This window comes from Bombina bombina, chromosome 3, assembly GCF_027579735.1.
Source record: "Bombina bombina isolate aBomBom1 chromosome 3, aBomBom1.pri, whole genome shotgun sequence".
Classification (NCBI taxonomy): Eukaryota; Metazoa; Chordata; class Amphibia; order Anura; family Bombinatoridae; genus Bombina; species Bombina bombina.
In genome coordinates this window covers 698,649,531-699,218,222 of record NC_069501.1, presented here as the reverse complement: position 1 = coordinate 699,218,222, position 568,692 = coordinate 698,649,531, and the positions used below count along the sequence as shown (strand labels likewise).

The following is a 568,692-nucleotide window of genomic DNA, read 5'->3' as shown; positions in this document are numbered from 1 at the left end:
GAAAAAATTATAAAATATGAGGAAAAATGGAAAAAACACACTTTTTCTAACTTTGACCCCCAAAATCTTACACATCTAAAACCACCAAAAAACACCCATGCTAAATAGTTTCTAAATTTTGTCCAGAGTTTAGAAATACCCAATGTTTACATGTTCTTTACTTTTTTTGCAAGTTATAGGGCCATAAATACAAGTAGCACTTTGCTATTTCCAAACCACTTTTTTTTTTTTTTTAATTAGCGCTAGTTACATTGGAACACTGATATCTTTCAGGAATCCCTGAATATCCCTTGGCCAATTTTGGTATATTTCATGCCACCATTTCACCACCAGATGCGATCAAATAAAAAAAATCTGGAGTCCAGCTTTAAAGGGATATTAAACCCAAATTGTTTCTCTCATTATTCAGATAAATTATGCAATTTTTTTTATTATTATTATAATAAAAAATAAATAAAAAAAATATGAAATTTTAAGCAACTTTCTAATTTACTCCTATTATCAATCGAGGCATCCTGCAATAACCGGAAAGCAGCTGGAAGCGACCAGGATCGCTTCCAGCTGCTTTCCAAACCGACGACGTACGCCATACGTCCTCAGGCGTTAACTGATTTTTTCTGAGGACGTATGGTGTACTTCGTCGGTCATTAAGGGGTTAAAAGAAAGAGGAAATAGTGATGAGATTCTCTGTAAAGCTAAAATGGAAGTCGATCAAATTCCTAGAGAACAGCTCCTTAGTTATAAACCGAAGATCAACAGGAGAGGTAATCAAAACCAAAATTTATTACAACTTATAGTACACAATATGGGGATGTACAGTATGTAAGATAGTCAGAGAAAGTATCCCCATTCTCTGTGCAGATCCAATTATGAACAGAATAGCACAGGATGGATGTGAGTTCATTTCAAGAAAAGGTAAAACAATAGGCAATCTGGTCTCCCCATCAGATCTCCCAAGAGAGACCAAGACATGTTGGCTTAAGCAACAAAAGTTTTTTTTCAAATGTAGAAAAAACATTTGCAAAACACGTGACCATGTGACAGAAGGAAAGCGTTTTAGTTCTACAAGCACAAAACGCACACATGAGATAAAAATGTTATATCAATTGCAGTACAACACACGTGATATACCTTTTAACATGTAGGGGATGTTGAAAACAATATGTGGGGAGAACAAAAAGATCCCTAAAAGATTGGGTATTACAGCATCTCAGATCTATTGAAGATAAGTATTCAACCACACCTATAGCTTAACACTTTAGGGAATTATACAACTCTAATCCCAATCTTTTGAGCGTACAGGGGATTGATCACGTCCCTAGTTGGAGAAGGGGTGGTAATAGGGAGAACAAATTAAATCTTACAGAAGTCTTCTGGATATTTACTCTCAATACCTCTATTCCGGATGGTCTCAACTTTAGGAGAAATATAGATCTATATGTATAGGTGACACTATACAAGTGTAGACATCAGACTGGATAGCGTAGAGATATTATATATCCTAAGGAACTACTAATTAGTTAGGTATAAAAGGTAGAATTAATCTTTACATGCATAATCATTTACCTCAAAGTAAGAGGAAATAAATGTTACAGTTTATAAACTTTAAATTGAATTTTATATTATTGTATGTATTTTATCTTAGCATTCAGTTTCAAGTATTGTAGTCTTGACTTTTTTTGGTATAATACATAGAGTGTATATTAACTATTTGTACTGTTTCTTTAAGTCTTGAAGTGAATAAAAGGCCGGGAAGAGCCGTTGCTCCTCTATGCAGTGAACAACTGCATTGTGCACGAAACATGTCTGCTGAGGAGCACGGCTTCACTTTGTATACTTTGCATCTATGCAATGTGTAAGGTTCAACTCACTCTATGCTTTTAATCTTTTTTGGAATAAAAAGTTTTTCTATTTTTTACATCTTTGCTTTGGACATGTTTGTGTGTTTCTATAAATTCATATACATATATATTTAAATCTGCCCATCGCTTCCTAACTTACCCCCTTCTCTGCGCTAGGTTCTCATGCCCTATCGTAAGGGCTAAACTTCCGTGCAATGCGAACGTGAGATTGCGTTTGCATTACACCTAACTTGTAATACCAGTGCACATTTGCGTGCACTGGTATTACAAAGTGGAGTGCAAATATCACTCTCAATATTTTGCGTTCTGCTTGTAATTTGGCCCTATATTTCCTATTTTATTTTATTTGTTTATCATGAGACTCACTCTTTGTTTTTCATCTTAGCTATTCATATTTATAATTTTTCTATCGGTCCATTTTCTTTTATACTTAATTTATATTTGTTTTTTCTTATGATCTTTCCTTTGTTCCTCTAAATAACATGTTTTCAACTTTCTTTTTTTCACCCAGCGCCCCTCACTGTATGACTCCTCCCTCTCCCTCCTTGGTGTGCGCATGCACAACCAGTTTTAACTCATGTCTTTTTCTACCTTCACCTCCTCTTTCCTGCTGCCTACCGCCCTCAGACACAGCCTTCTGACATCTGTTGACTTCTTTTGCTCCGGTACCATTGTTTAGTTATCATTCTCATGTATATATTTTATTGCACACTTATTATTCTTGTTATATATTTAAAACATACTGTGTGTGTATATAATCAGGGATAGGCAGAGACAAAGGCTGTGGCGGACATTTTCCAAAGTACAGACCTTAGTGAAGGACACCAAGGTACATTTGAAATTAAAAACATTATTTTATAGTGCTTGGTGTTATTATACTGATGCAGATACCACTGATCCTATAACCAGCCCTCCTCTGGCTATACCCATGTGACAGAGTCACTACTGTGTCATTATATAGTGCTGGGTGTTATTATACTGATGCAGATACCACTGATCCCATAACCAGCCCTCCTCTGGCTATACCCATGAGCCAGTGACACTACTGTGTCATTATATAGTGCTGGGTGTTATTATACTGATGCAGATACCACTGATCCTATAACCAGCCCTCCTCTGGCTATACCCATGTGACAGTGTCACTACTGTGTCATTATATAGTGCTGGGTGTTATTATACTGATGCAGATACCACTGATCCTATAACCAGCCCTCCTCTGGCTATACCCATGTGACAGTGTCACTACTGTGTCATTATATAGTGCTGGGTGTTATTATACTGATGCAGATATCACTGATCCTATAACCAGCCCTTGTCTGGGTATACCCATGTGACAGAGTCACTACTGTGTCATTATATAGTGCTGGGTGTTATTATACTGATGCAGATATCACTGACCCTATAACCAGTCCTCCTCTGGCTATCCCATGTGCCAGTGTAACTACTGTGTCATTATATAGTGCTGGGTGTTAATATATAGATGCAGATACCACTGATCCTATAACCAGCCCTCCTCTGGCTATACGCATGTGCCAGTGTCACTACTGTGTCATTATATAGTGCTGGGTGTTATTATACTGATGCAGATATCACTGATCCTATAACCAGCCCTCCTCTGGCTATACCCATGAGCCAGTGTCACTACTGTGTCATTATATAGTGCTGGGTGTTATTATACTGATGCAGATATTACTGATCCTATAACCAGCCCTCCTCTAGCTATACCCATGAGTCAGTGTCACTACTGTGTCATTATATAGTGCTGGGTGTTATTATACTGATGCAGATATTACTGATCCTATAACCAGCCCTCCTCTGGCTATCCCATGTGCCAGTGTAACTACTGTGTCATTATATAGTGATAGGTGTTATTATACTGATGCAGATACCACTGACCCTATATCCAGCCCTTGTCTGGCTATACCCATGTGCCAGTGTCACTACTGTGTCGTTATATAGTGCTGAGTGTTATTATACTGATGCAGATACCACTAATCCTATAACCAGCCCTCCTCTGGCTATACCCATGTGCCAGTGTCACTACTGTGTCATTATATAGTGCTGAGTGTTAATATATAGATGCAGATACCACTGATCCTATAACCAGCCCTCCTCTGGCTATACCCATGAGTCAGTGTCACTAATGTGTCATTATATAGTGCTGGTTGGTATTATACTGATGCATATACCACTGATCCTATAACCAGCCCTCCTCTGGCTATACCCATGTGCCAGTGTCACTACTGTGTCATTATATAGTGCTGAGTGTTATTATATTGATGCAGATACCACTGATCCTATAATCAGCCCTCCTCTAGCTATACCCATGTGCCAGTGTCACTACTGTGTCATTATATAGTGCTGGGTGTTATTATACTGATGCAGATACCACTAATCCTATAACTAGCCCTTGTCTTGCTATATGCATGTGCCAGTGTCACTACTGTGTCGTTCGTTATATAGTGCTGAGTGTTATTATACTGATGCAGATACCACTGACTCTATAACCAGCCCTTGTCTGGCTATACACATGTGCCAGTGTCACTACTGTGTCTTTGTATAGAGCTGGGTGTTATTATACAGATGCAGTAACACATCCAGTATTTCACTCAGAGTTTATTCATTCCATAACGTATCACCCAATATCGCTAGCAGTCTCTTGACAAGCCACTAACTTTATTCACAGTACATTTTTTTTATTCCTGTTATTTAATCAGAAAGAAAAGATATACTAAGGTTATGGCGGACACTGCAAGGGCTAGTCACGTACACCTTGCCTAATCCTGTATATAATCTCCATATTTTAATAATATAATTGCATTTTTTTCTATTTACTATCATTTCAGTATGTCTCAAATTACTGAAACGCTAGTCCTTTTAACAGAACAGTCGGTGCAGAACATGATAGCTACATCTCTAGGTAAAACTTATGACTCACATGTTAAATGTAATTGCTTCTAACCAGTCAAGCAGCATTAAAAAAAAAAACAACAATTAAAAGAAAGAGTCTTTCTGTTACAATTAAAACTATCAAGAAGTTAATTTACAGCCTAGGCCTAGTCAATTAATACCTAACTCTAACCAAGGTATTGATCTAGGCCCATTTTGGTATATTTCATGCCACCATTTAGAATGTCAGATGTATGAAAAATGTGATCATATAAAAAAACCATTAACTTTTTCACAAACTTTGTATTTCTCAGTGACAATAATTACACGCAACATGTGCAGTGATAATATCAGACATCCCAACTCTCCCTGAAGTTCAGGGAGTCTCCCTCATTGTAATAGCGGCTCCCTGACGGCTGCAAATGAAATGCAATCTCTCGGAAACTACAAGTATCATGATCCAACGTGGCCCAAATCCGGAAACAGTGTTTCTTTAAGGAATGCCTCTAGTTGCGGTGACATCATTGAGCAGGAAGGCGTCACAGCAAGTCTGTCTTTACTTTCAGCGTATGGTGTGTCTGCCATTCTCCCTTCTGCTGTTTAGAGGCGGCGATTAGGCTCTTATTGGAGGAGCAGAATCAGCAGCAGGCAACATCGGATGCAGCATAGGCTGAGTGAGAACTGAGAAAGAGGGCAAAGAGAGTGCGCCCCTGTGAGGAGATAGATACCCCTGCTGTCAGGTCTTTATCAAACTGCCTCTGCTGTGAGTACAAAACATAATTAAAAATAGCCTCTCAAACTCAAAAGCACACGCCCCCAGACACAAAATCCAAAAGTCGTACAAGGACAACTATACTGAGTACTTCACAAGCTGGGACGCTATGGAACCCTCAAAGCATGCATCAGTAACAAAAAAGACCCCCCTGATTGCAGCACAATAGTGAAGCCACCTCCCTGAAATGAGTTTTTGCAGGTTGGTATGTCTGTAATATAAATTATTTTAATCCCGCTAATTGCAGCTGTGAATCACAGTTCGGAGAGATGAGTTTAAAGGGACATGAAACCCAACATTTTTCTTTCATGATTCATATAGATAATACAATTTTTTTTTTTATATCTTTTATTTATTTCCAACAAATGAACAAAATAAACAAAAAATAGAAATTCTAATATTACACAGTGTTAAATTAAACACAAGGTATGCCATTATTACTTGAAACACATATTCTAAGAGAAATTTCACATTATTGTAATCATGTGATAAGCTAATTTTTAAATGAAATATGTGCATACCTATTCTATTTCAAAATATGCTTCGAACTGCATTTTATGAAAATAATACTTGTCATATACAGTTTAGGTAACCATGTTGTTGGATTTTTATGTTTTTAACAATTAAACCAGAAAAATATATCTGAAGGAAAATGATATAGACCAAAACCAATTTAAATAAAACATGTCAAAAAACCAAAACAGGGAAAAACAAAACAACAAACAAACAGACACACAAAAGAAAAAAAAAAAAATAATAAATAAAACTCATAAGGTAAAAAGGGGAACCTGTCTCTCCCTCTTCTCTCCTCCCTCCCTGTTACCAGGCATTTAGCTGCACCATTTCCGAATTTCTAAATGGAAAGATCAGATGCTCTATTTCATTGTCTGGAAAACTTTTGATAAATGCTGACCACTTCTTGAAAAATAACTTAATATCTTCCTCATTGTTTAGATTTGTGTCTCTCTGTTCTAACATGCATTGTTTTTTGAGATAATTTTTTACTTCTAATATTGTAGGAGCCCTGTGTTTTTTCCAGCATGCAGTTATTAAATTTCTAGCGGCTAATATTGAGAGAGTTACTAATTTATCCTGGGGGGGTTGTTTTTCCTGCTTTTTTATACAGAAGACCACTTGCGTTAATGTGATATCCAGAGGGGAGATTCCCAGTGTGTTATTAAGCCAGTACTCTAGTTTATGCCAAAATTGGGTAACTTTCGGGCAAGTCCAGATCATATGTTTTAAGTCTGCCGCATAGAGGGAACATTTTGGGCATATATTAAAGTTTACATTGTGTAATTTATGGCCCTTCTCTGGCGTAAAATAAGCTCTATGCATGAGTTTGACATGTGTCTCTCTCCAGTTCGCAGAAAGCGTGGCCTGAGATACAATTCTAATAGATCTTTGAATAAATTTTGGTTCGATGTCGTTAGAGATAATTAGACTGTTCCAGCCCGTTGCTATCTGATCTAATACTTGCAAACCCTTGATATTGCGAATAGATCTATAGCAATATGTGATTGATGTATGCCCGCTCTTTGTTAATAAGAGCCAGTTCTCCATTTCTCCCATGTCCCAGCTCCAGCCTGTCTTTTTCACCAATTCTAAGATATAATGTCTTAATTGCAGATAAGCGAAAAATTCGTTATTTGCTAAGTTGAATTGATTTTTCAATTCCTCAAATGTTCTCACACATTTTATATCTGCCCTGACAATTTGATTGACTTTCGTCAAACCCCTAGCATACCATTTATTAAAAGTTGCCGAGTTTAAGCCAGGGCGAAAGTTAGGGTTACCCTGTATAGATAAATACTGTGAGGCTCTACATTCGACTTTTAATAGACTCCCTATCTTCCACCATGCTTTGATGGGATTTGACATAGTTTTAAGTATCTTGATTTCAGGCGGGAGTGCTTTAGGCTCACAGTGGGCCAGTCCCGTGGGGAGAAAAGGATAGCAGATATTTTCATCTAAGTGATTGTTGGTCGCATAGTTTTTAGATAAGAACCAGTCTACCACCGTACGAGCGAGAAAAGTAAGATTGTAGGATCTTATATCTGGTAAAGACAATCCCCCAAATTCTTTCCCTGCTGAAAGTTTAGATATTGAGATTTTAGATCTCCTTCCCTGCCATATAAAATTTCTAATTGCAGAGTTAAGAGACCGAATATCTTTTTCGAGCATCATTATTGGTGTGTTCTGTAAAACATATAATAGTTTAGGGAGGAGGACCATCTTAAATAACGCGATTCTCCCAGAGAGTGAAATTGGTAGATTTAACCAGACTTTCAAATTTTCACGAATCAATAGTAGTATTGGTGTTATATTAAGTTTGTATAGATCTGAGGGATTGACCGGGATAATAATCCCCAGATATTTAAATGAGTCTGTGACCTCTTTAAATGGACATTCGATTAATGATTCCTTTTTTTTTCTGAGCCATAGGATCTCTGATTTGGCTGCATTTATTTTATATCCGGAGAAGGACCCAAACATGGTTATTATGTGCAACAATTTGGGTATATTCCTTTTCGTATCTGAGATATACAAAAGTATATCGTCCGCGTAAAGCGCAATTTTTATTTCATGTTTGGATATTGTGATCCCTTGAAGAGACTGTCTGATCCTTATTGCCAGGGACTCAATAGCTATGTCAAAAATGAGAGGAGATAGGGGGCACCCCTGTCGCGTACCCCGTTGAATTGCTATATCAGATGATAGAAAATTATTAATTATTAATTGGGTGTGGGGATTTTTATATAAGTTTTTTATGAAATTTGAAAATTTGCCTGAGATTCCGAATTTCGCCAGTGATATAAATATATGGCTAAAATATACTGAGTCAAAGGCTTTCTCAGCATCAATTGCAATTATTGCAAGATCTGAGGTGCCCCCCGTCTCCTCCCCCCTAGCTGTCTTCTGTGACAGATATTCTGTTATTGCTAACACTTCTCTAATCTTTGAGGCCGAGTTGCGGTTTTTAAGAAAACCTGCTTGGTCACTATGAATGATATGGGTAAGGCCACTTTGAAGTCTACTTGCAAGTATTGAGGCTAAGATTTTGTATTCAGAATTCAGAAGAGCTATGGGCCTGTAAGACTCTCTTTGAGTTGGGTCTTTCCCCCCTTTGAGCAAAAGAGTTGTGTATGAAGCCGTAAAACTAGATGGTATGTTTTTACCGTCTATGAAAAATTGGTTAAATAGCTTACAGAGATATGGGACCGCTTCAGAGGCTAAAATTTTGTACACTTCGTTAGGGAGCCCATCTGGGCCTGCTGCTTTGTTGGATGATAACTCAGAGATCGTTTTGCTAATTTCTTCTTCTGAAATCGGTTTATTCAGGTAAGAAATTATTTCCTCAGGAACTGTGGGACAAGTTATTTTGCTCCAAAATTCATGAGACTGATCCGGCTCCTGAGTTCTAGCAGAATAGAGGTCTTTGTAATATTTTGTGAAACTCTCTAGTATATCTTCAGATTGTGTGAGGGTACTCCCTTTATGTTGTAATCTATCGATAAAAGAGGGTTTTTTTTCCCGCCTTAACTAACCTGGCCATTAATTTCCCAGATTTATTACCGAAACGGTACATTTTTGCCTGAAATCTAAGCTCTTTTTGAGTTTCAATGAGCAGTGTTAGGGCATCCCTTTCTTTTTTAGCTTTAGTGTATTTGGCCCAATTGAAAGATGATTTATGAAGGAGAAAATGGTTGTACGAGTTTATAACAAAGTTGATAGCTTCCCTTTCTCTCTTTTTCATAATCTTAGATATTTTGGCCGCGTATGCTATTATCTCTCCCCTAATAGTTGCCTTAAAAAAGATTTCCGGCTTATCAATGTAATCTACGTTAAATTGGGTGTATTCTTTAAATTTATCATTTAAATATTTTTTAAATTTTACATCATTGGCCAGATGATAAGGAAACCTGAATCTCAGGGGAGCTGTTTTTGGGTTATTTAAATGAATTTCGAGAAAGATAGGGGCATGGTCTGATATGACTATGGGTGTGATTCCTGTTTTTATAGTCTTAGGACAGAGTCTCTCGTCAGCTAGTAACAGGTCTATTCTGGATAAAGTTTTATGTACCCTAGATAAGCAGGTATAGTCTCGGACATCGGGGTTTTGCATCCGCCAGATGTCTTTGACCAGCAAATTCTGAAAGAGACATTTAAAGATTTTTGTTTCTAGTTTGTCCTTTTTTGCCTTTAGTTGTTTGCTATTGTATCTCAGTCTGTCTAAGGGAGATTGTGGGGCCATATTGAAGTCTCCTCCTGTTAACAAGAACCCTTCTGTAAAGGATAAAATGGTGGATTGCATTATATTCCAAAATTCATAGTCCAGTTTGTTGGGTGCGTATAGATTACACAATGTGTAAACTTGGTTGGCTTTACAGATTTTTATCATTATGAATCTCCCCTCTGGATCGACCTTTGTCTGGAGTATGTGATAATCTAGCCGTTTGCCTAGCAATATTGCCACCCCTCTCTTCCGCTTAACACTAGGTGAGGCGATAACCTCTTTTATCCATGAGCCTTTTAGTTTCATAGCTTCTTCTAAGTTAAGGTGTGTTTCTTGTAAGAAGATAATGTCTGCCTGAAGTTTTCGCATATGTGTAATTATGGCTTTTCTTTTTATGGGAGTTGAAATTCCTCCCACATTCCATGATATTAATCTGAACTTATCAAGTGGTTTCGTCATATGGACTTAGTCACTAAGATTAAGTAGAGCGGGAAGATAGAGAAGCATGGGGGGAGAGAGAGAGAGGAGGGGGAAGAAGGAGAAAAAAAAAAAAAAAAAAAAAAGGGGTGGGGGATTGAAACTCTATTATATGATAAAGGAGGAGGACCAACTCCTCCTTTTTCCCTCTGTCCCAAAAGGGATCCCCTACCGGGAAATGGAATTTTGATATGGTAGACCTACTGTACTTGTTTGATAAATAATGGATGAAAGGAAAGAAAAAGAAAAACCATGTCGCGAAGAGCAACATTGTTGTTGTACTCTTAATTTTAAATTGAAGGCCCTTGCTGTGGCAGAGCTCACCCTGCTGACTCTACTTCAGAGTATAACCTGTCTGCCTCTTTGACATTATCAAAAAAATGTGTGGTATTTCCAATGACTACTTTAAGTTTAGATGGGTATATTATCGTTGCCCTATTACCTTTTTGAATAAATTTTGTGCATACAGGTGCTAGGTCTCTTCTTTTCAAGGAGGTCTCTGCCGAGTAGTCCTGAAACAATAAAATTTTAGCACCGTCTATATTAATAGGTTGTTTTTTCCTAAACTGTTGTAATATAAGAACTTTGTCTAGGTAATTCAAGAACCTGGCAATGACTACCCTTGGCCTTCTGTTTGTTTTGTTGTCATCTAGGGGAGGGCCGATTCTGTGCGCTCTTTCGATTACTATCTGTGTGCTTGGTATTTCCAGTAGTTTACCTAGCGTTTCTGTTATAAATAGCGTTAGGTTTTCATATTTTTTTTCCTCTGGTATACCAATTATCCTTATGTTATTTCTTCGTGATCGATTTTCTAGATCATCTAATCTGAGCTGTAATTTTTGTATTCTGCTTTCTGCGTCCTCCAATTTGGTGCCTTGTACCACTGTGAGATCTTCTAAATCTGAAACCCTCTGCTCTGCCTCTTGCAATCTGCTTGAAAATTGCCTGACTTCCTGGGATAATTGATCTATATCGTGTTTGATTTCCATTCTTAAGGTGTCAAATTTAGGAGTCAAAGCTTCTGATATATTGGTGACTAGGTTTTGTAAATTTAGTACCTCACTTGCTGAGTTAGGATTTGTTGCGCAGTGTACCTCCACTGTGGGCTCAGTGGTTCCCTTTGATTTCTTATCCCTATGTCTGCCTGCCATGCCTGGAGATATTGTCTTAGAGGAGGTGTTAAGAAATTTGTCCATGTGCCAAAAGTGCGAGTGCAAGACACACTTATTGGGGGGGGCACCCCTATTTGGTGAGTGAAAGTACTGAAGTGAGGAAAAGAAGTGGATGGTGTGGGAAAGAGAAAAAAAAAAAAAAAAGAGGGGGAGGTGAGAGTATTAAAGTGACTTGTAGTTATGAGAAGTGAAAGGGAGTGGATTTTTATGTGACTATTTGTGAAGAGCGTGGGAGAAAAAAAAATCTAGAAGAAGACAAGGTGTGGGTGACTTCAGGATTGTGATCTCAAACTTTGGCAGTCAGACAAAGGGTCTCAGACAAATTTAAAACGATACACGAGAGGAGATAATATATGATCTTTATCACTGAAACAGTTCCTTCACTATAATTTAATTTTAAGTTAATTTCCCTATTAGGTCACAATCTCAATAGGGGGGATGATTGAGGTGGTACTAGCCGCGGGCAGATTTGCAGCTCTATTTAAATATACTCTACAATTGGGTGTCTATAATTGAAATTTAACCCCTTAAGGACCAGCGACGTACCCTGTATGTCACTGGCCTTTTTTTGGGACTTGATTGTTTTATAGCGCGGTCTTGCCACCAGCGTTGAGACTGCTCTATTCCACAAAGCCTTCTGGAGGGAGGGCATTAATAGTGTGTTCTTGCTAGACTTGTGCTATTATGTCCTGAAAAAAACCTTAACGACCAGTGACATACAGGGTACATTGTGGTCATTAAGGGGTTAAACCTTGTCCCAAAAAGTTTAGATGGGGGACTTCTTAGAACGATAACCCAGTTTTACCACCTGTGACAGAATGGCTAACCCGCAATATACTTGTGACCGTGGATTAACAGGTTTTTTGCTCTTAGAACAAGTGCTTTGTGAGATTTTTAGTTACTAAAAGGAAGACTGCTACCCTTCTAGGGGCTTGGCTTACAAATACTAAGCAGATACTTTCTAAAGACAAATTTGTAGATCTTGGTCTAAGTTTTTACACAGCATCGTTTGAGACTTCAGAGAGTAGAATAACAGTATTAATGAAATAGCAACTGGTAATAGCTCTACACACAGATATTAAATCAGCAATATCACAGTTCATAGATGGTGCTTATATGTTAATTTATGCAGTGACAAACCTTTAAGTGCAACGAGAAAAAAAGACCTATTATGCTAAGATCAGAGAGAGAGTTTTAGTGATACTTTGTCTCTTTCCTGTCTTATATCTTATAAAGAAGAAAAGAGAGAAAAAAAAAACATATATAACATTATAACGTGATTGTATCTTAATGCAGCGTTGTGCCCTGGTTTTAATTCTCTTTTTCCTTTCCTTTTTTTCCCCTTAGTATAAGTCTTTGGTTTACCCCTGCTTTCGATTCCTTAAGGTTTTTTTTTTTTTTTGAGAGAGTTCTGAGAATATATAAGTTCTCTTCCCTGAGGCCCCACAGGATATACCTGATTGCTCAGAGAAATTTATGTCCCAAAAAAAAAGGTGGTATGAGATCTTTTCCCTGGAAAAAGGGGTATATTGGATAAATAAGTGTGTCAGTCCAGCTAGGATGGTATCAGTGTTTTAATTCCCCTCTCTGACTTGACCCCCCTTACACTTTGATGGGGTTTTTAATCATTGTTATATTCTTTTTCCTTTCTCCTTTTTTCTCTATATCCTTCCCCTTTATTTGAGAAAAGCAAAGCGTTCCAGGGATTCCCCGGGAGAAAAAAAAGAAAAACAGCGTTTGACTTTAGATGTTGCACTCACCCTCCGGTGTCTACAGTCTGTTTGTGCGTCCTCAAGGCTTAATACTGATTCATTGCCCGCTGAGAAATAGGAGGCACTCCTGAAGCCTGCTCCTCATCGTCAGGGTAAGCGGCCCCTCTCTCTGACCCACCTCCTCCCACGCAGCACCGGTGGGGGGGGAGGGAGTCACACGGCAATCTTCGGGTCGGGTCCAGGAGCGACACCACCAGTGCAGGTGCAAACAGATACCAGGCTGGCCGTCCCCACTTGGGAGTTCCGAGTGAGATCTCCACGCTCAGGGTCTCCTCACTTCGCCGTCGCGGCTGACCCCTGCTGGAACCTCCTCCCGCGCAGCACCGGTGGGGGAGGAGGAGCAAACCTCGAGCATTCACCGGACCTCCAAACTCTCCCTGGTATGTCCCCGTACCTCTCAGTGCCAAGACAAAGCAGGCACCCAGCCTCTACGCCAGGAGAAGAGGGAAACAGGCGCAGACGATCCGCAGGAGACCGCCGTGCAGGACAGGCAACCAGACGCCTCGCCAGGTGAGCAGCCTTGCAATTTTTTCCTCCTCAGCAGCCAGGAGCAATAGGTACTCAATTTCTGCACCGGGAGGGAGGCAAGCAATAGGGATTTGACCGCGGACTGTGGTGTCTAGCAAACAGTCAGAAGCCTTTGTCAGGTAAACAGCTTTGCAGTCTCTTCCCTTCCTTTCCCGACAGTTTCACAGAAAGGACCAATTTGTATAGTGAATTGTTGGGGTTGTGCTCCCTTTCAGATCAGGGGGTCTCTCAACAGTGGGCTGATAGTTCCACTGTGCGTTCCGGCAGCGTGTGGTTCTTTGCCGTCCAAATAGCAGCCTCTGGGTTTGGGGCTTGGCGCGTGGTTTACACCGCCAGGTGCTTGGGACTGGGGAGCAAACGCACAGCTACCTGTGCTAAGCTCCTCCTCCGGAAACAGACCCCAGATAATACAATTTTAAACAACTTTCTAATTTACTTCTATTATCTAATCTGTTTTATTCTCTTGGTATCATTTGTTGAAGGAGCAGCAATGCACTACTAGTTTCTAACTGAACACATGGATGAGCCAATCACATTCAATATATATATGCAGCCACCAATCAACAGCTAGAACCTAGTTTCTCTGCTGATCATGAACTTGCCTAGATAAACCTTTCAGCAAATGATAACAAGAGAAGGAAGCAAATTAAATAATAGAAGTCAATTGGAAAGTTGTTTAAAATTGTATTCTCTATCTGAATCATGAAATAAACATTTTTAGTTTCATGTCCCTTTAAGTTATTTTTGGGCAAAGGGTTAATGGCTTCTTTGATATGGTATTCTGCTATTTTATTAAAAAACATTCGGCTAGATTTAGAGTTTGGCGTTAGCCGTCAAAACCAGCGTTAGAGGCTCCTAACGCTGGTTTTGGGCTACCGCTGGTATTTAGAGTCAGTCAGGAAAGGGTCTAACGCTCACTTTGCAGCCGCGACTTTTCCATACCGCAGATCCCCCTACGCCATTTGCGTATCCTATCTTTTTAATGGGATCTTTCTAACGCTGGTATTTAGAGTCTTGGCTGAAATGAGCGTTAGAAATCTAACGACAAAACTCCAGCCGCAGAAAAAAGTCAGGAGTTAAGAGCTTTCTGGGCTAATGCCGGTTCATAAAGCTCTTAACTACTGTGCTCTAAAGTACACTAACACCCATAAACTACCTATGTACCCCTAAACCGAGGTCCCCCCACATCGCCGCCACTCTATTAACATTTTTTAACCCCTAATCTGCCGCTCCGTACACCGTCGCAACCTACGTTATCCCTATGAACCTCTAATCTGCTGCCCCTAACACCGCCAACCCCTATATTATATTTATTAACCCCTAATCTGCCGCCCCCAACGTCGCCTCCACCTACCTACAATTATTAACCCCTAATCTGCCGACCGGACCTCACCGCTACTATAATAATGTATTAACCCCTAAAGCTAAGTCTAACACTAACACCCCCCCCCGTAAGTTAAATATAATTTAAATCTAACTAAATAAATTAACTCTTATTAAATAAATTATTCCTATTTAAAGCTAAATACTTACCTGTAAAATAAACCCTAATATAGCTACAATATAAATTATAATTATATTGTAGCTATTTTAGAATTAATATTTATTTTACAGGCAACTTTGTATTTATTTTAACCAGGTACAATAGCTATAAAATAGTTAATAACTATTTAATAGCTACCTAGTTAAAATAATTACAAAATTACCTGTAAAATAAATCCTAACCTAAGTTACAATTAAACCTAACACTACACTATCAATAATTTAATTAAATAAAATACCTACAATTATCTACAATTAAACCTAACACTACACTATCAATAAATTAATTAAATAGAATACATACAAATAAATACAATTAAATACACTAACTAAAGTACAAAAAATAAAAAAGAACTAAGTTACAAAAAATAAAAAAATATTTACAGACATTAGAAAAATATTATAGCAATTTTAAGCTAATTACACCTACTCTAAGCCCCCTAATAAAATAACAAAGCCCCCCAAAATAAAAAAATGCCCTACCCTATTCTAAAATACAAATAGAAAAGCTCTTTTACCTTACCAGCCCTTAAAAGGGCCTTTTGCGGGGCATGCCCCAAAGAATTCAGCTCTTTTGCCTGTAAAACAAAACATACAATACCCACCCCCCAACATTACAACCCACCACCCACATACCCCTAATCTAACCCAAACCCCCCTTAAATAAACCTAACACTACCCCCCTGAAGATCATCCTACCTTGAGTTGTCTTCAGCCAGCCGACCCACCGATGGAACCGAAGAGGAGATCCGGAGCGGCAGAAGTGATCCTCCAAGGGGCGCTGAAGAAGTCTTCCATCCGATGAAGTGATCCTCCAAGTGGCGCTGAAGAAGTCTTCCATCCGGGTGATGTCATCTTCCAAGCGGGGTCTTCAATCTTCTTCTTCAGGATCCATATTCATTCCGCCGACGCGGAACATCCTTCTTCCCCGACGGACTACCGACGAATGAAGGCTCCTTTAAGGGACGTCATCCAAGATGGTGTCCCTCGAATTCCGATTGGCTGATAGGATTCTATCAGCCAATCGGAATTAAGGTAGGAAAAATCTGATTGGCTGATTGAATCAGCAAATCAGATTCAAGTTCAATCCGATTGGCTGATCCAATCAGCCAATCAGATTGAGCTTGCATTCTATTGGCTGATCGGAACATGACATCGCCCGGATGGAAGACTTCTTCAGCGCCGCCTGGAGGATCACTTCATCGGATGGAAGACTTCTTCAGCGCCCCTTGGAGGATCACTTCTGCCGCTCCGGATCTCCTCTTCGGTTCCATCGGTGGGTCAGCTGGCTGAAGACAACTCAAGGTAGGATGATCTTCAGGGGGGTAGTGTTAGGTTTATTTAAGGGGGATTTGGGTTAGATTAGGGGTATGTGGGTGGTGGGTTTTAATGTTGGGGGGGGTTGTATTTTTCTTTTACAGGCAAAAGAGCAGTTTTCTTTGGGGCATGGCCCGCAAACGGCCCTTTTAAGGGCTGGTAAGGTAAAAGAGCTTTGAACTTTTTTAATTTAGAATAGGGTAGGGGCATTTTTTTATTTTGGGGGGGCTTTGTTATTTTATTAGGGGGCTTAGATTAGGTGTAATTAGCTTAAAATTGTTGTAATATTTTTAAAATGTTTGTAACTTATTTTATTTATTTTTTGTAACTTAGCTTTTTTTATTTTTTGTACTTGAATTAGTTTATGTAATTGTATTTAATTGTAGTTATTTGTATTTAATTTATTTAATTAATGTAATGATGGTGTAGTGTTATGTTTAATTGTAACTTAGGTTAGGATTTATTTTACAGGTAATTTTGTATTTCTTTTAGCTAGGTAGTTATTAAATAGTTAATAACTATTTAATAACTATTCTAACTAGCTAAAATAAATACAAAGTTACCTGTAAAATAAATATAAATCCTAAAATAGCTACAATGTAATTATTAATTATTATAATTTAATAATTAATTTAGTTTTAAATAGGAATAATTTATTTAAGTATAGTGTAGTGTTAGGTGTAATTGTAACTAGTTTTTATGTTACAGGTAAATTTCTCTTTATTTTAGCTAGGTAGCTATTAAATAGTTAATAACTATTTAATAGCTATTGTACCTAGTTAAAATAAATTGTAAAATAAAAATAAATCCTAAGATAGCTACAATATAATTATTATTTATATTGTAGCTATATTAGGGTTTATTTTACAGGTAAGTATTTAGTTTTAAATAGGAATAATTTATTTAATAAGAGTTAATTTATTTCGTTAGATTTAAATTATATTTAACTTAGGGGGGTGTTAGTGTTAAGGTTAGACTTAGCTTTAGGGGTTAATAAATTTATTATAGTAGCGGCGAGGTCCGGTCGGCAGATTAGGGGTTAATACTTGAAGTTAGGTGTGGGTGATGTTAGGGAGGGCAGATTAGGGGTTAATACTATTTATTATAGGGTTATTGAGGCGGGAGTGAGGCGGATTAGGGGTTAATAACTTTATTATAGTAGCGGTGAGGTCCGGTCGGCAGATTAGGGGTTAATAAATATAATATAGGGGTCGGCGGTGTTAGGGGCAGCAGATTAGGGGTTCATAGGGATAACATAGGTTGCGGCGGTGTACGGAGCGGCAGATTAGGGGTTAAAAAAATATGCAGGGGTCAGCGATAGCGTGGGCGGCAGATTAGGGGTTAATAAGTGTAAGGTTAGGGGTGTTTAGACTCGGGGTTCATGTTAGGGTGTTAGGTGCAGACTTAGGAAGTGTTTCCCCATAGGAAACAATGGGGCTGCGTTAGGAGCTGAACGCTGCTTTTTTGCAGGTGTTAGGTTTTTTTTCAGCTCAAAATGCCCCATTGTTTTCTATGGGGGAATCGTGCACGAGCACGTTTTTGAAGCTGGCTGCGTCCGTAAGCACCGCTGGTATTGAGAGTTGCAGTGGCGGTAAATATGCTATACGCTCCCTTTTTGGAGCCTAACGCAGCCCTTCTGTGAACTCTAAATACCAGCGGTATTTAAAAGGTGTGGGGGAAAAAAGCCAGCGTTAGATACGCGGGTCGTTACCGACAAAACTCTAAATCTAGCCGTTAGTCAATAAAATTATTTGCACACAGCATAGAACTCATATATTTTCTTAATGGTATTTCACAAGCATTTAAAAACTGTGGTAAATGTCAAAACAGCATTTGAGGCTCATACCAGATCTTGAAGTGTATAGTGATACAGGGAATATTTTTTCACTTTCCTTTTGTAACAGACACGCTATCTTATTTGCAGAATGGGGAAGAGACCTGGGAAAATGTTTGCAAGAAATTTTGTTTTTCCTTGCGGCAAAGTATGGCTTAATCATTTGGTGTGAAAGGTCTCCTCCACCCATGTACTTATAATCTATAACTGAAACTGTTGTTTGCTGCCTGAACTGTCCACCTCTTGCAGAAACGACCCTGGTACCCCCATTGTGTATTGTTGACAACATATACACATCTTTTTTGTCACTAAACTTTACTGCTAAAAGTTCTTCAAGCCTAAAGCTACTGATTTTTGGAGATAAACTGTTGTGGCAAACCTTTTCATATTTTCTTACTGTTCCACAGACCAGAGTGTCACAGCACTATAATATTTTAAAGAGCGGGATGCTGGTGTAATAGGGGCCTATGTAGCAAAGGTCTTGCGGATCTGATCCTTCAGTGCGGATCAGGTCCGCAAGACCTCGCTGAATGCGGAGAGCAATGCGCTCTCTGTATTCAGCATTGCACCAACAGCTCACAAGATGGCCAATGGTCCGCCAGCAGGGAGGTGTCAATCAACCCGATCGTACTCGATCTGGTTGAATTGTGGTGATTCTTCTGCAGGCGGACAGGTTATGAAGCAGCGGTCTTTAGACCGCTGCTTCATAACTGCTATTTCTGGTGAGTCTGAAGACTCACCAGAAACACGGGCCCTCAAGCTCCATACAGAGCTTGATAAATGGGCCTTGTGTCAAAAGGTGGTACCCATAGCCTAATAGATGATGAACAAAGTCCTAGACAATTTTCTCACTTATGCTTAGATGAGGTGGACAGCAGGTGGATCCTAAATAAATCCATAAATCCTACATTTGTGGATGTATCCTGTGACACTCTTACACAGTTTATATCATTTAATGAAATAACTTGCTCTTTTGGAAGGTATATATTCCTGATCCCTCCCAAACAGTTCTCTTCCCTTCCTCTCCCACTGGTCAACACCATATTAGATACTGGCAGCAGGTCTGCCAGTATATAGTTAGGGCAGTTTATTTTTTATTTGTTTAAAGGGACAGTCAACACCAGAATTTCTGTTCTTTTAAAAGATAGATAATCCCTTAATTACCCATTCCCCAGTTTTGCATAACCAACACAGTTATAATAATACACGTTTTAGCTCTGTAATTACCTTGTATCTAAGCCTCTGTAGACTGCCCCCTTATTTCAGTTCTTTTGACAGACTTACATTTTAGCCAATCAGTGCTCACTCCTTGGAAAATTCACGTGCATGAGCTCAATTATATCTATATGAAACACATGAACTAACGCGCTCTAGTAGTAAAAAATGGTCAACATGTATTTAGATTAAAGGTGGCCTTCAAGGTCTAAGAAATTAGCATATGAACCCCCTAGGTTTAGCCCTTCAACTAAGAATACCAAAAGAACAAAGCAAAATTGGTGCTAAAAGTAAATTGGAAAGTTGTTTAAATTTACATGCCCTTTTTCAATCATGAAAGTGTTTTTTGGACTTGACTGTCTCTTAAATTGTATTTATTTTCTCCTCACACTCCCAAACTGGACTTAGGTACTACATTAACACTGTACACTGGGTAAAGTAGTACTTACGTCAAAAAGGTGCAAGGGTTTAAGCAATCTCTTTCTTGTAAAGAAAAAGAATGGGCAATTCAGGCAAGTCATAAATCTAGAAATCCATAAATGCCTATGTTGTTTATCATCTTCTTAAGATTGAAGGCATTCATCTTCAAGGGGAATTACTTTTAGACAACTATTGGGTAATCCAATGAGATATTTCCGACACCTCCGACAGTTTCAATTGCTCAGGAACAGTGGAAATATGAACATTAGCTCTTCACTTTTCTTCCCTCCAATATGCCCTCAGCTTCCTTGATATTCACAACATTTTTAAAACCAGAGGTGTCCTGGTTAAGACTAAAGGGAATTAGTTTAATTGTTTACTAAGACGTTATCCTATTAAAGGGACAGGAAACCCAAATTGTTTCTTTCATAATTCAGATAGAGCATACAATTTTAAACAACTTTCCAATGTACTTCTATTATCTAATTTGCTTTATTATTTAGTTATCCTTTGTTGAAAAGCATAGCTAGATAGGCCCAGCACCTGGGTCCCTTTAATTATCAGAATTGTCTGTCTCTTACAAAACATTAGCATCAATTTATTAGAGCACCTAGGCTTAGTGTAAATAAAGAATTCAGTTCTAATCCCTGTCAAATCTCTAACTGTTCTACATTTTCAAATAGATACAATAAAATCAATTTTAAAAGTGGTGGTAAACCTTAATTAATCAAATGCCATGTATTTAATCTTTGCCATTAAAAAGTATATGGGTACCTTTTCTGATTTTAATCCATCTGTGAAAGGGTTAAATTAGTGCATATAATAATGCTTCTATTACAATGTTATGCCGGCCCACTTGCCTGAACTCTTTTTTTTTTTTTAATGACAATTCCAAGGAACATCTAATCAACATGTGTGTCATTTGACAATCTTGAAGTCCAGTCCCTTTAAAAACCCTTAGAAAGCCTATGCATAGAGTGGATTGGACTGCTCTATACATCACAGCCCAGCCAAAAGAGGAAATGAAGGGGGACAGAGGAACAGACAATATCAATTAGGATTATAAATCTTTTATTATATAATATTTTAACAGTTTTAAAAAAAATAATTATGTGGTTTTACTTGCAAATATAAAATATGGAAGTTAGCTCATACTATTACTCAGGCTGATAGTAAATATCTAACAATGTGCTGATAGTCACTAATATATATATGTATCTCAAAATGTAAAAAGTAAAGAGCAGTTAACAAAATCCTTAACTGCTAAAGAGTGACCAAGACCGCTCTAGAGTACAAAAAAGTTTTAATTCATGTTCACATGCCCTCTCTTTCAATCCTCTGCCAGTTTTACCGACATAAAACGTCGGACATGAGCATGATAATATATTTTTCATTGCATCATTCTTATAATCTGAAATTTACCATCACTTTTCCCCGGGAATAGATACAAAATATATGTATAAAAAAAGATATCCAAATCTCTTTAAAAACAATCAGTACCTGTCAGAATGATGGAAGTGTTGATTGAAGAATCTTGCGCTAGGAAATAGTTAAACAACTTTAAGCAACACACTATCAAAGGAAAGCCTCACACCCTAGAAAATGAATACAGATCATCAATAAACAGTGTGTGCGCCACTCTATTTGAGTGTCAAACAAGCTTTATATAACTAAACATGTTTTAAAGAATATATATATATATATATATATATATATAAAAAGAATCTTTATATTTAATATATTTTATATTACTACACAAGAATCCTTGTTGAAATGTTAACGCAGATATTTAAAACTAGTCCTAAAGTCCATTTTTTGCAGTACAGCTCTCTCTCCTCCCTCTCTTTTGCTCTCTCTCTCTCCCTTTCTCTTTTTACTCTCTCTCCCCCTCTCTTTTGCGCTTTCTTCCTCTTTCTTTTGCGCTCTCTCGCTCCACTTCTCTTTTGCTCTCCCCCTCTCTTTTGCTCTTTCTCTCTCCCCCCTCTCTTTTGATCTTTCTCTCCCCCTCTCTCTTTTACTCTCTCTCTCCCTATCTCTATTTTACTCTCTCCCCCCTTTCTTTTGCTCTCTCTCCCCCTCTCTTTTGCTCTCTCTCCCCTCTCTCTTTTGCTGTTTCTCTCCCTCTCTTTTGCTCTCTCTCCCCTCTCTATTTTGCTGTATCTCTCCCTCTCTTTTGCTCTCTCTCCCCCCTCTATTTTGTGCTATCTTCCTCTTTCTTTTGTGCTCTCTCGCTCCACCTCTCTTTTGCTCTCTCTCTCCCCTCTCTTTTGCTCTCTCTCTCACCCCTCTCTTTTGCTCTCTCTCTCCCCCCTCTCCCCTTTCTTTTGCTCTCTCTCCCCTCTCTCTTTTGCTGTATCTCTCCCTCTCTTTTGATCTCTCTCCCCTCTCTCTTTTTGCTGTATCTCTCCCTCTCTTTTGCTCTATCTCCCCCCTCTCTTTTGCTCTCTCTCTCTCTCCCCCTCTCGTTTGCTCTCTCTCTCCCCCTCTCTTTTGCTGTCTCTCTTCCTCTCTTTTGCTCTCTCTCTTCCCCCACTCTCTTTTGCTCTCCCCCCCTTTTGCTCTCTCTTTTTCTCTCGCACCTTTTGCTGTCTCTCTCCCTCTTTTGCTGTCTCTCTCACTTTCTTTTGTGCTCTCTCTCTCTCCTCTCTCTCCCCCCTCTCTTTTGCTCTCTCTTTCCCTCTCTCGTTTGATCCCTCTCTCCCTCTCTATTTTGCTCTCTTTCTCTCCATCTCTCTTTTACTCTCCCTCTCTTTTGCTCTCTCTCCCCCTCTCTTTTGCTCTCCCCCCTCTCTTTCGCTCTCTCTCTCCCCCTCTTTTGCTCTCTTTCTCCCCCCTCTCTTTTGCTCTCTCTCTCTCCCCTCTCTCTTTTGCTCTCTCTCTCCACCCTCTTTTGCTCTCTTTCCCCTCTCTTTTGCTCTCTCTCTCACTTCTCTGTTTTGCTCTCACTCTCCCCCCTCTCCTCTTTCTTTTGCTCTCTCTCCCCCTCTACTTTGCTCTCTCTCTCCCTTCTCTCTTTTGCTGTATCTCTCCCTCTCTTTTGCTCTCTCTCCCCCTCTCTTTTGCTCTCTCTCCCCCTCTCTTTTGCTCTCTCTCCCCTCTCTTTTGCTGTCTCTCTTCCTCTCTTTAGCTCTCTCTCTCTTCCCCCGCTCTCTTTTGCTCTCCCCCCTCTTTTGCTCTCTTTTTCTCTCTTGCACCTCTCTTTTGCTCTTTCCCTCTCCCCTCTCTCTCTTGCTGTCTCTCTCCCTTTCTTTTGCGCTCTCTCCCCCTCTCTTTTGCTCTCTCTCTCCTCTCTCTCCCCCTCTCTTTTGCTCTCTCTTTCCCACTCTCTTTTGCTCTCTCTCCCTCTCTTTTTTGCTCTCTCTCCCTCTCTCTTTTGCTCTCCTCTCTTTTGCTTTCTCTTTCCCTCTCTTTTGCTCTCTCTCCCCCTCTCTTTTGTGCTTTCTCCCCCTCTCTTTTGCTCTCTCTCCCATCTCTCTTTTGCTCTCTCTCTCCCCCCTCTTTTGCTCTCTTTCTCTCCTCTCTCTTTTGTTCTCGCTCTCTCCCCCCTTTCTTTTGCTCTCTCCTCCCTCTCTTTTGCTCTCTCTAAAACCCATTTCTAAAACTTTTAGACCCTATAATAATTTTGCACAACCAAAATAACATATAAATAATATCTCAACAGTTCTAACATTTATAATTTTTTTATTTTTTTGTGAAAAATAAATATACGATTGCCATGGAACATTAATAACAAAAATTAAATTGCTCAATAAACACTGGTATATGTAAAAAGATGGATAAGTGATATAAGATGGATTTCTGAAACCTCCATTTTACAATAATATTATCTTACATACAGGACTATTTAGCTGGCCACTTATGGACCACTTGGTTAGGAAAGATGAATGAGACAAGATAGTCACTCCTGCGACCCCTTTGGGGTCCAATTACACTTAATAAGTATAATTAGTAAAATATAGACTTGCAGGTGACAAAACTATTAAAGCATAGAACAAGCATATGATAAAAAGCTAATGTAAAACAATATTCTACCCTTATGTGTATATCAGCCTGTTATATATATGTAGAGAAGGATTAAGTCAGGCGGGCTGAACTAGTAATAGAAGGTTGCTAGAGTTGGAGAGCATGGTATATTCTTACTCGGGGGAAAACAAAATAAAAAAATAAAAGACATATATAGAGTTTATCTCTAATATGAACTCTCTGAACCAGACTAACACGTAGAAACGAAACAGCAACCTTTTGGAGTATTGTAGTGCACGTATAGTCAGGGACTCTGCCAAATCCCCCAGTCACAATGGTACAAAGTAGATGTCCACAGCACATACGATAAAATTCTTCCTTTATTAGTTAACAGACATCAAAAGCAACTTTTCGGGTAAAACAACCCTTATTAATGCTTTATAATCACACAATACATTTCTGACATTTAAAACCATTAAAATTCGCGCCAACTGCAAACATGCGGCTCTGCTGCCATCTAATGGTGAAAAATATTTATTACTACATTGCAATTAAAAACAGATGAATAGTTTACACATATATTTCTCTATTATTTCTTCATTGTCATTGATATTTTAAACCATTCATTTCTTAACCAATAATTATTTTCCCAATACTTTTAAATGACCATAAATTCTGATCTTGTCTTAACTTAATTCTTTTAGACAATTATGCCACTTATAGGAAAAAAAGACCAATCATAGTCTCCATTTAGACCTTTGGGGATCATACATTCAAGTTCTTGGATTCAGAACATTTCCTTTTGTTTAAGGAGTTTTTCCCTATTGGCACCATTTCTCTGGGGGTTTACGCTATCTATAACCTGCCACCTTAATTGGCTGATTCGGTGCCCACACTTCAAGAAATTGTTAGAAACTGGGGCATCTGTATTATTGCACCTTTTATTCGAGCGATGTTGGCCCATCCTGTCCCTAACCATGTGGGTAGGTCTCACCCACATACTGTAGATAAGGGAACAGGAACATTTAATGAGGTAGAATACAAACTGGATTTGCATGTGTAATAATCTTTAATTTGATACTGTTTTCCTTTCCTAGGATGAAAGAATAAATTCACCTTAATTATAGAGCTACAGCTCATACATCCTAGGCAGGGATAGCAGCCTAAATTCTTTTTGTTTAGAAAGGTTTGTTTATCTTTCTTTTTGGAACCTACGTCAGTACTAGTTAGCTGGTCTCCTAGATTTTTTACCCTTCAATAGGCCATTAGTGGGGGTATTTCTTTAATTCCCTTGTTACAGTCTTGCAAAATGTGCCAACGTTTCCTTATGACACGTGCTATTTTCTCACTATGAGGGCTATATTGAGTAACAAGAACAAGTCTATCTTTATTTTTGTTGTTATTTTTTCTTGATGTTTCATTAAGACTAGCTACTTGTTTATTCAGTAGTATCCTCTATCCACAAATTTTTGTTTTTTCCTCCATTCTTTTCTTTTTAGTATTCTCATTGCTCACAATTCTGTCTACCCTTAAAAGCTGGCTTTAGGTAGTGAGTTTACTAATCCCTTGGGGTGAAAGCTATCATAGCTGAGGAGGGTATTCCTGTCTGTTTCTTTCTTATACAGGTCAAAAGTTAATTTATAACTTTCTTCCATTGCAGTCCCTTTTGTTTGGATTTACCAATCATCTTGGAATAGAAAATGATTCCAGTATAATATTAATCTTAAAAGTTCCTCCACGAACTCCACTTGTCTGTCTGTATATTTTTTATTTAATATTAGAACCTTTCTTATCATGCCAATTCCTGTCTCATGTTTGATGACCGTGTAAAGGCTTTTAATATCCATGGTGATAATTAAAAATTTGTCTGTTTTTAAAAACCATTTATTTAGCTTTTTTTCAGGAAATCCCCTGTATCTTTTAGATAGGAAGATATTTGTGTAACCTCTGTTTGCAATATTCTATCTAGAAATATAGAGATGTTAGTAAAATGCAGATTCTATACTAGAGACTATAGGTCTTCCTGGTGGACTAGATGCATCCTTGTGCATCTTAGACACAGTATAGAATATGGGATTTCTGGGATTCTTATTGTACAAATATTCTCTGACCTTTGTATCAATCAGTTTTGTTATTATATGCTTTATTGAGAATTATTTCAATTTCTTTTTGTATGTTGGACTATAGGGTTAAATCTTTACTTCTTATAAGTTTCCTTATTCCCCAATTGATTTTCAATTTCCTTCATATAGTATGTTCTATCAAGGATTACTGTTGCTCCCCCCTTGTCCGCTTTCTTAATAGTGACCTCATTAGATTTATTTTTAAGGGACTTTATTGCTTCAAATTCACCTTTAGACAGGTTTTTGTTTTTATTCTGCACATTTTTAGTTTTTTTCTGTTTTTCCCTTAAAGGGACACTGAACCCAATTTTTTTCTTTTGTGATTCAGATAGAGCTTGACATTTTTAGCAACTTTCTAATTTACTCCTGTTATCAATTTTTCTTTATTCTCTTGGTATCTTCATTTGAAATGCAAGAATGTAAGTTTAGATGCCGGCCCATTTTTGGTGAATAACCTGGGTTGTCCTTGCTGATTGGTGGATAAATTCATCCACCAATAAAAAAGTGCTGTCCAGTGTTCTAAACCAAAAAAAGCTTAGATGCCTTCTTTTTCAAATAAAGATAGCAAGAGAACGAAGAAAAATTGATAATGGGAGTAAATTAAAAAGTTGCTTAAAATTACATGCTCTATTTGAATCACAAAAGAAAAAAATTGGGTTCAGTGTCCCTTTAAGTTTATTAATATCATTCCCTACTAGTTCTATAAAAGCTTATACTATGATTCACTATAGCAGGATTAAACATACTTTTATTTCTCAGCAACAGATTTTTAAGGACCACTCAGTTTCTTCACATTTTGGTACAACTTTAACATTATCAACACAATTACCTTGATTAAACCTCAATTTTAACTTTATATTTCTGTAGAATCTTTGCAAGTCTTTGTTCAGTTCAAATAAATTTGTATTAGAATAGGGGCAAAACTATAGTCCTTTTCCAATAAATCACACTTATCTTTAGTCAGTTTTTTTCCAGATATGTTTAACACTGTGGGTAGTTCTAATCTTACCCTTTCCATGCTGCTACCGTCTGGGATTTTTTCATACTCTCCGGCTGTATCTGTCTCAATTACTGGCGCTGTTTGCCATAGAATTGACGTCCTCTTCCCCTCCGATTCAACCTCCTTATTGCCCCTTTGCAGGGTTTCCTCCCACCTCGGTTCTTGCGTCCTCCGCTGCATGTAGTATAAAGGGGAGGATTATTCTAATCCCGAGCCTGACGTCACTGTACCTCCTGAACCACTGATACTTTTTCCTGTAGCTTATTGTTCTGCCTTACTTTGTTTCTTCTGTTGTATCTGTAACCTTAGTTACTGCTTTGATTACCACATCTCCACTTATATACATTACCCGACTGGTAATCTAATTCATCCCTTATGAATTTTTGTCTTTCCGTTCATTTATTATTTTTTCCAACTCCATTGTTTTGCCTTCTATTTGCTTTATCAAGGCGTCATTTCCTCAGGTGATGTAATTTTCGCTATTTCCTCTTATTCTGCTTTATTTTTTCTTCTTGAGTGACTATTTCTCTAATCAAAGATTCCACTGTTTTGAACTATCAGTCGTACGAGCATTTATTAAGTATCATCTCGAACTTATCACAATAATCCTTGTTGTTTTTAAGAAAATTTCGGGCATGTACTCATCCTGAGTCCCCTGGGAATCCTTTGTCCCGACAGTATTCAGATAAAGTGCTGACATGGAAGGTCCCATTTTAAATTCTTACAGACCAGGATTCTCATATTCTTTACTTAAATTTTCCACAAGGTGCCGTTCTTAGAAATTCTCTTGAGCCTTTAGGGAGGGTGGTTATCCTGGCGACATCAAGATCTGTATAAGCAAACATCTTGGTTCAGCCTGTTGCCTTTATATTATTCATTTTCAGTTGCTCCAGTTGCATGTTTCAGGCAGAAATTCACAGCCATACACATAGAAATGAAACAGCAACCTTTTGGAGAATTGTAGTGCACGTGAGGACAGGGACTCTGCCAAATCCCCAGTCACAAGGGTACAACGTAGATGTCCACAGCACATACTAATGTATGGGACATCCAGACCAAGCTCCATGAGCATGACACAAACCTTTAAGGAGTATGCTCTATGTTGAGTGTAGCATATCATGATGGCTCAATATGGGGTATATAATATCCTGTATGGCACAGAAATTAACTTTTCTCACAAGACTCACGTATGAATATATTTTTACAATAAAAAAAATAGTGTACAACATGAAATGTAATAGCATAAATAGTTAACAGAGCATGCAATCAGAGACCTAGGTTGTCAGACGTTATAGTCCTGATGAAAGGTTAGGTTATGTTGTTAATTACACTTTTTGGGAAAGTCCAGATGTGCAATGGATGAGCAGTCTCTGTGATAATTTTTTTAGGGGTCCCTTATTCCAACCAAACAAATGTCATAAGAATGTATGGCAAAGCATTACAAGGGTTGATAGTTGCCTCACCATCTGCACACTTTTAAGTATTTTAGCCTAATCCGAATCTGGGTGATCTGTGCTGGGGGGACTTCCAGACCTACTTTGTGCTCCTAGTGGTCGAGAGGGCTGTGATGAGACATGGGCAACATCCACTCTGACTCTGCTGGCCTGGACATGTCCTGTGTGAGATGTAGTAATACATGGTTCCAGTCCATCTGGCCACTGCGTGAGCATGTCTGCTTCCTGCAGTATCCCCGTTACTGAGCCTCTGATGTTTCTACATATTGCTAGAGTCTCATTTTTACCCCTGTGTATGTAATCACCTCCTGCTGTTGTAAGCTATCCGCACTGCGCTCTGAAGGATTGGCCGCTTCCCTCTCAGCTGGGGCGGGGAATCAAGGATAGGTGCTTCTCTGCTTCTCAGAGGTCAACTAGTAATCTAGCAGAGGAGACTCTGTGAGATTAGGTTTCGAGACCAGTGGAGGGATAATGCTATGGTCATGGAACCTCCTTTCTTCTGCTGCGGTAGGTTCATAGTATGTGGCATTCTCAGCGCCATTATAAGACTGTCATACCCCATTCTTCCCAAATTCTTCAAGTAAGGCATGTATTTGTAGGCGAGTTTCCTACAGGATTTCTACAAAGCTATATATGTAGTTAGATAAATTGTACAGTATAAATAAAACTGCATTACCCGGCAGACTGGGGGGGGGGGAGTTGAAGGCCTGCAGAGTGGGCCACCGCCTAGAATTCCAACTGTCCAATTGAGAGCTACAGTATGGACCTGTTAGATGGATATTGCCAGGTAGTTGGGTTCGATCTATTTGAGGTTTAACCTCAATTATCAGTTGAAATGGTTAGTTAACATAGCAAGTAATTGGCGGATATATCGATTTTGAGCTAGGAGCTCCTAAGTGTGCGACCCGCCATGATCGCTGCTCGGACACGACCTCCCAAAAATATGTTTTTTTTAAAAAGCATACTTCATCTTGAATTAAAAGTGTAATCATATGACATTGATTACTTAATATTTAGAATAACAGACTAGACAGTTCAAATTCCATATTTAATCCTCTAGGGGTCAGTGCGTGTACTTCAAAAATCTATTTACTTTCTACTTTAGAAGTTCCTTATGTATGTTGCCTCCCCTACACTTATTGTTAAGTTTAGCTATACCTATATAAGAGAAGTATTTTAAATTACAATTATTACACTTTTTTTAAAATGTTTAGCAATAGGTAAATCCTTATTCCTTTCCTCATCTGGATTTTCTATTGAAAGAATATGCTGCCTAATCCTCTCTGACTGGTCTTTCTGAGTCACCTTTATACTGCAAACCACATTTACACTGTATCATGTAAACCACATTTCTATTGGTGCATCTTATCACATATCAAATTTTAAATTCTTTACCATTTACATGTGAATTAAATGCGTTTTTATTGCTAGAGTGTCTGCATGATTTGCACGCAAAACAAAGATAAAAACCTTGTAGTTTCTTTCCAAATAAATCCTGATGAAATTTAGTGTTCTCTTTTAGTTCTGTGGTGCTAACCTATTTTTTAAATTCTTAGCTTTACAGAAATTTATCTTATATTATTCTTAAATTCTATTACACAGTAAGAGATCTGTTTGTAAAATATGCCAGTGTTTTTTGCACAATTGTTTCTATAATTCTATGATTTGTACTATACTGAGTGATAAATGGTATCTGAATACCTTCCTGATCTGTCTATAGATTACTCTCTTTCTTGTTTCCCTATCAATAAGTCTGCCCTTTCCATCTGACCAATGTCATCTCTTATTGTTCCAAATTTTTGGATTGTTCATAATAATATGTCTCTACTGAGTAATTTTTCTTAATTCTAAGCATCAGACCTTTTGGGATATTGCATTTCCATACTTCATGATGACAACTTGATGAATGCATATAGTTGTTTGCATCAATAGGTTTGAAATAAGTTTTGGTCTGTATTTTGTTATCTTTAAAAAAAAAATTTAAATCTAAAAAAAATTATATTTTTGCTAATTTCTTTAGTGAAACTTAGGTTTAAATCATTATCATTCATCCGTTCAAATAATTCCTCTAAGGTTTGTTACGTACATTTCCAAAAAATTAAGATATCGTCAATATTTCTTTTGAATGTGACTAGGTTCACCCTCCTATCTGCGGAATGTTTAATCCCAGTTACCCATAAATAAATTTGCATAGGTGGGGGCGAACCTAGTCCCCATTGCTGTACCACATATTTGGGTGTAGAATTTGTCTTCAAAATAAAAATAATTGAGTCAGGATGAATGAAATTGAATTTAAAAGGAATTATTTTTGGTCTTTACAGATGCACTTCACGTTTCTTCCCTTCGATATGTCCTCAGCTCCTTTGATATTCACAACATTTTTAAAACCAGTGGTGTCCTGGTTAAGACTGAGGCGACTTTGTTTAATTATTTACTTAGACAGTATCCTATTAAAGGGACAGGAAACCTACATTATTTATTTCATGATTCAGATAGAGCATGTAATTTTAATCAATTTCTAACATTTAGCCACCAATCAGCAAGCGCTACCCAGGTGCTGAACCAAAAATAGGCCCTCCTAAGAGTTTATTCCTGCTTTTCATATAAAGATACCAAGAGATCCAAAAAAAAAATGATAATAGGAGTAAATTAGAAAATTGCTTAAATTGCATGCTCTATTCGAATCATGAAAGAAAAAAAATTGGGCTTAGTATCCCTTTAAGTCTTCCCCAGGAAAATATTTAAAAAAAATATCCAAATCTCTTTGAAAAACAATCAGTACCTGTCAGAACGATACCCAGAATATTTTGGTTACTCTCATACTCTATTCAGCTTTCTTCCCAGCCCCCCTCCATTTCCACAAATTACGTCTTCTCGAAAAGGCCTTTCATATTCTCACTATATTTCCCCTTATTCTCAGAAGTAGACATGTGCATCAGATAAAATGTCGATTTTTTAACATAGATATCCAGATCAAGATTCCAATAAAAGTTGTTACTATAAGACATAAACATATAAGTTACAAGTTTTGCGGTGCGGCTATACTGCTGAACAATTGGCCTTTGGTCATGGAATGGAAGCTGCTAGGTTTAGGGGTTAATATTTTAATTTAGTGTGTCGCAATGTGGGGGGCCAGTGGTTTAGGGGTTAATATGTTTATTTTAGTAGTTGCGGTGTGGGGGTCGGAGGTTTACGGGTTAATAGGTTTTTTTATAGTAGTTGCGATGTGTCGGGTTGGCGGTTTAGGGGTTAATAGTTTTATAATAGTATTTGCGATGTGAGGGTGGCGATTTAGGGGTTAATAGGTTTATTATAGTATTTGCGATGCGGGGGGGTTGGCGGTTTAGGGGTTAATAGGTTTATTTAGTGTCAGCTATGTTGGGGGCGGCGGTTTTCGGGGTTTATAACTTTATTTAGTGTCAGCGATGTTGGGGGCGGCGGATTAGGGGTATGTAGACTAGGGGTTTATGTTAGGGTGTTAGTTTTTTACATAACTTTTTGGTCTCCATTGATTGCGTTATAGTGATCCCCATTTCGCAACCACAGGTGTTTGTTTTCTAACACTTTTTCTCCAATGATGTCTTTGGGGGAAAATGTGTACAAGCACGTAAAGTCAGGGACTTGGCTTTTGTGCGGTATGGAGCTTAACGCACCATAACGCACAGCACAAGAAGGTTTTTTCTGTAACTTGTAATGGCAGCGCTATGGAAAGTGCGGTACCGCTACAATTTGTAGCGTTACTTACGCACCGGGTTTAGCGAATAACTTGCAATTTTGGTGAAAGATTGTTACAGCTGCCCATATCAACTATATAACACTATATGTTGAGAACCTCTGAAATTAATACAGGATCTCTCTATTAATATATTTTATATTAACAAGAGTATATAATTTTCCAAAAAAAAATATTATCTATATAACTATCTCTGAGAGATTCATCCTGAATGATGCAACTAGCAGATCCAGGGTTAGAGGGTATTCTAAGTAACAGCTATTGGTGTACTATCACTATTTAAAGTGGTATACACAGTTTATAATACAACGTGTTATATGTCAGATCACTGTATCGCTGAGACTAATAACAGTATAACAGGATATTATTCAATCCTGAGAGATCAGAATCTCAATTTGCAATCCAGTAAAACACCAATTGTACTCTTAGATGAGCAGTTCTAATAACTTCTATGTAATTTTTTAATTGTCCCAGATTCTAATCACCATTAAGTAATTGTATCATATATATATATTGGTGCTATGAACGTTTTTAATTACACACCCATTTTTAACAAAGAAAAATAAGTTTTATGTTTTAATACACTAAACCATGCATTATATTAAGGAATTAATAGAGTGCTTAAGAAGTATCCTTTTCTGGACTTCCGGTTGTAGGAGGTGCCTAGGTGGACGCATGCAACTGGCGTCCTGAGTGCTCCATCGATACACAGGCACCCCCAGGCTTTTCCACGGCCGTTGTGGTGGATCTCGCCCTGGCCTTAGATGGTGCCCGGACTCGAGGGGATCTTTACCTCAAGTTGCGCTGCACTTTCTGGATAGCGGGAAGTCTAAATTGCTGTAAGACTCATTGGCTAGAGTCACAGGTGGTAGAAACAGCCGCACTATCCCACAGCCTGTTCTGAGCCCGCCTCGCTGTACTCCCAGGACCCCGGTGTCTAGAGAGGGTTGGGGTGGTTTTCGCCGCTCCTGACTCTCTCCGGACCTGGGATAGGAGGGAAAGGAAAAAGAAAGAGAGGTCATCGAGAGGCAAGGCAAGTTAAGCTCCGGTATCCCGGTAACCGGAGGGTGAGACGCTGATAAAAGGCGCGATCTACCCGACTGAAAGCACCACTATCCTCCACTGAGTTGCGTGCTTAAGCAAAGACGTCAAGATTGCAGTATCCAATTTCTCCTGTGGAATATAAACCTCCCAGAACCCCGGGTTTCACTGTGGATTGCAAGGTGATACGGTGCACAGGTGCCGTGTACTTCGATCTTTTCATGGCTTGCAATATGATCTATCTACCCCGGGATAGGAGGTGAGAGGAAGGCCACTATATCTGTGGGGTCATCTTTATTACGGAGGCCAGTAGTTGCATTACTGTGACTAAGCAGCTGAAGGAGAAGGACACCGGCAAAGAAAAAGATAAGTCATTGTTTTCTGCCATAGACATATACTCCTATGTACTGTAAATAACTGCATAAGCCTTCTCTGCACCAGGCAGCAAAAAAAAAAAAAAAAAAAAAAATTTTATCGTCTGGTCTGTATTTACAGGCATGAAAATCTGAGATAAATTAGATTGGGGGGAGATCTACGGTGTCGGGGAGCTGAGGTGATTGTTTAACCTTAAAAGCTGTTGAATACGGCGTTCCCCTCCACTGCCTGAAAAGTTTTGACTGTATAAATACACCTATTGGGCTCTCCAAATGGGACTATTCAAAAGCTGACATTACATTTTAAAGGGACGTTTTCTTTTTTTTTTTTTTTGTTATCTCCTGAGCCCTCTGCCTTATTGGGCTTAAAGGAATAGTACGGCTATAGCAATGGCAGAGACTCTAAGGGTTATCTTTTGCAACTTCACTATATAATACTGTAATCTAATGAGATGTTCTCTGCCCTTCTTTTTTTTTTTTGTGGTTCTTTTTTTTTTTTTTTTTTTTTTTCTCTTTATTTATATACATGATATATTGAATTGCTAGGAGCAAAATCTACCTGGCTATCTGATACATTTTACTGATAATGGGGGTAAAACTCTCCTCTGCTAAATATTTTATGATTAGTCAATTGCCATAGGTTGCAATATGCAAGGTTAAGTTTATACTGTCTGTAATTGCATTAGGCTGTGTCTACAAATTATACTATTTACTTAGACAAGACCTTACTTATTAAGACAGCTGCGACATATGTAGTATTAGAGAAGTCAATGCTGGAACTGCTTTACCCCTATAGTTACGATAGGAGTCAACTATCTACTTACTCCTCTGAGTTCATATGCATACAGGTGTTTTTGTCCTCTTCTTTTAGGGATTCTGTTGAGCTGTGTGGCTCTTCTCAGTTAAGCTAAAACGGCTAAGGCCTTAATAGTACTACTAATCCCTCACAGCAGGAATATTTAAGATATAGGAACGGGGGATCCTACACTCACAGGGCACGTATAGTCACATATTATTTTACTGAATCACTTCTGCACATAGCCGTTCTTTTTTTTTTTCTCTCTCCTTCCTTTTTTTTCTTTCTTTTTTTTTTTTTTTTTTTTTTCTCTTCTCTCTTTTTCTCTCCGCTCTTCTCTTTCTCTCTATTCTTTTCGCCCTTGTATTTTCAGGGGGGGGGGGGAAGGGAGAGGGGGAAGGGAAAGGAAGAATATTATTAGGCTCCTCTGTATATCACTTTAATAGATAAACACAGTTTTACACACTTCACTAAAACTTCATCTTAAGGATAAATATAGATATTCACACGTTAATAGAAACACACGCAGGCACACGGATTTTATAACTTTTGTCTTCCCCCTACATATTTCAATTTATGGACAAATTTCTAGGGATCAGTAGACCGGAGATAAGCACAATGCCACCAAAAATAAAAGACAGAAAGCCCAGGTCAAGTATAGGTAGTGCAGAAACAGGGGCAATGGAGTCCATACCAAGCTCTAATACTATGATAGATACTAATAACTTGATAAAACAAATGTCGGATCTATTTCTACCACACTTTGAAGAAGTTAAAACAGACTTAGCAACTCTGACAAACGAACTTAAACAGGTCTCAAGCAGGTTAGGAGAAATGGAGAATAGGATCTCTGACATTGAGGATCTCCAGCACACTCATCAGACATGCTTAAATACACATACTAAGACCATAGATACTCTGCAAGCACGTATTGATGACCTAGAAGATAGGTCGCGGAGAAACAATATGAAAATAGTGGGTCTTCCGGATACTGCAGAATTCTCTGATTTAATAACCTTTATTAACACTACACTACCAAAACTATTAGATATGCCCTTAAATGGTACAGAGATAGCTGAGGAGAGAGCTCATAGATTGGGGCCTAAGAAAGATAATGGCTTAAAATCTAAAAGACCAGTTCTAGTGAAACTTCTGAATTTTCAGGACAAGCAGAGGTTCCTCTCCTATTACAGGAAAAAAGGTGTTATAGAGATAGACAAAGAGCGTATCTTTTTATTTCAAGATTTTTCTGTGGAGACCTTTAACAGGAGGAGATTGATGGCTCCTTGGTGCACAAAATTAATTAATGCAGGCTATAGAGCCACAATGATATACCCAGCAAAAATCAAAATTTTTCTAGATACTGAGACAGTTATACTAAATACAGTAGAGGATGTTAAGCAATTTTTAGAAAAATAAGAATTTCTGAACTAAGCTATATTTTGATTTTGGATCAAGCAAATGGCTATTTGGTGGGCTGTTTTCTACCACCTATTTATTTTGTTTCTTTTTGTCTCTGTTTGTTTTCTGCTATTTTTTTTTTTTTTTTTTTTTCCTCTATCTTCTCTCCCCTCTCCCTCTCCCCTCTCGGTCTCCTCCTGTCGTTACCCCCCACTACTGGGTTCTGTTAGCAGCCCTAAAAAGGTATGGCAATAGAGACGAAAAATACACTTAAGTTAGTGTCATGGAACGTGGGGGGGTTCTCCTCCCCCATTAAAAGAAAAAAATAATTCACCATCTAAAGAGTCATAAACCTGATATTGCTTTCCTACAGGAAACACACCTGAGTCTGAAGGAAATAGAGAAACTAAAAATGGGATGGATTGGGGAAGTGTATGCGGCTCCAGCAGTTAAAAAAAAGAGAGGAGTAGCTTGTATTTTTAAAAAGGAATTAGAATTTGAGCTTATATCACAGTATAGCGATGTAGAGGGCAGGTATATTATCTTAGAAGTAGAAATTAACAAATGCCACTATACACTATGCAACCTCTATGCACCAAATGAGTGTCGTCCAGACTTTTGGGATGAGCTTTACACAAAATTAATCAAATCAGCAGATTCACAATTGATTATCGGCGGTGATTTTAACAGCGTTTGTGTTCCCCAGCTGGATAGATTAAGAGCAAGCGGTTCTTATAGGTCCAGAAAGGAGGCTAAAATTCTGAAATCTTTTATGAAGGGCCTTGGGCTAAGGGATATATGGAGAACACAACACCCGGATGAGAAAATGTTCACGTGTGAGTCAAAGACCTTTCATACATTTTCCAGAATAGACATGTTCCTGGTAACGGAAAGACTTTTACGCTTGGAAATTAAGTCAGATATTGAGAACATAGTTCTATCAGACCATGCTATTATCTCTATATCTGTCCAGCTGGGGAATTACAGAGAGAATCTGTGTGGCAAGTTTTTTTTTCCCTTCCTTTCTTCAGGCCAATATCCACTTTCGGAATTGGCTTACTCAAAAATGGAGAGATTATGCCTCTTTAAATAAGGATTATCTCTACAAGATAGAAATATACTGGGAAGCCGCCAAGGCATTTCTTAGGGGAGAGATCAAGGCCTACATGATCAAAAGGAAAAGAAAGACAAAAGCTAGGGAACTTCAACTAACTAATACATTGAAGAATAAATTCACTAGATACATCGATAATCCGAGTAGAGAGAATTGGGACATCTATCAGAGGGCTAAAAAAGAGAGGGAAATATTTTTGACACAAAACCAGTTACAAGCTGAACTCAAAAATAAAGCACTGTTTGGTACTGCCTCCTCAAGGATGGCAAAAATGTTGGTTAATATTTCAAAAAATAAAAGGAAAAATAATTACATAGGATCAATAGTATCGGAAGGCCAAAAATTTAATACCCCAAAGGATATCAATAGGCAATTTTTTTTATTTTTTCAGAAGTTATATGCGCCTGCTGAAGTCAATCAGGAAACGAAAGACAGGTTTTGGAATAGTATTAAGATCCCAAAAATCTCTGAGGCCCAGTTAAATATAATAAATAAGGAGATCACAGCCGAAGAGATTATAAAAGCTGTTAAAGATTCAACTTTAGGCAAGGCGCCAGGCCCGGACCAATTGCCTACCGAATTTTATAAAATACTTAAGGAAGAGATTGCTCCCACCCTGACCAAGTTATTTAACAACTATTTTTTGTCACACTGCAAACCCTCCCAAAACTTTACGGCCTCCAATATCACATTGATCCTAAAAAAGGATAAGGATCCCAATTCACGAGATGCATATAGACCTATCTCACTCCTTAATAACGATTATAAAATATTAGCAACTATTTTAGCTTCACGCCTTAAAAAAGTAATTGGAGACGTGGTCCACCCGGATCAAACCGGCTTTATACCAGGCAGAACAGCGCAGAAAAATATAAGAAAGGCGATGCTATTGATTGAATATATACAAACATCCCATAGGGCAGGGTCAGACCTGAAGCATGATTTTGCGTTGCTGACAGTCGACGCCGAAAAGGCCTTTGACTCTGTCCTATGGGATCATTTATTAACGACATTAAACAACTTTGGGTTTTCAGGTCATTTCCTTACATATATCTCCCTAATATATCAAAATCCTATCTCATTTCTGAGTATAAATAATATTCTCTCTCCGCCAATAACTCTCTGCAAAGGAACAAGACAGGGGTGTCCCCTCTCACCCCTGCTGTTCGATCTGGCAATAGAACCCTTAGCCATAAAAAGCAGAGAAATACTTGAAGGTATCAAGTTAAAACACCAAAAGGTAACTCTATCTCTCTACGCGGACGATATTTTATTCTATATAAGGAATTCTCCGAAAAACATTCCAATTATAGTAGATATTTTGGCGGAATTTAGCGATTTTACCGGCTATAGAGTAAATCTATCTAAATCGGAAATCCTCTGGATAATTAAAAAAAAAAATAGCCTCTTGGAAAACCCTTTTAAATTAACTGACAACTATATCAAATATCTAGGAATTAATATCTCTAGAAACCCAGAAAAATGGTATGATTTAAATTTTACCCCTATATGGAGGAAATGTCTCTCAGAGATGCAGAAGTGGGAAAGACTACCACTGTCACTCTCGGCAAGGATTGCACTAATTAAAATGCGAACCCTCCCAAGACTTTTATTTTTTATTCAAAACATCCCTGTATTCTTACGAAAGGTCGACATCAAAAAATTTAATGCAGGGTGTTCCCGCTTTCTCTGGGCTTCCAAAAAACCCCGTATCGCATTATCCAGATTAATGCATCCAAAAGAAATGGGCGGTTTTGCCCTACCAAATTTGGTAAACTATAATTTAGCCTGTTTTGCTAGAATTGCTCTCGATTGGCTAACTAATGCCAATTATGTCACCAGTCTTGAGATTGAGGAGCACATTGAAACTCCCTTCGCCCTCAAAGCATTATTACATCTCTCACACCACTCAAAGGCGCGAAAGTGCACTCTAAAATTCACAATACATAATGTGATTATAGCCTGGCATAAAATTTGTAAAAATTTAAAGATTAGGCACACTCTCTCCAAATATCTACCCATTAGAGGAAATCCTGACTTTGAAAGTGGTTGTACCTTCTCTGCCTTTGTGAAGTGGTCAGCAAATAATCTGATATTTCTACGTCAGATGGTAGACCCACTGTCTAACCAGGTAAAAGCCTTTGAATCCCTAATGAAGGAGTTCAGTTTAGATAGAAGATCATTTTTTGCCTATCTCCAAATCAGGCATTTTCTGTATAGTCTAGAGACACTGGAGGGGGAAGGCTGGTCACTGGGCCCATTAGAGCCGGTAATAAATTTATTTTCCATTGGGAAGCACTCTATCTCATATATATATCAACTACTCATCTCTAAGGATGCAGAAGTAAGAATAAATAGTCTTCTTTGTATGTGGCAACAAGATTTTCCTGAAATGGACCGAGGATTCTTTCAAAGGAGTTTTAACATGGTAAAGAAATTTTCCAGTAATATGGCAATAAGAGAATCGCATTTCAAGCTATTAAACAGAGCATATCTCACCCCCAGTAGATTAGCTAAATGGAAGGGAGATACAACTTGTCTCAGATGTAGATTCCCTTATGCTGATCTCTTCCATGTCTTTTATGCCTGTCCTAAGATCATTAAGCTATGGAAACAGGTAGAATTTTGGCTAAACAGATTTCTACCGATCAGAATAACACTTAAGCCGGTACATATCTTTTTTCTGATACACGATCAGATTCAAAATAAACCTTTGATAAACACAACAATATTATTAGTGAGACAGATGATCTTAAGAAGGTGGAAGGATAGAAATGCTCCAAGTATAGCTTCGATTACCCGTAATATCCAATACCAAATGCTATTAGAGCAGCATGACCCACAAATATTCGAAGAAAACAAGATTAAAAAGTATTTAGTAAAATGGGATAAAGTTATCTTAAGTCAACCTAAGGAAGTTCAGCTACAAGTATTAAGATACTTTAGTAAATCAGCAGAATGTTTACAATTAATGTTATCAGATAGTTACCCAGAACTCTGGAGACAATCGATTTTATAGATGAGAAGGGGAGAGGGGGCAGAGGATGGGGAGAAGACCCCCTCTTTTTCTTTTTTTTTTTCTTTTTTTTATTTTATTTTTTTTATTTCCTTTTTATGTGTTCTTGCTTATTTGAGTGTTCAATCGTTTCTTTCTGTGTACTTAAAAGAGAAAAATCCCAGCTTAGTGTACAAATATCTTATATAAGGGGATCACTAATTCGCTAAGAGAAAGTGAATCTGTTGATTTAAACTGTTCCGCTCTGTTTTATACTCTGTTTTACCTAGCCCTGCGTGGCACAAAGAGGTTGATTTCATTTGATTGTACACTTTGTTGGATATAAATAAACATTTAAAAAAAAAAAAAAGAAGTATCCTTTTCTGAGTCCTTTAGACTGAATATGTAAAGATTATTTTTATATAAAATGTGCTAACAATATTTTTATATTAAAACTGAATTTGTTATTACTATTTTAATTAGAAATTTTAAAAAGTTATAGCAGGTTTTAATATCTCAAAATTGAAATTGATTTAAATTAAGGTGCCATTAGATATTAAAAAGATAATATTGTTTTAATGTACTTTTGGTAAATATAATTCATTTTTATACAGATAACTAGATACATGCTATGAATTCTAGATTTTTGCAAGGTTATTGAACTATTTTGATATCATTTGATTTTGAAGTATAAAAAAACTATTGGGAATTAGAAATGAAACATACACGTCTGGATGATCACAAAATCATAGTGTAATTTTTCAGATTCTTAGTATGACCTGGAGAGCAGATATCAGATATTGTGTCATAACTGTGACATAGTATGGATTGTACATTTTTAAGTTCTGTGTTAGATTAAATAGTAAAGATCATCACCACTGATTTTGACTAGATTATTGCAAGCTATTATTTGTTTTGCTTTTGTCTCTATAAATGTTCACTTTCCTTTCAGACTAAACTCTGATCAAATTGCCACCCTAAACCCCTGGGAAATGTGTATTTCCTGTTTTCCCTTCACCCTCCAGGGGCTGCTTTCTCTTGAATAAAATATTAGCTGTTTGGCTCTAGCCAAGGAGGAAAGGAACTATAACCAGCTGGTGAAGTCCAGCTCTTTAATGCTGTGTTTGCCATCTCCACCCTTTTTGTATCTTTGCATCTGTTTAGGCATTAGGAAGACCCAAAAAAAAAACAAAAAAACAATAGATGAAAAAACATGTCCCAGAGCTAAAAGAGAAATTAGCATGTGAAATCAGTCAATTGAATCAAAACATTGAGTCATTTTACATCACATGCATGAAGTAGAGGTTTAAATATACTGCTTTTATTAATCTAAAAACAACAAATAGCAATAATATTTAGTGACTAAAAAACACAGCTTTAGTGTATTGAACAGCTGTTAAAGCATTACAGAAAAGTCAGACTGGGATATACATAAAGGCAGTGGTGGGATTCTAAAATGTTAGGAACAGGTTCTGGGGGGACTTCCTACATTTTAGTAACAGATTCTCTAACTTCTCTATAATACAAAACCTTTACACTTTCCCATGTTTTTGGAACAGCTTCTTAAGAACTGGTGAGAACAGGCTGCATCCCACTACTGTATAAAGGGGCAGATTACAAGTGGCACGCTAATGATAGTCCATGGTAAATTGCATTAAGTAGAGAAGGGTTAGCCTAACTTACGCTGGAATTACGATATGTTTTTTCTTTGAGAGCATTTAGCGTACAAGCGAGAAAATTATTTAACGCAGCCCTTGTAACCTGGCCCAAACATAGCCCAAATATAACAATAACATTGCAATAAATTAGGCATTTATTTTTCTATTTGATGTTCTTTTATTGCTATAACATCCCAAAACTAAGAAAGCAAAGTACAATTGCTAAACGTACAGCTGGAACTTAGGGCTACGGATAGCCACACAATTATAATCACAGGAAGATATTTAAAGCTCTTCACATAAAACATTGGCACCATAATGATGGGTAATTTTGTGTGAAAAACAATGATTCATCCTCATTCTGTATTACAACTGTACAACAATTTTGTAAGGTGTTAAAGGGACATGAAACCCAATTTATTTCCTTCATGATTCAGAAAGAGCATACAATTTTAAACAACCTACCAACTTACTTTTATTATCAAACATGCTTCAGTGTCTGTATCCTTTGTTGAAGTTACAGCAAGGCACTACTGGGAGCTAGCTGACCACATCTGGTAAACCAATTACAAGAGGCATATATGTAGCCACCAATCAGCAGCTAACTCCCAGCAGTGCATTGCTGCTTCTGAGCCTACATAGGTATGCTTTTTAAAAAAAAAAAGAGAATACAAAGAGAACAAAGCACATCCTATATAATAAAAGGCCAAGTGTGTTTGTCCGAAGCTGTCATGCGCAGTAGAGACACAGCACAAGGACAAACACACTTGGCCTTTGAGCCCCTAGCTGATCTGCGGCAGACGTGGGCGTGACCGGATGTGAGCGGGGGCGTGTCCGACGTGAAGGGGGCGTGGTCGGACGTGAATGGCCATGAAGGGGGCGTGGCCGGCGCGGGCGCGCGATAGAGGGGAGAGAGATAGAGACTGAGAGGGGAGAGAGATAGAGAGATAGAGAGGGGGGAGAGAGAGGGGGGAGAGAGAGGGGGGAGAGTGAGGGGGGGAGTGAGAGAGCGAGGGGGGAGAGAGGGGGGGGGGGAGAGAGAGGGGGGAGAGAGAGATTGGAGAGAGAGAGGGGGGAGAGAGAGAGAGGGGGGGAGAGAGAGGGGGGAGAGAGAGCGCAAAAGAGAGGGGGGAGAGAGAGCGCAAAAGAGAGGGGGAAGAGCACAAAAGAGAGGGGGGAAGAGCGAGCGCAAAAGAGAGAGGTGGAGAGAGAGCGCAAAAGAGAGGGGTGGAGAGAGAGCGCAAAAGAGAGGGGGGAGAGAGAGTGCAAAAGAGAGGGAGGAGAGAGAGCGCAAAAGAGAGGGAGGAGAGAGAGCGCAAAAGAGAGGGGGGAGAGAGAGCGCAAAAGAGAGGGGAGAGAGAGAGAGCGCAAAAGAGAGGGGAGAGAGAGAGCACAAAAGAGAGGGGGAGAGAGAGCAAAAGAGAGGGGGGAGAGAGAGAGCACAAAAGAGAGGGGGGAGAAAGAGAGCGCAAAAGAGAGGGGAGAGAGAGAGAGAGCGCAAAAGAGAGGGGGGAGAGAGCTCAAAAGAGAGGGGGAGAGAGAGAGCTCAAAAGAGAGGGGTAGAGAGAGAGCAAAAGAGAGGGGGGAGAGAGAGAGCGCAAAAGAGAGGGGGGAGAGAGAGCGCAAAAGAGAGGGGGAGAGAGAGAGCGCAAAAGAGAAGGGGGAGAGAGCTCAAAAGAGAGGGGGAGAGAGAGCAAAAGAGAGGGGGGAGAGAGAGAGCACAAAAGAGAGGGGGGAGAAAGAGAGCGCAAAAGAGAGGGGAGAGAGAGAGAGAGCGCAAAAGAGAGGGGGGAGAGAGAGAGCTCAAAAGAGAGGGAGAAAGAGAGAGAGCTCAAAAGAGAGGGGTAGAGAGAGAGCAAAAGAGAGGGGGGAGAGAGAGAGCGCAAAAGAGAGGGGGGAGAGAGAGCGCAAAAGAGAGGGGGAGAGAGAGAGCGCAAAAGAGAGGGGGGAGAGAGAGAGCTCAAAAGAGAGGGGGAGAGAGAGAGGGGAGAGAGAGAGAGAGGGGGGGAGAGAGAGGGGGGAGAGAGAGCGCAAAAGAGAGGGGAGGAGAGAGAGCGCAAAAGAGAGGGGGGAGAGAGCGCAAAAGAGATGGGGGAGAGAGAGAGCGCAAAAGAGAGGGGGGAGAGAGAGCACAAAAGAGAGGGGGAGAGAGAGCAAAAGAGAGGGGGGAGAGAGAGAGCACAAAAGAGAGGGGGAGAGAGCGCAAAAGAGAGGGGAGAGAGAGAGCGCAAAAGAGAGGGGGGAGAGAGAGAGCTCAAAAGAGAGGGGGAGAGAGAGAGCTCAAAAGAGAGGGGTAGAGAGAGAGCAAAAGAGAGGGGGAGAGAGAGAGCGCAAAAGAGAGGGGGGAGAGAGAGCGCAAAAGAGAGGGGGAGAGAGAGAGCGCAAAAGAGAGGGGGGAGAGAGAGAGCTCAAAAGAGAGGGGGAGAGAGAGAGCAAAAGAGAGGGGGAGGGAGAGAGCGCAAAGGGTGGGACCACTGTACTGCAAAAAATGGCCCGTCTGAACGGGCTTTAGGACTAGTTAGTTAATATAAATAAATTAAAAAGCTGCTTAAAACTTTTGACTTTACTGTCCTTTTAAGTGTCAACTTTCCTGATTTTGTTTTAACACCCAGCAAGTTGCTAAGTTTTAGATAAAAATGAGTCTAAGTACTTGCAACGGCAGCACTCAGTTGTGTATATACATACTAAACTAATGAATTGACATCTATGTCAGAGTCCTATGTTTATGCTTATGACAGTGTAATGTAGTTGTTTAACCCCTTAGTGACCAGAGCACTTTTCCATTTTCTGTCCGTTTGGGACCAAGGCTATTTTTACATTTCTGCTGTGTTTGTGTTTAGCTGAAATTTTCCTCTTACTCATTTACTGTACCCACACATATTATATACCGTTTTTCTCGCCATTAAATGGACTTTCTAAAAATACCATTATTTTCATCATATCTTATCATTTACTATAAAAAAAATTATAAAATATGAGGAAAAATGGAAAAAAAACACACTTTTTCTAACTTTGAACCCCAAAATCTGTTACATATCTACAACCACCAAAAAACACCCATGCTAAATTGTTTCTAAATTTTGTCCTGAGTTTAGAAATACCCAATGTTTACATCTTCTTTGCTTTTTTTGTAACTTATAGGGCCATAAATACAAGTAGCACTTTGCTATTTTCAAACCATTTTTTTTCAAAATTAACGCTAGTTACATTAGAACACTAATATCTTTCAGGAATCCCTGAATATCCATTGACATGTATATATTTTTTTTTAGAAGACATCCCAAATTATTGATCTAGGCCCATTTTGGTATATTTCATGCCACCATTTCACCGCCAAATGCGATCAAATACAAAAAATTGTTCACTTTTTCACAAATTTTTTCACAAACTTTCAGTTTCTCACTGAAATTATTTACATACTGCTTGTGCAATTATGGCATAAATGGTTGTAAATTCTTCTCTGGGATCCCCTTTGTTCAGAAATAGCAGACATATATGGCTTTGGCATTGCTTTTTGGTAATTAGAAGGCCGCTAAATGCCACTGCGCACCACACGTGTATTATGCCCAGCAGTGAAGGGGTTAATTAGGGAGCATGTAAGGAGCTTTTTGGGGTAATTTTAGCTTTAGTGTAGTGTAGTAGACAACCCCAAGTATTGATCTAGGCCCATTTTGGTATATTTCATGCCACCATTTCACCGCCAAATGCGATCAAATTAAAAAAAACGTAAAATTTTTCACAATTTTAGGTTTCTCACTGAAATAATTTACAAACAGCTTGTGCAATTATGGCACAGATGGTTGTAAATGCTTCTCTGGGATCCCCTTTGTTCAGAAATAGCAGACATATATGACTTTGGAGTTGCTTTTTGGTAATTAGAATGCTGCTAAATGGCGCTGCGCATCACACGTGTATTATGGCTAGCAGTGAAGGGGTTAATTAGGTAGCTTGTAGGGAGCTTGCAGGGTTAATTTTAGCTTTAGTGTAAAGATCAGCCTCCCACCTGAAACATCAGACCCCCTGATCCCTCCCAAACATCTCTCTTCCCTCCCCTACCCCACAAATGTCCCCGCCATCTTAAGTACTGGCAGAAACTCTGCCAGTACTAAAATAAAAGGTATATTTGGGCTTTTTTGTGAATTTTTTGTTAGCATATTTACATATGCTTCTGTGTAGGGATCCCCCTTAGCCCCCAACCTCACTGATCCCCCACTAAACAGCTCTCTAACCCTCCCCCTCTGACTTAATGTGCGCCATCTTGGGTACTGGCAGCTGTCTGCCAGTACCCAGTTTAGAGAAAAAAAATGCTTTTTTTAAAATAAAATATGTCCCTTTTCTGTAGTGTAGCTTTCCCCCCCCCCCCCAAGACCAACCCCCCACCCCTTCCAGATCCCTTAGATGGTAAAAGTAAAAGTTTATTTCATTTTTTTTTTACTTTTACTTTTTTACTTTTCTGTAGTGTAGCGGTTCCCACCCGCTCCCGCCCCGTGCACGCGCCCGCCCGCCACCCCCCGTGCACGCGCGCGCGCCCGTGCGCGCCCCCGACGGTCCCGATCCCGATCCCGCCCCCCGTGACGTCACGCGCAACACCGATGGCCGCCCACCCGCCTCCCAATTCGGCTCCCACCCACCAACGATACCGGCCATCGATGTCCGGTGCAGAGAGGGCCACAGAGTGGCTCTCTCTGCATCGGATGGCCATGTATGGTTATTGCAGGATGCCTCCATATCGAGGCATCACTGCAATAACCGGAAAGCAGCTGGAAGCGAGCAGGATCGCTTCCAGCTGCTTTCCACACCGAGGACGTGCAGGGTACGTCCTCAGGCGTTAACTGCCTTTTTTTTGAGGACGTACCCTGCACGTCCTCGGTCATTAAGGGGTTAATAGCCAGGGAATCTCATTCTATTATAAAGAGAGAAGCAGAAATTATTCAGCCCATAAATGTAAAGTATTGTAGCTTTGGGGCCAGTGATTTCTGCAGGCAGTATTTTTTTTTTAATTTGCAAGTGGATGTGCGCCAATACCCCGTTTTGTGTAACTATTTGGCCTCATTGGCAGTACTCCCGAAAGTGTTTTTTATTTTAATTCTATTTTTAAATTTAAATCCACTTGCAAATAAACAAAACATTTTTAAATGCTGCAAACATTGAAATTGGGATCTTAGTCACATACACACACAAAAAAACATCACTGTTCTGTGTTACTGGTATTCAAAGGAGTTTAAAAAAAAATCACTGCACTAAGGGGTTTATTACTAGTAATCTGGCTTCACAGAATCTTATAAATCACTTCTTTAGATATTACTAACATATATTGATTTTAAATAATCAGTGCTGTGTGTTTGTCAGTGGTATCAAAATGTGTAAAATACACTGCTCTTTGTGTGAAGCTGGTTAGAAAGACAACTCTACACTGTGTGTTAAGGGTTAAGGGTTAAATTGGGAAATAAAACAAGGTTATAGAAAGAAAGACACAAAGGGGCCAATTTATTAAGGGCCGAATGGCCCCTAATGCTGCTGTTTCCATGCGAGCCTTAAGACCGCTGCTCCTTAACTCGTCCGTCAGCTCTGAAGCGGCGGACAGCAATCCGCCTGATCGTATACGATCGGGTTGATTGACAGCCCCTGCTAGTGGTCGATTGGCCGCGAATCTGCAGGGGGCGGCATTGCACAAGCAGTTCACCAGAACTGTCGGCATTTAGCGATGCAGGGCGGACATGATAAATCTACCCTAAAGACTGGGAATGGGTTTCGATCAAGTTTTCATATTTATTAACAATAAATTAAACAAATAAATAAATAACATACAGCTAGATTACAAGTTTTGCGTTGTGGCTTGTAATGCTGAAAATATGGTATTTTCAGCGTTAAAACAGCACCACAGCTATTACAAATCTTGTTGGTATAGGTGTACCGCACCTTTTAGCCTGTACCGCAATGTCAGTCCCGCGCACGTAAAAATGATGTATTTTCATGGGATTCCCATAGCGCTGCTATTACGAGTTTTGCGGTGAGGCTAAAAAGTGAGCGTTACAGCCTAAAACCACAAGATCCGTACTGCCATCTAAAGTCAGTAGTTATGAGTTTTACGTTACAAAGCTGTAACATAAAACTCATAACTAAACTGCTACAAAGTACACTAACACCCATAAACTACCTATTAACCCCTAAACCGAGGCCCTCCCGCATTTGCAAATACTATAATAAATTTATTAACCCCTAATCTGCCGCTCCCAATATCGCCGCCACTTAAAAAATTTATTAACCCCTATTCCACCGCTCCCCAGCATTGTCACCACTATACTAAAGTTATTAACCCCTAAACTGCCACCCTCCCGCATTAAAAACAGTATTTAAATATTATTAACCCCTAATCTGCCGCCCGCCAACACCGCCGCTATAATAAACCTATTAACCCCTAAACCTCAGGCCCCCACAACAAAATATACTAAAATAAACTATTAACCCCTAAACTAAAAGCCCCCCACAACAAAATTACCTAATTTAAACTAATAACCCCTAAACCTAACGGCCCCCTAACCTTATATTAAAATTACAATTTCCCTAGTTTAAATTAAATTAAAACTTACCTGTCAAATTATTAAACTAAAAATAAACTAACTACCAATTAAAAGGGCCTTTTGTAGGGCATTGCCCTGAGATAACCAGCTCTTTTATTTTAAAAAGAATACAAACACCCCCTAACACTATACAAACCCCCACCCCCCAAACTACCAAGGGCCCTTAAAAGGGCCTTTTGTAGGGCACTGCCCTGAGATAACCAGCTCTTTTACTTTTAAAAAGAATTCAAACACCACCTAACACTATACAAACCCCCACCTGCCAAACTACCAAGGGCCCTTAAAAGGGCTTTTTGGGGGGCCCTTAAAAGGACCTTTTTTAGGGCATTGCCCTGAGATAAACAGCTCTTTTACTTTAACCCCCCTAAAAATATACATTACACCAAATAACAAACAAATTATCAAAAATAAAAAAGAATAACACCTAATCTAATAGCCCTATCAAAATAAAAAGCCCACCCAAAATAAAAAAAAACTCTAGCCTACAATAAACTACCAATGGCCCTTAAAAGGGCCTTTTGTGGGGCATTGCCCCAAAGATATCAGCTCTTTTACCTGGAAAAAAATACAAACACCCCCCAACAGTAAAACCCACCACCCCCACAACCAACCCCCCCCCCCAAATAAAAACCCTAACTCTAAAATAACCTAAGAGGCATTTAGCTCTTTTACTGCCCAGACCCTAAACTAAAAAAAAACACACCCTAAAAACCCTTAAAAAAACCTAACACTAACCCCAAGACGATCCACTTACAGTTGTTGAAGTCCCGCTTGAAGGAAGTCCTCATCCATGTGGCAAGAAGTCTTCATCCAGGCAGCCTTTTCGATCTTCATCCAGCCGGCGCAGAGTGGGTCCATCCTGTAGACATCCGGCGCAGAACATCCTCTTCATACGGTCTCCGCCGTAAACTGGAACTTCAATGCAAGTGACGTCATCCAAGATGGCATCCCTTGCATTCCTATTGGCTGAAAGATTTGAATCATCCAATAGGAATTAGGGCTGCTAAAATCCTTTTGGCTATTCAAATCAGCCAATAGGATTTAAGCAGCTCTCATTCTATTGGCTAATTCGAAATAGCCAATAGGAATGCAAGAGAGGCCATCTTGGATGATGTCACTTTCATTGAAGTTTTAGTTTATGGCGGTGACCGTAAGAAGAGGAGCTCCACATCGGATGTCTTCAGGATGGACCCTTTCCGCGCCGGCTGGATGAAGATCGAAGAGGCTGCCTGTCAAGGTTTTCTCCCTGTTTTGTTTGCCATGTGCTGCTGGCAGCCATTTTACTCACCTCTCTTGCTGACTATGGTGCATTGTGGGGGATGCTGCTCATTTCCTGCACTTCCTTTTATGGCCAGACTGGTGTGCATCATCTGTGTGAGACAGGATGCAGTCTCAGAATTGTGATGTCATCACTTATTATTTAAAGTGCCTCTATTCAGTATGCTTTTCCTTTGTGTTGTCTCAGACCTGTTTGTGAGAGTTCCTGTGTATTACCTGGCTGTCTGACGTCCTTCCTGGTTCCTGATCCCTGGCTTGTTCCTGACTCTGCTGTTTTCCTTGTTCCTGATTCCGGCTAATCTGACTATTCGCTTTGGCTCCTGACTCGGCTCTTCTGACTACCAGCTCTGGTTTTGACTCCTGGCTTGTTATTTGACTTGTGGACTTTTTATTATTTTTTTGTTATTAATAAAGGTGTGATTATTTTTGCACTTCTCGTCTCAGTCTGATTCCTGGCACCCTGACACTGCCTGAATGAAGACTTCCGCATGGATGAGGACTTCGCCGGCTGGATGAAGATATAAGAGGCCACCTGGATGAATGAAGACTAATTGCCGCATGGATGAGGACTTCGCCGGATGGATCCTTCAAGCGGGACTTCAACAACTGTAAGTGAATCGTTTTGGGGTTAGTGTTAGGTTTTTTTAAATTTTTTTGGGATGTTTTTTTATTTTTAGTTTAGGGTCTGGGCAGTAAAAAAGCTAAATGCCCTTTTAAGGGCAATGCTCAAACAAATTCCCTTTTCAGGGCAATGGTTAGCTTAGGTTTTTTTAGAGTTAGGGTTTTTATTTGGGGGGGTTGGTTGTGGGGGTGGTGGGTTTTACTGTTGGGGGGATTCCAGGTAAAAGAGCTGATATCTTTGGGGCAATGCCCCACAAAAGGCCCTTTTAAGGGCCATTGGTAGTTTATTGTAGGCTAGATTTTTTTTTATTTTAGGTGGGCTTTTTTATTTTGTTAGGGGTATTAGATTAGGTGTAATTCTTTTTTATTTTTGATAATTTGTTTGTTATTTGGTGTAATGTATATTTTTAGGGGGGTTAAAGTAAAAGAGCTGTTTATCTCAGGGCAATGCCCTACAAAAGGCCCTTTTAAGGGCCCTTGGTAGTTTGGGGGGTGGGGGTTTGTATAGTGTTAGGTGGTGTTTGAATTCTTTTTAAAGTAAAAGAGCTGGTTATCTCAGGACAGTGCCCTACAAAAGGCCCTTTTAAGGGCCCTTGGTAGTTTGGGGGGTGGGGGTTTGTATAGTGTTAGGGGGTGTTTGTATTCTTTTTAAAATAAAAGAGCTGGTTATCTCAGGGCAATGCCCTACAAAAGGCCATTTTAAGGGCCCTTGGTAGTTTATTCTAGAGTAGTTTTTTTTTTTATTTTGGGGTGTTTTTTTTAAGGGTATTAGAATAGGATTAATCTTTTTTTTGTTGATAATTTCATTTTTTTGCAATGATAGTTTTTTTTTTTTTTTGTAATGGTAGATTTTTTTATTTTTGGTAATATTAGGTTTTAGTGTAAGGCAGGTTAGGTTTTATTTCACAGGTAAGTTTGTATTTATTTTAACTAGGTAGTTAGTAAATAGTTAATAACTATTTACTAACTAGTCTACCTAATTAAAATAAATACAAACTTACCTGTGAAATAAAAATAAAACCTAAGATAGCTAGCTACAATATAACTATTAGTTATATTGTAGCTAGCTTAAGTTTTATTTTACAGGTAAGTATGTATTTAGTTTTAAATAGGAATTATTTAGGTAATAATTGTAAATTTAATATAGATCTAATTTAATTATGGTAAAGTTAGGGGGGGTTAGGTTTAAGGTTAGGTTTAGGGGTTAATATAGTTTAATTTAGCTTCTTGTGATGTGGGGGGCTGGCGGTTTAGGGGTTAATAGTTTTATTTAGTTAATAAGTGTAAATTTAATTTAGCTATATTGGTATTATGTTAAAGTTAGGGGGGTTAGGGTTAGGTTTAGGGGTTAATATAGTTTAATTTAGCTTGTTGCGATGTGGGGGGCTGGAGGTTTAGGGGTTCATAGTTTTATTTAGTTAATAAGTGTAAATTTAATTGAGCTATATTTGTATTATGTTAAAGTTAGGGGGGTTAGGGTTACATTAGGGTTAGGGGTTAATATAGTTTAATTTAGCTTGTTGCGATGTGGGGGGCTGGTGGTTTAGGGGTTAATAAATGTAGTATAGTGGTAGCGATATCGGGAGCGGCAGATTAGGGGTTAATAATTTTATTTATGTAGCAGCGATATCGGGAGTGGCAGATTAGGGGTTAATAACTGTAGGTAGGCGTTGACAATGTTGGGGGCAGCAGATTATGGGTGTTTAGACGTAGGGTTTATGTTAGGGTGTTAGGTTTAAACAGTATTTTAATTTCCCCATAGACATCAATGGGGCTGCGTTACGGAACGTTTGTTTCTGCGATCACAGGTGTTATTTTTTTTTTGCTGGCTCTCCACATTGATGTCTATGAGGAAATCGTGCACAAGCACATCTCAGCAGCGCTCTGATTGTGTGCAGTATGGAGCTCAACGCAACCATATCGCAAGCAAAAAGGCGTATGTTTGAGAACTTGTAATAGCAGCGCTATAGAAAATTAATTAACGTAACTTTTGTTGCGTTCGTTAATTTCTCTATAGCGCTCAAAACTCGTAATCTAGCTGATTGGGGGTGTAGGGTTAGGGTTACATTAGGGTTATTATCAAAAATTGACATATTTATTTATTTATTTATAAAATATTTTACCAGGAAGGATACATTGAGATTTCTCTCGTTTTCAAGTATGTCCTGGGATCACAAAACATTGCATTGATACAATAGGGTACAATAAAATACAAAAACAATAATAATACACAATATATGCAAACATTTAACATAGAGCAGGTATGAAATATTTAATCAACCATGACAGGAGCATTCTGTTTTGAGATATGTATAGAGGGATCTCTTAAAGGATTTTAGGCTTGGGGAAGTTTTTAAAGTGTGAGGGAGGTCATTCCATAATTGTGGCGCTCTGTAGGAAAAGGAGGATCGAGCTGCTTTTTTTTTGTATTGAGTCAAGCTAAATAATGTGCTGTTATTGGATCGGAGGTTATAGGAGGTGGGAATAGCAGGGGAGAGCATTCTGCTCAGGTAGGGTGGGAGCTTCCCAGAAAGGCTCTTAAAGACAAGGCAGGAAAGATGGAGGGTGCGTCTGGATTCCAGCGACAGCCAGTTTAGTTCTTTTAGCATGTCACAATGGTGGGTCCTGTAGTTACATTGTAGCACAAAGTGGCAGAGCGAGTTATATAACGTATTTAGTTTATTAAGGTGAGTTTGCGGAGCAGGTGCATATACTATGTCCCCATAATCCAAGATAGGCATCAGCATTTGCTGTACAATCTTTTCCTTTACTGTAGGGCTGAGGCAAGATTTGTTTCTGTACAGGGCACCTAGTTTTGGATAAAAATTAGAGGCAATTTTTTCTATGTGGAGTCCAAAAGATAGATTGGGGTCTAACAACATACCTAAGTATTTAAAAGAGTGGACTGCGGTCAGCGTGCAATTGGATTTTGTTTTGATGCGAAGATGGGAATTTTGTAATTTATGTATTTTAGGTCCTGTTCCAAAGATCATTGTGACCGTTTTGTCAGTGTTTAGGAAGAGTTTGTTTTTTGAGATCCACTTTTCTACCTCTGTGAACTGGTCTTGGAGCACTGTTTCAAGCTGCAGCAGATCAGATTTGTTTGCATAGATTACCGTGTCGTCTGCGTACATGTGTACAGTTGAGGATTTGCAGACATTAGGCAAATCATTTATAAATAATGTGAATAGTAGGGGGCCGAGAATGGAACCTTGGGGAACACCACACGTGACTGGGAGAGGGAGGGAGTCACTGTTAGAGACAGAGACATATTGTGATCGATCCGATACATATGATTTAAACCAGGTTAACGGGTGATCAGCAATACCAGAGTTTTTTAGTTTGAGAAGTAGTAGGTCATGGTCCACTGTGTCAAAAGCCTTTGCAAAATCAAGGAAAATAGCTCCAGTTAGGTCTCCTTGTTCCATGGCAGTTTGGATGTCGTTGCAAACTTTTAGGAGGGCAGTTGTAGTGGAGTGATTCGGTCTGAAACCTGATTGATCAGGGGTCAGATAGTTAGAAAGTTGATAATACTCGCATAATTGCGTATGGACGCATTTTTCTAGGATTTTTGACAATACAGGGAGCAGTGATATAGGACGATAGTTAGAAACCAAGGTTAACTCCCCACTTTTATGAATAGGCACTACTCTTGCAGTTTTCCAGAGTTTGGGTATGTATCCAGACACCAAGGATTCGTTAATTAGGGTTGCAACAGGCTTAGCAATTGCCGGCGCACTGAGCTTCAACAGCATTGCTGGGATTTGATCAGGCCCTGACTGGTTTTTCATTTTTAGATTATCGAGGTGTTTCTTAATGACATTGAAGGGTACAGGTCTAAAATTGAACTTTTCTATATTGGGTCTTTGCTGTTTTAGTGGGCCTGATCCACATTTGTAGCTTCAGGATGCGTGCCATTTATTAGTTTGTCAATCAGGGTGGTGGAGCATCCTACAAAATAATTGTTAAAGGCATTTGCTACTTCTAAGGGGAGTTGCAGGTTTTGGTTATCCACATTGACAGTGGAGGGTTGGGAGTGGATTGGTGGATTTTGTAAGTTATTTATGAGTTTCCAAAACTTTCTAGGGTTACATATATTATTGTTCAGATTTTCACAGAAATATTGCGCCTTAGCCAATTTTGTTTGTTTATATATAATATAATAAAGAGGGGTGTGAAAAAAAGAAAGGAGGCACCTTTTGCATCACAGACACATACAAGTTACAATTAAAGTATATAAAAAATAAATAAAGTGAAGGAGACATTGCTGTTTTGTTAATTCTTTTATTCAATTCATCATTATTAAATAAATATAAACCCCCAAAGCTTGCAGGTATCCCATAATGTTTCAGATACACTAGGGGGGGCCACAGAGTCTTCCTGTGGAGATGGAAGTTAATCCGAGCTCTCATCAGATGTGAGGTCACCTTCTGGTTCATTTTCACTCAATGACCCTTCTTCCATTCTTACAATACTGTCTTTTTCTGACAGCAATTTATAATATTGGCCACTGCAGAGAAAATACAAATTACACAATTACTTATATGTAATTTACATGAAACATTCTTCAGTTGCTTTTACTTCTATTCAGTATCATTGATATATAAATGTGACAATCTTATTTAAACCATCTTGTAAAAGAAGAACATTTTTATTTCAGTATCAGTAGGACAACTTTCATGCATGAGCCATGTGCAGATTTAAACACAAGACTGTCAAGAAACCAGCAGTTGACAGTCTAACAAATGAGGTCCTGAGTTTTGTGGTACATTCATTTTGAAAATACTTCTCAGTTACATTTGTGGCCAATATTTCATACTGGTTGTCTATCAATTGTTTCAAAACTCTAGTTTTTACTAGTTTAAACTACTTACAGTGCAGTCAGAAAGTTAGCAAACATCTGTTTTTGCTTTGTCATTATGGGGTAGAGTGTAAATTGATGTAGGAAAAAGTAATTTAAATCATTTTAGCATAAGGCGGCAACATAACAAAATGTGGAAGAATGAAGAGGTCTGATCACTTTCTGATACACAGTATTACACATTTCTGATTTGCACTATAACTTAGTAATTTTAGGGTAATAAAATAATTTACTGCTGGATGATAACAATATTATGAGACAACCTATACAGTATACATATTTAAATCCTACGTGTCTATTAACATCAGATTTAAAATAATCTTGTTTATTAGTTTTCAGTTAGATTGTTAAATTATGTATAAAAAAACAACTTACCGAAAGTGTAATCCGGCCAAACATCCGCCTAACAGCAAGAGGAGAACCACTCCCACTGCTATTAGTATGATGTATAAGAGTCCGCTGTCTTTTAACTGCAAGTACTTCTGGTACAGTCTTATGACATCAAGATCTGAAAAAATCACATACAAGACAATGATAAATGTTATTAATGGTTTTGTTATTATTTTTATTGCTAAAACACAAGTACATTTTGTTAAAGTGAACAGTTTTAACAGGACCTACCAAAAGAACAATCTAAGTAAAGGTGGGAACAATGCTGTATACCCCTTATATCTGCTAGAGATCCATCCACCTAATATTTTATTGGCATAACTAGTCATTTTAAGTTAAATGTCAGTAAAAATAAAGCACTTTGATCTTAAGGAGTGTGATGCAGCTCTCAGACAATAAGTAACACTTACAAATGGGCCACTACAGTGTGCAAGTTGTTATTGTATATAAAAGATATTTTTACTATGGTTCTACCAAAGTCAAATTTTTCCTGTTATTTTAACTTTTAAATAATGAAAACATTTTAGAGATAGTTGCAGATTATATGTTGCTTAATACTAAGGATGCTTAGAGAGAAATCTCTTGCCTTGCTTTATAGATTTGTTTTACAAATATTCATGTTAAACATAAACAAAAATATAGCTCATATTGATTTTCTCATTATTTTAAGATACATTTTCCGTCAGAAACTAAAAACAATATTACCATCCCCCTTTTCATATCAGACAAATATTGACTACTAGTAAGTCCCATACATAATTAGCTCTACTAGAACTCACCTTCTTTATAAACTTTGAGAGTGATTTTTTGGGACTGATTATAAGGCTCCCCATCAACAGTGAGATGGACCACATAGATGCCTGCGTCTCTGAGTTCTGTGCGGTTTATGGCCAGTGAACAATTCCCACTGGGAAGCAGAGACTTGAAAATACCAGCCCTTTTATTCATAGTATTCATTTCCTCCAGTTTGTTACCATTTAGTCTCAGAATAGGAACGTAGACGTTACTGTATTCTGGGACAAGCCCCCATTCCAGAATCAGATGTTGTGGCTTCTGGTCAGGGTTGTCTGTGGTGAAACTGCAGGGAATAACTATCCGTGTAGTAGCATAGGATTTCATATCAGCCATTGGCAATCGGATATCTACGATCTTCAATGCTATGAAAACAAGAAGAAAAAATCTGTAATCAGTAATGAGTCAAATAAAAGTGTAAATGTTTCAAACTTCCCCTTGAATGACATATTGCTTAATAATAAGATACAGAAATGTCTACAAATGAGCAGCAGCTCTTTCTGTTTGCACGTATGTCAAGACTTGACAAATTTGATCAAAATGTGGGGGTCAGGCCAAAAATGTAGGAGCCAGAAATATATGCACACAATATATATATTTGAAAGTGATTTCAATATAACCCGACTGGTTAATTATAAATATATACTCAAATTGCTACAGATATCTACATATATAGTAGGCATAAATTGTATAAAGTCTTTCATCATATATTTAGGAAGAAGCCTGTGTAGAAACATTTAACTATCTTTCTATCAATTGTCTATCAATTATATTATAATATACTCCCATTCAGTCCACCATTTTGATATAGGGGGTATGTTTGTATTAGAGATGGAGCTTGATGTAAATAAAGCTCTCACTTATATATCCTATAGATTTGAAAAAACAGGTATTACCTGACGTGAAGTGAATCCAAAGCAGAGAGAATCCAATTAGGATAATGGGCTTCATTGCAAATCAGATGACAATGTTACCCAGGTGATCAACAGATAAATCTTTTTGTATATGGTTTGCTTCACAAAGCACACTACTTCCTTCCTTCCAAAAGGTTGAGAGTAAAATGAATGTTTATGTGAAGTGTTGCTGATTTAGTATAATGTATTCACAATGGGATGACATCATAAAATGGCAATGTAACTGAAAAGTTCTTTTGATGATGTCATAATAATGTTGATCAGCTTATTATAATCTCCTGTGACTAAAAATACATATAGAAATAGATAATGCATCCTCTACAATCTAATTTCTAACTTTCTCCAACATTGGTGTGTCCGGTCCACGGCGTCATCCATAACTTGTTGGAATATTCTCTTCCCCAACAGGAAATGGCAAAGAGCACAGCAAAAGCTGTCCATATAGTCCCTCCTAGGCTCCGCCCACCCCAGTCATTCTCTTTGCCGCTGAACAAGCAGCATCTCCACGGAGATGGTGAAGAGTATGTGGTGTTTAGTTGTAGTTTTTTATTCTACTATCAAGAGTTTGTTATTTTAAAAATAGTGCTGGTATGTACTATTTACTCTGAAACAGAAAAGGATGAAGAGTTCTGTTTGTGAGAGGAGTATGATTTTAGCATCAGTAACTAAAATCGTTTTCTGTTCCCACAGAGGACTGTTGAGATGAGATAACTTCAGTTGGGGGGAACAGTTGGCAGACTTTTCTGCTTAAGGTATGACTAGCCATATTTCTAACAAGACTGTGTAATGCTGGAAGGCTGTCATTTTCCCCTCATGGGGACTGGTAAGCCATTTTCTTAGTCTCAAACAGAATAAAGGGCTTAATATGGGCTATAAAACTGGTAGACACTTTTATGGGCTAGTTCAATTGCTTTATTTGGGCATTTTATACAGTTTAATGTTGAAATTCACACTTTATATCTTTGGGGAACGTTTTTTTACGTCAGGCACTGGTTTAGACACCTTCCCAGTCAGGAAGGGCCTTCTCTGTAGTAGGCAGAGCCTCATTTTCACGCCATTACTGCGCAGTTACTTTTGAGAGCAGTACATGCAGCTGCATGTGTGTGCGTCTGGAAGTAGTTGGAAAAGTTCCTAGAAGGCTTCATTTGGTATCGTATACCCCCCTGGGTTTGGTAAAGTCGCAGCAAAGGCTGGAGCTGGGACTGTAGAGGGTTTAAAACTGTAAACGGCTCCGGTTTCCTCATTTTAAGGGTTAAAGGTCTGAAATTTGGGGTGCAATGCTTTGAATGCTTTAAGACACTGTGGTGAAAATTTGGTTAAAATTGAACAATTCCTTCATAGTTTTTCACATATTCAGTAAAAAAGTGTGCCCTGTTTAAAATTTAAAGAGACAGTAACGGTTTTGTTTTAAAACGGTTTTTGTACTTTATTGACAAGTTTAAGCCTGTTTAACATGTCTGTGCCTTCAGATAGACTATGTTCTGTATGTATGGAAACCAATGTGTCTCCCCCTTCAAATATGTGTGATAATTGTGCCATAGCGTCCAAACAAAGTAATGACAGTACTGCCACAGATAGTAAAGTTGCCCAAGATGATTCATCAGATGAAGGGAGTAGACATAGTTCTACATCATCTCCTTCTGTGTCTACACCAGTTTTGCCCACGCAGGAGACCCCTAGTACTTCTAGCGCACCAATGCTTGTTACTATGCAACAATTGACGGCAGTAATGGATAACTCCATAGCAAATATTTTATCCAAGATGCCTGCATTTCAGAGAAAGCGCGATTGCTCTGTTTTAAACACTGTAGAGCAGGAGGGCGCTGATGATAATTGCTCTGTCATACCCTCACACCAATCTGAAGTGGCCATGAGGGAGGTTTTGTCAGATGGGGAAATTTCTGATTCAGGTAGAATTTCTCAACAGGCAGAACCTGATGTTGTGACATTTAAATTTAAATTAGAGCATCTCCGCGCACTGCTTAAGGAGGTGCTATCTACTCTGGATGATTGTGACAACCTGGTCATTCCAGAAAAATTATGCAAGATGGACAAGTTCCTAGAGGTTCCGGTGCACCCAACGCTTTTCCTATACCCAAGCGGGTGGCGGACATAGTAACTAAGGAGTGGGAGAAGCCCGGCATACCTTTTGTCCTATATTTAAGAAATTATTTCCTATGGTCGACCCCAGAAAGGACTTATGGCAGACAGTCCCTAAGGTCGAGGGGGCAGTTTCTACACTAGCCAAGCGCACTACTATTCCTATCGAGGATAATTGTGCTTTCAAAGATCCTATGGATAAAAAATTGGAGGGTTTGCTTAAAAAGATTTTTGTACAGCAAGGTTACCTCCTGCAACCTATTTCGTGCATTATTCCTGTCACTACAGCAGCGTGGTTCTGGTTCGAGGAACTAGAAAAGTCGCTCAGTAGAGAGACTCCGTATGAGGAGGTTATGGACAGAATTCACGCATTTAAGTTAGCTAATTCCTTTATTTTAGATGCCGCTTTGCAGTTAGCTAGATTAGCGGCGAAAAATTCAGGGTTTGCAATTGTGGCGCGCAGAGCGCTCTGGCTAAAGTCTTGGTCAGCGGATGTATCTTCCAAGACAAAATTGCTTAATATCCCTTTCAAGGGTAAAACCCTTTTTGGGCCAGAATTGAAAGAGATTATCTCAGACATCACTGGGGGTAAGGGCCGTGCCCTCCCACAAGATAGGCCTTTCAAGGCCAAGAATAAGTCTAATTTTCGTTCCTTTCGCAATTTCAGGAACGGACCGGCCTCCAACTCTGCAGCCTCTAGACAGGAGGGTAATGCTTCGCAAACCAAACCAGCTTGGAAACCGATGCAAGGCTGGAACAAGGGTAAGCATTCCAAGAAGCCTGCTGCTGCTACCAAAACAGCATGAAGGAGTAGCCCCCGATCCAGGACCGGATCTAGTAGGGGGCAGACTCTCTCTCTTCGCTCAGGCTTGGGCAAGAGATGTTCAGGATCCCTGGGCACTAGAAATAGTTTCTCAGGGTTATCTTCTGGAATTCAAGGAACTACCCCCAAGGGGAAGGTTCCACATGTCTCACTTATCTTCAAACCAAATAAAGAGACAGGCATTCTTACATTGTGTAGAAGACCTGTTAAAAATGGGAGTGATACACCCAGTTCCAACTGTGGAACAAGGACTGGGGTTTTACTCAAATCTGTTTGTAGTTCCCAAAAAAGAGGGAACCTTCAGACCAATTCTGGATTTAAAGATTCTAAACAAATTTCTCAGAGTGCCATCGTTCAAAATGGAAACTATTCAAACAATTTTACCTACAATCCAGGAGGGTCAATTTATGACTACCGTGGATCTAAAGGATGCGTATCTACATATTCCTATCCACAAAGTTCATCATCAGTTCCTAAGGTTCGCCTTTCTGGACAAACATTACCAGTTTGTGGCTCTCCCATTCAGGCTAGCCACTGCTCCAAGGATTTTCACAAAGGTGCTCGGGTCCCTTCTAGCGGTTCTAAGACCAAGGGGCATTGCAGTGGCACCTTACTTGGACGACATTCTGATACAAGCGTCGTCTCTTTCAAAGGCAAAGGCTCACACAGACATCGTTCTGGCCTTTCTCAGATCTCACGGGTGGAAGGTGAACATAGAAAAAAGTTCCCTGTCTCCGTCGACAAGAGTTCCTTTCTTGGGGACAATAATAGATTCTTTAGAAATGAAGATTTTCCTGACAGATGTCAGAAAGTCAAAACTTCTAAACGCTTGTCAAGTTCTTCACTCTGTTCCACGACCTTCCATAGCTCAGTGCATGGAAGTAGTAGGGTTGATGGTTGCAGCAATGGACATAGTTCCTTTTGCGTGAATTCATCTAAGACCATTACAACTGTGCATGCTGAAACAGTGGAATGGGGACTATACAGACTTGTCTCCAGTGATTCAAGTAGATCAGAAGACCAGAGACTCACTCCGTTGGTGGCTAACCCAGGATCACCTGTCCCAGGGAATGAGCTTCCGCAGACCAGAGTGGGTCATCGTCACGACCGACGCCAGTCTAGTGGGCTGGGGCGCGGTCTGGGACTCCCTGAAAGCTCAGGGTCTATGGTCTCGGGAAGAGTCTCTTCTCCCGATAAACATTCTGGAACTAGCAAAGGCCAGATTCATAAGATTCCAATCAAACAACATGACGACTGTTGCTTACATCAACCATCAGGGGGGAACAAGGAGTTCCCTGGCGATGAGAGAAGTGACCAAAATCATAAAATGGGCGGAGGATCACTCCTGCCACCTATCTGCGATCCACATCCCAGGAGTGGAAAACTGGGAGGTGGATTACCTGAGTCGTCAGACATTCCATCCGGGGGAGTGGGAACTCCACCTGGAGATTTTTGCCCAGTTGACCCAATTATGGGGCATTCCAGACATGGATCTGATGGCGTCTCGTCAGAACTTCAAGTTTCCTTGCTACGGGTCCAGATCCAGGGATCCCAAGGCGACTCTAGTGGATGCATTAGTAGCGCCTTGGACCTTCAACCTAGCTTATGTGTTTCCACCGTTTCCTCTCATTCCCAGGCTGGTAGCCAGGATCAAACAGGAGAGGGCCTCAGTGATTTTGATAGCTCCTGCGTGGCCACGCAGGACTTGGTATGCAGACCTGGTGAATATGTCATCGGCTCCACCATGGAAGCTACCTTTGAGACAGGATCTTCTAGTACAGGGTCCATTCGAACATCCAAATCTAGTTTCTCTCCAGCTGACGGCTTGGAAATTGAACACTTGATTTTATCTAAGCGTGGGTTTTCGGATTCTGTGATAGATACTCTGGTACAAGCTAGAAAACCAGTAACTAGAAAAATTTACCATAAAATATGGAAAAGATATATCTGTTGGTGTGAATCCAAGGGATTCTCATGGAGTAAGATTAAAATTCCCAGGTTCCTTTCCTTTCTCCAAGAAGGTTTGGATAAGGGATTATCAGCGAGTTCTCTAAAAGGACAGATTTCTGCTTTATCTGTCTTGTTACACAAACGACTGGCAGCTGTGCCAGATGTTCAAGCTTTTGTTCAGGCTTTGGTCAGGATCAAGCCTGTTCACAGACCTTTGACTCCTCCCTGGAGTCTGAATTTAGTTCTTTCAGTTCTTCAAGGGGTTCCGTTTGAACCTCTACATTCCATAGATATCAAGATGTTATCTTGGAAAGTTCTGTTTTTGGTTGCTATTTCTTCTGCTAGAAGAGTTTCTGAGTTATCTGCTCTGCAGTGTAATCCGCCCTATCTGGTGTTCCATTCAGATAAGGTTGTTTTGCGTACCAAACCTGGTTTCCTTCCAAAGGTTGTTTCCAACAAGAATATTAACCAGGAAATAGTTGTGCCTGTGTTTCCGAATCCAGTTTCAAAGAAGGAACGTTTGTTACATAATTTAGATGTAGTACGTGCTTTAAAGTTCTATTTAGAAGCAACAAAGGATTTCAGACAAACGTCTTCTCTGTTTGTTGTTTATTCTGGCAAGAGGAGAGGTCAAAAAGCTACTGCTACCTCTCTTTCCTTTTGGCTGAAAAGCATCATCCGATTGGCTTACGAGACTGCCGGACGGCAGCCTCCCGAACGAATCACAGCTCACTCTACTAGGGCTGTGGCTTCCACATGGGCCTTCAAGAACGAGGCTTCTGTTGATCAGATATGTAAGGCAGCGACTTGGTCTTCTCTGCACACTTTTGCCAAATTCTACAAATTTGATACTTTTGCTTCTTCGGAGGCTATTTTTGGGAGAAAGGTTTTGCAAGCCGTGGTGCCTTCTGTTTAGGTAACCTGATTGGCTCCCTCCCTTCATCCGTGTCCTAAAGCTTTGGTATTGGTTCTCACAAGTTATGGATGACGCCGTGGACTGGACACACCAATGTTGGAGAAAACAGAATTTATGCTTACCTGATAAATTACTTTCTCCAACGGTGTGTCCGGTCCACGGCCCGCTCTGGTTTTTTAATCAGGTTTGATAAATTTCTTTCTTTAACTACAGTCACCACGGCACCCTATGGTTTCTCCTTTTTTTCTCCTGTCCGTCGGTCGAATGACTGGGGTGGGCGGAGCCTAGGAGGGACTATATGGACAGCTTTTGCTGTGCTCTTTGCCATTTCCTGTTGGGAAAGAGAATATTCCCACAAGTTATGGATGACGCCGTGGACCGGACACACCGTTGGAGAAAGTAATTTATCAGGTAAGCATAAATTCTGTTTTTATTACATTTAAAGTTAATGAATTATAAAACCTATAAAGTAGTATGCATGTGCATCATATGCATCTCTTGGAACCATTTATAGAGGGTACACAGGGTTACACAGTCAAAATAATAGAGAACACTAATTATTGCCAGTTAAATACTGAAAAATGATCACATTTATATGTTTACTATACTCTCAATCAAAAGCACATGTAACACATGTAAATAAATTGTGAACTGTTGTTTTATTTAAAAAATCAAACAAAAAGAAAACACAAAAACACCTTATAGACACCTAAACATTTACTGGGCAGCCACATTGCCAATAAAACCCCAGTCCCATTCTTGAGGACCATATAAGTATAATCTAAAAAAATGTCAATACATTTGAATGTAATTTAAATGAATTTCATATATCAGTACAATTTCAATTACAACAAATTATTATTATATAAAATACTGTGCTTAAATAACATGTTATCCCTTCATGTACAGATGAGCTGTTCCATCCATTTCAAATGACTTAAATTTATTTACCTTTTTTTTTTAAATAAAGCTTTATTGATGTGAATCAGAAATACAAATACCCGATGATAGGGTGAACGGTGCAAACACAAACAAAAAATAAATTTCTTATCAACAGCAATGAGTTACATGACATTTCACATCTATATATTATTTTCCCACTCAACGTTACGATCGACGTGAGTGAGATTAAACGAGTAGAACATTTTTAAAATTTTAGCTTATGATACATAACTAAAAATACAGAGAGCTATGTTACTATGTTCATCTTCTTCATTAAAGCAATAGGAGGGGACAAGAAAGGGACCTGAGAGAGGGAAGAGGGGGAGGGAGAGGGAGGGGAAAAAAAAGGGAAGCCAGTAAGTTTATTTGTACTTAATGTATGGGAAATGGAAGCTATATGTTGTTAACGCCATAACGCAAGTATCATTTCATACATAACCAATTTGTGGGTTTTTAGATAGTGGTATCTTTTCATAAGGAGGACATCATCAACTTGAGAATGCCACTCCTCAAGGGTAGGGAGATTTTGTGTCTTCCATGTTTTAGGAATCAACGTCTTTGCACTAGTGATCATTATCAGTAATAGAGCCAGGTGTGCTTCACTTTGAGTTTTTGGTAGGGAAGTAAAGAGTAGAATTTCGGGTGAATTAGGGATGTTAAGGTTTAGAGTGTCAGAGATTTTCTCTATAACACCCGCCCAGAACATTGACAATTTCGGACAGTGCCACCAAATGTGTAGAAGGGAGCCCATTTCCCCGCAGCCCCTCCAGCAAGTGGGGCTAAGGGTAGGGAATATCCTATGCAGTCTTGCTGGAGTAAGATACCATCTACTCATAAATTTGATATGAGTCTCTTGAATAGTCGAAGATACAGAGGATCTCTTGACTAGTCTAAAGGCTTTCAACCAGGACTCAAACTCTATCTCCGAGCCCAAGTCTTTTTGCCACCGGATTGTGTAAGCCGGGAGAGAATCGACTCCTTGAATGGTTATCAATTTGTATACTAAGGAGATCAGATGCCTCGAAGCTCTCCCCACCACACACAAGTTCTCAAATGGGGTAAGTGTCCTTCCCAGGTCTGGTTTATGTTTGTGTCTGGATATGTAATTTATCAGTTGGTTATAATGCATCCATGAAGTAAATATTGTGGGAAAGCATTCCCTCAAGCTGTCTTGTGTAATGACCTTCCCGTTCTCTATCACTCCATGGATGGAAACTTCTTTTAGCTTATATGGTTTGATTTTACGGGAGCCTAGTTGATGAAAGGGTAGTTCGGGATTCTCTAGTATTGGTGTTAGTGGAGAGTGTCTTGTGGATATGTGTGTAGAAGTAGCTAGAGTCATATCCCAAATACAAAATGTTTCTTCTGGTAAATGGTAGTCAGTGATAATTTTAGGGCGATACGAGGGAGGTAACCAGGCTAGAGAGCCCATGTTATTTACTTTGAGAATTTGTCTGTCTAGCTGGATCCAAGCTTTGTGTTCTTTGTTTTGTGACCATTCTACGATCCTTTGTAGGCCAATTGCTTTCCTATATGAGGAGAGATCAGGTAAACCCAATCCACCTCTATCTCTCAGAAGGTACATAGTACGCCTTGGTAACCTAGGTTTAACGCCTGACCAAATGAATTGTTCAATTAGATTTTGTAGTTGGGCTATGTATCCCTTGGGAAGTGCAATAGGTAAGGTTTGGAAAAGGTATAATATTCGAGGCAGAATATTCATCTTAATTACACCTACTCTCCCTAGCCATGATATATGTTTATTTTTCCAAGAAGAGAGGTCTGCGATAATATCTTTTTTAAGGGGGGCGTAGTTATATTTAAAAAGGTCTGAGGGGTCAGATGTTAGCTGAATGCCAAGGTATTTTAATTTATTCTTTGCAAGTGTGATATTAAGAAGAATTAGAACAGTAGACCAGAAGCATTGCCCACAACCTCTGCCATTGCAAAACTCCTATGCTGCTCTTGCCGAATATACTTGTGATGAGGAGATTGCTGTTTCTGAGCCCTCTGAAGCTGTAACAGGTAATTTAAATCTATTGGCACCTGATTCTCCAGGTAACATAACACAGGAAAGAACTGCAGATGTGTTTTTGAGAAAAAGACTGTTAGTGGGTGACTCTATTTTGAGGAATGTGTATTTAGGTGAAAGTAAAGGAGAAACAAGGGAGGTTAGATGTCTTCCAGGAGCTACTGCTCACAGGGATAAGAATCGTATTTTGAGAATTGTTAAGGCAGCAGAAAAGGGAAGTGAGTTAGATGTGATTGTACATTTAGGAACAAATGATCTGGCTAGTAATCATGTTGCTGCTGTTCAGAAAGAGTTTTGTGACCTAGGTAATCATTTAGAGACTGTGGCATCAACTCTATCATTTTCTGCTATTTTACCTGTGTATGGCCAGGAAGCAGGAAAGATGGAGCGGATAACAACATTTAATTCTTGGTTAGATAAGTGGTGCAGGGAACGAGGATTTGGTTTTATTGGCCATTATAGCTCTGTTTGGAAAGATACTAGGTTATTTAGGAGAGATGGCTTGCATTTGGATGCTAAAGGAACAGAGTATCTGGGAGAGGAGTTTAAATACTTTATTAGAAATCATTTAAACTAATAAAGGGGGGTAGCATTAATATATCCACCTGCCCCCCACAGCATGCCGAAACTGTTAGTCCAAGTAACAATTCTATAAATTCTAGTAGAAAAATTCTTCGTGCCATGAGCACAAATGCTCGCAGCTTAGGAAATAAATTACCTGAACTCATTTCAATAATGACTAGGGACAACTTGGATTTAGTAGCTATAACAGAAACATGGTACAATGATTTGCATGACTGGGACATAGTCATACCTGGATACAGGTTATTTAAAAAGAACAGAGTAGGAAAGAAAGGTGGAGGAGTTGCTTTGTATGTAAATGAAAATATAAAGGTTACTGAAATTGTAGGAACAAATGATGAGGTGGAAAGTATTTGGGTGACTTTGGAAATTGGAGATAAAAATGTTTTTAGAATAGGGGTTGTATATAGGCCTCCATTGCAGGATGAAAAACTGGACAATCTGTTATTAGATGAAATAACCAAAATGACCATGAAGGGTAAGGTTATAGTACTGGGGGACTTTAATTTGCCAGATATAGACTGGAAGATTCCTTCTGCCAGATCGGCTAGAAGCAGGTATATTCTTGAATCTCTGCTAGGGGAATCACTTGAACAATTAGTCAAGGAACCAACTCGTAAGGAAGCTATATTAGATCTAATACTTACAAACAGTGATACAGTTTCAGATGTGTCTGTAGGTGAGAACTTAGGATCCAGTGATCATCAATCTGTTTGGTTTAGTATTCATGTTCAGGAACTGTCCACCCAGACTAAAACAAAAGTTTTAGACTTTAGGACGGCAGATTTTTCATTAATGGGAGAATACCTAAAGAACTATTTAAAGGGGAAAACTCTTATTACAGGGGTTCAAGAACAGTGGGAATTTGTGAAAGGTGCCATTTTAGATGCAACCGCACACTGTATTAGACATGTCTGTAAAAGTAAAAGAAAGCGGAAACCAATTTGGTTTTCCAAAGAAGTAGCACATGCTGTAAAGACAAAAAAGATAGCTTATAAAAATTACAGACACACACAAGCAGATGATGATATGAAAATATGGAGACTCCAACAAAAAAAGACTAAGCAGTTAATTAGGAATGTTAAAGCTCATGCAGAAGAGAAGATAGCACAGTCAGTAAAACATGGGGACAAAACATTCTTTAGATATATCAGTGAAAGAAGAAAAAATAAGGTAGGAATAGTAAAATTGAAATCAGTTGATGGTAGAATAATAGAAGGAGATAAGCAGATTGCAGACTGTCTCAATGATTACTTCTGTTCTGTTTTCACTAAAGATTGTGAAGATACAATGTCTACATTAAGGGATGCAACGCAAAATAGAAACAAGCTTAACAGTAATCTTTTTACAGAGGATGAGGTTTTGTTAGCATTATCAAAAATAAATGTTACAAAGGCAGTGGGTCCTGATAATATTCATCCAAGGGTTTTAAAAGAACTTCGATCAGTGCTAACTGTCCCATTAACTGATCTGTTTAATCAGTCACTATTAACAGGAGCTGTCCCAGATGATTGGAGAATAGCAAATGTAATACCCCTTCATAAAAAGGGCAGTAGAGAAGAATCTGGCAACTACAGGCCAGTTAGTTTAACTTCAGTAGTAGGGAAATTAATGGAAAGCCTCTTAAAAGAAAGAATTATGACTTACATAAAGACAAACAATTTAGAGGACCAAAATCAGCATGGTTTTACTTCAGGGAGATCATGTCAGACTAATCTAATTGACTTCTTTGATTATGTAACAAAAGTATTAGACAAGGGAGGAGCAGTTGATGTAGCATATCTAGATTTCAGCAAAGCATTTGACACCGTCCCACACAATAAACTTATTCACAAACTATATCTCCTTGGTCTAGATTCAAAAATTGTGAACTGGGTGGAATGCTGGCTTAAGGACAGAAAACAAAGTGTCTTAGTAAATGGAGTTCATTCAGCAGAGGGGGCTGTTACTAGTGGTGTTCCTCAGGGGTCAGTTCTGGGGCCTGTTTTGTTTAACATATTTATCTGCGATATCAGCAAAGGGCTACAGGGGAAAGTATGTCTCTTTGCAGATGATACAAAAATTTGCAACAGAGTGGATGTTCCAGGGGGGGTAGACAAAATGAGAAGTGATATACAACAATTGGAGGATTGGACAAATGACTGGGGTCTAAAGTTTAACACAGCAAAGTGTAAAATAATGCATTTAGGGAAGAAAAATCCAAATGTTAATTACAGACTCAATGACACTTTACTGACTGTTACAGACGAGGAACAGGACTTGGGAATTATTATTTCAGATGATTTAAAACTTAGTAAACAATGTAGTAATGCAGCGAGTAAGGCTAGCAGAATGCTTGGATGTATTGGTAGAGGTATTTGCAGCAGAAATAGTAAGGTTCTTATGCCACTTTATAGATCATTAGTTAGGCCTCATCTTGAGTATTGTGTGCAGTTCTGGAGACCATATCTTCAGAAGGATATTAACAAACTTGAATCTGTGCAAAGGAGGGCTACCAAAATGGTACATGGTCTAAAAAATAAAACTTACCAGGATAGGCTCAATGACCTAAATATGTATAGCTTAGAGGAGAGAAGGGAAAGAGGTGATATGATAGCAACTTTCAAGTACATTAAAGGGTTTAGTAAAACTGAGGCTGTGGGTATTTTACATAAAATGGAAAATTCAAGAACAAGGGGTCATGAGCTCAAGCTAAAGGGTAGTAGATTCAGAAGTAATTTGAGGAAGCACTTCTTTACAGAAAGAGTGATTGATTTATGGAATAAACTTCCTCAAGAGGTAGTAGCAACAAACACTGTGGGGGACTTTAAAAATGCATGGGACAAGCATAGGGCTATCCTACGAACTAGATAAGTTTATACTGTTAGGTAAGGTCGGGCAGACTTGCTGGGCCTATGGCTCTTATCTGCCGTCAATATCTATGTTTCTATGTTTCTATTAAAATCTTGTTGGCCAAGACCTCAATAGACAGGGCAAAAAGCAATGGGGACAGGGGAAATCCCTGCCTAGTACCATTACTAATATAGAATGACTCCAATAATGTGCCGTTGATTCTAATTTTGGCATTAGGGTTCGAATATAGCGCGAAAACCGAGTTTACAAAAGCCTTCCCGAAGCCCATTGTATCCATAACCCGACGCAGGAAAATCCAATCCAATCCTGTCAAAGGCCTTCTCCGTGTTGGTGGAGAAGAGCACCATTGGGGTCTTCGAGACCCTGGCGTGGTTAATCAATTGGATTCACGTCCAGGAACAAACCCAACTTGGTCATTGTTAATTAAATCTGGTAGGTACTTATGAAGTCTAATAGCTAACATTTTTGCTATTAATTTCATATCTGCATTAATTAAGGAGATGGGTCTATAATTACCCGGGGAGTCCGTAGCTTTACCAGGTTTGGGGATAACAGTGATATGAGCCTCTAAGAGAATAAGTCGGGGTTGTCCCTGAGATCATTAAACAGGGCCAGTAAAGGGCTTGATATGACTTCTTTAAATATTTTATAGTAGGCCAAGGAGAGTCCATCTGGGCCTGGGCTTTTGCCAGATGGGCAACTTTTAATGGCATTATGTAGTTTTTCAATCGTTATTGGGGAATCTAAAAAGTCAGAGGCCTCTTGTGGCAGTGAGGGAAGCTCTATGTTTTGTAAGTAAGAGTTGACTATATTTTCTTGTTGAGACAATGTGTCTCCCTGGGGGGTCCCCGTAACTCGGTCGTGAATATTATATAAAGAGTGATAGTATTTATGGAACGCTGAGGCTATTTGAGCGCTGCTACGCAGCATACTCCTGTCGTTAGATTTAATGGCGTGTATATGGGAACGGAGTTGTCGTCTTTTAAGCGATCTAGCTAAAATTCTGCCTGGTTTATTACCTCCCTCATAATAATATTATTTCATATACAGAGCCTTTTTTTGGTGTATTTCTGTCAAGTGTTTTTGTAGTTCTAGTTTTACCTCAGTTAGTCGGGTCTTTGTGTGTGTACATGAGGGATCAGATTTGTGTTTGGTTTCCAAAGAGCTTATCTTGGATAGAAGCTCACTATATTTTATTCTATTTTGCTTATTGAGTAATGCCTTATGTTTAATTAATGCACCGCATATCACACTTTTATGTGCTTCCCATATAATCGTCTTAGACGATGAGGGAAATGTATTTATCTCAAAGTACTCTTTTAAGGTCTTTTGTAGGTCTTCAACTATTAAAGGGTTATCCAACAATGTTTCATCTAGTCTCCAAATTTGATTTGTAAACGGTATGTCTGGCCATAGGACTGAGCAAGAGACCGGTGCGTGGTCAGACCAAGTAATGTGCCCTATGGTACTGTGATGTGTGATAGTGAGACCGCAGGAGTCGGTGTAAATATAGTCAATGTGAGAGTAACTGTTGTAAAAAGAGTAATCTCTTGAGGTAGGGTGGAGCGAACGCCAAACGTCATGTAAAGCCAATTCTTTAAGGGTGGAATTGACCTGTTTAATCGTGGAGGTAGGTGTGCAAGTAACTTCTCGTGAGGAGTCCAATAAAGGGTCTGCTACTATGTTGAAGTCACCAGCTAAGTATGTAATTCCCCTAGAGTGTTCTAGCAGAAGGTCAGATATCTTCTTCATAAAGGTCTCTTGTCCCTGACTGGGTGAGTATACTGAGGCCAAAGTAATAAAATGACTGAAAAGAGTACCTACAAGTATTAAGTAACGTCCGTCAGGGTCTCTCTCGACGTGTGTCAGTTGGAATGGGATTGTTTTATGAAATACTATACCAACCCCTCCCTTCTTGCTCTGTCCTGAGGCAAAGTATGCAGTGGGGAACAGGGAGTTATTCCACTTTGGTTCCTTACCTCTCTTGTAATGTGTTTCCTGCATTAAAATGATGTGGCTATGCAGATTGTTAAGTTCTTTAAAAGCTATAGAGCGTTTGCCCGGGTCATTCAGACCTTTGGCATTAATGGTGGTGAGGTTAATAGAGTGTTCCATAAATTTGCTGGTTTTAGAGTAGGTAGACATTTTTCTCTCTTTCCCCCACCCCTCCCCTTGAGGAGAGAAGAAAAAAAAAATGGGTAAAGATAAGGAAAGAATACAGAGGGATAAAGGAAGGAGTAGGGTAGAGTAGAGGATCTCTGTAGAGCTCTTTATATGGAGTATGTATCTAGAATCAACAAGAGCAGTAGTAATATCTTAGTAACAATTTCTAAGAATAATTTCAAACAAACAAATTATAGAATAAATATTTAGGGGAAAAGCCCCTTAACCAACGTAAGTTATTAAAAACATATATATATATATTTATAGCATATTAAAAATTAGTAAAGCTAGCAGGGAAAAAACAAGTGCAGACCAGCTAGGTCATCATACAGGGAGTGCAGAATTATTAGGCAAATGAGTATTTGGACCACATCATCCTCTTTATGCATGTTGTCTTACTCCAAGCTGTATAGGCTCGAAAGCCTACTACCAATTAAGCATATTAGGTGATGTGCATCTCTGTAATGATAAGGGGTGTGGTCTAATGACATCAACATACTATATCAGGTGTGCATAATTATTAGGCAACTTCCTTTCCTTTGGCAAAATGGGTCAAAAGAAGGACTTGACAGGCTCAGAAAAGTCAAAAATAGTGAGATATCTTGCAGAGGGATGCAGCACTCTTAAAATTGCAAAGCTTCTGAAGTGTGATCATCGAACAATCAAGCGTTTCATTCAAAATAGTCAACAGGGTTGCAAGAAGCATGTGGAAAAACCAAGGCGCAAAATAACTGCCCATGAACAGAAAAGTCAAGCGTGCAGCTGCCAAGATGCCACTTGCCACCAGTTTGGCCATATTTCAGAGCTGCAACATCACTGGAGTGCCCAAAAGCACAAGGTGTGCAATACTCAGAGACATGGCCAAGGTAAGAAAGGCTGAAAGACGACCACCACTGAACAAGACACACAAGCTGAAACGTCAAGACTGGGCCAAGAAATATCTCAAGACTGATTTTTCTAAGGTTTTATGGACTGATGAAATGAGAGTGAGTCTTGATGGGCCAGATGGATGGGCCCGTGGCTGTATTGGTAAAGGGCAGAGAGCTCCAGTCCGACTCAGACGCTAGCAAGGTGGAGGTGGAGTACTGGTTTGGGCTGGTATCATCAAAGATGAGCTTGTGGGGCCTTTTCGGGTTGAGGATGGAGTCAAGCTCAACTCCCAGTCCTACTGTCAGTTTCTGGAAGACACCTTCTTCAAGCAGTGGTACAGGAAGAAGTCTGCATCCTTCAAGAAAAACATGATTTTCATGCAGGACAATGCTCCATCACACGCGTCCAAGTACTCCACAGCGTGGCTGGCAAGAAAGGGTATAAAAAAAGAAAATCTAATGACATGGCCTCCTTGTTCACCTGATCTGAACCCCATTGAGAACCTGTGGTCCATCATCAAATGTGAGATTTACAAGGAGGGAAAACAGTACACCTCTCTGAACAGTGTCTGGGAGGCTGTGGTTGCTGCTGCACGCAATGTTGATGGTGAACAGATCAAAACACTGACAGAATCCATGGATGGCAGGCTTTTGAGTGTCCTTGCAAAGAAAGGTGGCTATATTGGTCACTGATTTGTTTTTGTTTTGTTTTTGAATGTCAGAAATGTATATTTGTGAATGTTGAGATGTTATATTGGTTTCACTGGTAAAAAATAAATAATTGAAATGGGTATATATTTGTTTTTTGTTAAGTTGCCTAATAATTATGCACCGTAATAGTCACCTGCACACACAGATATCCCCCTAAAATAGCTATAACTAAAAACAAACTAAAAACTACTTCGAAAACTATTCAGCTTTGATATTAATGAGTTTTTTGGGTTCATTGAGAACATGGTTGTTGTTCAATAATAAAATTAATCCTCAAAAATACAACTTGCCTAATAATTCTGCACTCCCTGTATATAAGAGAAAAGATGTTTTGGATGTAATCTTTGTACTATGCTATGGTAAAAGCATGCAATTCAGTTGCCTCCTCTTAGATATAAATATTTAGAGTATTTTACCTATATTAGAGTGATCTGTTTTACATGGGACACTCAAACAACGTAAGCAATGTAGATATACATCTACTGGTAAAATCATATTAGCTAGGTAAACAAAGTAACAAAAGAAATTAAAAATAAAAATAAAAAAAAACCTGTGACATATACACTAGTTAACACTGTAGGTGGGAAAGATCAATTCAAGTAGACTCTAAACTAGTTCTAGTGTAAGGGCGGCAAAAATCAACAGCATTTTTATAACATACATGAATAGTTTCTTAAGACATGTTTCTTATATCAAATTAACCTATAACAACTGTAAGACTCCTTCTCTCCATATCCAGACATTCCAAGGATTTGGCGGTGTTAACAGTCAGGAGAAAGACAAAAAAAGAAAACCGTTAATATATTTTTGCCACAATGGTTCAGAGCATCAGCCTGATAGTATGTACTGAGCGTAATAACTCTTTCCTTTTTAGCAGGTAACATAGAGAAGTCTAAGGTGGGCAACCTAGTGCATATTGTGACCTAGAGAAAATCAAAGAGTGCAGTACATTACCCAGTGTCCTCTTCAGAAGAGTGGTTTCTTGGAGATTGTAGAGGGGGTGTTCCAGATCCAGCTCCTGACCCAAGAGAAGCGGGGGCCTGGATAGATAAATTTTCAAAAAATACTTTTTTATCCATTCCCGGACTGTAGATGGCTGTTTTATTATTATTGTTAGCAATGATGGAGACCGGGAACCCCCACCTGTATTGAATCTTACAGTTCCTCAAAATAGCAGTGATATGGCCTAGTGCTCTTTGCTTTTGGAGAGTTATTGATGAAAGATCCATGAATACCTGTATATCCTCCCCCGCATGGGTAATGGGATGTTTTCTACGGGCACCTTGAAGAATTTCATCTTTATCCATGTAACGGAGGAATTTGACAATGATGTCCCTTGGTGGGGCTTTATTGGGTGGTTTGGGCCTGAGGGCCCTGTGAGCCCTTTCAATTGGTACCTCAGGCGCAGATGGAGATTCTTTTATTATCCTAAACAGTGATTGAAGATAGCCTTCGATGTTCTGCGGGGCAATGTGGTTATCTATTAACTTAAAATATCTTTACTTTCTACTAAATATAATATACTAAATCTCTATGGTGAAACCACTAAACCCAAGGGTTTCCATTATTTGCCAAACAGTTTATTTAGGAATCAATATATGTTAATAATAAGATAAATATTTACAGGTATATATATATAAATCTATTTTACAGATACAGTCCACATTTTAAGATACAGGGCAATTTTACTATACTAACCCCAATTTGTCCAACACTGCTAAAATAATCATAGGAATATACTTAGCCATATTTCTTCAGAGTGTCAGCCATCTTTACAGCATGCCCAAAATAAGAAGAGAGAGAGAGGTTCTGGTGTTACAGTATTTTATACCCCAATTCAAAAGGGAGTGGCCTTTCAAATGCCACTCAAAAGGCCATTGGGAGTGTCTTTAGTTCAGAGAGAAAGGTGTACCTGGGGGAAGGGATTTTAATAACAGCTAGGTGAATATTCCAGTGATAAAATGTCATCACATTCCCTCACTTTTTCTTCTCCTATGTTGCCCTGTTTTCTAGTTATACCCACTAGTACAGAAGAACACAGTGGGAGCAAAAACCTTACAGGGAAAATTCTCCCACCATCCCTTCGGAATCATTCCCTCGGCAATATGAGCTCTTCTGTACTTTCCTAGGACTGTCAGTTCCTATTCTAACTTTATACAATTCATTAGAAAAATTAATTTAAAATTATACATAGAAACACAAAATTCTATGCTAAACCCCATTAGCAACATTTATACAATGGTCTTTAAAATTGGGAAAAGTTCATGCATGAGTGTGTGAGTGTGGGTACACTAGATGGGTATGCGTGTAGTAAAATCTTTATTAATAAAGTGTGAATTGTGCCTGTAAAACAAAAGTTATAATGGTTCACTGAAGTTCTTTGTTGTCAACTTTTGGCATCTGGTCCTTGCTTTTGGCATCTGGACCTTGCTTTTGCTTTACCAAATCTCTCTCTTTGAACCACTTTGTTTTTTCCAAGACCCTCAAAGGAATGAAAAAAGATTAAAACCAGGCATATATTTACTTCACACTACAACACTCCATATGCAGTAGAAACCACATTCACAGTTATTAACTTCAAGTTGGAAAGTGCCTCTGTTATTGCATCATCCCACTCGCACCCTTACTTAAACTTATGTTGCTTGATTTATATGATTATTTACCCCTTCAATATATATATATATATATATATATATATATATATATATATATATATATATATATATATATATTTATATATATTATTTTGGCCTAATGCCCCATTTTACATCTCCATTGTGGATACATTATACTTATTTAATTTGTCCAATGCCACCATCATAGCTTCATGGTAAGATCAGTCCTGAAGACACCTGAAAAACAACAATCTATAATATGTGTTATTGGGGAAAAACTGGAAGGAAAGGTGAGAAGCCTTCTATCTTCATTGGTTTTCTTCCTGCAAGATAAGACTTCAGACAGTTTACATAGAAATGGTATTGCATGTGGCCTCCCAAAACTAATCACAATGGAGGTATCTGTTATTGTTTTTTTAGAAAGAGAATGCATCAATTAACTATACATTCTAAATATTGGCATTTAAAACTTAATAATGAAAAACACTTAAAATTATTAATTGAACTTAAAACTAAAGTACACCTTACACGATACAAATGTACTGCAAACAAAAAATGCTTATAAACAAAAATGAATGATTTAATTTGAGCCCTCCAGCTCTGTCAGTTGCTTCTTTAGAAACCCAATTTGATCACTCATTCTCCTGTTTTTTTGTTTGAGTTCCCAATAACTTAAGTTGGCCTTATTGTTTATCTCATTTGACCTCAGCCTCCAATTTTCTCCTCTCTTAATATCGCCATTTAAATTCCTGTCTCTCCAGTTTCCTGTATTTGATGCTCTACTATTCTGATATCCACAAACATTCCTTCTATTACCCCTCTCTGATTCCTGCCTGTGAATAGTCAGATTATTCTCCATTGACTGCTTCACTGCAGAATTTGCCTAAATGGTGTATGGGTGATAATTCCACCACTTCTCAGCTCTAGTGAGCACCATATGTAGGTTTGTGGAGTTTGGATCATACAGCTTTACAAACTCCTGACATTTTCTAGGGAGAGCTTCAAGTACCCTCTGTATGTGAGCTGGTGACCCCCAGACCATTTGGGTCTGTGGCTGGCGCAGCACACACCAGAATAAAACTCATTTTGCTACTTCAAATGGCCCATCTAGTGGTCTCATGGTAATTTCACTAATCTCTTTTTCTAGACTAGTAAAATTGAAAAAGGTTTTAGCTATCCTGCCAGCCTGATCACATATGCTTGAATTGAATCCTAATAACCTGTTGGCATAGGGGCCCATGGCATCTTGAAGCAATTCTGTCCATTCCGGCATGCTCATACCTAATTTTATGGCTTTTTCAGTTCCCTTGTGAAACCAATGTGAAAAGTTATTAAAGCTGTTTGTGGGGATTGTGCCCCACCATTTCTTAAAAATGTCTTTATCTGCTACAGTCATTGGCCTTGTCTGATTTGAAAAACCTGTAGGAACTTTCAGGTTGTTAAAATTCTCAGAAATTATGACAGGGGCAATTGGAACAGAACTTGGGTTTTTAGTGGGGCCCATTTGCATTTTATCTTGTTTTACTACTTGTTTTGGCTCTTTCCTTTGTGGCAGTAATTTATCACTATCTGCATTGTTCCCAGAAATATCACTAATTATTTTTTCTTTTTGTTCAATTTTCATCTGTAACTCAGTAATTTTGTTTGAGTATTCGTTACTGCTGTGTTCTGTTAATTTTAATTGACATTGTAATTTACCGATCTGCATGGATTTAGTTAAAGCAGAAAGTTTAATACAATCTCTATCAGACTGTGTTTTTTCTAACTTTAATTTAAGATCTTTATTTTGCTCTGTCAGGTCTCCAATAATGTTCGTTAATCCCCTTATTGCTGAAATCACTGCCTGCGCTATCATACATTTTCTTTTATTATTATTAATCTTTTTAAGAGTTAATACCTGTGTTAGTATATCTAAAACACTTTCACACTTGTTGTTTTTAGCTTCTGGGATGAGGAATGGACCATTATATTTATGAATGTAATTGTTAAAGTAATCACAGATTTCCTGTGAAATATAGTTAGAACTAAAATAAAATATATATATATATATATATATATATATATATATATATTTACTAGAACAGACTCTGAATAGTGTGTCTCTCACAGCATTTTTTAAATGTTAACACAGGATGTACAAGATACCATTGATATGTTAATTTTACACAACAAAGGACATAGCAGTTAAGCCATCTAGAAGGGCTAGTAATTAGATCATAAGCAGGTCAGCATTACAGCAGAGGTGGTAATATAGTTAAATTTAGTTTTCCTAACCACTGCTCAATATTCTTTATTTTAAATCTGGGGAACAGACTTAGAATAGTGTGTCTCTCACAGCATAGTTTGCCAGACTATTTTACCTGCCCCAAATGCAAGGAATTATATCTATAGGGCAATGAAACACCAGACTAAACAGAAATTAAGCAGAACAAAATTAAAAAATTAAATATTGTTCTCTTTTAAAAGGTGTAAACCATCAATAATACTAACCTAAATAAAATAAATGAACAAAGCAAAGCAAGGAATCCATTTTACTGATATTTTCCCAAATTGAGGAAAAATTATAAAAATATTTTAATTACAGGAAGTTTCTATAGAACTTCTGAAATGCTAATTTCAACTGTAATTTTGGTTCCAGGATCTGCTCCAAACACAGGAAATGCAAATTTTTAACTTTGTTACCCAAACAAAGGTTACACCTTTTTGTATTCCATACAAACTTAATTAAAAATCTGAACAAAGAAATGGAAGAATAAGGAGGGAAAAACAAAATATATTTTAAACTGCTTATGGCTTAGCATATTCCCAAAATTAAACTGTAATTTCTTAACTTTAAATTCTACACAATTTCCCATACAATTCAGAATGAAATTTATGTATAGGGCACGCTACAGCTCTGGGTGTAACACATTCACAGAAATGAATCCTTTGAAAAAAAAAAAAAATGTGCAAGAAAATTACAATCTTTATAAAATGGACATTATATTCGATTTATAAAGGAGCAGAAGTCAATCACTTTAACCTTACTATGGCAGCTATTAAATAGTACTGTAAAGCTTTTGTTTGTAAAAACATTTAGATGGGACCAACACAACATATCTCTCTAAAATTCATTAGATTTTTACAGAAAACAAAAATTCTAACTATTTTACTTTCAAATTAATTGTTTAAAATCCATGCGGTGACCAATAAAAAAAAAAAAACACACACATGTCTAGCAGGGACAACTGATAGAAAACTGGCTCAACAATAAAAAGTATCCAGTTTCCAAAAACAAAAATACAAGAAAAAAAAATACAAGCGTTAAAGGACAGTCTAGTATAAATTTTTATTATTCAGACAGGACTTTTAATTTTAATCAACTTCCCAATTTACTTCCATCATCAAACTTGCTTTTTTTCTCTTGGTATTCTAAGTTTAAGCCAAACATAGGTAGGCTCATATAATAATTTCTAAGCCTTTGAGGGCTGCCTCTTATCACATGCTTTTTAAATCTCTTTTCAACACAAAGAGACAGAAAGTACTCATGGGCCATATAGATAACAATGTGTTCAGGCACAGGGGTTATTTAAGATTTAGCAAGCTACACACAATCTATAAACAACAGGCCTGCTGAAACCAACCATTATGTGCTTCCCCCATGTAACTATACAAATGCAAATTTATACAGACCAGAAATACAGGTTTTTAAAACCATGCTTTTCTTGAGAAACATTTAAAAGATATATATATCCTGCAATAATATTATTAACTTTGCTATAAAATACCAAAAATTTAAATTTAAAATAAATAAACATTAATTTGATTCCTGCAAAACTAAAATGGCATATAAATTTGTCTACAACTTCGTGGCCACCAAAATTTGGTTCTACTAAATATAATATACTAAATCTCTATGGTAAAACCACTAAACCCAACGCAAATAAATTGTGAAATAAACTTTATGAGAGGGTCTCCATTATTTGCCAAACAGTTTATTTAGGAATCAATATATGTAATAATAAGATAAATATTTACAGGTATATATATATAAATCTATTTTACAGATACAGTCCAGATTTTAAGATACAGGGCAACTTTACTACACTAACCCCAATTTGTCCAACACTGCTAAAATAATCATAGGAATATACTTAGCTATATTTCTTCAGAGTGTCAGCCATCTTTACAGCATGCCCAAGATAAGAAGAGAGAGAGGTTCTGGTGTTACAGTATTTTATACCCCAATTCAAAAGGGAGTGGCCTTTCAAATGCCACTCAAAAGGCCATTGGCAGTGTCTTTAGTTCAGAGAGAAAGGTGTACCTGGGGGAAGGGATTTTAATAACAGCTAGGTGAATATTCCAGTGATAAAATGTCACCACAGGCAACTGCCTCTGACACCCCACGGATACGGAGGTTGTTTCTGCGGCCTCTATTATCGAGGTCTTCTAGCTTGTCATTAAGATATTGAAGGTTGTCTGAATGGTTTTGCAGGTCTGAGGTGTGTTGTTGTACAGAAGTTGAAGTAGCGTTGGTTGCCTTTTCTACTGTTGAAAGTCTCGTTTCAAGGACCATCATATCTTTTCTGAGGTCCCCAAACAGGTTCCTCATCTCATTTAAGACCCCTTTAATGTCATCCTTGGAGGAGAGGTGTAGAATATCCTCTTTTGTTATATATTGAGGCTGCATGACTTCATCATTAAGTGTGGGAGGGCTGTGAGTGCTATGTAAGCCTGCCATGTCCCCTCCACTAGGTTCTTTAGCAGTGTCAAGTGGTTTTAAGTATTGGTTCATGGGCTTGGAGGCACTAGACTTTTCTGCCTTGTTCAGTCTTTTATTAGGCATGCCCTTATGTTTTATCTCTATGTCTGAGGCTAGGGCAAAAGAGCTTGTGTGCTCAGCAATTTTATTCCAGATTGGATTTGTATGGGTTTAAGAGGAGTGGATTCAGCATATGGTATATTGTACAAATCAAGAAGGTGCTTTATGGTATTAATGAAGCTTGGAGATAATTTCTATTGCGACCGTAACCTCCTATGCAATACCTTTCTGAGTGACTTCCCGGTCAAAATGAGCCTCAGCTCAGCTGTGAGATATTTTACCTTTCTAATACTGCGCAGATCAAAGCGACTCCTCTATTATTTGTTTTATTTTTTCCCCCTCTTCTATTTTTTATTTTTCCCTTTTCTTTCCCCCTGCAACGTAAGGAGGTTTGATTTGACACACCTTATAAAGTGTTCTATTGAGGCAGTTAATGCAAAGTATTAGATTCAAGTGTGTTCTTTATTGACCCCTGCTATCAGTTTGCGCCTAATGTCCGCCTCCAACCTTCTGCCAAGTCTTTAGTTTGCTTAGCACACCTTACCGTGCTTCTACTCACTTGCACTAAATTGCTCCGGTAATGTTCCAAGCCGTGTAACCGCTGATGTAATTGAGCTGAGTCCCCCTCTTTACAGCCTGTCTCCCCTGTAAGATTCCGAGACGAGCAGCCCACATGGATTAACAGCCCCACGGCCCGCACCTCTCCAGCTGTAGATAAGGGCAAGTTCACCTCTCCTATATTGCAATCCCCAAGTAGATGCAGTCTGTAATTTAGGTGTATAAGCTTCCCAGCCATCTGCTCAAGTCCCCGCTACTTATAGAGAATATTTACTGCTATGTTGGAGCAATTTTGTCGGTTTTGGTTGCTTGAGCCCTGCTAGTGTGCGACCATCTTCCAGCGTGGTCAGGTTTTGCCAAATTTATTTAACATTTTAACCATTTGGCTATAAAAGGTGTGGTGGTTAAGCTTTCTTCTGATTATCCTGTCAAGACGCGTGTAAGCTAATGCTACGTGTTTAGTCCTATATAAAGTATGTTTTTATACAGTTAGGGTGATAGAAATGGCGGTTACTCTTGCTGGTATAAAACTTTGTAATGGACCTTCTATAAATTCAGAAAATCAAAATCAAATCTGCAACACTTTATCATCATCATCAAATTTCCATCGTTATCATTTATTTCCAGCTACCAAATTTCTCCCTTATGCTCTATCAGATTGTGCAATAATTACACAATTATGTAACAATTATAAAAACACAAATACACGGGAAGTAAAAAGGCAGAAGGCCCTGTTCTTGAGTTAAAGTGATGGTAAATTCAAGCGTTTAAAAAACACGACACATCGCTCTTTTCCCAATAGCCGTGCTTGTCATCTGACAGTGTTCTGTATGCTAGCACGGCTATTGGTTTAGAGGTAGAAGCTTTATGCCCTGTGTTCTACAGGAATCATGACCTTGTGCTCTGAATTGTCTGCTGAGATATTAAACTTACTCAAACAAGAGTAAGATACTTATCCAACCCAGAGTCAGGCTTTTAAAAAATAACCTGCATTTTTATCATTTTAAAGTGATCAGCTCATCTTAAAAGCCGTCATAGTTTAAGGCCTTAATACATTTACTTCTATTCAGTATCATTGATAAATAAATTACACATTTCTGATTTGCACTATAACTTTGCAATTTTAGGGTAATAAAATAATTTACTGCTGGATGATAACAATATTAAGAGACAACCTATACAGTATACATATTAAAATCCTACGTGTCTATTAATATCAGATTTAAAATAATCTTGTTTATTGGTTTTCAGTTAGATTGTTAAATTATATATAAAAAAAACATCTTACCGAAAGTGTAATCCAGCCAAACATCCGCCTAACAGCAAGAGGAGAACCACTCCTACTGCTATTAGTATGATGTATAAGAGTCCGCTGTCTTTTAACTGCAAGTACTTCTGGTACAGTCTTATGACATCAAGATCTGAAAAATCACATACAAGACAATGATAAATGTTATTAATGGTTTTGTTATTATTATTTTATTGCTAATACACAAGTACATTTTGTTAAAGTGAACAGTTTTAACAGGACCTACCAAAAGAACAATCTAAGTAAAGGTGGGAACAATGCTGTATACCCCTTATATCCACCTAATATTTTATTGGCATAACTAGTCATTTGAAGTTAAATGTCAGTAAAAATAAAGCACTTTGATCTCAAGGAGTGTGATGCAGCTCTCAGACAATAAGTAACACTTAAAATGGGCCACTACAGTGTGTAAGTTGTTATTGTATATAATAGATATTTTTACTAAGGTTCTACCAACGTCAAATCTTTCCTGTTATTTTAACTTTTAAATAATGAAAACATTTTAGAGATAGTTGCAGATTATATGTTGCTTAATACTAAGGATGCTTAGAGAGAAATCTCTTGCCTTGCTTTATAGATTTGTTTTATAAATATTCATGTTAAACATAAACAAAAATATAGCTCATATTGATTTTCTCATTATTTTAAGATACATTTTCCGTCAGAAAATGGATCTAGTGACATAGGGTAAAACTGAAAAACAATATTAACATCCCCCTTTTCATATCAGACAAATATTGACTACTAGTAAGTCCCATACATAATTAACTCTACTAGTTATTAACACCTTCTTTATAAACGTTGAGAGTGATTTTTTGGGACTGATTATAAGGCTCCCCATCAACAGTGAGATGGACCACATAGATGCCTGCGTCTCTGGGTTCGGTGCGGTTTATGGCCAGTGAACAATTCCCACTGGGAAGCAGAGACTTGAAAATACCATCCCTTTTATTCATTGTATTCATTTCCTCCAGTTTGTTACCATTTAGTCTCAGAATAGGAACGTAGACGTTACTGTATTCTGGGACAAGCCCCCATTCCAGAATCAGATGTTGTGGCTTCTGGTCAGGGTTATCTGTGGTGAAACTGCAGGGAATAACTGTCCGTGTAGTAGCATAGGATTTCATATCAGCCATTGGCAATCGGATATCTACGATCTTCAATGCTATGAAAACAAGAAGAAAAAATCTGTAATCACTGAGTCAAAGAGAAGTGTAAATGTTTCAAACTTCCCCTTGAATGACATATTGCTTAATAATAAGATATAGAAATGTATACAAATGAGCAGCAGCTCTTTCTGTTTGCACGTATGTCAAGACTTGACAAATTTGATCAAAATGTGGGGGTCGGCCCAAAAATGTAGGAGCCAGAAATATATGCTCACGATATATATATTTGAAAGTGATTTCAATATAACCCAACCGTTTAATGATAAAGATATACTCAAATTGTTACAGATATCTACATATATAGTATGCATAAATTGTATAAAGTCTTTCAAACATATATATTCACTCAGAAATGTTGGTGGCATCATATATTTAGGAAGAAGCCTGTGTAGAAACATTTAACTATCTTTCTATCCATTGTCTATCAATTAGATTATAATATACTCCCATTCAGCCCACCATTTTGATATGGGGGTATGTTTGTATTAGAGATGGAGCTTGATGTAAATAAAGCTCTCACTTATATATCCTATAGATTTGAAAAAACAGGTATTACCTGACGTGAAGTGAATCCAAAGCAGAGAGAATCCAATTAGGATAATGGGCTTCATTGCAAATCAGATGACAATGTTACCCAGGTGATCAACAGATAAATCTTTTTGTAAATGGTTTGCTTGACAAAGCACACTACTTCCTTCCTTCATAAAGGTTGAGAGTAAAATGAATGATTATGTGAAGTGTTGCTGATTTAGTATAATGTATTCACAATGCGGTGACATCATAAAAAGGCAATGTAACTGAAAAGTTCTTTTGATGATGTCATAATAATGTTGATCAGTTTCTTATAATCTCCTGTGACTAAAAATAGATATAGAAATAGATAATGCATCTTCTACAATCTAATTTCTAACTTTTATTACATTTAAAGTTAATGAATTAAAAAAAACATAAAGTAGTATGCATGTGCATCATAGGCATCTCTTGGAACCATTTATAGAGGGTACACAGGGTTGCACAGTCAAAATAATAGAGAACACTAATTATTGCCAGTTAAATACTGAAAAATGATCACATTTATATGTGTACTATACTCTCAATCAAAAGTACATTATAAATAAATTGTGAAGTGTTATTTTATTTAAAAAATCAAACAAAAAGAAAACACAAAAACACCTTATAGACACCTAAACATTTACTCGGCATCCACATTGCCAATAAAACCCCAGTCCCATTCTTGAGGACCATATAAGTATAATCTAAAAAAATGTCAATACATTTTAATGTAATTTAAATGAATTTCATATATCAGTACAATTTCAATGACAACAAATTATTCTTGTATAAAATACTGTGCTTAAATAACATGTTATCCCTTCATGTACAGATGAGCTGTTCCATCCATTTCAAATTACTTAAATTAATTTACCATTTTTTTTAATTTTTATTTTAATAAAGCTTTATTGATGTGATTCAGAAATACAAATACCCGATGATAGGGTGAACGGTGCAAACACAAACAAAAAATACATTTCTTATCAACAGCAATGAGTTACATGACATTCACATCTATATATTATATTCCCACTCAACGTTACGATCGACGTGAGATTAAACGAGTAGAACATTTTTCAAATTTTAGCTTATGATACATAACTAAAAATACAGAGAGCTATGTTACTATGTTCATCTTCTTCATTAAAGCAATAGGAGGGGACAAGAAAGGGACCTCAGAGAGGGAAGAGGGAGAGGGAGGGGAAAAAAAAGGGGAGCCACTAAGTTTATATGTACTTAATGTATGGGAAACGGAAGCTATATGTTGTTATGCCATAACGCAAGTATCATTTCATACATAACCAATTTGTGGGTTTTTAGATAGTGGTATATTTCCATAAGGAGGACATCATCAACTTGAGAATGCCACTCCTCAAGGGTAGGGAGATTTTGTGTCTTCCATTTTTTAGGAATCAACTTCTTTGCACTAGTGATCATTATCAGTAATAGAGCCAGGTGTGCTTCACTTTGAGTTTTTCGTAGGGAAGTAAAGAGTAGAATTTCGGGTGAATTAGGGATGTTAAGGTTTAGAGTGTCAGAAATTTTCTCTATAACACCCGCCCAGAACATTGACAATTTCGGACAGTGCCACCAAATGTGTAGAAGGGAGCCCATTTCCCCGCAGCCCCTCCAGCAAGTGGGGCTAAGGGTAGGGAATATCCTATGCAGTCTTGCTGGAGTAAGATACCATCTACTCATAAGTTTGATATGAGTCTCTTGAATAGTCGAAGATACCGAGGATCTCTTGACTAGTCTAAAGGCTTTCAACCAGGACTCAAACTCTATCTCTGAGCCCAAGTCTTCTTGCCACCGGATTGTGTAAGCCGGGAGAGAATCAACTCCTTGAATGGTTATCAATTTTGTATACTAAGGAGATCAGATGCCTCAAAGCTCTCCCCACCACACACAAGTTCTCAAATGGGGTAAGTGTCCTTCCCAGGTCTGGTTTATGTTTGTGTCTGGATATGTAATTTATCAGTTGGTTATAATGCATCCATGAAGTAAATATCGTGGGATAGCGTTCCCTCAAGCTGTCTTGTGTAATGACCTTCCCGTTCTCTATCACTCCATGGATGGAGGCTTCTTTTAGCTTATATGGTTTGATTTTACGGGAGCCTAGTTGATGAAAGGGTAGTTCGGGATTCTCTAGTATTGGTGTTAGAGGAGAGTGTCTTGTGGATATGTGTGTAGAAGTAGCTAGAGTCATATCCCAAATACAAAATGTTTCTTCTAGTAAATAGTAGTCAGTGATTGCTTTAGGGCGATATGAGGGAGGTAACCAGGCTAGAGAGCCCATGTTATTTACTTTGAGAATTTGTCTGTCTAGCTGGATCCAAGCTTTGTGTTCTATGTTTTGTGTCCATTCTATGATCCTTTGTATGCCAATTGCTTTCCTATATGAGGAGAGATCAGGTAAACCCAATCCACCTCTATCTCTCGGAAGGTACATAGTACACCTTGGTAACCTAGGTTTAACGTCTGACCAAATGAATTGTTCAATTAGATTTTGTTGTTGGGCTATGTATCCCTTGGGAAGTGCAATAGGTAAGGTTTGGAAGAGGTATAATATTCGAGGCAGAATATTCATCTTATTTACACCTACTCTCCCTAGCCATGATATATGTTTATTTTTCCAAGAAGAGAGGTCTGCGATAATATCTTTTTTAAGGGGGGCATAGTTATATTTAAAAAGGTCTTAGCTGAATGAAAAGGTATTTTAATTTATTCTTTGCATGTGTGATATTAAAATCTTGTTGCAAATATTGTACTATTTTAGGGCAGGTATTTATGTTTAATATTTCGGATTTAGATAAATTAAGGAGGAAATTAGAGGCCTTACAGTAAGCTTGGATTTCCTGGAGTAATTCAGGGATAGACTTATTCGCGTTGGTTATAGTTTATAGGACATCGTCGGCATATAAAGCCTGTTTGTATTCAGTGTTATCTATACTTATACCCGTGATGTTGCGGTTTATTTTAACTTTATGGGCCAAGACCTCAATAGACAGGGCAAAAAGCAATGGGGACAGGGGACATCCCTGCCTAGTACCATTAGTAATATAGAATGACTCTGATAATGTGTCGTTGATTCTAATTTTGGCATTAGGGTTCGAATATAGCGCGAAAACCGAGTTTACAAAAGCCTTCCCGAAGCCTATTGTCTCCATAACCCGACGCAGGAAAAGCCAATCCACCCTGTCAAAGGACTTCTCCGCGTCAGTGGAGAAGAGCACCATTGGGGTCTTCGAGACCCTGGCGTGGTTAATCAATTGGATCACTTTGACAGTATTATCCTTGGCTTCACGTCCAGGAACAAACCCAACTTGGTCATTGTTAATTAAATCTGGTAGGTACTTATTAAGTCTAATAGCTAAAATTTTTGCTATTAATTTCATATCTGCATTAATTAAGGAGATGGGTCTATAATTACCGGGGGAGTCCGTAGCTTTACCAGGTTTGGGGATAATAGTGATATGAGCCTTTAAGAGAATAAGTTGGGGTTGTCCCTGAGATCATTAAACAGGGCCAGTAAAGGGCTTGATATGACTTCTTTAAATTTTTTATAGTAGGCTGAGGAGAGTCCATCTGGGCCTGGGCTTTTGCCAGATGGGCAACTTTTAATGGCATTATGTAGTTCTTCAATCGTTATTGGGGAATCTAAAAAGTCAGAGGCCTCTTGTGGCAGTGAATGAAGCTCTATGTTCTGTAAGTAAGAGTTGACTATATTTTCTTGTTGAGACAATGTGTCTCCCTGGGGGGTCCCCTTAACTCGGTCGTGAATATTATATAAAGAGTGATAGTATTTATGGAACGCTGAAGCTATTTGAGCGCTGCTACGCAGCATACTCCCGTCGTTAGATTTAATGGAGTGTATATGGGAACGGAGTTGTCATCTTTTAAGGGATCTAGCTAAAATTCTGCCTGGTTTATTACCTTCCTCATAATAATATTGTTTCATATACAGAGCCTTTTTTTGGTGTATTTCTGTCAAGTGTTTTTGTAGTTCTAGTTTTACCTCAGTTAGTCGGGTCTTTGTGTGAGTACATGAGGGATCAGATTTGTGTTATGTTTCCAAAGAGCTTATCTTGGATAGAAGCTCACTATATTTTATTCTATTTTGCTTATTGAGTAACGCCTTATGTTTAAATAATGCACCGCGTATCACGCTTTTATGTGCTTCCCATATAATCGTCTTAGACGATGAGGGAAATGTATTTATCTCAAAGTACTCTTTTAAGGTCTTTTGTAGGTCTTCAACTATTAAAGGGTTATCCAACAATGTTTCATCTACTCTCCAAATTTGATTTGTAAACGGTATGTCTGGCCATAGGACCGAGCAAGAGACCGGTGTGTGGTCAGACCAAGTAATGTGCCCTATGGTACTGTGATGTGTAATACTGAGACCGCAGGAGTCAGTGTAAATATAGTCAATGCAAGAGTAACTGTTGTGTGGGATAGAGTAAAAAGAGTAATCTCTTGAGGTAGGGTGGAGCGAACGCCAAACGTCATGTAAAGCCAATTCTTTAAGGATGGAATTGACCTGTTTAATCGTGGAGGTAGGTGTGCAAGTAACTCCTTGTGAGGAGTCCAATAAAGGGTCTGCTACTATGTTGAAGTCACCAGCTAAGTATGTAATTCCCCTAGAGTGTTCTAGAAGAAGGTCAGATATCTTCTTCATAAAGGTCTCTTGTCCCTGACTGGATCAGTATACTCAGGCCAAAGTAATGAAATGACCGAAAAGAGTACCTACAAGTATTAAGTAACGTCCGTCAGGGTCTCTCTCAACGTGTGTCAGTTGGAATGGGATTGTTTTATGAAATACTATACCAACCCCTCCCTTCTTGCTCTGTCCTGAGGCAAAGTATGCAGTGGGGAACAGGGAGTTATTCCACTTTGGTTCCTTCCCTCTCTTGTAATGTGTTTCCTGCATTAAAATGATGTGGCTATGCAGATTGTTAAATTCTTTAAAAGCTATAGAGCGTTTGCCCGGGTCATTCAGACCTTTGGCATTAATGGTGGTGAGGTTAATAGAGTGTTCCCTAAATTTGCTGGTTTTAGAGTGGGTAGACATTTTTCTCTCTTTCCCCCCCTCCCCTTGAGGAGAGAAAAAATAAAAAAGGGGTGAAGAAAAGGAAAGAATACAGAGGGATAAAGGAAGGAGTAGGGTAGAGTAGAGGATCTCTGTAGAGCTCTTGATATGGAGTAGGTATCTAGAATCAACAAGAGCAGTAGTAATATCTTAGTAACAATTTCTAAGAATAATTTCAAACAAACAAATTATAGAAAAAATATTTAGGGGAAAAGCCCCTTAACCAACGTAAGTTATGAAAAACATATATATATTTATAGCATATTTAAAATTAGTAAAGTTAGCAGTGAAAAAGCAAGTGCAGACCAGCTAGGTCACCATATATAAGATAAAAGATGTTTTGGATGTAATCTTTGTACTATGCTATGGTAAAACCATGCAATTCAGTTACCTTCTCTTAGCAACTAGATATAAATATTTAGAGTATTTTACCTATATTAGAGTGATCTGTTTTACCTGGGACACTCAAACAACGTAAGCAATGTAGATATACATCTACTGGTAAAATTATCATATTAGCTAGGTAAACAAAGAAACAAAATAAATAAATAAATAAAACTAGTTCTAGTGTTAGGGCGGCAAAAATCAACAGCATTTTTATAACATACATGAATAGTTTCTTAAGACATGTTTCTTATATCAAATTAACCTATAACAACTGTAAGACTCCTTCTATCCATATCCAGACATTCCAAGGATTTGGCGGTGTTAACAGTCAAGAGAAAGACAAAAAAGAAAACTGGTTATATTGGTTCAGAGCATCAGCCTGATAGTATGTACTGAGCGTAATAACTCTTCCCTTTTTAGCAGGTAACATAGAGAAGTCTAAGGTGGGCAACTTAGTGCATATTGTGACCTAGAGAAAATCAAAGTGCAGTACATTACCCAGTGTCCTCTTCAGAAGGGTGGTTTCTTGGAGATTGTAGAGGGGGTGTTCCAGATCCAGCTCCAGCTCCTGACCCAAGAGAAGTGGGGGCCTGGATAGATACATTTTCAAAAAAGACTTTTTCATCCATTCCTGTCCTGTAGATGGCTGTTTTATTATTATTGTTAGCAATGATGGAGACCGGGAACCCCCACCTGTATTGAATCTTACAGTTCCTCAAAATAGCAGTGATATGGCCTAGTTCTCTTCGCTTTTGGAGAGTTATTGGTGAAAGATGCGTGAATACCTGTATATCCTCCCCCGCATGGGTAATGGGGTGTTTTCTACGGGCACCTTGAAGAATTTCATCTTTATCCTTGTAACTGAGGAATTTGACAATGATATCCCTTGGTGGGGCTTTATTGGGTGGTTTGGGCCTGAGGGCCCTGTGAGCCCTTTCAATTGGTACCTCAGGCGCAGATGGAGATTCTTTTATTATCCTAAACAGTGCTTGAAGATAGCCTTCAATGTTCTGCGGGGCAACTGCCTCCGACACCCCACGGATGCGGAGGTTGTTTCTGCGGCCTCTATTATCGAGGTCTTCTAGCTTGTCATTAAGATATTGAAGGTTGTCTGAATGGTTTTGCAGGTCTGATGTGTGTTGTTGTACAGAAGTTGAAGTAGCGTTGGTTGCCTTTTCTACTGTTGAAAGTCTCGTTTAAATGACCATCATATCTTTTCTGAGGTCCCCAAACAGGTTCATCATCTCATTTAAGACATGTTTAATGTCATCCTTGGAGGAGAGGTGTAGTATATCCTCTTTTGTTATATATTGAGGCTGCATGACGTCATCATTAAATGTGGGAGGGCTGTGAGTGCTATGTAAGCCTGCCATGTCCCCTCCACTAGGTTCTTTAGCAGTGTCAAGTGGTTTTAAGTATTGGTTCATGGGCTTGGAGGCAGTAGACTTTTCTGTCTTGTTCAGTCTTTTATTAGGCATGCCCTTATGTTTTATGTCTATGTCTGAGGCTAGGGCAAAAGAGCTTGTGTGCTCAGCAATTTTATTCCAGATTGGATTTGTATGGGCTTAAGAGGAGTGAATTCAGCATATGGTATATTGTACAAATTAAGAAGGTGCTTTATGGTATTAATGAAGCTTGGAGATAATTTCTATTGTGACTGTAACCTCCTATGCAATACCTTTCTGAGTGACTTCCCAGTCAAAATGAGCCTCAGCTCAGCTGTGAGATATTTTACCTTTCTAATACTGCGCAGATCAAAGCGACTCCTCTATTATTTGTTTTATTTTTTCCCCCTCTTCTATTTTTTATTTTTCCCTTTTCTTTCCCCCTGCAACGTAAGGAGGTTTGATTTGACACACCTTATAAAGTGTTCTATTGATCCAGTTAATGCAAAGTATTAGATTCAAGTGTGTTCTTTATTGACCCCTGCTATCAGTTTTATGCCTAATGTCCGCCTCCAACCTTCTGCCAAGTCTTTAGTTTGCTTAACACAGCTTACCGTGCTTCTACTCACTTGCACTAAATTGCTCCGGTAATGTTCCAAGCCGTGTAACCGCTGATGTAACCCTCTTTACAGCCTGTCTCCCCTGTATGATTCCGAGACGAGCAGCCCACGTGGATTAATGGCCTGACGGCCCGCACCTCTCCAGCTGTAGATAAGGGCAAGTTCACCTCTCCTATATTGTGATCCCCAAGTAGATGCAGTCTGTGATTTAGGTGTATAAGCTTCCCAGCCGCCTGCTCAAGTCCCCGCTACTTATAGAGAATCTTTACTGCCATGTAGGAGCAATTTTGTCGGTCTTGGTTGCTGGAGCCCTGCTAGTGTGCGACCATCTTCCAGCATGGTCAGGCTCCACCAAATTTATTTACCATTTTAATCATTTGGCTATAAAGGGTGTGGTGGCTAAGCTTTCTTCTGATTATCCTGTCAAGACACGTGTAAGCTAATGCTACGTGTTTAGTCCTATATAAAGTATATTTTTATACAGTTAGGGTGATAGAAATGGCAATTACTCCTGCCGGTATAAAACTTTGTAATGGACCTTCTATAAATTCAGAAAATCAAAATCAAATCTGCAACATTTTATCATCATCATCAAATTTCCATCGTTATCATTTATTTCCAGCTACCAAATTTCTCCCTTATGCTCTATCAGATTGTGCAATAATTACACAATTATGTAACAATTATAAAAACACAAATACACAGGAAGTAAAAAGGCAGAAGGCCCTGTTCTTGAGTTAAAGTGATGGTAAATTCAAGCTTTTAAAAAACACGACACATTGCTCTTCTCCCAATAGCCGTGCTTGTCATCTGACAGTGTTCTGTATGCTAGCACAGCTATTGGTTTAGAGGTAGAAACATCACTTAATTGGTAAAGAGCGCTGTGCAGTGGGTGGCCGGAGGCTCTGACTTTAGCGAGGTGCCGTGGCACAGACAGGGCAAGTTTAGCACTCTTTTTTTTAATAAGTGATCAATAAAAGTCCAGTTTATTTTTAGGGAAGGTAAATCCTAGCGTTTTTTAGACACTCAGATTTACCATTTGTTTAACATCTGTGAGGTAGAGAAACTTTATGCCCTGTGTTCTACAGGAATCATGCCCTTGTGCTCTGAATTGTGTGCTGAGATTCTAAACTTACTCAAACAAGCGTAAGATACTTATCCAACCCAGAGTCAGGCTATTAAAAAATAACCTGCATTTTTGTCATTTTAAAGTGGTCAGCTCATCTTAAAAGCAGTCATATTTTAAGGCCTTAATACATTTAAATATAGGAAAGAAGAAGATTGAAAATTGTATTATATGATATATATTATATATGATCAAAAATTGACATATATAAAGATAGGAGGGTGTGAAAAAATAAAGGAGGCACCTTTTGCATCGCAGACACATACAAGTTACCATTAAAGTAAATGAAAAATAAATTAAGTGAAGGAGACATTGCTGTTTTTTAAATTCTTTTATTCAATTAATTATTATTAAATAAATATAAACCCCCAAAGCTTGCAGGTATCCCATGATGTTTCAGATACACTAGGGGGGCCACAGAGTCTTCCTGTGGAGATGGAAGTTAATCCGAGCTCTCATCAGATGTGAGGTCACCTTCTGGTTCATTTTCACTTAATGACCCTTCTTCCATTCTTACAATACTGTCTTTTTCTGACAGCAATTTATAATATTGGCCACTGCAGAGAAAATACAAATCACACAATTACTTATATGTAATTTACATGAAACATTCTTCACTTGCTTTTACTTCTATTCAGTATCATTGATATATAAATGTGATAATCTTATTTAAACCATCTTGTAAAAGAAGAACATTTTTATTTCAGTATCAGTATTAACCTATTTTATACCAAGAAACAGAGAATATAAATTAATACTAATAATTATATACTCTACTTTACGTCCTATTTTTTTTATATATTGGAACATAACCTTTATCATAGAGCTGTTATTATCCACACATTTGCAAAGTAAGTTATATGCAGCACATATTACCCTGTCTGCTCTTAAATTATCTATTCCAGACGTCTGCTGGACCCCCTATTTTATCATGTCAACCACCTAACAACTAGCGTAATTACTGTTATAGACACAGATATAAACGTGTTGCTTGAATTAATGATAAATTTGAAAAATAGGTTGTGAGTGATCTAATGTGAATAATGAGCATTCACATAGTCAATATCCTATCATTTTTAATTTGGATGACAACTTTCATGCATGATCCATGTGCAGATTTAAACATAAGACTGTCAAGAAACCAGCAGGACTCTAGTTTTTACTATTTTAAACTACTTACAGTGCAGTCAGAAAGTTAGCAAACATCTGTTTTTGCTTTGTCATTATGGGGTATAGAGTGTAAATTGATGCGGGTAAAAATAATTTAAACCATTTTAGCATAAGGCGGCAACATAACAAAATGTGGAAGAATGAAGGGGTCTGATCACTTTCTGATACACAGTATTACACATTTCTGATTTGCACTATAACGTAGCAATTTTAGGGTAATAAAATAATTTACTGCTGGATGATAACAATATTATGAGACAACCTATACAGTATACATATTTAAATCATACGTGTCTATTAATATCAGATTTAAAATAATCTTGTTTATTGGTTTTCAGTTAGATTGTTAAATTATATATAAAAAAACAACTTACCGAAAGTGTAATCCGGCCAAACATCCGCCTAACAGCAAGAGGAGAACCACTCCCACTGCTATTAGTATGATGTATAAGAGTCCGCTGTCTTTTAACTGCAAGTACTTCTGGTACAGTCTTATGACATCAAGATCTGAAAAATCACATACAAGACAATGATAAATGTTATTAATGGTTTTGTTATTATTATTTTATTGCTAATACACAAGTACATTTTGTTAAAGTGAACAGTTTTAACAGGACCTACCAAAAGAACAATCTAAGTAAAGGTGGGAACAATGCTGTATACCCCTTATATCTGCTAGAGATCCATCCACCTAATATTTTATTGGCATAACTAGTCATTTTAAGTTAAATGTCAGTAAAAATAAAGCACTTTGATCTCAAGGAGTGTGATGCAGCTCTCAGACAATAAGTAACACTTACAAATGGGCCACTATAGTGTGCAAGTTGTTATTGTTTATAATAGATATTTTTACTAAGGTTCTACCAAAGTCAAATGTTTCCTGTTATTTTAACTTTTAAATAATGAAAACATTTTAGAGATAGTTGCAGATTATATGTTGCTTAATACTAAGGATGCTTAGAGAGAAATCTCTTGCCTTGCTTTATAGATTTGTTTTACAAATATTCATGTTAAACATAAACAAAAATATAGCTCATATTGATTTTCTCATTATTTTAAGATACATTTTCCGTCAGAAAATGGATCTAGTGACATAGGGTAAAACTGAAAAACCATATTAACATCCCCCTTTTCATATCAGACAAATATTGACTACCAGTAAGTCCCATACATAATTAGCTCTACTAGAACTCACCTTCTTTATAAACTTTGAGAGTGATTTTTTGGGACTGATTATAAGGCTCCCCATCAACAGTCAGATGGACCACATAGATGCCTGCGTCTCTGAGTTCGGTGCGGTTTATGGCCAGTGAACAATTCCCACTGGGAAGCAGAGACTTGAAAATACCAGCCCTTTTATTCATAGTATTCATTTCCTCCAGTTTGTTACCATTTAGTCTCAGAATAGGAACGTAGACGTTACTGTATTCTGGGACAAGCCCCCATTCCAGATTCAGATGTTGTGGCTTCTGGTCAGGGTTATCTGTGGTGAAACTGCAGGGAATAACTGTCCGTGTAGTAGCATAGGATTTCATATCAGCCATTGGCAATCGGATATCTACGATCTTCAATGCTATGAAAACAAGAAGAAAAAATCTGTAATCACTAATGAGTCAAAGAAAAGTGTAAATGTTTCAAACTTCCCCTTGAATGACATATTGCTTAATAATAAGATATAGAAATTTATACAAATGAGCAGCAGCTCTTTCTGTTTGTACGTACGTCAAGACTTGACAAATTTGATCAAAATGTGGGGGTCGGCCCAAAAATGTAGGAGCCAGAAATATATGCGCACAATATATATATTTGAAAGTGATTTCAATATAACCCAACTGGTTAATGATAAAGATATACTCAAATTGCTACAGATATCTACATATATAGTATGCATAAAGTGTATATAAAGTCTTTTAAAACATATATATTCACTCAGAAATGTTGGTGGCATCATATATTTAGGAAGAAGCCTGTGTAGAAACATTTAACTATCTTTCTATCAATTAGATTATAATATACTCCCATTCAGCCCACCATCTTGATATAGGGGGTATGTTTGTATTAGAGATGGAGCTTGATGTAAATAAAGCTCGCACTTATATATCCCATAGATTTGAAAAAACAGATATTACCTGACGTGAAGTGAATCCAAAGCAGAGAGAATCCAATTAGGATAATGGGTTTCATTGTAAATCAGATGACAATGTTACCCAGGTGATCAACAGATAAATCTTTTTGTATATGGTTTGCTTGACAAAGCACACTACTTCCTTCCTTCAAAAAGGTTGAGAGTAAAATGAATGATTATGTGAAGTGTTGCTGATTTAGTATAATGTATTCACAATGGGGTGACATCATAAAAATCTTTTGATGATGTCATAATAATGTTGATCAGTTTCTTATAATCTCCTGTGACTAAAAATAGATATAGAAATAGATAATGCATCTTCTACAATCTAATTTCTAACTGTTATTACATTTAAAGTTAATGAATTAAAAAAAACATAAAGTAGTATGCATGTGCATCATAGGCATCTCTTGGAACCATTTATAGAGGGTACACAGGGTTACACAGTCAAAATAATAGAGAACACTAATTATTGCCAGTTAAATACTGAAACATAATCACACTTATATGTGTACTATACTCTCAATCAAAAGCACATGATAAATACATTGTGAACTGTTGTTTTATTTAAAAAATCAAACAAAATAAAACACAAAAACACCTTATAGACACCTAAACATTTACTGGGCATCCACATTGCCAATAAAACCCCAGTCCCATTCTTGAGGACCATATAAGTATAATCTAAAAAAATGTCAATACATTTTAATGTAATTTAAATTAATTTCATATATCAGTACAATTTCAATGACAACAAATTATTCTTATATAAAATACTGTGCTTAAATAACATGTTATCCCTTCATGTACAGATGAGCTGTTCCATCCATTTCAAATTACTTATTTTTTTTTTTACCATTTTAACCATTTGGCTATAAAAGGTGTGGTGGTTAAGCTTTCTTCTGATTATCCTGTCAAGACACGTGTAAGCTAATGCTACCTGTTTAGTCCTATATAAATATGTTTCTTCTACTAGATACGACGAGTCCACAGATTCATCCTTTACTTGTGAGATATTATCCTCCTGCTAACAGGAAGTGGCAAAGAGCAAAAGTGGCAAAGACACGTGTAAGCTAATGCTACCTGTTTAGTCCTATATAAATATGTTTCTTCTACTAGATACGACGAGTCCACAGATTCATCCTTTACTTGTGAGATATTATCCTCCTGCTAACAGGAAGTGGCAAAGAGCACCACAGCAGAGCTGTCTATATAGCTCCTCCCTTGACTCCACCCCCAGTCATTCTCTTAGCCTATGCTAGTAATAGGAAGGGTAAAGTTAAGTGGTGATAAAATGATAGTTTTTAGTTTCTCCAATCAAGAATTTTTTATTTTAAATGGTACCGGAGAGTACTATTTTTTCCTCAGGCAGGACATAGAAGAAGAATTCTGCCTTGAGTTTGATGATCTTAGCAGTTGTAACTGAGATCCATATTGGTTCCCACAAAATTTGCTGAGGAGTACAAGAGAAATCTTCAGTGTGGGGAACGTTTCTTACTGCAAGCAGCATTAAGGTAGGTGCAGTCATTTATATTCTGAGGAGACTGTTGTAGATCAGAATGGGCTGACATATTTCCCAGGTTGGGAAGGGGTAAGCAGTAGTCCTGGTTAGGATGGTACTGTAAACCTGTGTATAATTATCCTTGTAAGAGATTTCAACAGGGGACACTTATGGGCTATATGGTTGAAGACACTGGGGCAGCCTAGAAACGCTTACTTTATTAAATATGAGACTTATCAGGGCTGACATTTTGTGATACTGAGGGGTCCACATGGCATATATGTTTATTAGATAACATTTATTCATGGCCATTTTTCTTAAAACCGCTTCCCATGCGGTTGCTTAAGTTATTTGCACATCGAGGATGATGGGCGGGGCCTAATTTCGCGCCTCAGTGCGCAGTTAGAGCTTGGAGAGAACAGCAGCCATTAGCGCCGGTTGGGACCAGACTGTGAGGCTGTTTTTCGGAGTGAGACCGGATCATTTTCCCAGTCCTTTAGGGCAGGTAGGCGCCACAGCAGAGCTGTGGCGAGGTGCAGGGGCAATTTAACAATTTTTCTCTACATAACGCTTTTTGTGGGCTAAACACTCAAATTAAAGAGTTAACTCTCCTGTTTACTGATTGTGCAATATATCCGATTGCACATTAGGTTCACACATAATCAAAATTAATCATTTTGCATAACGTTTTAGCAATTTTGAAAAAACAGTGTACTCTTTTTATTCTTAAAGGCGCAGTACTCGTTTTTTTTGCTGATTGTTTTTCCTATGTAATCAAGGTTGTTAACGACTTGTGCTGTTATTACTTGTCTGTTCAACATGTCTGACATTGAAGAAAGTCAGTGTTCTATGTGTTTAGAAGCCATTGTGGAACCCCCACTTCAAATGTGTCCCTCATGTACTGAAAGGACCTTGCACTGCAAAGAACATATTTTAGCAGATAAATGTATGTCTCAGGATGATTCTCAGTCAGAAGAGAATCAGGTTATGCCATCTACTTCTCCCCAAGTGTCACAACCTTTAACGCCCGCCCAAGCGCGTCTAATTCTAGCACGTATAATTCTTTCACCCTGCAAGATATGGCTGCAGTTATGTCTACTTCCCTTACAGAGGTATTATCTAAACTGCCAGGGTTACAGGGTAAGCGCAGCAGGTCCGGTATTAGAGTAAATGCTGAGCCCTCTGATGCTTTATTGGCCATCTCCGATGTACCCTCACAGTGTTCTGATTTGGGGGTGGGGGACTTGCTGTCTGAGGGAGAGCTTTCAGATTCAGGAAAGATGTTCCCTCAAACAGACTCAGATGTGATGGCCTTTAGGTTTAAGTTTGAACACCTCCGCTTGTTACTCAGGGAGGTTTTAGCGACTCTGGATGATTGTGACCCTATTGTCATCCCACCAGAGAAATTGTGTAAAATGGATAAATATCTAGAGGTCCCTATTTACACTAATGTTTTTTCAGTCCCTAGAAGAATTTCGGACATTGTTACTAAGGAATGGGATAGACCAGGCATTCCGTTCTCTCCCCCTCCTACTTTTAATAAAATGTTTCCCATATCTGACACTATTCAGGATTCGTGTCAGGCGGTCCCTAAGGTGGAGGGAGCTATTTCTACCCTGGCTAAGCGTACAACTATATCTATTGAGGACAGTTGTGCTTTCAAAGATCCTATGGATAAAAAAATTAGAGGGTCTTCTAAAGAAATTGTTTATTCATCAGGGTTTTCTTCTACAACCTATAGCGTGCATTGTTCCAGTAACTACTGCAGCAGCTTTTTGGTTTGAGGCTCTAGAGGAGTCTCTAAAGGTTGAGACCCCATTAGATGATATTTTGGATAGAATTAAGGCTCTCAAGCTAGCTAATTCTTTTATTACAGATGCCGCTTTCCAAATGGCTAAATTAGCGGCTAAGAATGCAGGCTTTGCCATTTTTGCGCGTAGAGCGTTATGGCTTAAGTCTTGGTCTGCTGATGTGTCATCTAAATCGAAGCTTTTAGCTATTCCTTTTAAGGGTAAGACGCTATTCGGGCCTGAACTAAAGGAGATCATTTCCGACATTACTGGAGGTAAAGGTCATGCCCTTCCTCAGGACAAGACGCTTAAAATGAGGACCAAACAGAATAATTTTCGTTCCTTTCGAAACTTTAAGGGTGGTCCCTTTACTTCTTCCTCAGCCACTAGGCAGGAGGGAAACTTTGCACAATCCAAGTCAGTCTGGAGATCTAACCAGACCTGGAATATAGGTAATCAGGCCAAGAAGCCCGCTGCTGCTACCAAGACAGCATGAAGGGGCAGCCCCCCATCTGGGACCGGATCTAGTAGGGGGCAGACTTTCTCTCTTCGCTCAGGCTTTCGGCAAGAGACATTCTGGATTCCTGGGCATTAGAAATTGTGACCCGGGTATCGTCTAGAATTCAAGGATTCTCTCCCAAGGGGGAGATTTCATCTTTCACGTTTGTCTGTAAACCAGACAAAAAGAGAGGCATTCTTACGCTGTGTAGAAGACCTATATACCATGGGTGTAATCTGTCCAGTTCCAAAATTAGAACAGGGGCAGGGGTTTTACTTAAATCTGTTTGTGGTTCCCAAAAAAGAGGGAACCTTCAGACCGATTTTAGACATCAAAAGTCTAAACAAATTTCTCAGAGTCCCATCGTTCAAGATGGAGACCATACGAACAATTTTACCAATGATCCAGGAGGGTCAATATATGACCACCGTGGATTTGAAGGATGCGTATCTTCACATATGATCCACAAAGATCATCACCAGTTCCTCAGGTTCGCCTTTCTGGACAAACATTACCAGTTTGTGGCCCTTCCTTTCAGGTTGGCCACAGCTCCCAGAATCTTCACAAAGGTGCTAGGGTCCCTTCTGGCGGTTCTAAGGCCGCGGGGCATAGCAGTGGTGCCCTATCTGGAGGATATCTTGATTCAGGCATCAACTTACCATCTAGCCAAATCTCACACGGACATCGTGTTGGCTTTTCTAAGAACTCACGGGTGGAAGGTGAACAACAAAAAGAGCTCACTAGTTCCTCTGACATTCCTAGGAACTCTGATAGACTCGGTAGACATGAAAAATTTTCTGACGGAGGTCAGAAAATCAAAGATCTTAACTACTTGCCGAGCACTTCATTCCATTCCTCGGCCATCAGTGGTGCAGTGTATGGAGGTCATTGGGTTAATGGTAGCAGCAATGGACATAGTTCCGTTTGCTCGCTTGCATCTCAGACCACTGCAGCTGTGCATGCTCAGACAGTGGAATGGGGATTATGCAGATTTATCTCCTCGGATAAATCTGGATCTAGAGACCAGAGACTCTCTTCATTGGTGGTTGTCACAGGATCATCTGTCCCAGGGAATGTGCTTCCGCAGGCCAGAATTGGTCATAGTGATGACGGACGCCAGCCTCTTGGGCTGGGGTGCAGTCTGGAATTCCCTGAAGGCTCAGGGTGTTTGGACTCAGGAGCAGTCCCTACTACAAATAAATATTCTGGAACTGAGAGCCATATTCAACTCGCTTCAAGCGTGGCCTCAGCTGGCTTCGGCCAAATTAATAAGATTCCAGTCGGGCAATATTACGACTGTAGCATATATCAATCATCAAGGGGGAACAAAGAGTTCTCTAGCGATGATAGAGGTTTCCAAGATAATTTGATGGGCAGAGACTCACTCTTGCCATCTTTCAGCAATATATATCCCAGGAGTGGAGAACTGGGAAGCGGAATTTCTAAGTCGGTAAACCTTTCCACCAGGGGGAGTGGGAGCTCCATCCGGAGTTGCTTGCTGCATTGATCCATCAATGGGGCACACCGGAATTGGATCTGATGGCATCTCGTCAGAATGCCAAACTTCCTTGTTACAGGTCCAGATCAAGGGATCCTCAAGCAGTACTGATAGATGCTCTAGCAGTAACTTGGTCGTTCAACCTGGCTTATGTGTTTCCTCCTTTTCCTCTCCTACCTCGTCTGATTGCAAGAATCAAACAGGAGAGGGCTTCGGTAATCTTGATAGCGCCTGCGTGGCCACGCAGGACTTGGTATGCAGATCTGATGGAAATGTCATCTTTGCCACCATGGAAACTGCCACTGAGACAGGACCTTCTCATTAAAGGTCCGTTCCAACATCCAAATCTAATTTCTCTGCAACTGACTGCATGGAGATTGAACGCTTGATTTTATCTAAGTGGGGATTCTCTGAGTCGGTCATTGATACCTTGATTCAGGCTCGAAAGCCTGTCACTATGAAAATTTTACCATAAGATATGGCGTAAATATCTTTATTGATGCGAATACAAGGGCTACTCATGGAGTAGGATCAGGATTCCTAGGATTTTGTCCTTTCTCCAAGAAGGATTGGAGAAGGGATTATCAACTAGTTCCTTAAAGGGACAGATTTCTGCTTTGTCAATTTCACTACACAAGCGTCTGGCAGATGTCCCAGATGTTCAGTCGTTTTGTCAGGCTTTACTTAGAATCAAGCCTGTGTTTAAACCTGTTGTTCCGCCATGGAGTTTGAATTTAGTTCTAAATGTTCTTCAAGGGGTTCCGTTTGAACCCATGCATTCCATAGATATTGAACTTCTATCTTGGAAAGTTCTGTTTTTAGTTGCTATCTCTTCTGCTCGAAGAGTTTCTGAGCTTTCTGCGTTACAATGCGACTCGCCTTATCTTATATTCCATTCTGATAAGGTAGTTTTGCGTACTAAACCTGGATTCTTTCCTAAGGTTGTTTCAAATAAGAATATTAATCAGGAAATTGTTGTTCCTTCTCTATGTCCTAGTCCTTCTTCTAAGAAGGAGCGTCTGAACTTGGACGTGGTTCGTGCCTTGAAGTTTTACTTACAAGCGACCAAGGATTTCTGTCAAACATCTTCTCTATTTGTTGCCTATTCTGGAAAAGATTTGTAAGGCTGCGACTTGGTCCTCCCTTCATACCTTTTCCAAATTTTATACTTTTGCTTCTTCTGAGGCTATTTTTGGGAGAAAAGTTCTTCAAGCAGTGGTGCCTTCTGTTTAGGTATCTGTCTTGTCCCTCTCGTTCATCCTGTAACTTTGGTATTGTATCCCACAAGTAAAGGATGAATCCGTGGACTCGTCATATCTAGTAGAAGAAAAGGAAATTTATGCTAACCTGATAAATTGATTTCTTCTACAATACGACTATTCCACGGCCCTCCCTGTCAATTTAAGACAGATTTATTTTTGTGTTTAAAACTTCAGTCGCCTCTGCACCTTTTAGTTTCTCCTTTTTCTTCCTATACCTTCGGTCGAATGACTGGGGGGTGGAGTCAAGGGAGGAGCTATATAGACAGCTCTGCTGTGGTGCTCTTTGCCACTTCATGTTAGCAGGAGGATAATATCCCACAAGTAAAGGATGAATCCGTGCACTCGTCGTATCCTAGAAGAAATCAATTTATCAGGTAAGCATAGATTTGCTTTTTTATACAGTTAGGGTGATAGAAATGGCAATTACTCCTGCCGGTATAAAACTTTGTAATGGACCTTCTATAAATTCAGAAAATCAAAATCAAATCTACAACACTTTATCATCATCATCAAATTTCAATCGTTATCATTTATTTCCAGCTACCAAATTTCTCCCTTATGCTCTATCAGATTGTGCAATAATTACATAATTATGTAACAATTATAAAAACACAAATACACAGGAAGTAAAAAGGCAGAAGGCCCTGTTCTTGAGTTAAAGTGATGGTAAATTCAAGCGTTTAAAAAACATGACACATTGCTCTTCTCCCAATAGCCGTGCTTGTCATCTGACAGTGTTCTGTATGCTAGCACGGCTATTGGTTTAGAGGTAGAAACATCACCTCATTGGTAAAGAGCGCTGTGCAGTGGATGGCCGGAGGATCTGACTTTAGCGAGGTGCCGTGGCACAGACAGGGCAAGTTTAGCACTCTTTTTTTTAATAAGTGATCAATTAAAGTCCAGTTTATTTTTAGGGAAGGTAAATCCTAGCGTTTTTTAGACACTCAGATTTACCATTACTTTAACATCTGTGAGGTAGAGAAACTTTATGCCCTGTGTTCTACAGGAATCATGCCCTTGTGCTCTGAATTGTGTGCTGAGATTCTAAACTTACTCAAACAAGCGTAAGATACTTATCCAACCCAGAGTCAGGCTATTAAAAAATAACCTGCATTTTTGTCATTTTAAAGTGGTCAGCTCATCTTAAAAGCAGTCATAGTTTAAGGCCTTAACACATTTAAATATAGGAAAGAAGAAGATTGAAAATTGTATTATATGATATATATTATATATGATCAAAAATTGACATATATAAAGATAGGAGGGTGTGAAAAAATAAAGGAGGCACCTTTTGCATCACAGACACACACAAGCTACCATTAAAGTATATGAAAAATAAATTAAGTGGAGACATTGCTGTTTTTTTAATTCTTTTATTCAAATCATCATTATTAAATAAATATAAACCCCCAAAGCTTGCAGGTATCCCATGATGTTTCAGATACACTATTGGGGGCCACAGAGTCTTCCTGTGGAGATGGAAGTTAATCCGAGCTCTCATCAGATATGAGGTCACCTTCTGGTTCATTTTCACTCAATGACCCTTCTTCCATTCTTACAATACTGTCTTTTTCTGACAGCAATTTATAATATTGGCCACTGCAGAGAAAATACAAATCACACAATTACTTATATGTAATTCACATGAAACATTCTTCACTTGCTTTTACTTCTATTCAGTATCATTGATATATAAATGTGATAATCTTATTTAAACCATCTTGTAAAAGAAGAACATTTTTATTTCAGTATCAGTAGGACAACTTTCATGCATGATCCATGTGCAGATTTAAACACGACTGTCAAGAAACCAGCAGTTGACAGTCTAACAAATGAGGCCCTGAGTTTTGTGGTACATTCATTTTGAAAACACTTCTCAGTTATATTTGTGGCCATTATTTGATACTGGTTGTCTATCAATTGTTTCAAGACTCTAGTTTTTACTAAACTACTTACAGTGCAGTCAGAAAGTTAGCAAAAATGTGTTTTTGCTTTGTCATTATGGGGTATAGAGTGTAAATTGATGTGGGAAAAAATAAGTTAACCATTTTAGCATAAGGCGGCAACATAACAAAATGTGGAAGAATGAAGGGGTCTGATCACTTTCTGATACACAGTATTACACATTTCTGATTTGCGCTATAACTTAGCAATTTTAGGGTAATAAAATAATTTACTGCTGGATGATAACAATATTAAGAGACAACCTATACAGTATACATATTTAAATCCTACGTGTCTATTAATATCAGATTTAAAATAATCTTGTTTATTGGTTTTCAGTTAGATTGTTAAATTATATATAAAAAAACAACTTACCGAAAGTGTAATCCGGCCAAACATCCGCCTAACAGCAAGAGGAGAACCACTCCCACTGCTATTACTATGATGTATAAGAGTCCGCTGTCTTTTAACTGCAAGTACTTCTGGTACAGTCTTATGACATCAAGATCTAAAAAATCACATACAAGACAATGATAAATGTTATTAATGGTTTTGTTATTATTTTTTATTGCTAATAGACAAGTACATTTTGTTAAAGTAAACAGTTTTAACAGGACCTACCAAAAGAACAATCTAAGTAAAGGTGGGAACAATGCTGTATACCCCTTATATCTGCTAGAGATCCATCCACCTAATATTTTATTGGCATAACTAGTCATTTTAAGTTAAATGTCAGTAAAAATAAAGCACTTTGATCTCAAAGAGTGTGATGCAGCTCTCAGACAATAAGTAACACTTAAAAATGGGCCACTACAGTGTGCAAGTTGTTATTGTATATAAAAGATATTTTTACTAAGGTTCTACCAAAGTCAAATTTTTCCTGTTATTTTAACTTTTAAATAATGAAAACATTTTAGAGATAGTTGCAGATTATATGTTGCTTAATACTAAGGATGCTTAAAGAGAAATCTCTTGCCTTGCTTTATAGATTTGTTTTACAAATATTCATGTTAAACATAAACAAAAATATAGCTCATATTGATTTTCTCATTATTTTAAGATACATTTTCCGTCAGAAAATGGATCTAGTGACATAGGGTAAAACTGAAAAACAATATTAACATCCCCCTTTTCATAACAGACAAATATTGACTACTAGTAAGTCACAAACATAATTAGCTCTACTAGAACTCACCTTCTTTATACACTTTGAGAGTGATTTTTTGGGACTGATTATAAGGCTCCCCATCAACAGTCAGATGGACCACATAGATGCCTGCGTCTCTGAGTTCGGTGCGGTTTATGGCCAGTGAACAATTCCCACTGGGAAGCAGAGACTTGAAAATACCAGCCCTTTTATTCATAGTATTCATTTCCTCCAGTTTGTTACCATTTAGTCTCAGAATAGGAACGTAGACGTTACTGTATTCTGGGACAAGCCCCCATTCCAGATTCAGATGTTGTGGCTTCTGGTCAGGGTTATCTGTGGTGAAACTGCAGGGAATAACTGTCCGTGTAGTAGCATAGGATTTCATATCAGCCATTGGCAATCGGATATCTACGATCTTCAATGCTATGAAAACAAGAAGAAAAAATCTGTAATCACTGAGTCAAAGAAAAGTGTAAATGTTTCAAACTTCCCCTTGAATGACATATTGCTTAATAATAAGATATAGAAATTTATACAAATGAGCAGCAGCTCTTTCTGTTTGTACGTATGTCAAGACTTGACAAATTTGATCAAAATGTGGGGGTCGGCCCAAAAATGTAGGAGCCAGAAATATATGCACACAATATATATATTTGAAAGTGATTTCAATATAACCCAACCGGTTAATGATAAAGATATACTCAAATTGCTACAGATATCTACATATATAGTATGCATAAATTGTATAAAGTCTTTCAAACATATATTTTCACTCAGAAATGTTGGTGGCATCATATATTTAGGAAGAAGCCTGTGTAGAAACATTTAACTATCTTTCTATCAATTGTCTATCAATTAGATTATAATATACTCCCATTCAGTCCACCATCTTGATATAGGGGGTATGTTTCTATTAGAGATGGAGCTTGATGTAAATAAAGCTCTCACTTATATATCCCATAGATTTAAAAAAACAGATATTACCTGACATGAAGTGAATCCAAAGCAGAGAGAATCCAATTAGGATAATGGGCTTCATTGCAAATCAGATGACAATGTTACCCAGGTGATCAGAAGATAAATCTTTTTGTATATGGTTTGCTTGACAAAGCACACTACTTCCTTCCTTCAAAAAGGTTGAGAGTAAAATGAATGTTTATGTGAAGTGTTGCTGATTTAGTATAATGTATTCACAATGGGATGACATCATAAAAAGGCAATGTAACTGAAAAGTTCTTTTGATGATGTCATAATTATGTTGATCAGCTTATTATAATCTCCTATGACTAAAAATAGATATAGAAATAGATAATGCATCTTCTACAATCTAATTTCTAACTGTTATTACATTTAAAGTTAATGAATTAAAAAAAACCATAAAGTAGTATGCATGTGCATCATAGGCATCTCTTGGAACCATTTATAGAGGGTACACAGGGTTACACAGTCAAAATAATAGAGAACACTAATTATTGCCAGTTAAATACTGAAAAATTATCACACTTATATGTGTACTATACTCTCAATCAAAAGCACATGATAAATAAATTGTGAACTGTTGTTTTATTTAAAAAATCAAACAAAAAGAAAACACAAAAACACCTTATAGACACCTAAACATTTGCTGGGCATCCATATTGCCAATAAAACCCCAGTCCCATTTTTGAGGTCCAGATAAGTATAATCTAAAATAATGTCAATACATTTTAATGTACTGTAATTTAAATGAATTTCATATATCAGTACAATTTCAATGACAACTAATTATTCTTATATAAAACACTGTGCTTAAATAACATGTTATCCATTCATGTACAGATGAGCTGTTCCATCCATTTCAAATGACTTAATTTTTTTTTACCATTTTAACCATTTGGCTATAAAAGGTGTGGTGGTTAAAGGGACACTGAACCCAATTTTTTTCTTTCGTGATTCAGATAGAACATGCAATTTTAAGCAACTTTCTAATTTACTCCTATAATCAAATTTTCTTTGTTCTCCTGCTTTCTATATTTGAAAAATAAGGCATCTAAAGCTATTTTTTTGGTTCAGGACCATGGAAAGCACTTTTTTATTGGTGCATGCATTTATCCACCAATCAGTAAGAACAACCCAGGTTGTTCACCAAAAATGGGCCGGCATCTAAACTTACATTCTTGCATTTCAAATAAAGATACCAAGAAAATGAAGACAATTTGATAATAGGAGAAAATTAGAAAGTTGTTTAAAATTGCATGCTCTATCTGAATCCCAAAAGAAAAAAAATTATGTTCAGTGTCCCTTTAAACTTTCTTCTGATTATACTGTCAAGACACGAGTAAGCTAATGCTACGTGTTTAGTCCTATATAAAGTATGTTTTTATACAGTTAGGGTGATAGAAATGGCAATTACTCCTGCCGGTATAAAACTTTGTAACGGACCTTCTATAAATTCAGAAAATCAAAATCAAATCTGCAACACTTTATCATCATCATCATCATCAAATTTCCATCGTTATCATTTATTTCCAGCTACCAAATTTCTCCCTTATGCTCTATCAGATTGTGCAATAATTACACAATTATGTAACAATTATAAAAACACAAATACACAGGAAGTAAAAAGGCAGAAAGCCCTGTTCTTGAGTTAAAGTGATGGTAAATTCAAGCGTTTAAAAAACACGACACATCTTCTCCCAATTGCTGTGCTTGTCATCTGACAGTGTTCTGTATGCTAGCACGGCTATTGGTTTAGAGGTAGAAACATCACCTCATTGGTAAAGAGCGCTGTGCAGTGGGCGGCCGGAGGCTCTGACTTTAGCGAGGTGCCGTGGCACAGACAGGGCAAGTTTAGCACTCTTTTTTTTAATAAGTGATCAATAAAAGTCCAGTTTATTTTTAGTGAAGGTAAATCCTAGCGTTTTTTAGACACTCAGATTTACCATTACTTTAACATCTGTGAGGTAGAGAAACTTTATGCCCTGTGTTCTACAGGAATCATGCCCTTGTGCTCTGAATTGTGTGCTGAGATTCTAAACTTACTCAAACAAGCGTAAGATACTTATCCAACCCAGAGTCAGGCTTTTAAAAAATAACCTGCATTTTTGTCATTTTAAAGTGGTCAGCTCATCTTAAAAGCAGTCATATTTTAAGGCCTTAATACATTTAAATATAGGAAAGAAGAAGATTGAAAATTGTATTATATGATATATATTATATATGATCAAAAATTGACATATATAAAGATAGGAGGGTGGGAAAAAATAAAGGAGGCATCTTTTGCATCACAGACACACACAAGCTACCATTAAAGTATATGAAAAATAAATTAAGTGAAGGATACATTGCTGTTTTTTAATTATTTTATTCAAATAATTATTATTAAATAAATATAAACCCCCAAAGCTTGCAGGTATCCCATAATGTTTCAGATACACTAGGGGGGCCACAGAGTCTTCCTGTGGAGATGGAAGTTAATCCGAGCTCTCATCAGATGTGAGGTCACCTTCTGGTTCATTTTCACTTAATGACCCTTCTTCCATTCTTACAATACTGTCTTTTTCTGACAGCAATTTATAATATTGGCCACTGCAGAGAAAATACAAATCACACAATTACTTATATGTAATTTACATGAAACATTCTTCACTTGCTTTTACTTCTATTCAGTATCATTGATATATAAATGTGACAATCTTATTTAACCCCTTAACGACACGCGTCGTACAGGGTACGTCGCACACAACCTGGTCTTTAAAGACCAGCGACGTACCCTGTACGACGTTGGGGTTGAAAGCGGCTGGAAGCGATCCTGATCGCTTCCAGCCGCTTTCCGGTTATTGCAGTGATGCCTCGATATCGAGGCATCACTGCAATAACATTTTACCCCATCCGATGCAGAGAGAGCCACTCTGTGGCCCTCTCTGCACCGGACATCGATGGCCCGCAATCGTTGGTGGGTGGGAGCCGACGTGGGAGGCGGGTGGGCGGCCATCGGTGCATGTCGTAATGCAGCGGTGGGCGGGATCGTGGGCGGGCTCGCTGGGGGCGCGCACACGCAGGGAGGGGGGGGGGCGCGTGCACGGGGAGGGAGCGGGTGGGAACCATTACACTATGGAACAGTTTGTTAAAATATAGAGGCAGAGAGGGGGAATAAAAATTTATTTTAAACAATCGAAGTGATCTGGGAGGGGGTGGGGGTTTTATTCTTTGGAGGGGGGAAGCTACACTACAGAAAAGTGGGGAAAAAAATAAAAAAATATTTTTTTTTTTGTAAACTGGGTACTGGCAGACAGCTGCCAGTACCCAAGATGGCTCCCAATAATGTAGAAGGGGAGGGTTAGAGAGCTGTTTGGGGGGATCAGGGAGGTTTGGGGCTAAGGGGTATTCTACACAGCAGCATATGTAAATATGCTATAAAAAAAAATTTAAAAAAAAAAAGATACCTTTTATTTTAGTACTGGCAGACTTTCTGCCAGTACTTAAGATGGCGGGGACAATTGTGGGGTGGGGGAGGGAAGAGAGCTGTTTGGGAGGGATCAGGGGGTCTGCTGTGTTAGGTGGGAGGCTGATCTCTACACTAAAGCTAACATTAACCCTGCAAGTTCCCTACAAGATCCCTAATTAACCCCTTCACTGCTAGACATAATACACGTGTGATGTGCAGCGGCATTTAGCAGCCTTCTAATTACCAAAAAGCATCGCCAAAACCATATATGTCTGCTATTTCTGAACAAAGGGGATCCCAGAGAAGCATTAACAACCATTTGTGCCATAATTGCACAAGCTGTTTGTAAATAATTTCAGTGAGAAACCTAAAATTGCGAAAAAATTTACGTTTTTTAAAATTTGATCGCATTTGGCGGTGAAATGGTGGCATTAAATATACCAAAATGGGTCTAGATCAATACTTTGGGTTGTCTACTACACTACACTAAAGCTAAAATTAACTCTACAAGCTCCCTACATGCTCCCTAATTAACCCCTTCACTGCTGGGCATAAAACACGTGTGGTGCGCAGTGGCATTTAGCAGCCTTCTAATTACCAAAAAGCAACACCAAAGCCATATAAGTCTGCTATTTCTGAACAAAGGGGATCCCAGAGAAGCATTTACAACCATTTATGCCATAATTGCACAAGTTGTTTGTAAATAATTTCTGTGAGAAACCTAAAGTTTGTGAAAAAATTTGTGAAAAATTGAACAATTTTTTTTATTTGATCGCATTGGCGGTGAAATGGTGGCATGAAATATACCAAAATGGGCCTAGATCAATACTTTGGAATGTCTTCTAAAAAAAAATATATACATGTTAAGGGATATTCAGGTATTCCTGACAGATATCAGGGTTCCAGTGTAACTAGCGCTCATTTTGAAAAAAAGTGGCTTTGAAATAGCAAAGTGCTACTTGTATTTATTGCCCTATAACTTGCAAAAAAAGCAAAGAACGTGTTAACATTGGGTATTTCTAAACTCAGGACAAAATTTAGAAACTATTTAGCATGGTTGTTTTTTGGTGGTTGTAGATGTGTAACAGATTTTGGGGGTCAAAGTTAGAAAAAGTGTGTTTTTTTCCATTTTTTCCTCATATTTTATAATTTTTTTAATAATAAATTATAAGATATGATGAAAATAATGGTATCTTTAGAAAGTCCATTTAGTGGCGAGAAAAACGGTATATAATATGTGTGGGTACAGTAAATGAGTAAGAGGAAAATTACAGCTAAACACAAACACCGCAGAAATGTAAAAATAGCCCTGGTCTTTAAGGGAAAGAAATTGAAAATGGCCTTGGTCCTTAAGGGGTTAAACCATCTTGTAAAAGAAGAACATTTTTATTTCAGTATCAGTAGGACAACTTTCATGCATGAGCCATGTGCAGATTTAAACACAAGTCTGTCAAGAAACCAGCAGTTGACAGTCTAACAAAGGAGGCCCTGAGTTTTGTGGTACATTCATTTTGAAAACCCTTCTCAGTCATATTTGTGGTTATTGTTTGATACTGGTTGTCTATCAATAGTTTCAAGACTCTAGTTTTTACTAAACTACTTACAGTGCAGTCAGAAAGTTAGCAAACATCTGTTTTTGCTTTGTCATTATGGGGTAGAGTGTAAATTGATGTGGGAAAAAAATAATTTAAACCATTTTAGCATAAGGTGGCAACATAACAAAATGTGGAAGAATGAAGGGGTCTGAACACTTTCTGATACACAGTATTACACATTTTTGATTTGCACTATAACTTAGCAATTTTAGGGTAATAAAATAATTTACTGCTGGATGATGATAATATTAAGAGACAACCTATACAGTATACATATTTAAATCCTACGTGTCTATTAATATCAGATTTAAAATAATCTTGTTTATTGGTGTTCAGTTAGATTGTTAAATTATATATAAAAAAACAAGTTACCGAAAGTGTAATCCGGCCAAACATCCGCCTAACAGCAAGAGGAGAACCACTCCCACTGCTATTAGTATGATGTATAAGAGTCCGCTGTCTTTTAACTGCAAGTACTTCTGGTACAGTCTTATGACATCAAGATCTGAAAAAATCACATACAAGACAATGATAAATGTTATTAATGGTTTTGTTATTATTATTTTATTGCTAATACACAAGTACATTTTGTTAAAGTGAACAGTTTTAACAGGACCTACCAAAAGAACAATCTAAGTAAAGGTGGGAACAATGCTGTATACCCCTTATATCTGCTAGAGATCCATCCACCTAATATTTTATTGGCATAACTAGTAATTTGAAGTTAAATGTCAGTAAAAATAAAGCACTTTATTCTCAAGGAGTGTGATGCAGCTCTCAGACAATAAGTAACACTTAAAAATGGGCCACTATAGTGTGCAAGTTGTTATTGTATATAATAGATATTTTTACTATGGTTAAACCAACGTCAAATTTTCTTGTTATTTTAACTTTTAAATAATGAAAACGTTTTAGAGATAGTTGCAGATTATATGTTGCTTAATACTAAGGATGCTTAGAGAGAAATCTCTTGCATTGCTTTATAGATTTGTTTTACAAATATTAATGTTAAACATAAACACAAATATAGCTCATATTGATTTTCTCATTATTTTAAGATACATTTTCCGTCAGAAAATGGATCTAGTGACATAGGGTAAAACTGAAAAACAATATTAACATCCCCCTTTTCATATCAGACAAATATTGACTACTAGTAAGTCACAAACATAATTAGTTCTACTACCTTACCTTTTTTATAAACTTTGAGAGTGATTTTTTGGGACTGATTATAAGGCACCCCATCAACAGTCAGATGGACCACATAGATGCCTGCGTCTCTGAGTTCGGTGCGGTTTATGGCCAGTGAACAATTCCCACTGGGAAGCAGAGACTTGAAAATACCAGCCCTTTTATTCATAGTATTCATTTCCTCCAGTTTGTTACCATTTAGTCTCAGAATAGGAACGTAGACGTTAATGTATTCTGGGACAAGCCCCCATTCCAGAATCAGATGTTGTGGCTTCTGGTCAGGGTTGTCTGTGATGAAACTGCAGGGAATAACTGTCCGTGTAGTAGCATAGGATTTCATATCAGCCATTGGCAATCGGATATCTACGATCTTCAATGCTATGAAAACAAGAAGAAAAAATCTGTAATCACTAATGAGTCAAAGAAAAGTGTAAATGTTTCAAACTTCCCCTTGAATGACATATTGCTTAATAATAAGATATAGAAATGTCTACAAATGGGCAGCAGCTCTTTCTGTTTGCACGTATGTCAAGACTTGACAAATTTGATCAAAATGTGGGGGTCGGCCCAAAAATGTAGGAGCCAGAAATAAATGCACACAATATATATATTTGAAAGTGATTTCAATATAACCCAACTGGTTAATGATAAAGATATACTCAAATTGCTACAGATATCTACATATATAGTATGCATAAATTGTATAAAGTCTTTCAAACATATATATTCACTCAGAAATGTTAGGTGGCATCATATATTTAGGAAAAAGTCTGTGTAGAAACATTTAACTATCTTTCTATCACTTGTCTATCAATTAGATTATAATATACTCCCATTCAGCCCACCATCTTGATATAGGGGGTATGTTTGTCTTAGAGATGGAGCTTGATGTAAATAAAGCTCTCAATTATATATCCCATAGATTTAAAAAAACAGATATTACCTGACGTGAAGTGAATCCAAAGCAGAGAGAATCCAATTAGGATAATGGGCTTCATTGCAAATCAGATGACAATGTTACCCAGGTGATCAACAGATAAATCTTTTTGTAAATGGTTTGCTTGACAAAGCACACTACTTCCTTCCTTCAAAAAGGTTTAGAATAAAATGAATGTTTATGTGAAGTGTTGCTGATTTAGTATAATGTATTCACAATGGGATGACATCATAAAAAGGCAATGTAACTGAAAAGTTCTTTTGATGATGTCATAATAATGTTGATCGGCTTCTTATAATCTCCTGTGATTAAAAATAGATATAGAAATAGGTAATGCATCTTCTACAATCTAATTTCTAACTTTTATTACATTTAAAGTTAATGAATTAAAAAAAAACATAAAGTAGTATGCATGTGCATCATAGGCATCTCTTGGAACCATTTATAGAGGGTACACAGGGTTACACAGTCAAAGTAATAGAGAACACTAATTATTGCCAGTTAAATACTGAAAAATTATCACATTTATATGTGTACTATACTCTCAATCAAAAGCACATGATAAATAAATTGTGAACTGTTGTTTTATTTAAAAAATCAAACAAAAAGAAAACACAAAAACACCTTATAGACACCTAAACATTTACTGGGCATCCACATTGCCAATAAAACCCCAGTCCCATTCTTGAGGACCATATAAGTATAATCTAAAAAAATGTCAATACATTTTAATGTAATTTAAATTAATTTCATATATCAGTACACTTTCAATGACAACAAATTATTATTATATAAAATACTGTGCTTAAATAACATGTTATCCCTTCATGTACAGATAAGCTGTTCCATCCATTTCAAATTACTCAAATTTATTTACCATTTTTTTTTTTAATAAAGCTTTATTGATGTGATTCAGAAATACAAATACCCGATGATAGGGTGAACGGTGCAAACACAAACAAAAAATACATTTCTTATCAACAGCAATGAGTTACATGACATTCACATCTATATATTATATTCCCACTCAATGTTATGATCGACGTGAGTGAGATTAAACAAGTAGAAAATTTTTCAAATTTTAGCTTATGATACATAACTAAAAATACAGAGAGCTATGTTACTATGTTCATCTTCTTCATTAAAGCAATAGGAGGGGACAAGAAAGGGACCTGAGAGAGGGAAGAGGGGGAGGGAGGAAAAAATAAATAAAAAATGGGGAAACGGAAGCTTTATGTTGTTATGCCATAACGCAAGTATCATTTCATCCATAACCAATTTGTGGGTTTTTAGATAGTGGTATATTTCAATAAGGAGGACATCATCAACTTGAGAATGCCACTCCTAAAGGGTAGGGAGATTTTGTGTCTTCCATTTTTTAGGAATCAACTTCTTTGCACTAGTGATCATTATCAGTAATAGAGCCAGGTGTGCTTCACTTTGAGTTTTTGGTAGGGAAGTAAAGAGTAGAATTTCGGGTGAATTAGGGATGTTAAGGTTTAGAGTGTCAGAAATTTTCTCTATAACACCCGCCCAGAACATTGACAATTTCGGACAGTGCCACCAAATGTGTAGAAGGGAGCCCATTTCCCCGCAGCCCCTCCAGCAAGTGGGGCTAAGGGTAGGGAATATCCTATGCAGTCTTGCTGGAGTAAGATACCATCTACTCAGCTTCCGTTTGTGGGAGGTGCCTGGTAAGACGCGTGCAACTGGCGTCCTTGAGAGCAACATCCTCACACAGGCACCCTCGAGCGTTTCCACGGCCGCTGTGGTGCTAGACACTCTGGCCAAAGAGTGAGACCGGATCGGAGGGACTGCTTCCCCCCCACGCTGGGGCCTCATTCTGGATTGCGGGAAGTTCGAATAGCCATTAAAGACTCGCTAGCTAGAGTCACAGACGATACCAACAGCTGTCTCAAGGTGCAAGGTCTCCTCTGCAGCACTCCCAGGACCCTGGTTTCAGGAGAAAGTCAAGGCAGCTGAGCAGCTGAGGCTGCTCGGGACGGCCTCCAGACCCGGGGTAGGAGGAAAAGAAGGCTCCAATGAAGCTGCGATAACCCAGCAATAGGAGCAATATGCCAAGCTGAAGCCTACCGCTCCCCAAGTGAACTTGCCGGTACGCCTCCCAGAACCCCAGCGCTAAAGGAGGCGTGCGAAGTACAAATTTGGAAGCTACCCTATACTCCCGGTATTCTCCGCATATTTAACTCCCATATCTGCACGGCAGGCAGGAGCAGAACTGCTACATGATATGCTAAAAGGAGAACAGTGCAGGGGAAAAAAAAAACTAAGATAAGTGCTGCTATTTGGTCTCCTATTCTTCAGTCTCCCCCTATAAATTTTGTCTTTTGATGGTGACTCTAAAGTAAATATATCATACGGAGGGCTGATGTGTATGAATGGCTTGTCTTGATTTAAGCTGAAGCAGCAGCAAAAAGGACAACAGGAATATAAATGACTCCTGAGGGGGGCTGCTATGCCTGAAGAGATAAGGCTTGTTGAAATAGTAAAGGCTGGAGACTGTTATATATAAGCAATTGTTATTTCCTCCGTTTCTAGGATCCCTTCAGCTAAAGGACTTTTGCGGATACATACAGCTAATTGGGACAGTATGAAAGGTCTATGGTTACTATAAGCTGATTAATGTATCAAGGTAACACATTTTTTCTGGTTGGACCGTAGCCAAACCAAGAATACTGACCTTGGCCTGGACGAGGATCTGCAGCATATGAGAAACATTGTGAATTGTGCCTTTCTTGTGCTGATATTTATGATTAGATATGATCAGATAATTGTTATTGGGCATGATTAACTGATTCCGAAAACAGGATAGGATTTGTTAAAATATAAATCCTTCTCTTAAGAAGATACTGAGACATATATAGATAATTAGAGTGGTCAGATGCATTTATTTGAATGAAAACAGAGTTTGCTGTCTGAAAGTATGGTATATGAAATTGTCAGAATGAAGTCAAGCTATTTATTCTGTCTATAATATTAGAACAACTTGTACAAATGATCCTTGCAGAGTAGAGAACCTAGGTTTTGAGTTTGGTTAGTAGGGTTAATATGGTGTAAAGTTCTATATAATTATAAGGCATATAAATATTGTGTAGAAGACTGTGTAGAATTTAAAGATCTAGGTCTAGAGCTATGTATTAAAGTATACGGCTACTAAGTTTATTAAGCTATAACATTTTCCACAGCCATAAGCTATATGAGAGCTAAGAGGCTAATCTTTCATTTGTGGAGTAGATTCTCTCTATGGTGAAGTAGAGAGATGAAAAGTACTACTTATATTGAATGATCCAATCAGATATATTTTTACTAAGATCTGCTGGTATAAAACATACTCTTTCCTGAATTGCCATTTCCCCAATATAGATATCTTAAATAAAAACCCCAGAAAGTAACTGGGGCACCAATCTATTATAAAGGGGGAAGTTAAAACTTACGTTATAACTCAAAGGTATTGGAGGCAATAACAACATTAAAAGAAATACATTGTAACCGATCTTTAGCAAGACCTAACTAATCCCGTTTGTACTGGGTAAGAATATAGGAGTGGCCGATCTTACACGTTCACCTTTACATATAGGTTTATATCACCTATTCTCTTCACTTAATATAACACTGCACATATATTAGAATTCTTAATTTGTCTCTCTTTTCTTATTCATCTGCTCTGGCAGAATTATACACTACATGTAGCCACTACACACTTGTACACTTTTTCACATTTTTTAAGTGCACCCCGTTTATACGGCTCTTTGTTTTTTTTTCCTCTCCCCCACTTCCCTTTTATGGATAAATTTTTAGGGATTAGTAGATTGGAAACAGGCACAATGCCACCAAAAATCAAGGACAGGAAGCCCAGGTCAAGTATAGGCAGCTCAGAGACAGGGGCAGTGGACTCTCCACCTGGCCCCAATACTGTCATAGATACCAACAATTTAATAAGACAGATATCTGATTTATTTCTACCAAAATTTGAGGAAGTTAAAACAGAATTAAGCACTCTAACAAGTGAACTCAAACAGATCTCTAGCAGGTTAGGGGAAATTGAGAGCAGAATATCTGACCTGGACGATCTACAAAATACACAACAGACACTCTTAAATATACAGACTAAGACTATTGAAACCCTGCAAGCACGACTTGAGGACTTAGAAGACAGGTCACGGAGAAACAATTTAAAAATAGTAGGTCTCCCAGAGACCACAGAATTTACTGACCTTATGACATTTATCAAAGTCACACTACCAGAAATGTTAGACATGCCCCCTAATACCACAGAGATTGTTGTGGAGAGAGCCCATAGATTGGGCACATATAAAAAAAAAGATAACTCTGTAAAGTTTAAAAGACCGGTACTAGTAAAACTGTTAAATTTCCAAGATAAACAGAGAATTCTTTCAAACTATAGGAAAAAATGGCACCGTAGAGATTAATAAAGAACGTATATACCTATTCCAAGATTTCTCTGCTGAAACTCACAATAAGAGAAGGCAGATGGCTCCCTGGTGTACACAATTGATTGATGCGGGGCATAAAGCCACAATGACATATCCTGCAAAAATTAAAAAATTTTCAGATAATACTACACTTATGCTAAACACAGCAGAGGAGGTCAGACAATTTCTTGAAAATAGGAATTAAGAATAGAAATGTATATCCTTAATTCTTACAGTTTAACCAGATGGCTATTTGTTCGGCTGTTTTTTGTTTTATTTTTTTGTGGGTTTTTTTTTTTTCTTCTCTCTCCCCCTCCCCTACCCATCTTCAGGGCGATACCTTTTGTTTAAAAGACAATAATAGGAGAAAGACTGTATTATATTAGAAATGAGAAATATACTTAATATACTGTCCTGGAACGTGGGGGGCTTCTCCTCCCTATTAAAAGAAAAAAAATACTTCATCATTTGAAAAGGTATAAACCAGATATTGTTTTTCTGCAAGAAACTCAGTTGACCCTGCAGGAAGCAGAAATATTAAGAATGGGATGGGTTGGGGAGGTATTTGCAACCCCAGCAGTAAGTAGAAAGAGAGGAGTGGCATGTATTTTTAATAAGGAACTAGATTTTCAGTTAATTTCACAATATAGAGATGTGGACGGAAGATATTTGATCTTAGAAATAGAGATTAACGAATGTCGGTATACGTTATGTAATCTGTATGCACCAAATGAATGTCGCCCAATTTTCTGGGACGAGTTATATTCGAAATTAATTAATTCAGTTGACTCTCAATTAATTATAGGTGGAGATTTTAACAGTGTGTGTGTTCCCCAGCTGGATAGATTAAGGACTAGCGGTTCATACAGATCCAGGAAGGAGGCTAAGATTTTGTTCTCTTTTATGAAAGGTCTTAAACTTAGGGACATATGGATAATTCAACACACTGATGAGAGAATGTTTACATGCGAATCCAAGACATTCCATACACTCTCAAGAATAGACATGTTTTTGGTGACAGAAAAGCTTTTACAGTTAGAAATTAAGACAGATATTAATAATATAATTCTATCGGATCATGCCATTATTTCTCTGTCTATCCAGCTGGGAAACAAAAGAGAGAGTGCATGTGGCAAAAAAAATTTCCCCACCTTCCTATATTCAAATATCCAGTTTAGAAATTGGTTGGTGCAAAGATGGAGGGAATATGCAACCTTAAATAGGGAATATTTTAACAGAACAGAAATATTCTGGGAGGCCGCAAAGGCCTTCATTAGAGGCGAAATTAAAGCATATATGGTGAAAAGGAAGAGGAAGATAAGAGCGAGGGAAGTACAACTAACAAACTACCTTAAAAATAAATTTACAAGATATATTGACAACCCAGATAGGGATAACTGGGCTGTGTATCAGAAGGCAAAAAAAGAGAGAGAGACATTCCTAATCCAAAATCAGTTACAAGAAGACCTTAAAAATAAAGCCATATATGGTAACTTTTCCCCAAAAACAGCAAAAATGCTTGCAAACATCTCCAAAAGTAAGAGGAAAAACAATTATATTGGGTCAATCTCTGTTGAGGGACACAAGTATAATACTCCAAATGATATTAATAGGCAATTTTTTCTCTTCTTCCAAAAATTATATGCATTGGCAGAAGTAAATCAGGATGCGAAAAGTTGTTTCTGGGAAGATGTTAAGACACCCAAAATATCTGCAGATCAGTTGAATATAATGAATAAAGAGATTACAGCAGAGGAGATATTACAGGCTATTAAAGAATCGATGCAGGGAAAGGCTCCAGGCCCTGATCAACTACCGATCGAATTCTATAAAATGCTCTCAGAGGAGATTACCCCTACTCTGATAAAGCTATTTAATAACTATTTTCTACTCCATCTTAAACCATCCCAAACTTTTTCTGCATCTAATATTACACTTATATTAAAAAAAGATAAGGATCCTGTAACGGTACCAACAGGATACCAAGGGTTAACACCAGGGAACAATGTCCTGCATAGGGAATCAGCAATTCACAACCCAGCCAGTTTTCAGGTTTAAAACAGAATGTCATTTATTAAAAGGCTATGCCTAGTATTTATGCAGGTCTGACCCCCCCCAGATGGGGGGGTTGAAAGAATATTGTACATTAGATAAAAGGGGAAGACGCCCTTTTATGAAACAATAGAATTACATTACTTAAATACTTTAAACACAAGACACTCTTGGCTCTTCTTATCACTTAGGAGTTTTCTCTCTGAAGGTGATCAAACAATGGAATTCTCATCACTAACTAAATTATGGCTGGAGCCAGCAACTTGTATTTAGAAAATTAGCTTCTTAAAGCTAAACACAGTTAACTCCTTCAGTCCTGACAGAAGGGTCTGTCACATCTACATAGCACACAATACAGCATATAGACAACCTTTCTTACATTATAGTCCAGAAGTGGCTAGGTTTGCCACAATGCTCCCCCAGAACCAAGCCGGCATACACAGTCTGATCCCAACGGATCGGCTTGGGGATGTCCGGGGAAGCACTCACAGATCACTTTTCAAGTTCAGTTTGTCTGGACAACCCGTCGGCGTCACCGTTTTGTTTCCCTGGGCGGTAATAGATGGTAAAGTCGAAGGGCTGCAGCGCCAAACTCCAGCGCAGCAGCCTGGCATTGTCCCCGGCCACACGGTTCAGCAACACCAACGGGTTGTGATCTGTGAGTAAGGAAAAAGGTTGTCCATACAGGTACGGCTGCAACTTTTTGAGGGCCCTGATTAAAATATAAAAGGTAACAGCAACTTGTAAGTAAACCAAACTAGGTTGTAGCTCCTCAAATAGGGCTTCAGCTACCGTCTCTGCAGGGATGTTGGAAAGAGCAGTGGCCTCGGGGTACCTAGTGGCGTAGTCCACCACAGTTAAAATGTACCTCTTCCCGAAGGGACTGGGCTTGGGTAGTCACAGGGTTAACATCAGCGGGACCCATGGGAGCATAGGCAGAAACAAGGGGGGCCAAGTCATTTCCAAGGAGAACATCAGCAGGTAAGTCCTTCTTGACCCCTACATTCACAGGTCTAGCGCCAACTCCCCAATCCAAATGTACCCTGGCAACAGGTAGGCGGAACACAGTGCCCCCTGCTATCCTCACAGCCACAGTGTCTCCAGTGTGCTGTTTCTCAGACACCAAGTTCTCTTGAAGCAAGGTCATAGTAGCACCAGTATCCCGTAGACCACTGACCTCCTTCCCATTCACTTTAACCCGTTGCCAGTTATTCCGGTGGGCAGCTTGCACGGGGTCTGCTTCATGTAGGCTGCCCCAGCATTCTGGCGCCTCTACGTAGCGGGCCGCAGGCTGAGGATTATGTAGGATTCCGCCGGCGGGTCTTCTCCAGGACTGTGCTTGATTCGCTGCGTTTAGGGGACACTCTGGTCTTTTGTGCCCTAGTTGCTTACATCCAAAGCACCGAATAGGTTGTGAGTAGCCCCGCGAATTGAACCGGGCTCTCTGAGGGTAGTTCGTGGCCGGAGTCCGTGTGGTATAGCGGTGCGCCGGGGGCTGGTAACTGGCAGCTGCTGGGGTGACTGGGGGTCTGTACTCCACTCTAGCAGTGGGCAATCGGTATACCGCTCCCCCTGCCCCTCGTACTGCCACGGATCCGCCAGTGTGTGCTGTATCCGGCACCAAATGGGGAGCTATCAGGGTTAAAGTAGCTCCCGAATCCCGAAGTCCCTGGACCTCCTTCCCCTCTACGGTCACCAGCTGGCGGTGATGTTGCCGGTTATCGGTGGCCCGGACCGACATCACCTCATGCAGAATTCCCAGGGGTTCCTCGGCTTGGGTGCTCAACACCTCATGAGCGGCTGGCTCCGTTTGGTAATGGTGAGCAGCCGCCCTTGGGGCCAGGTTCTCTCTGACCTGGTTCCAAGCTTGTCTGCTCCGATTTTGGGTGCACTCACGTGCCATATGTCCCCACTGCTTGAAGGTGTGGCATTGTATATTCGCCAGTCCGTTGTATCGTGAGGGGGGTGGTGGATTCCCTGGCGCTGGGCGAAAAGGTGCCGCTGTGGGGTTGTTAGGCTGTAGTCCATGGTGCCTCCTGGCATTAAAATGCTGGTCTGCTAATCTGGCTGCTTCGGTTAAGGTGAGGGGTTTTCAATCTCTCACCCATTCTTGGGCTTCTGGGGACAAGCCGATAAAGAATTGCTCCAACAGCATCAGTTGTCGCAATTCTTCCATGGTGGTAGCTTGGCTGGCCTGTATCCACCCTTGAGATGCTTGATCCAGCTTGTGGGCCCACTCTGCATGTGAATCTCTTTCTGGCTTGCGCAGGCCTCTAAACTTGCGCCGGTATGCCTCTGGGGTAATGGCATATCTTTCCAAGATCGCTCTCTTCACTTTAGCGTAATCCTTGCTGTCCTCCCTGGGTACAGCGCGATATGCTTCCGCTGCCCTACCGGCTAGCTTGCCTGCTAGCACCGGCACCCATACGGACTGCTCCAAATCATGTAACTCGCACAGTCTCTCAAAATCCTGTAAATACCCATCGATCTCATCCTTCTCCTCACAAAACATTTTAAATGTATGGTATGGGATTTTGGGTCTTACTGGGTTGCTGAGTGCGTCCAAAATGGATTCTGCTCGGGAGGATGCATTCCGCGGACTGTGTGCCATCACGTACTCCTGCACATCTGCCATTACCACGGATAGCATATCCCGTGGTACAGGTTGGGGTAAAAATTCCAGCCTGGTCCTCATTTCCCTCTGGTATAGGGTCTCCTCCATGGCTGCTGGAGGCGTAGCGCTGCGAGCTCTGTCTCCCTCCATCAGCTCGGCAATTAATATAGCCTTGGGTTTGCTGCTGCCTATCTTTCCCCTGGCTTCTAGCAGTTCCTTTAACGTTTGTCTCTTTAGCTTAGAATAATCCATCTCCATTCACTTCGGTCCCTGGTACTCCTTCCATCTTAGTCAGTATTGTAGTAATCCCCCTCTTCCTGAGGTTACTGGCTTGTGTAGTTGCTCTTCTGGGCGATAAGGTTCATTCCGTCGCTTGCCACCAATTGTAACGGTACCAACAGGATACCAAGGGTTAACACCAGGGAACAATGTCCTGCATAGGGAATCAGCAATTCACAACCCAGCCAGTTTTCAGGTTTAAAACAGAATGTCATTTATTAAAAGGCTATGCCTAGTATTTATGCAGGTCTGACCCCCCCCCAGATGGGGGGGTTGAAAGAATATTGTACATTAGATAAAAGGGGAAGATGCCCTTTTATGAAACAATAGAATTACATTACTTAAATACTTTAAACACAAGACACTCTTGGCTCTTCTTATCACTTAGGTGTTTTCTCTCTGAAGGTGATCAAACAATGGAATTCTCATCACTAACTAAATTATGGCTGGAGCCAGCAACTTGTATTTAGAAAATTAGCTTCTTAAAGCTAAACACAGTTAACTCCTTCAGTCCTGACAGAAGGGTCTGTCACATCTACATAGCACACAATACAGCATATAGACAACCTTTCTTACATTATAGTCCAGAAGTGGCTAGGTTTGCCACAGATCCAAATTCAATAGATTCATATAGACCAATTTCGCTTCTCAATAGCGACTATAAAATACTAGCGAAAATATTAGCTTCACGTCTCAAAGAGATTATAGGAGAGATTATTCATCCAGATCAAACCGGATTTGTACCAGGTAGAACAGCACAGAAAAATATAACAGACAAAGTTCGTGAGAACTGCACGTTGTAATTAAGCCGCTGGCTTTCTGAATGTACAAACCAGTTTTGCATATACAGTGATAAACTGGCGTATTGCTTTGTCTTATTAGTAAGTAAAGTAAAAGTTAAAGCTTTTAGTCAGTGGAAAGTAACAGACCTCTGTGTTTAGGCTGAGAGGATAATGTGAATGTGATCAGTGATAAAAACAAAAAAGTGAATGTGTGAAATTGGGGGAAAACTCAATGTGTGACCTTGTGAAATAATTTTTTCCCCCAATTTCACACATTCACTTTTTTGTTTTTATCACTGATCACATTCACACACATCACTCCAATATAATTTATTTATTTTATTATTTCACATTGAGTAAGCTAGCTCACACATACACTGTAACTAACAATGCAAGTCAAACAAAAGATCTAATTGTTTCATAAGTCCTTAAATTCTCCCCTGAACGTGGAATACGTAAACATTCTTACAAAGACAATTCAAAGATGAAAAATTTCTAAAAAATTTCTTTAACATCTTAAACCTATATATGAGACCTGTAGAAATGTCTCAGTTAGAATCCTCTGTGAGTTCGCAGTACATTGTTTTAATAACATTGTTATTCTTTTAGAATTTGCAGCTTGAAAATAATTTTATGTCCTTTTAGCACCTGCTCACACGAATCGGTTGCAGAACAATTCTTGTTCTATTTTGCTGCCGCCTTTGGAAAAGGTTATTTCAATATGTTCCCAGTTTGCGGCGTTTCCATTGTGTCTTCTGTGTTATTTACTAATATTGATACAAGATATATATACATGTTTCACTGTGGACACAATGTTAATCTCGCTGTTTGCTTGGAAGGGGTTCTTATGGACCCAGCAGTGGCAAGTTTCCACAGACGGCAGCAGTTGTGTCTCTAACCATAATGAACAGGTGCTAATTTTGTTACGTAAGCAAGTAAACATTTTTAAGCTGTTTGTACTTTGATTTTGTAAGTCCCTGACGAAGTGCCTCCGGGCAGGAAACGCGTTGGACGTTTGTGCTCAATGTACCCCTGAGTCTGTTTTACCCTGTGAATGTTGAATCTACCTAAATAAAGAAGTTTTTTTACCTGCACCAAGGCCTGCGGCTGTGATCAGTTTCAATACAGGTAACCCTATTTGTACAGAAAAATATAAGAAAGGCTATGCTGTTGATTGAATATATACTGGCATCCCATAGGACAGGGTCAGATACAAAGCAAGATTTTGCTATATTAACGATTGATGCAGAAAAGGCTTTTGACTCTGTCCTATGGGATCATCTATTAACAACTCTAAATAAATTTGGGTTTTCAGGACATTTTTATACATATATTTCACTGTTATATCAGAACCCTATTTCATATCTTAGTATAAATAATACTCTTTCGCCCCCTATAACTCTATCTAAAGGTACCAGACAGGGGTGTCCCCTTTCACCACTGTTATTTAACTTGGCTATTGAGCCCTTAGCTATAAAGTGCAGAGAAATATTGGAGGGTCTTAAGATAAGACAACAGAAGGTGGTATTATCACTATATGCTGATGATATCTTATTTTATATAAGGAACTCAGCCAAAAATATTCCAGTCTTAGTAGATGTCTTAGCGGAGTTTAGCAAATTTACCGGGTATAGAATTAATCTCTCCAAGTCGGAGATTCTATGGATAATTAAAAATAAGAATAGCCTTCTAGACAATCCCTTCAAATGTGCAGACAAACATATCAAATACTTAGGAATAAATCTTTCTAAGAATCCTGAAGATTGGTATGATATAAATTTTTCTTATATTTGGAGGAAATGTTTAACCGAAATGCAAAATTGGAGTAGATTGCCCCTCTCACTTTCGGCAAGGATATCATTAATTAAAATGCGAATATTTCCAAAAATGTTGTTTGTTATACAGAGTGTTCCTACCTTTCTACGCAAGGTGGATACTCACAAATTTTATGCAGGTTGTTCTCGTTTTCTCTGGGCATCTAAAAAACCGCGTATCGCATTATCCAGATTAATGCATCCAAAAGAAATGGGTGGATTTGCCTTTCCGAATTTGGTGAACTACAACCTAGCATGTTTTGCTAGAATAGCCCTAGATTGGCTAACCTCAGTCAACTATGTTACCAGTTTAGAGTTAGAAGAAAATACAATGTCCCCCTATTCTCTTAAAGCATTATTACAGGTCCTTCAACATTCAAAGATACGAAATATAACACTAAAATATACCATTCATAATGTAATCATAGCGTGGCATAAAATTTGTAAGCTGTTAGAGATTAAACATACTTTATCTAAACGTTTACCTATCAGCGGAAATCCAGATTTTGAAAGTGGCTGTACATCTTCTGCTTTCAAAAAATGGTGAGCGAATAATTTGAATTTTCTGATCCAGATGGTGGATCTGTCCTCCAAGCACATGAAAACTTTTGAATCCTTAACTAGTGAATTTAAATTAGATAGGAAATCTTTTTTTTGCATATTTACAAACCAGACACTTTTATGATAACTTGAAAGTCACAGAGGGAGATATCTGGTCGCTGGGTCCATTAGATACTATTATCGGCAGATTTTCTAGGGGTGACTATTCTATTTCACATATATATAGATTACTCTCATTTAATGAGGCAGAGGGAAGGGTAAAGAGTCTTTTAAGCTCTTGGAAATTAGTTTTTCCGGAGATCGATTTAGATTATTTGCAGGAAAGCTTTGGTAGGGTAAGAAAGTATACAGGTAATGTGGCAATGAGAGAATCTCATTTGAAGCTCTTGAATAGAGCTTATTTGATGCCTAGTAGAATGGGTAAATGGAAAGGTGACACGGCCTGCTACAGATGTAAGTTTCCTTTTGCTGATCTATTCCATGTTTTTTATGCCTGTCCAAAGGCTATTAAATTATGGAAACAAGTGGAATATTGGCTTAACAGATTTTTGCCTGATAGAATAACACTTAATCCATTATATATCTTCTTTTTGGTGCACGATCAGATTAAGAATAAAGCTTTGATTAATACAGTAATCTTACTGGTCAGACAAATGATTTTAAGAAAGTGGAAGGATAAAGACGTCCCTAGTATAGCTTTGGTTATACGTAATATTCTGTATCAAATATTGGTGGAGCAATTTGATCCAGCAATAGTTGAAGAAAAGAAATTAAAATTTTTCTTAGAAAAATGGGACAAAGTAATTCTAGCTTACCCTAGAGAGGTTCAGCTGCAGATATTAAGCCATTTCCGTAAGTCAACAGATTTTCTACAGTTAATATTGTCAGATAGATATCCCGAATTTTGGAGACAAAACTTTTCTAGGTTAGGGAATGGGGGGGGGGGGGTGAGGAGAGAAAGGAGAGAGGTTTTTCTTTTTTGTTTTTTGTTTGTTTGTTTGTCTGTTTGTTATATTTATGCTTATGTCTAGTTTCTTATTTTGTAATGTTTGAGCAATATGAAAAAACCCCAGCAGTGTGCATACTTATGAAGCTAAGTCAAATTGTTAGTGAACAGGTACACAGGATGACTGTTCGATTGTTTTCTCAGATGAGGTTTGGCCCTGCGTGGCGCAATTCCGAAAAGATTCTGTTTTGTTCTACTTGTTTTTGCATTTCTGTAAACTGCTGGATATATAAATAAATACATAAAAAAAAAAAAAAAAAAAAAAGATACCATCTACTCATAAATCTGATATGAGTCTCTTGAATAGTTGAAGATACCGAGGATCTCTTGACTAGTCTAAAGGCTTTCAACCAGGACTCAAACTCTATCTCCGAGCCCAAGTCTTCTTGCCACTGGATTGTGTAAGCCGGGAGAGAATCGACTCCTTGAATGGTTATCAATTTGTATACTAAGGAGATCAGATGCCTCGAAGCTCTCCCCACCACACACAAGTTCTCAAATGGGGTCAGTGTCCTTCCCAGGTCTGGTTTATGTTTGTGTCTGGATATGCAATTTATCAGTTGGTTATAATGCATCCATGAAGTAAATATCATGGGATAGCGTTCCCTCAAGCTGTCTTGTGTAATGACCTTCCCGTTCTCTATCACTCCATGGATGGAGCCTTCTTTTAGCTTATATGGTTTGATTTTACGGGAGCCTAGTTTATTCGGGATTCTCTAGTATTGGTGTTAGTGGAGAGTGTCTTGTGGATATGTGTGTAGAAGAGGCTAGAGTCATATCCCAAATACGAAATGTTTCTTCTAGTAAATAGTAGTCAATGATAGCTTTAGGGCGATACGAGGGAGGTAACCAGGCTAGAGAGCCCATGTTATTTACTTTGAGAATTTGTCTGTCTAGCTGGATCCAAGCTTTGTGTTCTATGTTTTGTGACCATTCTACGATCCTTTGTAGGCCAATTGCTTTCCTATATGAGGAGAGATCAGGTAAACCCAATCCACCTCTATCTCTCGGAAGGTACATAGTACGCCTTAGTAACCTAGGTTTAACGTCTGACCAAATGAATTGTTCAATTAGATTTTGTAGTTGGGCTATGTATCCCTTGGGAAGTGCAATAGGTAAGGTTTGGAAGAGGCATAATATTCAAGGCAGAATATTCATCTTAATTACACCTAGTCTCCCTAGCCATGATATATGTTTATTTTTCCAAGAAGAGAGGTCTGCGATAATATCTTTTTTAAGGGGGGCGTAGTTATATTTAAAAAGGTCTGAGGGGTCAGATGTTAGCTGAATGCCAAGGTATTTTAATTTATTCTTTGCAAGTGTGATATTAAAATCTTGTTGCAAAGATTGTACTATTTTAGGGCAGGTATTTATGTTTAATATTTCGGATTTAGATAAATTAAGGAGGAAATTAGAGGCCTTACCGTAAGCTTGGATTTCCTGGAGTAATTCAGGGATAGACTTATTCGCGTTGGTTATAGTTAGTGATGTCGCGAACCTAAAAATTTCGGTTCGCGAATGGCGGACTCGAACTTCCGCAACTGTTCGCGAACCGGCGAACCGCCATAGACTTCAATAGGCAGGCGAACTTTAAAACCAACAGGGACTCTTTCTGGCCACAATAGTGATGGAAAAGTTGGAAAAGGGACTAACACCTGGACTGTGGCATGCCGGAGGGGGATCCATGGCAAAACTCCCACGGAAAATTATATAGTTGATGCAGAGTCTGCTTTTAATCCATAAAGGGCATAAATCACCTAACATTCCTAAATTGTTTGGAATAACGTGTATGGTATGGTATGATGTTGTATCGATCAGGTAGTGTAAGGGTTACGCCCGCTTCACAGTGACAGACCAAACTCCCCATGTAACGCACCGCAAACAACCGCAAACAGTCCATTTGCACAACCACCAGATAGATAGATTTGATAGATAGATACATAGATCAATAGATGCAATATACATATGATAGATACAAACTACATAGATCAATCGATGCAATATACATTTGATAGATACGAATTACATAGATCAATAGATGCAATATACATTTGATAGATATGAATTACATAGATCAATAGATGAAATATACATTTGATAGATACGAATTACATAGATCAATAGATGCAATATACATTTGATAGATACGAATGATAGTTAGATAGATTTGATAGATAAATAGATAGATTTGATAAATATATAATTTCACCAGACAGAGAATTAGAAGACGTGCGGTCTGGGACCCATGGTAAGGTTCCCAGAGGCAGTTGCGGCGCCAGGGGACGTGCATATGGCATGGATTTTCGGAACCGGGAGATGGAAAAAGATGCTCGGTTGGTCCTCCTGCTTCAAATTTGGGGCACTGCCCGTGCAATCTATTGTGCCACCAGATATGAGTGGTGTGTTAAGTAGTACTATTCTTAGCAGTTTAATACCTGTTACTCCCCCTATCTGGGGAGGTGTATATGGCATGGATTTTAGGAAGCGGGAGATGGAAAAAGATGCTTGGTCGGTCCTCCTACTTCAAATTTGGCCGAAACACAAGTGGCTGTCACAAAACAGTCCGGCCACGAGATAGATAGATTTGATAGATAGATACATAGATTCCATAGATCAATAGATGCAATATACATTTGATAGATACGAATTACATCAATCAATAGATGCAATATACATTTGATAGATACGAATTACATAGATCAATAGATGCAATATACATTTGATAGATACGAATTACATAGATCAATAGATGCAATATACATTTGATAGATATGATTGATAGTTAGATAGATTTGATAGATATATAATTTCACAGACAGAGAATTACAAGATGTGCGGTCTGTGACCCATGGTAAGGTTCCCAGAGGCAGTTGAGGCGCCAGGGGAGGTGTATATGGCATGGATTTTAGGAAGCGGGAAATGGAAAAAGATGCTTAGTCGTTCCTCCTACTTCAAATTTGGCCAAAACACAAGTGGCTGTCAGTGTCACAAAACAGTCCGGCCACGAGATAGATAGATTTGATAGATAGATACATAGATTACATAGACCAATAGATGCAATATACATTGGATAGATACAAATTACATAGATCAATAGATGCAATATACATTTGATAGATACGATTGATAGTTAGATAGATTTGATAGATAAATAGATTGATTTGATAGATATATAATTTCACAGACAGAGAATTACAAAGACGTGCAGTCTGGTCTGGGACCCATGGTAAGGTTACTTCCTTTTGCACAATCGAGTACAGGTTGGGGTCGGGGATTGTCTTTTGTGCAAAGAAATTGTGGCCGTGTACCTTCCACTGCGGTGTCCCCTATCAGGGGACGTGTATATGGCATGGATTTTCTGAACCGGGAGATGGAAAAAGATGCTTGGACACCCAGTACAGGTCGTTCTCCTTCAGCCTTTTTAGACGAGGGTCCCCGACCCTCAACAGGCACGACAGCATGAAAGACCACATATGCCATGAGTCATGACTTCCTTTTGCACAATCGAGTAAAGGTATGGCATCGATTTTAGGAACCCGGAAATAATTTTTAGGAACCGGGAGATGGAAAAAGATGCTTGGATACCCAGTACAGGTCGTCCTCCTTCAGCCTTTTTATACGAGGGTCCCCGACCCTCAACAGGCACAACAGCATGAAACACCACATATGCCATCCTTTTGCACAATTGAGTACAGGTATGGCATCGATTTTAGGAACCCGGAGATAATTTTAAGGAACCGGGAGATGGAAAAAGATGCTTGGACACCCAGTACAGGTCGTTCTCCTTCAGCCTTTTTATACGAGTGTCCCCGAATCTCAACAGGCACAACAGCATGAAAGACCACATATGCCATCCTTTTGCACAATCGAGTACAGGTATGGCATCGATTTTAGGAGCCCGGAGATAATTTTTAGGAACCGGGAGATGGCAAAAGATGCTTGGACACCCAGTACAGGTCGTTCTCCTTCAGCCTTTTTATACGAGGGTCCCCGACCCTCAACAGAAACAACAGCATGAAACACCACATATGCCATCCTTTTGCACAATCGAGTACAGGTATGGCATCGATTTTAGGAACCCGGAGATAATTTTTAGGAACCGGGAGATGGAAAAAGATGCTTGGACACCCAGTACAGGTCGTTCTCCTTCAGCCTTTTTATACGAGGGTCTCCGACCCTCAACAGGCACAACAGCATGAAATACCACATATGCCATCCTTTTGCACAATAGAGTACAGGTATGGCATCGATTTTAGGAACCCGGAGATAATTTTTAGGAACCGGGAGATGGAAAAAGATGCTTGGACACCCAGTACAGGTCGTTCTCCTTCAGCCTTTTTATACGAGGGTCCCCGACCCTCAACAGGCACAACAGCATGAAACACCACATATGCCATCCTTTTGCACAATCGAGTACAGGTATGGCATCGATTTTAGGAACCCGGAGATAATTTTTAGGAACTGGGAGATGGAAAAAAATGCTTGGACACCCAGTACAGGTCGTTCTCCTTCAGCCTTTTTATACGAGGGTCCCCGACCCTCAACAGGCACAACAGCATGAAATACCACATATGCCATCCTTTTGCACAATCGAGTACAGGTATGGCATCGATTTTAGGAACCCAGAGATAATTTTTAGGAACCGGGAGATGGAAAAACATGCTTGGACACCCAGTACAGGTCGTTCTCCTTCAGCCTTTTTATACGAGGGTCCCCGACCCTCAACAGGCACAACAGCATGAAACACCACATATGCCATCCTTTTGCACAATCGAGTACAGGTATGGCATCGATTTTAGGAACCCGGAGATAATTTTTAGGAACTGGGAGATGGAAAAAAATGCTTGGACACCCAGTACAGGTCGTTCTCCTTCAGCCTTTTTATACGAGGGTCCCCGACCCTCAACGGGCACAACAGCATGAAATACCACATATGCCATCCTTTTGCACAATAGAGTACAGGTATGGCATCGATTTTAGGAACCCGGAGATAATTTTTAGGAACCGGGAGATGGAAAAAGATGCTTGGACACCCAGTACAGGTCATTCTCCTTCAGCCTTTTTATACGAGGGTCCCTGACCCTCAACAGTCACAACAGCATGAAACACCACATATGCCATCCTTTTGCACAATAGAGTACAGGTATGGCATCGATTTTAGGAACCCGGAGATAATTTTTAGGAACCGGGAGATGGAAAAAGATGCTTGGACACCCAGTACAGGTCGTTCTCCTTCAGCCTTTTTATACGAGCGTCCCCGACCCTCAACAGTCACCACAGCATGAAACACCACATATGCCATCTTTTTGCACAATAGAGTACAGGTATGGCATCGATTTTAGGAACCAAAAGATAATTTTTAGGAACCGGGAGATGGAAAAAGATGCTTGGACACCCAGTACAGGTCGTTCTCCTTCAGCCTTTTTATACGAGGGTCCCCGACCCTCAACAGGCACAACAGCATGAAACACCACATATGCCATCCTTTTGCACAATAGAGTACAGGTATGGCATCGCTTTTAGGAACCCAGAGATAATTTTTAGGAGCCGGGAAATTGAAAGAAAAAACTTGGACACCCAGTACAGGTCGTTCTCCTTCAGCCTTCTTATACGAGGGTCCCCGACCCTCAACAGGCACAACAGCATGAAACACCACATATGCCATCCTTTTGCACAATCGAGTACAGGTATGGCATCGATTTTAGGAACCCGGAGATAATTTTTAGGAACCGGGAGATGGAAAAAGATGTTTGGACACCCAGTACAGGTCGTTCTCCTTCAGCCTTTTTATAATAGTGTCCCCGACCCTCAACAGGCACAACAGCATGAAATACCATATATGCCATCCTTTTGCACAATAGAGTACAGGTATGGCATCGCTTTTAGGAACCCGGAGATAATTTTTAGGAGCCGGGAAATTGAAAGAAAAAACTTGGACACCCAGTACAGGTCGTTCTCCTTCAGCCTTCTTATACGAGGGTCCCCGACCCTCAACAGGCACAACAGCATGAAACACCACATATGCCATCCTTTTGCACAATCGAGTACAGGTATGGCATCGATTTTAGGAACCCGGAGATAATTTTTAGGAACCGGGAGATGGAAAAAGATGCTTGGACACCCAGTACAGGTCGTTCTCCTTCAGCCTTTTTATAATAGTGTCCCCGACCCTCAACAGGCACAACAGCATGAAATACCATATATGCCATCCTTTTGCACAATAGAGTACAGGTATGGCATCGTTTTTAGGAACCCGGAGATAATTTTTAGGAGCCGGGAAATTGAAAGAAAAAACTTGGACACCCAGTACAGGTCGTTCTCCTTCAGCCTTCTTATACGAGGGTCCCCGACCCTCAACAGGCACAACAGCATGAAACACCACATATGCCATCCTTTTGCACAATCGAGTACAGGTATGGCATCGATTTTAGGAACCCGGAGATAATTTTTAGGAACCGGGAGATGGAAAAAGATGTTTGGACACCCAGTACAGGTCGTTCTCCTCAGCCTTTTTATACGAGGGTCCCCGACCCTCAACAGTTACAACAGCATGAAACACCACATATGCCATCCTTTTGCACAATAGACTACAGGTATGGCATCGATTTTAGGAACAAGGAGATAATTTTTAGGAACCGGGAAATTGAAAAAAAAAAACTTGGACACCCAGTACAGGTCGTTCTCCTTCAGCCTTTTTATACGAGGGTCCCCGACCCTCAACAGGCACAACAGCATGAAACACCACATATGCCATCCTTTTGCACAATAGAGTACAGGTATGGCATCGCTTTTAGGAACCCGGAGATAATTTTTAGGAACCGGGAAATTGAAAAAAAAAACTTGGACACCCAGTACAGGTCGTTCTCCTTCAGCCTTTTTATACGAGGGTCCCCGACCCTCAACAGGCACAACAGCATGAAACACCACATATGCCATCCTTTTGCACAATAGAGTACAGGTATGGCATCGCTTTTAGGAACCCGGAGATAATTTTTAGGAACCGGGAAATTGAAGAAAAAAACTTGGACACCCAATACAGGTCGTTCTCCTTCAGTCTTTTTATACGAGGGTCCCCGACCCTCAACAAGCACAACAGCATGAAACACCACATATGCCATCCTTTTGCACAATAGAGTACCGGTATGGCATCGATTTTAGGAACCCGGAGATAATTTTTAGGAACCGGGATATGGAAAAAGATGCTTTGACACCCAGTGCAGGTCGTTCTCCTTAAGCCTTTTTATACGAGGGTCCCCGACCCTCAACAGGCACAACAGCATGAAACACCACATATGCCATCCTTTTGCACAATAGAGTACCGGTATGGCATCGATTTAAGTAACCCGGAGATAATTTTTAGGAACCGGGAGATGGAAAAAGATGCTTTGACACCCAGTGCAGGTCATTCTCCTTCAGGCTTTTTATACGAGGGTCCCCGATCCTCAACAGGCACAACAGCATGAAACACCACATATGCCATCCTTTTGCACAATAGAATACAGGTATGGCATCGATTTTAAGAACCCAGAGATAATTTTTAGGAACCGGGAAATTGAAAAAAGATTCTTGGACACCCAGTACCGCTCGTTCGCCTTTATCCTTTTTATACTAGTGTCCCCGACCCTCAACAGCCACAACAGCATGAAAGACCCCATATGCCATGACTTCCTTTTGCACAATCGAGTACAGGTATGGCATCGTTTTTAGGAACCCGGAGATAATTTTTAGGAACCGGGAGATGGAAAAAGATGCTTGGTCGGTCCTCCTACTTCAAATTTGGGGCACTGCGAGTGCAATCTACTGTGCCACCAGATATATGAGTGGTGTGTTAAGTAGTACTATTCTTAACAGTTTAATCACTGTTATTTTCTTTTTTTTTTGTTTGGGTTTTGTAGCCACAGTGCAGCACCAGAGGCCAGAAAAATTAGGCATGTACAAATGCCTGAAAAGTTAGGTATTGTTGCAGCCACAGCTGTAGCAGCGGCCAGAAAAATTGATGTTTGTTTGACAGTTAGAAAGTGCCCTAAAACATTGCGGCTTGAACCCTAGTTGTTGGCGGAAAAGTCACGCAAGTCATCCGGCATTCGAAGATAAAATACAGCAGCGTGTGTACCATTTGTAGCCCAAGGCAGCTCATCTCATCCGGCCTTTTTTACTCTAATGTATTGCACAATGTCAATCCCTTCGGGATCCATCCCTCATTCATTTTAATAAAGGTGAGGTAATCAAGACTTTTTTGACCTAGGCGACTTCTCTTCTCAGTGACAATACCTCCTGCTGCACTGAAGGTCCTTTCTGACAGGACACTTGAAGCGGGGCAGGCCAGAAGTTCGATTGCAAATTGGGATAGCTCAGGCCACAGGTCAAGCCTGCACACCCAGTAGTCAAGGGGTCCATCGCTCCTCAGAGTGTCGAGATCCGCAGTTAATGCGAGGTAGTCTGCAACCTGTCGGTTGAGTCTTTCTCTGAGGCTGGATCCCGAAGGCCAGTGGCTTTGCATAGGAGTTAAAAAGGTCCGCATGTCCTCCATCAACAACACGTCTGGAAAGCGTCCTTTCCTTGCCAGCGTGGTCGTGGGAGGAGGAGTATTACTTTCACCTCTTCCCCTGTTAGATTCCCGTTGTTCTGTGACACACAACGCTGTGTAAAGCATACTTTTTAATTTATTTTTGAACTGCTCCATCCTTTCCGACTTGCAGGAATTCGGTAACATTTCAGTCACTTTATGCTTATACCGGTGGTCTAGTAGCGTGGACACCCAGTACAGGTCGTTCTCCTTCAGCTTTTTTATACGAGGGTCCCTCAACAGGCACGTCAGCATGAAAGACCCCATTTGCACAAGGTTGGATGCCGAGCTAATCATGTCCCGTTCCTCGTCCTCACTGATCTCACTGAAGGTATCTTCTTCCCACCAGCCACGTACAACACCACGGGTACCAGATAGGTGACAACAACGAGCACCCTGGGATGCCTGTTGTGCTTGGTCTTCCTCCTCCTCCTCAAAGCCACATTCCTCCTCTGACTCCTCTTCCTCACAATCCTCTTCCTGCCGCTGGTCCAGCAAGCGATGCTGATAAGGCTGATTCTGGTGGTGATGGAGACCACAACTCTTCCTCTTCCTCTTCACGCTCATCTACGGCCTGATCCAGCACTCTTCGCAGGGCACGCTCCAGGAAGAAAACAAATGGTATGATGTCGCTGATGGTGCCTTCAGTGCGACTGACTAGGTTTGTCACCTCCTCGAAAGGACGCATAAGCCTACAGGCATTGCGCATGAGCGTCCAGTAACTTGGCAAAAAAATCCCCAGCTCCCCAGAGGCTGTCCTAGCACCCCGGTCATACAAATACTCGTTAACAGCTTTTTCTTGTTGTAGCAGGCGGTCGAACATTAGGAGTGTTGAATTCTAACGTGTCGGGCTGTCGCAAATCAAGCGCCTCACTGGCAGGTTGTTTCGCCGCTGTATATCGGACAAGTGCGCCATGGCCGTGTAGGAACGCCTGAAATGGCCACACACCTACCTGGCCTGCTTCAGGACGTACTGTAAGCCTGGGTACTTATGCACAAAGCGTTGTACAATCAAATTACACACATGTGCCATGCACGGCACATGTGTCAACTTGCCCAATTTCAATGCCGCCACCAAATTACTTCCATTGTCAGAAACAACTTTGCCAATCTCCAGTTGGTGCGTAGTCAGCCACTGATCCACCTGTGCGTTCAGGGCGGACAGGAGTGCTGGTGCGGTGTGACTCTCGGCTTTCAGGCAAGTCAACCCCAAGACGGCGTGACACTGCCGTATCCGGGATGTTGAATAGTACCTGGGGAGCTGGGGGGGTGCCGTTGATGTGGAGCAAGACGCAGCAGCAGAAGAGGACTCAGCCGAGGAAGAGGTTATGGAAGAGGATGGAGTAGGAGGAGTAGAGGAGGTAGCAGTAGGCCTGCCTGCAAGTCGTGGCGGTGTCACCAACTCCTCTGCAGAGACACGCATTCCATGCTTGTCAGCCGTCAGCAGGTTTACCCAATGCGCAGTGTAGGTGATATACCTGCCTTGACCATGCTTTGCAGACCAGCTATCAGTGGTAAGATGGACCCTTGCCTCAACGCTGTGTGCCAGACATGCCATTACTTCCTTTCGCACAATCGAGTACAGGTTGGGGATTGCCTTTTGTGAAAAGAAATTTCGGCCGGGCACCTTCCACTGCAGTGTCCCAATAGATACAAATTGTTTGAACGCCTCAGACTCCACCAGCTTGTATGGTAAAAGCTGGCGGGCTAAGAGTTCAGACAAGCCAGCTGTCAGACGCCGGGCAAGGGGGTGACTTTGGGAAATTGGCTTCTTACGCTCAAACATGTCCTTGACAGACACCTGACAGTGGGCAGATGAGCAGGAACTGCTACGTAAGAGAGACTGAGTGGCGGATGGTTGAGAGGGGGCAAGGAGGACAGCAGTGGTTGACGTGGCTGAAGATGCTGGACCAGGAGGAGGATGGCGGCTTTGAGTTTGTGTGCTGCTTCTACTCATGTGTTCATCCCATCGGCATTTGTGATGTGAAACCATGTGCCTTCGCAAAGCAGTTGTACCTAGATGGGTGTTGGACTTCCCACGACTCAGTTTCTTTTGGCACAGGTTGCAAATGGCATCGCTGTTGTCAGAGGCAGACACACAAAAAAAAGCCACAGTGCTGAGCTCTGCGATGACGGCATTCTGGTGATGGCAACAGCATGCGTTGATTGGCTTGCTGTCTGGCTGACCCCGGGTGCCGATGCATGCTGTCTGACTGTGCCACTAGCTCCTTGTGACGACCTCCCCCTGCTTCCAACTCGTCTCCTCCTCCTCCTCTCTGTCTCCCCATCTGAACTTTCCCCCTCTTCTTCTTCTCTTCTAGCGGGCACCCACGTGACATCCACGGACGCATCATCATCAACCGCTTCACTTGTATCTGACAAATCAACAAAGGAAGCAGCAGCGGGTACACCATCATCAACATCATCACAACGTACGTCCATGTCTGTAATGCTGCCTGACTGAGACATATCACTGTTATCTACATCCTCTGTCAATGATGGTTGCGCATCACTCATTTCTTCCAACTGATGTATCAATAACTCCTCTGACAGATCAAGTGAAGCGGCTGTGGTGCTAGTGTTGGTGGTGGCGGCAGGCGGGCGAGTGGCACTGGTCACTTGAGAGGTGCCCGAAGCTAAGCTGGAGGTAGATGGTGCGTCAAGGTTAGGAGCGGAAGCTGTAGAAGATTGGGTGTCCTGTGTTAGCCATTCAACTAGGTCCTCCTCAGAACTTTTCGCGTTCATGGCACGTGGCCTCTGAACACTGTGCATAGTTGTAGGGTCAAAGGGAATCACAGCAGCACGACCACGACGGCACCTGCGGGGTGGCCTGCCTCTGCCTGTCATTTTTTTTTAAATGTACACTTTTACTACTATTAAACAAAATATGAGTGGTGCCACTGGGCAAGTGGGCACAGTATACACTGTGAGCCTGACACAAAAAAGCAGACTGATGTTTCACAATCCACAAAAAAATTTTTTTTTAAATTTACACTTACACTAATATTAAACAAGATAAAAGTGGTGGCATTGGGCAAGTGGGCACAGTATACGCTGTGAGCCTGACATAAAAAAACAGACTGATGTTTCACAATCCAAAAAGTTTATTTTTTTTAAATGTACACTTACACTACTATTAAACAAGATATGAGTGGTGGCACTGGGCAAGTGGGCACAGTATACGCTGTGAGCCTGACACAAAAAAGCAGACTGATCTTTCACAGTCAAAAATGTTTATTTTTTAAATATTTAAACTACTGTTACAACAAATATGAGTGGTGCCACTAACTTGGCAAGTGGGCCTGGCACACACGCTGGCAGGTAGGCAAATGCAATAAGATTCCACTAGCAGACTGATGTTTCACAGTCAAATGTTTTTTTTTTTAAATATTTACACTACTGTTATAACAAATATGAGTGGTGGCACTAGTTGGCAAGTGGGCCTGGCACACACGCTGGCAGGCAACTACAATTAGATTACACTAGCTGAATGATGTTTCACATTAAAAAAAATTTTTTTTAATATTTACAATACAGTTATAACAAATATGATTGGTGGCACTAGTTGGCAAGTGGGCCTGGCACACACGCTGGCAGGCAGGCAACTGCAATTCAATTGCACTAGCAGACTGATGTTTCACAGTCCAAAATTTTTTATTTTGAAATATTTACACTACTGTTACAACAAATATGAGTGGTGCCACTAACTTGGCAAGTGGGCCTGGCACAAACACTGGCAGGCAGACAACTTCAATTAGATTACAATAGCAGACTGATGTTTCACAGTCAAAAAAGTTTTTTTGAAATTTTTACACTACTGTTACAACAAATATGAGTGGTGCAACTAACTTGGCAAGTGGGCCTGGCACACACACTGGCAGGAAGACAACTTCAATTAGATTACAATAGCAGACTGATGTTTCTTGTTTCACAGTAACAAAAAGTTTTTTTTAAAAAATATTTACAATACTGTTATAACAAATATGAGTGGTGGCACTAGTTGGCAAGTGGGCCTGGCAAACACGCTGGCAGGTAGGCAACTGCAATTAGATTGCACTAGCTGACTGATGTTTCACAGTCCAAAAAGTTTTTTTTTTAAATATTTACACTACTGTTACAACAAATATGAGTGGTGCCACTAACTTGGCAAGTGGGCCTGGCACACATGCTGGCAGGCAGGCAACTTCAATTAGATTACAATAGCAGACTGATGTTTCACAGTCAAAAAATTTTTTTTTATTAAATATTTACACTACTGTTATCACAAATATGAGTGGTGGTACTAGTTGGCAAGTGGGCCTGGCAAACACGCTGGCAGGCAGGCAACTGCAATTAGATTGCACTAGCTGACTGATGTTTCACAGTCCAAAAAGTTTTTTTTATAAATATTTACACTACTGTTACAACAAATATGAGTGGTGCCACTAACTTGGCAAGTGGGCCTGGCACACACGCTGGCAGGCAGGCAATTTCAATTAGATTACAATAGCAGACTGATGTTTCACAGTCAAAAAATTTTTTTTATTAAATATTTACACTACTGTTATAACAAATATGAGTGGTGGCACTAGTTGGCAAGTGGGCCTGGCAAACACGCTGGCAGGCAGGCAACTGCAATTAGATTGCCCTAGCTGACTGATGTTTCACAATCCAAAAAATGTCTTTAAAACATTTTTACACTACTGTTACAACAAATATGAGTGGTGCCACTAACTTGGCAAGTGGGCCTGGCACACACGCTGGCAGGCAGGCAACTGCAATTAGATTACACTAGCAGACTGATGTTTCACAGTCACAAAAGTTTTTATTTTCAATATTTACACTACTGTTATAACAAATATGTTTGGTGGCACTAGTTGGCAAGTGGGTCTGGCACACACGCTGGCAGGCAGGCAACTGCAATTAGATTACACTAGCAGACTGATGTTTCACAGTCAAATTTTTTTTTAAAAATATTTACACTACTGTTATAACAAATATGAGTGGTGGCACTAGTTGGCAAGTGGGCCTGGCAAACACACTGGCAGGCAGGCAACTGCAATTAGATTGCACTAGCTGACTGATGTTTCACAGTCAAAAAAGTTTTTTTTAAAATTTTTACACTACTGTTACAACAAATATGAGTGGTGCAACTAACTTGGCAAGTGGGCCTGGCACACACACTGGCAGGAAGACAACTTCAATTAGATTACAATAGCAGACTGATGTTTCACAGTCAAAAAAGTTTTTTTAATAAATATTTACACTACTGTTATAACAAATATGAGTGGTGCCACTAACTTGGCAAGTGGGCCTGGCACACACGCTGGCAGGCAGGCAACTGCAATTAGATTACACTAGCAGACTGATGTTTCACAGTCACAAAAGTTTTTATTTTCAATATTTACACTACTGTTATAACAAATATGTTTGGTGGCACTAGTTGGCAAGTGGGCCTGGCACACACGCTGGCAGGCAGGCAACTGCAATTAGATTACACTAGCAGACTGATGTTTCACAGTCAAATTTTTTTTTAAAAATATTTACACTACTGTTATAACAAATATGAGTGGTGGCACTAGTTGGCAAGTGGGCCTGGCAAACACACTGGCAGGCAGGCAACTGCAATTAGATTGCACTAGCTGACTGATGTTTCACAGTCAAAAAAGTTTTTTTTTAAATTTTTACACTACTGTTACAACAAATATGAGTGGTGCAACTAACTTGGCAAGTGGGCCTGGCACACACACTGGCAGGAAGACAACTTCAATTAGATTACAATAGCAGACTGATGTTTCACAGTCAAAAAAGTTTTTTTAATAAATATTTACACTACTGTTATAACAAATATGAGTGGTGGCACTAGTTGGCAAGTGGGCCTGGCAAACACGCTGGCAGGCAGGCAACTGCAATTAGATTGCACTAGGTGACTGATGTTTCACAGTCAAAAATGTTTTTTTTTTAAATATTTACACTACTGTTACAACAAATATGAGTGGTGCCACTAACTTGGCAAGTGGGCCTGGCACACACGCTGGCAGGCAGGCAACTGCTATTCAATTGCACTAGCAGACTGATGTTTCACAGTCAAAAAAGTTTTTATTTTAAATATTTAAGCTACTGTTACAACAAATATGAGTGGTGGCACTTGTTGGCAAGTGAGCCTGGCACACACACTGGCAGGCAGGCAGGCAACTTCAATTAGATTACACTAACAGACTGATGTTTCACAGTCAAAAAAGTTTTTATTTAAAATATTTACACTACTGTTATAACAAATATGATTGGTGGCACTAGTTGGAAAGTGGGCCTGGCACACACGCTGGCAGGCAGGCAACTGCAATTAAATAACACTAGCAGACTGATGTAAACGTTTTTTTTTTTTTAAATGTTACACTAATGTTACACCAGATATGAGTGATGGCACTGAGGATGGAAGTAGGCACAGTATATGCTGGGAGCCTGACACACAGGCTGGCACTAGTGGCAGGCTGGCCTGGAAACTAAAATTAAATAACACTAGAAGACTGATGTAAAAGTTTTTTTAAAAAAAAAGATACACTAATGTTACACCAGATAGGAGTGGTGGCACTGAGGATGGAAGTAGGCACAGTATATGCTGGGAGCCTGACACACAGGCTGGCACTAGTGGCAGGCTGGCCTGGCAACTAAAATTAAATAACACTAGCAGACTGATGTAAAAGTTTTTGTTTACAAAATGTACACTAATGTTACACCAGATAGGAGTGATGGCACTGAGGATGGAAGTAGGCACAGTATATTCTGGGAGCCTGACACACAGGCTGGCACTAGTGGCAGGCTGGCCTGGCAACTAAAATTAAATAACACTAGAAGACTGATGTAAAAGTTTTTTTTTTTAAAAAAGATACACTAATGTTACACCAGATAGGAGTGGTGGCACTGAGGATGGAAGTAGGCACAGTATATGCTGGGAGCCTGACACACAGGCTGGCACTCGTGGCAGGCTGGCCTGGCAACTAAAATTAAATAACACTAGAAGACTGATGTAAAAGTTTTTGTTTACAAAATGTACACTAATGTTACACCAGGCAGGAGTGGTGGCACTGAGGATGGAAGTAGGCACAGTATATGCTGGGAGCCTGACACACAGGCTGGCACTAGTGGCAGGCTGGCCTGGCAACTAAAATTAAATAACACTAGCAGACTGATGTAAAAGTTTTTGTTTACAAAATGTACACTAATGTTACACCAGATAGGAGTGGTGGCACTGAGGATGGAAGTAGGCACAGTATATGCTGGGAGCCTGACACACAGGCTGGCACTTGTGGCAGGCTGGCCTGGCAACTAAAATTAAATAACACTAGAAGACTGATGTAAAAGTTTTTTTTTAAAAAAAAGATACACTAATGTTACACCAGATAGGAGTGGTGGCACTGAGGATGGAAGTAGGCACAGTATATGCTGGGAGCCTGACACACAGGCTGGCACTAGTGGCAGGCTGGCCTGGCAACTAAAATTAAATAACACTAGAAGACTGATGTAAAAGTTTTTTTTTAAAAAAAAAGATACACTAATGTTACACCAGATAGGAGTGGTGGCACTGAGGATGGAAGTAGGCACAGTATATGCTGGGAGCCTGACACACAGGCTGGCACTAGTGGCAGGCTGGCCTGGCAACTAAAATTAAATAACACTAGCAGACTGATGTAAAAGTTTTTGTTTACAAAATGTACGCTAATGTTACACCAGATAGGAGTGGTGGCACTGAGGATGGAAGTAGGCACAGTATATGCTGGGAGCCTGACACACAGGCTGGCACTAGTGGCAGGCTGGCCTGGCAACTAAAATTAAATAACACTAGCAGACTGATGTAAAAGTTTTTGTTTACAAAATGTACACTAATGTTACACCAGATAGGAGTGGTGGCACTGAGGATGGAAGTAGGCACAGTATATGCTGGGAGCCTGACACACAGGCTGGCACTAGTGGCAGGCTGGCCTGGCAACTAAAATTAAATAACACTAGCAGACTGATGTAAAAGTTTTTGTTTACAAAATGTACACTAATGTTACACCAGATAGGAGTGATGGCACTGAGGATGGAAGTAGGCACAGTATATGCTGGGAGCCTGACACACAGGCTGGCACTAGTGGCAGGCTGGCCTGGCAACTAAAATTAAATAACACTAGAAGACTGATGTAAAAGTTTTTTTTTTTTAAAAAGATACACTAATGTTACACCAGATAGGAGTGGTGGCACTGAGGATGGAAGTAGGCACAGTATATGCTGGGAGCCTGACACACAGGCTGGCACTAGTGGCAGGCTGGCCTGGCAACTAAAATTAAATAACACTAGTAGACTGATGTAAAAGTTTTTGTTTACAAAATGTACACTAATGTTACACCAGACAGGAGTGGTGGCACTGAGGATGGAAGTAGGCACAGTATATGCTGGGAGCCTGACACACAGGCTGGCACTAGTGGCAGGCTGGCCTGGCAACTAAAATTAAATAACACTAGAAGACTGATGTAAAAGTTTTTTTTTAAAAAAAAGATACACTAATGTTACACCAGATAGGAGTGGTGGCACTGTGGATGGAAGTAGGCACAGTATATGCTGGGAGCCTGACACACAGGCTGGCACTAGTGGCAGGCTGGCCTGGCAACTAAAATTAAATAACACTAGCAGACTGATGTAAAAGTTTTTGTTTACAAAATGTAAACTAATGTTACACCAGATAGGAGTGGTGGCACTGAGGATGGAAGTAGGCACAGTATATGCTGGGAGCCTGACACACAGGCTGGCACTAGTGGCAGGCTGGCCTGGCAACTAAAATTAAATAACACTAGAAGACTGATGTAAAAGTTTTTTTAAAAAAAAAGATACACTAATGTTACACCAGATAGGAGTGATGGCACTGAGGATGGAAGTAGGCACAGTATATGCTGGGAGCCTGACACACAGGCTGGCACTAGTGGCAGGCTGGCCTGGCAACTAAAATTAAATAACACTAGAAGACTAATGTAAAAGTTTTTTTTAAAAAAAAGATACACTAATGTTACACCAGATAGGAGTGGTGGCACTGAGGATGGAAGTAGGCACAGTATATGCTGGGAGCCTGACACACAGGCTGGCACTAGTGGCAGGCTGGCCTGGCAACTAAAATTAAATAACACTAGCAGACTGATGTAAAAGTTTTTGTTTACAAAATGTACACTAATGTTACACCAGATAGGAGTGGTGGCACTGAGGATGGAAGTAGGCACAGTATATGCTGGGAGCCTGACACACAGGCTGGCACTAGTGGCAGGCTGGCCTGGCAACTAAAATTAAATAACACTAGAAGACTGATGTAAAAGTTATTTTTTTAAAAAAAGATACACTAATGTTACACCAGATAGGAGTGGTGGCACTGAGGATGGAAGTAGGCACAGTATATGCTGGGAGCCTGACACACAGGCTGGCACTAGTGGCAGGCTGGCCTGGCAACTAAAATTAAATAACACTAGCAGACTGATGTAAAAGTTTTTGTTTACAAAATGTACACTAATGTTACACCAGATAGGAGTGGTGGCACTGAGGATGGAAGTAGGCACAGTATATGCTGGGAGCCTGACACACAGGCTGGCACTAGTGGCAGGCTGGCCTGGCAACTAAAATTAAATAACACTAGCAGACTGATGTAAAAGTTTTTGTTTACAAAATGTACACTAATGTTACACCAGATAGGAGTGGTGGCACTGAGGATGGAAGTAGGCACAGTATATGCTGGGAGCCTGACACACAGGCTGGCACTAGTGGCAGGCTGGCCTGGCAACTAAAATTAAATAACACTAGAAGACTGATGTAAAAGTTTTTTTTAAAAAAAAGATACACTAATGTTACACCAGATAGGAGTGGTGGCACTGAGGATGGAAGTAGGCACAGTATATGCTGGGAGCCTGACACACAGGCTGGCACTAGTGGCAGGCTGGCCTGGCAACTAAAATTAAATAACACTAGCAGACTGATGTAAAAGTTTTTGTTTACAAAATGTACACTAATGTTACACCAGATAGGAGTGGTGGCACTGAGGATGGAAGTAGGCACAGTATATGCTGGGAGCCTGACACACAGGCTGGCACTAGTGGCACGCTGGCCTGGCAACTAAAATTAAATAACAATAGCAGACTGATGTAAAAGTTTTTTTTTTTTTAAATTACACTAATGTTACACCAGATATAAGTGGTGGAAAACAGAATAATTAGGCACAGTATATGCTGTGGGCCTGACACACAGGACTGATGGAAAATGAAATTAGATTACACTAGCAAACTGATGTAAAAACTTTTTTTTTTAAATTGACACTAATTTTACACCTGATATCAGTGGTGGGACAGAGCAATTAATCACAGTATATGCTGTGGGCCTGACACACTGGCCTGATGGAAAATGAAATAAGATTACACTAGCAAACTGATGTAAAAGTTTTTTTTATTTTTTTATTTACACTAATGTTATTGTTAACCAGATATATGTGGTGGCACAGAGCAATTAATCACAGTATATGATGTGAGCCTGACACACAGACCTGATGGAAAATGAAATTAGATTACACTAGCAAAATGATGTAAAAGTTTTTTTTTTTTTAATTTACACTAACCAGATATAAGTGGTGGCACAGAGCAATTAATCACAGTATATGCTGTGGGCCTGACACACAGGCCTGATGGAAAATGAAATTAGATTACACTAGCAAAATGATGTAAAAGTTTTTTTGTTTTTTTTTAAATTTACACTAACCAGATATAAGTGGTGGCACAGAGCAATTAATCACAGTATATGCTGTGGGCCTGACACACAGGCCTGATGGAAAATGAAATTAGATTACACTAGCAAAATGATGTAAAAGTTTTTTGTTTTTTTAATTTACACTAACCAGATATAAGTGGTGGCACAGAGCAATTAATCACAGTATATGCTGTGGGCCTGACACACAGGCCTGATGGAAAATGAAATTAGATTACACAAGCAAAATGATGTAAAAGTTTTTTTTTTATTTTTTTATTAACACTAACCAGATATAAGTGGTGGCACAGAGCAATTAATCAAAGTATATGGTGTGGGCCTGATACACAGGCCTAATGGAAAATTAAATTAGATTACACTAGCAAAATTATGTAATTTTTTTTTTTTTTAAATTTACACTAATGAACCAGATATAAGTGGTGGCACAGAATAATTAATCACAGTATATGCTGTGAGCCTCACACACAGGCTGACAGGCAGGCAAATGCAAATAAAATTACCAAAAAAAAAAAAAAAAAAAAACGACAAGTTCTAGCCCTAAAAAGGGCTCTTTGGACTGAAGTTCTAGCCCTAAAAAGGGCTTTTTGGGGTGCTGTCCTTACAGCAGAGATCAGATAAGTCCTTCAGGACTGTAGTGGACACTGAATACACTAGCCTAGGTATCTATTTCCCTATAAATTCACCAGCAGCAGCACTAAACCTCCTCTCACTAAGAATGCAGGATCGTAATGAATCTAAAATGGCTGCTGCCCAGGAGCTGGGAGGGTCTGAGAGGGAGTGTCTGCTGCTGATTGGCTTAAATGTGTCTGCAGACTGTGAGATACAGGGTCAAAGTTTCCTCAATGATGACGAATAGGGGGCGGATCGAACATCGCATATGTTTGCCCGCCGCGGCGAACGCGAACAAGCTAAGATCGCCGGGAACTGTTCTCCGGCGAACTGTTCGCGACATCACTACTAGCCGATATTTTGAAGTGTTAGTTAAGTGTGAAGCTCTGAAAAAAGAGTTTGGAAAACTGATGTGTTTATAAGTGACTTTGATAAGCTTATATTTCAATCACACCCTATTTGTAAGTATTTAAAATATGTCTTTAGTGACTGTCAGCGGCAGCGCCTTAAACCTTTCTAGCCTTTCTAGTTCTTGCTCCAACCTTTCAATATTGCATGGTAGAAAAACTGATGGGGGTTGTTTGTATAATACATACATGTTTTACAGGGGATGTGGATAAGCAAAGTTTCTCAAACTTAGTTAGAGTTCTTAATAAATTCCATTTAGAGGTGTGGGTTAAAATGTAATGTTTTAATAATGCATAAATTAACCAGTTATTAAATCACTCAATACCCTTATTTTGTAGTTCTTCCCAAGGTAACACTGCTTTTCTGAGCAGACCTGAGCTTTAAAAATGATAATAGTTTCTATCTTTTTTAATTGTTTTTCTTGCAAATAAAGTATAAATGGGAACAAAGAAATAACATATTACATAAGACAACTCATATTTTTCAATGAAGAATGACATAAAAAAGTTAATCTTAGTAGAACCAAATTACAAAAGAAATAAATGAACTATCTAATATTCGCTATTTCTGAATAATCTTTCCGCTAATTTACTTACACCTAGATTAAAAGTTTTGCTCTATAGAGGGTTCAAAACTAACGCAACAAAAGTTGTGTTATTTCACCCTCCAGAGCGCTGCCATTACAAGTTTTAAAAAAGCCGCCTTGTGCGTGCGATATGGTTGCGATGAGCTCCATACCGCACAAAATCCAAGGGCTGCTTTGACGTACTTGTGCACGCTTTCCCCATAGACATCAATGGGGAGAGCGTGTTAGAAAAAAAACCTGAAGCGTGGAATGAAAAGCTTCGTAATGCAACCCCATTAATGTCTATGGGGAAAAAAAGTTACGTTTAAACCTGATAAACCCCACATCTAAACACCCCTAATCTGCTGCCCCCGACATTGCCAACACCTAAATAAAGTTATTAACCCCTATTCCCCCGCACCCCAAAATTGCCCACACTATAATAAAGTTATTAACCCCTATTCTGCCGCTCCCAGACATCGCCGCCACTATATAAAGTTATTAACCCCTAAATGTCTGGCCTCCCACATCACCGCCACTAAATAAACCTATTAATCCCTAAACCGACAGCCCCCCACATCGCAAAAAAACTAAATTAAACTTTTAACCCCTAAACCTAACAACCCCCTAACTTTATATAAAAATTACATTATCCCTATCTTAAAATAAATTAAAACTTACCTGTGAAATTAAAAAAACCTAAATTTAAGCTATATATTAAACTAACATTACTATTATACTAAAATTAAAATAACTACAAATTAAACAAATTACACATTAAAAAAAACACTACTAAAAAAAATTAAATCTACAATTACAAAAAATAAAAAATACTAAATTACAAAAAATAGAAAATGCTAAATTACAAAAAATAAAAAACACTAAATTACGAAAAATAACAAACAAAATTATCCAAAATAAAAACAATTACACCTAATCTAATAGCCCATTAAAAATAAAAAAGCCCCCTCAAAATAAAAAAAAACTAGCCTACAATAAACTACCAATAGCCCTTAAAAGGGCCCTTTGTATGGCATTGCCCTAAAGAAATCAGCTCTTTTCCCTGAAAAAATTACAAAGACCCCCCCAACAGTAAAACCCACCACACAACCAACCCCCCAAAATAAAAGAAACTAACTCTAACAAAAACCTAAGCTACCCATTACCCTGAAAAGGGCATTTGTATGGGCATTGCCATTAAAAGGGCATTCAGCTCTTTTCCATTGCCATGAAAAGGGCATTTAGCTCTTTTAAGATAGCCCAAACCCTATTCTAAAAAAAAAAAACCCACCCACAAAAAGTTTAAAAAAACCTAACACTAACCCCCGACAATCCAATTACAGTTTCTGAAGTCCGGACATCCAGGAGGCGAGGTCTTCATCCATTCAGGCAGCATCTTCTATCTTCATCCCGGAGGCGCCTTCTATCTTCATCCCGGTGGCGCGGTGTGGGTCCATCCTTGAAGACATCTGTTGCCGAGCGTCCTCTTCATATGGTCACCACCGTACACAGAATCTTCAATGCAAGGAAGGCGTCCCTTGTATTCCTATTGGCTGATTTGATTTTTGAAATTCAAATCAGACAATAGGATGAGAGATACTGAAATCCTATTGGCTATTCAAATCAGCCAATAGAATTTCAGTAGCTCTCATCCTATTGGCTGTTTGAATTGAAAAAATCAAATCAGCCAATAGGAATCCAAGGGACGCCATTTTTAAATGACTCCCTTGCATTGAAGATTCAGTGTATGGCGGCGACCGTATGAAGAGGACACTCCGTGCCAGATAACTTGAAGGATGAACCCGCACCAAGATGAAGATAGAAGATGCCGCCTGGATGAAGATAGAAGACGCCGCCTGGATGGATGAAGACCTCGCCGCCTGGATGAAGACCTCATCGCCTGGATGAAGTCTTCTCGCCGCCTGGATTTCCGGACTTCAAAAACTGCAAGTGGATCTTCGGGGGTTGGTGTTTTTTAATTTTTGTAATTATAGATTTAAATTATTTTAGTAGTGTTAGTTTTTTTTAATGTGTAATTTAGTTTATTTAATTTGTAGTTATAATTTTAATTTAAAGTTATGGGGTTGTTAGGTTTAGGGGTTAATAGTTTAATTTAGTTTTTTGCGATGTGGGGGGCTGTCGGTTTAGGGTTAATAGGTTTATTTAGTGGCGGTGATGTGGGAGGCCAGAGGTTTAGGGGTTAATAACATTATTTAGTGGCGGTGATGTCGGGGGGCGGCGGAATAGGGGTTAATATCTTTATTGTAGTGTGGGCGATGTTGAGGTGCGGGAGTATAGGGGTAAATAACTTTATTATAGTGGTGGCGATGTCGGGGAGCGGAGGAAAAGGGGTTAACAAATTTTATTAGTGGCGGCAATATCGGAAGTGGCAGATTAGGGGTTAATAACTTTAATTTAGTGTTTGCGATGGGGGAGGGCCTCGGTTTAGTGGTTAATAGGTAGTTTATGGGTGTTAGTGTACTTTTTAACAGTTTAGTTATAAGTTTTGTGTAACAGTTGCAGAACGAATCGTGGCGGTATAGGCTGCAACGCAAGCATTCTAGCCTCACCGCACAACTTGTAATGGCAGCGCTTTCGTTGCGTTATAGGCTAAAATGCTTGAGGTACAGCTATACCGACAAGACTCGTAATGGCTGCGATACGGTTTTTACACTGAAATGGCCAATTTTTTAGCGTTAAAACCGGAACGCAAAACTTGTAATCTAGGTGTTAGGGTGCTCTTGGACCACATTTATGGAGATATAAAGGAAGGATATCAATCCTCTGAAGAGAGTGGGAGAGGGTTATTATTTTACAAGCTTTCCAAGCTCTAAATTATATTTTTAAAAAAACAAAAAACAAACAAACTGAGATATACTTAAAGGGACACTAAAGTCAAAATTAAACTTTTATGATTCAGATAGAGCATGCAAATTTAAACAACTTTACAATTTACTTAAAATGTGCACAGTCTTTTTATATGTACACTTTTTGAGCCCCAGCTCCTACTGAGGGATATACATATATTCATTTGTCATTGGTTGATGGTGGTCACATGGTACAGGTGGAGTGGAAATCTACTACTTATTTGAAGGTGAGACTAAGCGGCCGATTTAAGAAGCAGCGTATGCGTCTATTTCTGTGCGAGCCTTTAGGCTCGCCAAAAAAATTAAGTTTAGAAGCAGCGGTCTTAAGATTACTGCTCCTTTACTCGTCCGCCACCTCTGAGGTGATGATTGAATCCCCCTGCTAGCAGGCGGTTGGCTGTGAATGTGCAGGAGGCGGCATTACACAAGCATTTCACACAAAATGCTTGTGCAATGATAAATGCAGACAGCGTATGCTATCTGCATTTATCGGTGTGGGGCGGATCTGCCCGCACATTAATAAATCAGCCCATGTGTTATTGCATTGCCTTTTTATCATGCATTTGTTAATAATACAAACCTACTGCATTTACTGTTTTTGTTAAGTATGTTAAGCTACAATCTTTATACCAAAATACTTTAGTGAATATGACATAAAAAAATATGAGGAAAAAATACTAATTGTATAACTGTACCCTCCCCAAAAGAAACTGAACAGGCTGGATTATAGAGCAGAAAACTCATCAGTAATTAAATCAATCCAATAGAAGTCATCAAGAAACTACACTAGAAAACTATATATTTAAAGTTCTAAGACAGAGCTAGAGCTACACTTAAATATAAAAATAATATTTTCTCTAATGTATGTTATAACGAAATGATCATGTTCACTGAAATGCATACAAACTACATGATTGGATAAACAATACACAAAATATCATGTCAGACTTTAATCCACTATTATCAAAATCTTTTTGCAAAAAAATCTAGATTAAAGGGACATGAAACTCAAATTTGTTTCTTTCATGAATCAGAGTTACATTATTGAATCAGAGCACACAATTTTTATTTTTTTTAAAAAAGGTTCCAATTTACTTCTATGATCAAATTTACTTTGCAAAAATGCTTTTGAGCACTAGATGGCAGCAGTGTTTGCCCAATGTATAACATTTTTAAAAGCATTCTTGCAAAACTGCTTTTATATAGTGCTCCAGACGTGCATGCTCCTGAGCCTACCAACCTGCTTTTCAGGAAAAGATACCAAGGGAATAAAGTAAAATTGTTAACAGAATTGAGTTGTAAAGTTGTTGGGGGTTTTTGCGCACTCTATCTGAATCATGAAAGAAAATACCTGGCTTTCATGTCCCTTTAAAGAATCATGTCAGTATAGTTTCTCAATTATGTCGATTAAGAAGGATAGCTATAAAATGTGTAGTAGATATTCCTTACACCTAGATTTAGAGTTTTGCGGCCAAAGGGGTGCGTCAGCTACGCGTCTTTTTTTTCTAGCGCTGCTTCTAAACAACGCTGGTATTTAGAGTTCTCTGAAGGGCTGCGTTAGGCTCCAAAAAGGGAGCGTAAAGGCATATTTACCGCAACTTCAACCCTCAATACCAGCGTTGCTTACGGTAGCGGCTAGCTGGAAAAACGTGCTCGTGCACGATTCCCCCATAGGAAACAATGGGGCAGTTTGGGCTGAAAAAATACCTAACACCTGCAAAAAAGCAGTGTTCAGCTCCTAACGCAGCCCCATTGTTTCCCATGGGGAAACAGTTTCTAAGTCTGCACCTAACACCCTAACATGTACCCCGAGTCTAAACACCCCTAGCCTTACACTTATTAACCCCTAATCTGCCGTCCCCGCTATCGCTGACACCTGCATATTATTATTAACCCCTAATCTGCCGCTCCGAACACCGCCGCAACCTACATTATCCCTATGAACCCCTAATCTGCTGCCCCTAACACCGCCGACCCCTATATTATATTTATTAACACCTAATATGCCCCCCCACGTCGCCGCTACCTTACCTACACTTATTAACCCCTAATCTGCTGACCGGACCTCGCCGCTACTCTAATAAATGTATTAACCCCTAAAGCTAAGTCTAACCCTAACACCCCTCTAAATTAAATATAATTTTAATCTAACAAAATAAATTAACTCTTATTAACTAAAGTATTCCTATTTAAAACTAAATACTTACCTGTAAAATAAACCCTAATATAGCTACAATATAATGAATAATTATATTGCAGCTATTTTAGGATTTATATTTATTTTACAGGCAACTTTGTATTTCGTTTAACTAGGTACAATAGCTATTAAATAGTTATTTACTATTTAATAGCTACCTATTTAAAATAATTACAAAATTACCTGTAAAATAAATCCTAATCTAAGTTACAATTAAACCTAACACTACACTATAATTAAATTAATTAAATAAATGACCTACAATTACCTACAATTAAATAAACTAAACTAAATTACAAAAAAAACCCCCACTAAATTACAAAAAATAAAAAAAGATTACAAGAATGTTAAGCTAATTACACCTACTCTAAGCCCCCTAATAAAATAACAAAGCCCCCCAAAATAAATAAATTTCCCTACCCTAATCTAAATTACAAAAGTTAACAGCTCTATTACCAGCCCTTAAAAGGGCTTTTTGCGGGGCATGCCTCAAAGTACAGTAATCATCTCTTTTGCCTGTAAAAAAAAACCACAATACCACCCCCCAACATTACAACCCACCACCCACATACCCCTAATCTAACCCAAACCCCCCTTAAATAAACCTAACACTACCCCCCCTGAAGATCTCCCTACCTTGAGCCGTGTTCACCCAGCCGGGCACCAATGGACCAAAAGAGGACATCTGGAGCGGCAGAAGTCTTCATCCTATCCGGGCAGAAGAGGACATCCGGACCGGCAGACATCTTCATCCAAACGGCGTCTTCTATCTTCATCCATCCGACGAGTAGCGGCTCCATCTTCAAGACCTCCGGCGTGGAACATCCTCCTTCCCTGACGACTACCCGACGAATGAAGGTTCCTTTAAGTGATGTCATCCAAGATGGCGTCCCTCGAATTCCGATTGGCTGATAGGATTCTATCAGCCAATCGGAATTAAGGTAGGAAAAATCTGATTGGCTGATTGAATCAGCCAATCAGATTCAAGTTCAATCCGATTGGCTGATCCAATCAGCCAATCAGATTGAGCTTGCATTCTATTGGCTGATCGGAACAGCCAATAGAATGCAAGCTCAATCTGATTGGCTGATTATATCAGCCAATCGGATTGAACTTGAATCTGATTGGCTGATTCAATCAGCCAATCAGATTTTTCCTACCTTAGGTTTGGGTTAGAGTAGGGGTATGTGGGGGGTGGGTTGTAATGTTGGGGGGTGGTATTGTGTTTTTTTTTACAGGCAAAAGAGCTGATTACTTTGGGGCATGCCCCGCAAAAAGCCCTTTTAAGGGCTGGTAATAGAGCTGTTAACTTTTGTAATTTAGATTAGGGTAGGGAATTTTTTTATTTTGGGGGGCTTTGTTATTTTATTAGGGGGCTTAGAGTAGGTGTAATTAGCTTAAAATTCTTGTAATCTTTTTTTATTTTTTGTAATTTAGTGGGGGGGGGGTTTGTAATTTAGTTTAGTTTATTTAATTGTAGGTAATTGTAGGTAATTTATTTAATAATTTAATTATAGTGTAGTGTTAGGTTTAATTGTAACTTAGGTTAGGATTTATATTACAGGTAATTTTGTAATTATTTTAACTAAGTAGCTATTAAATAGTAAATAACTATTTAATAGCTATTGTACCTAGTTAAAATAAATACAAAGTTGCCTGTAAAATAAATATAAATCCTAAAATAGCTACAATATAATTATTCGTTATATTGTAGCTATATTAGGGTTTATTTTACAGGTAAGTATTTAGTTTTAAATAGGAATACTTTAGTTAATAAGAGTTAATTTATTTAGTTAGATTAAAATTATATTTAATTTAGGGGGTGTTAGGGTTAGGGTTAGACTTAGCTTTAGGGGTTAATACATTTATTAGAGTAGCGGCGAGGTCCGGTCGGCAGATTAGGGGTTAATGCTTGAAGTTAGGTGGCGGCGAAGTTTGGGGGGGTAGATTAGGGGTTAATACTATTTATTATAGGGTTTGCGAGGCGGGAGTGCAGCGGTTTAGGGGTTAATAACTTTATTAGAGTAGCAGCGAGGTCCGGTCGGCAGATTAGGGGTTAATAAGTGTAGGTAGGCGATGTTTGGGGGGCAGATTAGGGGTTAATAAATATTATGTAGGTGTCGGCGATGTTAGGGGCAGCAGATTAGGGGTTCATAGGGATAATGTAGGTGGCGGCGGTGTGCGGTCGGCAGATTAGGGGTTAAAAAAATGTATTATAGTGGCGGCGATGTGGGGGGACCTCGGTTTAGGGGTACATAGGTAGTTTATGGGTGTTAGTGTACTTTAGAGCACAGTAGTTAAGAGCTTTATAAACCGGCGTTAGCCCAGAAAGCTCTTAACTACTGACTTTTTTCTGCGGCTGGAGTTTTGTCGGTAGAGGCTCTACTGCTCACTTCAGCCAAGACTCTAAATACTGGCGTTAGGAAGATCCCATTGAAAAGATAGGATACGCAATTAGCGTAAAGGAATCTGCAGTATGGAAAAGTCGCGGCTTGAAAGTGAGCGTTAGACCCTTTCCTGGCTGACTCTAAATACCAGCGGGCGGCCAAAAGCAGCGTTAGGACCCATTAACGCTGCTTTTGACGGCTAACGCAGAACTCTAAATCTAGGCGTTAGTTTTTAAACAAGTTGTTAAGACACTATGGGCTTGGTTACAAATGGTGCGCTAACTGCAATATCGCCACTGTGCTAACTTACGTGCGTCTTACAAGTAATATATGTTTAAAAATAAAAAACATTTTCTTCTATGTGAAAACATTTAGTGCAGTTGGTCTAATGCATGTCAGTTTAGTGCGTAAGTGAAAAAAATGTTTTGTTTTTTTTAAAGCGCACTCCATTGAAGTATATGGGGAGAAGAAGTTAAAGCAGTTGCGATATCTGAAGTCCTGAAGTTAGCTCGCATCAGGGTTTGGTTGCGCACTAATTATTTACTTTCAACTTATAAGATGGGTAATAACTCGCCTATGTTAAAAGTTTATTTTGAGTGCAGTTAGCATGCAAGCGAAAAAAAAACACGGTAGCGTACCACTTGTAATTTGGCCCTATGTTCTTTAGAATGTGATTTTACCTGTTTTATTTTGTTCTTATACAAAACGTATATAAAGAAACATTAACCTATACCTGCAGCTCTCTTCAAAGCTATTCTCTTAGTTGGTTAGTGGTTAATAAAGCTTTGCATCTTCAGACTGGACGCTGCCTTCTTAAAATCAATGTATTCTTGTACCCTGTATCAGAAGTAGTGTACATTCACAGATCAGTGATATTGTTGTCTTCTTGACAAGCCGTATCATGCACTTCAGTGTAGCATGCACCATAGGGAGCTGTACATTTTTGCAGTAGCTGCATTTCTTTATATTATCCCTGAGGGTTTTATGTACTCTTTAAATTGTGTAAAAAGAACCTTAAAAAATGTAACTCGTCTGCTTTCTATTGTGAGAGTTCATTCAAAGTGCAAGGTACAGCTGTCAAAAAGCCGGCAACATCACTGATCTGTGAAAGCTCACTGCTTATGTCACACAATACATTGTACCAAGATGGTGGCGCTCAGCATAATGGTACAGAGCTTTACCTTCTGGCTTCTGTATTGGGTTAAAAAAAAGAGAACGGCTTTAAAGAGAGCTACATTATGAGTAGTAGCCTTGCTACTGAATTTGTACTCAGCTGCAGTTTAATGTCCCTTTAATAAGTATTACATATTTATAAATGTTTCTTTTATTATCATTTAATATGGCGACACATAGTTATTATTGTGTGTTGTATAAATGAAGAGCAAGGAAATAATATCTACCACATTGTAGCAGGATTTATTTGTATTGTATTTACTCACTGTTCCCTTGTATTAAATGATCTGCTTACTTTGGTTGATAAATATAGTTCTGCATGAAGTATATTTATAGTGTGATGCTATATTTGCTACTGTTTTTATTTATGGATCAGTTAGCATGCTGGTTAAAATGTCATTGCTCAGTTATATGAAAATTGTATTTAGACCTGGGGCTCTATTTAACAAGCTCCGTATGGAGCTTGATGGCCCCTGTTTCTGGCGAGTCTTCAGACTCGCCAGAAACAGCAGTTATGAAGCAGCGGTCACAAAGACCGCTGCTCCATAACCTGTCCGCCTGCTCTGAGCAGGCGGACACACATCGCCACAATACAACCCGATCGAGTACGATCGGGTTAATTGACACCCCCTGCTGGCGGCCGCGAGTCTTCAGGGGGCGGCGTTACACCAGCAGCTCTTGTGAGCTGCTGGTGCAATGCTGAATACGGCAAGCATATTGCTCGCCGTATTCAGCGAGGTCTGGCGGACCTGATCCGCAGTGTCGGATCAGGTCTGCCAGACCTTGATAAATATGCCCCCTTAGCTCTTCAATCCTGTTTTATTTACAAATATTGCCAATTCAACTTAGTTTGAATTCACCTGTCCTACATATGCTTGTTAATATTACCTCTCACTAAATATATTGAAATGTTCAAAACCTTAAGATCAAAATTTATGACATTTAAAACTACTATCAATCTGACTAAAGAATAGGTGAAATGTGAACTTTTGGTGAAGCAGGTTTCACATCAATCTTGGAGTTTGTCTTCAATCTACAAATCTTTAGTTCCATAGACTCAATGCTTCATTAACTGTGTACTTATTGTACTATTTATAGAGTACTTTGTTCCTCAGTGACTTCACACCTAACCAATTAATGGCAATGACTCAACTGATAAATAATAGTTGTTAGAATTGGACGTTAATCGTACTTATTAGATGTGTCTTTGTTTCCTTACAAATGCATATTCGTAACAAAAATAGAGATATACGGTTCATTTTCATGGAACGAATACCCAAACGAGTGCACAGAGTAATTTAAAGAAAACAAATATATACTAATGAAATTTGTTAGTATATATTAGTTTCCTTTAAATTAGCTTTAAAAGGGAAAATACCTATCTATAGCGCAATTGGAAGCTGCAGAAATCTCGACCCTTCTTTACAGAGCCCTGGGCTGCGCTAATAGGAGGCGTGGCAGATCCCAGAGCCTTTACTAAAGGAGAATGTACTTTAGTGTAATCTTAAGGATAAGCTTTAGGATCCGCTGCTCTAAGCCTCCTATTATAACGACCCTGGGCTATGTGAAAATACTTACCTATAGCGCACTTGGAAGCTGCAGAAATCTTGACCCTTCTTTACAGAGCCCAGGGTCATTATAATAGGAGGCTTAGCGCAGTGGATCCTAAAGCTTATCCTAAAGCTTACACTTTACACATATGTAAATAAGCATATACATATATATTTAATATTTGCTGCCCATCGCTGCTCTACTCGCCCCCTTCGATGCACTAGATTCTCAGCTGTGTCTCATGGCATGAGAACGAGGCTACTATTGGAGCCCATGGAAGTGCGCACTCGTGAACGCAAAGCTTCCCTGCAGAGATTTTCCATTGCAGATTTATTATATTTTTTTATAATGATATTCAGATAGAATAGTTATAAACTACCCAGCTTGTCATAACTTCACATTTAGATTTAAAAAATGGCTATCATAAACTAGATGTACCTTCTCAGTAAATTTGAAGTTTAGATTGATTGTGTTTTTATTTTCACTATATCTTCTTTAGTTCAATTATTTAACAGTTTTCTTTTGTTTAGTTACCTAATATATAGTTTTTAAATCTGACCAAGGAACAAAGCAAACTTGGCCAGCTAATCAGACACATGGGAGTAATGTTAAGGCTGCTTGGTTTATATGGCCCCGTAGATTTATTTACATATGAAATATTATGGCCAAGATTAAAAATGGAGTGCAAAAATATAAGTACTATTGTGCAGGACCGCAACTAAAAAATGTTGGTTACTAAACCATTGATCACCCCCCACTAACACATACACACACACACAGACTTACACTAACACACAGATCTAACACAGATACACACTAACACATAACACACAGACACACACAGACCCACACTAACACACACAGAGATTAACAGAGACACACACTAACACACACAGAGACACTAACATAGAGATTAACACAGACACACACTAACACATAGACACAGAGATACTAACACAAACACACAGAGACACACACACAGACTGGACCAACACAGAGAGACATTAACAGACACTCTATCACATACACAAGTACACACTAACACAGACACAGTGTCACGCCACGCCGCTCTAGCTGTTGCTAGGGACGCGGCGCCTGCTGTTCTGCTCGTTGCCTAGGGTAGAGTCGGCTCCTGTGTGCGTGCGGCGGTGACGTCATCGCTGCACGCTCCTTTCATTCTGAAGCCGGTAAGGATCTCCTGTGGCGCGAATCCTGTGCCTATGTAAGTTGCTCACTTTCTACCTATCACTGCCCAAGTATAGGTGTTACTTAGTGTGCTCCTGGGTGTGATTGTTACTGTATTCTGGATTGCCATTACGTTATTGAACTCTGCCTGTATGACTACTCTGCTTGCTTAACCCCTAAAGTACTGGATTGCCATAACGTTATTGAACTCTGCCTGTCTGACTACTCTGCTTGCTTAACCCCTAAAGTACTGGATTGCCGTTGTCATGTTCTGTCTCAGGATATCATGTGAGAGCCTCATTGTCTGGAACAGTTGCTTTAAAGGAAGATTAGTAGAAGCCATATTGATTGAAAATGATAACAAATTTATTTAAACAACAAAATACTTTGATTAAGCAAATACTGGCAGAATCTTTAAATATGCTACTCAGGTATGTTAAGACCACATACGGCAGGAGTGAAAATAAACAAACAAAGTAAGCAGAGATGCAGATTCAAAAAGGAAAGTCTTTCTCCTGGTAATAACTGAAATGTAAGATTTGCACAAGGCAGAAAACAACTTGTAAACTGGTAACAGGTTTAAAGGTAAAGTCTTTCTCCTGGTAATTGCTGAGTGCAGGAATTGCACAAGGCAGGAAACAGACTTGTGAACTGTTAACAGGTGTAAAGGTAAAGTCTTTCTCCTGGTTATAGCAGAGTGCAGGAATTGTACAAGGCAGGAAACAAACTTGTGAACTGGTAACAGGTTTAAAGGTAAAGTCTTTCTCCTGGTTATAGCTGAGTGCAGGAATTGCACAAGGCAGGAAACAGACTTGTGAACTGGTAACAGGTTTAAAGGTAAAGGTTTTCTCCTGGTAATACCTTGTAAACAGGTGCAAAGGTGAAGTCTTTCTCCAAAGAAGTACAGGAAACAGGTTCTGACTTGACAAAACAGATCCAATGTGAAGACACTAATGCATACTAAAAGCCATCCTTAAATAGGGGGGTTTTGTACAGGGTTGGTTCTGATTAATTCCAGAATTGAGAACACCTGTGTGTTGCACAGGTGTAATAACAAGTAAGGCAAATAGTTATTTATCAGATCTTTTAAGTTCCTTGCTATTACTAGAACTGGCAGTGGCTCAACACACAAGCAAACCGACTTGCAAGCAAACAGGAATAGTAACCACAGAGCCACAGGTTCAAATCCCCACAAAGCCCTTCTTAGCAGAATGCCTCCCAAACCTCTTCTTTTTCTTTTTAATCTGGAGGCTTGGTTCATGACAGATGCCCCCTCCAAAGAGTGCACTCCGGGCGCTCAAAGCCTGTTCAAACATCTGAAGGTGGGATTTACGAACAAGTGTTCCATTTGAAGCCCTAATACAATCAGATGGAATTGATTCTTCGCTTGGAAAAGCTGCCTGAGATTGGGGACCCTTAGAAGATACCCCTGTAGGCATAACAAGAGCTGAAAAACCAAGACAGTTTTGATTTAGAGGTTCCTGATTATACCCAGCAGCTTGCAATGGACTGGCTGATGGGCAGATTACCTCCGGGTAGGAAAAGACCTCTCCTTCAGAGTCAAGGAATTCGTTATCTGGGTCATATCTGCCTGATGGGTAGAGTACCTCCGGGTAAGGTATGACCTCTCCTTCAGAGTCCAGGAATTCATTTTCTGTGTCATTTATATCCAATTCAACCATCTCATCCAATTCTTTCTCAGTCAATGAGTAGCTGGGTGAAGGTGGTGCAAGGAGGTGTGGATCTTTAGAATTGGCAGAGTCTGATTCAGCTGGAAGGTTTGTCAATTTATGTCTGATGAGTGACTTTTGTTAGCTGGATCTCCAGCCAGGGCAGAGACAAGGTAATGTGCAGGATTTCCAGGAAGTATTTTTGCAGAGCTCCCCAATGTGGTAGATGCAGAAACAGAGGCAGTGGCATGGGTAGTGGATGTAGTTGAAGTTGTACTGCCAACGACCATCTGTTTCATATCAGGTACCATTTCTTGAAGTGTGTTAGAAATGGTTGTTTGGAGACTAGATGTATTCTCAGTAGCTGGATCCTCTCCAGGGGTATCTTTAAGTTTGCTAGTGGAAGAATAATTTGTTCCCTTAACATCAGAGTCCATTTTAAACTTGGCTGTATCTCGACTTGATCCTCTAGGGGGTCTTACTGTACACCCTGTGATGCGGTGACCAGTTTCCCCACAATAGAAACAGAGGTTAAGTTGTCTTCGCCGAGTCTTTTCCTCTTCTGTTAAGGGTGCTTTACAACCTTTTCTTGATCGGGAGGTAACTTCAGACAAGTTTTCAGTTGGGAGAGATAACATTTCCACCAGCTCCATGAAGTTAATCCATGAAGTTAATCAGTATGTCCTTAATAAACTTTAACATTGAATCGAATACAGCAATAATCCCAGAGGGCTCTCTTTTAGGGTCTTCACATTCTGTCATGTTCTGTCTCAGGATATCATGTGAGAGCCTCATTGTCTGGAACAGTTGCTTTAAAGGAAGATTAGTAGAAGCCATATTGATTGCAAATGATAACAAATTTATTTAAACAACAAAATACTTTGATTAAACAAATACTGGCAGAATCTTTAAATATGCTACTCAGGTATGTTAAGACCACATACGGCAGGAGTGAAAATAAACAAACAAAGTAAGCAGAGATGCAGATTCAAAAAGGAAAGTCTTTCTCCTGGTAATAACTGAAATGTAAGATTTGCACAAGGCAGAAAACAACTTGTAAACTGGTAACAGGTTTAAAGGTAAAGTCTTTCTCCTGGTAATTGCTGAGTGCAGGAATTGCACAAGGCAGGAAACAGACTTGTGAACTGTTAACAGGTGTAAAGGTAAAGTCTTTCTCCTGGTTATAGCTGAGTGCAGGAATTGCACAAGGCAGGAAACAAACTTGTGAACTGGTAACAGGTTTAAAGGTAAAGTCTTTCTCCTGGTAATTGTTGAGTGCAGGAATTGCACAAGGCAGGAAACAGACTTGTGAACTGGTAACAGGTGTAAAGGTAAAGTCTTTCTCCTGGTAATTGCTGAGTGCAGGAATTGTACAAGGCAGGAAACAGACTTGTGAACTGGTAACAGGTGTAAAGGTAAAGTCTTTCTCCTGGTTATAGCTGAGTGCAGGAATTGCACAAGGCAGGAAACAAACTTGTGAACTGGTAACAGGTTTAAAGGTAAAGTCTTTCTCCTGGTTATAGCTGAGTGCAGGAATTGCACAAGGCAGGATACAAACTTGTGAACTGGTAACAGGTTTAAAGGTAAAGGCTTTCTCCTGGTAATACCTTGTAAACAGGTGCAAAGGTGAAGTCTTTCTCCAAAGAAGTATAGGAAACAGGTTCTGACTTGACAAAACAGATCCAATGTGAAGACACTAATGCAGACTAAAAGCCATCCTTAAATAGGGAGGTTTTGCACAGGGTTGGTTCTGATTAAATCCAGAATTGAGAACACCTGTGTGTTGCACAGGTGTAATAACAAGTAAGGCAAATAGTTATTTATCAGATCTTTTAAGTTCTTTTTCTTTTTAATCTGGAGGCTTGGTTCATGACAGCCGTACTGTTATTAAACTCTGCCTGTCTGACTACTCTGCCTGTTTAACCCTAAAATACTGTTTTGCCATACAGTTGCTGAACTCTGCCTGTCTGACCGCTCTGCCTGTTTAACCCTTAAACCATTGGATTGCTATACTGTTACCAAACTCTGCCTGTCTGACCATTCTATTGGTTTATTCCTGAACTGTAATTATTGGATTCCCTTTGTTGCCGATTCCTGCCTGTTTCTGGTCCTTCTATTGGTTTACCCTTGAACTGCCATACCGCTGAATTTCCTACCTGTTGCCGCCAAAGACTACCCTGCATATTGTGAGTACCGCTTACCTCTTTTTGCAAACTTTCTCTGCTCTGGGATATTCCCTATCATTCCAGCTTGGTGCCGGGATAAGAAGACTACTGGCAAAGTTTGGTCTGATAGTGGAATCTTCCATGAGCATTACATTATACTTCGGCCATGGACCCAAATGAGGTAGCAAGAGCAGTTTATCTTCAAGGACAGATGTTGGGAACCCATACCGTACAGTTGCAGAGTGTGGATTCCAAACTAGAGGCTATAGCCACTCAACTCTCCTCATTAGTTGCAGCGAAGGATAGTACTCCTGTTGTTGTACCGCCAGTCTCTGCTCCTAGTACTGCAACTTTTTCCCCTGCTTCTGGAAGTATACCCTGGATACCATTTCCTGACAAATATGAAGGTACTACTGATTGTAGGGGTTTTCTTAACCAGTGCAGGCTGCATTTTCGCAATGATTTTCACACCTTCCAGTCTCATCAGTCAAGGGTCACCTTTATCTTTTTAGTTACTGAAAGACAAAGCCTTAGCCTGGGTCTCCCCCCTTTTGGAACAGAACACTCCACTCCTGAATGATGCTGATGCTTTCATTTCTGCATTATCTTCTGTATTTGGGACTTCTGGCTGTACTTCTGCTGCAGAGTACTCTCTCCTGGATCTCCGCCAGAGCAACAGAACTGTGGCACAATATGCCAACTGGCACTTGAGACCAGTTGGAATAGCAGTGCTCTCAAGGCAGCCTTTAGGAGAGGTCTGCATGAACGCATCAAAGATGAACTTACTTATTGCGATGTTCCTTCTTCCTTGGATGATTTTATAACACTTTGTATCAGTCTAGACTCTTGCTTCCAGGAGAGACAAGCTGAGAGAGACAGAACTCAGAGAATCCTTCCCTCCCGTCCTTCTATTCGTACGGTCTCTGCACTATCCTCTACCCCTTCAACACCTCCAGTTACCCCAGTAAAGGAACCCATGGATCTCTCCTCCTTTAAACCTACACATAACACACAGACAAGAAGAAGAAAGACAGAGAAGAAGGAGATTGAGACTATGCTTTTTTGTAGTTCTAACTCCCACCAACTAAAGAATTGTGACATTCGGCTGGGAAAAGCCAATGCTTAGAGAATAACACTGGGGTACATCTAAGCATGATCACTACTAAATCCCCTCACTCCTCTCGGATCCTGGTACCAGTTACCCTTACCTTCCTTCAGAATTCTGTCCACACTCAAGCCTTCATTAATTCAGGGGCAGCTGGAAACTTACTGGATCACTGTTTTATGATTCAGGCTGTGTTGCCTCTTCTGCAGAAAAGACATTGTCTCAAAATAACTACCCTGGTTGGCACTCCCCTTGGTTCAGGGTTAATCCATTTCAAGCCCCTGACTCTGACTGTGGGAGTCCTTCATACCGAACAGATGCAGTTTGAGGTCATTCATTCTCCAGCACAGCTTGTCATCCTTGGTCTTCCTTGGCTTCGTATAAATAATCCACAGTACAACTGGGCTGAGGGACAATTGACCTCCTGGGGTACCTCCTGCTTCCACTCCTGCCTTGCTAAGGTTATTCCTCTGCTCCACATCCCCATAGCCAGTCTACGGACCCCTTCAAACCTTTCCTCAATATATGCAGACTTCACAGATGTGTTTAAAAAGAAAGCAGCTGATGTGCTGCCACCCCACCGTCCTTACGATTGCAAAATCGACCTCTTTCCCGGAGCCCCACTTCCTAAAGGGAGGACTTAGCCACTCTCCAAAGCTGAAACCAAGAAGAGTATATTCAAGGAAGAGTATATTCAAGAGAACCTAGCTAAAGTTTTAATTCGCCCTTCCTCCTCTCCAGCCGGGGCTGGCTTTTTTTTCATCAGTAAGGATAGTGGGCTCAGACCCTGTATCGACTACAGGGCCTTAAACAGCATCACTATCAAGAATCACTTTCCCAATCCTTTGGTCACTGAACTGTATGATTCACTTCAGAACGCTCGCTACTTCACCAAGCTGGACCTATGTGGGGCATACAATCTGATTCGCATCTTCCCAGGGCAAGAATGGAAGACCGCCTTCAACACAAAATTACGGCATTACGAATACCTCCTAATGCCCTTTGGGCTGTGTGATGCCCCTGAAGTCTTCCAGGCATTTGTCAACAATGTCTTCCATGACCTCCTCAATCGCACTGTCATCATCTACCTGGATGATATCCTTATTTTCTCCAACACCCTGGGGGAGCATCATAAACATGTGAGACAAGTTCTTCTACATCTTACAGACAATTCTCTGGTAGCCAAACTATAAAAATGTGAGTTTGATCAAGTTCAGATCCAGTTCCTTGGCTATGTCATCTTGAAGGAGGGGTTTGCCATGGATCCTTCTAAGCTCACCGCAGTTCTGGAATGGCCTCAACCCACTTCATTAAAGGAACTACAGAGATTCTTGGGGTTCTCCAATTATTACCGCACGTTAATAAAGAACTTTTTCCAAATAGTCGCTCCACTCACTGAGTTGACAAAACGGAACAAAGACTGTAAACATTGGCCTCCTGAAGCCATAGATGCCTTCTCTCATCTGAAAAAAAGCCTTTTGTTCTGCTCCTGTGCTCCGCCATCCTGATCCTGACCCGCAGTTCACTTTAGAGGTTGATGCCCCCAAGATAGGGGCTGGAGCAGATCTAACCCAAAGGGATCCTTCTACCTCCAAGTTGCACCCTATAGCCTTTTTCTCTAAACGCTTTACTCCTGCAAAGAGGAATTACGACGTGGGTAATCGTGAACTCTTAGCCCTCAAAATGGCCCTGACTGAATGGCGTCATTGGCTAGAGGGTACTGCAAATCCCATTCAGATTTTCACTGACCACAAGAATCTGACTTACCTAGAGACTGCTGATCGACTCAATCCTCAATGTTCTTCTCTCGTTTTAACTTTGTGGTCTCTTATCTTCCTGGGACCAAAAACAAGAAGGCTGATGCCCTTTCCCATCAGTTTCCTCACTCTAGTGATTCCTCTGAAGCTCCTAATGAACTCATCATAATCCCCCCTGTGTGGTTGCTCAACTGAACACCACCCTTCTTCAAAGACTGCAACGTGCTCAGTCTAGAAAGCCTCCTGAAGCCCGTGTGGCTCCCGATATTTTTTTGTACCTCTGAACCTACACACTCTGGTGCTATCCTGGGCTCATGATAGTAAACTTTCAGGACATCCAGGTTTGACAAGGACTTTTAAGCTTCTTTCCCGACATGTATGGTGGCCTACTCAGGATTATATGAAAGCATGCACGACTTGTGCTGCCAACAAAACTCCCTGATCCTTGCCTCATGGCTTGCTCCAACCATTGTCCATTCCCAAACAACCTTGGACATACATAACAATGGACTTCATTGTGGACCTCCCTCCTTCTGACCATCATATGGTTATCTGGGTTGCGGTGGATCGATTTTCCAGACTGGCTCATTTTGTACCCCTAAAGAAACTGCCTTCTGCCCAAGAATTATTGTCTCTTCTTCTCTTGCATGTGGTACGACTTCATGCCATTCCCGTGAATATTGTTTCCGACAGAAGTCCACAAGTTGATTGGAACCACTGTTTCCTTGTCTTCTGGCTACCATCCTCAGACTAATGGGCTAACTGAGAGAGTAAATCAGGATCTCAAGGCTTATCTTAGAACCTTTGTTAATTCTCTCCATACCAACTGGTCTGAGTTGTTACCCTTAGCTGAGCTGGCAAGGAACACTTCTTGGCACTCTTCTCTACAATGTTCTGCATTTCAAGCCGCAGCAGGTTATCAACCTTGTGTCTTCCCTCTTTCTGCTCAGTCCACAGGGGTTTCTGCTGCAGACCGATACGTTACTAATCTCACCACTCATTGACAATGTATTCGCTCTCAGTTACATTTAGCTGTCTCTAGATACAAGAGGTTTGCTGATCATCATAGAGCTTCTGTACGTGCCATCTCTCAGTACATGAACGTGTTTGGGTCTCTACTCGACATATTCGTCTACGTCAACCCAGTCACAAATTAGGGCCTAGGATTATCGGTCCTTACAAAGTCCTAAAAAGACTGTCTCCTGTTGCCTACAAATTGGCCTTGCCCAAAACCCTGCGCATACAACCAATCTTCCACATCTCACTACTTAAGCCTTACATAAGAATAGATATACCTGGCTCCTCCTCCACTCCAGGTCCGTGGTGACCCTGAATATGAGGTTGCTAAGATCCTGGACTCCAGATACAGACAATTGCAGTATTTGGTACATTGGAAGGGTTACTCTGTGGCGGATCATTCCTGGGTTCCTGCCCATGATGTGTATGCTCCATCTTTGGTCTCCAGATTCCATGCTGCTCATCCTTTGAGGCCGACTCTGGTTCCCAGAGGGAACCCTTGAGATGGGGGCTATGTCGCGCTGCTCTACCTGTTGCTAGGGACACGGCGCCTGATGTTTTGCTCGTTACCTAGGGTAGAGTTAGCTCCTGTGTGCGTGCGGTGGTGACGTCATCACTGCACGCTCCTTTCATTCTGAAGCCTGTCAGGATCTCATGTGGTGCGAATCCTTTGCCTATGTAAGTTGCTCACTTTCTACCTATCACTGCCCAAGTATAGGTGTTACTTAGTGTGCTCCTGGGTGTGATTGTTACTGTATTCTGGATTGCCATAACGTTATTGAACTCTGCCTGTATGACTACTCTGCTAAAAAGACTGTCTCCTGTTGCCTACAAATTGGCCTTGCCCAAAACCCTGCGCATACAACCAATCTTCCACATCTCACTACTTAAGCCTTACATAAGAATAGATATACCTGGCTCCTCCTCCACTCCTGGTCCGTGGTGACCCTGAATATGAGGTTGCTAAGATCCTGGACTCCAGATACAGACGCAGACAATTGCAGTATTTGGTACATTGGAAGGGTTACTCTGTGGCGGATCATTCCTGGGTTCCTGCCCATGATGTGCATGCTCCATCTTTGGTCTCCAGATTCCATGCTGCTCATCCTTTGAGGCCGACTCTGGTTCCCAGAGGGAACCCTTGAGATGGGGGCTATGTCGCGCTGCTCTACCTGTTGCTAGGGACACGGCGCCTGCTGTTTTGCTCGTTACCTAGGGTAGAGTTAGCTCCTGTGTGCGTGCGGTGGTGACGTCATCACTGCACGCTCCTTTCATTCTGAAGCCTGTCAGGATCTCATGTGGTGCGAATCCTTTGCCTATGTAAGTTGCTCACTTTCTACCTATCACTGCCCAAGTATAGGTGTTACTTAGCGTGCTCCTGGGTGTGATTGTTACTGTATTCCCATAACGTTATTGAACTCTGCCTGTATGACTACTCTGCTTGCTTAACCCCTAAACTACTGGATTGCCATAACGTTATTGAACTCTGCCGGTCTGACTATTCTACTTGCTTAAACCCCAAAGTACTGGATTGGCATACTGTTATTGAACTCTGCCTGTCTGACTACTCTGCTTGCTTAACCCCTAAAGTAGTGGATTGCCATAACATTATTGAACTCTGCCTGCCTGACTACTCTGCTTGCTTAAACCCTAAAGTACTGGATTGCCATACTGTTATTGAACTCTGCCTGTCTGACTACGCTGCTTGCTTAACCCTAAAATACTGGATTGCCATACCGTTGCTGAACTCTGCCTGTCTGACCACTCTGCCTGTTTAACCCTTGAACCATTGGATTGCTATACTGTTACTAAACTCTGCCTGCCTGACCATTCTATTGGTTTATTTCTGTAAATTACTATAATTATTGGATTCCCTTTGTTGCCGATTCCTGCCTGTTTCCGGTCCCTCTATTGGTTTACCCTTGAACTGCCATACCGCTGGATTCCTGTTGCTGCCAAAGACTACCCTGCCTATTGTGAGTACTGCTTACCTCATTTTGCAAACTTTCTCTGCTCTGGGATATTCCCTATCATTCCAGCTTGATGCTGGGATAAGAAGTTTGGTCTGATAGCGGAATATCCCATGAGCATTACACACAGAGACAATAACACAGACTCACACAAACCCATGCACAGACACCAACACAGACACAGAGAGACACTAACAGACATAGACACACACACTTAAAATATACACACAGACACGCACACTAACACAGACAGATACACAAAAACACTTACACACACACTAACACAAACACACTAACACATACACACGCCAAAACAGACACACATACACTTACACATACACACAGACAGACATACAAAAACACGATCACACACACACTAACACATTAACACAAACACACTAACACATACATACACACACACTAACACAGACACACATACACCTACAACATACAGACAGAAACACTAACACACAATAACACATACACACAGACAGACACAGTAACACAGGCGCTAACAAAGAGACGCACAGACACTAATACTGAGACACATACAAACAATACTGAAACACAACACAAGTTAGCCAATAGACCCAACATTATTATTATTATACTTTATTTATTAAGCGCCAACATATTTCGCAGCGCTGTCCATGGATACAAATTATTTAAATAAAACAATACAAGACTTGTAAGATACAGGACAAAATTTACAAACACATACAGTAGGGACTGAGGACCCTATTCCCGTGGGAACTTACAATCTAGAAGGGTAGGAGGTTGAGAAACAGGAGGTGAAGACTGCAAGATTGAGAAGGATGTTAATACAGAGTTAGATGAGGGAAATGTTAGGTAGGTGAAATTAATTTATTATTGAGTTGGGTTGTAGGCTTCCCTGAACAGAAAAGTCTTCAGGGAGCATTTAAAGGAAGAAAGATTAGGGCAAAACCTAACAGCACGAGGGAGAGTGTTCCAGAGGGTAGGTGCTGTACGACAGAAGTCCTGCAGTCTAGCATGAGAGAAGGTGATAGTTGCGGATGCAAGGAGCAGGTCATTGTTGGATCTTAGTGGACAGGCTGGAGTATACTTGTGTATTAGAGAGGATAGGTAGAGGGGAGCAGCGTTGGTGAGAGTTTTGTATGTAAGGGTGAGAATTTTTAATTTAATTCTGCTGTGAATGGGGAGCCAATGAAGGGACTCACAGAGAGGTGCAGCAGATACAGATCGACGGGAAAGGTGGATCAGCCTGGCAGAGGCATTTAGGATGGATTGAAGGGGGGAGAGGCAGGAAAGAGGAAGGCCAGCGAGTAGATTATTGCAGTAGTGAAGTCGGGAGATAATAAGGGAGTGCATTATTTGCTTTGTGGTGTCAGCGCTCAGAAAAGGGCGAATTTTGGAAATATTGCGTAGATGATTGCGGCAGGATGTAGAAAGCGATTGGATATGGGGGATAAAGGATAGGTTTGAGTCAAGTGTGACTCTGAGGCAGCAGACTTGGGGCGATGGGGAAATGGTGATGCCGTCAACAGGGATAGAGAAGTCAGAAGTCGGCGTAGAGCTTGAGGGGGGGATAAGAAGGAGCTCAGTCTTGGACATGTTAATCTTTAGGTGGTGAGAGGCCATCCAGGAAGAAATACCAGATAAGCAGTTGCTGATATGAGAGAGGACAGAGGAAAAGAGAGCAGGGGTGGAGAGGTAGATCTGGGTGTCGTCAGCATAGAGGTGATATTTGAAGCCATAACTGTTGATAAGTTTACCCAGTGAAGAAGTATAGATGGAGAAGAGTAGAGGACCCAGAACAGATCCTTGAGGTACTCCAACAGACAGAGGCATAGGAGAGGAGGAGTTGCAGGCAAATGACACAGAAAAAGACCTGTGAGAAAGATAGGAGTGAATCCAGGAAAGAGCAGTGTCACAGAGGCCAAAAGAGCTAAGGGTCTGTAGGAGGAGGGGGTGGTCAACTGTGTCGAAGGCAGCTGAGAGGTCAAGTAAGATGAGTATAGAGTAGTGGCCAATATTTTTAGCAGAGAGAAGATCGTTTGTGACCTTGGTAAGGGCAGTCTCAGTTGAGTGTTTTGGGCGGAATCCGGATTGCAGTGGGTCAAGCAAGGAGTTGGCGGACAGGAAGTGGGCTAGGCGATTATAAACTAGTTTTTCAAGGAGTTTTGATGTTAGTGGAAGCAGTGATATGGGGCGGTAGCTTTCAGGAGAATTAGGGTCGAGGGAGGGTTTTTTGAGTATGGGAATGACTTTTGCGTGTTTGAAAGAAGATGGGAATGAGCCGGTAGAGAGAGATAGGTTGAAGATGTGGGTAAGAGCAGGAGTGAGGGTGGAAGATAGGGAGGGTATTAGATGGGAAGGGATTGGGTTGAGTGGGCAGGTAGTGAGGCGTGAGGAAGATAGTAAGGAAGAAACTTCATTCTCAGTGGTTGGATGGAAGTTACAGAGGGTGGCAGAGGGAGTAATTGGGCCTGTTGTTGGAGTATTGCAGGTTGGTGTTGGGATGTTGCTTTGGATAGTATGTGTTTTGTTTAAAAAGTAGTCTGCCAGGTCTTGAGCACTAAAGACAGGCGGGGGTGGTGGAGCAGGTGGGTAGAGGAGAGAGTTAAAGGTGGAGAAGAGTCGTTTAGGGTTTGAGGAAAGAGTAGATATGAGAGAAGAGAAGTAATTTTGCTTGGCTAAGTGAAGGGCGGAAGTGTATGAATGAAGAATAAACTTATAGTGTATGAAATCGGGTTCAGAGTGAGTTTTCCTCCAGACACGCTCAGCAGTACGGAAGCATTTTTGCAAATAGCGTGTTTGCTGAGCATGCCAGGGCTGTAACTGACGGCGTGGTGTTTTGCGCAGCTGGGGAGGGGCAAGTGTGTCTAATGCAGAGGAGAGAGTTTTGTTATAGTGGGCTATAGCGAGATCAGGGCAGGTTATAGTGGAGGTGTGAGGGAGGAGATTTTGAATGATTTTTGAAAATTGGAGCGGATCCACAGCATGTGTATTTCTACAGGTGCGGGGGCGGGATGGAGAAGTGGGTTTAGCTGTTGCATTAATATTATAGGTGACCAGGTGATGGTCTGAGATGGGAAAAGGGCGACAGGTGGTGTCAGATATGTTAAGTGCAAAAGATTTTTGAATTAAAATATTTTGCTTGCCTCAAATCTTCTTCAAATCTTGTTCAATTCTTGTCTTATTCTCAGCGCTGTCACTTAAAGATGGATTAATTAATGAATTAATTAAGCAAAGTTTGATAAGGATATGCACATGCTGGGGACAGGAAAGAGCAGATAAATGGAGTAGACAGTTGGTTTTATAGATTTAAGAAACAGTGTTTAAATCCAGCAAAGACACAGGGTTTTAAAGGGACATACTAGGAGTTAAGAAACAGTGTTTAAATCCAGCAAAGACACAGGGTTTTAAAGGGACATACCAGGAGTTAAGAAACGAAACAGTGTTTAAAGGGACAGTCAAGTATAAATTAAACTTTCATTATTCAGATAGGACTTTTAATTTTAATTGACTTTCCAATTTACTTTTATCGTCAAATTTGCTTTTTTCTCTTGGTATTCTTAGTTTAAACTAAACATAGGTAGGCTCATATGCTAATTTCTAAGCCTTTGAGGGCTGCCTCTTATCACAGGCTTTTTAAATCTCTTTTCAACACAAAGAGACAGAAAGTACACGTGGGCTATATAGATAACACTGTGTTCAGGCACAGAAAGTTATTTAAGATCTAGCACAATGCAATGTTAAATTTAAGACAATAGATAATAAACAGTCACAGTCATGTGATCAGGGGGCTGGAAGAAGGTTCCTAGATACAAGGTAATCACAAAGGTAAAAAGTAAAAGTACATTAATATAACTGTGTTGGTTATGCAAAACTGGGGAATGAGTAATAAAGGGATTATCTATCTTTTAAAACAATAACAATTCTATGGTTGACTGTCCCTTTAAATCCAGCAAAGACACAGGGTTTTAAAGGGACATACCAGGAGTTAAGAAACAGTGTTTAAATCCAGCAAAGACACAGGGTTTTAAAGGGACATGCCAGGAGTTAAGAAACAGTGTTTAAATCCAGCAAAGACACAGGGTTTTAAAGGGACATACCAGGAGTTAAGAAACAGTGTTTAAATCCAGCAAAGACACAGGGTTTTAAAGGGACATACCAGGAGTTAAGAAACAATCGGCTAGATTTAGAGTTTTGTCGGTAAAGACCCGCGTAGCTAAAGCTGCTTTTTTTTCCAGCGCACCCTTAAGACAACGCTGGTATTTAGAGTTCTCTGAAGGGCTGCGTTAGGCTCCAAAAAGGGAGCGTAAAGGAATATTTAACGCCACTTCAACTCTCAATACCAGCATTGCTTACGGTAGCGGCTAGCTGGAAAAACGTGCTCGTGCACGATTCCCCCATAGGAAACAATGGGGAAGTTTGGCCTGAAAAAAAGCAGCGTTAAGCTCCTAACGCAGCCCCATTGTTTCCTATGGGGAAACATTTTCTAAGTCTGCACCTAACACCCTAACATGAACCCCGAGTCTAAAAACCCCTAACTTTACACTTATTAACCCCTAATCTTCCACCCCCGCTATCGCTGACCCCTGCATTACACTATTGACCCCTAATCTGCCGCTCCGGATACCGCCGCAACCTACATTATAGCTATGTACCCCTAATCTGCTGCCCCTAACATCGCCGACACCTACATAATATTTATTAACCCCTAATCTGCCCCCCCCAACCTCGCTGCTACCTTACCTACACTTATTAACCCCTAATCTGCCGACCGGACCTCGCCGCTACTCTAATAAATGTATTAACCCCTAAAGCTAAGTCTAACCCTAACCCTAACACCCCCCTAAGTTAAATATAATTTTATTCTAACAAAATAAATAAAGTATTCCTATTTAAAGCTAAATACTTACCTGTAAAATAAACCCTAATATAGCTACAATATATTATATTGTAGCTATTTTAGGATTTATATTTATTTTACAGGGAACTTTGTATTTATTTTAACTAGGTACAATAGCTATTAAATAGTTATTTACTATTTAATAGCTACCCAGTTAAAATAATTACAAAATTACCTGTAAAATAAATCCAAACCTAAGTTACAATTAAACCTAACACTACACTATCAATAAATTAATTAAATAAATTAACTACAATTACCTACAATTAAATAAACTAAACTAAATTACCAAAACAAACAAACACTAAATTACAAAAAATAAAAAAATTAAGCATATGAGAAGAAGTGTGCGCAGGAGAAACACCAAACTCCCCCAACCCTTTAGTCCCTTGCGTTAGGGGAAGAGCAAGATAGCAGAAAAGAGTGTATATGGAGGAGCGCTTAAGGTGTATAAATGTAACTCAATAATATTATAGAGTAAAAAACATGGCTATGCCAAATTTATTAAAACAAGTTAAAACAATATAAAATAATTACCATATATCTATGTAGAAATCGGACGTCTCCGATGTTTAGAGGGCTAAGACAGTAAACAAATGGGTGATTACCACCATAAGGAGAAAAAGTCTCTGATATAGGTTATAACCGGATTCAGATAAATTATAGGGGCCCCCAGTAGTGAGTCACTAGAAACTTGATCCTAATTGCTGGTAATAGCTGGATATGTATTACCTTTCCTTCTGAATGCAGTCTCTGATTATAACGGCTTCCAAACTTTCACCTCTGTAAAGGCGCGTGTGTGACCGATGACATCACAGAACGTGGGCGCTGTCTCCAAACAGTGGATCCTATTGGTCAGGACCGTTCTTGTATCGGAGGAATAGCAGCCGCTATATTGTAGAAAAGAACAGCAGTGAAGTATCCGCTCTTAATGCAATTTGCACGCAGGATAAAGTGGCAATATCGGCTTGATGTAGATGCTTTGCAGCAGTCTTGCAGCAGTCTTGAATGTATTTTTAGTGGGTTCAGGATCTTCCGTGGCTAACTTAGACTCTGTATTCAAAGCTTAATGTCCAAAACACATCAGGGAAAATCTTTGCCTCAGTGTGGTAGTGGTGTTCTTCTTAGGAATAAAAGTGCATAGTATAACAAAGGAGAGCTGTAACTCTATCATCAACGCGTTTCTCCCTCTTGCAGGGCTTTATCAAGATGAGTCTGCTGTGGTCACAGCCTTCCTTTATACAACAAACTAGATTTCTTATTGGTCAAGCTGAATCAATTAGTAGAACATATGATTTCTATGCAAATGAAGTAGTATTGGCAACATTGTGGGCAACTTTGTATAGCCCTCATTAATACTGTAAAAAGTGACAGTTTACATATAAAGGTGATCAGCTTAGTGTAGCTCTCGTTAGTTCTATAACAAGTGAAAATATAAATCAAAGAGTACAAAAAATAATAATAAGTAAGCTAGTTTCCACAGACAGAGTAACAGTGTTTCTCAATATTGTATAACAGCTAACGGCATTGAAGGAATTCTTAAGTGTTTGCCGGACCTTAAGTAATAATTAAAATATACAGATTTATCTGACGTGTATTACTAGAAGCAGGAAACTGTAAGTGGATACTATTAACAGACTTTATCCGCTGGGGTGTATGTCTTAAACATTAATATATATACAAATGGCATGATGCTATCAATCATATGGGCAACTTTGTATAGCCATCGTTACTACTAAAAATTACGGTTTACACCAAAAAAACATATATTTGTAAGTGAGTGTAGTTTTAATGAATAGAATAACATTGCTTCTTAATGTTACATAGCAACTACTAACCTTAAAAGAATCGTGATGCGCTTACTAAACATGTGAGGGTTAAAGTGGTGCAGATTTACCTAGCATATAATACTACTATATATATATATATAATAATACTAGGGAGCACCTCCTCTGTATAGACAAAAAAAGAGAAGACACTAGACTCTATAAACACTTTAAAGATGTCCATAATGGGAGAACAAAGGACCTGAAATATTGGGGAATAAAACATGTAAAATGTAACTGGAGGGGAGGGGATATAGACAAAGTTCTACGCATTAAAGAAGCTGAATACATATATAAGTATGACACACTATACCCAGCTGGTCTAAACTGGTCTAAACTCTCACCATTTGTACTAGATTAACAAATCACTCACTGAAACTATCCTTATATATTCTCTATGCTATTCTTTTTACGATTTAGTTAAGACATTTTAGCGGATAAGATCCGCTATCCACTATCTATTTGTATCACTATTTCTAGTATTATATGCTAGGTAAATCTGCACCACTTTAACCATCACATGTTTAGTAAGCGCATCACGATTCTTTAAGGTTGGTAGTTGCTATGTAACATTAAGAAGCAATGTTATTCTATTCATTAAAACTACACTCACTTACAAATATATGTTTTTTGGTATAAACCGTCATTTTTAGTAGTAACGATGGCTATACAAAGTTGCCCATATGATTGATAACATCATGCCATTTGTATATATATTAATGTTTAAGACATACACCCCAGCGGATAAAGTCCGTTAATAGTATCCACTTACAGTTTCCTGCTTCTAGTAATACACGTCAGATAAATCTGTATTTTAAATATTACTTAAGGTCTGGCAAACACTTATGAATCCCTTCAATGCCGTTAGCTGTTATACAATATTGAGAAACAATGTTACTCTGTGTGTGGAAACTAGCTTACTTATTATTATTTTTTGTACTCTTTGATTTATACTTTCACTTGTTATAGCACTAACGAGGGCTACACTAAGCTGATCACCTTTATATGTAAACTGTCACTTTTTACAGTATTAATGAGGGCTATACAAAGTTGCCCACAATGTTGCCAATACTACTTCATTTGCATAGAAATCATATGTTCTACTAATTGATTCAGCTTGACCAATAAGAAATCTAGTTTGTTGTATAAAGGAAGGCTGTGACCACAGCAGACTCATCTTGATAAAGCCCTGCAAGAGGGAGAAACGCGTTGATGATAGAGTTACAGCTCTCCTTTGTTATACTATACACTTTTATTCCTAAGAAGAACACCACTACCACACTGAGGCAAAGATTGTCCCTGATGTGTTTTGGACATTAAGCTTTGAATACAGAGTCTAAGTCAGCCTCGGAAGATCCTGAACCCACTAAAAATATGTTCAAGACTGCTGCAAAGCATCTACATCAAGCCGATATTGCCACTTTATCCTGCGTGCAAATTGCACTAAGAGCGGATACTCCACTGCTGTTCTTTTCTACAATATAGCGGCTGCTATTCCTCCGATACAAGAACGGTCCTGACCAATAGGATCCACTGTTTGGAGACAGCGCCCACGTTCTGTGACGTCATCGGTCACACACGCGCCTTTACGGAGGTGAAAGTTTGGAAGCCGTTAGAATCAGAGACAGCATTCAGAAGGAAAGGTAATACATATCCAGCTATTACCAGCAATTAGGATCAAGTTTCTAGTGACTCACTACTGGGGGCCCCTATAATTTATCTGAATCCGGTTATAACCTATATCAGAGACTTTTTCTCCTTATGGTGGTAATCACCCATTTGTTTACTGTCTTAGCCCTCTAAACATCGGAGACGTCCGATTTCTACATAGATATATGATCATTATTTTATATTGTTTTAACTTGTTTTAATAAATTTGGCATAGCCATGTTTTAATAATTGTTATAATATTATTGAGTTACATTTGTACACCTTAAGCTTAAGTGCTCCTCCATATACACTCTTTTCTGCTAAAAAAATAAAAAAAAGATTACAAGAATTTTAAGCTAATTACACCTACTCTAAGCCCCTTAATAAAATAACAAAGCCCCCCAAAATAAAAAAAATTCCCTACCCTAATCTAAATTAAAAAAGTTAACAGCTCTATTGCCTTACCAGCCCTTAAAAGGGCTTTTTGCGGGGCATGCCCCAAAGAAATCAGCTCTTTTGCCTGTAAAAAAACACAATACCACCCCCCAACATTACAACCCACCACCCACATACCCCTACTCTAAGCCAAACCACCCTTAAATAAACCTAACACTACGCCCCTGAAGATCTCCCTACCATGAGTTGTCTTCACCCAACCGGGCACCGATGGACCAAAAGAGGGCATCAGGAGCGGCAGAAGTCTTCATCCTGATCGGAACAGCCAATAGAATGCAAGCTCAATCTGATTGGCTGATTGGATCAGCCAATCCGATTGAAATTGAATCTGATTGGCTGATTCAATCAGCCAATCAGATTTTTCCTACCTTAATTCCGATTGGCTGATAGAATCCTATCAGCCAATCGGAATTCGAGGGATGCCATCTTGGATGACGTCATTTAAAGGATCCTTCATTCGTCGTCTAGTCGTCGTTGAAGAAGGATGTTCCGCACCGGAGGTCTTAAAGATGGAGCCGCTCCTCGTCGGATGGATGAAGATAGAAGATGCCGCTTGGATGAAGATGTCTGCCGGTCCAGATGTCCTCTTCTGCCCGGATAGGATGAAGACTTCTGCCGCTCCGGATGCCCTCTTTGGTCCATCGTTGCCCGGTTGGGTGAAGACGACTCAAGGTAGGGAGATCTTCAGGGGGGTAGTGTTAGGTTTATTTAAGGGGGGTTTGGGTTAGAGTAGGGGTATGTGGGTGGTGGGTTGTAATGTTGGGGGTGGTATTGTGTTTTTTTTACAGGCAAAAGAGCTGATTTCTTTGGGGCATGCCCCGCAAAAACCCCTTTTAAGGGCTGGTAAGGTAATAGAGCTGTTAACTTTTTTAATTTAGATTAGGGTAGGGAAATTTTTTTTATTTTGGGGGGCTTTGTTATTTTATTAGGGGGCTTAGAGAAGGTGTAATTAGCTTAAAAATCTTGTAATCTTTTTTTATTTTTTGTAATTTAGTGTTTGTTTTTTTTGGTAATTTAGTTTAGTTTATTTAATTGTATGTAATTGTAGTTAATTTATTTAATTAATTTATTGATAGTGTAGTGTTAGGTTTAATTTTAACTTAGGTTAGGATTTATTTTACAGGTAATTTTGTACTTTTTTTAACTAGGTAGCTATTAAATAGTAAATAACTATTTAATAGCTATTGTACCTAGTTAAAATAAATACAAAGTTGCCTGTAAAATAAATATAAATCCTAAAATAGCTACAATATAATTATTCGTTATATTGTAACTATATTAGGGTTTATTTTACAGGTAAGTATTTAGTTTTAAATAGGAATACTTTAGTTAATAATATTTATTTTGTTAGATTAAAATTATATTTAACTTAGTGGGGTGTTAGGGTTAGACTTAGCTTTAGGGGTTAATACATTTATTAGAGTAGCGGCGAGGTCCGGTCGGCAGATTAGGGGTTAATACTTGAAGTTAAGTGGCGGCGATGTTAGGGAGGGCAGATTAGGGGTTAATACTATTTATTATAGGGTTTGTGAGGCGGGAGTGCGGTAGTTTAGGGGTTAATAACTTTATTAGAGTAGCGGCGAGGTCCGGTCGGCAGATTAGGGGTTAATAAGTGTAGGTAAGGTAGCGGCGACATTGGGGGGGCAGATTAGGGGTTAATAAATATTATGTAGGTGTCGGCGATGTTAGGGGCAGCAGATTAGGGGTTCATAGGGATAATGTAGATGGCGGCGATGTGCAGTCGGCAGATTAGGTGTTAAAAAAATGTATTATAGTGGAGGCGATGTGGGGGGGCCTCGGTTTAGGGGTACATAGGTAGTTTATGTGTTAGAGTACTTTAGAGCACAGTAGTTAAGAGCTTTATGAACCGGCGTTACCCCAGAAAGCTCTTAACTACTGACTTTTTTCTGCGGATGGAGTCTTGTCGGTAGAGGCTCTACCGCTCACTTCAGCCAAGACTCTAAATACCAGCGTTAGGAAGATCCCATTGAAAATATAGGATACGCAATTGGCGTAAGGGGATCTGCGATATGAAAAAGTTGCGGATTGGAAGTGAGCGTTACACCCTTTCCTGGCTGACTCTAAATACCAGCGGGCGGTAAAAAGCAGCGTTAGGAGCCCTTAACGCTGCTTTTGACGGCTAACGCAGAACTCTAAATCTAGGCGAGTGTTTAAATCCAGCAAAAACACAGGTTTTTAAAGGGACATACCAGGAGTTAAGAAACAGTGTTTAAATCCAGCAAAGACACAGGGTTTTAAAGGGACATACCTGAAAGTAAATGAGACATTACATTAAGCTTCTGTTGCTTTCAATTTTCCAAACAGAGCTAAAGATTTATAACAGCACTCTAAAAATACTTTTTTTTTTTTTTTTTTTTTTTTAAATCATTTTTATTGATGAAAATAAGTCAGTATACATTTAGATTTAGGCAGATACAACTTGAGCACATTATCAAGTCATGTATACAAAAGTCAAACATATTATAGTGGAAAACATTTCTCTATATGACAATGCACAATATATTAATAACTGCATATGAGTATTACAAAAACTACTAATGTACCAGGATACCGGCTTTGTCTCATAATATAAACATTTGTATATGCTATGTATGGTCTAGGTCTGAGCCAACGTCATATTCAAGTATTCCTCCCATAGAAAGTATATGGAATGGTAATCATCTTGTCGATGTATTTGTGTGTAATGGTATTTTTCTAGTTCTAGATTATGTGTGACTGTATGCCTCCAGACTTCTATTGTGGGTAGATCTGTTTTTTTCCAGTGTAACGGTATTAATCTTTTGGCTGTGTTTACCATTATTGTTAAAAGTGCTAATCTTAATTTACATTTTATCTTAGGGAAGTGATTGAAGAGCAAAACTTTTAATTCGAAGGGTATAGAGACATTCAATACTCGTTCAACCTCTTTCTTGATTGCTTCCCAATAGTATTTAGCTTTCGGGCACTGCCACCAAATGTGGTGTGGGGTTCCAATTTCCTGGCAACCCCTCCAGCATATTGCTGGGGTGTTAGGGAATAGCTGATGTAAACGTGAAGGTGTATAATACCATCTGCACATGAATTTGAGGTTCATTTCCAGAATGGAAATCGAGGAGGAAGATTTGCTCATATATTTGAATATGTCATACCAAGTTTGCTCTGGTATCGGACTATCAAGTTCTTGTTCCCATTTGACAACATAGGATGGTAGGTTTTTATAGCTGCACAGTTGAAGTTGTTTATGTACTATGGAGAGTATGCCTTTATTTGGCAGTGGATTAATGCACAAATTCTCAAAAGGTGTCAAGGGACGAGTAAAATGCGGCTTAGATGGGTGTGTTGAGAGAAAGTGTGCTAACTGTGAATATGTTAACCAATTTTGCAGTCTGGGTCCACACCTGGCAACAAGATCTGTTTGCGATTTAACCCTTCCACTCCCGTACAAGGTATGGACCGGAAGGATATCATTGATAGTTACTAGTTGCGGCTCAAGTATATTAATATTAAGTGGGGATGTTACATTGCCCACTATCGGGGTTAAAGGGGATTGCGCTGTAGAAATGCCTTTATGCTGTCGTATGATTTTGTCCCATATTTTATATGATTCTCGGACTAAGGATGGGGTAGCATCTGAAAGCGTTCTCTGGTTGGGGGTGAGCCAACAGTTCCCGCATATATTATCATGACCTATCATATTGTTTTCTAGTTGGACCCATTCTTTATTTAAGGCATTTTTACACCAGTCTACCACCCTGGACATAAAAGTGGCTATTCTATAGAGTTTTATATTGGGCGCTCCAATGCCTCCAAGTTCTCTCGGTCTATATAGTGTAGCTGTGGCTATACGTGGGCGTTTGTTTGCCCAGATAAAGGTATTTAATGCTTTCTGTAGTCTATGAATCAGTGAGTCAGGGAGGGGTATGGGTGAAGTTTGTAACATATAAAGTATTTTGGGCAGTATAATCATTTTAATTGCATTAAGTCTCCCCATCCATGATAGAAATTTATTATTCCAGCTTCTTAACAATGAATTAACGTTTAAAATTAGGCTTTCGTAATTTAAAGTCACAACATCATGGATGTTGGGGGTTATGTAGACTCCTAAATATTTAACTGCTTTGCTCTGCGCCTTATATTGGAACTGCTGCTGCAGGCGTGTTAAAGTGGCTGGGGTGAGATTAATATGTAGCAGTTCAGACTTTGTAATGTTTATACTAAAATTTGAGTATTTCCCATATTTATTTAAGGTATCCATGAGATAAGGGAGTGTGGATTCTATGTTCGTAAGGGTAATGAATATATCATCTGCATATAGTGTGATTTTATATTCTGCTGAGCCTATTTGGAGTCCCGTAATAGCTTTATTATTCCTAATATAGGATGCCAGTATTTCTATTGACAAGACAAAAAGGAGGGGTGAGAGAGGGCAGCCTTGTCTGGTTCCGTTATTGATTTGAAAAGGGTAGGAGAAGGAGTCATTTAGTTTAACTTTTGCTTGAGGCGCATTATATAGTGCGAATAGTTTCATGATTAGTTCTTGGTCAAATCCAAATTTTAGTAAGGCCTGTTTCAGAAATGTCCAATCAAGCCTATCAAAGGCTATCTCCGGGTCCATAGAAATGAACGCGGAGGGAACCTGATGTTTGTGTGCATATTCCATAAGAGCCAAAATTTTTGTGGTGTTTTCTCTGGATTCCCGTGTAGGTGTGAACCCAGCTTGATTTATATGTATTAAAGTTGGGAGGATCAGATTAATTTGGGTCGCGAAAATCTTCGCGTATAGTTTAATGTCCACATTAAGTAGAGAAATTGGGCGAAAATTCGCTGGTGTGTTTGGTTGTTTGCCTAGTTTTGGGAGCACCGAGACCTGCGCCTCAAGCATTGATGGTGGAAACGGGTTTTCCTCGGAAACCTCATTAAAAAGTTGAACCATGTGGGGGATAAGGATGGAGGAAAAAGCTTTATAGTATTTAGCTGATAGGCCATCAGGGCCTGGGCTTTTCCCATTAGGCAGGTCTGATATTACACGTTGAAGTTCCTGTGTGGTTATGGGCCTTTTCAGGGTTTGCAGTTGGTCTGAGGTAATCTTGGGGACCTGACAATGATCAATATAAGTGTTGAGGTTAGAGAGGTGTTCTTCAGTTAGGGGGGTTTTGGAAATATTATAAAGTTCTGTGTAGTAATCTTGAAAGACTTGGAGAATCTCTCTAGTAGTGTAGAGAGGGGTCTTACATTTTTGGTCTATGTATTTCATAGATAAATGATTTGAGTCTTTTCTTTCTTAAAGCTCGCGCTAGTAGCTTACCTGCTCTATTGTTCTCATAATAAAACTTACAGTTAGTTTTTTTATGTAGAGTTTGATACTCAATTTCTAAAAAATTATCTAACGCTTTCCTGGCTTCAAGGTAGTCTTGTGCTAATAGGGGATCGTTAGGTTTGCATTTTAATGCATGATCTAATTTTGTAAATGTTTCTGTAAGTTCTGCATATTGTCGGCGAATGTGTTGTTGGTGCTGGGCCTTGAGCTTTATCAATTCTCCCCTGATGACACACTTATGGGCTTCCCACACTACATAGTTGCTTGTTACTGAGTTGATATTATGTGTAAAATAGTCTGATATAAGTGAGGATATTTTGTCAAGGGAGTTCGGGTTATTCAATAAGGTTTCATCTAATTTCCAGCTAAAGGGTTCTGTCTGTGTTTCAGGCCATGAGAGTTTCAGTGTGACTGCGGAGTGGTCAGACCACGAGGTTGGCGAGATCTCACAGCGGTTAACATTAGCTAGGCCCTTTTGGTTAGTAAATATATAATCCAATCTGCTATAGGATTTGTTAGGGGCAGAAAAAAAAGTATAATCCCTTTTCTCTGTATGTATAAATTGCCATATATCATAGAGATTGAGATCTCTCAAGTTTTTCCATAGGGTCATGGAGAGTTTTTTGGATACTAAAATTTTGGGATTTGAACTATCTTTTTGTGGCTGTAAAGGGGTATTGAAGTCTCCAGCTAAATATATAGGGCCAACTGCTAGATCCAATATTTTCTTAAATATGTCCTGAAAGAAAGGGGCCTGCTTGGTGTTTGGTGCGTATACATTTATCAATGTAACCGGTCTACCATATAAAAGTCCCATTATCCCTAGAAATCTGCCTTCCCTATCTTTGTTTATGCTGGTTAGTGTGAATGGGAGATCTTTCCTAATTAATATGCTTACACCTGCTTTTTTATTAGGCCCAGAACTATGATAATGCGTTGTGAATGTTTTCCCAAAATATTTGGGTTCCTTATTATACTGAAAATGCGTTTCTTGCAGGAAAAGTATATCAACTCGTCTTTTGGCTAAGTCTTAAAAATACTTTTTATTAGTATTATTAATAAGTATCATTACAACCATTTACCTAAGTATTGGAGGTAATGAGAATTAAAGCTTCTTTTCTAGTGTAATGACACAGTATTACCCAGCTGTATGAAGTATTTAAATAAGAAATAGAACCACACACCTACCATATCTATTTGTGCCCCTGGCTCTGCTGGCTGCTGCCATTTTTTTAAGAAGAGAACATTTTGTCCCAAACTCGTGGCGAGAATGAATGAAACGCACCTGCATTAACGCTGCCGGGGCCCCTAGCGCTCTGCAGTATGCTCTCTCATGCAATTAAAAACAAAAGAATTACAGGGCCCGAGACACACTATTTAAATGCTGTTGAAATGTTAGCATGGGCCACCCTGTAATTGTGCACTCTCACTTTGACACATTAAGACAAGAACAAAGCAACAACACTGTTACAGAAAATTAGGGCTGAAACACACCACAGTGTTACGTGGCTTGAGGCTCGGGCCCCCTGACAGCAGCTACCCTTTCACCCCCTGATGGCAGTCCCGCTATTGTGTGTTAATGTCACTCAAGCACAATCTAAAGTACTTCTATTTTTGTGCTCATATTTGAAGTAAAAAATTACATAATAGACTTCAATAGAGCAGGTAGTAAAATTCATGTGGGATTTTGCTCAACCTGTAAAACAATGGTGCACTAATCTGTTGATGCACTAAGCCAAGAGTGCACTAAGCCAATGGTGCACTAAGCCAAGAGTGCACTAAGACAAGGGTGCACTAATCTGTTGATGCACTAAGCCAAGAGTGCACTAAGCCAATGGTGCACTAAGCCAAGAGTGCACTATGACAAGGGTGCACTAAGCCAAAAGTGCACTATGACAAGGGTGCACTAAGCCAATGGTACACTAAGCCAAGAGTGCACTAAGACAAGGGTGCACTAAGCCAATGGTGCACTAAGCCAAGAGTGCACTAAGACAAGGGTGCACTAAGCCAATGGTGCACTAAGCCAAGGGTGCACTAAGCCAAGAGTGCACTAAGCCAATGGTGCACTAAGCCAAGAGTGCACTAAGACAAGGGTGCACTAATCTGTTGATGCACTAAGCCAAGAGTGCACTAAGCCAATGGTGCACTAAGCCAAGAGTGCACTAAGACAAGGGTGCACTAAGCCAATGGTGCACTAAGCCAAAAGTGCACTATGACAAGGGTGCACTAAGCCAATGGTGCACTAAGCCAAGAGTGCACTAAGACAAGGGTGCACTAAGCCAATGGTGCACTAAGCCAAGAGTGCACTAAGACAAGGGTGCACTAAGCCAATGGTGCACTAAGCCAAGAGTGCACTAAGACAAGGGTGCACTAAGCCAAGAGTTCACTAAGCTAATGGTGTACAAAACCAAGGGTGCACTAAGCCAAGGGTGCACTAAGACAAGGGTGCACTAAGCCAATGGTGCACTAAGCCAAGAGTGCACTAAGACAAGGGTGCACTAAGCCAAGAGTTCACTAAGACAAGGGTGCACTAAGCCAAGAGTGCACTAAGACAAGGGTGCACTAAGCCAATGGTGCACTAAGCCAAGAGTGCACTAAGACAAGGGTGCACTAAGCCAAGAGTTCACTAAGCTAATGGTGTACAAAACCAAGGGTGCACTAAGCCAAGAGTTCACTAAGCTAATGGTGTACAAAACCAAGGGTGCACTAAGCCAAGAGTTCACTAAGCTAATGGTGTACAAAACCAAGGGTGCACTAAGCCAAGAGTTCACTAAGCTAATGGTGTACTAAACCAAGGGTGCACTAAGCCAAGAGTTCACTAAGCTAATGGTGTACTAAACCAAGGGTGCACTAAGCCAAGGGTGCACTAACCTAAGAGTGAACTAAGCCAAGAATGCCCTAAGCCAAGGGTGTACTAAGCTAATGGTGCACTAAGCCAATGATGCACTAAGCCAATGATGCACTCAGCCAATGATGCACTCAGCCAATGATGCACTAAGCCAATGATACACTAAGCCAATGATGCACTAAGCCGATGGTGCAAATAGTGTGGTTCTTCATGTAGGTCTGTGCAATACTAAAAGAAAATAATGGTTTACTTCAGGTTTTAAAAAGCTCTAAATTTTACAGAGGTATTTTGGATTGCATTGAGCACAACACTTAAAGTGATAGTTTACCCTACAATTCCCATATGTTTTTGTTTTCAATTATCCATTTTACCTGCTGGAATGTATTAAGCTGTTTACAAATAGCTACTTTTATTTCAGCATTTAAAATAGCTGATATTTTCTGTAAAAACCCTCCCTATTCTAAATGTTTTTTTATACTTAAGGGTAGGTTAAAGAAAACCTGTGTAAACAAAGCCAGCAGAAGAAATTACACTCCCAGTAGGTTGTAGAAGAGATAAACAGTAAAATGTTGATTTTCAATTGTTCTAAGTATTGAGCTTTGGTTTACAGAGATAATATAAAGAAGCATGTTAGTGTACAGAAAATAATAACTAAGTGTCAGGGTGCCAGGAATCAGACTGAGACGAGAAGTGCAAAAATAATCACACCTTTATTAATAATAAAAAAAAATATATTAAAAAGTCCACAAGTCAAATAACAAGCCAGGAGTCAAAACCAGAGCTGGTAGTCAGACGAGCCGAGTCAGGAGCCAAAGCGAATAGTCAAACGAGCCAGAATCAGGAACAAGGAAAACAGCAGTGTCAGGAACAAGCCAGGGATCAGGAACCAGGAAGGACGTCAGCCAGCCAGGTAATACACAGGAACTCTCACAAACAGGTCTGAGACAACGCAAAGGCAAAGCATACTGAACAGAGGCCCTTTAAATAATAAGTGATGACATCACAATTCTGAGACTGCATCCTGTCTCACACAGATGATGCACACCAGTCTGGCCATAAAAGGAAGTGCAGGAAATGAGCAGCATCCCCCACAATGCACCATAGTTAGCAAGAGAGGTGAGTAAAATGGCTGCCAGCAGCACATGGCAAACAAAACATGGAAAAAACCGAGTCACTAAGGATATCTGCAGGGGTTGTGGTGTCAAAGAACAAAATAAGCTATACAAAAATAAACCTAAAGTAACAATTTATCATACATTTTATACTGCAACTGGTATAACAAGTCATTGGAAACACACTAAGGGAAACAATTTTTGACAGTACTCTATCCTTTTAATTTACCACTTGTAATACAAGCACAATGAGCAATATAATAGTACTGACTGCATTGTCCATGAAAAGTATAGGGTGCACTAGATTGTCTGTTATTCTTTGCTCAAGGTCGTTCTAAAGATACACCCTGTGCTATCAGTTGGGCTCCACTTGTACTTAAGCTCTTTATTTTAATATAGGAACAATATAAGTTTAATAACCAGAAGAACTAAACTGAATATTAAGTAGACATGTGCGTTTCGTTCCGAATCGAAATTCGGACAAATTTGTCAAATTCAGAGCTTCGGATCAATTCGAATTTCCGAATTACTCTAGCAACGAAACTAACTAATAAATCCAAATTAGTTTGGATTTATTTGTTACATTCGAATGGCCATGGACTAATCACAATTACACTATTATTGTACAGTATATTAGGTTATATCACGCTGCTAGCTCTGTGCAGGGCATTTATGTTTATTCAGATGGGTTACACCTAATATTACAGTACATAATACTAGTCTAATACACAGCACATCACACCTAACACATACCAAACTTCCGAATTTACAAATCGAATCCGAACCGAATACATCTGAATGAATCCGAAACAAATACATTCAAATGTATCCGAATTCAAATTGATCCGAAAACGAAATTCTAAAAAATCTGAATCGGTCCGAAACCAACCCGAATTGAATTTTCCCGCCGTCTAGTAATTAAGCATAAACAAATGTCCACTAAAGATATTTTGTAATACCATAAACATATACAGGGAGTGCAGAATTATTAGGCAAATGAGTATTTTGACCACATCATCCTCTTTATGCATGTTGTCTTACTCCAAGCTGTATAGGCTCGAAAGCCTACTACCAATTAAGCATATTAGGTGATGTGCATCTCTGTAATGAGAAGGGGTGTAGTCTAATGACATCAACACCCTATATCAGGTGTGCATAATTATTAGGCAACTTACTTTCCTTTGGCAAAATGGGTCAAAAGAAGGACTTGACAGGCTCAGAAAAGTCAAAAATAGTGAGATATCTTGCAGAGGGATGCAGCACTCTTAAAATTGCAAAGCTTCTGAAGCGTGATCATCGAACAATCAAGCGTTTCATTCAAAATAGTCAACAGGGTCGCAAGAAGCGTGTGGAAAAACCAAGGCGCAAAATAACTGCCCATGAACTGAGAAAAGTCAAGCGTGCAGCTGCCAAGATGCCACTTGCCACCAGTTTGGCCATATTTCAGAGCTGCAACATCACTGGAGTACCCAAAAGCACAAGGTGTGCAATACTCAGAGACATGGTGTCAGGCACAACCCTAACAGGACTGTTATAATGATAGTTGTAAACACCGGGTTGTAATGGCGACTTGCCAGAGGGAGCAGGGAAGCTCAGTAGCAGCTGGCTGATGACGTCACAGCATGAGGAAGTGGAGCTCAGTGAAAAGTGAATCCCAAGGCCGGTGAGCTGCAGGGGAAACTGAGTTAGAGTAAAGGTATGAATGAGGCTTTTGAAATAGCTGAATCTTCTTGATGGAGAAGCAGGCAGAAAGGAGAGGATGACAACAAAAATCCAGCTAGGAGGAGAAGAGGAATCCAACAAACAGAAGTAGTAAGATAAATCTTACAGAGAGCAGGCTCAGGATAAGGTTTAAAACAAACTTCAATACTAAGCAATGTGAAAATGCTGGGAGGGGCCTTAAATAGGTTGATGTTAATGAGAGCAGGATGCTTTAAAGGGACAGTGCAGAGAAATAAGTATGCCATTATCCTGACAGAATCCCCCCTCCAAGGAGCCACTCCAGAGGCTCAAGGCCCAGGACGATCCGGATGTCTTTGGTGGAAATGAGATATCAAACGAGGAGCAGATATGTTGGTAGCTGGTTCCCAGGAATCATCATCTGTAGAGAAACCCTTCCAACGAACAAGATATTCAATACGTCCCCTACGGAAACGGGAATCCAGGATTGAGTGAACTTCATACTCCATTTCAGGGTCGAGAGAAATAGGTGGAAGAGACGTTTGTAAAGAGAAATCCCTGAGATCCTTATAGGGTTTGAGAAGGGATACATGGAATGTGGGATGAACTCTTAAATTATCGGGTAATTTAAGCCGGACAGCATTGGCATTAATGACAAGTTCAACAGGGTATGGACCAATGAACAACGGAGAAAGTTTTTTCGAAGGGGTTTTCAAACTTAGGTGTTTGGTGGATAGCCAGACTAGATCACCTTTTGTGTAGACAGGAGGCGGAGTTCTGCGGCGATCATAATACTGTTTCTGGAGTTGTTTTGCTGCTATGATGTTGGACTCGATGGTTTTAAAGTTGGAAGAGATGGAATCAGACAAATCTGATATACTAGATACTGGAACGGTAGAAGATGGTAGGATGTGAAACTTGGGGTGAAAACCGTAGTTTGCGAAGAAGGGAGTTTGACCAGTAGTGGAATGAATAGTGTTGTTGTAACAAAATTCAGCGTAATGCAGGAAGTCACTCCAAAGATGTTGTTGAGAGGAACAGAAGAGTCTTAAAAATTGTTCCAACCACTGGTTACAACGTTCAGTTTGACCATTACATTGCGGGTGGTAAGCAGTAGTCAACTTTCTCTCAACAGATAAAGTTTTACAGAAATGGTACCATAGTCTGCTAGAAAATTGACTGCCACGATCACTGAGGATTGAAGTGGGAAGTCCATGATACTTAACAATATGTTTGAGAAGCAAATGTACTGTCTCCAAAGCGGTAGGAAGTTTGGAGAAGGGGATGAAATGGCACATCTTCGTGAAGAGATCTACAACGACAAGGATGGTGGTATTCTTTGAAGAGACTGGCAAATCTACAATAAAGTCTAAAGCAATCTCAGACCATGGATTCTTTGGAGTAGGCAAAGGCAAAAGCAACCCATAGGGAGAGTGTTTATCCCTTTTTGAAATGGTACAATTAAGACAAGAGTTTATATAGTCCTTAACTTGAGTTGCCATATGAGGCCACCAGTAATCTCTTTTTACTAGATCCAGAGTTTTATGGATACCTGGATGACCAGCTAGAGGTGAATCATGTACAGATTGAAGGAGAATGAGTCTGAGGGAAGGTGGAACATATATCTTTGAATCATGAGAATAAAGTCCTTGAGTATTAAGTTGAAGAAGGTGTAATGGCTTTGTAGAGTCGGCCAACTGTTCCTTTTTAAGGTTAGATGAGACTTCAAGAGTAAAAGAAATGAAGTTTTCTTTTGGTATGATGGATTGGTCAGTCGTTTGATGTGGAAGATTTGTGGGTAACCGGGATAGTGCGTCGGCTTTTTGGTTCTTTCCAGCAGGATGGTATGTGATGAGGAAATTAAAACGAGAGAAAAAGAGATTCCAGCGAACCTGTCTTGCTGACAAGGTTCTAGTGGCCTTCAAGTACTGCAGGTTCCTATGATCTGTATAGATGAGTGTAGGAATGGAAGTACCTTCAAGGAGGTGTCGCCAGTGTTCCAGGGAGAGTTTTATGGCTAAGAGTTCTTTGTCACCAATAGGATAGTTTTGTTCCGCACTATTCAAAGTCTTGGAGTAAAAAGCCACAGGATGTAAGGGTTTTGACAAGTTTTCTCTTTGGGAGAGAACAGCGCCAATAGCAGAATTTGAGGCGTCCACCTCAAGAACAAATTGTAGATTAGGGTCAGGAAAACGGAGTATTGGTGCTGAAGTGAACTTTTGTTTGAACAAATCAAAAGCGGATTGTGCTTCTTTAGTCCACGTGAAATGTGAATTATTTTTTGTTAGAACAGTTAAAGGAAGAGCAAGTTTGGAGAAATTTTTAATAAATTTGCGGTAGAAATTCGCAAAACCCATGAAGGACTGAACTTGACGTTTAGTTGTTGGTATGGGCCAATTTAAAACTGCATCAACCTTTTTTTGTTCCATATGGATACCTGAAGGAGAAATTTCATATCCCAGAAAGGATATGGTCTGTGAATTGAACAGGCATTTCTCAGCCTTAGCATACAAGTGGTTACCTCTGAGCCTTGATAAAACTTGTCTAACATGGGAAATGTGTTCCTGATAGGTCTTGGAATAAATTAAAATATCATCCAGATAGATGACAATAAAGACATCTAATATGTCCCTAAAAATGTCATTAATTAAGTGCTGGAAAGTTGCGGGCGCGTTGCAGAGCCCAAAAGGCATCACGACGTATTCGAACAATCCGTATCTTGTTCGAAACGCCGTGAGCCACTCATCTCCAGATCTAATTCGGATGAGATTATAGGCTCCTCTTAAGTCCAATTTTGTGAAAAATTTTGCTCCCTCCAACCTTTCAATTAACTCCGGGATGAGGGGTAAAGGATATCTGTTTTTTACTGTAATTTTATTTAGTTGTCTGTAGTCTACGATTGGCCTTAATGAGCCATCCTTATTTTTAACAAAAAAAATCCCAGCACTAGCTGGAGAGGTGGAGGGACGGATGAAACCTTTCTTTAGATTTTCATCTAAGTAAGATTTAAGGTGTATTAACTCTGGGTTTGAGAGTGGGTAAATATGACCCGTGGGGATCTCAGAGCCAGGTATGATCTCAATAGGACAATCATACTTCCTGTGAGGAGGAAGATTGTCGCACTGGGTTTTGCTGAATACATCTGCATAATCCTTATAAACCTCAGGAATTTGAATTGTCTCATTGGATTCAGTGGTTTGCAAAATAGTAGCTGGGAAACAAGTAGTAGAGCAGAATGTAGAATTAAATGTGACTGTTGAGGTAGACCAATTTACTTCAGGATTATGAATTCGGAGCCAGTTTATACCGAGAACTATGGGTGAAATAGGGGATGATATTACATCAAATGACAAATACTCCCTATGGTGGTCTTGGGTAACAACAAGTAAGGGTATTGTTTGATATTTAACTGGACCTGATGTGATTGGATTACCATCTATTCCACGTAATAACACAGGAGACCTTTTTTGCACAAGTGGAATTTTATTGAATTTAGTGAATACAGTATCTATGTAAGATGCTGTAGCTCCTGAGTCAATAATCGCGGGAGCGTTGATTCGATGTGACTCCCACTGTAAAAGAAGAGATAAATTTAGGTAAGGGAGAGCATGATCCTGAGTGGTACAACAAAAAGGTTCTTTATACATCTTACCCTTATTTTGTTTCAGGAGGGAAGGACAGTCCCTGACAGTGTGTTTGTCTGAAGCACAGTATAAGCAGAGGTTATTAACCCTTCGTCGGATCTTCTCCTCAGGGGTTAATGGTCCCTTTATAAAACCTATATCCATAGGTTCAGCAGTTGATTTGCTGGGGCTGGGTGTATTTTGTTTCTTTGCAGGATATTCATGAAATGATCTCTCCTGCTGTCTCTCTCTCAGTCTTCTGTCTATAGTTATGCTAAGTGACATTAAAGCCTCAAGAGTATGTGGTAGTTCAGATCTAGACAACTCATCCTTAATTCCTTCTGAAAGGCCTAATCTAAACTGATTTCTCAGTGAAAGGTCATTCCATTGAGTGTCTTTCGCCCATTTTTTAAATTCGGCAATGTAATCTTCAACTACTCTTTTCTTTTGTTTCAAGCCTCGCATTGCAGTTTCAGCAGTAAGCTGTTTATATGGATCCTCATATAGCTGACCCATAGCAGAAAAAAAACTTTCCAACGAATTAAGTATATCATCGTTATTCTCGAAGTAAGTGTTGGCCCATGTGCGGGGCTCACCTCTCAAATAGGATATGACTGTGAGTACCCTTGCTCTATCAGTGGGATAGGTATGAGGTTTAAGGGAGAACATAAGCAAACAAGCATTCTTGAAATCTCTATACTCAGATCTCTCACCACTAAATTTTTCTGGTGTACTAACCTGTGGTTCTAATATAGGTACTCTCTTATCAACCACATCCCTGATATAAGCTTTTAAAGTATCATTTTCTGTTTTCAGAGAATTAACAGCTTCAGTTAATAAATCAACCCTCTGTGTGATATTTTGCACATGTGCGTTCATTCCAGCTGGGTCCATAGTTTTGGGCTTAGTATTATGTCAGGCACAACCCTAACAGGACTGTTATAATGATAGTTGTAAACACCGGGTTGTAATGGCGACTTGCCAGAGGGAGCAGGGAAGCTCAGTAGCAGCTGGCTGATGACGTCACAGCATGAGGAAGTGGAGCTCAGTGAAAAGTGAATCCCAAGGCCGGTGAGCTGCAGGGGAAACTGAGTTAGAGTAAAGGTATGAATGAGGCTTTTGAAATAGCTGAATCTTCTTGATGGAGAAGCAGGCAGAAAGGAGAGGATGACAACAAAAATCCAGCTAGGAGGAGAAGAGGAATCCAACAAACAGAAGTAGTAAGATAAATCTTACAGAGAGCAGGCTCAGGATAAGGTTTAAAACAAACTTCAATACTAAGCAATGTGAAAATGCTGGGAGGGGCCTTAAATAGGTTGATGTTAATGAGAGCAGGATGCTTTAAAGGGACAGTGCAGAGAAATAAGTATGCCATTATCCTGACACATGGCCAAGGTAAGAAAGGCTGAAAGACGACCACCACTGAACAAGACACACAAGCTGAAACGTCAAGACTGGGCCAAGAAATATCTCAAGACTGATTTTTCTAAGGTTTTATGGACTGATGAAATGAGAGTGAGTCTTGATGGGCCAGATGGATGGGCCCGTGGCTGGATTGGTAAAGGGCAGAGAGCTCCAGTCCGACTCAGACGCCAGCAAGGTGGAGGTGGAGTACTGGTTTGGGCTGGTATCATCAACGATGAGCTTGTGGGGCCTTTTCGGGTTGAGGATGGAGTCAAGCTCAACTTCCAGTCCTACTGCCAGTTTCTGGAAGACACCTTCTTCAAGCAGTGGTACAGGAAGAAGTCTGCATCCTTCAAGAAAAACATGATTTTCATGCAGGACAATGCTCCATCACACGCGTCCAAGTACTCCACAGCGTGGCTGGCAAGAAAGGGTATAAAAGAAGAAAATCTAATGACATGGCCTCCTTGTTCACCTGATCTGAACCCCATTGAGAACCTGTGGTCCATCATCAAATGTGAGATTTACAAGGAGGGAAAACAGTACACCTCTCTGAACAGTATCTGGGAGGCTGTGGTTGCTGCTGCACGCAATGTTGATGGTGAACAGATCAAAACACTGACAGAATGCATGGATGGCAGGCTTTTGAGTGTCCTTGCAAAGAAAGGTGGCTATATTGGTCACTGATTTGTTTTTGTTTTGTTTTTGAATGTCAGAAATGTATATTTGTGAATGTTGAGATGTTATATTAGTTTCACTGGTAAAAATAAATAATTGAAATGGGTATATATTTGTTTTTTGTTAAGTTGCCTAATAATTATGCACAGTAATAGTCACCTGCACACACAGATATCCCCCTAAAATAGCTATAACTAAAAACTACTTCCAAAACTATTCAGCTTTGATATTAATGAGTTTTTTTGGGTTCATTGAGAACATGGTTGTTGTTCAATAATAAAATTAATCCTCAAAAATACAACTTGCCTAATAATTCTGCACTCCCTGTAAACATATACATTGGATATAAAAAGTCTACACACCCTTGTTAAAATGTCAGGTTTCTGTGATTTAAAAAAATGAGACAAAGATAAATCATTTCAGAACTGTTTCCACCTTTAATGTGACCTATAAACTGCACAACTCAATTGAAAAACAAACTGAAATCTTTTAGGTAAAGGGAAATAAAAATAAAAAAATAAAATAATATGGTTGCATAAGTGTGAACACCCTTAAACTAATTCTTTATTCAAGCACCTTTTGATTTTATTACAGCACTCAGTCTTTTTGGGTATGAGTTTTTAAGCATGGCACATCTTGACTTGGCAAGATTTGCCCACTCTTCTTTGCAAAAACACTCTAAATCTGTCAGATTGCGAGGGCATCTCCTGTGCACAGCCCTCTTCAGATCACCCCACAGATTTTGAATTGGATTTAGGTCTGGGCTCTGGCTGGGCCATCCCAAAACTTTAATCTTCTTCTGGTGAAGCCATTCCTTTGATGATTTGGATGTATGCTTTGGGTCGTTGTCATGCTGAACGATGAAGTTCCTCTTCATATTCAGCTTTCTAGCAGAAGCCTGAAGGTTTTGTGCCAATATTGTCTGGTATTTGGAACTGTTCATTATTCCCTCTACCTTGACTAAGGCCCCAGTTCCAACTGAAGAAAAACAGCCCCAACGCATGATGCTGCCACCACCATGCTTCACTGTGGGTATGGTGTTCTTTTGGTTATATGCAGTGTTGTTTTTGTGCCAAACATATCTTTTGGAATTATGGCCAAAAAGTTCAACTTTGGTTTCATCAGACCAGAACACCATTTGCAACATGCATTTAGGAAACTTCAGATGTGTTTTTGCAAAATTTAGCCGGGCTTTGATGGGTTTTTTTTGTAAGAAAAAGTTTCCATCTTGCCACTCTACCCCATAGCCCAGACTAATGAAGAATACGGGCGATTGTTGTCTCATGTACCACACAGCCAGTACTTGCCAGATATTCCTGCAGCTCCTTTAATGTTGCTGTAGGCCTCTCGGCAGCCTCCCAGACCAGTTTTTTTCTCGTCTTTTCATCAATTTTGGAGGGACATCCAGTTCTTGGTAATGTCACTGTTGCACCATATTTTCTCCACTTGATGATGACTATCTTAACTGTGTTCCATGGTATATCTAATGCCTTGGAAATTCTTTTGTACCCTTCTCCTGTCTGATACCTTTAAACAATGCGATCCCTCTGATGCTTTAGATGCTCTCTGCGGACCATGGCTTTTGCTGTAGGATGCGACTAACAAAATGTCAGGAAAGACCTACTAGAACAGCTGAACTTTATTTGGGGTTAATCAGAGGAACTTTAAATGATGACAGGTGTGTACTGACTCCTATTTAACATGATTTTGAATGTGATTGCTTAATTTTGAACACAGCTACATCCCCAGTTATAAAAGGGTGTTCACACTTATGCAACCATATTATTTAATTTTTTTATTTTTATTTCCCTTTACCTAAAAGATTTCAGTTTGTTTTTCAATTGAGTTGTACAGTTTATAGGTCACATTAAAGGTGGAAAAAGTTCTGAAATGATTTATCTTTGTCTCATTTTTTACATCACAGAAACCTGACAATTTAACAGGGGTGTGTAGACTTTTTATATCCACTGTATATATATATTATACACACATACAAACTAATATCTTACTGAAAAAAATTGATGCTACATCACCACTCAAAAGTTGCAGAATTTATTAAGATTTGTTCATGGCCTTCATGAAAACAGTGAGTGGTGAGTTCAGTTTCATTGAAATCAATGAAACTGCTTCTATCTGGTAACTGAACACCTCTCGGTACATACAACGAGTTCATCTGCCAAGGATACCTGAATCACACAGCCTTCAAGAACAAAAGACTGAAAACCCTACAAAACAAAGATATGATAATGTGAAAAAATACACCCTATATAAAGCCCTCCACTCTAGAATATGCACAAAAGAAATCTCTGAAAAGTTCAAGAGAAATAAAAGAAACAGAAAAATTAAAGAACCATGTCAGCTTTGAAATAGTAAGATACTAACGGGAGCCAAGATACTTTAAAAGGACAATAGAGGCCTTTTTTTTATTCCCTCAACTTGAGGTTAGTTGAAAAAAACAGATCCAATTTACTTTAATCAAATTTAAATGGCATTTTTTTTAATTGTACTCCAAATCATGAAAGTTTAATTTTATCCTCTATCCACCTTGAATTAATTCATACATAAATAATATGTTCAATCTGGAACTCCATAACGTTTATATTATATCAATGTTATGTGAGTCTATAGTTACTTTTTTTTTAAACTTATGATCATCATAGGCTTTATGGAAAGTGATCACATTTATTTTAGAGATCTGACTGAGGGATCATTTTTGGAATCTGACTTAACAGACCAGTAAGACTGACAGTGCAAAAATAGAAAGCAACAAGAATGTCCAAAACTTACAAGGAGACTTGCAGTTTATGTAGCTTGTGTAGTTAGATAGGGACAGTTCTGGGTACAGGTTGCTATCTAGTGGTTGAAGGAATTGTTATTTATACAATAAATACCCAAATAATTATTAAAATGCCTGGTGACAATGACTGTGACTATTTCTAATAGTGATATATCATGGTGATCAGAGTTGTTATGAAAATCTGCTTTTATCTAATATTTGACTGAAACGTTTGAGTGTTCTAACAAATTGTACAGTAGAACCAACTCAATTGTTACTCTGCTTGAAACTTTGGTTTGTTTTGGTTTCTACAATGCCTATGGAAATGTTTCCACATGCTGTGTGCAGAAAAAATGTCTATGTAACTTTATAAATACAGTTGAGATTGGTGAATTCAAAATGAGCAAATAGTACTGAAATAATGATATAGAGATGATTCTGGCAATGTATACATTATATTTTTTTTTTTTACTTGTTATGAAAGTAACCAGCGAGACCTACAGGTAGCGAATCATTAGCTAGCTGTCTAGAAATAGTAGTGGCATGTATTGACCTTCTGTACTTCTATAGGATCCGCTACAGAATTGTAGTGACTATCATATGGCTATAGCCAAGACAAAATAACAGTAAAAATATAAAAATACATTTAAAAATGATCTGTGTGTCCCCATTGTAAGTTAATCCCAGCAATGTGCCCTGTAGTGCAATTAACTCTAACCAGAACTCCCCAGCATAATTAGCCTGATATTAGCCCCCACAAGATTAATTCTCACTGAAAACACCTCCAGTGCTAAAGCCCTATCTGCCCCCTATCCTAATTGACAAAAACTGTGATTCCCCAAGAATCCCTACCATATAGACTAGGAACCCCTCCCCTACTAACTCTCAACACAATTAAGACTAACCATGATCCTAAAAGTGTATCCCCTCTTAATATAAGTATCTCCCATTAGGCAATACACTGCACCTTAAAAATCACCCTAACATGAATCTTCATTTCAAAACTTCCTCATGCTCTTACAAAAAAACCTAAGCTCCATTATAAAATGTAAAAAAAAAAATCCCAGTAAAAATAAAAGTATTTTAAGGACTTTAAAGGGACAGTGTACATCAATTTTCATATAACTGCATGTAATAGACACTATTATAAAGAAGAGTATGCAGAGATACTGATATAAAAATCCAGTATAAAACCTTCTAAAAACTTACTTAAAAGCTCCCAATTTAGCACTATTAGTGAGGTTAGGCTGGGACAGCCAGTGAAAGGGGCTGGGAAAACAAGAACAGCAAACACTCCCCTCCCCCTAGGGGCTTGGTTAGGAGTCTTAAAATCAGCACAATGTTATTTAGCAATAAGCAAAACTATACATTTTTACAAAAACACTCCCAGATAGGCTATATAAATCAATCATCTACAAAACATTTATGCAACAAAAAATCTAGTGTACAATGTCCCTTTAAGTGTTGGCGAAGGGGCTGATGTGGAGTCCCTTATCTCGTGATTGTAAAAATGATGTATTTGCCTTCACCATCTTTTTTTCTTTTTTAGGAAGATTTTGTGTTTGTGATATTAATATTTCAAAGAAGACAGTAGCCTCGACTTCTGTTTTTATTAATGTATTGCCAATATAAGTTCTCACTGTTCTGAACGTGTTACACTTATAATATTGCGACCGCACTGTGGCAAACGTGTTCTATGTTAATAATATTTATATTCGTTTATATGCGGCTCTTAAAGGGAACAAAACCCACATTCTTTCATGATTCATATAGAGCATGTGATTTTAGACAACTTTCCAATATATTTCTGTTATCTAATTTGTTTTGTTCTCTTGGTATCCTTTTTTTAAAGGATACCGAGGTAGGCTCAGGAGCTGACGTTTAGTGGCAGTACATATATGCCTTATGTTTTAGGCTCACCCAAAGCATTCATCTAGCTCCCAGTAGTTCATTGATGCTCCTTCAACTAAGGATACCAAGAAAATGAAGCAAATTAGATAATAGAAATAAACTTAAAGTTGTTTAAAATTGTAGACTCTATCTGAAAGAAAAAAGCTCCTTGATTTACCAACATTTGCATGCACGTAATTGTCAAGATATATAGACGATATCAGGATATATAGAGAGCTATACTGGTTTATATATATATATATATATATATATATATATATATATATATATATATATATATATATATATATAGGGAAGTGCATTCATTTTCAGACATTTGTCACTAAAATGGAGATTTTAGTTTCGTTTTAACTAAACGAATATCTGAGAAATGCACCAACGAAAAGTAAAGAAAATGAAAAAATTGTCAGTATTCATTTTCATTTTTATTAAAAAAAATTTAAGGGGTTTAATACTTACCTTTAACGTGCTCTCCACGCTCCGGAGAGCACATTAAAGTGATAATAAACTCTCCCCTTTTTAAAATCAGATTCGGAATGTTAGTGATATTTTTTAAATAGAGCTTAATTTATCAGTTGCAACGAACATGTGCTATAACTTGCTTTTTAATATAGTTATGAAATTCAAATTACTCGCGCTCCACAGCCTACTTCAAAAGTTTTTATGGTTTGAATTGTTGTCCGCTATCCACATATGGCACTTTTGTTGTAGTTAGAGCGCTGATTGGAGAACAAATTAAATCATTAGCTCACAGAAAAATTTACTTTTAAAGTGGGCAGTGGTGCGTGGGGTATTTGAATATTTGGTAATATGAATTTTATATCTATATTAAAAAGTAAGTTATAGTGCATCTTCATTACAACTGAAGAATTAAACTCCATCTAAAATATCACTAACATTCCAGATCTTTAAAAAGGTGAGAGTTTACCATCACTTTAAAGTAAGTATTGTAGCTGCAGGTGAACTTTTCACCTGTAGCTTTGAAACATTTACATTTGTTTTAACGAAACCAAATGTAAATGCTTAAAGGGACACTCAAGTCAAAATTAAACTTTCATTATTCAGATAGAGCATGTAAACAACTTTCCAATTTACTTCCATTAAAGGGCCATGATACCCAAATGTTGAAACACTTAAAAGTGATGCAGCATAGCTGTTAAAAGCTGACTAGAAAATATCACCTGAACATCTCTATGTAAAAAAAAGAAAGATATTTTACCTCAAAAATTACTCAGTAGCCACATCCCATTGTAAAGGACTTCTAAGCAGCAAGTCAGTATGTCTGTCCCGGGACAGCCGAAGGATCGAGCTCTCATGTTATTTCCCTATTCAGTTTAATATGAAATCTCAGGAGAGTTAAGTGAAATCTCATGAGATCACAATAAAAGAGTTCATGGCCTCAACACTGCTGATGCTGATTGGCTGCAGTTCTTTTCTTCATTATTATTTTTTTTACCTGCAGCTAAACAGCAGCTGAAGTATAAATTTTTACATAGAACTTACTCTGCTGAGCTGAGGAGATTGTGAGGTAAAATATCTTCCTTTTTTACATAGAGATGCTCAGGTGATATTTTCCTGTCAGCGTTTTACAGTTATACTGCATCAGTTTAAAGTGATTTAGCATATGAGTATTATGTCCCTTCACAAAATGTGCACAGTCTTTTTATATTTAAACTTTTTGACTCACCAGCTCCTACTGAGCATGTGCAAAAATTCACAGCATATACGTATTTGCATTTGTGATTGGCTGATTGCTGTCACATGGTATGTGTATGCATTTGTGATTGGCTGATGGTTGTCACATGGTACAGAAGGAGTGGAAATAGACATAACTTTTAAAATTGTCAGAAAAAAATCTACTACTCTTTTGAAGTTCAGACTAAGTGCTGTTGCATTGTCTTGTTATCTTGCATTTGTTGATTATGCAAATCTTCTGTGTTGAATTCAGTTTTCATTTAATTTAAACAAAATAAAAAAAAAAAAAATAGTACGGACACCAAACATTTGGGGAAATGAATTTCCCTAAATATTCGGAATGAAAATTTTGTCAGAAATAACATTTTCTGGGCTGCACATGTCTAATATATACTGGTAGCCCTCAGTTTACGAGAAAAAAAAGAGAAAATTGATATATGTTATGTATACCTAATAGTTCACCTTGTCAATACATCTATGGGTGAGAACTAATAGTAGTACTTTAAGCAATAATTAAATTCAAAGACATCAGCAGTGATCCCACAAGAATGGATGTGCTAAACAAAGTTTTGCTTCTATGTACTATGTTATATTACTGAATAATGATCTATTAAAGATATATAAAATATAACTTTTAATTTAATTTCTAATAAAAAAACAACAAAAACAGTTATAAGAGCTGCTTGTTGCTCACACACACACACACTTAAAAACACTCCACCAGTATATATATATATATATATATATATATAGTAAATAGTAACCAATGTTGAAAATAATCAATGTAGTAAAGAGTTAATGAATTTGCCAGTGATAGTACTGAAAACTGTGTCTTCAATGTCCTTTTAGACTATATTACAGCTTCTTTTATAAGCTTGTTTGTTATGTTTCCTTCATACCAGGCACACTATTACCGATGTTACCTGCTCTTAGTGAGACTAAGAGCCTACCACACGTAAGCAAAATAAGTATATTATAGTAAAGTTTTTTTTTAACTAAATTAACATTGGCTTCTAATATTGCAACAACTGGAGGGCTAATTAAAATAAAAAAAATCCCCTGACGCGGTCGCGTTTCACATACGCTTCCTCAGTTTACGCCGGGGTTAGGTTCCAGAAGGAATGGTTGTAAATCAAAACCGTTGTAAATTGAAACCCAGTTTATAATGTAAGTCAATGGGAAGTGAGGGAGTTAGGTTCCAGGCCCCTCTCAAAATTGGCATAAGTAACACCTAATACATTATTTGTAAAGCTTTGAAATGAAGACTTTAAATGCTAAATAGCAATATAAACCTAATAAAATAATCACACAACACAGAATATATAATTAAACTAAGTTAAAGTGAAGGTAAAGTTTTCCGTTTTTTTAACCTGTATTATATTAGTCATATACTATATAGTATGATCGTTAATTTCTTTTTAATTATTTGAATATATCTTATTGTATTATAAACTTTTTTTTATCTACGTACTCTGTCATTCTTAGCTCCTTCCTCCATGAATTTCCTGTTTTTTCACTCTCTTACATACAGAGTGGTCCCACCTGCTCTATACGTAGTTCAGAAGCGCGTTCTCGCTTGCCGGATAATTTGCGCATGCGCACACTTCGCCGTATAGTTAATTTGTGCCTGTGTGACTTAAATCCTTTTAGACCTAAAGCGACGTAGTCAATATTTGCTTTTACCTATCGAAATTGCGCATGTGCTAAACTGGAGCGAGCCCGGCTTGGAAGGGAGAGGAAGTAATGCCAAAGCATGCTGTGACGTAAAATGACGGCCGCCTAACGGCCAGACTTACTATTGGCTGATGCAAGAACGTGACCGGACAGAAAAAAAAAAATTAAAAATGGGTTGTTTTGGAAACGATAAGAAATAGAGACAAAACAGGTGATAACTAGGTAAATATATCAAATTAAAAAAATTGATGAATTAAAGTACCATTAATTTTTTAAGTATCTACATTTACAATAATCTAATCGTGCAAAGTTTACCTTCACTTTAAATTAACAAAAACACAGAATTTACTTGCATTTTTCTGCAAACAGTTCTTTCTATGCATTCCAATCTGGACTGATTTATAGACAGGAAGATCTTGTTCCTTTGCAAGCTGCTCGATAGCTCAGGTCTGGTTAAACTGATTAATTTCAGCTTGCTTGGCTTGCATATCTTTGCTGCAACACAAGCGGACAGCTCCACCTACTGGCTATTGTAATCAATTCACTGCTTCTAAATGCTTTTCAATAGCAGTCACATGACTGAAAAAAAAGGTTGTTATTCTGAAACGGTGCAAATTGAACCGTTGTAAACCGAGGGCCACCTGTATATAAATAAATATATTATATATATGTTTGTATATATATATATATATATATATATATATATATAGCTCTTAAGTACCCTGTATGGCGATGTCCTCAGCTCTTTCTGCGGTGACAGCTGTGAGATTGCGATTGCGTTATGCCCCACATAGTATTGCAGAAGATCATCAGTGCAGAGAGAGACACTCTGTTTCCCTCTCTGCATCAGGTTGTGGTGGTGCGGACCGTTGATGGTGTGGGAGGGTTAGGAGGGAAGCGAGTCGGCGGCCCATTGGTGGAGGGGGCGGGAGCCTCTACACTGCAGAAAACGGTTTAATGGAGGGAGGGATCCGCTACACTACAGAAAATATATGCTATGAGACGGAAGCCCTACTAAATGATTGCTTGGAGGGGGGCCGCTACATTACAGAGAAAATAGCTAAAAATATATAAAAACTGGTACTGGCACACAGCTGCCAATACCTAAGATGGCAGGCAGACACTAATTAGAGGGGAAGGGTTAGGGAGCTGTTTGGGATAAATCAGGGAGTTTGGAGGGTAAGGGGGAATCCTACACTGCAGAAAATTAAAAATAAATGTCATTAAAAAAATTGCCCTAAAACTTCATATTGGCAAGCTGTCTGCGAGTACCTAAAATGGTGATGACCACTTAGGGTAAAGGAGGGATGACAGCTGTTTGGGAGCGATCAGGTAGAGATCGGAGGGTGATCTCTACACTACAGCTAAACGTAACCTTACAAACTACCTGATTAACCCCTTCACTGCTGAAGATCTCAAAAGTGTGGTGCATAGCTGCAATTAGCGACATTTTAATTACCAAAAAGAAATGGCAAAGCCATGCTTGTCTGCTATTTCTAAACCAAGGGGTTTCCAGAGAAGCTTTTACAACTATTTGTAAGTAAACAATTTCAGTGAGAACCTCAAAGTTTGTGAAAAAGTTAATACATTTTTTACACATTAGGCGGTGAAACAGTGCCATGAAATATACAAAAATGGGCCCAGATCAATATTTTGGGTTATCTACTAAAAACAGATATATTTTTGATAGGTAAATAAAAAAAAACAAGACTATTTTTAAATGGAACCATAGCAAAAATTCTAAAGATGCTGTGGTCTTTTGGGCAAGATTTTCTCTGAAATTCCCAGTCCTTATTGGGTTAAACATGTATGTATATATATATATATATATATATATATATATGTATATATATATATATATATATATATATATATATATATATATATATATATATATATATATATATATATATATATATATATATATATATGTGTGTGTGTGTGATATATATATATATATATATATATTATTCAACATTTGAAAACATGGGAAAAAACCCAGGAAAATATATATAAAGCATTACATACAAAATAAACCTATTTTGCGGCATTAACAAGCCTACTACAGCAAGTTGATTTGAAGTTAATGCTTCCAGGATAAAAAATGCCAGTCATCTATGTAGCAGGCTATCTTAGCTTCAAGGGTTGCAAGAATTCCGCCCTCCCTCCTGGCTTCCTCTAGAACTGCAGGTCTAGGAAACACAAATCTGCATTCTCTGCTGCTTCATAAAACAGCTGGATTCCCCTCCTCCTGGCTGCTGAGCTCCCCTCTGCTTCCTCTTTTGTTTCATACATTCAGTGAAGCAGATTGAATGCATCTCAGAGAAGCAGAGGAGAATTTATGTTCTGATCAACAGAACCAAAACACAATCTCTGTGTAAGGACAAGGAGTAGCTACAGTGCAAGTGTTGTGGACACATGAAGTAACAAGCAAGCACTGAGATTGCACTGACTTTTTTTTTTTTAACTAATAACTGGATATTGCTTCCCATGCTGCTAGTATTTTGCCCACACAGCGAATGTCCTTCACCCCACAGGAAGGGCAAGATATTATTTGGGTTGTAGAGCTCTTGAAGGTTGGTACTGCTGCTGACATTGCTTTGCATACCCTGGCAACTAGTTACCTCCCCCACTTTGTGCCCAGATCTGCTGCCTACAGGGAGTGGCTGATCTCAGTGCTAGAGGCAGTCTACAGGGCTGGGCTGTTGTGCGGATCTTTCTCCTAACACGGTGCCTTTGGATGCTTGGATGTACAAAAGGTAAGATGCCTTCACCGAGTTCCTGGTGACATTAAAGGGCGTGTGAGGGAGGTTCTTGCTTCTCAGTTTAGCAAAGCTACAACAAAGAAGCCAGGCTTGGAGCTACCAGCGTGGCAAAGGATGGACAGCTCCATGCTGCCTGTCAGATGTACAGGAAGGGGGGAGGCTATTTCTGTGGTAACGCTGATGACAATGATGCACTGATGCTACATTGGTAGAAAAGCGTTTTAACAGTAAAATCTTACTATAGATCTTCTACTATAACCCGTTAGTCTACTGGATCACTATTGTTTTATAAGGTCAGTTATAATGGCCTATACAGTTACATGACAGATTATGTTAACAGTTTTTGAAATTGTGTTTTATTTTTGCAGAATACAATAATGACACAATTGCAGGTAGGACTGATGGCACATTTACTATATACTCATGTGATTTACAGTTTATGTAGAAGTAAAAACAATGACAATGCACCCTGAGGCTGCTAACTAGCATTGAAAATCAGACAATGGTGTTTTTGTGAATTTATTTGCAAATAATGCAGCATGCAGGGCATATATAATTACAATGGTGTGGCTCAGTGATTCTGAACCAGAATGAAGGAACACCTTGCAATATCAGAGTCCAAATATTGTTATCTATCTATCTATCTATCTATCTATCATCTATCTATATATCTATATATACATCTATCTATAGTATGGGGAGTCATAAGTATATAATTTCAGAAGTACATTATGGTACATAGTAAATATGGTATGTAATCTGTATCCATAGCATAGTTTTAAACCCTGGGCTGCTAAGGTGTTAAACACTTTGTTCCTTTATTTAGCATTTGCTTTTCTACTTAGCAAATTTCAGTCTGAGGTATTTTCTTCTGATTAAATACACATTTTGTAAGTGTTTATAATTGCATCATGAACATTCACCATCACTTTATAGAGCTTTCTAGCACAACTGTATAAATACTATGTTCCTTGATCATATATTTGCTATTATACAAACACTGGTAGGAGGCAGATGGTCCCTCAGGGTGCGTGGGAAAAGGATTGCTTGGTATGTATTTTGTCCTACCAATTTCCTGCAGAGTACCAATGCTTAATGACCAGCATCCTCTGTTATATTTGAAGTGCTTTTCTAAAGCTATTATAACTCATTAAAAGCCTACACGGTTTAAAAAAATGTTTTTCCACAATTTAAACAAATCATACACAAAAATGTACAGTATTAGGCACCACCAATTAAAAGCTTAGAGAGATTATGAAAGACCTATTATAATAAAAATAATAATTATGAGAGACCTAGTGCAAATATATTCTTATTACTATAGTTGCCTCTGGTATTTTATTGCATGGCTGATAGTTGTACAACTTGGCCCATGTAACATAGAATATATATAATGCTTGTCCTGTTATTGCCTGAATCCTCATTGGGTTAGAGTTTGTTTAGAAGCATCCTTAATTTATTGATGATGTCACTTCCTGGTATATAAATAATTATGGTAACTACTGGCTGGTATTTTTTTTTCAACAAGGATAATAACTCTAGTCCTTAAAAAGACTATACTGGTGTTTTGCTGTCCAGAGGCATTTGCTGAGTGCTAGAGTCAAATGATACCAGGATTTAGTGTTTCACATAATAAGCTTGTACAACCTGTAATATGACAAAGTAACAAGTCTCCACAGAACTCCATAATGTATAATATTTCAGAGAGAAGTATATTTTTTAAGTGTGCAAACGTGTCCTTTTTTTAAAGTGTACATAAATGGACAATTGATTTAGGTTCAAGATATTTATATTAACCTACAATATGTATCACATGAAACAATATTTGTTTGTAATTTTCTAAGCTTAATGGATTGGTACATTGTATTTCCACCAATGTAATCAACCTTTGTTATTGCAAGTTGAAGGCAACATTTCAATGGTGTACTTTTTCTTATTTTAGAACTCCATGTTTGATGTTTTTACCATATGCTCTATACCCACACTGCATATGTTTGTTGCCACACAAACAGATAACCCTATTCCGCATGCACATTAAACAAGATTTTCTTAGGCACTGATACAAACAGTAGCAGTGATAGGCACAGCACACAATAAAAGGCATGGCTTATAAAAATGTTTTCTGGCACCTACACTTTGGGGCATATTTATCAAGGTCTGGCGGACCTGATCCGACACTGCGGATCAGGTCCGCCAGACCTCGCTGAATACGGTGAGCAATACGCTCGCTGTATTCAGCATTGCACCAGCAGCTCACAAGAGCTGCTGGTGCAACGCCGCCCCCTGCAGACTCGCAGCCAATGGGCCGCCAGCAGGGAGGTGTCAATCAACCCGATCGTACTCGATCAGGTTGTATTGTGGCGATTTGTGTCCGCCTGCTCAGAGCAGGCGGACAGGTTATGGAGCAGCGGTCTTTAGACCGCTGCTTCATAACTGGTGTTTCTGGCGAGTCTGAAGACTCGCCAGAAACAGGGGCCATCATGCTCCATACGGAGCTTGTTAAATAGAGCCCTTTATATGAACTCGTGTATACACAATAAAAATGGTTGTCTGCATTTCTTTTGGAGATATGGAGGGAACATATTGCTTTTTCCCCTTGGAGTTATCTATTAGAAAAGTGAATAGGTACCAAAGCGCCTAACCTATCAGAGGCTGGGTCTGATAATGAATATAAAAATGTAAATATATCAATAGTTACATTAATACATTTATTCAAAATGGAATATATCAATTATTACATCAATACGTTAATACAAGTAGTTAATACAAGTGGTTATTACAAGTATCATGGATCCATGTACTACCATACAATAAAATGTATAAAAATACTTTAAAAATACATGAAAAATACAATTAGATAAAATACAAATGCGGTTTCACTTAGACAATGGTAAAGGTGTAAGTGGTAATGGCCTGATGGCCTGAGGTATATGCAGTGTGCTTCCTAATACAATTGAGTTTGTTTAGGCAACTTCCATTGGCTCCTTCAACTATGTGTTTAACTTAGTATAAATTTGAAAAATAGAATAAAAAATAGTGGCAGAAATTTTCCAACTTGTTGACAAAAGAAAATGAAATCCAAAAAGTATTGCAAACGTGTTGATAAAGAAAAAAGAGATGTAAAAGAAAAGAAAAATGTGAAAAATTTTTGAAAAAAAGGATAAAATATAAAAATATGTTAGTGGAAAAAATATATAGCTGAAAAAATATATAGCTGAACCGTGCTATCAGAGGTCAGTGATAACTTTTTAGGCGTGAAGAAATCCTTACGTTGGTGTAATAGTTGTGGTTAGGAAAAATATAAATACATTCTTTTGAGTGTCCTTTTGGTCAAATTGCAAATAAGTTCAATTTCCTAGAGCTGTATAGGTTTCAAATCAATGTCACAAATGAAAAAAGGTCACAAATGAAAAAAGGCTTACCAGTTGTCTAAGTCTTAACAACTGGTAAGCCTTATTTTCATTTGTGACATTGATTTGAAACCATCTACACTATTGTGCTTTTTTCTTATAGGAAAACTGCATAGGATCTTATATATTTTTCAAGAGGAGCAGCATACTACTCACACACAGATCTGGAGATTAGCAAACTGACTATACACCTCTAGGGAATTTAATTTATTTGCAATTTCACCAAAAGGACACTCAAAAGAATGTATTTATATTTTTCCTAACCACGATTATTACACCAACGTAAGGATTTCTTCACGCCTAAAAAGTTATCACGGTCCTCTGATAGCACGGTTCAGCTATATATTTTTTCAGCTATATATTTTTCCCACTAACATATTTTTATATTTTATACTTTTTTTCACATTTTTCTTTTCTTTTACATCTCTTTTTTCTTTATCAACATGTTTTCAATACTTTTTAGATTTCATTTTCTTTTGTCAACACGTTGGAAAATCTTTTGGAATTTCTGCCACTATTTTACATATAGTTGAAGGAGCCAATGGAAGTTGCCTAAACAAACTCAATTGTATTAGGAAGCACACTGCATATACCTCAGGCCATCAGGCCATTACCACTTACACCTTGACCATTGTCTAAGTGAAACCGCATTTGTATTTTATCTAATTGTATTTTTCATGTATTTTTAAAGTATTTTTATGCATTTTATTGTATGGTAGTACATGGATCCATGATACTTGTAATAACCACTTGTATTAACTATTAACGTATTGATGTAATAATTGATATATTCCATTTTGAATAAATGTATTAATGTAACTATTGATATATTTACATTTTTATATTCATTATCAGACCCAGCCTCCGTTAGGTTAAGCGCTTTGGTACCTATTCACATATCTAAGTTTTCAAGCTAGGTGTCAACTATCCAAAGCCCAAGGGTCCACTCATAGCAGGCGATAGTTGTATATCTCTACATGATCTATTAGAAAAGCCATATTATTATTTTGACATAAATACTTATACATTTATTGTCCTAATATGTGGAGTCAAATTACTGAAAATCTCAAATTCAATTTTCTGCATATGCATTCTGCAAATTCTCAGACACATTACTGTTTCATATAATGCCTCAGAATTGGTCACTTGTTATATATAGTAGAGATTTATATTTTGCTGTTTGGTCTAGATTCTTGTTTGTCACTCTGAAGTGCACATACCTCTGGGAGTAGCAGGAGGTTTGGTAAGAGGTACACAGTTGTGTGCCCTTCATTTCTTTTTGTTTTTGCCCTAATACAGCTAAAGTAAATATTCAGCCCTAGATTACAAATCAAGCATTATTGATATTGAGATTGTGCTATCAATATCACGGGGCCTGCACCCAGAATACCACACAAGCTAGTATTACAAGTGAAAAGTAATACAGAATTTCCAGGGAATGTGTAGGCCGAAATCTCTTGACTATTAGTGCTAAAAAGATTAGCCTAACAGGAGACCTGAAGTAAAGTTTTAACAAAGTATAACAAAACACATGTAAATATATTAAAATAAAGTATTATACATACAGTATATAGACAGAGCGATAGATAGATAGATAGATAGATAGATAGATAGATAGACATAGGTAAATTAATGTATATTTTTTATTATGGAAATAAATGTGTTTATGTTCTGGTAGGACTATTACTGTTTATTACGCATTTTAATGATTTCAATAAAAATAATAACTTAAATACAATACATACTAGTAAATGTGGAGTTTCTTTGTTAACAGACAAATATACACATAATAATCTTAAAAGGGGCATTGTTTGATTCAGAAAGAGAATACAATTTTTAAAAAGTTTCCAATTTAGTACTATTATCAAGTTTGCTTTGTTTCCATGGTATTCTTTGTTGAAGAGATACTTAGGTTGGTGTCTAGACTCAGAGCACTACATGGCAGGAAATAGTGCTGCCATCTAGTGTTCTTGCAAATTGATAAAAAATTGTGTAAAACTGCTGCCATATAATGCTCCAGACAAGTGCACGCTCTTGAGCTTACATCCCTGATTTTCAACAAAGGATAGTAAAGGAACAAAGAAAATGTAATAATTTCTGCATGCCCTATCTGAATCAAAAAAGAAAAACAAATTGGGTTTCATTTCTCCCCTTTAAATTGTTCCCAATGATCCATTTTACATGCTGGAGTGTATTAAATTGTTTACAAATAGTTCCTTTACCCTTATTTTGGCATTTGAAATAGCTGATTTAGCCTGTGGTATCCGCACCTATACTGAAAGTATCTATATTGAAGTCTAGACTATTGACAATCCTATGTAAACACAGTCAGCAGAATAAATTACAATCCCAGTGGGATGCATGAATGTTATGTAATAAAATGTTAATTTTACATTTTCTTGAAGTATTGAGCTTTGGTTTACAAACAGATATAAGGAAGCAAGTATGTGTACACAACGTGATAACATAATAAGATCTGATATTACCTACAAGCTCAACCCATTTTAATAGGCTGGAGTGTAAAAGCACAAAACCAGCTAATTCATATACACAAACCTGAAAATGCAATTTCTCATACATTCTATACTCTGTGACTGGTATAGCAAGTAATTTAAACTACATTAAGGGAAAAATAATTTTAAAGTTTACTGTCCCTTTAAGATAAATGCAAATGTATGCATGTTGGCTGCAAAACATAAATATGCAACTTATATTCTAAATTGGGTTGAGTTAGGGATGTCATTAAATCAGAAGTACTTGTAAATTACAAACATAGCAACAAGATGCAATGTCAGCCGGCAGTTGCGAAGGCCAGTAAGATACTGTCACATATAAAAAGGGATATAAATTCACATGACAAAAATATAATATTACCTCTTTATAAATAAATGGTAAGACCACACCTTAAATATGCAGTGTAATTGTAGGCACCGTTTTTTAAGAAGGATATTATAGAACTAGAAAATGTGCAGAGAAGTGTGACAAAATTGATAAGGACTCGAGAATAGAAGATTTCTATTATGAAGAAAAGCTGTAGAGATTACAGTTATTTGCACTGGGAAAGATAGGATATGAATGATTGATTACCTTATACAAACGTACTGGGCCCATAATTATCAGCTCACCTGCTCATCAGTAGGTCTGTACAGAGGACACGAGACAGAGTGCAAGGGATTCTTTACAGAAAGAATAAAAAGGATATGGAAATTTTAGTAAATTCAGTAGATGCTTTTTTTTGGCAAAGCAGCATATACAGATATTACAATTAGTATTGACAGTATAGTAGCTTGTTGATCCAAGGAGAAATATGATTTCCACTTTGGATTCAAGAAGGATTTTTTCCCCTTTGGCTTTGAGGCACAATTTAAATCACTTCTATGGGATCAACAGCAGTAACAGGAATGTGTGAATGGTTTATTTTGGACTTTATTTTTTTGTGTGTGTCTTACTGTGTAAGGCTTAAAGGGATACTGAACCCAATTTTTTTCTTTCACAATTCAGATAGAGCATGCAATTTTAAGCAAGTTTCTAATTTACTCCTATTATCAATTTTCTTCATTCTCTTGCTATCTTTAGTTGAAAAAGAAGGCATCTAAACTTTTTTATTGGTTCTGACTCTGGACAGCACTTTTTTATTGGTGGATGAATTTATCCACCAATCAGCAAGAACAACCCAGGTTGTTCACCAAAAATGGGCCGGCAAACTTACATTCTTGCATTTCAAATAAAAATACCAAGAGAATGAAGAAAATTTGATAATAGGAGTAAATTAGAAAGTTGCTTAAAATTTCATGCTCTATCTGAATCACGAAAGAAAAAAAATTGGGTTCAGTGTCCCTTTAAAGTGAATGTAAATTTTGATGCTAAAGTGCCCAGTTTTTAAAAATTTGATTAAAAACAGGGGCACTTTAATTCATCAAAATTTACATTTCACTCCTGTTGTGAAAAAAAAGTTACCTTTTTATCTTGACAGCAGCTCCAGCTTCCTCCACCCGTTGCAAAGCCTCTTCCTGGGTCTAAAATGTGGAATCAGGCTTCCTCCAATCACGGCTTTGAATCAGACACTGATTCCCCCAGGGGAAGCTGTGATTGGAGGATGACCTATCCATCATTTCTGACATCAGAAATGGCTTGCGACGACCAGAGGAAGCTGGAGCTGCTGTCAAGTTTAAAAGGTAGGTTTTTTTTTCACAACAGGAGTGAAATGTAAATTTTGATGAATTAAAGTGCCCCTGTTTTTAATCAAATTTTTAAAAACCGTGCACTTTAGCATCAAAATTTATATTCACTTTAAAATAATAGAAGCAATTGCATCTCTCTTTCAAAAAAATGGATACACCAAAGACTGCTAGCTTTATGGATAATTCCATGTGAAATTCCATTAATACACCAAAGTCCCCAAGGTTAGCATGTTCTCTTCTGGTTTCTAATCTGTTGTGGTTGCTATGTGATTTGTATTAGTGTGCACCTTTCTGCTAGCTTTCTTCATGCAATTACTGTGACCTTTAGGGCTTGTATTAAATGCTGAAATGGCTACATGGCATTATTTGGTGCATGCAACTGAGGCAACTGCTCAAAGCATAGAACTAAATGTGTTGAATAATTTAATATGTTTATGCCTATTAGTGTTTAAATGGATATTAAACATTCCAGTAATAAAAAAGCAAATGTGACACATTTTTACTCCTTAACAACCAACCTACACTGTACCCTGTCATTAAAGGTTTTACTAGCGCAGCTTCGCCGACAGCAGCAAAGCTGTGCTAGAGCTGTTTGCTCACTTCCAGAGCCATACAGATAAAGCGCAGTCTTGCCAACATTGGTAAGACCTGCAATATTTCTGGATCATGTATGTGCGCATCTGAACGACCGCCTATGGGCCTCTAGTTATCAACGTGTCTACTTACCTGCCTTCGCCAGCCCAATACGCCCGCCTAAGCTCGCCTACCATCGCCGCCGTGGACCTGAATAAGCTCGCCAAAGTTATCAAAAAAGCTGTCAAAAAGCCGCGCACCAAGTACGGGGCGATGAGCAGCGGATTGTGATAGTTATCATTCATCCGATCTCGCTGCTCTTCGGCTTTTTCCCAGCTTTATTGATAAGCTGTCACTAAGCACCCACACTAAACTACACTGTTCTACCCCCTATACCGGCGCCCGGGAGCCCCCCGCAACTAAATAAAGTTATTAACCCCTAAACCGCCGATCCTAGACCCCGCCGCAACTATAATAAATGTATTAACCCCTAAACCGCCGCTCCCTGAGCCCACCGCCACTCTAATAAACTGATTAACCACTAATGCGCCGCTCCCGGACCCCGCTGCCAGCTACATAATACCTATTAACCCCTATCCTGCCCCCCCATACTGCCGCCACCTATAATAAATTTATTAACCCCTATTCTGCTGATCCCGTACCCCGCCGCAACTAAATAAATTGTTTAACCCCTAAACCGCCGCTCCCGTACCCCGCCGCAACCTATATTAAACTTATTAACCCCTAATCTACCCCCTACACCGTCACCACCTATAATAAATTTATTAACCCCTATCCTGCCCCCCCTATACCGCCGCAACCTATAATAAAATTATTAACCCCTAAACCTAAGTCTAACCCTAACACCCCCCTAACTTAAATATTATTTTAATAAATCTAAATAAAATTACTCTTATTAACTAAATTAATCTTATTTAAAACGAAATACTTACCTATAAAATAAACCCTAATATAGCTACAATATTACTAATAATTATATTGTAGCTATTTTAGGATTTCTTTTTATTTTACAGGCAACTTTGTATTTATTTTAACTAGGTACAATAGCTATTAAATAGTTATTAACTATTTAATAGCTACCTAGTTAAAATAAAGACAAATTTACCTGTAAAATAAAAACTAACCTAAGTTACAATTACACCTAACACTACACTATCATTAACTAAATTATTCCTATTTAAAACTAAATACTTACCTGTAAAATAAACCCTAAGATAGCTACAATATAATTAATAATTACATTGTAGCTATTTTAGGATTTATATTTATTTTACAGGTAACTTTGTATTTATTTTAACTAGGTAGAATAGTTATTAAATAGTTATTAACTATTTAATAACTACCTAGCTAAAAGAAATACAAAATTATCTGTAAAATAAATCCTAACCTATTTTACAATTAAACCTAACACTACACTATCATTTAATAAAATAAATTAATTAACTACAAATACCTACAATTAAATACAATTCAATAAACTAACTAAAGTACAAAAAATAAAAAAAACTAAGTTACAAAAAATAAAAAAATATTACAAGATTTTTAAGCTAATTACACCTAATCTAAGCCCCCTAATAAAATAACAAAGCCCCCCAAAATAACAAAATGCCCTACCCTATTCTAAATTACGAAAGTTAACAGCTCTATTACCTTACCAGCCCTTAAAAGGGCCTTTTGCGGGGCATGCCCCAAAGAAATCAGCTCTTTTGCATGTTAAAAAAAAAATACAACTCCCCCCAACATTAAAACCCACCACCCACATACCCCTACTCTAACCCACCCAATCCCCCCTTAACCTCTTAAGGACATATGACAGAATTTTTCCGTCATAAAACAATTGAGCAAACTGAAAGCTGTGTCCTTAAAGGGTTAAAAAACCTAACACTACCCCCCTGAAGATCATCCTACCTTTAGCCGTCTTCAGCCAGCCGACCACCGATGGAACAGAAGAGGACATCCGCAGCGGCTGAAGTCTTCATCCAAGGGGCGCTGAAGAGGTCTTCCATCTGATAGAAGTCTTCATCCAGACGGGGTCTTCAATCTTCATCCATCCAGAGCGGAGCGGAGCCATCTTCAAAGCAGCCGATGCGGAGCCATCTTCATCCACCGACGCCTACTCGCCGAATGAATATTCCTTTAAGTGACGTCATCCAAGATGGCGTCCCTCGAATTCCGATTGGCTGATAGGATTCTATCAGCCAATCGGAATTAAGGTAGGAAAAATCTGATTGGCTGATCCAATCAGCCAATCAGATTGAGCTTGCATTCTATTGGCTGTTCCGATCAGCCAATAGAATGCAAGCTCAATCTGATTGGCTGATTGGATCAACCAATCAGATTTTTCCTACCTTAATTCCGATTGGCTGATAGAATCCTATCAGCCAATCGGAATTCGAGGGACGCCATCTTGGATGACGTCACTTAAAGGAATATTCATTCGGCGAGTAGGCGTCGGTGGATGAAGATGGTTCCGCGTCGGCTGCTTTGAAGATGGCTCCGCTCCGGATGGATGAAGATTGAAGACCCCTCCTGGATGAAGACTTCTATCGGATGGAAGACCTCTTCAGCGCCCCTTGGATGAAGACTTCGGCCGCTGCGGATGTCCTCTTCTGTTCCATCGGTGGTCGGCTGACTGAAGACGGCTAAAGGTAGGATGATCTTCGGGGGGGTAGTGTTAGGTTTTTTTAAGGGGGGATTGGGTTCAGTTTGCTCAATTGTTTTATGACGGAAAAATTCTGTCATATGTCCTTAAGAGGTTAAGGGGGGATTGGGTGGGTTAGAGTAGGGGTATGTGGGTGGTGGGTTTTAATGTTGGGGGGAGTTGTATTTTTTTTTTAACATGCAAAAGAGCTGATTTCTTTGGGGCATGCCCCGCAAAAGGCCCTTTTAAGGGCTGGTAAGGTAATAGAGCTGTTAACTTTCGTAATTTAGAATAGGGTAGGGCATTTTGTTATTTTGGGGGGCTTTGTTATTTTATTAGGGGGCTTAGATTAGGTGTAATTAGCTTAAAAATCTTGTAATATTTTTTTATTTTTTGTAACTTAGTTTTTTTTATTTTTTGTACTTTAGTTAGTTTATTTAATTGTATTTAATTGTAGGTATTTGTAGTTAATAAATTTATTTTATTAAATGATAGTGTAGTGTTAGGTTTAATTGTAACTTAGGTTAGGATTTATTTTACAGATAATTTTGTATTTCTTTTAGCTAGGTAGTTATTAAATAGTTAATAACTATTTAATAACTATTCTACCTAGTTAAAATAAATACAATGTTACCTGTAAAATAAATATAAATCCTAAAATAGCTACAATGTAATTACATTGTAGCTATATTAGGGTTTATTTTACTGGTAAGTATTTAGTTTTAAATAGGAATAATTTAGTTAATGATAGTGTAGTGTTAGGTGTAATTGTAACTTAGGTTAGTTTTTATTTTACAGGTAAATTTGTCTTTATTTTAACTAGGTAGCTATTAAATAGTTAATAACTATTTAATAGCTATTGTACCTAGTTAAAATAAATTGAAATTTGCCTGTAAAATAAAAATAAATCCTAAAATAGCTACAATATAATTATTAGTTATATTGTATCTATATTAGGGTTTATTTTATAGGTAAGTATTTAGTTTTAAATAGGATTAATTTAGTTAATAAGAGTAATTTTATTTAGATTTATTAAAATAATATTTAAGTTAGGGGGGTGTTAGGGTTAGGGTTAGACTTAGGTTTAGGGGTTAATTAGTTTAATATAGATGGCGGCGGTATAGGGGGGCAGGATAGGGGTTAATAAATTTATTATAGGTGGCGACGGTGTAGGGGGGTCAGATTAGGGGTTAATAAGTTTAATATAGGTGGCGGCGGGGTCCGGGAGCGGCGGTTTAGGGGTTAAACAATTTATTTAGTTGCGGCGGGGTACGGGATTGGTAGGATAGGGGTTAATAAATTTATTATAGGTGGCGGCAGTATAGGGGGGTCAGGATAGGGGTTAATAGGTATTATGTAGGTGGCGTCGGGGTCCGGGAGCGGCGCTTTAGGGGTTAATCAGTTTATTAGAGTGGCGGCGGGCTCCGGGAGCGGCGGTTTAGGGGTTAACATGTTTATTATAGTTGTGGCGGGCTCCAGGGGCGGCGGTTTAGGGGGTAATACATTTATTTAGTTGCAGCGGTGTAGGGGGGCAGATTAGGGGTGTTTAGACTCGGGGTACATGTTAGGGTGTTAGGTGCAGACGTTTCCCATAGGAATCAATGGGATGTCGGGCAGCAGCGAACATGAGCTTTCGCTATGGTCAGACTCCCATTGATTCCTATGGGATCCGCCGCCTCCAGGGCGGTGGATTGAAAACCAGGTACGCTGGGTTGGAAAAGTGCCGAGCGTACCTGCTAGTCATTTGATAACTAGCAAAAGTAGTCAGATTATGCCGAACTTGCGTTCGGAACATCTGGAGTGACGTAAGAATCGATCTGTGTCGGACTGAGTCCGGCGGATCGAAGCTTACGTCACAAAATTCTACTTTTGCCGGGCAGCAGGGCTTGATAACTTAGGCGAATCAGCCTCGCCACAAATACGCTGCGGAATTCCAGCGTATTTGAGGTTGACGGCTTGATAACTAGGCCTCATGGTGTTAAAACTTATATTTTAGCTTTTTTTATACTTCTTATAAGTTGCAGCCAGTAGCCCCTTATGTGCAGATTTTGTTTATGTGACGACAAGAGGATGGTATAGCCAATTTTAAGTGTATAAGTATATTATGTTCTATTGAAATCTATCAGTGCCCTCCCGTGCTGCTGCAATTGAGTTGAAGGCCTTTGACTGGCAGTATTTACAAAAAAAAATAACTTTTTCGTAAACTTTGGTTTTCTCACTGAAATTATTTACACACAAATGCTGCAGTCATAAGACAAATGGTTTTTAAAAGCTTCTCTCCGATCCCCTTTTTTGAGAAATAGCAGACATGCATTGGTTTTTGGCAATTAGAAGTCCACTCATTGCAGCTGCGCACCACACTTCTGAAATTCCTGGTAGTCAAAGGTTAATATTTGTGCTAGTGTAGGGGTTACCCACCCACATGACACCTCCTACCCCCTGATCCCTCCCAAACAGCTCTCTTCCCTCCTCCCCCACCCCTTATGTACTGGCAGACAGTCTGCCAGTTTGCAGTTTAGGGTATTTATTATTATTATTTTGTTATATTTCTGTAGTGTAGATCCATCCTCACCCTCCCACCTGACTGGTACCCAAACAGTTCTCTAGCACTCTGAACCCAGACCAGGTACACATCTCATGACCCTGCAAAACTCACAGCCCTGGGCACTCACAGACATCTGCTATTAGTAATATTAACACAACACAGTAAATCTGACACTCTCTGGCAACCACACAACTGAATTAAAAGCAAAATAAAAGAGATAGTTTTAATCTAGCTGTGCCTGACATTTTACTCAGAGCAAAATTCCAGGGGGTTCAGTTGCCCCCCTCCGGATGCCCATAGTGACATAGTACCTACATCCAGTTGGCTCATGGGTTAAATCTATGCTGCTGGCCTACATACTGAGGCTTTTTATGTTATATTTCCCACAGAAAGTTTCCCAGAAGAAAATGGTTAGGGGTAATGGTTTTCTTTGGAGACGGTTGAGGTCTCAGGATTTTAATCATGTGCTGGGATTTGTTTAGGGCTTTTTTTGGAAAACAATGTTTTTAGTAAGTTTCTACCCTTGAAATACATTTTTTTTTAACAAAGTTAAGAACTTTTTTATGTATTTGTGGCAAATGATAATTATAACTCAGAATTATATTTTGGGTTTATTAAAATTGTATAGCGGATGTGTTTCAGTATCACGTAACATGTTTTTCACTCCAAAATATGTTATAGATCACAGTACTACTAATTTTATATATGCCACTAAACTTTGACTTTGACATTTTTTTCAGTAGTTCTTGTAGTGAATTTTGTTTGGATGAAATAGCTGAACAGACCATTTTCCAAATTTAAATCCCATTGTGGATGATTCAGCTCTTATAGCTCCAAAATCAATAAATTGTAACTTAGCAAACCAGAAAAGAACAAAACAGGTTGAAACAGTGACATCACATGTTATAAAAATAAATATTAACTTAAAAGAACATAAAACCCAAAATTATTCTGGTAGAGCACACAGTTTTAAACAATTTTCTAATTTACTTCTATTACATTTTCTTTGTTATCTTGGTGTCTTTTTTTGAAAAGCATGGACGTAAGCTCAGGAGTGTGCACGTTTCTGGACCACTATATGGCAGAAGATTTGCAAGAATGTTACCCATATGCAGGAGCACTAGATGGCAGCGCTATTTTCTACCATGTAGTACTCCAGACACCTTCCTAGATATTTTTTAAACAAAAAATAACATGGGGACAATGCAAATTTGATAATAGAAGTAAATACAAAACTTTTTTTTTTAAATTGTCTGCTCTTTCTAAATTGTTTAAATCACAAAATATTTTTTGGGGGGTTACATTTCTTTTTAATAATCGTATGTGATATGGAGTTTGGTTATGTAAGCAGACACATGGCACCAGGTAAACAACTGAATTGCAGCAATCTGTAGACTTTTCAGCTATCCTTAAAGGGACATTAAACCCAAATTTTTTCTTTCATGATTCAGACAGAGTATACCATTTTAAACAACTTTCTAATTTACTTATATCATCTAATTTGCTTCATTCTCTTGATATTCTTTCCTGAAAAGCATATCTAGATAGGCTCAGTAGCTTCTGATTGGTGGCTGCACATAGATGCATCGTGTGATTGGCTCACCAATGTGCATTGCTATTTCTTTAACACATGATATCTAAAGATTGCAGCAAATTAGATAATAGAAGTAAATTGTAATGTTGTTTAAAATTGTATTCTCTCTCTGAATCATGAAAGAAAAATTTGGGGTTTAGTGGCCCTTTAATGCTGTCATGATTAGTGTTCTGTAGCTTTTACATACTTGTAATAGTTATGTCTTCTTTACAACACGGGAAGAATACAGTAAGACAGTAGGTAGTTCTCTTGTTAGAGTGAATGTAGCTTAGTGATAATCAACCAGTTTCATGCATAGGCCTAGAGGTACAAATTATTTATATATAATGCCTCACTGTCAGGCTATGAACCCTTTATTATCAGCCACATTTGTATAGATATATAGATAGACAAACTTAGTGCGTCATATTTGAATCTCCATATTTGAATATTTAAATATGGCACACTAAATTACTGTCAGCTAACATTGAAACTTTTTTGATGTCTTGAAAAATGCTTATTAATAAGACGAAACATTGACTTTGCTGATGGTTGTGTGACAAATCTTTTAATGAAGGAGGAAGTAAAAAGTATTTTTTTTAAAGGACCCAGGAGTGCCCTCAAGTTACTTTTACTATTTATCTCACTTCTGGAGGAATCAGCCGGGCACTTAACATTGGTGGGAATATATATATTCGCGCACACCACCTGAGGCCATTCCTAAGCAGACTTTAGGTTGCCAGAAAAACGCTCACAACCCCCTTTTGACGGGATAAGAAAAGCAAAAGAAAAACCATGTAACAATAAAGTCACTCTATCCCTACAATCTGTTCTCCTAGTGTACCGACTTAGCTAGGGCTCCATCTTTTCCACCCTGACCAGTGTTACCTACTTTTTCAGACTTCTTAGGTTTTCTGGTGGTTTTGCCTCTCTTAAAGTATGTGGAACACGGGTGACTACCTCCACAACCCAAACACTTATGCTGGAATTTGCAAGAGGTACTGCACTTACATTGTCCCTCATAAAGGCAAAGCAAAATACCTTATTGTAGGGCGCTGAATCCACAACTGCTGATCGAAGGCTGTGAAGCCTGGATCGGTGTCATTACCTTCAACCATAGCCCCATATCCTTGTCATCCCATTTCATCTTAGCTTTGATGGTCAGACACAGACAAAAGTGTTTGTCATACGTCAACCAAGCCATCCCCCCATAAGTTTGTTGAGCTGCTGCAATCTCATCCAAATAGCAAAATTAAAAGAGACACTGTCCTTCTCTAAATGTTTTCTCTAGTCTTATTGGTCAAATGCAGTGCTTAGGGACCAATGGAACAGAGACATAGCAGTGTCTGCTACCCTATGCTCAGGGCTGCCCAGTTTTTCCTGGCCTACAGCCTAAGCCCATCCAGGAGCAAGGAGGCTGTTGGCTCCCTCACCTTAGCCTGAACTGACCTGGCTTATGACTGTACTGTGGGCAAGGCCCGACACTTGACTCCCACCCGCTCAAGGTACCCAAGCCCTAGCAGCTGGAGGAGTACCCGAAGAAGGCATTGACATCTCTACCCACTGTAAAAATTCCCTCAACCCTTCCAAAAGGTTAACAGAAACCTTAACCCCTTCAGACATCACACTACTCACACCCCCTCAACAACCCCAACTTGCTTACCCTCCAATGCTGCTGCCTTCTGCTTCATCCTCGTTATCTGCTCCCAAGCTGCCTCTGCGGCATCTGCAATATAGCAACCTGTGACTTCCCCCTGTTCACTGGCAATGATCTCTCCCAAACTGCCTCCCCAAGCTGGCCAATAGTACCAGCCTTAGAACTCCCCCTCTTCTGTACAGGAACACCGCCATGGGCCCATCATCTGCCCAATCTCTTTTCTGAAAATGTCCCTTACCATAAGGGAAGCACCCCAGATTACTATTCCTACTAACCCTGACCTAGCCTAATGATGGCCTACCAGTTATCCCACTCCATTCAACCCAGGCCTCAGAGCCTGTAGCACCAGATATCCTTTTAATCATACCATGCTCCCTCATGCTACTCACCAGAACCCCAACCACCTGAGCAGCAGCACTCACCACATCAGCCAATTTGGAGGCCTCACTAAATTCTGGGCCATCATCGGGGTCCATATAGATAGTCTCAGTCCAGAAATCCGCCAGGAGTAGGGACACAGTCCCCACCTCCAGACACTGCCAGTACCTCCTTCTGCATTCTTTCTAGCAAACCAATAGCCACACCTGCAGAGGACAAAAATTGACGATCATTATGCCACACACCTCATCAGGACGACCTCCATAACTTGCAGTCAGCTGTACAGGCTGCTCCCAAGGTCTCACACTCCTAGGGTACCCAAAAGGGATACTCCTACCCTGGACCCTGGGGAAAGAGGAGCCACATCCTCACACTCTGAAGAACTAGAGTAAGATTCAATTACCCCAGACCCCCGCCCCCTTGCTCCCCACAACAGGAGGACCATGGGTATATTTGGCTTTTGAACACTTACCCTTTATTTTAACGAAAATTCATCAGCTTCTGTTTTATCACACAAACCCTCACTTTGTCTTTTCTGCTACAGTTTCCAATCTTTAACCACCTGGTTTTAGAGATTACGTGAGCTATCGCTCTTGCTTCTTTTTAAGGTGGTAAATGGCAAGGTACTGGGTGATGCAATTGCTGTGTGGTGATTTCATTACATATTAAATGATGATATGAACTACATTTAAAACCTGACTAGACACCTCCTCATTCCTTGTTGGGTGGGGTCACACTTATGTAGCCTATGTCTCAGCAACAACAGGGACATACATCTCTGGAAGATGTTGATCACCTTCAATGGCCACAGGGGAGTTTTAGCTGTTGGTAGACAAAGATAGTGACTACCTGCACAACTGGACACAATGGAGAGTTTCAGTAGAAGAGGGGGCTTTTATAGTATTGCAGGTGAATATTATTAAAATGATAGTCTTCTGCCCCAATATGCACCAGGGAGGTTTTAAGAAGCTTGGTCGTCCCTACTGTGGAATAACAAAGATGTATCTGAGTATCCTTCAAACTGTTAACACAGTATTAACAAATAAAACTAAATAGTCTTGCAACCTTCAAACTCAAACTATGGCTAACGTATAAATATGATACACATGCACTTTATAAAGTATTTGAAGTATAATATGCATTGACAGATGTGTAGGACCAGAAACCACTTAAATAATTATATGGTAATAAAAAATACCTTACCAGGAAGCAAAAGGGATAAATGACTTGGGTGCAGTATAATGTATTGTATATTGCTGACTGGGACAAAACTATCGGCTAGATTACAAGTTTTGTTGTTAAAAACTTGCGTTGCTAACGAGCCTTTTTTTTCCAGCGCACACTTTGAACAACGCTGGTATTACAAGTTTTCTGAATGGCTGCGTTAGCCTCAGAAAAGTGAGCGTTGAGCAAATTTAGTGGCACTTCTCCCTGTAATAGCAGCGTTGCTTATGGTAGCGGTAAGCTGGCTAAAACGTGCTCGTGCACGATTTCCCCATAGGAAACAATGGGGCAGTTTGAGCTGCAAAAAAACCTAACACCTGCAAAAAAGCAGCGTTCAGCTCCTAACGCAGCCCCATTGCTTCCTATGGGGAAATACTTTCTAAGTCTACACCTAACACCCCTAACCTTGCAATTATTAACCCCTAATCTGCCGCCCCCGACATCCTTGCCACCTGCATTATATTATTAACCCCTAACCTGCCGCTCCGGACACCGCCGCCATCTACATTATACCTATGAACCCCTAATCTGCTGCCCCTAACATCGCCGACACCTACATTATATTTATTAACCCCTAATCTGCCACCCCCAACGTTGCCGCTACCTACCTACAATTATTAACCCCTAATCTGCCGACTGGACATCGCCGCCACTATAATAAATGTATTAACCCCTTAACCGCTGCACTCCCGCCTCGCAAACACTAGTTAAACTTTATTAACCCCTAATCTGCCCCCCAACGTTGCCGACACCTACTTACAATTATTAACCCCTAATCTGCCAAACCCCAACGTCACCACTACTATAATAAATGTATTAACCCCTAAACCTAAGTCTAACCCTAACACCCCCCTAACTTAAATCTATTTTTAATAAATCTAAATAAAATTACTATAATTAAATAAATTATTCCTATTTAAAATTAAATACTTACCTGTAAAATAAACCCTAATATAGCTACAATATAACTAATAGTTACATTGTAGCTGTTTTAGGATTTATTTTTATTTTACAGGCAACTTTGTGTTTATTTTAACTAGGCACAATAGTTATTAAATAGTTATTAACTATTTAATAAATACCTAGATAAAATAAATACAAATATACCTGTAAAATAAACCCTAACCTAAGTTACAATTACACCTAACACTACTCTATAATTAAATGAATTACCTAAATTACCTACAATTAAATACAATTAAATAAAATAAACTAAATTACGAAAAAAAAAACCACTAAATTACAGAAAATAAAAAAGAAATTACAATATTTTAAACTAATTACACCTAATCTAATCCCCCTAATAAAATAAAAAAGCCCCCCAAAATAATCAAATTCCCTACCCTACACTAAATTACAAATAGCCCTTAAAAGGGCCTTTTGCGGGGCATTGCCCCAAAGTAATCAGCTCTTTTACCAGCCCTTAAAAGGGCTTTTTGCGGGGAATTGCCCCAAAGCAATCAACTCTTTTACCTGTAAAAAAAAGAAATACAATACCCCCCCAAAATTAACCCCTTAATGACAACTGACGTACCAGGTACGTCATGCATTAACAAGCAGTTAATGACAATAGACGTACCTGGTACGTCAGTTGTCTAACAGAGTGCTGGAAGCGATTGCGATCGCTTCCAGCAGCTCTGAGGGTATTGCAGTGATTCCTCGATATGGAGGCATCCTGCAATACCCCTTTACAAGCCTCCGATGCAGAGAGAGCCACTCTGTGGCTCTCTCTGCACTGGAGCGTCGTTGGTGGGTGGGAGCAAGGCAGGGAGGCGGGTGGGCAGCCTGCCAAGGGCCTGTGATGTGGAGGGGGGTGGGATCGGAGGCCAGATCGGAGGCGGCAGTGTCCGGGGGCGCGCACGGATGCGCGCGCGTGCATGGGGGGCGGCGGGCGGGCGCGTGCACAGGGCGGGAGCGGGTGGGAACTGCTACACTACAGAAAAATGTAATACAAAATTAGGAGAAAACGGGGGGATTTTAATTTCATAAACAATCGAAGGGTTCTGGGAGGGGTGGGGGGAAGCTACACTACAGAAAATAGCTAAAAAGGCAAAACAATAAAAGCATTTTTTTTTTTTTACTAAACTGGGTACTGGCAGACAGCTGCCAGTACCCAAGATGGCGCCCATTAAGCTAGCGGGGGAGGGTTAGAGAACTGTTTGATGGGGGATCCGTGAGGTTGGGAGCTAAGGGGGGATTCTATACAGCAGCATATGTAAATATGCTATAAAAAAACAAAAAACAAAAAAACAAATATACTTTTTATTTTAGTACTGACTGACTTTCTGCCAGTACTTAAGATGGCGGGAACAATTGTGGGGTGGGGGAGTCAAGAGAGCTGTTTGGGAGGGATCAGGGGGTCTGATGTTTCAGGTGGGAGGCTGATCTCTACACTAAAGCTAAAATTAACCCTGCAAGCTCCCTACAAGCTACCTAATTAACCCCTTTACTGCTAGCCATAATACACGTGTGATGCGCAGCAGCATTTAGCGACCTTCTAATTAACAGAAAGCAACGCCAAAGCCATATATGTCTGCTATTTCTGAACAAAGGGGATGCCTAGGAAGCTATCTAGGCAAGGGTTGCCGCTCAGGAGATCCACTGCTTCAAGACACCACGACGGGGATTCCTTTATACAGCCAGCTGGTTTGCTGATTGAATACCAGCCTGCTTCTAATAGGCACAAGAGAGTGCCTTTACGTTTGTGAGTACCCTGTATCTTCTCCAGTTTGGTTTTTGTGGTATCCATTGACCTACACATGTGGCGCCTCTGTTTTTGTTTTGATTACAGTTGTCCAACCTTCAAACTCACACTATGGCTAACGTATAAATATGATACACATGCACTTTATAAAGTATTTGAAGTATAATATGCATTGACAGATGTGTAGGAACAGAAACCACTTAAATAATTATATGGTAATAAAAAATACCTTACCAGGAAGCAAAAGGGATAAATGACTTGGGTGCAGTATAATGTATTGTATATTGCTGACTGGGACAAAACTATCGGCTAGATTACAAGTTTTGTTGTTAAAAACTTGCGTTGCTAACGAGCCTTTTTTTTCCAGCGCACACTTTAAACAACGCTGGTATTACAAGTTTTCTGAATGGCTGCGTTAGCCTCAGAAAAGTGAGCGTTGAGCAAATTTAGTGGCACTTCTCCCTGTAATACCAGCGTTGCTTACGGTAGCGGTAAGCTGGCTAAAACGTGCTCGTGCACGATTTCCCCATAGGAAACAATGGGGCTGAGCTGGCTGAAAAAAAACCTAACACCTGCAAAAAAGCAGCGTTCAGCTCCTAACGCAACCCCATTGTTTCCTATGGGGAAATACTTTTTAAGTCTACACCTAACACCCTAACATGAGCCCCGAGTCTAAACACCCCTAACCTTACAATTATTAACCCCTAATCTGCCGCCCCCGACATCCTTGCCACCTGCATTATATTATTAACCCCTAACCTGCCGCTCCAGACACCGCCACCATCTACATTATACCTATGAACCCCTAATCTGCTGCCCCTAACATCGCCGACACCTACATTATATTTATTAACCCCTAATCTGCCACCCCCAACGTTGCCGCCACCTACCTACAATTATTAACCCCTAATCTGCCGACCGGACATCGCCTCCACTATAATAAATGTATTAACTCCTAAACCGCCGCACTCCCGCCTCGCAAACACTAGTTAAACTTTATTAACCCCTAAAATTACTATAATTAAATAAATTATTCCTATTTAAAACTAAATACTTAGTTGTAAAATAAACCCTAATATAGCTACAATATAACTAATAGTTACATTGTAGCTACTTTAGGATTTATTTTTATTTTACAGGCAACTTTGTATTTATTTTAACTAGGCACAATAGTTATTAAATAGTTATTAACTATTTAATAAATACCTAGATACAATAAATACAAATATACCTGTAAAATAAACCCTAACCTAAGTTACAATTACACCTAACACTACTCTATAATTAAATTAATTACCTAAACTACCTACAATTAAATACAATTAAATTAAATAAACTAAATTACGAAAAAAAAAAAACACTAAATTACAGAAAATAAAAAAGAAATTACAATATTTTAAACTAATTACACCTAATCTAATCCCCCTCATAAAATAAAAAAGCCCCCCAAAATAATAAAATTCCCTACCCTACACTAAATTACAAATAGCCCTTTAAAGGGCCTTTTGCGGGGCATTGCCCCAAAGTAATCAGCTCTTTTACCAGCCCTTAAAAGGGCTTTTTGCGGGGCATTGCCCCAAAGTAATCAACTCTTTTACCTGTAAAAAAAAGAAATACAATACCGCCCACATTAAAACCCACCACCCACATACCCCTACTCTAAAACCCACCCAATCCCCCCTTAAAAAAAATAACACTAACCCCCTGAAGATCACCCTACCTTGAGCCGTCTTCACCCAGCCGGGCCGAACTCTTCATCCAATCCGGCAAGAAGAGGTCCTCCAGAGGGTCCGAAGTCTTCATCCTATCCGGGCAGAAGAGGACATCGAGACTGGAAGAAATCTTCATCCAAGCGGCATCTTCTTTCTTCATCCTTCCGGAGCGGAGCGGCACCATCTTGAAGACCTCTGACGCGGAACATCCTCCTTGCCCAACAACGAATGACGGTTCCTTTAAATGATGTCATCCAAGATGGCGTCCCTCGAATTCCGATTGGCTGATAGGGTTCTATCAGCCAATTGGAATTAAGGTAGGAAAAATCCGATTGGCTGATCCAATCAGCCAATCTGATTGCCCTTGCATTCTATTGGCGGATCGGAACAGCCAATCGGATTGAACTTCAATCCGATTGGCTGATTGAATCAGCCAATCGGATTTTTCCTACCTTAATTCCGATTGGCTGATAGAATCCTATCAGCCAGTCGGAATTCGAGGGACGCCATCTTGGATGACGTCATTTAAAGGAACTGTAATTCGTCGTCTAGTCGTCGGGCAAGGAGGATGTTTTGCGTCAAAAGTCTTCAAGATCGTGCCGCTCCGCTCCGGAAGGATGAAGAAAGAAGATGCCGCTTGGATGAAGATTTCTTCTGGTCTGGATGTCCTCTTCTGCCCGGATAGGATGAAGACTTCTGACCCTCTGGAGGACCTCTTCTTGCCGGATTGGATGAAGAGTTCGGCCCGGCTGGGTGAAGACGGCTCAAGGTAGGGTGATCTTCAGGGTGTTAGAATTATGTTTTTTAAGGGGGGATTGGGTGGGTTTTAGAGTAGGGGTATGTGGGTAGTGGGTTTTAATGTTGGGGGTATTGTATTTCTTTTTTTTACAGGTAAAAGAGCTGATTACTTTGGGGCAATGCCCCACAAAAAGCCCTTTTAAGGGCTGGTAAAAGAGCTGATTACTTTGGGGCAATGCCCCGCAAAAGGCCCTTTTAAGGGTTATTTGTAATTTAGTGTAGGGTAGGGAATTTTATTATTTTTGGGGGCTTTTTTATTTTATTAGGGGGATTAGATTAGGTGTAATTAGTTTAAAATATTGTAATTTCTTTTTTATTTTCTGTAATTTAGTGTTTTGTTTTTTTCGTAATTTAGTTTATTTAATTTAATTGTATTTAATTTTAGGTAGTTTAGGAAATTAATTTAATTATAGAGTAGTGTTAGGTGTAATTGTAACTTAGGTAAGGGTTTATTTTACAGGTATATTTGTATTTATTTTATCTAGGTATTTATTAAATAGTTAATAACTATTTAATAACTATTGTGCCTAGTTAAAATAAATACAAAGTTGCCTGTAAAATAGAAATTACCCTAAAAAGGGCATTTGTATGGGCAATGCCCTTAAAGGGTATTCAGCTCTTTTGCTGCCCATCCCTAATCTTAAAAAAACCCACCTAAGTCTAACCCCCAGGTTGTTACTCACGGTTGCTGACGTCCGGCGGAGAAGGTCCTCTTATAGGCGTTGAAGTCTTCTTCCAAGCGTCCGACATCTTCTTCCAAGCGGGGACCTCTTCTTTCTTCATCCAGGACAGCGGAACTGAAGACCAGTGACCGCGGAACTGAACACCGGCGACGGCAGAACTGAAGACCGGCGACCGCGGAGCCATGGAGCGTGGAGGATCCTCTTCTTTCGATCGCCGCCGTACACTGAATAGTGAATTCAAGGTATGCGATTAAAGATGTCGTCCCTTGAATTCATATTGGCTGATTTGATTTTTAAAATTCAAAACAGTTAATAGGATGAAAGCTACTGAAATCCTATTGACTAATTTGAACAGCTAATAAGATTTCAGTAGCTCTCATCCTATTGGCTAATTTGAATTTGAAGAATCAAATCAGCCAATAGGATGAGAGCTACTGAAATCTTATTAGCTGTTCAAATTAGCCAATATGATTTCAGTAGCTTTCATCCTATTAACTGATTTGAATTTTAAAAATCAAATCAGCCAATAGGAATTCAAGGGACGCCATCTTTAATTGCGTACCTTAAATTCACTATTCAGTGTACGGCGGAGATCGTACGAAGAGGATCCTCCACGCTCCATGGCTCCACGGTCGACGGTCTTCAGTTCCAGGGTCGTCGGTCTTTAGTTCCAGGGTCGCCGGTCTTCAGCTCCGCGGTCAACGGTCTTCAGCTCCGCCCTCCATGCCAGCTTGTTCCTGGAAGAAGAAAGAAGAGGTCGCTGCTTGGAAGAATTGCGATGGAGTGCGCATGCGCAACTCTTACGCTACTTGCGCATTTGTAAATGAGAACTAGGAGAGGATTGGACAATAGCAGTCTGCATGACTTACAAGAATTATTACATGAGAATATACATGACAGTACACAGGAAATAACAGATTGGAGACAAAAAATAAAGAACAAATCCAAATATATTCCTCCGAGCAACCTGTCACCACAAATACAGATATTCAATGAAGTAGTATGCCAAAAAATTGAACAGCTACCTGAATTCAGGCCTCAGTCCAATCTGACTAGAAAAGAACAAAAAGCCTTACAAGAAATTCAAACATGGCAGGATACAATAATTAAAACATCTGATAAGGGTGGAAACATAGTCCTCTGGGAAAAAGACATGTATTTGGAAGAAGCCAATAAACAGCAATGCTATAAAAAACGTTTTGGCAATCCCACCCAAATGTATTTGGAAAAATACAACAAAATAATTGACAGAGCATATAAAGACAAATTAATTACTCAAACAGAAAAACTCTTCCTTACACAGCCATATCCAACCATGGCAACATTCTATCTTATTCCCAAGATACATAAGGACATACATAAACCACCAGGACATCCAATCATCTCTGGAAACAATAGCCTCACAGAGAAACCAAGCTGATATATTGATCAAAGGCTTAGAGAATACCTGTATACATTACCATCGTATGTAAAAGACAGTATGGAGGTACTTCAAAAACTTGAAAACTTATCATTGTCTCCAAAATCAATCCTAGTAACGGCAGATGTGGAATCTCTCTACACGAGTATCAAACACCATCTGGGAGAAAAAGCAATATCTTATTTCCTTGCAACAAATGTAACTGACAATCAGGATCATAATCAGCTAATAAAACAACTGTTACATTTTATTTTACATCATAACTATTTTACATTCAAAGACCACTTCTACCTACAAACCCAAGGCACAGCCATGGGCACGGCATGTGCACCCACATACGCAAATCTATTTTTGGGATGGTGGGAGAACAACACTGTCTTCTCTGACACCAATGACATATACATGCAACACATCCATCTATGGATTCGCTATATAGATGACATCCTTTTCATCTGGGAAGGACCTATTGACATACTTAATAAATTTATGGATATCCTGAATGACAACAATTTAAATCTGAGATTAACTTATGAACACAGCTATCGCAAGGTCAATTTTCTAGACCTAGAGATACAAATAAACCAACTGGGAGAAGTTAGTACAACGTTGTACAGGAAATCCACAGCCACGAATACTCTTTTACATCAAACAAGTTCACATGCTCCCAGTACCCTAAAAGCAATTACGAAAGGTGAATTTACACAACTGAGAAGAAATTGCTCTGATATTCAAGTATACAAACAAGAAGCAAAAAAACTTAGCAGCAGATTAGAAGATAGAGGCTACAGTAAACGCTCAATCAAAAGAGCCAACACACAAGTAACTAAATGGATTGTAACACTCTTTTAAGACCCAATCAGAAAAAACTGATAACAAACAACGTCTAATTACAACATACAATCCACAAATGAAGCAAGTGACGAAAATAATAGATTAAAACTGGCATATTCTACTTAACGATCCTCTGCTAGCCAGCCAAATAGGTGAAAGAGTATCAATCGGGTATAAAAGACCCAAAAACCTAAAAGACACCCTAGTCCAGAGCCATTATGTCCACAGACCAAGAAAGGAAAGTCAATCCAAAGGCATCTTCCAATGAGGAACATGCAATACATGCTCGAAAGTATGGAAAATCAAAGAAATTCAAGACAAATATGGTAAAAAACATCTACTCTCAGCCCACTATTCCTGTACTACAATAGGAGTAGTTTATGTTCTTCAATGTCCATGCAAAATGTTTTATGTAGGTATGACTACAAGACAAATAAGAACAAGAATTATGGAGCATAGTAGGAACATCCGCAATGTAAATAAAGACCTAGAAAAGGGAAGAACTATAACAAGCGTGGCAAAACATTTCTCCCTTAGACATAATAGCAATGATCAATTGCTAAAATTTACAGTATTACAACAAGCTAAGCTAGGAATAAGAGGAGGAAATATAGAACAAACTCTTCTGAAAATGGAGTGTAGATGGATACATCTTCTGCAGAGCGTAAAACCATATGGTCTGAATGATTACAATAATTTTAACGTATATCTGTAAAAAATACAAGAATTAATACAAATAATGTATGAATTAAAAACATCCACACAAGGGAAAAATAATAAACTGACAAAGAACAATCAATACAGCAATTTATTTTAATATAAATCATATATTAAAATTATAGAATTTCATTAACAGCAAAAATCAATTGATAAGCACATAATACACAATTTTGGGACAAGTTCTAAATAAACAAGGGCACTATGTCACCGTCCAACTAGCACTCACCTCAATTTCACTAAAACACCCTTTTTCTTCACCAGTGGCAATATCAACACTTAAATTAAGTCATAATACTATAACAGGTATTACAATATTTCATATAGCAATATTACACAAGCAATATAATTTATACTCAAGAAATGGATCATGAAAATTAAAATAATAAAAACAAAATATTTTGGAACAAGTCATAAATTAAAATCCAAGAACCTACATAATACAAGTAATTTAAGATATCAAAATCATGTATATAACTTATAATACAGATAAAGATAACCAATGTGGATTACATTAGTTATTTTTTAATTCTTATATTAGGATAATCCTGCAATCTTACTGATAAATGGTACATTGTATAGTGCACTTAAATAAAATCGAATCTATTAGTATTTACTATATCACTATGTCTAGCACTCTGGCATCATTTTTAAAGTCAGTAGAATTGACCCTAAGCATTTCATATCCAGTATTAAACACAATTTATTGATATTATTACACCCAATATAGAGTATAAGTAAATTTGGAACCCACCAGGACTCACAACAGCACACTTTAAAAATTCAAGATCAGAAGGAGTGATCCTTAGTATTTCACATCTAGTATTTAATAATTATTCTTATTTTCACCCAGGTTTTTTGTATGCTCTTTTTTGCACGTATGTCACGATTCTATATCACTTTCTTTCACTTTTTTGTCATTTTAGAATTACTTCTTTTATTATCCATCATATTTTATTCTCCATTTTGGTCATTTTTTTATCAACAGTTTTTTTCTATTTTTCACCTAACTCTTTTCTGGCATTTAACCAGTACAAATCTCTCATACACAGTTAACACATAATTTAAATCAGCAATGTCAGTTATAATTGCCAACATAACAGTAAATAATTGTTTGTTATACAATAGTGATAAAAGCCTGAGCTTCAAAACAATTGCGGTGGCAACAGTCAAAGAGATCCATACGGAGCATCTGTAATGCAATGTAGTTTCGATTGACATAAAATCTTACCAATAGAAAAAGAGAATTTAGCCGGTCTTGATGGATATCTGGTCTAACCAATAGCAAGTATTTCTACATTCATTTGAAAAAATAGGCGTTAACATGAAACCAATAAAAACATGAACATTTGCCGCCTCGCGTAACCCCCTCTGAGGAAGCGTATGTGAAACGCCGCGTCAGGGGTTTTCTTATTTTAAACTTGCTCTTGTTCATGTTGTAAATAATAGTTACATCCTATAATCAATAGTTGGTTACATATATAAGTACAATACATTTAATGGTAACCAAGTGTAACCGAAAGAATCATAGTAATGTGGCTTTGAAATAGTTAATGGCACGCTTGTGTCAAAAAGCTTTAAACTCTTTCAGTGTGATATAGAAAAAATAGTATAACTGTTATAACCGATAAGCTCTAATTGATGCAACTGAATTTAGTTGAAATCGCTAGAGACAACTAATATTTAATTTAAAATAGCTTATGGCAAACAAGGATTTAAGCAACTTTAAGCAATCTATGTCTCTTAACAAATCAGCGATACAATTCAGCTAAAACTGATAGAAGAAACTAATAACAACCTGGAAACCGCTCATAGCTATAAGGCTTTAAGTAACTTTTAAAATAACAACTGTTACTCGCTCAACAATATAGCGTAATATATGTATTTAACTCCTGTATAAAATACCAACTTGTAAAGTGCAAGTTAACAATTCATATAGTCTTAAAGCTGTGTAAATAACAATATACCCTACAAAGGATTTAAAAGAGGAATACGTGTCTTCCTTATTCACGTTAGCTACAGACTAGCAGTATATTGAACCTATAATTGCATGAGCTAAACCAGCTATCTAAAGTATTACTTTTGTTGCAAAAAATTAAACAACTAATACAGTAGCAGTGTGCATGAGCGATATTATAATGAAATAAGACTAAACAGTACAATAAGAGATCAAATTTGAAGCGCAATCTTCTTGATATACAACCGGCTGCAAATACCAATATTAGCTTGTGACATAGCAATAAGCTCTTGATTCAATATAAACTAACAAGCTTGCTTATATAAACAAAAGTTATTGTACATGAAACACGACTTAATAGTACAACAAGAGCTCAAATTTGAAGCGCAATCCTCTGGTATTCAACCCGCTGCAAATACCAATATCAGCTTGTGACATAGCAAAAATCTATAAGCTTATTTATATATCAGCTCTTGATTCAACATAAATTTACAAGCTTGCTTATATAAATAAAAGTTACTGCAAGAAATAACAGTGCACAAACAAAATATTTTATACACACTTCAATTTGAGGTTATTAAAATTGCTATTCATCCCGGTTACCACATTAGCTACGGAATTACTTGTCTATCACTTTATAATATTTGAATAAATATATTAGGTATATAAGTAACATACAGGAACGTTAAACCTATTAGATAATATATTTAGCCAATACAGTGTATTTTTCAAACAAGCCACACATATGGCCAATTATTAATTTTGAAAATACAATCAGTATATATATATAATACCCTATATTTCTCCAACATAGGTGTGTCCGGTCCACGGCGTCATCCTTACTTGTGGGATATTCTCTTCCCCAACAGGAAATGGCAAAGAGCCCAGCAAAGCTGGTCACATGATCCCTCCTAGGCTCCGCCTTCCCCAGTCATTCTCTTTGCCGTTGTACAGGCAACATCTCCACGGAGATGGCTTAGAGTTTTTTAGTGTTTAACTGTAGTTTTTATTATTCAATCAAGAGTTTGTTATTTTAAAATAGTGCTGGTATGTACTATTTACTCTGAAACAGAAAAGAGATGAAGATTTCTGTTTGTAAGAGGAAAATGATTTTAGCAACCGTTACTAAAATCGATGGCTGTTCCACACAGGACTGTTGAGAGGAATTAACTTCAGTTGGGGGAACAGTGAGCAGACTTTTGCTGCTTGAGGTATGACACATTCTAACAAGACGATGTAATGCTGGAAGCTGTCATTTTCCCTAGGGGATCCGGTAAGCCATTTTTATTACAAGACAGTAAATAAGGGCTTCACAAGGGCTTTTTAAGACTGTAGACATTTTCTGGGCTAAATCGATTCATATATAAACATATTTTATTCTCCATAGCCTTGAGGAATTATTTTAATCTTGGGAATTTTGTAAAATAACCGGCAGGCACTGTATTGGACACCTTATTCTCTAGGGGCTTTCCCTAATCATAGGCAGAGTCTCATTTTCGCGCCTGTATTGCGCACTTGTTTTTGAGAAGCATGACATGCAGATGCATGTGTGAGGAGCTCTGATACATAGAAAAGACTTACTGAAGGCGTCATTTGGTATCGTATTCCCCTTTGGGCTTGGTTGGGTCTCAGCAAAGCAGATACCAGGGACTGTAAAGGGGTTAAATATAAAAACGGCTCCGGTTCCGTTATTTTAAGGGTTAAAGCTTCCAAATTTGGTGTGCAATACTTTTAAGGCTTTAAGACACTGTGGTGAAATTTTGGTGAATTTTGAACAATTCCTTCATACTTTTTCGCAATTGCAGTAATAAAGTGTGTTCAGTTTAAAATTTAAAGTGACAGTAACGGTTTTATTTTAAAACGTTTTTTGTACTTTGTTATCAAGTTTATGCCTGTTTAACATGTCTGAACTGCCAGATAGACTGTGTTCTGAATGTGGGGAAGCCAAGGTTCCTTCTCATTTAAATAGATGTGATTTATGTGACACAAAATTTAGAGAAAATGATGCCCAAGATGATTCCTCAAGTGAGGGGAGTAAGCATGGTACTGCATCATCCCCTCCTTCGTCTACACCAGTCTTGCCCACACAGGAGGCCCCTAGTACATCTAGCGCGCCAATACTCCTTACTATGCAACAATTAACGGCTGTAATGGATAATTCTATCAAAAACATTTTAGCCAAAATGCCCACTTATCAGCGAAAGCGCGACTGCTCTGTTTTAGAAAATACTGAAGAGCATGAGGACGCTGATGATATTGTTTCTGAAGGGCCCCTACACCAGTCTGAGGGGGCCAGGGAGGTTTTGTCTGAGGGAGAAATTTCAGATTCAGGGAAAATTTCTCAACAAGCTGAACCTGATGTGATTACATTTAAATTTAAGTTGGAACATCTCCGCGCTCTGCTTAAGGAGGTGTTATCCACTCTGGATGATTGTGAGAATTTGGTCATCCCAGAGAAACTATGTAAAATGGACAAGTTCCTAGAGGTCCCGGGGCCCCCCGAAGCTTTTCCTATACCCAAGCGGGTGGCGGACATTGTAAATAAAGAATGGGAAAGGCCCGGTATACCTTTCGTCCCTCCCCCCATATTTAAAAAATTGTTTCCTATGGTCGACCCCAGAAAGGACTTATGGCAGACAGTCCCCAAGGTCGAGGGGGCGGTTTCTACTCTAAACAAACGCACCACTATACCCATAGAAGATAGTTGTGCTTTCAAAGATCCTATGGATAAAAAATTAGAAGGTTTGCTTAAAAAGATGTTTGTTCAGCAAGGTTACCTTCTACAACCAATTTCATGCATTGTCCCTGTCACTACAGCCGCGTGTTTCTGGTTCGATGAGCTAGAAAAGGCGATCTCTAGTAATTCTCCTTCTTATGAGGAGATTATGGACAGAATCCGTGCTCTCAAATTGGCTAATTCTTTCACCCTAGACGCCACTTTGCAATTGGCTAGGTTAGCGGCGAAAAATTCTGGGTTTGCTATTGTGGCGCGCAGAGCGCTTTGGTTAAAATCTTGGTCAGCGGATGCGTCTTCCAAGAACAAATTGCTTAACATTCCTTTCAAGGGGAAAACGCTGTTTGGCCCTGACTTGAAAGAGATTATCTCTGATATCACTGGGGGCAAGGGCCACGCCCTTCCTCAGGATAGGTCTTTCAAGGCCAAAAATAAACCTAATTTTCGTCCCTTTCGTAGAAACGGACCAGCCCCAAGTGCTACGTCCTCTAAGCAAGAGGGTAATACTTCTCAAGCCAAGCCAGCCTGGAGACCAATGCAAGGCTGGAACAAGGGAAAGCAGGCCAAGAAACCTGCCACTGCTACCAAGACAGCATGAGATGTTGGCCCCCGATCCGGGACCGGATCTGGTGGGGGGCAGACTCTCTCTCTTCGCTCAGGCTTGGGCAAGAGATGTTCTGGATCCTTGGGCGCTAGAAATAGTCTCCCAAGGTTATCTTCTGGAATTCAAGGGGCTTCCCCCAAGGGGGAGGTTCCACAGGTCTCAATTGTCTTCAGACCACATAAAAAAACAGGCATTCTTACATTGTGTAGAAGACCTGTTAAGAATGGGAGTGATTCATCCTGTTCCATTAGGAGAACAAGGGATGGGGTTCTACTCCAATCTGTTCGTAGTTCCCAAAAAAGAGGGAACGTTCAGACCAATCTTAGATCTCAAGATCCTAAACAAGTTTCTCAAGGTTTCATCGTTCAAAATGGAAACCATTCGAACAATTCTTCCTTCCATCCAGGAAGGTCAATTCATGACCACGGTGGATTTAAAGGATGCGTATCTACATATTCCTATCCACAAGGAACATCATCGGTTCCTAAGGTTCGCATTCCTGGACAAGCATTACCAGTTTGTGGCACTTCCGTTCGGATTAGCCACTGCTCCAAGGATTTTCACAAAGGTACTAGGGTCCCTTCTAGCGGTGCTAAGACCAAGGGGCATTGCAGTAGTACCTTACTTGGACGACATTCTGATTCAAGCGTCGTCCCTTCCTCAAGCAAAGGCGCACACGGACATTGTCCTGGCCTTTCTCAGATCTCACGGATGGAAAGTGAACGTAGAAAAGAGTTCTCTATCTCCGTCAACAAGGGTTCCCTTCTTGGGAACAATAATAGACTCCTTAGAAATGAGGATTTTTCTGACAGAGGCCAGAAAAACAAAACTTCTAAACTCTTGTCAAATACTTCATTCCGTTCCTCTTCCTTCCATAGCGCAGTGCATGGAAGTAATAGGTTTGATGGTAGCGGCAATGGACATAGTTCCTTTTGCGCGCATTCATCTAAGACCATTACAACTGTGCATGCTCAGTCAGTGGAATGGGGACTATACAGACTTGTCTCCGACGATACAAGTAAATCAGAGGACCAGAGATTCACTCCGTTGGTGGCTGTCCCTGGACAACCTGTCACAGGGGATGAGCTTCCGCAGACCAGAGTGGGTCATTGTCACGACCGACGCCAGTCTGATGGGCTGGGGCGCGGTATGGGGACCCCTGAAAGCTCAGGGTCTTTGGTCTCGGGAAGAATCTCTTCTACCGATAAACATTCTGGAACTGAGAGCGATACTCAATGCTCTCAAGGCTTGGCCTCAGCTAGCAAAGGCCAAGTTCATACGATTTCAATCAGACAACATGACGACTGTTGCGTACATCAACCATCAGGGGGGAACAAGGAGTTCCCTGGCGATGGAAGAAGTGACCAAAATCATTCAATGGGCGGAGACTCACTCCTGCCACTTGTCTGCAATCCACATCCCAGGAGTGGAAAATTGGGAAGCGGATTTTCTGAGTCGTCAGACCTTACATCCGGGGGAGTGGGAACTCCATCCGGAAATCTTTGCCCAAATTACTCAACTGTGGGGCATTCCAGACATGGATCTGATGGCCTCTCGTCAGAACTTCAAGGTTCCTTGCTACGGGTCCAGATCCAGGGATCCCAAGGCGACTCTAGTAGATGCACTAGTAGCACCTTGGACCTTCAAACTAGCTTATGTATTCCCGCCGTTTCCTCTCATCCCCAGGCTGGTGGCCAGGATCAATCAGGAGAGGGCATCGGTGATCTTGATAGCTCCTGCGTGGCCACGCAGGACTTGGTATGCAGACCTGGTGAATATGTCATCGGCTCCACCATGGAAGCTACCTTTGAGACGAGACCTTCTTGTTCAAGGTCCGTTCGAACATCCGAATCTGGTCTCACTCCAACTGACTGCTTGGAGATTGAACGCTTGATCTTATCAAAGCGAGGGTTCTCAGATTCTGTTATTGATACTCTTGTTCAGGCCAGAAAGCCTGTAACTAGAAAAATTTACCACAAAATATGGAAAAAATATATCTGTTGGTGTGAATCTAAAGGATTCCCTTGGGACAAGGTAGAAATTCCTAAGATTCTATCCTTTCTTCAAGAAGGATTGGAGAAAGGATTATCTGCAAGTTCCTTGAAGGGACAGATTTCTGCCTTGTCTGTGTTACTTCACAAAAAGCTGGCAGCTGTGCCAGATGTTCAAGCCTTTGTTCAGGCTCTGGTTAGAATCAAGCCTGTTTACAAACCTTTGACTCCTCCTTGGAGTCTCAATTTAGTTCTTTCAGTTCTTCAGGGGGTTCCGTTTGAACCCTTACATTCCGTTGATATTAAGTTATTATCTTGGAAAGTTTTGTTTTTGGTTGCAATTTCTTCTGCTAGAAGAGTTTCAGAATTATCTGCTCTGCAGTGTTCTCCTCCTTATCTGGTGTTCCATGCAGATAAGGTGGTTTTACGTACTAAACCTGGTTTTCTTCCGAAAGTTGTTTCTAACAAAAACATTAACCAGGAGATAGTCGTGCCTTCTTTGTGTCCGAATCCAGTTTCAAAGAAGGAACGTTTGTTGCACAATTTGGATGTTGTTCGCGCTCTAAAATTCTATTTAGATGCTACAAAGGATTTTAGACAAACATCTTCCTTGTTTGTTGTTTATTCTGGTAAAAGGAGAGGTCAAAAAGCAACTTCTACCTCTCTCTCTTTTTGGATTAAAAGCATCATCAGATTGGCTTATGAGACTGCCGGACGGCAGCCTCCTGAAAGAATCACAGCTCATTCCACTAGGGCTGTGGCTTCCACATGGGCCTTCAAGAACGAGGCTTCTGTTGATCAGATATGTAAGGCAGCGACTTGGTCTTCACTGCACACGTTTACCAAATTTTACAAGTTTGATACTTTTGCTTCTTCTGAGGCTATTTTTGGGAGAAAGGTTTTGCAAGCCGTGGTGCCTTCCATTTAGGTGACCTGATTTGCTCCCTCCCTTCATCCGTGTCCTAAAGCTTTGGTATTGGTTCCCACAAGTAAGGATGACGCCGTGGACCGGACACACCTATGTTGGAGAAAACAGAATTTATGTTTACCTGATAAATTACTTTCTCCAACGGTGTGTCCGGTCCACGGCCCGCCCTGGTTTTTTAATCAGGTCTGATAATTTATTTTCTTTAACTACAGTCACCACGGTATCATATGATTTCTCCTATGCAAATATTCCTCCTTTACGTCGGTCGAATGACTGGGGAAGGCGGAGCCTAGGAGGGATCATGTGACCAGCTTTGCTGGGCTCTTTGCCATTTCCTGTTGGGGAAGAGAATATCCCACAAGTAAGGATGACGCCGTGGACCGGACACACCGTTGGAGAAAGTAATTTATCAGGTAAACATAAATTCTGTTTTCTCGTTGTTGTAACCAACTCAAGAACAGAAGAATAATGTATATCAACATGAAGGAGAAGAGTTTTTAAGTCAAGTGAGGACAGCAAAGTAGTACAATATATAAGCTGTCTTTTTTTAATCAACGCTAATAAAAGTTATATTTTAAAAATCTAACTGAATTTCGAGTGACTTGAGATAATCTCACATCAGTGTAAAGAAGCATACCCTTTTTCTGACATAACTCACACACCTGTGACTTATGTCATTTCAGTACTAAATTATTTACAAATGCACAAGTAGCGTAAGAGTTGCGCATGCGCATTCCATCGCAATTAGGGAGTTCAGAGCACGGGAGCGTGCAGGTCCTTTTTAACATGGGGCGCATGGTGAGCAGATGATTGGCTAAAACTTATGTCAATCAAAGCTGCCCCTTTGAAAAATTTAGAGAGAGGCTGATTATAACAGTGTACCGTTACTGTAATAAATTGAAGTTACTAAGTAAAAAGATGTTTTTTATATTATAAAAGTATATTGATGTGCTAGTTAAGGTAAGAGCTTCTAAAAATATGTTGAACACTTGATACGAATTTACCATCACTTTAATGGAATTTCAAAGCTTAAAAACTCTGTTCTTCTCACCTGTACAATGCACTGCATGCAATCTCTACCAGAAAAAAAGAACTCATAACACATGTGCAGCTGCATATAAACAAGTACGGTCCTTACTTCCATATTGGTTGACAGACATAGCTGGGGCATTAAAGGTGGTCTTTAAAACAGTGAAAACAAGGTTTTATTTTAAAATCTATATAAATGTGTTTACTATCACATTACATTGAAAAAGCAATGAGAAGTTTTATTGCAGTAATAACTGGCAGCTCTACATCCTAGGTGTTATCAAATTTAGTTGTAAAACTAATTATTCTAATGACTAAGTTTACTATTTTTGTATATAAATTGTATACATTTGGTTGACAGATTTATGTAAATTATATTTATCTGCATTTTGCAATTAAATCTCAATGCTGTTGGTGCTACTGGCAGAAATAGAGACGGACAGATATGTAAGGGGTGTTGCTAATGGCAGAAAAAGAGTTGGCATCTACAGAGAAATAGGAGGAGTACAGCTTTAACAGAGCTAATTTGTATTCATTATGTATACAGCATTACTATTCTGTAGAGACACGGCAGCCAGCACTACTGTGGTCCATCATGCAAAGTAATATTGCTTAAAGGGACATTAAACACTTTGGTGATTGTAACGTAAAATAATAAATTATATATATATATATATATATATATATATATATATATATACTCTGCAATATACTTTCATTATTTATTTTGTCCCATTTTCCTGTAATTCCATTCTGAATTGTGAGCTTTTTAGTTCCTGTTAGAAATAGAAGTGCGGAACAATGTAATATTCCACACAGCCATTGACCTATTTATACCGGTCCCTAATTAGCCACAAAAGATAAGGTAACACAAGTTATAACATGGCAGCTCCTATTGTTTTAAAGACACTAAGACTTTACACTTATTTTGTCAATATTTAAACAACTAATGAAACTTTTAAAAATACATCTACATGTTATTCTCAGACTAATCATTCCTTTGAATGCATCATTCTATCTAGTATTTATTTAGTGTTTAATGTCCCTTTAAAAACTAACAAAGATTTTATTTAAACACACTTGGCCAGATTACGAGTTTTGCGTTATGAGTGGCTCGGTAATAACTTGCAAGTTATTTCCACTGCTCACCTTTAATAGCGCTGCTATTACAGGTTTTCCAAAAACCGGCGTTTGCGGGCAATATGGCAGCGTTGAGCTCCATACCGCACACAAATACCAGCGCTGCTTTGAGCTGCTTTTACATGCTCGTGCAGGATTTCCCCATAGACATCAATGGGGAGAGCTGGCTAAACAAAAGCCTAACACCTGCAATAACGGAGAGTAAAGCTCCGTAACACAGCCCCATTGATTCCTATGGGGAAAGAAAATTTATGTTTAAACCTAACACCCTAACATAAACCCCGAGCCTAAACACCCCTAATCTGTCACCCCCAACATCCCCGACACCTACATTACATTTATAAACCCCTAATCTGCCGCCCCCAAAATCGCTGACACCTACCTACACTTATTAACCCCTAATCTGCTGCCCCCAATGTCGCTGCCACCTACCTACACTTATTAACCCCTAATCTGCCGCCCCCAATGTCGCCGCCGCCACTATACTAAAGTTATTAACCCCTAAACCTCTGGCCTCCCACATCACTAACACTAAATAAATATATTAAATCCTAAACCTAGCCCTAAGTCTAACCCTAACTCCCCTAACTTTAATATAATTAAAATAAATCTAAATAAAAATGACTATTATTACCTAAATAATTCCTATTTAAAACTAAATACTTACCTGTAAAATAAAACCTAAACTAGCTACAATATAACTAATAGTTACATTGTAGCTAGCTTAGGTTTTTTTATTATTTTACAGTTAAGTTTGTATTTATTTTAACTAGGTACTGGTAGACTAGTTAGTAAATAGTTATTAACTATTTACTAGCTACCTAGTTAAAATAAATACAAAGTTACCTGTAAAATAAAACCTAACCTGTCTTACACTAAAACCTAACATTACACTAAAATTAAATAAATTAAATTAAAAAAATACATTTATCTAAATTACAAAAAATAATAAACACTAAATTACACAAAATAAAAAAGAAATTATTAAAACTGCCAATAGCCCTTAAAAGGGCCTTTTGCGGGGCATTGCCCCAAAGAAATCAAGCTCTTTTACCTGTAAAAATAAAATACAAACAACCCCCCAACAGTAAAACCCACCACCCACACAACCAACCCCCCAAATAAAATCCTATCTAAATAAACCTAAGTTCCCCATTGCCCTGAAAAGGGCATTTGGATGGGCATTGCCCTTAAAAGGGCATTTAGCTCTTTTACATTGCCCAAAGTCTAATAATAAAACTAAACTAAAAATAAATAAATAATAATAATAATAAAACTAAACTAAAAATAAAACCCACCCAATAAACCCTTAATACCCTTGTGTGGGTGGTGGGTTTTACTGTTGGGGGGTTGTTTGTATTTTATTTTTACAGGTAAAAGAGATGATTTCTTTGGGGCAATGCCCCGCAAAAGGCCCTTTTAAGGGCTATTGGCAGTTTAGTGTAGGCTAGGGTTTTTTTTTATTTTGGGGGCTTTTTTATTTTGATAGGGCTATTATATTAGGTGTAATTAGTTTAAATATTTGATAATTTCTTTTTTTTATTTTGTGTAATGTAGTGTTTATTATTTTTTGTAATTTAGATAAATGTATTTTTTTTTAATTTAATTTATTTAATTTTAGGGTAATGTTAGGTTTTAATATAAGACAGGTTAGGTTTTATTTTACAGGTAACTTTGTATTTATTTTAGCTAGGTAGTTAGTAAATAGTTAATAACTAGTCTACCTAGTTAAAATAAATACTAGCTTACCTGTGAAATAAAAATAAAACCTAAGCTAAATACAATATAACTATTAGTTATATTGTAGCTAGCTTAGGTTTTATTTTACAGGTGAGTATTTATTTAGTTTTAAATAGGAATAATTTAGGTATTAATTGTAATTTTTATTTGGAATTATTTTAATTATGTTAAAGTTAGTGGGTGTTAGGGTTAGGTTAGGGTTAGGGTTAGATTTAGGGTTAGGTTTAGGGGTTAATAACTTTATTATAGTGGCGGCGACATTGGGGGCAGCAGATTAGGGGTTAATAAGTGTAGTTAGCTGGTGGCGATTTTGGGGGCAGCAGATTAGGGGTTAATAACAGTAATGTAGGTTGCGGCGATGTTAGGGACAGCAGATTAGGGGTTAATAAATATATGTAGGTGGCGATGACATTGGGGCAGCAGATTAGGGGTTAATAATATTTAACTAGTGTTAACGATGCAGGAGTGCGGCGGTTTAGGGGTTAATATGTTTATTATAGTGGCGGCGATGTCCGGAGCGGCAGATTAGGGGTTAATAAATTGATTTTAGTGTTTGCAATGCGGGAGGGCCTCGGTTTAGGGGTTAATAAGTAGTTTATGGGTGTTAGTGTACTTTGTAACACTTTAGTTATGAGTTTTATGCTACAGCTTTGTAAAGTAAAACTCATAACTACTGACTTTCAGGTGGCAGTACAGATCTTGTAGTTATGGGCTGTACCGCTCACTTTTTGGCCCGACAGGCAAACTCGCAATACCGGCGCTATGGAAGTCCCATTGAAAAAGGACTTTTTAAAAAGTGCGGTAGTTACGTTGCGTGACAGCCAAAAAAGTGTGCGGTACAGCTATACCTACAAGACTCGTATAAGCAGCGGTAGGGAAAAAGCAGCGTTATGAAGCTTTTTCACTCATAACGCAAAACTCGTAATCTAGCCGACTGTCTGGTTTTAGTGTTAGGTCACATACTTGTAGTGTATTGTTGTGCCCTATGACCCTTATTTTTTATCTGTAAAAGTTTACCAAGGTTTAAAGGGAAATTCAAAATTACAAGGGCATGAAAGCCAATTTTTTTATTTCATGACTTAGGTAGAACATACAATTTTAAATAACTTTCCAGTTTACATCTTTTGTCAAAATTGCTTAATTCTCTTGGAATAATTTGTTGAAGAAGCAGCAATGCACTACTGGTTGCTAACTGACAATAGGCAAATCTATGCAGCCACCAATCAGCAACTAGCACCCAGGTGCTTTGCTGCTCCTGAGCTTATCTAAATAAACCCTTCAATAAAAGGATAACAAGAGAAGGAAGCAAATTAAATAATAGAAGTAAATTGGAAAGTTGTTTAAAATTGTATTCTCTGTCTGAACCTTGAATATCTAATTATGACTTTACTGTCCCTTAAATTTTCATGATTCATATAGAGTATTTCATTAAAAAAAAAAAGTTCAATTTGCTTCCGTTATCAAAATGTGCACAATATTTTTATATGGACACTTTCTAAGCCACCAGCTTCTACTGAGCATGTGCAAGCGTTCACAGTAAAAACATATATGCTTTTTAGATTGGCTAATGGCTGTCACATAGTAAAGGGGGTGGAGAAAATGGAAGTAATGTTGAATTTTGTAGAAATTCAGAGTAAGTGTTATTGCATTGTCTTTCTATTATGCATTTGTTGATTTTGTAATTCTACTGTATTGGATGGTCCTTTAAATAGAGAGAAAAAAACAGATGTATTTCATTGGCTATAGAATTTTGTTGTATGTTTTGTTGCCTATATTGTTCATGAAATAACAAAAGTGTAATTATAATTATCTTTATCTTATGTATAAAACTGAGAAAACGATGATCCTCGCGGACTGATGGACAAGCCAACTAATAATATGTTTTTTCACAAGCAAGCTTGTTTTTTTTGTTTTTTTTTGTTTCTTGTTTTCTTTCAAGCAAGCCAAGCATAGAAACAAAGCCTGTTTTTTGTGTGTAATACATATTAGCTCATGGATACACTGAGCCTTCACTTCTCTGTCTATGATTGACTAGCAGCTTCATTTTCTTAAAAACGAATGTAAAATCTCTCTACTCCTGTCACCTTGATACTTACCTGTAGCATGCTGGATAGCTGCGCTAATCCTCTTCTTCATAAACTCCAGGGCTAATCCGACCCTTCTTCACAGAGTCCAGGGCCTAATTCTCCTATATGCGTGGCCCTGGAATCAGTAAAGAAGTATGGATTAGCCCGCCGCCCAGCTGAGCTAATGGAGAAATTATCCACCGCGCTAGCGTACCTGTACAGCGCTGCCCTGGAGTCTATGAAGTAGAAGAGGCATAGCACGTCTCTCCAGCGCACTACAGGTAAGTAATACTTCTAATTTCTTCTGTTATGTGATCAGTCCACGGGTCATCATTACTTCTGGGATATAACTCCTCCCCAACAGGAAATGCAAGAGGATTCACCCAGCAGAGCTGCATATAGCTCCTCCCCTCTACGTCACTCCCAGTCATTCTCTTGCACCCAACGACTAGATAGGATGTGTGAGAGGACTATGGTGATTATACTTAGTTTTTATAACTTCAATCAAAAGTTTGTTATTTTACAATAGCACCGGAGCGTGTTATTGCCTCTCTGGCAGAGTTTGAAGAAGAATCTACCAGAGTTTTTACTATGATTTTAACCGGAGTAGTTAAGATCATATTGCTGTTTCTCGGCCATCTGAGGGAGGTAAAAGCTTCAGATCAGGGGACAGCGGGCAGATGAATCTGCATTGAGGTATGTAGCAGTTTTTATTTTCTGAATGGAATTGATGAGAAAATCCTGCCATACCGTTATAATGACATGTATGTATACTCTACACTTCAGTATTCTGGGGATGGTACTTCACTGGAATTACTCTGTAGAAAGTACTTTAAACCTTTTAATAGGTATTTATTATGTTAAACGTTTTTGCTGGAATGTAGAATCGTTTGCATTTTCTGAGGTACTGAGTGAATAAATGTTTGGGCATTATTTTTCCACTTGGCAGTTGCTTGTTTTTAATTGTGACAGTTTCGTTTCTCTCTCACTGCTGTGTGTGAGGGGGAGGGGCCGTTTTTGGCGCTCTTTGCTACGCATCAAAAATTTCCAGTCAGTTACTCTTGTATTTCCTGCATGATCCGGTTCATCTCTAACAGAACTCAGGGGTCTTCAAACTTCTTTGAAGGGAGGTAGATTCTCTCAGCAGAGCTGTGAGACTTATATATTGACTGTGATTAAAAACGTTGCTCTCTTATTTTTACGTTTCAAATTTAATTATTGTTACTTTACTAATGGGAACAAACCTTTGCTAAAAGTTGTGTTGTTTTCAAGGATTGATGCTATAACAGTTTTTTCAGTTCATTATTTCAACTGTCATTTAATCGTTTAGTGCTTCTTTGAGGCACAGGACGTTTTTATTAAATAAGATTGTAACCAAGTTGCAAGTTTATTTGCTAGTGTGTTAAACATGTCTGATTCAGAGGAAGATACCTGTGTCATTTGTTCCAATGCCAAGGTGGAGCCCAATAGAAATTTATGTACTAACTGTATTGATGCTACTTTAAATAAAAGCCAATCTGTACAAATTGAACAAATTTCACCAAACAGCGAGGGGAGAGTTATGCCGACTAACTCGCCTCACGTGTCAGTACCTGCATCTCCCGCCCGGGAGGTGCGTGATATTGTGACGCCTAGTACATCTGGGCGGCCATTACAGATAACATTACAAGATATGGCTACTGTTATGACTGAAGTTTTGACTAAATTACCAGAACTAAGGGGCAAGCGTGATCACTCTGGGGTGAGAACAGAGTGCGCTGATAATACTAGAGCCATGTCTGATACTGCGTCACAGCTTGCAGAGCATGAGGACGGAGAGCTTCATTCTGTGGGTGACGGTTCTGATCCAAACAGATTGGATTCAGATATTTCAAATTTTAAATTTAAATTGGAGAACCTCCGTGTATTACTAGGGGAGGTTTTAGCGGCTCTTAATGATTGTAACACTGTTGCAATACCAGAGAAATTGTGTAGGTTGGATAAATACTTTGCGGTACCGGCGAGTACTGACGTTTTTCCTATACCTAAGAGACTAACTGAAATTGTTACTAAGGAGTGGGATAGACCCGGTGTGCCGTTCTCACCCCCTCTAATATTTAGAAAGATGTTTCCAATAGACGCCACCACACGGGACTTATGGCAAACGGTCCCTAAGGTGGAGGGAGCAGTTTCTACTTTAGCTAAGCGTACCACTATCCCGGTGGAGGATAGCTGTGCTTTTTCAGATCCAATGGATAAAAAATTAGAGGGTTACCTTAAGAAAATGTTTGTTCAACAAGGTTTTATATTACAACCCCTTGCATGCATCGCGCCGATTACGGCTGCGTCAGCATTTTGGATGGAGTCTCTGGAAGAGAACCTTAGTTCAGCTACGCTGGACGACATTACGGACAGGCTTAGAGTCCTTAAACTAGCTAATTCATTCATTTCGGAGGCCGTAGTACATTTAACCAAACTTACGGCTAAGAACTCAGGATTCGCCATTCAGGCACGTAGGGCGCTGTGGCTAAAATCCTGGTCAGCTGATGTAACTTCTAAGTCCAAATTACTTAATATACCTTTCAAAGGGCAAACTTTATTTGGGCCCGGTTTGAAAGAAATTATCGCTGACATTACAGGAGGTAAGGGCCACGCCCTGCCTCAAGACAAAGCCAAAGCTAAGGCTAGACAGTCTAATTTTCGTCCCTTTCGGAATTTCAAAGCAGGAGCAGCACCAACTTCCACTGCACCAAGACAGGAAGGAGCCGTTGCTCGTTACAGACAAGGCTGGAAACCTAACCAGTCCTGGAACAAGGGCAAGCAGGCCAGGAAACCTGCTGCTGCCCCTAAGACAGCATGAATCGAGGGCCCCCGATCCGGGACCGGATCTAGTGGGGGGCAGACTCTCTCTCTTCGCCCAGGCTTGGGCAAGAGATGTTCAGGATCCCTGGGCGCTAGAGATCATATCTCAGGGATACCTTCTAGACTTCAAATTCTCTCCCCCAAGAGGGAGATTTCATCTGTCAAGGTTGTCAACAAACCAGATAAAGAAAGAAGCGTTTCTACGCTGTGTACAAGATCTGTTATTAATGGGAGTGATCCATCCGGTTCCGCGGTCGGAACAGGGACAAGGGTTTTACTCAAACCTGTTTGTGGTTCCCAAAAAAGAGGGAACTTTCAGGCCAATCTTGGATTTAAAGATCCTAAACAAATTCCTAAGAGTTCCATCGTTCAAAATGGAAACTATTCGGACAATCTTACCCATGATCCAAAAGGGTCAGTACATGACCACAGTGGATTTAAAGGATGCTTACCTTCACATACCGATCCACAAAGATCATTACCGGTATCTAAGGTTTGCCTTCTTAGACAGGCATTACCAGTTTGTAGCTCTTCCATTCGGATTGGCTACGGCTCCAAGAATCTTCACAAAGGTTCTGGGTGCCCTTCTGGCGGTACTAAGACCGCGAGGAATTTCGGTAGCTCCGTACCTAGACGACATTCTGATACAAGCTTCAAGCTTTCAAACTGCCAAGTCTCATACAGAGTTAGTTCTGGCATTTCTAAGGTCGCATGGATGGAAAGTGAACGAAAAGAAGAGTTCTCTCTTTCCTCTCACAAGAGTTCCATTCTTGGGGACTCTTATAGATTCTGTAGAAATGAAGATTTATCTGACAGAAGACAGATTAACAAAGCTTCTAAATGCATGCCGTGTCCTTCATTCCATTCAACTCCCGTCAGTAGCTCAATGCATGGAGGTGATCGGCTTAATGGTAGCAGCAATGGACATAGTACCCTTTGCACGTCTACATCTCAGACCGCTGCAATTGTGCATGCTGAGTCAGTGGAATGGGGATTACTCAGATTTGTCCCCTACTCTGAATCTGGATCAAGAGACCAGAAACTCTCTTCTATGGTGGCTTTCTCGGCCACATCTGTCCAGGGGGATGCCATTCAGCAGGCCGGACTGGACAATTGTAACAACAGACGCCAGCCTACTAGGTTGGGGCGCTGTCTGGAATTCTCTGAAGGCTCAGGGACAATGGAATCAGGAGGAAAGTCTCCTACCAATAAACATTCTGGAATTGAGAGCAGTTCTCAATGCCCTTCTGGCTTGGCCCCAGTTAAAAACTCGGGGGTTCATCAGGTTTCAGTCGGACAACATCACGACTGTAGCTTACATCAACCATCAAGGAGGGACAAGAAGCTCCCTAGCAATGATGGAAGTATCAAAGATAATTCGCTGGGCAGAGTCTCACTCTTGCCACCTGTCAGCAATCCACATCCCGGGAGTGGAGAACTGGGAGGCGGATTTCTTGAGTCGCCAGACTTTTCATCCGGGGGAGTGGGAACTTCATCCGGAGGTCTTTGCCCAAATACTTCGACGTTGGGGCAAACCAGAGATAGATCTCATGGCGTCTCGCCAGAACGCCAAACTTCCTCGCTACGGGTCCAGATCCAGGGATCCGGGAGCGGTTCTGATAGATGCTTTGACAGCACCTTGGAACTTCGGGATGGCTTATGTGTTTCCACCCTTCCCGCTGCTTCCTCGATTGATTGCCAAAATCAAACAGGAGAGAGCATCAGTGATTCTAATAGCGCCTGCATGGCCACGCAGGACTTGGTATGCAGATCTAGTGGACATGTCATCCTGTCCGCCTTGGTCTCTACCTCTAAGACAGGACCTTCTGATACAGGGTCCATTCAAACATCAAAATCTAACTTCTCTGAAGCTGACTGCTTGGAAATTGAACGCTTGATTTTATCAAAACGTGGTTTTTCTGAGTCGGTTATTGATACCCTGATACAGGCTAGGAAGCCTGTTACCAGAAGGATTTACCATAAGATATGGCGTAAATACCTATACTGGTGCGAATCCAAAGGTTACTCCTGGAGTAAGGTTAGGATTCCTAGGATATTGTCCTTTCTACAAGAAGGTTTAGAAAAGGGTTTATCGGCTAGTTCGTTAAAGGGACAGATCTCAGCTCTGTCCATCTTGTTGCACAGGCGTCTGTCAGAAAATCCAGACGTCCAGGCTTTTTGTCAGGCTTTAGCTAGAATCAAGCCTGTGTTTAAAACTGTTGCTCCGCCATGGAGTTTAAACCTTGTTCTTAACGTTCTACAAGGAGTTCCGTTTGAACCCCTTCATTCCATTGATATAAAGTTGTTATCTTGGAAAGTGTTATTTTTAATGGCTATTTCTTCGGCTCGGAGAGTCTCTGAGTTATCAGCTTTACATTGTGATTCTCCTTATTTGATTTTTCATTCAGATAAGGTAGTTCTGCGTACTAAACCTGGGTTCTTACCTAAGGTAGTCACTAACAGGAACATCAATCAAGAGATCGTGGTTCCTTCCCTGTGCCCGAATCCTTCTTCAAAGAAGGAACGTCTTCTACACAATCTGGATGTAGTTCGTGCCCTCAAGTTCTACTTGCAGGCAACTAAGGATTTTCGACAAACGTCTTCCCTGTTTGTCGTGTACTCTGGTCAGAGGAGAGGTCATAAGGCTTCGGCTACCTCTCTCTCCTTCTGGCTTCGTAGCATAATTCGTTTAGCCTATGAGACTGCTGGACAGCAGCCTCCTGAAAGAATTACAGCTCATTCTACTAGAGCTGTGGCTTCCACTTGGGCCTTTAAGAATGAGGCCTCTGTTGAACAGATTTGCAAGGCTGCAACTTGGTCTTCGCTTCATACTTTTTCCAAATTTTACAAATTTGACACTTTTGCTTCTTCGGAGGCTATTTTTGGGAGAAAGGTTCTTCAGGCAGTGGTTCCTTCTGTATAATGAGCCTGCCTATCCCTCCCGTCATCCGTGTACTTTTGCTTTGGTATTGGTATCCCAGAAGTAATGATGACCCGTGGACTGATCACACATAACAGAAGAAAACATAATTTATGCTTACCTGATAAATTCCTTTCTTCTGTTGTGTGATCAGTCCATGGCCCGCCCTGTTTTTTAAGGCAGGTAAATATTTTTTAAATTATACTCCAGTCACCACTTCACCCTTGGTTTCTCCTTTTTCGTTGATTCTTGGTCGAATGACTGGGAGTGACGTAGAGGGGAGGAGCTATATGCAGCTCTGCTGGGTGAATCCTCTTGCATTTCCTGTTGGGGAGGAGTTATATCCCAGAAGTAATGATGACCCGTGGACTGATCACACAACAGAAGAAAGGAATTTATCAGGTAAGCATAAATTATGTTTTTTGCACATACATATAAGCACATAAATACACAAGAATACACATACAGTATATAGACAATTATACACCTTAATACATACAATTTTATATACAAATATTTATATATATATATATATATATATATGTACACTTTTGAGCCCTTTCCAGTCAAACACCTTGACATATACTATATACCTTTTTAATCCTTTTAAAACATTTTTTTTCAATATTAAACATTTATTTCTCTTGCAAGGTGTATCCAGTCCACGGATTCATCCTTTACTTGTGGGATATTCTCATTCCCTACAGGAAGTGGCAAAGAGAGCACACAGCAGAGCTGTCCATATAGCTCCACCCCCCAGTCATTCTCTTTGCCGGCTCTAAGCACTAGGGTCTCTCTACGGGAGGGTAAAGTGAATGTGGTGTTAGAATTGTAGTTTTTATTATCTTCAATCAAAAGTTTGTTATTTTAAATGGTACTGGTTTGTACTATTTACTCTCTAGCAGAAAGGTGATGAAGATTTCTGCTGAGAGGAAAATGATTTTAGCATGTTGTAACTAAAATCCACTGCTGTTCCCACACAGGACTGAGGAGTACCAGAAAACTTCAGTTGGGGGGAACGGTTTGCAGGGTAATCTGCAATGAGATATGTTCAGTCATTTATTTCTAGACAAGACTGAGATAATGCTAGAAGAGACTGACAATGTCCCCATGAGGGGAGGGTAAGCTAGTTCACAGACTTAGTAAGGAATTGAATGCTTACATAACAGGGCTAATTATGCTGGTTGATACTGATTCAGTGCAATCGATTGTTTATTTAAGAAATATATCGTTTGTGGACACTTTGAAAGTCCTTTTGGGGTTCTTTCTGGGGTTATTACCCACATGGCTGGTTTTTATTCACTTAAGAGTGATTTACTAGGCCTCACAGCTCCGGAGTGGAGTGGGAGGAGCCTAGTTTTGCGCCTCAGATGCGCAGTTAGAATTGCAGAGAAGTTCATGCTGCTTCACATGGAGGGTCCTGCTGCTGTTTGAGGGCCGTATAGAAGCTATATTCCCCCAAATCTGATCCCTAGGGGCAGGTAGGGCCACAGCAAGGCTGTGGCAAGGTGCTGTACTAATTTTAACCGGGTGTTGGCTTTAGGCTGCTCCGGTTTGGGCATTAAGGGGTTAATCGTTTTGCAACTTGTGGTGCAACCTTATTGAAGCTTTAGGTACATACTGTGAAAATTTCAAGAGAATTGCTGCATTTTTCACTGTTTTGTAAAATTGTGTGCTCTTTTTATTTCTTAAAGGCACAGTAAAGTTTTTTCAAATTGTGTTTTTTATTTGATTAAAGTGTTTTCCAAGCCTGTTTGTGTATACTACTAGTCTGTTAAACATGTCTGACACTAAGGAAAATCCTTGTTCAATGTGTTTAGAAGCCATGGTGGAACCCCCTCTCAGAATGTGTCCCACTTGTACTGAGATGTCTATACACTTTAAAGATCATATTGTTGCACTTAAGAATGTGGCCCAAGATGATTCTCAGAGTGAAGGTAACGAGGGTAGCCCGTCTGCCTCTCCCCAAGTGTCGCAACCAGTTACGCCCGCGCAAGCGACGCCTAGTACCTCTAGTGCGTCTAACTCTTTTACATTACAAGAATTGGCGGCAGTCATGGATAATTCCCTTACAGCTTTCTTATCTAAACTGCCCGTGTTACCTGCAAAGCGTGATAGCTCCGTTTTAAGAACAGATTATGAGGATAATGGATAGACCAGGTTTTCCCTTTGCTCCCCCTCCTATTTTTAACAAAATGTTCCCCATACCTGACCCTGTGCGGGACTCGTGGCAGACGGTCCCTAAGGTGGAGGGGGCTGTTTCTTCACTTGCTAAACGCACAACCATACCAATTGAAGACAGTTGTGCTTTTAAAGACCCTATGGATAAGAAGTTAGAGGGTTTGCTTAAGAAAATTTTTGTTCAACAAGGTTTTCTTCTCCAGCCTATTGCCTGCATTATTCCTGTAACTACTGCAGCTGCTTTCTGGTTTGAGGCGCTGGAAGACTCGCTCCAGACGGAGACCTCATATGAGGAAATTATGGATAGAATTAAGGCTCTAAAGCTAGCTAATTCTTTTATCACTGACGCCGCCTTCCAAATAGCTAAGTTAGCGGCGAAAAATTCAGGTTTCGCCATTTTGGCGCGCAGGGCGCTATGGCTAAAGTCCTGGTCGGCCGATGTGTCGTCTAAATCCAAGCTTTTGAACATCCCTTTCAAAGGAAAGACCCTTTTTGGGCCTGAATTGAAAGAGATTATTTCAGAAATCACCAGGGGAAAAGGCCATGCTCTCCCTCAGGACAAGTCCTTTAAGACAAAGAACAAAGCTAATTTTCGTTCCTTTTGTAATTTCAGGAACGGCCCGCTGCATCCTCTCCGGCTGCAAAACAAGAGGGTAACGCCTCACAGCCCAAGGCAACATGGAAACCTTACCAGGGCTGGAATAAGGGTAAACAGACCAAAAAGCCTGCAGCTGCCAACAAGACAGCATGAAGGGGTAGCCCCCGATCCGGGACCGGATCTAGTGGGGGGCAGACCTGGGCAAGAGATGTACACGATCCTTGGGCATTAGATATTGTATCCCAGGGATACCTTCTAGAATTCAAGGGTTCTCCTCCAAAGGGGAGGTTCCACATTTCTCGTCTGTCTACAGATCAGACAAAGAAAGAAGCGTTTTTACGCTGTGTAGAAGATCTACATACAATGGGAGTGATCCGCCCAGTTCCAATCATGGAACAAGGGCTGGGTTTTTACTCAAACCTGTTTGTGGTTCCCAAAAAAGGAGGGAACTTTCAGACCCATCCTGGATCTAAAAATTCTAAACAGATTCCTAAGAGTCCCTTCATTCAAATTGGAGACCATTCGGACAATCTTACCAATGATCCAGGAAGGTCAATATATGACTACCGTGGATTTAAAGGATGCATACCTACACATTCCTATCCACATAGATCATCACCAGTTTCTCAGGTTCGCCTTTCTGGACAAGCATTACCAGTTTGTGGCTCTTCCTTTCGGCTTAGCCACTGCTCCCAGAATTTTCACAAAGGTGCTAGGGTCCCTCCTGGCAGTTCTAAGACCGCGGGGCATAGCAGTGGCGCCTTACCTAGACGACATCTTAATTCAGGCGCCGTCCTTCCAAAGAGCCAAGTCTCACACGGAGATTGTATTGGCCTTTCTGAGGTCTCACGGATGGAAGGTGAACATCAAAAAGAGTTCCCTTTCTCCTCTCACAAGGGTTCCCTTCCTAGGGACTCTCATAGACTCGGTAGAAATGAAAATATTTCTGACGGAGGTCAGAAAATTAAAACTCTTAACTACTTGCCGAGTTCTTCATTCCATTCCCCGGCCATCTGTGGCTCAGTGCATGGAGACAATCGGATTAATGGTAGCGGCAATGGACATAGTCCCTTTTGCTCGGATACACCTCAGACCACTGCAACTATGCATGCTCAAACAGTGGAATGGGGATTATGCAGATTTGTCTCCTCAACTTCAGTTGGACCAGGAGACCAGAGATTCTCTTCTCTGGTGGTGGTCTCAGGATCACCTGTCTCAGGGAATGTGTTTCCGCAGACCAGAGTGGATCATTGTAACGACCGACGCCAGTCTGTTAGGCTGGGGGGCGGTCTGGGACTCCCTGAAAGCTCAGGGCTTATGGTCTCAGGAAGAAAAGCTTCTCCCGATAAACATTCTGGAACTGAGGGCGATATTCAACGCTCTTCAGGCATGGCCTCAACTAGCTGCGGCCAAATTCATCAGATTTCAGTCGGACAACATCACGACTGTAGCTTACGTCAATCATCAGGGGGGAACAAAGAGTTCCCTAGCGATGACGGAAGTAACCAAAATAATAAAGTGGGCAGAGGATCACTCCTGCCAGCTCTCAACAATTCACATCCCAGGAGTAGACAACTGGGAGGCGGATTTCCTAAGTCGTCAGACTTTTCACCCTGGGGAGTGGGAACTCCACCCGGAGGTGTTTGCCCAGCTGACTCAGCTATGGGGCACTCCAGAGTTGGATCTGATGGCGTCCCGTCAGAACACCAAACTTCCTCTCTACGGGTCCAGGTCTCGGGACCCCAAGGCGGTACTGATAGATGCTCTAGCAGCGCCTTGGTCCTTCAATCTGGCTTATGTTTTTCCACCGTTTCCCCTTCACCCTCGTCTGGTCGCCAGAATCAAGCAGGAGAAGGCTTCGGTGCTTCTGATGGCACCTGCGTGGCCACGCAGGACTTGGTATGCAGACCTAGTGGACATGTCATCTGTCCCACCATGGACACTGCCAATGAGGCAGGATCTGCTAATACAAGGTCCGTTCAAGCATCCAAATCTAGTTTCTCTACGTCTGACTGCTTGGAGATTGAACGCTTAATTCTATCAAAGCGTGGTTTCTCTGAGTCAGTTATAGATACCCTGATTCAGGCTAGAAAGCCTGTCACCAGGAAAATCTACCATAAGATTTGGCGAAAATATCTTTGTTGGTGCAAATCCAAGGCTTACTCATGGAGTAAAATTAGGATTCCCAGGATTTTGTCTTTTTTCCAAGATGGATTGGAGAAGGGATTGTCAGCTAGTTCCTTAAAGGGACAGATATCTACTCTGTCTATTCTTTTACACAAGCGTCTGGCAGAGGTACCAGACGTTCATGCGTTTGCTCAGGCTTTAGTCAGAATCAAGCCTGTCTACAAACCTGTGGCTCCGCCATGGAGTCTAAATCTAGTTCTTTCAGTTCTTCAAGGGGTTCCGTTTGAACCTTTACATTCCATAGACATTAAGCTGTTATCTTGGAAAGTTTTGTTTCTGGTAGCTATCTCTTCTGCTTGAAGAGTTTCAGAATTATCTGCCTTGCAGTGTGATTCCCCTTACCTGGTGTTCCACGCAGATAAGGTAGTTTTGCGTACCAAGCCTGGTTTTCTTCCTAAAGTTGTGTCTAACAAGAATATTAACCAGGAAATAGTTGTTCCTTCTCTGTGTCCTAAGCCTTCTTCGAAGAAGGAACGTCTGTTACACAATCTTGATGTAGTTCGTGCTTTAAAGTTCTATTTACAAGCAACTAAGGATTTCAGACAAACATCCTCCTTGTTTGTTATCTATTCTGGTAAGAGGAGAGGTCAGAAAGCGACTGCTACCTCTCTTTTCTTTTTGGCTGAAAAGCATCATCCGTTTGGCATATGAGACTGCTGGCCAGCAGCCTTCTGAAACAATTACTGCTCATTCTACGAGAGCAGTGGCTTCCACATGGGCTTTCAAAAATGAGGCTTCTGTTGAACAGATTTGTAAGGCAGCAACTTGGTCTTCGCTGCATACTTTTTCTAAATTTTACAAATTCGATACTTTTGCTTCTTCGGAGGGTATTTTTGGGAGAAAGGTTTTGCAAGCAGTTGTGCCTTCCATTTAAGGTACCTGTCTTGTTCCCTCCCTTCATCCGTGTCCTAAAGCTTTGGTATTGGTATCCCACAAGTAAAGGATGAATCCGTGGACTGGATACACCTTGCAAGAGAAAACAGAATTTATGCTTACCTTATAAATTACTTTCTCTTGCGGTGTATCCAGTCCACGGCCCGCCCTGGCATTTAAGTCAGGTAAACATTTTTTTATTTAAACTACAGTCACCACTGCACCCTATGGTTTCTCCTTTTTCTTCCTAACCTTTGGTCGAATGATTGGGGGATGGAGCTAGAGGGGGAGCTATATGGACAGCTCTGCTGTGTGCTCTCTTTGCCACTTCCTGTAGGGAATGAGAATATCCCACAAGTAAAGGATGAATCCGTGGACTGGATACACCGCAAGAGAAAGTAATTTATCAGGTAAGCATAAATTCTGTTTTTTTATTATTTATGTGTCTAAGGAGTGTAATACTTTATTTTAATGTTTTACATGTGTTTTGTAAAACCTTTATTTAAACTCTTTACCACTTTACTTCAGTTCTCAAGTTACACTAATTCTTCTAGCGCTATTTTGACTATCGCTCAAGTTCAAACCCATCATATCTTTCAACTTGTAATATAAATGGTGTTTAGCATGGTTGCGATATCCATTGAAAGCATAGGTTCCGCTAAAGCTTCACTAAACCTTCTTAGTTTTAAAACTTTCAGCTTTACCATATACTTGTCATATCAATTTGCGCTCTAATTTTAGCGAGGTTAAGCGATATTGATATTGTACCTTACACTATCATAAGCGCTCCACTTGTAATCTGGGCCATTGTACGCTATCATTACATTTACTATTGAATTAGAGCATGTTGTTGTTTTGCATTAAAGTGACCCTTAAAGGGACACTGTACCCAAAAATTTCATTTCGGTATTCAGATTGAGCATGAAATTTTAAGCAAATTTCGAATTTACTCCTATTATCAAATTATCTTCATTCTCTTAGTATCTTTATTTGAAATGAAAGAATGTAAGTTTAGATGCCGGCCCATTTTTGGTGAACAACCTGGGTTGGCCTTGCTGATTGTGGATAAATTCATCCACCAATAAAAAAGTGCTGTCCAGAGTACTGAAACCAAAAAAAAGCTTAGATGCCTTGTTTTTCAAATAATGATAGCAAGAGAACAAAGAAAAATTGATAATAGGAGTAAATTAGAAAGTTGCTTAAAATTGCATGCTCTTTCTGAATTACAAATGAACAAATTTGGGTTCAGTGTCCCTTTAAAGCAAGGGGAATAAGTTATGTTTTTTTTTTGTTTGTTTTTTAAATTGCCTGCCCCCAGCAGATCAGACTTCAAATGTGTATAGCCAGAGGGGAAGCCTGCCCCCCCCCATCTTCCCCCAGGAATATTGGCATGGCCCTATGCTAGAAATTGTTTATTTATATTAGTATCCTAAATTATAGTAAAATGTGTTTTCAGTAACAAACACAAAAACTCTTACATGAATTATTTGCAGAAAAAGTATAAATATATTTCCTGGAATAATATTAATTGAACAAAATCCCTGATTTCTATGTGATTTCCACACAATAATGTAATGATTTCAGGGCAGAAAAAATATATTTCCTGTGTAAACCTTACAGTGTAAATATTTTTAGGACAGAGAAATATGTCACCATTTATTAATCTCCCACTTCCTCAGTCAGAGTAGTAAATTCTTATGGCTGAAGTGCTGCAAAACCAATATTATGCAGGCAGTTTAAAGTGCCTTTCTTTAAACAGAACCAATATAAAGTTGATGTAAATTGTGATGAGAGTTACATCCGGCCTTCAAGGGAATTACTTTAGATGACATCTTGCACTGAATTTCATAGGATTACAGCAGAATTCTTAGCTGGACAGACGTTTGTGACTCATCCTTATAAAAATCACATGCAGTGAGAATTTCCAGACTTCCTGTTACTGCTGCCGCAGATTTAATTAATCACATATGTTCTCCAACTCCACTTATAATATTAAAGGGACATTAAACATTCATAGTACATATTATTCATAAAGAAGATCATATTTTATCTGGCATTGATTGACCAAACCAAAGGCGAAAAGATAAATATATTTAAGATGCTTTTCAGTGGTTGGTAACATTACATTTTTAAATACTTAAAAACATTTTGAGCCAGATTACAAGTGAAGTGCTAGTTTCTTTTTTCACTCACACACAAACACAGATCAAAATGAGCATTTAACTCTTGTATTACAAGTTAAAAGTAAATTGTTTGCATGTGAGCAAAACCCAATGCACACTAACTTCAGGACTTCGGATATTGTGAACCTCATTAACTTCTTTCCATAGACTTAATTGGAGCGCCCATCGGGTTTCGCCTGAGCGCAAACAATTCACTTTCAACTTGTAAAACGCACGCTAACCCGCCCGAGGAGTGGTGTCTCCCTAAGGGGCATATACTGCATTTTCATATAGGGAGGCTATGCATTCATTACAAAAACAATGAACAAATCATACAAAACAAATAATATAACCATTCACACAAAAATACTCAGGGAAAAATTGTAAAGGTGCATTAAAAATAGTAACAAAATTTTTCACCAAAATCGTATTTTATTGAACAGCACAGCATAAATCGTAATTTAAGTACACTGGGTGTGCAAATAACACATAGAAATCCTTTCTTATAAGTACAAAATACAAAGTGTAATTGTTGTTTTCTCTTGTTAAGTGTAGTCAGTCCACGGGTCATCCATTACTTATGGAATATATCTCTTCCTAACAGGAAGCTGCAAGAGGATCACCCAAGCAGAGCTGCTATATAGCTCCTCCCCTCACATGTCATATTCAGTCATTCTCTTGCAGCCTAACTAAAGATAGGTCGCTGTGAGAGGTCTGTGGTGTTTTTTAACTTAGTTTATTTCTACAATCAAAAGTTTGTTATTTTAAATGGCACCGGAGTGTGCTGTTTGTTCTCAGGCAGCATTAGAAGAAGAATCTGCCTGCGTTTTCTATGATCTTAGCAGACGTAACTAAGATTCACTGGCTGTTCTCATCTGAGGAGTGAGGTAACTTCAGAAAAGGGGAATAGCATGCAGGGCCCCCCTGCAAATGAGGTATGTGCAGTAAATTATTTTTCTGAGGAATGGAATTGACTGAGAAAATACTGCTGATACCAATGTAAAGTAAGTTCAGCCTTAAATGCAGTGATAGCGACTGGTATTAGGCTGATGAGTGTGTGTACACTGAATGTATTTTTCTAAGGAATGGAATTGACTCTGAAAATACTGTTAATTCTGAAATAATGTATGAGCCTTAACTGCAGTAAAAGCGACTGGTAGCAGGCTTATTAATAACAATTCATAACTTTTCAAATGTATGTTTAAAACGTTTACTGGCATGTTAATCGTTTTTTGTGAGGTACTTGGTGATAAAACTTATTGGGGCATGATTTTTACCACATGGCCATCTTTGTTTTCTGCATAGAAACAGTTATCTGAGCTTCCCCACTGTTGTAATATGAGTGGGAGGGGCCTATTTTAGCGCTTTTTTGCGCAGAAAAAATTCAGTCACAATCTGTCTACTTCATCCTCCATGATCCAGATCGTCTCTAGAGAGCTCAGGGGTCTTCAAAATTCATTTTGAGGGAGGTAATCAGTCACAGCAGACCTGTGACAGTGTGTTTTGACTGTGATAAAAACGTTAATTATTAAATTGTTATCCGTTTTTGGGTATTAAGGGGTTAATCATCCATTTGCTGGTGGGTGCAATCCTTTGCTAACTTAATACATTTACTGTGAAAAATTGGTTGCTATAACTATTTTGGTTCATTGTTATTTCAACTGTGACAGCTTTTTGTGCTTCTTAAAGGCACAGTAGCGTTTTTTATATTGCTTGTAAATTTATTTAGAAAAGTATTTCCAAGCTTGCTAGTCTCATTGCTAGTCTGTTTAAACATGTCTGACACAGATGAATCTCTTTGTTCACTATGTTTAAAGGCCAATGTGGAGCCCAATAGAAATTTGTGTACTAATTGCATTGATGTTACTTTAAATAAAAGTCAATCTTTACATGTAAAGAAATTATCACCAGACAACGAGGGGGAAGTTATGCCGACTAACTCTCCTCACGTGTCAGTACCTTCGCCTCCCGCTCAGGAGGTGCGTGATTTTGTGGCGCCAAGTACATCAAGGAGGCCCTTACAAATCACTTTACAAGACATGGCTACTGTTATGACAGAAGTATTATCTAAATTGCCAGAATTAAGAGGCAAGCGCGATAGCTCTGGGTTAAGGACAGAGCGCGCGGATGAGGTGAGAGCCATGTCAGATACTGCGTCACAGTTTGCAGAACATGAAGACGGAGAGCTTCATTCTGTGGGTGACGGATCTGATCCATGGAGACTGGATTCAGAGATTTCTAATTTTAAATTTAAGCTTGAGAACCTCCGCATATTGCTAGGGGAGGTATTAGCGGCTTTGAATGATTGTAACACGGTTGCAATTCCAGAAAAATTATGTAGGTTGGATAAATACTATGCGGTACCGGTGTGTACTGACGTGTTTCCTATACCTAAAAGGCTTACAGAGATTATTAGCAAGGAGTGGGATAGACCGGGTGTGCCTTTTTCCCCTCCTCCCATATTTAGGAAAATGTTTTCTATAGACGCCACCACACGAGACTTATGGCAGATGGTCCCTAAGGTGGAGGGAGCAGTTTCTACTTTAGCTAAGCGTACCACTATCCCGGTCGAGGATAGTTGTGCCTTTTCAGATCCAATGGATAAGAAATTAGAGGGTTACCTTAAGAAAATGTTTGTTCAACAAGGTTTTATCTTACAGCCCCTTGCATGCATTGCGCCTGTCACTGCTGCGGCGGCATTCTGGTTTGAGTCTCTGGAAGAGGCCATTCGCACAGCTCCATTGGATGAAATTATGAACAAGCTTAAAGCACTTAAGCTAGCTAACGCATTTGTTTCTGATGCCGTCGTACATTTAACTAAACTTACGGCTAAGAACTCCGGATTCGCCATCCAAGCGCGCAGAGCGCTATGGCTTAAATCCTGGTCATCTGACGTGACTTCTAAATCTAAATTGCTTAATATTCCTTTCAAAGGGCAGCCCTTATTCGGGCCCGGCTTGAAAGAAATTATAGCTGACATTACGGGAGGTAAGGGCCATGCTCTACCTCAGGACAGGGCCAAATCAAAGGCCAAACAGTCTAATTTTCGTGCCTTTCGTAACTTCAAGGCAGGAGCAGCATCAACTTCCTCCGCTCCAAAACAGGAAGGAGCTGTTGCTCGTTACAGGCAGGGCTGGAAAGTTAACCAGTCCTGGAACAAGGGCAAGCAGGCCAAGAAACCTGCTGCTGCCCCTAAGACAGCATGAAGAGAGGGCCCCCTATCCGGAAACGGATCTAGTGGGGGGCAGACTTTCTCTCTTCGCCCAGGCTTGGGCAAGAGATGTCCAGGATCCCTGGGTGTTGGAGATCATATCTCAGGGATATCTCCTGGACTTCAAAACTTCTCCTCCACGAGGGAGATTTCATCTTTCAAAGTTATCAGCAAACCAAATAAAGAAAGAGGCGTTTCTACGCTGTGTACAAGACCTCTTACTAATGGGGGTGATCCACCCAGTTCCGCGGACGGAACACGGGCAAGGATTCTATTCAAATCTATTTGTGGTTCCCAAGAAAGAGGGAACCTTCAGACCAATCTTGGACTTAAAAATCCTAAACAAATTGCTAAGAGTTCCATCATTCAAAATGGAAACTATTCGAACCATCCTTCCCATGATCCAAGAGGGTCAGTACATGACCACAGTGGACTTAAAGGATGCCTACCTTCACATACCGATTCACAAGGATCATTATCGGTACCTAAGATTTGCTTTCCTAGACAGGCATTACCAGTTTGTAGCTCTTCCCTTCGGATTAGCTACGGCTCCAAGAATCTTTACAAAAGTTCTGGGCTCACTTCTGGCGGTACTAAGACCGCGAGGCATATCGGTGACTTCCTACCTAGACGACATTCTGATACAAGCGTCAAGTTTTCAAACTGCCAAGTCTCATACAGAGATAGTTCTGGCATTTCTGAGGTCGCATGGGTGGAAAGTGAACGTGGAAAAGAGTTCTCTATTACCACTTACAAGGGTTCCCTTTCTAGGGACTCTTATAGATTCTGTAGAGATGAAAATTTACCTGACAGAGGCCAGGTTATCAAAACTTCTAAATGCTTGCCGTGCCCTTCATTCCATTCCACACCAGTCAGTAGCTCAGTGCATGGAAGTAATCGGCTTAATGGTAGCGGCAATGGACATAGTACCATTTGCGCGCCTGCATCTCAGACCGCTGCAATTGTGCATGCTAAGTCAGTGGAACGGGGATTACTCAGATTTGTCCCCCCTACTAAATCTGGATCAAGAGACCAGAGATTCTCTTCTATGGTGGCTTTCTCGGCCACATCTGTCCAAGGGGATGACCTTTCGCAGGCCAGATTGGACGATTGTAACAACAGACGCCAGTATTCTAGGCTGGGGCGCAGTCTGGAACTCCCTGAAGGCTCAGGGATTATGGACTCAGGAGGAGAAACTCCTCCCAATAAATATTCTGGAATTAAGAGCAATATTCAATGCTCTCCTAGCTTGGCCTCAGTTAGCAACTCTGAGGTTCATCAGATTTCAGTCGGACAACATCACGACTGTGGCTTACATCAACCATCAAGGGGGAACCAGAAGTTCCCTAGCGATGTTGGAAGTCTCAAAGATAATTCGCTGGGCAGAGTCTCACTCTTGCCACCTGTCAGCGATTTACATCCCAGGCGTGGAGAACTGGGAGGCGGATTTTCTAAGTCGCCAGACTTTTCATCCGGGGGAGTGGGAACTTCATCCGGAGGTCTTTGCTCAACTGATTCATCGTTGGGGCAAACCAGATCTGGATCTCATGGCGTCTCGCCAGAACGCCAAGCTTCCTTGTTACGGATCCAGGTCCAGGGACCCGGGAGCGTTGCTGATAGATGCTCTGACAGCCCCTTGGGTCTTCAACATGGCTTATGTGTTTCCACCATTTCCGATGCTTCCTCGTTTGATTGCCAAGATCAAACAGGAGAGAGCTTTGGTGATTCTGATAGCGCCTGCGTGGCCACGCAGGACCTGGTATGCAGACCTAGTGGACATGTCGTCCTGTCCACCGTGGTCTCTGCCTCTGAGACAGGACCTTCTAATTCAGGGTCCTTTCAACCATCCAAATCTAATTTCTCTGAGGCTGACTGCATGGAGATTGAACGCTTGATTCTATCAAAGCGTGGCTTCTCGGAGTCGGTTATTGATACCTTAATACAGGCTAGGAAGCCTGTTACCAGAAAAATTTACCATAAGATATGGCGTAAATATTTATATTGGTGCGAATCCAAGAGTTACTCATGGAGTAAGGTTAGGATTCCTAGGATATTGTCCTTTCTACAAGAGGGTTTAGAAAAGGGCTTATCTGCTAGTTCGTTAAAGGGACAGATTTCTGCTCTGTCTATTCTTCTACACAAACGTCTGGCAGAAGTTCCAGACGTTCAGGCTTTTTGTCAGGCTTTAGCTAGGATTAAGCCTGTGTTTAAGACTGTTGCTCCGCCGTGGAGCTTAAACTTAGTTCTTAACGTTCTTCAAGGCGTTCCATTTGAACCCCTTCATTCCATTGATATCAAGCTGTTATCCTGGAAGGTTCTGTTTTTGATGGCTATTTCCTCGGCTCGAAGAGTCTCTGAGTTATCTGCCTTACATTGTGATTCTCCTTATCTGATTTTTCATTCAGACAAGGTAGTTCTGCGTACTAAACCTGGGTTCTTACCTAAGGTAGTTACTAACAAGAATATCAATCAAGAGATTGTTGTTCCATCACTGTGTCCTAACCCTTCTTCAAAGAAGGAACGACTTTTGCATAATCTGCATGTAGTCCGTGCCCTGAAGTTCTATTTGCAGGCAACTAAAGATTTTCGTCAAACTTCTTCCCTGTTTGTCGTTTACTCTGGACAGAGAAGAGGTCAAAAGGCTTCGGCTACCTCTCTCTCTTTTTGGCTTCGTAGCATAATACGTTTAGCCTATGAGACTGCTGGACAGCAGCCTCCTGAAAGGATTACAGCTCATTCTACTAGAGCTGTGGCTTCCACCTGGGCCTTTAAAAATGAGGCCTCTGTTGATCAGATTTGCAAGGCTGCAACTTGGTCTTCACTTCACACTTTTTCAAAATTTTACAAATTTGACACTTTTGCTTCTTCGGAGGCTATTTTTGGGAGAAAGGTACTTCAGGCAGTGGTTCCTTCTGTTTAATGTTCCTGCCTTGTCCCTCCCTTCATCCGTGTACTTTAGCTTTGGTATTGGTATTCCATAAGTAATGGATGACCCGTGGACTGACTACACTTAACAAGAGAAAACATAATTTATGCTTACCTGATAAATTTATTTCTCTTGTGGTGTAGTCAGTCCACGGCCCGCCCTGTCTTTAAGGCAGACCTAAATTTTAATTAAACTCCAGTCACCACTGCATCCTATGGTTTCTCCTTTCTCGTCTGCTTTGGTCGAATGACTGAATATGACATGTGAGGGGAGGAGCTATATAGCAGCTCTGCTTGGGTGATCCTCTTGCAGCTTCCTGTTAGGAAGAGATATATTCCATAAGTAATGGATGACCCGTGGACTGACTACACCACAAGAGAAATACATTTATCAGGTAAGCATAAATTATGTTTTTTCGTAAAATGGGCTGAACATGGGAGTTCCGTGAGCGTGTATGAAATTGTCTTTCAAATTCCAGCATAATTATCTCAACATTTCCATCCTACAGATCTCACTGCTTTTTGTAGCAACTGAAAGGGTGTCAAGCTTTTATCAAAATTAGGGATGGGCGAATGTTTTGTAACATTCGAAAAAGGAAACAAATTTAACACATTCGTTAGTTCGTTTTTAATTTTGAACGTTTGTACAATATTCATTTAATGTAATAGTATTTCTAATGCTTTCTTTAAATATAATATTAGATTTGAATTTTTCTAATAATTTGATTTGAATTATGCAATATTCTAATTCGCAAATTTGAATTTATATGGCCTAGATTACGAGTTGTGCGTTAGGGTTAAAAAGCAGCGTTAAGAGGTCCTAACGCTGCTTTTTAATGCCCGCTGGTATTACGAGTCTTGCAGGTACAGGTGTACCGCTCACTTTTTTGTCCAGACTCGGAAATACCGCAAATCCACTTACGTCTTTTGCGTATCCTATATTTTCAATGGGACTTGCATATCGCCGGTATTACGAGTCTGACCAAAAGTGAGTGGTAGACCCTCTCCTGTCAAGCCTGGTACCGCATTTAAATGTCAGTAGTTAAGAGTTTTACACTACAACGCCGTAGCATAAAACTCTTAACTAAAGTGCTAAAAAGTAAACTAACACCCATAAACTACCTATTAACCCCTAACCCGAGGCCCCCCCACATTGCAAACACTAAAATAAATATTTTAACCCTTAATCTGCCGAACCGGACATCGCCACCACTATAATAAATATATTAACCCCTAAACCGCCGCACCCCCGCATCGCAAACACTAGTTAAATATTATTAACCCCTAATCTGCCGTCCCTAACATCGCTGCCACCTACCTACATTTATTAACCCCTAATCTGCCACCCCAACGTCGCCACCACTATATTAAATGTATTAACCCCTAAACCTAAGTCTAACCCTAACCCCCCCTAACTTAAATATTATTACAATAAATCTAAATAAAATACTACAATTAACTAAATAATTCCTATTTAAAACTAAATACTTACCTATAAAATAAACCCTAAACTAGCTGCAATATAACTAATAGTTACATTGTAGCTAGCTTAGGATTTATTTTTATTTTACAGGCAAGTTTGTATTTATTTTAACTAGGTAGAATAGTTATTAAATAGTTATTAACTATTTAATAACTACCTAGTTAAAATAAAGACAAATTTACCTGTAAAATAAAACCTAACCTAAGTTACACTAACACCTAACACTACACTATAATTAAATAAATTAAATAAATTAAATACAATTAATTACAATTATATAAAATTATCTAAAGTACGATAGAAACCAAACACTAAATTACAGAAAATAATAAAGAAATTACGAGATTTTTAAACTAATTATACCTACTCTAATCCCCCTAACAAAATAAAAAAGCCCCCCAAAATAAACAAAAACACTACCCTACACTAAATTACAAATAGCCCTTAAAAGGGCCTTTTGAGGGGCATTGCCCCAAAGTAATCAGCTCTTTTACCTGTAAAAAAAAAGTACAAATATCCCCCCAACATTAAACAAATTACAAGATTTTTAAACTAATTACACCTAATCTAATCTCCCTAACAAAATAAAAAAGCCCCCCCCCCAAAATAAAAAAAAGCCCTACTCTACACTTAAAAGGGCCTTTTGCAGGGCATTGCCCCAAAATAATCAGCTCTTTTACCTGAAAAAAATTTTACATTCCCCCCCAACATTAAAACCCACCACCCACACAACCGACCCTACTTTAAAACGCACCCAATTCCCCCTTAAAAAAGACTAACACTAACCCCCTGAAGATCACCTTACCGGGAGACGTCTTCACCCAACCAGGCCGAAGTCCTCAACGAAGGTGGGAGAAGTCTTCATCCAACCGGGCAGAAGTGGTCCTCCAGACGATCAGAAGTCTTCATCCAGACGGCATCTTCTATCTTCATCTATCCGGCGCGGAGCGGGTCCATCTTCAAGGCATCCGATGCGGAGCATCCTCTTCTTTCCACGGCCGACGACTGAATGAAGGTTCTTTTAAATGACATCATCCAAGATGGCATCCCTTCAATTCTGATTGGCTGATAGAATTTTATCAGCCAATTTGAATTAAAGTAGGAAAAATCCTATTGGCTGATGCAATCCTATTGGCTGATGTTCCAATCAGCCAATAGAATGCCAGGGACGCCATCTTGGATGACGTCATTTAAAGGAACCTTCATTCAGTCATCGGCCGTGGAAAGAAGAGGATGCTCTGCGTCGGATGTCTTGAAGATGGACCCGCGCCGGATGGATGAAGATAGAAGATGCCGTCTGGATGAAGACTTCTGCCCGTCTGGAGGACCACTTCTGCCCGGTTGGATGAAGACTTCTGCCTGTCTGGAGTACCACTTCTGCCCGGTTGGGTGAAGACGTCTCCCGGTAAGGTGATCTTCAAGGGGTTAGTGTTAGATTTTTTTAAGGAGGGATTGGGTGGGTTTTAGAGTAGGGTTGGTTGTGTGGGTGGTGGGTTTTAATGTTGGGGGGGAATTGTAATTTTTTTTTTCAGGTAAAAGAGCTGATTACTTTGGGGCAATGCCCCGCAAAAGGCGCTTTTAAGTGTAGAGTAGGGCTTTTTTTATTTTGGGGGGGGGCTTTTTTATTTTGTTAGGGGGATTAGATTAGGTGTAATTAGTTTAAAAATCTTGTAATTTGTTTATTATTTTCTGTAATTTAGTGTTTGTTTGTTTTTTGTACTTAGATAATTTTATTTAATTGTAATTAATTATATTTAATTTAGGTAATTAATTTAATTAAAGTGTACTGTTAGGTGTAATTGTTACTTAGGTTAGGTTTTATTTTACAGGTAATTTTGTATTTATTTTAGCTAGGTAGTTATTAAATAGTTAATAACTATTTAATAACTATTGTACCTAGTTAAAATAAATACAAACTTGCCTGCAAAATAAAAATAAACGCTAAGCTAGCTACAATGTAACTATTAGTTATATTGTAGCTATCTTAGGGTTTATTTTATAGGTAAGTATTTAGTTTTAAATAGGAATTATTTAGTTAATTTTAGTAATTTTATTTAGATTTATTTAAATTATATTTGTTAGGGGGGTTAGGGTTAGGGTTAGACTTAGGTTTAGGGGTTAATAACTTTATTATAGTGGTGGCGACGTTGGGGCGGCAAATTAGGGGTTAATAAATGTAGTTAGGTTGCGGCGACGTTGGGGGTGGCAGATTAGGGGTTTATAAATATAATGTAGGGTTTGGTGATGTTGGGGGCAGCAGATTAGGGGTTCATAACTATAATGTAGGTGACAGCGGTGTCAGGAGCGGCAGATTAGGGGTTACTAATATAATGTAGGTGTCGGCGATGTCGGGGACGGCAGATTAGGGGTTAATAAGTGTAAGATTAGGGGTGTTTAGACTCGGGGTTCATGTTAGGGTGTTAGGTGTAGACATAACTTTTATTTCCCCATAGGAATCAATGGGGCTGCGTTAGGAGCTTTACGCTGCTTTTTTGCAGGTGTTAGGTTTTTTTCAGCCGGCTCTCCCCATTGATTCCTATGGGGAAATCATGCACGAGCACGTTTAGCCAGCTCACCGCTAACGTAAGTAGTGCAGGTATAGAGGTGAGATGTAGAGCAAAAATTTGCTCTTCGCTCACTTTTTTGCAGTTAACGCCGGGTTTCCAAAAACCCGTAATGTCAGCGCTGTCTGTAAGTGAGCGTTGAGCATAAACTGCTCGTTAGCACCGCACAGCTTCTAACGCAAAACTCGTAATCTAGGCGTATGTTTGTAATAGTATTTGTAATACTTTCTTTAAATGTAATATTTGATTTATGCAATATTCAAAATAGAAACATTCTAATTGATACATTTGTATGTACTACGTATCAATTTACTAAATGCCCTACCACATGAACTATTGAACGTCTAAATAGTATTTGTTAAATCAAATGTTACATTTGAAATGTCGAATTTGAACTTTCAATCTAATTATAAACATTCAAATTTGTAAGTGACATTCGAAAACTGTAAAAAGCATTAAATTATAGAATTTTTAATAATATTCGCTCTTATCAACATTCGATTATGTAAATCGAATTTCTACAATAACATTTGTTCTAACATTCGAAAATAAACACATTCCTAATCAAAATACTCACAACACTAATTACTCTAAAAGGCAAACCTAAGCATATGAAAATAACAGCGAATTTAAGGTACATTGCACTGAAATCAGCGTATTTTAATTTGTATTAAACGTAATATTAAAGTGTAAACAGTTTATGTGTACTTCGTCCTACATTGCAAACCTTTACATAGCAGAGAGCTCTCATTATTTCAATGGGAGGCAGCTCACTATTTGCAGGGAGAGCGCATTTTTTTTGATAATTGCATGAAGACTGTCCCTACGAGGACAAACTTGGTTTTTCAAGTTTTTGCTTGGAAACTTTTGATCATCTGTCCCTTAAAGAATATGATGAAAACAGAGAAAACATCAGACATACCCAATGATTGGCCAAACACAACAGAACAAAGTCCTTGTTCCCTTGACAGTGAGAATGTTAGTTTTAATATGGCATATAAGGGTTTATTGCCTTAATCTTGTATGAAAAGAATTAACAGTACCTTATATAGGAGACTGTCTAGTCCGGTCTTCAGGGCCGACTTATCTCCAGCGACGCAAAAGATTCAGTCGACTGACCATGCAGAACCTAGCTGTCTTTTTCATTCAAGCTGAGACTCTAATCCCCACTTCGGATCCTCTGCCCCATAGGTACCGTAAGAGCTATATAGCTTCACTTTACATGCCAATCATCCAGTGTAATATATTTCATGGATGTCATTACTGTTTGTATCATCAAGTTAAGTATAAGAGTTACAACTCAATAAATCTAGATATTTATGAGTTTGACAGTTCACAGTAAACAACAAGGAGAAAATAGTAGTTTGTGTCACAACTCTAACTAACATAAAAGGATATTCCTAAGTTACAGATTGTGACTTGCTATTGCCTTCTACTTAATGCCTGAAGTCTGGGGTGCAAAAACAACAAGAAATAAGCTTAAGGCGATATGAGAATATTGTAACAGTTCATACCTCGGTTCCACTACAACTGATATTCCAGTGTGATATTATGAGCGGAGGTGAAGAGATCCGCGTTCTGGTCAGGCAGCTTAAGGTTATTCACCCGGCGTCTCAGTGTGGCAGGAGAGACGCTGCTGCAGTTCAGAGGGCCGTAGCTGATGACGTAGGGCTTAGCGCTCAGAATCTGTGTCCCTCAGGTAGGTTCAATCAGCCAATCAGATTGAAGTTCAATCCGATTGGCTGATCCAATCAGCCAATCAGATTGACCTCGCATTCTATTGGCTATTCCGATCAGCCAATCAGATTTTTCTTACCTTAATTCTGATTAACTGATAGAATCCTATCAGCCAATCGGAATTCGAGGGACGCCATCTTGGATGACGTCCCTTAAAGGAACCGTCATTCGTCGTTAGTCAGTCGGTTGAAGAGGATGGCTCCGCGTCGGCTGTATGGAAAATGACTCCGCTCCGGATGGATGAAGATAGAAGACCCCACTTGGATGAAAACTTCTACCGGATGGAGGACCTCTTCTTGCCCCACTTGGATGAAGACTTCTATCGGATGGATGACCTCTTGTTGCTCCGCTTGGATGAAGAATTCGTCTCGGCTGGGTGAAGACGACTCAAGGTAGGGAGATTTTCAGGTGGTTAGTGTTAGGTTTATTTAAGGGGGGTTTGGGTGGCTTAAAGTAGGGGTATGTGGGTGGTGGGTTTTATTGTAGCGGAGACGGTGGGGGCGGCAGATTAGGGGTTAATATTTGTAGGTAGGTGGCGGCAATGTTAGGGAGGGCAGATTAGGGGTTAATAAAATTTATTATAGTGTTTGCAAGGCAGGAGTGCGGCAGTTTAGGGGTTAATACATTTATTATAGTGGCGGCGAGGTCCGGTCGGCAGATTAGGGGTTTATAATTGTAGGTAGGTGGCGGCGACGTTGGGGGGGGGCAGATTAGGGGGTAATAAATATAATATAGGTGTCGGCGATTTTGGGGAAGTAGATTATGGGTTCATAGCTATAATGTAGGTTGCGGTGGTGTCCGGAGCGGCACATTAGGGGTTAATAATATAATGTAGGTGTCAGCGATAGCGGGGGCGGCAGATTAGGGGTTAATAAGTGTAAGGTTAGGGGTGTTTAGACTCGGGGTTCATGTTAGGGTGTTAGGTGTAGACTTAGAGAGTGTTTCCCCATAGGAAACAATGGGGCTGCGTTAGGAGCTGAACGCTGCTTTTTTGCAGGTGTTAGTTTTTTTTTCAGCCAGTGCAGCCCCATTGTTTCCTATGGGGATATCGTGCACGAGCACGTTTTTCCAGCTTACCGCTACCGTAGGCAACGCTGGTATTGAGGGTTGAAGTGGAGCTAAAATATGCTCAACGCTGCCTTTTCTGAGGCTAACGCAGCCATTCAGACAACTCTAAATACCAGCGTTGTCTTAAGGGTGCGCTGGAAAAAAAAGCAGCGTTAGCACCGCAAGTCTTTACCGACAAAACTCTAAATCTAGGCGTCTGTTTGCCATATACATTAAATACTCTTACGTTTTTAATCTAAATTCAAATATGTTTAAGTAGTATTTTTTGTGTCTCTCTTTTGCATACAGAAATGTAGGGAACACTGATTGGCAAGATGCAGAGCTATCAATGTAGAATTCACCTTCAGACAATCCTGTGAAGGACTTTGTAGTACTGACAGAATCTTACATGCACATAGAGCTTTAAAGAATCAGGCCCTAAGTATCTTGCTATAGGGAAACTTGAGTGGTAGTTATTAACCCCTTTGATGCGCATAAGGAGGTATCGCTCATCATGCACCTTGCAGCCTGCAGGCACATGACAAGCCCTTTTCGTGATGTTGGGGGGGGGGAGGGTGGCTGTTAAAACACTGTTTTAGGCAATCCCCTGCACTACAGCCTGGGGATCTTTGGTGGCCTAGTTAAAGGCAATACGAACAGGGGCAGAACTACCACTGGTGCAGAAGGGGCTGTGGCACCAGGGCCCAAGGGTTAGGAGGGGGCCCATAGCAGCCATTTTATACATAGGCATGTGCAGAATGTGTGCAATCCTAATGCTTGGGAAGTTTTTAATAATGCAGGTTGTAGCTACATCTATCTAACTAACTAACTTCAAAATCAGTATACAGAGTACAGAGCAGCATGTATATTATTACTATTACTTACTACTGAGTTAACTTTGGGGGGCCCAAAAAAAAAAGTGCACCAGGGCCCTCTGTTGAGTATGTCCGCTACTGACTCCCAGGCTTTATGGGAATGCCGGTGATGTCACCACGTGCGCACGTAATAACGCCACAAAGGGGCTGAACCAAGTAGCTGCAAGAGATCTGGATGGGGGGAGGTTATTTAAACTCTTCAATCTCAGTTCTCGTAGCAGCTACAAACCTCCAAGAGCATTGTCTGCTCTTTCCAATGATGGTGATCTTGGAGCAGAAATGTCAAGAAAAAAACACTTGGGGATTTGCTTGAGGAAGTTACATTTTATACATAATTAAAAAACATATGGTATGTGTAGAGACTCCTAATAAAGTTTATTTCTCCAACATAGGTGTGTCCGGTCCACGGCGTCATCCTTACTTGTGGGATATTCTCTTCCCCAACAGGAAATGGCAAAGAGCCCAGCAAAGCTGGTCACATGATCCCTCCTAGGCTCCGCCTACCCCAGTCATTCTCTTTGCCGTTGTACAGGCAACATCTCCACGGAGATGGCTTAGAGTTTTTTAGTGTTTAACTGTAGTTTTTATTATTCAATCAAGAGTTTGTTATTTTAAAATAGTGCTGGTATGTACTATTTACTCAGAAACAGAAAAGAGATGAAGATTTCTGTTTGTATGAGGAAAATGATTTTAGCACCGTAACTAAAATCCATGGCTGTTCCACACAGGACTGTTGAGAGCAATTAACTTCAGTTGGGGGAACAGTGTGCAGTCTCTTACTGCTTGAGGTATGACACATTCTAACAAGACGATGTAATGCTGGAAGCTGTCATTTTCCCTATGGGATCCGGTAAGCCATGTTTATTAAGATAGTAAATAAGGGCTTCACAAGGGCTTATTAAGACTGTAGACTTTTTCTGGGCTAAATCGATTCATTATTAACACATATTTAGCCTTGAGGAATCATTTATTCTGGGTATTTTGATATGATTATATCGGCAGGCACTGTTTTTGACACCTTATTCTTTAGGGGCTTTCCCTAATCATAGTCAGAGCCTCATTTTCGCGCCGGTATGGCGCACTTGTTTTTGAGGACAGCATGGCATGCAGCTGCATGTGTGTGGAGCTCTGATACATAGAAAAGTCTTTCTGAAGGCATCATTTGGTATCGTATTCCCCTTTGGGCTTGGTTGGGTCTCAGCAAAGCAGATTCCAGGGACTGTAAAGGGGTTAAATATAAAAACGGCTCCGGTTCCGTTATTTTAAGGGTTAAAGCTTCCAAATTTGGTGTGCAATACTTTTAAGGCTTTAAGACACTGTGGTGAAATTTTGGTGAATTTTGAACGATTCCTTCATACTTTTTCGCAATTGCAGTAATAAAGTGTGTTTAGTTTAAAATTTAAAGTGACAGTAACGGTTTTATTTTAAAACGTTTTTTGTGCTTTGTTATCAAGTTTATGCCTGTTTAACATGTCTGAACTACCAGATAGATTGTGTTCTGACTGTGGGGAAACCAAGGTTCCTTCTCATTTAACTATATGTATTTTATGTCATAAAAATTTTTAGTAAAAATGATGCCCAAGATGATTCCTCAAGTGAGGGGAGTAAGCATGGTACTGCATCATCCCCTCCTTCGTCTACACCAGTCTTGCCCATACAGGAGGCCCCTAGTACATCTAGTGCGCCAATACTCCTTACTATGCAACATTTAACGGCTGTAATGGATAATTCTATCAAAAACATTTTAGCCAATATGCCCACTTATCAGCGAAAGCGCGACTGCTCTGTTTTAGAAAATTCTGTAGAGCATGAGAACGCTGATGATATGGTTTCTGAAGGGCCCCTACACCAGTCTGAGGGGGCCAGGGAGGTTTTGTCTGAGGGAGAAATTTCAGATTCAGGAAACATTTCTCAACAAGCTGAACCTGATGTGATTACTTTTAAATTTAAGTTGGAACATCTCCGCGCTCTGCTTAAGGAGGTGTTATCCAATTTGGATGATTGTGATTATCTGGTCATTCCAGAACCACTATGTAAAATGGAAAAGTTCTTAGAGGCCCCGGGGCCCCCCGAAGCTTTTCCTATATCCAAGCGGGTGGCGTACATTGTTAGTAAAGAATGGGACAGGCCCGGTATACCTTTAGTACCTCCCCCCATATTTATAAAATTGTTTTCCTATAGTCGACCCCAGAAAGGACTGATGGCAGACAGTCCCCAAGGTCGAGGGGGCGGTTTCTACTCTACACAAGCGCGCCACTATACCCATAGAAGATAGTTGTGCTTTCCAAGATCCTATGGATAAAAAATTAGAAGGTCTGCTAAAGATGTTTGTTCAGCAAGGTTCCCTTCTACAACCAATTGCATGCATTGTCCCTGTCACTGCAGCCGCGTGTTTCTAGTTTGATGAGCTAGGAAAGGCGATTATTAGTAATTCTTCTTCTTATGAGGAGATTATGGACAGAATTCGTGCTCTTAAATTGGCTAATTCTTTCACCCTAGACGCCACCTTGCAATTGGCTAGGTTAGCGGCGAAGGAAAAAATGGGTTTGCTATTGTGGCGCAGAGCGCTTTGGTTAAAATCTTGGGCAGCGGATGCGTCTTCCAAGAACAAATTGCTTGACATTCCTTTCAAGGGGAAAACACTCTTTGGCCCTGACTTGAAAGAGATTATCTCTGATATCACTGGGGGCAAGGGCCACGCCCTTCCTCAGGATAGGTCTTTTCAAGACCAAAAATAAACCTAAGTTTCGTCCCTTTCGCAGAAACGGATCAGCCCCAAGGGCTACGTCCTCTAAGCAGGAAGGTAATACTTCTCAAGCCAATCCAGCCTGGAGACCTATGCAAGGCTGGAACAAAGGAAAGCAGGCCAGGAAACCTGCCACTGCTACCAAGACAGCATGAAATGCGGGCCCCCGATCCGGGACCGGATCTGGTGGGGGGCAGACTCTCTCTCTTCGCTCAGGCTTGGGCAAGAGATGTTCTGGATCCTTGGGCGCTAGAAATAGTCTCCCAAGGTTATTCTCTGGAGTTCAAGGGGCTTCCTCCAAGGGGGAGGTTCCACAGGTCTCAGTTGTCTTCAGACCACATAAGAAGACAGGCATTCTTACATTGGGTAGAAGACCTGCTAAAAATGGGAGTGATTCATCCTGTTCCATTAGGAGAACAAGGGATGGGGTTCTACTCCAATCTGTTCATAGTTCCCAAAAAAGAGGGAACGTTCAGACCAATCTTAGATCTCAAGATCTTGAACAAGTTTCTCAAGGTTCCATCGTTCAAGATGGAAACCATTCGAACACTTCTTCCTTCCATCCAGGAAGGTCAATTCATGACCAAGGTGGATTTCAAGGATGCGTATCTACATATTCCTATCCACAAGGAACATCATCGGTTCCTAAGGTTTGCATTCCTGGACAAGCATTTCCAGTTCGTGGCGTTTTCTTTCGGATTAGCCACTGCTCCTAGGATTTTCTCATAGGTACTAGGGTCCCTTCTGGCGGTGCTAAGACCAAGGGGCATTGCTGTAGTACCTTACTTGGACGACATTCTGATTTGAGCGTCGTCCCTTCCTCAAGTAAAGGCTCACACGGACATTGTCCTGGCCTTTCTCAGATCTCACGGATGGAAAGTGAACGTGGAAAAGAGTTCTCTATCTCCGTCAACGAGGGTTCCCTTCTTGGGAACTATAATAGACTCCTTAGAAATGAGGATTTTTCTGACAGAAGCCAGGAAAACAAAACTTCTAGACTCTTGTCGGATACTTCATTCCGTTCCTCTTCCTTCCATAGCGCAGTGCATGGAAGTGATAGGTTTGATGGTAGCGGCAATGGACATAGTTCCTTTTGTGCGCATTCATCTAAGACCATTACAACTGTTCATGCTCAGTCAGTGGAATGGGGACTATTCAGACTTGTCTCCGAAGATACAAGTAAATCAGAGGACCAGAGACTCATTCCGTTGGTGGCTGTCCCTGGACAACCTGTCACAAGGGATGACCTTCCGCAGACCAGAGTGGGTCATTGTCACGACCGACGCCAGTCTGATGGGCTGGGGCGCGGTCTGGGGATCCCTGAAAGCTCAGGGTCTTTGGTCTCGGGTAGAATCTCTTCTACCGATAAATATTCTGGAACTGAGAGCGATATTCAATGCTCTCAAAGCTTGGCCTCAGCTAGCGAGGGCCAAGTTCATACATCAACCATCAGGGGGGAACAAGGAGTTCCCTAGCGATGGAAGAAGTGACCAAAATCATTCTATGGGCGGAGTCTCACTCCTGCCACCTGTCTGCTATCCACATCCCAGGAGTGGAAAATTGGGAAGCGGATTTTCTGAGTCGTCAGACATTGCATCCGGGGGAGTGGGAACTCCATCCGGAAATCTTTGCCCAAGTCACTCAACCGTGGGGCATTCCAGACATGGATCTGATGGCCTCTCGTCAGAACTTCAGAGTTCCTTACTACGGGTACAGATCCAGGGATCCCAAGGCGGCTCTAGTGGATGCACTAGTAGCACCTTGGACCTTCAAACTAGCTTATGTGTTCCCGCCGTTTCCTCTCATCCCCAGGCTGGTAGCCAGGATCAATCAGGAGAGGGCGTCGGTGATTTTGATAGCTCCTGCGTGGCCACGCAGGACTTGGTATGCAGATCTGGTGAATATGTCATCGGCTCCACCATGGAAGCTACCTTTGAGACGAGACCTTCTTGTTCTAGGTCCGTTCGACCCACTCCAGCTGACTGCTTGGAGATTGAACGCTTGATCTTATCAAAGCGAGGGTTCTCAGATTCTGTTATTAATACTCTTGTTCAGGCCTGAAAGCCTGTAACCAGAAAAATTACCACATAATTTGGTATATCTGTTGGTGTGAATCTGCAGGATTCCCTTGGGACAAGGTTAAGATTCCTAAGAGTCTATCCTTCCTTCGAGAAGGATTGGAAAAAGGATTATCTGCAAGTTCCTTGATGGGACAGATTTCTGCCTTGTCTGTGTTTCTTCACAAAAAGCTGGCAGCTGTGCCAGATGTTCTAGCCTTTGTTCAGGCTCTGGTTAGAATCAAGCCTGTTTACAAAATTTTGACTCCTCCTTGGAGTCTCAACCTAGTTCTTTCAGTTCTTCAGGGGGTTCCGTTTGAACCCTTACATTCCGTTGATATTAAGTTATTATCTTGGAAAGTTTTGTTTTTGGTTGCAATTTCTTCTGCTAGAAGAGTTTCAGAATTATCTGCTCTGCAGTGTTCTTCTCCTTATCTGGTGTTCCATGCAGATAAGGTGGTTTTGCGTACTAAACCTGGTTTTCTTCCAAAAGTTGTTTCTAACAAAAACATTAACCAGGAGATAGTTGTGCCTTCTTTGTGTCCTAATCCAGTTTCAAAGAAGGAACGTTTGTTGCACAACTTGGATGTAGTTCGTGCTCTCAGATTTTACTTAGCAGCTACTAAGGATTTCAGACAAACTTTGTCTTTGTTTGTTGTTTATTCTGGTAAACGGAGAGGTCAAAAAGCAACTTCTACCTCTCTCTCCTTCTGGATTAAAAGCATTATCCGATTGGCTTATGAGACTGCCGGACGGCAGCCTCCTGAAAGAATCACAGCTCACTCCACTAGGGCTGTGGCTTCCACATGGGCCTTCAAGAACGAGGCTTCTGTTGATCAGATATGTAAGGCAGCGACTTGGTCTTCACTGCACACTTTTTCTAAATTTTACAAATTTGATACTTTTGCTTCTTCTGAGGCTATTTTTGGGAGAAAGGTTTTGCAAGCCGTGGTGCCTTCCATTTAGGTGACCTGATTTGCTCCCTCCCTTCATCCGTGTCCTAAAGCTTTGGTATTGGTTCCCACAAGTAAGGATGACGCCGTGGACCGGACACACCTATGTTGGAGAAAACAGAATTTATGTTTACCTGATAAATTACTTTCTCCAACGGTGTGTCCGGTCCACGGCCCGCCCTGGTTTTTTTAATCAGGTCTGATAATTTATTTTCTTTAACTACAGTCACCACGGTAACATATGGTTTCTCCTATGCAAATATTCCTCCTTAACGTCGGTCGAATGACTGGGGTAGGCGGAGCCTAGGAGGGATCATGTGACCAGCTTTGCTGGGCTCTTTGCCATTTCCTGTTGGGGAAGAGAATATCCCACAAGTAAGGATGACGCCGTGGACCGGACACACCGTTGGAGAAAGTAATTTATCAGGTAAACATAAATTCTGTTTTTCTAGTAGACAAGTCCCTCTCTCAAAAAATATATACATTTTGTCTGTATAGTCAGGTGATCACTGTGGTAAGTGTTTTTATTTCTGTACTGCACATTAGGGCCTCTCTAATCTATATTATAACCCCCAAAAGCTGGTATGGGCCCCTATGTCACATGTGGCTACCCATGAGAACAATTTAGTAAGGTGATTACAGTAACAGCTGTGCTGGGTCATTTTCAATATTATTTACTAAAATCTATGCAAAAATTATAAATATTTGTTACAGTTTTTGCCACAGCTATCTCATATGCTATGAATTATAATGTTATATTGTGAATCTGCTGGGCCTGCTGAAGAAAAACAATATATAATGTGTGTGGGTCGTTCAAAATAGTTTAAAATTTGCTCTTCACTGGGGTGGAAAAAAAAGGCTTAGCAGTGAAAGGGTTAAACAAAGGACATACCTCATTTTTCCAAAAAGGTAAAGAAACTTCACAGAATATAAAACTAACAGAAATCAACATAAGGGGGAGGGAAATACTTTAAAAGCAGCATCTGTCATATTGACTAAGAACTATTTGAGAATGGCTCCTTTAACATGTGGCTTAATGATCTCTAATACCTCTTGCATTTCCAATGCTGATGGGTTTTCCCTGTAATGAATAAAGAGGCCTGGGTGGCTAATGGAGAACAAAGACTGTGCCTGAAGGGTTATTTATAGAAGCACTACATGTATTGTGGAGAGCAATTCATCTGTCACCCATGTTTACTGGTTTATGGGTCTTCATCAGATAATGCTTATTAAACAATGGAAACGCAACTGAAATGTGATATAGAGTGGCAAAATGTTGTAAGAAAGCAGCTAGCAGAGGATGAGAGACATTCTGGAGGAAATGGATGATTGACAACTTGGTTGTAAAAAATGCTGCTTATAGTAAACATGCACAATTAATTTGTAGCATCGCTCACATAATCTCTGTTGGTTTACAATGACCGTGCTTTTCAAATAAGATTAAAGGGACACAAAACACTCATTTAAAAGGTTTAACTAATGAAGTTAGAAATATACTTTCCAAAATAAAATGTTCATTATTTTTTTTTGTCCATTTTTACCTATAATTTTAGTCTGAAAATTATGCTTTTTCCAGTTCTGAGACTTGAAAGTACACTTTGCACACTTCACAAGCCTAACCTTGCTACATATTGGTCCCTAACTGGCCCCAGGAGCAAGTCCAGACTGGCTTCTTTAACCCCTTAATGACCGGACCATTTTTCAATTTTCTTACCCTTAATGACAATGGCTATTTTTACATTTCTGCAGTGTTTGCGTTTAGCTGTAATTTTCCTCTTACTCGTTTACTGTACCCACACATATTATATACCGTTTTTCTCGTCATTAAATGGACTTTCTAAAGATACCATTATTTTCATCATATCTTATAATTTACTAAAAAAAATGATAAAATATGAGGAAAAAATGGAAAAAAACACACTTTTTCTAACTTTTACCCCCAAAATCTGTTACACATCTACAACCACCAAAAAACACCCATGCTAAATAGTTTCTAAATTTTGTCCCAAGTTTAGAAATACCCAATGTTTACATGTTCTTTGCTTTTTTTGCAAGTTATAGGGCCATAAATACAAGTAGCACTTTGCTATTTCCAAACCACTTTTTTTCAAAATTAGCGCTAGTTACATTGGAACACTGATATCTTTCAGGAATCCCTGAATATCCCTTGACATGTATATATTTTTTTTTAGAAGACATCCCAAAGCATTGATCTAGACCCATTTTGGTATATTTCATGCCACCATTTCACCGCCAATTGCGATCAAATAAAAAAAATTGTTGACTTTTTCACAATTTTTTTCACTAACTTTAGGTTTCTCGCTGAATTTATTTACAAACAACTTGTGCAATTATGGCATAAATGGTTGTAAATACTTCTCTGGGATCCCCTTTGTTCAGAAATAGCAGACCTATATGGATTTGGCGTTGCTTTTTGGTAATTAGAAGGCCGCTAAATGCCGCTGCACACCACACGTGTATTATGCCCAGCCGTGAAGGGGTTAATTAGGGAGCTTGTAGGGAGCTTTTAGGTTTAATTTTAACTTTAGTGTAGTGTAGTAGACAACCCAAATTATTGATATAAGCCCATTTTGGTATATTTCATGCCACCATTTCACCGCCAAATACGATCAAATAAAAAAAAAAACTTAAATTTTTCACAATTTTAGGTTTCTCACTGAAATTATTTACAAACAGCTTGTGCAATTATGACACAAATGGTTGTAAATGCTTCTCTGGGATCCCCTTTGTTCAGAAATAGCAGACATATATGGCTTTGGTGTTGCTTTTTGGTAATAATAAGGCCGTTAAATACTGCTGCGCACCACACTTGTAATATGCCCAGCAGTTAAGGGGTTAATTAGGTAGCTTGTGGGGTTAATTTTTAGCTTTAGTGTAGAGATCAGCCTCCCACCTGACACATCCCACCCCCTGATCCCCCCCTGACCCCCTCAAACAGCTCTCTTCCCTCCCCACCTCACAATTGTCACCGCCATCTTAAGTACTGGCAGAAAGTCTGCCAGTACTGAAATAAAAATATTTTTTTTATTTTTTTTTCATTTTTTTTGGCATAAAGTCTGCAGTGATAGATCCCCCCTTACCCCACAACCTCCCTGATCCCCCCTTACATCTTTCTAACCCTCCCCCTCTGTCTATATGCCGCCATCTTGGGTACTGGCAGCTGTCTGCCAGTACCCAATTTGCCCCCCAAAATATTTTTTTTTAAAGTTTTTTAATATAAAATATATGTTTGCTGTAGTGTAGCTGGCCCCCTAAATAATATTCAACCCTCCCCCTCCCAGATCCCTTATTAAAGAACAAAGATGCCACTGCATCTAGATCGATCTTTTTATTTTTTATTTTAGTGGGCGCACCCGCCCCCCCCATCCCACCCAGCCGCAACCGCCGGACCGGCAGAAAACAGAAATAAAGAGAGATCGGGTATTACTTGCAATAATAAGGTGACATATTACATAAATGCAGCACCCAACCAGGCAACTAATGGTAAAACATACATAGCCGATGCAGATGGGGCCACAGGGTGGCCCTTTCTGCATCGGTATGTAAAATGGGGGATTGTAGTGATGCCTCAATATTGAGGCATCACTACAATACCTTGTAAGCAGCTGGAAGCGATCTAGATCGCTTCCAGCACTTTAGACAACAGAGGACGTACCAGGTACGTCAACTGTCATTAAGGGAAGTTTTTTCTATGACGTACCTGGTACGTCCTCTGTCTTTAAGGGGTTAAATAAGGCAACTGGCGGGGGGAGAATTGTTAAAAAGACATGAAGGTCAAAATTAATTGAAGATTCAGATAAGAGCCTGCTATTTAAAAAAAAAAATCAATTTTATTTCGGCTATCAAATTTTGTTTCTTGTTGAAGAGCATACTTAGATATGCACATGCCTTGAAATTTACAGAAATGTTTGCAACAATGTACAAACATTAATGTCAATAACAATCCTTTAGAAAAATGTATCTAATGATTTTCTTCAGTGTGTCCTTTCATCAAAACATAAAGTTGCCTATTTAAGAAGGTGTGAGTGTATTTCGATATTGAGGATCATGTCCGCTGCACATAAATAAATGCCGACAGCATACACTCTCGGCATTTATCATTGCACCATCAGTTCTTGTGAACTGCTGGTGCAACGCCGCCCCCTGCAGATTCGCTGCCAATCTGCTGCTAGCAGGGGGTGTCAATCAACCCGATCGTATTGGATCGGGTTGATTTCTGGCGATGTCTGTCCGCAGCCTCAGAGCAGACGGACAGGTTATGGAGCAGCGGTCTTTAGACCTCTGCTTCATAAGCTGTGTTTCTGGTGAGCCTGAAGGTCCGCCATAAACACGGGGCATCAATCTCCATACTGAGCTTGACAAATCGGCCCCAAAGACAGAACACAATAAATGTGATAATAGAATCTCCAGGCCATCAACCATTTGTAAACATCTACCACCCACCCAACAGCAGCCACACAATATACAAGAAGTTTGTAAATCATCCTTGCTCACACACACACACACACAGTAGATAGATAGGATATTTTATTTATTTTATTGCTGCTAGTATAGTCCATCAGAATATGAATGAGTTCTCCATGTGAAGTGTTATGCAAACATAAAATATGAATATACATAATGGTATAATAAATATATCACTGAGTTCTTCTGTCCTTATTTACTTCCTTGTCACTTTTTAGTGCATCTAGGGCGCGATCACATATACGGCGCAGGTTTCGGCGCAAGCATGGGAACCTGCGCTGCCCGTAATTTCACCTCGCACATCGGGGTATTATGTATAAAGTTCATAAAGTGCCGTAAGTCGGATAAACTAGCGATGTCCAGAAATTAGCATAACTACAAATTTCTGGAGTCGCTAGTGACTTACGGCACTTTAGAAACTGCTGGCGCCTAAGAAAAATAAAGAAAATAACAAATCTCCTGTAAAAGTCTAACCTGCCTCCCAAAAATAAGCCCGACACGTAAAACCCCTATAATCTGCAATCCCCCCTCTCATTACTAATATTAAATGTATTAACCCCTAGACCGACAACCCCCCACAACACAATATGCCTATTTAAACTATTAACCCCTATATCCGCCATCAAACCCACACCGCAAGTAATATCTAAATTATCAACCCCTAAACCGCCATAGCCCACATAGCCTATTAAATGTATTAACCCCTAATCTGCCGCCGCCAACGTCGCCGCCACTATAATAAAGTTATTAACCCCTAAAGCCTAACACCCCCTAACTTAAATATTATTTAAATAAATCTAAATAAAATTACTATTATTAACTAAATTATTCCTATTTAAAACTACTTACCTGTAAAATAAACCCTAAGATAACTACAGTATAATTAATAATTACATTATAGCTATTTTAGGTTTTATTTTTATTTTACAGGCAACTTTGTATTTATTTTTACTAGGTACAATAGTTATTAAATAGTTATTAACTATTTAATAACTACCTAGTTAAAATAAGTACAAATTTACCTGTAAAATAAATCCTAACCTAAATTACAATTAAACCTAACACTACACTATAATTAATAATTATAACTATTGTACCTAGTTAAAATAAATACAAAGTTGCCTGTAAAATAAAAATAAATCCTAAAATAGCTATAATGTAATTATTAATTATATATAAGCTCTTTTACCTTTAGAATCCTATCAGCCAATCGGAATTCGAGGGACGACATCTTGGATGACGCCCTTAAAGGAACCGTCATTCTTCAGTTGGACGTCGTCGGAAGAAGATTGATCCGCGCTGGAGGTCTTCACAATGGAGCCGTTCCTCATCGGATGAAGATAGAAGATGCCGCTTGGATCAAGATGGTTGCCGGTCTGGATCGCCTCTTCTTCCCGGATAGAATGAAGACTTTGGAGCCTCTTCTGGACCTCTTCAGCCTCAGGATTATGGATCGCCAGCCCCCGCTTGGGTTGGATGAAGATTTTGGAGCCAGGACCGATCGGTGATACCCGGTGAGGTGAAGATAAGGTAGGAAGATCTTCAGGGGCTTAGTGTTAGGTTTATTTAAGGGGGGTTTGGGTTAGATTAGGGGTATGTGGGTGGTGGGTTGTAATGTTGGGGGGGTATTGTATGTGTTTTTTTACAGGCAAAAGAGCTGAATTTCTTGGGGCATGCCCCGAAAAAGGGCATTGTTCAGGGCTGGTAAGGTAAAAGAGCTTTGAACTTTTTTAATTTAGAATAGGGTAGGGCATTTTTTTATTTTGGGGGGCTTTGTAATTTCATTAGGGGGCTTAGAGTAAGTGTAATTAGTTTAAAATTGTTGTAATATTTTTCTAATGTTTGTAAATATTTTTTTATTTTTTGTAACTTAGTTCTTTTTTATTTTTTGTACTTTAGTTAGTTTATTTAATTGTAGTTATTTGTAGGTATTGTATTTAATTAATGTATTGATAGTGTAGTGTTAGGTTTAATTGTAGGTAATTGTAGGTATTTTATTTAATTTATTTATTGATAGTGTAGTGTTAGGTTTAATTGTAACTTAGGTTAGGATTTATTTTACAGGTAATTTTGTAATTATTTTAACTATTTAATAGCTATTGTACCTGATTATAATATAATTATAATTTATATTGTAGCTATATTAGGGTTTATTTTACAGGTAAGTATTTAGCTTTAAATAGGAATAATTTATTTAATAAGAGTTAATTTATTTCGTTAAATTTAAATTATATTTAACTTAGGGGGGTGTTAGGGTTAGGGTTAGACTTAGCTTTAGGGGTTAATCCATTTATTACAATAGCGGCGAGATTCGGTCGGCAGATTAGGGGTTAATAATTGAAGTTAGGTGTCGGCGATGTTAGGGAGGGCAGATTAGGGGTTAATAAAAATAATATAGGGGTCGGAGGTGTTATGGGCAGCAGATTAGGGGTACATAAGGATAACGTAAGTGGCGGCGCTTTGCGGTCGGCAGATTAGGGGTTAATTATTGTAGGTAGCTGGCGGCGACGTTGTGGGGGCAGGTTAGGGGTTAATAAATATAATATAGGGGTCGGCGGTGTTAGGGGCAGCAGATTAGGGGTACATAAGTATAACGTAGGTGGCGGTCGGCAGATTAGGGGTTAAAAAAAATTAATCGAGTGGCGGCGATGTGAGGGGACCTCGGTTTAGGGGTACATAGGTAGTTTATGGGTGTTAGTGTACTTTAGAGCACAGTAGTTAAGAGTTTTATAAACAATGCCCATCCAAATGCCCTTTTCAGGGCAATGGGGATCTTAGGTGTTTTTTAGTTAGGGTTTTATTTGGGGGGTTTGGTTGTGTGGGTGGTGGGTTTTACTGTTGGGGGGGTTGTTTGTATTTTTTTTACAGGTAAAAGAGCTGATTTATTTGGGGCAATGCCTGGCAAAAGGCCCTTTTAAGGGATATTAGTAGTTTAGTTTAGGCTAGAGGTTTTTTTTATTTTGGGGGGGCTTTTTTTTTTATTTGATAGGGCTATTAGATTAGGTGTAATTAGTTTAAATATCTTGTAATTTGTTTTTTATTTTGTATAATTTAGTGTGTTTTTTGTGATTTAGCTAATTTAATTTAATTTATTTAATTGTATTTAATGTAGGGAATTTATTTAATTGTAGTGCAAGGCAGGTTAGGTTTTATTTTACAGGTAAATTTGTATTTATTTTAGCTAGGTAGTTAGTAAATAGTTAATAACTATTTAGTAACTATTCTACCTAGTTAAAATAAATACAAACTTGCCTGTAAAATAAAAATAAATCCTAAGCTAGATACAATGTAACTATTAGTTATATTGTAGCTAGCTTAGGGTTTATTTTATAGGAAAGTATTTTGTTTTAAATAGGTATTATTTAGTTATTAATAGTAGGTTTTATTTAGATTTAATTTAATTATATTTAAGTTAGGGGTTGTTAGGGTTAGACTTAGGTTTAGGGGTTAATAACTTTAGTATAGTGGTGGCGATGTTAGGGGTGGCAGATTAGGGGTTAATAAATCTAGGTAGGTGGCGGCGATGTTAGGGACGGCAGATTAGGGGTTAATACTATTTAACTAATGTTTGCTATGCGGGAGTGCGGCGGTTTAGGGGTTTATATGTTTATTATAGTGGCAGAGATGTCCAGAGCGGCAGATTAGGGGTTAATAATTTTATTTTAGTGTTTGCATTGCAGGAGGGCCTCGGTTTAGGGGTTAATAGGTAGTTTATGGGTGTTAGTGTACTTTTTAGCACTTTAGTTATGAATTTTATGGTACAGCTTTGTAGTGTAAAACTCATAACTACTGACTTTAGAATGCGTTACCAATCTTGACAGGATAAGGTGTACCGCTCACTTTTTGGCCTCCCAGGAAAAGCTTGTAATATCAGCGCTATGGAAGTCCCATTGAAAAAAGACTTTACGCAATTTGCGTAAGTTGATTTGCGGTAAGGCCAAAAAAGTGTGTGGTGCCCCTAAACCTGCAAGACTCGTAATAGCAGTGGTAGTGAAAAAGCAGCGTTATAACCTAACACTGCTTTTTAACTATAACGCAAAACTCGTAATCTAGCCGCATGTAAGTAATAAATTAGTTCCATTGTAATAAATATATATAAATATATGGGATTTACACTTTAAAACCTAGGTGCCCTAGAGGATTGATTGAAAAATTGGAATTTGCCTCTTTCCTATAATAAGGGCATATCTGAGATCGTTTTTGAATGTATAATGTCTTTAGTTTTATTTAATGTATATATTTCTGGAAAAGGATCCAGAAAATTCCTTTTGCAATATACAGTACTTTTTGTTAATGAACCTCTATGATGGAGTAAGTGCCTCCTATATGTACACATCTGTATAGCCTGTACATAGCTGTTATTTGTTTTATGTAAGGTTTTACACTTGATGAAAAGGCATCATGTAGCATACTGAATGCAGAGCATTATGTCATAAAAGAAGGCGGGGGATACAGGTATAAATGAAGGCACCTGTATCACAAACATTAGCCCTGACGAAGCCCCTGTTTGTAGGAGCACATGGGGGAGAAACGCGTGTTGGCAAGCTCCTAACCTTTGCTGTACACTTTGCTGTCTGAGCAACCACATACCAGCCAGACTAACTTGAAATATGTTGATAAAAGAGAGAGACACTTTCATGTTGTAAACCTTATTACATATGTCATCACGGATACCTGCAACTGTTTGACAGTTCAACTAGCCCTTTAACATCAATCCCAGTATGAGATAGTGACACAGGAGCGATCACATATATTGCTTCAGTACCCATGTGCTGAGGCTATGTGATATTATCTTATTGGTTGATGTTTGCTGGCCAGCATTTATGTACGCAGGTTTCTTAAACGGTTGTGTATATATGTCTCACACACAATGCATCTTTTTGCATTTATTCAAGAAATTTGTTTAAAAGAGTGCTGTATTCCCTCGCTTTAATACAAGTTTTCTCGAAACACTGTTAACTTTCTTTCTTATTTGGATATATATCTTTAACCTGAGGGTCTGCACCATTATTTCAAGGATTTGGAATCAGCATTTAGATTCCCATCCACTTTATAAGAAAGGGAAAACAATAAAGAAAATCAGGGCATAAAACACACTGTATAAGCCCTTTAACTGCCAGAGAGTGATGCACATCTGCTACAGCTATCTCAAGCAGTGAAGGGGTTAACAGTTTGTTTATCAGACAAAGTGAGAGTATATAGAAAGTATATTGTATTCTACAGCTCACATAAGCCAGGCATGGAGGTGATCTTTATCTATCCTCTGTCTGAGGGAAAGTCTGCTGAAAAGCACACATGGACACCTCTTCTGTGAGCTGTAGTTGATGCCCCGCCCCCACAGCAGCCGGAGGCCTGTGAACTCTAACAGGTCTCTGAAAGCGGAGGGGGGACAGATTGTAGCTCCCTGCTGTTGACCCCAGACAGATCAAGTTGGCGTTTTCTGATATCGACTTTCCCTGCATCAAAGGGAAGTGGATGTTAATACAGAAAATGTAAAACCTGGCAGTAAAATGTCAATTTTTTCTCTGCATATTTTACCGGACAGCTGGTTGTAATACCGGACTGTCAGGTTACTTAACAGACACAACCCTACCAGGGCTACACTGTGACCTTCCTGTCCTTTTTATCTGCCTCCTGGTACATCTCCACCCTTTTCAATTCACAACACACAAATTCTATCTCCTTTTGAAAATTGTACATTTATATATGGTTCTTTGTGTATATGTATGCAGAATGGTCCTTAAAATCATTAATAATTGCTTCTTTGAAGTTTATGTATAGTGTAAGTATATATATTTATGTATATATTTCATAGAGGTTTAAAATATAAACATTACATGCAATGACACACACACAAAAAAAATATATGTTATACATTTTTGTTTGTGAACTCTGGGGTGTAGTGCCCTGTAATCCTTCTGTCAAATTGAACATACACAGTGAGCTACAGTGCTAATTAAGTTGATCAAAACTTTGACTAAAAATGTTAGTCAATTACCTTTAATTTCTCTAGTGAATTTAAAATGAAAAATAAATAAAAATCCACTAACAAGAACTACAGGGACAAGTGTTATACCGTAATTATAAACAAAACTACATTTTTTGACAACTGAACAATAAGATATAAGGAGTAAGGATGGAGTATTGTACTGAAAAAACAAACAAACAAACATATTTTTAACTGTAATAAGTGTCCTAATTATTTGTTAAACATTTCATTATAATTGCAATTAAAGGGATAGTTAACCCCAAAATGTTCTTTTATGATTCAGATAGAACATACAATTTTAAACAACTTTGCAATTTAATTCTATTATCAAATTGTCTTCATTCTCTTGTTATCCATTAGCATTGCACTACTGACAGGAAGCTGAAAATAACTATTTAGCCAATCACAAGAGACAAATGTGTGCAGGCACCAATTAGCAGCAGCTCCCACTAGTGTATGATATGTGTGTATTCTTTTTTTAACAAGAGATACTAAGAGAACAAAGCACATTTGAAAATAGAAGTGAATTTAAAAGTGTCTTAAAATGACATGCTCTATCTGAATCATGTTTAATTTTTACTTTCCTATCCCTTTAATGTTGTTTTATTGATTAAAACACTTGTCTGGTGGTCAACTAAAACTATAAAATCAGAAGACTACAACTAAATCAAAATGTGGTGTTAAAATTAACACTGGTGAATTTTAAAGGCAGTAAAAAAAAAAAATCTTTAAAGTATTTTCATTATTGTTAAAGGGACATAAAACATGGGGCGCGATCCGATATACGGCGCAAGTTTCGGCGCAAGCGTGGAAACCTGCGCCGCCCGTAGTTTCAGCTTGCACAGCGAGCTATCACATATAAGGCGCCGGCAGTTGCTAAAGTGCCGTAAGTCGGACAAACTAGCGATGTCCAGAAATAAGCATAAGTGCAAATTTCTGGAGTCGCCAGTGACTTACGGCACTTTAGAAACTGCCGCCGCATAAAAAAACTAACTAAAGTCTAAAATCTCCCGTTACTGTCTAACACGCCTCCCAAACATCATCCCGACACGTATACCCCTCTATCCGCAATCCCCCCTCTCACTCCTAACAATAAGTATATTAACCCCTAAACCGCCGCTCCTGGACCCGCCGCCAGCTACATTAAATGTCTTACCCGCTAATGTGATCCCCCTACACCGCCGCCAGCTACATTAAAATTATTACCCCTAATGTGAGCCCGCTACACCGCCGCCACCTAAATTAACTATATTACCCCCTAATATGATCCCCCTACACCGTCGCCACCTATATTAAAATTATTACCCCCAATATGATCCCCCTACACCGCTGCCACCTATGATAACTACATTAACCCCTAATCTGAGCCCCCTACCCCGCCGCCACCTATTTTAACTACATTAACCCCTAATCTGAGCCCCCTACCCCGCCGCCACCTATTTTAACTACATTACCCCCTAATATGATCCCCCTACACCGTCGCCACCTATATTAAAATTATTACCCCCAATATGATCCCCCTACACCGCTGCCACCTATGATAACTACATTAACCCCTAATCTGAGCCCCCTACCCCGCCGCCACCTATTTTAACTACATTAACCCCTAATCTGAGCCCCCTACCCCGCCGCCACCTATTTTAACTACATTAACCCCTAATATGAGCCCCCTACACCGCCGCCACCTATATTATATGTACTACCCCCTAATCTGACCCCCCTTACACCGCCGCCACCTATATTAAATTTATTACCCCCTAATGTGCGCCCCCTACCCTGCCACCACCTATTTTAACTATTTTAACCCCTAATGTGAGCCTCCTACACCGCCGCCCCCTATATTAAAATTATTAACCCCTAATCTAATCCCCCTACACCGCCGCCACATATATTAAATATATTAACCACTAAACCTAAGTCTAACCCTAACACCCCCTAACTTAATTATTATTAAAATAAATCTAAATAATATTAATAATATTAACTAAATTATTCCTATTTAAATCTAAATACTTACCTATAAAATAAACCCTAAGATAGCTACAATATAATTAATAATTACATTGTAGCTATTTATTGATAGGGTAGTGTTAGGTGTAATGGTAACTTAGGTTAGGATTTATTTTACAGGTAATTTGGTAATTATTTTAACTAGGTAGCTATTAAATAGTTATTAACTATTTAATAGCTATTGTACCTAGTTAAAATAAATACCAAGTTACCTGTAAAATAATTATAAACCCTAAAATAGCTACAATGTAATTATTAATTATATTGTAGCTATCTTAGGGTTTATTTTATAGGTAAGTATTTAGATTTAAATAGGAATAATTTAGTTAATATTATTAATATTATTTAGATTTATTTTAATAATAATTAAGTTAGGGGGTGTTAGGGTTAGCCTTAGGTTTAGTGGTTAATATATTTAATATAGGTGGCGGCGGTGTAGGGGGATTACATTAGGGGTTAATCATTTTAATATAGGTGGCGGCGGTGTAGGGGGATTAGATTGGGGTTAATAATTTTAATATAGGTGGCGGCGGTGTAGGGGGCTCACATTAGGGGTTAATATAGTTAAAATAGGTGGCGGCGGGGTAGGGGGCTCACATTAGGGGGTAATAATTTTAATATAGCTGGCGGCGGGGTAGGGGGCTCACATTAGGGGGTAATAGAGTTAATGTAGGTGGCGGCGGGGTAGGGGGCTCACATTAGGGGGTAATAATTTTAATATAGGTTGCGGCGGTGTAGGGGGATCACATTAGGGGGTAATAGAGTTAATGTAGGTGGCGGCGGGGTAGGGGGCTCACATTAGGGGGTAATAATTTTAATATAGGTGGCGGCGGTGTAGGGGGATCACATTAGGGGGTAAGACATTTAATGTAGCTGGCGGTGGTGTAGGGGGATCACATTAGGGGGTAAGACATATAATGTAGGTGGTGGCGGGGTCCGGGAGCGGCGGTTTAGGGGTTAAACACTTTATTAGGGATTGCGGCGGCGGATTGCGGTTGACAGGTAGATAGACATTGCGCATGCGTTAGGTGTTAGGTTTTATTTTGCAGGTAGTTTTAGGGAGTTACGGGGCTCCAATACTCAGCGTAAGGCTTACTACGCCTGCAATTTGTGGCGAGGTGAAAATGGAGTAAGATTTCTCCCTTTTCGACACGTAAGTCCTTACGCTGTATATTGGATACCAAACTGCCCGGGTTTGGTATATCACTCTATGGGCCAAAAAACTACGGCCGAAGGGTAAAATATACGAGCGTAACTTCTAGGTTACGCCATATATGTGATACCAAACCAGCGCAAAATTTGGCATCGCCGGCTTTTGCGGGCGACGCTGCATATCGGATCGGGCCCATGATCTGTGCATATCTTAAAATGGCTAATTAAGTAAAAATAGTTTTCATTAAAAAAAAATTGCTAGCAAGTATTTTAAAATAATTTTCAAAAATAAGCAACGTTAAAGTACATATTATTATATTTTGTCTCTATCCCAACTTGTTTTATGTCCCTTTAAGTCTAGGAGTACATCAGATTAGTCTGAAGCATAAACAATATTAATACAAGAAATAAAGACTTGTCATAAATCCTGTGAATTTTTACACAAAATGTGCAGCCTGGGGGTTAAACGCTTGGCACACACAGTACTATGTCTCACTTTACATGGATGGAATTGTACTAACTATTCCAACGCTGTTATTCTATAAGCTCAGTCAGGGTGGACAATGGTGTCTCTGTATATAATGACCATGTTTGAAATCCCACAGAGTCTCTCAGTAATAGTTAAGCAGTTCCTGTTTATTACATATTTTTTTTCAGCAAACAGAGGTCTTCTATTTATAGAGACACAGTCATCTACTAAACAAGTTGATTTTGGTGCTATAAGATTATAAACCAGTCTTAATAACTTTATGAATGTTTCATAAACATTTCCAGATGTTGTATTTTTAAATAAAATTTGTTGTATTGTGAATAATATTACATGATAACATAGTATTTGTATAGTTACTAGTGACCATTTAAGGTAATGTATATTTCTTCTGGTTGTTGTAAGTTTCAGAATAAAAACACTGGATATATTTGAAACATCACTTTGGTATATTAATGCTATCTTGCATAGTATTATATAGAGTAGGTGAATAACATGCATAATAAATCCATGTTGTTAAAACTTAATCTGTGTGACTGATACCTGCAGTGTATTATGGGTAATTGAAAGGAAAAATGGAAATACAGTGCTTGGAAGAAGATGAGGAATCCAGAATTTTGACCTAACATTTACGGGCTGGGTGGAGTACACTCACAAGTCTGCCAGCTGTCACACCAACACTTCATGTGCTTGGATAGATTATATTATGACTTCATGGGCTTAATTTTCAAGTATTGCTTGGCTGAATAGTTGTCCAGTTGAGCTTAAAAATCAAGTTTTTATTTAGTTTATGAATATTTTCACTTAAAGGGGTAAAGTGATTTTATATATTCATGATATATAAGTTTTAAAACTATTTAAAACGGTCATTTTGTCAAATTTACATTATTATTTAGTCCAAGGACATACCCCTTTAATCCACTTAAGGACAAAGATTTTTCCCAGTTTTCGTTCTTAAATGACACAGGCAATTTTGTCATTTTTGTTCACCATAATTATTGGCTCTCTTGTTAAGTGCAACCATACATATTATAGACCGCTGTTTGTTTGACTGGAATCTAGGTCCTTGAATTATTGCTTAGATTGAGCACTTCACAACATTAGACTCTTCAAAATCAATTATCTGAAATATGTATACATATATGATGTAAACAGTTACCGGTATCAGCGCTTGGGTCCTGGTAGTTTATAATAATTGAAGAAAGAGGTTGAGGTTGTTCTGTGATAGTAAGTGAAAAAGTCGCAGGCTGGCTGGTATGAGCAAACCAGCTGATGGTCCCGGAACCTCTGCTGTTCAGATCCGGATGTGCTGCTGCCCGTAGTGGAAGGTGTGTGCTCTCAGGTTACACCCAATCAGGAACAGGAACTAGGACAGAATAGAAGACAGGCGCAGCCCAATTCAAGTGCAGGGTAATTTATTTGGACATATGTGCAAGTACACAATACATACTTACAAACGTTTAAAAGATAAAACAGCAAAATGGGTTAAAATGATCCCTCCAGTAAGGTAATCGAATTCACAGCCCAGGCACGAACATCTCAGTCGGATAATACCAAGTCTGGGTGAGAGGTGCTGGAACTAAAATTACTCCTGGTGGTGTAAAACAAATGACTCTACGTACGTTTCGTCTGAGTTCGCTCAGACTTTATCAAGAGTATAATCAAAAAATGACAATAAGCTGAATGCATCACAGGGCTCAGACCAGCTTTATAAAAGAGCCACTGTGGGTGGAAAAAAGGATTCTCAGCCAATCAGTGATCTTGCTGTGTATGCAAGCTGATCATGAAAGGCTGAGTCCAATAACAATTAAACAAGGTCCTGATTGTTACTGCTATTGTACATACTGACTCACAAAAAAAATATTCAAAATGTATGTTAATACCTGTACCAACTGTATCAGAATGATAGTTTTTGATAAAAGCATCTCTAAAAACGCCTAAAAGGATACATAAGACTTGCCTAATAAAAAATATTTAAATATTTAAAGGAATATCCCTTGGCCCTGAATGGTGGCGGTAGATATTAAAAGTTAAAAATTGCAAATTGAACGTCACATGAAAGCTTGTAAGTCTAGATCCACGTTGAGACCGTTAGGCTGCATGGAGTCAAGTTGGTAAATCCAATATGACTCCCTGCGTCTCAATGTGAGGAGTCTATTATGAAATTTGTTTGCTGGAATCCAGTCTATTATTTGTATTTTTAAAGAACTGGGGTCTTTATTGTGGTGCAGCCTAAAGTGTTCTGATACACTATGATGTAACAGGTGACATTACCAATGATTTCACTACATACATGGTATATGACATCAGCAAAAACATACCTCATAATGCAATGCAGACATAATAGAATGAAGTCACCACTATGTTGTCTCCATATAAATAATGCAAGTCTGAAATATAATTTTTAACATGCAGAAAACCAGGGGTAAACTGAGACCAACTAGGGTCCTCAGGCAAAAATTAGGTAGGGGCCATTATCGCCTGCCCCACCCTTCCCCTTATTCTGCTCCCTCACACTTCCTTCCTGCCCCATCCCCATCTTGCCCCATCTCCACCTGGGCCCCTAAACTCCAAGGATAGGGCCCTAAATCTCCAGGGACAGACCTCACACTCCAGGTCCCTATGTCCCAGGCCTTCTTTCCAGATCTTGTTTCCCAATTGCTCAGTCCACCCCTGCAGAAAACCGGTTGCTGACGTGATTGTAGGTTATACACAAAAGCAACTGTCTCATATATGCATTTACCTGAGGCCTATGGTCATATCTGCAGTGGGTAATGTGAGCATTACAATTAACCTCTAGCTATTGTGAAGTATCAGAGATTGCATCTGTAGACCTTGAAGTGAAACTCCTCTGCCTGCTACTTCAGAATGCATCTGCATTTAGTAAAAAATACATAATAAATGATAAGATACCATACATTGGAGTTTGTCAGCTCAGTATGAGCCTACAGAGGTTAGCTACAAGGTAGATATATGATTTTACAATTGGCAAGAAAAGAGTAGCTATACAAATTCATGTATTTAAACACTATGGGGCCGATTTATCAAGCTCCGTACGGAGCTTGATGTCCTCGCTGAAAACAGCAGTTATGAAGCAGCGGTCTTAAGACCGCTGCTTCATAACTTGCTCCCCTGCACTGAGGCCGCGGACAGAAATCAACCCGATCGAATATGATCGGGTTGATTGATACCCCCTGCTACCGGCCGATGGGCTGCAAATCTGCAGGGGGCGGCATTGCACCAGCAGTTCACAAGAACTACTGGTGCAATGATAAATGCCAACAGCGTATGCTGTCGGCATTTATCGATGTGCAGCGGACATGATACACTATGATAAATCTACCCCTATGTTTGAGGTCAGAACAAAATGTTCTCTTTGATGAAGATAAATAACTCTCTTAATGTATTGTCTGTTTGTACTTTTTATTTGTATTCTTTCATGATTGAGATTGAGCACATACAATTTTAAATAACTTTTAAATTTACTTTCATTATCTAATCTGCTTCATTCTCTTTGTATCCTTTGTTAAAAAGCATAACTTGGTAGGTTCAGGAGCAGCAATGCAAATGTAGCAATAAAAGGAGACTGCTGCTGATTGGTGGCTGCAGAGATAATCCTCTTATCATTGGCTCACCTGATGTGTTCAGCTAGTTCCCAGTAGAGCATTGCTGCTTCTTCAACAAAGTGAAAGAAGCAAATTTGATAATAGATGTAAATTGGAAAGGTGTTTTGTATCTTCTATCTGAATAATTAAAGAAAAAAATTGCGGTTCCCATTCCTTTCAATTACGTATATACTAAATATTACACCACTACAGTTGTAGACTAATTTCTAAAATTATCTCACATAGGCTAAGGCCTTTTTGGCTCATTTTCTGGCCGAAAAGGCCACTTTTTGATTCACAATCGGCTCTTTCTTGCACCAGTGACCTTGTTTTTGGATACTTTCTAAAAGCCCTATTTTTAATATGAGGTTAAAAATTTCTTGCCGATCACAATCCATTTTTCGAGAGACTTTTTAACATCTCTTCAAGACCAATTCTGACTTTTCAAATTCAACACCTCCAGGCACCTAATAAAGCCCCTGAATTGCATTTTTTCACATTTTTCAACTATTCCATGACTATTTGGAATGATTCTATTATGTTGCACATGTGCAAGACACTCTAAAATGGCCACAGGAGACATTTTACATGGTATTGATTCATTAAATATGTATTCAAAACTATTGTTTAGGCTACCTGCATTGGGCAGGTCAGACATCTACATATATATCGGTTCATAGACGTATGTAAAATGTACTGAGTATGTGATATTCTGTACGGCTAAGGGGATAAACAGGAAAAGTGACATTAGGACCTCAATGTGACGGAAGAGTGGGTGCCCAGGCTCACTAATGGGGGGTTGGGCCCACATAGTTTCCATTATTCTGTGTTTTGGGGCTTGCCTCTCATGCATGTATGTCTATAAGAGTGGTGTATTGCTATTTGTACAAATTATTTCACAAGCCAGTGTACAAAGAAAGATTTTCACAGTCTCTGCTTAAAAGACTGATTTAGATATCTGATCAGGCTGCTTCAAAGCAGAGAGTTTATTACTCATGGCAGTAAATCTTCTAGGGACAAAAGTGGTATCTGGTCCATCTATTACCATCAGATCTGGCACTTCAAAAGACTGCATTTGTACATCCTCCTCAGCCAGACTGACTACAATCTCAGCAGTGATCAGAGGGTGGGACTGACAGCTGTTAACAGTGATGCCCCTCTGTGTTCTGGGTTATGATTGGTTGCTAAGATCATCGCTAGGGGGCGTGTTGTGAGCTGACAAGAGAGATGGGCAGTTTTCAAAACCTGCTGGAGTGTATTAAATTGTTAACAAGTAGCTCCTTTACCCTTATTTCAGCATTTTAAATAGCTGATTTAGCTTGTGGTTTCCCAACCTATACTGAAAGTTTTGATACTGGAGTATACGCTATTGACAAGCCTAAGTAAACACAACCAGCTGAAGAAATTAAACTCACAGTGGGGTGCAGGATAGTTAAGTAATAAAGTGATAATTTCTCCAACATTGGTGTGTCCGGTCCACGGCGTCATCCTTACTTGTGGGAATATCTCTTCCCCAACAGGAAATGGCAAAGAGTCCCAGCAAAGCTGGCCATATAGTCCCTCCTAGGCTCCGCCCACCCCAGTCATTCTCTTTGCCGTTGCACAGGCAACATCTCCACGGAGATGGTTAAGAGTTTTTTGGTGTTTAAATGTAGTTTTTTATTCTTCTATCAAGTGTTTGTTATTTTAAAATAGTACTGGTATGTACTATTTACTCTGAAACAGAAAAGGATGAAGATTTCTGTTTGTGAGAGGAAGATGATTTTAGCAGACAGTAACTAAAATCGATTGCTGTTTCCACATAGGACTGTTGAGATGAAGTAACTTCAGTTGGGGGAAACAGTTAGCAGACTTTTCTGCTTAAGGTATGACTAGCCATATTTCTAACAAGACCATGTAATGCTGGAAGGCTGTCATTTCCCCTCATGGGGACCGGTAAGCCATTTTCTTAGTCAAGCAAACAGAATAAAGGGCTTAATATGGGCTATAAAACTGGTAGACACTTTTATGGGCTAAATCGATTGCTTTATTTGGACATTTTATACATATACTGATAATTCACATTTATAAACTTGGGGAACGTTTTTTAAAGGCAGGCACTATGTTAGACACCTTTTCCAGTCAGGGAGGGCCTTCCCAGTTGTAGGCTGAGCCTCATTTTCGCGCCATTACTGCGCAGTTTTTGAGAGCAAGACATGCAGATGCATGTGTGAGGATCTGAAAATAGCTGGAAAAGTTTCTAGAAGGCGTCATTTGGTATCGTATTCCCCTCTGGGCTTGGTTAGGTCGCAGCAAAGGCTATAGCTGGGACTGTATAGGGGTTAAATTTGTAAACGGCTCCGGTTCCGTTATTTTAAGGGTTAAAGCTCTGAAAATTGGTGTGCAATACTCTTAATGCTTTAAGACACTGTGGTGAAATTTTGGTAATTTCTGAACTATTCCTTCATGCTTGTTCACATATTCAGTAATAAAGTGTTTTCTGTTTAAAATTTAAAGAGACAGTAACGGTTTTGTTTTAAAACGTTTTTTGTGCTTTATTGACAAGTTTATGCTTATTTAACATGTCTGTACCTTCGGATAAGCTATGTTCTATATGTATGAAAGCCAATGTGTCTCCCCATTTAAATTTGTGTGATAATTGCGCCATAGCGTCCAAACAAAGTAAGGACAGTACTGCCACAGATAATGAAATTGCCCAAGATGATTCCTCAGATGAGGGGAGTAGACATGATACTACATCATCTCCTACTGTGTCTACACCAGTTTTGCCCACGCAGGAGGCCCCTAGTACATCTAGCGCGCCAATGCTTATTACCATGCAACAATTGATGGCTGTAATGGATAACTCCATAGCAAATATTTTATCCAAAATGCTTACATATCAGAGAAAGCGCGATTGCTCTGTTTTAAACACTGAAGAGCAGGAGGGCGCTGATGATAATTGTTCTGTCATACCCTCACACCAATCTGAAGTGGCCATGAGGGAGGTTTTGTCAGATGGGGAAATTTCAGATTCAGGAAAAATTTCTCAACAAGCTGAACCTGATGTTGTGACATTTAAATTTAAATTAGAACATCTCCGCGCACTGCTTAAGGAGGTGTTATCTACTCTGGATGATTGTGACAACTTGGTCATTCCAGAGAAATTATGCAAGATGGACAAGTTCCTAGAGGTTCCGGTGCACCCCGACGCTTTTCCTATACCCAAGCGGGTGGCGGACATAGTAACTAAGGAGTGGGAAAAGCCCGGCATACCTTTTGTTCCCCCCCCTATATTTAAGAAATTATTTCCTATGGTCGACCCCAGAAAGGACTTATGGCAGACAGTCCCTAAGGTCGAGGGGGCAGTTTCTACTCTAAACAAGCGCACTACTATTCCTATCGAGGATAGTTGTGCTTTCAAAGATCCTATGGATAAAAAATTGGAGGGTTTGCTTAAAAAGATTTTTGTACAGCAAGGTTACCTTCTACAACCCATTTCGTGCATTGTTCCTGTCACTACAGCAGCGTGGTTCTGGTTCGAAGAACTAGAAAAGTCGCTCAGTAGAGAGACTCCATATGAGGAGGTTATGGACAGAGTTCACGCACTTAAGTTGGCTAACTCTTTTATTTTAGATGCCGCTTTGCAATTAGCTAGATTAGCGGCGAAAAATTCAGGGTTTGCAATTGTGGCGCGCAGAGCGCTTTGGCTAAAGTCTTGGTCAGCGGATGTATCATCCAAGACAAAATTGCTTAACATCCCTTTCAAAGGTAAAACTCTATTTGGACCAGAATTGAAAGAGATTATCTCAGACATCACTGGGGGAAAGGGCCACGCCCTTCCACAAGATAGGCCTTTCAAGGCCAAGAATAAGTCTAATTTTCGTTCCTTTCGCAATTTCAGGAACGGACCGGCCTCTAATTCTGCATCCTCTAAGCAAGAGGGTAATGCCTCACAACCCAAACCAGCCTGGAAACCGATGCAAGGCTGGAACAAGGGTAAGCAGGCCAAGAAGCCTGCTGCTGCTAACAAAACAGCATGAAGGAGTAGCCCCCGATCCGGGACCGGATCTAGTAGGGGGCAGACTCTCTCTCTTTGCTCAGGCTTGGGCAAGAGATGTTCAGGATCCCTGGGCACTAGAAATAGTTTCTCAGGGTTATCTTCTGGAATTCAGGGAACTACCCCCAAGGGGAAGGTTCCACATGTCTCACTTATCCTTAAACCAAATAAAGAGACATGCGTTCTTACATTGTGTAGAAGACCTGTTAAAGATGGGAGTGATACACCCAGTTCCAATAAAGGAACAAGGAATGGGATTTTATTCAAATCTGTTCGTAGTTCCCAAAAAAGAGGGAACCTTCAGACCGATTTTGGATTTGAAGATCCTAAACAAATTTCTCAGGGTACCATCGTTCAAGATGGAAACCATTCGAACGATTCTACCCACTATCCAGGAAGGTCAATTTATGACTACCGTGGATCTAAAGGATGCGTACCTACATATTCCTATCCACAAAGAACATCATCAGTTCCTAAGGTTTGCCTTTCTGGACAAACATTACCAGTTTGTGGCCCTCCCATTCGGGTTAGCCACTGCTCCAAGGATTTTCACAAAGGTACTCGGGTCCCTTCTAGCGGTTCTAAGACCGAGGGGCATTGCAGTAGTACCATACTTGGACGACATTCTAATACAAGCGTCGTCCCTGTCAAAAGCAAAGGCTCATACAGACATCGTTCTAGCCTTTCTCAGATCACACGGATGGAAGGTGAACATAGAAAAAAGTTCTCTGTCTCCGTCAACAAGAGTTCCCTTCTTGGGAACAATAATAGATTCCTTAGAAATGAGGATTTTTCTGACAGAGGTCAGAAAATCAAAACTTCTAAGCACTTGTCAAGTTCTTCATTCTGTTCCACGTCCTTCCATAGCGCAGTGCATGGAAGTAGTAGGGTTGATGGTTGCAGCAATGGACATAGTTCCTTTTGCACAAATTCATCTAAGACCATTACAACTGTGCATGCTCAAACAGTGGAATGGGGACTATACAGACTTGTCTCCAGTGATTCAAGTAGATCAGAAGACCAGAGACTCACTCCGTTGGTGGCTAACCCAGGATCACCTGTCCCAGGGAATGAGCTTCCGCAGACCAGAGTGGGTCATCGTCACGACCGACGCCAGTCTAGTGGGCTGGGGCGCGGTCTGGGACTCCCTGAAAGCTCAGGGGCTATGGTCTCGGGAAGAGTCTCTTCTCCCGATAAACATTCTGGAACTGAGAGCGATATTCAATACTCTCAGGGCTTGGCCTCAACTAGCAAAGGCCAGATTCATAAGATTCCAATCATACAACATGATGACGGTTGCTTACATCAACCATCAGGGGGGAACATGGAGTTCCCTGGCGATGAGAGAAGTGACCAAAATCATAAAATGGGCGGAGGATCACTCCTGCCACCTATCTGCGATTCACATCCCAGGAGTGGAAAACTGGGAGGCGGATTATCTGAGTCGTCAGACATTCCATCCGGGGGAGTGGGAACTCCACCCGGAGATTTTTGCCCAGTTGATTCAATTATGGGGCATTCCAGACATGGATCTGATGGCGTCTCGTCAGAACTTCAAGGTTCCTTGCTACGGGTCCAGATCCAGGGATCCCAAGGCGACTCTAGTAGATGCACTAGTAGCACCTTGGACCTTCAACCTAGCTCATGTATTTCCACCGTTTCCTCTCATTCCCAGGCTGGTAGCCAGGATCAAACAGGAGAGGGCCTCGGTGATCTTGATAGCTCCTGCGTGGCCACGCAGGACTTGGTATGCAGACCTGGTGAATATGTCATCGGTTCCACCATGGAAGCTACCTTTGAGACAGGACCTTCTTGTTCAGGGTCCATTCGAACATCCAAATCTGGTCTCCCTCCAGCTGACGGCTTGGAGATTGAACGCTTGATCCTATCAAAGCGTGGGTTTTCAGATTCTGTGATAGATACTCTAGTTCAGGCCAGAAAACCAGTAACTAGAAAGATTTACCATAAAATATGGAAAAGATATATCTGTTGGTGTGAATCCAAAGGGTTCCCATGGAATAAGATAAAAATTCCTAAGATTCTCTCCTTTCTACAAGAAGGTTTGGAGAAAGGATTATCTGCAAGTTCTCTAAAAAGACAGATCTCTGCTTTATCTGTCTTACTACACAAAAGACTGGCAGCTGTGCCAGATGTTCAAGCATTTGTTCAGGCTCTGGTTAGGATCAAGCCTGTTTACAGACCTTTGACTCCTCCCTGGAGTCTAAATCTAGTTCTTTCAGTTCTTCAAGGGGTTCCGTTTGAACCTTTACATTCCATAGATATTAAGTTACTATCTTGGAAAGTTTTGTTTTTGGTTGCTATTTCTTCTGCTAGAAGAGTTTCAGAGTTATCTGCTTTGCAGTCTTCTCCGCCTTATCTGGTGTTCCATGCAGATAAGGTGGTTTTGCGTACTAAGCCTGGTTTTCTTCCAAAGGTTGTTTCTAACAAGAATATTAACCAGGAGATAGTTGTACCTTCTTTATGTCCGAATCCAGTTTCAAAGAAGGAACGTTTGTTACACAATTTGGACGTAGTCCGTGCTCTAAAATTCTATTTATAGGCTACAAAAGATTTCAGACAAACATCTTCTTTGTTTGTCGTCTATTCTGGTAAAAGGAGAGGTCAAAAAGCGACTTCTACCTCTCTTTCCTTTTGGCTTAAAAGCATCATCCGATTGGCTTACGAGACTGCCGGACGGCAGCCTCCTGAAAGAATCACAGCTCACTCCACTAGGGCTGTGGCTTCCACATGGGCCTTCAAGAACGAGGCTTCTGTTGACCAGATATGTAAGGCAGCGACTTTGTCTTCACTGCACACTTTTGCCAAATTTTACAAATTTGATACTTTTGCTTCTTCGGAGGCTATTTTTGGGAGAAAGGTTTTGCAAGCCGTGGTGCCTTCCGTTTAGGTAACCTGATTTGCTCCCTCCCTTCATCCGTGTCCTAAAGCTTTGGTATTGGTTCCCACAAGTAAGGATGACGCCGTGGACCGGACACACCAATGTTGGAGAAAACAGAATTTATGCTTACCTGTGTGTCCGGTCCACGGCCCGCCCTGGTTTTTTTAATCAGGTCTGATGAATTATTTTCTCTAACTACAGTCACCACGGTACCATATGGTTTCTCCTATATTTTTCCTCCTGTCCATCGGTCGAATGACTTGGGTGGGCGGAGCCTAGGAGGGACTATATGGCCAGCTTTGCTGGGACTCTTTGCCATTTCCTGTTGGGGAAGAGATATTCCCACAAGTAAGGATGACACCGTGGACCGGACACACCGTTGGAGAAAGTAATTTATCAGGTAAGCATAAATTCTGTTTTTCCATTGATCTCTCTATGTATTGAGCTTTGGTTTTTCAGACAAATATAAGATAAGGAAGCAAGTGTGTCTTCATAAAGTGATAACATAATGAGATCTGATATTACCTGAAGCTCAACCCATTGTAATAGGCTGTGGTTTAAAAGCACAAAGCCAGCTACTTCATATACACAAATGAACGTGAAAATGCAATTTCTCATTCATTTTATACTGTACAGCTGGTATAACAAGTCATCGAAAATACATTAATATAAAAACAATTTTACAGTGTACTGTCCCTTTAACTGTGCTTTAAAAAGGATTGCAAAAGGAACCTATTGTCTTCCTCACCACTCCTAAACTATCCGAAATGCCATTTGTATCTTGGCATGATAGACATACGGACACAATTGCTCAATTATTTTTTGTGACTAATGTTTAATATTCGACAAGTACCGTTTTTGTTTTTTACAATATTTACATTTACTGGTTGTCAAAGTAACGTTTCAAGTTTGGCATTAAAACAAGATGGAGACCACAGGTTTCAATTAGAAGGCCCTATGATATATTCTTATATGCTAAGTCCAAACATGGTCATCAAAGTGCATTTTAAAGTGCTTGCCCCTACATTAGTGAATTTCTACACCAGATTGCGCCTCTGTGAACGTGAGCTCAACAATGTAGGTGCAAGCACTGAAAATGCTCCCCATATCAAAACCCAGTCACAAACACAAAACTTTTTTGAACATCTTCTATGCAGAGGGAGCAGGTTCATGCTTTATGGTTTCAGTTCATTTAAAATCAAGTTTAAGAAGATATCATAACCCTTCTCATAGGACTCCATCTTGTTTTCAGATCACAACAAATCAGAAACAGTGCTTTGGCAATCAATAAATGTAATCTTCGTAAAAAATAAATATACTTGTCAACTGTTAAAAGTGACAATATAGTAATTGAACAATCATGTCCAGTATGCCCATCATGTCAAGATACAAATGGCAATAGGATAATCTCACAGATATAAATGAGTATTTACCTTCCACAATTAACAAAGAGGTTAATTTAAAAGCACTTAACCTTTAAGAGGTGTCAACGGGCTATTGTATCTGCCAGTTTCAGGTGACGTCACAGTTTCTATCCCCAACAAAATGTACGTAATACTTGAAAAGGCATTTTTTGGGAACGTTTCTGTTGAAAAGGTGTTCACAGCTGTGGGCTTTTAAGTTACAAGGGCTCAAAAACTGTATATATTTAACATTCCAATGTTCTTCACTTACAGGAATATGTACTTTTTATTGTAAATACATATTTCTCTATACAGGTGACGCTCAAAAAATTAGAATATCGTGCAAAAGTTCATTTATTTCACTAATGCAACTTAAAAGGTGAAACTAATATATGAGATTCATTACATGCAAAGCAAGATAGTTCAAGCCGTGATTTGTCATAATTGTGATGATTATGGCTTACAGCTCATGAAAACCCCAATTCCACAATCTCAGAAAATTAGAATATTACATGCAATCAATAAAACAAGGATTGTACATATAGAACAATATTGGACCTTTGAAAAGTATAAGCATGCATACTGTATGTACTCAGTACTTGGTTTGGGCCCCTTTTGCAGCAATTACTGCCTCAATGCGGCGTGGCATGGAAGCTATCAGCCTGTGGCACTGCTGAGGTGTTATGGAAGACCAGGATGCTTCAATAGCGGCCTTCAGCTCTTCTGCATTGTTCGGTCTCATGTCTCTCATTTTTCTCTTGGCAATGCCCCATATGGGGTTCAGGTCAGGCGAGTTTGCTGGCCAATCAAGCACGGTAATTCCACGGTCATTGAACCAGGTTTTGGTGCTTTTGGCAGTGTGGGAAGGTGCCAAGTCCTGCTGGAAAATGAAGTCAGCATCCCCATAGAGCTTGTCTGCGGAAGGAAGCATGAAGTGCTCCAAAATCTCCTGGTAGACGGCTGCATTGACCCTTGACTTAATGAAGCACAGTGGACCAACACCAGCAGATGACATGGCTCCCCAAATCAACATAGACTGTGGAAACTTTACACTAGACTTCAAGCATCTTGCAGTGTGTGCCTCTCCATTCTTCCTCCATACTCTGGGTCCTTGGTTTCCAAATGAGATGCAAAATTTGCTTTTATCAGAAAAGAGGACTTTGGACCACTGAGCAACAGACCAGGTCTGTTTTTCTTTAGCCCAGGTAAGACGCTTCTGACGTTGTTTGTTGTTCAGGAGTGGCTTGACAAGAGGAATACGACATTTGAAGCCCATGTCCAGGATCTGTGTGTGGTGGCTCTTGATGCACTGACTCCAGCCTCAGTCCACTCCTTGTGAAAGTCCCCAACACTTTTGAATGGCCTTTTCCTGACAATCATCTCCAGGCTGCGGTCATCCCTGCTGCTTGTGCACCTTTTTCTTCCACACTTTTCCCTTCCACATAACTTTCTATTAATGTGCTTTGATACATCCAACTTCTTTTGCAATTACCTTTTGAGGCTTTCCCTCCTTATGGAGGGTGTCAATGATGGTTTTCTGCACAACTGTCAGGTCACTAGTCTTTCCCATGATTGTGATTCCTACTGAACCAGACTGAGAGACCATTTAAAGGCTCAGGAACCCTTTGCAGGTGTTATGGCTTAATTAGCTGATTAGAGTGGGACACTTTGAGCCTAGAATATTGCACCTTTTCACAATATTCTAATTTTCTGAGATTGTGGATTTGGGGTTTTCGTGAGCTGTAAGCCATAATCATCACAATTATGACAAATCACGACTTGAACTATCTTGCTTTGCATGTAATGAGTCTATCTCATATATTAGTTTCACCTTTTAAGTTGCATTAGTGAAATAAATTAACTTTTGTACGATATTCTAATTTTTCGAGTTTCACCTGTATACATACACCTGTATATCCCTATAGATATATAGGTTTAGATATCTATTTTACTCTCTTCAATGATAATTTAGAATATTTTACAGTATGTATAATAATTTAAATAATTTGTATTAGTATTTTTTTAAAGTTTACATTTCATATTTCAATAACCCGCAATATTATTTTTACTTTTAAGTAAACTTACATCATGATCTGCAAAACTGAACTCTCTACATATTAATGCACAGGAAAAAATATTTGCTTCTCAGAATTAAAGGCAACATAGACCTGTACTAAAAACTCAGAACTGGGCAAGGCTTCTCTTCCACCTCACCCCACTTATTGAAACAAACACACACATTTTCCCATAAATGCAATAAACAATTATACTGTTTAACAGAGTGAGTGATTTCTAGGTACCCTGGTACTGGTTTATATATAACCTTCTGAGTATTGTTATATATTAGTCAACCAGCTGATCCAAGTGACTCTTTGCTCTGCTCCAGCAACAAAATAAACCAATTTCAAAACCAGTCCAGCTCTCTGAATGAATGGTGCACTCTGTCAAGAATTACTGCCAAGTTGCCAACACCCTCATCCAATCATCAAAAACTTCTCAAAATGGCAGCAGAAACATGATCTTTATTTAAAAACAAAACATTGCTATATTTTGGATTTTTGTATGTAAATAAAGATCATAATTGTGCTACTAATTAAAGGGACGACAGCCTGCTTGAAAATTATTATTGTTTAAAAAGATAGATACTCCCTTTATTCCCCTTTCCCCAGTTTTGCATAACCAACATTGTTATGTTAATATACTTTTTACCTCTGTGATTACCTTGTATCTAAGCCTCTGCAGAGTACACCCTTATTTCAGCTCTTTTGACAGACTTAGCCAATCAGTGCTGACTCATAAATAACTCCACGGGAGTGAGCACAATGTTATGTATATGGCACACATGAACTAACACTGTCAGGATGTGAAAAGGATGTGAAACAGGCAGAGATTTGGAGGTTAAAATAGTTTATTAATATAACAATGTTGGTTGTGCAAAGCCGGGGAATGTGTAATAAAGGCATTTTCTATCTTTTTAAACAATAGTGTAATATATATATATATATATATATATATATTTTCCATTTTGTGTATTCCAATATAGACACATGAGCGTTCCTAAGGGATAAGTTGCTTCTGCTTGCCCTTATTTCTAGGATTTCTAGGATACTTCAGCTCCAACAAAGTATTCTTTTTATAGCTTTGTGAATTATCTAAGAAATGTACAAAATACCTAGATGTTTAAAGAGGAAGAATATCTGTTGACAGGTGACCTTGATAAAATATCAAACAGGCACCCGCTGTACGGGGGGGAAAGAATGGCTGACTGCTACAAAGCTGAGCAGAGAAATCAAACATGACATATTGTTTAGGCGTTTTATGTCTGCTGCCTCGCTTACAGACAAAATCTATTTAGAAATGTAAAATACTAAGGTGTTGAACAACATCTCTCACACCCAGTGTGTCTGATAAATGTCTTCTATAGAGCATACATTTAGGCTCACAGTCCTTAAATCCCTACTCAATAAGCATCACATTTTGGTTGCGAACATTTAATTTCAATTTATCATTCTTAGTTAAATTCACCCTGTCTAAATGCCATGTCACAAAATGAGTAGTTTACATTGGAGCAAGTTAGGTGGTCTGCATTTCTTTTTAAACTGGATGCAATCAAAGTTATTTTTTTAATTGTATCCATGGTTCCTTTTTTTGTTGTTTTTTTCCTTGGCTTGAGGCATATAAAGTTCTGTTAAATTCAGTATTCATATGTTTATAAATTGTACTTGTTTTGCCACATGAAGACATAGGGGCTTATTTATTAATGTGCGAGCGGACATGATACAATGTAGCCTATCATGTCCGCTGCACATCGATAAATGCCGACAACATACACTGTCGGTATTTATCATTGCACCAGCAGTTCTTGTGAACTGCTGGTGCAATTCTGCCTCCTGCAGATTCGCAGCCAATTGCCTGCTAGCAGGGGGTGTCAATTAGGGATGGGCGAACGTGCAAATTTTCGAATTTCGAATGTAGAACGAATGTTATTACCGAAATTCGAATTCTAAATTCGAATGTCGATAAGAACGAATATTCTTAAAAATTCGAAAATCGAATGTTATTTACAGTTTTCGAATGTCACTTTCGAATTCGAATGTTTATAATGATATTGAATGTCTACATTCGAAATTCGAATTTTTCGAATTCGAATATAAATTCGAGTTCTTCGAATTCGAATATAAATTCAAATTTTTTTAATTCGAATATTGCATAATTCGAATATTACATTTAAAAGCATTAGAAATACTATTACAATCTAAATTCGAATTTTTCGAATTTGAATACACGTATTGCATAATTCGAATATTACATTTAAAGAAAAAGCATTAGAAATACTATTACAATCTAAATTCGAATTTTTCGAATTCGAATGCACGTATTGCATAATTCGAATATTACATTTAAAGAAAAAGCATTAGAAATACTATTACAATCTAAATTCGAATTTTTCGAATTCGAATATTGCATAATTCGAATATTATATTTAAAGAAAAAGCATTAGAAATACTATTAAAATCTAAATTCGAATTTTTCGATTTCGAATACACGTATTGCATAATTCGAATATTACATTTAAAGAAAAAGCATTAGAAATACTATTACAATCTAAATGCGAATTTTTCGAATTCGAATACACGTATTGCATAATTCGAATATTACATTTAAAGAAAAAGCATTAGAAATACTATTACAATCTAAATTCGAATTTTTCGAATTCGAATATTGCATAATTCGAATATTACATTTAAAGAAAAAGCATTAGAAATACTATTACAATCTAAATTCGAATTTTTCGAATTCGAATATTTTCTAATGTAATCGTAAAATTCGAAACCGAACATTCGAAAATCGAATGTTAGAATGTTATGTAAACATTCGAAATTCGATTCGAACGAACGAATGTGTTAAAATTCGTGCCGTTTTTCGAATGTTGCGAAACATTCGCCCATCCCTAGTGTCAATCAACCCGATCGTATTCGATCGGGTTGATTTCTGTCCACCGCCTCAGAACAGGCGGACAGGTTATGGAGCAGTGGTCTTTAGATCGCTGCTTTATAACTTCTGTTTCCGGCGAGCCTTCCCACGTGGCATCAAGCTCCATACGGAGCTTAATAAATTGACCTCATAACCAAAAACATCATCTATGACATCATAGTTTATATACTAGCACATTATCAATGATGTAATTACTGAACACATCACATAAATTCATATATACATATTTTATAAAATTAATAATATTGTTTTAAATTAAAATCATATGCTGTCTTTTTATATGTTCTAGTTGCGTGATACGTTTTAGTTTCTTTATCAAGATCTAAGTAATAAATCAATAAATACAATGATAATGTGCAATTATATTATACAGTATATATTTCTAAGTGCAAATAATAAACTACATACAAGAGTAAATTACATTTTATTTTAGATTTAAAAGTGCAAATAAAAAAAATGGCATTTTCATGTACCCAAATTTGATATTTTCTCATGAAACGTTTCTTTGAGCAATTGAAATAATCTTAAAATAATTTATTTCATCAAATAATCCGTGAAATGAATTTGACATTTTTATAGATGAAAATTATAGTATGCATTTTATAGTATGTGTATAAAAATGCAAATTTCAATAATTTTCTCTGTGATGCATGAAATATTAAATAAAAATGACTAATAACAAATGAGCTTGTGCTATACACTTTGATCTTTCTAGACCCTCTTCTGAAACTGAATTCTCCACAGTTTTAAAATAAGAATATAACAAAATTACTAACCAATCTCATTTACAAGAAATTTAGGGGCATGCTAATGCAAAAAAATCACAAGTTGCAATTCATTAGAGCATAGCAGAATTGCATTATGGAACCTACAATTATATTTTTTTTAACCCATTAAGTCCCGGTTTGGAGCTGTAAGTCGTGAAGCTGTTGAGCAGGACACAGCTGTAGATTGACAGGGTTGTGTGACTGCCACTTCTAATTGGTTCCCTGGCCATGACTTGCTTAGAAGCTATGGGGTCGATCCGATAAAAATCGTCGCCCGCAAAAGTCGGCGACGCCAATATTTGCACAGGTTTGGTATCCTATATACGGCGTAACCTAGAAGTTACGCGCGTATATTTCTGCCGTCGCCCGTAGTTTTTTGGGCCATAGGCAGGTATACCAAACCCGCACAGTTTGGTATCCAATATACAGCGTAAGGACTTACGTGGCGAAAATGGAGAAATCTTACTCCATTTTCACCTCGCCACAAAAAGCAGCCGTAAGAAGCCTTACGCTGACTATTGGAGCCCCGTAACTCCCTAAACTGGCTGCTAAAATAAACCTAACACCTAACGCATGCGCAATGTCTATCTCCCTGTCAACCGCGATCTGCTAAAATAAACCTAACACCTAACGCATGCGCAATGTCTATCTCCCTGTCAACTGTGATCCCCCGCCGCAATCCATAATAAAGTATTTAACCCCTAAACCGTCGCCATCTACATAAACTAACCCCCTACTGTGAGCCCCTAAAACCGCCACCATCTAACTGATCTATCCCCTAATGTGAACCCCTTACACCGCCGCCATCTATATTAAAATTATTAACCCCTAATTTAATCTACCTACCCCGCCGCCAGCTATATTATCTATATTAACCCTAAGTATATTATAGTTAATATAGTTATTACATTATATAAACTATATTAACCCTAATTATATTAGGGTTAATATAGTTAATATAGTTACTATAGTATTTATATAAACTATATTAACTCTATCTAACCCTAACACCCCTAACTAAATTCTTATTAAATAAATCTAATTCATATTATAAACTAAAATATTCCTATTTAAATCTAAATACTTACCTATAAAATAAACCCTAAGATAGCTACAATGTAATTAATAATTACATTATAGCTATGTTAGGGTTTATATTTATTTTACAGGTAAATTGTTAATTATTTTAACTAGGTATAATAGCTATTAAATAGTTATTACCTATTTAATAGTTACTTAGTTAAAATAATTACCCAATTACCTGTAAAATAAATCCTAACCTAAGTTACAAATACACCTACACTATCAATAAATTAAATAAACTACAAATATCTATCTAAAAATACAATTAAATAAACTAAACTAAATTACAAAAAAAAACAAACACTAAATTACAAAAAATAAAAAAAAGATTACAAGATTTTTAAGCTAATTACACCTATTCTAAGCCCCCTAATAAAATAATAAAGCCCCCCAAAATAAAAAAATTCCCTACCCTATTCTAAATTAAAAAAAGTTCAAAGCTCTTTTACCTTACCAGCCCTTAAAAGGGCCTTTTGTGGGGGCATGCCCCAAAGAAAACTGCTCTTTTGCCTGCAAAAAAAACCACAATTCCACCCCCCAACATTACAACCCACCACCCACATACCCCTAATCTAACCCAAACCCCCTTAAATAAACCTAACACTACCCCCCTGAAGATCTCCCTACCTTGTAATCACCCAGCCGGGCCGAACTCCTTATCCGATCCGAGCGATGTGTTCCAGCAAGCGGCAGTGAAGTCTTCTTCCATCCGGGCGATGTCTTGAAGCAAGCGGCAGAGAGTCTTCTTCCATCCGGGCGATGTCTTGAAGCAAGCGGCAGAGAGTCTTCTTCCATCAGCGATGTCTTCAAGCAAATCGGCATCTTCAATCTTCTTTTTCGCTCCTCCACCGCGGAGCATCCATCCGGCACAACGACTTCCCGACGAATGAGGTTCCTTTAAATGACGTCATCCAAGATGGCGTCCGTCGAATTCCAATTGGCTGATAGGATTCTATCAGCCAATCGGAATTAAGGTAGAAAAATCTGATTGGCTGATTGAATCAGCCAATCAGATTCAAGTTCAATCCGATTGGCTGATCCGATCGCCCGGATGGAAGAAGACTCTCTGCCGCTTGCTTCAAGACATCGCCCGGATGGAAGAAGACTTCACTGCCGCTTGCTGGAACACATCGCTCGGATCGGATGAGGAGTTCGGCCCGGCTGGGTGAATACAAGGCAGGGAGATCTTCAGGGGGGTAGTGTTAGGTTTATTTAAGGGGGGTTTGGGTTAGATTAGGGGTATGTGGGTGGTGGGTTGTAATGTTGGGGGGTGGTATTGTGTTTTTTTTTGCAGGCAAAAGAGCAGTTTTCTTTGGGACATGCCCCCACAAAAGGCCCTTTTAAGGGCTGGTAAGGTAAAAGAGCTTTGAACTTTTTTTAATTTAGAATAGGGTAGGGAATTTTTTTATTTTGGGGGGCTTTATTATTTTATTAGGGGGCTTAGAATAGGTGTAATTAGCTTAAAAATCTTGTAATCTTTTTTTTATTTTTTGTAATTTAGTGGGGTTTTTTGTAATTTAGTTTAGTTTATTTAATTGTATTTTTAGATAGATATTTGTAGTTTATTTAATTTATTGATAGTGTAGGTGTATTTGTAACTTAGGTTAGGATTTATTTTACAGGTAATTGGGTAATTATTTTAACTAGGTAGCTATTAAATAGGTAATAACTATTTAATAGCTATTATACCTAGTTAAAATAATTAACAATTTACCTGTAAAATAAATATAAACCCTAACATAGCTATAATGTAATTATTAATTACATTGTAGCTATCTTAGGGTTTATTTTATTGGTAAGTATTTAGATTTAAATAGGAATATTTTAATTAATAATATTAATATTAGATTTATTTTAATAAGAGTTTAGTTAGGATGTTATAGTTAGATAGGGTTATTATACTTAATATATATATAATATAATAACGATATTAACTATATTAACCCTAATATAATTAGGGTTAATATAGTTAATATATATAATATAATAACTATATTAACTATATTAACCCTAATATAATTAGGGTTAATATAGTTAATATAGCTGGCGGCGGTGTAGGGGGATTAGATTAGGGGTTAATACATTTATTATAGGTGGCCGCGGTGTAGGGGGATGTAGATTGTAGGCAAAAGAGCAGTTTACTTTGTGACAAAGCCCCGCCAAAAGCCCTTTTAAGGGCTGGCAAAAGAGCTGTTACTTTGGGGCAATGCCACGCAAAAAGCCCTTTTCAGGGCTATTTGTAGGGTTAGACTTAGGTTTAGTGGTAGGGATAGTTTAGTATTTTAGGGGTTAAATAATTTAATATAGATGGAGGCAGGGTAGGGGGATTAGATTAGGGGTTAATAATTTTAAAATAGATAGCGGCGGGGCAGGGGCTCACTTTAGGGGGTAGGTAAGGTAGATAGCGGCGGTGTTAGGGGCTCACTTTAGGGGGTTATAGATTTAATATAGCTGGCGGCGGTTTAGGGGTTAATAACTTTATTAGGTAGCGGCGGGCTCCGGGAGCGGCGGTTTAGGGGTTAATACATATTTTATTGTTAGGCTAGTGAGGGGGGATAGCGGATAGAGGGTTAGACGTGTCGGGCTATGTTAGGGAGGCGTGTTAGACTTGTCGGGCTATGTTAGGGAGGCGTGTTAGACAGTGCGGGTGATTTAGACTTTAGTCAGGTTTTGTAGGCGCCGGCAGTTTCTAACGTGCCGCAAGTCACTGGCGACGCCAGAAATTTGTACTTGCGCAGATTTCTGGACATCGCTGGTTTGTCAGACTTACAGCACGTTAGCATCTGACGGCGACATATATGGGATAGCTCGAGTTGCGAGCTGAAACTGTGGGCGACGCGGGTTCCCTCGCTTGCGCCGCAAACTACGATCTATATCGGATCGCGCCCTATGTGTTATAAAGCCTTCAAACTATTGTTCCATTTTGACTAGAATGTCCCTTTAATTGCAAAGTAAAGAACAAAAATGCATTAAATAAGGACCTTTACAAACAGTACTACTGATAAAGTGTTGCGTCAAGATGAGGATGTGGTAATGATAATGTCACTCATAAATGAAAGTCAGATAGTTGTTTATTACAGTCACTGTGTACCTCAACTAGTACTAAATTAAGTAATTTCAGATCAGTTTCATATATTGTTACATAAAGCAGAACTGCAAAATATACAGGTAGCCATCACTTTATGCCGGGGTTAGGTTCCAGAAGGAATGGTTGTAAATTGAAACCGTTGTAAATTGAAACCCAGTTTATAATATAAGTCAATGGGAAGTGAGGGAGATAGGTCTTAGGCCCCTCTTAAAATAGTCATAAGTAACACCTAATACATTATTTTTTAAGCTTTGAAATGAAGACTTTAAATGCTAAACAGCATTATAAACCTAATAAAATAATCACACAACAGACTTCACTTGCATTTTTCTGCAAACAGTTCTTTCTATGCATTCCATTCTGGACTGATTTATAGACGGGAAGATCTTGTTCCTTTGAAATCTGCTCGATAGCTCAGGTCTGGTTAAACTGATTAATTTCAGATTGCTTGTCTTTGCTGCAACACAAGCGGACAGCTCCACCAACTGGCTATTTTAATAATTGCACTGCTTCTCAATGCTTTTCAATAGCAGTCACATGACTGGAAAAAAAGGTTGTTATTCTGAAATGGTGTAAATGTAACCGTTGTAAAACGAGGACCACCTGTATAGGGTTAGATTACAAGTGGAGAGCTAAATTATTTCGCTCCCGCAAACAAATGTTCTTGTTTGCGGGAGCGCAATAATTAACCAGCCATTACAAGTTGCTCGTTCTTGCTACTGCAAGCTTGCGGTAGCAATTAGCTTTCCAAAAATTAACCAGAGATTAGATCTCTCATTAATTTTCTAAAAGTGCCCCAAATGCCCTCAAAATTGATGACATTATAGTTTTTTCTTAATAAAAAAACGCATTATGCCGTTTTGGGGCTTGAAAGTTGGTGGGAGTGGGGTGTTAGAAAAAAAATGCTGCCTTTCCGAACGAGGCTCCCATATGAGCGCAATGCTTGCTAGCAATGCGAATGTGGGCTTGCGTTCGCATTGCGATTAACTTGCAATACCAGCGCACATTTTCATGCGCAAGAATTACAAAGTGGAGCACTAAAATCACTTGCATGCAAGCGATATTTAATGCTCCACTTGTAATCTGGCCAATAGTATTCAAATATATTTAATAGTGTCCTATCCTTACAGGTGCTTTATAGTTTTTTTTTATAGCCAGACAGAACATTCATCTTCAGTTGAAGATAGATAGTTTTCCTGTTTCAATTTCATTTCACTGCAGTGATGGTGAATTTGATTAAACACCTCGCTGAGTTCACTAAAAAAAGACAACACAGTCTAATGAATATATATGTATATTTCAGTAAATTCTTACAGCAGACAATGGGCCAGATTACAAGTGACGTGCTATGTAGGACTTTAAACATCGCTAGAAGTAATCTTTTTGCATGCATCTGGTGGAGCTCGTATTACAATTTGAAAGTAAAAAGTTGCGTGCAAGTTAAACCCGATGCATGGCAATGTAGTCAAAGGACTTTGCAATATTGTAACTGCGTTAACGCATTTTCCCCATAGAAGTCAATGGAGAGTGCAGAAGAAAAAAAGAACACCTATTGCTTGTGCGCTAACCCTGCAGGAGGTATTCATATTTCACATTCCAATGCTCCTTACTTACAGAACAATGTAATTTTTATAGTAAATACATATTTTTATATATATATATATATATATATATATATATATATATATATATATGTATATACCTACAACTGTATATCTATTCCTATAGATATTTAGGTATAAATATATATTTTATATTAACATTATCACACACACACATATATATAGATAGGGTGAAGTCCAGCACCAATTCACTTTAGGTATATGGGTGCAAGCAGCCTCTCTCTCACCTCAAACAGATAATAATATCAAACATAGAAATGGCTGCAGCACTCCAATTTCTTTAAAAGATTTTTTATTACAAGCAGTGAAATACAGGCTACGTTTCGGGCTTCTGCCCTTTCTCAAGCCATATATATATATATATATATATATATATATATATATAGACTTCAAAGAAAGAAGAGGCACTCACAGGACTTAATGAACATCGTTTTTATTAGTATTTCTTCAATAAAGTTTTAGTCAACGTTTCGGTCCTCACAGGGACCTTTTTCTAATGAAAAGGTACATAAGTTAAAATCACAGTTAGTACCCCTAAATGTAAAGTAACACACCAGTAGGGTAACAACCACAAGAAATAAAATTAAGATTAAGTTGACTATGTACAGTATATGTAAATTAGAAACCACAGATACATCTATATTAAATCAATAAATAAGTTAATGTTCATGTACAGTTAGATAAACTGTTAATCAACAAGGAAAAGTGCAGCTAACTAATAGAACAACAAGTTGAAAAACAATATTATTGAACCAAACACAGCTATTGTGATTACAGACAGCACTGTCTGGACCATATAATATAGGAAAACACTGTGTATGAGTTATGTTGTAATGTGGACTCTAATCAGTGTATAATATCCCTATAGCACATAAAGAGAAATTATACATAGAAGTAAATTCAACAGTATATAAACACTTAAAAGCAGGTTAGCGTGTAGTATTACCATGATGGACATGTAAGTACATATCTGTGTGCTGTATTAATTTGTTTTGTATTTTTTCCCTATGGGCCTTGCACCCAGACCTGTCTGGGGTTAACTGCCTGTGACTCTGGATACAGTGCAGCTTCCTGAGAGTGCTATTGTGCACCCAGGGCTGTGCATGTTGCAGGGTCATTGCATGTGTAACCAGTCCGGTCTGAGAGTGCAGTCCCCTTCCGAGTTTTGTATATGTCTAGGGTGATTACATAAGCCTGTGCACCCTTCACTTGTTCTCTGTTTATTGGATTGAGATCTTGCATTGTGTGGCTGTTTTGGAAGAAACCTTGACGTGGTACCTGGGCTTATCCCATTTGGCCAAATGCGGTAACTAACTCTTCCATTTTTGCTTTTAATCTTACCTGAGAGCTTGTAAGTGAGTGCTGGACTTTCTCTGTGTGCTATATATATATATATATATATATATATAATATATATATATATATATATATATATAATATATATATATATATATATATATATATATATATATATATATATATATATATATATAACAAAAAGAACATAGAAAGCGCTGGTCGTTATTACATATGCTAACACTGTGTGGTACTGTAGAAAGCAGAACATGAGCCTAAAGTATACCTCTTAGTAAGTCTAAAGCTAAAATAAGGCAAAGTCTCTCTGCTCAAAATATATATACAGTACTACTTACTTATTTACATTGTAGCAAAGTGTCATTTCTTCAGTGTTGTCACATGAAAGGATATAATAAAATATTTACAAAAATGTGCAGGGTGTAGTCACTTTTGTGAGATACTGTATATAGGTATGTAAGTGATTATCCCAGGATATATATTCTTATATGTTTGAAGATCCTCTTCGTTAATCCCCTTTTGGGGTCCACTTACTTTATATTACCTCAATCGATATGAGGTAAGTATTAGACGTATCTTCTTGTGTGTCCGCCTTGCACTGGCTCTTGACAGGAACTCGTTAGGTAGTGATGCCTCTTATCCCCCAGACTGTCAGCTGTAGAAACTTTCAATCTTTTGACCTTCCGGGCTGGTCACTGTGTGATTTTGCCGTGCTCATAAAGTATATACTTATATATATATATATATATATTTGAGCAGAGAGATTTTGCCTAATTTTAGCTTTAGTCTTACTAAGAGGTAAACTATAAACGCTACATTTGGAGAGGAGTCAACAAGGCCTATGATGAAAGGTACACCATTCCTACTGTGAAACATGGAGGTGGATCACTTATGTTTTGGGGATGTGTGAGCTACAAAGGCACAGTAAATTTGGCAAGATGAATGCAGTATGTTATCAAAAAATACTGGAAGAAAATTAGCATTCTTCAGCCCGAAAACTGTGCATGGGACGTACTTGGACATTCCAACATGTCAATGTTCCCAAATACAAGGCCAAGTCGACCTGTCATTAGCTACAGCAGAATAAAGTGAAGGTTCTGGAGTGGCCATCTCAGTCTCCTGACCTCAATATAATTGAGCCACTCTGGGGAGATCTCAAACGTGCAGTTCGTGCAAGACAGCCCAAGAATTTACAGGAACTGGATGCTTTTTGCCAGGAAGAATAGGCTGCTTTACCATCTGAGAAGATAAAGAGCCTCATCCCCAAATAGCTCAAAAGACATCAAGCTGTCATTGATATACAATACATGGTATGTGCATATTCTTTTTCAACAAGGGATACCAAGAGAATGAAGTACATTTGAAAATATAAGTGAATTTAAAAGTGTCTTAAAATTACATGCTCAGTCTGAATCATCCAAGTTTAATTTTGACTTTCCTATCCTTTTAACTGCTTGTATTTGCTATGCATATATTATACCTCCCAACATTTGTAACTAGGTATTAGAGACTCAGGAGGTTGAGGGGGCTGTCGCAGTTTTGTGGGCAGGATGGTGCCAAGAGGGGGTGTGAGCACACGTGAATAGTGGGCGGGAACATGGGAATGATTGGGCAGCTAGTGGGTGTGTCTAGACAGTTTCTATGCATGTCTGGGACTAAGGAAAGTTCTGCAAATAGGGAATTATGGCTGTCTCAGACGGACAGTGGGCTCAAAATTAGGGACTGTCCCTCTCAAATAGGGACAGTTTGAAGGTTTGGTATATATCTTATTATGTTAATGTCACAGCCATTAAAACTTTTACCATGTGTCACAATGTAGTGAAATAAACCGAGCATGTCATGGGGTAGCTAGAGAAATGGAACTCACAAAATGTCAGCTAATGAAATAACCTTGAACAAAGTCAGGAAAAGTACATTTTTTTTTTTTTTTTACATTTGGATTCAGATGTTAACAAATTAGAGCTTTTAATTTTTTAATTAGAATTCCCTTTACCATTTTATAATTTCTCTTACTCAGGAAACTCAGCTTTTATTGAATAAGCTTTATGCAGCACATAATGTATGTTTATTAGCCTAATGTTTCCATAGATTTCCTTCAGGACCGCTAAAGTTAGACAGCTAATCTATAAAATCTTATGTAATGGTTATTATACGGACATTTGAACAGCTTTACAACTATACTATGTAGATATTGTTTTGATACTGTAAATATCTTACTGTTACTGTAAAGGTTGTCATATTCTGTGAACTAACAGTAAACATCTAATTGTCTCAAGAACTATTAGTCAAACTGCTTAAGCAGTTGTGGTTGTACTTGTGTTAGGCTGTGTAAAGGTAATACTTCTGCGTTTTCTTATACAATGTCATTCAGTATTTATAGTTGCACTTCAAAAAAAAGAAAGAAATATATATACCTCAAATTTAGGAGCAAGGAACACAAATATTTAGGAGATCCCTGGAATTTGTATTGTCCTTGCTAAATGATTATGTGTTATCCAAGCACAGTAGATACAGAATGTATTAGTGATCTGATGGGTCTCTATAAGGGTTGCAGTTGCGTTTTATTAAATATTGGATACCCATTGGAGCAGTAGGTGGAGTTATGCATTTGCTGCTACTAACTATACTTAAATGGGACAGTGAAGTCAAAAATAATCTTTAATGATTCAGAAAGGACATGTAATTTTAAACAACTTTCCAATTTACTTTTGTTATCAAATTTTGCTTTGAAGGCTAAACCTAGTCAGCACTAATTTGCTGAAATGCAAGTTTGTAAAAAGCACTGAGATAAGAGGGCAGTCTGCAGAGGCTTAGATACAAGGTAATCACAGGTAACAAGTATATTAATATAACTGTGTTGGCTGTGCTGCAAAACTGGGAAATAGATAATAAAGGGATTATCTATATTTTCAAACAATAAAAGTCTTCAAGTAAACTGTGCCTTTAAAGGGACATGAAACCCAAAATTTATCTTTCATGATACATGTAGAACATACAATTTGAAGCAACTTTCTGATTAACTTCTGTTATCAAATTTGCTTCATTCTCTTGGTATCCTTAGTTGAAGAAGCAACTATGCACTACTGGGACATAGCTAAACATATGTGTTGAGCCAATAACAAGAGTCATATATGTGCAGCCAACAGTTACCATCTAGCTCCCACTTGTGCGTTACTGCTCCTAAACCTACCTAGGTATACTTTAGCAAAGGATGTCAAGAGAACAAAGCAAATTAAAAAATATTAGTGAAATGCACAATTGTTTAAAATTGTATGCTATAACTGAATCATGAAAGATACATTTTGGGTTTCTTGTCCCTTTAAAGAGACATGAAACCCAAAATGTTTCTTTCATGAGTTAGGTAGAACATACAATTTTAAACAACTTTTCAGTTTACTTCTATTATCAAATTAGCTTCATTCTTTTTGTATAATTTATTCAAGGAGCAGCAATGCACTACTGGTTTCTAACTGAACACATGGATGAGCCAATGACAATTGGTATATATATGTAGCCACCAATCAGCAACCAGAACCTAGGGTATTTGCTGCTCCTGAGCTTTCCTACATAAACCTTTCAGCAAAGGATAACAAGAGAAGGAAGCAAATTAAATAATATAAGTAAATTGGAAAGTTGTTTAAAATTGTATGCTCTGTCTAAATAATGAATGTCTAATTAAGACTTTACTGTCCCTTTAAGGATCTATTTCTGCCATTCAAAAAGCAAACCAGTGATTTTGCCTCACTGGCTGCTAGTAATAAAAAGCAATCATTTCCCCCTACCCACCACCTTTTGGCTCAGTGATTTGATATGCCATTCATGGAACTTAAAAATAAAATGGACATTTAAGTTTCTGTATTTCTCTTGTACATGTTTTACTGGACAACCAATAGAAATCCAGTTCAATGCTAGAAATCTGACAGTCCTAGGATGTCTAGTCAAATATTTATTTCACGCTTTAATATTTTTGTTAGCATCATATGAATTCTGCTGAGGGCTTCCTAGTAGTCTGTCTATTAACATTCATAGCTTAATCATCATGAATTTCTTTGCTTTTTAATTAACATATTTTAAGTAGTAACGTTTTAACATGTTCTAACACAATATACATTTAGTTTATAAACTCAGAAATGTTGCTTGCTTTATTTTTTTAGGGTTTTCAATATGGTAGAGTGTGCGCCCATCTTAGAGGACTGATGATTAAACCAACGGTGGTCCCAGACTGAGTAGGAAGCCCGATAACTGGGGATACATTTATCGCAAACATGTTGAAGCCAAGTGGACTTAAAATTCCTGGAAGGGGACCAAAGCACTCCAGTCCGGTGGGCAGATCATCTGCAGGAGCAAGTGTAACAAGTGGTACCAGCTCAAAAGAAAGTAAGGAACGGATTCAGTATTTGCTATTAGTATATTTGCTTTTTAGCTTTGCATGTCAGTGTCCCTTTCACCTCTTTTTGTGACAAAACTAAACTAGGTTTCAAAAGTGGTCTTGTAAACCAAGCAGTCTTGTAAATCACACGTACATAAGGTTTTTTTTTGTTTTTTTAAAAGGACCAGTAAATAAAGTAGATTTACATAATCATCTAATGCATGATAAAAAGACAATTCAATAGCACATAGGGGTCAAATTATCAATTTGTGAACTGAAAATACGATTGAATTCCGCGTTGTATTTGTTGCGACATTGATCCGCTGTAGTTATCAAAGCATCAAGATCGGCAAATGTTGAAATTTGTGACGTAAAATATGATCCCGCGATCTCAATCCGATGCAGATTGATGCTTGCGTCATTACAGATGTTTTGAATTCACATTCGACTCTATTTGACACTTTTCCAAATTTATCAAACATTTAACAGGTACGCTCGCGTCTAGGGCTGCAACTAACGATTATTTTCATAATCGATTAGTTGGTCGATTATTTTTTCAATTAATCGGTTTAAAAAAAATAAATATAAAAAAACACAAAAAATAAATAAAAATATTATTAGAGCAGATGTGGACTGGTTTCAAGTTCACTCTCTCTGCGCTACCGGTTCCAGAGAGCCAAAAACTAAAATTATATATTTTTCCCAAAATTATTTTAAAAATAGTTTAGGTTTATATGGGATGTCATTATGATTATGCTCCCAGTGGGGTTGTAACATAAACAGAGAGGTACTAAAATGTTCCTTTTCAATTTTCTGATTTTTTTTTTTCTATACTCTAAGTATTGGTCTCTGCAAGTAAATGGTGAGAAATAAATTAAGGACTCTTGGTCCACTCTCTCTAAAAGCTAAGCACATTTCTCTTGTTAAGTGTATCCAGTCCACGGATCATCCATTACTTGTGGGATATTCTCCTTCCCAACAGGAAGTTGCAAGAGGATCACCCACAGCAGAGCTTCTATATAGCTCCTCCCCTCACTGCCATATCCAGTCATTCTCTTGCAACTCTCAACTAAGATGGAGGTCGTAAGAGGACTGTGGTGTTTTATACTTAGTTTATTTCTTCAATCAAAAGTTTGTTATTTTTAAATGGTACCGGAGTGTACTGTTTATCTCAGGCAGTATTTAGAAGAAGAATCTGCCTGCGTTTTCTATGATCTTAGCAGAAGTAACTAAGATCCTTTGCTGTTCTCACATATTCTGAGGAGTGAGGTAACTTCAGAGGGGGAATAGCGTGCAGGTTTTCCTGTAATAAGGTATGTGCAGTTAAAATATTTTTCTAGGGATGGAATTTGCTAGAAAATGCTGCTGATACCGAAGTAATGTAAGTAAAGCCTTAAATGCAGTGATAGCGACTGGTATCAGGCTTATTAATAGAGATACATACTCTTATAAAAGTGTATTTTAAAACGTTTGCTGGCATGTTTAATCGTTTTTTATATATGTTTGGTGATAAAACTTATTGGGGCCTAGTTTTTTCCACATGGCTGGCTTGAATTTTGCCTAGAAACAGTTCCCTGAGGCTTCCCACTGTTGTAATATGAGTGGGAGGGGCCTATTTTGGCATTTTTTTGCACAGCAAAAATTACAGACACAGACATCCAGCTTCTTCCTGCATGTTCCAGGACATCTCTGGAGGGATCAAAAGGCTTCAAAAGTCGTATTGAGGGAGGTAAAAAGCCACAGTACAGCTGTGGCAGTTGTTGTGACTGTTTAAAAAACGTTTTTGTCATTTGTTATTCCGTTTTTGGTATTAAGGGGTTAATCATCCATTTGCAAGTGGGTGCAATGCTCTGCTAACTTATTACATACACTGTAAAAATTTCGTTAGTGTAACTGCATTTTTTCACTATTATTTCAAAATTTTGGAAAATTTGTGTTTCTTAAAGGCGCAGTAACGTTTTTTATATTGCTTGTAAACTTGTTTTAAAGTGTTTTCCAAGCTTGCTAGTCTCATTGCTAGTCTGTTTAAACATGTCTGACACAGAGGAACCTACTTGTTCATTATGTTTGAAAGCCATGGTGGAGCCCCATAGGAGAATGTGTACTAAATGTATTGATTTCACCTTAAACAGTAAAGATCAGTCTTTATCTATAAAATAATTATCACCAGAGGGTTCTGTCGAGGGGGAAGTTATGCCGACTAACTCTCCCCACGTGTCAGACCCTTCGCCTCCCGCTCAGGGGACGCACGCTAATATGGCGCCAATTACATCAGGGACGCCCATAGCGATTACCTTGCAGGACATGGCTGCAATCATGAATAATACCCTGTCAGAGGTATTATCTAGATTGCCTGAATTAAGAGGCAAGCGCGATAGCTCTGGGGTTAGGAGAGATACAGAGCGCGCAAATGCTGTTAGAGCCATGTCTGATACTGCGTCACAGTATGCAGAACATGAGGACGGAGAGCTTCAGTCTGTGGGTGACATCTCTGACTCGGGGAAACCTGATTCAGAGATTTCTAATTTTAAATTTAAGCTTGAGAACCTCCGTGTATTGCTTGGGGAGGTATTAGCTGCTCTGAATGACTGTAACACAGTTGCAATTCCAGAGAAATTGTGTAGGCTGGATAGATACTATGCGGTGCCGGTGTGTACTGACGTTTTTCCTATACCTAAAAGGCTTACAGAAATTATTAGCAAGGAGTGGGATAGACCCGGTGTGCCCTTTTCCCCACCTCCTATATTTAGAAAAATGTTTCCAATAGACACCACTACACGGGACTTATGGCAGACGGCCCCTAAGGTGGAGGGAGCAGTTTCTACTTTAGCAAAGCGTACCACTATCCCGGTTGAGGACAGTTGTGCTTTTTCAGATCCAATGGATACAAAATTGGAGGGTTACCTTAAGAAAATGTTTATTCAACAAGGTTTTATTTTACAGCCCCTTGCATGCATTGCGCCTGTCACTGCTGCGGCGGCATTCTGGTTTGAGGCCCTGGAAGAGGCCATCCAGACAGCTCCATTGAATGAAATTATTGACAAGCTTAGAACGCTTAAGCTAGCTAACTCATTTGTTTCTGATGCCATTGTTCATTTGACTAAACTAACGGCTAAGAATTCCGGATTCGCCATCCAGGCACGTAGGGCGCTATGGCTTAAATCCTGGTCAGCTGACGTGACTTCAAAGTCTAAATTACTCAGCATTCCTTTCAAGGGGTAGACCTTATTCGGGCCTGGCTTGAAGGAAATTATTGCTGACATTACTGGAGGCAAGGGTCATACCCTTCCTCAGGACAGGGCCAAATCAAAGGCCAAACAGTCTAATTTTCGTGCCTTTCGAAATTTCAAGGCAGGAGCAGCATCAACTTCCTCCGCTTCAAAACGAGAGGGAACTGTTGCTCATTCTAGACAGGCCTGGAAACCTAACCAGTCCTGGAACAAGGGCAAGCAGGCCAGAAAGCCTGCTGCTGCCCCCAAGACAGCATGAAGGAACGGCCCCCTATCCGGAAATGGATCTAGTGGCGGGCAGACTTTCTCTCTTCGCCCAGGCGTGGGCAAGAGATGTTCAGGATCCCTGGGCGTTGGAGATCATATCTCAGGGATATCTTCTGGACTTCAAAGCTTCTCCTCCACAAGGGAGATTTCATCTTTCAAGGTTATCAGCAAACCAGATAAAGAAAGAGGCATTCCTAAGCTGTGTGCAAGACCTCCTAGTAATGGAAGTGATCCATCCAGTTCCGCGGACGGAACAAGGACAGGGATTTTATTCAAATCTGTTTGTGGTTCCCAAGAAAGAGGGAACCTTCAGACCAATCTTGGATCTAAAGATCTTAAACAAATTCCTCAGAGTTCCATCATTCAAAATGGAAACTATTCGGACCATCCTACCCATGATCCAAGAGGGTCAGTACATGACCACAGTGGACTTAAAGGATGCCTACCTTCACATACCGATTCACAAAGATCATCATCGGTTCCTAAGGTTTGCCTTTCTAGACAGGCATTACCAATTTGTAGCTCTTCCTTTCGGGTTGGCCACTGCCCCGAGAATTTTTACAAAGGTTCTGGGCTCACTTCTGGCAGTTCTAAGACCGCGAGGCATAGCGGTGGCTCCGTATCTAGACGACATCCTGATACAGGCATCAAGCTTTCAAATTGCCAAGTCTCATACAGAGATAGTTCTGGCATTTCTGAGGTTCGCATGGGTGGAAAGTGAACGTGGAAAAGAGTTCTCTATCACCACTAACAAGAGTCTCCTTCCTAGGGACTCTTATAGATTCTGTAGAGATGAAAATTTACCTGACGGAGTCCAGGTTATCAAAACTTCTAAATGCTTGCCGTGTCCTTCATTCCATTCCACGCCCGTCAGTGGCTCAGTGCATGGAAGTAATCAGCTTAATGGTAGCGGCAATGGACATAGTGCCATTTGCGCGCCTGCATCTCAGACCGCTGCAATTATGCATGCTAAGTCAGTGGAATGGGGATTACTCAGATTTGTCCCCTCTACTAAATCTGGATCAAGAGACCAGAGATTCTCTTCTCTGTTGGCTTTCTCGGGTCCATCTGTCCAAGGGTATGACCTTTCGCAGGCCAGATTGGACGATTGTAACAACAGATGCCAGCCTTCTAGGTTGGGGCGCAGTCTGGAACTCCCTGAAGGCTCAGGGATCGTGGACTCAGGAGGAGAAACTCCTCCCAATAAATATTCTGGAGTTAAGAGCAATATTCAATGCTCTTCTAGCTTGGCCTCAGTTAGCAACACTGAGGTTCATCAGATTTCAGTCGGACAACATCACGACTGTGACTTACATCAACCATCAAGGGGGAACCAGGAGTTCCCTAGCGATGTTAGAAGTCTCAAAGATAATTCGCTGGGCAGAGTCTCACTCTTGCCACCTGTCAGCGATCCACATCCCAGGCGTAGAGAACTAGGAGGCGGATTTTCTAAGTCGTCAGACTTTTCATCCGGGGGAGTGGGAACTCCATCCGGAGGTGTTTGCTCAACTGGTCCATCGTTGGGACAAACCAGAACTGGATCTCATGGCGTCTCGCCAGAACGCCAAGCTTCCTTGTTACGGATCCAGGTCCAGGGACCCGGGAGCAACGCTGATAGATGCTCTAGCAGCTCCTTGGTTCTTCAACCTGGCCTATGTGTTTCCACCGTTTCCTCTGCTCCCTCGACTGATTGCCAAAATCAAACAGGAGAGAGCATCAGTGATTCTGATAGCGCCTGCGTGGCCACGCAGGACCTGGTATGCAGACCTAGTGGACATGTCATCTCTTCCACCATGGACTCTGCCTCTGAGGCAGGACCTTCTAATACAAGGTCCTTTCAATCATCCAAATCTAATTTCTCTGAGACTGACTGCATGGAGATTGAATGCTTGATTCTATCAAGGCGTGGCTTCTCCGAGTCAGTCATTGATACCTTAATACAGGCTCAGAAGCCTGTCACCAGGAAAATCTACCATAAGATATGGCGTAAATATCTTTATTGCTGTGAATCCAAGAGTTACTCATGGAGTAAGGTTAGGATTCCTAGGATATTGTCCTTTCTCCAAGAGGGTTTGGACAAAGGCTTATCAGCTAGTTCTTTAAAAGGACAGATCTCTGCTCTGTCTATTCTTTTGCACAAGCGTCTGGCAGAAGTTCCAGACGTCCAGGCATTTTGTCAGGCTTTGGTTAGGATTAAGCCTGTGTTTAAAACTGTTGCTCCCCCGTGGAGCTTAAACTTGGTTCTTAAAGTTCTTCAGGGAGTTCCGTTTGAACCCCTTCATTCCATTGATATTAAACTTTTATCTTGGAAAGTTCTGTTTTTGATGGCTATTTCCTCGGCTCGAAGAGTCTCTGAGTTATCTGCCTTACATTGTGATTCTCCTTATCTGATTTTTCATTCAGACAAGGTAGTTCTGCGTACCAAACCTGGGTTTTTACCTAAGGTGGTTTCTAACAGGAATATCAATCAAGAGATTGTTGTTCCATCATTGTGTCCTAATCCTTCTTCAAAGAAGGAACGTCTTTTGCATAATCTGGACGTAGTCCGTGCCTTGAAGTTTTACTTACAGGCTACTAAAGATTTTCGTCAAACATCTGCCCTGTTTGTCGTTTACTCTGGACAGAGGAGAGGTCAAAAAGCTTCGACAACCTCTCTCTCCTTTTGGCTTCGGAGCATAATACGCTTAGCCTATGAGACTGCTGGACAGCAGCCCCCTGAAAGGATTACAGCTCATTCTACTAGAGCTGTGGCTTCCACCTGGGCCTTTAAAAATGAGGCCTCTGTTGAACAGATTTCCAAGGCTGCGACTTGGTCTTCGCTTCACACCTTTTCAAAATTTTACAAATTTGACACTTTTGCTTCTTCGGAGGCTGTTTTTGGGAGAAAGGTTCTACAGGCAGTAGTTCCTTCCGTTTAAGTTCCTGCCTTGTCCCTCCCATACTTTAGCTTTGGTATTGGTATCCCACAAGTAATGGATGATCCGTGGACTGGATACACTTAACAAGAGAAAACATAATTTATGCTTACCTGATAAATTTATTTCTCTTGTAGTGTATCCAGTCCACGGCCCGCCCTGTCCTTTTAAGGCAGGTCTAAATTTTAATTAAACTACAGTCACCACTGCACCCTATGGTTTCTCCTTTCTCCTCTTGTTTCGGTCGAATGACTGGATATGACAGTGAGGGGAGGAGCTATATAGCAGCTCTGCTGTGGGTGATCCTCTTGCAAGTTCCTGTTGGGAAGGAGAATATCCCACAAGTAATGGATGATCCGTGGACTGGATACACTTCAAGAGAAATAAATTTATCAGGTAAGCATAAATTATGTTTTTATTGGGTTGTAAGTATAATTAACAGGAACTGCTATATACATATATAAACCTAATGTATAATCTTCCTTCCTTACATGTTAAACTCTGCAGCTGGTATTAGTAATTGGAAATACATGGGAAACTACTACTTTTTACAGTACATTGCAATTTATTTGGTGCTTTAAAACAAATATGATTATCTGGCTCAATCAGGGAGATTTTCTCTCCTAACAGATATGGGACAGAAAATGGAATGGACATGATTTCTGTGTATGTGTCTCTGTGAGAGCTGGAAATTAGTGTAGCAATTAGTATGGTTGGTCTGTAGTGTACCAGACAAATGCTCCCCCACTAGACTACCAGGGAGGGAATATTACTTTTTTTTAAATTTATTGCAGGATCTGCAAGACATTCAGCCAAGTCCAATATATATATATATTTTATTTTAAACAAAAAAGGTAACTTATAGTACGCCCTAAGAATGCTTCCTAAGCGCTGGAATAAATTAATGGTAACTGTCCCTGATGCCCCTGCCCACACAGCCCTTCCCAACACACGGCCACACGGACTCTTTTTAGTTCCCTAAGATAAAGAGCTGTGTGAGAGGGAAAGGCACACAATGTGTTAAAAGCTTAGGCCTAAACATAGGAAAAATGTTGCAAACTTGTGTGCTAACTTAGTTGAGGTCGCGGATGCCATAGAACTCAATGGGAGTCTGAAAATACAGAAAGCTTATGTTCGATGCTGCAAGAGAATGAAGTATATTACATAGTAATATAAATTAGAAACTCTATTAAAATTGTATACCCTTTCTAAATCAAACAATATTATTGCTCCACATTTGGTGCACTAATAGATATAGGGATAAAAATGAAAAATACATTACTACTTATGGATTATGCTACAAATTTGTCTCTCATTACAAAGCAAGGGGACAATATTATTTCTACAAATTTGTTGAAAAGTTTTGCCCCAAACTTGTCGCACTAATAGATCTAGAGATAAAAATGAAATACACAACTTAATTATAGCTAACTTCCTTTTTATTTTTTGCGAAAAATCTATGTGCACCATGTTTAAGCCATGTAATACAAGTCCCACTCTCCACTTCGCACCAATTATGACGCAACACTTTTCGCACCAATTATGACGCAAACTCCTAAACAACCCACACACTAGTGAATTTTTCATCCACTTTTGATTGGAATATGCATAATCACATGATTTATGACATCAGCCAATCTGATTCAAATATACATTTTAAACTATCACTAACGAATCAAAATGCTCTATACTTGTGTCATTGATCACTCATCAGAACTTGTAAGTGCCATTTGTTACATTGTGTATTATACTTTGAAAGTATGTTTATGTGAATTTAGAATTAAAGATAAACATTGATGCTGACATTAGGACACACAGGGGCATATCTTTCAAGCTCCGTATGGAGCTTGAAGCCCTGTGTTTCTGGCGAGCCTTCAGACTCGCCAGAAACACCAGTTATGAAGCCGCGGTCTAAAGACCGCTGCTCCATAACCTGTCCGCCTGCTCTGAGGAGGCGGACAGACATTGCCGCAATTCAACTTGATCGAATACGATCGGGTTGATTGACACCCCCTGCTAGCGACCGATTGGTCGCGAATCTGCAAGGGCTGCGTTGCACCAGCAGTTCACAAGAGCTGCTGGTGCAATGCTGAATGCGTAGAGCGTATTGCTTTCCGCTTTCAGCGAGGTATGTCGGACATGATCCGCAATGTCGGATTATGTCCGACAGGCCTTTAATAAATAGGCCCCACTGTAATATTTTAGACAAGGATATTAAAATTCGAATTGATGTTTGATTCAATATAATCTTAAACTGATAGCTCAAAGGGATAGCCCACCTAACATTAAACTGTCATGATTCAGATACAGCAGAAATTAAAATTACCTCTTTACTGTCATGCTATTTACAGTGTATTTCTTCCTTCTCTTGAATTTCTTATTCAGTAAGAAATGTCATCTTATATGCCAGCCCATTTTATAACACCTGTGTAGGGGTGGTTTTTAAAACTAGATTGCAATCAGGAGGGGTTACACAGGTACAGAGAGAAAACTGGCCCAGCTCTTAAAATATCCATTGATTGCAAATAAATACATATGATACCCTGATTACATGTTATATTTGGAATTATTCCTGCTCAGAATAATAATAAATTTACACTATATACATATAGTGGTACAAATAAACACAGAGATATGAAAGACAACATTGTTTAGAACAAAAAAAAGGAATTTAGGGACATGTAAATATGTTTGCAAAAGATTTCTGACATATAAAAAAAAAAAAACACGAGATAAAAGCATATCATGACTTCTAGAAATACAAATGCACATTCATTTATGTGAAAGTATCATATAACAGATTTTTTTGTATAGCAAATAAATATAAAAATAACTTTCTATGAGATATTGTTTGTTGAGGTATAAATGTAGCTATTTTTTGGCCATTAACAGTTGAAAAATAAAAGATTAGCTTTAGAGAAATGTGCTTGTACATGGACAGTAATGAAATGGTATAAATAAAGTTGGGAAAACCCTGATAAACTGCGCCATTAATGACTGTTAGTTAACAACAGTCCGATTGTCAGGAATCTAGCTCACAGTTCAATGTCCCTTTAACATCATGCAATAACCTCTCCCTCTGCCTATTTAAGGCTCCTCCTTGCTAAGCTCATTGCTTAGTATTGCAGTTCTGAAGTTGTTCAATTCTGTGAGCCTTGCCTGGAAAACTACATACAAGGATTTTTACCTGCTCCTGTTTCCATCTACCACCTTCTGCATTTAATATCCTTTTATCCTACATGATAACCGTTTGTACCTTAACCTGTAATCTCTGCTCAACCGTTACTGCTTTGTCTAGGTCTTACGATCTTGTTGCTCTGTTCCCTGCATATCTCTTTAAGCCTCCCGCTCTCCATACCTGCTTCCTCCTCTGCTCTACACTGCAACGCGGTGATGTCATCGCCGGCTGCGACTCACTCTGCATCCCGCCGGAGGCCTGAAGCCTACTAGTACTCCGGAGTTTCCTTTTGCCTTCTACCTTCCCAGTCAGTACTTTATCTAGGAGTTTGTGAGTAATTATTTCAGTTCATTGCATCAATCGATTCTCCTGCCATCTTCTTTTTGCCGCACTGAGACTTTATTTTTTACTTTATCAGCTTATGTATTTTTATTTTTGTTTTGTTCTGTATTTTATATTTCCACAGTGATCCTCTGAGTATATATTGGTTTATATTACTGTTACTATACACTCAGTTGTGAATCTCTGTATCTCAGGACAGATTAACATTTACCCCTGCTGCTATTATTTTTTCCATCACAGTGTCAATCCCGATACATGTGGCAGCCATAGGGTGTATGTGTAATCCCTACCTGTATATTAAACATTGCATAGTGATTGCCAGTTTATGATTGTTGCCAAGGTTTATTCATATATTATTCAAACTTATCACATATGCAAAACAAACTATTGCCTATAGTTAATCTCTCAGCAGTTGTGGTCCTTAACTTTTTGTCTATTATCAAAATATAGGGAAACTTGTTTTTAGCAAACCCTGACATAATACTAAGCCCTCCTCATGGATCCAGCTGGGATGAATACCCATTTACAGAACCTCACACAGAGGGTTGATTTACTCACTGAAGCTTTAAACACCCTGAAAGTTGAAAATGACACCATGAAGGCGTACATTAGAGATGTGGTGGATAAGAGGGTTCCCATACTAGAGCCCCAGGTTAGCACCCCAGAGAAATTCAGTGGTGATAGGTCTCAATACAGAGATTTCAAGAATGCCTGTCTTCTTCTATTTTCTTTAAAACCTCATACATATCCAAATGACAAAGCTAGAGTTCTCACAGTTATCTCCTATTTAAGAGGTGAACCCCGTACCTGGGCTAACTCTTATTTTGAAAACAACGATGAGATACTAAACTCTCTGGACAATTTTTTTCTTGCCATGGGAAACCTGTATGAGGATCCCTACAAGCAAATTACAGCAGAGAATGCAATGAGAAACCTTAAACAAAGGAAAAGATTAGTCGAAGATTATATCACTGAGTTTAAAAAATGGGCTAAGGACACACAGTGGAATAATCTGTCACTAAGAAACCAGTTTCGGTTGGGCCTCTCAGAAGGTATAAAGGATGAGCTTTCCCGTTCTGAGTTACCCCAAACCCTTGAGGAATTGATGTCATTAAGCATCACCATTGATAGGCGTCTCAGGGAGAGACAACAGGAGCGCTCTTATCATGAAAATTATCCTAAAAAACATTATACACCTCCTGTGACTAAGTCCACTCCTGTACCTATGGACATAGGTTTCACTAAAGGCCCCCTCACAACCGAGGAAAAGAATAGAAGAAGAGCAAATAACTTATGTCTCTATTGTGCTTCCGAGTCACATACTGTTAGAGATTGCCCTTCCTTGCAGAAACAGAATAAGGGTAAGACTTATATTCAGCCTTTTTGTTGCACCACCCAACATTCTCCCACTCCTTATTTACAATTCTCTCTTCTCTTACAGTGGGAGTCTCACCGGGTCATGGGTTCCGCGATCATTGATTCTGGAGCTACAGCATCATACATTGATAGTGTGTTTACCCATACAAATAAAATACCTATAGTAAAAAAAAAAGCTCCTGTGTTATTACGGGGAATTGATGGTAATCCTATTCCAGATGGTCCAGTAGAATATCAAACCATTCCCTTACTTATTTCTTCCACTGATCATCATAGGGAGTACATCACATTTGATATTATCCCTTGCCCTATCTCACCTATCGTACTAGGGATAAATTGGCTCCACACACATAACCCAAATATAGATTGGACTAATTTCACTCTTTCCTTTAATTCAAAGTATTGTCTTACTACTTGTTTTCCAGCTACTGCTTTACATACAACTGAACTTCCTCCCGTTGCCAAGATTCCTGAGGTTTACCAGGACTTTGCTGACGTTTTTAGTAAGGCAGAATCTGAAAACTTACCGCCCCATAGGAAGTATGATTGCCCTATAGAGATCATACCTGGTTCAGAAATCCCTACAGGGCATATATACCCACTTTCCAACCCAGAGTTATCACACCTGAAGTCTTACTTAGAGGAAAATCTGAAAAAAGGTTTCATCCGACCATCTACCTCACCTGCTAGTGCAGGGATTTTCTTCGTAAAGAATAAAGACGGTTCACTTAGACCCATTGTCGATTATCGACAATTAAACAAGATAACGATTAAAAACCGTTACCCGTTACCTCTTATTCCTGAGCTCATAGAGAGGCTGGAGGGTGCACAGTTTTTCACCAAACTGGATTTAAGGGGTGCCTATAACCTCATCCGAATTAAATCTGGCGATGAGTGGCTTACGGCATTTCGAACCCGCTATGGGTTGTTCGAATATGTCGTAATGCCTTTTGGGTTATGTAATGCCCCCGCGACTTTTCAGCACCTCATAAATGACATTTTTAGAGATATACTCGATATTTTCGTTGTCATTTATCTTGACGATATCTTGATATACTCCAAAACATACCAACAACACATTTCTCACGTTAGACAAGTACTATCTAGACTCAGGGGTAACCACTTATATGCTAAAGCAGAAAAATGTCTTTTTAACACACAGTCTATCACTTTTCTGGGGTATGAAATTTCTCCCACGGGTATTTCAATGGAAAACAAAAAGGTTGAAGCAGTCTTGAATTGGCCTACACCCAAAAATGTTAGACAAGTTCAATCATTTTTGGGGTTTGCAAATTTTTACCGCAAATTTATAAAAAACTTTTCTAAAATAGCAATACCCCTCTCTTCCCTCACTAAAGGTCATACTCCTTTTAAGTGGACACAACAAGCTCAGTATGCTTTTGATTTATTCAAACAAATGTTTACCTCTGCACCCATACTCCGTTTCCCAGACTCCAAGTTACAGTTCATTTTGGAGGTTGATGCATCCAATCATGCAATTGGTGCAGTCCTGTCACAAAGAGAGAGTTTGACAAAACCACTTCATCCTGTGGCATATTACTCGAAGACTTTAAATTCAGCAGAACAAAATTATCCTATCGGTGACAAAGAATTGTTAGCCATCAAACTTTCTTTGGAGCATTGGCGTCACCTCCTGGAGGGCACTACATTACCAACTCTCATATACACGGATCATAGAAACCACCAGTACTTAAAATCCACTCGTACTTTATCAGCCAGACAGGTTCGGTGGAATCTTTTTTTTTCCCGTTTTAATTTTTTGATCACATACCGACCAGCTGGTAAGAACAAAAAGGCGGACGCTCTTTCAAGACTTAGCAGTCATTCTTCTTGTCCACCGACAGTTAGTTCTCTCTTGCCAGATCATAATTTCATATCTTTTGTAACAGATTCCACTGCTGTTTTAAAAAGAGAACAAATGAAGGATCTGACAAAACCCACAGAACTCCTACAAGTAAATGCACAGGGACTCTTTTCTCATGACACAAAATTATATGTCCCACCTACGCTCAGATCTCCTTTTCTACGATCTGTTCATGACTCCCTTTTCGCTGGCCATCCAGGTCTCCGTAAGACCCAAGAGTTAGCGAAACGGAACCATTGGTGGCCAACCATTACATCTGATGTTAAGAATTATGTTTCCTCTTGTCCTACCTGCACTATTTCCAAAAAGGGCAAACAACCACCCTACGGTCTTCTGCTACCCTTACCAACACCAAAGAAGCCTTGGTCGGAGATCGCCCTAGACTTTATAGTTGACTTACCTCTCTCATCCAAGAATAATACCATCTTAGTTGTTGTCGACCTTTTCACAAAAATGTGTCACTTCATTGCCTACCCCAAACTCCCTACTGCATTGGAAACCGTAAAATTACTCCTTAATCATGTCATTAAACTTCATGGTTTACCCATGTCCATACTCAGTGACAGAGGGACGCAATTCTCCAGTAAACTTTGGTCCCAATTCTGCAAAACTTTCTCTGTAGAAAGGAAACTGACTACTGCTTACCACCCTCAATGTAATGGTCAGACTGAGAGATGTAACCAGTGGCTGGAACAATTTCTAAGACTTTTTTGCTCTGCTAATCAGAATTCTTGGTCAGAATTTCTTCCTTATGCAGAATTCTGTTATAACAATACTATTCATTCCTCCACTGGTATCTCCCCATTCTTTGCTAACTACGGTTTTCATCCAGTTTTCCACTTGTTTGAACCTTCTGAAACCTTCTCACCCACAGTATCAGAACTATCAAATAACATCTCATCTAACTTTCAAGCCATTGAATCTGCAATAAACAGCGCAAAGGAGGTATATAAGAAGTATTATGACAGACATAGACGTCCTCCTCCTACCTATAAGGAAGGTGATCTTGTTTGGCTCTCTACCAAACACTTACATCTGAACACCCCCTCCAGAAAGATGTCTCCCCTGTTTATTGGTCCTTATCCTGTTTCAGCAGTTATCAATGCCAACACTGTACGTCTCAAACTGCCTGACACCTTCAGAATTCATCCGACCTTCCACGTCTCCCTCCTTAAACCCTACCGGGTTCTCAGGGACTCTGGAAGCCTTGCTGCTACTCCCCCGATCTCCATCGATCCTGCTTTGGAATATGAGGTGCATTCCGTTTTGGATTCCCGCTTCCGCCGTGGTCGTCTAGAATATCTGGTTCGTTGGAAGGGGTATACTCCTGATGAGGATTCCTGGGAGCCTGCTGGCAACATTTCGGCCCCGCGTTTACTCTCTTCTTTCCACCAGCGCCATCCGGATCGTCCTAAACCTTGAGCCTCGGAGTGGCTCCTTGAGGGGGGGATTCTGTCAGGAATCTAGCTCACAGTTCAATGTCCCTTTAACATCATGCAATAACCTCTCCCTCTGCCTATTTAAGGCTCCTCCTTGCTAAGCTCATTGCTTAGTATTGCAGTTCTGAAGTTGTTCAATTCTGTGAGCCTTGCCTGGAAAACTACATACAAGGATTTTTACCTGCTCCTGTTTCCATCTACCACCTTCTGCATTTAATATCCTTTTATCCTACATGATAACCGTTTGTACCTTAACCTGTAATCTCTGCTCAACCGTTACTGCTTTGTCTAGGTCTTACGATCTTGTTGCTCTGTTCCCTGCATATCTCTTTAAGCCTCCCGCTCTCCATACCTGCTTCCTCCTCTGCTCTACACTGCAACGCGGTGACGTCATCGCCGGCTGCGACTCACTCTGCATCCCGCCGGAGGCCTGAAGCCTACTAGTACTCCGGAGTTTCCTTTTGCCTTCTACCTTCCCAGTCAGTACTTTATCTAGGAGTTCGTGAGTAATTATTTCAGTTCATTGCATCAATCGATTCTCCTGCCATCTTCTTTTTGCCGCACTGAGACTTTATTTTTTACTTTATCAGCTTATGTATTTTTATTTTTGTTTTGTTCTGTATTTTATATTTCCACAGTGATCCTCTGAGTATATATTGGTTTATATTACTGTTACTATACACTCAGTTGTGAATCTCTGTATCTCAGGACAGATTAACATTTACCCCTGCTGCTATTATTTTTTCCATCACAGTGTCAATCGTGATACATGTGGCAGCCATAGGGTGTATGTGTAATCCCTACCTGTATATTAAACATTGCATAGTGATTGCCAGTTTATGATTGTTGCCAAGGTTTATTCATATATTATTCAAACTTATCACATATGCAAAACAAACTATTGCCTATAGTTAATCTCTCAGCAGTTGTGGTCCTTAACTTTTTGTCTATTATCAAAAGATAGGGAAACTTGTTTTTAGCAAACCCTGACACCGATGCTCTTCGCAGCGTACTTGATGCGCGTGTTTTTGACAGCTTTTTTAATAAATAAGGGTATCATATTCAGATCCGCGTCAGCAATGTCTGGTGAGTGTATTGACGCCGGCGAATGCATGATTTGACGCTTTGATAAATTGACCCCATAGTCTCAACTTCAATTGAGTAGTAGATTTTTTTTTTTGGACAAATTTCAGTTATGTATATTTCCACTCCCCCTGTACCATGTGACAGCCATCAGCCAATCACAAATGCATATACGTATATTCTGTGAATTCTTGCACATGCTCAGTAGGAGCTGGTGAATCAAAAAGTGTAAATATAAAAATAATGTGCACATTTTGTTAATGAAAGTAAATTGGAAAGTTGTTTAAAATTGCATGTTCTATCTGAATCATTAAAGTTTAATTTGACCTCAGTGTCCCTTTAATGGATTAAAGGGACATGAAACCCCAAAAATGTATTTCATGATTCAGATAGAGAATACAATTTTAAACAACTTTCCAATTTACATCTATTATTTAATTTGCATCCTTCTCTTGTTATCCTTTGCTGAAAGGTTTATCTAGGCAAGCTCAGGAGCAGCAGCGAACCTAGGTTCTAGCTGTTGATTGGCGGCTGCATATATATCGATTGTGATAGACTCACCCATGTGTTCAGTTAGAAACCAGTAGTGTATTGCTGCTCCTTTAACAAATGATACCAAGAGAATGACACAGATTAGATAATAGAAGTGAATTAGAAAGTTGTTTTAAATTGTATTCTCTATCTGAACCATGATAGAAACATTTTTTATTTCATTTCCCTTTAAGAAGCTACAAGGTGAGGAACTGTGATGCTTCATTTGAGTATCCTTACCCATAATTCCTACCTGTAGCAGAAGCACGGTATGATTAGGAAATCTATGGTATATTTAAGTGTTGTTTACAATAACTTGTTTTATCACTCCATCTTTTAATTTTTTTTTTACGATAAATCTTTTTATTGAAATCGCAAATATTACAGTTACATAATCAGTCAGCAAAAGGAAATTTCTTTTACAAGTATAACTCGACAACTAACACAAATAAGAACATTAGTACAAATAGAAAACAGGAGCATATGATCACAGTACATTCTGGCACAATCAATTAACACAACCAGCACCTTAGTACGGCTCAGCTTAGTGTAATTAGCATAGATCTTGTTCCCAAAGAAATATCACATCTGCAATGAAGTCCTTTTTACCAACATAAGTGTAATGGATTTTCTCCAATTCTAAAATATGATTAACTTCTCTCGTCCACATCTCATATGATGGAACTATATCTTTTTTCCAAAACCTGGGTATCAGACGTCTAGCACAGTTAAGCATAATCTGCAAAAGTTTCTTCCTATATAGACATGGGATTTTTGGTATATCACCCAAAAGGACCATACTAATTGTAAGTTTGATAGTGTTTCCTATAGTTTTCGTGAGTTTATCGCCAACAGCCTTCCAGTATGTCTGTAAGAGTGGACAGGACCACCAAGTATGGGAAAGAGTGCCAATCTCGCCGCAATGCCTCCAGCAATAGGGGGATGAGTTAGGGTAAATGCTGTGAAGACGGCGAGGTGTTAAATACCATCTTGACATTAGCTTGAAGTTCATTTCTATTAAAGTTAGTGAAAGGGAAGCCTTTTTATTTTCCCTGAAGATACGACTCCAATGAGTATCAGGTAGGTTTATGCCAAGCTCTCTTTCCCATTTACCAATAAATGCAGGTTTTTTAGAGGGAAAAGATCCCCTAAGTAATTTGTAAATTATTGAGATATGGGAGCTTTTAATAGAAGGGAACGTACACAGTGACTCAAAGGGGGTTAGGGGTCTGGTAAGGGTTGTTTTGTGTGGGCTATTGAATATGGCATGTCTGACTTGGAAATAGGGGAACCACATATGGAACGGTGGGCCTAACAATTGACCTATCTCTGCTTGTGTACGTATCAACCCGCCATGAAGGAGAATATGTGCTGGTATATTAGAAGGGGAACCTGCAATCAAAGGTGTTTGGATAGTCTGGGATTTTAAGAAAAGGGAGTTATTTAGTAGAGGGGTGAGGGGGGATATCTGCGTAGATATCAGGCTATCTCTAGTCAGTAGTTTATCCCATGTGCGAATAGTGGTTGCTATAAAATAGTTATTCCAAATCTCTAAGGGTCTCAACTTTGGTGGAGTCCAACACTGATCACCCAGGTTAATTCCACCTGCCAGGTAGGTTTCCATTTGCACCCAGGGTTTTTCAGAGGGAGAATGTTTCCAGGCTACAATGCGTGCTAGGTGTGTCACTCTATTATAGTTTATCAAGTTAGGAGCTCCCAGTCCACCATCTTCTCTATCTAGGAATAGCGTTTCTCTGGCCACTCTAGATCTTTTGTGCGACCAGATAAACTGGTCAAATTTTTTTTGCTGTCGTGTAAGAAATTGTGTAGGGATGTCTATTGGGAGTACTTGAAAAAGGTATAAAAATTTAGGGATAACACTCATTTTTATTGCATTTATACGTCCCATCCAAGAAAGCCGACCCTGTTTGTGCCAGGATTCCAACAATTTATTGGTTTCATCTTGTAAAGGGGTATAATTAAGGGAGAATAGTTCTGTTTGTGTTGCTGATATGTCGATGCCTAGATACCTTATTTTCTTGGCTAGCTGGAAAGAGGTGTATGTTGTGATAAAGTGTGTTTCTTCATCATTGAGATATAGTGATAGGATCATTGACTTGTTCATATTGACTGAGAAATTAGAAACCGATCCATACTCCTCCAGCTCTCCCAATAGGGCCGGGACTGAGGTGAGCGCAGGGTAACTATAACATCATCTGCGTATAGGAGACATTTTTGCAATAGTTCACCAAAGGGGACGCCCTGTATATTATGATTACACCGTATTCTAGAGGCAAACGCCTCTACAGCCAAGGCAAATAGCAGGGGCGAGAGAGGGCACCCCTGCCGTGTGCCGTTGTTTATGGGGATTTCTTGGGAGAGTGTGCCGTTGATCATGACAAAAGCTGTTGGGTTACTATAGAGGGCTTGTATACGTGATATCGTTGTGCATGAAAACCCAAACTTTGACAGGATGGACCACAGAAAATCCCACTCCACCCTGTCAAAGGCCTTCTCGGCATCTATAGAGAGAAGTATCAAGGGTGTCTTGGAGGCAGAAGTGCTTGAGAGGGTATGCAGGACTCTAATGTTATTCTCCTTAGCTTCCCTTCCAGGGATGAAACCGACCTGGTCGGGGTGCACCAGAAAGGGAAGGAATTTGCTAATTCTCGTGGCTAACAATTTGGCATATAGTTTGATATCGATATTTATTAACGATATGGGGCGGTAATTAGTTACTTTCTCTGGTGGCTTGCCCGGTTTGGGTATCACCGAGATTGTGGCTTCTAGTAATGTTGTCGGAAGTTGATTAATCTGGTCGATAGAGGTGTACATCTCTAACAGATGGGGGCTAAGAAGGGGTTTGAAGAGGTGATAAAATTTAGGCGTGAACCCGTCTGGGCCGGGTGCTTTTCCCTGTGGCAAATCTTTAATGGCTAGTAATAACTCCTGTAAAGTAAACTGTTTGTCTAGATTTTCTATATCGGTATTAGAAAGCCTAGGAAGCTGGGTCTGATCAAGATACGAATTTATTCGCTGCTGTTTATCTTCTGGACTTAAGGAGGGAATGTTATACAGGGAGGTGTAGTACTGCGCAAACTGATTAGCGATTTCAGTGTTATCAGAATGGGCAACGCCCGAGGAGTCTATAATCTTAGTGATATGTGTTTTATATCGCTTTTTACGTAAGGATCTCGCCAGCAATCGCCCGGCCTTATTATTTTCAATGAAAAACTTGGACTCGGATGTGATAGCTCTCATATGTGCATTTTGTATTAAGTATTGGTTTAAAGCTTCCCTGGCTAGTTGTGATCTCGCTAGTAATGGTTGTGACTGGGGGTTTCTTTTCAGCTCTTTTTCACAGTTATTAAACTCTGAGGTCAGAGAAGCAAATTGAGCAGCACGCTGTTTGCGTTGTCTATGCGTGTGACCCATAATCACCCCCCTTATGAAACACTTATATGCCTCCCAGTTAGTTATTGCAGATGTGTCTAGGTGATTGTTGAAAGAGAAATACTCTGTGGTTTTCTCTGCTACATCGGTGACTATTAAGGGGTCTAAAAAAATCTGATCATTTAGTTTCCAACGTTGTTGGAAGCCTGGCTTAGAGGTCCAAATAAAGGTGGAACAGACCATGCTATGGTCAGACCATGTAGTATGGTATAGTCTAGAGTCAACAAGGGAGGGAAGCATACTTAGTTCACAGAAGATATAATCGATACGTGTGTAAGTGTGTTGTGGGTTTGAAAAAAAGGAGAAATCTTTAGTGGATGGGTGGGTAGTTCTCCAAGAGTCAAAGAGGGGAATAGAGCATATTGCTCGCCAGTTGGCTTTTATCTGAGTGTTCCTGATATATGACCTACCTGAGGACGTGTCTAATGCGGGATTAATAGGGAAGTTTAAGTCGCCCCCTAAGAAGATGGGTCCCTTTGAAATATCAAGTATCTGGTTTATCACCCTATGGAAGAAGGGAGGTTTAGGGCAGTTCGGGGCATAAATGTTAGCTAGAGTTATGGGTCTACCAAAGTATAGCCCCACTAAAACAAGAAAACGACCCTCTTTATCAAGATATTTGGTAAGTAGTTCAAAAGACGTACCCTTTCTAAAAGATATACAAACCCCATTATGTCTAGTCGGGCCTGAGCACAAAAAATGCTGGTCATAATGGAGCTTCGAAAGGATGGGTTCATTCAATTTTTTAAAGTGCGTCTCTTGTATCATGATAATGTCCACTCTTTTTTTATAGAAATCGTGGAAGGCTATTGAGCGCTTTTGTGGTGAGAGAAAACCTTTAACATTTTGCGTAGCTAGCCTAAACTGACTAGGTTGTTTTGATATTGACATGTGTATGTTGTCGGGGACTTATAAATAAAGGGAAACCAAGGTGTACTGGTCACGTGTGTCGTGTGTATGGAGGTTTTGGTGTCAGAGAGTACAAATATAAAACCAAAATATATAACCCTTAAACAAAGGAACAGAACAATTTGTAATAACTATGTCCAAGGATACACTGAAGGGATACAGTAAATAGAGGGAGAGGGGAGGAGAAGGAAGGGGAACAGGGAAAGGAAGGATGGGGGGGGAGAGTAAGATTGGTGTAGGGTGAAAGTGGAACGGTATCTGTAGTCCTCTGCCAGCGGGGGCAGAGGGTACGAGGGAAAAGAGGTAGGGGGAACAGACAGCTAGTGAGAAGCTGAGAAAGAGAGGGAAATGGGGGAAGGTACGGCCCGGTGGAGCCGCCCCAACAGACCTGGTATTATCAAGTGCATGTTCGAGACCAAAGACAATAAGAAGAAAAAACAAACATAATTTGAACAGTGAAACATCAAACCTTATGCATGACATACAAACAATAAAACAATATCAAACCATTGTGACATGAGAATAAGCCAACATTTGTAAGCTTTTGTGGGAAATAACTTGATTTTTGCAAGTCAAAAGTCTCAATAAGTTTAAACAGCATAAGCGCGCTCAGAATGGGTTCTGTGGTGCGAGATTATGCATAGTCAGTTTTGTTAAAAGTCAAAGTGAGATAGAACAAGGTATCACCCTGTAGGGTGTGTGTACGGCCATATACTCACAAACTCTTGGGTATCGGGTCACGTAGTGACAGCCACAGCAGAGTCCATCTGAGCTGCAATAGCTGTGCAAATCTTCTTACGCTGTTGTTTACCAATGACTTCAGACCAAAGTCTCCGCTGTGGCCTTGGCAAAGGAGTTGAAGCTTTGGAGGGTCCAGGGGCTGCAGCCTCAGGAGCCGGTATATCCAAAAGTTGGCAGAAATCATTAATATCCTCTGTGGAGGTGCATTCAAATCTTTTGCCATTCTTGATTATTTGTAGTGATACTGGGAATCCCCACCTATAAGGGATTTTTAGTGAGCGCAGATGGGCAGTGAAAAGTGCAAATTCTTTTCAATAACAGCGTTCTGGTCGATAAATCTTGAAAAATTTGAATTTTCGCGCCTTGAAAAGAAAATGTAGGTTGTGATCTTGCCATTTGAAATATCTTTTCTCTATCCCTGTAGCTCGAAAAGCACACTATTATATCCCTTGGGGGCTGATTATCATTTGGTTTAGGCCTAAGAGACCTGTGTGCCCTCTCGATAGGTATAACATCAATCACTCTCTGGTTAGAGATGGCTAGAGACTGGAGAAGATTTTGTAGGTGTTCAGATATATCTTCATTTTTCACAGATTCAGGGATTCCTCGAATCCGAAGATTATTTCTCCTTGTTCTATTTTCAATATCGTCTATTTTATTCTCTAGGTCCGAAATCTGCTGCTGCTGATTGTCTATAGTGCGTGACATCTCAGAAACATCTCTAGTGATCTCTTCAGTATGATCCTCAAGGGATTCGACTCTACACCCTAGATCATTTATATCTTTCTTTAGCGCAGCACATTCTGTTTTAATACAGGATTTAACCTGGTTAATGAGGGCCTCCATAACTTTAAGTGTGACTGGGCCATCTTCACTATGGTGCTGAGTGTGAGGGAGGGATGCTGCTGATTGAACTGTATCCGGATTGTCAGATAAATCCTCCTCCTCACTGCAAGCTTGAGATATCTCAGGTTTTTTCTTTTTGTGATCTGAGCTTTTAAAGAAGGTATTCACTGTTCCAGAAACCAAAGTGGTCTTTAGTGTCTTATCGTTCTTGGTGTTTCTGCGTCCCGCCATGCTGACAAAACAGGTACAGGCTTTTGCTCTTTTACAATAAAATTGAACTTTCCTGGTGTATAATGTTGCAAGTCTATCTTTTAGATGCCACTGGGATTGAGGTATATCTTGCTTTATGGCATTAAGTCAAAACATAGTCTTTACGGTAGCTAGTGTATACAACACCTCTTGCCCCTGGAGTGCATTAAATGATCTCTTTGTTGGAAGCTGGGGGCGTTTTTTGGGCCTTCAAGAACTTTAAAGCATTTTGGTATTTGGCATTATGCTGTTATTCACTCGTTTTTGCACTCCATTATCCCAACGTGGCGCTGCTTACCCTGTCACCATGATAATCCTGCAGTCCTCTGAGGAAAGGCTTCTTCCAGCGTTCGTCTCCAGAACGCATGAGCAGGCTTCAGATGCGGCCTCCTTTACGGGTCGGGAGCCCAAACAGCTGTTCTGCCGTAATCACGGCTCAGAAAATCAATCCGGAGGTCCCCGTGTGCTTCACCCTCATGCCACGGTAGAAATCAGATCTCTCCTGGCTGTATGTACTCATCTGTGAGGAAGCTCCACCGCCGCCGTTTCAGGAGCTCTAACAAAGTGCGGCCATTCAGCACGCCTGCACGCTCCGCCCCCCTCCATCTTTTAATTTTATATTATTTTCTATCAATTATTATTGAAAAGATCTTTTTATTGTTTCCATATCCAATTTCTCTCTATGACTTTTTTCAGTCTTGTGTTTCTTTCTATGCAATAAATGTTCGTATTCTATTACTTCTAAAGTGTTATGCGATTGCAGAAATAGTATAGAAATATCACCAGAGGTGTGACTCTTATCCCTGTATGTGACAAGAGCCAGACCACAGGTTCCGTGAGATGCCCCACTCATTGTTTTAGTGAAACAGAACACAAATATGAGACTGCTTTACATAAAGAACATGATCTATTTAAGATTGGGCAAATCCTTTACAATTCAATATGAATAGTAGAACTCCCTGTAGGTTTTTTATAGAATGAATGTTATTGTTGCTATTTACATTGTTAAATATTAAATACTATTTAAGAAAAAAGAAATCAATCTTGAAATTATAATTCTGATAAACTTACACTGTGAGAATCAACTTCAAGCATTTAAATAACATCTAGCTGTTAAAGGGACATGAAATCCAAACATTTCCTTTCATGATTCAGACAGAGCATACAGTTTTAATCAACTTTCAAATTGACTTATGTTATTAGATTTGCTTAGTCCTCTTGGTATCCTTTGTTGAAGGAGCACTAACGCACAACTGGGAGCTATCTGAACACATGAGGTAAGCCAATGACAAGAGGCATATCTGTGCAGCTACCATTCAGCAGTAGTACTTTGCTACTCCTGAGCCTACCCATGTATTCTTTTCAACAAAGGATAGCAAGAGAACGAAACAAATTAGATAATAGAAGTAAAATGCAAAGTTGTTTAAAATTGCATGCTCTGTCTTAATTTTGAAAGAAACATTTTGGGTTTGATATCCATTTAATTCACATACACCTAGATTATAATTTTTCGCTAAACAGGGTGCGAAACGCCAAAAAAGTTGCGTTATTTCACCCCCCCCATAGCGCTGCCATGACGAGTTACTGAAAAGCCTCCTTGTGCGTGCGATATGGTAGCGTTAAGCTCCATACTGCACAAAATCCAAGGACTGCTTTGACGTGCTCGTGCCCGCTTTCCACCATAGACATCAATGGAGAGAGAGTGTTAGAAAAAAAACTAACACCTGAAGTGCGGAATGAAAAATCTACGTAACACAACCCCATTGATGTCTATGGGGAAAAAAAGTTAAGTTTAAACCTAACATGCTAACATAAACACCAAGTCTAAAAACACCCCTAATCAGCCGCCCCCGACATCATTGACACGTAAATAAAGTTATTAACCCCTAATCCGCCTCTCCCGACATCGCCGCCACTAATAAAAGCTATTAAGCTTTATTCCTCCTCTCCCTGACATCGCCAAAACTATAATAAACCTATTACCCCTAAACCGCCTGCCCCCACAACGCAAAACACTAAATTAAACTATTAACCCCTAAACCCACCCCCTAACTTTAAATTAAAATTACAATATATAATATATAAGCCTTTTAAGGGCAATGAAAAAGAGCTGAATGCCCTTTTAAGGGCAATGCCCATATAAATGCCCCTTTAGGGGCAATGGGTAGCTTAGGTTTTTTTAGAGTTAGTTTTTTTTTATTTTGAGGGTTGGTTGGGTGGTGAGTTTTACTGTTGGGGGGACTTTGTATTTTTTTACAGGTAAAATAGCTGTTTAATTTAGGGCAATGCCCTACAAAAGGCCCTTTTAAGGGCTATTGGTAGTTTATTGTAGGCTAGGGGGGTGTTTTTATTTGGGGGGGGCTTTTTTATTTTTATAGGGCTATTAGATTAGGTGTAATTGTTTTTATTTTTGATAATTTTGTTTGTTTATTATGTTTGTAAGCTTAGTGTTTTTTATTTTTCATAATTTATTATTTTTTGTTAATTTAGATTTTTTTTTTTTTTTTTGGTAGTGTTAGGTTTTTTAAATTTGTGATTTAGATTTTTTAATTGGTAGTATTTTTTATTTTATTAGAATAGTAAGGTTTGGTTAATTTATAGTTTAATGTTAGGTTTAATTTTATTTCACAGGTAAGTTTTTATTTTTTTTATATCAAAATAGAGGAAATAATCATTTTAACTGTGTGAATGTAAATTTTCAAAATTGGATTCAAATGTACAAATGTGCTTTACATTTGTTTGTGCAAACGAATTTGACTAAAAATGACCCATGTCTAGTTCTGTGTCATCTGTATTTCTCCTTATCATTCTATTATTTGTTAAACTGTAATATTTGTTTTACATTTTCTCTCTCCTATGATCACTACTAATAATGTACAGCAAGATGTAGCTAGGATTATGCTGGTTGAGTATGTGGGTAGCAGTATTTCATAATCAATCAACTATTGTGATGATCTTTCAAGATTGTATTTAACACAGCACGATGTAAAATAAAATGAGCTAGGTCTGTTATTGATTCAACAGGGGTGGTCTTAAACCAGAAAACGTTGAGTTGCAAAAAGTTGACCTCAAAGCTTAAAGGGACATAAAACCTAAAATTCTTCTTTCATGATTCAGATAGAGCATGCGATTTTGAACTACTGTACTTTCTAATTTAATTCTTTTATCCAATGTTTTTGTTCTTTTCGTATAATTTGTTGAAAAGCAGGGGTGTAAGCTCAGGAGCGGGCACGTGTACGGAGCACTATATGTCATCTTTTTTGCAAGAATGTTATCAATTTGCCAGCGCAGTAGATTGCAGCTCTATTTCCTGCCATATAGTGCTCTAGACACCTACCTAGGTATCTCTTCAGAAATTAAAGGGACAGTCAACATCAAAATTGTTATTGTTTAAAAAGATAGATAACGTCTTTACTACCCATTCCCCAGCTTTGCACAACCAACACTGTTATATTAATTTACTTTATAACATTTAAACCTCTACATTTCTGCCTGTTTCCAAGCCACTACAGACAGCCTCTTAATCACATGCTTTTTTATTAGCTTTTCTACAGGAGACTGCTAGTTCATGTGGGCCATATAGATAACATTGTGCTCACGCCCTGTGAAGTTGTGCACAACACAGCACTAATTGGCTAAAATGCAAGTCAATAGATAATACATTAAAAGTCATGTGATAAGGGGGCTGTCAGAAGAGGCTTAGATACAAGGGGGCATATTTATTAAAGTCTGGCGGACCTGATCCGACAGTGCGGATCAGGTCCGCCAGACTTTGCTGAATACGGCGAGCAATACGCTCGCCGTATTCAGCTTTGCACCAGCAGCTCACAAGAGCTGCTGGTGCAACGCCGCCCCCTGCAGACTCGGGGGGGTGTCAATCAACCCGATCGTACTCGATCGGGTTGATTTCCGGCGATGTCTGTCCGCCTGCTCTTTGTGACCGCTGCTTCATAATTGCTGTTTCTGGCGAGCCGGCAGGCTCGCCAGAAACACGGGGCATCAAGCTCCATTCGGAGCTTGATACATATGCCCCAATGTGGTCACAGAGGTAAAAAGTATATTAAAGGGACAGTCAACCCAAAATTTCAAATAGGTAATTCATATAAACTTGCTGACGATTATTATTTTGAACTATAGCCCAATTTAGTAGCCTAACACGTTTCTAAGTATTAGTACTTACTTTTGTCTTGTGTGGCTGTTTAAAATGTCTGTCTGCCCCCTCCCATATTTCGTCACCAGTATCATTGTGCAGCTCTAACAGCTAATTTTCGCTCCCGTACACACTCCCGTATCACTCCCGTGTTTTTCGCGCATGCTCAGTAATGCTGTAGGGGGGAGGTTTCAAATAGGAACTCTAAATCCCTTCTCATTTTCGTACAGCGTTATCGGCGCACTGCACATGCGCAAAGCACGGGAGTGAAACGGGAGTGTGTAGGGGGCGAAAATTAGCTGCACAATGAAGATACTTGTGACAAAATATGGGAGGGGGCAGACAGACATTTTAAACAGCCACACGAGACAAAAGTAAGTACTAATACTTAGAAACGCTTTAGGCTACTAAATTGGGCTATAGTTCAAAATAATAATAGTTAGCAAGTTTATAGGAATTACCTATTTGAAATTTTGGGTTGGCTGTCCCTTTAATATAACTGTTGGCTGTGCAAAACTGGGGAATGGGTAATAAAGGAATTATCTATATTTTTAAACAATAAATATTTTAGAGTTGACTGACTGTCCCTTTAAGCAAATTTGATAATAGAAATACATTTTTAAAGTTGTATGCTCTGTCTGAATCACCAAATATTTTTGGGGGTTTCTTATCCCTTTAAAGGGACATAAAACCCCATTTGTTGAAGGAGCAGCAATGCACTACTAGGCGCTAGATGAACAAATCAGGAAAGCCAAAGACATGAGGCATATATGTGCAGCCAGAATTAACCAGCTAGCACCTAGTAGTGCATTGCTGCTCCTGAGCCTACTTAGGTATGCTTTTTAACAAAAGATAACAGAAGAACAAAGCAAATTACATAATACAAGTACATTTGAAAGTTATTCAACATTGTATGCTTTCTCTGAATCATAAAAGAAAAAAAATGGGGGTTATATCCCTTTAATATGAAGGATTTGGGGATACTGGTAGGAAAACCTAAACTTCTGCTACCTACTTCTACTTAAATTCCCCATTTCTCCTTGCTCTGCATAAAATACTGGACATTTTATAAGACACTACCCTGCATGGCAGCTGACATTAAGGGGTCAATTGATGCCCCGTGATTCCGCCAAGTCTTCAGGCTAGCCGGAAACAGAAGTTATGAAGCAGCGGGCTAAAGACTGCTGCTCCATAACCTGTCCGTCTGCTCTGAGGCGGCGGACAGAAGTCAACCCGATCGAATACAAACGGGTCGATTGACACCCCCTGCTAGCGGCTGACTGGCCGCAAATCTGTAGGGGGCGGTATTGCACCAGCAGCCCACAAGAACTGCTGGTGCAATGATAAATGCAGACAGCGTATGCTGTCGGCATTTATCGATATGCAGCGGACATGATACGCTACATCGTATCATGTCCGCTCACACTATAATACATTGACCCCCTAGTGTCAGTGTGCAACAGTAATAAAGTGAAACTACCATTGGCTGCCCAATTTGGTATTTATCGTGATACCTGTTTTCTATGGTCAATAAGAACTTAAACGGACATAAAAAAACTATTTTTTTCTTTCATGAATTAGAAAGAGTATGCAATTTTAAACATCTTTCTAATTTACTTTATTATTATCTAATAAATTTGCTTAATTCTCTTGATATCCTGTGTTGAAAATCATATCTAAATATGTTCAGTAGCTGCTGATTGGTGGCTGCACATTGATGCCTCGTGTGATTAGCTCACCCATGTGCATTGCTATTTCTTCAACAAAGGATACCTAAATAATGTAGCAAATTAAATAATAGAAGCAAATTGGAATGTTATTTAATATTGTATTCTCTATCTGAGTTACGAAAGAAAAAATGTGGGTTTCATGTCCCTTTAAGTTTTGTGTTTGCATTTTATGGTATCTCTGTAAATGCAGAATGCAAGATCTATAATGTGATATCTATACTCCGCACCGGAAAAACCACCAGTCATACAATAAACCAGAAAAAGCACCCAGTGAAGATAAGACTTACTTATAATAAGGACATACTTGCCTAGCATAAGTGGGATGAATCTTTGACATTTAACAGTGGCAATTACCCTAATGGATATTTGTACAGTTCCAGTCCATTTGCAGTGGAAATATAATTAAACATCTATGCCTAGCTTATAATAACAGTAAGATATTACAGAACTAAAAAACAAAAGCTGGCTGTGATACACAATCCCAACTCACTGCAGGGTAAAGTTTCATTTTGTCACATAGTGGAGTAAAATGCCAGCTGTCTTCCTGTCTAAACTATCCCCTTTTCTCCTGTCTGATACTCTTAAAGGGACACTAAACCCAAACATTTTGTTTCTTGATTTAAGTAGAGTATACAATTTTAAACAACATTCCAATTTACTTCTATTATATAATTTGCTTCATTCTTTAGCTATCCTTTACTGAAGAAACAGCAATGCACATGGGTGAACCAATCACACAATGCATCAATGTGCATCTATGTGCAGCAATCAATCAACTGCTACTGAGCCTATCTAAATATGCTTTTCAGCCAAGTATATCTAGAGAATGACGCATATTAGATAATAGAAGTAAATTAGAAAGTTGTTTAAAATTGCATGCTCTTTCTAAATCATGAAAGAAAATGTTTTGGGTTTCATGTCCCTTTAAGTTTCATTATACTGATGGAGGTAAATAGAACATCTGTTTTATGGTACACACTGCAAAGCATTTTTAGAAAAATAATCCAACACCTATAAAGGAACTGCAGATACAAATATGAATCCTCACAGAATTATTGGAGAAATACTAAACAAAATAGGGAGTATTCATAGTTTATCAGTAAAAGCATTCATGATTATAACACAACAAAATACAAACAATAAGCAAATGTACAACACGCAATAAAAAAGGAACACAAAAATTAAACCACTTATTGCTAATGCTTTGTTGTTTCCCACCTTCCCTTTAACTTTTAAATGAATCAGTTTTGTACGTGAAAGTAAAAAAAAATTGTTTGAATCAAATGTAAAATGCATTAGAGTGTTAGATTTCACCATTTAAAAAACAATAACTCAGAGGGCTCTGGATAAATCTACTAAAAATAACTTTTATACTCACCATCGCTTAGGCAAACATCTCATAAGTGATGCTACTAAGGAAGCCCATCATCTAACAGTCAATATTATTACCTTTGAGGCCAGCTACAACTAACCGGAGAACCGCTGAGGCTAAGGCCTTCCAACTAACCCCGGCAGAGCGCCCTAGGGCCTTTGTCGTTAAAGGGACAGTCAACACCAGAATTGTTGTTGTTTTAAAAGATAGATAATCTCTTAATTACCAATTCCCCAGTTTTGCATAACCAACACAGTTATAATTATACACGTTTTACCTCTGTAATTACCTTGTATCTAAGCCTCAGCAGACTGCCCCCTTATTTCAGTTCTTTTGACAGACTTGCATTTTACCCAATCAGAGCTGTCTCCATGGTAAATTCACGTGCATGAGCTCAATGTTATCTATATGAAACACGTGAACTAATGCCCTCTAGTGGTGAAAAATGCATTTAGATTAGAGGCAGCCTTCAAGATCTAAGAAATTAGCATATGGACCTCCTAGGTTTAGCTTTCAACTAAGAATACAAAAAGAACAAAGCAAAATTGGTGATAAAAGTAAATTGGAAAGTTGTTTAAAATTAAATGCCCTATTTGAAACATGAAAGGTTTTTTTGGACTTGACTGTCCCTTTAAGAAGTACTTGGAAAGTACTGGTCCTTCACATAACGAATGGGGATCTAATTGTTAGGAATGCCGGATGGAGCCCACTGAAGTTACCTTACTTAAAAGGATTGCTAACTTACTGAGTGAACATTTTTCACGGCTTGAGAACGAACTCATCACAGCCTGGGGAAATGGCGGCGACGCAACTAAACAGAATTACGTGGACCTAGACAACATCCCAGTGTCTAAGCTGGTCCCCATCAAGGAGGGTGAGAAGACTCCTACCACAACGTGGGTAGTGTTGTCTCAAACAGAATAACGTAACTTAGAGAGAGCACTCGCATCAACTACTCCTGAGCAGCCCCGGACATAGCTGTAGCAAGCCTAACCGCACCAACCCAGTCGCTTACCGCTTTGTACTTATCTCTTATGAATATTCCTAACCTGTCTGCCCAGAGGAGCCAAAAAAGATCTACCTAACACCCCACTGTCGGCTACTGTGATACTGCAGATCGCTGTGCCGGCCCTGGAAGATGAATGGCGGACACTTAGTGTGGCTCTCAACTCTGCTATAATCTCACCTCGCTCTGGAAATATAATATGGAAAGACTCCAGTTTATGGCGACTCTTTATGGGGAGACACATCGCGTTATACAGGCAAGCATATTTGGGTCCTCACTGCATTCCTTTGTATCCTAAACCCTGCATTGATGTTTTGAGGACTGGTGTGGGTTAACACTTATCATTTGAATGAATCATGGAGATGAACCCCCCACGGTTTACTACCTATTAGGACATCCAAAGTTGCACGGACTCTCATACATGTAATTGGGGACATTTGCATGTTTTATAAGCAAAACCTAGATAAATCACACCTATATTTTCAATGTACCTACTAGCTAGTGATTCATTCCAGCAGTTACAGTAGCCGCATTTATAAGAAAGACCCGTAGTTTTGTATTTGTTGTTTATATCCACTCCTGGTATATGCTTGTTATGGGAGTTGAATGTTTACCTTCTATATCCCTATAGGACAAACATAAATGTTTTACTGATTTAGATGTAACAACTTTACCCCAGTAATATTTTATCCCAATCCCTCCAGCTATCCTCAGGAGTGCCTATTCCCTGCTCTTCCTTATAGTGTTTTGGGGTTTTCGCTGTCTGTGGCCGAGATGGTGGGCCTTTAATACTATTGATCAATAGGAGGGGGTCTTTATTACTGAATCCATGAATGTGATAGCTGGCTTACTAATATTTACAATATAGAAGTTCCAATTTACTCTCAGTATAGGATTTGAAGACCGTGTTGGGTGTTTCTCCCTTTCATCTTAGCCAAGTATACCCCTTAAGAAACTATAGCCCGCCACTATATAATATGCAAACCACATATACAGATTTATACAGGTGCTAAGCCTATGTTTACTTATATACCAAATAATCCAACTAATTATTGTGGAGTTGGACTGTTACCTTTAGCCTGATTTAAAGCTATGCTGCTAACAGCTGGAATCCTCCGGTAGACCACTGCTGTTTGATAGACAACTGCCTTGCCCCCTTTTATTTTAACCTTATAGCAAAATAATAAAATAAAACCTGAGGTCCAAATAATGAGATCCACAAGTGGTCTCCTCTTTTTCAAATAGCCTTCTGTTAATGCCATTACCCTATGAAGTATTAGGTCCAAGAATGGTCTCCTGATCAGTATAGAAGGCTTTGATTGATATTGGCACGTTTTCTTTTTAAATTGTTTTTCTTTTCTCTCTACAGCAACTGTTCCTTTGCAGAGCTTTACATTATATAGATAGCACATAGCAGACATCATTTACTGCATGTAAACTTTTATTTTGTAATCTATATTATGCTCTTTGATATAGCAGACATTGTTAATTGCATATGCCTTTTCAATATGTCATTTATATGATGTACCTTGTCATAAGTCCTTTTGGAACGCGACTACACAATGCTATAACACTTTATATGTATGCCAAAACTTGTGTTTTCTTTTTAAATTGTTTTTCTTTTCTCTCTGCAGCAATTGTTCCTTTTTTAGAGCTTTACATCATATAGATAGTAGACATCACTTACTGCATGTAAACATCTATTTTGTAATCTATATCATGCTCTTTGATATAGTAGATATTGTTAATTGCATATGCCTTTTTAATATTTTATTTATGTGATGTACCTTGTCATAAGTCCTTTTTGGAACGCAACCATGCAATGCTATAATACTTTATATGTATTCCAAAACTGACCTCAATAAAAAAACAAACAAACAAAAAACAATAACTCATATGTTTGTTTTGTTAAATGTTTTGGGAGGTTTTCATTTCAGAAAACCTAACACTCTCCTTAAGCTGTTTACCTTGTAGTTCTTACAGATGCATTAAGGTCGCTTGTGGCCCTCTTCTCTGTAGGTCAAGGACTAATCTAGATGCTGTACTTTTTAATAGCCCTGCATGGTTGTGCAGGTAACTAATCAGGCTTGATGTGAGACGGCTGAATAACAATATACTGAAGCTATGCGTGCTAGGCTTGTGTGTGCAGGAGAGCAAGAGGAGGAGGCCTGGCTGACTAACTGCATGACAGCCAGGCAGAAATGGTGTGGTCTGCCATGCACAATAGATAATGCCCCATGCTAGCTGACCCATTTCCATACAGGTGAGTAAGTCGTAGGTTTTACCAGCGTCTCGTTTACAGACCAACACAAGCACACATATATACACTTATGTACTCTCACACACACTCTCATTCACAGACATACACATGCACAAATATACAGTCACACACACTCACTCATGCAGACACACAAACACATATGCACTCACACACACTCTCACATAGACACACTAACACACAAACACATTCACATACACATATGCACGTACATACACTCACCCACAGTCTCTCACGCAGACACACACACTCTCACACACACACATCTATACACTTAAACACATTTTCTCACACAGACATACACATATACACTCATACACACTCTCATGCATAGACATACACACTCTCACACTCACTCACACGCTCTCTCACTCAGATACACACACTCACACACAGACATATGCTCACACATACACTCTCAAACATAGACATGCACACATATACAGTCACACTCTCTCACACAGACACACACATACATACAAACACATTCACACACACACATATGCACGTACATACACTCACCCACAGTCTCTCACGCAGACACACACATATACACACTCTCACACACACACATCTATACACTTAAACACATTTTCTCACACAGACATGCACATATACACTCACACACACTCTCATGCATAGACATACACACATATACACACACTCTCACACTCACTCACACGCTCTCTCAATCAGACACACACACACTCTCACACACAGACATATGCTCACACATACACTCTCAAACATAGACATGCACACATATACAGTCACACTCTCTCACACAGACACACACATACATACAAACACATTCACACACACACATATGCACATACATACACTCACCCACAGTCTCTCACGCAGACACACACACACACACACACATATACACACTCTCACACACACACATCTATACACTTAAACACATTTTCTCACACAGACATGCACATATACACTCACACACACTCTCATGCATAGACATACACACATATACACACACTCTCACACTCACTCACACGCTCTCTCAATCAGACACACACACACTCTCACACACAGACATATGCTCACACATACACTCTCAAACATAGACATGCACACATATACAGTCACACTCTCTCACACAGACACACACATACATACAAACACATTCACACACACACATATGCACGTACATACACTGACCCACAGTCTCTCACGCAGACACACACATATACACACTCTCACACACACACATCTATACACTTAAACACATTTTCTCACACAGACATGCACACATACACTCACACACACTCTCATGCATAGACATACACACATATACACACACTCTCACACTCACTCACACGCTCTCTCAATCAGACACACACACACTCTCACACAGACATATGTTCACACATACACTCTCAAACATAGACATGCACACATATACAGTCACACTCTCTCACACAGACACACACATACATACAAACACATTCACACACACACATATGCACGTACATATGCTCTCACACACTCTCTCAAACAGACACACACGACTGTTATGCCTTTACCCCCACTAATAACCTCCATCTTATGTAGCCACTTCTTCACCACAAATATATATATATATATACACACACACATATTCAGATTAGACGTATATATATATATGTGTGTGTGTGTGTGTGAAATATTTTATCAGAAAGTGCTCTTGCTAATCTATAGCATTCCTGCAAAACTGCTGCCATATAGTGCTGCAGACACGTGCATGCTCCTGAGCTTACTTTCCTGCTTTTTAATAAAGGATAACAAGAAAATAAAGAAAATGAGATAATAGAAGTAAATTGGAACGTTGTTTAAAAATGATATGCTCTATCTGAATCATGAAAGACAAAATGTGGGTTTCATGTCCTTTTAATATACAACATACAGATTGTGATACTTTAGAATTTGGAAAGTGCTATTGGAATACATTAACCCATCTAGAAAAAAAAACAGTGGGCAAGATTGGAATAGAACCTGTTAGATATATGAAGAAAATGGAAACATTGTATGGGAAAGCACAGTTCTGGGAATACAGGCTGCTATCACCACTACATCTTAGTTTATGAATTAACTTTCTTCATCCTGTTGCCATGGCAACAATGCAGCGTAAATGAAGGTAGCTTTGTATTTTGAGATATTTCAGAATGTTTTTCTTCTTTTTTTTTCTGTCACAGTTGATTTTTTACCAGGGTATATTTAATTTGTATGAGACTGCATGAGGCTATATATTAACTGTAGACCTTTTTTTAATGTAAATGTGTTTTCTTTATTTCTGGTGAGGGAGACAAAAGCCACCAGTAAGCACTAGGCTTCTTCTAAGGCAGCTATGATTATACCATGCCAAGCACACTGCATTGTATTACTACAAAGTCAGAAGAACAAAGACTGCCACTGAGATCCATTTCTTCCCTTGGCAGAACTCAGTTATTTAACATAATGGGGCCGAGACGGCAGACAGAAATCAACCTGATCGAATATGATCGGGTTGATTGACACCCCCTGCTAGCGGCCGATTGGCCACAAATCTGCAGGGGGCGGTATTGCACAAGCAGTTAACAAGAACTGCTTGTGCAATGATAAATGCCGACAGCGTATGCTACATCGTATCATGTCTGCTCGCACTTTGATAAATATGCCCCGATGTCTCAAGACATCTACATACAAATATATGTCAATAATAATGCAGAAAATGTGTAGACCTTACAAATACTGTAGTCAGCAACAAACGCTTGCTCATGTTTTGACCTGCCGTCTTTGGGCTAGATTATGAGTGTAGCAGTAACATTTGCGCACCAGATCGATAAGAGGTATATCGTGGGTGTTTTAGTTGAAAGTAAACGCGATCACTTGAGTTCAATCATGATTGACCCTAGAATGATTACCGCGTCCTCAGAGCTCTGGTTAACTGTTTCACGAAACAAAGAAGTGTCGCAAAACACATAAAAATATACTACAAAGTACAGCTACACTTATAATAACACCATCTAATAAAAATGATTTTGAAAAAATATATTGCCCAATTTTTTTTATAAAGGCTCAAAGATATGAGGTCTCAGGTGTAAGAAAAAAAAAGGCAGACATAGGGCTTTAACATACATATACATGTGTAAAGATATATATGGAGAGGGAAGGAGAGGGGGGCCCTAGAATGGAGAGGGGCTAATTAGAGGGAAGAGAAAGGGATCACTTGGAGGGGGAGGTGGGTGAATGAAGGTTAGGATTAGAGAGCCGTTTGAAAGGGATCAGGGAGATGGGAAGGTAAGGGGGTTAATCCTACACTGCAGAAAATAATAATAATAATTAAAAAGAAAGTATTAAAACTTCACATTGGCAGACTGTCTGCCAGTACCTAAGAAGGTGGTAACCAGTGGGGGTAAGGGAAGGAGGAGAACTGTTTAGGAAACATATGGTAAGGATCAAGGGGTGGGAGGGTAATCTCTACACTACAGCTAAACTTATCCTTACAAGCTACCTTATTAGCCCCTTAACTGCCAGGAATTTCAGAGGTGTGGTGCGCAACTGCAATTAGCGGCCTTCTAATTACCAAAAAGCAATGGCAAAGCCATGCACGTCTGCTATTTCTGAACACAGGGGATCCCAGAGAAGATTTTACATCCATTTGTGTTATAACTGCACAAGAAGTATGTAAATAATTTCAGTGAGAACAGCAGAAAAGTTAACAATTGTTTTAATATGATCGCATTTTGCAGCGAAACAGTGGCATGCAATATACCAAAATGGGCCTAGAATTATACCTTGGGTTGTCTACTAAAATTTTTTTATAGTTATGGTAGGTAAATAAAAAGAAAACAAGGCTATATTTGTGTTTAATTGGAGTGATGGCAAAAAGGCTAAAAATTCTCTGGTCTTTTGGGCATGTTTTAGTCTGAAGTGCTTGGTCCTTAAGGGGTTAAACACACACACACACACATATATATATATATATATATATATATATATATATATATATATATATATATATATATATATATATATATATATATATATATATATATATATATATATGGTCATTGGAGCCCTTTGCAGTTAAGTAGATGAAAACATGTAAAATCATATGTATGCAATATTTATTCTTAATAAATGTTTTAACTATATCTTTTCTGTAAATATTTCACATTCCAATGTTCGGCCCATAGCAGAATATGTTCTAAGTATTTATAAACAGATATTCCTATGTATATCTGTATATATCTATACCTATATATTATCTTGTGTACCAAAATACCATTATATATATATATATATATATATACAGGGAGTGCAGAATTATTAGGCAAGTTGTATTTTTGAGGATTAATTTTATTATTGAACAACAACCATGTTCTCAATGAACCCAAAAAACTCATTAATATCAAAGCTGAATAGTTTTGGAAGTAGTTTTTAGTTTGTTTTTAGTTATAGCTATTTTAGGGGGATATCTGTGTGTGCAGGTGACTATTACTGTGCATAATTATTAGGCAACTTAACAAAAAACAAATATATACCCATTTCAATTATTTAGTTTTACCAGTGAAACCAATATAACATCTCAACATTCACAAATATACATTTCTGACATTCAAAAACAAAACAAAAACAAATCAGTGACCAATATAGCCACCTTTCTTTGCAAGGACACTCAAAAGCCTGCCATCCATGGATTCTGTCAGTGTTTTGATCTGTTCACCATCAACATTGCGTGCAGCAGCAACCACAGCCTCCCAGACACTGTTCAGAGAGGTGTACTGTTTTCCCTCCTTGTAAATCTCACATTTGATGATGGACCACAGGTTCTCAATGGGGTTCAGATCAGGTGAACAAGGAGGCCATGTCATTAGATTTTCTTCTTTTATACCCTTTCTTGCCAGCCACGCTGTGGAGTACTTGGACGCGTGTAATGGAGCATTGTCCTGCATGAAAATCATGTTTTTCTTGAAGGATGCAGACTTCTCCCTGTACCACTGCTTGAAGAAGGTGTCTTCCAGAAACTGGCAGTAGGACTGGGAGTTGAGCTTGACTCCATCCTCAACCCGAAAAGGCCCCACAAGCTCATCTTTGATGATACCAGCCCAAACCAGTACTCCACCTCCACCTTGCTGGCGTCTGAGTCGGACTGGAGCTCTTTGCCCTTTACCAATCCAGCCACGGGCCCATCCATCTGGCCCATCAAGACTCACTCTCATTTCATCAGTCCATAAAACCTTAGAAAAATCAGTCTTGAGATATTTCTTGGCCCAGTCTTGACGTTTCAGCTTGTGTGTCTTGTTCAGTGGTGGTCGTCTTTCAGCCTTTCTTACCTTGGCCATGTCTCTGAGTATTGCACACCTAGTGCTTTTGGGCACTCCAGTGATGTTGCAGCTATGAAATATGGCCAAACTGGTGGCAAGTGGCATCTTGGCAGCTGCACGCTTGAATTTTTTCAGTTCATGGGCAGTTATTTTGCACCTTGGTTTTTCCACACGCTTCTTGCGACCCTGTTGACTATTTTGAATGAAACGCTTGATTGTTCGATGATCACGCTTCAGAAGCTTTGCAATTTTAAGAGTGCTGCATCCCTCTGCAAGATATCTCACTATTTTTGACTTTTCTGAGCCTGTCAAGTCCTTCTTTTGACCCATTTTGCCAAAGGAAAGGAAGTTGCCTAATAATTATGCACACCTGATATAGGGTGTTGATGTCATTAGACCACACCCCTTCTCATTACAGAGATGCACATCACCTAATATGCTTAATTGGTAGTAGGCTTTCGAGCCTATACAGCTTGGAGTAAGACAACATGCATAAAGAGGATGATGTGGTCAAAATACTCATTTGCCTAATAATTCTGCACTCCCTGTATATATATTTATGAATAATTAGAACATAGTCTTCTATGTGAAGAACATTGGAATATGAAATATTCATATTTTCATGTCGGGTTAGCGCTCATGAGAATTTGCTATCGGGTTTGCGCGCAAATAAGGTTTTTTCCACTTTTTTGCTTACTTGACTTCTATGGGGGAATACGTGAGCACGCACACAATATTCTAACTTCGGATTTTTGTGTTTGTTGGGTTAGAGTGCAAGCAAAAACAGTTTACTTTCAACTCATAATACAAGTGCAACCCTACGCGCGCAAAAAGACGAACTTCTAGTGCAGTTAGCACTCGAATGGGAGAGTTAATTAGTGCTCCACTTTTTAACTGCCTTTTTGTGTTACATAGTGTGCACTAATATGCATACCCAATCTCCTAACAGTGCTGTCATATAAAGAAATTAGTTTAGCCGATGGTTTGCAACTTATTTTCCTGTGGGAAAACTCTTGATGTGACTTTGAAATTCAAATGGCACCACTAATTTATTTAGATATGCTCTGGATACAAAAAGGACTGCACTAAAGCAATATAAAGCTTAAAATAAAAACAAATTCTCAGATGTGTTTATGCTTATTTGTAATTCATATGCATTATACATTTATCTGACCTTGCTGCATAAAGTAATCTACTTTGATTCCCCCTGTATTGCTTAAACCCTAAGCATTGCACATATAATCTAGTGCACTATTATAGCACTTCAAAGCTAGTAGAGCACATGCAAGTGAACATGCGTATTAGTGAGCATAGGTCTCTCTGGGTAGGGCATGCTATAATTGTTGGCCCCCATTGGAGACGCCTATGCTTGCATGTAAATGCAGAAAGCAGAAGACTGCATCAATTCATAGATTTATTTGAATTTATATAATTTAAAACATAAAAACATAGTTTAATATCTGTTTAATAAAACACATTGGTATACAGATTAAACACAGAAATTAAGATATGTTTGCAGTTCTCTAAGTAGAACTCACTAGTGAATACTGACCAATTAAGGACTAGATTATAAGTGGCACTGTTGCTTGCAAGAGATATTGTCTTTTTTTTTGGGACTGAAATAGCACTCATATATATTACAAGTTGAAAGTAAATGCAATCGCGAGAGCGCAATCACATTTTATACTCATTGGGTTAGCGAGACTGAAAACCTCACGTAAAGAGTAGTGCATTAAAAAAAGTTGCACTAAACACAACATAAATGCATTCAAAATTACAGTTATACTCATATAAACACTGATAAAAAAATAGTCACATAAATACTTAAAAATAAAAGTTATATGGGTTAAAAGTAGGGTTGCCACCTTTAATTCAGGCCAAACCCGAACACTCTTGCACCGTGCACAACAGAGCAAAAATGTTTTACACGTTACACACTATGGGGCATATTTATCAAGCTCCGAATGGAGCTTGATGCCCTGTGTTTCTGGCGAGCCTGCAGGCTCGACAGAAACAGCAGTTATGAAGCAGCGGTCACAAAGACCGCTGCTCCATAACCTGTCCGCCTGCTCTGAGCAGGCGGACAGACATCGCCGGAAATCAACCCGATCGGGTTGATTGACACCCCCCTGCTGGCGGCCTATTGGCCGCGAGTCTGCAGGGGGCGGCGTCGCACCAGCAGCTCTTGTGAGCTGCTGATGCAATGCTGAATACGGCGAGCGTATTGCTCGCCGTATTCAGCGAGGTCTGTCGGATCAGGTCCGCCAGAGCTTGATAAATAGAGGCCTTTGTATGACAGCACATAAACACAAATTCGCACATAGATATTCACACTCTCTATTTCACATACACACGCACTCACACACACATTCTCTCACACACACACATTCTCTCACACACACTCTCACACACATTCTCACACTCTCTCTTTCTCACACACACGAATACACTTACTTTGACACACAGACACACACACAGAAAAACACTGAGAAACACAAAGATACTTACACACACAGATACACTCCCACACAAAGACACACATGCAAGAGAGAAATAACTGTAGGCATGTGCAATATGTTACGAATGCACAATGTCCCTTTTCTGGCTGTGGCTGTTTTCCACCACCCTGGGCATTTGCACGTCCAGGACTGATTTAAACCAGGACACACAAATGGAAACCTGAACAGTCCAGGTCATTCCCGGACAGGTGGCAACCCTAGTTAAAAGGTATATGGTATATGACAAGGTTTGACTGCAAATGGCTATAATGTATATATGCATAAACATACATGTCTAAATATGTGTATGTATATATATATATATATTTCAATATAATTTATATGCCAACGACACTCAATCTTCATCTCTGCTCCAGACCTATCTCATTCCTTGCTAACCCATGTCACTGTCTTTCTCACATCTCTTCATGGATGTCCTCTCACTACCTTAAGCTAAACCTCTCCAAAACTGAGCTCCTTATTTTCCCCCCTTCTTCTAAAATCTCCACCCCTATCTCTCTATAACTGTTGACAACTGCATCATTACACCTACCCCGCATGCCCGATGTCTTGGGGTCACACTTGACTCAGATCTTTCTTTCACTCCTCACATTCAGGCCTTGGCTAAATCCTGCTGCTTCCACCTTAAAAACATCTATAAAATTAGACATTTCCTCACACAATAAACAACTAAGATTTTAATCCACTCTCTCATCCTTTCCCGCCTTGACTGCTGCAACTCCGTCCTCTCTGGTCTCCCTAGCTGTCGTCTAGCTCCTTTACAATCCATAATGAATGCCTCTGCCAGGCTCTTCTTCCTTACACGTCGCTCTTCATCTGCTGCACCTCTCTGCCAATCCCTTTATTGGCTTCCTCTTGCCTCCAGGATTAAACACAAAATTCTGACTCTGGCATACAAAGCCCTCAGCTACACTGCTCCCCTCTATATCTCAGACCTTGTCTCCAGATACTCTCCCTCCCATCCCCTTCGCTCTGCTCAGGACCTCCTACTCTCCTCCTCTCTTGTTACCTCCTCACATTCCCATTTACAGGACTTCTGCAGACTGGCTCCATCTTGTGGAACAAGACTAGCGCCACAAGATTCTCCCCTAGTTTTGAAAGCTTTAAGCACTCCCTAAAGACTCTTCTGTTCAGGGATGCATACAACCTACACTAACCTTTCCTAATACCAGTTCCTCTCCTCCATTGCTATCCGCCATCAACCCCTTTCGAATGTATGCCTAAGAGCCCAACTCCTTGCAGATAACCTTCACAAGAGCTGACTACAACAGTGCAACTATAGGCAGGGCCCTCTACCCATTTGATCCCTATAATTGCTACCTTGTATACCGCCTATGTTTATAGCGCTGCATAATCTGTATAGTGCTGCGTAATCTGTGTGTATAAATGTGTGTACATATATAGCTAAGTGTTTATGTGTTTTATTGTATATATACTGTACATATTTCACATTCCAATGTTCATCACATACAGGAATGTTATTTTTATTGTAAATATATAACTATATCTGTGTATACCTATACCTACATATAGCTATTTCTATAGATATATAGGTATAGATATTTATTTTACACTAACATTATCAAATATATATATATAGATATATATATATATATAATATTTAATAATAAAAATGGAATTTTGTTCTGTGTGAGGAACATATAAAGTAAAAGCCATTTGTGTTTTGCGCATTAGGTCTAACGTGTTGGATTAGCGCGCATGAAGATTTACAAATTTCAAAGTGCGTTCTTGAAATATAAAATATAAAAAAAATATTAATAATTATTAAAAATTATTATACATGCTATAAAAAATTCTTAATAATCTATTACAGTATCTATAATGATTTTTAATAATTTTTACTATTTTTAAATATGTTATATTTAATATTTCAAGAATGCACGTTGAGATTTGTTATTCTTCATGTGCTCTAACCCAACACCACGTTAGACCTAAAGCGCAAAACACAAGCGCATTATGCCTATTTTAGATTCATATGTTCTTAATTTTTATTATTAAATATATATTTCTATAACTATCTGATAATGTTAATGTAAAATATATATCTATACCTATATATCTATAAGATTATCCAAGCAGTTTCCAGATCAGCCCACCAAGAGACAGCAGCCTGGGTGCAGATATAAATAGCATATGTAACAGAGGTAAATGCACTCTCAGGACTTCCACAAATTTCTTTAGTGGAACGTTTTCGGGGTTCACAACCCCTTCATCAGCATAAACTTACAAGCAAAACTCAAACAATTTATAGTGCTTCAACAAATCACTCACCAAACAGGTGTTGCTCCAAAGTGCGCCAAATATCGAGTGTGGAACGCATCTTGCGTTCCACAGTGCTAAAGCCTACCGGAAGTGATGTTATCTCACTTCCGGTTTCGCGGCTACATAGTATTAAGTATACAGGCTATTTTATGACAATTCCTCATACACTATGTCGTCTAAATGTGTATTAAACAAGAGGTGACACAAACTGAAATATATTTGAAAAACTACATTAGATCGCCGTAATGCTATTCCTAATCGGCTGATCAAGTGCCATTGTGTATACAAATCTCCATGGCAACTGTAGCCATGGTTATGATAAACAAGCATTAATCGTGTCTTAACACTGTGATCAGTTGCATAGTACACAGATAAGTACAGGAATAAATTTATATACAAAAAGTGGGGATTTTTGCTGAACTTGTTATCAATTGATGAAATGATGTTAAATGACTTTAGAAATTCAATTGGCACTTTTCCTGGCTGTGCGCCTTCAGTGCCTATTTCTGATGTTGTATAAATTGGTAATGTATTGGGACCAGTTGGGAGAAAAATTATTTCACATCACCAAAATGGTATATATATGTACCCAAATACTTCTGTACTGCATTTATGGCCACATACTACAAAGCCCACTAAAGATATTCACCTAATTTAGCAGTGAAATATCAAGGAGATTAACAAGCATGTATAGAGAGGGAAGTACGTGCTTCTATCTACAATCAACATCCAAAGGTGGAGGTATATCCCATTATATCTCTGGGAGGTGCCTTATTATATCATATCGGACAATATGGAGTGATGTGTAGGTATAGATATTGTATACATCTGGTATAAATTCATCATTATCACACTTATAGACAAAGATAGATTTGACCAACTTATAAAAAACCAAGTATGATCAAACAAAGATTGTCCATCTTGTTACTCCCTCATATTCAGAGGTAATTCAATGGCTTCCCACTTCAAGGTCTAAGGTGCATAGGTAGGTAATTATGCCTCAGGGACCAGGCTTCCACAACCCAGATGAGGGCAATCACCCCCATTAGGGTGTGTCGTAAGCGACCAGCCTTCATTACTCGTGAGAGCAATGGGGCTGGAAGCTACACGTAGCCACAATGACCCTGGGTTATACCCCAAGTGTGTAGCACTGCCTTGTGGGATCAAATAAGATTTTTAAAATCTGGAGTGGTGTTTAATCCGCCAGGATGGATAGTTCCAAGTTTGAAGATCCACTGAGCTTCACGTTTAAGCAGTATCTTGCTCCTGTCCCCTCCCCGATCCAATGGGGGTATGTGGTCAATGAGGATGTAGCATATCGAGGAAACAGAGTGGCCTTGCTTGGCACAGTGGCGTGCCACAGGTTGTTCGGACTCTCCCTGTTTCAGTGCAGATCTTATTGCGTGCCTGTGGTTTTACCCACATAGAAGCACGAGCATGGGCAAAAAAGGAGGTATACCACGTGTGTAGTAATACACGTAATGGAATGTTTAATCACATATCTCCTATTTGTATGTGGGTGATGAAAGGTTTTGGTACTGACCAGGCCATTGCATGTTGTGCAACCTAAGCACCTATATGATCCTTTGATATTGATTGTAGCCCCAGTGGTGTAACTAGATTTCTGATCTGTTCGCATTAAGAGGTCCTTAAGGTTAGTACCCCTCCTGAATCCCACCATAGGTTGTAGCTGTTGGGTAAATGTTAATTTTGGATCAGATGCCATTATGGGCCAGTGCTGATGTAAAATTCGTCCCGTATTCTTTGTGGCTGGGGTGAATGTTGTAGACATAATCAACTTATTGCTCGTGTCTCTCTTCGGTGTGGGCTTAATCAGTTCATTTTGGGTGAGTGTAGATACTGTGGTCATGGTGTTTTGGATAATCGATGATTTATACCCCCTTTCACGGAATCTCTCTCCCACTCCTGTCAGTTGGGAGACCCCAGTGCATACATCTGAATTGTTTCTCATTGTTCTTATAAACTGAGACTCGACTATGCCCTTTAGAAGGGCAGGAGGGTGACAGCTATCTGCTCTCAATATAGAATTACGGTCAGTTTGTTTATGATATAGAGTGGTACCCAATTGGTGTGCATTTTTAAAGACCGTCAAGTCAAGGAAGTTGATAGTCTGTCTATCAACAGTCATCTTGAATTTTACATTACTGGTGGCCATGTTGTAACTTTCAAACCAAGTTTGGAGGTCCTCCATGGTCCCCCGCCATACCATAAAGATGTCGTCAATATATCTATAATAGCAGATCACTGCTGAATTGGTAGAGTTCCATAGATATAGATTTTCAAATTGAGACATGTATATGTTGGCATATGCGGGGGCCATGGAGGAACCCATGGCCGTACCAGCTGTCTGCAAATAAAACTTACTTTCAAATCTAAAGTAATTTTTATACAAACAGTATTCAATCAGAGAGAGGAAATATTCAACCGGTGGACCTTCATAAAGAGGGTTGTTAGTGATATGTTCCTCTACAGCTTTGAGGCCCTCAGTATGGGGAATAATGGTATACAGACTGTTGACGTCCAGACAGACCAATAAGTCATCTTGCTGGACGTCAACAGTCCGTATTTTGCGAATGAAGTCCCCTGTATCTATGATGTATGACTTTATTTCCTTTACTACAGGTTGTAGTAGTATATCCACCAGTTGGGCTACCGGTTGTGTCAGCGAATCCCTTGCCGACACAATGGGCCGGCCTGGTGGGTGGTCCAACGTTTTGTGTATCTTTGGGATGGAATATAGGATAGGTATTTATCTATAAGATTAGATATATAGGTATATACAGATATATATATATATATATGAAAATTTATTTACAATAAAAATAGCATTTTTCTATATGTGAAGAACTTTGGAATGTAAAATATGAATAACTCCTGTCTGGTTAGCGCACGAGCGGTACAGTGTTAGGTTTAGTTCTTCTGCGCTCTCCTTTGACGTCTGCTGGGAGAATATGCTAACGCGGTCCCGATATTGCAAAGTCCACTGGTTAATATGTGTTGGGTTTTGCTCGTTCGCAAACTTTTTACTTTCACCTTAATAATAATACGATCACATGATATGAAAACAACCCGACACACCCAAAAGATTACTTCTACCTTAGTTTACACTCGACCGAAAGGGCTAAATACCACACCACTTGTAATCTGGCCCCAAATAGGGTGCTGGACATAAATCTGAAGCCTAAAGCTGCACGTTTTCCCCTTGCAGCTAGATAACAAGCAGTAAAGAAAGGGAGGGAACCTTAAGGCTTGGCATAGTGTGTGCCAGGCGTGCTCTTAAAGTGAAGGTAAACTTTGATGATTAAAAGCCGTTTTTTAAAAATACTTTTAAAAACAGGGGCACTTTCATTCATCAAAGTTTACAAAGAAGCCATTTCTTCTTTGCACAGCCAGAGCTGCTTCCCCCACACGGAGATCCTCTCTTCACACGTCATCAATGACTAATCCAGCTTCCTCCAATCACGGCTTTCCCCCCATGGTAGTCATTGCCCAAGGCCATGCCGTGATTGGAGGAAGCTGGATTAGTCATTGATGACGTGTGAAGAGAGGATCTCCGGGTGCGGGAAGCTGCTCTGGCTGTGAAAAAAACAAAGGTAAGTTTTTAATCAAAATGGCTGGCTTCTAAACTTTGATGAAAGAAAGTGCCCCTGCTTTTAATAGTATTTTTAAAAAACGGTGCTTTCATTCATCAAAGTTTACCTTCACTTTAAGAACTGAAGATAATAATCACTGAATGTAACTTGAATGACGTTCAAGTCTTCCTCTCTATCTTGTTAAACACAACCTTTGTTTGTTGTATTATTTAGACCTACTTTAGAGTAAGATGATTACATATGTTTAGAAACTGTCACCATAAACACTATATACAGGGCTGGCAAAACTCAACACTGTAGCAACAGAATTTTATAATAGGGGGAAATGTTCTACAGGAAAAGACACATATATCAAAAGCAGACTGCATACAACACACTAACCACCAAGCAAGTGATTTTTAATTCCCTTCTTGGCTTGCAAGCGGTAAAAAAAATGTCAACCACAAGGAACACAATTTGCACATGCGCTACAGCCGGTTACGAGGGAGATAGAAAAATTACAGGGATCACAAGAAGATCATGATGTCACTGATGACGAAAAAGGGGCGGAGGCAGACAGACATTCTTTAAACGGCAGCGGCGCCAAAAGTAAGTGCTTTAACTTGAAAACGGAATATATGTAAAAACTGGGCTACATTTGTAAAAAACGATCTATGGAAACTTTCTAGATATAACTTAAAACTATTTTTGGGTTGACTAGCCGAGAGCTAAGGCTTGGACGATATTAGTTCATGCAAAAGGACAATGATCCCAAGCAAACCAGCAAGTCTACAAGACCTTAAGAGAGATAAACGAATGCCCGCAAACCTCAATGAACTGAAGAAAAGTTGTAAAGAAGAGTGGGCCAAAATTCCTCTACAACGTGTGAGGAACTGATGAGGTTATACAGAAAATGATTACTTCAAGTTATTGCTGCTAAAGGTGGTTCTACAAGCAATTGAATCTTAAGATGTACTTAGTTTTTCACACATGGCTTCTCCATTTTGGCTTTATTTTTGTTAAATAAATCATGACACAGTGTAATATGTCATGTGTTGTTTTTCATCTGAGGTTGTATTTACCTAATTTTAAGACCTGCTAAGGACCAGATGAGTGGTGTTATGTCCTGATACCTAAAACCATAGAATTCAAAGAGGGTGTATTTTATTTTTTCACATGAATGTATGTGCATGTATGTGTGTATGTCGCACTTCTTTGGAGGGAAGCTTGTTGAATGCTACTTAGTGAGCTAAGACATAATATAAGAATTTTGTATGATGTTCCATTACATCATGTAGATAAAGTACAATGGACTCTGTTAAATGAGTACACTTTTGTGTGTTCTGTGCAATTAATAGTTAAATGATTTTCTTGTTCTGGGCAGCAAGGGAGGCAATTTACAGTTGCATGTGATGCTTGAAATAAAGGGGTTAAATCACTGCATGCATGTGTATGTGCATGCTTGTGTGTATGCAAGTGCATATGAAAGGAAATGAAGGAATTGTCATGTATATGGAAAAGCGCTATTTAAACATGTTAAAATATTTTTGCTTGAAAAAAGATAAAGTAGTATAAATGGCTATAGAACCAGGAGACATAATCTTAGGAAAAACCTACTGGAGTATCAATTGGTTACTGACTTATAAGGACAACTTTAATTTTTCTATTGATGGACATAAGCTGCCCAACCCCAATTCAAACCCCAATTCAAACAAAGATATAAATTTTTCAAAAAATAACTGTATTAATATATGCTATTTCTGAGGCAATGGAGATACATATTGACTTCAGTGTCACATTTACATATGTACTTATGTATGTTGGATAAAAAGACAAATACTTGTTTATCTGCTTGAGTTATGTTATATTGTACCTAAATGTTCTACTGTTCTAACATGATTTCCTTTGTTTCTTAGGTTCTCCTTTACACAAACAGGGATCTACCTCTTCAGTTAGTGGAGATAAATCAAGCTTGAAGATCACTGAAGTGGGGGATGAGTTCCTTGGAGATTTTGTGGTTGGTGAACGTGTATGGGTCAATGGTGTGAAATCCGGTGTGGTACAATATTTAGGAGAAACCCAGTTTGCCCCAGGTCAGTGGGCAGGAGTTGTACTTGATGATCCAGTAGGGAAGAATGATGGATCTGTAGGTGGAGTGCGTTACTTTGAATGTCAGCCTCTACAAGGGATTTTTACTCGACCATCCAAACTAACACGGCTGCCGGTGTCAGATGGAAGTGATTCCCATTCAGTGGAGTCCTTAACAACTCAAAACTTGTCCTTGCACTCTGGCACTGCCACCCCACCTCTAACTACTCGTATTGTACCACTGCGGGAAAGTGTTCTCAATAGCACAATAAAGACTGGAAATGAGTCAGGATCAAATCTTTCAGACAGTGGATCTGTGAAGAAAGGAGACAAGGACTTGAGGGTTGGAGATCGTGTTCTGGTAAGTTATTAGTTTATTGTCATGAAGGTCACATATGGTTTATTTTGAATTGGTAATAGCATAGTAAATTATATTTTCTTTCATTTTATCACTGTTATAGGATGCTTATTTTCTCTCATATACATAAAAATATGCAATTGGGATTTGTTTTATAATAGAGGTACACAAATGCATGGTATATAAAGTTAATATTAACTAAACCTCAGAAAGAATAGATGGGTCTTGAAATCTTGTTTTTTTTCTGTATTAAAGGGACAGTCTACAATATAATTGTTATTGTTTTAAAAGATGGATAATCCCATTATTACCCATTCCCTAGTTCTGCATAACCAACACAGTTATATTAATATCCTTTTTACCTCTGTAATTACCTTGTATCCAAGCATCTTCTGACAGGCCCCTGATCACATGACTTTTTATTTATTATCTGTTGACTTGCATTTAGTACTGTGTGGAGCTAAATCTTAAATAACTCCCCGAGCGTGAACACAATGTTATCTATATGGCCCACATGAACTAGCAGTCTCCTGTTGTGAAAAACTAATACAAAAGCATGTGATAAGAGGCTGTGTGTAGTGGCTGTGGCTTAGAAACAGGCAGAAATTTAGATGTTTAAATGTTATACAGTATATTAATATAACAATGTTGGTTGTGCAAAGCTGGGGAATGGGTAATAAAGGGATTATCTATCTTTTTAAACAATAACAATTTTAGTATAGAATGTCCCTTTAACAAAAATGAATCTTGAAAATAAATCCCCAGTCCTTATGTAGTCCAACCAACATTGTTTATTATTTATATGTTGTGTTTTAGCTTTTTTTCTTTACCTATAGCAACAAGAAAAAGAGGCGATGCAGGCACTGGAGATGTATGCAGTTACATTTCCAGAGTTTATTAATAGCACATTCAGTAGTACATTCTCCAAGATTTCTTCTTTCAATCATGATAAATTTTCTTGGGCCTTGATTTCAAGCTTTCTGAAATGCTTGTTCGATATTATAAAATAGGAAATGGCTTTTGCTTATATAAAAACCAAACAAAACACGTTTGATAACTCCCACAAAATCCAATCTCCATTTCCCCATTAAAAGTGATCATGGCTGTTGATTGAAAGCCAAAATGATTCTTGAAAAAAATACTGCTCTCCAGCCTACCCAGCTGCTCTCACCCAACTGACCAGGTCATTCATTCTGCTGGACAGCAAGCTCCTTCTTCTGATAGTCTCCTCTCTCTCTGCATGTTACAGCTATCATAGTCTTATAGATATTCTTTGTGTTTTTTAGTTTAACATTCCTTATCTGGGTTTTTTTTTTGGCACAATGCGATCTTCATCAAAAATGGCCTTCCCTGTTGGCACAAGCATCTTGTTTTTCAGGTCCAAGTATGTGCAAATTGGTGACCGATATCACTATCATTTATCCAATGTGTATTATCAATCAATCTGTGGTGTTAAGCATCTATCAAGTTAAATTTGATGTGTACATTTTGTTATCAAATATCAATATTTAGTTGATAACTTGTGGTCAGGGGAATTTTAACCATCAAAGTCAATGCTGTCCATGCACATATGGGTGACATTTCCGATCTGATATTTTCCCAATATAAGAATGGTGTTATCATTTGAATAGCAATGGTTTTGATGTCCATAAAATGTGTATCCAGCACTAAAAAACTAAAAAACTAAATTTCCATCTTAATGTGGGAAGAGTCCATAGCTGCATTCCTGATTTGTGGGAAATACTGAACCTGGCCACCAGGAGGAGGCAAAGACACCCCAGCCAAAGGCTTAAATACCTCCCCCACTTCCTCATAACCCCAGTCATTCTTTGCCTTTCGTCTCAGGAGGTTGGCAGAGAAGAATTAGAAGATTTCGGAGTAGTCTCTTATGGAGGGTAGTACTCTTCGAGATGGGACTGGAGTTTTAAGTAGTCCTGTCAGCCTCTCAGAGCATGGATGAAAGTTAGAGTCCGGAGATGCAGGGAGAGTCTTCCTGCGAAACCATCCCGACTCATATTAACAGCTCCATAGACAATCAGCGTTGACGAGTTTCACTGCCTGCTTTCTTCACTCAAGTCCATGTCAGAAGCGATGCTACTATCTATCACACTTGAAGATCCGTGTTCCTGTTCCACAATGTAGATTCTGGTAAGATCATTTCATATTTTATACATGTATGATAACGCAAGAAGACAGGGTCACAGTGTGACTCCTTTTATCTGTATAGAATCAAGGGTTAATATTTTATATGTTTATTTGATTTTATGTTGCTTTTATGTGTGAGATGTTATGGGCTCATAGGCTGTTATGGAATATACAGGTTTCAATTTCACTTTGAGAGCCATGCAGCTTACAAGCTTGGCGCGCTTTCTCATAGCAGGGACGGTCCTGCATTGTGCACCATGTGATTCATTCCCTTTTTCCTGACCGGGTGTCTATCAGAGAGGAGTCCTAAATCTCTGTACTGTCTGGGTCATAGGAGGTGGTGAGTGCCCCAGCCATTGGGGTATAAGGTTGCCGTTTTTTTGAATAAAAAAGATGTTTTATTTCTCTAGTTCTCCGGTTATTGCACTAGCGATGGAGGATTCTGTTACTTTAGAGGGAACTCCCTCTATTCCTAATGATAATTCCTGTTTATATGGTGAGGAGACCTTAGTTCTGCCCTCTCAATTATGTTCCATATGCCTTGATAATGTGATAATATGAAACATGTTTGATACCACGGAGCCGTCCACCTCTGAGAAGTTGTCGTCCAGTGAGGTGCGTACCTTACATTTTTTTTTCTACACATGTAGTTTTCCCGTAGCATTGCTTCAGCTTTTTCTGTTCAGGCCCGTCCGGCTCTGGCTGAAGTCATGGTCTGCAGATATGACTTCTAAGTCTAGACTTCTTCCCTCCATTGAAGGGAATAATTTTGTCTGGTCCAGGCGTGGACTCAATTATTTCCATGGTCACCGAGGGCAAGGGTGCCCTCCTACCGCAAGAGTATATGAACTAATCTAAGGGGACGATTTTCATTCTGATAAAGCCCATGTCAGCAGTCCTCTACTAAGCCAGAGCAAACCAAGAGCTCTTGGAAGCCGGCTCAGTCCTGGAATAAATCCAAGCAGAGCAAGAAGCCCAGCAAGTCTACGTCGGCATGAATGGGCAGTCCCCGGTCCTCTGCTGGATCGTGTAAGGGGCAGTATGTTGCTCTTTTCAGACGCTTGGTTCAGGGACGTGCAGGATCCATGGGTCCTGGAGGTCATATCTCAGGGTTACAAGATAGGTTTTAAGTCTCAGCCACCCAAGGGCAGATTCCTCCTGTCTTCCTGACCAGAAAGGAGGGAAGCCTTTCTGTGGTGTGTACAGGATCTGTCCTCTAAAAGTTATTGTCCCGGTGCCTATCGCAGTGAGAGGTTTGGGATACTATTCAAACCTTTTCGTGGTCCCTAAGAAGGAGGGAACTTTCCGTCCGATTCTGGACGTAAAGTGCTTAAGCAGGTTTTTAAATGTCCCCTTGTTTAAGATGGAGACAATAAGGTCCATTCTTCCCTTCATTTGAGAGGGGTAGTTCATGATCCTCCTGATCTCATTTTGGATCTTCGGGCAATATACAATGCTCTGAAGGCTTGGCCTCTGCTGGGTTCGTCCCAGTTAATCAGATTCCAATCAAACAATATATCCTTGGTGGCTTACATCAACCATCAGGGGGGAACGAAATGCTCCCTAGTTTTGAGGGAAGTATCTTGAATTCTGGTGTGGGGGAAACCCGCATTTGTTCGCTGTCAGCGATCGACATTCCTGGTGTGGACAACTGGGAAGCTGATTTCCTCAGCCGACAATCCTTTCATCCGGGAGAATGGTCTCTCCATCCCGAGTGTTTGCAGAGATTTGCAAGAGGAAGATCTTATAACGTCTCAATGCCAAGCTACCCAGATAGGGGTCGAGGTACAGGGATGCTCAGGCGGAGCTAACAGATGCATTAGCAGTGCCTTGGAGATTCAATCTAATTTATCCTTTCCGACCGTTACTACTACTTCCTAGTGTAGTGGTTCAAGACAAGTGATACTGACTGCTCTGTCTTGGCTGCGAAGGATATGGTTCGCAGATCTAGTGGGGATGTCATCATCTCCTCTGTGGAAGTTACCTTGTCGCAGGGATCTGCTGACCAAGGTCTCTTTGTTCATCAATGTCTAGATTCTCTGAGGCTGACTGCGTGGAGATTGAACGCTTAGTCATAGCCAAGAGAGGGTTTTCTGAGAGATTTATTTTTACTCTCATTCAATCTCATAAGCTGGTTGCTCGTTGCATCTATCATAAGGTGTGGAGGACCTTCTTATTCTGTTCTAAAGGATGAACTGGAGAAGGGCTTTTCTGCAAGTCCCCTAAAGGGACAGCTTTCGGCCCTGTCTGTGTTACTGCACAAGAGGTTTGCAGAGCATACAGATGTGCAGCCATTTGTTAAGGCTCTGCTGGGATCAGACCTGTGTTTAGATCTAAGGCTTCTCCTTGGAGTTTAAATCTTGTCCTTAAGGTTTTGCATCGGGCTCCGTTGGAGCCTATGCATTAAGTAGACATTAAATTGTTGCCTTGGAGGGTTCCTTTTCTACTTTCTATCGCTTCTGCGTGCAGAGTATCTGTGATTGCTGCCTTGCAATGCGACCCTCCTTATCTGGCTTTTCATGCCGATAAGGCTGTTCTACGAACTAAGTTAGGTTTTCTCCCTAAGGTTGTGTCAATTCGCAACATCAATCAAGAGATTGTACAGATAAAATTATATAAACAAAGAAGGCGCCACCATAGTGCACAATCGGTAGTTAAAGACACGCCGTTAGTGTAAGTGATACTGTACTTACAAAATTTCAGACACTTGAGAAGTGTCACAAGCGCCTCCTGGACTCTTAGGAGTCGTCCAGCTGACTCACACTCTTGTACTTGCTGGAACCAAGGTCCGTGTGTAACCCGTACTCTCCTGGGCTGGAAGACAACCAACGCCTGCTGTGAGGTTCTGCAACACGCTCCCAAGCACTACAGTCACTGATGTAGCCAGAGAGTTAGTCCTTAAACCAAGAGTCACAGAGCTGACGTGTGAATGAATATATGTTAAAAGAATAAAAATTTGTGGCACAAAAGTCTTAAAAAGAATAAATAGACTTTATTAGCACAACGTTTCTCGGTCATACGTGACCGTTTCCTCAGGTGCATATACATATAGTAAAATAACCATGAACTTATAGCGCCGTGTTCGGCGTCTTCTACTAAGTACTGCGCATGCGTGTAGGTAATATGGAGTTTCTATTGGAGGAATAAGCATCCAATCGATACTTGTTAAACAGACCAACCTCTCTGTGTTCTAAACAATGGAGCGGCTAATAATATACGATCTGATAAAAAAGCTGTTGCCATTAAGGTCAATAGATTTTCAACAGCAATAATATACTACTAACAGCAAAAACATATGATGTGTTATTCAGACAGTTGAACTCCATATTCAAACATCTACATTAGCAGCGTTGCCCCATACAATGATAACATAAAAACAACAATCAGGGATAATACTCGGTAACAGCCTCTCCCCGCAGTAAATTTCATACAGATATGATGAAAATAAATTACAATTGATCGAGTATATTTATATATATATATAAAAAAAAAGAAAAATAATAATATTGATTAAAAATCAGTATTAATAAAATCGATAAATACTGATAGGAGCATCTATTGGAGAGAAAAATATCATGTGATAAGTACAAGTAAACAAAATATAATACAGGGGACAATTCAGATGTTAATGTGTACACAAAAAAATAATAACCATGATGATAAAAAATATTGATAAATAATTAATGAATAATAGTAGTAATTGATTGAATAGTTATGATGGTACAAATATAATATTATAATACATCTAGTAACAAAAAGGTGTATACACGTATAATGGATAAAAGGAATGATGATGAAATACATCTGAGTAACAATTAATGATATGTAGAAGCAAGATAAGAGGAAGGTAGTATACTCAAACCTTGGCACTAACACTATAATCAATGGGATCTGAGATCAACAAATGAAATAAAATACACTGGCATTCGAGGAGCGAGTGAGAAGACTTACTTGCCCTCTAAACTCACCATAATAAGTCTATTGCTCTATTGCTTTTTTTTTAAATCAAGAGATTGTGGTTCCTTTCTTATGTCCTAATCCTTCTTCGTCGAAGGAACATTTACAACGTATTTCTGGATGTGGTTTGTGCCTTGAAGTTCTATCTCTGCGCCACAAAGGAACTGAGAAAAACCTCTTTCTCTGTTTGATCTCTTTTTCGGGAAGCGGGTCAGAGGGCCTCTTCAACTTCCTTATCTTTTTGTCTGAGGAGTGTCATCCGTTTAGCATAGAAACGGCGGGACATAAGCCTCCTCTGAGGATTACGGTTCATTCTACGAGAGCAGTGGTTTCCTCTTGGGCCTTCAAAAATGAGGCCTCTATGGATCAGATTTGTAAGGCAGCTACCTGGTTCTCCTTACATACTTTTTCCAAAATTTTACAAGTTTGATGTTTTTTCTTCTGCTGAAGCAGCCTTCAGGAGAAAGGTTTTGCAGGCTGTGGTGCCCTCAGATTAGGATCCACCTCTCTTTTTTCCCTCCCATGTACTTTAGAGTTTGGGTATATGTTTCCCACAAGAAATGCAGCTGTGGACTCTTCCTATATTAAGATAGAAAACATAAATTATGCTTACCTGATAATTTCATTTCCATCTGTATGGGAAGAGTCCACAGCTCCCGCCCGTGTTCTCTGATGGCGGCCCTAAAATTGAAATTTTTTCTTCTGGCACCTTTTTCAACCTGATATTTCTCCTACTGTTCCTTGTTCGGTAGAATGACTGGGGTTATGAGGAAGTGGGGGAGGTATTTAAGCCTTTGGCTGGGGTGTCTTTGCCTCCGCCTGATGGCCAAGTTCAGTATTTCCCACAAGTAAGGAATGCAGCTGTGGACTCTTCCCATTAAGATGGAAATTAAATTATCAGGTAGGCATAATTTATGTTTTTTAGAGTTCTGGTAAGTTTTTTTTCTGTAAGGTATTAGTTTCAATAATGGGTTTTATTTAATTGAAGCCAATCTTTTCGTATATGGGATATGTGCCTTAAGCTAACTAGAGGAGGCTAACTTTACCTCATTAAATTGCAAAGCTCTTATCCTAGAACAGAGGCAGTACTAGTAAATGATATTTCTATACTTATTTATATAGGTTTAATTATCCTTATTGTTATTAAGATGTTTTTACGTTTTATTTTATTTGGCATTTCATTTGTTTTGTTTTTTTGTTTAAGAAAAATAGAGAGTTTACAGCTGGATATGTAGTGGATGTCCAACTTTATCATATTGTTCCTTTTATCATTTAAAAGTTCATGTCATTAGTGCCAACAACAAACAAACAGTGCACTTTCTTTAACATACTATAACACAGATTTTATATTTATTCCTAATGGAATATAATTGTCATTTATCAACCATTTTAAGAAATTGCTCATGATTTAAAACAGCATTCCTTATTCTTTAAATCTTTCAGGAATTGTGCTTAAGTTTAGAATTTCTCTCAGAGAATCTGATGCTGTTATATATATATAATATAGAATAGAAGAAAAAGCTGCAGCACTCCAAATGGAATTTTAATGATTTATTTTCAAGCAAGAAAACATAGGCGACGTTTCGGGCTTTGCCCTTTCTCATGCCAAGTGATTAAACACATAATTAATGCCTGCAATTTATAGGCTGTGAGTGAACCAAAATACAGGTGCATAACATTCAAGTGATTTAACTTTTAAAGAGACAGTACTGTTTATAACACTCATTGTGTACTCATTAATCACATCTATCATGTAATGATATAAATCTTAATATAATACAATACTTTCATTCTCTGCTGTGACTATACATTAGTAGTGTACAATTAAATTCTATTATTATGTTTCTGTGTTTGTTATATGTGAATTAATGTACATTTTAAAATAAATAAATAAATAAATAAATAATTTTAATATTATATTAATTAACAAACAATTTTTAATCTTGAAGAAATGTTACCTTTACGATGGATGACAAGGAGGAAGAAAAATTATCATGTAACCATAGCTAACCTAGAACATTTATGAAATGACATATAAAATATATAACAATTTTGTGAGCAAGAAAATAGAAACCTAACTGCATCCTTTCAAAGCAATAGTAGTTTTTTTTATCAGTTTCATTTTATCTTGCTAATTAAATTTTGCTACAATTTATTCTAATCATGGACTAAAAATATTTATTACATTTGTGTATTATTAAACTTCTTATTTGCATTCTTGAGTCCTATGTGAATCTTGATCTGTATAAAAGAGAAAATACAGAAATTATTAGATAAAGAAGCTTAATTTACAAAAATAGAAAAAGATCATAGTCCCTATTTAGTCCCTTGGGATACATACTGTCTAATTTATTAATCCATATTACTTCTCTTTGTTTTAACTTCTTAATTCTATCATGGCCTCTTCTCTGTATGGGTATATGTTCCAATACTTGGAACATTAATTGACTAACGTCATGCTTTTTCTCTTTGAAATGAGCTGAGACTGGTAAATCTGGGACACCTTTTCTTATAGTATATTTGTGCTGTGTGAGTCTGTCTTTTATTTTTTGACTGGTCTCTCCTATGTAGATTAGCCCACATAGGCATTTTAATGAATAAACAACATAATCTGGCAAGTATATAATCCGTTAATGTTATATCTTTTCCCTGTATGAGGATGTACTACTTTGTCTCCTCTTATAACACTATTACATTGTCAACTATTATAACAAGGAAAAGTGTGTTTATTACTCCCTATATCAGTTCTGACTAAACTATCATGTAGATTTCTAGGTCTTTTATAAGAAATTAATGGCAAATTTTGAAACTCCCTAATGTCATTATAGCTATTTTTAAGAATATTCCAGTGTTTTTTAATAATACCTGTAATTTGTTTACTATTAACATTAAAAGTGCTTATAAAGGGAATCCTATTTGTTTGAACAATTTTCTTTTTTTTAATTAACAATTCTTTTCTATCAATTTGATTAACTTTATTCAGTTCATTGTCTAGCACTTGTTTTGGATAACCTCTTTGGATAAATGTATTTCTCATTTCCTGTAATCTTGTTTTGCAAGAGCTTGTATCACTTACAATTCGTTTAACCCTTATATATTGAGAGTTAGGTAAAGATTTCACAGTACTCTCTGGATGGCCGCTATTATAGGATAACAAGGTATTCTTATCAGTTTCTTTGACAAAAATGTCTGTTTTGAACATACCTTCTTCTATATAAACCATAACATCCAGAAAGTTAATATGTTTATCATTACTTTGCATGGTAAACTCAATATTCTCAGTGTTAACATTTAGTTGAAAAAGAAAATGATTGAGGGTTTCATTATTTAGAAACCATATCATAAAGACATCATCTATATAGCGCCACCATACGCTAGCAAACCTTTGAACAATTCATTGGAGTATACATATTTCTGTTCGTATACACCCATGTATAGGCCTGCGTATGGTGGCGCCATATTAGCACCCATTGCGGTACCGCTCTTCTGTCTGTAAAAGACATCACCAAATAAAAAGTAATTGTTATTTAACACCAATGTTAGTAATTATATTATGAAATTAATTTGTAGATCTGTGTATGTATTTTCATCTTGTAAGGATTTTTTTTTTTAGCAGATTCTATACCACCGAGATGGGGAATTCTTGTATATACATTTCTTACGTCAAGTGTGACTAATATAGGGTGTGTGGTTGTTTGCCACTCAATTGTGTCTAATTTATTTAAGAAGTCTGTAGAATCTTCTATATTTAGGCATATATATATATATATATATATATATATATATATATATCTATTTATAAATACATAGACCATATTCTACTATGTGCAGAGCATTGGAATGTAAAATATTTACAGTAAATACACAGTATAACACTTTATTAAATATGAATATTGCATAAATATGATTTCTCATGTTTTCATCTACTTAACTGCAAAGGGCTCCAATGCACTTCTATATATGTATATATATATATATATATATATATATATATATATATATATGTATTTATGTGTTTATATGTGTATATATGTCTGTAAATACATATATAAACATATAAATACATAAATAAATAATAAATAAATTCTGACAGAAAAGTTTGAGCAGTAAATATGATTGCGTTTGAGCCATCGCATTTACTTTCAACTTGTAATACGAGCGCATATTACCGTTCTATGCTACCCATAAAAAAAATTAATTTGCGGTAATTTGAACTGTGCGCCAATTGTCATACTGATTTGAGTGTAAAGAACACTGTGATCTCACGATCGCGTTTACGCTTCTAGCGCTAACGATAGTGATCCGCTTGTAATCGAGCCATTAATTGGTACTTTTTAACATTCTCCTTGTTTTTATATATCCCCACAATACAGATACGTTTTTAGCACAATTAAATTGCATTGTTTATCTGTGGATATTTTCTTGGGAATTTCAGTGATCTCTGTTTATTTCATTTTTATTTTTTGTAAATGAAAATCTTTAATGCTGAACACTATTGTTTTGTATCTCATTTTGTAAAAGGCGCCATTTCTACCAATGAAATTAATGAGCTGTGTCATTGTCACAAAACTGTAATTTCTAAATGTACAGATCGAGATTACAGGATCCCAAACTCACAAATCATTAAATCCCCATCACTGGTTACTATTCCAAAGCAACACCTCTCCTGGTCCCATAAAAAAATTCAGTATTTTTCTAAAATCATGGGTATCTAGTACATTACTTTAAACCTCCCTTTAAAGAGAATTAAAAGTTTGCCAGTTTTACATAAGGCAGACTTTACAAGACTATCACATAGAAACACAGATTTTGGCGGCAGATAAGAACCATAGGCCCAGCAAGTTTTCCTGATATTACCTAACAGTATAAACTTATCTAGTTCATAGGATAGCCTTATGCTTGTCCCAGGCATTCTTAAAGTCCCCCACAGCGTTTTCCATTACTACCTCTTATGGACGTTTATTCCATAAATCAATCAACCTTTCTGTAAAGAAGTTCTTCTGCAAATTACTCCTGAATCTACTACCCTTCAGCTTGAGATCATGACCCCTTGTTCTTGATTTTTTTCTTTTTATGTAACATACAGCCTCAGCTTTACTAAGCCCCTTAATATGATTGAAAGTTGCTATCATATCACACTGTCACATATCTGTTCCTAATTGGTCTCAGCAGACATTTTACGATAAGAAACTGTAAAACAATGGAACTTTTGCTTACAGAATGGCCATAGCTAGCTGTGTCTGCTCCAGTAAGGCAAGTGGTGGGTGAAAAACAGTGGCAAACAAGGTGTTAATACAGTCACATTGTTTTACATTCATCTTGTATATTAAATGATTGCAAGACTGTTGGAAAACTGTGGTAATTACAAATTGCCCCTTTAAAACACACTTTATTAGAAAATGTGCATGGATGTTAGTGCTTTTTTGTAAGAAAAAAGGTTCCGATACTCACTGATTATTGATTCATATATTGTGCTCAGTAACCTTGAGAACAGTAAAGAGACAACGTTTTTTACAATGCTTGATATATTTTGCAGACCCTTCTTGTGAAGAAGACTATGGTATTCACATGCTGATTACAAATATTACCTGTTATGAGTTGGCAGAGGGGGTGGTACTCAGTACTCTTGAGTACCCCCACAAAAAAGTCCTGGATGTTCAAATTCTTTGCAGTCAATGAATATGCCACTTGAAAACATCTTGACCATTTTACCTGGTTTCCTTTGCTTTGGCTAGAGAGAGGCCCAAAGTAAATGAGCTCCTCCACTGATCTGAGCAATCACTGCACAGTATATAGAGGGTCTGGCAAACTGAAAATACCATCATGTCTTCCATATTGTTTCAGAATATGTCTCACCCTAATTATCAGCCATTTCTGACTCACAGGTTGGAGGAACAAAGACAGGAGTGGTTCGCTATGTAGGAGAGACTGATTTTGCAAAAGGAGAATGGTGTGGGGTAGAGCTGGATGAGCCTCTTGGGAAGAATGACGGAGCAGTAGCTGGTACCAGGTAAGAGTTTGTGCTCTAATAACAGCTATATAGAAAACAGTCTGGATTTGCACAGATCTATGTGTGTTGCACTTTAACACTAATATTTCCGGTGCAGACAATAACCTAATGTCACTACCTGTGGCCATATTCAGCATTTGTTTGACAAACAAACATCCAAATATCAAAATTTGCCCATACTTAATAAAAAGTTATGAAATTAATTACATCAATCACAGTTGTCATTTTGTGATCTTGATGTAGTGCATGTGTTCATTTTTATTCATTTTTATGTAAATGTAATATTATTTTTTTTACTTGTTGGTACTGGTGGTTTTTTTTTTTTTTTTAAATCATTTTTTATTGAGGTTATTAAACATATATAACAGGCAATAGTATATCTCATAATTCCAAACATATAAAGTAACAAAAAATACTAACATAGACGTGGAGCCCAGATAATATGTCAAATCAGTTATACAGATAATGCCTAAGAAAACAAGTAAAAAATGTGAACCTCATATTTTCTATTAAGGCGTTTCCCCTTATAATGTAATGAGACATTAGATGGAATAATACCCCCCTAAGATATATAGAGGCCTCTCTTGGACCCCCTAGAATAAGTTTATGATAAACTGGGGGACTTTGGGGAGAAAATAAAATAACAAACAAACTGGGCCACTTTTGGACCCAAAATATAATGCAGAATGAAAGTTAATCAACATTATGTAGCACAAGCTGAGCACGTAGAGCAACTTGCTAACTATAGGGATCTATCAAACAAACTTTTGAACAGGTGCAAGTATTTTAGTGATAAAGTGATTACAATAGTATATGGAGGGCAACCCGTGTATCATAGGAGCGAAATATAGAATGTAAAAGGACAGCTTGCTATAAGTTTGGGTAGTATAGATGTCTTTGGAGCACTATAGCTCATTGGAAATGTGGGTCTCTGTTATTCCAGGGTGTAGTAAATATAAATATTTAAACTAGTGAGTCTGTTCAGGAGGGCGGGGATGGGAGAGTATAAATATAATGCAGAATGAAAGTTAATCAACATTATGTAGCATAAGCTGAGCCCGTAGAGCAACTTGTTAACTATAGGGATCTATCAAACAAACTTTTGAACAGGTGCAAGTATTTTAGTGATAAAGTGATTACAATAGTATATGGAGGGCAACCCGTGTATCATAGGAGCAAAATATAGAATGTAAAAGGACAGCTTGCTATAAGTTTGGGTAGTATAGATGTCTTTGGAGCACTATAGCACTTTGGAAATGTGGGTCTCTTTTATTCCAGGGTGTAGTAAATATAAATATTTAAACTAGTTAGTCTGTTCAGGAGGGCGGGGATGGGAGAGTATAATAAGGCATGCTAACCCAACAGTAGTTAACAGTGTGCAATATTTTAGGAAGAAAAGTTAAGCTTCCCATAGTCAAGTTAATAAATGCCTCCTGAGAGCATTTAGAGTCAAGTTAGAGTCAAGTCCTTATGCCCAAATATAATTCCCTTAAAGTAAGCGTTGAGAACCTGGCAATAAGTTAGGTACCTTGATGCATATTATTTGAAGAGTTTCTGTCCCACTCTTTTGTAGGTTAGGAAATTCAGATGTATATATTCATGTACAGACAAACCTATTGACTCTGTAGGCACACCAAAAACAGTTTACATACACACAAAAAAAAAAAAAAACTTAACTGACTGCCATAGAACAGGGAAGTGTCAATAACATAGGTATATGCATGGTGAGTATAAGCATGTGGTTAAACATTAGGAAATAGAAATATTATTGCACCAAGATACAAATCACCTCTGGAATATTTTTAGCCTGGGTGCTTGAGCTGCTAAATCCTGTGAAAAGTTTAGGTGTTCACAAGTAAGAGGCTAAACAACCAGTATGAATAAGCCTGATGGCCCCAGAAAGAGTGACAAACAGTATGTAGCAGAGGTAGGGGCGAGGATCAAGCAAGATTGATAGCAAATTTAATTTATGTAACTCTATTGGTATAACATCAGCTAGGGACACAAGTAGGATTCTCTCTACATACAGTTAACAGTACATTTATGAACCTTGAACATGCGATTAGTAACTTAGGTGTAAGATATCCCTCCAGCTTGACTCAATATAAACAGATTTCCCAACTAACTTAGGTAGATCAAAGCCTGCTGGACACATATACTTCATAGGGCGTTGTAGTAATATAGGAGGTAATGTGTGCAGGGGTTAACTTATGCAAATGTGAGGTATGAGTAAATTTAGTCAGATAATGGCTATACAAAAACAGATCTTATAGTAATATGTCTATTGAGGGGATTAGCAGCTGTCAAATAGCAACCAAACCTCAAATAACTATTGTCCTGAAGTCGATATCCTGGTGGACCAAACTTGAGCATTAGTCCCAGGCCCAGAGCCAACTCAGCCCATACCTTGCCTCTCTGCAGGGAAGATGTAGCCCAATATGCGCAGACTTAAATACAGAGTCATCCAGGCCCACATACTGCTTTGATGTGTGCGGCCTGCACTCCTGAAACTCATGGCGTCAATGGTGGAAGTATCTGGGAAGTCGGCGGTCTCAGCCCAATCAGTAGGAGGAATGACCCAGGTAACCGCGACCCATCCAGAAGTAATAGGACCCATGTCCCATATACGTCTCTCCGGAGAATCATCCGTGGTTGCTGCCCAAACATCATTACTGGTGAACGGAGACATACCTGGTATATCAGCTGCCCAAGGTATGATTGGAGGCTGGTTGGTAAGTGTAAACCGTGGGGGTTCCACGGAACAAACCGTGTTGTCCTCTCTGCCGTCTAAGAGTACCAGCGCCTCCTCTATAGCAGTGTCCGGTGCAGGGCTAAGAGTGAAAGAAGTGCGTGCTCCCTCTATACATAACACTTCGGCCGCCATTACAGTTAGCGCTCCGGGAGGAGAGGTAGGTTCCGCTATCACCTCAGAGTTCTCTCCGGGTCTTGTTGTCATGCTGAAACAATTATCAAGTAGCTTGTGGAGTTTCTGGTAGTGGTCATCTAGCAGCGCTAGCAGTGCCTCTTCTAGAGCTCTCTCCATGGTACATATAAGTATAAATGGTGCCAGCTCTGGCTAGTTAGAGGACAGTTAGTATCCTAATCTAGGATATCGTAACCCCGGAATTCGGGGGGGGGGGTAATGTCACGGCAGCCCCAGACCTACGTTCGAGATCCCTTGCAGGGACTTCTTCTATAACTGAGCTAACTGCGTGGATGCAGAAGTCTGTTAAAATGGCTGATAGACTAGAGAAGAAGTTCGTCACGTAGCTGCCCCAACAAACATAGGCAGAACTTCTGTCAAAGTTTCCACTCTTAGAGTATAGCAGTTGGCAGTATTATGTAGATACCTCAGACTAGGAAATATCCAAAATCACTGTGAAAAACTCTTAAAAATAGAGTCTGGCTCAGAGAGCTTCATGAAGACACGTCTAGCCGCATTGAGTGTAGGCTCCGCCCCCGGTACTGGTGTTTTATTAATAATCATGATAATTCTTCAGTTAATTCTTCAGTTATGGATTCATATCGACCAATATCCCTTTTTATCTCTGAGTATAAAATCTTCACTAATATAATTTCTAGGAGATTTTGGAATATTTTACCCATAAATATCAGTCAAGATTTATGAATGGTACGACCTCATTTATCAATATTCGTGCTTGAAAAGTTAGAAATAAATTATAATGTGTCTCCCTTTTTAACAATAATAGCAATACAGATTTCCTTGAAGGATTAACGTCAAGTAGTTTTAAAACATGGTGTAAAATGAAGATCGGATGCTTAATATTCCAAATGAAATATTAGAATACGTTTAACATAAATGCATGGATACATGTTTACACCTATTTACAATTAATAAGTTATAGTAATGAATTAATTAAGATATTTGGAGGGTATTGGAGATGGAGATGTAATTAAAAAGTCTGTACAAAGATAAACACAGTTATTGAATTTGTCATTTTAAAGTGCTCAGCACATCTTAAAAGCAGCCATAGTTTAAGGCCAAAATACATTTAAATAAAGGAAAGAAGAAGATTGAAAATTGTATCATATGATATATATTATTTATGATAGAAAATTGACATATATAAAGAGGGGTGTGAAAAAATAAAGGACGCACCTTTTGCATCGCAGACACATACAAGTTACCATTAAAGTAAATGAAAATAAATTAAGTGAAGAAGACATTGCTGATTTTTTAATTCTTTTATTCAATTCATCATTATTAAATAAATATAAACCCCCAAAGCTTGCAGGTATCCCATAATGTTTCAGATACACTAGGGGGGCCACAGTGTCTTCCTGTGGAGATGGAAGTTAATCCGAGCTCTCATCAGATGTGAGGTCACCTTCTGGTTCATTTTCACTTAATGACCCTTCTTCCATTCTTACAATACTGTCTTTTTCTGACAGCAATTTATAATATTGGCCACTGCAGAGAAAATACAAATCACACAATTACTTATATGTAATTTACATGAAACATTCTTCACTTGCTTTTACTTCTATTCAGTATCATTGATAAATAAATGTGATAATCTTATTTAAACCATCTTGTAACACAAGAAAAGTTTTATTTCAGTATCAGTATTAACCTATTTTATACCAAGAAACAGAGAATATAAATTAATACTAATAATTATATACTCTCCTGTACGTCCTATTTTTTTTATATACATTGGAACTAGGGATGGGCGAATATGTTTATATCCGAATTCGAATGTTATTGTAGAAATTCGATTTACATAATAGAATGTTGATAAGAACAAATATTCTTAAAAATTCGATTTTCGAATGTTATTTACAGTTTTCGAATATCACATTTGAATTCGAATGTCACATTAGAATTTGAATGTCACATTTCAATTCAAATGTTACATTCGAATATCACATTCGAATTCGAATATTACATTTATAAAACACAATTGTAGACTAGTAACACTATTTCGAATCAAATATCACATTCGAATCGAATGTCACATTCAAATTCGAATATTACATTTATAAAACACAGTATTAGACTAGAAATACTATTTCGAATTCGAATGTCACATTCGAATCGAATATCATATTTGAATCGAATATCACATTTAAAACACAGTATTAGACTAGAAATTCTATTTCAAATTCGAATATTACATTTATTAAACACAGTTGTAGACTAGAAATACTATTTCAAATTCGAATGTCACATTCCAATTCGAATATTACATTTCGAAATTGAATGAATACATAGCTAAACATTCTATTATTCGAACGAATATTTTCGAATTTTATTGAAAAATTCAAAAACGAAAATAGAATGTTATATAAACATTCGAAATTTGATTAGAACAAACGAATGTATCAAAATTTGTTTTAAATTTCGAATTTTTAGAAACATTCGCCCATCCCTAATTGGAACATAACCTTTATCATAGAGCTGTTATGATCCACACATTTGCAAAGTAAGTTATATGTAGCACATATTACCCTGTCTGCTCTTAAATAATCTCTCTATTCCAGACGTTTGCTGGGCCCCCTATTTTATCATGTCAACCACCTAACATCTAGCGTACTTACTGTTATAGACACAGATATAAACGTGTTGCTTGAATTAATGATACATTTGAAAAATAGGTTGTGAGTGATCTAATGTGAATAATGAGCATTCGCATAGTTTTAATTTGGATGACAACTTTCATGCATGAGCCATGTGCAGATTTAAACATAAGACTGTCAAGAAACCAGCAGTTGACAGTCTAACACAGTGATTTTTAACCTTTTTTTTGCCGTGGCACACTTTTTTACATTAAAAAATCCTGTGGCACACCACCATCCCAAAATTTTTAAAAAATCGCACATTGTAGCCTAATACAGCATATATATACACATACACACAAACACACACATACTGTATGTATTGTGCTGTTATGCCATGCCTCCTACAAACTACCCCTGCACTGGGAGTAAAAAACAAGCAAAGTTTAAAAAATATGTCACACTGTTGTCAGTCTGCCGTGGCACACCTGAGGATCTCTCACGGCACACTAGTGTGCCACGGCACACTGGTTGAAAAACACTGGTCTAACAAATGAGGCCCTGAGTTTTGTGGTACATTCATTTTGAAAACACTTCAGTTATATTTGTGGCCATTGTTTTGGTTGTCTATCAATAGTTTCAAGACTCTAGTTTTTAGTAAACTACTTACAGTGCAGTCAGAAAGTTAGCAAACATCTGTTTTTGCTTTGTCATTATGGGGTATAGAGTGTAAATTGATGTAGGAAAAATAATTTAAACCATTTTAGCATAATGCGGCAACATAACAAAATGTGGAAGAATGAAGGGGTCTGATCACTTTCTGATACACAGTATTACACATTTCTGATTTGCACTATAACTTAGTAATTTTAGGGTAATAAAATAATTTACTGCTGGATGATGATAATATTAAGAGACAACCTATACAGTAAACATATTTAAATCCTACGTGTCTATTAATATCAGATTTAAAATAATCTTGTTTATTGGTTTTCAGTTAGATTGTTAAATTATATATAAAAAAATAACTTACCGAAAGTGTAATCCGGCCAAACATCCGCCTAACAGCAAGAGGAGAACCACTCCCACTGCTATTAGTATGATGTATAAGAGTCCGCTGTCTTTTAACTGCAAGTACTTCTGGTACAGTCTTATGACATCAAGATCTGAAAAAAATCACATACAAGACAATGATAAATGTTATTAATGGTTTTGTTATTATTATTTTATTGCTAATACACAAGTACATTTTGTTAAAGTGAACAGTTTTAACAGGACCTACCAAAAGAACAATCTAAGTAAAGGTGGGAACAATGCTGTATACCCCTTTTATCTGCTAGAGATCCATCCACCTAATATTTTATTGGCATAACTAGTCATTTGAAGTTAAATGTCAGTAAAAATAAAGCACTTTAATCTCAAGGAGTGTGATGCAGCTTTCAGACAATAAGTAACACTTAAAAATGGGCCACTATAGTGTGCAAGTTGTTATTGTATATAATAGATATTTTTACTATGGTTCTACCAACGTCAAATTTTCTTGTTATTTTAACTTTTAAATAATGAAATTTTTTTAGATATAGTTGCAGAACATATGTTGCTTAAAGGGACATTGAACCCAATTTTTTTCTTTCGTGATTCAGATAGAGCATGCAATTTTAAGCAACTTTCTAATTTACACCTATTATCAATTTTTCTTCATTCTCTTGCTTTCTTTTTTGGTTCAGAAGCATGGAATTTATCCACCAATCAGCAAGAACAACCCAGTTTCTTCACCAAAAATGGACCGGCATCTAAACTTACATTATTGCATTTCAAATAAAGATACCAAGAGAATGAAGACAATTTGATAATAGGAGTAAATTAGAAAGTTGCTTGAAATTGCATGCTCTATCTGAATCACAAAAGAACAAATTTGGATTCAGTGTCCCTTTAATGCTAAGGATACTAAGAGAGAAATCTCTTGCCTTGCTTTATAGATTTGTTTTACAAATATTCATGTTAAACATAAACAAAAATATAGCTCATATTGATTTTCTCATTATTTTAAGATACATTTTCCGTCAGAAAATCGATCTAGTGACATAGGGTAAAACTGGAAAACAATATTAACATCCCCCTTTTCATATCAGACAAATATTGACTACTAGTAAGTCACATACATAATTAACTCTACTAGAACTCACCTTCTTTATAAACTTTGACAGTGATTTTTTGGGACTGATTATAAGGCTCCCCATCAACAGTCAGATGGACCACATAGATGCCTGCATCTCTTAGTTCGGTGCGGTTTATGGCCAGTGAACAATTCCCACTGGGAAGCAGAGACTTGAAAATACCAGCCCTTTTATTCATAGTATTCATTTCCTCCAGTTTGTTACCATTTAGTCTCAGAATAGGAACGTAGACGTTACTGTATTCTGGGACAAGCCCCCATTCCAGAATCAGATGTTGTGGCTTCTGGTCAGGGTTATCTGTGGTGAAACTGCAGGGAATAACTGTCCGTGTAGTAGCATAGGATTTCATATCAGCCATTGGCAATCGGATATCTACGATCTTCAATGCTATGAAAACAAGAAGAAAAAAATCTGTAATCACTAATGAGTAAAAGAGAAGTGTAAATGGTTCAAACTTCCCCTTGAATGACATATTGCTTAATAATAAGATATAGAAATGTACAGGGAGTGCAGAATTATTAGGCAAATGAGTATTTTGACCACATCATCCTCTTTATGCATGTTGTCTTACTCCAAGCTGTATAGGCTCGAAAGCCTACTACCAATTAAGCATATTAGGTGATGTGCATCTCTGTAATGAGAAGGGGTGTGGTCTAATGACATCAACACCCTATATCAGGTGTGCATAATTATTAGGCAACTTCCTTTCCTTTGGCAAAATGGGTCAAAAGAAGGACTTGACAGGCTCAGAAAAGTCAAAAATAGTGAGATATCTTGCAGAGGGATGCAGCACTCTTAAAATTGCAAAGCTTCTGAAGCGTGATCATCGAACAATCAAGCGTTTCATTCAAAATAGTCAACAGGGTCGCAAGAAGCGTGTGGAAAAACCAAGGCGCAAAATAACTGCCCATGAACTGAGAAAAGTCAAGCGTGCAGCTGCCAAGATTCCACTTGCCACCAGTTTGGCCATATTTCAGAGCTGCAACATCACTGCAGTGCCCAAAAGCACAAGGTGTGCAATACTCAGAGACATGGCCAAGGTAAGAAAGGCTGAAAGACGACCACCACTGAACAAGACACACAAGCTGAAACGTCAAGACTGGGCCAAGAAATATCTCAAGACTGATTTTTCTAAGGTTTTATGGACTGATGAAATGAGAGTGAGTCTTGATGGGCCAGATGGATGGGCCCGTGGCTGGATTGGTAAAGGGCAGAGAGCAAGGTGGAGGTGGAGTACTGGTTTGGGCTGGTATCATCAAAGATGAGCTTGTGGGGCCTTTTCGGGTTGAGGATGGAGTCAAGCTCAACTCCCAGTCCTACTGCCAGTTTCTGGAAGACACCTTCTTCAAGCAGTGGTACAGGAAGAAGTCTGCATCCTTCAAGAAAAACATGATTTTCATGAAGGACAATGCTCCAAGTACTCCACAGCGTGGCTGGCAAAGAAGAAAATCTAATGACATGGCCTCCTTGTTCACCTGATCTGAACCCCATTGAGAACCTGTGGTCCATCATCAAATGTGAGATTTACAAGGAGGGAAAACAGTACACCTCTCTGAACAGTGTCTGGGAGGCTGTGGTTGCTGCTGCACGCAATGTTGATGGTGAACAGATCAAAACACTGACAGAATCCATGGATGGCAGGTTTTTGAGTGTCCTTGCAAAGAAAGGTGGCTATATTGGTCACTGATTTGTTTTTGTTTTGTTTTTGAATGTCAGAAATGTATATTTGTGAATGTTGAGATGTTATATTGGTTTCACTGGTAAAAATAAATAATTGAAATGGGTATATATTTGTTTTTTGTTAAGTTGCCTAATAATTATGCACAGTAATAGTCACCTGCACACACAGATATCCCCCTAAAATAGCTATAACTAAAAACAAACTAAAAACTACTTCCAAAACTATTCAGCTTTGATATTAATGAGTTTTTTGGGTTCATTGAGAACATGGTTGTTGTTCAATAATAAAATTAATCCTCAAAAATACAACTTGCCTAATAATTCTGCACTCCCTGTATACAAATGTGCAACAGCTCTTTCTGTTTGCACAAATGTCAAGACAAATTTGATCAAAATGTGGGGGTCGGCCCAAAAATGTAGGAGCCAGAAATATATGCACACAATATATATATATTTGACAATGATTTCAATATAACACCACTGGTTAAAGGGACAGTATACACTCATTTTCATATAACTGCATGTAATAGATACTACTATAAAGAATAAGATGCACAGATACTGATATAAAAATCTAGTATAAAACGGTTTAAAAACTTACTTAGAAGCTTTTAGTTTAGCTCTTTTGAAAAGGTAGTTGAAAAGCCCACTGCAAGTGGGAAATAATACACTCCCCCTACCCCTTCTTTTGCATATGAAAAGACCCTTCTTTTTTTTAAAAAATTTCTTTTTTTATTGAAGATTTTTAAGCACATAAAATAAAAATACAATAAACTATTACCAAAATCAGGTAATAGAAAAAAGAAAATAGCATAGACCTTGGCATTAGCACAACAAGCCAAGCAATTGAGGTTACAATTACCTTAAATTTTACCTATTAACAGAGGCAAGAAAATACAAAAAAAACAAAAAAGATAATAAAAAAAAAATACCAAGATTTTTCTTAGCCTACGTAAATACATACATAACAAACCCCTATTGAGGCCCTACTGTTACCTTCTATTAAGCCAAGATATGAGTAATGATGTAAGAAAAAACAGAACACAACAAAACAACACCACCCACGACAAACAAGACAAGACAAGAAAAAAAAAACAAAAAAAAACATTTGCTCCCTCACCTGTCACCTCCTCCACCCCCACCTTCACTGAGAGACAGCTTTCTCAATAACACATTTCCCTTGCATTAGACACCCATAAAGGAGGGAACATCCCATGTACCACTAGATCAGCAAAGGTCTGTGAACTTAAAAACGGAGACAAGATATTTTTTCTGAACTGACAAAGGGTAGGAAATAATAATTGGCAGCCATCTATGGATAAATTTACTTATATGTTTTTCAGTAGAGAGCTGAGTATGAAAAGCTTCAAACAATATCTGGGACTGTATCTCTTTAAGAACAAGAGAAAAAGGGGGGCCTTATGCAGACGCCAATTCTTGAATAAGAGGAACCTAGCTATAACAATAATAGCTCTAAAGGAGTCTAAAAAAACATGTTTTATTTGGTCCTCTATTCTAAGAAAAAATACCAGCTCAGGAGTAAAATGGCTGACTAAGTTGAAGGACCAATTAACCCAGTACTGTATTTTTAGCCAGTATTGCTTTGTCTTGGGACATGACCATAACATATGTATTAGGTTAGCATTGCTGTAGGAACACCTTGGGCACAAAAAAGATTGAGCAGGGTAATAATGTGCCATTCTGGACGGAGGTAAATAGTATTTATTAACTAGTTTCAAGTGAGACTCTTTTATAGGAATGGGAAGAATACATTTATATACTGCTACAAAACCTTGAACAACCATTTCCGGATTTAAGTTAGAAAAAGTATTCTCCCAATTTTTACATATTTTCTCTACTCCTAGTGCCCCTTGTTTAGCTAACATTATATCATATATAAGCGAAATTGAGGTTTTGTCACTTGAAAATTTATCAATACATGTGTCAATCTCGACCCACTCAGACAGCCAATCCCCCCCGAGCTGTGACTTCTGCACAAAATGCCTAATTTGAAAATACGCAAATAGATTATTCCTTGCTAAATTAAATTGTGGAAAAACAATACCTGATGGATACAATTGCCCTGAGTCTGCTAAAACCCTTCACAGCCCGTTCTCTTCCCACTTTTTAAAAACCCCATGTTGTATTCCAGGCACGAACTCAGGGTTACCTCTTATGGGCAGATATTTAGAAAAGTGCGGATCTATTTCAAATTCCTTGCAAAATTTATGCCAGGCTATAATTATATTTTTGATAGAAGAAAACTTTGCAATCTTAGGAGATAGCTGTTTGATTCTCTTATGTAAGATAGCTTTTAATGAGAAGGGAAAAATGCATTGAGTCTCTAGTTCAATAGTAGCAAAATTATTGGAATCAGAAATCCAATCAAGGGCAAATTTAACTAACGTAGCAATATTATATATTTTTAAACTAGGAAGAGCTAAGCCCGCAAAATATTTTTTTTGCGTCAGCTTCACCAAAGATATGCGTGATTTCTTGTTGTCCCAGATAAATTTAGATACATATTGCTCAACTTTTCTAAGATCCGCTTTTAAGAGGAACAATGGAAGATTTTGTAGTGGGTACAAAATTTGGGGAAACACAATAGTTTTTATTATATTAACACGTGCTGTTATAGATAGGGGAAAAGAGGCCCACACCTCCAGGTTGATTTTTATCTTGTTAAGTAGGGATACAAAATTCAGCTCGTACCATCTTTGGGGGTTTCTATGTAAGATTATCCCCAAATATTTAAAGTGATCAACGACTTTAAAGGGATGATTTGAACAACTTGTTTTTGATTTATGAATCCAAAGTAACTCGCTTTTATCAAAATTAATTTTATACCCCAAGAATGAGCTGAATTCAGCAAAGATTTGCATAACTAAAGGTATATGGTACGCTGTGGTATCTAAGAAGAGTAACATGTCATCAGCATACAAAAGCGTTTTTAATTTTTGTGAGCCGATTGAGATTCCGCTTATGTTTTGTCTTAGCCATATGGCCAAAGGCTCTAACGCCATATCAAACAACAAGGGAGACAGAGGGCACCCTTGCCTTGTTCCCCTACCAAGAGTTATCTTGGGAGATAAATGCCATTAATCAATAAGTAAGAGACCGGCATCCAATATATTTTATGGATAAAATAGAGAAATTGCCCTTGAAAACCAAATCTTTCTGAAACAGTAAATAGATACTGCCATGTGAAGGCTTTTTCTGCATCTACTGTAAGAAGGGCCAGATCAGCGTATTTATCTTTCTTTAATTCATCTCTATTCCAGAAATAATCCAACAGCATCACTACTTTGCGAATATTTTTAGCCGAATTCCTTCCTTTAATGAAGCCTGTCTGATCTGGGTGGATAATGTCATGTAAACCATTCGCCAATCTATCAGCAATAATGGAAGTTAGAATTTTATAGTCTACATTAAGAATAGAAATTGGCCTATACGAGGCAGGGTCCTCTTTTCCCCTATCTTTTTTCGGTATTAGGGTAACATTGGCTGCTGTGAAAATATTAGACATCATGTTGCTGGAAGAGAAATACTCATTATAGAGCCTTCCCAGGGTAAAGTTAATTTCTTGAGATAGTAATTTGTAAAATTCAGCTGGTAAGAAGTCTGGCCCTGCAGCTTTATTTAATTTTGCTTTCTCAATAGCCTTGATGATTTCTTCTCCTGTGATATGTGCATTTAAGTTTTTTAGACATTCTTTAGGAATTTGAGGAAGTATGATCTGAGAAAATTTTTTTTTCAAGATTTACGACATTCTGTTTTATTATAGAGTTTTTGATAGAAATTATGAAAAACCTTTCTGATCTTTTCAGGGTCTGTGAATCTATCTTTACCGTCTTTGATAGCCGTAATATAATTTTTGCTTTTCCTATTTCTAGTTAAGTTAGCTAGATGTTTCGCAGAGATACCATGAAAGCCTTTAAATTTAAGATTCAATTTGAGATCTTCATATTGAGATCTCTTCTTAAGATAAACCTCCCGCTTATTTTTAGCCTCAAGATATTTACTCCAATTACTAGTTGATCTTTCATTGTAATAGTTTCTAAGTGCATTCTTAACCTGAAAGGCGAGCTGAATTTCAATCGCTCTACTTTTCTTGTTCCATGCAAGTACATTTTGTTAAAGTGAACAGTTTTAGCAGGACCTACCAAAAGAACAATCTAAGTAAAGGTGGGAACAATGCTGTATACCCCTTATATCTGCTAGAGATCCATCCACCTAATATTTTATTGGCATAACTAGTCATTTGAAGTTAAATGTCAGTAAAAATAAAGCACTTTAATCTCAAGGAGTGTGATGCAGCTTTCAGACAATAAGTAACACTTAAAAATGGGCCACTATAGTGTGCAAGTTGTTATTGTATATAATAGATATTTTTACTATGGTTCTACCAACGTCAAATTTTCTTGTTATTTTAACTTTTAAATAATGAAAATTTTTTAGATATAGTTGCAGAACATATGTTGCTTAAAGGGACACTGAACCCAATTTTTTTCTTTTGTGATTCAGATAGAGCATGCAATTTTAAGCAACTTTCTAATTTACACCTATTATCAATTTTTCTTCATTCTCTTGCTTTCTTTTTTGGTTCAGAAGCATGGAATTTATCCACCAATCAGCAAGAACAACCCAGTTTCTTCACCAAAAATGGACCGGCATCTAAACTTACATTATTGCATTTCAAATAAAGATACCAAGAGAATGAAGACAATTTGATAATAGGAGTAAATTAGAAAGTTGCTTGAAATTGCATGCTCTATCTGAATCACAAAAGAACAAATTTGGATTCAGTCTCCCTTTAATGCTAAGGATACTAAGAGAGAAATCTCTTGCCTTGCTTTATAGATTTGTTTTACAAATATTCATGTTAAACATAAACAAAAATATAGCTCATATTGATTTTCTCATTATTTTAAGATACATTTTCCGTCAGAAAATCGATCTAGTGACATAGGGTAAAACTGGAAAACAATATTAACATCCCCCTTTTCATATCAGACAAATATTGACTACTAGTAAGTCACATACATAATTAACTCTACTAGAACTCACCTTCTTTATAAACTTTGACAGTGATTTTTTGGGACTGATTATAAGGCTCCCCATCAACAGTCAGATGGACCACATAGATGCCTGCGTCTCTGAGTTCGGTGCGGTTTATGGCCAGTGAACAATTCCCACTGGGAAGCAGAGACTTGAAAATACCAGCCCTTTTATTCATAGTATTCATTTCCTCCAGTTTGTTACCATTTAGTCTCAGAATAGGAACGTAGACGTTACTGTATTCTGGGACAAGCCCCCATTCCAGAATCAGATGTTGTGGCTTCTGGTCAGGGTTATCTGTGGTGAAACTGCAGGGAATAACTGTCCGTGTAGTAGCATAGGATTTCATATCAGCCATTGGCAATCGGATATCTACGATCTTCAATGCTATGAAAACAAGAAGAAAAAAATCTGTAATCACTAATGAGTAAAAGAGAAGTGTAAATGGTTCAAACTTCCCCTTGAATGACATATTGCTTAATAATAAGATATAGAAATGTACAGGGAGTGCAGAATTATTAGGCAAATGAGTATTTTGACCACATCATCCTCTTTATGCATGTTGTCTTACTCCAAGCTGTATAGGCTCGAAAGCCTACTACCAATTAAGCATATTAGGTGATGTGCATCTCTGTAATGAGAAGGGGTGTGGTCTAATGACATCAACACCCTATATCAGGTGTGCATAATTATTAGGCAACTTCCTTTCCTTTGGCAAAATGGGTCAAAAGAAGGACTTGACAGGCTCAGAAAAGTAAAAAATAGTGAGATATCTTGCAGAGGGATGCAGCACTCTTAAAATTGCAAAGCTTCTGAAGCGTGATCATCGAACAATCAAGCGTTTCATTCAAAATAGTCAACAGGGTCGCAAGAAGCGTGTGGAAAAACCAAGGCGCAAAATAACTGCCCATGAACTGAGAAAAGTCAAGCGTGCAGCTGCCAAGATTCCACTTGCCACCAGTTTGGCCATATTTCAGAGCTGCAACATCACTGCAGTGCCCAAAAGCACAAGGTGTGCAATACTCAGAGACATGGCCAAGGTAAGAAAGGCTGAAAGACGACCACCACTGAACAAGACACACAAGCTGAAACGTCAAGACTGGGCCAAGAAATATCTCAAGACTGATTTTTCTAAGGTTTTATGGACTGATGAAATGAGAGTGAGTCTTGATGGGCCAGATGGATGGGCCCGTGGCTGGATTGGTAAAGGGCAGAGAGCTCCAGTCCGACTCAGACGCCAGCAAGGTGGAGGTGGAGTACTGGTTTGGGCTGGTATCATCAAAGATGAGCTTGTGGGGCCTTTTCGGGTTGAGGATGGAGTCAAGCTCAACTCCCAGTCCTACTGCCAGTTTCTGGAAGACACCTTCTTCAAGCAGTGGTACAGGAAGAAGTCTGCATCCTTCAAGAAAAACATGATTTTCATGCAGGACAATGCTCCATCACACGTGTCCAAGTACTCCACAGCGTGGCTGGCAAAGAAGAAAATCTAATGACATGGCCTCCTTGTTCACCTGATCTGAACCCCATTGAGAACCTGTGGTCCATCATCAAATGTGAGATTTACAAGGAGGGAAAACAGTACACCTCTCTGAACAGTGTCTGGGAGGCTGTGGTTGCTGCTGCACGCAATGTTGATGGTGAACAGATCAAAACACTGACAGAATCCATGGATGGCAGGTTTTTGAGTGTTCTTGCAAAGAAAGGTGGCTATATTGGTCACTGATTTGTTTTTGTTTTGTTTTTGAATGTCAGAAATGTATATTTGTGAATGTTGAGATGTTATATTGGTTTCACTGGTAAAAATAAATAATTGAAATGGGTATATATTTGTTTTTTGTTAAGTTGCCTAATAATTATGCACAGTAATAGTCACCTGCACACACAGATATCCCCCTAAAATAGCTATAACTAAAAACAAACTAAAAACTACTTCCAAAACTATTCAGCTTTGATATTAATGAGTTTTTTGGGTTCATTGAGAACATGGTTGTTGTTCAATAATAAAATTAATCCTCAAAAATACAACTTGCCTAATAATTCTGCACTCCCTGTATACAAATGTGCAACAGCTCTTTCTGTTTGCACAAATGTCAAGACAAATTTGATCAAAATGTGGGGGTCGGCCCAAAAATGTAGGAGCCAGAAATATATGCACACAATATATATATATTTGACAATGATTTCAATATAACACCTCTGGTTAAAGGGACAGTATACACTCATTTTCATATAACTGCATGTAATAGATACTACTATAAAGAATAAGATGCACAGATACTGATATAAAAATCTAGTATAAAACGGTTTAAAAACTTACTTAGAAGCTTTTAGTTTAGCTCTTTTGAAAAGGTAGTTGAAAAGCCCACTGCAAGTGGGAAATAATACACTCCCCCTACCCCTTCTTTTGCATATGAAAAGACCCTTCTTTTTTTAAAAAAAATTCTTTTTTTATTGAAGATTTTTAAGCACATAAAATAAAAATACAATAAACTATTACCAAAATCAGGTAATAGAAAAAAGAAAATAGCATAGACCTTGGCATTAGCACAACAAGCCAAGCAATTGAGGTTACAATTACCTTAAATTTTACCTATTAACAGAGGCAAGAAAATACAAAAAAAAAATAAAATACCAAGATTTTTCTTAGCCTACGTAAATACATACATAACAAACCCCTATTGAGGCCCTACTGTTACCTTCTATTAAGCCAAGATATGAGTAATGATGTAAGAAAAAACAGAACACAACAAAACAACACCACCCACGACAAACAAGACAAGACAAGAAAAAAAAAACAAAAAAAACACATTTGTTCCCTCACCTGTCACCTCCTCCACCCCACCTTCACTGAGAGACAGCTTTCTCAATAACACATTTCCCTTGCATTAGACACCCATAACGGAGGGAACATCCCATGTACCACTAGATCAGCAAAGGTCTGTGAACTTAAAAACGGAGACAAGATATTTTTTCTGAACTGACAAAGGGTAGGAAATAATAATTGGCAGCCATCTATGGATAAATTTACTTATATGTTTTTCAGTAGAGAGCTGAGTATGAAAAGCTTCAAACAATATCTGGGACTGTATCTCTTTAAGAACAAGAGAAAAAGGGGGGCCTTATGCAGACGCCAATTCTTGAATAAGAGGAACCTAGCTATAAGAATAATAGCTCTAAAGGAGTCTAAAAAAACATGTTTTATTTGGTCCTCTATTCTAAGAAAAAATACCAGCTCAGGAGTAAAATGGCTGACTAAGTTGAAGGACCGATTAACCCAGTACTGTATTTTTAGCCAGTATTGCTTTGTCTTGGGACATGACCATAACATATGTATTAGGTTAGCATTGCTGTAGGAACACCTTGGGCACAAAAAAGATTGAGCAGGGTAATAATGTGCCATTCTGGACGGAGGTAAATAGTATTTATTAACTAGTTTCAAGTGAGACTCTTTTATAGGAATGGGAAGAATACATTTATATACTGCTACAAAACCTTGAACAACCATTTCCGGATTTAAGTTAGAAAAAGTATTCTCCCAATTTTTACATATTTTCTCTACTCCTAGTGCGCCTTGTTTAGCTAACATTATATCATATATAAGCGAAATTGAGGTTTTGCCACTTGAAAATTTATCAATACATGTGTCAATCTCGACCCACTCAGACAGCCAATCCTCCCCGAGCTGTGACTTCTGCACAAAATGCCTAATTTGAAAATACGCAAATAGATTATTCCTTGCTAAATTAAATTGTGGAAAAAGAATACCTGATGGATACAATTGCCCTGAGTCTGCTAAAACCCTTCACAGCCCGTTCTCTTCCCACTTTTTAAAAACCCCATGTTGTATTCCAGGCACGAACTCAGGGTTACCTCTTATGGGCAGATATTTAGAAAAGTGCGGATCTATTTCAAATTCCTTGCAAAATTTATGCCAGGCTATAATTATATTTTTGATAGAAGAAAACTTTGCAATCTTAGGAGATAGCTGTTTGATTCTCTTATGTAAGATAGCTTTTAATGAGAAGGGAAAAATGCATTGAGTCTCTAGTTCAATAGTAGCAAAATTATTGGAATCAGAAATCCAATCAAGGGCAAATTTAACTAACATAGCAATATTATATATTTTTAAACTAGGAAGAGCTAAGCCCGCAAAATATTTTTTTTGCGTCAGCTTCACCAAAGATATGCGTGATTTCTTGTTGTCCCAGATAAATTTAGATACATATTGCTCAACTTTTCTAAGATCCGCTTTTAAGAGGAACAATGGAAGATTTTGTAGTGGGTACAAAATTTGGGGAAACACAATAGTTTTTATTATATTAACACGTGCTGTTATAGATAGGGGAAAAGAGGCCCACACCTCCAGGTTGATTTTTATCTTGTTAAGTAGGGATACAAAATTCAGCTCGTACCATCTTTGGGGGTTTCTATGTAAGATTATCCCCAAATATTTAAAGTGATCAACGACTTTAAAGGGATGATTTGAACAACTTGTTTTTGATTTATGAATCCAAAGTAACTCGCTTTTATCAAAATTAATTTTATACCCCAAGAATGAGCTGAATTCAGCAAAGATTTGCATAACTAAAGGTATATGGTACGCTGTGGTATCTAAGAAGAGTAACATGTCATCAGCATACAAAAGCGTTTTTAATTTTTGTGAGCCGATTGAGATACCGCTTATGTTTTGTCTTAGCCATATGGACAAAGGCTCTAACGCCATATCAAACAACAAGGGAGACAGAGGACACCCTTGCCTTGTTCCCCTACCAAGAGTTATCTTGGGAGATAAATGCCATTAATCAATAAGTAAGAGACCGGCATCCAATATATTTTATGGATAAAATAGAGAAATTGCCCTTGAAAACCAAATCTTTCTGAAACAGTAAATAGATACTGCCATGTGATGGAATCGAAGGCTTTTTCTGCATCTACTGTAAGAAGGGCCAGATCAGCGTATTTATCTTTCTTTAATTCATCTCTATTCCAGAAATAATCCAACAGCATCACTACTTTGCGAATATTTTTAGCCGAATTCCTTCCTTTAATGAAGCCTGTCTGATCTGGGTGGATAATGTCATGTAAACCATTCGCCAATCTATCAGCAATAATGGAAGTTAGAATTTTATAGTCTACATTAAGAATAGAAATTGGCCTATATGAGGCAGGGTCCTCTTTTCCCCTATCTTTTTTCGGTATTAGGGTAACATTGGCTGCTGTGAAAATATTAGACATCATGTTGCTGGAAGAGAAATACTCATTATAGAGCCTTCCCAGGGTAAAGTTAATTTCTTGAGATAGTAATTTGTAAAATTCAGCTGGTAAGAAGTCTGGCCCTGCAGCTTTATTTAATTTTGCTTTCTCAATAGCCTTGATGATTTCTTCTCCTGTGATATGTGCATTTAAGTTTTTTAGACATTCTTTAGGAATTTGAGGAAGTATGATCTGAGAAATTTTTTTTTTCAAGATTTACGACATTCTGTTTTATTATAGAGTTTTTGATAGAAATTATGAAAAACCTTTCTGATCTTTTCAGGGTCTGTGAATCTATCTTTACCGTCTTTGATAGCCGTAATATAATTTTTGCTTTTCCTATTTCTAGTTAAGTTAGCTAGATGTTTCGCAGAGATACCATGAAAGCCTTTAAATTTAAGATTCAATTTGAGATCTTCATATTGAGATCTCTTCTTAAGATAAACCTCCCGCTTATTTTTAGCCTCAAGATATTTACTCCAATTACTAGTTGATCTTTCATTGTAATAGTTTCTAAGTGCATTCTTAACCTGAAAGGCGAGCTGAATTTCAATCGCTCTACTTTTCTTGTTCCATACATTAATATATGCTTTTATTTCCCCTCTTAACACCGCTTTCGATGCTTCCCAGAATGACTCCACATTACAACTTTGTGCGATATTAAAAGTGACATAATCTTTCCATTTTTGCTTTAACCAAGAACCAAAACTAGGACTATTATATAAAAAACGAGGAAATATAAAACTTTGGTTCCTATCTTTAGGTCTACTTAAAGAGGGGAAAGCTAATGACACTAGCATCGCAGACTCAAACATTATATCAGCTCTTGTATTAGCTGAACTAAACTGCACCTTGATGTTTTATTTAATTCTACTCTAAGAATCAGTAAACTTTTTTAAAAGAGAATAATATGCCAGCTCATTTATGCTCAGCAATTTTTTTGCAGCGATAAATTATTTCGCTTCAACAGTATTATTAAGTGTAATACGTTTATCCTGATCTTCAAGTATAATTTTAGCAGGATATATTAGTCTTGCCTTAAAACCATTCTTGATAAGATTAGTACAGAACGGGGCCATAGATTTCCTTTTAGCAGAAGTCTCACTAGAGAAATCCTGAAATAATAGCAGTTTATTATTATCTATTAAAAGATAATCCATCTTTTTATATAGTTTTAACAATTCTGTCTTGTCCTGGAATTTAAGGTATTTGACAATACTCATCCTATTCCTAGGGGAACCATTCATATTTAACTTCGGAAGGCCGATTCTATGGGATCTTTCCACTACTAGAGGGAGTTGGGAGGCCGGGAAGCCTAGAGCCTGAGGAAGTATTTCAGAGGTAAATTTAATAAGGTCACTATATTCCAACGTTTCGGGCAAACCTACAATTCTAATATTATTTCGCCTGGAGCGATCCTCAAGGTCCTCCAGGCGATTTTGTAGATTGATAATTTGAGATTCTTGTGCAAGGAGTTGTGTAGCTTGGGTATTGGATACATCCTCTATATCTGAAATTCTAATTTCAGCTTCTGACAGTCTCTTTGCAAATTGCTTTACTTCAGTGGAGAGAGCTATAATATTAGTAGAAATATTCATTAACTCCTTTTTAATTTCATTAAATTGCGGTGCTATAAATTCTTTTATTTGGGCCATTATAAGCTGGGAGTCTAATATCGGGTTACTCCTTTCTAAATTAACCTCTGTGCTGGTGTCCAACCCTTTCATCTTGCGATCTTTTATCTTGGGGGGGCATTATGGGTGAACTGTGTTTTGCTTGTGTGATAAACCTTTCCATAAATTAGTGTGAACAACAAACAAAATCAAGAAAAAATCCAGAAGGGCTTTTTTCCTTTTTTTTCTCCACTCCTCCTTTTCCTCTTTGTGATATATTCCAACTCAGGGAATAAAAATAAGAAAAAAAACAAAATAATTTTCCCTTTTTTTTTTTTTTTTTTTTTTTTTTAAAGTGATATTTTATTTAGCTTATGTGATGAGAAACTGTGATTTAAGAGAAATGGGTCCCCGTTTACCAGACTACCTTCTGATAAATGCAAAAAGTATCTATTGAATTAAAGCAGAGATTGTATACCAATATAATAGCTCTACAATAAATTTAACTCATTCTTTCCCTACTTCTTTCTTTTGTTCCCCTCTTTCTTTCCTTCCTTTTCCTTCTCCTTTCTCTTTCTTTTTTTTTCTTTTCCTGCCTTTCCCTCTCCCTTCTCCCCTTTCTTCCTTCCCCCTTCTTCCTCTCTTTCTCTTCTACCTTTTTTTTTCTTTCTTTTCTTCTCCCTTTTTTCCCCTTTCTTTCTTTCTTTCTTTCTTCCCTGTTTGCCTCCGCTTCCCCCTTTCTTGTCTTCCTACCTCCCAAAAAGTTCTTTCCTTTGTTTCTTTTCTTTCTCTAGCTCTCCCTTTATCTTTTCCTTCCCTTATACAGAAAAGAGGCCCTTGAACCTTATACTGTCTTAAGATTATTAAGATAGAATCACCCTATACTAATACAAAAATGAAAAAATATGCTCTTTGCAAACGATACAATGAATTGCCCCAATACCATAACATGAAACTTCAGAGATTTTTGAAGCTGCTTAGTCTTCAGTGATTTTACAGGAATTAAATGATTTGACCTATGACCATCTATGGCATCCCTTTTTTTTTTTCTCTTTCACAACCAGAGATACATTACGCTCTACAATACTATCATCTCTATTTCATTATCTAGACAGTGTTTAGAGGCCCAAACAAAATACTAAAAAAACAACTATGTTATATTGATGTTAGTTTTGTTCAAATAAATCTGCTAGTACTATATTGTTGTATTCAGTATGCTAACAGAAAAAGAGGACAATATAACATAACCTAACAGCACACCAATATACAAGAGGACATAAGAGCAGCATTAATAGCCCATACCACACTCTGGTTCAAAATAGCAACATATCTTTTTAACATGTATAATTTTATAAACTTTAGAAGATCAGGCGAAACTTCATAACAGCTACGAATCTCAGCAGCCTAGGAGTGATATTAGACTCCTGTATATACAATAAAAAGTCTCTCCAACCATGAAAGAAAAAAACAAGCTCAGGTCTTTTTATAAACTGCCAGGCTGTATAAACAATTCCTAAAATGCTATGCAAAATTTCTTATTTTTTCCTTGTTTTCCTTTCTATGCCTGATCTGATAGATGAGTCGCTAATAAGTTCAAATCCAGCTGTGTATTAAGTGTGTATGTTCATCAAGGGCAAACTTTTACGACACAGTTCACTGCTCATAAGCTACTTTCAAGCCAGAGATGTAACAGAGATGTAACAGTACTTTAGAAAAAATGTGAGCTTAACGTTCTTTTCTATTCTCATATAATACTTATAATTTCCAAGGGGTATTTCTAAATCCGGACAGGCTCCTGTTTCTGCGGTTTTCGACTTGCCGTTAACTGTCAGCAAGGAACTGCCTGTGAAGTAAGCATTCAGCCATAAGCCTTTTATATCCAGTGATAAAGATGCAGATTTTGCAAGCCGCACCTTCCAGCCGCCAGTGGAACCAGATTTTTGAATCCCAGGGGATAGGAGGTGACCCCCAGATCGCTCCGTGAGTCAGCAACCCCTCTCAACCACCGGGTGACGTGCCAGGCACTCTTCACTGGCGCTGAGAAAGTGGATCAACAAACCCAAATCAGCTGTAGACTTTGTAGGTCACTTGCCGTCTGCGATTTCCGAGCGGGTCCAGCGGATTACACCGCAAATCTTTAGTTTCCTGCAGCTTTAGAGCCAAATGGTCAGCTCAACGCCCAAACAAGCCCGTGAGATAGGTAGGGCCTCGGGGCTGGTAGCGTGGGGAGTTGGAAGTGCGGGAGCTGCAAACCAGCGTCCGCTATGGAGGATCACTATTGCGTGACTAGCTCCACCCCAAAACAAGCCTGAAAAGACCCTTCACACAAACAGGAGCAAGCTGGAGTAGGTATCTGACAGTATTCTCCTAAAACTTTGGGGCTTGGTTAGGAGACTAAAAATCAGAGGAAAGTTATTTAAAAATAAGCAAAATTATACATTTTTTAAAAAAAACCTTCATTGGCTATTTAAATAGATCAACTACAAAACATTTATGCAAAGAAAAATGAGTGTATAATGTCCCTTTAATGATAAAAATAAACTCAAATTGCTACAGATATCTACATGCATGTATGCATAAGTGTATAAAGTCTTTCAAACATATGTATTCACTCAGAAATGTTGGTGGCATCATATATTTAGGAAGAAGCCTGTGTAGAAACATTTAACTATCTTTCTTTCAATTGTCTATCAATTAGATTATAATATACTCCCATTCAGCCCATCATCTTGATATAGGGGGTATGTTTGTATTAGAGATGGAGCTTGATGTAAATAAAGCTCTCACTTACATATCCCATAGATTTGAAAAAAAAAGATATTACCTGACGTGAAGTGAATCCAAAGCAGAGAGAATCCAATTAGGATAATGGGCTTCATTGCAAATCAGATGACAATGTTACCCAGGTGATCAACAGATAAATCTTTTTGTAAATGGTTTGCTTCACAAAGCACACTACTTCCTTCCTTCAAAAAGGTTGAGAGTAAATTTAATATTTATGTGAAGTGTTGCTGATTTAGTATAATGTATTCACAATGGGATGACATCATAAAAAGGCAATGTAATGGAAAAGTTCTTTTGATGATGTCATAATAATGTTGATCAGCTTATTATAATCTCCTGTGACTAAAAATAGATATAGAAATAGATAATACATCCTCTACAATCTAATTTCTAACTTTTATTACATTTAAAGTTAACGAATTAAAAAAAACATAAAGTAGTATGCATGTGCATCATAGGCATCTCTTGCCAGTTAAATACTGTAAAATGATCACACTTATATGTGTACTATACTCTCAATCAAAAGCACATGATAAATACATTGTGAACTGTTGTTTTATTTAAAAAATCAAACAAAAAGAAAACACAAAAACACCTTATAGAAACCTTAACATTTACTGGGCATCCACATTGCCAATAAAACCCCAGTCCCATTCTTGAGGACCATATAAGTATAATCTAAAAGAATGTCAATACATTTTAATGTAATTTAAATTAATTTCATATATCAGTACAATTTCAATGACAACAAATTTTTCTTATATTAAATACTGTGCTTAAATAACATGTTATCCCTTCACATACAGATGAGCTATTCCATCCATTTCAAATTACTTAACAAATTTTACCATTTTAACCAATTAGCTATAAAAGGAATGGTAGTTAAGCTTTCTTCTGATTATCATGTGAAGACACGTGTAAGCTTATGCTACGTGTTTAGTCCTATATAAAGTATGTTTATATACCGGTAGGGTGACAGTGATGGTGATTACACCTGCCGGTATAAAACTTTTTAATGGAGTTTCTATAAACTCAGATAATCAAAATCCCTCCAGCACCTGCGGGATTACTCCCATGGGAAATGGCTAATTTCTATGAGAGACAGAGTTATATAATGTATACTTTAGATACATACATATAGTCACACTCACACGCATAGGGTATTGGTGGGTATTATTATAAATTAAAGTAGCCTTAAATTGGAAACACCACAACATGTTGTGCAAATCATTTCACAAGAACATTATAAAGGGATTTGAATAGAACCCATTGCAGTACTAGTAGTATAGCCATATATAATATGTATTTGCAATCCATCTCATTGTTTTTAAGATGCCAAAATTGAGTGGAATAGAACATAACATAAAAGGTGCATGTGGATGTCTTTTTTCACTAACCCGGTTCAATCAAATAATTCATTGGAAATCAGCAAATATTGGATTAAAGACATATAGAATTTAGACATCACAGAGTCTCTGAGGCCTTATATATCCAGACCAGTTGGTCATATGTTTTGTTTTGATTTTTAAGAGCATGATAGATATAGACAAAAAGGTGTCAAGGAAGTTGTGAAAATAGACAACATGAAATCCATGTTCATGTATCATATTTTAATATGTGCAAACAACTCTGCGACACTTTATCATCTTCATCATAATTTCCATCATTATAATTTATTTCCAAATTTCTCCCTTATGCTATATCCGATTGTGCAATAATTATAAAATGATTTAACAATTGTAAAAACACAAATACACAGGAAGTTAAAAGGGAAAAGGCCGGAGGCTCTGACATTAGTGTGGTGCCGCGGCACAGACAGATTGAGTTTAGCACCCTTTTTTAATAAGTGATAAATGAAACTCCAGTTTATTTGTAGTGACGGTAAACCCTAGTGGGGTTTTTTCAGCGTTATGAAAAAACCCCACTAGCGTTATGCCCTGTGTTCTACAGGATAGGTGGATTTAAGAGATTACATTACAAATTATTTAATTTAGAGCTGCGAGAAAGTAAAGGAACATTGGTTAAACCAGAGAGAGAGGTGTTAAGTTGGGCATTATGCATCTACATATTATTGAAACAGCTGAATTGTTTTTCAGCTAGAAAGTTTTTTTCATATATTTGAACTTTTCTCTAATACTAAGGTTTGAATATAAAACAAGTCAAATCCAGAATTAGCATGAGTCAAAATTCCCAATCATGGGCCAGATCTTAACGTGCGCCTGTAAAGGGACAAATTTGCCCCTTTACGGGTGCATGTTGAATAACCAGCCATTACAATTGGCTGGTTAATGCTCCCACGAGCTTGCGGATCACTTTTGGACCAATAAATATGTAATTATATTTAATCATTCCTATTTTAGTAATATATCAATAGGGTTTTAGATCCCCATATTTCTGGACTCATACCCTATATCTATACTCAGGTGATCTATACATTGATCGTATGTTTTTATTCAGTAATTCACCTTTTGGTATTCTATTTTTTATATCTCCTCTAGTGTTCCTTATTTGTAGCGATATTCTCACTCACATCTCTTTTTTGCACGTACTCTGTTAGTGGTAGCAAGACATTCTTTGAGAATTGGCAGCCACAAATATTATAATTATTTAAATACTTTAAGTTTAAAATATAAATAACAATAGAAATTATTTTTTTTTTATCAGAATATAGTTTAATTTGTTTATTTTCATTATTTTACATTTAGCTGCTATTACTTCACTGGTTCTCATTCAGGAGCCAAACACCTGCTGTCCATGTCAAATTCATCCAAAACTTTAGTGACCTAATAAACTTTTTCAATCAACATTCTTCAAGTGTGGAAACAAAACATGGACAGAAATAGTTTTTTCAAGGCCAACTGGCTGATATTCATTTGCTTGGTGGATCAGCTCAAGAAGACATACAATTGCATTTGGAGGACAGCCAGTACAGATGGGATATAACAAACTTTGACTAAGAGCAAACTGATAAAGTGCATTAAAACAGAGATGCCTGTATTGCATGATATCCCAGTAGCTGGAGACATTTCATGCACTGCCCAGACTGAGCAAGAGGCACAACGAATGTGGATATATTTACTTGATGTGTAACAGATTTAGGTTTACAGAATACATATGCTGTAATGGGTGGATGTCAGGAAAACAAGCAGTATGAGACAAGGGTTAAGAGACAATAATTGTCTTTCTGGGACAGTGGAGGATACCAATGTCACACAGCACACTCCCTTTTAGTTCACTGTACTGTTATCTTAGTAGCAGCGGTTTGAGAACTGAGTCATCAGTATAACATGTTGAGCAGCAGTAAAGAGAAGTATTTTCTTGTGGTGACCTATGAAGCTCAGTATTTACTAATGTGTGCTGCTCCATAAAACCAGCTGTACTGGATAAACCCTTGCATCTCATTCAAATTGAATTATAATAAGTATGGGGCCGAATTATCATTGTGCTGACAGACATGATCCGCTGTAGCATACGCTGCTGGCATTTTTGCAATACCGCCCCCTGCAGATTCGCGGCCAATCTGCCGCTAGCAGAGGGTGTCAATCAACCCGATCGTATCTGATCGGGCTGATTGCTGTCCACCGCCTCAGAAGGCTTGCGCGGAAACAGCTGCATACAGCTCCATATGGAGCTTGCTAAATCGGCCCCTATGTGTTTTCTGTTCTACAATATGAAACAACAAAGTTTTGAAGAAAACAATCACAATATTTGTAATGAAGCAAATAGCCATACTGATATGATATCAGTTTCTAATAATACTCTGTCATGCGTGCAAGTTAATACCAAAAGAGAAATACTCGAATAGTATGAGATTAGAGAGTTTTCTGCATCTGAAGGGTGCCTAGAGGATATTGCTACACCTCACTGATGCGGCAATAAGAAGGCCAAAACTGGGCTAGATTACAAGTGGAGCGCTAATATAACGTGCACTCGTAGACAGGCAAATTCGCCTGTTTACAGGCGCACGTTAAATAACCAGCCATTACTAGTGGCGAGCTTGCAGTAGCACTTTGCGCTAGCATTCATTCTCAGATCTCTGGTTAATGAAAAAAATACCTCAAATTTGCCTCAAAAGAAAGTGTAAAGTTTTTTTTTTTATTAAAATAAACAAATGTGGCATCTTATTTTTTAAAATAATAAATGCAAGAAGCAGTTTCCATCTAATGGGGAGGAGAGTCCACGGCTTAATTCATTACTGTTGGGAATTAAGAACCTGGCCACCAGGAGGAGGCAAAGACACCCCAGCCAAAGGCTTAAATACCTCCCCCACTTCCCTCATCCCCCAGTCATTCTTTGCCTTTCATCACAGGAGGACGGCAGAGAAGTGCCGAAGATCGGAGTAGTCTCTTATGGAGGGTAGTACTCTTAGCATTGGGACTGGAGTTTTAAGTAGTCCTATCAGCCTCTCAGTGAAAGCCTGGGCGAAAATTAGAGTCCGGAGGTGCAGGGAGAGTCTTTCTGCGAAACCATCTAGACTCTATTAACAGCTCTACAAGCAATCAGCGTTGACGAGTTTCGCTGCCTGCTTTTTACACTCAAGTCCATGTCAGGAGCGAGGCTACTAGCCTGTCACACTTGAAGGGTCGTGTTCCTGTTCCACGGTGTAGATTCTGGTAAGATGATTTCATTTTTTATTACATAATGATAACATGGAAAACAGGGTCACAGTGTGACACCTCATATCTTTAAAGAATCAAGGGTTAATATTCCTGGAAAGAGGATTATTGAACAGGGGGGGTTTATACATGATATTGTTTATTGTGTCATTGCTGCATTATGTGCGAGATGAGGCTCTGGCAATGTGTAGAACTTTCAGGTGACTTACGGGAGTATTGTGCGGCCCTTTTTTGGCGCATTTTCTCCTTAGGCAGGGTGAGTCCTGCCAGGCTATCTCTCTTCCTCTGTTGATCAGCGGCGCAGGAGATGAAACGGTTTCTGTAGTCCGGGTCATAGGAGGTGGTGAGTGCCCCGGCCATTGGAGGTTATAAAGGTGCCTATTTATTAAGTTAATCTTGTCCGTAATAACAGCGCAAGCCATGGAGGACTCTGACGCGTTCTCGCTCTTTAACAAGGTTTCATTCCTGTGTTTATTGTGAGGAGGTTCTGGTAGAATAGCCTGCTCAACTATGTTCCACGTGCCTTAATAAAGTTACAACATCTAAAAGTAAACGGATGTCTAGTACTACTGAGCCGTCTACCTCTGAGGTTTCCCCGTCCCGTGAGGTGCGTTCCCTGCATTCATCTCCAATTGCACATGCAGCGCCCCAGGATCCAACCATTACTCCTACGGGAGAGATTCGTTGGCCGTCAGATTTTGCGGATCAACTGCAAACGGCGGTATCGAGAGTGATCCATGCCTTACCATGTTCTGCTAAGCTCAAGCGTAGGGCGTATCATGGCGGCCCGGCCCAGGGGTTGTCTACACCTATAGAAATATCAGAGGCATTATACGATGACGAGGCCCACTCTGACTCTTCGGATGAGGCCCCTTCTGGGTCGGAGTCCTTGTCATCTAAACCTCTGGCTGCAGAGGAGCCTGACTTTAGGTTTAGGATAGAGAATTTGCGCTTTTTGCTGAAGCAAGTGCTTACTACTCTGGAGGTTCCAGAACCGAAGCTTCCAGATGAACCTGCGATTCCTAAGCTTGATAAGGTATATGAGGACAGGTTGGTGCCTCAGGCCTTACTGGTTCCTGTTAAGATGGCTTATATTATTAAGAATGAATGGGAGCGATTAGGTTCTTCCTTTTCCCCTTCTTCTTCCTTTAAGAAACTGTTCCTTATACCAGACTCTCAGCATGAGCTGTGGGGTACTGTTCCTAAGGTGGATGGTGCTATATCCACGCTCGCGAAGCGGACAACTATTCCCCCCGAGGATAGTTCATTGTTTAAAGAGCCCATGGATAAAAAGTTGGAAAACATGTTAAGGAAGATGTTTCAACACACAGGGTTTGTTTTTCAGCCGGCAGCGGCCGTAGCCGCTGTTGCCGGAACTGCGACCTGTTGGTGTGAATCCCTGTGTGAAATGGTCGAGGGGGAGACTTCCATCGAAGAGATACCGGATAAGATTAAGGTGCTGAAGGTCGCCAATTCTTTCATCTGTGATGCCAATATGCAAATTATTCACCTGAACGCTAAGGTGTCAGGTTTTTCCATTTTAGCTCGCAGGGTTCTGTGGCTAAAGTCTTGGTCTGCGGACATGACCTCTAAACCGAGGCTGTTGTCCCTGCCTTTTCAAGGAAAGATTCTGTTTGGTCCAAGATTGGATTGGATCATATCCACGATTACGGGAGGCAAGGGAGCTTTCCTACCGCAGGATAAGAAGGCTAAGCCTAAAGGATCTACTTTTCGTCCCTTTCGTGCGGACAAGGTCCAGCTCCAGCAGCCCACCGTGAAAGCGGACCAGTCCAAGGAAACTTGGAAGCCGGCTCATTCTTGGAACAAGTCTAAGCAGAGCAAGAAGCCCGCCGAGACAAAATGAGGGGGCGGCCCCCGTCCGGTCTCCGGACCAAGTAGGAGGCAGATTATCTCTTCTCAGAAGCCTGGCTACAGGACGTTCAGGACCCTTGGGTTCTGGAGGTTATTGCCCAGGGTTACAGGATAGGGTTCAGATCCCATCCGCCCAGGGGCAGATTCCTCCTGTCTCTGCATTATCTCTCCTCTCTCGGCATTATCGTACCAGTACCCCAAGCAGAAAGGGGTCTAGGGTACTATTCAAATCTTTTTGTGGTGCCAAAGAAGGAGGGCACGTTCCGCCTGATTCAGGACCTAAAGTGTTTAAACAAGTTTTTCATCGTTCACAATGGAAACAATCTGATCTATTTTGCCCCTAGTTCAAGAGGGACAGTTCATGACAACTATAGACTTGAAGGACGATTAACTTCATGTGCCAATTCACAGGGTCCACTTCAAGTTCCTAAGATTTGCGTTTCTGGACCAACACTTCCAGTTTGGGGCCCTCCCCTTTGGTCTGGCAACGGCCCCGAGAGTCTTCACGAAGGTACTGGGGGCTCTACTTGCAGTGGCCAGAGACAGAGGCATTGCTGCCCTATCTGGACGATATCCTAGTCCAGGCGCCGTCACTCAGTCTCGCAGAGAATCATTCGAGGGCTCTTCTTCTTTTGCTCCAATCTCACGGTTGGAAAATCAACTCAGGAAAGAGTTCCCTGGTTCCCAGCAACAGGGTGGAGTTCCTGGGCACGATAATATACTCTATGTCCATGAAAATATCCCTCACAGACCATCGATGCAGGAAGATTGCGTCCTCTTGTTTTGGCCTTCAGTCCTCCTCAAGCCCCTTGGTGGCTCAGTTTATGGAGGTGATCGGACTCATGGTTTCCAGCACAGACATCATTCCATTCGCCAGGTTCCATCTCAGACCTCTTCAATTGTGCATGTTGAGACAGTGGAACGGCGATCATTCAGATCTATCGCAAAAGATATTCAAGGATGCTCGGACTCAGATCTCCCTATCTTGGTGGATCCGTCTGGAACAACTGTCCATGGGGACATCCTTCTTAAGACCGTCCTGGGAGATTGTGACCACAGACGCGAGTCTGGCAGGATGGGAAGCTGTTTGGGGTGCCAGAATGGCACAAGGAAAATGGACCCGGGAGGAGTCTCTCCTTCCGATAAATATTTTGGAACTCCGAGCAATCTACAATGCTCTGAAGGCATGGCCTCCTCTGGGGTCGATCAGCTTCATCAGATTCCAGACCGACAACATTACCTTGGGGGCTTACATCAACCATCAGGGGGTTACGAGGAGCTCCCTAGCCATGAGGGAGGTGTCTCGGATCTTGGAGTGGGCGGAGTCCCACAGCTTCTCGCTCTCAGCGATTCACATTCCAGGTGTGGACAACTGGGAAGCAGATTTTCTCAGCAGGCAATCCTTCCATCCGGGGGAATGGTCTCTCCACCCCGAAGTGTTTGCAGAGATTTGTCTCAGGTGGGGATTGCCGGAGATAGATCTCATGGCGTCCAGACTCAATTGCAAGCTACCCCGATACCGGTCGAGGTACAGGGATCCCCAGGCAGAGCTAATAGGTGCCTTGGGGGATCAGCCTAGCTTACATTTTTCCACCGTTACCACTTCTACCTCGTGTAGTGGCACGGATCAAACAGAAGCGAGCTTCAGCCATTCTGATGGCTCCATCGTGGCCACGGAGGACGTGGTTTGCGGATCTGGTGGGAATTTCATCCTCTCCGCTGTGGAGGTTACCCTGTCGCAGGGGTCTGCTGGAACAGGGTCGTTTTCAACATAAAAATCTCGATTCTCTGAGGCTGGCTGCGTGGAGATTGAACGTCTTGGCCAAGAGAGTCTTTTCTGAAAGTGTGATTGATATGCTAATTCAGGCAAGGAAGCCAGTCACTCGTCGCATCTACCATAAGGTGTGGAGGACTTACTTGTCCTGGTGTGAGAAGCATGGATATCCTTGGCATAAGGTGAAGGTATCTAGGATTCTGTCCTTTCTTCAAGATGGTTTGGAGAAGGGTCTTGCCACCAGTTCCTTAAAGGGACACTGAACCCAAATTTTTTCTTTCGCGATTCAGATAGAGCATGAAATTTTAAGCAACTTTCTAATTTACTCCTATTATCAAATTTTCTTCATTCTCTTGGTATCTTTATTTGAAATGCAAGAATGTAAGTTTAGATGCCGGCCCATTGTTGGTGAACAACCTGGGTTGTTCTTGCTGATTGGTGGATAAATTAATCCACCAATAAAAAAGTGCTGTCCAGAGTCTAAACTAATAAAAAGTGCTGTCCAGAGTTCTGAACTAATAAAAAAGCTTAGATGCCTTCTATTTCAAATAGAGATAACAAGAGAACAAAGAAAAATTGATAATAGGAGTAAATAGGAAAGTTGCTTAAAATTGCATGCTCTATCTGAATCACGAAAGAAAAAATTTGGGTTTAGTGTCCCTTTAACCCCTTAACGACCGACGACGTATGCCATATGTCCTCAAAAAAAAAGCACTTAACGACCGAGGACGTATGGCATACGTCGTCGGTTTAACAGAGCACTGGAAGCGATCGAAATCGCTTCCAGCTGCTCTAACAGTATTGCAGGCTTGCCTTGAGGTCTAGGCATCCTGCAATACTGTTCCCGAGTGCCGGGACCGGATTGATCACTCCCCCACGAGTGATCACTTCCGGTTTCACTCCACGTGGAGCCCGGCAGTGTTTCAGAGCATCGGAAGCGATCGGACACGCTTCCGATGCTCTGCTTGTTTGCTAAGTGCCTCGGTGGGTCGAGGCACTTAGTTAGTTGTAAAATAAAATTAAAAAAAATAAAAAAAAAAAAACGATTAAAATAAAAAAAAGCCCTAAATAGCCCCCCCCCTCCCCCTTCACTAGGCATCCAAGATGGCGATGCCCAGTGCATCATGGGGCCTCTGGGGGTGTCCCTAGCCTGCATCATCATAGGGGCAAGCTAGGGTCACCCAATCTGAGCCTCCCACCCTAAAAAAAATAATAATAATAAAATACCCCATTTGTCTGATCATGTCAATATTTGTAAATATTGACTATGATCAGTGTGGATCTCCCTCCCTCTCCTCACTTGCCATTTTGTTGGAGAGAGAGAGAGACCTGTATTTAGCAGAGAGAGAGATTTATTTTTTTTATTTGTTAAAAAATATAGAACCAAAGGCTCTTTTCAGAGCCATTAACCCCTAGCTTGCCAGTGATCACTATATATCACTGGCAGTAACATAGGTGCACTTTTTTTTTGCTGCATTTTGCTGTCTGTGCATTTTTTAGGGGTTAATTTTGTTGTTGTAATTTTTTAAAAACCCAAAGGCTCTTTTCAGAAACATTTAGTTAATTTAATTTTCAGAGCCATTAACCCCTAGCTTGCCAGTGATCACTATATATCACTGGCAGTAGCATAGGTGCACTTTTTTTTTGCTGCATTTTGCTGTCTGTGCATTTTTTTAGGGGTTAATTTTGTTGTTGTAATTTTTTAAAAACCCAAAGGCTCTTTTCAGAAACATTTAGTTAATTTAATTTAATTTTCAGAGCCATTAACCCCTAGCTTGCCAGTGATCGCTATAAATCACTGGCAGTTGCATAGCTGTACTTTTTTGCTGTCTGTGCATTTTTTTAGGGGTTAATTTTGTTGTTGTAATTTTTTAAAAACCCAAAGGCTCTTTTCAGAAACATTTAGTTAATTTAATTTAATTTTCAGAGCCATTAACCCCTAGCTTGCCAGTGATCGCTATAAATCACTGGCAGTAGCATAGCTGTACTTTTTTGCTAGTTAATTTAGTTAATTAATTTAGTTAATTTAATTTAATTTTCAGAGCCATTAACCCCTAGCTTGCCAGTGATCGCTATAAATCACTGGCAGTTGCATAGCTGTACTTTTTTGCTGTCTGTGCATTTTGTTTAGGGGTTAATTTTGTTGTTGTAATTTTTTAAAAACCCAAAGGCTCTTTTCAGAAACATTTAGTTAATTTAATTTAATTTTCAGAGCCATTAACCCCTAGCTTGCCAGTGATCGCTATAAATCACTGGCAGTAGCATAGCTGTACTTTTTTGCTAGTTAATTTAGTTAATTAATTTAGTTAATTTAATTTTCAGAGCCATTAACCCCTAGCTTGCCAGTGATCGCTATAAATCACTGGCAGTTGCATAACTGTACTTTTTTGCTGTCTGTGCAATTTTTTAGGGGTTAATTTTGTTGTTGTAATTTTTTAAAAACCCAAAGGCTCTTTTCAGAAACATTTAGTTAATTTAATTTTCAGAGCCATTAACCCCTAGCTTGCCAGTGATCGCTATAAATCACTGGCAGTAGCATAACTGTACTTTTTTGCTAGTTAATTTAGTTAATTAATTTAGTTAATTTAATTTTTTTTAGTAATTGTTTTCGGTGACAGATACAAAAATGTCACAGAAAAGATATAGTGCTGAGGAGGCGTATGCCATCCTTGCGTCAGAGTCAGATGCCTCTATTTCTGACTCAGACCCCAATTTTGACCCTGCCATGTGCTCAGATACATCACTAGATGCAGTCTCAACTGATAGTGATGTATCTGTGGCTGCTAGCCCCCCTGCCAGCCCCCCTGCTAGCCCCCCTGCCAGAAGGAGGCGTGTTGCTGCCATTGCTGCTGAAGAGTGGGTAACGCCTCATCTCCAGAGGCCAGATATCCCACCCTTCACAGCAAATGCTGGCATAAATATAGATGTGGCAGGTTTTAGCCCCCAGCAGTTTCTGGAAGTGTTTCTGGGCGATGATATATTGGGGAACATTGTCGCCCAAACTAATTTATATGCTCATCAGTTCCGTGCTGCAAAGCCTGGAACATATTTGGCAAAGCAGCAATGGGCCCCCATCAATGTGCCAGAATTCAAAAAATTCTGGGCATTGACTATGCTGATGGGCATCATAAAGAAACCCTCCATTCGCTCCTACTGGAGTACTAGCCCCATCTGCTCTACCCCCATTTTCTCCCAGACTATGTCGAGGAAGAGGTATGAAATGATTCTGCATTTCATGCACTTCAGCGACAACAGCCTGTGCCCCCCTAGGAAGCATCCCCAATTTGACAGGCTGTATAAAATCCGCCCCCTGATAACCCACTTTTCTGCCAGGTTTGCAGAGGCTTATACACCTGGAAGGAATATATGCGTTGATGAATCCCTAATGAAGTATAAGGGAAGGCTGGGATTCAAGCAGTATATTCCTTCCAAACGCTCCAGATATGGGGTAAAGGTGTATAAGCTCTGTGACAGCGAGACTGGGTATACTCAGGCCTTCCGGGTGTATGAGGGAAAGGATAGCCACCTTGACCCTCCAGGTTGCCCAGAACATATGGGAACCACTGGCAAGATTGTCTGGGACCTGATATTACCCCTAATGAACAAAGGGTATCACTTGTACTTAGACAATTTTTATACAAGTGTCCTTTTGTTCAAGCTACTGTATTGCTTTGATACAGTAGCTTGCGGTACAATTAAAAAGAACCGCGCAGGTTTTCCAGGACAGCTTGTACGCACCCGGCTACAAAGGGGGGAGACCTCAGCTCTGCGCCAAGAGGAGCTGTTGGCACTGAAGTACAGAGACAAGAAGGATGTATACCTTCTTACCACCATCCACACAGAGAGGACGGTGGCGGTTTCTGTACGTGGCAGAGCTGAGATCATAAGGAAGCCAGTGTGCATCAACCTAATTATGCGGAAGACAAGGGCCTGGTACAAAAAGGTTGCAATTTACCTAATGCAGATTGCAACCCACAACGCTTTTTTGTTGTTCAAAAAAGCAAACCCCAGAGTTAAAAAGACTTTTTTACAGTTTCAGCTCCAGATTATTACGGGGATTTTGTACCATGATGCACCTGCTCCCCGGGCGGTGATGGGAGAGAGCAGAGTTGGGGCTACCCATTTTATTTTTAAAATCCCCCCTACTGCCACAAAGCAGAAAACAAAAAAAAATGCAGAGTCTGTACCAAGAGGGGGAAGAGAAGGGACACCATATATTACTGTCCTGATTGCCCTGGACAGCCTGCACTCTGCATTGGGGACTGCTTCAAGCGGTACCATACAATGGTCAATTTTTAAAAAAATAAATACATTTGCTGTTACATATATATATATTTTTTTTTGGTTATGTTTACAGTTAGATGTTTTTTTGTTTTTTTTTACTTTTACTGTGCCAGATTTTTACATTTCACTACTCTATTTTTTTCTAAAATTGGGCCTGTTTTTTTTTTTAACCAAAACCCCTGTCAAACCTATGCATGGGGGACATAGGTGTTCTCAGGGTGCCTTGCAGAAAACAACCTGAAGTATGTTTTTGTAATAACTTACAACAGTCTCTCCTAAATTATAGTCAAAAAGCAATGTGTCTGTAAAAATGAAAATTGAAAAATTACCACCATACACTTTCTCCAATTTTTTGGGCTAAAACGGTTGCTTCAAAGGCATCAAAGCACACCATATACAATACCTTGGGGTGTCAACATTTAAAAAATATACACTTTGAATGCAATAAATAAAAGTGGGGTATGCGATAGGCCCCAAACTAAATATAGGCCTATCAGAAGAAATACTCTCATTTTTAATAACTAAAATCACAAGTCATAAAATTGTAACATAACCTTCCCAAAATCCTGGCAAACCTATGCATGGGGGGCATAGGTGTACTCAGGGTGCCTTGCAGAAAACAACCTGAAGTATTCTTTTGCAATAACTTACAACAATCTCTCCTAAATCATAGTCAAAAAGCAATGTGTCTGTAAAAATGAAAATTGAAAAATTACCACCATATACTTTCTCCAATTTTTTGGGCTAAAACGGTTGCTTCAAAGGCATCAAAGCACACCATATACAATACCTTGGGGTGTCAACATTTAAAAAATATACACTTTGAATGCAATAAATAAAAGTGGGGTATGTGATAGGCCCCAAACTAAAGATAGGCCTATCAGAAGAAATACTCTCATTTTTAATAACTAAAATCATGTAACATAACCTTCCCAAAATCCTGGCAAACCTATGCATGGGGGGCATAGGTGTACTCAGGGTGCCTTGCAGAAAACAACCTGAAGTATTCTTTTGCAATAACTTACAACAGTCTCTCCTAAATCATAGTAAAAAAGCAATGTGTCTGTAACAATGAAAATTGAAAAATTACCACCATATACTTTCTCCAATTTTTTGGGCTAAAACGGTTGCATCAAAGTCATCAAACCACTCCATGTATAATACCTTGGGGGGTCAACTTTTTAAATATAATCACATTTATGGAAAACAAATAAATTGGGGTATGTTAAAAGACCCCCAAAAAAGACGATAGGCAAAGAAAATATGTTAAATGTGAAAAAAAATCACAAACACATGTCAGACATTTGGCATTGCACCGCCCAAACAAGCCACCAAACCTATGCATAGGTGGTATCACTGAACTCAGGAGATGTTGGTGACCACATATTCGTGTCTTCTTTGGTAGTAACACATAACAGGAGCTGTGAATCCATGTCTAAAATACAATGTATGTGAAAAATAACACAAAGAAATGAATGCCCAATAGTTTGACAAAGACTAGTGGTTGAATTAGTGTATGGAAAGTGTTAAAACACCTGCATTTGAAATACCCTAGGATGTCTACTTTTCAAAAATATATGGTTTTATGGGGGTAAATTACATTGGCCGGCTTCAGAAATGTCTTAAATAGAACATGGGTGCATGGGATGTGAAAATGGGAAGTGTAAAAAATGGAATGCGCTTCCTAAAAATAAGGCCTTCTAGCCCCCAGAGAACCCAACACACCTATACATGGGTGGTATCACTGTACTCAGGAGATGTTGTTGAACACATATTGAGGTGTTTTTTGGCAGTAACACATAACAGGAACTGAGAATCCATGCCTAAAGTACAATGTGTGTGAAAAATAACACAAAAAAATGACTACCCAAAAGTTTGACAAAGACTGGTGGTTAAATAAGTTCATGGAAAGTGTGAAAATACCAGCATTTCAAATACCCTAGGGGGTCTACTTCTCAAAAATATATGGTTTTATGGGGGTAAATTTCATTGACCGGCTTCAGAAATGTCCCAAATAGGACATGGGTGCATGATGACCGATGTGAAAATTCCAAGTTGAAAAACTGGAATGCGCTTCCTAAAAATAAGGCCTTCTAGCCCCCAGAGAACCCAACACACCTATACATGGGTGGTATCACTGTACTCAGGAGATGTTGTTGAACACATATTGAGGTGTTTTTTGGCAGTAACACATAACAGGAACTGAGAATCCATGCCTAAAGTACAATGTGTGTGAAAAATAACACAAAAAAATGACTACCCAAAAGTTTGACAAAGACTGGTGGTTAAATAAGTTCATGGAAAGTGTGAAAATACCAGCATTTCAAATACCCTAGGGGGTCTACTTCTCAAAAATATATGGTTTTATGGGGGTAAATTTCATTGACCTGCTTCAGAAATGTCCCAAATAGGACATGGGTGCATGATGACCGATGTGAAAATTCCAAGTTGAAAAACTGGAATGCGCTTCCTAAAAATAAGGCCTTCTAGCCCCCAGAGAACCCAACACACCTATACATGGGTGGTATCACTGTACTCAGGAGATGTTGTTGAACACATATTGAGGTGTTTTTTGGCAGTAACACATAACAGGAACTGAGAATCCATGCCTAAAGTACAATGTGTGTGAAAAATAACACAAAAAAATGACTACCCAAAAGTTTGACAAAGACTGGTGGTTAAATAAGTTCATGGAAAGTGTGAAAATACCAGCATTTCAAATACCCTAGGGGGTCTACTTCTCAAAAATATATGGTTTTATGGGGGTAAATTTCATTGACCGGCTTCAGAAATGTCCCAAATAGGACATGGGTGCATGATGACCGATGTGAAAATTCCAAATTGAAAAACTGGAATGCGCTTCCTAAAAATAAGGCCTTCTAGCCCCCAGAGAACCCAACACACCTATACATAGGTGGTATCACTGTACTCAGGAGATGTTGTTGAACACATATTGAGGTGCTTTTTGGCAGTAACACATAACAGGAACTGAGAATCCATGCCTAAAATACAATGTGTGTGAAAAATAACACAAAAAAATGACTACCCAAAAGTTTGACAAAGACTGGTGGTTGAATTAGTGCATGGAAAGTGTTAAAATACCAGCATTTGAAATACCCTAGGGTGTCTACTTTTCAAAAATATATGGTTTGATGGGGGTAAATTCCATTGGCCAGCTTCAGAAATGTTCCAAATAGGACATGGGTGCATGATGACCGATGTGAAAATTCCAAGTTGAAAAACTGGAATGCGCTTCCTAAAATTAAGGCCTTTTAGCCCCCAGAGAACCCGACACACCTATACATGGGTGGTATCACTGTACTCAGGAGATGTTGTTGAACACATATTGAGGTGTTTTTTGGCAGTAACACATAACAGGAACTGAGAATCCATGCCTAAAGTACAATGTGTGTGAAAAATAACACAAAATAATGACTACCCAAAAGTTTGACAAAGACTGGTGGTTGAATTAGTGCATGGAAAGTGTTAAAATACAAGCATTTGAAATACCCTAGGGTGTCTACTTTTCAAAAATATATGGTTTGATGGGGGTAAATTCCATTGACCAGCTTCAGAAATGTCCCAAATAGGACATGGGTGCATGATGACCGATGTGAAAATTCCAAGTTGAAAAACTGGAATGCGCTTCCTAAAATTAAGGCCTTTTAGCCCCCAGAGAACCTGACACACCTATACATGGGTGGTATCACTGTACTCAGGAGATGTTGTTGAACACATATTGAGGTGTTTTTTGGCAGTAACACATAACAGGAACTGAGAATCCATGCCTAAAGTACAATGTGTGTGAAAAATAACACAAAATAATGACTACCCAAAAGTTTGACAAAGACTGGTGGTTGAATTAGTGCATGGAAAGTGTTAAAATACAAGCATTTGAAATACCCTAGGGTGTCTACTTTTCAAAAATATATGGTTTGATGGGGGTAAATTCGATTGACCAGCTTCAGAAATGTCCCAAATAGGACATGGGTGCATGATGACCGATGTGAAAATTCCAAGTTGAAAAACTGGAATGCGCTCCCTAAAAATAAGAGCTTTTAGCCCCCCGAGAACCCGACACACCTATACATGGGTGGTATCACTGTACCCAGGAGATGCTGCTGAAGACATATGAGGGTGTTATTTGGCAGTAACCCTTAATATTATCAGTAAATGTATTCTTAAATTGCTATTTTGTCAAAAAATCAAATTATTTTTTTTCCCCCCCCAAACTTTGGCATAGATTGGTGGTAAAATGGTTGCATGAAAAAAGTCAAAATACCCCAAGTTTAATACCTTAGGTTGTCTTCTTTTAAAAAATATATACATTTGAAGGGTTATTCAGGGATTCATGACAGATATTGGTGTTACAATGTAACTATCGCCAATTTTGAAAAAACATGGTTTTGAAATAGCAAAGTGCTACTTGTACTTATTGCCCTTGCAAAAAAAGCAAAGAACATGTAAACATTGGGTATTTATAAACTCAGGACAAAATTTAGAAACTGTTTAGCATTGGTATTTTATGGTGGTTGTAGATGTGTAAGAGATTTTGGGGCTCAAAGTTAGAAAAGGTGCATTTTTTTTTCATTTTTTCCTCATATTTTATATTTTTTTTTATAGTAAATTATAAGATATGATGAAAATAATCATATCTTTAGAAAGTCCATTTAATGGCGAGAAAAACAGTATATAATATGTGTGGGTACAGTAAATGAGTAAGAGGAAAATTACAGTTAAACACAAACATCGCAGAAATGCAAAAATAGCCTTGGTCCCAGATGGTCAACAAATTGAAAAGTGGTCTGGTCACTAAGGGGTTAAAGGGACAGATTTCGGCATTATCAGTCTTGTTGAATAGGAGACTCGCTGAGCTCCCTGACATACTATCTTTTGTTCAGGCTCTGTCTAGAATCAGGCCTGTCTTTAGATAGTCTGCTCCTCCATGGAGCTTAAACTTGGTCCTTAAGGTATTGCAGAAGGTTCCCTTTGAGCCTATGCACTCCATTGACATTAAGATTCTGTCCTGGAAGGTTCTTTTCCTGTTGGCTATTGTATCGGCACGCAGAGTATCTGAACTGGCTGCCTTGCAATGTGAGCATCCTTATCTGTTTTTTCATGCGGATAAGGCTCTGCTTCGCACTGGTTTGGGGTTTCTTCAAAAGGTGGTGTCTAACTGTAACATCAAACAGGAAAGAGTTGTTCCTTCTTTATGTCCTAACCCTTCTTCTTCTAAGGAGAGGTTACTTCATAACCTGGATGTGGTTCGTGCCCTGAAGTTCTATCTTCAGGCTACAAAGGATTTCAGACAGTCTACATCTCTTTTTGAGGTGTATTCAGGGAAGCGTAAGTTCTACTTCTTTGTCCTTTTGGTCGAGGAGCTTGATTCGCTTGGCCTATGAGACAGCGGGACATAAGCCTCCTCAGAGGATCACAGCTCATTCAACTAGAGCTGTGGCTTCGTCTTGGGCCTTCAAGAATGAGGCCTCTATGGAGCAAATTTGTAAGGCGGCTACCTGGTCCTCTTACAAAGTTTTACAAATTTGACGTTTTTGCTTCTGTGGAAGTTGTTTTTGGGAGAAAGGTTTTGCAGGCTGTGGTGCCCTCAGATTAGGGTCCGCCTTTTACCCTCCCGATTCATTCAGTGTCCTCTAGAGCTTGGGTATATGTTCCCAACAGTAATGAATGAAGCCATGGACTCTCCTCCCCTTTAGATGGAAAACATAAATTATGCTTACCTGATAATTTCATTTCCATCAAGGGGAGGAGAGTTCACGGCTCCCGCCCGTATCTCCGATGGGCAGACTTAAATTTAATTAATCTTCTGGCACCATTTATACCCTGATGTTTCTCCTACTGTTCCTTGTTCCCTCGGCAGAATGACTGGGGTATGAGGGAAGTGGGGGAGGTATTTAAGCCTTTGGCTGGGGTGTCTTTGCCTCCTCCTGGTGGCCAGGTTCTTAATCCCCAACAGTAATGAATGAAGCCGTGGACTCTCCTCCCCTCGATGGAAATTATATTATCAGGTAAGCATAATTTATGTTTTTAAGAGGTTAAATTGTGCTGCTGTGGGGTGCTAGAAGAAAAAAGGCAATGAAAGTGCCTTTACATTGTGGTCTATTGGGACTGTGTTATCACTGTAAATATATATGTATATGCTTTTATAGAAGAGAAAACACAGAGGCGCCTCTGTGTTTTCTCTTCTAGATCACTTCGAATTGCCAGGATCCTGACCTTCCTATGAGAGCTGCCTATATCATTTGTTTGGAATTTCTCTTTGGATTTTATATATTTTTTGGACTTTAATTTGTATGTCTATTGTTTATTATCTTCCTTTATATAGTAATATTGTTTATGATTTGTTGAGATTTTTTGGCATCAAAATATACCTGTGAAGAGCGCCCCCTAGAGGATTAGTGTGTCTAGTACACATTTTTCATCAACTTTTTTGTATATGCTTTATATATATATATATATATATATATATATGTGTGTGTGTGTGTGTGGGTGTTAATATGTGTATTTACACATATAAACACATAAATATATATTTATATATTCATATACATATATATTTAAACTTTCCTTCCCATCGATGCGCTACTTACCCCCTTCGCTGCGCTAGATTATCTACTGTGACTATCGGCATTAGAATGTGGCTCCCATTGGACCTATGGAAGCGCGCTCTTGTGAGTGCAAAGCTTCCATGCAATGCAAATGTGAGGTTGCGTTCGCATTTTGCTCAACTTCTGATACCACATTTGCGTGCGCTGGTATTACGAGTGGAGTGCAAATATTGCGCTTGTGAAAGCACAATTTTGCGCTCCACTCGTTATCTAGTTCACAATCGGCTGGGGTTGCAATTTTCCTTGTTCAGAGGAGAATTGCCTGATATTTCGGGGCTGGACTCACCTTGTTAGGCAGGATCAGACTGAAATACTTAAAGGGACAGTCAACACCAGAATTTTTGTTGTTCTAAAAGATAGATAATCCATTAATTGCCCATTCCCCAGTTTTGCATAACCAACACTGTTATATTAATATATTTTTTACCTCTGTGATTACCTTGTAGCTAAGCCTCTGCAGACTGCCCTATTATTTCAGTACTTTTGACAGACTTGCATTTTAGCCAATCAGTGCTCACTCCTCTGTAAATTCATGTGCATGAGCTCAATGTTATCTATATGAAACACATGAACTAATGCCCTCTAGTGGTGAAAAATTGTCAAATGCAGAGGCGGCCTTCAATGTCTAAGAAATTAGTATATGAACCTCCTAGGTTTAGCTGTCAACTAAGAATACCAAGAGAACAAAGCAAAATTGGTGATAAAAGTAAATTGGAAAGTTGTTTAATACTACATGCCCTATTTGAATTATAAAAGGTTTTTTGGACTTGACTGTCCCTTAAAGGAAGGTTCTCCTCTGCAGAAAGCACAATTGGGTTAACAGAAGCTACTGCCAGGTGGTAACCAGGCCATAGAACAAGCCACTGAGCTGTTGTTCTTTCCTGACTTCTCTTTCTGTGTGTAACTGCAGCTAAAAGTGTGCTTCTAATATTCTGACAAGGTTATAAGTTGTTTTAAAGTTGATTTACATTCCAAATTACACACACAGTTGACTGTTTTACACTTTTCCTGAACAGCTACCTGTATAGAGTACTAGTAGTCTTAAATATATGTATAGCAAAAATATCCCATTCAAACCAAAGTATGTATTTTTTTTAATCACTTAAAGGGACACTAAAGTCAAAGTTAAACTTTCATGATTCAGTTAGAGCATACGTTTTTAAGAAACTTACTTCTATTATTAAAATTACAAAGCTACCATTTGTACACAAGTCAGTATGCCTCTCTATTTTATATTTATGTTCTACTTTAAGAACATTATAATTCTGATGTATACTTGAGCTACGGCTTTGCAATAAAAATTAAGCATCAATTAAAGAGACATGAAAGTTAAAAGCAAACTTTCATGGTTTGTTTTTTTAAATGTACTGATATTGTTAAATTTAACCTGTTCTTTTGGGATCCTTTGTTGGAAAGCATAGCTAGGTACAAGCCAAGCAATACCCTACTGGGACCTAGCTGGTGATTGTGTAATTTGCTCACCAGACGTGTTCAGCTAGCTCCCTGTAGTGCATTGCTGCTTTGAAGCTGACTTTAACTATATTTTAACACCCACAGTTATATGCAAGCTACAGTGCAATACACATTAGGGCATTTTCTTTTTATGCACCCTCCTTCAATAAAAACTTTAAATTCCAATTAAATGTGTATAAATTATGGATGTTAATTCATAAAATGTATTTTTGTCTCTATCTAGGTACTTTCAGTGTCCACCAAGGTTTGGCCTTTTTGCCCCCATCCACAAAGTAATCCGCATTGGCTTCCCATCCACAAGCCCCGCCAAAGCCAAGAAGAGCAAGAGGATGGCCATGGGAGTGTCAGCACTTACACATAGCCCAAGCAGCTCCTCCATCAGCTCAGTCAGCTCGGTGGCATCTTCTGTAGGGGGCCGGCCCAGCAGGAGTGGCCTGGTGAGATCTTATGGGTTTCTGCCTTTATGATAAGGATGTCAGGTTGACATAAATTAACACACATAGGTTATCTGCACCAAATTATAATGCTTTATTTAAATATAGGGTTTATTGTTATACTACAGGTATCCCTGGAATATGCACATAACTAACTACGGTGACAATGCTAATATACATGGCAGTATAGACAAATTCATTCCCCTTATTTAAATGTGCAATTCAGTAAACTGGATTTCGAGTACTTGATGTTGTCTTGGTATTCAGTAGTGATTGAGCTTCTTTGTATTTTCTCAGCTCACAGAAACCTCATCACGCTATGCCAGAAAAATCTCTGGCACAACAGCCCTACAGGAAGCACTAAAGGAAAAGCAGCAACACATCGAGCAGCTGTTAGCTGAGAGAGACCTTGAGCGAGCCGAGGTTGCAAAAGCTACCAGCCACATCTGTGAAGTGGAGAAGGAGCTTACACTCTTGAAAAATCAACATGAGCAGGTAAAGGCATCTTAATTTGTCAAGCTCTCATGCTACTAGCATTAATGTCTTAATGTTACTGCAGGGTAACTCCTATCTCAATAGCATCAAACAAGGTCTATGAAACTATCTAATTTCTTTGGAAGCGTAACTTCAGCCATAACATGTGTGAAACAGTGGTGCTCGTGGTCTCTTTAGGTTGCGCATGTACAAATATTTTGCATGGCATACAAAAGAAGAAATCGTGTTTTTTTTTCTTAGCATGTCCTTATTTTCATAAACTATGCAACAGATACATCTTTTAAACACTCTGTGTTGCTAGAGCCAACTGTAGCATATAACTATTATTGATATCATTTAATAGTTATATCAGCTTTTTTAAGTGCCCTTGATTTATGGTACACACACATGTTAATTTAACAATGTTGCACATACCAAAATGTGTGTTCATATAGGCTATAAGAAATTAGAGGATCACTGGTGATAATGCATGCTAGGTTATAAATGCCTAATGTTTTCACAAGAAGGTGAGCATTTGTCATATTGCTCCACTAGGGTATCTTACAGCCAGTTACAGGGATAGTAAAGTCAAAATTAAACGTTCATGATTCAGATCGGGCATGCAATTTTAAACAACTTTCAAATTGACTTTTATCATCAAATTTGCTTTGTTCTCTTGGTATTCTTTGTTGAAAACTAAACCTGGGTAGGCTCATATGCTAATTTCTAAGCCATTGAAGGCTGCCTATTATTTCAGTTCATTTTTAAAGTTGTTCACACCTAGAACGCACTAGTGCCATATTAGATAACATAGTGTAGAGTCAGCACTGATTGTCTAAATAGCAAGTCTTTCAAAAGAACTGAAATAAGGGGGTAGTCTACAGAGGCTTAGATACAAGGTAATCACATAGCTAAAAAGTATATTCATGTAACAGTGTTGGTTATGCAAAACTGAGGAATGAGTAATAAAGTGATTATCTTTTTAATCAAACATTTTCAAGTAGACTGTCCCTTTAAAATCCATCCATCTTGGTGTGAAAAACAAATTAATTTATATACCCCTTCCCCAGATTTATTTCATCTTTTGATGAGCATTTATGTCATGCAACATATTTAGGCCTAGTTTCCATTGAGGTGGTAAAGTTTGGAAACTGGTGGTAACATAAAAATTCTTCATTTACTTTAATGGATATAAATGTTTTTATCACCAGTATCCACAATTTACCACCTCAATGGAAACTAGGCCTTACTTTGCAGAATTAGAGAAAGCATAGTTATCCATTTCCATCTTAAGAATCTTAAAGGAACCCTGTTTCATAATATTAAATGCTAACAAAAATAATAAGCCCCCCTATAAACATTTACTTAGCCTTGGTTTAGCCCAGGGTGTTACATAGTTTTCTTTCTATATGCATATGCCTTAATCATAAATTGATTTGTGGCCATGTGTATTAAACCCAAAGGAGAAATTCAAATCAGTAAATTTCAACTACATTCATAAGGGGAATTGAAATACACTACATTTCTATAAATTGCTTTCCACTGTAGCAGTCAAAGCAGTCAAGTGTTTTGTTTAAAATATCAGCTACTTCAAAGACAAATAATTAACCTTTGTTCAAAAATGAACCCAATAAATGTAATTTTGGGTCCCTCTCCCTCAAATAGGAAGTTCAGTGTATTCCTGCATCCTCATATAAAAATGTATGCTTTTTTGAGTTGCATTGGAGCACTGTTTGGATTCAATGTGCTTTACATAAGCAGACATATTTACTATCCAGTTCACTGTTCTCTTTAGAACTCAAAGAAAAGCATTCCTCAAGACCTAGCAACTGTCCTGGTTTTAGGATTGTACCCTCCACATAATAATCAGAACAAATTGTACTGCTTCTTACCCAGCAGTGATAATACTAAAAATAGTACTTGGTAGACTGAATTAAAGAATGCCTGCTTAGAACATATAAGGTAGCTCCCACTATGATATGTTTATACAAATACTAACATATTTGCCTGTTATTCTTGGACAGTATGTTACAGAAGCTGATGGCAATCTGAAAAGGGCTCATGGTTTGGTGGAAACTACGCAAAAAGAAAAAATTGAGTTGCTGAATCAACTAGAAGAGGAGAGGAGGTAAATATCTTTGTATTACAAATAAAGAAATAGATAGACCAAGTTTTATAGGAAAGAAGTATGATGTGCTTAGTCTTTGTACTTGACTTTAGGCCTTTTTTACACCATTTGGGTGGGATCAAGTTTAAGAAAAGAACTTTTATATTCTTATGTTGGTCCTTGATGTTATGTAGATTTCATTGTTTTAAATATGAAAAGCAAAATTATTATTAGTATTAGTAGTATTATTATTATGAGCTATTATACTGGTTAGGTGTAATATGGTCTCAATACTTTGAATACATGAGTTAGTTTGGTTATAAGACATGCTTGGATAGGAAGGACCATACATGAATCTTCATTTCTTTTAGAATGTGCTTTGGAGCAATACTTTATAATAGCCTTTCCGTTTCAGATTTGATGAAAGGTAAAGCAGATTATATATTGCAAATATTAAACAGTATAAATAATAATTTCTTCTTCAATATAGGAAAGTGGAAGATCTCCAGTTTAGAGTAGAAGAAGAATCTATCACCAAGGGGGACCTAGAGGTATTGTTTGTAACTTTATAACTCTTTTTCTTGAAAATAAAAACATCCCAACATCTTCTTGTTAGACAAACTGGACAATACAGTAGTTTGGGAATAATAATAAGTGTTTTTATCATTGCCCAACTGTTCACAAAAAGTACCAAGGTATCAACGGATAATGTTTTGTAGCTGTAAAGTTTCTACTGATCTGTTTTACTATTAATGTTAATTTATTTTACTGCACTAGTTATGTTTTCTATTTGCCCTTAAAGGGACATAATACTCATATGCTAAATCACTTGAAACTGAAGCAGAATAACTGTAAAAAGCTGACAGGAAAATATCACCTGAGCATCTCTATGTAAAAAAGGAAGATATTTTACCTCACAATTTCCTCAGCTCAGCAGAGTAAATTCTGTGTAAAAAGTTATGCTCAGCTTCTGCCCAGCTGCAGGTAAAAACAAATAAAAAAAATGAAGAAATGAACTGCAGCCAATCAGCATCAACAGTTCTGAGGTCATGAACTCTTTTACTGTGATCTAATGAGATTTCACTCAACTCTCATGAGATTTCATAGTAAACTTCCTTAAACTGAATAGGGAAATAATATGAGTGTGCACGTAAGCTCACTCCCTTAGCTGTCCCTGGACAGACATACTGATTTGCTGCTTAGAAGTCCTTTACAATGGGATGTGGCTACTGAGAAACTTTTGAGGTAAAATATCTTCCTTTTTTACATAGAGATGTTCAGGTGATATTTTCTAGCCAGCTTTTTACAGCTATGCTGCATCACTTTCAAGTGCTTCAACATTTGGGTATCATGGCCCTTTAATAGTTTCCCTTCTTCAGTGTGATAAACAAGAAATGTATTTTGACTAGCAGTTTCTTCTGCACTGTACCCAGCACATTGGCTTGTCTCCTGTTGTATCAGTGCATTCCAGCACAATATAATGAAGCACTTCATGTCACAAAGCACACTGGGACACTGGCTCTTTGAAACAATGTTCACATTCTTTGCAGTTCATCCTCCCGGATGGCACTTCTATTGAAATGCATTTGAATAGGAATACATTGTGCAGTGACATTAAAATAGCCTTTATTGAGATCCAGGCTGCATTATCATATTTCTGGCTCTCGCAGTGAGTAACATTAAAAAAAAAAAACAGTAATATTTTATTTCATTTTCTCAGTATATGGTTGTCTGTGACTATATGATATACAGTGACATAAAGAGCATCATCCAATGTATTTGATCGGACCAATCAGCAGACAAACATGGAGCAGATCGATAATGCACTGAGACTTTGCTGGGCTAGCAATTAGCCAGCATGACTCATCTCTGCATAAAGAACAGGCTTTAGAAGATATTGTCAGCATTTTTTTAAACGTGGGGCTTATGTGCCCAGAAACAGAAGCCTATACGAGGTACATACAGTTTACACACTTATAGACACATCTAAATGTGTACCTGCATAATACAGATGCCGATCAGTATTACAGCAAACACTAATAGCTTTTTATTGGACTAACTTTCCATAGTAAAAAAACCTCTTGCATTATGCAAAAATATATACTGTAATGCATTTGCTTCACAAATGAATCAGCTTACATACTGTATGGAGAGTCAGACATATATACATAGAAGCGGAGAAGCTTAACACTCTGTACATATTTGCATTAATAGTTATACAAAAAACACACCCTAATAAAATGGTACATATGCTTTTACTGCTTTCTCTTCTTTAGAGTGAAAGATAATGCACTCTGGTGTTTAAATATTTCAACTTACATGTTACTCTTTTTAAGATGAAACAGTGTGTTTCTATCATTTTAATAGTTCAAGAGCTTGAACATGGTAAAACAAAAGTCATCACAATGCCCTAGATGCTTTAGAGAGAACATTTTCTCAAAAAATGTAATTTGAAAAAGCAGCATTTAAAGGGACAGTCTACACCAGGATTGTTGATGTTTAAAAAGATAGATAATCCCTTTATTGTATTATCCCTTTATTGTATTATTATAACTGTGTTGGTTATGCAAAACTGGGGAATGGGTAATTCCCCAGTTTTGCATAACCAACACAGTTATAATAATACACTTTTTACCTCTGTCATTACCTTGTATCTAAGCCTCTGCAAACTGCCCCCTTATTTAACTTATTTTAACAGACTTGCATTTTAGCCAATCAGTGCTTACCCCTAGGTAACTTCACGTGCATGAGCTCAATGTTATCTATATGACACACATGAATGTTGAACGCCCTCTAGTGGGGAAAAACTGTCAAAATGCATTCAGATAAGAGGCAGACTTCAAGGTCTAAGAAATTAGTATATGAGCCTACCTAGGTTTAGCTTTCAACTAAGAATACCAAGAGAACAAAGCAAATTTGATGATAAAAGTAAATTGGAAAGTTTTTTTTTAAATTGCGAAAAATTGCATGCCCTACATGAATCATGAAAGTTTAATTCTGAAACTAACATCGGATGAAAGCGTTAGTGGAACGTTAAAGGGACAGTCGAGTCAAAATTGAACTTTCATGATTCAGTTAGGGCATGCAATTTAAACAACTTTCCAATTTAATTTTATCATCAAATTTGCTTTGTTCTCTTGGTATTCTTTGTTGCAAGCTAAACCTAGGCGATAAACTGATTTCTAAGCCGTTGAAGGCCGCCTCTTATTCCAGTGCATTTTGACAGTTTTTTACAGGTAGACAGTGATAGTTTATCTGTGTCATATAGATAACATTGTTATTTATGAGTCAGCACTGATTTACTAAAATGCAAGTCTGTGAAAAGAACTGAAATATGGGGGCAGTCTGCAGAGGCTTAGATAAAAGGTAATGACTGAGGTAAAAAGTGTATTAATATAACAACGTTGGTTATTTAAAACTGGGGAATGCGCAATAAATGGATTATCTATTTTTTTAAACAATAAAAAATTCAAGTAGACTGTCCCTTTAACTTACACTTACAATAAAAGAGCAACTGCACGCAACAGGCAAAATATTTCAATGGAAACCTGGTACTAAAATGGAGACGTAAAAATTCTTAGCTGTCGGCCGCTTCAGTTGCTTAGGCTCCATTTTTAATGACTCAATTGAAATAATCCCCATGACGGTAAAATACCGGCTGGGGACAACCCTAAGGCACACAAATTATGTGGATGTGTTAGTTTCATTGTAATTTTGAAAAACTTTTACTTCAGTATGTTTAAATGTTGCTCCTTCATACGGATAACAGAGTTCCTTTAAACCTCAAATGGGTAAGAAGCTAGCAGATCAGACCATGCAGAGGCAGGTCCCACTGAATTCAATAAGACATTATATCAAATAGTCTAAAATGAATTAAACTTATATTTCATAGTCTACTATAGACTACTGTATTGCACTTCCTTTGGCATAAGCATACAGAATGCCCATAGGCAAGCTGCAGAAACTTCACTTGAAACACCTAATTTAATTAATTTGTCATGAGAATTTGCAGCAGTAACTCATTTTCAAAATGATGTTAAATAAAACTAGATTAGTAGTAACTGTTACCCTTCAGCGCTCATACAGACAGTTCTACGTATAGTATATTAGACTTGAGCATTAGTTTTAATTAATGCAGAAGAAAATTAAAGACAATGAAAAAATACTGACATAAATCGTCAGTATTCAGTCGTTTCCTTTAAAAAATTTTAAAGGGTTTATTACTTACCATAATGTGCTTTGGAGAGAGCGCAAACCCGATCCTCTGCTTGCCAGAGACCTGGCCACACTAACAGGAGGCTTAGGGTGTTAGTTCCCAGGACCTGTTAAAAAGTGTAGGTTAAGAGTCAGTGTAGGTCCTAGGAACCTGCTGTTAGCGCGGCCAGGTCTCTGGCAAGAAGAGGATTGGGTTAGCGCACTCTCAGAGCGTGTTAAAGGGACATTAAAGTCTAAATTAAACTTTCATAATTCAGATAGAGCATGCAATTTTAAACAACTTTCACATTTACTTCTATTATCAAATATGCTTAGTTATCTTGGTATCTTTTATTGAAGAGTAACAAGGCTCACAGGAACTCAGTAGTGTGCATGGCACATGTCTTCAGTACTGCTGCCATAGAGTACTAAAAACACGTGCACACTCCTAAGTTCTTGTGATCTAGTTACTCTTCAATAAAAGATACCAAGGGAACAAAGCATATTTGATAATAGAAGTAAATTGGAAAGTCAATTAAAATTTCATACTCTCTCCGAGTCATGAAAGTTTAATTTTGACTTTACTGTCCCTTTAAAGTAAATATTCTAGCTAGAGGTGAACTTTTCGCTTCTAGCTTTGAAACATTTACATTAGTTTTAACGAAAACGAATGTAAATGTTTAACTAAAATGTAGCATTTGTTTTGTTTTAAGTGAAATAAATACCGAATAGTGCAGCTGTTCTGTCGAGAAGTGCAATTCATTGAAAACTGCAATCTGACATCACTTCCGGTGAGTCTTCTATTTCAATATCTGTTTTGCCTCTGTCTGGAGGGTGCACCGCTGATCCTCTGGCATACACCCCAAGTAAACCTTGGGGAATGAGGTTTAAAAGGGGGGCTTTGTTCCCCTTGAACCCCCCAGGCGGAGGCAAAATAGATAGTGAAGATAGGTGATTACAGTGCCCATCTGATTGGTTGTGAATCCTGTCACTAACTGGACATGGACCAATCAGATGTATGGAATCACCGGAAGTGATGTCAGATTGCATTTTTCGATGAATTGCAGTTCTCAACAGAACACAGCCAATGAATATTCAGGGGAACTACATTTATATACACACAAAGGGAAGCCTTCAATAATTTAGAGTTAAGATATAAAAAAATAAAGTAGCCACATAAGATGAGAAAGCTTGCTATGAAATTGCCTTTTCTCTCACTGCTATTGGCTGGTCTTTTAAGCCCTATTTTTAATTACTCTTGAAACCACAAAGTGGTATATTGTATTAGGCCTATGGAATGATATCACTGTGGTAAACAATACACTTTTTAACATTCCAGCATATCTGGCCACAATAGATTTATGCATTAATTTTAAAAATGTTTGTTAATATACCAATATACTAATGATGTTCATACCAGCATGTCTGTGTTTAGTGTGTTTTTGTTTTGTTTTGTTTTAGTTTTTTGAAATGACACTGTCTTTATATTTCTTTACCAGGTCTTTTTGACATGTTACTGAATTCAAGAAGATTAATAAAATCAAAAGCATTAATAAATATACTCATTTTCAGAATATCCAAGCTGTATAAACAAGTCATAAAAACATTCTTAAAGGGACATTAAGCACAAACTTAATTCCCCATACAATTATTAGGCATTGTAAAACATTGGGATGTCCCTTTAATGTCCCTTTAATACTGTTCTATTTCATTTTGTTATTGAATTATGCAGCTGTGAAACTTTTAGAATTTTTTTTTTTTAGTGACCCCATTATGTAAAGTTTGTATGATACCTCAAAGCTACCTGGCTTTATTCTGAAGTGAACCTGGAATGAGTCTTGTATCTCCATTCTAGACTTTGCTTTGAGAAATTATTTTGGAAGAAAAAAAAAATCATAAAAACGAATTCATCTTCTCCATTCAGAAACAAAATGGGTACCTTGTGGATCATTTTTGTTAGTATAATTCAATGTAATATTGATTAACTTTTTAAAGAGACAGTAAACACCTTGCAATTATTAGATATGCATGCAGTCTTGCAATGAACTAACATACTGGGTGAGTGTGAAATGCGTTATTACCAGGTTTTTTTACCTACCACTTGCCTTATGGGAAGGAGCCATTTCAGGTATGATACTGAAGCAGACAAGGATGGCCACTGTCATTGTGTTCGCAAACTCTTCATCTGATCTAACTCTGCTGAAGCAAACTGGGGAGAGATATGTGGCTTCTGAAGCTTGTCATGTGTTCAGTTGTCAGAATTGGAAAAATCTTTTAAACTTAAAGGGATATGGAACCCAAATATTTTCTTTTGTGAATCAGACAGAGCATCTTTAAAAAGGTTTCAAGTTTACGTCTTTTATCAAATTTGTTTCATTCCCATGATACCTAGGTAGGTGTCCGGCACACTACATGGCAGGAAATAGTACTGCTATCAAATGGATAATATTCTTGCAATACTGCTGCCATATAGTGCGTCAGACACGTACACACTCCTGAGCTTACAATCCCTGCTTTTAAAAAAAAAGATACAAAGAGAAATTTTGATAATAAATTAGAAACATTTTAAAATCACATGCTCTATCTGAGTCATGAAAGAAAGAAATTGTGTTTCAGGTCCCTTTAAATGACAGAAAACCAGGGCAAAATAAATAATAATAGTATATTGCAACTTTTTTTACTGCACATAATAAAATCCTATATTATAAAAGACAAGTGTTTGTCTGAAGCCGTCATGCGCAGTACAGACAAACACTTGGCCTTAGATTCTATTCTCGCGCACCTCGGCATAGCTGACAGATTGGGAGCGCGAGGTACACAGCATACAAGCAGCTGTGAGATAGGGAGCGCGAGCTACTCAACAGCTGTGAGGTCTGCTACGTGAGAAGCGGCAATGCGCTCCCCAGACCTCACAGCTGTTTGTGGCCGACGGGAGCGTCGCGAGGGGCGTGACCGGGTGTCGCGAGGGGCGTGGCCGGGCGCCGCGAGGGGCGTGGCCGGGCGAGTGTTGCCGCGATGGGGCGTGGCCGGGCGGGGTCCCGCGAAGACAGAGCCAGAGAGGGAGCAGGAGGGGGGGGGGGCAGAGAGCCAAAGAGAAGGGGGGGCAGAGAGCCAAAGAGAAGGGGGGGCAGAGAGCCAAAGAGAAGGGGGGGGGCAGAGAGCCAAAGAGAAGGGGGGGGGGCAGAGAGCCAAAGAGAACGGGGGGGCAGAGAGCCAAAGAGAAGGGGGGGGCAGAGAGCCAAAGAGAAGGGGGGGGGGCAGAGAGCCAAAGAGAAGGGGGGGCAGAGAGCCAAAGAGAAGGGGGGGGCAGAGAGCCAAAGAGAAGGGGGGGCAGAGAGCCAAAGAGAAGGGGGGGGCAGAGAGCCAAAGAGAAGGGGGGGGGGCAGAGAGCCAAAGAGAAGGGGGGGGGGGGCAGAGAGCCAAAGAGAAGGGGGGGCAGAGAGCCAAAGAGAAGGGGGGGGCAGAGAGCCAAAGAGAAGGGGGGGGCAGAGAGCCAAAGAGAAGGGGGGGGGCAGAGAGCCAAAGAGAAGGGGGGGGCAGAGAGCCAAAGAGAAGGGGGGGGCAGAGAGCCAAAGAGAAGGGGGGGGCAGAGAGCCAAAGAGAAGGGGGGGGGCAGAGAGCCAAAGAGAAGGGGGGGGGCAGAGAGCCAAAGAGAAGGGGGGGGGGGCAGAGAGCCAAAGAGAAGGGGGGGCAGAGAGCCAAAGAGAAGGGGGGGGCAGAGAGCCAAAGAGAAGGGGGGGCAGAGAGCCAAAGAGAAGGGGGGGGCAGAGAGCCAAAGAGAAGGGGGGGGCAGAGAGCCAAAGACAAGGGGGGGGCAGAGAGCCAAAGAGAAGGGGGGGGGCAGAGAGCCAAAGAGAAGGGGGGGGGGGCAGAGAGCCAAAGAGAAGGGGGGGCAGAGAGCCAAAGAGAAGGGGGGGCAGAGAGCCAAAGAGAAGGGGGGGGCAGAGAGCCAAAGAGAAGGGGGGGCAGAGAGCCAAAGAGAAGGGGGGGCAGAGAGCCAAAGAGAAGGGGGGGGCAGAGAGCCAAAGAGAAGGGGGGGGCAGAGAGCCAAAGAGAAGGGGGGGGCAGAGAGCCAAAGAGAAGGGGGGGGGCAGAGAGCCAAAGAGAAGGGGGGCAGAGAGCCAAAGAGAGGGGGGGGGGCAGAGAGCCAAAGAGAAGGGGGGGGGCAGAGAGCCAAAGAGAAGGGGGGGGCAGAGAGCCAAAGAGAAGGGGGGGGGGGGAGAGAGCCAAAGAGAAGGGGGGGGGGGGAGAGAGCCAAAGAGAAGGGGGGGAAGAGAGCCAAAGAGAAGGGGGGGGAGAGCCAAAGAGAAGGGGGGGAGAGCCAAAGAGAAGGGGGGGGGCAGAGAGCCAAAGAGAAGGGGGGGGCAGAGAGCCAAAGAGAAGGGGGGGGCAGAGAGCCAAAGAGAAGGGGGGGGCAGAGAGCCAAAGAGAAGGGGGGCAGAGAGCCAAAGAGAGGGGGGGGGCAGAGAGCCAAAGAGAAGGGGGGGGGCAGAGAGCCAAAGAGAAGGGGGGGGGCAGAGAGCCAAAGAGAAGGGGGGGGGGGGGGGAGAGAGCCAAAGAGAAGGGGGGGGGAGAGAGCCAAAGAGAAGGGGGGGAAGAGAGCCAAAGAGAAGGGGGGGAGAGCCAAAGAGAAGGGGGGGAGAGCCAAAGAGGGGAGAGAGAGAGAGCCAAAGAGGAAAAAGAGCCAAAAAGGAGAGAGAGCCAAAGAGGGGGGAGAGAGAGCCAAAGAGGGGGGAGAGAGAGCCAAAGAGGGGGGGGGGGAGAGCCAAAGGGGGGGGAGAGAGCTAAAGGGGGGGGAGAGCCAAAGAGGGGGGAGAGAGAGAGCCAAAGAGGAAAGAGAGCCAAAGAGAGAGACAAAGAGGGGGGAGAGAGAGCCAAAGAGGGGGGGCAGAGCCAAAGAGGGGGGGGAGAGCCAAAGAGGGGGGGGAGAGCGCCAAAGAGGGGGGAAAGAACAAAAGAGGGGGGAGAGAGCCAAAGAGGGGAGGGGAGAGCAAAAGAGGGGGGGAGAGAGCCAAAGAGGGGGGGAGCCAAAGGGGAGGGGAGAGCCAAAGAGGGGGGAGAGAGAGAGCCAAAGAGGAGAGAGAGCCAAAGAGGGGGGAGAGAGAGCCAAAGAGGGGGGAGAGAGAGCCAAAGGGGGGGGAGCCAAAGAGGGGAGAAAGAGAGCCAAAGAGGAGAGAGAGCAAAAGAGGGGAGAGAGCCAAAGAGGGGGGGAGAGCCAAAGAGGGGGGAGAGAGAGCAAAAGAAAGGATGGAGAGAGCCAAAGAGGGGAGAGAGAGAGCAAAAGAGGGGAGAGAGAGAACAAAGGAGAGGGGGGAGAGAAAGCAAAAGAGAGGGGGGAAAGAAAGCAAAAGAGAGGGGGGAAGAGAGAGCAAAAGAAAGGGGGGGAGAGAGCAAGGGGTGGGACCGCTGTTCTGAAAAAAATGGCCCGTGTACACGGGATTTAGTACTAGTATTTTATATTACAGTTCATATTAAATGTTTACTGTCCCTTTAAATAGAGAGATCATTTTAAGACTTCAATCATTATTGGTTAATAATGAACACAGGTAGTTATGAGGTGTCTGTATTTACTTTCCTTCTGGTTAGGTTCCTCTCCCAGCTTTTGCATAGACATTACTTTTTATGGTTGTTGGATGATCTTGCAGCTTCTCTTTTTGCTGTCTCTCTGTTTCATGTTTCGTGTGCACAGACACAGACGCAGGTGGAGCATGCCCGAATTCGGGAGCTCGAGCAGAATCTGCTGTTTGAGAAGGCTAAAACTGCAAAACTTCTCAAAGAATTAGAGGACAAAAGGGTAAAATGTAATCAGTGACCCTGTCTGCAGAACTACATGCTTGCCGGCCGCATTACGCCCCAAGCCTCATCCTTGTCGCTTTACATTAATTTAACCCATTACGGCTTCTACTATTTTTATTTCTGCATTCACTTTATTCACCTAAGAAAAATATTTTGCCTAGATTTGTCAGACTTAAATCAGCAGTACACAAAACAGTTAATCAGAACTCATTACCAAATGTTCATACATTTTTAATGTATTTCTCTTTCTTTAATTCTCTTTTTTTATTATTTAGAACATTACTCATTTAGTCTTGCCCTGAAGTACAGTCTATCTTCAACTACAAATCAAACTGTCAAAGGATTTGTGCTATTTGTTGACTTACCATTATGTCTAAATGTTGCACAGACAGTACTGCTGCTTTACGTTGCTGCTGTAAAAATTTTAGTTCTTAACTAAAATGCCAAACATTTTACACTTTTTTTCTTTTTTTTTTTTTTTTTTGATGTATAGCTGCATATTACCAAGTATGTCAACTAAACATATTTCCATTGCAACATGTTTAATATCTATTACTTAATATGTACAGTAAAATAATTTCACCTGTTGTAGGTTGTTACATGTTTTGAGCTAACATAGATTCTCATAAACCATAATTACATAAACCTTACCATAACAAAAAAAGCTTTAAAAAAATAAAATGCAGTCTTGAACATACAGTTCTAATATTTTTTTCTAGCAATAACCAAAATGTTTGTATCACAATGGAACTTTTACTAAGCCTTTAAACTGTGATTTTATTTTTAGTATTCCAGTGTTAGACAATGGATTGAAAGAACAGTTGCAACAATTCCTGTTTATGATTAAATAAGCATGTTGCCTTTTGGCTACAGAGGAAAGATAGTCATTATTTATCATTTTTGCATAGATCAAGGGTTGACAAATGTATTTCTATTTCAAAATCAACTCTAACTAGTGAGGAGCCATCCAAACATTTTGTTTTTGGGTGTCAGGATATGCTTTTTATGCTAATACACAGAACTACCAAAACCTAAGAACCTAAAACTAAGATTATAGAAACAATAGCCCCTTTATATTTGGAAATTGTTAAACATTAGAAACATTAAAGGGACATAATACTTATATGTTAAATCACTTGAAACTGAGGCAGTATAATTGTAAAAAGCTGACAGGAAAATATCACCTGAGCATCTCTATGTAAAAAAGGAAGATATTTTACCTCACAATTTCCTCAGCTCAGCAGAGTAAGTTCTGTGTAAAAAGTTATACTTCAGTTACTGTCCAGCTGCAGGTAAAAATAAATAAAAAAAATGTAGAAATAAACTGCAGCCAATCAGCATAAACAGTTCTGAGGTCATGAACTCTTTTACTGTGATCTAATGAGATTTCACTTTACTCTCATGAGATTTCATAGTAAAATGAGTGTGCATGAAGCTCACTCCCTTGCTTGTCCCGGGACAGACATACTGATTTGCTGCTTAAAGTCCTTTACAATGGGGTTTGAATACTTAGGACTTTTGAGGTAAATTATCTTTCTTTTTTTACATAGAGATGTTCAGGTGATATTTTCTAGTCAGATTTTTACAGCTATGCTGCATCACTTTCAAGTGTTTCAATATTTGGGTATCATGGCCCTTTAAGGACATGATGATGTAAAGCTCTATGCTCAGGTGAGACAATCTAAAATGTTCCTCCAGCACTATGAGATCTCTAGTGAAATTCTTAAAAAGCAGATTTTGCTTTACTTCTCCAAGGGGCTTTCCCTGCATTTCTGTATGTGAAGGAGAGACAAGCCCAGTGCAATATAGCACTGAATAACATGACACTTCTGCTGCATTTATACTTTGTGCTTTGTAAATTACATTACTTACACTTCAGATTAAATGTTATTACATTTAAACTTTGCACTTTATATTTTGTATTTCATTTTGTATACAGCAGTGTATTTAGGATTGCGATTTTACAAATTCTGATTATATTTTCACAGTTTCTGTGTAACTTCAACAAATTTGGATTATACGTTGTATATGTATGTGTATCTTTTACAAATTGCATTACACATTGTATTTATTCTATTTAAAATAAAACTGGAAAAACTGACAGCTTCAGTTTCCCAGACAGCTTCAATACTTTCTATGGGTCCGAGTTAAGTTTGGAGAGAAAATATAGTACAGACTTCACAGGGACCCATCTCACTGAATTCTATGAGTAAAAGTGCGGAACCTGAAAATCCCAGAGAGATGAGAGATCTCTTCAATAGAAAGTAATGAAGCTCTCCTCTGGGATACAGAATTTCACAGGGGATAGAGAAGGTAACTGGATAACTCATGGGGCTGATATAAATGCTTAGTTTGCATCAATTACAAATTAAACTGAAATGTTTTAACTACAATTCAACTTGCTTTTTTCTATAGTTTAGTATTTATCACTTTTCTGTCAGTTAAATAAGTGTATTGTAAAGTTTAAGCAAACATAACCTGCATACAACTGGCGAGAAAAATCTGTGAAACCAGCTTGTGTAAACTGCTTATAGCATTTCACAACCCTTTTGAGAGAGCTTCAGACATATCCTGGGAACTCCAATATTCAGACCAGGGAACTCCTCCGTCCCTCCCATTTTCTGAAGCTATGTTTTATTTTACGATAGACAAAATACAAAGTGCAATGTATGTTGCAAGAGATACACAGAAATATACAAAGTATGATCCTAATTTGTTAAAGTAGTATAGAAACTTTTAAAACATAATCAGAATTTATAAAATGACTGCTGGATCTAAATCTAAATGTATTAAAATAGAAAGTGTAAAGTTTAAATATAATAATACTTAAAGGACCTAATTTGAAGTGTAAAGTAATATAAAATACAATGCACAAAGTGCAAGTGTAACAAAACTCTCATATCATGCAGTGCTATATTACACTGGGCTTGTCCCTCCTTCAGATACAGAGATGAGAGAGATCTTGCAGTGCTGGAGAGTTCCGCCCTTTTTCTTTGAGCATTCAGTGAGTTCAGCCCCTGTGAAGTCTGCACTGCAATATCTCTCCAAGCAGCAGAATCTTTGATCATCAAGCCCTTTAAGAGAAGAGACTTGTTTGGTAGTTATTTTGTTAATTAAATATCAATCATCAATTTCATCCTTCAGAGACAGTAATTTGGCCTAGGACAGAATATTAATTGGAAAAACAAAAAACAAACACACACATACACATTAGTTTTGGGTTAATTTACAGAAAGTTAAGTATTCTTATCTAAATACCACTGCAGCATTGATCAACAATAAATATTTAGGAGAATAGGAAAATACACTGATTTAATTTGCTAATTAGAGCAGTTCAACAATAATACATTGAGAATGGCTGTAAATTATTATTTTCTCCAACATAGGTGTGTCCGGTCCACGGCGTCATCCTTACTTGTGGGATATTCTCTTCCCCAACAGGAAATGGCAAAGAGCCCAGCAAAGCTGGTCACATGATCCCTCCTAGGCTCCGCCTACCCCAGTCATTCTCTTTGCCGTTGTACAGGCAACATCTCCACGGAGATGGCTTAGAGTTTTTTAGTGTTTAACTGTAGTTTTTATTATTTAATCAAGAGTTTGTTATTTTGAAATAGTGCTGGTATGTACTATTTACTCAGAAACAGAAAAGAGATGAAGATTTCTGTTTGTATGAGGAAAATGATTTTAGCAACCGTCACTAAAATCCATGGCTGTTCCACACAGGACTGTTGAGAGCAATTAACTTCAGTTGGGGGAACAGTGTGCAGTCTCTTGCTGCTTGAGGTATGACACATTCTAACAAGACGATGTAATGCTGGAAGCTGTCATTTTCCCTATGGGATCCGGTAAGCCATGTTTATTACGATCGTAAATAAGGGCTTCACAAGGGCTTATTAAAACTGTAGACTTTTTCTGGGCTAAATCGATTCATTATTAACACATATTTAGCCTTGAGGAATCATTTTATCTGGGTATTTTGATATAATAATATCGGCAGGCACTGTTTTAGACACCTTATTCTTTAGGGGCTTTCCCAAAGCATAAGCAGAGCCTCATTTTCGCGCCGGTGTTGCGCACTTGTTTTTGAGAGGCATGGCATGCAGTCGCATGTGAGAGGAGCTCTGATACTTAGAAAAGACTTTCTGAAGGCGTCATTTGGTATCGTATTCCCCTTTGGGCTTGGTTGGGTCTCAGCAAAGCAGATACCAGGGACTGTAAAGGGGTTAAAGTTCAAAACGGCTCCGGTTCCATTATTTTAAGGGTTAAAGCTTCCAAATTTGGTGTGCAATACTTTTAAGGCTTTAAGACACTGTGGTGAAAATTTGGTGAATTTTGAACAATTCCTTCATGTTTTTTCGCAATTGCAGTAATAAAGTGTGTTCAGTTTAAAATTTAAAGTGACAGTAACGGTTTTATTTTAAAACGTTTTTTTGTACTTTGTTATCAAGTTTATGCCTGTTTAACATGTCTGAACTACCAGATAGACTGTGTTCTGAATGTGGGGAAGCCAGAATTCCTATTCATTTAAATAAATGTGATTTATGTGATAATGACAATGATGCCCAAGATGATTCCTCAAGTGAGGGGAGTAAGCATGGTACTGCATCATTCCCTCCTTCGTCTACACGAGTCTTGCCCACTCAGGAGGCCCCTAGTACATCTAGCGCGCCAATACTCCTTACTATGCAACAATTAACGGCTGTAATGGATAATTCTGTCAAAAACATTTTAGCCAAAATGAACACTTATCAGCGTAAGCGCGGCTGCTCTGTTTTAGATACTGAAGAGCATGACGACGCTGATAATAATATTTCTGAAGGGCCCCTAACCCAGTCTGATGGGGCCAGGGAGGTTTTGTCTGAGGGAGAAATTACTGATTCAGGGAACATTTCTCAACAGGCTGAACCTGATGTGATTGCATTTAAATTTAAGTTGGAACATCTCCGCATTCTGCTTAAGGAGGTATTATCCACTCTGGATGATTGTGACAAGTTGGTCATCCCAGAGAAACTATGTAAAATGGACAAGTTCCTAGAGGTGCCGGGGCTCCCAGAAGCTTTTCCTATACCCAAGCGGGTGGCGGACATTGTTAATAAAGAATGGGAAAGGCCCGGTATTCCTTTCGTCCCTCCCCCCATATTTAAAAAATTGTTTCCTATGGTCGACCCCAGAAAGGACTTATGGCAGACAGTCCCCAAGGTCGAGGGAGCGGTTTCCACTTTAAACAAACGCACCACTATACCCATAGAGGATAGTTGTGCTTTCAAAGATCCTATGGATAAAAAATTAGAAGGTTTGCTTAAAAAGATGTTTGTTCAGCAAGGTTACCTTCTACAACCAATTTCATGCATTGTCCCTGTCGCTACAGCCGCATGTTTCTGGTTCGATGATCTGATAAGAGCGGTCGATAGTGATTCTCCTCCTTTGGAGGAGATTATGGACAGAATCAATGCTCTCAAATTGGCTAATTCTTTCACCCTAGACGCCACTTTGCAATTGGCTAGGTTAGCGGCTAAGAATTCTGGGTTTGCTATTGTGGCGCGCAGAGCGCTTTGGTTGAAATCTTGGTCGGCTGATGCGTCTTCCAAGAACAAGCTACTTAACATTCCTTTCAAGGGGAAAACGCTGTTTGGCCCTGACTTGAAAGAGATTATCTCTGATATCACTGGGGGTAAGGGCCACGCCCTTCCTCAGGATCGGCCTTTCAAGGCAAAAAATAAACCTAATTTTCGTCCCTTTCGTAGAAACGGACCAGCCCAAGGTGCTACGTCCTCTAAGCAAGAGGGTAATACTTCTCAAGCCAAGCCAGCTTGGAGACCAATGCAAGGCTGGAACAAGGGAAAGCAGGCCAAGAAACCTGCCACTGCTACCAAGACAGCATGAAATGTTGGCCCCCGATCCGGGACCGGATCTGGTGGGGGGCAGACTCTCTCTCTTCGCTCAGGCTTGGGCAAAAGATGTTCTGGATCCTTGGGCGCTAGAAATAGTCTCCCAAGGTTATCTTCTGGAATTCAAGGGACTTCCCCCAAGGGGGAGGTTCCACAGGTCTCAGTTGTCTTCAGACCACATAAAAAGACAGGCATTCTTACATTGTGTAGAAGACCTGTTAAAAATGGGAGTGATTCATCCTGTTCCATTAAGAGAACAAGGGATGGGGTTCTACTCCAATCTGTTCATAGTTCCCAAAAAAGAGGGAACGTTCAGACCAATCTTAGATCTCAAGATCTTAAACAAGTTTCTCAAGGTTCCATCGTTCAAGATGGAAACCATTCGAACTATTCTTCCTTCCATCCAGGAAGGTCAATTCATGACCACGGTGGATTTAAAGGATGCGTATCTACATATTCCTATCCACAAGGAACATCATCGGTTCCTAAGGTTCGCATTCCTGGACAAACATTACCAGTTCGTGGCGCTTCCTTTCGGATTAGCCACTGCTCCAAGGATTTTCACAAAGGTACTAGGGTCCCTTCTAGCTGTGCTAAGACCAAGGGGCATTGCTGTAGTACCTTACTTGGACGACATTCTGATTCAAGCGTCGTCCCTTCCTCAAGCAAAGGCTCACACGGACATTGTCCTGGCCTTTCTCAGATCTCACGGATGGAAAGTGAACGTGGAAAAGAGTTCTCTATCCCCGTCAACAAGGGTTCCCTTCTTGGGAACAATAATAGACTCCTTAGAAATGAGGATTTTTCTGACAGAGGCCAGAAAAACAAAGCTTCTAGACTCTTGTCGGATACTTCATTCCGTTCCTCTTCCTTCCATAGCTCAGTGCATGGAAGTGATCGGGTTGATGGTAGCGGCAATGGACATAGTTCCTTTTGCGCGCATTCATCTAAGACCATTACAACTGTGCATGCTCAGTCAGTGGAATGGGGACTATACAGACTTGTCTCCGAAGATACAAGTAAATCAGAGGACCAGAGACTCACTCCATTGGTGGCTGTCCCTGGACAACCTGTCACAAGGGATGACATTCCGCAGACCAGAGTGGGTCATTGTCACGACCGACGCCAGTCTGATGGGCTGGGGCGCGGTCTGGGGATCCCTGAAAGCTCAGGGTCTTTGGTCTCGGGAAGAATCTCTTCTACCGATAAATATTCTGGAACTGAGAGCGATATTCAATGCTCTCAAGGCTTGGCCTCAGCTAGCGAGGGCCAAGTTCATACGGTTTCAATCAGACAACATGACAACTGTTGCGTACATCAACCATCAGGGGGGAACAAGGAGTTCCCTAGCGATGGAAGAAGTGACCAAAATCATTCTATGGGCGGAGTCTCACTCCTGCCACCTGTCTGCTATCCACATCCCAGGAGTGGAAAATTGGGAAGCGGATTTTCTGAGTCGTCAGACATTGCATCCGGGGGAGTGGGAACTCCATCCGGAAATCTTTGCCCAAGTCACTCAGCTGTGGGGCATTCCAGACATGGATCTGATGGCCTCTCGTCAGAACTTCAAAGTTCCTTGCTACGGGTCCAGATCTAGGGATCCCAAGGCGGCTCTAGTGGATGCACTAGTAGCACCTTGGACCTTCAAACTAGCTTATGTGTTCCCGCCGTTTCCTCTCATCCCCAGGCTGGTAGCCAGGATCAATCAGGAGAGGGCGTCGGTGATCTTGATAGCTCCTGCGTGGCCACGCAGGACTTGGTATGCAGATCTGGTGAATATGTCATCGGCTCCACCTTGGAAGCTACCTTTGAGACGAGACCTTCTTGTTCAGGGTCCGTTCGAACATCCGAATCTGGTTTCACTCCAGCTGACTGCTTGGAGATTGAACGCTTGATTTTATCGAAGCGAGGGTTCTCAGATTCTGTTATTGATACTCTTGTTCAGGCCAGAAAGCCTGTAACTAGAAAGATTTACCACAAAATTTGGAAAAAATATATCTGTTGGTGTGAATCTAAAGGATTCTCTTGGGACAAGGTTAAGATTCCTAGGATTCTATCCTTCCTTCAAGAAGGATTGGAAAAAGGATTATCTGCAAGTTCCCTGAAGGGACAGATTTCTGCCTTGTCGGTGTTACTTCACAAAAAACTGGCTGCTGTGCCAGATGTTCAAGCCTTTGTTCAGGCTCTGGTTAGAATTAAGCCTGTTTACAAACCTTTGACTCCTCCTTGGAGTCTCAATTTAGTTCTTTCAGTTCTTCAGGGGGTTCCGTTTGAACCCTTGCATTCCGTTGATATTAAGTTATTATCTTGGAAAGTTTTGTTTTTAGTTGCAATTTCTTCTGCTAGAAGAGTTTCAGAATTATCTGCTCTGCAGTGTTCTCCTCCTTATCTGGTGTTCCATGCAGATAAGGTGGTTTTACGTACTAAACCTGGTTTTCTTCCAAAAGTTGTTTCTAACAAAAACATTAACCAGGAGATTATCGTACCTTCTCTGTGTCCGAAACCAGTTTCAAAGAAGGAACGTTTGTTGCACAATTTGGATGTTGTTCGCGCTCTAAAATTCTATTTAGATGCTACAAAGGATTTTAGACAAACATCTTCCTTGTTTGTTGTTTATTCTGGTAAAAGGAGAGGTCAAAAAGCAACTTCTACCTCTCTCTCTTTTTGGATTAAAAGCATCATCAGATTGGCTTACGAGACTGCCGGACGGCAGCCTCCCGAAAGAATCACAGCTCATTCCACTAGGGCTGTGGCTTCCACATGGGCCTTCAAGAACGAGGCTTCTGTTGATCAGATATGTAGGGCAGCGACTTGGTCTTCACTGCACACTTTTACCAAATTTTACAAGTTTGATACTTTTGCTTCTTCTGAGGCTATTTTTGGGAGAAAGGTTTTGCAAGCCGTGGTGCCTTCCATTTAGGTGACCTGATTTGCTCCCTCCCTTCATCCGTGTCCTAAAGCTTTGGTATTGGTTCCCACAAGTAAGGATGACGCCGTGGACCGGACACACCTATGTTGGAGAAAACAGAATTTATGTTTACCTGATAAATTACTTTCTCCAACGGTGTGTCCGGTCCACGGCCCGCCCTGGTTTTTTTAATCAGGTCTGATAATTTATTTTCTTTAACTACAGTCACCACGGTACCATATGGTTTCTCCTATGCAAATATTCCTCCTTAACGTCGGTCGAATGACTGGGGTAGGCGGAGCCTAGGAGGGATCATGTGACCAGCTTTGCTGGGCTCTTTGCCATTTCCTGTTGGGGAAGAGAATATCCCACAAGTAAGGATGACGCCGTGGACCGGACACACCGTTGGAGAAAGTAATTTATCAGGTAAACATAAATTCTGTTATTATTATCAGTATGAAATATTTTTGGGCTATGTATAAGTATTAGAGATGCTAAATATACTAGGATTTAAATTATAATGTTAATGATGAAATTATCTACTATTCAGTTCTATTTAATTACCAAAACAAATATTACTGGAAATGTGAAAATATAATATCAGTATCACTATATAATGAGAATCAGAAGAATTAGCAGGACATATTTTAAGTGATTTGCTGTCCGTGCACTGAATTCTTAATATCATATGGTTGCTGTCATTAAGATATCTAGACATATGGGGGCATATTTATCAAATTGCGAGCGTAAATGATACAATGTAGTGTATCATGTCTGCTGCACATCGATAAATGCCGACAGCATACGCCGCTAGCAGGGGGTGTCAATCAACCTGATCGTATCCGATCGGGTTGATTTCTGTCCGCTGCCTCAGAGAAGTTATGGAGCCCGCTGCTTCATAACTGCTGTTCCCGGCGAGCCTGAAGGCTCGTGCGGAAACAGGGGGCTTGATAATTCAGCCCCATGTTCTCAAGTCCTCTTAATATATTATTATATTGCAAAACCATCCCAATTTTCAATAAGTAAAATAAGATATAACACACATTACTTAGTCCCAAGGAAAATGTAAAATGACATTCAGTAAAAAAGAGGTTTAAAGACAAGTGAATACATTTCAAGGATCTTAAATAGTGAATTTGTTTTTATTTACATCTTTTGGTTTAATTTGCTAGCAAACTACTGCTAATACATATGCATAAGCCAAAGCTGATTCCTGTTACACCAGGGCATATTAGTCTCTGTATAATGTTGTATTATTGTGCTCATTTATCATAAGGTGCAAGCAATAATTGATGGATATTTACAGAAATAGGAGTCTTTAGAGTTAACAGAACGAATATTGCAACAATAAAACTGTAGTTCATATCTTAATTAAAATATATGTTGTTCTACATAATTAGGACTGATTAGACAAGATAAATAAACCTTGGTGTAAAATAACTAACTAAAATGTCTTTTTACTTCTGAAATAGAATTAAAAAAATAAATAAACATTAAAATCCCTTAAAATCAATGCTAATACTATTTTTATTTTATTTATTTTTATTTTTTTATTTTTTTGCAGCTAACAACTGTAGCAGAGCAGTCAAGAATTCTTCAACTGGAAGAGGAGCTTAATTTACGTCGCAATGAAATTGAGGGCCTTCAACAATGCTTGATGAATACAAGCCAATCAGACGTACCCGAACACAATATTGGGCTGCAAAGTGAGGCATTGCGCCTTCGAGACCAGCTGCTGTCCGCTAGCAAAGAACATCACAAAGAGAGCAGTCAACAAAGGGACAAATATGAGAAGAATATTAAACGATATCAACAAGAAATTGAAAAGTTGAAAAGCACAAATGAAAAACATGTGCAGGAGATAGCAGAGTTAAAAAAGAAGGTTGAGCAAGCTACAAAAGAAAATATAGGTATGATGGATAGTTGGAAGTCAAAACTGGACAGCATAGTATCTGATCATCATAAATCATTGCAAAACTTGAAAGGTTCATTGGTCACCAGTCCTGATACCCAACACAAAGAGACAGTTGAACTTAAGACTAATTTGGAAAGCCTTAAAATGGAACACCAACTTGAACTTGAGAATTTAAAGGCCAAAAACGAGATTGAGATAGCAGTACATGTTAAGGAGAGGGAAAGCCTCAAGACCAAACTGCAGGAGATTAGGGATGAACTTGAAGAGCGAAACAATACTTGGAAAACCCAACTGGAATCAAAAACCAACCAGCACCTTAAAGAGCTTCAGGATATTAAAGATAAATACAGAGTTGCAGAACTGAGAGTGTGTGAACTTGAAAAACTGCACAGTGAATACAATGACCAGACACGAGCCATATCCTTCTTAAAAGAACAGATTACACTTGCTGAAAAGAAGACCCAGGATTATGAAACCCTTCAAAATGCAGATGTACAAAACAAACAGGAAATACACAAACTTCAGGAAAAAATTCTTGTGTTGGAAAGCAAGATGCAGTCGACAGAGGCCGTCCATTCTGCTCAGAACACTAATGTATGATCTTGGTGCATTCCCATTACATTACTGTGTCTTGTAGGAGGGTTGTCCAACATTTGTCCTTGAGGGCTAGAATAAAACTATATTTTTACTAGATTATTATGTGTGATAATTTACACAAAATTAGACTTGTGATCAAACAAGATATCCTTAAATGTTTGTCAATATCCAGCCCCCAAGATAAACAGTGGACAAAAGCATCCTCATGAAAATAATTAGATCTTTGTTATTTGTAGAAGAAATTTTACCATATCTAGTGTAAATATTTTCATGCTGTCTCTTTTTGCTTAGAAGGATGTATGTATAGATATATGGATATAGCGTGGTCATTGCATTGACAATAGCTCCAGTCTGTGAAAAACCTGTGAATGTGCTTTTCATGGCGCTGTTTGGCTCAGTCAATTCAGTTATACTGGCCGATTGTTTACAAAAAAAAGAAAAAGGCAACTTCAGAGTGTAGTTATACAACACTGTTTTATCTCCATTTTAAAACAGCACTAAGCAAGGGGTTATGCTTAATAGAAATCTTTGCAATATGTATTATTCATCATCTTAAAATATTTTACCATATATTTATTTATTTTTTTAACTTTTTATGTTTACTTTGAATTAACATATTTGTTTTTACTAAAGAAGCATGTTCCATATCCCTTTAAACCAGATTATCAAATGAAACATGTGTCTTGTTTATTTAAAGGGACATAATACTTATATGTTAAATCACTTGAAAGTGATGCAGCATAACTGTAAAAAGCTGTCAGAAAAATATCACCTGAACATCTCTATGTCAAAAGGGAATATATTTTACCTCAAAATTTCCTCAGCTCAGTAGAGTAAGTATTCTGTAAAAGGTTATCTTTCAGTTACTGCCCAGCTGCAGGTTTAAAAAAGAAAAAAGGAAGAAATGAACAGCAGCCAATCAGCATCAGCAGTGCAGAGGTCATGAACTGTTGTACTGTGATCTCATGAGATTTCATAGTAAACTTCCTTAAACTGAATAGGGAAATAACATGAGTGTGTATGAGGCACTCTGTCTTGCAAGTCCTGGGACAGGCATACTGATTTGCTGCTTAAAGTCCTTAACAATGGGGAGTGAATACTTGGGACATTTTGAGGTAAAATATATTACTTTTTTTTACATAGAGATGTTCAGGTGATATTTTCTAGTCAACTGTTTACAGCAACATTTGGGTATCATGTCCCTTTACGTTGTATCACACTGTCATAGTTTTGATTTAGATCCTCACTAAAATTTTAACAGTAAATAGCAATGTTTATAATGTAATTATTTGATCACTAAATTATACCAGTAGATTCAGGATCAATAAAGCACATAATGTTGAAGAGCAAGAAACACCAAAAAGTAATTAAGAGAAACAATTAAAGGGACATTAAACCCAATTTTTTTCTTTCATGGTTTAGAAAGAGCATGGCATTTTAAACAACTTTCTAATTTACTTTTATTATCTCATTTGCTTCATTCTCTTGATATCCTTTGCTGGAAAGCATATCTTAATAAGCTCAGTAGCTGCTGATTGGTGGTTGCACATAGATGCCTCGTGTGATTGGCTCATTCATGTGCATTGCTATTTATTCAACTAAGGATATCTAAAGAATAAAGCAAATTAGATAATAGAAGTAAATTGGAATGTTGTTTAAAATTGTATTCTCTATCTGAATCAGATTTTTGGGTTTCATGTCCCTTTAATTTGCAGAAATGTAGGTCATTTTAACTCCCATCAAGTGCTACTAAGAGAAACATTATTACTTTAGAGACCATCCTGGAGTCATTTTATAATTATCAAACTACTTTAGAAATCATTTGCACATCATCATGCTTGTAAAGTCATCAGCTAAGGTAAGACATTCTGGGTAATGACTTCATGATGATTAGCAGATTGCATTATGATTACTTCACAAGCATGAACAGCCAGTGAATAACTCTAGAGTAATCTCATTTAAATATTTCGGCCTGCAGGTATATTTCAGGATGGCTTCTGATGACAAGTCTAGAGTCATCGATTACTTAAAGGAACACTGAACCCAAATTTTTTCTTTGGTGATTCAGATAGAGCATGACATTTTAAGCAACTTTCTAATTTACTCCTATTATTAGATTTTCTTCATTCTCTTGGTATCTTTATTTGAAATGCAGGAATGTAAGTTTAGATGCAGGCCCATATTTGGTGAACAACCTGGGTTGTTCTTGCTGATTGGTGGATAAATTCATCCACCAATAAAAAAGTGCTGTCCAGTGTACTGAACAAAAAAAACAACAACAAAAAAACTTAGATGCCTTCTTTTTCAAATAAGGATAGCAAGAGAACGAAGAAAAATTGATAATAGGAGTAAATTAGAAAGTTGCATAAAACTATTCTACCTAGTTAAAATAAATACAAACTTGCCTGTAAAATAAAAATAAACCCTAAGCTAGATACAATGTAACTATTAGTTATATTGTAGCTAGCTTAGGATTTATTTTACAGGTAAGTATTTAGTTTTAAATAGGAATTATTTAGGTAATAATATTAATTTTTATTTAGATTTATGGTAATTATATTTAAGTTAGGGGGTGTTAGGGTTAGACTTAGGTTTAGGGGTTAATACATTTAGTATAGTGGCGGCGACGTTGGGGATGGCAGATTAGGGGTTAATAATATTTAACTAATGTTTGCAAGGCGGGAGTGCAGCGGTTTAGGGGTTAATATGTTTATTATAGTGGCGGCGATGTCCGGAGCGGTAGAGTAGGGGTTAATAGGTATAATGCAGGTGTCGGCGATGTTGGGGGCGGCAGATTAGGGGTTAATAAGTGTAAGATTAGGGGTGTTTAGACTCGGGGTTCATGTTAGGGTGTTAGGTGTAAACATAAAATGTGTTTCTCCATAGGAATCAATGGGGCTGCGTTACTGAGTTTTACGCTGCTTTTTTGCAGGTGTTAGACTTTTTCTCAGCCGGCTCTCCCCGATGACTCCTATGGGGAAATCGTGCACGAGCACGTACGACCAGCTCACCGCTGATTTAAGCAGCGCTGGTATTGAAGTGAAGTGTGGAACAAAATTTTGCTCAGCGCTCACTTTTTCTCTTTTAACGCCGGGTTTGTAAAAACCCGTAATACCAGCGCTGCAGGTAAGTGAGCGGTGAGAAAAAACTGCTTGTTAGCACCGCATAGCCTCTAGCGCAAAACTCGTCATCTCGCGGTTTATTAGGTATATAGCGTTATGGGGGGTTGTCGGATTAGGGGTTAATAGGTTAATTAGATGCTTTGCAATGTGGGGGTTGGTGGATTAGGGGTTAATATACTTTATTAGTTATTGCGGTGGGGGATTACGGTTGAAAGGTAGATAGATATTGTGCATGCGTTAGGTGTTAGTTAATATTTTCAGGGAGTTACGGTGCTCACATTTTCAGCGTAAGGCTTGCTGCACCTGCCTATGTATGGCGAAGTAAAAATGGAGTAAAATATTTCCATTTTCGCCGCATAAGTCCTTGCGCTGAATATGTGATACCGATTTGCAACTCAGTTCTATGTTAGCTTATGGGAGTACAATTTGTGGGAGACGGGTGAAATATACGCGCCCCATTTATATGGGGCACCGTATATGTGATATCGATACCCGGATTAAAAACGGCGACGACGGCTTTTGCGGACAACCCTGCATATGTAATCTCGCCCACTCTAATTGTCAATAATCAATTTCCACAGTGCACACATTAATTGTTCAAAAATGTCCAGTGTATAAATCTATATTGCTTACCGTCCTACTAGAAAGGTTTGCATTCTAGTGATATGCACAGAAGATGCTAAACAAGGAACTACTACATAGATGCATTTTATTTTAAAAGCCATAATACCCAAATGTTTAAACACTTGAAAGTGATGCAGTATAGCTGTAAAAAGCTGATTAGAAAATATCTCCTGAACATCTCTATGTAAAAAATAAAGATATTTTACCTCAAAAGTTCCTCAGTAGCCACATTCCATTGTAAAGGATTTCTAAGCAGCATTTTAGTGTGTTTGTCCTGGGACATCTGAAGGGACTAGCATCGTGCACTCTCATATTATTTCACCAATCAGGTAAAGGAAGCTTACTATGAAATCTCATGAGAGTTAAGTCAAATCTCATGAGATCACAGTAAGAGTTCATGACCTCAGCACTGCTGATGCTGATTGGCTGCTGTTCATTTCTTCATTTTTTTTAATTTTTACCTGCAGCTGGGAGCAGCTGAGTATAACTTTTTACACAGAACTTACTCTGCTGAGCTGAGGAAATTGTGAGGTAAAATATCTTCCTTTTTTACATAGAGATGCTCAGGTGATATTTTCCTGTCAGCTTTTTACAGTTATACTGCATCAGTTTCAAGTGATTTAGCATATGAGTATTATGTCCCTTTAAATGCATGATAGAGTACCTTCTACATCTTGAATTTCCTTGAAGGTATTTTTGCAAATGTTATATGTACATTATATTTCTACATTATGCGAGTTAAATAGGAACATTTAACCATCTGTCAAATATATCCCATTGGCTCTGATTATTAAAACCATGCCAGTTTTTATTTCATTATACCGAGACTTCTAATGAGTTTGACTTGTAGTGAAGCAGAGTAAACTGGTAAAATCTATATCTTCCATTTGGGATTTAATTTGGATAAAAAGTAATCTGAATTGATCCATCCTCCCTTTGGAGAAACATGGGAGTTGTCCCTCAACCCAATCAGGTATCTTGATTTCAGGATAAAGTAAAGTAGGTTTAAAGGGATAGTGTAGTCAAAATTACACTTTCATGATTCAGATAGAGCAAGCTATTTTAAGCAACTTTCTAATTTACTCCTATTATCAATTTTTCTTAATTCTCTTGGTATCATTATTTGAATGTAAGCTTAGGAGACATCCCATTTTGGTTCAGCACCTGGGTAGCGCTTGCTGATTTGTGGCTATATTTAGACACCAATCAGAAAGTGCTACCCAGGTTCTGAACCAAAAATAGACCGGCTCCTAAGCTTGCATTCCTGCTTTTTCAAATAAAGATTCCAAGAGAACAAAGAAAAATTGATAATAGGAGTAAATTGGAAAGTTGCTTAAAATTGCATGCTCTAGCTGAATAATGGTAGTTTAATTTTGAGTAGATTGTTACTTTAAAGGGACATGAAACCCACATTTTTTCTTTCATGATTTAGAAAGAGAATGCGATTTTAAACATCTTTCTAATTTACTTCTATTATCTAATTTGTTTTATTCTCTTTATATTATTTGCTAAAAAGCATATCTAGATATGCTCAGTAGCTGCTGATTGGTTGCTGCACATAGAAGCCCCATGTGATTGGCTCACCCATGTGCATTACTTTTTCTTCAAATAAGGATATCTAAAAAAATAAGCAAAATAAATAATAAAAGTAAATTGTAAGGTTGTTTAAATTTGTATGTTCTATCTGAATCATGAAAGAAAGATTTTGGGTTTAGTGGCCCTTTCAGTTTGCAGCTTTTCTTTAGAAATGTTTATTTCTTCAAATATTTACTTTCACAAACAATCAAATACAGAGTCTCCCAACTCCAGTTCTCAAGTACACCTAGCCGCCATATTGAAAACAAATTTACCTATCTAAAATCTGGCTTGTAAAAGGGATATGATAGTCAGGAATTGTCCCTGTTCTATTTAAAAGTAAATGTTTCAAAATGTATTACTCTGCTTTTTTTTAGTGGATGTCCCTGTACTGATTAAACAAACTTTCTCAGTGGGAATTGTCCCTATATCTCTCCCCTGATACCTTCTTTTTACTTAACTTTTCTGTAGCCATTATTGTTGTACTGAAATTTTTAGAATAGGTGACAATTTCATCAGGGAAAGCAGCTGTTTTAAAATGACAAAATAAAGGTAAATGAGCTTATTATAAACAGTTTAATACACTCCAGCAGGTAAAATCAATTATTGGGAACACATTAAGGGCCAGATTATGAGTGGAGCGCTATTTAGTGCTTATGCTGGAGTGCTAATTGCGCTAGAAAGAATCTTTTTGTGAGCATCAGGTTGCGCCCGTATTATGAGTTGAAAGTAAAAAGTTTGCACGCATGCTCTAATCCGATGCACACAAACAGCTTACTTCTAGCGCCATTATATTATAGCGCGTGTAATAACCTATTCCCCCATAGAAATCAATGGAGAAAAGAAAGTGGGGAAAAACACCCTACTCCAGCTCTAACCAGAACTCATATTCTAATATGTGCTAGCCCGAACTCTATATATGTCTGTAAATATGTAAATACTCATATAAATACATCTGTACACATATATAGACATATACTGTATATATATATATATATATACACACATATACATATTTAGAGATGTATATGGGGGGGTTCTAGCACCTGAGACCTCATATCTTTGAGAACTTATAACTTTTGTGTGCATTATTTTTTTATCAAAAATCTTTATTAGATGATGTTTGTATGAGTGTAAGTGCACTTTGTAATGTATTTTTGATATGTTTTGTGAGACTTTTTTGTTTTGCAAAACAGTTATCCAAAGTGTTGAATATGCGCTAACCAGACGAGCGTTAACTTGAATTGTACTCAAGTGATCGCGTTTACTTTCAACTCTTAATACGATCACAATTTAATCTGCGTGCAAACGATGGTGAAAACCTGCGCGCAAACGTTTGTGCTCCACTCCTAGTCTGGCTCTAAATGGGAGAACGATTTTAAAGTACACTGTCCCTTTAATTGTTTCTAATAATTTATTATGTTGATAATTTTGCTGTTACTTTAGAGCTATGTATTGTAAAGATTTCTGCAATCCATGATGTGTAAAAAATAATAATTTTGTTATAGATTCATAATATTCCAAATTGTTTCTTTCAGATGATTGAGACAAATGATGTTTCAGAAGAAAAGATAAAAATTAAACAGGCAATGGAAGGTACTGCACTTTCTGCATATATTTTAAATACTTGTGGCAAAAATAATGTCTAATTATACCTTTAAAAACATGGCTTCCATTCCAGGTGTTTCAGTTTTCTTTTTTTCTGGCATTTAAGCTGGTTGTGCCGCTAAATTTATATAAAAACTATAAAAATACTTTTTGAAAGCATTTTTGTAGAAGTGTTTGCCGGCCTTCATGGGATTAAAACATGCACAGATAATGCTAAAGAAAAACGCTAGTTGTTTTAAGCATAACAAATAATAGCATAGATAGACGTGAGGAGTTGCTCTATGTCTTTTTAAAAAACTTCACTTCTGAAACGGATATAAAAGTGTTTGAATAAAGTTAAGGAGATATATAAGAGACAAGTCTAAAATAAAACACTTTTCAAAACAGCTTCTTGTTCTGTTTACAGGGGTTTCCACTGCACACTATGGGGCCGATTTAACAAGGCCCTGAATGTAACTGTTCCGTGGAAACAGGAGTTAAGAAGCAGTGGTCTTAAGACATTTATCCACCTAATGGCATACAATCGGGTTGATTGACACCCCCTGATAGCGGCCTGCATTGCACAAGCAGTTCACCAGAACTGCTTGTGCAATAAAAAATACCAACAGAGTACGACGTGCTGCGGACTTGATTCGCTACAACAGATCGTGTCCGCTCGCACTTTGTTAAATCGGCACCTATCTATGCATGCGCATCAATTGCATATATGCAACCTGTCCTCAGTAACAAGAGTAAAGCACAGATGTGCGCATTTGGAGAGCAGTTAAAAATAAAGTCACAGAGCACGTTAGGCTCTTTTAAAAGAAGGTAGGAAATTATTTTGAAAGGCATTTTATTTTAGGGTTAGACTTGTATTCTGTTTTGAATAACCTTAACAGGATGTGGATTTCATTAGTAAGCCGGAGCTGTACAGTCTCAGCATACTATTGCAAGACATTTTAAATTGCATATAGCGTACTGTACAGCTGGAACATACTAAAGATGTTTGTGTTCCTTTAACTTGGTGGAAGTATAGCATCATGCTTCCCATGTGCCCATGTTTTAAAGGACCAGTCAACACAGTAGATTTGCATGATCAACAAATGCAAGATAACAAGACAATGCAATAGCACTTAGTCTGAACTTCAAATGAGTAGTAGATTTGTTTTCTGACAATTTTAAAAGTGATGTCTTTTTCCACTCCCCTGTACCATGTGACAGCCATCAGCCAATCACAAATGCATACACGTACCATGTGACAGCAATCAGCCATTCACAATTGCATACATGCTTATTCTTGCACATGCTCAGTAGGAGCTGGTGACTCAAAAAGTTTAAATATAAAAAGACTGTGCACATTTTGTTAATGGAAGTAAATTGTAAAGTTGTCTAAAATTGCTGCTGAATAATGAAAGTTTAATTTTGATTGAGTGTCTCTTTAAGGACAATTCCTTTTGTCCCCCCAGCCTCTCAGGCTCCCTTTTGTTGGAACATCACACTTTTAATAAGATATAGCTATCAGTAGCAGACCTACTCCGCAGAGGACCCTGGTGCAAAATATTTTTTGAGCCTCCCAACAGTAACTCAGTAGCAAGCAATAGTGATAACATACATGCTGCTCTGTATAATGGTTTTGAGACGGGCAGAACTATGCTCTATCTGAATCATGGAAGTTTAATTTTGACTTTAGTGTCCCTTTAAACTAGTGTGGGTTTGCATTGAAACTAAAATTGGAGAGAAAAGACATCAGTGCGTGCTCCAGAACTACATGCTGAGGCATTTTACCTATTTATTTATTAGTTTTAATGAACTTTAATCTTTTATTTCATGTACCAATACATATTAACAGCATTCTTATACACAGTATAATTCCGGATTCAGTGTGATCCATTGTTTTATGTTAAACCTTATTCAGCTATCTAATGCAAAAATTGATTTATTTGTAGAACGTTTGAAAAATAAACTTAGAGGGGATGTTTGAAGGCCCTGTACAGTAAAACATAATCTGAAAAAAACAAATCTTACTAGTAAAAATCCACAAATGTTATCACAAATTTACTATTTTTAAAGATTTATTGAATTATAAGAATGTTGTCTTCTCATATAACTGGTCTGAAAATATGATTTAAGCCATGAAAATAATCAGGTGCTGTTTTTTTCTCTATGTCTATTTCCCCTTCCATAAAGATATGCAAATAAAACTTACAAAGCGAGATAAAGAAGTGGCGTCCATGTCTTCTCACATTGAAGCACTAAGGTCCCAGGTAGCTGGTAAGTATCGTTGTTTTGTGGCCCTTCTCTAAACTTTTTCTGATTCTGCAATATCATTTTATTTTTAAATTGGTCCCCAGAACTCCACTCCATACTCAAGATGATGTCTTAACAGGGATTGATATAGTGACAAAATTATGCTTTATTACCTTGCATCTATGAGGGATATTTATCAAGCCGTCAACCGCAAATACGCTGGAATTCCGCAGCGTAATTGTGGCGAGCTTGATTCGACCTATTTATCAAAGCCTACAGACTGGCAAAAGTTGAAATTTGTGACGTAACATACGAACCGCCGGTCTCAATCCGACACAGATCGATGCTTACGTCATTACAGATGTTCCGAATACTAATTCAGCACTATCTGACAACTTTTGCAAGTTATCAAACTTCTAACAGGTACGCTCGCCACTATTCCGGACCAGCGTACCTGGTTTTCAATCCGCCACCCTGGAGGCCGCGGATGCCATAGGAATCAATGGGAGTCTGAAAGCAGCGAAAGCTTATGTTCGATGCTGCCAGATATCCCATTGATTTCTATGGTAGAAAAGCAGTAAAGTTTACACCTAACACACTAACATAAGCCTCGATTCTAAACACCCCTAATCTGCCGCCCCGACATCGCTGCAACCTAAATAAAGTTATTAACCCCTATTCTGACGCTCCCAGAGCCCACCGCAACTAAATAAAGTTATTAACCCCTATCCCGTCAATCCCGGAGCCCACCACAACTAAATAAATATATTAACCCCTATTCCACCGCTCCCGGAGCCTACCACAAATAAATAAAGAATTTAACCCCTATCCCGCCGCTCCCGGATCCCACTGCAACTAAATAAAGATTTTAACCCCTATTCCTCCGGTCCCGGAGCCCACCGCAACTACATAAATATATTAACCCCTATCCCGCCGCTCCCGGAGCCCACCGCAACTAAATAAATATATTGACCCTTATTCCACCGCTCCCGGAGCCCACCGCAACTAAATAAATATATTAACCCCTATCCCGCCACTCCCGGAGCCCACCACAACTAAATAAAGATTTTAACCCCTATCCTGCCACTCCCGGAGCCCACCGCAACTAAATAAATATATTAACCCCTATTCCACCGCTCCCAGAGCCCACCGCAACTAACTCAAAGTATTAACCCCTATCCCGCCACTCCCGGACCCCACCGCAACTGTAATAAAATTATTAACCCCTAAACCCCTGGCCTCCCACATTACTACCACTAACTAAACAGATTAACTTAACCCTTAAACCGCCAGCCCCCACATCGCTATAAACTAAATTAAGCTATTAACCCCTAAACCTAACAACCCGCTAACTTTACATTATAATTACCTCATCCCTATCTTATAATAAATTTAAACTTACCTTTAGAATTAAAATAAACTACATTAAAGTATTAATTAACCTACCCTAACTATTATACTAAAATTACATTAAACTATATTAAACTATTAATTAACCTACCCTAACTATTATACTAAAATTACATTAAACTATATTAAACTATTAATTAACCTACCCTAACTATTATACTAAAATTACATTAAACTATATTAAACTATTAATTAACCTACCCTAACTATTATACTAAAATTACATTAAACTACAAATTAAATTAACTATATTAGATTTTTAAAAACCTAACCCTACTCAAATTATTTAAATCTACAATTAAAAATTACTAAGTTACAAAAAATAGCAACAAAGTTACAAAAAATAAAAAACACTAAGTTACAAAAAATAAAAAAACACAGTATCAAAAATAAAAAAGAATTACACCTAATCTAATAGCCCTATCAAAAAAGCCCCCCCAAAAATAAAAAAAAACCCTAGCCTACAAAAAATCTACCAATGGCCCTTAAAAGGGCCTTTTGCGGGGCATTGCCCCAAAGAAATCAGCTCTTTTACCTGTAAAAAAAATACAAACACCGCCCAACAGTAAAACCCACCACCCACACAACCAACCCCCCCCAAATAAAATCCTATCTAAAAAACCTAAGCTCCCCATTCCCTGAAAAGGGCATTTGTATGGGCATTGCCCTTAAAAGGGCATTTAGCTCTTTTACTGCCCAAAGTCCCTAACCTAAAATTAAAACCCACCCAATAAACCCTTAAAAAACCTAACACTAACCACCGACGATCCACTTACAGTTTTCGAAGACCGGACATCCATCCTCATCCAATCGGCAGAATTCCTCAGCGAAGCCGGCAGAAGTCTTCATCCAAACGGGCCGAAGTCTTCATCCATTACGTCATCCAAGATGGCGTCCCTTACATTCCGATTGGCTGATAGAATTCTATCAGCCAATAGGAATTAAGGGGGAAAAATTCCTATTGGCTGTTGCAATCAGCCAATAGGATTGAGCTTTCATCCTATTGGCTGATCCAATCAGCCAATAGGATTGAGCTCACATTCTATTGGCTGATTGGAATAGCCAATAGGATTTTTCCCTCTTAATTCCTATTTGCTGATAGAATTCTATCAGCAAATCAGAATGTAAGGGACGCCATCTTGGATGAAGTCTGGATGAAGACTTCTGCCCGCTTGGATGAAGACTTCGGCCCGCTTGGATGAAGACTTCTGCCGGCTTCGCTGAGGACTTCTGCCGCTTGGATGAGGATGGATGTCCAGTCTTCGAAAACTGTAAGTGGATCGTCGGTGGTTAGTGTTAGGTTTTTTAAGGGTTTATTGGTGGGTTTTAATTTTAGGTTAGGGACTTTGGGCTGTAAAAGAGCTAGATAGGTTTTTATTTGTGGGGGTTGGTTGTGTGGGTGGTGGGTTTTACTGTTTACAGGTAAAAGAGCTGATTTCTTTGGGGCAATGCCCCGCAAAAGGCCCTTTTAAGGGCCATTGGTAGTTTGTTGTAGGCTAGGGTTTTTTATTTTATTTTTTTTTTATTTATTTTTTTTATAGGGCTATTAGACTATGTGTAATTCTTTTTTTTTTTTTTTTTGTAACTTAGTGTTTTTTATTTTTTGTAACTTAGTTGTTATTTTTTTGTAACTTAGTCATTTTTAATTGTATATTTAAATAATTTGAATAGGGTTAGGTTTTTAAATATGTAATATAGTTAATTTAATTTGTAGTTTAATGTAATTTCAGTATACTAGTTAGGGTAGGTTAATTAATAGTTTAATATAGTTTAATTTAATTTTAGTATAATAGTTAGGGTAGGTTAATTAATAGTTTAATATAGTTTAATGTAATTTTAGTATAATAGTTAGGGTAGGTTAATTAATAGTTTAATATAGTTTAATTTAATTCTACAGGTAAGTTTAAATTTATTATAAGATAGGGAATTATAATGTAAAGTTAGCGGGTTGCTAGGTTTAGGGGTTAATAGCTTAATTTAGTTTATGGCGATGTGGGGGGGCTGGCGGTTTAGGGGTTAATAGGTTTAGTAAGTGGGAGTGATGTGGGAGGCCAGGGGTTTAGGGGTTAATACATTTATTTAGGTTGCGGCGGGGTCCTGGAGCGGTGGGATAGGGGTTAATACTTTTATTTAGTTGCGGCAGGGTCCGGGAGCGGCGTGATGGGGGTTAATACTTTTATTTTGTTGTGGCGGGGTCCAGGAGTGGTGGGATAGGGGTTAATACTTTTATTTTGTTGCGGCGGGATAGGGATTAATAACTTTAGTTGCGGAGGGGTCCGGGAGCGGCAGGATAAGGGTTAAACATTTTAGTATAGTGGCGGTGTTTAGTGACAGGGTATAAATAAAGTTGGGAAAAAGCCGAATAGCAGCGAGATCGATGACTGCTAGATAACAACAGTCTGCTGCTTATCGCCCCGTACTTGGTGCGCGGCTTTTTGCCGGCCTTTTTTTATAAATATGGAGATCGTATTCAGGTCCGTGGCCGCGATGTTAGGTGAGCATATTGGTGCCGTTGAATGCAGCATAGTTGACGGCTTGATAATTCAGCCTCTATGTCTCTTTTAATACGTGCAAGTAGCCTTAGAAACAGCTGCCTTGCATTGTGCACACATTCTTTGATTGTTATCTATAGGTACGCTTAAATCCTTTTCCTTCTCTGTTTTGCCAATTCTAGTCCCATTTAAATAATAAGTAGGCTGCATATTTTTACTAAATCTAGAACAAATTATTTATAAAAATATTTAAATTAACATTTATCCATGATCGTACATTTTCAGCCATTACCAGTCCCTTAATTTTGTACAATATTTTCTCATAGGGACTGTATCCTTTTCAAAATCCAAATATATCACATCAACTGATTCACCTTTATTTATATTCTAACATACAGCCTCATAGCATTTAATTAGATTTGATTCATATGATCTATCTGTCATAAAACCATACTGATTTGAATATAATCCCTTATAATCCCTTTCAGTATCTTTCCTACTACCGATGTCAGGTTTACTGGTCTATAGCTTAATGGATCATCCCAGCTTCCCTTTTTAAAAAGTGTCACCACATCATCTGTACAACAGTCCTAGGGTAATATGACTAAGGATAACGAGTCTTGAAAAATTAAGAGTAGAGTTTTGGTTATAACAGTACTAAAAAATTTTAAAACCTTTGTGCATCTCAACCTGGAGTTTTATTTACCATGATATTATCCAGCTTTTTTATTGATATCATCTAGAGATAACCCAGTTATTGGCATGGGCTTGTATGTTATAGTTTGTTTTAAAGGGACATGAAACCCATTTTTTTTTTTCTTTCATGATTTAGAAAGAGCATGCCATTTTAAACAACTTTCTAATTTACTTCTATTATCTAATTTGCTTCATTCTCTTGATATCACTTGCTGAAAAGCATATCTAGATATGCTCAGTAGCTGCTGATTGGTTGCTGCACATAAAGGCCTTGTGTGATTGGCTCACACATGTTCATTGCTATTTCTTCAACAAAGGATATCTAAATAATTGAGCAAATTAGATAATAGAAGTAAATTGGAAAGTTGTTTAAAATTGCATGCCCTATCTGAATCATGAAAGTTTAATTTTGACTAGACTGTCCCTTTAATGACTCTTCTATTGGTTTCTCTTTTGTGTATGCTGAAGAAAATAAATGGTTTGGTACCTAAGCCTTCCCCTAGTCACTGTTAATCATGCTACCTCTCTTACATTTATTTGCCATTTATGTACTTAAAGGGACATGAAACCCAAAAATGTTATTTCATGATTCGGATAGAGAATAAAATTTCAAACAACTTTCCAATTTACTTCTATTATTTAATTTGCTTCTCTCTCTTGTTATCCTTTGCTGACATGTTTATCTAGGCAAGTTTATGTGCAGCAGAGAACCTAGGTTCTAGCTGTTGATTGGTCGCTGCATACATAAACTGATTGTCATTGGCTCACCAATGTGTTCAGTTAGAAACCAGTAGTGCATTGCTGCTCCTTGAACAAATGATACCAAGAAAATAAAACAGATTAGATAATAGAAGTAAATTAAAAAGTTGTTTAAAATGATATTCTCTATCTGAATCATGAAAGAACATTTTTGGGGTTTCATGTCCCTTTAAAGAACCTTTTAGGTTTTGTTTTAGAATCTTTCATTTTCAATTTTCACCAATCTGGTTGCTCTTTTTCATGCTTTGTTACAGTCTTTATATATTTGGAATGATGATTCTGTGATATATTCTTTAAATAATTTAAATGCCCTACATTTTTTTCCTAATTTCTCTTTTAACACATTTGTATTAGGCACATTGGGTTCTATTTATTTATTTTGCTTTTATAACAATGTGATATTTTTTGATGTGTATACATTTTAAATGTTCTCCATTTATCCTATGTTTTTATTTAAGAATAGATTGTCCCAATTTATGCTATTAAACAATTTTTCTTAAAGGGCCATAATACCCAAATGTTTAAACACTTGAAAGTGATGCAGTATAACTGTAAAAAGCTGACTAGAAAATATCACCTGAACATCTCTATGTAAAAAAGAAAGATATTTTACCTCAAAAATTCCTCAGTAGCCACCTCCCATTGTAAAGGATTTCTAAGCAGCATTTTAGTATGTCTGTCCTGGGACAGCTTAGGAGATGAGCCTCGTGCACTCTCATATTATTTCCCTATTCAGCTTACAATGAAATCTCATGAGAGTTAAGTCAAATCTCATGAGATCACAGTAAAAGAGTTCATGACCTTAGCACTGCTGATGCTGATTGGCTGCTGTTCATTTCTTTTTTTTTTTAATTTTTTACCTGCAGCTGGGAGTAGCTGAGTATAACTTTTTACACAGAACTTACTCTGCTAAGCTGAGGAGATTGTGAGGTAAAATATCTTCCTTTTTTACATAGAGATGCTCAGATGATATTTTCCTGTCAGCTTTTTACAGTTATACTGCATCAGTTTCAAGTGATTTAGCATATGAGTATTATGTCCCTTTAAATCACTGCTTATGGAAATTGATTTAAAACATGACAATGTTATGATCACTGTTCCCTCAATGTTCTTTGACTTCTATGTTTGACATTATTTTTGTATTTTTTGAACGCACTAAATCAGTATAGATTTATTTGTGGTTTGATCCTCTATTAATTGTAACATGAAGTAATCTTTAAGAGTATTTATCTATCTCCCTTAGCTGTATTGCTAGCTTCACTGGCCCAATTTATTTCTGGATACTTAAAATATCCCATAATTACAACACTAGTATTATTAGCAGCCTTTCCAATTTGCACTAGCAGTTTAGTTTCCTTCATGTCACTAATGTTGGGGGGCTTGTAGTATGTTCCTAATAATATAATTGTTTCCCCTCAATCTTTATTTCAACCCACAGTCTCTCTATATTATCAGCTATATCATCATAAATATCTTCCCTTATTGCAGGTGTAATAAACATACAACATCCTCCCCCCTTTTATTAACCCTAAATCCTCCTAAATAAAGTATAACCCTCTAAGTTAACTTCCCAGTCATGGGAATCATCACACTGGGTTTCAGTTATACTGATAACATCATATTCCTCTTCTGCTGTTCACAGCTCCAGCTCCTTCATTTAACCTGTCAAGCTGCTTGCATTTGCTGTAATATATTCATTTTTTGAGCTTTCTGTTGCTACTTGGTGCTCTTCCATCAAAACTGTGTAATGCGACATTTACAACAGTTTACCCTTCCATCATCCATGCTTTGAGATATTCCAGATGCATAATGTTCGTAGACTTATCTAATGGATCTGTTATATTTGAACTGCCCCCCCCTTCCCTATTTTAAAGGATTCTCTAAATGTGCTACTATCCTCTCATACAACGCACCTGCACCCATGTCATTCAGGTGCTATTCACCTTTACTGTATAAATTATGCATAGCTGAAAAGTCAGCCCAGTGCTCTAAAAGTTAAATTGCTCATTTTTACACCACATTTTTAACCAGGAATTAACTGTCCATAGCTTCTTCTGCCTTACCAGGTTAGCACACCACCCTGTTAATATCTCAAAATGGATGTCCTTGCTTTAATCTTTCTTCCTAACTCCCTGAAGTAATTTTTCTAGGACAATCCATCTTCTTTGAACTTTGTCATTAGTATCAATATTCACCATGACAGCTGGATCAGACCCAGATTTCTCTAACAATGTATCCATATGCTCCCCAATATGCCTAACACGAGCCACTGGAAGACCTAAAATGGTTCTATTTTAGTAATATGGATAACAATTTACCCTATCTACATTCCTTATTATAGAGTATCCTATGACCAACATCTGTCTTGGGCCCAGACTTTTATGCCCCTCTTCTGTGACTGGAAGACAGTTTACTGGATTGTTAGGCAGAACAGCCCTCTATGACATGGCCACACCTGAAACAAAATCCCCAACAATTTAACTCCATCTGGCAAATCTATTGGCATACAAGCTCTGAACTAGGCTGTCTCTTCTGCGTACTCCGGCTTCCCCTTCTAACTTTGACCCATGTACTTTCCTGAGTATCAACTTTTGAATCAACTGCATCCCCGCTGCTAGAATCATGGACAACCTATTCAGCCTTTGCACAAACAGCTCACCACCACTGGTCAAGTGGGCATGCACGTGTCTGTGTTGAAGACAAGCATATGAGGGGATGAAGGATAGCTCTCGGGTGCTTTGTGTGTTTGCTATAGTTAAAACCACATTAACCCTTCTATTGCCAGGCCCCATCCAAAACTAACCTAGTCAAGAGCCTTCACTACTATGCATCTTTGAGAACAGCACAAAAAACATGCTACCTAAATTGTGGAATCCAATATTTAAAAGGGCTCACCCAGCTTACACAGAACCTCCACCTACTTTAACCCCCATGAAGTTGAAAAACCCTCTCCACCCTTATAATCACTCACCCAGTGGCTCCTCACCTAAATATAGGTTCCTTCCTAAGTCTTTGTTCAAGGTATGATAAGCAGGTTCTTCAATGATTAATCACATAGATCCTTATTTTCACCCATAAAGTGATCATGATGTACACCTTTGTTTCTAACCTCATCTAACCAGGATCCCTCACAGTACTCAAATTATGACCTACAGTAAATCATGTTAATGTGCTTCTACTACTGTGACAATGTGCATTGATTTGGTACAAAAAGTGAATTTTGCAGAATTCAAAGCTATTCAATAATTATGTATAAGCAGAATACATGGTACTGAATAACATAGGATACTTTCTCAAATGCTACATTTCACAGTATAACTACCATTAACATCACCTCATATCTTAATAAACAGCTCTAGAAAACAAATGCAAATCAGGAGACAAAAAGGTGGATTCACTAGTAAAGGACAATAAGAAGCTGGAAGCAGAACTAGAGGCATTTTCTAGAAAATCCCATGATTCCTCGGGACAGTTCGTCATTATCAGTCAAGATTTACTAAGGAAAGAGAGGTGAGTGTCTCAAATCCAATACGATTGGCAGATAGCTATTATAACAAAATGTAATCAAGAGGTTCCAGAGAGGAAGAAAACAAATATTAAAAATATATTAACTAAAAGAAATATGTATGTTTTAGTGAGGTACGGTATTGTGAATGAGGAAATGTAAGTCATATTTATACACAAACTTTATTTATAGGGTGGATCTGAAAAAAGTCTTAAATTGTGGCTCTGTGGTTGTAGATAATCATTTTTATTTTGTTTTACCTTTTAATTGTAATTTTTAAACCATTTCATTTCTGTTAAGTGTCATTTAGTTTTGAAGCAATAAATAGAAGACATTTTTGTAAGATTATACACCTACTTAGATACTCCTACTTATATTTTTGAAATGGATATTAATAATAGATAAACATATGATGACATTGTCACTGATCACTTTAAAACTGTGTCAAATAATCCAATGTAAAATAAAATAACAAAGACACTTTTATCACTCTAGGGACAATGTAAAGCATATTCTTATATAAAAAGTAGACATATTGGGCTCGCCAGAAACACCTGTTATGAAGCAGCGGTCTAAAGACCGCTGCTCATAACCTGTCCGCCTGCTCTGAGGAGGCGGACAGACATCGCCGCAATTTAACCTGATCCAATACGATCGGGTTGATTGACACCCCCTGCTAGCGGCCGATTGGCCGCAAATCTGCAGGGGCGGCGTTGCACCAGCAGTTCACAAGAGCTGCTGGTGCAATGCTGAATGCGGAGAGCGTATTGCTCTCCGCATTCAGCAAGGTCTGTCGGAGATGATCCGCAATGTCGGATCATGTCCAACAGGCCTTTCATAAATAGGGGCCATTGGATTCACAATATCTTAGGAAGACTAGCTAGCCGTCTAGGCAATTCCTAAAGGTCCTTTTCCCTTACAGCTCATTGTACCTGAACATAAGTACCTGAACACAGTGTTATCTCTATGGCCCACGTGTACTTTCTGTCTCTTTGTGTTGAAAAGAGATTTAAAAAGCATGTGATAAGACGCAACCCTCAAAGGCTTAGAAATTAGCATAGGAGCCTACCTAGGTTTAGTTTAAACTAAGAATACCAAGAGAAAAAAGCAAATTTGATGATAAAAGTAAATTGGAAAGTTGATTAAAATTAAAAGTCCTATCTGAATAAGGAAAGTTTAATTTATACTAGACTGTCCCTTTAATCATGATTTAACCAATACTTTATTATTCGTTGGGTAATGTGTGAGCACTTGGAGCACTTGTATAGGGCAATAGAATTAGGTAAGTGAATGACTTATTGACTTATTGAGAAGAACTTTGTATCTCACAATAATTAATATAAACATGTTGGTCTCCTAAAAGAATAGTATATAATATATATATATATATATAAATGTACTTACATTACTAACTATCCAAGCTTCTTATGTTTTAAACAGTATGTTCAAGTAACTAAAATTGATTATTGTAAATGTTTGAATGTGTAACTTTATTAACATGCCATTTATACATAAAGGTAAAAAATAATGCCACATCTACTTGCTTTAGTTATATGTTTTATAAAATAGGCCATAATTTATTTAACTGCTACAGAATGGCTTTGATTGTTGACATAAATTTTGTATCTTCAAATTTTCTTAACAGCAATAGTGATGGTGTAGTTCATATTTTTCACCCAAAGAGCAAGAAAAGAAAAGAAATCATTACAATTTGAGACCTAGGTTTGACATGCACATCTATCTAATGCATCTGTGATTACTATATTATGCAATGATTTGCATCTTGTCAGGGAATAACATTTTTATACACCATTGGTTACAGCAGATTATATAACTAGGGAACTACTTCTACATATGGATTACACTAGCCTTGTCCTTTCACCAAGGAGAAGCAAGTTTACCTCATCTCTTGTTATCTGGAAAATACATTATATTGTTTGCACCTAAACTGTATATTTGAGGTCTCTTCTTTTATTCTCATGATCTTGTGGAAATGTAGGAGTTTAAATGAACTGAGAGCCCTATTGATGGAAGCCAGCCGTCACTCGCCAGGACCAGAAAAAGACTTGAGCCGAGAACTCCATAAAGCGGACTGGAGGGCCAAGGAGCAAAACTTGAAGGAAGAAATCAAAGTATTACGAGACAAGTTAACGGTCGTGGTGAGTAAATGTACCACAAAAAAATGTTTTAGACAAAGATTTCTATACAGTTATCATCTAGCCTCTATGTAACATGTATCCCCATACAGATAATTACAAAGACCAAACTTGCAGCATTAGAACTGTACATTCAGAAAAGCTCCATAGTAAAATAATACATCTAATGTGTTTCATGTTGTTTTTAGTGATAAAGTTTGATGTTTTAATACATAAGCTAGCTGCAAATTACACACAACAGGCTACCCTACAGCCCATCTGCCTATTTTACCATATAAGGCCACATTCATGGATTTTATGCAGTAACTGGGAGGGTCCGTGTTTCTTTTTAAATAATATTACTATTTAAAGGGACACTGAACCCAAATTTTTTCTTTCATGATTCAGATAGAGCATAACATTTTAAGCAACTTTCTAATTTACTCCTATTATCAATTTTTCTTTGTTCTCTTGCTATCTTTATTCTAAAAGCAGGAATGTAAATCTTAGCAGCCAGCCCATTTTAGGTTCAGCACCATGGATAGCGCTTTCTTATTGGAGACATTTACCCACCAATAAGCAAGCATAACCCAGGTTCTGAACCAAAAATGGGCCTGCTCCTATGCATCACATTCCTGCATTTTAAATAAAGATAGCAAGAGAACGCTAGAAAATTTATAATAGGAGTAAATTAGAAAGTTGCTTAAAATTGCATGCTCTATCTGAATCATGAAAAAAAAATGGGTTTAGTGTCCCTTTAACCCCTTAACGACCGAGGACGTGCAGGGTACGTCCTCAAAAAAAAGGCAGTTAACGCCTGAGAACGTACCCTGCACGTCCTCGGTGTGGAAAGCAGCTGGAAGCGATCCTGTTTGCTTCCAGCTGCTTTCCGGTTATTGCAGTGATGCCTCGATATGGAGGCATCCTGCAATAACCTTTTGAAGCCATCCGATGCAGAGAGAGCCACTCTGTGGCCCTCTCTGCATCGGAGATCGGTGGCTTCCTTCGTTGGTGGGTGGGAGCAGTACCGGGAGGCGGGTGGCGGCCATCGATGGCCCTGGAGATGTGGAGGGGGCGGGATCGTGGGCGGGGATGCCCGGGGGCGCGCACGGACGCGCGCGCGTGCACGGGAGGGCGGGGGCGGGCGCGTGCACGGAGAGGGAGCAGGTGGGAACCGCTACACTACAGAAAAAGGTGCAATCAGTTTAAAATAAGTTAAAAAAAAAAACGATCAATGAGGTGGTTGGGGTTTGTGGTGGTGGGGGGTTGGGGAAGCTACACTACAGGAAAAAAAAAACTAAGAAAAAAAAGCACTTTTTTGTGTAAGCTGGGTACTGGCAGACAGCTGCCAGTACCCAAGATGGCCCCAATAAGGCAGATAGGGAAGGTTACAGAGCTGTTTTGGGGGGGATCAGGGAGGTTGGAGTCTAAAGGGGGTCCTATACAGCAGAATAATTATTATTTTTTTTTTAAAAAAAAAACTAAACCCCCCAAAAAGCTTTTATTTTAGTACTGGCAGACTTTCTGCCAGTACTTAAGATGGCGGGGACAATTGTGGGGTGGGGGAGGGAAGGGAGCTGTTTGGGAGGGATCAGGGGGTCTGATGTGTCAGGTGGGAGGCTGATCTCTACACTAAAGCTAAAATTAACCCTGCAAGCTCCCTACAAACTTCCTAATTAACCCCTTCACTGCTAGCCATAATACACGTGTGATGCGCAGCAGCATTTTGCGGCCTTCTAATTACCAGAAAGCAACGCCAAAGTCATATATATATGCTATTTCTGAACAAAGGGGATCCCAGAGAAGCATTTACAACCATTTGTGCCATAATTGCACAAGCTGTTTGTAAATGATTTCAGTGAGAAACCTAAAATTGTGAAAAATTTAACGTTTTTTTTTTATTTGATCGCATTTGGCGGTGAAATGGTGGCATGAAATGTACCAAAATGGGCCTAGATCATTACTTTGGGTTGTCTACTACACTACACTAAAGCTAAAATTAACCATACAAGCTCCCTACAAGCTCCCTAATTAACCCCTGCACTGCTGGGCATAATACACGTGTGGTGCGCAGCGGCATTTAGCGGCCTTCTAATTACCAAAAAGCAATGCCAAAGCCATATATGTCTGCTATTTCTGAACAAAGGGGATCCCAGAGAAGCATTTACAACCATTTGTGCCATAATTGCACAAGCTGTTTGTAAATAATTTCAGTGAGAAACCGAAAGTTTGTGAAAAAATTTGTGAAAAAGTGAATGATATTTTGTATTTGATCGCATTTGGCGGTGAAATGGTGGCATGAAATATACCAAAATTGGCCTAGATCAATACTTTATTGACTTTGGGATGTCTTCTAAAAAAAAATATATACATGTCAATTGATATTCAGGGATTCCTGAAAGATATTAGTGTTCCAATGTAACTAGCGCTAATTTTGAAAAAAAGTAGTTTGGAAATAGCAAAATGCTACTTGTATTTATGGCCCTATAGCTTTCAAAAAAAGCAAAGAACATGTAAATATTAGGTATTTCTAAACTCAGGACAAAATTTAGAAACTATTTAGCATGTTTTTTTTTTGGTGGTTGTAGATGTGTAACAGATTTTGGGGGTCAAAGTTAAAAAAAGTGTGTTTTTTTCCATTTTTTCCTCATATTTTATAAATTTTTTTATAGTAAATTATAAGATATGATGAAAATAATGATATTTTTAGAAAGTTAATTTAATGGCGAGAAAAACGGTATATAATATGTGTGGGTACAGTAAATGAGTAAGAGTGAAATTACAGCTAAACACAAACACCGCAAAAATGTAAAAATAGCCTTGGTCCCAAACGGACAGAAAATGGAAAAGTGCTGTGGTCATTAAGGGGTTAAATTAGATAGAGAAAATTCTACAGTGTAAGGAAATAACTATAGAGATCTCTGCTCAGATGGGGCCCAGCCACTTTGTGCGGGGAGGTCTCTACATCCAGCCCTTCAACTAGACTTGATTTTCCCAGGTGCATGCGCACCCCTGGCTATGGTGTCTTTAAAATTGGGTGGCTCCTACATTTTGGGGTCCTTGATTGTTCCCTTTTGTCCTGGTACCTACCTTTAATGTAATATGTTTGTATTTGCTGTGCCTACTGACACTAATTCAAACACATTTTATATTATAAAATATTGTTCAAACTACTGAAATATAATTATCCAGTCGATAAACCTGCCCAGAGGGCAGTCTAATCATTTTTTAAACTACAGATGTAGAAACAACATATTTTGTAACTCTTCTTTTATATAAATATTTAAGCTACAGGTGTAGCAATACTATAATTTTAATGGACTACTATCTTAAATATATCAAAAATATTTTCTATATAATAAACTACAGATATAGCCACACTCTATTTGGACAAACTACTGTCCTAAATAAATACAAAGTGTACAGATGTAGCAACAAAATTAATTTATGTTATAATGTTACAGATATTGCAACACTTTATTTAGCAACGCTGCTTTTATCTATATCTATATAAATATATATAAAGTAATCTACTGGTGTTGTAACACCTTTTTTAAAGAAACGTATTTCCTAAATAATATACAGATGTTGCAAACCCCTATTTGCAATATCTTTCTTATATTTTTCTTATCTATAGTTGAATTTACAACTTTTTTTAAAAATTCAAACTTTAACCCATTTTTTTTTTTTTATAAAATAGTATACCTTTTAATTAAAGAGTATACTTTATAGTACTATATATATTAATTATTATAATATAGATGTTGTATCCAACTGATCTACTTATGTAGCAACAGACTTTTTTATTTTTACTACTTTCGTTTTTTAAAAAGCTTTATAACATTATTTAGCATCTGCTATTTAGCTTTCTATCAAGCTTATGAGGTAAAATGTGTCCAATCGTTAATGTTTTAACTTATTATTTAAATTGACTAAATTAACTTATTATTTAAATTGACTAACCTCCCTCCTCTATCCCACCTTACCCTTAGCTACAAACACATTGTCCCATAGTGTAGCTTCCCACCCACTCCCGCCCCGTGCTCGCGCGTGCCGCTGTGAGTCCCCCCCGTGCGCGCACGCTCCCGCACATGATCCTACCCCTTGCGATGACCTCCTTGCATCGATGACCGCCCACCCGCCTCCCACCCACTAACAATCATGGCCATCGATGTCCGATGCAGAGAGGGCCACAGAGAGGCTCTCTCTGCATCGGATAGCTAAAAATTTTTATTGCAGGATGCCTCAATAGCAAGGCATCACTGCAATAACATGAAAGCGACTCAGGATCGCTTCCACTGCTTTCAAACACCGACGTCGTACAGGGTACGTCCTTGGTCGTTAAGGACATTTTTTTGTAGGACGTACCCTGTACGTCGGTGGTCCTTAAGAGGTTAAATATTGAAAAACTGTTACATTCCCAGCTTACTTCTATTATCTAATTTGTTTAATTCTATTGGTATCCTTTGTTGAAAAGCATACCTAGGTTTGATGGCTGCGCATATATGTCTCATGTTATTGGCTAAACCATATGTATTGCTGTTTCTTAAACAAAGAATACCAAGAGAATTAAGTAAATTAGAAGTAAATTAGAGAGTTGTTTAAAATTGTATTCTCTATCTGAATCACAAAAGAAAAACTTTGGGTCTCCAATCCACTTCCAAGCCTTCTTAGCTTCTATGAGGCGCTGAATTGGTATAGTCTACCAATGTTGTGTATTTTTCTTTATTCCAGGAAAAAGATAAATCTGTAACAGATCATAGGCGATACTCCCTCATAGACCCATCCACAGAGTCAGAAGTTCTCCGATTACAGCACCGCTTAGTTAGCACTGAGGAAGCTCTGCGAATTGCTCTGGATCAGGGTAATCAAATGGAAAAATTAATGGAGGCCATGAGAAACAATGCAGAGAAGTCACAGGTACAACTATTTTTCAGAGATGAACACTGACATCCAAAGTATCAAAAAGTTGTTGTTTTTTGTGCAAATGACAAAAGCTGTTTGAATTACAAAAATAAACTAAATTTTTACTAAATACATACAGCTCTGCATCAAAGATCAAATTCTCTCTGGCTGTATACTATTGTATGCCATCCCAAAGCTTTTGAGTTAAACTGTTAATGTGGTTTATTATGTTATTAATAAAATGTCATATTTATCCTAAACAAAGCTTTTGATTCAAAATGTATTAGCAATAAAGTACCAGCAGCGCTAGGCTAGGATGACAATGAATAACACATTTCCCATTTGAAATGTCCTCTTAGGTATCATAAAATGAAATATTTATATACAGTAAGCGGTTTAATATTTACCATTTTACATGTTTTACAATCACGGGGGAGTATGCATCACCTATACACTGAGAAGATTAATCTCAGGTAAAATAGTCTGTCATTTCAAGTTGGTTGTAAAGTCATAATTTACAACCAATATGCATATCCAGAGTCAGTTCGTCTTTTTCCCCTGCAATTATTTTTAGCTTTTTTCTTTTTTTTTTTGTCTGATTTACTGCACAGTTTTTAACTGACTTTGCACTATTTAATCATGGTGTAAAATCAGTTCAAAACTAGAAAAAAAACCTCCAGTCAGTTAGATTGGTTTTTTTTACGTCTCTTGTTGAGACTCAGCTGTTTATAAGCACAGGTAAAGCCATTTTCTTTCGGAATAACTCCGGTTTAACCCCAGTTCAAGCATCAGAGAATGCTTTTAGCCCTCTGTTTCTGGTGAACTAGTTTTCTAAAAGTTGTCAGGACAGTTAGTTTGTGCTGGAAAGACTCCAGTGTAAAAGTTTTGCTTTAATTTTCTGACAGACAACTGGGAATTCAGGGTCTGCCAATGGAATCCACCCGCAAGACAAGCCCCTTAAACAGGAGGTAAGAGCTACTCCTCCAGTCTAACTTTTATAGCAGTTACATTCCTGTGTGTTCCTTATGGCCACCTAGTAATGTAACAGAGTCTGTGTCTGCTGTGCATGCACTTCATATGCTAGGCGTGGTATTATTTTTCCACAAAGCTGGAAGCAAATAAATGCTTGTAATTTTACAGAATGCAAAGCTTATTCATAGGCAGATTTATGTTTTATCATTGTATGCATGTCTATGAGAGGTCTGTACATTAAAGGGACAGTAAAGTCAAAATTAAACTTTCATGGTTCAGATAGGCCATGTAATTTAAACAACTTTCCAATTTACTTTTATCATAAAATTTGCTTTGTTCTCTTTTGTCATTTTTTTATAGCTAAACCTAGGTGGGCTCATATGTTAATGTGTAAGCCCTTGAAGGCCTCCTCTTATCACAGTGCATTTTGACAGATTTTCACAGCTAAACAGCGCTAGTTCATGTGTGCCATGTAGATAACATGGTGCTCACTCTTGTGGAGTTATTTATGAATCAGCACTGATTGGCTAAAATGCAAGTCTGTCAAAAGAACTGAACTAAAGGGGCAGTCTGCTGAGGCTTAGATACAAGGTAATCACAGAGGTAAAAAGTATAGTAATATAACCGTGTTGGTTTTGCAAAACTAAGGGAATTGGTTAATTTAAATTTAAACTAAAAATCTGGAGTAGACTGTCCCTTTAAGCTCATAAAGTCTTTTTGGGTGAGGATAGAAACACTTAATAAATCATGCCATTATTATTATTATTATTATTATTATTATTAATACAAATACTGTAAGAGTCATACAAGTGTAAAATATACTTTAAGTGTTAGATCATTTTAATATTGCGCTGTTGCTTGAATATAACTGCAGAGGGGTTAAACAAATAGCTAAAGTCAGCTCCAGAGCAACAATGCAATACTGGGACCTACAGTAGCGGAGCTTATTTTGTGAGCCAATAACAAGAGGCATACGTGTGTAGTCACCAGCTAGATCCCAGTAGTGCATTGCTGCTACTGCTGAACCTACCTAGAGGTTTGCTTTTCAGCAAAGAATACCAAGAAAATGAAGTAAACGTAAAAATCTCTTAAAATTGCACGCTGTATCTGAAAGTTTATGTTTGGCTTTCATGTCCCTTTAATAGACAGGCTTTGTATAAAAAATAAAGTTAAGATACAAATGACCATCCAGGTAAAATGTAGCATGCACCACACATGCGCGCAAGATCTGGCCTTTGTTTTATTTACTCTGTCTACAAAAAAACTGATAATAATTTTTTAGAAAGACTTTTAATTGGAAGCAAAAAATATAAATATGTGCAAAACAAATAGTTTATTTTTAAGAAACTTCAGCATGAAATATTTTTAACCCCCTGTACTTTTCTTTCTTTATTATAGGAAAATCTTTGATATCCAACATGGAAACATCATTAAATATATACTGCTATGCTTTCTACAGTATGGGTCAAACCCTTTCACCAATGGGCTGGCAGCATACAGACTGTGAACAGTATTTTATTGTTAAAGTAAGAACAGTATTTATTGGACAACTGTAGTTCTCCCAGGACAATCAATCAAAAGTCACCACTAATATGGATGGAGAATTTGGAACTGAATCATTAATTTTGCCTTTCTTGCATTGTCGCTAGAATTCTGTGGTTGGTAAATCTTTCCATGCCAAGTATAATCTGGACATTACCATGAAATACTTGCTAATTATTCCACACGATGCTACGGATCGCTAGCATTTACACATGATTGCTCTGTAGTACAAATGTGTAAATTCAGGATCATCGCGGATTAAAATAAATATAATATCTTAAACTTGGCAATGACAAAGTGCTTGTGCAAACGTTGCTTGTATACAGACTACAAGGTCATAGTTACTTTTTGCAGGAAGACACAGAAGAGATGTTTTGTGTAATAAATTATCATGCAGATAATATTAATGTGAGCCACTGTTGAAAGATGGGATGGTTTATAAACTTTGATTTTCTTAATATGTAAATAATCTATTTTATTGTCACTAAAGTTTAAGCTAGAATGTGTCCCACAACACATATTACAAATACAAATATAAAACCAAACCTATTCATTGGTGAATGTCAGATTTAAATTAATGATGCATAACAGACAAAATGTTTTTTTGTTTGTTTTTTTTAAAGAATTAATCACTTAAGTTTTGCAGTGCAAATCTGCCCTTTGGCGTTACAAACCTATGAGATGATTTTTTTCTTTTTGATATGTAGCTAATTGTAAAGGGTATCGAATGATTAAAATAAGTAATTGATTTAAAACTCTAATATATCATTTGTTACTTTTGATTGGTTGTTTGCTGGAAATGAAATGACAGTTTGGGACAATTGTGCTTCTGACAACCAGTGAGGAGCTTTAGGCTATTACAGATCACAATCTGGGGTCAAGGATATTTACTTATTCAGTGTAAGATGTTTAGTTCTTTACAGAAGAATACAAAACTTTGGAAACTTTATTGTGGGAAAGAATTGCTACCTTGTTGTTTTGTAACAGATATTTTCAAGTCAAATTACAGTCTTAAAGGGACATAAACCCCCAACATTTTCTTTCATGATTCAGACACATTTCATTTGAATAAACTTTACAATTTACTTCTATTATCAAATGTTCTTCATTTTATTTGTTGAAAATCAGGTAGGTAAGTTTAGGAGTGTGCATGTGTCTTCAGTACTATATGGAACCAATTTTGCAAAAATGTTATACATCAGTTAGAGCACTAGATGGCAGAAACTATTCCTGCCATATTGTGCACCAGACATGTGCAGGCTACCTACCTAGGTGTCTCCTCAATAAAGAAAAACATAAGAACAAAGTAAATTTGGTAATAGAAGTACATTGGAAACTTTTTTTTTTAATTATATGCTTCGTATGAATCGTGAAAGAAAAATGTGGGGTTTCATGTCCCTTTAAAGAGATATACTTTAAAGCGATACATTAAAGGATCATTATAGTGATAAAATGAAATGTCTAATTTGTCAGAGCATGCCATTTTATCACTAGTGATGTGGCAAAGCTATGTGCTTAACCTCTGCAAATGAATTAAACACATAATTAAAGTATTGCTTGAGACCAACAGAGCACTGCAGGTCCAGAGCAGAAACTACTGCTGATCCAATCAGCAGCGCTAGTTGCACAGCTGGGTTGTGTGATTGGATCAGCAGCAGTTTCCACTTGGGGCCAGCATTTGCCACAAGGTTGTAGTGCCCAGCATGAAGTGACAGAGCTTCACCAACCGGCAACTGTAATGGATAAAAATAAGAGAGCTGCAAGCACAGTGAAATAGCATGGTGAGTAGTATCTATGCTACTGTAGTTATACCCAGCCATTTAATGTCCCTTTAATTTAATTTCACTTCAGTTTTAAGTTGTCTATAAAATAAAACACGATTTGTTTCAGCATTTATTTTTCTTTTAAACCTGTTTCTTGCACCCCCTGGATCATACTCATTTTTCTTTTTTTTTCTTTTTGTAAACGAAAGACCAATCAGGGAGTGTATTATCCAAACCATTAAAATGACCAGGCGGAAACGCGCTTATATTCACTTCAATGGCTCTTACACTACAGCCTCTTACTGGCTTGTTGTCTACAGCATGTGTGCCAAGAGGGTAGATTGCAATCTCCTAGTAAATCTCTACGTGCTGACCAGTAGATCACAATACTGCTGTGTGCTTTCCCTCTCAGCCAGTAGCATTAGTATGGGCTTGTATAAATACATTTTGAATAGTATATTCTTCACCACTACAATGATTTCAATTTTAAAAAGTGTGATACAGCACAAGAATAATAGTCAAATGTTCTTATGCTTAGTACAAGTAGATCACAATCTTCACACAAAAAGTAGAACCGACTTACTCAATTATGGGTATCCCTGGCCTACAGTCTTCTTATTAAAGCAAAGTGTAGGCTGGAGACTGCAAAGTATAGGTACATTTTTAGTATAGGTACATTAAAGGGCCATAATACCCAAATGTTTAAACACTTGAAAGTGATGCAGCATAGCTGTAAAAAGCTGACTAGAAAATATCTCCTGAACATCTCTATGTAAAAAAGAAAGATATTTTACCTCAAATGTTTCTCAGTAGCCACCTCCCATTGTAAAGGATTTCTAAGCAGCATTTTAGTGTGTCGGTCCTGGGACAGCTTAGGGGATGAGCCTCGTGAACTCTCATATTATTTCACCAATCAGGTAAAGGAAGCTTACTATGAAATCTCATGAGAGTTAAGTCAAATCTCCTGAGATGACAGTAAGAGTTCATGACCTCAGCACTGCTGATGCTGATTGGCTGCTGTTCATTTCTTCATTTTTTTTTTTTTTTTTACCTGCAGCTGGGAGCAGCTGAGTATAACTTTTTACACAGAACTTACTCTGCTGAGCTGAGGAAATTGTGAGGTAAAATATCTTCCTTTTTTATATAGAGATGCTCAGGTGATATTTTCCTGTCAGCTTTTTACAGTTATACTGCATCAGTTTCAAGTGATTTAGCATATGAGTATTATGTCCCTTTAAATATTATGATTTTTGCTTGTTGGAGGTAATACATTCTACATTCTGATTTATTTTGTTTTATATCAACATGATCTGCCATTAGATATACAAAATGACCCAATCGATCAGATAATATTTAATCACTGGAAGTGAATATGTAAACCAGTGTTTTTCAGCTCCAGTCCTCAGGACACATCAACAGGCCAGATTTTCATTATAACTGAACTAGAGCACAGGTGAAATAATCAGCTACTGGGTGAGAGCAGGTTAGTAACCATGGTTACTGATCAGCTGACTGTTTTAACTGTGCTCTTGTTCAGATATCATGAAAATCTGTCCTGTTGGTCTGCCTTTAATTAATTTCTGTTATGGATATAATGCACCAAATGCAAAAGCAATCAAAAGTGTTTGTTTTTTGCTACAATTATTTTACATTAGTAGCCAATAAAGATTTTCTTTTTCACTTTGTGCCTAACTTCATTGATGTTTGTTCAACTGTTTTTTGTTTTAGCAACACACTAGCAAGCTGTTGCTATGCACGACTGATTAGATTTGACTTACCTTTTTATCCTTGGCAGTGCATATAATCACATAGAGTGTAATGCTCGTGGGATATTCCACTATCAGACCGAACTCGGCCAGTAGTCTTCTTATCCCGGCGTCGAGCTGGAATGATAGGGAATATCCCAGAGCAGAGAAAGTTTGCAAGATGAGGTAAGCGGCACTCACCACAGGCAGGATAGTCTTCGCCGGCAATAGGCAGGGAATCAGAGAAAGGCAGTTCAGTTGTTAACCACAAGAAGGGTCAGGCAGGCAAGGTTTGCAACAGTAAGGCAGTCCAAAGGTAAACCACTAGAATGGTCAGGCAGGCAGGGTTTGGTAACAAAGAGGCAATCCAGAACAATAGGGGTTAATCAAGCAACGAGGTCAGACAAGCAGAGCTCAGCAGCAGTATATCAATCCAGCAATTTAGGGGTTAACAGACAAGAGTGGTCAGACAAGCAGAGTTCAGCAGCAGTATATTAATCCAGTAGTATAGGGGTTAATAGGCAGAGTGGTCAGACAAGCAGAGTTCAGCAGCAGTATATCAATTCAGTAGTTTAGGGTTTAACAGGCAGAGTGGTCAAACAAGCAGAAGTCAGCAACAGAAAATCAATCAGAAATCAGCAATCTATCACACCCAGGAGCACACAAAGTAACACCTTTACTTGGGCAGTGATAGATTGCTGAATGGCAACTTATATAGGCGCAGGATTCCCGCCACAGGTGATCCCAACCGGCATCAGAGCAGAGAGCAGCGGCGATGACGTCAGCGCCACACGCAACAGGAGCCGACACAGCCCCTGACAACGAGCAGGGAAGGAGGCGCCGCGTCCCTAGCAACGGCTAGTGCGGCGCGGCGTGACATAGAGAGAGAGAGAGAAGAAGAACGATGGGAATTTAAATGGGCTTTCTAGTAATTCTTATATTAATAAATAAGGTAGATAGTTGAAATGTTTAAAATATTTCAGTGTATGCTTTAGTAGGTTCAGTTACTATAAATTCTATGATTGATGCTGGTGATAGCCTAATATAATTAAAGGAATATGAAATCCAATTTTTTTCTTTCATGATTCAGATAGAGCATGCCATTTTAAGCAACTCAGCAAGTGCTACCCAAGTGCTGAACCAAAAATGGGCCATCTCCTAAGCTTACATTCCTTGACCAATTCAATTGCCTTGTATTTTGGGCTGGACTGCCCTTCTGGATGAGGTCAAACTGATATATTGCAAGAAAGTTCCCTTCTGTAAAAAACACAGATTGAGTAGAAAGAGGCTGCACCCTTAATGGGTAGCATCCCATAGGGTGGGCTATTAGGCACCATCCGTCCCCAGTCGCACACTTCTCTTATGTATTCTCCTTAAAATATAAATACTTTTGTTTTATTTGCCCGATATTCCTGTGTTCAATGGATTATAACCTTATATCTGACTATAATATGTAATTCATATTTTCTTGCAAATTTAAGTTATTAAGAAAGTAATGCACCAAAAAGACATAATTTTTCTCTACTTTATGCAATGACTGCTTTTACTGTATTATGCAAGTAATTAATCAATTTTAGGGTATATGTGAAAGTGTCAATCTAAACCGCCGAGTTCTCACATTCCGCCGAGTCATATTCTCTTCTGAGACAACTATCAGCTATAATTATACCTTATATAACTAAACTAAAAGTTTATAGATTTTACCTTCAATTTAGTTTGTGTCAGTTATGCTTAATTAAATGGACATTAAAGTATTTTTTAATTTATACATCACAAATGAGCCACAGCATTATTAACCCCTTCATGACGGCCTGCGTACCCTGTACATCAAGTATTGTAAATGCTTCTAAAGCTGTAGGAACATGGGACTTGCTGTAGTTGACAAAACCCGTGCCTGGCATACAGGGTAACGCCACTGTCACAAAGGGGTTAAAGATATACACACAAATTAAATGTTTTAAAAACATTTTTTAACTATGTTTTAGCAACATATTCATTGTGTTGCAGGCCTGACACAAACTCATTGAAAAGCCTTTTAAATATGTTTTTTTATCTAACTTCTTTTGCCGTGGCCAATTACAGGCAGATATAAACGTTTATATTAACTGTCCAGCATGTAGCAGTGTCAGGTATCTGCATACCAAGGAACACACTCCAGCCTCTCTGAGGGGAGTGCAAACACTACAGCTTTCAGAGTTTAATAACAGGAAAAGCACACAAATAAATAATGAAAGTGTATTGCAAAGTTTCTTATTGATGCATAATTAAACTTGTTATGGGTAATTACATTTTTAGTTTAATGATGTTTTAGCTAAAACATCTGTAAAAAAATCACAGAAAACAAAAATGAATTTTCTTCATGCCTAATGTTAATTAAATCCTTTTTCCTTTTAGAGAAGATATTTTCAATAATAATCATAAAATATTCTAGTGTAGATGGTTATTAACTGTTGAATAGGATTATTTTACCTATTTAGGTGTATTTAGGGCCCAATTCAATAAAGCTCTCTGGGCTGCTCGCTAGTCCTATTTCCCTGGTGAAATTATATAAAGCCACTTTTTACCCTGAAAACACGGTGTCTCGCTAAGGGGCGTATACTGTATTTTCGTATGGGAAGGTGATACATACATAATAAAAGTGCACAATAAAAATCGTAATTTAAAAATAATTCAAAATGAATAATTGAACAATTCACACAAAAATATGCAGGACAAATTTGTATTGTGAAGGTGCATCAAAGATTTAATTGTAGAAAAACCAGCGAGACCTCCAGGCGTTAAATCAAAGTTGACTTTATTGGAGAAACAATAAAACAGCATAAAAGCTTAATGCCCTTGCATAAGGGGTATACTGAACGGGTCCTACGCGTTTCGGCAGCCCTCTGCCTTATTCATGGACTGATAAGTTCACATAGAAATGCTACTTAAATACACCTGAGTCCCCAGGTATAGGAAACCCCGTATATGCTAATTTAAAGGGACAGGACATTGCCTAACAGTCATGGTATTAAGTGATTAGGAATTATAACAAATGACCTTGTTTAATTAATATCTATTGAATCATGTTTCTAACCAATGCATATTGAATATAATATATATAAACCATTAACATAATCACATAACATTTGATCCTGAACTAATGTTTACATGAAATTACAGTCATTAGTACAATTAAATTCATGCAGCATTTTTCTATCATGATTCTTTAAATCAAAGAAAGAAAGAAAAAGAAAAAGAAAGAAAAAGGAAGAAAAGAAGGGAAGGGGAAAAAGTAAGAGAAAGGAAGAAGAAGAAGAAGGAAAACAATGATACCAAAAATGGGGGACTGCATAAACATAACAATCACCATAAGATCCAAATAGTTTTGAAGTGTGTATGTCTAACCTGTGTTGTAAATAGATATGCTTTATTATTAATTTATCCATTCTACTGTTATAGTCAGACACAAAAGGCTTACATTATATTTATGGATCTAACTAGTGAGTATGTTATAATGATGATACTATTTCGAGAGTTGTCTTTTATATATACAAATATGAAGTAATAACATGGGCAATTTATAAGCTACCCACTAATTATAGTCAGATTTAGTACTGCCGATTCCAAAAATTAATAACATCTCCTTCAATATTGAAGCCCTTTGGTCTTCTAGTCTGTAACTTGAAGATCCAAAAGGCTTCTTTGAACAGTAACTTCGTCATTCTATCCCCTCCACGTAGTGGAGCTTTAATCTGGTCAATCACTTGCCATTTGAAAGATGAGACTACTCTATCATGAACATAGATAAAGTGTCTAGCTAGATCTGAACACTCAACACCGTTCTCTATGTTGTTCAGGTGTTCCCTGATCCTGTTTCTGCCCTCTCTGGAGGTGCATCCCACATACTGTTTCTTACATTGGGTGCACTCAACCAGATATATTACAAAAATAGAGCGGCAGTTTGTGTAAGATCCAAGATCAAACACCTTCTGTGTTACATATGATTGAAAGTTTTTCGTAATTCGTGTGAAACCGCACGCTATGCAGCTGCTAAAGTGGCATTTATAATGTCCTTTAACCTCTAGCCAGCTGCTGACCCTAGTAGTGGACTTACGTAACAAGCTGGGAGACAACATATTACCTAGAGAGCATCCTCTCTTAGGTACAAAATTACAACCTTTAGATACATAATCTTTAAGGCTGTCTTCAGCTGTAAGTATCGGGAGATGCTTATCAACAATGCTACATATATCATCAAACTGAGCACTGTATGCGGTAGTGAAAGTGGGTTTCAAAGAACTGAACCCAATATCTCTTTTACTATTCCCATGGTCCCCCAGTAGCTGTCTCCTGTCTATGCGGCGTACTTCCAAAAGTGCTCTCTCAAGCACCTTTCTCTTATACCCTCTCTCAAGAAAATTGTTCATTAAGATTAAGCTTTCATTTTCAAAATCTGATTCATCCGTGCAGTTACGTTTTACACGGATGAACTGACCTTTCGCAACCCCAAAACCTGTATATTTTGGGTGATTGCTCCGGCCATGCAACACTGCATTGGTAGCTATGGGCTTCCGATACAGGGTTGTCTTCACTCTGTGGTCCTCAACATCCCCAATAAGGAGAATATCTAAATATGGTATTGTATGTTGATCATACTCATAAGTAAATTGAAGATTAACCTCATTCTGATTTAAATATAGTATGAAAGCCTCAATATTTTGGTGACCTCCCGTCCAAACGAACAGGAGGTCATCGATGTATCTTTTATACATCTTAATGCTGTTAAGGAATGGATTGCCATCTCCAAAGACGTGGCACAGCTCCCACCAACCCATAAAGAGGTTGGCGTAAGCAGGGGCAAATTTAGCCCCCATGGCTGTGCCACGTCTTTGGAGATAGAAGGTTCCGTTGAACAAAAAGAAATTGTGAGAAAGCAAGAAATCTAGGGTTTTAAGCAAAAAAATCTTAAGATCTTCACCATAGTTACTAAATCTGTCTAGCATGTATGAAATGGCAGCTAAGCCATGCGAATGTGGGATAGCAGAATATAGGCTGACTACATCAATTGTCAGCCAAATATTCTTTTCATCCCATTGTATCTGTTCAATGCTATTTAGGAGATGTTTAGTATCCCTCAAATATGAGGGCAAATTATACACCAAGGGTTGTAGTAGTGATTCAACCCAATTCGACATATTCTCGAAAAGAGATCCAATCCCTGCCACAATGGGTCTCCCTTTAACCTCCCCAAGGGACTTATGTACCTTGGGGAGGTGATGGAAAATAGGAATGATAGGCTCGGATGTATAGAGATAATCAGCTGTATCCTGATCAAATATCCCCATCTCGAGTCCGTCATCAATGAGGTTTGCCAAGCGTCTGCCAAACTCCTTGGTTGGATTACATGTGAGGACCTGATAAACCTCAGAGTCACTCAACTGCCTCATAGCTTCTTGTATGTACATAGATCTGTCCAGCACAACCACACTGCCCCCCTTATCAGCTTGCTTGATTATAATATCATCTCTTTGTTTAAGATTCATCAAGGCTGATGATTGAGCTACACTGAGGTTGGGGCGAGGCTGTCGGCTCTCAGCCGATAGTTTAATCAGATCTTCCTCAATTCTATGGTGGAACGCCTCCAAAAATGGTCCCCTATCCTTGGTAGGATAGAAAACAGATTTGGGACGGTAACCACCATGTGTGATTTTCAAAAAATCCTCATCTAGATGGGTATTATCAGCCAGATCGTAAGCAGTTAAATAATCCTTAGCCTCATTAAAATCAACCAAATCATAAATCTTGGGAGAACCCTCAATAATGGGATCATTTTCTATTATCATCTCATCTTTACCATTTATCCAAAAGAACTTTCTAAGTGTCAAGTTGCGAATAAATTTATTTAAATCAACTATCGTATTAAACAGGTTAAATTTGGTGGTTGGTACAAATCCCAAACCTAAACCCAAAACCTCTAGTTCATCCTTGGTAAGTATGGCATTAGAGAGATTGATGACATTTAGATTGCATATTTGTTGCGACCCCCTCGTCTTTTGTTTCTTCCTGCCCCTCTGCCTCTTTGACCTCTTCCTGCGTGGCCTCCCCCCTCTCCTATGTTGTTGTCCCTGTGAAAAACCTGTTGTTCTCTAGTAACTGGACTTGGTCCTGCCTCTTGTAAATTAGGTCTTAATTCATTAGCTCTGACAGTTAAAAATTCCTGTCTCCTGTGTTCTGTAGATGATAGACTAGCCTGTTCACCATTAGGCTTCTTATTAAATTGCCTGGTCACAATTGGCTCTATGCGCATTCCACTATTAGATTTAGGCCTTACTGTCTGATCAGGTTCAGTATTGACTGATGAGAGGTGTGTAGGGCAGACAGGAGACACACTTTGTTCTGTATGATCAATGGGTAATGTTTGTGGTGTTGCAAATGACACATGTTTCCCTGCCTGTGTTGTAACCCTGCCTCTAGATCGAGATCTAGACCTAGATCTAGATTTGTTCTGTGCAGTATAATTGTATGTATGCCAGGTGTACACCCTGTTATGTGCATGGTCTTCGCTATCTCTCATAAATTTTTTTAGCTTAAAATTATCTAATTCAACACGAAATTTGTTGACAGAATCTTTCAACATTACATCCATATCACAATATTTTACATGCATGGTATAATCATTTAACCTTAATTGTAACTCAGTTATTTCTTCACGTATTTTAGACAGTTCTGTTTCTTTAAATGATATTATCATTTCCATTAGCCTCCTAGAGCATTCTGTCAGGATGGTATTCCATTTTTCAATGAACACCGGATCATCAACCTGAAAACTAGGATATTTATTCAACCTCAGGCCTCTTGGAATCAGTCCCATCATTAAATACTTTTCCAAAGAGCGTTTGTCCCACCATGCTCTATATTCTCGGATTAAGGTACGCTCTAACTGTAAGAAAACTTCACTAATGGAAAGTATCTCTCTTTGATTCTCAAATGTATCTTCAATTGTTAATCTTCCCAAATCCATAACATCACAAGACTGTAATGAGAATAAGTCACGATTCTCCATGTTTTTACAATAATAAGTCACTCCCTGGTAAATGATAGCAGATATATATGAACTCTGTCACAAAGAACCATGAGAGCACCGGAACCAAATATAAGCAGTTAGTGAGCCAAGCCGTAAGAGAGAAATAAGCAGTTCATATACAAATGTACAAAAGCGTCTCCCTTTGCAGCTCCAGGCTATTTAGTGTTGTAGGTAAGATGGAAGAATATGTAAAATGACTCACCCGGCAGCGTACCGGTCGTGCCGTAAACGTGGCCCCACTATGCGGTTGCGGAGTAATCAACCGATTCTTCCCAGCTGTACTGAGGATCCCATCTCCGCCGGCCTCCTGTGCACTAACCTCTTCGATGCAAATGCCGGGTGAGTATCAGTATTGGCGTGCTTCTCGCTACCAACCGTAGCCCACGCTGTCTGCCTGATGCGATCTTCCCTGCTTTACGTAATGACGTCAGATCAACAACACCAATCCAACCACTGCTGCTCCGGTGTACGCCAAGGCTCAAGCTGGGAAAGGTAATAGACGTAATTGTAGAAAAACCAGCGAGACCTCCAGGCGTTAAATCAAAGTTGACTTTATTGGAGAAACAATAAAACAGCATAAAAGCTTAATGCCCTTGCATAAGGGGTATACTGAACGGGTCCTACGCGTTTCGGCAGCCCTCTGCCTTATTCATGGACTGATAAGTTCACATAGAAATGCTACTTAAATACACCTGAGTCCCCAGGTATAGGAAACCCCGTATATGCTAATTTAAAGGGACAGGACATTGCCTAACAGTCATGGTATTAAGTGATTAGGAATTATAACAAATGACCTTGTTTAATTAATATCTATTGAATCATGTTTCTAACCAATGCATATTGAATATAATATATATAAACCATTAACATAATCACATAACATTTGATCCTGAACTAATGTTTACATGAAATTACAGTCATTAGTACAATTAAATTCATGCAGCATTTTTCTATCATGATTCTTTAAATCAAAGAAAGAAAGAAAAAGAAAAAGAAAGAAAAAGGAAGAAAAGAAGGGAAGGGGAAAAAGTAAGAGAAAGGAAGAAGAAGAAGAAGGAAAACAATGATACCAAAAATGGGGGACTGCATAAACATAACAATCACCATAAGATCCAAATAGTTTTGAAGTGTGTATGTCTAACCTGTGTTGTAAATAGATATGCTTTATTATTAATTTATCCATTCTACTGTTATAGTCAGACACAAAAGGCTTACATTATATTTATGGATCTAACTAGTGAGTATGTTATAATGATGATACTATTTCGAGAGTTGTCTTTTATATATACAAATATGAAGTAATAACATGGGCAATTTATAAGCTACCCACTAATTATAGTCAGATTTAGTACTGCCGATTCCAAAAATTAATAACATCTCCTTCAATATTGAAGCCCTTTGGTCTTCTAGTCTGTAACTTGAAGATCCAAAAGGCTTCTTTGAACAGTAACTTCGTCATTCTATCCCCTCCACGTAGTGGAGCTTTAATCTGGTCAATCACTTGCCATTTGAAAGATGAGACTACTCTATCATGAACATAGATAAAGTGTCTAGCTAGATCTGAACACTCAACACCGTTCTCTATGTTGTTCAGGTGTTCCCTGATCCTGTTTCTGCCCTCTCTGGAGGTGCATCCCACATACTGTTTCTTACATTGGGTGCACTCAACCAGATATATTACAAAAATAGAGCGGCAGTTTGTGTAAGATCCAAGATCAAACACCTTCTGTGTTACATATGATTGAAAGTTTTTCGTAATTCGTGTGAAACCGCACGCTATGCAGCTGCTAAAGTGGCATTTATAATGTCCTTTAACCTCTAGCCAGCTGCTGACCCTAGTAGTGGACTTACGTAACAAGCTGGGAGACAACATATTACCTAGAGAGCATCCTCTCTTAGGTACAAAATTACAACCTTTAGATACATAATCTTTAAGGCTGTCTTCAGCTGTAAGTATCGGGAGATGCTTATCAACAATGCTACATATATCATCAAACTGAGCACTGTATGCGGTAGTGAAAGTGGGTTTCAAAGAACTGAACCCAATATCTCTTTTACTATTCCCATGGTACTTCCAAAAGTGCTCTCTCAAGCACCTTTCTCTTATACCCTCTCTCAAGAAAATTGTTCATTAAGATTAAGCTTTCATTTTCAAAATCTGATTCATCCGTGCAGTTACGTTTTACACGGATGAACTGACCTTTCGCAACCCCAAAACCTGTATATTTTGGGTGATTGCTCCGGCCATGCAACACTGCATTGGTAGCTATGGGCTTCCGATACAGGGTTGTCTTCACTCTGTGGTCCTCAACATCCCCAATAAGGAGAATATCTAAATATGGTATTGTATGTTGATCATACTCATTCTATGGTGGAACGCCTCCAAAAATGGTCCCCTATCCTTGGTAGGATAGAAAACAGATTTGGGACGGTAACCACCATGTGTGATTTTCAAAAAATCCTCATCTAGATGGGTATTATCAGCCAGATCGTAAGCAGTAAGCAGGCGTTCCACCATAGAATTGAGGAAGATCTGATTAAACTATCGGCTGAGAGCCGACAGCCTCGCCCCAACCTCAGTGTAGCTCAATCATCAGCCTTGATGAATCTTAAACAAAGAGATGATATTATAATCAAGCAAGCTGATAAGGGGGGCAGTGTGGTTGTGCTGGACAGATCTATGTACATACAAGAAGCTATGAGGCAGTTGAGTGACTCTGAGGTTTATCAGGTCCTCACATGTAATCCAACCAAGGAGTTTGGCAGACGCTTGGCAAACCTCATTGATGACGGACTCGAGATGGGGATATTTGATCAGGATACAGCTGATTATCTCTATACATCCGAGCCTATCATTCCTATTTTCCATCACCTCCCCAAGGTACATAAGTCCCTTGGGGAGGTTAAAGGGAGACCCATTGTGGCAGGGATTGGATCTCTTTTCGAGAATATGTCGAATTGGGTTGAATCACTACTACAACCCTTGGTGTATAATTTGCCCTCATATTTGAGGGATACTAAACATCTCCTAAATAGCATTGAACAGATACAATGGGATGAAAAGAATATTTGGCTGACAATTGATGTAGTCAGCCTATATTCTGCTATCCCACATTCGCATGGCTTAGCTGCCATTTCATACATGCTAGACAGATTTAGTAACTATGGTGAAGATCTTAAGATTTTTTTGCTTAAAACCCTAGATTTCTTGCTTTCTCACAATTTCTTTTTGTTCAACGGAACCTTCTATCTCCAAAGACGTGGCACAGCCATGGGGGCTAAATTTGCCCCTGCTTACGCCAACCTCTTTATGGGTTGGTGGGAGCTGTGCCACGTCTTTGGAGATGGCAATCCATTCCTTAACAGCATTAAGATGTATAAAAGATACATCTATGACCTCCTGTTCGTTTGGACGGGAGGTCACCAAAATATTGAGGCTTTCATACTATATTTAAATCAGAATGAGGTTAATCTTCAATTTACTTATGAGTATGATCAACATACAATACCATATTTAGATATTCTCCTTATTGGGGATGTTGAGGACCACAGAGTGAAGACAACCCTGTATCGGAAGCCCATAGCTACCAATGCAGTGTTGCATGGCCGGAGCAATCACCCAAAATATACAGGTTTTGGGGTTGCGAAAGGTCAGTTCATCCGTGTAAAACGTAACTGCACGGATGAATCAGATTTTGAAAATGAAAGCTTAATCTTAATGAACAATTTTCTTGAGAGAGGGTATAAGAGAAAGGTGCTTGAGAGAGCACTTTTGGAAGTACGCCGCATAGACAGGAGACAGCTACTGGGGGACCATGGGAATAGTAAAAGAGATATTGGGTTCAGTTCTTTGAAACCCACTTTCACTACCGCATACAGTGCTCAGTTTGATGATATATGTAGCATTGTTGATAAGCATCTCCCGATACTTACAGCTGAAGACAGCCTTAAAGATTATGTATCTAAAGGTTGTAATTTTGTACCTAAGAGAGGATGCTCTCTAGGTAATATGTTGTCTCCCAGCTTGTTACGTAAGTCCACTACTAGGGTCAGCAGCTGGCTAGAGGTTAAAGGACATTATAAATGCCACTTTAGCAGCTGCATAGCGTGCGGTTTCACACGAATTACGAAAAACTTTCAATCATATGTAACACAGAAGGTGTTTGATCTTGGATCTTACACAAACTGCCGCTCTATTTTTGTAATATATCTGGTTGAGTGCACCCAATGTAAGAAACAGTATGTGGGATGCACCTCCAGAGAGGGCAGAAACAGGATCAGGGAACACCTGAACAACATAGAGAACGGTGTTGAGTGTTCAGATCTAGCTAGACACTTTATCTATGTTCATGATAGAGTAGTCTCATCTTTCAAATGGCAAGTGATTGACCAGATTAAAGCTCCACTACGTGGAGGGGATAGAATGACGAAGTTACTGTTCAAAGAAGCCTTTTGGATCTTCAAGTTACAGACTAGAAGACCAAAGGGCTTCAATATTGAAGGAGATGTTATTAATTTTTGGAATCGGCAGTACTAAATCTGACTATAATTAGTGGGTAGCTTATAAATTGCCCATGTTATTACTTCATATTTGTATATATAAAAGACAACTCTCGAAATAGTATCATCATTATAACATACTCACTAGTTAGATCCATAAATATAATGTAAGCCTTTTGTGTCTGACTATAACAGTAGAATGGATAAATTAATAATAAAGCATATCTATTTACAACACAGGTTAGACATACACACTTCAAAACTATTTGGATCTTATGGTGATTGTTATGTTTATGCAGTCCCCCATTTTTGGTATCATTGTTTTCCTTCTTCTTCTTCTTCCTTTCTCTTACTTTTTCCCCTTCCCTTCTTTTCTTCCTTTTTCTTTCTTTTTCTTTTTCTTTCTTTCTTTGATTTAAAGAATCATGATAGAAAAATGCTGCATGAATTTAATTGTACTAATGACTGTAATTTCATGTAAACATTAGTTCAGGATCAAATGTTATGTGATTATGTTAATGGTTTATATATATTATATTCAATATGCATTGGTTAGAAACATGATTCAATAGATATTAATTAAACAAGGTCATTTGTTATAATTCCTAATCACTTAATACCATGACTGTTAGGCAATGTCCTGTCCCTTTAAATTAGCATATACGGGGTTTCCTATACCTGGGGACTCAGGTGTATTTAAGTAGCATTTCTATGTGAACTTATCAGTCCATGAATAAGGCAGAGGGCTGCCGAAACGCGTAGGACCCGTTCAGTATACCCCTTATGCAAGGGCATTAAGCTTTTATGCTGTTTTATTGTTTCTCCAATAAAGTCAACTTTGATTTAACGCCTGGAGGTCTCGCTGGTTTTTCTACAATTACGTCTATTACCTTTCCCAGCTTGAGCCTTGGCGTACACCGGAGCAGCAGTGGTTGGATTGGTGTTGTTGATCTGACGTCATTACGTAAAGCAGGGAAGATCGCATCAGGCAGACAGCGTGGGCTACGGTTGGTAGCGAGAAGCACGCCAATACTGATACTCACCCGGCATTTGCATCGAAGAGGTTAGTGCACAGGAGGCCGGCGGAGATGGGATCCTCAGTACAGCTGGGAAGAATCGGTTGATTACTCCGCAACCGCATAGTGGGGCCACGTTTACGGCACGACCGGTACGCTGCCGGGTGAGTCATTTTACATATTCTTCCATCTTACCTACAACACTAAATAGCCTGGAGCTGCAAAGGGAGACGCTTTTGTACATTTGCATCAAAGATTGTAAGAAATTTTTTTGCCAAAAATTGTATTTTATAAAAAATTTCAAAATTGTATGTAAATTACACCGGAATAAATTGTATTAAATATACACAACATAAATCGCAATTTAAGTACACTGGGTGTGCAAAAATCACATTGAAATTTGTAATTAAATGGGCTGAACATGGGTGTTTCATGGGCGTATATGAAATTGTCTCTAAAATACCAGAGTATGTAAATATTTTTGTCCTACAAATTTCACTGTTTTTTTCGAAACTTAAAAGGTGGAGAGCTTTTATCAAAATACTCAAAATGCTTATTACTCTGAAAGGAAAATCTATAAATAAAAAATAACAGCAATTTTAAAGGGACAATATACACCAATTTTCATATAACTGCATGTAATAGACACTTCTATAAAGAATAATATGCACAGATAATTATCAAATATCCAATATAAAACCTTTTAAAAACTTACTTAGAAACTCCCAGTTTAGCACTGTTGATGAGGTTAGGCTGGGGTACCCAGTGAAAGGGGCTGGGAAAGCAGGAAGAGCAGACTCCCCCCCCCCCCCTCCATTTCATATAAGAAGACCCATTACACAAACAGGAGCAAGGAGTCTGTAGACTTAAGTCTACATCTGATACTTAAGGGCTTGGTTAGGATTCTGAAAATCAGCACAATGTTATTAAAAAAAATAAGCAAAACTATACATTGTTCAAAAACTCTCCCAGATAGGCTATATAAATGGATCATCTACAAAAGATTTATGCAGATTTGTATCAGGCGTAATATTAACGGTTAAACATGCTGCGGGTTCTCCTGTATATTTTGTCCTCCAATGCAAGCTTTTACATAGCAGAGAGCTTTCAATTATTTCTATGGGAGACATCTTGTCACTCGCAGGGACAGAGCCTTTTCTCTAATAGAATTCCATGAGGGCGAGTGTTCGAGTGGAAAAAAAACCCTAGACCAGCACATTTTTTAGACTCTGCCCCTTAGTTAGCTGCTTGCCCAGTTGGTGTATGTGGACACATACTGTATCCTCTGCCCTTCTCCAAGATAAGCTTTCACTTTGCTAAGTTTATTTATGTTTTAATGGAATAAATGTTTTTACCGAATATAGTGTAATTTCTTGCACCATTTTTTTATCCCTCTTTCTTGTCAGACAGAATCATTGTCTCTAACAACTTAGGGGTTAATAAGCATTTCAGTCTAGAATTGCCCTAGGTCTTTATTTTATTGTTGAGACTGATACATAAAAGTCACCATTATCTGATTATTTTTACTGAGCCTCATCTTCCTTCTGACATTAAAATACAGAGGCCCTTGCTATGCGTTTCTCAGTACAGCTCAGAATACCAAGCCAAGGGCTGTGTGAGCCTTTAAGTCTGTCACAATGGTGTTTCAGATTTAAGCCATATGTTATTAATATTAAATCCAGTATTTGCTGGAAGGGCATAACATTGAAGATAATTATTGTAAAATCTGCTCTGCTAGAGTCCTTCTTTGTATAACAACTTACTGCAAGTGGAAAAGTACATCATAAACCATCATCATAAATACTTTACCATATCTAAACTTGCATTTTTCTGGGATAAAAAAAACTATAAATAAACAGCAATTCCTTACATCCCAGTTTTAATGTAAACGCAGTTTTACTAATAAAATATTTTACTATTCATGACATGATTATAGATCAAAGTGACTGGGAATAATCTGAAAGAGCAATCAAAGGCATCATACGCTTTTTATGAGATAAATATTAATATATTCAGTTTCTGTTGACGCCTACTACTAAAATAGATTTTTCTTCACAGACGTTAAGACCTTTTTTTTAAAAATGCTTCTCATTCCCTGTGGAAGATTCCTGTATAATCTGCTTGATGTAATCTTATGTGCTGTGAGAATCCTACCTGAATCTGTCAGACGTTGCATATAAATCAAATGGCAAATACACTTTTACATTGAGTTGTGATATAAAATCCTGAGACAATATTGTAAAGTCTGTTGGCAGCAGGACGACTAATCTGAATTTTCTTTTTCTGCCTAAAGGGTGTAGTTTTTACTGTGCAGTATTTATCAGCCTCCTTCACTTTATATTACCAAGGTTCCTGTTTGTAAGGTGTATATATCCATGTATTACTACACAAAAAGTCATACATTTTAGTATTGAAAGTTATATACTGATAAAAAAAGAAAAGGGGCATTTATATTGTAAACATTAAGGCCTAGATTTGGAGTTCGGCGGTAGCCGTCAAAACCAGCGTTAGAGGCTCCTAACGCTGGTTTTGGGCGCCCGCTGGTATTTGGAGTCAGTGATTAAAGGGTCTAACGCTCACTTTTCAGCCGCGACTTTTCCATACCGCAGATCCCCCTACGCCATTTGCGTAGCCTATCTTTTCAATGGGATCTTTCTAACGCTGGTATTTAGAGTCGTTTCTGAAGTGAGCGTTAGAGCTCTAACGACAAGATTCCAGCCGCCTGAAAATAGCAGGAGTTAAGAGCTTTCTGGCTAACGCCGGTTTATAAAGCTCTTAACTACTGTACCCTAAAGTACACTAACACCCATAAACTACCTATGTACCCCTAAACCGAGGTCCCCCCACACCGCCGCCACTCGATTAAAATTTTTAACCCCTAATCTGCCGACCGCCACCTACGTTATATTTATGTACCCCTAATCTGCTGCCCCTAACCCCGCCGACCCCTGTATTATATTTATTCACCCCTAACCTGCCCCCCACAACGTCGCCGCCAGCTACTTACAATAATTAACCCCTAATCTTCCGACCGCAAATCGCCGCCACCTACGTTATCCCTATGTACCCCTAATCTGCTGCCCCTAACATCGCCGACCCCTATATTATATTTATTAACCCCTAATCTGCCCCCCTCAACGTCGCCGACACCTGCCTACACTTATTAACCCCTAATCTGCCGAGCGGACCTGAGCGCTACTATAATAAAGTTATTAACCCCTAATCCGCCTCACTAACCCTATCATAAATAGTATTAACCCCTAATCTGCCCTCCCTAACATCGCCGACACCTACCTTCAATTATTAACCCCTAAACTTCCGATCGGAGCTCACCGCTATTCTAATAAATGGATTAACCCCTAAAGCTAAGTCTAACCCTAACACTAACACCCCCCTAAGTTAAATATAATTTTTATCTAACGAAATAAATTAACTCTTATTAAATAACTTATTCCTATTTAAAGCTAAATACTTACCTGTAAAATAAACCCTAATATAGCTACAATATAAATTATAATTATATTATAGCTATTTTAGGATTAATATTTATTTTACAGGCAACTTTGTAATTATTTTAACCAGGTACAATAGCTATTAAATAGTTAAGAACTATTTAATAGTTACCTAGTTAAAATAATAACAAATTTACCTGTAAAATAAATCCTAACCTAAGTTATAATTAAACCTAACACTACCCTATCAATAAAATAATTAAATAAACTACCTACAATTACCTACAATTAACCTAACACTACACTATCAATAAATTAATTAAACACAATTGCTACAAATAAATACAATTAAATAAACTAGCTAAAGTACAAAAAATAAAAAAGAACTAAGTTACAGAAAATAAAAAAATATTTACAAACATAAGAAAAATATTACAACAATTTTAAACTAATTACACCTACTCTAAGCCCCCTAATAAAATAACAAAGCCCCCCAAAATAAAAAATTCCCTACCCTATTCTAAATTAAAAAAGTTACAAGCTCTTTTACCTTACCAGCCCTGAACAGGGCCCTTTGCGGGGCATGCCCCAAGAATTTCAGCTCTTTTGCCTGTAAAAAAAAACATACAATACCCCCCCCCCAACATTACAACCCACCACCCACATACCCCTAATCTAACCCAAACCCCCCTTAAATAAACCTAACACTAAGCCCCTGAAGATCTTCCTACCTTGTCTTCACCATCCAGGTATCACCGATCCGTCCTGGCTCCAAGATCTTCATCCAACCCAAGCGGGGGTTGGCGATCCATAATCCGGTGCTCCAAAGTCTTCCTCCTATCCGGCAAGAAGAGGACATCCGGACCGGCAAACATCTTCTCCAAGCGGCATCTTCGATCTTCTTCCATCCGGTGCGGAGCGGGTCCATCTTGAAGCAGGCGACGCGGATCCATCCTCTTCTTCCGATGTCTCCCGACTAATGACGGTTCCTTTAAGGGACGTCATCCAAGATGGCGTCCCTCGAATTCCGATTGGCTGATAGAATCCTATCAGCCAATCGGAATTCGAGGGACGCCATCTTGGATGACGTCCCTTAAAGGAACCGTCATTAGTCGGGAGACATCGGAAGAAGAGGATGGATCCGCGTCGCCTGCTTCAAGATGGACCCGCTCCGCACCGGATGGAAGAAGATCGAAGATGCCGCTTGGAGAAGATGTTTGCTGGTCCGGATGTCCTCTTCTTGCCGGATAGGAGGAAGACTTTGGAGCACCGGATTATGGATCGCCAACCCCCGCTTGGGTTGGATGAAGATCTTGGAGCCAGGACGGATCGGTGATACCTGGATGGTGAAGACAAGGTAGGAAGATCTTCAGGGGATTAGTGTTAGGTTTATTTAAGGGGGGTTTGGGTTAGATTAGGGGTATGTGGGTGGTGGGTTGTAATGTTGGGGGGGGGTATTGTATGTGTTTTTTTACAGGCAAAAGAGCTGAAATTCTTGGGGCATGCCCCGCAAAGGGCCCTGTTCAGGGCTGGTAAGGTAAAAGAGCTTGTAACTTTTTTAATTTAGAATAGGGTAGGGAATTTTTTATTTTGGGGGGCTTTGTTATTTTATTAGGGGGCTTAGAGTAAGTGTAATTAGTTTAAAATTGTTGTAATATTTTTCTTATGTTTGTAAATATTTTTTTATTTTCTGTAACTTAGTTCTTTTTTATTTTTTGTACTTTAGCTAGTTTATTTAATTGTATTTATTTGTAGCAATTGTGTTTAATTAATTTATTGATAGTGTAGTGTTAGGTTAATTGTAGGTAATTGTAGGTAGTTTATTTAATTATTTTATTGATAGGGTAGTGTTAGGTTTAATTATAACTTAGGTTAGGATTTATTTTACAGGTAAATTTGTTATTATTTTAACTAGGTAACTATTAAATAGTTCTTAACTATTTAATAGCTATTGTACCTGGTTAAAATAATTACAAAGTTGCCTGTAAAATAAATATTAATCCTAAAATAGCTATAATATAATTATAATTTATATTGTAGCTATATTAGGATTTATTTTACAGGTAAGTATTTAGCTTTAAATAGGAATAAGTTATTTAATAAGAGTTAATTTATTTCGTTAGATAAAAATTATATTTAACTTAGGGGGGTGTTAGTGTTAGGGTTAGACTTAGCTTTAGGGGTTAATCCATTTATTAGAATAGCGGTGAGCTCCGATCGGAAGTTTAGGGGTTAATAATTGAAGGTAGGTGTCGGCGATGTTAGGGAGGGCAGATTAGGGGTTAATACTATTTATGATAGGGTTAGTGAGGCGGATTAGGGGTTAATAACTTTATTATAGTAGCGCTCAGGTCCGCTCGGCAGATTAGGGGTTAATAAGTGTAGGTAGGTGTCGGCGACGTTGTGGGGGGCAGATTAGGGGTTAATAAATATAACATAGGGGTCGGCGATGTTAGGGCAGCAGATTAGGGGTACATAGGGATAACGTAGGTGGCGGCGTTTTACGGAGCGGCAGATTAGGGGTTAAAAGTGTAATGCAGGGGTCAGCGATAGCGGGGGCGGCAGATTAGGGGTTAATAAGTGTAAGGGTAGGGGTGTTTAGACTCGGGGTACATGTTAGGGTGTTAGGTGCAGACGTAGGAAGTGTTTCCCCATAGGAAACAATGGGGCTGCGTTAGGAGCTGAACGCTGCTTTTTTGCAGGTGTTAGGTTTTTTTTCAGCTCAAACAGTCCCATTGTTTCCTATGGGAGAATCGTGCACGAGCACGTTTTTGAGGCCGGCCGCGTCCGTAAGCAACTCTGGTATCGAGAGTTGCATTTGCGGTAAAAATGCTCTACGCTCCTTTTTTGGAGCCTAACGCAGCATTTGATTAAACTCTCGATACCAGAGTTAAATTTATGGTGCGGCCAGAAAAAAGCCTGCGGAGCGTTAGCAGCCCTTTTACCGCCGAACTCCAAATCTAGGCCTAAATGTTCCTTTTCATTAGAGACATTTTCTTAAAGAAATTCCTTTCGTTATATGGGTTTAACCTCTTCAAAACGTTTAAAGACAAAGTATAAACTTATAGAATTGCCCCTATTTTACTCGAGATGAGAAAAGGGCAATAATAGGAGCAATTTTAAGCAAACACCTGTATGGCTGCACCTGATTTTATTGTAGGCCCAGAGACACCTATTTTGTTTTATCTTTCCTTTACTGCAAATGACAGCCCTTTAAAGCACATTTAACAAAGATAATGGAAAAATCAGAGGAATACATTAAAATCTAACGGCTAGATTTAGAGTTTTGCGTTAGAAGGGGTGCGTTAGCTACGCATGGTTTTTTTCCCCCGCACCTTTTAAACAACGCTGGTATTTAGAGTTCTCTGAAGGGCTGCGTTAGGCTCCAAAAAGGGAGCATAATTTACCGCCACTTCAATTCTAAATACCAGCGTTGCTTACGGACGCTGCCAGCTTCAAAAACGTGCTTGTGCACGATTCCCCCATAGGAAACAATGGGGCAGTTTGAGCTGAAAAAAAACTTAACACCTGCAAAAAAGCAGTGTTCAGCTCATAACGCAGCCCCATTGTTTTCTATGGGGAAACACTTCCTAAGTCTGCACCTAACACCCTAACATGAACCCCGAGTCTAAACACCCCTAACCTTATACTTATTAACCCCTAATCTGCCGCCCCCGCTATCGCTGACCCCTGCATTACACTTTTAACCCCTAATATGCCGCTCCGGACACCGCCGCAACCTACATTATAGCTATGAACCCCTAATCTGCTGCCCCTAACATCGCCGACCCCTATATTATATTTATTAACCCCTAATCTGCCGCCCCAAACGTCGCCGCTACCTTACCTACACTTATTAACCCCTAATCTGCCGACCGGACGTCGCCGCCACTATAATAAATGTATTAACCCCTAAACCGCCTCACTCCCGCCTCAAAAACCCTATAAAAATAGTATTAACCCCTAATCTGGCCTCCCTAACATCGCTGACACCTAACTTCAAGTATTAACCCCTAATCTGCTGACCAGACATCACCGCTACTATAATAAATGTATTAACCCCTAAAGCTAAGTCTAACCCTAACCCTAACACCCCCCTAAATTAAATATAATTTAAATCTAACGAAATAAAATAAATCTTATTAAATAAATTAATCCTATTTAAAGCTAAATACTTACCTGTAAAATAAACCCTAATATAGCTACAACATAACTAATAATTATATTGTAGCTATTTTAGGATTTTATTTATTAACTATTTAATAGCTACCTAGTTAAAATAATAACAAAATTACCTGTAAAATAAATCCTAACCTAAGTTACAATTAAACCTAACACTACACTATCAATAAATTAATTAACTAAGCTACCTACAATTATCTATAATTAAATCAACTAAACTAAATTACAAAAAACCCCCACTAAATTACAAAAAACAAACAAACACTAAATTACAAAAAATAAAGAAAGATTACATGAATTTTAAACTAATTACACCTACTCTAAGCCCCCTAAAAAAATAACAAAGCCCCCCAAAATAAAAAAATTCCCTACCCTATTCTAAAATAAAAAGTTTGCGGGGCATGCCCCAAAGAAATCAGCTCTTTTGCATTTAAAAAAACATACAATACCCCCCCATCATTACAACCCACCACCCACATACCCCTAATCTAACCCAAACACCCCTTAAAAACCTAACACTAAGCCCCTGAAGATCTCCCTACCTTATCTTCACCACGCCGGGTATCACCGATTAGTCCAGAAGAGGGTCCGAAGTCTTCATCCTATCCGGCAAGAAGAGGTCCAGAAGAGTCTTCATCCTATCATCCTATCCAAGAAGAGGCGGCGTCTTCTATCTTCATCCATCCGGCGCGGAGCGGGACCATCTTGAAGCAGCCGACGCGGATCCATCCTCTTCTTCCGGCGACTACCGACGAATGAAGGTTCCTTTAAGGGACGTCATCCAAGATGGCGTCCCTCGAATTCCGATTGGCTGATAGGATTCTATCAGCCAATCGGAATGAAGGTAGGAAAAATCAGATTTAAGTTCAATCCGATTGGCTGATCCAATCAGCCAATCAGATTGAGCTTGCATTCTATTGGCTGATCGGAACAGCCAATAGAATGCAAGCTCAATCTGATTGGCTGATTGGATCAGCCAATCGGATTGAACTTGAATCTGATTGGCTGATTCAATCAGCCAATCAGATTTTTCCTACCGGCTGCTTCAAGATGGTCGCGCTCCGCGCCGGATGGATGAAGATAGAAGACGCCGCCTGGATGAACATGTCTACCGGTCCGGATGTCCTCTTCTTGCCGTATAGGATGAAGACTTCGGACCCTCTTCTGGACTTCTTCTTGCCGGATAGGATGAAGACTTCGGACCCTCTTCTGGATGGATCGGTGATACCCGGCGTGGTGAAGATAAGGTAGGGAGATCTTCAGGGGCTTAGTGTTAGGTTTTTTAAGGGGTGTTTGGGTTAGATTAGGGGTATGTGGGTGGTGGGTTGTAATGTTGGGGGGGTATTGTATGTTTTTTTAAATGCAAAAGAGCTGATTTCTTTGGGGCATGCCCCGCAAAAGGCCCTTTTAAGGGCTGGTAAGGTAAAAGAGCTGTTAACTTTTTATTTTAGAATAGGGTAGGGCATTTTTTTATTTTGGGGGGCTTTGTTATTTTTTTAGGGGGCATAGAGTAGGTGTAATTAGTTTAAAATTCTTGCAATCTTTTTTTATTTTTTGTAATTTAGTGTTTGTTTGTTTTTGTAATTTAGTGGGGTTTTTTTGTAATTTAGTTTAGTTGATTTAATTGTAGATAATTGTAGGTAGTTTAGTTAATTAATTTATTGATAGTGTAGTGTTAGGTTTAATTGTAACTTAGGTTAGGATTTATTTTACAGGTCATTTTGTTATTATTTTAACTAGGTAGCTATTAAATAGTTAATAACTATTTAATAGCTATTCTACCTAGTTAAAATAAATACAAATTTGCCTGTAAAATAAATATAAATCCTAAAATAGCTACAATATAATTATTAGTTATATTTTAGCTATATTAGGGTTTATTTTACAGGTAAGTATTTAGCTTTAAATAGGATTAATTTATTTAATAAGATTTATTTTATTTCGTTAGATTTAAATTATATTTAACTTAGGGGGGTGTTAGGGTTAGGGTTAGACTTAGCTTTAGGGGTTAATACATTTATTATAGTAGCAGTGAGGTCCGGTCGGCAGATTAGGGTTTAATACTTGAAGTTAGGTGTCAGCGATGTTAGGGAGGGCAGATTAGGGGTTAATACTATTTATTATAGGGTTTTTGAGATGGGAGTGAGGCGGTTTAGGGGTTAATACATTTATTATAGTGGCGGTGAGGTCCGGTCAGCAGATTAGGGGTTAATAAGTGTAGGTAGGTAGCGGTGACGTGGGGGGGGCAGATTAGGGGTTAATAAATATTATGTAGGTGTCGGCGATGTTAGGGGCAGCAGATTAGGGGTACATAGGGATAATGTAGGTTGCGGCAGATTAGGGGTTAAAAAATTTAATTATAGTGGCGGCGATGTGGGGGGACCTCGGTTTAGGGGTGCATAGGTAGTTTATGGGTGTTAGTGTACTTTAGAGCACAGTAGTTAAGAGCTTTATGAACCGGCGTTAGCCCATAAAGCTCTTAACTCCTGACTTTTTTCTGCGGCTGGAGTTTTGTTGTTAGAGTTCTAACGCTCACTTCAGCCAAGACTCTAAATACCAGCGTTAGAAAGATCCCATTGAAAAGATAGGATACGCAATTGGCGCAAGGGGATCTGCGGTATGGAAAAGTCGCGGCTGGAAAGTGAGCGTTAGACCCTTTCCTGACTGACTCTAAATACCAGCGGGTGGCCAAAACCAGCGTTAGGACCCCTTAACGCTGGTTTGGACGGCTAACGCAGAACTCTAAATCTAGGCGTAAGATTTTAAACTGACCAGAACGATAAACCAATGAAAAGAGTTTCTGCAAAAAAATAAAAGCAAACAACCAATCAGATTTGTAGTAGAACCCATAGAGTAACCAATGACCCTCAATTAGCCCCCTTTCTTTTGCTGCTCTCAGTCAGTTAAAGGGACATAATACCCAAATGTTGAAGCACTTGAAAGTGATTCAGCATAGCTGCAAAAAGCTGACTAGAAAATGTCACCTGAGCATCTCTATGTAAAAAGGAAGTATATTTACCTCAAAATCTGTAAAGAGGTTTTAAGCAGCCAATCAGAATGCTTGCCCAGGACTTGCTATTCAGTTTAAGGAATATTATTATGAAATCTCACAAGATTTCAGTGAAATCTCATGAGCACACAGCAAAGCAATTACCCCAGCACTGCTGATGATGATTGGCTATTGTTTTTTTTTGCAGCTGGACAACAGATAACTGTTCACAGAGCACTTACTCTGAGAAATTGTGAGGTAAAATATTTTTCCTTTTTGCATAGAGATGTTTTTTTTACAGTTTTATACAGTTATGCTACATCACTTTCAAGTGATAAAGCATATAAGTATTATGTCCCTTTAAATAGTGCAGCCTCTCATTCACCGAGATTACAAGTTATGCACTAAACCCGGTGCGTAAATAACGCAAAAAATTTAGCGGTACCGCACTTTTCATAGCGCGGCCATTACAAGTTACAAAAAAAACCTACTTGTGCTGTGCGTTATGGTGCAATAATCTCCATAACGCACAAAAGCCAAGTCCTGACTTGACGTGCTCAATACCCATATTCGCCCCCCCCCCCCAACATCGCCAACACGAAATAAAGCTATTAACCCCTAAACCGCCGCCCCCTACATCGCTAATACCTAAATAAATCTATTAACCCATAAACCGCCGACCCCCACATTGCAACTACTGTAATAAACCTATTAACCCCTAAACCGCCGACCCCCCACATTGCTACTAATAAAATAAAGCTATTAACCCCTACCTGTTTAACTTAGAGCAATGCCCTACAAAAGGCCCTTTTAAGGGCTATTGGTAGTTTATTGTTAGATTAGGGTGTGTTTTTATTTTGGGGTGGCTTTTTAGTTTTTATAAGGGTATTAGATTAGGTTTAATTATTATTATTTTGGATAATTTCGTTTTTTAACTTTTCATAATTTTAGAGGTTTTTTTTGTAATGTTAGTTTTTTATATTTTTTCGTAGTGTTAGGATTTTTTAATTTTGTAATTTTTTTTTTTTTATTTTTATTTTTTTAAAATAGTTATGTTAGGTTTATTTATAGTTTAATCTTAGTTTTTTTATTTCACAGGTACGTTTTTTTTTATTTTAAAGTTAGCGGTTGGTAGGTTTAGGGGTAAATAGTTTAATTTAGTGTGTCGCGATGTGGGGGGCGGCGGTTTAGGGGTTAATAGATTTATTTTAGTAGTTGTGATGTGGGGGGCCGGCGGTTTAGGGGTTAATAGGTTTATTATAGTATTTGCGATGCGAGGATGGCGGTTTAGGGGTTAATAGATTTATTTTAGTAGTAGCAATGTGGGTGGGCGGCGGATTATGGGTTAATAGGTTTATTTAGTGTTGGTGATGTGGGTGGGCGGCAGATTAGGGGTTAATAGGTTTATTATAGTATTTGCAATGCGGGGGATGGCGGTTTAGGGGTTAATAGGTTGTTTATGGGTGTTAGTGTACTTTGTAAGATTTTTGTTATGAGTTTTGTGAAACATTTTTGTTTTGCAAAATCCATAACTACTGGTCTTTGATCACGGAATGGATCGGGGCGGTATAAGCTATATTGCTAGCTTAATAGCTGGACCGCACAACCTGTAATACGGGTGACCTGAAAAATTCCACAGTCAAAAGCCATTTTTTGAGTGTGGAATGGAGAGTTGCAGTACAGACTAAAACGATAGCAGTATAGCTGCACCGCCGTCACTTGTAATACGGATGACCTGCCATTCTGCGTGCAAAGGCCAACTTTTGAGTGGTATAGCCATACCGCACAACTTGTAATTTAGGTGATTGTTATTTATTATTATATAAACAATATTTTGACATACATTTTCTTACTTTTTATCTTATTTATCTACTAGCCTCCTTTAAGGATTTTTCTTTTCAGTTTTCCCATTTTATCTTTGTTCCCCACACACACACACTTTTTATTATTTTCCTTCAGTTCTGTCATCTAACTGCTTTATTTCCTTCCATTTTTAATCTCCTTCTGCAAAACCCTCCTTTATAATGCATGTATCTCACCTTTTTCCTCGCCATTTTTAGCTTTTTTTTTGCTGTCTCCCTTTCTTTTCGCCCTTGATTCTACACATGTTCAGTCCGGTAGCCATTTTCTTTAACCTCAGAACAGTCTTTCCCACCTCCTGAACTTCCCACTCTTCCGGCTCCTATTACACGAGGTTCATTCTCTCCAAAGTAGACTGCTCCTTCTATTTAGTAACATTTAAAGGGACACTGAACCCACATTTTTTTCTTTTGTGATTCAGATAGAACATGCAATTTTAAGCAACTTTCTAATTTACTCCTATTATCAATTTGTCATTGCTCTCTTGCTATATTTATTTGAAAAAGAAGGCATCTATGCTATTTTTTGGTTTAGTACACTGTACAGCATTTCTTTATTGGTCGGTTAAACTAATCCACCAATCAGCAAGAACAACCCAGGTTGTTCACCAAAAATGGGCCGGCATCTAAACTTACATTCTTGCTTTTCAAATAAAGATACCAAGAGAATGAAGAAAATTTGATAATAGATGTAAATTAGAAAGTTGCTTAACATTGCATGCTCTATCTGAATCACAAAAGAAAAGATTTTGGTTTAGTGTCCCTTTAACCCCTTAATGACTGAGGACGTGCAGGGTACGTCCTCAAAAAAAAGGCAGTTAACGCCTGAGGACGTACCCTGCACGTCCTTGGTGTGGAAAGCAGCTGGAAGCGATCCTGCTCACTTCCAGCTGCTTTCCGGTTATTGCAGTGATGCCTCGATATGGAGGCATCCTGCAATAACCATGTATGGCCATCCGATGCAGAGAGAGCCACTCTGTGGCCCTCTCTGCACCGGACATCGATGGCCGGTATCGTTGGTGGGTGGGAGCAGACGTGGGAGGCGGGTGGCGGCCATCGATGGGTCCAGTGATGTGGAGGGGGGCGGGATCGTGGGCGGGGATGACCCGGGGGCGCGCACGGGCGCGCGCGCGCGTGCACGATAGGGAGGGGGCGGGCGCGTGCACGGGAGGGAGCGGGTGGGAACCGCTACACTACAGAAAATATGAACCATAGGATTTGCTCATCAGGGTTCAAAAACATAAAATTAATCAAAATAAAAAGCGAAATCAGGGGGTGTTGGGTTAGTATGTGGGAGGGAAGCTACACTACAGAAAAAAAAAATGGGGAAAAATAAAAAACAACAACCTTTTTTTCTGCAAATTGGGTACTGGCAGATAGCTGCCAGTACCCAAGATGGCCCCCAAAAAGGCAAAGGGGGATGGTTAGAGAGATGTTTGAGGGGGGATCAGGGAGGTTGGGGGCTAAGGGGGATCCTAAACAGCAGCATATGTAAATATGCTATACAATTTAAAAAAACAAAAAACAAAGATTCCCTTTATTTTTGTACTGGCAGACATTCTGCCAGTACTTAAGATGGCGGGGAAAACTGTGGGGTGGGGGAGGGAAGGGAGCTGTTTGGGAGGGATCAGGGGGTGTGATGTGTCAGGTGGGAGGCTGATCTCTACACTAAAGCTAAAATTAACCCTGCAAGCTCCCTACAAGCTACCTAATTAACCCCTTCACTGCTAGACATAATACACGTGTGATGTGCAGCGGCATTTAGCGGCCTTCTAATTACCAAAAAGCAATGCCAAAGTCATATATGTCTGCTATTTCTGAACAAAGGGGATCCCAGAGAAGCATTGACAACCATTTGTGACATAATTGCTCAAGCTGCTTGTAAATGATTTCAGTGAGAAACCTAAAATTGTGAAAAATGTAACGTTTTTTTTAATTTGATCGCATCTGGCGGTGAAATGGTGGCATGAAATATACCACAATGGGCCTAGATCAATACTTTGGGTTGTCTACTACACTACACTAAAGCTAAAATTAACCCTAGACGCTCCCTACATGCTCCCTAATTAACCCCTTCACTGCTGGGCATAATACACTTGTGGTGCGCAGTGGCATTTAGCGTCCTTCTAATTACCAAAAAGCAACAACAAAAGCCATACATGTCTGCTATTTCTGAACAAAGGGGATCTCAGAGAATAATTTATAACCATTTATGCCATAATTGCACAAGTTGTTTGTAAATAATTTCAGTGAGAAACCTAAAGTTTGTCAAAAAAATTGTGAAAAAGTGAACGATTTTCTTTATTTGATTGCATTTGGCAGTGAAATGGTGGCATGAAATATACCAAAATGGGCCTAGATCAATACTTTGGGGTGTCTTCTAAAAAAAAATATATACATGTTAAGGGATTTTCAGGGATTCCTGAAAGATATCAGTGTCCCAATGTAACTAGCGCTAATTTTGAAAAAAAGGGGTTTGGAAATAGCAAAGTGCTACTTGTATTTATTGCCTTATAACTTACAAAAAAAGCAAAGAACATGTAAACATTGGGTATTTCTAAACTCAGGACAAAATTTAGAAACTATTTAGCATGGGTGTTTTTTGGTGGTTGTAGATGTGTAACAGATTTTGGGGGTCAAAGTTAGAAAAAGTGTGTTTTTTTCCATTTTTTCCTCATATTATATAATTTTTTTTATAGTAAATTATAAGATATGATGAAAATAATGGTATCTTTAAAAAGTCCACTTAATGGCGAGAAAAACGGTATATAATATGTGTGGGTACAGTAAATGAGTAAGAGGAAAATTACAGCTAAACACAAACACTGCAGAAATGTAAAAATAGCCTTGGTCCCAAACGGCCAGAAAATGGAAAAGTGCTGCGGTCATTAAGGGGTTAATTACATTATTGCTACACTTCCCATATATCGTTTTTCACACACTGCTTAAATTTAACTACTCAGACTAAAATGTTAGTAAAAATTTTTTGCTAGTTTATTAGTATTTTATCTGACACAATACCTTTAACTGAAAAATCTGTTGAATTAAAGGGATAGGAAAGTCAAATTTAAACTTGAATGATTCAGATAGAGCATGTCATTTAAAAAAACTATTAAATTTACTTCTATTTTCAAATGTGCTTCGTTCTCTTAGTATCCCTTGTTAAAAAATGAATACGCACATATCATACACTAGTGGGAGTTGCTGCTAATTGGTGTCTGCACACATTTGACTCTTGTGATTGGCTAAATAGATATTTTCAGCTTCCTGTCAGTAGTGAAATGCTGTCCCTTCAGCAATGGATAACAAGAGAATGAAGACAATTTGATAACAGAATTAAATTGGAAAGTTGTTTAAAATTGTATGTTCTATCTGAATCATAAAATAAAATTTTGGGCTTTACTATCCCTTTAATTTAAACAGTAAGATTTCAAATTGATTTAATCATTTTAATTCTCAAATTAATGTTTTATTAAAGATATGCAATCTTCTCCTTGTAGCAAATCTAGCAGATCTTTAAAGAGAAAAGTTTCTGCTACTAAGCAGAAACATGTTGAAACTATTGTTGATTACAGTGTGCCTAGTTCAGACACCAACATCCCTAAAGGTGTAGGAACAAAATCTAAATCGCCTCTTCCCTCAGAGGAAAAACTGATGAGCTGTAAACATAAATTGCAGGATTTAGATTCCAACTCTGTGTTTCACAGTGATTATACAGAATCATCATATAATTCTGACACTTCCTATGATTCTGATTATAACCTCCTAAAAAGAAACAAATATCTGATGATGATACGGATACAAAAAAATTCAAATTATTCTGAATTTATATTAGTTATAGAAGGGGTCAAGTCCAGTGGCAATACATGGGAATGGAGTTCCTGTACTATTTTTGCAGGAGGAACTAAGTTCCCCCTGGACAGAGAACAGAAACACGTTATGGGTGTCTAGCTTAGTTATTTTAAAGTTTGTTGTTTTGGGGTTTTTTTAAAAGTTGTTTAACCAAAGAAAAAGTCTGGGGTTTTCTCTTATTCTGAGGAGGATGCTGCACGTAAGGCTACGTTTGCACTTGGACCCAGGGATTTTCTTACTGCAACCGATAAAGATCTTTACTCCAGGGACTTGGAGAAGCAGTATTCAACTACACTCCTTTACTTTGGCAGAGTACTTCCGTGTAAAAAGAATCCCAAGGGGCATGCGCTCTAGGTTACAGGCTACATTTTTTGCTGAAAATCCGGAGTTTTGTCAGAGATACCAGCAAGTATTGAATAAATATTTGTTTGACTTGATGATCCTAAATATTGAGTTTGCCAAAATGGAATTACTCACCTTGGAAGAAAAAGTCAAGTTAGAGGAAGACACACTCTGTGATGCAGCATCAGCAGAGGAATATCAACGCCTGTTAGAAACAGCCAAAGATGGCGCAGCGGTGTTCTGGAAGGAAGTGGAGGAACGCAAGCGCCGAAAGTTCAGGCGTGATGAGGTCGGTTATGGAGCTGGTAGCGTGTACCGTTGGCAGGCTGGAGGCTTTCGAGAGTGAGGCAGGGGTAAGCCTCAACACATGGCCCATAACAGGAGAGCAGGGGGAGATGGTGTCGGTACCTCTGAAGCTGGTTCATCATCAGCATCCTTGGGGGAGGAAAGCCCCGCACGAGGCGAGGCAAGCGGAGACACTGCAATTCTCAACAATGTTATCAACGTTTCCCAGTATGATTTGTCTAGGGACGGAACTGTTCTATTATCGAAGGGACTTTCTTTTTGCCCCAATGAGAGCGCTGATACATTCCACTTGGAATTTGATTTGAATAGATTATATCGGTCTAATAAATTGAAAGCCTTTTTTGGGGAAACATCTGTTAATATCAGGACTGATAACCTTGATGGTGGTTTAGATCCAATGGACTTTGGACTCTATAGTAAAAGTGCTTTCACTTCCACTGCCTATAATCACTCTGTTTATACAGGTTGGTAATATTGAATTTTATAAATTGATTGATGGTAGTAATGTTAAGAAAGTATGACCCAATCTTACTGTAGATAAACGTGCTGCTCTTGTCAAATTGAAAAATAACTCTGATATTACTATTAAGGCTGCTGATAAGGGCGGGCGGTGGTCGTAATAGATACCACTTACTATAATAAAGAGGTTTACTGACAGCTAAATGACCCTGCGGTTTATAGGGAGCTTGATAAGGATCCCCTTCCCAGATTTCATGTATATTTAAGGGAAGTATTGAGTAAAGCTGTAGAAGCAGAGATCATTAATAAAAAGCTGTTTGATTTCCTTATGCCTCTAAATCCTAAAACCCCATACTTTTACATATTGCCCAAGGTCCATAAAAATCTCCTTAATTCACCGGGGAGGCCTATTGTGGCTTCAGTTGATACACTGTTCAGTCCCATTTCTAGATTTTTGGAAAAAAATGTAACGCCCTTAGTTATGGAAGGTAAATAATTTTTAAAGGATACTGGGGATTTTCTAAGGAAGATTAGAGGGTTTAAAAATTTGCCCAAAAATGTTATTCTAGCCACTTGGGATGTATCTAGCTTATACACCATTCTTCCCCATCAGCATGGGTTAAATATGATTTAGGAAGCTCTAACAAGATCGGGCAAATATTCTGATGTTCAAATGAATTTCTTTATGGAATTACTTGAATTCATTCGAATTCATAACTATTTTTCCTTTGACAGTAAATTTTTTCTACAACGACGGGGCACTTCAATGGGTTTAAATGTCGCCCCCGCTTATGCTTGCCTCTACATGGATGGTGTTGAAGAACATGTGGTTTATACTGATTTTGAATACCACAAATGTTTGGCATGAGATATATTGATGATGTATTCATCTTGTGGGAGGGTGACATTGAATCCATTGAAGTGTTCCGCCTAAGGATCCAAACTAAAGTCCTGGCCTTTCAATTTACTACTAAATATAATTAGACTTCTATTGATTTTCTAGATACTGTAGTTATACGTTTGGGGGATCATTTTGAGACAGACATTTTCACGAAACCTACTGATAGGAAACTCTCCTATTGAGACAAAGCCATCACCCTCCTAGGGTGTTTAAAAGAATAGTGACCAATCCTTCTACCCAATGGTTGTGCTTAAATGAGATGTGCAACCTTTTTAAGGAAAGAGGTTATTCCGATGAGGAATCGGCCACTATTGACCTAGACCCTATTAGAAATATAAGGATTCCTCAGCAAACTCGTAGATTGGCATTTGTGTCCGATTACAATATCACTAGTGTGATTCTTCATAAAATCATTTGTAGAAACTGGTTCATGTTAAGGGATTCTATGCCTAATATTGAGGAGTTTAAACAGCCACCTTTTTCAGCTTTTAGGAAAGGTAATACCCTTGGCAGACAATTGGTCCGTGCCAGACAGAATACAACAGGTGCTAGGCAAACTACACTTAGATGTAGGAAGAATGGTACTTTTCCCTCTGAACCCAACATTTTTCTTTCATGATTCAGATAGAGCATGACATTTTAAACAACTTTCTATTTTACTCCTATTATAAATTTTTCTTTGTTCTCTTGCTATCGTTATTTTAAAAGCAGGAAAGTAAATCTTAGCAGCCAGCCAATTTTAGGTTGAGCACCATGGATAGCACTTGCTTATTGGAGGATTACATTAACCCACCAATAAGCAAGCATAACCCAGGTTTTCAACAAAAAATGGGCCAGCTCCTATGCATCACATTCCGGCTTTTTAAATAAAGATAGCAAGAGAATGAAGAAAATTGATAATAGGAGTAAATTAGAAAGTTGCTTAAAATTGTATGCTCTATCTGAATCATGAAAGAAAATTATTGTGTTTAGTGTCCCTTTAAGTTGCTCCCATTGCAACAGCATTATTAAAGGTGATTCTATTAGCCATCTCTTTTCTGGTAAAAAAAAAAATCCTATTAAGGGTTATTTTACGTGTCACTCTTATGTTGTGTATGCTATGAAATGCCCATGTGGGCTCGTGTACGTGGGTGAGACTACCCAGCAGATTAAATATCGCATTACACAACGTAGATCGACGATCTGTAATCCTAAAATGAGACACCAAGTTAATCAACTTTGCTTTCTTGTACTGGATTGGGTGCTTAAGGGACCTTCTGGTTTTGATAGGGGTAAAATGTTATTAAGAAAAGAAACTATTTGGATACATAAACTAAATGCTTTATACCCCAAGGGCCTCAATAGGGAGTATAATCTGATGGCTTTTTTTGTAAGGATTGTATGTATCTTATTGTTTTGCATAAATGTCACACAAAGTATACATGTACATATAATAGAATACATAGATTTCTCCTTTTCCCCCTCCTTGTGGTCTTTCCTCCTTTGTAATATTTAGTTATATTTTATGATTTTTTGGTTTTTATTTGATTTGTTTGGAATTTGATTGAAATTACTGTGATACTTGGGGTTGATTGCTCCTAATTGACATCAAATGTTCACCTAATTGTGACATCAGATGTGGGTGGGACCTGTTATGGTATATAGGAACAGGATGTTGTCATATTATTATTGAACCTGAGGAAGAGCCCAAAACGTTGCTCTGTACTGTTGCCATATGTCTGAATAAAGAAATTATCTGCATTCATTTGGTGTGCCTGACACTTTTGCATTTCACCCCGCACTGTGTGTAACACATGGTGCTTACATTTCTGTGTGGCTTGCTCCGGGGTTATTTAGCTCCCCTCAGCAGAAATACAACTATTGCTCCTTAAGTGGGTGAGACTCTGTGACAGAGGAGGAGTCGTGAGTTGCTGACAGACACAGAGATTTCATCCTGCCCTGGAAAGGAAGGGGGGGGGGGGAGTAAGGAGGGTGTGAGGGACTGAAGCTAAGCTGGCTATGCACCATATAAGTTAAAAACAAAGTATGGACACCCTGGATCTTGACATTAAACAGGCGTTCATGCGTGTCTAACTTAGTTATTTTAAAGTTGTTGTTTTTTTTTTAAAAGTTGATTGTTTAACCCAAAAAAAAAATTTGCTCATCAAGCAAGGAAAAGTCCTTCCAGCTTCCTGCTTTCTTTCTGATTGGAATTCCTTTAAGTTCTTCCAGAGATAACTGGAAGGTGGAAGGTGTTTGTGAAACATCTTGAAGTAAGATAAGCCCAATTACTTTATTTTATACACCAAAGTCTGTTTATCTTTGTTGGTGTCTGTATGTCTATCAATTTATGGTCAGCAGGCCAGATTCTCTGCAGAATGCTGACCTGTGCAAAATAATGTATTTGCTGCAGATTCAACCTTACCAGTTCCATCCCAAAATCAAAGGTGACCTGTTTTGCTTTCAATGTTACTATGTTCTCATGTCTCCTGCTTCCTCTGCCAGTGTTACTTGTTTCACATTTACTTGGTATACATGTTAATGGTAAAAGAAAATGACACTCAGGTGCCTTGTGACCATAATTTTACTTTAAATCACTTTATCATTGTTTTTTTTACTGCAGTGAGTGCACACACAAAACTTATAAAGATCATAATAATAGATGTCTACATTACAGAGCCTTACACATACTGAGAGCCAGGGAGTAACATTTCCTAAAATTTACTAAGGCTCTTAACTTTTTGGATTATTCAACATCTATATACAAATGCCCCTTCATGTGGTCTAGCTTCTCAGTATTCAGTATTAGTTAAATCCTAAATTACAAATACAAATTTCACCCCTGCCATGTAAAAATGTAACCATGGGTGTCCATCCTCCGGCCCAAAGGCAACCATTTGACCCATCATTGGCTTTAATTTGCTTTAATTAACCAGAGTGTATAGAATATATATATATATATATATATATATATATATATATATATATATATATATATATATATATATATATATATATATATATATATATATATATATATATATATATGTACAGTGTGTGTGTGTGTGTGTGTATAAAACAATATTAATTGTTTAAATTAAAAGAGTTCCCACACTTTTTTTTGTAGGACTTGACCCCTGAGTGATAGTGTTGAAATCCTTGTCAATTTTACCCTAACAAGCTTCACCACCCCTGCTTGTCAGATTGGTACCCCTCTAAATATGTTTAGGATTAAGAAGAAGATTGGGTCACACACCCTTAAAAAATATGTTAAAAGCAGGGGTATATTTTGGCCTAGGCACTTTTAATTTGGAAATGCCATAAAAAAGTCACTTTACACCCTGACCAAAAAATATGTCCAAAAATGCCTAAAAGCTGGGGGGGAGGGAGTGCCTAGGGCAGCACAAAACCTAAATTTGCCACTGATTAGAAGTAAAATGAGGGCTTGATGCCCCAGACCTATTTTACCTAACAATTCAGCTTAACGCCTACAGTGAACCCTAATATTGTCAAATGTTTCAACATTAAAAAGGGATTTAACAGATCCTGGAAGATCTTCCAGAATAGATCGTTAGACTTCATTGGTTCTTTAACAAAAAAATTATAATTGACAGATGAGGCTCTAGCTAATAACACTCCTTTAGACCCTAATGTTATCAGTCTGTGGACTTAAAGAGCCTTATGTCATATTGACAATACAAATTCTTCCATTGCTATCGAGCGCAGAAAATATATTTTACACAAGATTGACCCATTATTTATCTAATATGGCCTTAAAGGATTTAGGTCTCAAAGCCAATGGCAAGCCTTTTGTGATAACTTTATTAAAGAATGTAATACATATGTAAATGCTTTCTCATCCCTAAACAAAACGGAGTTCTATGAAAAAAATATTTCCAACAAAATCGTGTTTTTAACAGGGCTGGGAAAGGCAGAGGTCACTTTCTTGGCAGATCTTATTACACATACATACCTCAATTTGAATTCTTAGACTCTCAGTGCCAATCAAATTCTAACACACAATTTTCCCCATCACAAGCAAGACCATGGCAATCTAGGGTATTTAGATCCCAGTCAATATCCAGACCCCTACAGGTAAGATTTCCAATTTTTCACCAGAATATTCCCCTATATATATTTTTACTTAAAATTGGCATGTTATTACCGCAGACCCTTGGGTCTTAAAGGGACACTCAATCAAAATTAAACTTTCGTTAATTAGATAGAGCATGCAATTTGAAACAAGTTTCCAATTTACTTCCATTAACAAAATGTTCACAGTCTTTTTATATTTAAACTTTTTGAGTCATCAGCTCCTACTGAGCATGTGCAGGAATAAGCGTGTATGCATTTGTGAATGGCTGATTGCTGTCACATGGAACGTGTATGCACTTGTGATTAGCTGATGGCTGTCACATGGTAAAGGGGGAGTGGAAAAAGACATAACTTTTAAAATTGTCAGAAAAAAAATCTACTACTCATTTGAAGTTCAGACTAAGTGCTATTGCATTGTCTTGTTATCTTGCATCTGTTGATTATGCAAATCTATTGTGTTGACTGGTCCTTTAAGCACTGTTTCAGTTTTAGAAATAGAATTCACCTCCCTTCAAGTCAAAATTCAATGTCCTCATCCCATAAACTTCTCAAAAGAGGACTCTCATTTCCTTTACATAGAAATTCCCAAACCCCTCTCAAAACAAGGCATATAACCTTGTCCCCTTTCCTAAGGAAGGCTTTTGAAGCAGTCTTTGTCTTGTATAAAAGAAAAATGGACAATTTGCACCATAATAAACTTAACAGGACAGTTTACTCCAGAATTTGTATTATTTAAAAAGATAGATAAATCCCTTTTTTTAATTGTCAAAATGCACTGTGATAAGAGGCGGCCTTCAAGGGCTTACAAAATAGAATATGAGCCTACCTAGGTTTGGCTATCAAAAAAAAAATGACAAGAGAGAACAAAGCAAATTTGATGATAAAAGTAAATAGGAAAGTTGTTTAAATTACATGCCCTATCTGAATCATGAAAGTTTAATTTTGACTAGACTGTCCCTTTAAGATTTGTAAATGTTTACTTAACATCATCATTTCAATATGGAAGGTATTTACTGTCTCTTTAATGTACAGACTTGCATTTTAGACAATTAGTGCTGATAAGAACTTTGTCAGGAACTCTCTTGGTGGCTCAGCAATATTGAAGCGTGGAACGGGAAAGCCTTTTTTGGCATATCTCCAGACATTGTTATAGAATCTGATGCCAGTCGTTCAGGCTGGGGTGCTCAGTGTGACTCTATAATAACTGGTGAAAAGTGGTCTTTTCAGCAGAAGTTATATCATACAAATTGTTTAGAACTACTTGCAGGTTCATATGCTGTCAACAGATTTGTAAAATCCTATTCTCCTATTTTCATAGTTTTACAGATAGAAAACATCTCCGTTTTCTGATACCTAAATCATCTTGGAGGAACCAAATCGAAACTTCTTTCGGATTTAACTTTGAAATTCATTCATCATTGTCAAGACTGCAACATTTCGGTGAGAGCAGAATTTCTTCCCGGTCTTTTCAAAGTTACAGCAGATTGGGGATCAAGATATTTGAAAATCTCGAGCAATTGGAAATGGCAATCAATGACTTTCCAGCGTCTCCTCAATATTTTAAGTCCTTAAACTCTAGACCTTTTTGGCTCTTGGCTAAATTTTCAGATCTGGCCCTTTTTTAATTGGTTCAGGATCCAGAAGTTTAAACCGTCAATTGGTTTTCTCAAACTTGGCCCCTTTCATGAGCCTACGTGTTTCCCTCCTTTGCCATGATTCCAAGGACCATTTTCTTTGTTTATCATCTATTTCTCTTCTTCTGATAACCCCTTTGGTCAGCCTATGCATGGTACCTGATTCTTTTGGAATAGTCAACCAACTTTCCAATTCTTCTCTCAATATTTGCAGATCTCCTTCTGGATCCCACCTAAATCCTCACCCTCTAGCCTTTCAAGGGTCTCTTCAACTAGTCACTTGTGCTATTTTGGGTGACTTGAATCTCTCTAAGGCAGGGGTGTCAAACTCAAATTCATCGGGGGCCGCATCAGCAGTTTGGTCACCCTCAAAGGGCCTCAAAAGGGCTGGTTGTATCTAGGACTATGTGTCCACTCTTTATTACCATAATAAATTATTGTCACTGCATTCAATTATTACTGTTTTTTCTAATAATGTGTAAGTAATAACTAGCATTTACACACAAACATACATTCACACATTTACACACAAACACACATACACATATTTACACACACATACTTACACACACAAACATACATTCACACATTTACACACACACAAAAACTTTATTACTGCTCTGATTTAGGTGGGCAATAAACTAATGATAATGCAGTGTGAATATGTTTTCCCATGCATGCAAGCATAACAGGCAGGGATAAGGTTAATAAAATCTGTGCAGACTACAAATCAGTCACAGACAGTACAAGTGTAGGAGCAGACTCCCGAGATTTGATTTATTACCTGGGGAAGGCTGAGAGCAGAATAAGACAATCTGCAGAGACAGAGCCTCAGAACGGCTGTTTACTTAGAATTGTCCTGCTGACATATTATTTAAAAAAACCATGTTTTTCTTACCAGCCTCGCTGTGTGCCTGCTGCTGCCTCTCTGGTCTCTTCTGCTAGCCCTTTTCCCGCGCGTGCAGATACATAGGGAAGCTGGGAGGAAGTGATGAGGGAGCAGGAGGTCAGTGTCTTGTTCTCACTCAGTCACTTCCTACCAGCCAGATCTCGGAAGCCCCTGTTCAGGATCCATAGCGCAGCCAGCAGCACCTGTCTCTCCTGCATACAGCGACTGTAAGTGGATACTCAGTCTCACAGCCGCTGTATGCAAGACAGTATGAGTATGTTTCAAAAAGCAAAAAAAAAAAGCGAGAATAAAAGGTGAAGGCTGGCGGCCGGCGGCAGCTACACGGGCCACATGACGAGGTCTGGTGGGCCGGATTCGGCCCGCGGGCCTTGTGTTTGACACCCGTGCTCTAAGGCCTTTCAAGAAGTGTTTATTCCCTTTTACAGGATCCTCTTGCCCCAGGAGTGCATAAATCCTACTTTTTTTCCATGGTCAAAATGGCACAATTGGTGCCTGGAAAGGAATTTGGATTCCTTTTTAGCATGTTTAAATGAGATTGTAAGCTTTTTTTTAATCTGATTAGCTTACACATTTATAAATGTCATCCAGCATGCTGACAATTTTTCGCCACCCTTAAGTTTGTAAAATTCTCAAAACCATAAGATTAAAATGTCCTCCTAATCCTTGATACTCCCAGTTTTGGGACGTTTATTTAGTTTTGTCCCTTTTTAAATCCTGGCCTGATAACTCTAAACTTTCCCTTAAACACCTTTCTGCTAAAATTTTCCACTTTACTATGCCTTATTTCTTTTCGTAAAGTCTCTGACATTAGACTATGATTTTCATGCTAAGACGTTCTCCCCTGAAGGCCTACCTTTTCACTTATCTTGCAGAACTAAGACTTTCTCCTCTTCTATCCTTATTTTTTCAACTGTCCAAAACTTTGTGTAGTCAGTTGTATCAAAGAATATGATTTAATAACTCATTTTTTCACAATTCATCCTTCTCTAATCAACTCCTCTCTTTTGTTCTCCCTCACAAACCCGTTTATTCTGCTTCTATCACTCATTGGGTTAAGTGGATCATGAAAGAGGCTAGTATCAATAAGAATTTTTGTGCTCATTCTATTACAGGATCTGCAGCCTCTAAAGCTCTTTTAACAATGACTCTCTTCAGGATCTACTTAACAAAGTAGCTTGGTCCTCCGTTTCCATGTTTAAACAATTCAGTTTTAAACCTATTTCTCCTCATTCTTCCTCTATAATTCATTAATCTTGCTTTAAACTAGTAAAATAGGATTATAATAGCTTTTTGGGTATTTTGTACTTTCTGAGCTTCCGTAGTCAGCTCCACACTGGAGCACGTAAACCAGTTTTATCAGCACTCCCATGGATAACATAGAGCCTGATTGATGGTGGTATTTCTGATCGTCATTACTCTAACTGAAAGGGGTCTGCCAAGGCCGAGCAGACTGTTTTTGAGGGACGATGTTTAAACAACTATACCTTATGCTTGTTTAAGAATATCATATGTCCTCGTGTGTATCTAGTAAGTAGGTTTTTATTGCCAGTGAAGAGTGTAAATAAATTAATAGTGCTTTAAACGTGAGTCAAGACTCTACGCATCTCTATTTTAAATGTTATCATAGCTTAAGTGTAGGTATAATCTAGACTTTATTAAGGACATTAAGACAAATAATTGCCGTACCTGTTCCTTTTGTTAAAAAGTTTTTATTTCCATACATTAATTTTCTCTTTTATTTTCTCCCAGCTTTTCTACGTTGCTCAGGCATTCGGACTTTCAAACACTGGACCATCCATCACTCAGTCATCAATCTACAGTTAGCATTTCTCAAAGACTCCCTCGTCTTCAACTAGAACTCTCCTCTACATATCCCTTGTATTTGCTTGTAGTTTGCTCCTGCTCCACCATTTTACAATTAACTTTCCCATCTTCAACTGACCAATATATGGGTCCTACTACAAAGCTGATTGGTTGTTTGCCATTTACAGTAAAGAAAAGCTACAATACTTGTCGCTGTGTCCTTAATAAAATCTAGATTATACTTGCACTGAAGCTAGGATAATCAATATTGGCTCACAAGCTGTATCCTCATTTGGAGAGGACCAGGAACATAACTTTGAGCATACACATATATGGCTACTCCTGATTGGCTAAAAAGCTGTATCCTTATTAAGAGTGCAATTAACCCTTATGGAGAAGGGGCAACACATAATAAAATAAAGGAATTTGTTTAATCATAAAAAGTTTAAAAGAAAACAAGCATTTTATTTTTAAACTAGAATATCTCTTTAAAGAGAAGAAATCTATGTGTAAGAATAAAATATGCCTACCATATATTAGCAACCAAAATCCTAACTGCCACAAAAATGAATATGATAAAATATATGAGAATGGCTACTAAATACATTTTTGCAATACATAATGCTATTTTTCCATACATTCTTAAAAAGGAACATCAAACACTAAGGGCCAGATTACGAGTGGTGCATTGCATGCAATGATGCGAGCGATAAGGGGTTATATTGCGGCTGTTTGTGCTCGTCAGGTTTTACGCTCGTATTACAAATTACAAGATTTACGCTAGAATGATTACATTCCTCAGAGCTCTGGTTAACTGTTTTGCAAAACAAAAAAAGTGTCACACAACCCATACAAAATGAATTACAGAGTACAGTTACACTAATAATAACACTATCTAATAAATTTATTAAAAAAAATATTGCACACAAAAGTTATAAAGGATCAAAAATATGAGGTTTCAGGTGCTAGGGAAAAAAAAGGCAGGCAAAGGGCTTTAACATAGAGATACATACATATACATGTCTAAAAATGTATATGTATGTTTATATCTATAAATCTATATATATATATATATATATATATATATATATATTTACATGAGTATATATGTATTTACAGAGATATCTACAGATATAAAAACACATATATTTGCAGTTAAGTAGATGAAAACATATAAAAATATATTCATAGAGCAACACTCGTAGGTGTAGATAGGGGCGCTAACCAAAACAAGGCAAAATGTATATCTATCAAATTGTGTATGATTCACAATTATATTGCACAATTGTATTGCACTACATACATTAGATATTACTGTAAAAAAGAATAATATATATATATATAGATGTGATCCAAAATACACACTCGGCCCAGTGTGTACACAGTATCCGGAAAAAGCAGGCAACACAGGATATTTAAATAACAAGCCTTTTATTCCAATGAAGGTGAAACAAGGTTAAGGCCCTGCTGTTTCACCTTCATTGGAATAAAAGGCTTGTTATTTAAATATCCTGTGTTGCCTGCTTTTTCCGGATACTGTGTACACACTGGGCCGAGTGTGTATTCTGGATCACATCTATATGCAACATTTTTCTGCAGTGCACCAGGTAGCTGCTGTATTAGTGTGTGCCACTTCATTATCATTTGTATATATATATATATATATATATATATATATATATATATATATATATATATATATATATATATGATATTGTACAAACTATACACAAATCTATGAGTAATGTCCAGATTAGAATGATTCTAATTAGTAAACCCAAAAAATGACAGCTCTTCTCAGGTGTCAGGCTGTCCATATCAGATTGATCCTAGAAAGAAATGGAGAAGGCGCCACATATCATAATTCTGTGGAAATAAAGTGCATAAGAAGCAGGATATATTGTACTCACGTGTAGTAAAGTACTAAACATAGTGCACACTAGGCAGGCCAGATCCTCTGAGTTGCCAAGCAAATTCGCCTCTCGTGTAAGAGCCAAAAGACACTGTCTGTCTATTTATACGATCACTGCACACCAGTCAGCATACGATTGGATCCAAACACCCAGATATCAGTCCAAAGTTAAAGGGCTCAAAAGAAGGTAGCAAGTTGTAATACAGAAGCGTGTTTATTTAAAACACATACATAAAAACAATCCAGCAACGCGCTTCTCAGTCCTCAGACCATTTAATCAGGCTGATACTAACTTGCTACCTTAAATACCCCTTTGTAACCAATCAACTCCCTAATTGGAGCGATGATCCTATTTGACAAACAGTTTATATGTAATTACTTGTATCGTTTAGTCCTTGTATACCCAGTTAAAATCACATAATCAGTTAAAATCACTTAATACAATTGTATAATTAAAAACAATAAATTTATATTTGTAATTCATACTTTTGGAGACTGCCGGGATTGCTTGACAGTGAATATACACTGTTTTATATTGTTGTTGTTGCGGTCTCGATTGTCAGAGATTAATAACGCCCTCTTTGTGAGCTCATAGGTAATATTTATTCAAACATAGATCCACCAGGCCACCGGAAAATCGTGAATCAGAAATCTCTGACACATGACCGCAATTCAACCAATTCCGAGTTGCACCACTCCCCCACATCACTAGTGGTAATGTTTACATTGCAATATAATACATACCACATGATCTACATCTACGATTTTCCTATTATATATGCACATGGATACACTGGCTTTGCTGTTTCCATTAACATAGTGATGTGTATATACAGTGTCATAAGTGTGTGCGCATCTTTAAATGCAAAATTCTTATATATGTAAACAACGTGTTAAAGTTCCATATCATCAATATTATAGTGTATACTGGTAATAGCCATATTTGATAAAGATATAGGTGTGTAATTTAAATTGATATATATTTATTTTAATAGTAACGTGTGTGATACTAATAATATAAACTAAAATGTGTGATAAAATAAATCGCTGACAATAATGTGTATACTAACATTGGTGCATAAGTTGAACAAATCATTCCAGTTGTACAGTATAGCATATAAAGTGTAATACTATTACTTGATTTGTTTCAAATCCATTATAATAATTGCAAACTTTGTTCATTTGAAACAATATTGGTTTTGTTCCATGTGTCAAGTGTATCTGTATAATAATTAGAAACATACTATATGTGTGTAAAATCCAAATATCAATGCTAAGGAAAGCCAGTGTATACATTAATCTTGCATAACCATAATCTTGTGGAGACTAAGATAACGTTAAATTTAAATTTGTTAATTTTAGTTTAAAAAGCTGCTAGATCCATATTCATATTCAGAACCAAAGGATGTAATGTATTGAGCCTTTGGATCCAAAAAGTCTCCATTTGTCGTAGTTTGCAGAAAGTATTATAAAGATTAGAGGTAGGTACATATTCAATTAGGGTAATATTAAATATATTAAGATACCCTTTGTGTTCTTGATTACAATGTCTTGGTACACTATGTTTGAAATTATTTTTCATATTACAATAGTGTTCATTCCATCGAGTTCTTATAACCCTACACGTTCGATCTATATACTGAATTCCACACAATTTGCAGGTCAATAAATAGACCACATAAGAGGAAGAGCATGTTAAATGGTGGGAGATATATCTTTTCGCAGTAGTATTTAACTTAAAGTTATCTATCCCAGGTGGAATATAGATACACATCCTACATTTCTTTTTGTGACATTTGAAGATACCTTTCTTATGGCTAGTTTGATGCAATTTAGTGGCCTTCTTTACTTTATTAATGACCACTTTACTAGGTGCTAAAAAAATTTTTTTAGTGTAGGTGCACATCTAAATACACATCTAGGATGATCACTTACATTTTTGCGCAAAACAGGATCTTTTAGTAGGATAACCCAGTGTTTTTTTTTACTACTGATAGATCAGCGACTTCCGTTTGGGGTGGAGCAAGGAGCAGGTGTTGCTGTTTGCGCGTGCAGGGAGAATACTGCACGGATACCAGCGTTCCCCTAACCGACAGCCTTGTGGCACAGGGAGACATCCATGAGCTGGAGGCATGGAGCTAATAGTAGCTCACGGAGAAAGTCGACAGTTGGCCATTCCAGGTGTAATGGTGCACGCCAGAGCGAAGAGGTAGGGGAAAGCAGAGGGGTGAAGAAACCGCTGCAAACCCAGAGGGGCAGATGACGGTAAGAGCTGGTCCATTTGTGTACACTGGGAGGACGGGTCAAAGCCGATGATGGGCTCAGGGAACAGGAGTGGAAGACTGCTTTGAATGTAAGAATTATTACTATGATTAAAGGGTGTCCCTTAATCCGCCATTTGCTTTTTCTAAAACCTGACCCAGGGGCCTCATAGAGGTAACACGCTGTCCCTCCAGTTTCAGGAATACAGTACCTACCTAGTCCCCCCTCTCCCCTTGGTGAATCATAATTTTTTGTTTGGTTACAAGTTAACTAATATAATGGATGAAACCTGTTCCTTATAAATCAAGCTGAGGGCAATTCAGTATCGCCTTACCATACCTGGAGTACTTTGTTCTGTATACTGTATATATATATATATATATATATATATATATATATATATATATATATATATATATATATATATATATATATATATATATATATATATATATATATACACAACTCCTATTGGAAACCTCAGTACTGGGTACATCTTGGTATATCTTGGGTATTAATCCCATAAAAAAGCTGCAGTGAGTAGCTGGAGTAAAAGCTGGATATTGGCTGATATATTATGATATATATGTGTGGCTCCTGTTTAAAGAGTTACCTGTATCGTTGGCTGTAAATAACTCATTACTCTTATGGTATCTGAAGTATCTGTTTCCTATTTATATACACAGCACCTGCTAGGAATCTCAGTACTGGGTACATCTTGGTATGTGCTGAGCAGTAACAGCATAAAAGAATGCCTATGAGCTGTTTTGGAGTATTAGCTGAATCTCGACTGATTGACTATGATATATATGGGTATACCCGGCTAAAAGAGTCACCTCTATGGATCTGATATGGTCAATTTATCACCTGTATTGTAGATGGAATATCTGTCTTCTATATATGCACATAGCCTTGGCTGGAAATTTCACTAATGGGTACATCTTGGTATATGTAGAGCAGTAATCCTATAAGGAAGTGGCAGTGAGCAGACTTAAAAGCTTGAATTACAAGGCAAAAGAGCTTTGGAATATAAACTGAATCTTGGCTAAGGGACTAGGATATGTATGCGGGGATTCTCCTAAAAGAGTTATCTCCCTGGTTAGCTGGGAACAATTTATCACAGATCACTCCCATGGATCTGGAATTTCTATCTCCTATAAGCAAATACAGCATCTGTTAAGAAATCTCAAATATTGGGTACATCTTGGTATATGTTTAGTAGTAATCCTATAAGGAAACAGTAGTGAGAAGGCTTAAAAGTCTGAAATACAGCGCAAATAGAGCTTGGGAGTAAAAATTGAATCCTGGTTGTTTAACATATTTAGTGTCTGTAGAACTCTGTGTAAAACCTTCTGTTAAACTCTAAATGGGGCATGCTATGGTGCAATCTGTGAAGAATTAAGTTGTGAGCAGAGTTAAAAATTGCATAGAGGGTCATATCTAACAGTGCCAAAGTATTAATTGCACAACATTGGAAGCAAGAACAAACCCCTTCTATAGCTCTCTGGGTAGACACTATACATAAAACCTTACAGCTGGAGGAATACCATTATATGAAAATAATGAAACAAGATTTCTTTCATGAGATGCTTTTTATTTGGGAAGAGTACATACATAGCAAGTATAATATATGATGTAAGACATGGGATACAAATCTTGGTCGAAAATGTGAACGATCTCTTTAACCTTTTAAAGCCGTTATGCCGTTCCATTCCGTCATAATTAGACTGGGCTTTAAAGCCGTTATGACGGAATGGAACGTCATAACTAACGGCTGTCCTGAAGCCTTCTGTGCTTCAGGGATTTAATCGCGGTCTGGAGGGCGTTCCTAGGATTGTAGGGACGCCCCCCAGATGCGATCCAATAATTGAAATCTCGCGATCGTATGCACGATCGCGTAGTTTCAATTTGTCTACATCGGAACAGTTGTTCCGATGTAGGCACTTTAACCCTGTCACGAAAGGGTTAAAGGGCCATAATACCCAAATGTTTAAACACTTGAAAGTGATGCAGCATAGCTGTAAAAAGCTGATTAGAAAATATCACCTGAACATCTCTATGTAAAAAAGAAAGATATTTTACCTCAAAAGTTCCTCAGTAGCCACCTCCCATTGTAAAGGATTTCTAAGCAGCATTTTAGTGTGTTTGTCCTGGGACATCTGAAGGTACTAGCATCATGCACTCTCATATTATTTCACCAATCAGGTAAAGGAAGCTTACTATGAAATCTCATGAGAGTTAAGTCAAATCTCATGAGATCACAGTAAGAGTTCATGACCTCAGCACTGCTGATGCTGATTGGCTGCTGTTCATTTCTTCATTTTTTTAATTTTTTTTACCTGCAGCTGGGAGCAGCTGAGTTTAACTTTTTACACAGAACTTACTCTGCTGAGCTGAGGAAATTGTGAGGTAAAATATATTCCTTTTTTACATAGAGATGCTCAGGTGATATTTTCCTGTCAGCTTTTTACAGTTATACTGCATCAGTTTCAAGTGATTTAGCATATGAGTATTATGTCCCTTTAATACAGGTTCTGCGCTCTAGCGAATAGCCATAAACCTTTTCTTTCTATATTTCTTTTCTTTTTCTTTCTGTATTAAAAAAAAAAAAAAAAAAAAAAAAAGGGAGGTTAAAGTAGTCACTTATGGTCATGTCATCATTAACTGTTATAATATGTACTATTGCTTATATATATGATGTGATGTAACGTGTCCATACAATGTAACTGTATCACTGTTTAATGTTACCTCAATAAAAAATAAATAAATAAATTGCATAGAGGGGATCGTATACCCCAATTTTTTTCTTATGTAAAGAGCTAATTTGTTAAAAGCTCCCCCTATTGTAAAGGAAGTCACCTCAAGATTTATTGAAATTATATATATACTCATAACAGTTTGAAGGTAGCGGACCCCAGGGGAATATTCTGGTCTTTTGGCAGATTTCGCCCCTTAAAGGGCTAGTAACCAAGTAATTAGTAGGAGAGGAAGGTTATTATCTATAATTTCATATTGTAGGCCTCATTAACACTACCATAAGCTCTTGGTATACCTGAGGAAAATCTTCTGTTAAAAATAGAGAGACCTCATAGGGTGAGTAATATAAGATCTAAACCGGAGGATACAGGGTATAACAGAACACTCATATTTATTATCAAGACAAGTTAGAACTGTTTAAACACTATAGGGAACTTGGTACACTAACTGTAAACAATCATAAAATACTGATGTGCCAAGATTTCTCTAACGAAACTCAAATAAAAAGGAAAAATAAGTCCCCCTATTTCTCTCAATTTACCGAAAAAGGCTGTAAAGTTAGAATGTTATATCCAGCTAAACTATGGGTGGACGTTAAGGGAAAAATTAACATATTAAGCAATGTCCAAGAAGCGCAGGAATTGCTGTCCGCTATTTAAATCATCTTATTTAAGGAACTAAGGTTCATCCTTATGGAAAATAGTGTCATTAAAATTTGCACTTGTCTGTTACCTGAGTGACCAAAGGTCAGTTAACATAGGATATTCGATCGGTAGGGGTATGTTAGAAATTCTGTGGGGTTTTTTCTTAATTATTTTTCCCTTTTCTTTTTTTGTCGCTCCATCTCTCTATGCATCATTTAAGTATTCAGAGTACCTTTAAATGGGTACACAGCTGAATATCCTGTCATGGAATGTCGGGGGAATTTCTTCCCCAATAAAACGCAAGCAAATAATAGCACAGCTGGGTAGACATTCCCCTGACATTGCCATGATTCAGGAAACGCACCCTAAGGAGAGTGAATTAAGCAAGTTAAAGACTCGATGGGAGGGGGAAGTATTGGCCACATCTTCAACTAAAAGGAGCTGTGGTGTTGCAGTTTTAATACACAAAAAATTGGAATATCAAGTTTTAAAGGTGGAGCGGGATCCAAATAGTAGATACATATTTGTTCACTTAAAGGGACAGTCTAGGCCAAAATAAACTTTCATGATTCAGATAGAGCATGTAATTTTAAACAATTTTCCAATTTACTTTTATCATCAATTTTGCTTTGTTCTCTTGGTATTCTTAGTTGAAAGCTTAACCTAGGAGGTTCATATGCTAATTTCTTAGACCTTGAAACCCACCTCTTTCAGATTGCATTTTAACAGTTTTTCACCACTATAGGGTGTTAGTCCATGTATTTCATATAGATAACACTGTGCTCGTGCACGAGAAGTTATCTGGGAGCAGGCACTGATTGGCTAGACTGAAAGTCTGTCAAAAGAACTGAAAAAAGGGGCAGTTTGCAGAGGCTTAGATACAAGATAATCACAGAGGTTAAAAGTATATTAATATAACTGTGTTGGTTATGCAAAACTGGGGAATGGGTAATAAAGGGATTATCTATCTTTTAAAACAATAAAAATTCTGGTGTAGACTGTCCCTTTAATAATTGGTGGCACACAATATATGATAGGTAATATATACGGGCCAAATGCGTTTTCTCCGCAATTTTGGGACACAATTAAAAGTAAGCAATACTCAGCTGCTAGTGAAAAACTAATTCTTGCTGGTGATTTCAACATGACATTATTTCCTAAGTTAGACAGATCCTCAACTAAAGAGAAGGTTAAGAACGAAAAAATTGCCCTGTATTTTAAAAAAATCTGTACGGCCATAAAACTTAATGATATCTGGAGAATTAAAAACCCAGATAGTTATGAATATACATGTGTGTCAAAGATCCATCGTTCATTTTCCAGAATTGATTATATTCTTGTCTCAGAGCAGCTTATCTTATTAGATTCAGAACCCAAAATTTATGATATATTGGTCTCGGATCATTCAATAATTTCCATCAAATTTCAATTGATAAAAGCTGAAAATTGCGCAAATATTTTTTTTTTACCTTTCCACGTTTTATGTTAGAGAATACTAAATTTAATACTAGGTTGTCCGGTCAATGGAAAGATTTCCATCACAATAACAGAGGGTATTATGATAAAATTGAAGTATATTGGGAAACGACAAAGGCGGTTCTGAGGGGAAAGATAAAAGTATATATGTGTAACTGGAAAAAAAAACGGCAAGCTAGGGAACTACAGCTATCTAATCAGCTCAGGAATGCATTATCACAATATAGATCGGAGAACTCTAAGTTCAACTGGGATAAATACTGCTACGCTAGAACCAAAAGGGAGCTATTTTTAAAGCAAAAGTGTTTAGAGGAAGATAAGAAAATGAATAATCTATATAAGGGGTATATTGGTTGCTCAGCTAAATATTTAGCAAAAATAACTAAGAATAGGAAGAGTGAAAACTATATAGCAGCAATTAAGGAAGGGGGCCATAGATATACTGATAATGAAAATATTAGGGAGGTATTCTTTAAATTTTATCAAAATTTGTATAAAAAAGTTGATGAAGATCTATCTGTGAGGGTTTTTCCCCTGTTGTGTTTGCCATGTGCTGCTGGCAGCCATTTTACTCACCTCTCTTCCTGACTATGGTGCATTGTGGGGGATGCTGCTCATTTCCTGCACTTCCTTTTATGGCCAGACTGGTGTGCATCATCCATGTGAGACAGGATGCAGTCTCAGAATTGTGATGTCATCACTTATTATTTAAAGGGCCTCTGTTCAGTATGCTTTGCCTTTGCGTTGTCTCAGACCTGTTTGTGAGAGTTCCTGTGTATTACCTGGCTGCCTGACGTCCTTCCTGGCTCCTGATCCCTGGCTTGTTCCTGACTCTGCTGTTTTCCTTGTTCCTGATTCCGGCTCGTCTGACTATTCGCTTTGGCTCCTGACTCGGCTCGTCTGACTATCAGCTCTGGTTTTGACTCCTGGCTTGTTATTTGACTTGTGGACTTTTTATTTTTTTTTCTATTAATAAAGGTGTGATTATTTTTGCACTTCTCGTCTCAGTCTGATTCCTCGCACCCTGACATTACGCAAAGGCCATGAATCCTGATGGTGGTAATAATCCACCTTTACCTGCCATCATTTCCAGGATGGATGAACAGGATCACCGCTCCAGGATGGATGAACAGGATCAATTTGCACTAGCCCTGCAAACCCTGCTGACTCGCACTGCACATTTGGACCAAAGTGTCCCGCAAGTTATGGCTGCTCCTGTTTCCGCTGCTGCACCTATGCCTACCAGGAGCATGTCCAGTTCTGCACCTCTATCTCAGCGATATGGAGGCGATACTATTCAGTGCAGAGGGTTTTTGAACCAGGTGGGCATTTACTTTGAGATGTTACCTTAGGCGTTTCCCTCTGACAGAGCTAAAGTGGGATTTCTCATCTTGTTACTCTCTGACACAGCTCTTCCATGGGCTAATCCCTTGTGGGAGACTAATAAACCTGTGATTTCAAATTACCCTGAATTTGTGGCCTCCTTTGGAAGGGTATTTGATGTTCCGGCTTGCTCCTCCTCTGCTGCTAAACGACTCATGTCCACTCAGCAAGGTACAAGATCTGTTGCTCAGTATGCTATTGAGTTCCGTACACTTGCAGCAGAGGTAGGTTGGAACAATGAAGCCCTTGTTGCCGCCTTCTTTTATGGGCTCTCTGATGCGATTAAAGAGGAAGTTGCTGCCAGAGATTTACCAGAGGATCTCGAGGCATTGGTGTCTTTTTTGATCCTAATTGACATCAAACTCAGAGAGAGGCCCTCTTTCAAGGAGCGCTTGCGGAAGCCTCCTGTTCCATTGTGTCCTACATGTTCGTTCCCACCCATGCCTCCCTCTCCTCCCATGCCTCCTGGTCCCAAGCCACCAGGTACTGCTGTGATATACCTTTAAATGTGCACATCACAATTACTTCCTTCCTATTTAAGGAAACACTCTAGCCTCATTCTGGGCCTGAAAATTGAAGTTGTTCCTTCACAGTTCACTTTGTCTCCTGTGAAATAACTTTGCTCTTAGACTTTACTAAGTCTTTCAGGTCCTTAAGCTAATTTCTTACTATATGCGCTGCATATTCTGTTGCTACCTTTATTCCCTACCGGAACAAGCCTGCCAGATTACTACGCTTACCGGAACTTCTTACTACAGACGCCGAAGTCGCGCTCACACTGAGCGGTCACCGGAGCTCAATCTGCCTGCCTGTCAGCTCCTTTTAGCTCTCTCATACCCACGCTGCCTCAACCTCCCTGGTTACAAGCTAAGTACCTCTCTCCTCGCACAAATACTTACCTTGTTATTTTTGTATCAATCCTATATACGATTGCCTTTTTTGTATATTAACCTGTCATCTGGAAAAGTACTTTTGATACGTATTTGGGATATATGAGAGTGTGTTTGGACTGTACATATTTTATTGAGTGCTTGTGTGAGTGCGTGAAAACCTTGCTTAAACATAAAAGCAACAACTTTACCCTGGATCTTATTGAACTGCCATTTGAGTGATTTAACCCATTTATTACTCTCATTTTCTCTGTGGTTCTCCTTGTTATATCATTCTTATATCAGTGCCTATCCACATTTTCTGATGTGTTATTGCAAGATATAATTTCATGTATATTAAATCAATTACTAAACTAAAGCCTCACCTTATATAACAAGTTGAATAAGTGATTTCTTCTTGCTTATTATAAGAAAAGAGCAACAAAACCTTTATTTTTGTCATAGATTTGTATTCACCATTTAAAGTGATTGTGAATATCACAGAATTTTCAGGCCTATAAAATATAGGACATACCACTAATAATAAATATGGATCCCAGTGAAATAAAGAATGAAATCACTAATATCAATCAAAAATTGGAATACTTAGCAAGGGCTTTAACTGAATTACAAACAGAAAACAAGGCACTTAAAACACTAGTAAAAGAATGTTTACCTGTGAAAAGTTTAGAAACACCTGAACCACATATTAATTACCCACAAACCTTCACTGGTAAACGAAGTGAATATAGAGATTTTAAAAATGCTTGTAATTTACTTTTCTCACTTAGGCCTAAGACTTATCATTCTGAAAGAATCAAAGTATGCACCACTATCTCTTTCCTCCAGGGGGAGCCCCGCTCATGGGCTAATAGATTTTTTGAGAATAACCATCCAATACTTGATTCTTTGGAAGAATTTTTTTTAGCAATGACTTCCTTATATGAGGACTCTCACACTCAGATCACTGCAGAAACAAAACTAAGATCTTTGAAACAAGGAAAAAGGAACGTAGAAGAATACATCACTGAGTTCCAAATGTGGATTGATGATTCTAAGTGGAATGAAATAAGTTTAAAGAACCAATTCAGATTGGGACTTTCTGAATCTTTAAAAGATGATTTGTCCCGCTTGGAGATGCCTGAATCTTTAAACGGTCTCATAAAATTGAGCACAACTCTGGAACGTAGACTACGCGAAAGGAAGGCTGAAAGGGCTTCTCTTGATGTAACACCGCGACGTTCATATCATTACACTCCAACCCAGGAAAAGGGTACATCTAATCAAACTCCAATGGAAATTGGAGCTATAAGGGGACCCCTTACACCCGAAGAAAAGGCCAGACGTAAATCTGAAAACCTTTGTTTATATTGTGGGCAAAAGGAACATTCCGTCTCAAACTGCCCAAATCTTCTAAGACAAAAAAAGGTAAGATGCTTATAAAACATAATATTTTACTCCTTGCTCAAAACCCTCAACTGACTGTTGATCTTTCTTTACAGTGGGATCAGAAAAACATACGATCTAAAGCGTTGATCGATTCTGGGGCAACCGGAAATTATATTGATATATCTTTTGTTAAATTAAATAAAATCCCTATTGTTTGCAAGGCACAACCAGTATCTGTTAAACTCATTGACGGCACACACATACAAAATGGTCCCATTACACATCAAACAATACCACTTTTAGTGACTACTGATAAAGGCCATACTGAATATCTGTCCTTTGATTTAATCACTATCCATAGGCATACTCTTATTCTAGGATTTTCTTGGCTAAACAAACATAATCCCAGCATTGACTGGTCAAGCACACAGCTAACTTTAGAATAACCATACTGTTTAAATACCTGTTATCCTTTTCAGCTAATCTCTACCATAGAAAAAGAACTACCAGAAATTTATCAGGATCTGGCAGAGGTGTTTGACTTAAAAGAAGCAGAAAATCTCCCTCCTCATAGGGAGTTTGACTGCCCTATTGATATAATACCAGGGTCTCAAATACCTCACGGTAAAATATACCCATTATCACAAGAAGAGTTAACTTATTTACGCTCTTATCTCGACGACAACCTCCGAAAGGGTTTTATATCACATTCAACATCACCAGCATCAGCTGGAATGTTTCTAGTACGTAATAAAGACGGTACTATAAGACCTATCATTGATTATAGAGCTTTAAATGAAATAACTATTAAAAACAGATACCCTCTACCACTTATACCTGAATTATTAGAACGATTGAATGAAGCAACTATCTATTCCAAACTTGACCTTAAGGGGGCTTATAACCTCATACGTATGAAAGAAGGTCATGAATGGAAAACCGCCTTTAGAACCCGCTACGGGCTTTTCCAATATAATGTGATGCCGTTTGGTCTGAGCAATGCTCCCGCAACCTTTCAGCATTTTATTAATGAAATATTCCATGATCTCATGGACATTTGTGTTATCATATACTTAGATGACATCTTGATATATTCCAAAACTCCCTCTGAACACGAAAAGCAAGTAAGATGGGTACTTACTCGTCTTAAGGAACACAAATTATACACCAAGTTAGAAAAATGCGTGTTCCATGTTTCTAAGATAAAATTCTTAGGTTATATACTCACTCCTAATAAAATACAAATGGATCCTGAAAAGATTTCTGCTATTATTGATTGGCCTATTCCCACCACTGTAAAATCACTACAACGCTTCATTGGTTTCGCCAATTTTTACCGAAAGTTTCTTAAAAAATTTTCTTCAATAGTCAGACCACTAACCCAATTAACCAGTGTTAATCAAAAATTCAAGTGGTCTGACAAAGCACAAGAAACCTTTGATACTCTTAAAGAACTATTCACTACTGCTCCAATACTTTCGCTCCCCAATTTTGAAGCTCAATTCCAACTCGAAGTGGATGCCTCAAACACTGGCATAGGAGCAGTACTTTCTCAAAAGCAAGGTGATGATGGTGAAATTCACCCAATAGCTTTTTTCTCCAGAACATTAACTAGTGCTGAAGTTAACTATAGTGTGGGTGATAAGGAACTTCTGGCTATAAAGAGTGCTCTAGAACAATGGAGACACCTCTTAGAAGGATCAAAACTTCCCTTCATAATATTTACTGACCATAAGAACCTTGAATACTTGAAGAAGAACAAAACTTTGACAGCCAGACAAGCAAGATGGTCTTCATTCTTAGACCGCTTTAACTTCATCATCACCTACAAACCAGGAACTCAAAATACGAAAGCTGATGCTCTATCTAGAATATCAGAAACTTCACCCCATGATCCACCTAATTATACTATCTCACCTGAAAAGTTCATTGGTGTCATCACACCTATAGAACAAGAAGTACATAATGCCTTAAAAGAAGATACAATACCTCCCCAGTATTGTTCCAAAGACCCTCAAACCGGCCTATACTATCATAACAATCAATTATATGTACCCGAGAGTATCAGATCATCAGTCCTCTCACATACCCATGATGATATCATTTCTGGACATCCGGGAATCCAAAAAACCATTGACCTCACCAGACGTAATTTCTGGTGGCCAGGCATGAATAAATACATCTATGAATATGTATCCAGGTGTGAGAATTGTGCTCGAAACAAATTAGTTCACAAAAGACCATTTGGTTTACTCACACCTCTGCCTATTCCGGATAAACCATGGAGTACCATAGCAATGGATTTCATTGCTGAATTACCTCTTTCACAACAAAATAACACGATCATGGTAATAGTGGATCATTTAACCAGACTAGCACATTTCATCCCTCTCAAGGGATTACCCACAGCTATAACAACTGCTAGAGTTTTTCTTGACCAAGTAGTTAGATTACATGGACTACCGACCAACATAGTTACAGACAGGGGAACCCAGTTTACATCCTCTTTCTGGAGATCTCTATGTAAACTGTTAAAGATTGACCATCGATATACGACTGCTTTCCATCCACAGACAAATGGACTAACAGAGAGACTGAATCAGACCATAGAGCAATTCTTACGTTGTTATATATCACATCTCCAAGATGACTGGTCAGTTTATCTCCCCATGGCTGAATTCACATATAACAATTCATTAAGCGCCTCTATCAAAACCTCCCCCTTTCATGCGACATATGGTTTTCACCCTAACACTATATCTCTTTCTAGCAAAGCAGTAAATTCCCCTGTAGCTACAGAATTTACATCCAATCTCCAAGAAAGACTAAATGTCCTGAAGTTACATCTGAAGGAAGCAAAAAACTATCAAAAAAGATATTATGATCTAACTCATGGACAAGGCCCTGATTACAAGATTGGGGACTTAGTACTCCTTTCAACTAGGAATCTCAAACTTCATGTTCCAAGCAAAAAACTTGCTAATCAGTTTTTGGGTCCTTTCCCAATCGAACAAATAATCAATTCCAATGTGGTAAAACTTAAATTGCCTACAGATTATAAAATTCATCCATCTTTTCATATCTCTTTGTTGAAACCATATCCTGTCAAAGTTCGCACTTCTGACTCACCCCCACCTCCTGTAATGGTGGATAACCAGGAGGAATTTGAGGTAGAATCCATACTTGACTCTAGGATAAATAGACATAAATTGGAATATCTCATTAAATGGAAAGGTTACGGCCCAGAAGATAACTCCTGGCTCATTCATTCATCTGTTCATTCACCCCAGTTGGTCAGGGCTTTCCATAGGAAATACCCCCTCAAACCGCATCTGGAATCCCCAGGGGTGATTCCCTGAGGGGGGGGGGGGGCATGTGATATACCTTTAAATTTGCACATCACAATTACTTCCTTCCTATTTAAGGAAACACTCTAGCCTCATTCTGGGCCTGAAAATTGAAGTTGTTCCTTCACAGTTCACTTTGTCTCCTGTGAAATAACTTTGCTCTTAGACTTTACTAAGTCTTTCAGGTCCTTAAGCTCATTTCTTACTATATGCGCTGCATATTCTGTTGCTACATTTACTCCCTACCGGAACAAGCCTGCCAGATTACTACGCTTACCGGAACTTCTTACTACAGACGCCGAAGTCGCGCTCACACTGAGCGGTCACCGGAGCTCAATCTGCCTGCCTGTCAGCTCCTTTTAGCTCTCTCATACCCACGCTGCCTCAACCTCCCTGGTTACAAGCTAAGTACCTCTCTCCTCGCACAAATACTTACCTTGTTATTTTTGTATCAATCCTATATATGATTGCCTTTTTTGTATATTAACCTGTCATCTGGAAAAGTACTTTTGATACGTATTTGGGATATATGAGAGTGTGTTTGGACTGTACATATTTTATTGAGTGCTTGTGTGAGTGTGCGTGAAAACCTTGCTTAAACATAAAAGCAACAACTTTACCCTGGATATTATTGAACTGCCATTTGAGTGATTTAACCCATTTATTACTCTCATTTTCTCTGTGGTTCTCCTTGTTATATCATTCTTATATCAGCGCCTATCCACATTTTCTTATGTGTTATTGCAAGATATAATTTCATGTATATTAAATCAATTACTAAACTAAAGCCTCACCTTATATAACAAGTTGAATAAGTGATTTCTTCTTGCTTATTATAAGAAAAGAGCAACAAAACCTTTATTTTTGTCATAGATTTGTATTCACCATTTAAAGTGATTGTGAATATCACAACTGCTGATCCGATGCAGCTGGGATTCACGCATCTCTCCTTAGGAGGAGGGAGGGGCTCTGCCTCTATTGTGGGTTACAGGGCCACCTTTTGAAGTCTTGTACTACACGGCCAGGAAACGCTCACACCTAAGGTCCTGTTGGGGGCAAACCTTGGGTGGTTTATCCTCATCCCCGGAACCGCTTAAGGAGAAACCTTTGGTCACAGTTGTCCTTTCCTGGGTGGACTCCTCCATAGTCACTCAGGCTCTTGTTGACTCCGGTGCTGCTGGCTATTTCATTGACAGTGCTTTTGTATCAAAACAAACCATTCCTGTTTTGCCTCGGTCCGTTACGCTTGCTATTGAGGCCATTGATGGCAGGCCCCTTCAGCCTGCACTCGTTACTCATGAAACTGCTCCGTTGTCCATGGCTGTTGGGGCTCTCCATTTTGAAACCCTCCAGTTCCAGGTGATAAACTCTCCACATTTTCCGGTTGTTCTGGGTTATCCCTGGCTCCAAAAGCACAATCCCAGTCTCGACTGGTGCAGGTCCGAAATTTTGTCGTGGTCCCCGCAATGTATTTCCACTTGTCTTCAGAAACCAGTTAAAGTCTTGTGCACTTCTTCGGCATCTCAATTGCCAGAGGAGTACCGAGAGTTCCTAGACGTGTTTGACAAGGTGCGTGCCGGTACGTTGCCTCCTTGCCGGTCTTACGATTGTGCCATAGACCTGCAACCCAGAGCCATTCCTCCTCTGTCTGTTGCAGAGAATTGTGCTATGGAGGAGTATGTTGCCGATGCTCTGTCGCGGGGGATCATCCACAAATCCTGCTCTCCTGCAGGGGCTGGCTTCTTCTTTGTGAAGAAAAAGGGTGGCGAGTTAAGACCATGTATCGATTATAGGGGCCTTAATCGTCTTACCATTAAGAATGCTTACCCTATTCCGCTTAATACGGAACTCTTTGACGGCCTCAAGGGAGCTACGGTCTTTACTAAACTTGATTTGAAAGGAGCGTACAATCTCGTTAGGATTAAGGAGCGCCACGAACGGAAATCAGCATTTAACACCAGGAGCGGGCATTATGAGTATCTTGTAATGCCCTTTGGCCTATGTAATGCTCCTGCTGTTTTTCAGGAATGTATTAATGATGTCCTACGAGATATGTTGCAACAGTGTGTTGTGATGTACTTAGACGACATCCTCATACACTCACCCACACTTGAGGCCCATCATTATGATGTTACATGGGTTCTTCAGAGACTACGTGGGAATGGCCTGTTTTGTAAACTCGAGAAATGTGAGTTCCATCAGACTCAAGTAACCTTCCTAGGTTATACTATCTCTGTTGCAGGGTTCTCCATGGATCCTGACAAGTTATCTGCAGTTCTGCAGTGGCCTCACCCAGTTGGTCTTCGGTCTATTCAACGTTTTTTGGGGTCTGCCAATTACTATAGAAAGTTTATTAAAAACTTTTCTTCCTTGGTCAAACCTATCACAGACATGACCCATAAAGAGAATGATCCACTCCATTGGTCACCTACTGCCATTAAGGCCTTTGATAGTCTTAAGACTGCCTTTGCTGCCGCTCCAGTTCTGGCTCATTTTAACCCTGTCCTGCCTTTCGTTCTTGAGGTCGATGCATCTGAGACTGCAGTAGGTGCCCTCTTGTCTCAACGTCCTACGCCTGACGGTTCCTTGCATCTGTGTGGTTTCTTCTCTAAGAAATTGTCTCCAGCGGAGTGCAATTATGAAATTGGCGACAGGGAATTACTGGCCATAATTTTTTTTTAAAGGAATGGAGGCATCTTCTCGAGGGTACTAGCATGCCAGTGCTCATTCTTACTGACCACAAGAATTTAACTTAACTATGTGAAGCAAAACGTTTGTCGCCCGACAGGCCAGATGGGCACTATTTTTGTCTCGGTTTAATTATGTGGTCTCCTACCTGCCTGGTAGTAAGAATGTTAAGGCTGATGCCCTCTCTTAACAATTTTCGCCTCTGTCCAAGGAGGAGTCTGTACCTACTCCTGTTATACCTCCTGACCATATTTTGGCTACCATATGTACTAATTTGACTTCTCCCTTGGGGGAGGAGATCCTGGCTGCACAAACCAATGCACCTCCTGAAAAACCTAATGGTAAGTGTTTTGTTCCTGAGAATCTTTGAATTAAACTTTTGCACACTTTTCCACTATCCTAAAGCCGCAGGTCACCCAGGCAAGAACCAAATGATTTGGTCTGTCACTCGACAATTCTGGTAGGCAGGTCTTTGTTCTGATGTTGCTGCGTATGTTGCCTTCTGCTCAGTTTGTGCACAGAATAAGACTCCTCAATGTCTTCCTGTGGGTCTTCTTCAACCTATTGCTAATGGTGAGCGTCCTTGGACACATCTTTCCATGGACTTCATTGTCGAGCTCCCTGTTTCCATTGGCAATACTGTTATCCTTATGGTGGTTGACCGTTTTTCTAAAATGTCACATTGCATTCCCTTGATGAAGCTGCCTACCGCTCAGGAGCTTGCTTCAATTTTTGGCCGGGAGGTCTTCCATTTACATGGGTTACCCAAGGAGATAGTGTCGGACCGGGGTAGCCAGTTTGTCTCCAGATTTTGGTGTTCCTTTTGTGCTCAAATGGGGATCCAGTTTTCCTTCTCCTCGGCATATCACCCTCAATTCAATGGGGCTGCGGAACGGTCTAATCAAGCTCTGGAACAGTTCCTCCATTGCTATGTCTCAGATCACCACAATAATTGGTCTGAACTGTTACCTTGGGCAGAGTTTGCTCGTAATAGTGATATTAATGCTTCCTCCAAGTTATCCCCATTCATGGCGAATTATGGGTTTCAACCATCCTTGTTGCCCGATTCATTCATGTCTCAGGGTATTCCGGCTTTGTAGGAGCATCTCTGGCAACTCCGTTCCACGTGGGTGCAGATTCAGGATTGCCTTCATCATTCTATGCAGCGCCAAACGTTCCAGGCTGATCGTAGGTGTCTGCCCGCACCTTCCTACCAGGTTGGTGAAAGAGTTTGGCTGTCCTCCTGCAACTTGAACCTTTGTGTGCCTTCCAATAAATTGACTCCCCATTATGTTGGTCCTTTTCGAATACTCTGACAGTTTAACCCTGCGGCCTACGCTCTTGACCTTCCTCCTGCTATGCACATCTCCAATGTTTTTCATGTCTCCCTCTTGAAACCATTGGTTTATAATCGGTTTACCACTGTGTTGCCTCGTCCCCATCCTATCTTTGTTGACAACCATGAGGAGTATGAGGTCAGCAGCATTATTGACTCTTGTATGTCCAGGGGCCGTGTACAGTATTTGGTTCACTGGAGGGGCTACGGTCCGGAGGAGTGTTCTTGTGTTCCCTCCTCTGATCTTCATGCTCCCGCCCTCCTCCATGCCTTCCATGCCCGTTTCTCCAATAAGCATTTTGTCCTCCCGTGGGGGAGGGGTCGTTGAGGGGAGGGTACTGTCAGGGTTTTTTCCCTGTTGTGTTTGCCATGTGCTGCTGGCAGCCATTTTACTCACCTCTCTTGCTGACTATGGTGCATTGTGGGGGATGCTGCTCATTTCCTGCACTTCCCTTTATAGCCAGACTTGTGTGCATCATCTATGTGAGACAGGATGCAGTCTCAGAATTGTGATGTCATCACTTATTATTTAAAGGGCCTCTGTTCAGTATGCTTTGCCTTTGCGTTGTCTCAGACCTGTTTGTGAGAGTTCCTGTGTATTACCTGGCTGCCTAACGTCCTTCCTGGTTCCTGATCCCTGGTTTGTTCCTGACTCTGCTGTTTTCCTTGTTCCTGATTCCGGCTCGTCTGACTATTCGCTTTGGCTCCTGACTCGGCTCGTCTGACTACCAGCTCTGGTTTTGACTCCTGGCTTGTTATTTGACTTGTGGACTTTTTATTATTTTTTGCTATTAATAAAAGTGTGTGATTATTTTTGCACTTCTCGTCTCAGTCTGATTCCTGGCACCCTGACACTATCTAATAGAATAAACTTCTGGTCCAAAATTTCACATCCCAAGGTTACAGAAAATGATCTTGAATTGATCAATAAACCATTCTCAGTAGATGAGATTTGGGAAGCTATCAGTGAATCCAAACTGAATAAGGCAGCGGGCCCAGATTGGAGCTTGATAGATAGGCCCCTATGTCTTTAAACTTGCGTAAGGTGGAAGTCATTTTTGATTATTTTTGGAATACAATCCCCCAACAATTACCTAAAAAAGTTGTTTGACACAGATCTGGCTCTGCTGTCATTAGATGCAGAGAAAGCTTTTGATTCCATTTCTTGGAATCATCTGCTAGATTCATTACTCCAGTTAGGATTCACCGGTAGCTTTGCAGGTTTTATTCAGAAATTATATATAAATCCATATTCCTATCTATTGATTAATGGTAACCCCTCAGCTAGAATTTTATTAGTTTGTGGGACCCATCAAGGATGCCCCCTCTCTCCTTTATTGTTCAATATATCTATAGAATCCTTCGCTATATGGCTTAAGTCTGAATTGATAGGGCTGAAATTTGGTACTAAGAAGATTAAAATATTATTGTATGCTGACGACTTGCTAGTTTTCTTGGAAAATTCAAAAAAATCTATACCTTTATTATTAGATATGCTCACTATCTTTAGCTCAATCTCAGGCTATAAAATCAACCTAGGAAAAAGCGAATTAATGTGGATCATGAAGAAGTCAGATAGCTATATACATCAACCTTTTAAAAAAACAGATTATATAAAATATTTGGCGATACAACTCCATAAAAATCAGAAATTCTGTTATGAGATGAATTTTCCACAGGTTTTTTGTAAATCTATTTCAGATCTTAAAAACTGGATGGATCTTCCCATTTCTCTGTCAGCCAGAATCACCTTGATCAAAACAATTATATTTCCTCGAATTCTGTATTTGTTACAGAATTTACCACTTTTTATTTTCAAACAGCAAATAAATAAATTTTATTCAATATGCTCACAATTTCTATGGAAAAAGCAAAAAGCCTGCATATCAATAGCAAAATTTACTAAAAAAAAAAAAAGAATGCTGGGCTGGCGTTTCCAGATATTAAACAGTACAATTTTGTAACGTTAGCCAGAACCGCAATGGACTGGCTAACGATTCTAAGTAAATTCACCCCTATTGAACTTGAAACAGAAATAATCTCACCATTCTCTCTTAAGGCGATTTTGCGTTGTCCAATAGGGAATCTCCCTAGTATTCTAACAAATTTAATTACCTTTAAGAATGTTATCATTGCATGGCAAAAGATTTGTTTCAACCTAGGAATAGATTTTAAATGCTCTTACCTTCTTCCAATATGTGGGAATCCAGAATTTATACCAGGAATTCAACAAGCAGTTTTTAAATCATGGTCTCAAAAGGGGTTGATACATCTTCATCAATTGTTCTCTCCTACAGGACATTTACTATGCTTTAATAACCTTATTCGAATGTTCCAAATATCCAGGAATGATCTGTTTGCATCTTTTTAGATAAGTCATTTTATTAATTCTAAAAGCTGAAAAATCAAGCTACTGTGTCGATTGTCCGATATCAATCTATCTATTATGAAATCGTCTGTAGGCAAATGTTCTATATTGTTACTATATGATATTTTGCTTTCCAAACAGGGTCAGCTATATTTAAATAAAATTCAAGCTCTTTGGGCATTGCACTTTCCAGCATCTATAAATATTAGACACAGTTGTATGTTAATACAAAAGCTTACAATTCCCATTGGTTGGAAAGAATCACATGTCAAACTGAATCATAATGTCTATTTCTCTCCCTCTAAATTGTCAAAATTCTTTGCTAATACTGATTTTTACTGTTCTAAATGCCATCAAGATAAAAAAAATTCTGAGAATTTCAAGATAAATGGTAGATATTTTTTTTTCTTGTCGGACTCGGCAATTATTAGACCAAATTACTACCATAGCTACTGTACTCTGATAATGATAATGCGATACATGATATTGAAGAAGGGGAAGGATACATCTCCACCAAGGTTTTCTAGTTTTATAAGTACCCTGGTACAACATATTACGTTTGAGATACAGAACATTAATTTATTAAATGATAATAAGACACAGGAATTCTTGGACAAATGGCTACCACTGATCAAAACACAAACATTGGTGATTCAAAAACAGTTATTATCTCCATTATTCAACACCAAACCATTTATATCATCAGCTAAAATAGGGCTGTTCCTCTTTCTTGGATACCCGCTTCATTAGTAGCACAGTAATTTGAGACTGTTTTAAAGCAAGTAATGTTATAGAGGGATGGAGTGATTCATTTATGGTTATAATTCTTTTCCTTTTCTTTTTTTTTCCTTTCTTTTTTTTTGTTTGTTGTGTGTTTACTTTATGTTTTTAGGGGAATAAAAGAAAAATTTGTACGGTTCATAGGCATGATAGTTTTTTTTAAAAGTGTCAATAGATATAGAGATATGATAAACAGGAATTGCCCTGTATTGGTTTGGGAAACTCTGGAATCAGGGTAATCTCTGTGAATTTCATTATGGCCAAATTCTTGAAAGACACGTGGTCTACACTTATTTTTCTGTGGTTTATGCATTTATCAATTGTTCTTGTATAAACATGTCACCTGTTTTAAGGGCATGAAGTGTATGTAATTTTCTCCCTTATGTTCTGTGAACTGGCTCGGGATTGGTTGAATTGCGGTCACATTTCAGAGGTTTCTGATTCTTGATTTGCCGGTGGCCTGGTGGATCCGTGATTGGATAGAAGATATTACCTATGAGCTCACAAAGAAGGCGTTGTTAATCTCTGACAATCAAGACCACAACAACAACAATATAAAACAGTGTATCTTCACTGTCGAGCAATCCTGGCAGTCTCCAAAAGTAGGAATTACGAATATAAAGGTATTTTTTTTAATTATACAATTGTATTAAGTGATTTTAACTGATTAAGTGATTTTATCTGTGTATACACGGACTAAACGATACAAGTAATTACATATAAACGGTTTGTCAAATAGGATCATCGCTCCAATTAGGGAGTTGATTGGTTACAAAGGGGTATTTAAGGTAGCAAGTTAGTATGGTCAATATCAGCCTGATGAAACGGTCTGAGGACTGAGAAACGCGTTGCTGGATTGTTTTTATGTATGTGTTTTAAATAAACACGCTTTTACATTACAACTTGCTGCCTTCTTTTGAGCCCTTAACTTTGGACTGATATCTGTGTGTTTGAATCCAATCTTATGCTGATTGGTGTACGGTGATCGTATAAACAGACAGACAGTGTCTTTTGGCTCTTACACGAGAGGCGAGTTTGCCGGGCAACTCAGAGAATCCGGCCTGCCTAGTGTGCGCTACGTTTAGTGCTTTACTACACATTAGTGCATTATATCTTGCTTCTTATGCACTTTATTTCCACAGAATTATGCTATGTGGCGCCTTCTCCATTTCTTTCTAGGAAAAATATATTTATGCAATATTCATATTTAATAAAATGTTATACTGTGTATATACTGAAAATATTTTGCATTCCAGTGTTCTTCACATAGGGGATTATGTTCTATGTATTTGTAAATAGATATTCCTATATATATATCTGTATATATCTATACCTATATATTACATATATATATATATATATGTATGAATATATATTTGTGCAAAAAAACATTAGATAGAAATATAGAAATATGTATTTATGAATAAATAGACCATATTCTTCTATATGAAGAACATTGGAATGTGAAATATTCATATTTTCATGTCAGGTTAGTGCATTTGAGAATATGGGATCATGTTTGCGTATGAGTAGAGTGTTTTTTTGTTCCAGTGACTCCTATAGGAGAATATTCTAAGTTTGGCTTTTTACGCGTGTCGGGTTAGAGCATGAACAAAAAGAGTTTACTTTCAACTCTAGCACAGTTAACACTCGAACAGGAGCATTAAAGAGTATTCCACTTGTAATTTGGGGCTAAATAAATACAAGATAAAATGATGCATTCAAAGAAAAGATTACTCTGGAAATATGTAGATGTATTTTTTAAAGTTTCACTAGTTATTTAAATATTAACAAATTAAGTGTAACATTTTAATGTCTACAAAACAATGGGAGCCGCCATATTGTAACTTAGGTTACCATCTCTGGTGTGTGGCCAACTAGGGACAGTTATAAATAGGTAACTAGAGTGTGCAACCAATGACTGTGTGGAATATAACAATTTTCTGCACTTCTAACAGAAACTGAAAAGTTTATAATTTTACAATGGAATTACGGGAAAAGGGGATAAAATAAATAATGAAAGTATATTGCAAAGTTTGTATATATATATATATATATATATATATATATATATATATATATATATATATATATATATAAATATATATACATATATATATTTATATATATATATATATATATATATATATATATATATATATATATATATATATATATATATATATATATATGATTTATCATTTTATATTACCATCTAAAAGTGCTCAATGTCTCTTTAATTAACAAAACTACAGTTACAGTACCCATTGTCACGCAGGTTTCTTTTATTCCTCAGACATATCTGACTGAATTAGCACAAGAATCTTAACTTTAAATATGTATATATGCAGGGCCGTCTTTAATACTGACTGGACCCTGGGCAAAAATTTTCTTGGGCCCCCCCATGCAATTTCAATTTTGCTCTCCACCCCAACATCCCAAAAAACAACTAAATCAATTTATTTTATATATTTTTTTTAAATTATTAGCCCAGCAGTGGATCATCTACTGCTGGGCTAATCATTTAAAAAAATTGCAATATGTGAAACTGGACCTAAGCAGTACTAATAAATAAATAAATATATAAATTCCTCCACTCTGGATTAATTTAATATGCTTTTGAATGTGATTCTGGTGTGAGGTTAGCTGGTTAAAGAGATTTAGGGCAGCCAACAGGAGCAAAGCAAGGTAAAGACTGAGGCGGAAGCATAGAGGTGCAGACAGATTTAAGTTTACTGACTGAAACAGTAGAACTACTATGGGAAGCTGTAAAATCTGAAACAGAGAGAAATAAAAACTATAAAAATAAACCTTACCTTAATGTGTGAAGTATCAGCATGACACTATACATCAGCCACAGCAGCACATGTCACTACTTTGCTAGGAACAAGTTCCCTCTCATCCTGCACTAGACAATGCTGCATGGGGGAGGGGCATGTGTACACTCACTTATTCTTCCCACTGACACCTTTCTACAAAGCACTGTTTTCCTAACAAACTTCAGTTAGTTGATCTTAGAGCCACAGCAGAAAGAGCAGGGCTAAGGGGACCAGCAGACTGGATGCTGTCTGCCCAAGGCTGCATGGATACAGATGAGTAACACAGCCTCAATACTGAAGAGAGCGGTGTGTGCAGCTGCACAGATACTCAAATCCTCATGTGCCTGCCACTCCAGCTTTCTGCTGCATGTGCCTATAATAAGCCCTACCCAGAAACAATCCCCACCACCAGAGCAGTTACCTGGTAACAGTGGTAACCCCAGCAGGACCTTTTCTGATGCAGTTGGATTGACTGGATGCCTAGTTAGGGCTTAGCATCCAGTGCTGCACAGTGCACATCTAAAACAGCACATGGCACTAGCTTGGAATGTCACATGACATTGGCACGGTCTGGCACAGTTTCTCACAAATAAATATAAGCAGAGAACTTTTGACTGTGACAATATTAGCACTGACTGTGTGTGTGTCCCATGTCACATGACATCAGCAGTCTGGCATGAACTAAAAAAAAAAAAAAAAAAATTTTTTTTTAGGACTCTTGGGCCCCTCAACAAAAACAGGGCCCAGGGCAACTGCCCCTTTTGCCCTGTGTTAAAGACGGTCCTGTATATATGAGGTATTCATATTTTGTTTGGCCCTACAATTTACCATCACTTTTGGTCATTTAATCAAATTCCTAAACCATACATTAATTTTTGGTCATTACCCAATCAGGAACTTCTTCCTGGTTCCGCTCAGGAGCGCACATCAGACACCTGGACCCTTTCTATTTTTAACAAATGCTGCCAGTTGGATTTTGTCAGCTGAACACTAACACTTGGACAATGTGCATAAAGGATCATTGCTTATTTTGCCTAGGAGACAGCAAGAAAATGCATTGTTGCCAAGACGTACTATACAACATTTAACCGACCTTGATATTATCGATATACCAAGTAAAACAACGCAAACTTGTTGCATTATATTAAATGATTTGCTGGGGTCTGCAGTTGACTTGATACAAACCAATACAACATAGAATGAACCAATGAGTGAAATAGTAAGATATCTATTTGGTATTGCAACCATGATATGAACATTTAACCACGTACATCACAGTGAATGTTAATTTTGTTGCCAATACCTGGTATATAATATCCTATTTCATAGGTGATATTATCACTAGAATTAAGTTGTGGCAAACAACCACAATCCTTTGGTATAATCAGTACAACTATCGTTGAAAGCCGAAAGGTCTAGGATATTGGGGTCATTTGAACCAATGGTGCAATAAATCATATATGCATATTATAAATATTTAACCATTAACTGGTTCGTATGTTATGAGATTATAGAGGCATTTACACTATATAAATACATATAAAATGTTGTCCCTTTAACATACAGTTCCAGTCAGAAGCTACATCACACAACAAGATAACTGACTTCTAGAGGTAGTACTGGCTCAGCAATACAAATATTTCCCATACTGGAATTATATAGTGTTTGACAATTTAAATAAGGTGTCTCCTGATATAATAATCACAATAGAAGGCCAGATAGCCCATTATTCAGGGACACATTAATATTATTCAACTATTTGCTCATGATAGGGATTTTAATCTTTTGTTTTGTTATATGTTGTCTTTTAATAATTCAAATAATATATTTTATTATTTACCTTTTCATCTCGAATACTATTCTGGGCATAGAGTGTGTGGCAAACCTAGCCACTTCTGGACTATAACGTAAGAAAGGTTGTCTATAGGCTGTATATTGTGCTATGTAGATGTGACAGACCCTTCTGTCAGCACTGAAGGAGTTAACTGTGTTCAGCTTTAGCCTCAGCTATTGTGCACTGTCATTAATGTTATTGATAAACAGTCCATTGTTTAATCACCCTCAGAGAGCAAATGCTTAGGTGATAAGAAAAGCCAAATGTGTCTTGTGTTTAAATTGTTATCAGCTTAAGCAAGGTAAATCTATTGTATCAGGTCAAGGGCGTGTTCCCTCCATCTAATGTACAACATTCTTTCAACCCCCCCGATATGGGGGGTCAAACCTGCATAAATACTAGGCATAGCCTTTTAATAAATGTCATTCTGTTTTAAACCTGAAAACTGGCTGGGTTGTGAATTGCTGATTCCCTCTGCAGGACATTGTTCCCTGGTGAGACTATCCTGTTGGTACCGTTACAATTGGTGGCAAGCGACGGAATGAACCTTATCGCCCAGAAGAGCAACTACACAAGCCAGTAACCTCAGGAAGAGGGGGATTACTACAATACTGACTAAGATGGAAGGAGTACCAGGGACCAAAGTGAATGGAGATGGATTATTCTAAGCTAAAGAGACAAACGTTAAAGGAACTGCTAGAAGCCAGGGGAAAGATAGGCAGCAGCAAACCCAAGGCTATTTAATTGCAGAGCTGATGGAGGGAGACAGAGCTCGCAGCGCTACGCCTCCAGCAGCCATGGAGGAGACCCTATACCAGAGGGAAATGAGGACCAGGCTGGAATTTTTACCCCAACCTGTACCACGGGATATGCTATCCGTGGTAATGGCAGATGTGCAGGAGTACGTGATGGCACACAGTCCGCGGAATGCATCCTCCCGAGCAGAATCCATTTTGGACGCACTCAGCAACCCAGTAAGACCCAAAATCCCATACCATGCATTTAAAATGTTTTGTGAGGAGAAGGATGAGATTGATGGGTATTTACAGGATTTTGAGAGACTGTGTGAGTTACATGATTTGGAGCAGTCCGTATGGGTGCCGATGCTAGCAGGCAAGCTAGCCGGTAGAGCAGCGGAAGCGTATCGCGCTGTACCCAGGGAGGACAGCAAGGATTACGCTAAAGTGAAGAGAGCAATCTTGGAAAGATATGCCATTACCTCAGAGGCATACCGGCGCAAGTTTAGAGGCCTGCGCAAGCCAGAAAGAGATTCACATGCAGAGTGGGCCCACAAGCTGGATCAAGCATCTCAAGGGTGGATACAGGCCAGCCAAGCTACCACCATGGAAGAATTGCGACAACTGATGCTGTTGGAGCAATTCTTTAACGGCTTGTCCCCAGAAGCCCAAGAATGGGTGAGAGATCGAAAACCCCTCACCTTAACCGAAGCAGCCAGATTAGCAGACCAGCATTTTGATGCCAGGAGGCACCATGGACTACAGCCTAACAACGGACGGGCGAATATACAATGCCACACCTGCAAGCAGTGGGGACATATGGCACGTGAGTGCACCCAAAATCGGAGCAGACAAGCTTGGAACCAGGTCAGACAGAACCAGGCCCCAAGGGCGGCTGCTCACCATTACCAAACGGAGCCAGCCGCTCATGAGGTGTTGAGCACCCAAGCCGAGGAACCCCTGGGAATTCCGCATGAGGTGATGTCAGTCCGGGCCCCCGATAACTGGCAACATCCCCGCCAGCTGGGGACCGTAGAGGGGAAGGAGGTCCAGGGACTTCGGGATTCGGGAGCTACTTTAACCCTGATAGCTCCCCATTTGGTGCCGGATACAGTACACACGGGCGGATCCGTGGCAGTACGAGGGGCAGGGGAAGCGGTATACTGATTGCCCACTGCTAGAGTGGAGTACAGACCCCCAGTCACCCCAGCAGCTGCCAGTTACCAGCCCCCGGCGCACCGCTATACCACACGGCCTCCGGCCACGAACTACCCTCAGAGAGCCCGGTTCAATTCGCGGGGCTACTCACAACCTATTCGGTGCTTTGGATGTAAGCGACTAGGGCACAAAAGACCAGAGTGTCCCCTAAACGCAGCAAATCAAGCACAGTCCTGGAGAAGACCCGCCGGCGGAATCCCACATAATCCTCAGCCTGCGGCCCGCTACGTAGAGGCGCCAGAATGCTGGGGCAGCCTACATGAAGCAGACCCCGTGCAAGCTGCCCACCTGTGTATATGCATGTGTGTGTGTATATGCATGTGTATGTGTGTATAAGCATGTGTGTGTGTGTATATGCGTGTGTGTGTGTGTGTATATGCGTGTGTGTATATGCATGTGTGTGTGTGTATATGCATGTGTGTGTATGCGTTTGTGTGTATATGCGTGTGTGTGTGTATATGCATGTGTGTGTGTATATGTGTGTGTGTATATGCTGTGTGTGTGTGTATATATATGGTGTGTGTATGTGTGTGTATGTGTGTATATGCATGTGTGTGTGTGTATATGCATGTGTGTGTGTGTATATGCATGTGTGTGTGTATATATGCATGTGTGTGTATATGCATGTGTGTGTGTATATGCGTGTGTGTGTATATGCATGTGTGTGTGTATATGCGTGTGTGTGTGTATATGCGTGTGTGTGTATATGCGTGTGTGTGTATATATGTGTATGTGTGTATATGTGTATGTATGTGTGTGTGTGTGTGCTTGTGTGTGTGTGTATATGCATGTGTGTGTGTGTATATGCATGTGTATGTGTGTATATGCATGTGTATGTGTGTATATGCATGTGTATGTGTGTATATGCATGTGTATGTGTGTGTATATGTGTGTGTGTATGTATGTGTGTGTGTGTTGTATATGCCGTGTGTGTGTGTATATGCATGTGTGAGTTATATGCCAGTGTGTGTGTGTGTGTGTGTTAATATGCATGTGTGTGTGTATATGTGTGTGTGTGTATATGCATGTGTGTGTGTGTATATGCATGTATGTGTGCATATGCATGTGTGTGTGTATATGCATGTGTATGTTTGTGTGTGTTTGTAGGTGTGGGAGTGAATACAGATTTTCCTGTCAAATCATAAAATAATCAGTTGTGTAAAAGGGACACGAAACCCAACATTTTTTGTTCATGATTCTGATAGAGAATGCCATTTTTTAAAACAACTTTCCAATTTACTTTATCAAATTTGCGTTGTTCTCTTAATATTCTTTGTTGAATGCATACCTAAGTAGCCTTAAGAGCAGCAATACAATACTGGGAGCTAGCTTCTGATGGTTGGCTAAAAATATATGCCTCTTGTCATTGGTTAACCTGATCTGTTCGGCTAGCTCCCAGTAGTGCATTGCTGCTCATTGAAAAAAAGATACCAAGAAAATGAAGCAAATTTGTTAAAATAAGTATATTGGGAAGTTGTTTACATTGTACATTCTATCCTAATGAAAGGGATTCATGCCCCTTTAACTAATTCAGACAGATATACTACTATAGACAGTGCCGGATTGGCCCACTGGGATAGCAGGACTTTTGCCGACAGGCCGGCGGGCTGCCATCACTGTAGAGCCGCATCCTTCCTCAAGGAGGTCACGTAGCTACAGGTGTGGGGGCCTGGAGCGGCAAAAAAAAGAGGCCCTAGGCAAAGAGATGGGGGGGGTTCTGGGCCGGTCTTCAAACATTTCCTGGTCCTGGTCAAATTTCCCAGTCTGGCCCCGCTCATAGATTTGAATGGACTTAGAAAGTCAAATATCCCCAAGTAGAATATGAAATTTTTATACAACAAACTCTAATGGATTTGAATGTGGCGAATATTTTACTAGATAAATCATACACATTATTTGTATCTTGTCATTTACTTTATTTTACTTTCTCCTATTCATTTTAAACTATATTCCTGGGTTGTGTCATTAATTCACCCTTTTTATTCTAAGTCTATGTATTTCTCTTAATCTTATCTCCATAATAATCTTCATCTGTTGCTTAGGCCTTCTCTTTCTAAGATGATTTGAAGATTAGTAAATATTAAAAGCATACTGGTGTTTAGTCTTTGGCATTCAAGACACATTTTTCATGGATAATTGATGTTTAAACATCTATATTTGTTGTTAAGGGAGTGACCTCTGCTGGTCACCTCTTATAATACATTTATTTCACAGGCCTAAGACATACTTAAAAGGGACATTAAAGGGATAGGAAAGTCAAAAATTAATCTTGCATGATTCAGATGTTGTTATGCATACCCTTGTATGAAAGAGTATCACAAAACTGTTTCATTATTAATAATATTTTTATGTGCAGCATGTGCATTTCAGTTTGAAATATAAGCATTTTGGTAATATACTTTCATTAGCAAAAATGCTTCTAATAAAAGTGTATACTGTTTTTCTGTGGCATACGCACATATCCAGTTAGGGACGTGCACCAGTATTCATCCAGCGCAGAGAGTCAGCAGTAGCTTGTATGACACAAATTACATCTACTTAAGCATACACACCTCCTCCAGCTCTCTGAGCAAGCACTGTGTTTGTATACTGGTGCACTCTCAAACAATATGTAAGTATGCCCTGAAAAACACTAATAGCTTTTACTAGAATCATTTTTGCCAATGAAGTATAATGAAAAACTGCATTTATTTCACATTAAAATGCACCCATGTGATTTAATTTTTGACCTTTTATATACATTTAAAAATACAAAAAATAAATTTGAAAAAAAAATGAATGCATCTAAAATCTAGCCAGCAGAGGGAGTCCTTTAGTGCTGGGTGTTTTTCTTGTTGGGGAGATTTGCTGTAAAGCATTAGTAAAAGAAACATTTCTATCTCTAAAGCATACTGTGAAAATTTCAACTTTGGTTTTATTAACTTATTTCCTAAATTTCTACATCTACTGTATATGATACATACTGTAAACACACATATATATATTCTATGGATTATTTAGAATTGTTTTATAGTACGTATAATTTTTTTAACTAATATCTTTTAATATTTTATAATTTCATATTTCAATAACATGCATTGAGGTTAGCAATTTTTCAAGTGTGCTAAACCCAGCACCACGTGAGACTTAAAGTGCAAAAGCTGAAAGGCGTTATGCATATTTTACATTCCTATATCTTCACATAGAATTTTTATATTTTTTATTTAAATATATATTTTTTATATATATATATTATATATATGATTATGTTAATATAAAATAGATTTTATATCTATAGGAATAGATATACAGGTATAGATATATCCATATATATATATATAGAAATATGATTTACAATAACATTTTCCTTTTTCTGTATGTGGAGAACATTGGAATGTGAAATATGAATGACTTGTTGGGTTAGTGTGCGAACTATAGATGTTTTTTTCTACTTACACTCTCCATTGACTTCTTAGTGGAAAATAGGCCGGTCGCAATACTTTGGTTACTTTTTACTTTTCAACTTGTAATATGCGCACAACTCGATGTGCGAAAAAAGATTACTTCTAGCAAACTTTACGCTAGAGCAAAAGCTCTAAATAGCGCACCACTTGTAATCTGTCCCTATAACTCTTGGTGAGACTCATGCTATTATAGGGCCAAAACTTCATAAGGACACATGACATACAGGATACATCCATATTGTTAATGGTTTAAAGATACACTGAAAATTTAGAATTCAAAAACAAATTATTTCCAACTGAACTGGTCAATGAGTTTCTCAGGTGATCACAATGCAAAATCATTTTGTTGTTAAAATCACATAGCTGCAAAGCCTTTTCATCAGAAAGCTTAAGAAACAAGGAGGTCACCTGAAACTGATATATACAATAGCCCATTCACACCTCTTAAGGTAAAAGGTCTGTTCAATAAACACTTTTTGTTCTCGCAAGGGAAACTTAATTTACATGTGTGACATTAAAGATACAATAAAGTCAAAATTAAACTTAAAGGGACATGAAACCCAACATTTTTATTTCATGATTCGGATAGATGATGTAATTTTAAACAACTTTCCAATTTACTTCTATTATGAAAATTTGCTTCATTCTCTTGTTATCCTTTGCTGAAAGATTTTATCTAGGGAAGCTCAGGAGCAGCACAGAACCTAGGTTCTCGTTGATGATTGGTGGGCTGCATATATATACTGATTTGTCATTGGCTCACCATGTCTTTAGCTAGAAACCAGTAGGCATTGCTGCTACTTCAACAAATGATACAAAGAGAGTGAACAAATTAGATAATAGGAAGTAAATTAGAAAGTTTTTTTTAAAATTGTATTCTCTAACTAAATCATGAAAGAACATTTTTGGTTTCATGTCCCCTTTAATTTAACTTAATAGAGTATGAAATTGTGAGTATTAAATTGACTGGATACAGTGGATAGAGTATGAAACAACTTTCCAATTTACAAATCCATTAAAGCAAATACTGTACATTGTAGATACATTCACCCAACCTAATAGCATGGGGATTTTGCTGTATCCTCTGGACCACACCTTTACTTGGCCCCCTTCATGAAGCCGAAGCTTCTTAGCACAATTAATATACACAATAAGGGAGAAATCAAAAGCACCTTACCATCTGAATGTTGCTGTCAAGTGTTGTCACAGAAATCGAGAAACCGCCCAAGAGGGAGCAATAAAATATTAAAACTTACATTTTTACATAATTTAAAACTTTAACAGACACTTGGATCTTATGTGCTACTCATCTGAACCATATCGTGCTTAGTTTGCACTTTCTCAAAGATCCAATTTACTTCTATTATAAATTTAGCTAAGTTTCTATTGGATCCTTTGTTAAACAGTAACCTAGATGAGCTACAGGAGCGTGCAGGTGTCTTTAGCCATCTGGCAGCAGTGTTTGCAACATTGTTTATTGTAGTGTTATACAATGTTGCAAATATGGCTGCCATATACTACTTAAGAAATGTGAACGTTCCAAAGCTCCTATCTGCCTACCCAGGTATACTCTTCATTAAAGGATGTCAAGAGAACAAAACACATTTGATGATAAATGTAAATCATATACTCTGCTGAATCTTGAATGTTTAATTTTGACTTTGCTGTCTCTTTAACCTATCATAGTCCGAATCTATCTCAACACTGATTAGCCATATGAAAGCATATGTTCTTGGCATGATGGACATCCTTCTATAGTCACTCATGACTCCAACATGTACAAATGGTGTATTTTTAATTTAATATTTGATTAAAAGTAATACTTACACTGTCGTGTTTGTCACTAACAGTACTGGCATTTTCATAAGCCGGGTTTTAAAACAGGAGCGAGCAATCAAGACCTCCATAGGAAACCTATTGTAATGCATGTCCATCCATATCACTGCTAAACCATTGATTAGATCTTATGTATTTTCATAAGGGGCAGATGGGCACCATTTTTCAATCTACAGATGGCCGCTTTTAAACTTAGACATTTGGCAGAATATATTTCTATTGTTATTTCAGCACCACTTACATTTTGGCATGATCTGAAAATAAGATGGCGACCTGGGTTTTCAATGGATATAACTTACAATATTTTGTTTTTGGATTTTAACATAACTGAAATTGTAAAGTGTGAACTCGCTGCCTTGTAACATTGGCATCTGCCTGGAAGACCCTCAAAACGAGATCACAGCAGTCTGAAAACCACTCTTATGACGTGTTTGAACTTAGCGTGCACAGAGACGCATCCCCTCTAAAAACCTGGTCACGAAGGAGTGATCTCGTTTGAGAGCATGAAATTGTTTAAACAACTTTTCACTTTACTTCGATTATCAAATAAGATATTTTTTTTCGTACTTTGTTGAAAGAAAGGCTCAGGAGAAGCAACAAAAGATACAAAGAGAGCAAATCAAATTTGATAGAAGTAAACTTGAAAGGTTGAAATCACATGCTCTGTCTGAATCATGAAAGTTTAATTTTGAATTTACTGTCCTTTTAAACAAAAAATAAATTGGTAATAAAAACAAAAGTGTTGACTTCCTTCCATTTTGTAGTAGGCTGGAAGGTTGCTGTGGAGCAGACCCCATGGTAATCACATAGTTATCTCATGGTACCAACTTAGACACAAGTTTATTATTCAGAGTTTATCACAGCTGATAAATTCAGTATGCGGGTTGGTTTAGAGATTAACCATGAACTGGTCAGCTAATTTGGTTACCAGTCAAATAAAGTTCTGAATGACTTCTACCTTATTTATCAGGGCGTTATATCATTCCTCTCCCGACAATATGCCCAAGGTATTAAGCCTCTGTCAAACCATTAGTACATTTAGCAGAATTTGCTGTTAATCCAGCTTTCCCAAATGTACAAAAAGTACTGCCTCCACTTTTGAGTCCTGACTATGAATTATGACATCATCCAGATATGCAGAGCATATTGAGTATGAAGTGGTAGCAGTTTGTTCATAATCCTTTAGAAAGTGCAAATGTAATTTATCTCCGGCTCTCTTTGTATAGGTATCTACCAATAACCCTTTTGTGAGACCTGTCATAGAGAAATCTAGCCTTTTCCAGTCTTTTCCACCAGCTCATCAACACACTGGCATAGCATATGCATGAGATTTTAAACCCTTACTAAGTTTTCTAAAGTCATTGCAGAATCTAATGGAACTATCTGGTTTAGGTACCATACAGTTGGACTAGACCAGTTACTGTGACTCTTTTCTATAACATCAAGTTCTAGCATCTTTTTCTCTTCTGATCTGACAGCTTCTCTTTTTGGCCTCAGGAATTCTGTATAGCTTTGACTTACCTCTGGATCTGTAATTACATCATTACAAATGTAATTTGTTCTAACTGGTTGAATTGAGAAGACATCTACTGTATTTTTTCCCACTATATTTCTAGCTTCCTCTGCTCTGAATGGTCTTGAGTTAAGGAATTACCCCCTGGTAATTATCCTCCACAAATGCACAGGACTCTGTCTTTCCATGACTTAGAAGGTTTACATGAAAAAACCTGTTCTTTCTTGTGGCAATCAGGCACACTAATTTTTGTGATTTACAGGGCATCATTTTTCTATAATATCATAGGGGTCCTGCCAATGTGGCCCATAGTCTACATTTCTGCTGTTGGCCTAAAATCATCAGCTTGTCCCCTGGTTGAAACATCCTAATGGTACACTTCTGTCATTATTCAGTTTTCTGAGAGCCCTGTGCTTTCTCCATGTCCTGGCAAACCAGAGGTTTAACATAAGCCATTCACTCTTTCATAAATAAAGTATAATAATAATGATAATAACCAATTATTTGTTATATTTTTAGTAGTAGCTTTACGTAAGGGAATAGTTTCAGGATATCATGTTGCTTAATCAAGTATGACCAATATGTATTGTTGCCCGAGCTGACTTTTTCTAATGAACCCATTAAATCCATACCAATCCTTTCAAAAGGGACATCAATTATTGGAAGTGGTAACACGAGGGACTTCTCAGTTTGTTTGTTTTTGGAGAAGATAATTGGCACCCCAGGGCAGGAAGCACACAACTTTTTTTATTTCTTCATATACTCCTGGTCAAAATAACCTTTTTGTACTTTTCTTGAGTTTTCTCCAGCCCAGATGACATTTTAAAAGATGTGTAGTTGGGCAAACCTCTAACACTTTCTGGTTTGAAATTAAGGAACTACTAACTGTTCAAGTTCATGTCTTTTCTTTATAGTTACCTGATATAATAGGTCAGTTTTAAGGATGAAATAAGGATAATAATCTTTTGTTTGACCTTCCACGGGTACCATGTTTACCTCTACCACCATAGTTCATGCATTATGTAACAAGAGATCATTTGCTTGGTCTCACCCAAAGCTTTCACTATAAGTGTCAAAATCTGCATGGATTGCTATTCTTATATTCTGTCCCTTGGTCTGTTATCACTGCCTGCTCACCTGATATTTCTGATTCTGTACACTGTGTGGCCATCCCTTATTAGAGTATTTTCCACACTCATTCCACAAAGCTTCTTTTACAGCTTTAGTAAACCTATGTTTTCTCTCCCTTTTCCCTTCTTGATTTATTTTTTCCTGTTTAGAGCATGCAATATACAAATCAGGATGGGTAAAAGGGAAAATCTCATTGGGGCTCTCACCCACTACTTGACCTCTCAGGCTTTCAAAGAAACCTGGGACTGTATAAAGGTTTGAAAACCCAGAATATTTCTCCCTCTGATGAAGGGATAATGAAGCACTGCTGAGATTTGAATCACTGTTAACCAATACAGAGAGACCTCTGCCATAGCAGTAGGATCAAGATGGTGTATATTACAACCATGAATACAAAGAACCCCAAACAGTATTATTTCTCCCTTAACTGAAATGACTCAATTAATTTTACCAGACACTAATGTTAGGGAACTACCTGATTCTACTAAAGCTATTGTCTCTATTTTATTCAAACGAACTGCCACACTGAAGTTTCTGCATTTTCCACCATGGCTAAATGGCATATCTGTCCACAAAAGTCTACATGACTCTCCCCAAGACCACTTTGCATTGGTTCTGATAGGTTTGGGCACTTTTCCCTGACATGTCCAATCTCACCATATTCAAAGCATGTTACTTAGGTTTTTCTAAGTCCTTCCTCTTTTATAAGAGCATGATCTCAAAACTCCTGTTCCTTAATGTTTGGCTTCCAAACATTTTATTTTCAAATATGATGGGCTACCCTGGGTTGGTCTTTTAGGTAGTGGGAGAGGCTCTTGCCAAATCTTTGCAGACAGATATCTCTAAACCTGGGCACATGGCATCATAGCTATTGGGTTGCTTTGGGCAACTCATTCATGGAGTTCCCGCAAGAAACGGTCCAGTACCAGAGTTTGCACAATCTGCACTGGACTCATTTCAGACATTTCTGTGCCAGATGAAATAAGTCAAACATCTGAGACCTGAAAGCTTTTCCTTCTTGAATCCAGTTGTAGAAATGTTGGCTCTGACAGTTGTTGTCATCCCCATCCTGGCTAATATTTTTGCTTTAAGATGGGAATAATCATCAGCAGCTTCCTCTTCCAGATCATAATAAGCTTTTTGGGCCTTATGGGCCTTGGGCAAAAAAGGACCAATATTTCCAGCCCATTGTTCTCATGGCCAACCTTTCAGGTTGCTATGTGTTAAAATGCCTCCACATCATCCTCTGGAATAATTTTCTGGAGGAAGCGGCTTGCACCAATTCTGTTTGCACCACCAGGGTGTGTGGGAATTTGCTGAACAGCAAGACCTCTGCTTACCTCCACAAGTATGGCATCATTACTTTTGTTTGCCTCCATTACTGCATCAGTTGTGCCACCCAGCAAACAATTGCATTCTTGCTGAGCTGCCACAGAGGTTGCAGTTTAGTGATTTGTTTCTTGTTGCACCAGCAGTAGCCTGTAGTAGGGGCTTTACAACATCCTCCATTTTAGAAAACAGTTGTTTTTTTATTAGTGAGTTTTGATTTTCACTGACACAGTGTCATAATCCATAATTAGGGAAGGAGCCCTATAGCATTGATTAGCAGACAACTAGGCAGATTGCATAGCAATAGACTGGAGACCCAAATTTATACAACAATCCTGTTTATAGGAGAAAGTTACACAGGCAAATAGCAGGTAATATCTGAAATAGTTTATATCTGGTAAAGCAGGTACAAGCAAGAGTTAACAGACAAAAACTGTACAAAACCAGTGTAGCTGATGTTTAAGTATTAGTAGTAACTGTGCCAAATGCAGAGACAGGTCCGGACAGTCCAAAGTTCAAAGGTAGGCAGCAAGAATCCAAACTTAGGCAATGTCACCAGCAGGAAGTCCAGCAACAAACAGGAACAGGAAAGACTCCAATGCCAGAGCAAGGAGTAAATGCATAGCGTACTGCAATATGTAGTCAGGAGCACTTCCCTGATTGGCTAGCATCCAGAGGGGGTGGAGATGGACGATACAATTACTGATGATAGTATCTTCCCCAAAACCCTGCAATTAAATATCCTCTAGTGGCACAAACAGAGCAAGGAAGACTCTGAACCTAGAGTCTCTGTTCTATCCCAGCTAAGGAAGTCACTAGCGGTGTCCCTGCTGTAAACTTTGCATTTTAACACAAGCAGATCTTATGGGATCCTAACAGTAGCTTATGGAATACTGACCACAACAGGCATCAGTACATATAAATCCCACTTATGACACCCCTTTTTGACAAGGCAGCTGCCAGGACCACGTTTCCAAAACAGGATGGCCAAAATTCATATAAAAATATCAGTGGTATATTCAACAAAAATGACAGTGCACCGCCCCTTTAATCCATAACAGGGATAAGATTAAACGAGAAACAAATGCAGAATCCTATTTAGGAGACCTAACTAAAAAGTAAGAAAACAGTCCTGACTAACCTTAAACTAGCCAGCTAATCTGGGTTACCAGTGGCGGTTCTTATGGGTTGATGAGGGGTGCTATGCATCTCCAAACGCACATGTAGCACCCCCCGTTAAATTGTGTTCACCACCTTTCTTAGTCCTCCCCAATTAGCCCACTAAAATATTAAATTCTAGAACAACCTTTGCTGGTTACAGTCAAGTAAACATTCACAACAAATATTGTAACTTAACAAAAATTTTTGGTAGAGAGACTGCTTACAAAAGACCTTCCTATAAAATGAAATAAGAGCTAGATTACGAGTTGTCTTTGCGCGTGTTGGGTAGTGCTTGTATTGAAAGATGAAAGTAATTTTGTTTTGCTCATGAGCAGAAATTACAGTATTACAACCGCGTTAAACGTACTCTCCCATAGATTTCAATAGAGAGAGAAAAGTGGAAAAAAAACTAGCGCCCATACTCGAGCACTAAGCTATTATCACTATAAGCACCATACTCTAATAACCCCTAACCGCCACATAGCCCAACGAAAGTCTCCACTACACTTTTAACCCTAACGTGATGCATAGCCCATTGCAAAGTCCCCATTACACTATTAACCCTAAGTGGCTACACAGCCCATCGTAAAAATCCTCACTACACTATTAACCCCTAACTGCCACAACCCCACATTGCAAATACCCTACTACTCTATTAACCCCCTAAACCGCTACAACCCCCACAGCCAATACAACACTAACATCTAAAGCACCTAACCAGCTATCCCCCCCTAACCTAACACCCCCTAAGTTACCCCCTAAAAAACCAAACCTACCTTAAAAATAAAAACCTAACCTTACCTTAAAAGTTAAAAACCTAACTTAACTGAACCCCCCCCCCCAAAAAAAAAAAACTACTATTACCATCACTTTAGTTTTTTAGTTTAGTTTTTTTATTTTGGGGTGGGTTTTTTTAAGGGGGGTTTTAGACATTATTTTGGTAAAAAAAATTCTGTAATGGTAGATTTTTTTTGTGTAAGGTCAGGTTTTTTTATTTTTAAGGTTAATTTAGGTTTTTGTTTTTTTAAGGTTAGGTTTCTTATTTTTAAAAGTACTGTTAGGTTTGTTTGTTTTCACAGGTAAATGTTAGGTTTTTGGGGGGTAACTCAGGTTAGGTTAGGGAGGATAGCTGAATAGGGGGTTTAGATGTAAGTGGGTATTTTGCAATGTGGGTATGGCCATTTAGGGGTTAATAGTGTGAGGGTAGTTTGCAGTGGGGGTTGTGGTGGTTTAGGGGTTTAAAAGTGTACAAGTGTAGTGTGTGATGTGGGGGTATGGCGGTTTAGAGCCTAGGGTGTGATTCAATAGGGCCTAATGGTCCCTGCTCCACTTGTTCTCCGTGAGCCTTTAGACCGCTGCTCCTTAACTCATACGCCGTCTCTGAGGCTGCGTACAGCAATCCGCTCGTGTATGATCGGGCTGATTGACACCCCCCTGGTAGCCACCGCAAATCTGCAGGGGGCGGCATTGCACAAGCATTCAGCGATGTTCTGGCGTACATGATACGATGCAGCGTACATGTCCGCCAGACATTGTTAAATTGGCCCCCAATAGTGTAGTTTAGTGCAACTCTAAATTCACATATTTTATCTAGGGGCGGCGTTGAGCAGCAATGTCTGCTTGCATTACATGTTGAAAGTAAATGCGATACAAGCGTACATTGTCGCTCAACACTGCCCATAGAAAATACTGGGAGCGTAAATTACCGCGGGTTCACGTAAACTAAATTTGCGGTAATTTAAACAGCATGCCACTTGTAATATGGATTTGAGCATAAAGAACACTGCGATCTCGCAATCGCGTTTATGCTCAAGACGCTAATGATAGCGATTCATCGTATTCTGACACTAAATGTGGTCTACAGTGAAAAGTTAACTCACACATTACAGGGGAAACACTAACCTTTTTAACCTCCTTTTGACATAAACCCGGTTTCACCCAGTCACATTATATATATATATATATTGTGACACTCTAGTATAGTGAAACATCTAGACCAGAAGATAGGTTATATATATATATATATATATATATATATATATATATATATATATATATATATATATATATATATATATATATATATATATATATATATATATATATATATATATATATATAATAAAGTCCTATCTTCCTGGTCTAGATGTTTCACTATACTAGAGTGTCACAATATATATATATATATAATGTGACTGGGTGAAACCAGGGTTTATGTCAAAAGGAGGTTAAAAAGGTTAGTGTTTCCCCTGTAATGTGTGAGTTAACTTTTCACTGTAGACCACATTTAGTGTCAGAATACGAGTGAATCGCTATCATTAGCGTCTTGAGCATAAACGCGATTGCGAGATCGCAGTGTTCTTTATGCTCAAATCCATATTACAAGTGGCATGCTGTTTAAATTACCGCAAATTAGTTTACGTGAACCCGCGGTAATTTACGCTCCCAGTATTTTCTATGGGCAGTGTTGAGCGACAATGTACGCTTGTATCGCATTTACTTTCAACATGTAATGCAAGCAGACATTGCTGCTCAACGCCGCCCATAGAAAATATGTGAATTTTAGAGTTGCACTAAACTACACTATTGGGGGCCAATTTAACAATGTCTGGCGGACATGATACGCTGCATCGTATCATGTACGCCAGACATCGCTGAATGCTTGTGCAATGCCGCCCCCTGCAGATTTGCGGTGGCTACCAGGGGGTGTCAATCAGCCCGATCATACACGAGCGGATTGCTGTACGCAGCCTCAGAGACGGCGTATGAGTTAAGGAGCAGCGGTCTAAAGGCTCACGGAAACAAGGGGAGCAGGGACCATTAGGCCCTTATTGAATCAACCCCTTAGGCTCTAAACCGCCATACCCCCACATCACACACTACACTTGTACACTTTTAACCCCTAAACCACCACAACCCCCACTGCAAACTACCCCTCTACACTATTAACCCCTAAATGGCCATACCCACATTGCAAAATACCCACTTACATCTAAACCCCCTATTCAGCTATCCTCCCTAACCTAACCTGAGTTACCCCCAAAAACCTAACATTACCTGTGAAAACAAACAAACCTAACAGTACTTTTAAAAATAAGAAACCTAACCTTAAAAAAACAAAAACCTAAATTAACCTTAAAAATAAAAAAACCTGACCTTACACAAAAAAAATCTACCATTACAGAATTTTTTTTACCAAAAATAATGTCTAAAACCCCACTTAAAAAAACCCACCCCAAAATAAAAAAACTAAACTAAAAAACTAAAGTGATGGTAATAGTAGTTTTTTTTTTTTTTGGGGGGGGGGGGTTCAGTTAAGTTTAGGTTTTTAACTTTTAAGGTAAGGTTAGGTTTTTATTTTTAAGGTAAGGTTAGGTTTTTTAGGGGGGTAACTTAGGGGGTGTTAGGTTAGGGGGGATAGCTGGTTAGGTGCTTTAGATGTTAGTGTGTATTTGGCTGTGGGGGTTGTAGCGGTTTAGGGGTTAATAGAGTAGTAGGGTATTTTGCAATGTGGGGTTGTGGCAGTTTAGGGGTTAATAGTGTAGTGAGGATTTTACGATGGGCTGTGTAGCCACTTATGGGTTAATAGTGTAATGGGGACTTTGCAATGGGCTATGCATCACGTTAGGGGTTAAAAGTGTAGTGGAGACTTTCCGATGGGCTATGTGGCGGGTTAGGGGTTATTAGAGTATGGTGCTTATAGTGATATAGCTTAGTGCTCGAGTATGGGCGCTAGTTTTTTTTCCACTTTTCTCTCTCTATTGAAATCTATGGGAGAGTACGTTAACGCGGTTGTATACTGTAATTTCTGCTCATGAGCAAAACAAAATTACTTTCATCTTTCAATACAAGCACTACCCAACACGCGCAAAGACAACTCGTAATCTAGCTCTTATTTCATTTTATAGGAAGGTCTTTTGTAAGCAGTCTCTCTACCAAAAATTTTTGTTAAGTTACAATATTTGTTGTGAATGTTTACTTGACTGGTAACCAGCAAAGGTGTTTCTAGAATTTAATATTTTAGTGGGCTAATTGGGGAGGACTAAGAAAGGTGGTGAACACAATTTAACGGGGGGTGCTACATGTGCGTTTGGAGATGCATAGCACCCCTCATCAACCCATAGAACCGCCACTGGTAACCAGATTAGCTGGCTAGTTTAAGGTTAGTCAGGACTGTTTTCTTACTTTTTAGTTAGTCTCCTAAAAGGATTCTGCATTTGTTTCACGTTTATCTTATCCCTGTTATGG

At 38.8% G+C, this 568,692-nt stretch overlaps 1 protein-coding gene across 3 annotated transcripts; it reads left to right on the top strand.

Moving 5' to 3' along the window:
* Positions 1-205,114: 205,114 nt before the first annotated feature.
* CLIP2 (CAP-Gly domain containing linker protein 2) lies at positions 205,115-483,254 on the top strand. 3 transcript variants are annotated; one of them, XM_053707491.1, is made up of 17 exons: positions 205,115-205,575; positions 323,291-323,513; positions 372,107-372,639; positions 384,624-384,748; positions 429,702-429,915; positions 430,210-430,407; positions 432,411-432,514; positions 432,984-433,044; positions 442,377-442,481; positions 452,844-453,788; positions 460,651-460,708; positions 462,887-462,970; positions 471,657-471,813; positions 473,808-473,967; positions 478,678-478,863; positions 479,754-479,816; positions 481,219-483,254. In XM_053707491.1, exons 2-17 carry the CDS (start codon positions 323,402-323,404, stop codon positions 481,228-481,230), a joined length of 3,117 nt encoding a protein of 1,038 aa, XP_053563466.1. In that variant the 5' UTR covers positions 205,115-205,575; positions 323,291-323,401; the 3' UTR covers positions 481,231-483,254. The 3 variants fall into 3 exon arrangements, with proteins under 3 accessions (XP_053563466.1, XP_053563465.1, XP_053563464.1); XM_053707490.1 differs by lacking the exon at positions 442,377-442,481 and having other exon boundaries at positions 205,115-205,392; XM_053707489.1 differs by lacking the exon at positions 442,377-442,481.
* The last annotated feature ends 85,438 nt before the right edge of the window (positions 483,255-568,692 follow it).

Excerpts from the sequence above, each read along its gene's own strand:
- CLIP2 (XM_053707491.1), top strand. The coding sequence starts at position 323,402 with ATGTTGAAGCCAAGTGGACTTAAAATTCCTGGAAGGGGACCAAAGCAC. Across the intron at positions 442,482-452,843 it reads AAGAATTAGAGGACAAAAGG|CTAACAACTGTAGCAGAGCA; the intron begins GTAAAATGTAAT and ends ATTTTTTTGCAG. Across the intron at positions 473,968-478,677 it reads GAGACAAGTTAACGGTCGTG|GAAAAAGATAAATCTGTAAC; the intron begins GTGAGTAAATGT and ends TCTTTATTCCAG.